Source organism: Macaca fascicularis, chromosome 9 (assembly GCF_037993035.2).
Source record: "Macaca fascicularis isolate 582-1 chromosome 9, T2T-MFA8v1.1".
NCBI classification, from domain to species: domain Eukaryota; kingdom Metazoa; phylum Chordata; class Mammalia; order Primates; family Cercopithecidae; genus Macaca; species Macaca fascicularis.
The window spans coordinates 87,751,560-88,265,788 of record NC_088383.1 but is presented as its reverse complement, the minus strand read 5'-3'; the positions used below and the strand labels follow the sequence as shown (position 1 = coordinate 88,265,788).

The 514,229-nt window shown below is 38.6% G+C and overlaps 1 protein-coding gene and 1 pseudogene across 6 annotated transcripts; one reads left to right on the top strand and one right to left on the bottom strand.

The window, feature by feature from the left end:
* The first annotated feature begins 116,660 nt into the window (after nt 1-116,660).
* Nucleotides 116,661-449,594, top strand: BICC1 (BicC family RNA binding protein 1). Of its 6 annotated transcripts, XM_005565809.5 has the most exons (22): nt 116,661-117,122; nt 240,027-240,073; nt 319,972-320,041; nt 402,787-402,866; nt 404,738-404,896; nt 406,515-406,568; nt 407,397-407,591; nt 407,817-408,068; nt 411,660-411,791; nt 414,477-414,663; nt 416,492-416,653; nt 417,150-417,346; nt 418,217-418,349; nt 418,931-419,087; nt 421,118-421,283; nt 424,588-424,627; nt 424,913-425,067; nt 431,708-431,864; nt 435,432-435,592; nt 438,546-438,645; nt 441,406-441,484; nt 446,944-449,594. In XM_005565809.5, the coding sequence occupies exons 1-21, from the start codon at nt 116,933-116,935 to the stop codon at nt 441,459-441,461; spliced, it is 2,850 nt and encodes a 949-aa protein (XP_005565866.1). In that variant the 5' UTR covers nt 116,661-116,932; the 3' UTR covers nt 441,462-441,484; nt 446,944-449,594. The 6 variants fall into 6 exon arrangements, with proteins under 6 accessions (XP_005565866.1, XP_005565865.1, XP_005565864.1 ...); XM_005565808.5 differs by lacking the exon at nt 441,406-441,484 and having other exon boundaries at nt 421,121-421,283; XM_005565807.5 differs by lacking the exon at nt 441,406-441,484.
* A 63,583-nt stretch (nt 449,595-513,177) lies between these two features.
* The window catches only part of LOC102137578 (calcium uptake protein 1, mitochondrial pseudogene), a 2,435-nt pseudogene continuing 1,383 nt past the window's right edge, over nt 513,178-514,229 (bottom strand).

Here is a 514,229-nt window from a genome sequence, read left to right as displayed (position 1 = left end):
GGTCATCACTAGATAAGCTAAACAAATTGTTGCTTCTTGGTGTTAGCAAGGAAAATAATCTAGTTTCAAATTACATTGCAGTATAATGAAAAAGATCCATATACTGTGGAATGATACTCTTTTAAAATTATTTATGGCTTAGTAAAAATGTACCTTTTCCAGTTAGCACATATCACAAAAATCTCACTGTAGTTGAAAGCGATCCTTCTTTAGCATTTGTTTATCCTTTTAGGAAAGTCAAGCAAAGGTTTTCACCGCCTGTTTGAGCAGAATAATTCTCATCAGTTCACAGGTGTAGGATAACTCAATTTACATGCACTTTATATGTTATGCAAAATATTTAGAAATTGTAGATTCTAGATCTCCAGAAAGACTTTTGAAGACTTTGATGTCACAAAAAGATGACTTGTTATATGCTGAGCTTGACATAGGTAGGAATGGAAGAGAAAATAGCTTATGAGGAAAGATGAGGCTTTAAATATATAAAGTTGGATATTTTAAAATAACTTTTCCCTGTGGGTGCTTCTCACTCTCGGTGCAGACAGGACAGTGTCAGCCATTGGTGAAATAGATAGGATAGGTTTGAGGCCAGAGCAGTCTGGGAGTAGGGGGAAAGAGAAGGAGGTGTGCTAGTGTCTATCACAGGCTTTCTCAATTTGGTTTTCAGGAGAAAATTCAGCCCTAAGTCCCTGTGTCATCTAGAATGGTACTAATTATGTACAGTCTTTAGGAGAATGGAGAAAATCGTAACTTAAATCATCGACTCAATTCCGTTCTCTTCAGATGAGCTCAGAGAGCACATAGGAGTGTTTGTAATGAGTAGAATGTAATGATTGAGATAGAGGAATGAGTTACATCTCAGGACAAATGCAGCATGAAAAACATCTTTGTAGTTACCCTGCAGGGAAATTTCCTCTGAGTTCTTTTAACATGAACTACCCGTATTATTTTATACTTAACATTCATATCATAACTTCCCAAATATATTGGGAAGTTCAGTGTTAAGTATGTTTCTCAAGTACTTACACAACTTAATGTAGGGGGGAAAGGTGTAAACAGTGAAAAAAGAGCAAAACTATTTTATAGTAATTTTATGGTAATACCAAATTGTATTTGGTTCTCTGTTTCTAAAATAATGTAATTTTAAATATTTTAAATAATAGGATAACCTGGTTTCCAAGCCTTTTTTTCCCCCCGACATCCAGAATACATACTGGATCCAAGCCTTTCTTAAACTTCAGTACATGTGGAAGACTGGCATGCCATATACCAAATACCATTCAGCTGTAACAGTATACACAGATTTTCTCTTATAAAGAATAAGAACATCATAACCAATGACCATTCATGTAAAGTCTTATTATTGTGTGTGTGTATGTGTTAGAGTCTCACTATGTTGCTCAGGCTGGAGGGCATGGTGTGATCTTGGCTCACTGCAGCCTTGACCTCTTGGGCTCAAGTGATCCTTCCAAGTAGTTGGGACTACAGTAGTTGCACACCACCATGCCTGGCTAATTTTTGTATTTTTTTGTCCAGATGAGATCTTGCTGTGTTGCCCAGGCTGGTCTCAAACTCCTGGCATCAAGCAATTCTCCTTCCTTGGCCTCCTAAAGTGCTGAGATTATAGGCGTGAGCCACCATGCTTGGTCATAAAGCCTTACTATATTTTTTGGAGACACAGTCTTGTTCTGTCCAAGCTGGAATGCAGTGACGTGATCATGGCTCACTGTAGCCTTGAACTCCCAGGCTCAAGGGATCTTCCCATCTCAGCCTCTTGAGTAGCTGGGATTATAGGTGCAAACCATCACAGCTTACTATTAGTTTTTAGACTTTTCTTAATTTGATCCAACAAAGTAGTTGCTGTAGGACCTGAGTGTTAGAAGGAAAGATGCTGAAGAAATGAAATCAAGCAGGGTGTATACTGTTGTGAATAGTCATACAGTAGTTTTTATACTTTTGTTCTTTGGAATACCAATATTAGGTTTTATGAAAGTAATTTGATGAGGGAAGAGAGGGTTGTGTATTTATTTTACTTTCTGATGTTTGTTTAAATAATACTGTGTACATATTCAGCTTGCTATAATTCTGTAATCATGCTATTGTATTTGGCTAACTCCTTTTTTGGAAATGTCTCTTTTTTTGGACAAGGCATATGTTAGTTTTTACTAATTGCTCTGAATGTGTATATTTAGATTTCTGAATTGAAAAAAAAAGTAGCATACAATAAGTAGATTTAAAGTAATTAGAACACTTTATTGATTTTTCTGATGTTTTCTGTACCTAAAATTTATCACCACCAGCTTGTGCTAAAACAGCAAGAAGTTTTTATATTGCGAGTGACAGTACCCATTATTTCTCTTAATTTTACTAACATTTACTATAAGAATATTCTCTCCCTCTTTTCTCCACTCACAGCCACTCTCCTTCCTCTTAATCACATCAAGCTATCACAGACAAATCTGAAAATGTTACAAGCACAGCCTATGTTGTATGTTTTGAAATTTTAAAACAGTAATGTTCTTTTTAAAATTGAACTTCTGCAAAGAATAAGAAAATGAATACATTTATTACTTTAAATTTGTAAAGCTTTCCAAAGTAAAACCATACAAAGCTAGTGTCAGTCTTTCTCATCATTCACAAACAAAGAACTTTTGTTAATTGATTAAGTCACTTATTATATTTGATATGAAATACATAAAACATACAACCATTCTCTAATACATTTCAGAATGTTTCACTGGTTAAGGAGCCAGTAAATAAAGTTGACTCTAAACAAGAATTTTAAATAAACTGAACATTTTTTAATCACTGAGCATCATTTATATATTGGTTTCTGATTTACATATGTGATATCAAAAGAAAATCTCTATTCTTTTTTGCTTGTATTAATTTAAAGTTTATCTTATTTCATTTCCCCTTTCCCACAAATCAGATATACAGTGGGGGAAAGGGGAAAGGACTACATGGTTTTGACACAGTGACCTTTTATTATATAGGTTACCAACTGCTAGCCTTCATATTTTTAGAAAGGGCTGATTTGATTAGACCCATCTATGAGGTTCTGTTTTTTCTTACTAGAAATTTCATGCATTAAATGTTGGGTAGGATTAAGTGATGAGACGACGGGTCCAAATTTATTAATCATTGAGAAGTGTTGAAGTATTACCAACCATCTTACTCATTTCTCTATTTCCTCCCCTCAGTCACCAGTCAGAACAGGTCATCAGTAGTTGTGTAACTAAGATGAAGAGGAACTTTGGTGTCAGTGGATACTTAGTGATGCCAGTAGTTTTTCCAAGCTTGAATTTATACTGTGACTATCAGGCAATATTTAGATGGGGGTAATGGAGAATTTTTAAAATAAAGGAATTTTCTCTTTATGTTGACATAAGTAACATCTGATGCTATAGAAGCTTAGTATCAAATATTAATTGGACTGAAATAGTTCAGAATATTTTCCCAAAATGATTCCTACCACTCAGTTTTTACTTTTGCAAAGCTTCTACTTACCATTTGTAGTAATCTGAATGACAATAAAGTGGTGAAAAAAAGATTTGAAAATAGTGAAACCGCCTTCTTCCAGACATCATTCAGGTGACTAAAATGCAAAACCAAGTACAGTAGACAAATAATAGCGACACTAGAAAACAAGAAATAACTACCGTCAATAGAGCAGCAGTTTCTAGGCATTTTTGGAAGACAGGAGGGACATAGGGATTGATAGGTGTTCGTTGGTGTCAGTGTGAGCAAACCACATAAGATGAGTGAAGCAGAAATGGAGAGGTCTCACTAATTCTGAGTAGTGAAGGCTAGTAACAAAGATTAACCCTAAGGTGAGTGGAGGTGGGTATGTGTGGTGGCTGCTTCCTGTACTCAGGAGGCTGAGATGGGAGGATCACTTGACCCAGGAGTTCAAGTCAAGCCTGGGCAACATGGCAGGACACTATCTTTAATTTAAAAAAAAAAAAAAAAAAAAAAAGCCCTTAAGGTGGTTGGAGAGAAATTACAGGATGCATGGGGCAGGAGAGGGGTATGTGTGAGTAGACATGAGGTTTCTTTTTCCCCGGTGAATATTTTACTCAAACTGAGTAAAGTAGAGTGATATGCTACTGCAGGATAGGTTTATTTTTCAAGCCAGGTGCTGTGATTCTCAACTATGGCTGAGTAGAATCAACCCTCAATGCATGCAGATACCTGGGCCAGAATCTGGAGGGTGGAACTGGCCATTTTAAAAAGTTCTTTAGGTTAAATAATATGGAGCTAGTGTTGGTGGGAGTGGTGCTATAACTTGGAGCTTCCTAACTTCCTAAGCTGGCAGTAGTGGCTGAAAATGAGTGAATCACGTATATGGCAATCTTACACTTGTTGTTGTATGTCTTTGTTATAGCCATTATAGTGGGTGTGAAGAATCTCTTGATTTTGATGTGTTTACATTCTGACTAATGATGTTGAGCATTTTTTTATGTGCTTCTTGGCCATTTGTATGTCTTTGGAAAAACATCTATTCCAGTTCTTTGCCCATTTTGAAATGGGTTATCTCATTTATTATAGAGTTTCAGGAGTTCTGTATATATAATAGACATAGGCCACTATAAAATAAATTAATTACAAATATTTTCTCCCATTCCAGGAGTAGTTTTTTCACTTTATTGGTGGTATCAGTTGCAGCACAACAATTTTAATTTTGATGGGGTCCAGTTTATTTATTTCATTTTGTTGCTTGTGCTTTTGGTGTCATATCCAAGAGACCATTGCAAAGTAGAAGATTATGAAGATTTACCCCCAAAATTTTCTTGTTTTATAGTTTCAGCTCTTACACGTAGGTCTATCCATTTTGAGTTAATTTTTGTATATGATGTCTAGCTTCATTCTTTCACCTGTGAATATCTGTTTTCCTAGCACTATTTGTTGAAAAGATTATTTTTTCTCTGTTGAATTGTCTTGACACCCTTGTGAAAAATCAATTGACCACAGATTTATGAGTTTATATCTGTAGTCTCAATTCTATTACATTGCTTTATATGTCATCTTTATGCCAGTACCACACTGTCTTGACTACTGTAATTTGTTCTAAGTTGTAAGATAGGAAATATGAGATCTCCAACTTTGATTTTTTGGAAGATTGTTCTAACTATTCTGGATCTCTTTCATATTCATATGAATTTTAGGATCAGCTTGTCAATTTCTGTAAAGAAACCAGCTGGGTTTTGATAGGGATATGTTGGATCTGTAGTTAAAATTGGTGCTTTTGTATATTAGCTTCCAGTATTCTGTGTCATCAATGCCATCTTCATATTAACTTGCATATGGCAGATTATAAATTTGTTCTCTGTATAATTTTGGAGCATGATTGTGGGCCAGCCTGCCAGTGAGAGTGGCTACTGTGCAGCTGATAGTCTTCTGTATTTGTGGAAAGGCAGGAGAAACAGCATGTTCAATTGCCTCATGTTGGGATGGAGAGAATTTGGTTGACTCAAGAGATATTTAAGAGATTGAATCTACAGGACTTGTTAATTGATGAAGAGTGAGAGAGAAGGTAGAGAAAGAAAAGATTATGCTTAAGTTTCTTTGGACAGCCAAGATGGGGAAAGTTGAAGAAGGAGCTGAATTCCTTCAACTTGATCATTTCTCTGCCTAGACCTATAGATTTCTGGTCTCTCTAGGTTATTGGATCCAGGGCTCCAGAGGCAGAACAAGGCCAGGATTTAGGATGCAGGCATGCATACAAAAATATGTTAAAGCTGGAAGGGTTGATAGAGTTACTACATTAGGCATAGCCAAGGCTTTATTTGTATGGAGACAAACATAAGAACTCTGAATGCATCCAAAGAAATCAGAGCTTGTATCTAAGGACATCAATGCTACTAGGGACAGAAAGGTGAGACATCAGTACTGTAAGTGACAACAGACAACTTGAGATGTCAGTGTAGGCAGAAATTAGGCTGGGGTCTCCAGAATCAGATGTTCAACTGACAGCAAGCGTGAAGGACGACTTTGTCAGGGCGAACTGGGATCAGTTTCCAGAACCAGGAGAGTTTCTAGAATAAAATAACATCATCTACCTGGAGTCTGAAGTTCATCCAAACTAGTGTTTCTCAAAGAAGTTTTAAGAATCATTTGTAAAACATGTAAAATGGAAATTCCTGTATCTCTCAGCAGGTCAATAAGAAGTTCAAGTGATCCTGCCACAAATGGAATATTGATCGTAATTTAAGAAACATTGATGAAACTATCAAAAAGACCAATTTCATGATGAATCAGCAAGCTACTAGGACGTATGTCCTCTGTTGACATCTAGGACAAATCTTAAAGTATAAATAGAGATTGGAGTTATCTACCAGGAGTGGAGCTGTTACCAGAAAGGGGATCTTGATCCAGACCCCGATAGAGGCTTGGATCTTGCACAGGAAAGAATTCAAGATGAGTTGCAAAGTGCAGTGAGAAGAGATAGTTTATTGAAAGCCACTCCATTCCAGAATAGGGCATCCTCAGAAAACAAGCCCAGGAATGCACCGTCTTTAAGTTTTTCTTATATAGGGGTTTTCTCTATGTAAAGACTAAGGTGTGCATACAGGTGGATAGCATGACAAAATTTAGTACTTTATTGATTTAAAGAAATCCATCCTCGGCCAGGTGCGGTGGCTCACGCCTGTAATCCCAGGGCTTTGGGAGGCCTAGATGGGCAGATCATTTGAAGCCAGGAGTTCAAGACCAGCCTGGCCAACATGGCGAAACCCCATCTCTACTACAAAACACAAAAATTAGCCAGGCATGGTGGCACACACCTGTAATTCCAGCTACTCAAGAGGTTGAGGCAGGAGGATCGTTTGAACCCGGGAGGCGGAGGTTGCAGTGAGCCAAGATGATGCCACTGCACTCCAGCTTGGGTGACAGAGCAAAACTCCATCTCAGATAGATAAATAAATAAATAAATAAATAAATAAATAAATAAATCTACGCTTGATATCTTAGTGTGTAAGTGCATCAAAGCATAGCTATAATTCTTGGAAGCATATATTGTTATGAGTATTGGGACATCTGGACTTTCTGCTGTAGGAGTTTGTTCTTACAGGTGTCTTTAAGCTGTTTTCTTAGCTGTGAACATCTTAGGACCATGGGTCATGACTGGGAAGTTTAAGATGGAGTTGATTTTAAAATGGTGTCACTCTGGCTCTTCTAGGCTTCTGCTTCCCTAATACAGTCACACTAGATAGATCTTTGGCCAGTCATGCCCCGTCATCCTCTAAATGAGGATTTCTTGACCTGGTTGGCGGGGAGGGAGGGCAGAGCAGTTTGCCTCAGAACATTTGGCATTATTCTGAGAAATACATGATTGTTATCACTGGGGAGGGTGCCACTGGCATCTAGTGGGTAGAGGACAAGGATGCTGCAGAGTCATCCCCATAGCAAAGAATTGTCCAGTCCCAAACATCAGTCTTGCTGCTGTTGAGAAAACCTGCTTTGTATCCTGAAGTGATATAGGATCTTGTGATAAAGAGAAGAGTAATTGCTTGCCACATTCAAGAGACAAGGCTAAGGTAGTTCTAACTCTTTTTTGGGGGGGTTTGCTACAATTAGCAATATCCACAGCACTACCAAAAGAAATACTAAACTTTTTGGAAAGAGAAGGATTAGGGAGAAGTGTGTGCAATGAGACAGGAAAGCCCCAGGAACTCCCCTGAAGTCTTTTCCATGAAGACTGATCCATGACCACAACTGTGTGCATGGTATTAGAAATCCCTGTGGAGAGTGACCAGTAAAGAGAGCTTGTGTTTGTGTAACAGTTTAGTTCAAAAAGCACTTGTATATTGCTTAGCTGCTTCTTTGCCTTGGGAAGTAACCAGGATTACTGGTTTCCTGTGGCTGTTGTAACAAATAACCAGAAATTTGGTGACTTCAAACCACATAAATTTATAATTCTGAAGGGCAGAAATAATCCTGGCTCATGCGTGTAATCCTAGCACTTTGGGGGGCTGAGGCAAGAGGATCACTTGAGCCAGGGGTTTGAGACCCACCTGGGCAACATAGTGAGACCTCATCTCTAGTAAAAAATTAGCTAGTCAAGGTGGTGGTGCACACCTGTATTCCTAGCTACTTGGGAGGCTGAGGTGGGAGGCTCGCTTGTGCCAGGGAGTTTGAGGCTGCAGTAAGCCGAGACTGCACCACTGCCCTCCAGCCTGGACAACAGAGCTAGACCTTGTCTTCAAAAAGTTAAAAACAGTAATTTTAAAAGGCTAGACATCAAAAATCAAGGTGTCAACAGAACCACAATCCTTGCAGAGGCTGTAGGAGAGAATCTGTTCTTCCAGTTTCGGGTGCTGTCAGTACTCTGACTTGTAGTGGCTGCAGCTCCCTCTGCTCCGTTTTCATATCTCCTCTATGTGTCCCCAAACTCCCTCTGCCTTTCTTTCCCAAGGAATACATGTGATTTCATTTAGGGTCCTCCCAGATAATCAGGAAAAACCCTTCATCTCAAGAAACCTAATCACATCTTTTGCCATACAATAATACTCATGGGCTGCAAGGATTAGGGTACAGGCATTTCCTTCTTGGGCCTACCATTCACCATACAAAACAACCATGACACCCATCTTATAGATTATTTACTAGGTCACATGGCTAATTAATTGCGGAATTTAGCATTGAGCTCAAATCCTGGTTTCATCTTTCATCACTATAGGGTGTATCATAACAAGAAACAAAGATGAGAAAAAAAAAACAGGTAAGGCACAAAAAGAGAATAGAGGAGAAATAGGGATGTGGAAAACAAAATTAAGTTGCAGACTTGAGATTTTGGACAGCAAGCAGAAAAACATATTGCTGTGAAAAAGGTCAACAGGTGAGCCCAGGGACAATTGCCAGTTAATTTTTCTTTGTCACCATACCTCCTAGTGGCTTAGTGCTCTAGGCCTGGAACTGTCTACAGTTGAAATAATTCCACTTACTTACAATAATTGCTACAGTGCCTTGCAAATATTGTTTCATTATTGGAAGGCACCATAGTTATTGGGCCCGCTCACCATTTTTTTTTAAGCTTAAGTTCTATAAGGCCTTGTTGATTTGGTATTTTTGTAAACCTTGCAAATAGTTAAACCTTGCCAGATGACTAACACTCCCAGGTAAATGGTAAACAATGTGGCTCTCATTTTTCCTACTCCTTGTCCGACATTGTCTTGTTGAGAGAGACCACTGTCTTTACGCCAGCTCCTCACAACCTTGCTGCACATTAGAGTTGCCTGGGGAGTTTGTTTATTTCTTAATTTATTTTGAGACAGACTCTTGCTCTGTTGCTCAGGCTGGAGCTCAGTGGCACAAAGAAGGCTGATTGAAGCCTCAACTTCCTCGGCTCAGGAGATCCTCCCACCTCAGCCTCCCATATAGTTGGGACCACAGGTGCATTCCATCACGCCTAGCTAATTTTTTAAATTTTTTGTAGAGATGGGGTCTTGCTATGTTGCCCAGGCTGGTCTCAAACTTCTGGGCTCAAGCAATCCTCCCATCTTGGCCTTCCAAAATGCTGGGATTACGGTCATGAACCACTGAGCCCGGCCTCACCAAAGGAACTTTGAAAAAACATAATATTCTTGCCCAGCTCAGACAATTAAAGAGCCAGAGAGTGGGGCCTGAGAAAAGGGGTCCTCAAATGTTTTTACTTGTATTGTTTTTATTTTCAAATTCATATTTTAAAATGGGCATATAAAATTTCGTGTTTAAAGAGATAAAGGATTAAAATTCTAACATATTGTAAATACTGACTTAAAAAGATAAAAGTCACCCCACTTTTGAAATGTGTATAATAGGTTCTAAATACCATAGTTAACACACTTCTTATCATTGGGATATTTCCCATCTTTCTATTCCACACTTTCCATAGAATTTTATCCTACTAATATATTTTCATGCTGAGATGTCTTTTATTTATTACCTTATCATATAACTCTTCTGGCACAAGAATACCTATATAAATTTGGATTTAACTTTTAAGATTTCCTGTGTCTCGTATGTTTATTGCGGCACTATTCACAATAGCAAGGACTTGGAATGAACCCAAATGCCCATCAGTGACAGACTGGATTAGGAAAATGTGGCACATATACACCATGGAATACTATGCAGCCATAAAAAAGGATGAGTTCGTGTCCTTTGTAGGGACATGGATGAAGCTGGAAACCATCATTCTTAGAAAACTATCGCAAGGACAGAAAACCAAACACCGCAAGTTCTCACTCATAGGTGGGAATTGAACAATGAAAACACTTGGACACAGGAAAGGGAACATCACACACCGGGGCCTGTCAAGGGGTGGGGGGAGTAGGGAAGGATAGTTTTAGGAGATATACCTAATGTAAATGACGAGTTAATGGGTGCAGCACACCAACATGACACATGTATACATATGTAACAAACCTGCACATTGTGTACATGTACCCTAGAACTTTAAGAATAAAAAATAAAAAAATAATAAAAAGATTTCCTGTGCCCTTAGACTCTAAGTATTTAACACTTCTGGATAGTGTGATCATTGTAATTGCTACTGAATGCACTTGATAAAAGCAACATTAACATATTATAATTTGGTGGGGGGGGCGTGGAAAAACCAAGTTTCTGCCTGTGAAAGAATAAACTAAATAAGATGTATTTATATGATGGAATGCTCAGCAAAAAAAAGTCAGGAACTACTTATATATACATTAGCATGAATAAATTTCAAAACTGTTGTGCTAAAAGAAGCCAGACATAAAAGAGTATATACTATAGGATTCCATTTATATTAAAATATTAGAAAATGCAAACCAATGATTAGTGGCCAAAAGCAGACTGGGACTGGTGTAGATGGAGTGACAGACTGCAAAGCCTTGTAAGGAAACTCTTAGGGATGATGAGGATGTTCTGTAACTTGAGTGTGGTGGTGAGTTCACAGTATAATCATTTATCAAAATTCATTGATTTGTACAGTTTGAATGAATATGGCCTATTGTACATAAATTACACTTAAAGTTATATGTTTTAGGTTTTTATAAATATTAAATAGAAAGTGAAATTGTATTGGAAATATGCAGAAGAATAAATCTCTACTCAAAGCAGTAGAAGTCTGTCACTCATTCCTGAACCAAGGCTATTATCGCAGCTAATAGATTGACTCCCTATCTTCGAGTCTGACCTTAGTTTCTAGTATTCTACCCCTAACTTCCTTCCTCACCTCAGCTATTTCTCACAGACACCAGATCATGTACCCACTTCTGAGCCTTTACTCTGGCTTTTCTCTCTTCCTGCAATTCTCTTTCCCCAGAGACCTGTAAGTGTCTCTCCCTTATTTTTAAGTCTTTTCTCAAATGTCATCTTTTCAAAGAGGACCACTCTAAACATCTTTTGATATGGCGACATGTATCTCCATGTCCACACTCCCATCTCTTTTGCCTGGCTCTTTATTCTGTAGACCTCAATACTTTTAAATACTATATAATTTGCTCATTATGTTTATTAGGTATTGCTATTAGGAATTGTATACTCCAGGAGGGCAGAAATCTTTGCTTTGTTCTCTGTCGTACTCCTGTACCTAAAATTCTGCCTGGCATATACTCAGCACTCAGTAAACATTGAATTTAAAAAATAAAGGAAAGTAGACTTAAAACTGAAGACTTTTCATGTTAGTGTATATGTGGATCAATAAGATGTCTTGTTATACATTTTCAGCCCTTCTAGGGACTCCTATGAGAGCTGTCTAAAACAAAAACAAAAAATCTTGACTTCAAAGAGGCTGAACCAGCAAGTTATAAACACTATAGGATTCCAGAGCACTCATAATTGTCTTTTGATGAACTAACTTCAGTGTTAACACAGAGCCTTGAATGTGAAGCAGGGTTTTGTAAGGCTGAGCACTTGTTCTTCCTTCCAATGAGAACACCATCCTCAGGAGGAGAAGTAAATTTGATGAAAATTAAATTTAGGATGATCGCACAGATGTGTTGAGTTGCCCAGCTGGAAATATAGTATCATTGCCTGGGGGAAGACACTTCTTACAGCTTCTAAATAGATGGTTCTTCAAATGAAGTGAAAGAGTAGACCGAATGTGAAGCAACATAGGAAACTGTAGCAGGGGGGTCAAGGGGTAGTCTGTTAACCTTCCTTTTGCCACAGGGCTTCTATCACATTTCACCTCCTTCCTTGGACAGTACGAGATCTTTATGCTTTCAGTCACATCACTGAAACCTAGCTTGTCAGTGCCCTTATCACTTCCAAATCAGAGGAATGTTCACCTTTGATACAAAAGTGTCATAGCTTAGGTAGATTTGTTGGGTTTGGATTTAGCACCCAAAATGGCAGTAGGAAGTCAAACTGGGTTAGAAGAAACTGGTCAGTTATGAGTTTATGGTCAGCATTCAAAGGGACTACTGAACTCTGAACTAGATCAAGTAGATAACAATTTCTAGATGGTCCAATCCAATGGCTCAATGAGGGATGAAGTAGAGGTGAAACGTGCAGGTTTCAGAGAGAATGCAAGCAACAGGCAATACTCAGAGACAAGTTGTAGCAACGGTAATGCCTCACTAAGCCAGGCAGTGACAAGGGTAGACAAACACCCAAGAGAGGGTTTCCAAGTTAAAGGCATGGCAAGATGTCAAGAAAGGGCCCCAGTCCCAGCAGGGCTGTCTGGACAATATGCAGTTGCTGGGACCAACATGGAGTGGTAAGATACATTGGATAAACTCTTCTGAGAGCCCTAAGAAAGCCATGGAGCATTTAGATTTTGAGATTTCTTACTCTTCAATTTAGGGGAGTATGGAGAGATTTCAATTCAAGATGAATTTCTATTGGGGTCAGAAGTCCAAGTCTGGAAAACAATATTGACAGTCAATGTGGCATAGTAATAGTAGCACCTGCCTTACAGTCAGTCCTGTTTTGAAGATCAGATTAGTTAATATTTATCAAGCATGTAGAACAATACTATACATAGAAAGCACTAAATAACAGGAAACCTGTGTCTTAGAACAAAATTTTGTGAAATTGCCATCCTAAATTCTTATTCATCTGGTATGTAACAAAGGTTACAGTGTACTTTCCTGAATAGAATACAAATCTAGGAAATTCAGTGAGTAATCAGAACTTTTTTTATTGTAAACAAAACTACAAATATTGGTAGATTTGAAAAGTATGACAGAACTGATGAAAAATGATAAATATCAACATAGAAAAAATTATAAATGTTGTATGTGTATTTGCATTTCTATTTTATCTGAATCTAAAAATAACAAAAATAACATCTAAAAATAAAAATAGTAGACTGAGTAAGGTAGGTCACACCTATAATCCCAGCACTTTGAGAGGCCGAGGCAGGAGGATTGCTTGAGGTCAGGAGTTCAAGACCAGCCTGGGAAATATAGTGAGACACAGGCTCTACAAGAAAATTAGGAAAAAAAATAGCCAGGTATGGCAGCACCTGCCTCTAGTCCCAGCTACTCAGGAGGGTAAAGTGGGAGAATCTCTTGAGCCCGGGAGGTTGAAGCTGCAATGAACTATGGTCACACCAATGCACTCCAACCTGGGTGACAGAGACCTAGTCACCTATTAATAAAAATAAATAATAATCATTTAAAAATAAAAAGTAAATAGAGAATATAGAAATGGCAAAAGACAACTATTACTGAACACGACTATATGAAAAAATAATTGACAAAACAATGAAGTTATAATACTCACACATTGTGCACATGTGCATTAACTATGGTGTATATAATACATAGAATTGTATGAAATTCTATGAATGATCATTGAAGGGTATAGCTATGTCAAGTTGCTCTCCGAGAAGAAAGGTGTCATTATTTAAGTAGAAGTAGGATAAAACACCCTTAAGGCATCAACTGGGCAACAAATTGTTTTGTGTTCATAAATTCATCTTTCTATCTGAATAAACCTGGGTGACCAGAAATTACCTCTGTTGTGGTTTTATTATAAGGATTAGAAAATGATATTGATATCCTCATGCTGAAAAGAACTAAAATATAAATATCTGCGGAAGGGACTCTTGCTTCCATAAGCAAATTTGCAGTAGCCACATTTCAGGGCCCTTCGAACTTGATGTTGAAGCCAAATCACCTAGCTGGATTTTCCTCTCACAGATCCGGGAGCAGACTCAGTGAGGAGGCTTTAGTTAACCTCAGGTGCTCGTTCTGTGGTCATTATAGCATAGTTTCTCAGAGATGGGATCTGCCGAATCAGAATCACCTGGTGTGCTCATTAAAAAGAAACACCAGTTCCAGAGCCCAACCCCAGACCTACTGAGTCACAATCTCTAAAGACAGATGTCTTAAATCTTCATTTTCAGCAACCAACCCAGATGATTCTCATGTTCACTAAAATTTAAAATCTACTACACTAGAGTACATATATATGCTTCTTCCTCAGCTAAGGCTGCCCAGTTCAGGTACAGCGTGGCATCCAATAGACTGAGACTGAAGGCATGAGAGGCTGATGGCAAGTTGGATTAAACTGCACACCTTTCATCCAGCAAATATTCTTTCTACGCCCTCTTCTTACATTATTAACCTCGAATGGTAATATAAAAACATATATTTTTTGTTTGTTTGTTTTGCTTTTTGGTGGGTGTTACTGTTGTTTTATATATCGGGACATAGGGAGCTTGTATTTTTTTTAAGACTGTGTTGTATTCCATTGTATGGCTATACCATGACTTTTTAAAACAGATTTCTAAACATTTGGTATTACAGAAAATGGTGCAACAAATAATCTTTTTTTAATTTCTTTTTAAAATTTTTAAATTTTTTATTTTTATTATACTTTAAGTTCTAGGATACATGTGCAGAACATGCAGGTTTTTTACATAGGTCTATATGTGACATGGTGGTTTGCTGCACCCATCAACCCGTCATCTAGGTTTTAAGTCCCGCAGGCATTAGGTACTTGCTCTCCCTTCCGTTCCCCCATCCCCCGACAGGCCCTGGTGTGTGATGTTCCCCTCCTTGTGCCTGTGTGTTCTCATTGTTCAACTCCCATTTATGAGTGAGAACATGCGGTGTTTGGTTTTCTGTTCCTGTGTTTACTGAGAATGATGGTTTCCAGCTTCATCCATGTCCCTGCAAAGGACATGAACTCATTCTTTTTTATGGCTGCACAGTATTCCATGGAGTATATGTGCCACATTTTCTTTATTCAGTCTATAATTGATGGGCATTTGGGTTGGTTCCAAGTCTTTGCTATTGTGAATAGTGCCACAATAAACATGCATCTGCATGTGTCTTTATAGTATAATGATTTGTAATCCTCTGGGTATATAACCAGTAATGAGATTGCGGCGTCAAATGGTATTTCTGGTTCTAAATCCTTGAGGAATTGCCACACTGTCTTCCACAATGGTTGAACTAATTTACACTCCCACCAACAGTGTAAAAGCATTCCTATTTCTCCACATCCTCTCCAGCACCTGTTGTTTCTTGACTTTTTAATGATCGCCATTCTAACTGGAATGAGAAGGTATCTCATTATGGTTTTGATTTGCATTTTTCTAATGACCAGTGATGATGAGCTTTTTTTCATTTGTCTGTTCATCACATAAATGTCTTGTTTTGAGAAGTGTGTGTTCATATGCTTCGCCCACTTTTTGATGGGGTTGTTTTTTTCTTGTAAACTTGTCTAAGTTCTTTGTAGATTCTGGATATTAGCCCTTTGTCAGATGGGTAGATTGTAAAAATTTTCTCCCATTCTGTAGATTGCCTGTTCACTCTGATGGTAGTTTCTTTTGCTGTGCAAAAGCTCTTTAGTTTAATTAGATCCCATTTGCCAATTTTGGCTTTTGTTGCCATTGCTTTTGGTGTTTTAGTCATGAAGTCCTTGCCCACGCCTATGTCCTGAATGGTATTGCCTAGGTTTTCTTCTAGGGCAAATAATCTTATACATGTCATTTTGCACCTGTATGAACACACCTGTAAGATAAATTTCTTAAAGTGGAATGCTAGATTAGAGGCATATGAATCTGCATTTTTTAATCCATTGTGCCACATTGCCCTCCACAATATGTGTATAGTACATAATTTTTAAATGACTACATATTATTCTATGGCAGTAATTGCTGTAATTTGTTTAGTTTATCTCTCATTTCTGAACACTGCAATCATTTCTCTAACCCACATTTATTTAGCTCTCAAAGCTATGCTCTTTTATTGTACAATGACTAAACTACTCAACATGAGAGATTTGGGAGGATCTTTGTAGTCAGCTTATTATTCTTTTCATTACCACAACAACAGCACTACAAATTCTTTTCTAAATGTTTCTCCATCTATGATCTCACTTTTGTGGCTAGACCTCACCTCTAGCCCCTGGGAATTTCTTCTGTGAACCCAGCAGGATGACATCCCTTAAGTCAAATTCCAAAGCCTTAAAGTAGCTCAGCAGATCAGGGCCCCCTAATGATTGATTACACACAGCTCTGACCCCACACTTAGCCCCAAGCTTGTTGTTTTCTGCAGCCTTTCATCCCTGCATTTTGAAGATGAGTCCATCTCTTCCCCAGTGGGAAAGCAAACAGTGGAGAGGGAGAGTGTGATGCACGTCCCCCAGGCCTTGCAGAGGGGAGCATGCTCTCATCTCTGCCTTGCCTTGTTTGCACATACCTTTCCCTAGTACTAGAAGATGGAAGAGAAAAGTGGGAATTGAAACAGCTCTGGCACCTGGAAACTGCAGGTTGATCTGTACAGGCACAATAAAGTAGTTTTTGCTGAGCATCTCCAGCTTTTATTTTAGTTACTACTCTAGCCTCAAACCTGAATGGTTTGATACTGTTTGCCAAAGAGTTTGCAAATATTTAGAGGTTCTCAGAGATGGTGGTTTTGGGGTGGAGACAATTCTCAGAAAAGAGTGCTGCAATTCCAGCCATGATGGCCTTTGCTCATTAACCTACTTGGCTTCTCTAGCATGAATCCCTTTAGAAATCAGAATGAGATTGAGGGGCTATCAGAAATTACTAGGCCCAGAGACCCATGAATATTTAAATCCTGCCAAAGAATAAATAGCAAAGGAAGGCATATACTGAAGGAAGGTTAGCAAAGGGAAACGAACTAACACAATATGTGCTTTTGACTTCCAATCCCAATAGAGACAACTCACATAAATTTGTCTGCAGTGAAACCTCTTCTAACCCACCTTCCTCCATCCAAAGATCCCAAGCCACAGTTCCAATTGGCCACAAAATGACCATGGGGGATAAAAGGGGAATAGAAAGATGTGACTGTGACTTAAACTTCTATGAACACAGACCCTGGACCTTACCACTTCAGCAGCTTGGAAGGAAGAGGAGAGAACCACACTCCTGTGGATGTCACATTGAGGGCAAGTCTGTTGCAAGCAGAGGGAAAGGTAAGCGCACTGAGGCAGGAGCATGCTTGGCATGTCCAAGGGTCATCTCCTGATTCTTGGCTTTTATTTACTGTTTAATCTGTAACTCTGACAAGTGGTCTGTATCTCAACTGACAGCTAGAGATGTGATATTTTTAAACATTGTGACTTTCATTCCTCGACTGTACTGGGCAATATTATATTCAGAAACAGAAACTTTGTTGACATAAACTTATTCCCTACTGGCACATAACATTCTGAAAATCAGTGATGTCACTCTTTTCCTAATCAACATTTATGATGGTGTTATGGTTGGGGGGGGACCTTGTAAAGATAGATTATAAAGAGAAGTGATATGAATAATACTGGCAATAAATTAAACACTTTTATTGGAAGACTTCACTTGGATTCATAGTTTGTACAAATGATTCATAATTTATCATGTGCTTTCTGATCATTCCATGAACCACGAGGAATGCTTAAAACTGCCCCCACTCTGATTGTGGAAGAAAAGATAAGCTATACCTAGAGGTCTAAGTTAATAGCACCTCAGTAAAACTTGATCTGTGTGTCAGTTCACCTAATCATTTGGAAGTAGTTTCAGTTTGGTGGATTTTTCCTGGTTTCCATGAGGTTCAGACATCTAGAGCTATTTATCCCAGGAAACTACAGCTAGATGCATTCTCTTATCAGGCTGTTTTCACATTTCTCAAAAGTAGTTCATTCCACAAACATCAGAGGGCAGCATTTGATAGGGATTCCAAAAGCACAGAAAACCTTGTTCGCATCAGACCTGCTTGCATGCTCCACTGGCTATGCTTTTCTCTCTCCTCTTTCCTGGTTACATTTCTGTTTTCAAGCCAGGAAATGCCTTCACCTGTGGCTTTCCAGAACCCACTGCCCCCTACTTCCTCCTGGGACATGGTGAGCTGGCTGAGGTACATGGTAGACTAGTGCTCAGCCTCCCTTCTCCCTAATTCTTGGATGCTTTCCTGTACTACACAGGCTGGAAAGCCAAAAATTCCACGTCCTGATTTTCTTATAGTTAAGGTCCCAGATGTGGGAGCCTCAGACCACGATGCAGATCTGACAAAATCTCAGCCAACCCAACAGGGAGCTCCAGAGCAAAGATTGCTTGTTAAAGAAACCCACAGAAATGACCAGGCCCTAGTGTCCTTACTGTGCTCAGTCACTGGCGGGGGGTTACCTTGGAAGAATGCAGATTCGGCTTGAAAGTGAAGGCAGACCATGAATTCATTAACAACTGACACTGCCAGCAAGTTCTTCCTTCAAGAGAGTTATGAGCAGTAAACCTCCATGGTTGCCACAATCCACCCTTGTGCTGTGTGGCTTCATGTCACCATATACATTTGCAGAGCAGCTTCTTTGGGGTCCCAGTGAGCCTCTCTTCCTAAGGGGAAACTGAGAAGAGGGAGCTTAGGGGCTCCAATTGGCATTCACTATCCCCACCTTCCCTACCCAATGTCCATTCTAAATTCCCTGCTTCCTCAGCTACCACCTCCATGGCTTACCTACTGAGTTGACTCTTACTCCCATTCCTGAGAGGTCTGAACCCCTGATAATCACACTTTTCTTAGATCAGGATGGCTGCACTTGTCCATTCACAGTCACATCTGGATAAGGGAGTAACAGGAAGTGCCCCCACAGATCACCTGAGTTCTGTACATATTCCTCTCATTGTATAAGAAAGAGGTGTCAGCCTCACCTTTTCCTGCTGGTCAGGGCCAATGACACCTTTCAGGACAATGACTCCTGTTCTTGCCTGCTTGTCCTGAATATAAAGAGCCAAAGTACCCAGAGGGCAGCCGAGGCTGGTAGTTTAATGGAAATCTTGCTGTGTTCCTTGGCAAGGGTGTGTCCCCTTTTGGAACCAGGACCTCTAATCCTGCAGAGCCCAGAGTTATAGAGACAAAAAGAAAAATCCCCTAGTGGGTCATTGCAAATTATGTTAAGTAGGGCCACTCCTGCTTCTATACCTTGGTTGCTACTGGAGACCCAGCACTATATGGAGGTGTCTGATTCAGTATGCGTACTTCATCCTATGGGATGCCTATGAGTTAGTGTTTCAGTTGTGCCTTTTGCAGAGTGTTGGCTGTGAGTTAGTGTTTCAGCTGCTCCTTTTCAGCACATCATTTCATTACTCTAATAGGCTGGCAGCTTCTGGATGGGGCACTATGTGATATGACCATCAGGTCTCCTGGTTATGGCTGTCACTCTCATACCTCCTTCTCTCCCATACCTTCATTGGGTTCTCTGATCAGATGCTGTATTGTCCAGGATTCTATGACTATGGGATCAGGCGTTCCACAGCCAGACCCTCCAAATCTCATCAAAATCCCATGCAGCTATCTTATCCTGTGATGCAGTAACAGAGAGACCCAGTTAATTAATTTTATTTATGTAGATCCTGTAAAAATACAACTGAAGAGTGCAATTGGTGCAAAGATAGAAACAAATCTACACATACTAGTCACCTAATTTACGACAAAAATGACACTGCTGTGCAGTGAGTGGTAATAGATGATCATGTTAATACATGGTGCTGGTTGGGTGGTGGTGCGGCCCACACCTGTAATTCCAGTATTGTTGGGGGTGAAGGTGGGAGTATCACTTGAGGCCAGGAGTTTCAGATCAGCCCAGGGAACAAAGTGAGACCCTATGTCTACCAAAAAATGTTTAAAAATTAGATGGACGCGGTGGCACACAACTGTAGTACCAGCTACTTGAGGCTGAAGTGAGCTATGATCATGCCATTGCACTCCAGCCTGGGAAACAGAGTGAAACCTTGTCCCTAAAAAATAAATGAATACATACATACATACATACATACATAAAAATAAATGATGCTGGGCTGGGAGCTGTGACTCACGCCTGTAATTCCAGCACTTTGGGAGGCCGAGGCAAGTGGATCACCTGAGGTCAGGAGTTCAAGACCAGCCTGACCAACATGGCGAAACCTCATCTCTACTGAAAATACAAAAATTAGCTGGGCGTGATGGCAGACACCTGTAATCCCAGATACTTGGGAGGCTGAGGCAGGAAAATTGCTTGAACCTGGCAGAGGTTGCAGTGAGCCAAGATCGCACCATTGCACTCCAGAGCCTGGGCAATAGAGTGAGACTCTATCTCAAAAAACAAACAAACAAACAACAACAACAACAACAAAAAAAAAACAAGATGCTGGTCAACTGGATATCCATATGGAAAAAATGTGTCTTGATCTTGAGCCTTCCTTACACTATACTAAAAAAACAAATCCAGCTGGATTGTTGATCTAAATGTGAATGGTAAGACAATAAAGCTTTAGGAGAAAACAGAAAATTTCTGATACCTTGGAGCAGGCAAAGATTTCTTAAAGAGACAACAAAGTACTTACCAAAAAGGAATATACTTATGGGTTGGAGTTTAATAAAATTGAGAACTTATGTTTATCAAACAAACAAACAAAACACATGGAATGTGAAAAGGCAAGCCAGGTCTAGGAGAAAATATTTGCAATGGCACCTGCTTAGCAAAGGACTCTTACCCATTTATGTAAAATTCTCTTATTTTCTTACAAAAAAAAGAGACAACCCAATAAAAAGAGCAATAGGCAAGACTTTAACAGGTGCTTTACCAAAGAGGATATCATTCATTTCATTCGTTTCTGTTTATTTTCTTTTTTTTTTTTTTTTTGAGACTGAGTCTCGCTGTGTCACCCAGGCTGGAGTGCAGTGGCACGATCTCGGCTCACTGCAAGCTCTGCCTCCCAGGTTCACACCATTCTCCTGCCTCAGCCTCCGAGTAGCTGGGACTACAGGTGCCCGCCACCATGCCCGGCTAGTTTTTTGTATTTTTAGTAGAGACGGGGTTTCACCATGTTAGCCAGGATGGTCTCGATCTCCTGACCTCGCGATCCACCCTCCTCGGCCTCCCAAAGTGCTGGGATTACAGGCTTGAGCCACCGCGCCCGGCCTATTTTCTTTCTTTTTCTTTTTATAATTTATTATTTTTTTAAATTATACTTTAAGTTCTAGGGTTCATGTGCACAACGTGCAGGTTTGTTACATATGTACACATGTGTCATGTTGGTGTGCTGCACCCGTTAATTCGTCATTTACATTAGGTATATCTCCTAATGCTATCTCTCCCCACTCCCTCCACCACACGACAGGCCCTGGTGTGTGATGTTCCCCACCCTGTGTCCAAGTGTTCTCATTGTTCAATTCCCATTTATGAGTCAGAACATGTGGTGTTTGGTTTTTTTGTCCTTGTGACAGTTTGCTCAGAATGATGATTTCTAGTTTCATCGATGTCCCTACAAAGGACATAAACCCACCTTTTTTTATGGCTGCATAGTATTCCATGGTGTATATGTGCCACATTTTCTTAATCCAGTCTGTCATTGATAGACATTTGGATTGGTTGCAAGTCCTTGCTATTGTGAATAGTGCTGCAGTAAACATAAGTGTGCATGTGTCTTTATAGCAGCATGATTTATAATCCTTTGGGTATATGCCCAGTAATGGGATGGCTGGGTCAAATGCTATTTCTAGTTCTAGATCCTTGAGGAATCATCACACTGTCTTCCACAATGGTTGAACTAGTTTACAGTCCCACCAACAGTGTAATAGTGTTCCTATTTCTCCACATCGTCTCCAGCACCTGTTTCCTGACCTTTTTAATGATCGCCATTCTAACTGGTGTGAGATGGTATCTCATTGTAGTTTTGTTTTGCATTTCTCTGATGGTCAGTGATGATGAGCATTTTTTTCATGTGTCTGTTGGCTGCATAAATGTCTTCTTTTGAGAAGTGTCTGTTCATATCCTTCACCCACTTTTTGATGGAGTTGTTTGATTTTTTTCTTGTAAATTTGCCTAAGTTCTTTGTAGATTCTGGATATAAGCCCTTTGTCAGATGGGTAGATGGTAAAAATTTTCTTCCATTCTGTAGGTTGCCTGTTCACTCTGATGGTAGTTTCTTTTGCTGTGCAGAAGCTCTTTAGTTTAATTAGATCCCATTTGTCAATTTTGGCTTTTGTTGCCATTGCTTTTGGTGTTTTAGCCATGAAGTCCTTGCCCATGCCTATGTCCTGAATGGTATTGTCTAGGTTTTCTTCTAGGGATTTTATGGTTTTAGGTCTAACATTTAAGTATTTAATCCATCTTAATTAATTTTTGTATAAGGTGTAAGGAAGGGATCCAGTTTCAGCTTTCTACATATGGCTAGCCAGTTTTCCAAGCACCATTCAATGAATAGGAAATCCTTTCCCCATTTCTTGTTTTTGTCAGGTTTGTCAAAGATAAGATGGTTGTAGATGTGTGGTATTATTTCTGAGGGCTCTGTTCTGTTTCATTGGTCTATATCTCTGTTTTGGTACCAGTACCATGGTGTTTTGGTTACGGTAGCCTTGTAGTATAGTTTGAAGTCAGGTAGCTTGATGCCTCCAGCATTGTTCTTTTGGCTTAGAATTGTCTTGGCAATGTGGGCTCTTTTTGGGTCCATATGAACTTTAGTTTTTTCCAATTCTGTGAAGAAAATCATTGGTAGCTTGATGGGGATGGCATTGAATCTATAAATTGGGCAGTATGGCCATTTTCATGATATCGATTCTTCCTATCCATGAGCATGGAATGTTCTTCCATTTGTTTGTGTCCTCTTTTATTTTGTTGAGCAGTGGTTTGTAGTTCTCCTTGAAGAGGTCTTTCGCATCCCTTGTAAGATGGATTCCTAGGTATTTTATTCTCTTTGAAGCAATCGTGAATGGGAGTTCACTCATGATTTGGCTCTCTGTTTGTCTGTTATTCGTGTATAGGAATGTTTGTGATTTTTGCACATTGATTTTGTATCCTGAGACTTTGCTGAAGTTGTTTATCAGCTTAAGGAGCTTTTGGGCTGAGATGATGGAGTTTTCTAGATATACAATCATGTCATCTACAAACAGGGACAGTTTGACTTCCTCTTTTCCTAATTGAATGCCCTTCATTTCTTTCTCCTGCCTGATTGCCTTGGCCAGAACTTCCAACACTATGTTGAATAGGAGTGGTGAGAGAGGGCATCCCTATCTTGTACCAGTTTTCAAAGGGAATGCTTCCATTGCCCATTCAGTATGATATCGGCTGTGGGTTTGTCATAAATAGCTCTTAACGATTTTGAGATATGTCCCATCAATACCTAGCTTATTGAGAGCTTTCAGCATGAAGAGCTGTTGAATTTTGTCGAAGGCCTTTTCTGCATCTATTGAGATAATCATGTGGTTTTTGTCTTTGGTTCTGTTTATATGATGGATTATGCTTATTGATTTGCGTATGTTGAACCATCCCAGGGATGAAGCCAACTTGATCATGGTGGATAAGCTTTTTGATGTGCTGCTGGATTTGGTTTCCCAGTATTTTACTGAGAATTTTTGCACTGATGTTCATCAGGGGTATTGTTCTAAAATTCTCTTTGTCTTGTTGTATCTCTGTCAGGCTTTGGTATCAGGATGATGTTGGCCTCATAAAATGAGTTAGGGAGGATTCCCTCTTTTTCTATTGATTGGAATAACTTCGGAAGGAATGGTACCAGTTCCTCTTTCTACCTCTGGTAGAATTTGGCTGTGAATACATCTGGTCCTGGATTTTTTTTGGTTGGTAGGCTATTAATTATTGCCTCAATTTCAGAGCCTGCTATTGGTCTATTCAGGGATTCAACTTCTTCCTGGCTTAGTCTTGGGAGGGTGTATGTGTCCTGGAATTTATCCATTTTTTCTAGATTTTGTAGTTTATTTGCGTAGAGTTGTTTATAGTATTCTCTGATAATAGTTTGTATTTCTGCGGGATTGGTGGTGATAATCCCCTTTATCATTTTTTATTGCACCTATTGGATTCTTCTTTCTTTTCTTCTTTATTAATCTTGCTAGTGGTCTATGAATTTTGTTGATATTTTCAAAAAACCAGCTCCTGGATTCATTGATTTTTTGAAGGGTTTTTTTGTGTCTCTATCTCATTCAGCTCTGCTCTGAACTTAGTTATTTCTTGCCTTCTGCTAGCTTTTGAATGTGTTTTCTTTTGCTTCTCTAGTTCTTTTAATTGTGATGTTAGGGTGTCAGTTTTAGATCTTTCCTGCTTTCTCTTGTGGGCATTTAGTGCTATAAATTTCGCTCTACACACTGCTTTAAACGTGTCCCAGAGATTCTGGTATGTTGTGTCTTTTTTCTCATTGGTTTCAAAGAACATCTTTATTTCTGTCTTCATTTCGTTATGTACCCAGTAGTCATTCAGGAGCAAGTTGTTCAGTTTCCATGTAGTTGAGCAGTTTTGAGTGAGTTTCTTAATCCTGAGTTCTAGTTTGATTGCACTGTGATCTGAGAGACAGTTTGTTATAATTTCTGTTCTTTTACATTTGCTGAGGAATGCTTTATTTCCAACTCTGTGGTCAATTTTGTAATAAGTGTGATGTGGTGCTGAGAAGAATGTATATTCTGTTGATTTGGGGTGGAGAGTTCTTTAGATGTCTATTAGCTGCACCAAGCTCTGCTTGGTGCAGAGCTGAGTTCAATTCCTGGATACCCTTGTTAACTTTCTGTCTCGTTGATCTGTCTAATGTTGACAGTAGGGTGTTAAAGTCTTCCATTATTGTGTGGGAGTCTAAGTCTCTTTGTAGGTCTCTAAGGACTTGCTTTATGAATCTGGGTGTTCCTGTATTGGGTGCATGTATATTTAGGATAGTTAGCTCTTCTTGTTGAATTGATCCCTTTACCATTATGTAATGGTCTTCTTTGTCTCTTTTGATCTTGTTGATTTAAAGTCTGTTTTATCAGAGACTAGGATTGCAACCCCTGCTTTTTTTTTTGTTTGTTTTCCCTTTGCTTGGTAGATCTTCCTCCATCCCTTTATTTTGAACCAATGTGTGTCTCTGCATGTGAGATGGTTCTCCTGAATACAGCAGACTGATGGGTCTTGACTCTTTATCCAGTTTGCCATTCTGTGGCTTTTAATCAGAGCATTTAGTCCATTTACATTTAAGGTTAATATTGTTATGTGTGTATTTGATCCTGTCATTATGATGTTAGCTGGTTATTTTGCTCGTTAGTTGATGCAGTTTCTTCCTAGCATTGATGGTCCTTACAATTTGGCATGTTTTTGCAGTGGCTGGTACTGTTTGTTCCTTTCCATGTTTATTGCTTCCTTCAGGAGCACTTGTAAGGCAGGCCTGGTGGTGACAAAATCTCTCAGCATTTGCTTGTCTGTAAAGGATTTTATTTCCCTTCACTTATGAAGCTTAGTTTGGGTGGATATGAAATTCTGGGTTGAAAATTCTTTTCTTTAAGAATGTTGAATATTGACCCCCACTCTCTTCTGGCTTGTAGAGTTTCTGCTGAGAGATCTGCTGTTAGTCTGATGGGCTTCCCCTTGTGGGTAACCCGACCTTTCTTTCTGGCTGCCCTTAACATTTTTTCCTTCATTTCAACATTGGTGAATCTGAAAATTATATGTCTTGGAGTTCCTCTTCTCAAGGAGTATCTTTGTGGTGTTCTCTGTATTTCCTGAATTTGAATGTTAACCTGCCTCGCTAAGTTGGGGAAGTTCTCCTGGATAATATCCTGCAGAGTGTTTTCCAACTTGGTTCCATTCTCTCCGTCACTTTCAGGTACACCAATCAGACATAGATTTGGTCTTTTCACACACTCCCATATTTCTTGGAGGCTTTGTTTGCTTCTTTTTACTCTTTTTTCTGTAAACTTCTCTTTTCGCTTCATTTCATTCATTTGATCTTCAATCACTGATACCGTTTCTTCCACTTGATCAAATTTGTTACTGAAGCTTGTGCATGCGTCACATAGTTCTCGTGCCATGGTTTTCAGCTCCATCAGGTCATTTAAGGACTTCTCTACACTGTTTATTCTAGTTAGCCATTCATCTAATCTTTTTCAAGATTTTTAGCTTCCTTGCAATGGGTTTGAATATGCTCCTTTAGCTCGGAGAAGTTTGATCGTCTGAAGCCTTCTCTCAGGTATTGTGGAGATTACGTTATATTAGTACACAGATATCTTCCTCATTCTTTCAAAAATCACTTTACATTCCATTGTGTGGTTGTATTGCAGTTTATTCACTAAGTCACCTATTGATGCATATTTGGACTGTTTCCAATATTTTGTGACTGTGAGTAAGGCCACAGTGAAAACCCTTGGATGCATGTTGTTTCATATTGGTGGAGATATATCTTCTAAATACTTTCTTAGTAGTGGAGTTCCTGGATTGAAAAGTAAATGCAATTGTTTAGATATTGCTAGGTTACTCTTCATAGGAACCAAGCACTATTTTGTACTCTCTCCAGTAGTGTACAAAAGTGCCTGTTTCTCCACAGCCCCACTAACAGAGTTTATTCTCAAACTTAGGTTTTTTTTAGTCTGATAGGTGAGAAATGGTAATTGCATTGTGATTTTATTTGCTTTTCTCTTGTCACAAGAAAGATTAACTATCTGTTCATATGTTTGAGGGTCATTTAATATCTTTTTCTATAAACAGCCTATTCTTGTATTTTGCCCATTTTTCTATTAGAGTTTAAAAAAAATTTTTTTTCCTCTCCTTTTAAGAACTCTTTATATTTTAGGGAGGTAAGCCCTCTATACTCTAAGTTGCTAGTATTTTTCTACTAATTAAGCATTTGTATTTTCACTTTACTTAGGAGATTTTTGTGATGCAAATGTATTTTTTTAAAAAAAATAACCTCTTTTGGGAGGCTGAGGTAGAAAAATCACTGGAGGCCAGGAGTTCACAACCAGCCTGGGCAACATTGTGAGGATTCGTTTTTACAAAAAAAAAAAAAAAAATAGTAATAGAGAAAAAAGAAAAGAAAGAAAGAGAGAGAGAGAGAGAAAGAAAGAAAGAAAGAAAGAAAGAAAGAAAGAAAGAAAGAAAGAAAGAAAGAAAGAAAGAAAGGAAGAAAGAAAGAAAGGAAGGAAGGAAGAAAGGTGGGAGGGAGGGAGGGAGGAAGGGAGGGAAGGAGGAAGGAAGGAAGGAAGGAAGGAAGGAAGGAAGGAAGGAAGGAAGGAAGGAAGGAAAAAATTAGCCAGGTGTGGTGGTATGCACCTGTAGTTCAAACTACTCAAGAGGCCAAGGTGGGAGAATTGCTTCATCCCAGGAGTCTGAGGCTGGAGTGAGTCATTATTGCACCACTGCAGTGTAGTCTGGGTGACAGAGAAAACCTCTGTCTCAAAAGAATTTTTAATGTAAAAAATTTCTCAAGTGTATTAGTCTGTTTTCACACTACTGATAAAGACATATCCAAGACTGGGACATAAAAGAGGTTTAATTGGACTTGCAGTTCCACATGACTGGGGAGGCCTCAGAATCATGACTGGAGGTGAAAGACACTTCTTACATGATGGTGGCAAGAGAAAATGAGGAAGAAGCAAAAGTGGAAACCCCTGATAAACCCATCAGACCTTGTGAGACTTATTCACTGTCATTAGAATAGCACTGGAAAGACTGGCTCCCATGATTCAATTACCTCCCCCTGGATCCCTACCACAACACGTGGGAATTCTGGGAGATAAAATTCAAGTTGATATTTGGGTGGGGAAACAGCCAAACCATATCATTCTGCCCCTGGCCCCTCCAAATATCATGTCCTCCCATTTCAAAACCAATCATGCCTTCCCAACAGTCCCCAAAGTCTTAATTCATTTCAGCATTAACCCAAAAGTTCACAGTCCAAAGTCTCACCTGAGACAAGGCAAATCACTTCTGCCTATCAGCCTGTAAAATCAAAAGCAAGCTAGTTGCTTCCTAGATATAATGGTGGTACAGGTATTGGGTAAGTACAGCCATTCCAAATGGGAGAAATTAGCCAAAACAAAGATGTTACAGGACCCAGGCAAGTCCAAAATCCAGCAGAGCAGTCAAATTTTAAAGCTCCAAAATGATTTCCTTTGTCTCCAGGTCTCACATACAGATCACACTGATGCAAGAGATGGGTTCCCATGGTCTTGGGCAGCTCCGCCCCTGTGGCCTTACAGAATACAGCATCCCTCCTGGCAGCTTTCCCGGACTGGTGTTGAGTGTCTGTGGCTTTTCCAGGTGCATGGTGCAAGACCATTCCGGGGTCTGGAGGACAGTGGCCCTCTTCTCACAGCTCCACTAGGCAGTGCCCCAGTAGGGACTCTGTGTGGGGGCTCTGACCCCACATTTCCCTTCCACACTGTCCTAGCAGAGGTTCTCCAGGAGGGCCCCACCTCTGCAGCAAACTTTTACCTGGGCGGGGCGTTTCCATAAATCTTCTGAAATCTAGGCGAAGGTTCCCAAACCTCAATTCTTGATTTCTGTGCACCCACAGGCTCAACACCATGTGGAAGCTGCCAAGACTTGGGGCTTCCACCCTCTGAAGCCACAGCCTGAGTTGTACATTGGCCCCTTTCAGCCATGGCTGCAGTGGCTGGGACACAGGGCACCAAGTTCCTAGGCTGCAAACAGCACGAGGACCCTGGACCCGGCCCACAAAACCACTTTTTCTTCCTGGGCCTCTGGGCCTGTGATGGGAGGAACTGCTGTGAAGCTCTCTGACACGGCCTGGAGACATTTTCCCTATGGTCTTGTAGATTAACATTGGGGTCCTTGCTACTTATGCAAATTTCTATAGCTGGCTTGAATTTCTCCCCAGAAAATGTGTTTTCCTTTTCTATTGCATAGTCAGGCTTCAAATTTTCTGAACTTTTATGCTGAATGCCTTTAACAGTACCCAAGTCACATCTTGAATTCTTTGCTGCTTAGAAATTTCTTCTGCCAGGTACACTAAATCATCTCTCTCAAGTTAAAAGTTCCACAAATCTCTTGGGGAGGGGCAAAATGCTGCCAGTGTCTTTGCTAATACATAACAAGAGTCACCTTTGCTCCAGTTCTCAGCAAGTTCCTCATGTCCCTCTGAGACCACCTCAGCCTTGACCTTATTGTTCATATCATTATCAGCATTTTGGTTAAAGCCATTCAACAAGTCTCTAGGGAGTTCCAAACTTTCCCACGTTTTCCTGTCTTCTTCTGAGCCCTCCAAACTATCCAACCTCTGCCTGTTATCCAGTTCCAAAGTTGCTTCCACATTTCGGGTACCTTTTCAGCAGTGCCCCACTCTACTGGTACCAATTTACTGTATCAATTTGTTCTCTCACTGCTGATAAAGACATTCCTGAGACTGGGACAAAAAGGATATTTAACTGAACTTATAGTTCCACATGACTGGGGAGGCCTCAGAATCATGACAGGAGACAAAAGGCACTTCTTACATGGCAGCGGCAAGAGAAAATGAAGAAGAAGCAAAAGTGGAAATCCCTGATAAACCCATCAGATCTCGTGAGACTTATTCACTATCATGATAATAGCATGGGGAAGACAGGCCTCCATGATTCAGTTACCTCCCCCTGGGTCCCTCCCACAACACGTGGGAATTCTGGGAGACACAATTCAAGTTGAGATTTTGGGTGGGAACACAGCCAAACCGTATCATCAAGTTTTTATTGTTTCCAGACTTTGAGTCATGAATTGAAAGGCCTTCCCTATTCCTGGGTTATAAAAGAATTTACCTGTATTTCCTTCTAGTACTTGTATGGTTTCTTTTTTTGGCATGTAGTTATATGAATTGGAGTTTATACTGATACACAGTATGAGGTATGGATCCAGTTTTATCTTGTCTTCAAATAGTTATCCATTTATCCCAACATCATGTATTAAAAAGTCAATTTTTCCCACCCTCACCTCACAAACTTAGTGATTTCAGAAGTCACCTGTAGTATGTATTAAATGTGTATATGTGTTTGAGCCTATTTAAATTTTTTTTCTTTGACATACTGATTTCATTTCATTTGAATATATATCCAGTAGTGGGATTGCTGGATCATATGACAGTTTTATTTTTAATTTTTTTAAAGACCCTCCACACTGTTTTCTATAATGGCTGTATTAATTTATATTCTCACCAACAATGTACAAGAGTTCCCTTTTCTCTACATTCTTGCTAGTACTTGTTATCTTTTGTCTTTTTGATAGCAGCTATTCTAACAGTTGCAAAGTGATAGCTCATTGTGGTTTAATTTGCATTTCCCTGACTAGTGATATTAATCATTTTTTCTTTTTCTTTTTTATTATTATTATAATTTAAGTTCTAGGGTACATGTGCATAACATGCAGGTTTGTTACATATGTATACAGTTGCCATGTTGATGTGCTGCACCTATTAACTCATCATTTACATTAGGTATGTCTCCTAATGCTATCCCTCCCCACTTCCCCCACCCCATAACAGGCTCCGGTGTGTGATGTTCCCTACCCTGTGTCCAAGTGTTCCTATTGTTCAATTCCCACCTATGAGTGAGAACATGTGGTGTTTGGTTTTTTTGTCCTTGTGATAGTTTGCTCAGAATGATGGTTTCCAGCTTCATCCATGTTCCTACAAAGGACATGAACTCACCCTTTTTCATGGCTGCATAGTATTCCATGGTATATATGTGCCACATTTTCTTAATCCAGTCTATCATTGATGGACATTTGGGTTGGTTCCAGGTCTTTGCTATTGTGAATAGTGCTGCAATAAACATATGCGTTCATGTGTCTTTATAGCAGCCGGATTTATAATCCTTTGGGTATATGCCCAGTAATGGGATGGCTGGGTCAAATGCTATTTCTAGTTCTAGATCCTTGAGGAATCACCACACTGTCTTCCACAATGGTTGAACTAGTTTACAGTCCCACTAATAGTGTAAAAGTGTTCCTATTTCTCCACATCCTCTCCAGCACCTGTTGTTTCCTGACTTTTTAATGATCGCCATTCTAACTGGTGTGAGATAGTATCTCAATGTGGTTTTGATTTGCATTTCTCTGATGGCCAGTGATGATGAGCATTTTTTCATGTGTCTGTTGGTTGCATAAATGTCTTCTTTTGAGAAGTGTCCGTTCATATCCTTTATCCACTTTTTGATGGGGTTGTTTGATTTTTTCTTGTAAATTTGTTTAAGTTCTTTGTAGATTCTGGATATAAGCCCTTTGTCAGATGGGTAGATGGTAAAAATTTTCTCCCATTCTGTAGATTGCCTGTTCACTCTGATGGTGGTTCTATTCTGTTCAGAAAATTCTGTTCTATTGGTCTGTCTGTCCAATCGTGAACTACTATTATGCTAATTTAATTATAGAAACTTTACAGTATGTTTTCATATCTGATATAGCTATGTGCCCCTCCCCACCACTGCTCTTGTCTTTCTTGTCTCTTGGCTGTTCTTGCCTGTCCTTTTACCTATGTGACTTTATTTTTTTAATTGTATAAATTTATGGAATATAAGTACAATTTTATTACATGCATAGTGGTGAAGTTACGGCTTTTAGGATATCCATCACCCAAATAATGTACTTTGTACCCATTAAGTGATTTCCAATTATCCATCCCCTTCCACCCCTTCACTCTTCTGAGTCTTCATTGTCTATCATTACCCTCTCTACTTACATATACACCTTTTCTGGCACTCATTTATAAGTGAGAACATGAAATATTTGTATTTCTGTGTCTGGCTTGTTTCATTTATGATAATGCCCTCCTGTTCCATCCAAGTTGCTGCAAAAGACATGATTTCATATTTTTATGGCTGAATAGTACTTCATTATGTATATATACCACATTTTCTTAATCCAGTCACCTGCTGATGGAAACTTAGGTTGCTTCCACATCTTTGCTATTGTGAATAGTTGATAAACATACATGTGCAAGTATCTTTTTGATATATTGATTTCTTTTTCTTTGGCCAGATACTCAGTGATGAGATTGCTGGATCAAATGGTAATTCTATTTTTAGTTCTTTGAGAAATCTCCCTACTGTTTTCTGTAGAGATTGTACTAATTTACCTTCCCCTCAACAGTGTATAAGCATTCCCTTTTTCTCCACACCCTCTCCCAGATCTTTTATCTTTTTAATAATAGCTTCTGATTGGGTTAAGATGATATCTCATTGTGGTTTTAATTTGCATTTCTCTGATGATTAGTGATGTCAATCATTTTTTTTCATATACCTGTTGGTCATTTGTATGTCTGCTTTTGAAAAAATGTCTATTTATGTCCTTTGCTCACTTTTTAATGACAGTATTTGTTTGTTTTTTCCTGTTGAGTTTTTTGAGTTCCTTGTATATTCTGGATATTAGTTGCCTGTAGGATAGTTTCCAAGTATTTCTCTCATTCTGCAGATTATTTGTTCACTCTGTTGATTATTTCTTTTGCTGTTCAGAAGTGTTTTCGTTTAGTTAAGTCCCATTTGCCTGTTTTTATTGCCTGTGCTTTTGAGGTCTTAGTCACAAATTCTTGCCTAGACCTATATCTAGAAGAATTTTCCCTAGGTTTTCTTCTAATATTTTTTATAGGTTTGGGTCTTATGTTTAAGTCTTTAATCTATCTTGAGTTGATTTTGTTATATCCATGTGACTTTAGAATAATCTTGTCTTCTTTATGAAAAATCTTGTTAGCATTTTTGTTGGAATCACAATAAATAAATAAATAGGTTAACTTTGGAAGAACTAACATCTTTATGATAATGGATTTCCTTATCCAAGAATATAGTGTGTGTCCCAATTATTCAAGCATAACTTTGTGTCTTTCTGAAATGTTTTGAATTTTTCCTCATATAGATTTTGTATGTTTCATGTTCAATTGTCTTCCTAGGTATTTTATGGTTTTTTGGTTGTTGGCTTTTTGTTTTGAAATAGGGTCTTGCTCAGTTGCCTAGGTTGGAGTGCAGTGGCATGAACATGGCTCACTGCAGCCTTGATCTCTTGGGCTCAAACAATCCTTCTGCCTCAGACTTCTGGGCAGCTGGGACTACAGGTATGTGCCACACTTGGCTAATTTTTTTTTCCCATAAAGATGGGGTTTTTCTCCGTTGAGCAGGCTGGTCTAGAACTCCTAGCCTTAAGTGACCCTTCTGCCTTGCTCTCCCAAAGTGCTGAGATTACAGGTGTGAGCTACTGCATCTGGCCTGTTGTTTTTTAAATGGGATCTTCTCTTTCATGATACATTCTAAGTGGTTTACATTTACATTTGTGGATAGGAAAGCTATTGATTATTTCATTCAATATTAAATTTACATTTTTTTATTTTACTGAATTCTTTTTTATTGGTTATGTATAATTTTTCATGAATGTATAGTATTGCATTATATAAAAATACTATAAGTTAATTAACCACACTCTTGATATTGAACATTTAGTTGTATGTGTGTGGGAGGTTGGTATGTTTTATATTTTTCCACTATTAATACAAAGGTGTTTACATTCTAGTAGCTAAATATTTTTTGTTTCTTTCATCATTTCCTTATAATAAGTTCCTGGAAGTGAATTTGCTGCTTCATTGGATGTCAAAACTGGAAAGCTTTAAGAAATATGTTTTGACAAATTGCCCTGGAGAGGGCTTGTACCCATTTATTCTCTAACAAGTTATGTCTGAGAAGGAACAGAGTTTAATTTTACTGGGCCAAGCAAAACATCAAGCTCATTAAAGGCCTAGGGCAATGACTTTCAAATTATTTAGCCACAGACTTTCTGTTTACAAGGAAGTTTGTGTATTATATTGAGTTATATGAAATTGACATTTTTGCAGGTAATATGGTTGAATATCAGCAGTTTCCTATGGTTCAACCTAACAGAAGCCTAACAGGTACAGAAAAAAAAAAAAAAGCACAGCTGTTCTGACTGATGATGGAGTAGGGGTATTCAGAAGACCTCAGAGAAGGGCGTAAGAGCAGCTCTCTAGGCACAAAGCCCTAGGTGGGAAGGCAGGTGTGGGATCTGGGAACCCTCAGGGCCTGAGTTAGGGTGAGTGTGTGAGCAAGGGTGGTGGACAGTGTGAGGGCCCTGACTGCCTGTTGGATAGGAGCTGGCAGAGAGGACAAGAACATCAACATCTGGCAAGGGAACAGGTGCTTTGGACATTTGCCTTTAACAGCAAGTCTGACTTTGCCCTTTGTGGGATTGCAATGTTTGAGAAGCAGTATCAAGTTCCTACAGTGTCTTTGTGATGTGTGGAAAGATGTGAGTTCAATCCCAGATCAAGTATTTATTAACAATGTGACTTAGGGCAAGTTTTTAAGCTTTTCTATGAGTTAGTGTTCTTTCCTGTAAACTGTGAATAAGAATTCCTGCCGTATCAGTTTGTTGTTAAAATACGATCCTATGGTTGGGTGTGGTGGCTCACGCCTGTAATCCCAGCACTTTGGGAGGCTGAGGCGGGGGGATCACAGGGTCAGGAGTCCATACCAGCCTGGCCAATATGGTGAAACGTCATCTCTACTAAAAATGCAAAAATTAGCCCGGTGTGGTGGTGGGCGCCTCTAATCCCAGCTACTTGGGAGGCTGAGGCAGGAGAATGTCTTGAACCTGGGAAGCTGAAGTTGCAGTGAGCCGAGATCATGCCACTGCACTCCAGCCTGGGCAACACAGTGAGACTCCATCTCAAAAAAACAAAAAAAATGATACTACAAGGTACCTTAGATACTTAATGTATTACATAGCACACAATAGATTCTCAAAAATGTTAGTTGTAATAATAATTTTATTAATCACATTCATTTCTTTTGTTCTCATCAAGGTTCAAAAAGACATCCAAATGTGTGTTAATTTACAGAGTTTATCTTAGGGATTCCACCTCCCTAACATGTCTGTGAACCAAGGAATACAATAGCAGTAATAATTCCTCTCATTTTATAGAAAAGAAACTAAAGCAGCTTATTATTTAGCTCCATGAGGACCATTAAGCACTGGGACTCATTTTTATTCTCAAAGACTTCCAGGTGAAAAAGACCTGGAAATCATCCGTTAGTTCAGGTTGAGTCGTATTTCTGATTCACATCTGCAACACTCTTGGTGAGACACAAGCAAGCCTAAAGATGGATAGCAAAATCCACAATACCCATGCTATCACGCCTCTTTCAAGGTCTCATGTAAATATTATTAATTTTTTTAACTTGTCCAAGTTCACAAAGCTAACTCTTTTTTAATGATATTTATTTTACTGCTGAACCCTGATGGGCCTCAGAATCCTTTTCAACAAACTCTGGAAGCAGCTAATACTAAACAATTTGATCTGTCACATTGAGTTGAAATCTATGTGCTGTTCTGCCCCAGCCTCTAGCTGAGAGCTAGCAAAAAGTTGGGAATGCATTTCTACTTGCAAGAGCTAGTTTCATCTCTGGAAAAACATGCCGTCTCATTTCACTTTTGAATTCCCCCAAAATATATGCATAAATGCTTAATAAAGATTTTTATAATGAATGAATGAATAAATAAATAAAAGAGTTACAGAAGTCTTTCATAATTTGCCTCAGATCTCCTGGAAAATGTGTTGGTTCATCAAACATTTATTGAGAACCTATTATGTTAAGTACTACTTATGTGAGGTGATCAGGAAAGTCTGCAATGATACGACTTTTTAAATTACGGTGAAATATACGTAACATAAAATTGACCAGTTTAACCATTTGAAAGGTACAGTTCAGTGGCATTAAGTTCAGTCTCACTGTTGTGCAACCATCATCCCCATCCATCTCCAGAACTTATTCATGGTCATAAACTGAAACTCTGAACTCATTAAACCAAAATCATCCACTATCCCATCCCCCCATCCCCTGGTAACCACTGTTCTACTTTCTGTCTCTATGAATTTGACTACTCTAAGAACCTCATCAGTGAAATCATTCAATATTTATCCTTTTGTTTCTGGCTTATTTTACTCAGGATAATGTCTTCAAAGTTCACCCATCTTGTAGCACATATGAGAAGATGACTTTTAAAAAAGTTTTTAATTAAAATTTAATGTAAAAAGTGAAAAGTGCATAACTTGTTCACAACCTGAACACATCAGGGTAAGTAGAGTAAGAAATGGAAGGTTACTAGAAGGGCAGAAGACTTCCCCATACTCCACTCCCAACACTCGAGAATAATCTCTATCCTGACTTCTGACAGCACAGATTAATTTTGCCTAGTTTTTAAACTTTATGTAAATTAAAGTATACAGTTTTTATCTTTTTCTATTTGCTTTCTTTTGCTCAATATAATGTTTGTGCTATTCATCCATATTGTTGTGTGTAGTTATATTTCTTTCATTCTCATTGCTATATAGTATTTTATCATGTGAATATACCACAATTTGTATATCATTATATTGTTAATGGAGACTCAGGTAGTTTCTGTTTTTTTTGTTAATATAAATAGTCTTGTATGGCTAGGCATAGTGGCTCACGCTTGTAATATCAGCACTTTGGGATAGGTGGGTGGTTCACTTGAGGCCAGGAGCTTGAGACCAGCCTGGGCAACATAGGGAGACCCTGTATCTACAAAAAATTAAAAAATTGCCCAGGTAGGCCAGGTACAGTGGCTCATGCCTGTAATCGCAGCACTTTGGGAGGCTGAGGTGGGCGGATCATGAGGTCAAGAGATCAAGACCATCCTGGCCAACATGGTGAAACCCTGTCTCTACTAAAAAGACAAAAATTAGCTGGGCATGGTGGTGGGCACCTGTAGTCCCAGCTACTCAGGAGGCTGAGGCAGGAGAATCTCTTGAACCCTGGAGGCGGAGGTTGCAGTGAGCCAAGATTGCCCCACTGCACTCCAGCCTGGCGACAAAGTGAGACTCCATCTCAAAAAAAAAAAAAAATTATCCAATTGTGGTGGTGCACAGCTATAGTCCTAACTACTTGGGAGACTGAAACAGGAGGATTGCTTGAGCCCAGGAGTTTGAGATTGCAGTAAGCTATGATTGTGCCACTGCACTCCAGCCTGGGCAACATAGCAAGACCCTGTCTCTATAAATAAATAAATAAATAAATAAATAAACAGTACTGCTATGAACATTCCTGTACATGACTTTTGGTGAACATATGAATGGATTTCTATCATATATATTATACATTACGTATATGCTACATGACTATATCATATAAATATATTGTATATATGCATATATATATATTCAGAATTAAAAACACTGGGTCACAGAGTATGCCTATATTAAGCTTTAGTAGCTTTTCAACATGGTTTACCTTTTAGGAAGGGTCATTTAAGCTGTGGCCTGAAAAACAAAATGGAATGGAAGTTGCATTGAGATTTCCACACTAACATCTCCCTATTGCTATGACGAAAATGTGACCTTTTATAGAGTGGTTAGAGTCAAATAGGAGAAGTCCCTTGCCTCTTTTTTGCTGTGGTCTCCCAGTACACTTTAGTGCGAGGAGCCTCTGTCATTTTGGTCAGACCCAGGGAGTCGAGAGATGATGACTGATGACTCAGCCTCCTCAGCTCGGCTTCCCAGAGCTCCACTCACCACATCAGTGAGCCTGGCACGCAGGGGGAGACATAAACACAACCATGGTGTTGATATCAATCCTAGCAGAGTTGTCACAAGCCAAGGCCTGGGAAGAGGAGGAAAGAATCAGGATAAAAACTTCAGGGGAAAAAAGACCAAGTGAGAGAGCTGAAAGTCATGACTAAAGAATTGTGTAAGTAACAGGGGCAAATGACAACAAAAGGCCTCTACTGCTAAAATAATCAGTGGTACCTGTTTCAGATCCCCAGGCATCTCTGTTTTTGGGAGGTCTTAGGACGCAGGGCTTTGCCAGTTGTGTGGCCTGGGATGACAGCCAACTGATGGAAGCTGGAATTCAGGACTTTCTTCTCAACAGAAGTTAAAGAAGGCAAAAAAATAAAATAAAATAAATAAATAAAAATAATAATAATAAAAAACCCAAACAAAAAATCTGGCCACAAGTAATATCTATCAGTGCTGTGTGGGTGTGAGAGCCTGCCCCTTTGTCTTAATAGAGAATATAAACATACCTGAGGAGGAGCCCCAAAGGCCTGGTAGGAATGGGTCATTTTGAGAAAAAGTTTCCAATGGGAAAGATAAAAATCTAGTTGTTTTGCCCTTCAATGTTTTAGAGTTTCCTCAGAGTATAGAGAACTCGTAGTGTGCTTCTCCTTAAGGTACTGCTCATAGAGTCCCGTCTTTTAAAGAAAAGGAACAGAGTGAAAAATGACTGATGCATCAAAGTGAGGTTTCCTTTTCCAAACATATGTCCATAAGTGACTGATCTGGGGGCCCTTCAGAATTGCATGCTGTGTCTTTAACCCATTTCCTGTTTAGAAAAAAAATGTGGCTCACTGCCAGCACAGTGTTCTTGGGGCAAATGGGAGGTGGCTTTAGGTAGCCAGACAGGTATGTAGCAAATTACCTTTCATAACCATGCCTCAGGCCAGAAGGGATTGGGTCTTATGCCAAAAATCTCTTTTGATTATCTTTGTTTAGTACGTACAAAAATTGAGACTTAAAAAGTATTTCAGGGCCATCATTTTAAATTTCAGTGAAATGTTCATGTTATTGATTAGAGCTGCATCTGTAAAAAGTATTGAAGATTGAAGTGTGTATCTATTCTGTAACAGTTGCATATGTGTGTATTCTAACAGAATTTCTTGTATGAAATAACTGCCTCTCATTTATTTGTTTCTCTTGAGTTCTCAAGGAAAATACAAGTTAAATTAGCTAAGACAATTCTGATTAGTTTGGTTCCACTTACCTGCAATATTGATTTCTCTCTATATATAGATAGAAGAAGTCAATTTAAACATGTTGACCCATGTGGTCCAGTTTATATGACATTCAAATAAACACAACTTTGAACACCAAGACTAATCGGAAAGTAATTCAAATATTAACAGGGACTCTTGAAGAATGTCCAAGGAATATCTAGCAGACATCCTAACAATTATTTCTGCATCTTTCTTTCTGTTGCCCACCACTCTGAAGTTTTTTTTCAAAGACTTGCTCAGCTCACAAAATCTTATTCTCATCCCTGCATTGCACTCAGGGTTCCGGTCTTTTTCCTCCCTGTCTCCCAACAAGCACAAAAATAAATAAATTTGTCTCTTTATAAGATTGAAAAAAAAAATCCCAGGCTGTATCTTATCTTCCAGTTCTCAGATCTTTCTATCCAATGGCCTGATTAGCTTCACAGAAGTACTGGAGACAAGCTCGCGGTCACAGAGAGGGAAGACTGTGAACCCTTATACATTCATGCTTATGGTCCCAGTTGCACAATAATTTTAAATACAATTCCTACAACAGGCTGTTTCCCAGTCACTAAATGACAAAACTTTCTTTGCAATAAGAGGCAAGGCCAACAGTGACCAAAATTCACATTTTTGAAGACTGGAGAAAGGGATGAGGGAAGAGTTGAAATGTGGTATAAAACGAGAAACATCTTTGAGCAGAGGCGGCATTCTGCCTTAGACCCACCTCTTCCCCTCCTCTCATGATATCACACATGCTGATGCTTTTCCCTAGAAGCCCTATTTCTTGAAATCTGCGATCATAACCCAACAAATCATTCCCTTGAAAGTTCGCTTACTTTTTGATGGTTATTTGATATGAAGAAGACATTGAAAAGAGAGCAGAACTTCAAAGTTGAATTTGGCCATTTCCATGCTAGTTCATATTGGTGCCTGAGAGTGTCCTCATTAGGATCTCATTTCTCCGTTAAAGTCAAACAGTATCTGATCTCTGCCCATCCAAGGGCTGGTATGGGCGTAACGCCAGCATTTAATGCTGGAACCTAAAGCTGGGACAGGTAAGGTGCTTCACCTGCAGCATCCAAAAATCAGAGCAGGCAGAGAGGAAGTCTAGGAGTATACAGAGTAAAAACATATAAATAATATGATTTGATAAGATACAAACACAATAAAAAGTTAGAAAAGAAAAATCCTAAATACACATTAAATGTATACATGCTGACGAGATTGACAGATAAGAGGGTTTTCATAGTGTGGTGGAACAAAAGAAGTATTTCCTTAGAGAATAGTATATTAAGAAAATGTCCAGGTCACCAGTATTTGTTCAGAAAGAGCTAGTTTGAAAGCCCCTGGTTATCTTAGGATTAAACTGCCTAGCCCTTAGGGAAGGAGACAAAGGCCTGTTCATTTATTCATTAACTCACAATATATTAAAATTGTACTTACTATATACCAAGCACAGTATTAGGCACTAGAAATAGGGTATGGAATATGACCAACATGTTGCTTATCCTCTGGGAGCTTACAGTATAACAGGGAAGACAGACTTTGGAAAGGTTATTACTTATTCAGACAATGAAAGTGTGCAAAGAGAGTGATGATGGAGAAGTGCATGGTGCTGTTGAAGGCATTATAGAAGAATATGACCAAAAAAGAGGACAGGGTCGCTTTCTTATCAGTGAACATCAGTTGAGCAATTCAGGTGCCACTGCTACCACCTCTGGGCATGGGCTTTCTCCCTTGCCTGGAGAGAATACATTAACATCAGATTAAGCAAAGAGCTCATAAAATGCATGATGGCACACTGACCAATCAAAACATACCAAGCATTCTTTTCCAGAGGATTGGGAAAGAGATTCAGTTTGAAATAATTATCTGGCAATAGGTTCAATGTGAAAAAAATAAACATTAAGCCATAATTATTTTTCAACAGAACTGGAGACTTATTCATCCTACTTTCTGAAATTGTATATCTATTTCATAGCACTGGAAGCTCAATACTATGTTTTATGTTCTGGAGGTAAAAACACGATGTCTGTTTTATTTCACAACATGAATTGAAAGCGTTTGTGGGACAGGATGTTGTTTTGGTTCAATAGGTTGTTCAAGGTTCCTTAGGAGTTTTATCCAGTAACTGCTTTCAGCTTTAAGAAATTAATGTTTCCATTTGGTTTTCAGATCCAAAGACTGTGTAAGCAGATTTTTCTGTTTTTGATGCCTCATCCAATTGCTAGTGTGGTTTAAGGTAATCAATCATATAACTGAGTTAAAGAACTCTGGCTAAGAGTTTTTACACAAATAAAACTTGCATAGGTTTGAGTGGGAATGGTACTTGTTCAAGGACTGCAGGAATAGGTTGTACTCAAACCTCAGAAATGTTCCAGATTTGCAGGTCATGCTCTGGTTGGGAAGGCCGTACCTTATGATTCAGGTAAGATACTGGCAGGGCTCATGCTAGAAAAATGAGAATACCTGATGGGAACAACAAAGTTACTGATTCTCTTGGCTGCCCAGCAAGTCTCTACCTGTCCCTCATGAATCTTTCTGCCAAATTCCAGAAGGAAAAACTGTCTTTCTCTGGGATTTCCAGGGAAGATGGAGGTTCCTTTCCAGCCTTCATTTCATCACAAATTTACTAGTCATATACTGTGGCAGTCATCTAACAGCACAAAGACTGTTTAATTTAAGATTTGAGATAATTTAAGATTATAATCCCAAAGAGCTCACTGTCTAATAAAGGAAAATTAGCATAAATAAAATACTTGCAATGTAGTAAAAGTACAATGCTGGGAACATTCAAGTTATATTTTCAACCAGGAGACAATGCAATTAGCAGTACCGGGATTTAAGAGAGAGAGAGAAGGGTGGCGGAGAATACTGCATAGAAGTAAACAACAAAGTGGGGAAGGGAAGGAAACCCTTCCCCAGGGTTTGTATTTAGGAATACAATGAAATTAGTCAAGGTGGTCACAGCCTATCTTCTTTCAGGACGCTTTTCCCCTTCATGGGTCTATCATGCCTATCTTCCAGTGGTCAATACTTTCCTGCTGCCCTCTAGAGGCCCAGAGTTCACCACTCTGGAGTCTATCTACCTTGGTCTGTCCTTACTCGGCCCAGTATTGTCACCTGCTCTGATCTTTCCCCCAAATTTTATGCTGACTCACTGTATTAGTTTCCTTTTGTTGCAGTAACAATTACCATAAATATAGGGCTTAAAACAGCACAATTTTATTATCTTATTGTTTTGAAGGTCAGAAGTCTGAAATTATATCACTGGGATAAAAACCACGGTGTCGACACAGCTGCATTCCTTTCTGGAAACTCAAGGGGAATCTGTTTTCTTATCTTTTCTAGCTCCTAGAGGCTGCCCACATTCTTTGGCTTGTGGCCCCCTCCCATCTTCAAAGCCAGTGATAACCACTCAAGTCCTTCTCACATTGTGTCCCCATAGCTTTGCTTCTGCCATCACATTTTACCCTGACTCTTACACTCCCACTTCCTCTTTCACCAAGCATCCTGCGATGACATTGGGCCCAGTTGGATAATCCTGGATATTCTCTCTCTTTTACAGTCAGCTCATTAATAACCTCAATTTCATCTGCAACCTTAATTCTCTCTTGCCATGTAATGTAATATAGTCACAGGTTCTGGGGATTTGAATGTGGTCATCTTTGGGGGTGATTGTTATTCTGTCTACTTCACCCACCTTCAATTCTACTATCAATCAAAATTTACTTTTATGTTCTTCAATGACTCCTCATTAGCTGAAAAGTGGACCTAATAATTTAACCCAAACAGAAGGTGTTAAAGGGAAATATGTAGGACTTGTCCCTACTTATTCTCCTGTCCCTGTTTACATATCATGAGTCAAGTGTGGTTCTCTTCTATCTGAATCCAAATGAGACTTCAGAATCCTTTTTCACATCCTGGCAACCACTTCCTTATGACCCTCTGTGATCTCTATATCTTGCCCACCCCACTCTCCTCCTTGAGCAACTACTGATCTTCTTTTTGTCTCTATAGATTAGTTTGGATTTCCCAGAGTTTTATGTTAGTAGAATCATATAGTGTGTACTCTCACCCAAACTTCTTTCGTTCAGTATAAGTAGTTTATGATTTGCCCATGTGTCATTCAATAGTTCATTCATTTTGGATCAGTATTGTGAATCAATATTCCATTGTATGGATATACCACAATTTGTTTATATAGTCACCTTTTGATGAACGTTGTTTTACATTTTGGCTATTAAATATAAAGCTGCTATTAAAATTCAGGTATAAGTCTTTGAAAGGACATAAATTTCCATTTCTCTTGAGTAAATACTTAGGAATTAAATAGCTGGATATATGATATGTTATATGTTTAACTTCTTAAGAAACTGTCAAAATATTTTCCAAAGTGGTTGTACCATTTTACATTCTCCCTACCAGTGAATACAAATTCCAGTTTTTCTACATCCTCACCAATACTTAGTAAGGTCAATCTTTTTAATTTTAACTATTCTGATAGGTATGTATACAGTGATACCTCACTGTGGTTTTAATATGCATTTCTCTAATGGTTAATGCTGTTGAGCTTTTCATGTGCCATTTGTATATCTTCTCAGGTGAAGTACCTGATTAAATCTTTTGCCTAATTTTTAATTGGAAAGTTTGTTCTCTTATTGTTGAGTTTTATATATTCTTTATATATTCCAGATACAAGTTTGTTATTAGATATAGGCTTTGCAAAGGTTTTCTCCTAGTCTGTGGCTTGCCTTTTAATTTTTGTTCTTTCATTTCATTTTCATTCTTTCATTTATAAAACAGTGTTATTCAAAGAGCAAAATGTTTTCATTTTGATGAAGTCCAATTTACCAGTTTGTTCTTTTGTGAATTGTCTTTTTGGTGTCATACCTAAGAAATCTTTGCCTTACCAAGGTCATCATAAGTATTTCATATCTTCATTAAACTTATAATGGTTAACACTTCTAAATTTCAGCTTCTGACACTTTGTTGCTAGTATATAGATGTCATGCTGTTAAATTCCTCTCCATCATGTCCAGAGGCACACAATGCCTGGCTATCCCACTCTTAGTGACGTTAAGATTAACCAGTGAGTTTAGATAGTGTCAACATGATCTATTCATTAAAAACTTTCTCCATCAACCTTTCACTTAATATTTTTGGACCACTCAAATTGCCTACATAAGTTATTTCATTAGAGGTTCCAAGCTGTTAAGTTTTTGATTCTGTTATTCTTCTTGCATTTACTAGCTGTGATTCATTTATGAAGAAATTTTCCTGGTCCCCTATTTTATTAGCCTGAAATGTAGCATGTGGAAAAAGAAGTATAAATACTTGATTCTCTTTTTTAATTTATTATTTTTATAATACATATTTAATGCTCTAGAAACTAATAAAATGCATCAATAATGTTTTATTTTTGGAATATCTTAATGAACACATGAATTTGTATTTAGTTGATGTATTTCAATTCATCGGAGCCATTATTTTTTGGATGCTTGAATTGTCCATCTTTGGCCAGTACGAGCCCTTTCTTATTGGTCTTTTTTCAGTATGACTCTAGTAGCCATTCATAACTTTCTTGCTTTCAGGAAAGACAATATGTCCCAGATTCATCCTGTACATTTCCTATTCTAGATGTGAAATGGCTATTTCTATAAGGTGCTCTGGCTCTCTTCCTGGAGAAATGGTATGAAGTGATCACAATCTAGATGCTAGAGACACTAACTACTCTTATACTGTGATTGTTTCTTTTAATGGGGTGTGTGTTCATAATCAGAACTTAGTTTTAATTCTGTCAAGTTTAATGATTTTTTATTAATGATTAATCCTGTTTTGTGTCTTGTTTAAGGATATTTCCTTACTTGGAAGTTACAAAAATGTTCTCCCATATGATGTTCTGAAAGGGTTGTATATTTTGCCTTTCCTATTTAAGGCTGTGAACTAACTGGAACTGATTTTGTTATATGGTTAGGGTTCCAGTGTCATTTTCCCCCAAAATAATGCTCAACTTTTCTATAATTATTTATTGAACGGTCCACCTATTTCTGACTTCTCTGCAGTACTATCCCTGTAATAAATCAAATATCTTTATGTGTGTAGGTTGGTTTCTGGAGTATACATATTTTATTCTATTGGTCTATTTGCCTATCCTTGTATGAGTACCTCATTCTTTTAAGTTCTATAGCCTTTAATAAGCCTTAGTATGCAGTAGAGTCAATCTTCCAATTATAATTGTGTCTTGGCTATGCTTGGCTCTTTGTATTTTTATATATGTTAGAATTGGATTGTCAATTTTCCTCCCCAAAATCCTAAGATTTTAAATAAATTACATTGACCCTAGATTAATTTGTGGGGAATTGCAATATTTATAATATTGAGTCTTCCAATCAATGTACAGTAAATCTCTATATTTGTTTAGGTCTCCTTTAATTTTCTTTGTTATAATTTTACAGTTTTTGCCATACAAATCTTATAAACCTTAAATTACAGTTAATTCTAGTTATGTAATATGTTTGATATTATAATAAATGGCATAATCTTTTCAATTTTATTTTCTAAATGTTGCTTATATATAGAAATAACAAATTAGAAATTGATTTTTTTATTTAGTAGCCTTCTAAACTGAATTATTTACTCAAATAATTCATCTCTGAATTATTTTGTATTTTTAATAAATGTAATCATATCACCTGCAAATAATGCTATTTATATTTTGCATTTGATTTTTATATAACTTTTTTTTACCTTTACTGTTTTGTCTAGAATCCCTAAGGCAATGTTGACTAAAATTGGGATAGTAATGCCTTTTTTTTGTTCCTTGTATCATAGAGAAAACTTTATGTCTCCCCATTAAGAACTGTTTGCTTGTGAAGTTTAAATTTTTATTTTTATTATTTTTTGGACTAAAAAAGATCCTCTCAATTCCTACTTTGCTAAGCTTTTCCTTTTTAATCACAAAAGAATTCAAATTTTATCTAATGGTTTTTTTTTTTTGCATCTATTGAATTTATTATATGATTTTTCTTTAACCTCTTAATATGGTAAATTACATTGATTAATTTTAAGTATTAAATCAACCTTGACTTGCTGGCATAAACCCTAATGATTAAATTAGATACCTGGCAGGGCATAGTGGCTCACGCCTCTAATTCCAGCACTTTGGGAGGCCGAGCCAGGTGGATCACTTGAGGTCAAGGGTTCAAGACCAGCTTGGACAATATGGTGAAACCATGTCTCTAATAAAACAAAAATTAGCCAGGTGTGGTAGTAGGTACCTGTAATCCCAGCTACTCAGGGAGGCTGAAGCAGGAGAATAGCTTGAACTATAAGGCAGAGGTTGTAGTGAGCCAAGATCATGCCATTGCACTCCAGCTTGGGTGACATAGTGAGACTGTCTCAAAAAAAAAAAAAAAATTACATTATCATTTTGCTATATTGGTTGATTCAGGTTGCCGCTTTAGTGGGATTTTAAGAGTGAGGGAAAGTAGGTTCATGTTTTCAATCTGCCATCTTTACTTCCAAGTTAGTACTAAATAATCTTTTTGCCAGCTGATTTACTATATTGGCACCTTTACTCCGTTCTAGTATTCCTTGCCACTCTTCTCTCGCCTAAATCCTGGTACTGCTAATTGCATTGTCTTCTGGTTAAAAATGTAACATGAATATTCCAAGCATTGTTCTTTTACTACATTGCAAGTATTTTATGTATGCTAATTTTCCTTTATTAGACAGTGAGCTCCTCGGGATTATAATCTTATGTCTTTGTGCTGTTAGATGCCTGTAACAGTACATGACCAGTAAATCTGTAATGAAAGGAAGGCTGGAAAGGAACCTCCGTTTTCCCAGGATATATATTAAAAATCCCTTATTGCAACATCACTATTTGGCAGCTGCTAAGAATGACAGCTGCCAAATGGTGTACAAGAATGTGTCGAAAGGCCCCATGGGGTGTGATAAATTACACTAGTATAAATCATTCTTTTTAAACTTTCAAAGCATTTTTATAATTATCCTCTTATTTGACCCTCACAACTGAGAAATTAGTAAATTAGTAGCTTTAGCCCTGATTTATACATAAGTAAACAAGGCCCAGAGAAACTAAATATTTACCTAAGACTGTACGCTAGTGTGGGGCCAAATTTGGTCTAGAATTCAGGTTTCCAGATGTTTAAACTCAGGATCTTTTTAATAGACCAGTGGTTCTCAAACTATGGATCTTAGGGGCTGCTATTGAACAGGGATAACAGGGATGGGAGACAAGATAGAGGGTGAATGATCAGGAATCTGGGCCCCTACTCATGTTACAGTTCTGTTTTTATCTCTTCTACATGTAAGTGTTCCATATAATTTATCACTGGGAAAATAGCTCTCTTGCTGATAACAACACACAGCCACTAGTCTTTAAGCACATACTTGCTTTCTGGCACCACGTGATGTTTCAGGCTTACTTTGTACATTCCGTGTCCTGGAATTGGTTTCAGCCATTTCTCCAAGGAGTTCTGGTTTCTTTTGGTGGAAATGAGATTTAGATCCAGTATCTGGGCTCTAGGTGGGCTCGCTGCCACTGGTGCCTCATTGCTTCTAGCTCTTTACAGGGGACAGTGCTAGGAAACTGCTTTTCTAAAATAAAAAATATTAAAAGAAAGAAAAACAAAAAGATAAAAGAAAAGCCTGAGTTACTAGTAATACTTGTAATTCAAATGTATTACCACGTGATTATTTCTTATCTTCTCCCATTCCATTTTTGTATCTCCTCCTTCCATGGTGAAAACCCTGCTTCTCAAACAACACCACAAATAATATTTGTTCTCTTCTATCCTGCAATGGACACAAAACAGTTTTTGAGCTACAACACCATACACCTGTTAAAAACAAAACTATTACATACAGTCAAATTTCTTTGCATTTCTTGTTATTCTTGTACTATATAATACTAAGGTTCTATAGTCAGAAAAGCCAAAAAGTCCATTTCATTTGATTTTCAAAAATATTTATAATTTTATATGCTTTATTGGTGAATGTATGTGTATATATGCATATATGTTTGTGTTTGTGTATGTGTGTGTGTATATATATATGCATGTGTGTGTATGTGTGTGTACTGAGAGAAGCCCTATTCCTGTTTCTTCAGTCTTGACTTTGATCTCAACTACTCTATATAATCATTTTAATCTGTTATTGGTTACCTTTTTTCACTTCTTTTTTGACAATAAATGTATTTACACTTTTATTTTTTCTATTATTAAAAAGATAGCATATTCTATGCACACTCTATTATATTTTGCTTTAACACTTGAAATGTATTTAAATTTATCAATTTACAATTTTATGTTTAGTATTCTCTTTTTTGTTTAAGAATTCTTTAATAGCTCAAAAGTCACAAAAATTTTCCATTGTATTATCCTCTAAAATTTGTAAAAGTTTTGTCTCTTACAGTCAGCTTTTAATCTCTCTAGAGTTGATTTTGTGTATGATATGAGGTGGGGGGACCCATATTCCATTTTCAAAATGGGTTTCCATTTATCTCATACACTTAGTCAAACAGTTTATTCTTTACCCACGATATTCAGTGTCAGTGCAGCTCTACATCAAATTTCCACACATTCATGGATCTGCTTCTGGTCTTTCTATTCTCTTTTATTTATTATTCTGTCTATTCCTGAGAAAATCTTCTGTCTAAAACTTACAGACATATTTTTATTTTGTTAATTTCCATTTTAGGTTTGGGGTACACGTGCAGGTTTGTTATATAGATAAATTGTGTGCCATGGAGGTTAGTACACAGACTATTTCATCACCCAAGTAATAAGCCTAGTACCTAATAGGTAGTTTTTGACCCTCCCCCTCCTCCCACCCTCCACCCTCCCATCGGCTCCAGTGTTTGTTGTTCCCTTGTGTCCATATGTATTTAATGTTTAGCTCCCACTTATGAGTGAGAACATGTGGTATTTGGTTTTCTGTTCCTGTGTTTGTTCACTTAGGATAATGGCCTCCAGCTCCATCTATTTTGCTGCAAAGGACACAATCTCATTATTTTTTATGGCTGTGTAGTATTCCACAGTATATATGTACCACATTTTCTTTATCCAGTCTATCATTGATGGGCATTTAGGTTGATTTCATGTCTTTGCTATTGTGTATAGTGCTGTCATAAACATACACATGCATATGTCTTTATGGTAGAATGATTTATATTCCTTGGGGTATATACCCAATAATAGGATTGCTGGGTGAAATGGTAATTCTGTTTTAACTTCTTTCAGAAATTGCCAAACTGCTTTCCACAATGGCTGAATTAATTTACATTCCCACCAGCAGTATATAAATTCTCTCCTTTCTCCACAACCTTGTCAGCTGTCAGCATCTGTTTTTTTTTTTTTTTTTTTTTTTTTTTTTGAGACGGAGTCTCGCTCTGCCGCCCAGGCTGGAGTGCAGTGACCGGATCTCAGCTCACTGCAAGCTCCGCCTCCCGGGTTCACGCCATTCTCCTGCCTCAGCCTCCTGAGTAGCTGGGACTACAGGCGCCCGCCACTGCGCCCGGCTAGTTTTTTGTATTTTTTAGTAGAGACGGGGTTTCACCGTGTTAGCCAGGATGGTCTCGATCTCCTGACCTCGTGATCCGCCCATCTCGGCCTCCCAAAGTGCTGGGATTACAGGCTTGAGCCACCGTGCCCGGCCATTTTTTTTTTTTTTTCTTTTTACTTTTTAGTAATAGCCATTCTGACTGGTGTGAGATGGTATTGCATTGTGGTTTGATTTGCATTTCTCTAACAATTAATGATGTTGATATGGTTTGGCTCTGTCCCTACCTAATCTCATCTTGAATTCCCAGGTGTTGTGGAAGGGACAGATGGGAGGTAATTGAATCACGGGGGCAAGTCTTTCCCTTGCTATTCTTGTGATAGCGAGTAAGTTTCATGAGATATGATGGTTTTATAAAGATGACTTTCTCTGCACAAGCTCTCTTCTCTTGTCTGATCCCATGTGAGAAGTACCTTTCACCTTCTGCCATGATTGTGAGGCCTCCCCAGCCATGTGGAACTATAAGTCCATTAAACCTCTTTTTTTTTTTTTTGCAAATTGCCCAGTCTCTGGTATGTCTTTATCAGCAGCCTGAAAATACTGCTGTTGAACATTTTTTCATACGCTTGTTGTCTGCATATATGTCTTCTTTTGAAAAATGTCAGGCATATTTTTTAGTTCTAGAGTTTTCATTTTAAACAACAGTAACTGTTTCTCTGCTGGAGGATTTTCTACTTTAAAAAGCAGAATTAAAATTCATTATGAACATATTTTCTTCTATGCTTCTGAGGATAGTTTTAATAAAATCCTTTCTGCTAATTCCAACATCTGGTCAGTTTCCACTGATTGATTTTCTCTGGAATATGCATCACATTATCCTATTTCTTCACATTATTCTAATTATTTATTCTATTTCTTTCTTTATAATTTTGGATTATCCTAGACATTCTAAATGATATTTTGGACTCTGAATTCTGCTATATTCTTCTGAACAGTGCTGAATTTGCTGACAATTAACTTTGCTGGATCTAACTTGTCAGTCTACCTTGAAGGTGAAATCTTGTTTAACTCCTTTATCCTTAGCAGGCTGTTTAGGGTCTGCACTACACATGCATAGCTTAGGGGTCAGCCAGAGATTTGGGCAGAGTTTATATGCAGAATTTGCGACTCTCCTTTCTGGTTATCTCCTTTTCTGGATTTCTTCCCTCACTTTTAGCTGTTGTGGTGGTTCCCAAACTCTGTTATTTGATATTTCAAGCCACTAAGATTATAGAATTCTATTTGAGTTTTAGCCAACCAATGCCTACCCTCAAACAAAGATTCATTAAACAATAGATAACTCACCCAGTTCCATTTCCTTCATCCAAATGTAGGCCCTCCACTCCAGTTTCTGCCTGCTTTTAGTTGCTTTCCAGTTGTTCCAGGGAATTGGTTTTTTAAATTTTGCCTAGAATTTTTGTGGTTATATGTGGAGAGTTAGTTTGATGGGAACTACTCAATCATTACTAGGCGCAAATAACCTGATTATTGTATTTATTTAGCTTCTGATCAGTCTTATATCTTGCATGACAAACCCCTTACCTTATTTTAATTCTTCAATGTCTTAGCTACTCTTGTGTAGAAGCTGACGTCTTATCCAGTATACTTTTCTACCTCTCAGGTCCTTCTAAATGGAAGGATCTGCAAATTAGCCATACAAAAGAGAGGATATGTGGAAGAGAGGAAAGGAAGCTAAACAGCTTCCTTTCTGTGCTGTCCATGCATCCCGACTGCCAGGGATCATGACAATTTGAGGTACCACCATAATATACATATCCATGTCTGGTGTGTTTGGGGAAGGCTGTGTAAACCAAGACTGAACATTTGAAGAAAAGAAGCTTGTGGTTGGGAGAAGCAACTGGGAAGTGTGAAAATGAAGACAGAAGTGAGTTAATAGGCTACTGCAAGAATCAGGTGAGATGAGAAGCTGAGCTAAAGCAACATTAATGAGAATGTAGAAAGGGACCAGATTGGAAAGAGAATTAAAAATCGATAAACCGGCCAGGTATGGGTGCCTCATGCCTATCATCCCAGCACTTTGGGAGGCCGAGGTGAGAAGATCAGTTGAGCCCAGGAGAGTTTGAGACCAGCCTGGGCAACATAATGAAACCCTATTTCTACAAAAATAAAAAAAATAGCTGGGTGTATTGCATGTGCCTGTAGTCCCAGCTACTTGGAAGGCCAAGGCAGGAGAATCACTTGAGCCCAGGAGGTCAAGTCTTCAGTGAGCTGTGACTGTGCCGCTGCACTTCAGTCAGGGTGACAGAGTGAGACCTTGTCACAAAAAACAACAAAATAAAAAAACAGGAAAAACTTGATAACTCCTGTGTACAGATTGAAAGAGATATTTATAAGAATAAGAAACATTTTCTCCCATCACTCAAATCACAGTAGGTGTCAACATCTTACTTTGCTGACACACGTAATAATATTATAGAAAGTCTAGAAAATAGAAAACAATTATCAAAAATTCCACTATCTTTATATAACTAAAAATGTTTTATTATCTTCCAGGCATTATTTAGAAACAAATGTATATGTTTTATAGCTACAACCACACACAAGTTTGAAGGTCTTTGATACATCATAATTTTGCATTATTTCTATCATCTCGCATGAATGAGCAATTTTCATCATGCTGATATCTGTAATTATGTCCTTTTAAATGTCTTCCATAGTATTCCATCATTTCATATACCCCAACCTTTTAAACTATTATTCAACTTGTTGGACATTTATATTATTCCAACTATAAATAATGTACCACAAACATGTTTATGTATATAGTCTTTCTCTTCTATGGGGGATATAGCTTTAGCTGTAAGATATCCATGGTAAAAAGTGGAAGCATTCAATATTGTTTTATGTATATTGATATTTAGTCACAAGAGTTCTGACATTGTAAAGTCCTAGAGTGATATGTGTGAGAATCTTCGAATTTCAGATCATTACTGAGAGAAAGGACTTTGCTTTGCAGCTCCAGGATCTAGCACCGTGGCTAGGCATATTAGACCAGTAATAGCTGTGTTTTGAATACGTAAATCAATGACTAAATGAATGATTAATTCACTTGTCTTGTGATGAGAGTTTCAACATTTTTCTTGCCATCTGGATGCAGTTTGATTTCAAGTGTCCCCTGTGATATTGGCAAGGTCTGGAGAGTCATTAAGACAAAGAGTTTACTCCTATGAGCTGGGTTCTACGGAAGTCTGGAATATTGCCCTGAGAACACAATCTGCAACAGTATCTGTCTGAGATTTTTGGTTTTGTTTCCTCCACCACTATAAACCCAAGCATTTCCCTGGGCTCCCTTCTGAAAAAGGGAAGGTGATATTTCCTGGCTGAAGGAGACTTACTCATTACGTTTTACGTCAGTGTAGCAGGCACGCTAAGCTTGGGTCAGAATGTTTGAATGTTTTGGCTCTGTTCTCTTGTGGACTTTAGAAAACAACTAAATTCATTCTTAACTTAAACTGGATCACTGTTTTTGTTTTGTGATGATTTTTCTTGTAAAGGAAGAAAAATAATTTTGGTTCAGATCAAATTGTAAAAAAAAGTTTAAGATTTAGCCGATCAGAATCAGGCTTTTGAGATGGAGATTTTATATCAATATCATTTGTCTTTTTACTAGCAGTAATAATTACTATTTGTAGCACTCTGTGCCAGTCCCTGTTCTAGTACATTTTTTTCCATTATTTCGCTTACTTTAGTCATTTCAGCAATCCTATGAAGTAGGTATTACTTTCATTTTGTAATTATCAGGAAAATGATGCTTACAGATCTTAAGTCACCTGCCCATAAGCACATATAAGTGGTAACAGTCAGAATTCAAAACTAGATCTGTCTGATATCAATGTCTATGCTCACATATCCATTTGATTTTTTAAATTAATTAATTAATTAATTTATCATTATTATTATTTTTTGAGACAGGTTCTGACTCTGTTGCCCAGGCTGGAACACATTGGCACAGTCTTGGCTCACTGAAGGCTCACAGCAACTTCCACCTCCCAGGTTCAAGCAATTCTCCCACCTCTGCCTTCCAAGTAGCTGGGATTACAGGTGCATGCCACCCACCACGGTAGGCTAATTTTTTTTTTTTTTTTTTGGTAGAGATGGGGTTTAACCGTGTTGGTCAGGCTGGTCTTGAACTCCTGACCTCAGGTGATCCGCCCACCTCAGCCTCGCAAGGTGTTGGGATTACAGGCACGAGCCACTCACACATCCATTTGAAAAGCACTTTCACATAAATTGCATTTTCTCATTCACAGTTGCAATATGGGGAAGAGGACTGTGCTTAGTCCTGCCTGGCATAGGTAAAGACAGAGATTTGCAGATTATGTGTTTTGCCATCCATGGTCACACTGGAGAGAGTTATCAGAGTCAGGGCATAAATGAAAACCTTCTGGTCTTCATCCCATACCCTTTCCACTCTTCTCACGGACTCCCTAGAGATTTTCTCTCTCAATCTCTCACTTTATGTTTGAGCAAACGGAAGCCCAGAATATTGCAATGATTCATGAAGGTCATACAGCTAGTTAGCAAACTGATGCTAGAACCTGGATTTTTTTGCCTCCCGAGCTAGTGTCTTTTCTATTATGTCTATGTAGCAAACAAAACCTGATTGTTAAGGAATGTTCAACGTGAGTTACAACCCACACCAGGAAAGACGTTAATATAGGCCATCCAGTACAGAGCCCTTCACTCATCATTTTCATTTTTAACAAATATCCTCCTTCATTTGAGATACCCAGTTGATCTGCTCATCATCAAGTATGCACTGAAATGATGAGTATGAATGTGTCCTGCACTGGGGACCTGCCCCAAATTGGTCCCCCATTGCTGGTATATGGAGAGTCTCAGGAATAGCAACTCTCCTTTCCTCAGTGTAGACCTTGAAACAGCCAAAGTAAATAGAATTTTCCGCCTCAACAGCTGTATTTATTTTGGGCTGTTTCTCCACCTACAACGCCCATTTGCTGTTCTCAGAGCTTCTGAACCTGTTTATTTTCAACCTCCCAGAGGCAGCCAGCTGTTGTATTCCCGTTTCATGGCAAAAAGAAGTCAACACGTTCTTCTGGAGGGAAGGAACCCATTTTAAGATCTTAAAGGATATCACCCAAAGGAGAGTTTACCAACTGTGGATATTTCCTGAGCAAGACACTATTCCTGCTCTCAAATATCTTATTCAAGTGGCTTAACAGATGTAACTGGAGACAGAGCTTAAGCACTGAAAATTACATAATAATGTAAAAGAGCTAGGGAGCAATATGAGCTCAAGGTTTAAGTGATGTCAAGTGAATGTGACTGAACAGAGCCTCCCCATCAGTAGGCTGGATTAAGCCTATAGGAATATTTTGTTTGGGATCCAAGTTTGTTTGTGTGTATGCTTGTTTTTCAGTGAGCCAATATTTAAAAATTGAGAGACTTTACCTAAACGTCTAGATTTATGGCTTCTTTAGAAATACCAGAAGATCTGTCAATACGTGTTTGTCCTTATTTGGGGCATCAGTGGGTTGGTGTGGTGGGTGTGTTAGATGAAACACACCCTTCTCAGTTTGCCATAAGTACTCCCTATTTTCTTCCCAGTGTTGAGGCCAACTCTTAGTTGCCTTGTACCTTCACAGTTGCAGTGCTGTTTTACTTATTCTCATTCACTTCAGTTTTGTGCTGGACCCCATGGGCATGTGAGTATTTCAACCCTTTTGGGGTCTCATTAGTGCCTTAAGGGCTGGTATGGATGTCACCCTTGTTGAATGCCCATTATAATATAATAAGCACTGTACTAGATATGCACCTCATTTACTACTCACAGAAAACCGTACCAGGCAGACATTATCATTCTCACTTTACAAATGGGAAAAATGAGACTCAGACAGGGTTTTTGATCAGCTAGAAGTCATCCAGTTCACGAATAGCTAGGATTCAAATGCTAGCTGCCTAATTTCCTCCTTCCTAGATACTGCCTCCCAGAGAACTAGGAAGTGACAAAGTTGAGTCTTGAACTCCAGCCTAGTGAACATTCTAAAAAGTCATACTCTATCACAGGCCCAAATTTTGCTGTGTCCTAAGAGATAGCTAGCAAATACCTCATGATGAATCAAGAGGACCTAGAAGAAAAGAACCACTTCTGCTGGGAAATGACTTAATGACCAATACTAACTTCTGAAAAGAGTACACTGTAATTGTCCTTAAATTGTACATTAGACAAACCTGTCACCAAGGAGTTTGCCTGGGCTTCTGGGATAGATTGAAAATTTTGGCCATAACAGGGTATTGAACTATTAGAAAATACCATTTGGGTATTTTGATGAGAAGAATAGAATCTATGAAGATGCTAAACAAAGACCATACATTCCATATGGTTTGGGCAGATAAAGAAGTAGTAAAACCTATATTCTAAATTCTAAGCAAACCATTCCTGGGCAGTGGCCACCGGAAGCTGGACCTCAGAGCCTGAAACCTGGATGTCAAAACCCATCACTTCGCATACAGCTCATTCTAGGTAGCGGAAATACAAAATATTTAAATGTCAGTTATTCTGTTTTATGTTTTTAAAAAGAGTTTTGGAAAGTTACACAGCTTGAATTTAAATCCAGGACTTCCATGATATGCTACCTTCCAGAAAACAGATGGTAGAGAAGGGAGGGAAAGGCATTCCAGGTAGGGGATGTCATGTTAGAAAACTTCAGATTCAGCTTGGGTAGAGAAGGGAACTAAATAGCAGAGATTACAGTCTCTAAAATTTCTATCACCATGGTACTTGATGACAGCAGCTACCTCTTTTATTACTTACCGTGTAACCTCAGATTGCAGAGAACTGACCATGCTAGCCCTCACTGAAATTCCCAAGGGACATGTCTCTAATGGCCACACTGCCCATTTTACTCTCCTTTCACCTAGCCATGGCCATTTACCCCACTTGCAAGGTCCACCCTACTCCAAGGTTTTGGATCCGTTCTTTTCCTGGTCAAGGTAAGTTGCAGGCTAATAGGTAAATCGCCTCCAGTTATAGGTTGAGTAATGTTTAACAGCAACAACAAAACCAAAAATAACAATTACTATAACAGTAAAAATGGTAGTTACTTTTCCTGAGCTGTGTCTATCCACTAAACACTTTGCTACTAAATAAAATAATTAATTAAATAATAAATAATTTATATGCTTTACTCCATATAATTATATCACTCTGTGAGTTATACATTATAGGGAGACAATTCTCTGTGGGTCTCTTGCATTTCTACACATCTTGTGAGTGAGGCATTCGCTCTTCTTTGTTGCAGACTTTTTAAGGATGTGTGTATAACAAACAGCTTTGGAAGACAGAGATAGTGTCTCCTGTCAGAGCAAAGAACAGGCATGTTTATTGACCACTATAGAAGATTCAGGTTTCCTAAACTCAGGGTTTCTCTTTTGCAATGCAACCCTCTGTGCGTCTCCCTGTGGAAACGGGGGCTTGGGACACTGGCACAAAAATGCTGATACTTCGGCTACAGTTGTTGCCATAAATCAATAAACTGACTTTTATCTCTGACCCTAGAGTCTTGTGTCTTCTACTAGCATTTGTGAAACTGTGGCAGTTTAACCTATTAACTGATAAGTAAGGTAGCATCTCAGATTCTATGTAGTCATTAGAAAGATTTTACTACTCTCATTTTGCAGAATAGAGAACAGTTTTAGGAAGTGTTTTCAGTTGCTAGTGTTTGTTACATCTCATCTTATAGCTCAGTCTTTAGCCTTGACATTTTGCCTGGTTATAAAGATTAAATTCCCACTTTGAAGCAGTTTCTGGCACCAAGTCCCAGTTTTATTCTCTGTCCTAGGCATAGTCATCTGTCCATCTAGCTCAATATTTATTAAGCACACAATATCCATCTTGTTCCCATCAGTTCTCCTAGGAAATGAAATCTTTGAATCCCAACTCCTAGAACTCATAGTATGATGGTGGAGAATAAGTAAAAATAATAGATGTAAAAACATCTAATACAAGTGATTCTCAAACTTTAGGTTGCATCTGAAATACTAGGATACTTGTTTTAAAACACAAAACTTCAGCCCGTATCCCTAAAAATTCTGAATTAGTAGGTCTGGGTTAGAACTAAAAATTGTTATTTAAAAAAAAGATTCCCAAGTGATTCTGGTGCATGAGGGTCATAGACTTCTTTGAGAAACGTTGATCTATGGGGGTAAAATGAAATTCCTTTACAAGGAACACAAGAATCCCCACTATCTAGTCCTAACTTATATCTTATGCTGCCATTCCTTGTTTTGTGCTTTACATTCTAACAACTCCTACCAGCGTTTTAACACTTTCTGCTTCCATTCTTTCATATTTTGACCATCTTTCTACTCTACATAAACTAACTAACCTCTACTCATCCTGTAGCTCAGGTTTCTCCTCCTCCATGAAGCCTTCCACCATCCCAAATAGGGGATATACAGTACTTCCTCTTCCCTCCTAAAGCCTTCTGTGCTTATCTCTATTATTTAGATCTACCTTTGATTAAAATTATCTTGATATATCCGTCTCTACTATAAGACTATAAACTCCTTTAAGGTAGGCCATGAGTCCACTTTATCCTTATATGGGAAGACCTTTGTGGGATACTACAGTGTCTAGTTTATAATAGGTGTTGAGTTTCAAAATCAGTTTTTGTTGAATTAACAAAAGAATGAATAAATGGCTGAATGAATAAAGCCATTTCTTTGCAAGTAGCTTTCAGTATAAAATCTTGTTATCATATACTATTGATTTTCTTAAAAACATTGACTTCTTCTGATATAGGAGCAGAAATATGAGAAAAACAGGAAAGAGTAGAAAGTCACATTTTAGCATCATAGGGAGATTAAATAATTTACCCTGGCCAACTCTTTTTACAGATAAGGAAACTGAGGTTTAGATAGGATGAATGACTTACCCAATGTCACACAGCTTGTTAGGGGCCAAATAAGACTGGGAGTTTTTTCTCTTAGTTCGCAGTCCCAAGCTCTTCAGGCTGACCATGGTCCTTCCCTTCCACTAAATTACGTACTTGCTCAAGCCCTACTGAAGTTTCTACCATCCTGGCTTTTACTGAGCTCATCTGATATTGATCATGTTGGTATTTCATATTATCTGAATAACTCATATACCATTTTTCCTTACATAAATTTGCCTTTGATATATACCCAGGATCAGGGTATTTTTAAAAAACCTTTTGCTGTATTTATCTTTACTGTTTAGATTTTTGTTTTCATATGCTGTAAATTAAATTTGCCTCCTCATCTTGACTGACTAATCTCTGATCAATAGTTTTTTCTAGAGAATGTCTCCTTCACTATTGTTTAAGGGAGGGAAATGTGATATACTAAATAATAAACTCTCCTAGTTTTCCCAGATTCATCCAAAGCACAATCATCTCCATCTGTGTTTCCTCTGTCACTTTTATAATCAGATGTGGAAAATATTTAACATCCCAGTGAGTCCTCCAGTTTAAATCAGTACACATGATAAATTGCATGGGGGTGTTTTATTTGCCTTGCAACAGAAACCTTTATCTTTGCCTGGCGGCCTGACTGTAGTTTAATAAAAGAAAGGCCCTTTGAATAGATCTTGTGCAATATGAGTTCTCATCCAGGTCTATGAATAATTCATCAGGCAAGAATCTTGTTTCTGTTTATGAAATAATATTCTAAAGACCATTAAGGCTAGACCTGTGCTGTAGTCAAAAGTCCTTCTTGAGTTCCAGCTAGTGATATGCAGAAAATTATTGTGCTACAACTCTTCAGACATATGGCTAAGTTCAAGGGAATTTGTTAACTTCTTGTGTTGCATCCAAAAGTTTCCAATTATCAACAAAAGATGGCATACCAACGCAATTACTCCTGATTTGTTCCAGTTAGCGATTCTAAGTAACCATAGTTGTGTGGGTGTATGTGGTCTGAAATAACAGGAATCAGTGAAAATTTCAAGTGTAAATACACCACGGAGACCACTTACGTATCACAACCAGACAAATGTATCCCACTGAGCTGAATGTGCTTTTGACAGGAAGCAGGGATTTTTGGGCCACCTCCCAAACCCTGATTCCCAGCCGTTGTAAACTATTTGAGATCCATTTTGTTTCCAGTTTTGCAACAGACTTCTCCAACAGCTTATTTGCTTCATGTGTCAACAAAGTTGAAAAACAGTGCCTCTTACATAAGTTAGTCAGAAATGTATAAAGCTATTGTTAATGACGTGGTTACCACCAAACTTGGAAAAACAAATTACAGGCTGTGCCAGAGAAGCAGGCTTATCTTGCTGAGCCTTAGTATGTCTCCTTGATTCCTAGATAACTCTTATACTCATTGGTTTGGGATCTTTTTAAAGGTTATTTTTAGAGTGATTCTGCTAGCCAAGGAATAGCAAAGTAAGAAAGGGAAAAGACTTGTATAGCTTCAGGAAAACATACACTGCCTGTTTTGGAGGAAAATCATCCCTGGGGATAAGGCCAAAGGGAGATCCCTGAAGGCAAATTCTTGACCATCCAGGTCCAGTGACCACACACACTATTGCCTTTATTTATCCAAATATCAGCAGAAGTTACCAAGCCTGTCTGGGCAAGTGGCAATAATTCAGTTTTGATCTTCTTTAAATGCAGCTCAGATCATGTCACTAAATCTTTACTGATTTTTATCATTCATAAAATCAAGTACAAACCCCACAGCCTGGCTCTCAATGCCCTCCAAAAAACAACAATTCTCTAATATTATCTTCCACTAATTTAATAAAACCTTATTGCCAGGTAGTCCCTGAAATAATCAGCCCATGTTGGTTAATTTTATGTGTCAACTTGGCTGGGCCATGCTGATGCATATTTTAATAATTTTGAAATATGTGTTCAACATTTTTCTGGATACTTTTTGTGACAGTACTTTTGAATGAGATTAACATTTAAATTTGTGGACTTTGAGTAAAGTAGACTGCTCACCACATAATGTGGCTGGGTCTCATCCAATCAGTTGAAGGCCTAAATAGGACAAAAAACTGACTTTCTTCTGGAGGGAAATTCTGCCAACAAATGGCCTTCAAACTTGAACTGCAACATCATCTCTTCCTGGGTCTCCAGCCCAATGGTCTTCCCTGCAGATTTTGGACTTGCTAGACTCCATAATCATGTGTGCCAATTCCTTAAAATAAATTTATTTCTATGTATATACATATCCTAATGGTTTTGTTTCTCTGGCTAAAACATAGCCCCAGGCTTTATGTTTTGTTGTGTTTGTTTATATGGTATTGCAAACACTATTGCTAGTAATACTGTTATTAGTATTTGTTGAATCTTACTGTGTGCCAGGCACCATGCATTGAATTTCCACACATTGTTTCATTTAATTCTCACAACAACCTATGTGGCAAGGACATAGAGTTATTAATCAATTGCTTAAGATCATAGTACTAGTAAGTGGCAGAGTAAGAGTTTTGATTTTATATGTTTCTGAGACAAAAGCCCTTATTATAATGAGTTTGAAACCCCACAAGAAATTATATCTTTGAGAAAGTTAATATTCTCTACCAGTTTTTAAAATGATAACTTAGCAACCTTTCTGATCCTCTTCCCACTACATAGTGAGCTTGTGGAGAATGGGAATCGTGTCTCTGTGTTTTTGTATCCCATGCAACACCACAGTATTGTGCATGGTAAGTTTTCTATTTGTTCTAGGAAATTCTGATTACCTAAATATTAGAAGGATTCTGAAAAGAAAAACAGATTCAACCAAAAAGAGGAGTTGGTAAGGTTGGTCTCTGGCATCCCAGCCTTCTCTCTCTGTGCTCCCTTTTTCCTCCCGAGAGAACTCCCATTCCCCAAGGCACTCATTGCTAGAACTCTTAAGAGGTAGAGAATGCAAGGGTTCAATGAGGGCCAAGCCATGATGTGCTGGAGCCAAATTGTACCAGCTCATGAGAGTCAATTACAAGCACTTTTTCTAAACTCTATATTCAGTGATGTAACATTGGAAGCTTGAAATTACCCATGTGTGAGTATTTACACCAAGGAAATAAGTAAACGCTACAAATCAGGGCTTCCCTCCCTCCCATCCAGAGAGCTGGTTTATCATTAAACTAGTACCTGCCCAAAGATGAGAGGGAACCGTGATTCCAAAGCCCTCCTTCCTTTTCCTTGCTCCCTTTGACCTTCTCAACTTCTGTATTCACAAAACTTTGTTAAGTGTCTTCTATAAGCAGTTACTCTGCCAGGTGATATGAAGAACACTATGGTTAATGCCATCTTGTTCTTAGGAACTGATTTGTCAGTGAGAAAATAACAGATACACAAATAACATCAATAATTACTGATCATCCCATTTGGTTTTTCCCTCTTATTTGTTTTGAAATTCAAAGTATGAATATTTACCTATATAAAAATGTGAAAATGTAAGTGCCATGAGGACAGGAACTTTGACTTTTTATTACCTTTGCTGAGTGCTAGGACAGTGTGAAGCACATGATGAGTGCTAAACAGTGAATGAATAAAATTATGCATTAAAAAATGAAAAGACTATATATAATAAAATGTTAGCAATGCTTATCTATGTAGGACTGATAGGATTATGGGTCACTTTTTAATTTAATTTAATTTAATTTAATTTTTTGAGATGGAGTCTCGCTCTGTCACCCAGGCTGGAGTGCAGCGGCACGATCTCGGCTCACTGCAAGCTCCGCCTCCTGGGTTCATGCCATTCTCCTGCCTCAGCCTCCCAAGTAGCTGGGACTACAGGCACCCGCCACCACACACGGCTAATTTTTTGTATTTTTTAGTAGAGACGAGGTTTCACTGTGTTAGCCAGGATGATCTCGATCTCCTGACCTTGTGATCCACCCACCTCAGCCTCTCAAAGTGCTGGGATTACAGGTGTGAGTCACCACGCCCAGCCTATGGGTCACTTTTCTTCCTTTCCTTTTTGGTGAGGGCTTATCTGTAGTTTTCACATTTTTAATCATGGGCATGTGTTAATATTATGTTGGAAGCTGAACAAAAAATAAAAAATAACTAGAATTACACAAAGTAACCAATATCAAGTTACCAGAAGCCTCACCAAAGCTAGTTGCTGGATAGTCGTATGGGAGTGTTTCTTGAAGGAAGTGAGGCTGGCGATATGTTTAAAATCCTCTTTGCTCAGAATCATTTTAAGCGACCCGTCATAGGAAAAGGACCAGGTAAAATAATTCACACTAAGAGATGACTGGCAGCTGATACTGTCATTTCTTTCAGGAAGCAGTCAGTTCACAAAAATCTAAACTAGTGAATTATGTGGTACAAATCTTCCATATCTTTACTAATTTTTCATATGCTTTGTTTATCAATTACTGAGAAAAGTACACTGAAATTTCCCATTGTTGTGGTGTATTAGTCTCTTCATGTAAAGTGCTTCATTTTATGTAATTTTTTCAGGTGTATTTTCAAGATCACTGATTTTCCCTTCAGCTGTGTCTAAACCAACATTTAAACCTTCCTTCGAGGTTCAAGTTTTAATAATTAAATTTTAGTTTTAGACACTTTATTTGTATTTTTTCCCTTTGTCTCATCAATGTTGATACTTCAACTATTTTTTATATTTTTTAAAACTTATTTTGTATGTGGTATCTCATCATTTCAGCATCTTTTGTCTCAGACTGATTTTGTAACTTGTGATGACCTGTTTTCTAGTGTGCTTAGTGACTTTTTTTGTTTTTTTTTTTTTGCTGCTTTGGCAGTACGAGTTCTAGCCCCAGAACTGTGTGAGTTGGAAATTATCAGGGTTTTTTTTCTCTTTTATTCTGTACCATGTACACCTAAGACTGAGATAGCCAAGTGTTTCCACCACCTACTTCTTCTTCTTCTTCTTTTTTAATTTGTAAAGTTTAAAAAAAATTTTGTGGGTATATAGCAGGTGTACATACCTATGGGGTATATGAAGTGTTTTGATACAGGCATACAATGTGAACTAAGCACATCATGAAGAATGGGGTATCCATCACCTGAAGCATTTATCCTTGGAGTTACAAACAATCCAATTCTACTCTTTTATTTTATTTTATTTTTTTTGAGATGGAGTTTCATTCTGTCACCCAGGCTAGAGTGCAATGGCATGATTTCAGTTCACTGCAACCTCTGCCTCCCGGGTTCAAGTGATTCCCCTGCCTCAGCCTCCTGAATAGCTGGGATTACAGGTGTGCACACCCTGCCCGGCTAATTTTTGTATTTTCAGTAGGGACAGGGTTTCACCACGTTGGTCAGGCTGGTCTCAAACTCCTGACCTTGTGATCTGTCCGCCTCAGCCTCCCAAAATGCTGGGATTACAGACGTGAGCCACCACGCCTGGACAATACTCTTTTATTTTAAAATGTATAATTAAGTTATTATTGACCATAGTCACCTTATTGTGCTATCAAATAATAGGTCTTTCTTTTTTTTTCTTTTCTTTTTTTTTTTTTTAAGGTGAAGTCTCACTCTGTCACCCAGGCTGGAGTGCAGTGGTGCGATCTTGGCTCACTGCAACTGCTGCTTTCCGGGTTCAAGCAATTCTCCTGCCTCAGCCTTCCGGATAGCTGGGACAACAGGTGCGCACCACCATGCCCAGCTAAATTTTTGTAGTTTTAGTAGAGACAGGGTTTCACCGTGTTAGCTAGGATGGTCTCGATTTCCTGACCTCGTGATCCACCCACATCAGCTTCCCAAAGTGCTGGTATTACAGGCGTAAGCCACCACGCCTGGCTAATAATAGGTCTTATTCATTGTTTCTATTTTTGGTACCCATTAACCATTCCTACCTCCCCCTACAACCCCAGGCTACCCTTCCCAGCCTCTGGTAACCATCTGTTTATTCTCTATGTCTGTGAGTTCAATTGATTTGATTTTAGAAATCAAATCAGTAAGTAAGTAAGTACGTGTGATATTTGTCTTTCTGTGCCTGGTTTATTTCACTTAACATAATGATGTCCAGTTCCAACTATGTTGTTGCAAATGACTGAGTCTCATTTAAATGAGTAAGAACATGTGATATTTGTCTTTCTGTGCTTGGTTTATTTCATTTAACATAATGATGTCCGGTTCCATCTATGTTGTTTTTAATGACTGAATCTCATTCTTCTTTATGGCTGAATAGTACTCCATTGTGTATATGTACCACATTTTCTGTATCCATTCATCTGCTGATGGGACTTAGGTTGCTTCCAAATCTTAACTATCGTAAACAGTGCTGCAACAAACAGGAATGCAGAGATCTCTTTGATACCCTGATTTCCTCTCTTTTGGGTATATACCCAGCAATGGGATTGCTGGATCATATGTAGCTCAATTTTTAGTTTTTTTGAGGAACCTCCAAACTATTCTCCATAGTGCTTGTATTAACTTACATTCCCACCAATGGTGTACAGGGTTTTTTCCCTTTTCTCCACATGGTCGCAAGTATTTGTTATTGCCTGTCTTTTGGATATAAGCTATTTTAACTAGGGTGAGATGATATCTCACTGTAGTAGTGGTAGTAGTTTTTTCAGCACCCACTTCTTTGTGGTTTATCTTTCCCCTACTTCATCTGTTGACCTAATTGTCTCTTGGAGCTCCTGAATTTATTCAGTGGTCTATGGATGAACCTTCCATAATGCACTGGTTTCAGGGTTTGTATTTTGTCACTTGAGCCTGGGCCATTAATCCCAAGCTGTCTGCTACTAGATACTTGTAGATGACCCATAATAAACAATGGCTTTTGGGTTGCTTTCTGCTTTGAATGTACTCTTTCTTGTTATTTCTTCTTTTTATCCCACTAGTATAGCCACACACTTAAAAATATTGATTTTATATTTTATAAAATTTATACTTTGTTATAATAGTTTTTGGGGAACAGGTGGTTTTTGGTTACATGGACGAGTTCTTTAGTGGTGATTTCTGAGATTTTGAAGCAGTGAACGTTCTACGTGATGGGTAGTTATTTATCCCTCACCCTCCTCTCACCCTTCTCCCTGTGTCCCCAAAATCCATTATATCATTCTTATGCCTTTGTGTCCTCATAGCTTAGCTCCCACTTTTAAGTGCGAACATACAATATTTGCTTTTCCATTCCTGAGTTACTTCACTTAGAATAATGGTCTCCAACTCCATTCAGATTGTTGTCAATGCCACTATTTCATTCCTTTTTATGGCTGAGTAGTAATCCACAGTATATACATACCACATTTTCTTTATCCACTTATTGATTGATGGGGATTTAGGCCACTTCTGTCTTTTTGCAACTGAATTGTGCTGCTATAAACATGTGTGGGCAAGTGTCTTTTTCATATAACGAGCTCTTTTTGTCTGGATGGATACTTAGCAGTGGGATTGCTAGATCTAATTGTAGTTCTACTTTTAGTTCTTTAAGGAATCTCCATACTGTTTCCCTAGGCATGGGGCTTCCTGAGAGACAGACTGCAGTGATTGTTACTGCTCTTTTGGGTCTAGCCATCCAGCAGGGCTCCCAGGCTCTGGGCTTGTGCTAGGGAATGTCTCTGGGCTGGTGCTAGGGAATGTCTGCAAAGAGTCCTGTGATGTGATCCATCTTCAGGTCTCCCAGCCATGGATACTAGCACCTGATCTGGTGGAGGTGGCAGGGGAGTGAAGGAGACTCTGTGAGGGTCCTTGATTGTAGATATGTTTAGTGCGCTGGCTTTCTCAAGTGCTGATTTTGCTAGCAGTAAAGTTGTCATGTGGACACCCTCAGGATCTCTAGTTAGCCGGGATGTTTCAGGCAGTTGTTTTAGCTGTAGTTTTCTCCTTCCTGGGAGCAAGGTTATTCTGTCATGAGTTGCTGTAATGGCCTGAGTTGGTTGGCCTTCAACCAGGAGGTGGTGCTTTCAAGAAAGCAACAGCTGTGGTTTTGAGTTTGCCCTAAATTGGCCAGGGGAAGTATTTTGGTTTCTCAAGCAATGAGTGGGACCATAAAGCTCCTAAGAGTTTATGTGTTTGCCTTCAGCTACCAGGCCAGGTAGAGAACTACCATTAAGGTGGGGGTAGGGTTAGGCGGGTCTGGGCATAGACTCTCCTTGGGTGGGGCTTGCCATGGCCACTGTGAGGGATTAGGGGATAGTTCTTTGGCCAATGGGAATATGTTCCAGAGGGCATTATGCCTGCCTCTGTTGTGTCATATAGTTTGCCACAGAAGTGGGGGATAGCTGGTAGTGAAAGGCCTCACCCAGCTCCCACGTAGTTAGTGAGGCCAGTCTTACTCCCACAGTGCCCTGCCAACAGCACTGCATTTAGATCCAGGCAGCCTGCATGTGGAACTCAGACCTTCCCCAGGCCATAGCTTCCCCACTAAGAAAGCAAGAATGGCTTTCAGGCCTTGCTCCTCCCTCTCTGCCCACAATGTCAGCAGCAGCTCCTGCACTCATATCTGCAGCAATTCCCATTTGCCCCCATCCTGAATTCTGCTCAAGAAAATTCATGCCCAGTCAAAATTATTACAAATTTCCATTGGAGGAGTCACCCTGCGACTCCTCCCTAGTTCTGCAGGCTGCCTTCCCAAGGGCCCCTGGGAGACATAGTCAGGGATGGCTTCTCTGTACTGGAACTGGAGACTGGGAGTGCCTACAAGGCTCTTCCCACTGCTGCTTCCACTCTTATATTTCACATGTGATGTGGTTTTGCTGTGTCCCCACCCAAATCTCATCTTGAATTATAGCTCCCATAGTTTCCATATGTTGTGGGAGGGACCCAGTGAGAGGTAATTGAAACATAATGGAAGGTCTTTCCTGTGCTGTTCTTGTGATAGTGAATAAGTCTCACGACACCTCCCAAGTTCTTCAGCTGATCTGTTTGGAAACCACACTTAATTAAAGTTAAAGGTCTTTATTTGTGGAGAAATCTCAGAGCTTTTAATATATTCAGTGTTCTTTGTGAGTCTTTAAGGAAACAGATGGAGTGTGTAGCTCATTCCAAACTCTCTTGATCACAGAACTCTCTTTCTGGAGGGCATTTCCAGTATCTGCTGTGCTATAGAACACACTTTGAGAAACGTCGCTCCAAAATAATGAAATTTATTCTTCTCCTTCTGTAAACTTAAGCATCAAAAATTTTGAGAACACCAGAGAAACATGAAAAAGTCTTTAAACTTTATAGGAATGACTTTAAAATAAAGAAAAACAAATGGAAGTACCCAGCTTGATCATTCTTCTAATCATGTAAATTTGTCTTCAAATGACTCTTCCAATAATCACTACCACCCTCAGATGACTTATGATTACCAAGGACATTCCAAAGACAGAGTCACAGTCTACAGGGAGTGAATTACTGAAGAGCAGTTCCCTAACCTCCTGATTTATGGGCAGCGTTGTTGGTACATGTGCAAGGGTTGGAAAGGCTTTGAAGAGGCAACTCTCACTGGGAGATATATATTCAGTGATGTTAAAATCCCAAGCAGTCTCACCAAAAGGAATACATAAAAATGCTAACAGTGACAATCATTAGGTGGTAAGATTGTGAATTATTGTTATTTTTTCTTTAAATTTATCCATATTTTTAAAATGTCAATGGAGATCGTGTATTATTTATGAAATAAGAACAATGTTTTTAAAAAGGAATCTTATAATCATTTAAAAGGGAAAATACATTTTAAAAAATAGAGGAATCTGAAGCTTGGAGGAAAATGAGTTTTCCAAAGTCACAGAGTCTGTCAGAGGTAAATTGGATTCTTGAACTCCCGACCGGGGCCCTTCTCAGAATACTCCACATTACTCCACAGTCACAGAGGAATAGCCACTGCCAGGGCTGTTCCTCCTCAGGAAGGGAGTTGTCAAAAGAGGAGAAACATGGATCTTCTGGGTGGGTGAGCCCTTTCCCTCTCGAACCATAGGAAGGCTATGCTGACACTTGCACAGATTCTTCTGCTTGTGGTACAGGGTTTGCTGCTATTTTTCTGGCTAGGAAATTGTCATGAAAAGAGGGAGAAGGTCTTCCCTTAGGAGTATGGGAGAATTAAGTTTCCCTCAAGATACCATCCAATAATAAATGGAGCATCGTGGCTGCTATTTTTTTCCCAGGCTGCTTATTGCTGTTGAGTTCCCGTCTGCTCCCACCGAAGACAAGGAGACGGAATGTCACAGGGGCTTGAGTATCCCTCTAGGGAAGAGTGGCTGGAACACCTAATGTGAAAGTTTGGGAATCTTTGACTGCTGAGGTTGAGAGATTGGGAGGTCTGTGGTGATTCTGGAACTAATTTTACAAAATAGACAATGAAGTAATTGATTGATTCACTGTTTTCCATTAAGATTGTGTTTTTGTGGTTTTTCTTGTGGAAATAAGAGCTCAGAGGGATGATGATATAACATTGGGGAAAGGATGTTGGAACCTCACCCACCTGTATTTGCCTTCCCGTGCAACTGTAGCAGTGGAAGTTAGAAAGTGGGGTATGAAAAACGACTAGGAGCAGAGATCCTCTCCCACAGAGGGGTAGAATTGGAAGACTCACTCAGAAAGCCTTGCGGCTATCCACCTCAGTTCTCATACAGGCAAACTAAATATTACAGATGGGAAAATGGTAAGTATTTAAATATTTATTGAGTATCTAGTATGTGCCAAACACTGTGTTAAGAATTGAAGGTACAAGAGAAAACAACATAGATGAACCTCTGCCTTCTGCAATGTAGAGGTCCTGAGAGGTGAAATGACAAAACAAACCCAGAACAAGAATCTAGATCTCTTAGATCTGAATTGGTGATCTTTCTTAAATTTTCCTTCTAGAATACTTTAAGCACCTAGGAGTTTCTATGTGACTTTGGGCAACTCACTAAACATTTGTAGGCTTCAGTTTTATGAACATAGAAAAAGAAATTCATACATTTACTCAGTCATTTATTTACTAAAAATTTACTGATAACCATCTGTATCCCAGGCATAAAGCTCACCAAACTCATAAAACAGGAGCTCTTTTGCTGAGAGTAAACTTCCATCTGTCAATAATTCTCTCCAAACAGTAACCAATAGGTAGCTGGAAATTCCAGAGTTAGCTATGGTTTATTTTTTGCCATTCAGAGTTGGCTTACTCCCTCAAGTGCCTTGAATCCCCGCTTGGATTCCTCCCTCCCTCCCTCCCTCCCTCCCTCCCTCCCTCTCTTCCTTCCTTCCTTCCTTCCTTCCTTCCTTCCTTCCTTCCTTCCTTCCTTCCTTCCTTCCTTCCTTCCTTCCATCCTTCCCTTTCTTTTCTCCCTCCTTCTTTCTTTCCTTCCTTCCTCCTTCCTTTCTTCTCACTGTCTTCTTTCTTTCTATCCACCCATCTTCTTTTCATTTGAAGTGTAAACCCTAACACTAGGGAATTTACTTACAAGAAAAGATTTAAGACATAAATCTGTACACTTGGGTTGATACGGTTAGTATACTATTGCTTTGTAGTTGCTCCACATTGAAACTTTTATTTATTATTTCTAAATGTGTACTTTTCCTAAGTCTCAAAATTTTATTTAACACAGAGAATATCAATACTGGATTACATTCACCACTATATCAGGAAAACATGTTACTGGCATTAATCCCAAAGGAGGCAAGGGTGAGAGGAAGAAAAAGGAAAAATGCAGAATGACATGACTGATTCTTGACATGTCCAGATAAAAAGAAGAAAAAAGTACTAGTCTTTATCAGAGCAAATAGTGTTATCTCCCAAAGTACACAAGAATTTCCAATGTTAACCAACCTGTACCCTTCAGAAGACATTTTCTCATAGCTGAAGAATCACATTCATGTTGGCAGTTGATTTATAAGGGCAGGAATGTGGTTTCTTGGACCATTGCCTTATTAGAATGGAGAAAGTGTAGAAATAAATGGTGCTCATCTGCTTGTTTTTTCAGTTCACTTGTATATAATTTTTAAATTTGTTTTTAATTTTAATTTTTTTTTAGTAGAGACGGAGTTTCACCATGTTAGTCAGGATGATCTCAATCTCTTGACGTTGTGATCCACCCGCCTCAGCCTCCCAAAATGCTGGTATTACAGGCGTGAGCCACCATGCCCGGCCCACTTGTATATAATTTTTTCCTATCAATTTTGAGAAGATTAGTGGCAGTAGTTTCTTGAAATTAGCAAAAGTTTATAGGCATACTGTGAAACACTGCATAGCAGTGCTTTCAACGTCCTGTTTCAACAAATGAACAAGGTGAATGAATGTGCATGTTCTTTTTGAAGGCCATTGTTGTCTCAGCTCAAAGACTGACCATCTCATTGATACAGCCCTCCTGTTAAGCTGGGAGCTCTCTGCCATAGACACTTTGCATCCATTCACTGCTAGTTTTATGTGTGTGTGTGTGTGTGTGTGCGCAAATACCGATGGTGAATCTATGGGCCGATTTATGAAAAGGGCAGGTCCAGGCTGGAGAACAAAGCTCACTTTTAGTATTGGCAGGATCTTGATTCTGCCATAACTTGGTTTTTCTCATGCTGGAAGTACTCCCTGGGAGACTAAATGTGTGTTGTTTCAGCTATTTTCCTATGGGTGGGGAAAAATGACAATTCTTTTAAATCCATTCTTCTCCAGAGCAAGAGGAGCACAACCAGGCTATAGGCTGAGAAGAAAACTATTCTCCAGAAAATTCTACTTGATACTTTATCTGTGTTTTTATTATTTATCTTATTGTCTGTATTTCCATTTACTCATGTATAAAACTGTACAATGGTATTTCATATACTCAGTTCTTTGCAGAGTGCCACAGATAAGTACTTAATATCTCTTAGCCACAAGTACTGTTATTCTACTACTACTAGGGCTACCACTGCTGCCAGGCTTCCTACAACTACTTCTCTGAGTCACTTCAGTATTGTATATGGACACTCAACAACTATAATAATGTTTTGAGCTCCACAAACTTACGATGTTTTAGAATTCTGAAACATCAAAATGTCCTCTGAAGGGTACAGGTTGGTTAATATTAGAAATTCTTATGTGCTTTGGGAGATAACACTATTTTCTGTTCCTTTACAAAACAGAAAACTCAACTCAAATTGGCTTAAAAAACAAAACAAGACAACTTAGAGTTTCACTGCTGGTAATATATGAGCTAAGATAACCTGAAATCTTACCAATATAAACAAATAGAAATGCTGGATCAGTTATTTCCAGAAGATTTTAAAGTATGAATTCAATTTATTTATGTTTTTTGTATTATTCTATTATTCAGATGATCTGTTTCATTATGGGGGAGTTTTGGCAGTTTTGGTTTTCAAGGCATTTGTCCATTTTTTCTTTCTAGGTTGTCAAATTTTCCTGTGTGGAGTTGCTCATGTAAGTTCTTTGTTCTTTTAATGTCTGCTGGGATCTAGGTGGTATTTTCTCTTTAATGACTAATATCAGTAGTGTATGTCTTATTTCTTTGTCAATTTTGATACAATTTTAATTTTATTAATTTTTAACAGAACTAGGTTTTGGTTGTATTGACATTCTCTTTTTCTGTTTTCAACTTTATTAATTTCTGCGTTATTAAGTTTTCCCTTCTGAATGCATTGGGTTAATTTTGCTCTTCTTTTTTGAGTTTCTCAAGGTCCTTCCTGTTAGCATTTGATGCTATAAATTCCCCTCTAAGCACTGCTTTGTCATCTGTTGAATTTTGATATGTTTTACTTTCATTTAGTTCAAAATATTTCCTAATTTCCCTTGCTTTAATGCATGGATTATTTAGAAGTGCGTTGTCAAGTATTTGAAATTTCCTGCTATCTTTCTATTATTGGTTTCTGGTTTAATTCTAGTATAGTCAGAGAATATACCTTGTATTATTTCAATTCTTTTAAATGTGTTAAACTTTGTTTTATAACTCAGGATACTGTCTATGTTGGTGAATGTTCCATGTGCACTTGAAAAAAATATATATTCTGCTATTGGTCCTGGAATGTTCTAAAAATTTCAGTTAGATCCAGTCAGTTGTTAGTGTTTTACAGATTATTAATATCCTTGCTGATTTTTTTATTAGTTCTATCAATTACTGAGAAAGGAGAGTTGAAGCCTTTACTTATAATGAGGGATTTGTCTGCTTCTACTTTTAGTTTCATGCAACTTGAAGTTCTATTGTAAGGAACAAACATATTTAGGACTTGTTGTATCTTCTTGGTGAAATGACCCTTTTTTCATTATGTAATGTCCCTCTTTATCCTTGGTAAACTATTTTGCTCTTTATTCTTCTTTCTCTGATATTAATACAACCACTCTAGCTTTCTTTTGATAAAGATTTACATAGACTATCTTTTCGTATCCTTTATTTTTAACCTACCTATATCATTATGCTTGAAGTAAGTTTCTTAGAGACAGCATATAGTTGGGTCATGTTTTTCAATCCACTCTGACAATATCCATCTTTTAGTTAGTGTTTCAATGCAGAATAATTTTGACATCTCCTCCAACCCGTAATTGTGACAACCAAAAATGTCTTCAGATATTGCCAAGTATATGTCCTTCTTTCCTTCCTTCTTCCCTCCCTTCCTCTTTCTTTCTCTTTCCCTTTCCCTTTCCCTTTTCCTTTCCTTTCCTTTCCTTTCCTTTCCTTTCCTTTCCTTTCCTTTCCTTTCCTTTCCTTTCCTTTCCTCTCCTCTCCTTTCCTCTCCTCTCCTCTCCTCTCCTCTCCTCTCCTCTCCTCTCCTTTCCTCTCCTCTCCTTTCCTCTCCTCTCCTCTCCTTTCTCTCTTTCATCAAATGCCTCTTTAGTGAAATTTATTTTGTCAAATGCCTCTTGAGTGAAGTTGCTCCAAGTTGAGAACCATTGCCCTAGAGATTTCAACATGCATCCTTAACTAGTTACAGTCTACCTTAACTAGTAATCTAATTCTACGTAAGAATGTAAGAATCTTAAAACTTGACTCCATTTGCCCCTTTCTCCTACATATTTTGCACTATGTTACATATTCTAGCTCCAAAAGATGCTATTGTTGTTGCTTTATTTGTTTATTTGAGTTTTGAGGCAGAGTCTTGCTGTGTTGCCCAGGCTGGAGTACAGTGGCTCAATCACAGCTCATTGCAGCCTTGACCTCCTGTGCTCAATCAATCCTCCCTCCTCAGCCTCTCAAGTAGCTGGGACTACAGGTACACTCCACCATGCCTGGCTAATTTTTTAGTATCTTTCATAGAAACAGGGATTCATCATGTTGCTTAGGCTGCAATCAAGCTCTGGGCTCAAATGAACCTCCCTTCTCAGTCTCCCAAAGTTCTGGGATTACTGTCCTGAGCCACTGTGCCTTGTTGCTTTAAATAGTTAGTATTCTTTTATATTTATTCATAGATTTATATTCTTTTCAGTGTTTTTCATTTCCTTCTAATTTTCTGTGTTTCTAGCTCAGAAAATTTCCCTTCTGCTGGTAGAACTCCCTTTAGTACTTACTTCAATGCTGTGCAGCTAGCAACAAATTCTATTTTAATTTGAATGAAATATTCTTTCTGGTGTATAATTCTAGGTTGAGAGGTCTTGTTTGCCTTTTTGTTTTTTCATTTTAAAAATATCATTACATTGTCTCCTGATTTCCACAGTGTGTCATTTTGGGTTCCATGAGAAGCAGACACCAAGATAGGATTAAAAATGTAAGAAATTTGTTCAGGGGAAATGCCTGTAAAGGATAAAAGAAGAAGGAGAGGAGTAGGCAGGGAGAACCTTCAGATACCAAGACAGGTCCAGCACCTGTGAAAGAAGGCAGGCGAGGAAGGATTAGGCCAGAAGAGCCTCAGACTATCGACCAGTCTGTTAAATTCATGGCCAGGTCAGTAGAGATCTCCTGAGCCAAATTGCCTATTAAAGAAATTCTGCATCTATCAATATAGCCTGATTTTCATACCTCCATTGAGCTAATTCATTGACTAGAAGTAGCCCAGGGGAAGTGTGATTTGATATGAAAGTTATAGTGTATCCAACAGTGCAGCAGCTGTCAATAAGATGAGCACCCCACAGCATGATCTCTTGAAGGGAGATCTGAGGGGTGCAATTCCGTGACTGCCTCATATAGTTTTAATTTTAATTTTTATTTCATTTTAAGTTAGCTGTCAGTCTTAATGTCATTCCCCTGAAGACATGGGCTTTTTTCCCCTCTGGTTGCTTTAGAACTTGTCATTCTTTTTCAACATATTCTACAATGTGTCCAGGTATGGTGGGTTTGTTGGTGTTACTGTTGGTGGTGTACTTATTCTGCTTAGGGACTCTTGAACCTCTGGAATTGGTGGGTTTATATCTTCCATTATTATTAGAAATTTCTCAGTTGTATGTTTTCAAATATTACTTCTGCTCCATTCTCTCTCCTTTCTCTCTTTTGAGACTCTATTACACTATATTAAACTGTTGGAGTATGTTCCACATTTGGACATACTCTTTCTTCTCTTTCTTTCTCTCTTTCTTTCTTTCTTTCTTTCTTTCTTTCTTTCTTTCTTTCTTTCTTTCTTTCTTTCTTTCTTTCTCTTTTGTTTGTTTTTCTCTGTGATCCAATTTGAGTAGTTTCTATTGATCTGTCTTTGAATTCACTAATCTTATCATCTATGTCCAGTTTGCTTTTAAGCCTACCTAATTAGTTCTTAAATCGAGACATTATACTTTTCAGTTCTAAAATATCCATTTAAAAATTTTGTAGAGTCCAATTATCTGTTAAAATATAATTTTCATTGTTTTTTAACATGCTTTTAAAAACTTCTTTAACATGCCATTGTTTATTTATGCTTTTCCTCATTATCTCAATTATCTGTGGGCTTGTATTTATTTTGTTTTTTGATTATTGCTACCTATCCTGATTGTTTTAATGTACAGTAAATTTTGATTGCATGCTGGGCATTGTGTATAAAATAACTGTAGACTTCTGATGATATCTTCCACCAGACAGGTATCCCTTTTTTTTTTTTTTTTTTTTTTGTTAGGACCAGGAGCTAATTACCTCAATTCAATGGGAGCTGAGTTGAAGTAGGGCTGCATGTACAATTTTAGCAAGATTCTGTCTACCCCTGGTTTATCCCTGCTCTTTAGATATAGTTTTTCCAAGCTTTTGATTGAGAGCATAGAGTGTCTACTTCTTCTCAGCTCTAAGAAAAATTTTTCATTTTTTAGTCTTTTTGAGACAGAGCCTTGCTCTGTTACCCAGGCTGGAGTACAGTGGTGAGACTTTGGTTCACTGTAAACTCCACCTCCCGAGTTCAAGCGATTCTCATCCCTCAGCCACCTGAGTGACTGGGATTACAGCTGGCTAATCTTTGTATTTTTAGTAGAGATGGGGTTTTGCCATGATTGTTCTTTAACTCCTGGGCTCTAGTGATACACCCACCTTGGCCTTCCCAAGTGCTGGGATTACAGGTGTGAGCCACTGTGCCCAGCCTCCTTCTGTACTTAGACATCACGTGGTCCTCTATAGCTCTTTTATAACTTTAACATGTTTCTTTCAATGTATTCATTTGTTACTAGTTGCTGCAGAAAGACCTTTGACCTGCTTTGACCTACTACATTCTACCTAGAAGCAGAAGTATATATAATCTGTTATTCTTACTAATAATTGGCAACAAATAGTCTTAAATATGCTTTATTTCATACAAATGTAAGTACAGCTGTAGAAGAAATTCCTAGATCAAAAAGTATATGCATTCATAATTTTGGTAGGTGTGATAGTTAATATCGAGGGTCAACTTGATTGGACTGAAGGATACAAAGTATTGATCCTGGGTGTGTCTGTGAGGGTGTTGCCAAAGGAGATTAATATTTGAGTCAGTGGGCTGGGAAAGGAAGACCCACCCTTAATCTGGTGGACACCATCTAATCAGCTGCCAGTGAATATGAAGTAGGAAGAAAAACATGAAGAGGCGAGACTGGCCTAGCCTCCCAGCTTACATCTTTCTCCTGTGATGGATGCTTCCTTCCCTGGAACACTGGACTCCAAGTTCTTTAGTTTGAGACTAGGACTGGCTCTCCTTGCTCTGTAAACTTGCCGACAGCCTATTGTGTGACCTTGTGATTGTGTAAGTCAGTACTTAATAAACTCCTCTCTCTCTCTCTCTCTCTCTCTCTGTATGTATATATATATATATATATATATATGCCTACCATTTGCTCTTATGTATATATTGTGGGACCTTGTGATTGTGTAAGTTAATACTTAATAAGCTCCTCTCTCTCTATATATAGATATACATATATCTATATATAGTATAAATAGATAGATAGATAGATAGATAGATAATGCCTACCATTTGCTCTTATATAGATATCCTATTAGTTCTGTCCCTCTAGAGAACCCTGACTAATACAGTAGGCATCACCAAAATTCTCTCCTTAGAGATTATAGCGTATGTTTCCACCAGGAATATATAAAAATGCCTATTTTAACAGCAGCTTTACAAATACTGTGTGTTAACTTTGAATGTTTATGACTTCAGGCGTAACATTATCAGAACTTTGCATTAAGAAGGTTAATGTAGTCATAACATGTTAGGTGGGTTAAAAAAGACGAAGGATGAAAGTCACTTACCTCATAGTTTCGTCTCTGATTCTAGTGACCTAAAAAGTGAAAGTCACTGTATTCGTGCTTGAAAACATTTCCTGAATTTTCTAATCAGGTCTCTTTTTAGCCAGAAAGTTGATGGCTCAAAGTTCTTCCACAGGTTCAGTACAGATGTTAGCAGATTTTAATGGCTGCAGTGTAGTACATCTGTTTGTCACACCAAGCTCAGCATCTGTGTCAGGAACAGCTAGTTTTGTGATTCAAGAATAGAAGAGACAGAGATGGCTGTGGTTTCCCCTTAGGGCTCTAGCAGAGGAGACACTTTGGGGACAGTAAAGAACATGAAATGATGTTTCTGTTAAGAAAAAATCTATTCCTGCCTCATTCTTGGTCAAAACAGCCGTAAGCCTGATAAAACAATATTGCATGCTAGTTTCAGGAATGTAACTCAGCCATTTCAGTGTTTCCTTTCTGGGTCCCTGTGGATTTCTAACCCTCACTTTAACAGTAAGGCTATATTATCCTCATTTTCTCCTGCCATCTCTCGGCTGTTTTTCTTTCTCCTGGGTTCAGTGAGTCATTTCCTCAAGTCCTCCCTGGTTTGGCTTCAAAAATTTAGGATAATCATCAAGAGCTGTCGTCTTCTCCCTTTCAGGCTTGAATTCCTCTTAGTGTTAAAGGCATTTCACTTCTCAGTATCTGAGGTGGGTGGGCTTGAGCTAAGATCCTTTCTTAAATCTTAGTGTGTGTGCTGGAGAAAGCCTAACAGACCACGAGAAAGAGGTAAAAAAATGAATGTTCCAAGGAAACTGGGAGGATACGGGGGAAGGTGCCGATTCATACTTCATTCAAGTTGCTGATAATGAATGCTTTACCAAAGTATTACACTACCAAGAGCTTCCTTTGTAATAACATGAAAAAGTCAATGATTTGTGATAAACTTCATGTAACTTTTTATTTTTTTTCCTTACTAGCTGCATTTTTTCAGCTGGTATAGTTGTTAAGCTATACTCCTGATGCCAGATGGATCAAGGGTCCAAATCCTGCCACTACCACCTTCTAGCTGTGTGACCACCCACTGGCAGTTATTTGACCTGCAGGTATTTTTGTCTCCTTATCTAACAATATGGCAAGCACAATAGCATCCTCCTCATAGGACTGGTAGAACAATTAAATGAGGAAAACCACATAGGAAGTGCTTAATAGATTGTAGTTATTACTATTATCATTCCTATGGGAATTTAAATTGATGTCTACCATTTGTTTTTATATTCTTCTGGGATATTCACGTGGTATTTAATAAACAACTAAATCTAGATCAGGTCTTGACAAACTACAAATCTGGCCCATGCCCTGTTTTTGTAAATAAAGTTTACACAGCCACACCCATTTGTCTATATATTATCTATGGCTGCTTTTGCTCTGCAATGTCAGAGTTGAGTAGTTGTAATAGACCATATGGCCCTGAAGGCCAAAAATATGGACTAGGTGGCTCTTTATAGAAAAGTTTGCCAACTCCTGGTTTAGAAAATCATATTTTTAAATTTTTCAATTAAATAAGTAGTCATGGACATACTGTAATTCTGAGCCTCAGTTTCTCTAACTGAAAAAGGCATATATTAGGCATATATTAGATGACTCCTAAATAGGATCCGTCTAGAATGATTCATCCATCATTTTTACTCATGGAGCCCAGGAATTTGCAATACATTTGGGCTTTCTGGTGGGTTCTTCCAAATGCTTTAATGAGAAAGAAAAAGCAGAAAGCAACCTTCAGTGATTCCGATGTCAAATATGGTAAATCATGAGAGGTGATTTATTCCACAGAGGGGGATGATAGTTTTGTGAAGCTTTAATGTTTTTCTCTGAAGCCAGGTTCAGGAGATCTTGGTCACTGGGCCACTTCCTGGCTGATTTAACAATATTTCTAATTCTTTGGGTTGCTTTTTTTTTTTTTTTTGTCTTAAAAAAAAAATCGTTCTCTTTGTCTCCCCACTACCTGCTCTTCATACCATTTCCTCTCCAGGTTGGCCCCTGCCTTCTTGCCTTCCTCCTGCCTCCTTCCTTTCTCCAGTGGTTTCTCAGCTCTCCGTCCTCCCCCCAGCCAAATGTGAAGGAGAAAGTCTGCCAAGTCTCCCAACCACTGTCAGCCTAGTTGACTGTAATGCTTCCAGCAGAACCTCCAGCTCAGGGCCCTCTGGCAGGGCCTGAACTCCAAGCAGCAGGAGGGACCAGCGAGTTATAAGAAAGGGAAATACCAACAGTAATCTGCATCCTTTGAAGTTTAGGGTTGGGAAGCAGAGAAGCTAAGAGATGTTTGACAATTTCCTGGGGGTACCTGGGAAAGAGCCTGAGACTGGGGGTCAGGATTGTCTTTTCCAGCTCTGCCCCAGATTAAGTGCAGAGTTTTTGGGCTAGTCATTTTTCATCCCTGAGCCTCAGTTTCTCTTTGTAAAATCAAGAAAATAATTTCTGTCCTGATTTTCCTGTAGGGCTTTTGTGATGATCATACATTTGTGATCATGTAAAGCTTTATTTTTTAAAATAAATATTTGATTTATATTTTTCCCATTTCAGAATTACCTTGTGCTTATGTGATACAGGAACTTTTGTCAGCAGCATCTACCATCCTTCACAACAGAACCCCAATTTCTTTTGGGGAGTTAACTTACCATACCACTGCCTGTATTTTACTGAGATGGAAAATCCAGCTGCCCGTGCCTCCTGTAGCCAAAGGTAGGCAGTCTCTTCAGCTCAACCCATGAAAGCTCACTGCTGAGATTTTGACTTTTGAGCATATGAAATTGGATGAGTGAAGAGGTTGGCATTCTTTTATCTTGGCAGGAATATCCCTACCAGACTGTTCCTGCTGCAAGGCTAGTCCTATCATTCCTGCTTTCCCGTCCCTGAAGCTGAATTGGTTTCTGCCTATTTCCAAGCCTAGTTCTCCAACTTTTGTGCAATGTTTTTAATCAATTCCCCTTTGTTTAAGTTGGCCAAATTTTTTAGTTGCTTGTAATCAAAAAACCCCAACGGACACACAAGCCTGATGTAGAGAACCATCTATGGAGCACTTATTTTGTGTGTGGAGAGGCAGATACTTTGCATACATTATTTAAATTAATCTTTACAAAAACCCTAAGAGGTGGCTATAATTACAAATGAGGAAACTGGGGCTCTATGAGGCTCAATAACTTTCCCACATTTGTATGAGGAGCAAATGATAGAATTGGGTGTTGGAACCAAGGTTTAAACCAAGATGTCTTTGATTCCAAACATTTTAATCTTTATGCCATGCTAAAATGATATAATAGTGGGCATTTTGTTTTGCAGCCTGTGTTTTGGGATTAGTAATTTATTATGAACATCCTCATGTCGATAATATTCTTGAACAACATGACATATAATGGTAGTCAATAGTTCATTGTTTGGATTCACTACCATTTACCTAACCAAATTCATATTGATAGGCGTTATGAAATGCACTGTAATGAATACCCTTGAACATTACATTTTGTACCTATCTCAAACTTTCTTCTGAAAATAAGTTATTGGAAGTGAAATTTCTAGGTTTAAAGCTCATGCATAATATTAAGGTTTTTAATGTAACTGACACATTGCTTGCCAGATAAATCTTATCAAATTTTGTTCCCATTAGTAGTGTGGATACCAATGTAAGCACTTTCTAAATGAAGAAAAGTGCTAAAAACCTATAAAGGGCTAATTAATTGAAGACATTCTTATTTATAGAAAAGGCAAAATGTCTTTCCAAATTACATCTATTATAATAAAATAATATATTTGGGCATAAAAAAGAATAAAATTGGCCAGGCATGGTGGCTCACACATGTAGTCACTGCAATTTGGGAAGCCAAGGCAAGAGGATCTTTGGAGGCCAGGAGTTCAAGACCAGCCTGAGCAACATAGCAAGATCCTATCTCTAAAAAAAAAAAAAAAAAATTAGGTAGTCACAATGGCATGCACCTGTGTTCCAGCAACTTGGGAAGCTGAGGTGGAGGACAGCTTGATCACAGGAGGTGGAAGTTAGTGAACCATGATTGCACCACTGCACTCTACCCTAGGCAACAGAACAAGACCTGTCTCAAAACAAAACAAAACAGAAAAACAAACAAACAAAGAAACAAAAAAGAAAATAAATCATGTAATTTGCAGCAACATGGATGGAACTGGAGGTCACTATGTTAAGTGAACTATGCCAGGCACAGAAAGACAAATATCACATGCTCTCCCTCATATATGCAAGCTAAAAAAGTTGATCTCATGGAGGTAGAGAGTATAATAAAATGATAGATATTAGAGGCTGAGAAAGGTGTGAGGGAGGAGGAGTGATGAATAGAGTTTGGTTAATGGTTACAAACATACAGTTAGATAGAAGGAGTGAGTTCTAATGTTCATTAGCAGAATGGGGTGACTATAGTTAACAACAATGTACTGTACATTTCAAAATAGCTAGAAGAGAGGAATTGAAATGTTCTGAACACATAGAAATGATAAATACTCAAAGTGATGGATACCCCAAATACCCTGATTTGATCATCACATATTCTATGCATGTAATAAAATATAACATGTATCCCATAAATAGATACAAATATTATGTTTCAATAAAAATATTCAAAGTTAAAATACAATTTGCAATAAGATTAGTATTCAAATTTTAGGTATTGGGTTCCTATACACTTCCTAAAGAAAGGGAATTACTTTGGGCTGGGCATGATGGCTCATGCCCGTAATCCCAGTACTTTGGGAGGCCAAAGCGGGCGGATCACCTGAGGTTGGGAGTTTGAGACCAGCCTGGCCAATATGACGGAAACCCCATTTCTACTAAAAATACAAAATTAGCCGGGCCTGGTGGTGCATGCCTGTAATTCCAGCTACTCAGGAGGCTGAGGCAGGAGAATCACTTGAACCTGGGATGCGGAGGTTGCGGTGAGCTGAGATCGCGCCATTGCACTCCAGCCTGGGCAACAAGAGCGAAACTCTGTCTTAAAAAAAAAAAAAAAAAGGAATTACTTTGATTTCAAGGGTTTTTTTAGCAGCCAAGTCAAAGAGGGAAGCAAGGGATGGTGGTGGTGGTGGTGGTGATGATGATGATGACGATGATGAAGATGATAATGATGATGATGGAGAGGAGACAGAGGGGGAAGATTAGGAGGAGAATCCCCCAGGGCATCTGTGGTGGTCATATTAGCCCCTTAGATTTACTATATTTTTAAGACTTTGTCTTGGCACTCCTGTAGGAGACAAAAGAAAGTGAAGTTTCTCCTCAGACTTTCAGTAGCCTTGTGGTAAGAAGGCAGCTGGGCCACCCAGACTTACATATTTGAGGCAATAAACAGTGATCAAAGCAGTATGATTTCAGGGGAACAAAACTCTTCCACTCCATATACCTCCCTCTTTATTTCTCCATAAATGCACATTGGTTTACTTTGTAAGAAGGCTACATTAAGATGCAGTTTGACATCTGAAAAAGTTATACACTAAGCTATTTCCCACCATAAAAAAATCTAACTGAAATTCGTTCATAAATTTTATTCCAATAATTTAACAAAACCTAAGAGGAGGAAATATAGGACTGGACTATTTTGAAAGGGAAAAGTGAACTAGAAAAGTCACAATGATTGTGAATGGGGTAAGTGATACTTCTAGGAAGTTTTGGAGACTTTTGAGCACCAAATGAGAGCTTGAGGCTTCGGATGGCCTGGAGTGAGCTTATAAAGAACTACTGAAAGTGGGATATGTAATAGCAATAAATGAAAATGAACTTTGCACTAAATGATAAGTACTAAAGGTATGTTATAACAAAGCCGATAATAGTGTTTAAAGAAGTGGGAGTTCCCCATCAATCAAACCCTCATGCGTGCACGCGCGCACACACACACACACACACACACACACACACACACACACTGTATTTCATTGATTCGAGGACTCATGTTTTGCAGTTTAACATCTCTGAAACTGGAATGCGTTTTATAATCAATGGTGCATAATGGTTAGTTGGCAGCATTTTTTTTCTTTACTAGTGATGCATAGAGAATGGTGTGTATTAAAATCTATGGTGTCTTCAATTTGAAGTGTGTATGAGAGAGAAGGGGGAAATGCTGTCTTGTCATAGGAAATGTCTGGAAGTAAATATTGATTACTTATACTATTTACCTTCACAGTTTCTATTGTCTTCTCATTTATTCTTTTTCTTAATTTGAAAAAGGACCTTAGAGATGACTGAACTCAAAGTCTTCATTCTACTAATGAGGAGATGGGCCTGAGGTGGTAGGTTACTGGTCCCCATCACAGGTGTTTGGGGTGCGGTGGGCCTGTGAGTATATTCAGAGCATAACTATATGTTCATTGTTTCCCAGAAATGATTTACAAATTACAGAGGGTTGGGAGCCCCAAGTGACAGGATCTGTTTGGAACTAGAAGGACCAAGAGTGATGAGGACAGAGTACTGCCCTTTGAAATGTGCTCCTTGATAACACCAACCCCAGAAAGGGAGGATGAGGGAACTGATCCTGGCCTGGAACAGCCAGTCAGTATTAGTGTGGTTTAGTTTTCCTGACTAGACTTCCTCCTTCCCTCCCCTTCCCTCCCCTTCCCTCCCCTCCCCTTCCCTTTCCTTCTCTTCCCTCCCCTCCCCTTCCCTTTTCTTCTCTTCCCTTCTCTCCCCTTCCTCACCTTCACTTCCCTTCCCTCCCTCACCTTCCTTTCCCTCCCTTCCCTCCCTCACCTTCCTTTCCCTCCCTTCCTTCCTCCCTTCCTCATCCCCTCCCTTCCCCCACCCCCTCCCTCCCTTCCCCTTGCCTTCCCTTACCTCTCCTCCCTCGCCTTCTCTCCCCTCTACTACTCTCTCCTCACCTTCTCTCCCCTCCACTCCCTTCCCCTTCCCTTCTTTCCTCTCCCTTCCCCTCCCTTCCCCTCCCTTCCCTTTTCCTCCCCTTCCCTCCCCTTCCCTTCCCTCACAGTCTCTCTCTTCCTCTCCCCTCTCCTTCCCTCCTCTGCCTTCCTCTTCTCTTTCCTTCCACAATTTCTTCCTTCCTTTCCTTCCTCCCTCCTTCTTTCCACCTTTCAACTTTAAATGTTTGTGAGGCATGATAAGAGAGTGAATTTAGTTATCCTGTTGAGTGAGGAGGGTGCCCTGGCCTTCCTGGCAACAAAAAAGACACCTGTTGCCCTCTGTTCTCCCCCTACACATATGGAAATGAGTCAGAGCTGCATTGTTATTTGCTACGGTTTGAACTCATCCTCCAAAGTTTATGTGTTGAAAACTTTTCTTTTTTTTTTTTGAGACAGAGTCTCGCTCTGTCACCCAGGCTGGAGTGCAGTGGCATGACTTCGGCTCACTGTAAGCTCCGCCTCCCGGGTTCATGCCATTCTCCTACCTTAGCCTCCCAGGTAGCTGGGACTACAGACACCCACCACAACGCCCAGCGAATTTTTTGTATTTTTAGTAGAGATGGGGTTTCACCATGTTAGCCAGGATGGTCTCGATCTCCTGACCTTGTGATCTGCCCGCCTCGGCCTCCCAAAGTGCAGGGATTACAGGCGTGAACCACCGTGCCCGACAGTCTCCAAGGCAACAGTTTTGGGAGGCAGGGCCTAATAAGAAGTGATTAAGACATAAGGGTTCTGCCTTCATGAATGGATTAATGTTGTTATCATTGGAGTAGGTTAGTTATTTGGAGGGTAGATGTGTTATAAAAGTGAATTCTGCCTTCTCTCACCCTCTTGCCTTCTGCCATGGGATAGTATAGCAAGAAGGCCCTCGTCAGATGCTGGCACATTGGTATTGGACTTCCCAGCCTCCAGAACTATGAGAAATACATTTCTTTTCTTCATAAATTACATAGTCTGTGGTATTCTGTTACAGCAGCACTAAACAGACTAAGACAGTATTTACGTGTAGAGTTGGGTTCGAGGGGGCCTGGATGAGGCAGGGTGGTTACACTTTTCCCTCCTGAAGGTCCAGAAATTGTCCTGCCTCATTTTTTTGCTCCCTTCTAACCTCCCTTCTCTACAGTTTTTTCTATTAAATGATAGCCTGATGATTGATCCTAGGGTCAAATTGGAATACAGCTGAAAATGTCTTTGCAATCTCTTCTCCAGTGACTCTCTTCTCTGAATGTTAGAGTGGCTATTTTAGCTGTGTGACCTTGGGAATCTCAAAATACAGTTTGCTCATCACACATAGGCACACTGAGAAGATTAAATGTGATAATTCATGCAAAGTATTTTCATTTCTTACTGTCAGGCAAATAACAGATATTAAAAATGTCAGTTATTTTTATTATTTTCTTGGAGTAGCACCTCTTCCCCTTTAGCAAGCATTGAATTCCAATTCTTTCACCCTGATAACAAAATTTATTCTTAGAAAGATTTTAATATTAGTTAATTACTGGTATTTATGTGAATTTATGTTAACTGATATTCTCTCAATATTGTTTGCATTCTTCCATTTATTTTTGCAGAGTGTAAAGCCACTTCTCATATTGAAGGAAGTTTAATGAAGTTATTTTGTTGGGCAAATTGGTGGGGGTTAGGAAGGAGGGTCTTTCTATCCACTTTCTTTCCTACTTCCATCTTTATTTAAGGTTAATCCTATTGGCTACATAGGCATTTTTCCAGGCTCTAAGTGCTACTCTTGTGATAATCCCAGTCTTGTACACACTGATTCTACCCCTTGTCTTTCCAAAGGCTACTCCCATTTAACTTCTCTGTTCCATTCTTGGTCTTTTTCTATTATCACCTTCTTCCTTTTCCTGGTGGTAACACCCTAGCCAAGCTGCCACTCAGCTATTTCCACAGCAGACAACTCTCTCACATGCCTCAAATCCTCTTCAGTTCTCCCTCCTTTCAACTCTGCGCATGAAAGTACACTCTTCCTTCTTCTTGTGAATTCAAAAATGACTTTCATCGTACAGGAGACTGTGGCAAGACAACAGTATCCAGGAGAAGGAAGCCATAGAGCATTTTGTATTTTTATTAAAGTTTTCATTCTGATTATAAAAGTAATACATACTATCTTAAAAAGTTTGAACAGTATAAAAATATACAAATGACAAAGAGAGTCTCATGTAATCTCACTTGCAAGAGGCAACCACTAATAACAGTTTGGTGCACACTGGCCCAAACTTTTATTTCCTAATGGTGTTAAATGTTGAGGTATATAATTAGGCATAATAGAGAAGAGTTGGTTTCCTGTAACTCTTAAAAGGTCTTTGAAAATACCCAGATCTGCTTCTAGGAATCAGCATAAAACTTCCAATAAAACCTGTTCTTCCTCAAGCCAAACATTCACAATACATAAAACGAGTTCTTATTCAATGCACTGTTTTGTTTAATAACTGCCATTTCTACAGTATTGTATCACACTATTTTCTTAATAAATAATGTGGGTTTTAGCTTCTTGATAAGTAAAGCAGGTATTTGTGGCCTAATCTTGAAATTCAACTACCATTAAAAACATTATTTCTGTAAGGAAATATATACTGACAAAGTTCAGCAACGGAACTTGGAAACAGCCAATACTTACTTTCAAGTGAATGCAGCTTTCATGCAGATTTAGAGCAGATTTCACTTTCTTAGGCAGTAAAGAAAACCTGGTTGAGGACCCAGCGCTACCTCAGTTGGTAAAACTTTCAGTAAATCATTGAAATTCATTTGGTTGCCTGGAGCTTCCTATGTATTATTATAGCAGATATCATCTCTATGTATGAACATTACATTGTAGCTAAAAATGAATACAAAAAAATAATGACTTGAGAATGGAAAATGGGTCTATTGTTTTTAAAAATCCAGTCAAGTTATTAAAACAAAAAGAATTGATTTTAGGGCTAAAACTGGCTGAAGGAAGCACATAAGTACAGCTGAGTTGAAAAGACAGTGACACTGAAAAGCTGGGACCTGAGACTGTTCTTTGAAAGAACCACAAGGCCTGCATCTGCATTCTCTGCATGTTGGCTATCCCTGGCCCCCATAACTTTGACTGACACATGATGATTTTGGCCAGGAGCTTGACAGTGATCCTGACTTTAATGTCTCTGATATTCAGCTTCCCCAGCAAATTGAGCCAGAATTTAAAATGCTTAGAATGAAAAAATCTGATTGGCCCAGATGGTGTCAAATATCTACTCGTTGTCCAATCAATTGTGATTAGGGATGCAGAAGAGACAGTAGGTGGGAGTAGATTCTCTCAGAGAAAGCAGTGACAGTAATGGGCCGGGCATGATGGCTCATGCCTGTAATCCCAGCACTCTGGGAGGCCAAGGCGGGCGGATCACAAGGTCAGGAGATCGAGACCATCCTGGCTAACACAGTGAAACCCCGTCTCTACTAAAAATATAAAAAATTAGCCGGGCGTGGTGGTGGACACCTGTGGTCCCAGCTACTCGGGAGACTGAGGCAGGAGAATGGTGCGAACCCAGGAGGCGGAGGTTGCAGTGAGCCGAGATGGCGCCACTATACTCCAGCCTGGGTGACAGAGCGAGACTCCGTCTCAAGAAAAAAAAAAAAAAAGTGGCGGTAATGACTGTGATATTTAATATTAATATAATTTGAGAGAAGAAAATGGGACTTCATATCTTCCAGTTCTAATCCTTCTTTGGAGGCCCTTATTTCAATTTCGTTCAATTCAACAAAACTCAAATCTCTTCAATTCTAAGACATACTTTTTCATAATTTAATGTGTCTGATATCCAGTTCTGCCTCATAATCAATGTGTTCATTTAATGATTTAATGTGGTAGTATTTCTTCTTCCCTCCTTCCCCCACAGCCAAAAACTATTATTAAACTGGTGAGGTTTTAAGACCGAGGAAATATGGTATGTATTATCAACAGGCATCGATTGCTTTCTATGGAGGATATAATTAAGGAGCCACTAGATATGGGGGTTGGTTGAAAGACAGGGAAATGTTCCAATATCTTTTTCCTACCACCCCTTAAATCGTGCACCAGAAGAAAAGGAAGCTACATTCTTCTTTGCTTTAAAGATGAAGTCCATTAAAGATTATAAGGTGGTCTCAGGATTTATAGCCCTGAGAAGCAAATATTTATTTTATAGAATAATAACTATCAGTGCTGACTGAGCAGGAAGTCAACACCAGATCATGTGTGGGCACAAAATGTAGCTTCATATGCAACCAAATTCCAGGCAATTGCCTCGTCTAATTCACTCAGAATTTTTAAAAAAGAATGCTTCCTTTGAAACTGAAGTTCTTTCTACTTGGTTTCAGCCCAAAGGTGAGCATTTTTTTTGAGAAGGTTAAATCTTTTCAGATGTTTTTGAGGTGCACAAAGAGGAAAAACTAAACCATTCTCTATTATGCATACTTCTAGCTTCACATTACCCATGTGGATTTGAGCTCTACTATTTTTATTCAATTTTGAGAGTCCAATGATCTGCTCAGAAAACTAGCTGATGGGAAAAAAATCATGTCAAATTAGTTCTGAAAATAGCTACTTTTATACTTGCTTAGAAGAGTAAACTTTTCAAACTATGTGAGAGGTACACATAAGATAAGGCCTATATATAGAAACTCATCAGTTGGAAAACTGGCAGATAGAGTCTGTTAAAGTTCCAGAGAAAACTTGAATCAAGTTTAAGGAAATAGTTAACCTTTAAAATATCAGTGGATTGGAAAAATAGAACATTTAAACTAATAATTGAGGCTGCATAATGTAGTGGTTGAGTTTTGACACTTACTAGTGTCAAGGACCAGTATGTCCTTGGTTATGTTGCTTCCCCTTTCTGTGTCTCAGATTTTATTTGTAAGGGGTCATGATAGAAGAACCTGCTTCCAAAGTCGGGTTGAGCATCAACTCAGGAATATAAATAAGACACTTAGAACCATGAATGGCACACTGTAAGCTATCAATGAATGTTTTCCATTAATTTACATTTAAACCACCTTTCAATAAAGACAAATGTTTAATTTAGAAATAAACATTGCCATTTTAATGATCACTCCATTTTTAAACACAATGGAATTGGTTTTCTTATTTTAGTGATTTCAAGTAATACATCAAGTCTTTCTTTGCAGCTAGTGCACATTCTCCCTGTCAAATTGGATAGACTGGACCATTTGGAAATGGGATGGTTTCTGAGTATGAGCTATTCAGTGTGCATAGTAAAAATTCCATGCTACTTGTTAGATCACACATTTGGAGATATTCTCCTGACAGTTGCAATGACTAAATAAAAGATGACTCATGTAGAAACAGCAGACTCTGTTGGCTCCGAGCAGCCCCAACTGGGCCCATCCATACCCCACCACCCCCACTGTTAGCCTTGCCTAAGAACCATAAAACATGGGTGTCCTTGCTACAAACAATTTTAAATAGCTTCATACATTTATTTTGTATGATTCTAATACATTCCGGGGTTTTCATTTTAAGACTGACTAGGCCATAGCTCCATGCTTATCATAAGTGATAATTTTGCAACGTGCCTTGAAACACGGTAAACATTCAATTTGTTCAATGTCTTAATAAAAATGAAGGGTAAATTTATCCTGTCAATGAATATTGATTTCCATATTATATGTGTTCCTAAAAATCGTACTGCAGACTAATTTTTCATAAATGAAATATGTATTATATTGGCTTTTCAGAGACTTACATTAGAATTTCTGATACTCTTTTACTTGTCTACAAACATTTAACACTTAAGGTTTAGGTGTTTCTTCCATCTTCCTATTTCGCCACCTGCCGGTACGTACTTCCACCTCCAAGTCTCTGTCAAGTACTTTATGATATGTAGACATCCCTTTTGAATTAGAATAATCACCCCTTACCCCCAATTTACCCTTTGCATTTTTTTAATTGAGAAAAACATTTTTTTGAGACAGGGTCTTACTGTGTCACGCAGGCTGGAGTGCAGTGGTGCCATCTTAGCTCACTGCAACCTTCACCTCCCAGGCTCAAGTGATCCTCCCACTTCAGTCTCCCATGAAGCTAGGACCACAGACGTGCACCACCACACCCAGATAATTTTTTATTTTTTTCATAGAGATGGAATTTCACCATGTTACCCAGGCTGGTCTTTATCTGCTTGCCTTGGCCTCCCAAAGTCCTGGAATTACAGGGGCCTCTTGCACATTTTAATTTCCATGTGACAGATTGTCTTTAAGTAGGAATGTACTTATAAATACATTTATTTCAATATCAAAATATAGATAGAAAAATAGAAAATAAATTTTAAAGATAGATAACATCCCAAATTTTATAACCCTAGACTTAGTGTTTTGCAACAGTATCAATTCTAAGAGAAAATTTTGGGTTAAATCTCTTAAACATAACAAGAAACCTTGTTATATTTATGACACAAAAACCAAGGTATCCATTTTCCCTTAGCACAAATAATGTGTTGGCTAGCTAGGAAGGGCTGTAATTATGTGGTATACAATAAAGGGTTCCATTGATGCCAAAAACAGAAAAATGAGTGAACCCGACCAGAAATCATGTATTGGGTAAACAGCTTCCCAGACAAATGAATTTAGCTGATTTTTAAAAAGCATTTTGTTTTAAAGTTTCAGTTTTATGATCTTTATGGATAGATCTGAACTCTATATACATATATTTTTAATTGAAGTACAAGATTCAATATTACATATTTAATTCTATAAAACAATGTAGTTGCATGCTTGGCAAAATAAATGGACATATTTTGGGATGCTACTTTCAGGACAAGCAACTTAAAGCTAACCTTCATGCTTTTTGTAAATAGGTGTTAGGGGCTGATTGGGTGACTTACCATGAATTATGTAATTGATATCTTTAGTTTTCTTTTTTTAACTTCTCAGGAAGGAGAAAAATGTAATTTTATTTGGTGGGAAGATGCATAATAATTACGATTTTTAAAAATGTCTGTCTGATCATTTGGAATTATATATATATGTGATGTGTGTGTGTGTGTTTAAAATTTTAAATTTAAGATAATTTACATTTTCTTAAAAGATAAAATAGAAAATACAGAGAAGCCAAATTTTTTTTAAATTTATAATCTAATCCACCCAGAGATAATCACTGTTAATTTTAATACATATACATCCAACCTCTTGCTTCCTCACATTTTTGCAATCAAGATTTTTAAAAACAGCATGTATTTATGACATAATAACATAAATATATTTCTGAAAGCTGCTTATCCAACCTACAGTATGTGGTATAGATATTTTCCCATATCACTTTATGGAAGCTTTGCCATTTCCTTTTATGGTAGGACCCAGTGAGTCACAGAAAATTGGCAGCTTTGGAGGCATCCAATTACTGTACTTCTGACGTATACATTAGAGTTGAGATGTTTTCAAAGCAGTTTTATGAGAAGTGGATATGGATAAATGGGAGCTGGAACAGTACATTGTGGAAGTCTCATAATGAATTATGCTTATAGACTAATGTATAAGAAGACATAATTTTGTCTTTCTAAAGACCCTTTGAGATGGGACTAAATTCTTGCTTTAGCTAGTGAGGATGTGTTTGGTTAAATATAAATGTGAATTTCCTGTAGATAGTATGTAGTTTGGGTCTTATTTTTTAAATTCAATCAGCCAGTCTACATCTCTTGATTGGAGATATAAATTCATTTACCTTTAAAGTAATTATGAATAGGGAAAGATTTACTATTACCATTTTGTTGTTTTCTGTTAGTCTTATAGTTCTTTTGTCAGTCTTTTCCCTTCTTTCTGTCTTTCTTTGTGTTTTCTAGATTGCTTCCTTTTGTGCAACTTCTGTAGGTATTTTTTGTATGTGGTTGTCTTGGAGTCTATATAAAGTATAGTCACAACAGTCTATGTTAAACTGATAACAAGCTAAATTCAATTATAAACAAAAAGTAACTTCTCTTCCCCCCCACACATTTTACAACATAACATTATTGTTGTTACAGGTCACATTTATTCATATTATGTAGCTTTTAATGCATTTTTATTGTCATTTTTAATACTTTTGTCTTTTAACTTTTATACTAAAATTGAAAGTGACTTACCTATCACCATTATAGTATTATAATATAGTATTCTGTATTTGTTTGTGTATTTATCTTTATCAATGAATTTCATATTTTCTTATGCTATTGTGTTGCTATTCAGCATTTTTTCATTTCAACTTGAAGAGCTTTTAGCATTTCTCATAAAGCAGCTCTAGTGGTAATTAACTCCCTCAGTTCTTGTTTGTCTGGGAAAGTCTTTATTTTTCCATCCTTTTTGAAGGTCCGTTTTGCCAAGCATAGCACTCTTGGCAGTTTTTTCTTTCATTATTTTGAATATTAATATCTCATTGCCTTCTGGCTGGCAAGTTCTGTGCTAAAAATCACTAATAATCTTATAGCCAATTCAATTTTCAGAAAGAAAAACAAAGCTGAACATGTTGCCCTTCCTGATTTCAAAGTACATTACAAAGCTACAGTAATGAAAACACTATGGTACTAGCATAAAGACAGACATCTAGACCAATGGAATGGAAGAGAGAGCCCAGAAATAAATCTATGCATATATGATTACCTAATCTTCAGTAAAGGTGCCAAGAATACATAATGGGGAAAAGATAGTTTATTCAATGTTGGGAAAACAGAATATCCACATGCAAAAGAAAAGAAGAAAATTATACTGTTATATCATATGCAAAAATAAATTTAAAATACCTAAAGACTTAAATATTAGACTTGAAGCTGTAAGATTCCTAGAACATGAGGAAAGCCTCATGGCATTGGTCTTGGCAATTATTTTTTGGATAGGACAAAATATCCAAAAGCACAGGACAGGCAACAAAAGCAAAAATAAATAATGGTATTACATCAAACTAAAATGCTTCTGCACAGTAAAGGGAACAAGAAATACAGTGAAAAGACAAACTATAGAATGGGAGAAAATATTTACACAACACATATCTGATAAGGGATTAATCTCAAAAAGTATAAGGAATTCCTATAAGTTAATAGCAAAAAAACCCTAATTACCCAATTAAAAAAAAAGACTAAGGACTTGAATAGACATTTCTCCAAAGAAGACATGCAAATAGCCAACAGTTATATGGAAAAATGCTCACTGTCACTAATCATCAGAGAAATTCAAATCAAAACGAGAATGAGATATCACTTTACACTAGTCAAGATGGCTATTACATATATACAAAAGACAACTAATGTTGGTGAGGATGTGGAGAAATTAAAACCCTTGTATGCTGTTTGTGGGTATGCAAATGGTACAGTTGCTATGGAGAAGAGTATGGAAATTCTTCACAAAATAAAAATGGAGCTAGCATATGATCCAGCAATCCCACTTCTGAATAGTCATCCAAAATAATTAAAATTGGGATCTTGAAGAGATATTAGCACTCCCATGTTCATTGCAGGACTATTTATAATAGATGTGGAAACAACCTAAACGTTCATTGTCAGATAAGCGTTTAAAGAAAATATGGTATATAGATGGAATAAAGCATGATTCAGACATAACAATGAAGGAAATTCTACAATATATGACTATGTGGATGAACCCGGGGGACATTAAGCTAAGTAAAACAAGTCACAGAAATATAATTACTGCATGTTTCTACTTATATGAAGTATATAAAATAGTCAAATTTGTAGAATCAGAGTGGAATGGTGGTTGCCAGGGGCTGGCAGGAGGGGGAAATGGGAAGTTACTAATCAATGGGCATCAGGTTTCAGTTAAGTCAAGATGAATAAGTTCTAGAGATCTGCTGTACAACTTTGTAACCATCAATGACAATACTGTATTGTCACCGGAAATTTCGTTAAGATGGTAGATCTCATGTTGTTACATGCACACTATATATATATATATATATATATATATATTTTTTTTTTTTAAGATAAAACCTCTTAGTTATCCCAGCTATAAATATGGTCCCTCTTTGCTAAAGCTGGACCAGCATTCTTCTATCCCTATGTATGATTTATACATTGACAAATCAAACAAGGCAGCAGGGTCAAGTTATGAAAACAAAAACCACACTAGTTATTTTTAACAGAAAGAATTTAATAAATGAAATTGATTAAGCAGTATGACAAAAAGGGAACATTATGGTAATACATACAGATACATTCAGGGAGCAACTATGCCTCCCATGGTTGGGGGAACAAAGGAAAGAGGTAGATTATTAAAACCTGCAAGCTTGGGGGAGCCCTGTGAAGCTGGGAATAAAATCTCCACAGTGGCACTGCTTCTGTCTTCAGCTGGTTCCTCTGAGGGCATGTGATGAGGCTGGTTCTGGCAGAGATGGAAGAAGTGGGAAACTGGAAGTAGACTTTGTCACTGGGTTGAAAGGACATTTCTGGGCATCAATGACAAGAACGGGAAGCACAAGGAAAGGAGTAAGTCCCTTCTTTATCATCTAATCTTCCGGTCTCTCTCTATTGAATCCATTTATAGAACCTAACAGAAGGTGCTCTCACAAAAGAGAAATGGCATTTGCAAAGCCCCAGTCCCAGGATCATAGAGTAGCATATAAAAGGGTGACTTGTAGCTGAGAGACAAGAGCTTTATCCAGCACCAGTCGGCTTGGATATAAACAGTTCCCATTTTGTACTCACAGGATGCTAAGAGAGACCTGGACATTTTTGTTTCTCTGATTATAAGTCATTAATTCAAAACCACAAGCAAAGAAGCCTATGAAAAGGACAAGTTGTCTAACTAAGTAAGCATAAGTTTATGATGTGCTGTGTAAATGGAACATCAAAACCTGGATGACAGCACATTTGTTTACAGCCTGGTTTTAAGCCCACTGTTGAGATCTGCTGCTTAAAATAAAAGATTCCTTTCCAAATGGTAATTGAATTATCTAGTGACCTATACTTAATAAGTAAATTCAGGTGATTTGTCATAGACTAACAGAAGTTATTTCCAAAATTATTTTAAAAATCTGTTTGAAAAATAACTTAAAATTGAAGGACTTCATATGTAAATCCAGTATTTCTAAAGCAATTGGGAAAAGGTCACATTATTTGGTCTAATAATTTGAACACTTACTCTAACTCTGTATTCCACCAAACATATTTAGAACCAGCAGTAAGATGATAGTAAATGGCTGCAAAATGTGAACAGGCATCATATAACAAGGCCTATTTCTCTTTTTCTGCTTCTGTTATTTGATTCCTTTCTTGAAGTGGCTCTCCTTTTAAAGATTGTCAAAATAATGATATTAAAACCCTGAAAAAAATATGGTTTTGAAAAAATAAGAGAAAAGAAAAAATAAGATAAAAATTCTATTGGTTACAGGCATACTTTGTTTTATTGTTCTTTATTTTTTGCACATCACAGATAACACATTTTTTAAAAAGTGAAGATTTGTGGCGGCACCATTTTTCCAATAGCATGTGCTCACTTCTTGTTTCTGTGTCACGTTTTGGGAAATCTCATAATATTTCATTATTATTACATCTGTTGTGATGATCTGTGATCAGTAATGTTTGATGTTACTATTGTGATTGTTTTGGAGCACCACAAACTGTAGCCATATAAGACAGGGAGCTTAATCAGTGAACGTTGTGTGTGTGTTTTCACTGCTCTGCTTACTGATTGTTCCTTTTCTCTCCCTCTCCTTGGGTATCCCTGTTCCTTGCGATACAACAATATTGAAATTAGGCTAATTAATTACCCCTCAATGGCCTCTAAATGTTCAAGTTGAAGGAAGAGTTGTATGTCTCTCACTTTAAATCAAAAGCCAGAAATAGCTAAACTTAGCTATTTCGTATCAAAAGCCAGGATAGACCTAAAGCGAGGCCTCCTGCACCAAACAGTTAGCCAAGTTGTTAACGCAAAGAAAAGTTCTTGAAGGAAATTAAAAGTGCTACTTTAGTGAAAGTACAAATGATAAGGAAGCAAGATAGCCTAATTGCTGGTAGGGAGAGAGTATCAGTGGTGTGGATATAAGATCACACCAGCCACAACATTCTTTTAAGCCAAAGCCTAATACAGAGTTAAGGCCCTAACTCTCTTCAAGTCTATGAAGGCTGTGAGAGGTGAGGAAGCTGCAGAAGAAAGTTTGAAGCTAGAAGAGGGTGGTTGATGAGGTTTAAGGAAAGAAGCTGTTTCTGTAACATAAAAATGAAAGGTGAAACAGCAAGTTCTGATGTAGAAGCTGCAGCCAGTGATCCAGAAGATCCATCTAAGATCCTTGGTGAATGTGACTATACTAAAGAGATTGTCAATGTAGATAAAACAGTCTTCTATTGGAAGAATATGCCATCTAGGACTTTCCTAGCTAGAGAAGAGAAATTGGTGCCTGGTTTGAAAGTTTCAAAGGATAGGCAGTCTCTCTTGTTAGAGGCTATTGCAGCTGATGACTTAAAGTTGAAGCCAATGCTCATTTACTAATCCCTGGGCCCTTAAGGATTGTGCAGAATCTACTCTGCCTGTGCTGTATCAATGGAACAATAAAGCCTGAATGACAGCACATCTCTCGCTAATATGGTTTACTGAATATTTTAAGTCCACTGTTGAGACCTAGCATTAGTCCCTTCTCACACTGATATAAAGAAATGCCTGAAACTGGGTAATTTATAAAGAAAGAGGTTTAATGGGTTCACAGTTCCACAGGCTGTATAGGAAACATGGCAGGGGAGGCCTCAGGAAACTTTTAATCCTGGTAGAAGGGGAAGCAGGCATGTCTTACGTGGCAGGAGCAGGAAGAAGAGAGAGAAGGGGGAGATGCTAAACACTTTTAAACAATCAGATCTCATGAGAACTCACTCCTATTACAAGGAGAGCAAGAGGGAAATCTGCCTCCATGATCCAATCACCTCCCACCAGGCCCTTCTTCTCGCACTGGGGATTACAATTTGACATGACATTAGGTAAGGACACAAATCCAGACCATATCAGACCTACTACTGAGAAAAAAAGATTCCTTTCAAAATATTATTGTACATTGAAGATGGCACATGGTCACTCAAGAGCACTGATGGAGATATACAAGGAGATTAATATTATTTTCACGACTGCAAACAACATTCATTCTGTAGTCCATGGATCAATGAGTAATTCTGACTTTCAAGATTTAACATTTAAGAAATATATTTTATAGGGCTATAGCTGCCATAGATTGTAATTCCTCTGATGGACCCGGGCAAAGTAAATTGAAAACCTTCTGGAAAGGAATCGCCATTCTAGATGCTATTAGGAATATTCGTGATTCGTGATAGAAGGTAAAAATATCAACACTAACAGGAGTTTGGAAGAAATTGATTCCAACCCCTATGGATGACTTTGAGAAGTTCAAGACTCTAGCAGAGGAAGTACCTGCAATATGGTGGAAACAGCAAGAGAACTAGAATTAGAAGTGGAGCCTGAAGGTGTGACTGAACTGCTGCAGTCTCAAGATGAAACTTGAACAAATGAGGAGATGCTTCTTATGGATGAGCAAATGAAATGATTTTATGAGATGAAATCTATTCCTGTTGAAAATTCTGTCAACATTGTTGAAATAACAACAAAAAATTAAGAATATTACATAAACTTACTTGATAAAGTAGCAGTAGGATTTGAGAAGACTGATTCCAATTTTTTTTAGCTTTTATCCTTTTTTTATTTCAGAATTTATTTTTATTTTTATTTATTTATTTATTATTATTATTATACTTTAAGTTCTGGGGTACATGTGCATAACATAAGTTCTATTGGTAAAATGCTATCAAACAATATCACATGCTACATAGAAATCTTTCCTGAAAGGAAGAGTCAGTTAATGCAGTAAACTTCATTGTTGTCTTATTTTCAGAAATTCCTACAGCCACCCCAACTTGTAGCAAACACTACACCCTGATCAGTCAGCAGCCATTAACACCGAGGTAAGACCTGCCACCTGCAAAGAGATTGCACTCACTAAAGGCTCAGATGATCATTAGCGTTTTTTGGCAATAAAGTATTTTTTTAACTAGGGTATGTAAATTTTACAAAACTGAATGCTACTTCACACTTAATATGCTACAGTATAGTGTAGACCCAACTTCTGTATGCACTGGGAAACCAAAAAATGTGTGTGACTCACTTTATTGTGATATTCGCTTTATTGAGGTGCTCTGGAACGAAACCCCCAATATCTCCAAGCTATCCCTATATTTTGTACTTGAGCAGAATTCTCAATTGTTTTTTATTTTCACTTTTTATTCAGTTAATGCAAGGAGAACATTAATTCATTCACTTTATTTAGTGCCTTCAGTGTGTCAACTTTGTTAAGTGCTGGGGATATAAAGATAAATGGGATAGACCTTGCTCTAAAGGGATGTGTGATCTAATAGATGAAGATGGGTATGTATGCAATACAGAGGGGCCATGATACAATGAAGTAGACATATCATTAATACATTAGGGAAGTGGTTGATTATGCCTCTGAGATAGGAATGGGTAGGAAAGTCTCCACTGAGGAAGTGCATCTTGTTGAGTCTTAAAAATGAGAAAATTTCTACCAAGTAGGGAGTATGCATACATAAATAGCCTCCACTGATGATTCTTCTTTCCACTACCTCTGATATGGTTTGGCTCTGTGTCGCCACCCAAATCTCACCTTGTAGCTCCCATAATTCCCATGTATTGTAGGAGGAACCTGGTGGGAGATGATTGAATTGTGAGGGTGAGTCTTTCCCATGCTGTTCTTGCGATGGTGAATGGGCCTCGCGAGATCCTATGGTTTTAAAAATGGGAGTTGCCCTGCACAAACTCTCTCTTTGCCTGATGCTGTCCACATAAGATGTGACCTGCTTCTCCTTGCCTTCCGCCATGATTGTGAGGCTCCCCAGTTATGTGCAACTGTAATGCCAATTAAACCTCTTTCTTTTGTGTGCAGTCTTGGGTGTGTCTTAATCAGCAGCATGAAAACAGACTAATATACCCTCCCTTTTTTTGAGGTTCAGATATTGTATGTGGAAATGTATAAATACTGCCTCCATTTAAGAGTAAGAACAAAACTACTGGATATCAAAGCCAAAAGAAAGAAGAAAACATTCAGAAATATGAAGATCTTTGCCAAGAAGAGCAAATTTTTATATTGTTGGTTTGGGCAATTTACTGTACTCAATTTCTTGGCATTGAAAAAAAAAAAAAACAGCCAAAGACAGGCTAAGCTTATGTCTGGCTTTGAGATTTTGTAATATACTATTTCCTTTTCAGTTTAGCCAATCACATGCTCCTGTTGCATGTTATTTTAGCCATTTTGCCTTTGGTCTTATAAAATGCAAATTATACTATGCAAAAGTAATTTTAATATAGGACTAAATCCAGATTCCATTTGTTTTCACCAAGCACCCACTGTAACCAGACAATATTGAACTGTGTGACTGTTGGTAGAATTTTAGCTAGGAATTAAAATGTGGCAGTAACTGAAAGATATTTAAAGAAGAAATTCAGTCACAAATATGTTGGCTTTGGGTAGTGTAGATTTTTGAACGATTTACTTGAGCATGGATTGAAGGATGGGTCTTGGAGTTTTCCTATTGATTTTCAAAAAGAAAATATCATCAAAGGATTTGATTTTCTTTTTTAATAAAAAAGAAGTATGTAATTTGATACCTTATTACTTTAATGAAAGACATATTATAGGTAGTAATTATATTCCATTACAACTTGAGCTCCAACTAGCAAGACCTGGATTTAGAGAAAGGGATTATATCTAGATGTTGAGATATGTCAGACTAAGAATTTAGAATAGTGATTTTTGAATGATGCTGGACCTTCTGGAAAACATGATAATATGTAGATTCTCAACAGTTTCTTTCCATCTCCCACCATGAGACTCAGATTCAACTGGTTTGAAAAGAGTCCTGTAAATTTGCTTTTAAAAAATTAAAATGATATTTAGTAGACAGGTTCTTGCTCTGTCGTCCAACCTGGAGTGCAGGGGCATGATCATAGTTAGCCTCAAACTCCTGGGCTCAAGCGATTTTGCTGCCTCTGCCTCCCAAGTAGCTGGGACTACGGGCATGCACCACCACACCTGGCTAATTTTTCAGTACAGACGAGGTCTTGCTATGTTGCCTAGGCTGTTGGTGATTTCCTGGGCTCAAACGATCCTCCTGCTTCAGCCTCCCAAAGTGTTAGGATTATAGGCATGAGCCACTACACTAAGCTGACTTCTGACCTTTAGTACTGCTAAAAAATAAATTTCTGTTGTTTGAAGTCACCAAATTTCTGGTTATTTGTTACAGCAGCCACAGGAAACTAATACTACCTGGTTACCTGCCAAGGCAAAGAAAAAGCTAAACAATGTACAAGCATTCTGTGAACTAAACTGTTACACAATATGACCTCTCTTTACTGGTCACTTTTCACAGGGATTTCTAATACCATGCACCCAGTTGTTGTCACGGATCAGTCTACATGGAAAAGACTTCAGGGGAGTTCCTGGAGCTTTCCTGTCTCATTGCACACCCTTTTCACTAATCCTTCTCTTTACAAAACATTTTCAATAGTGGTATGGATATTGCGAATTGTAGCAACTCCAGAGAAAATGAGTTAGAACTACCTTAGCCAGTCTCTTCAATCTGGCAAGCAATTACTCTTCCCTTTATTACAAGATCCTATGTTAGTTCAGGATATAGAGCGGGTACTCTCAGCAGCAGCAAGACTGACGTTTGGGACTGGACAAGTCTTTGCTATAGGGGTGACTCTGCACATTGTATGTGTAGCAGCATCCTTGTCCTCTACTCACTAGATGCCAGTAGTACCCTCCCCAGTCATGACAATCATATATTTATCAGAATAATGCCAATTTTTCTGAGAAGCAAACTTGTCTGCCTTTCCACCTTCTAACCAGTTCAGGAACTCCTGATTTAGAGGATGACAGGTTGTGACTGGCCAAAGATCTATCTCATGTGACTGTGTTAGGGAAGCAGGAGTCTAGGAGAGCCAGAGTGGCCATTTTAAAATCAACTCCATCTTAAAACTAGCAAGGCATATTCCTTCCTGGTCATGATCAATAGTCCTGACTAGGTCATGACTATGTTTACAGCTAAGGAGAGAGTTGAAAGACACCGACAAGGAAAAATTCCTACAACAGAAAGTCCAGATATCCCAACACCCATAATAATATACGTTTTCAAGATATAGTTATGCTTTGATGTACTTACACACTAAGATGTCAAGGATAGATTTCTTTAAATTGATAAAGTACTAAATTTTGTCATGCTATCTATCCATCCACCTGCAAGCACAGCTTAGTTTAGTCTTTACATAGACAAGACACCTATGTAAGAAAAACTTAAAGACAGTCCATTCCTCCTCTTGCTTTCTGAGGACACCCGACTCTGTAATTAAGTAGTTTTCAATAAATATCCTTTCTCACTGCACTTTGCCACTTGCCTTGAATTCTTTCCTGTGCAAGATTCAAGCCTCTCTTGGGGTCTGGATCAAGACTCCTCTTTCTAGTATCAGCTCTCCTCCTGGTATATAACCCCAATCTCCATTCGTTCATTAAGATTTGTCCTAGACGTCAACAGAGGACGTATTTCCTAGTAGCCTGCTGATTCATCATGAAATTGGTCTTTTTGATCGTTTCATCAGTGTTTCTTAAATTACGATCAATACTTCATTTGTGGCAGAATCACTTGAGCTTCTTGTTGACCTGCTGAAAGAGAGATCCAGGAACTTCCATTTTACATGTTTTGCAGATGATTCTTTTTTTTAACTTTCTTTGATAAACACTAGTTTTGATTAACTTCAGACGCCAGGTAGATGATGTTATTTATTCTACTCTCCTGGTTCCGGAAACTGATCCCAGTTCGCCCTGACAAAGTCCTCCTTCACACTTGTTGTCAGTTGAACATCTGATTCTGGAGACCCTAGCCTAACTTCTGCCCTCATTGACATCTCAGGTTGTCTATCCTCACTTATAGTACTGATGTTTCATCCTTCTCTCCCCAGTAGCATTGATGTCCTTGGATACAAGCTCTGATTTCTTTGGACGCATTCAGAGCTCTTATGTTTGTCTCTATGCAAACGAAGCCTTGGCTATTCCTAATGTAGTAACTCTATCAACTCTTCCAGCTTTAACATATTCTTGTGTACATGCCTGCATCCTAAATCCTGGCCTTGTCCTACCTCTTGAACCCTGGATACAATAGCCTTGAGGGACCAGAAATCTACAGGTATAGGCAGAGAAATGATCAACTTGAAGGAATTCAGCTCCTCCTTCAACATTCCCCATCTTGGCAGCTCAAAGAAATGTAAGCATACTCTTTTCTGTCTTTCTCTGCCTTATCTCTCACACTCCATCAATTATCAAGTCCTGTGGAGTCAACCTCTTTTTTTTTTTTTTTTTTTTTTTTTTGAGATGGGGTCTCGCTCTGTCACCCGGGCTGGAGTGCAGTGGCCGGATCTCAGCTCACTGCAAGCTCCGCCTCCCGGGTTGACGCCATTCTCCTGCCTCAGCCTCCCGAGTAGCTGGGACTACAGGCGCCCACCACCTTGCCTGGCTAGCTTTTTGTATTTTTTAGTAGAGACGGGGTTTCACCGTGTTAGCCAGGATGGTCTCAATCTCCTGACCTCGTGATCCGCCCGTCTCGGCCTCCCAAAGTGCTGGGATGACAGGCTTGAGCCACTGCGCCCGGCCCCCGAGTCAACCTCTTAAATATCTCTTGAATCAACCTAATTCTCTCCATCTCAACATGAGGAAATTGAATATGCTGTTTCTCCTGCCTTTCTACAAATATGAAATACTATTAGTTGCATAGTAGCCCCTCTCACTGGTAGGTTAGCCCACAAATTCTTCAACATTTTGTATAGAGCAAATTTATAATCTGCCATATGCAAGTTAATATGAAGATGCCATTGATGACAGAGAATACTAGAAGCTAATATACAAAAGCACCAACTTTAACTACAGATCCAACATAAATCCCCATCAAAACCCAGCTGGTTTCTTTACAGACATTGATAAGCTGATCCTAAAATTCATATGAAAATAAAAGAGATCCAGAATAGCCAAAACAACTTCAAAAAAAGTTGGAGATCTCATATTTCCAATTATAAAACTTACTATAAGTTACAGGAAACGACACAGTGTGATATTGGCATAAAGATGACATATAAATCAATGTAATGGAATTGAGACTTCAGACATAAACACATGTATCTGTGGTCAATTGATTTTTCACAAGAGTGTCAGGGTAATTCAATAAAGAATAATCTTTTCAACAAATGGTGCTAGGACAACAGATACCCATAAGTGAAAGAATGGTGCTGGACCCCTATCTCACACCATACACAAACATTAACTCAAAATGCATTACAGACATCCATCAAAGAGCTAAAACTATGAAGTACTTAGAAGAAAACACAGGAGGTAAATTTTCATAAACTTAGGTTTTGCAATGGGCTCAGATATGACACCAAAAGGACAAGCAACAAAATAAAACAGATAAACTGTATATCATCAAAATTAAAATTTTTTCTTTTCTTTTTTTTTTTTTTTTATGGAGACAGGGTCTCGCTCTGTCACCCAGGCTGGAGTGCTGTGGTGCCTTGGCTCACTGCAACCTCCACCTTCCAGGTTCAAGTGATTCTTGTGCCTCAGCCTCCTGAGTAGCTGGGGTTACAGGCATTCACCATTATGCCCAACTAATTTTTGTATTTTTAGTAGAAACAAGGTATTACCATCTTGGCCACGCTGGTCTGGAACTCCTGGCCTCAAAGGATCCTCCTGTCTCAGCCTCCCAAAGTGCTGTGATTACAGGCGTTAGCCACTGTGCCTGGCTCAAAATTAAATTTTTTTTTGCTGCAACTGATGCCATCAATACAGTGAAAAAACAACCCCCAGAATGGCAGAAATTATCTGCAATTCATTTATTTTATAATGGACTTATTTCTAGAATATATATAAGGAACCCCTGAAACTCTATAATAAAAAGATAACCCATATTCAAAATGGGCAAATAACTCAATTAGACATTTCTCCCAAGACATACAAATAGCCAATAAGCACACGAAAAAAATGCTGAACATCATTAGTCAGAATGAAAATACAAATCAATATCACAATGTGGTACTTCAAACCCACTAGGATGGCTACAACAAAAACACATACATAACAACTGTAAGATTGCTCTTCACATAATCCTTAATATCAGCCACTACTGCCACCTTAGGAAGCTCTGATTTATAGCACTACTCCCACCAACACTAGTTCCACATTACTTAACCTAGGAACTTTTTAAAAAGGCCAGTTTCACTCTCCAGATTCTGGCCCAGGCATCTGCATGTAGCGTTGATTCTATTTAGCCACAGTAGAGAATCACAGCACCTAGCTTGAAAAAACCTACTCTGCGGTAGCGTATCACTCTACTTTGTTTGGTTTAAGTAAAATATTCACTGGGAAGAAATAAGCAAACCCTATGTCCATCTGAACCTACCCCTCTCCTGCCCCATGCACTCCCCAATTTCTCTCCAACCACTTTAGGGACTTCTTTCTCTTTTTTAAGATGTGGCTTTGCTATGTCGCCCAGGCTTGACTCGAACTCCCGGGCTAACGTGATCCTCCCACCTCAGCCTCTTGAGTGGCTGGGACCACAGGCATGCACAACCATGCCTAGCTAATTAAAAAAAAATTGTTTGTAGAGATAGGGTCTCACTGTGTTGCCCAGGCTGGTCTCACTGTGTTCCTGGGCTCAAGTGATTCTCCCACCTCAGTCTCCCACCTCAGTCTCCCACCTCAGTCTCCCACAGTGCTGGGATTATAGTCATGAGCAACCTCGCCTGGCCAAATTTGTATTTTTAATGAGTGTTCCAATTGATTCTAATAGATTACACTTTGTGAAAGGGGCCTTAAAATTTTCCTTATTCTAAAATTTTTCATATCTGAAATTTCTTCATAATGCAGAATACAGAGCTATTGAAAGGCAAAAGGCTTGGAACAATTATAGACCTTCTTACCACTGATTTTTGCTAAAGAAGTGAGATTTTTCTAACTTAAGCATGAGACATGGTTATGGTTGGTATTATTAGTTATCTAGTTTCCTTTCTTTTTGCTCTCTTTTCCTTTCTCTTTCTGTTTAGATTTTTCTACCTCTCACATACTCCACTGATTTTCCTTTTTTTCTTAACTTGTACTGTATCTACAAGTATTACATACGATAATATCTATAACAATCATTAGTCTCAGTTCTACTGGTAATGTGTATTTAATATTCAGATCTTATATTGGATATCTACAAAATCATTTTGTATGCTGAGAACAAATAGCAGATTTTTAAGAAACTTCTTTAAATAAGGTTTATGGAAACATTATTTCCTAAGTATATTCATAACAGTTTATATGTATCCTGTTATACCAGGAGGACAGTTTGGCTGGATATAATATCCTTGGTCTGAGAGTTTTCCCATTTTCTTTCTTGTACATCTTAAGTTTTCTCCTCTCAAATAACTTAAATGTATTATTTCTGTGTCTTCTGGCTAAGTTTTGCTGCTGAAAAGCTAATGACAATCTTACTATTTTTCCTTATAAGTGACTTGGTCTTTTTGCCTGGTAGCCCAAATAATTCCTCTTTTTATTTAAAATACAGTACTTTTGACTGGGACATGTTTCAGGGTTGGCTATTCTGGGTTGATTTTCCTAGTATAATAGATTTGTGTCATCTTTTATTTCATTAAAGTTTTGTTCTTTTTTTTTGGGTGAGATAGGGTCTCACTCTGTCACTCAGGCTGGAGTGCAGTGGCATGATCATAGCTCACCGTAGTCTCAGCCTCCTGGGCTTAAGTGATCATCACACCTCAGCCTCCTGAATAGAAATTTTTCTTAAGTTACAGTTTTTAGTGTTTGCTGTGTCCCACTGCTTTGATTTTCTTTGTCAGGGACTACTATTATACAGAAGCACCCCCACTCCCATGTTCTACATCTATTTTCTCTCAAATCTCTTTTAAAAATCTTTAATTTCTTTTCAATTGAAACTATTTTTCTTCTTTCTGTCTTTTACTTCTCTTAAGACAGTATCCATTGTGTTTATTTGCTCTTTTGTTTCTTCCAATTTAGTGTTAATTTATTAATTTAAACTTGTTCAATTCTTTCTTGAGAAAGAATTCTTTATCCTTTCTTTCAAATCTTCATAGTTTCCACTCAGATCAGACTATTCAATCCTGACTTATTTATTCTTTTATAGCTTCTATCATTTAAAAAATGTCTTTTTATTTGTTTAGAAATTTAAGTAACAATTTTTATCTGTTTGGAGGGCATGCCTTTCTGTAATGTTTTTATTATCTCTAGGGATATCTCCTCCATTATTCAACTTCTTGTTCTCTTTTTTTCACAATTCAAACTCAATCCATTTCTGTTGCTCAGTTTTAAGTAAAAGTAGATTTATTTGCCAAAGAGATAAAACAAGATAGGCCTATGCTTCTAATATTTGCTTCTCTCCTTCTTCCACTTGTATCTTGGCCTTCTCCTACTTTTGCCCCTATTTCTTTATCCTATTTAATTTTATCCTATTGCCAGAATTTCTCCTCAGTAGAGATTTGACCCTGAAGAGAGCTTTGGCTTTTTAGTTTTGAGTGTTCACAGAGTCCAGATTGTTTCAGCACCAATAGTCAGAACTTACTGCCATCCATTGCACTTACCTACAAACTGGATCCTGCAGGACTCCCACCTATTTTCAGCCACTGTTGTCAGATTAGTTTTTTGTACTTTCCAGTGAGTATCTGATGGCATATTTGGGATTCTCTGGATGCTGTCACTACTAGCTTCTATTCCGGGATTTGTACAGATACCTAGTTGTCTAATTTTCTTATGTATATTGTCTATGTGTTTTTGGTTTTGCAATCTATTAGGTTGGTACAAAAGTAATTGCTGTTTTTGTCATTAAAAGTAAATGTCAAAAACTGCAATTATTTTTGCATCAACCTAATAATCATTCTTTATTTTTTTGAGAGAATGGGCTAGGATTCAGGGATTTTCATAAAATATACTGCCAAACTTACCGCCACCTTCCATTATTTTTCTTTTTAGGTATATGAATATGTCTTCTTTCCTCAAGCAGATTTCTTAATTTTTCTAGTTAAGCACAAAACAGTTATTAAAAATAATAACCATTATTGAGTGCTTGCTTCAGTAACCATTATTGAGTACTGAATGGATTAACTGTTTCATAAAATGTTCGTTAATCTTTACAAGAACTTCTGGATATAGCTATTTTATACCCATTTTAAAATAAAGTGAGGTTTAGAGAAGTAAAATAATTGGTTCCAGTTTGGAGTGAGCAGATTCTAAAATGGCACCAATAATTCTTGCCTCCTAGTATTTATGGCCTTGTGTAATCCCTTCCCCTCCAGTGTGGGCTGTACCCAGGTACTTACTTCTAATGAGTAGAATATGGAAAGTGTATGTTATGTCACTTCTGAGATTAGTTCACAAAAAGAATGCAGGTTGGGCACTCACTCTTGCTTTCTTACCAGCTCACTCTGATGGAAGCCAGCTGCTATGTTGTGTGTTGCTCTGTGGAGAGGCCCAGGTAGAAGAAATTGAAGGAGGCTTTCGACCAACAGTCAGCAAGGAACTGAGGCTTTCAGTCCAAGAGCCTATAAGGAACTGAATCCTACCAGCAACCAGGCAAGTGGTTTCAAAGTGGAGCCTCTGTCAGCTGAGGCTTTGAATAAGATCACAGCTCCATGTAACATCTTGATTGTAGTCTTGTGAGAGATCTTGAGCCAGTGGCACCCAGCTAAGCTGTACCTGTATTCCTGAGCAATAAAACCCCACAGATAATAAATGTTTGTCATTAACTGTGAAATCTTGCAGGTAATTTGTTCTGGAGAAAGACATAACAAATACACAGATCATATAAATAAAGTGGCTCAGTTGACCTGGAACTCGGGGATCTGATTCCAGGGTCTGTATTCTTTATCTCTGTGCAATGAAGACTTTGATTAGCCTGCACTTTTATAAGCTACTATTTCCACCACATTGAATTTGATAGTCTTTCAGTTCTTCTTTGATTCTATTTGTTCTTCTTTGAAAGAACCTTTTCTAACTAGAAACAAACTGTTGCTGAAATGAGGTATTATTTTCCACGTAGGCAATTTCTTTGAGTCATGGAAATTTAGGGTTAGAAGGAACTTAAAAATCCACATAGTCCAAATCAACCTGTTCCCAATTTTTACAGATGGAAACTCAGAACCAACAAAATTAAGAGCCTTGTCTAAAGTTATACAATTAGTGAAAGAATGAAGATGAAAATTCAGGTCTCCTAATGTCCAGTTTATAACCGATTGACAGCTCTACATGGCCTAGCTCACTACCACATTGTGGACCTGGAGTAGCTTCAATTTGATTCCCATTCATTTTAGCTGTACAAAAACACAGGAATCTTGAAGGGAACAGCTGACCAGGATATTTATTTCCTTTGCTCTGAGGCTCACCTCCCCTGAAAGAAGGGTCAACAGCCTGTGTCCAATTGAATGACTATTCATCTTCCAGTCCTTTAACCACAGCTCAGGATCCAACATGGCAATGAAGTTTCATATTGAGAGCCAACTCCAAATGATTTGTCTTGGCTGTTTGGACTGCTTATTGAGAAGCATTTCCTGAGCTAGAGTGGAAGAGAGCTGTGATCAGCTAGTAATGTCAGCCATAAGAGGAGGTTGGGGGTGTGGTGGATTGCATGCCATATATTTGCCCACTGGGATTTCTGTGGATTTTGGTCCGGGTCCTTCCTTTGATGACCCACTCTCTTCCTGCTATGACCCATTCTTCCCACACAAGTTGCCCAGGAAGGCTCACTCTCAAGGCTCCCTTGGCCCTAATTTCTAGAATCTTTTTCTCATTTGATGTGAGATTTAGCACACAAGTGGTATTGGTGGAATTTACCTTGTAACTGAGTGTGGTGTTAGAAACAGAGCCAGTTCTCAAATCCTTGAGGGTTGGATGCTTGTATGGCTTTGTAGTCTTTGTTTCTGGCTAGACCTAAAAATCACATTGCCAGCAGACTGTCAGTACATCCAAAAAAAAAAAATAATAAAATAAAATAAATAAATAAAAAATGAAGGAAGGTACAACTTTGCACATGCTTACTCTGTTGTCTTTTACAAAAACATTCCATCTTTCTCAGTCCCAGGGGGTCATGAGAATAAATTTACATGTGAGTGTTAGTCCAGAAGTAAAAGACAGGGTAAAATACTGATGCTGTAGATCAAAAGCACAATTAACATGTACTCTGAAATCTGGACAACTGAAGGAGCTGTGAGGGGGGTGCTTAAATATCTCCATGGGTGGTAATTTCAACATTGTAGTGTTGTTGTCTTTTTACCCCCTTTTTGGCAGAGTTCTATGTTAGGCAATGTTAGAATTCAAATAAGTGACCGGGAAGTGTTCATTTCCTTCTTTTATTCTTCTGCCTGCTTTTTAACTTTCTTCTTCCATATTGATCCATTTTATTCTCTCTTAGATGACCCAAATTTTCTTCTATTATTACTTTTCAGCATTGAAGTGCTGAAGACCTCAATGAAAATATTTTACTTTTCACAATATTTTGAATCAGAAGCTTATTTTATCGAAATAGTAAAAGAATTCAATAACCCCTCTGTTATCTAAATATTCTTGCCCTTGCCTTCTGGAAAACACAAAACCCCTCCTCTCTTAATGGGAAAGCAACACAAACCTGAGCATGACTTGATGCTTTGAGCTGTGTAATTTGAATATGAGGCATATATTCAAATTGAAATATATGAAACCTTTGAAACCCTGAAATTATGAGAAAGAGAAGATGAGCTAGTGAGAATCCCCTGTCCTTCTTCAACCAGAGCCACTGCTACTAGTTTTGTGTAAGGGCTGTCTGCATTAGAGTTAATTTGAAAGACAGTTTCTGTTTTTTAAATGTGAAAACTACCTGAATCCATGAGCCTTAGGTTCTTTCTACCTCTAACATTTTACACTACCTACATGTAATCAGATGGTTCCAGGTTTAAGAATGTTGTCTCTTTCAGATGTCTCTGTGGTTTGACTTAGAACCACACCATACTGCAGGTCTTCAGGCAAGTTATCCTCTCAAGGCTGGAGCTCTTTTCTTCTCTAAAATGGAGACAAGAGTTGTACCAACTTCAAAAGATTGTGGTGACAAGCAAATGAGACAACTCACAGTGTCCAGCAAATTATAAACGCTCAATAAGTGTTAGTCCTTATTATTAGTCTGAAGAAATGTTTGGATTACACATGGTAGGTTCACCTTCCTTTATTAATTTGACTTGTGCTTATTTCAAATAAGCCTTCTCCGAGAACAAACTCCAAAGTCATTAAAACAGAATATTTTATACTTCGCTTCCATTTTAACTTGATATTGCAGGGAAAATTTATTTATATGATTTTAGAGTATTCACTTAAGAGTAAAGTGATAGCCAAAACATACTGCATCATATCATGGCTATGTAGATTTCTGCCCAAAAACTTTCAGTTAAAAGTTAAAATGAGAAAAAATAAAGTTGAGATGAAATGAATTGTTTCCTTGGATGATACTGTGCTGAATATCAGCTTTTTCATAAATTTTAAGCTTATATTTGCAAGATTTTATTTTTTATTTAGGTCTTCAGGTCTCAGTTTCCTGATCTGTGTAAGTCAAGGAACTGGACCAATAACTGCAGATTCAACGTTGATGATTCAAAGTTTATTTCAAGTAATGTGGCACTCTAATCAATTTGTCTCATTTCTCTAGGCCTGTGTCCTCAGCTGCAAACTGAGGAGAAAATGTTCTTACGTATCAGCTGCTTTTAATTATAATATTGGAGTTTTAACTCTTCTTTTTCTGCTCTTCCTCAACTAAGTTAGCATATGGTTATCTAATCATCCCAATTATAACGTATCGCAAATTAATTTCTAATGTTTCCAGGTGCACAGTTAAAAGCTTGTCAACATATACTAGGCAACTGCTGGATGCTAGAGGCACAGAAAAGAAGAGCTATGCTTCCTGCCTTCAGGAACTTGGACATCAGACATAGAATGATGATGATGATAATGATGAGGATGATGATAATGACAGAGATAATAAATGTAAAGATAATTGCTTTAACAGAAATAAGTACAATATTCACTGGAGACAAAAGATCTAGACAACCTAAATCAGCCTGGTGGCTGGGTGTTTGAAGGCTAGGGGAACAAAATGAGAGAGAATATTACAAGCTGGAGGAATACTGTGTGCAAAGAGCTCAAGATGAAAAAGCAGGACTAGACCAGAAATTACAAATAGTTAGGAACTGTTGAAGAATGAAATGCAAAAAGAGGAGATAGGACAGACAAATAGGCCTGCTAAGACTTTTGTAGGTCATTTAATTGATTAATATCTGGACATATGTTGAGATTTTTCAAACATAATTGTAATGCTAAGGTTTTAAATTCAAATAGAAAAGCAGTTTTAATATAAGCTTCTGAAACTATTACAAAAATACGAAAGTTCAGGATCAATATTTTTATAGGTGGACTTAGAAGAAATGAATTCAGGAAAATGAAGAGTGCTTGGGAAAGAACAGCAAACCATCTTGCTTTGAAGTGTATCCTGAGGAGTTTTTCTGTCAGATGCCCACTGATTAAGGTTAGACATCTAAGGTAGATGTCAGATAACTAATCTTGTTTTGCTAAAAATCTCTTCTGGGTTTTCATATTTTATGAACTTGAAGATTTGCTGTGATCTTAGTTATTTAAATTTTCTCAGTGATTTTTTTGTTTGAGAGCCTTACTCCATTAAAGAAAATCTATACAATTGATTACTTGGCATCTGATCTGTTCCTAGACTTCGAATGGATTGAAAAGTATTATTTTCTTGAATGAAGTGGAAAGATAAAGACAAACATATATACATGCTCTACAAAAACAAAAAGATTGGTAAATGTTCTAATTCTGGTTTAATTTTTGTAGAAAGAGCACCTGACTCAGAAGTCATGAATTCAAGGTTCTGCTATTTAATGATTATTCATTAATGATAATGATATTTATCATTATCAATAATGGTGTAATAAGCATGTATTACTTCATTTGTGTTGCCAAAATTAAAGTTATACACCCATCAAATTGTTCTAGAAGACTTGTATAAAAGCCAGAAGTACTGTATGCCTTCCCCCCATTTTCCATTTCCTACAGCAATGACTTCCAAAACGTTTAGCTTGATATTACTTTTGCCTCTATGTCTCCAAATAATATGCTTACATTGCTTCCTCCTGATTTTTGAAACATTTTAGCTATTATCTATTCATGTTTCCTTAAAGCAGATGAGGTTCATTTTTTTTCACCACTTCCTCCCCTTACACAAAGCCTCCACTACACACAGGAACATTTCCCAATCCCTCAAATTCCTAATCTAGATATGTCATAATTTAGGTTAGATCAATATGCATGGTTTACATTACAACTAGACAAATGCTAGTTACAGCTCAGCCACGTTGCATACTCTGATTATTCTGAATTTTTCTGCATGTTTTGCTATATTTGGAGTTAATAATTGTCTTTTTTTTGGTACCACAGTTTTCTATGAACTGATCACTAATTTAACCACAAAGTCTTCATGAGCTGTCCCAATATCCTCTGACTATGTTCTTGCATTCTAAGAATTCCATTTAATCTAGAAGAAATCTCAACCCTGAGTTTTCAGACCTACTCCCATTTGAGATCTCTTTTCATTATCATCTTGAGGAACTCTTTTGCCTCTATCACGTGCTAGCTTGCTTGTTTTCTATATTCTACATTTTCTCTTTATCTTGATTTAATCTTGTTTTGGTGACAAGCATTCTTCAGTAGCTACCTCAGACAGGGCATAAATAAATAAAAAGTTTTTTGATTTTGTTTTTGAGAATGAATTTTAGCCTTATGTTTGGTTGATAGTTTTGCGGGGTATAAACTTCTACCATGGAAATTATTTTCCATTGGGCATTGCTGCATTGCCATTTGGCTCTTGATGCTGCATCCATTTGGCAGGAATCCTATGTTTTCTCTGTGCCTGCATTCAAGAAGCATTTGGAGATAGTCATACTATTGGAGAAAGTCATAGGACAAATTATAAATTTATGATTATCATTATAATTTTATAAAGTTATGATTACTAACATCAACTGACTTATCAGTGCCAACTCATCCTTTTACAGATGCAAAGGCTATATAAAAACTTCTCAACTACCAAAACCAAACCAATCTCTCTACTCTCTTCAAACCTATGACTGCTCCCTCTCCCTCCTACTCTTCATAGATAACCTTGACTTTAATTCTTTTGGGAAAATACAAGCCATCATATGGGAATTCCTTCCTGTTGTAAAAATGCAACCTACAAACTGACCTATATTTGTACCCATGTTGTTTACTTTCTGAATAGCTGTTTGTCCTCTTATTATCTCTTGTAATCTATTCTGTTCATGCTCCCAAAACCTGATAATAATAGTTCTTCTCCTTCTTGTCAAATACTCAATTTCTGCCACCTGAATCTTTTCCAGTCACTTTGAAACATGCTTAAAATTGGCAAACCATTAAATCAACCATCTAACCAACCAAACTACCAAACCACCAATGAGCAATAAACAGGCTCTCTTTACCCACTTTATCCTTCAGCTATTGCTCCTTCCTCCCTTTCTCAGCCAAACCTTTTCCAAAGAGTTATTGTTACTTCTCATTTCATTAGCTATACCCACTCCTCAACCTCTCCATTATGGCTTTCTTGCTAAGGCCCCAGCAACCTCATAAAAAATGTTGACTTCCCTTAGTATACAAAGATGATAACACTTTCCTTTTTGTAATAGTCTTTTTCCTGGGTTACACAGTTGTATTTGTTTCTTCATTCTTCTTTCACTGCTGCTTCTATATCCTTTCACATTACACTGTCCTCTACTTGACCACTGTCAGAACTTTAAAAAGTCACGTTCTTTGGTTCTCTTTTCTTCTAACTCTCTTCATTTTCCCTAGACAGTCTGACCCAGGTAGGTGGCTAGAATTATTACCTATAAACAAATAACACATTTTAATCTCTAGCCAAGATTCCTTTACTGAATTCCAGACCTATTCAACTGCTAACCACGACATCTCTTCTTGGAGGTCTCAACATCATTTCAAACTCAGAATGCCAAATTCAACTTCATGAGCTTTCCTCCATTGTGATTTTCTTTCAGTATTCCCTGTTTCAGTTAATGACACCTATCTCTCTCTTATTGTGTTAGCCAGAACCCTAGAGATATTCTCAGCATTTCTCTTCCCATCACACTATTTCTAATTCATCACCAATCTACTTGGTGATACTTACTGTTGAAATATTTCTCAAATCCTCTCATGTCTCTCATCTTCGCCAACTATGTAAGCTAGCAGCATTTATTATCTAAACTTCCTCTATAGTCTCTTAATTGGTCCAACTGCTTCTATCTATCCTTGTCCCTCAGTCTGTTCTCCACACTACAGCCATAGTCAACTTTTTAAAAATGCAAATCTAAGCACATCTTTCTTTACTTACAGCCTCTATATGATTTCCTTTTATTCTAAGGATAAAGACAAACACTCCTTAATTTGACCTATGCTGCTTACATATGCTCCCTCTTACTTATAGCTCCTGCCCCAGTGAGTCCTAATTCCTTGTTTCCTTGTACCAACTATGCTGGCCTTCTTTTAGTTCATCCAAAGGAGGAATGCATACTACCTCCTTCTGCTACAGGGTCTGTACTTGTGCTAATCTTGAGAGCCAATATGACTTATTGGCTAAGCATAAAGCACCTGAAGCCTAATTTTCAAGAGACTGCCTGGGTTCAAATTCTGATTCTTCAACTTAGTTGTACAACCTTGAGCAAGTCGTTTTACCTTTTGTGCCTCCATTTCCTCAACTCTAAAACGAGGATAATTGTAATATCTACCTTCAGGGATATTACTATGATCAGATGGTCATTTGCAGGGATGGCTCTTCCCTCCCTTGCCTAGTTAATTTCTCTTCCAATGTCTATTCTGAGCTAGAATCACTGTTTCCGAGAAGCCTTCTTCACTGACCTCTCTGAATCCAATTATTATAGGTTTTCTCATATATTGAGTCTCTTGTTTGTAATGCTTGCTGCAGGCATGATTTTATATTTGTGATTTTTTTTTTTTTTGGTCAATATTCCTTCTCATTAGAATTTCAGCTCCAGGAAGGAGTATAGGGATGTGTCTGTCTTTGCTCACTATTCCTTGGGCTTAACAGTGCCAAGCACATAGGAGGGTGCCAATAAATATTTGTTGATAGAAAAACACAGTAAACGTCCCTGATGGAAGACAGTGGGAATGCTCCTAGATAAACCCTTTTGGTGCTGAAACTAGTGCCTTGGATAGAAATTAACAGTAATTAACAAGTTTATAAAAGGAACACATGGTGGTGAATCAGAGCAGTTAAGTGTGCAGATGCTCTCAGTTCTTCAGGAGGTGACTCTGGGCAGGAGGGGTCTCTGCTCAAAAAGGTAAGACTTTGTATAAGACCCACAGACCTGGGTCCGATTCCTGACTGTATTATCTGCTGCCAGACCATCATAGTCAAGTTACTTTATTTCCCACGGTCTCAGTTTCCTCATCTGTACTCGTCACGGGGTCAATTCTTGTTAACTAGGCAGCTGAACCTGAAAGAATTTTGATTTACCTTCAACATATTCCATGATTATCCACAGGCCTGTGCCAGTGATACGGCTCTTCCTACATGTGAGCCAGGAAGCCTCCCTCTGTGGCGCAGCGACAAACTGCTATCCCCATCGTTCCTCTCCGCAAGTCTTTGTGCTTTGGGTCATAAAATAATAGGCTATGAATCTGTGTGAACTGGGAAAGCAGAGTTCCAAGGGCACACCCAGTACGAGCGAGTCTTCTCTTCCCCCGCGCTTCATATCCAAGCCTGACAGAGGCCGTGGGTGGGCTGGCTCTGGGCAGTGAGGCTCAGAGGTTACTGGCCGTCATCTGTCAGAGACTGACCTTGAAAACAGAGAAAAGCCCTCAGTCCCTGACAAGACAGCCCTGCCCACATGCCAGCTGGATCCAGCTCACCAACATCGCAATCTCCAAGCCCCTTTTCTCCTTAAAAAAAAAAAAAAAAAAAAGTCTGCTGAGTCCATTCCTTGAGAATCACAGAGAAAATAATTCCTTCCTCACTCCATCCAAGAAAAAAAAAATTCCTACTCTCAGAATAAAAAGAGTAAGCCTCTTGTCCACCTCTCGTGCAGCGGGCCACTTTGCTGGGAGGAGAGGAAGTGTCTGGGTTTGAACCCTTCCTGGAGGTATGAACTACATGCGAGCCACGTCCATGGCGATGCCTGTGAAAGACGAGCATGATTTCTTCTCCAAGCCTTCTTTTTCCTCTTCCTCACGTTCAAGCTTGTGGAACCAACTGGGGCTGTGAGTTTCAGGGGGTAGGGCATGTATGTAAACAGCGCAATTGTGTATGCACTTAGTGTGAGTTCAGGACTCGGCTGTGCTTGAACTTGGCGTGTCTGTGTCTGTGTGTTTGGAGGAGGATTATGAGAGTATGTAGGGGTAAGAGATTTGTATGTGTAAGTGCAGAAAAATAGTAGTGTGTGATGTGTGTGTGTAGACAGGAATTACGTGGACACTCCATGTGCATTCAGAAGTGTGTGTGTGTTTGAGGAGCTATGAAAGTGCATGTACGGAAAAGATTTATACGTAAAAGTGCAGAAAGTGGCAGTGTGTACGTGGTGTGTGTGTGCGCCCAAGTGTGTGAGCGCCAGAGGCCGCCCGCCCGCCGCGGCTCCCCGTGGGCTCGCCCGGCCAATGAGCGCGCGGCTGCAGGGGCGGCGGGCGGGGAGGGGGCGCCGGCCCTGCGGATGGAGGCGCGGGCAGCGCGGCGCGCTCATTCCGCGCGGGCGTTGCTGGCGGGGGGCGGCGCAGCCACTGGACCCGGACCGGGGCCGCGACCCGGGGCAGCGGGCGGCGTGGGCGGCGCCCGGGGCTGGGATGCGCCGGGGGCTCAGTGGCGGCGGCGGCGTCGGCGGTGGCGTCGGCGGTTGCAGGGGGACGAGCTAGCGCCGCGGCGCTGGGAGCCAGTTGAGCCCGGCCGGCGAGCGGAGGCGGCGGCGCAGGCAGAGCGGCTGCGGCAGCGGGAGCCCGAGCGCTGCGCGCCCACCATGGCCGCCCAGGGAGAGCCCGGCTACCTGGCGGCGCAGTCGGACCCCGGCTCCAACAGCGAGCGCAGCACTGACTCCCCAATGCCCGGCTCCGAGGACGACTTGGTCGCCGGGGCGACCCTGCACAGCCCGGAGTGGAGCGAGGAGCGCTTCCGCGTGGACAGGAAGAAACTTGAGGCCATGTTACAAGGTAGGCATCCCCGGTGTTCTCGGACTCCCCGACTGAGCCTCCAACTCCTTCTCCGACATCCCCACCGCGCGTCCCGGCGCCAGCTACTCCAGCCTACGGCCGGTTTAGCTCCAGGCCCGCTCCCCCGCGGAGCCGGAGGACACCCAGGGACTGGAGACTTCGCGGGACTCCCCACCCTTCCACGCCTCTCAGGTTTCCAGGCGCTGGGGGCCCTGTGCGAACTTGACCGGCTTCAGAAAAGCCGAAGGCCGAGTTTGTACTGGCGCGCCCAAGTTGCGTTCTGGACTTTGGAGATGCCAACTTTAGCCCGGATACCTGGGCTGTGCCATCCGGACCACTCAGGCCGCACTGAGTATGCGTGACCCTCCTCATGCCCTGGCAGCCTCGAGTTCTGTCTCTCGCCGTCTGTTTCACTCGCTCCCCTTGTCAGTATCCACTTCCTCCAGCTGAGGGGCCTTGTCTCACTATTGGGAAACACTCTGCAGATGTCAAGGCTTAAGACAGGAGCTCCCGCCCCCACCCCTGTGGTCAAGGAGGGCCAGGATGGGGGTGAGCAGCCAAAGCGAGGGGAGTGTGTGGAGGCAGTGCTCCTGTGTTTGAGGACAGTGTTCATCTCTTGACAGGCTTTTAAAACACATCTTGAGTTACATTCAGTCCATAAAAATCTTCCGATGCTATGGATGTCTGACTTTGTCTTTCACAACTTAGAATTATTTTTAACTCTTTAATTTCTTTGGGACTTTCCCAGACAGAAAATCTTCAACCATACTGGACCGAAAACAGATTCTGATTTATAATGCGAGTATTGGAGTGAACGTCAAAACGTCCAAGGTCATTTTGACCTTTCTTAAAACCGGTAATTACTAGCCTACCTGTAGCCACCGATGTGGCTCATTTCCCACATCCAAAGAGAGAAATGAGTTAGTTTGAATGACTGTTATTCTTAAAATACGTGTACAGTACCAGGCATTAGTCTCACTTGGGGCGCTGGTGAAGATGCATTCAGTAGCTAGTGTTCTTTTATCACGGGAGAGTTTGGAGCTTTTCAAACTTTCTTTGTGGCTTTATGCATAACTTACTTTGATTTTATCAGTCAGTGCATCGCAGTCTGGGAACGATTTAGCCCTCGGTGGAGATGCAGTGGCTTTTTAGAACAATTAAGCAGGTTATTTTAAGAGAGAACAACATGTTTTCCAAAACAATAACTTGGTGGAAACAAATAGCAAGAGTGTTTGGCAGGCGTTTTTTGGATGTGCTACAGGCTTTCCTCCCTTGTTGCTTATTTTTATTGATAAACATCCCTAATGTGTGTCATGTCTTTGTCTCTCCCCTTTCCTCTCTTTTTTTCTAAAATTATGTAACTTTTGAGGAGAGTTACTTCTGTGATAAACTCTTCAAGTAAGACCGTTATAAGATAGATTTGGAAATTAAAGCCCCAGTTGCATTTCAGTAACTCATTTTAGTTATTTTGTCTGTTCTGTGGTTCTATTTGTCTAGTTTCTTTATGATTATAAGACAAATATTAAATTTTTGTGAGGCGTATATTGTGAGATCGTTTGGAATGAACTGATAGTAGCATATACTCATCCTTTTATCAACCAGCTTTCAGTTTTCTACATGAGTTTGGAGTGATATGAAAGAATGATCTGTTTCACCTGCACACAAACAAGTAAGGACAGTGATGTTAGCTTCTGGGAAGTTCAAATGTATAACCTGAGCTTTATAAGTGGATTTCCTTTTTTGAATTAACTCATTTTCACTTTGAATAAAATGAAATTTTGATGAGACTTTTTGAAAATTTGAAGGCCCTTTTGTATTAACAGATGTGATATTACGACCTGAGATGGTTTGAAATTGCTTTGCAGTAATAAAGTTTCTTTTTCAGAAAGTCTTAACATCTCTTAAACAACCGACATACAGTCATGCATTGCTTAACCACTACGACTGGGATACGTTCTTAGAAATGTGTCCTTAGGCATTTTCATTGTGCAAACATCATGGAGTGTAGTTACACAAACCTAGATTGTGTAGCCTGCTACACCTACTACCTAGGCTGTATGGTATAGTCTCTTGCACCTAGGCTACAAATAATGTTACTAGGCTACAAGGCATGTTACTGTACCCAATACTGTAGACAGTTGTGGCACAATGGTATTTGTGTATCTAAATATATCTAAACATTGAAAAGGTAATGTGTTATGTTACTATGGCTATGACATCAGTAGGCGATAGGAATTTTTCAGCTTCATTATAATCTTATGGGACCATTGTAGTATATGTGATTTGTTGTTGACCAAAACGCAAGTGTGAGCACTGGGATCACTAATACCTGGGTTCAAAACCCTATAGGATCTTAGGAAAGTTGCTGGGCCTCTCTCTGCCTTCAGTTTGCCCATCCGTAGAATGGAGCTGATACTAGGGCGTTTTCTCTTAGGGTTTTGGGAGAATCGAAAGAGATGATGGCTAACAAAGCTAACATTTGCCCACAGTGTTTGGTCAATGATAAGAACTTAATAAATATCTGTTATTAATAATAGATATTGTATCATGGATTAAAAGGATTTCCAGTGCCTACCATAATGTATGAAATATAGTATATACTCAGTAAATAGTTGGGAAACAAAATAATTTTGCAATTTCATAATTGCAGAAGTAAGATAGAAACTAAAGAAGTAAGTCTGTCAAGTCAATAAGCATTCCAGTATTGTTAGATATTCTTGGGTGGAAAGCTTTTTATTTGAAAAGTGCCAAGTAAGTAAAGTCTATATTTGAGTTTCGAATTATTGTGAATTTGGTTGTGCTATTTTTGTATTTACAATTGACTTAAAATAGGTACAGTTTTCCAATTTAAATCAGGATAAATAAGATTATCTGCCTTTAAGTATTCAGAGTGCAATTTGGTGATTGTAATGCTTGGAATTTGTTTCCAGAGAGACTGTCCTGGGGGCAAGTTAATCTTTAATGAGTTGTATTTTTATTAGTAGAGAAATTCTTCTACGCAATGGACCAAAAATTCGGTGAGGTTAATATATGGGCAATAGGGTAGTAGTCAAATAAATGAAATACCATTCTTAGATGATCATTGAAACTTAAAAGAATTGTTACAGATAAAAACCACCAAGCCAACAATGTAGGGAAATATCACTGTTTTTTCTTGTTTTTTTACTGGTGGGTTGGGGTCTAATAACTGCTTCGACACAACCATGCAGAGTATCTGATGTTTTTGCTGTAAATGAAGATGATCAGTTTTATTAGTTTATAGTTTTATAAATGGAAATTTATTTTCAAGTTTAGGTTTTTGATGGGTGTTGTAAGCCTTGGAATGAATATCATAGACAGCATTTTTAATGATAAAGAAAATCCTTATATAATTTCTTTATTACTGATCTTCAAATGTAAATTTCATGCATCATATGAAATAATAGTATTGATTTATTTAAGTCAATTAAATTTTAGTTAAAGTTATGAGTTATGTATCATAGCTCACATTAACTCAAATGTGAATTATCAGGGAGGGAAGGGAGGAGAGTGTTATAGCAGGAAGTCTGGGAGAAAGTAGGAAATAATTGAGTCAAGAGAATCAGAGATACAGTCTTGTTGTTTGCCAGAGTACTGAGGCAATCACAGGGTTCCTATATTAATACTTTTCTTTTTAAAAGTATTTTTCCTTATAAAAACATATATGTGTACTACAAAATTAAAAATTCCCACATATAACACAGCACTTCAAAGTATTAAAAAAAACAAATTCCCACATAAAATTCAGAAGCACAGGCATTTTCAGAGTTTGGGAATCCCTTCTTTCAGTAGAGAAAGTAGTGAGTGTTAAAAAGTGGGACCTGTAGTGGGGAGGAATGGCCTGTTTTCATGAAAGCAGATTGACATCTGGTGGGGTTTTATAACTGCTGCCAAAGACTTTAAGAACCATGTTGCGTTTTTGCAATGATAGGCAGAACTGGAGTCATTTGCTACTGGTTGGTTGAGTAGCAGAGTTAGCCACTAAAACAGAGGTTGCTGTACATCACTGATTAACAGGAGGAGCAGCAACTATGTTATCTCTTTAATTCAGCAAACTTTAGTGGATTTTTAAAATGATTTGATGAACAGATAATAATTTAGATTTTTTTTCATGAGAGTGGGAAGAAATATGAAGCCAAAAATGTATGAAAATGGGGGAGTACTGAAAGTGAAGATATAGAGTAAAGCTTAAATAAACAGAGTTTTCTAGCTAGTGCTTGATCAAGGCTAATAAACAGCAAAAACAAATCAAATAAGTTTATGAGCTTAGAGATTAAGAGCACCAGGGCTCTGGGCCAAATCTAGATTTGAATCTTGATGCTACATTTTAATAGGGAGCTTGGGAGAATCTATCACTTGCGACTTCATTTCTCAAACGGGGCAGTTAATGGTAGTACTTACCTCCTGAGGTAGTTTTGACAATGAAGAGGAAAAAGGTGTCTGTAAGCCATCCCAGTGCTGGCAACATAGGAAATGCTGAATAAGCTAACAACAATATTCACTGTAAATCACAGTGTATAAAATGCATATTCTTATATTGATCATGAAAATCAAGTATATTGGAAACTTTAGTTTGGTCTTAAATTATCTTATGATTAATGAACAGGCACAGCTATCTAAATATTATTATTGGCCTTCCTGGCAGCTTGCCATGTGTCAAGTATACTTGTAAAGATGGGTGGGTAAACATTAAGTAAAGCTCCATTAGACATGAGTGTGGAATTCTAGATTTTGCTCAGGATGAGGGCTTTGCACCCTTTTTAGTTGTAAATTGTTCTTGCTTTGAGTGTTTTTCATTCTTTGGTCCTGAGCCATTCACTTCTAGTATGGTTTACTAAAGACTAGCAGCAAAATCAGTTAACCTCTCTTCTAGTTGTAAGTTGTTCTGAATTTGAGTCATTCATTGGTGTGTAGAAAGAAGCTTTTTCGAAGAAAATACTCTGCCTGGGTTAACATGTTTCATTTGCTCACCTGTAAAATGGGGATAATAATAGTCCCACTTTATGGGGATATCGCGAACACTGAATGTGAGAATGTATGTAAAATGCTTAGCTCAGTGCCAGGTTCATGGTGCTTAATAAACATCAGTTCAGATGCAGCAGTACTGTCTCACATGATGGATAAAGATTTCAAAACACGGCCGGGCGCCGTGGCTCAAGCCTGTAATCCTAGCACTTTGGGAGGCCGAGACGGGTGGATCACGAGGTCAGGAGATCGAGACCATCCTGGCTAACACGGTGAAACCCCGTCTCCACTAAAAAATACAAAAAACTAGCCGGGTGTGGTGGCGGGCGCCTGTAGTCCCAGCTACTCGGGAGGCTGAGGCGGGAGAATGGCGTGAACCTGGGAGGCGGAGCTTGCAGTGAGCTGAGATCCGGCCACGGCACTCCAGCCTGGGCGACAGAGCGAGACTCCGTCTCAAAAAAAAAAAAAAAAAAAAAAAAAAGATTTCAAAACACTAGAAAGCAAATGCTTGCCAAGTCTTCTTTTCTTTTTTCTTCTAATTGCATGTGAATCCTTTGCGTGTGTGTTGGGGGGGGGGGTGTGTTTGATGTGTTTTAGTGAAAGTCTTCCTCAAAAAATTAGAAAAGTTTGTTATGACAATTTACTTGAGCCAGAGAGCATAGTTGAAATTAAAATTGCTTTGTAGGTTAAGTGAAAAAACACATCAGAGGTTGTATATAGCTTGGCAGTAAAGAGCCCAGGAGCTGCTTTCAGACTAACTTGGATTGAGGAGGTCCTCACTTCGCTTCTTGTACAGTTCTGTGAGGATGCACTGAGAGGGGCGGTAAAACCTCATGCTCACGGGCATGAAGCAAGCACTCTCAGTCAATGTTATCTCTATGAAGACTTGGGGGGTTTTGGTGAAGTTGATCATTGATGAATACATAGCTAGAGAGGTTTGTTATACCAATGACTTTTACAGGCAAGAATGTATTTGGCTGCGACTAACACGAAACCTGACACAGAGTGGCTTAAACAAGCCAGGGGTTTGTCTTTCTCACCTAATGAGAAGTCTGGGGCTAAGCAGTCCAGGCTCCAAGAGCTGCTCAAGGACATCAGGAGCCCAGTGTCTTCCCTCTTCCCTGCCTCCACCATCTTCAGCCTGTGACTATTTGCCTTATTTTTGCACTGCGGCTGTGGCTGTGTCTTGAGGTGTGTCTGTGGTTTATGCAGGTAAAAGGCAGAAGAACAAAAATTATTTTCTCTTAGAGATTTTTCCTTTTTATGTGACAAGGAATTCTCTCTCCTGGAACTTCCATCTGTACTTCTTTGGCCACCTTTTGCTGCAAAAGACTCTGGGAATGTATCTTCTTTTTCCAGCCTCACTAGTGGAAGTAGGCAATGAAGAAGGGGATCAGAATGGATGCTGAATATTTTACCCCATATTTTCCTCACAGTGGGCAAAGTGAAGGAGCATTGGGACCCAAAATTGCAAATTGTGACTGACGCCAAAGCGTACCTGTATCAGACACTTCGGACTGTGCTGATAATCCGTAGGAACTTATATTGTTCAGTAACATATATCAGTAGAATTTCTTTCTTTCTTTTTTTAAATTATAGTTTTTTGTTTCATCAAGCAGCCCCCAAACCAGAATAGGTTCTGAGAGGCCCCCTAGAATTTATTTCTTGGCATAGTCCAGAAATAAACCTAAATACCAAAGAGGAAACCAACTTTGATCATCCACAGCTCTTCTCATCATGTTACTCCTTTTATGAACAGAACCTAGGGCCACTGAGTACTGGAACTATCTCTAAAAATTCTCCATTGTTTTCTCCATGTCAAATTTTTTTCCCATAGAAAATTACATGGTACAATAAAAATGCTCATTTCACTTTTTATTACCTTAAGATACCCTTTCTGTCCTCCCTCCTCCCACCTTCCACATATGTCAGATTTCTTTTAGAATTGACAGGTACGCTGTAGTTCATGCCTCACCCTTTTGGCTTTTCATAGATTGGTCACTTAGGTATAATCTGGCCAACAAAGCCAGAATTTGTTCAGAATCATTTTGGAGACAGTTTGATAGAATTATCATCCCATGTTTTGTCTTTTGAAATTGTCTGAAATGGTGAGCTAATAAAATAAACCAGTTGACTCATTCTTAGCTCATTTTAAGATACAGTTCTTACTTAAAAAAATACATAGGGTAATAGTGACCATATATATTCCTTTATATGAAATACTTAATAAATTACCAGAAATGAGGCCCAATTTTAATGCTAATTTATAGTGGTTTTGGTGTGTAGGGATGATCTTGGCAAGAAAATCTTGTTATGCTGCAAAAGCCACCAAATTCAATGTCTAATCCTTGTTGTACTACCATCTGGGGAAGTCTCCAAAGAGCACAAAACCATTAAAGAAACATTGTGGGTGCTATACATTTGTAAATCCTTTTCCTACCGGTCAGGCTACTAATAACTGTGGATGATGAAAGCATTTGTATTTGTAAGAAGTGTTAAGTCGTGTTGCCATTTATGATGCTGGCATATAAAAGGATAACACTTAACACTTTCTAGGTATCAGGTGGTTTCCCTGTTATAGTGAAAATGATAAACCACACATTAGTCTGTATATTGAGTTGATCTGGAGCTTAACTGTATCTTTTATATGGGAAGGTGATTAAACATAGGATGTGAAAATTAGCCATTGCTGTTTTTTCCCCCTTGATTTTAAAAGTAATTCAAACCTATATAGAATACTTGAAGGTATAAACATATGTAAAAAAGAAAAACCAAAAGTCATCTCTAACTCCAGAATCCAGCAATAACCACTGATGATATTTTAGGATTTTTTTTTCCTGGTCTTTTGAAAATATGCCTACACATAATTTATTTTTGCCATGCATATTGAGTTTGTACCATATGTCAGGTGCAGTGTTAAGCTTTGGAGATGCAGATGAAACCAAAAGAGTTACTGGCCCTACCCTTCTGTGACTAAAATTCTACACCAGGATCATACCTCCTATCTTTTTCATTTAGCATTGAATCATAAGTATTTTCTGTTTCATTAAGGGTTCGTGAAGAACATGGTTTCAAATGTCTATATAATTCTCTTGTTGTAGTATACTTTGTTTAAACACTACAACATTCTAGAATATTTTTAGGTGGCCAGACAGTGGAATGAGCCCAGTGTTTCTACTCAAGACTGCCCAGGATCCAGATCCTATCATTTATTAGCCGTGTGGCCTGGGACAAATTAATAACTCATTTAGCCCAGGCTTCTCATCTCTAAAATGGAGATAGAAAGTATCTATCTTCTAGGTTGTGAGGATTAGAAATACTGTATCCACAAGTGCCAGGTGCGGAGCAGGTACTCAAGATATGGCAGATGATAAATATTTAGCCCGCTGTCCCAACCACTTCTGCCTAAAAACCTTTTATACATTTTTGATTATTCTCATAGGAAAAACCTTATTAGTGAAATTTTGGGGAGCAAAGGACATGGAAATTTTAAGGTTCCTGATCAATTTTGCAAAATTATTTTCTGGGAAGTTTTGCAGGTTAGGCAGAAGAGACAACAAATCTGCAGGGTATCTGCTCCTTATACTTGCGGCTCCCACAGTCCATTATTAGAAAGCAGTTGAATTACCAACATAGAGTTAGATCTTTGTTTTGCCTTTTTCATTGAAAAATTTAAGTGAATTTTATCTTACCTGCTTAGCATGTCTGTGGATCAATATTTTTTAAAAGTTGTGGGCATGAAAATCCCCTGGGGAATTTTTTTTTTTTTCCCGTTTTTGAGGGGGTAGACTCTGGGCTTCCCTCTCAGATTCCAGCTTTGTAGGTTTGAAAGTGGTGTTGGCAGGATTGGCATTTTGAAAAGAATCCTGTGAGCCTAGTGGAGATGGTCCCAGGATCACACTTTGAGAAACATTGCAAGGTGGTTAGAGGATGGTGAAATCATTGAAGTTAAGAATCAGTTCTTTTCTTTTTTTGATTTCCTTTACGCTTGAAGCTAGTACTTTTTCCACATTATTAAATCATCTTGAAGAATTTTAGTCTGGGAAAGTAACTTATAACTGGCATGTCGTTTATAGTGGCTTGTTGTAAGGGACTTGGGGGAGGAGCATAAATCTGTATATTCTTGTAGAGGGCAATATTGTCATATTGCACAGTAGGCTCACAATGCATTGTTTTCCTGCAGACTCCCATTAAGTTAGGCATAATAGATACCTATGAAATATATTATGAAATAATTTAAAAACACACTTTTTATTGTAGAAATTTTAAAAGCAATATGAGGAAGTTTTTAAAAAGAAAAATAATCATCAGTACTATCTCACCATCCTAACAACCATTTTCATTTTTCTGCCTTGAATTAGAGTTTATGTAGTTGCTGATATAGTATTTACTGCTTTGTATTCAGCATTTTAATCTCTTAAATGTTTTCTGTATTTCTAAGCAGTTTTCAGAATTAAAATTCTGTGGTTGAATACATTTGGTTGAAAAAAATTTTTTATAGTTATGAACTACCTTATAATGAACGTAATTACATAGCTTTTTTTTTCTTTGTGACTGTATTCTGAGGAAGAAATTTGACGAATCTGAGTACTGAAGAATGATGGTAATTGCAAAAGCAGCAGCCAGTTTGTATTGATCTCTTACTTTGTGTGAGGCATTGTCCTTGGTGATTTATGCCTGTGTGGTCATCTCAGCCACAACTTATGAGATACAGATGCCCATTGGGATCTGTATTTTACAGGGGGAAAAAAAAGCTATAAACACTTTAAATTTGGAGCTCTGCTTTCCTCTTGGAATTCCAAGTAGATATAGTTTTCTTCTTAGGGTTGTTGTAAGGTCTATACTTTTGTATGTTGTGGAGATGTATCATAGCTGAGTTTAGGATGACAAACCACCCTCCACAATAGGTTACATTGCTTCTTTTTTTAAAATTATACTTCAAGTTCTAGGGTACATGTGCACAATGTGCAGGTTTGTTGTATATGTATATATGTGTCATGTTGGTGTGCTGCACCCATTAACTTGTCATTTGCATTAGGCATATCTCCTAATGTTATCCCTGCCCTCTCCCCCCACCCCACGACAGGCCCCAGTGTGTGATGTTCCCCACCCTGTGTCCAAGTGTTCTCATTGTTCAATTCCCACCTATGAGTAAGAACATGCAGTGTTTGGTTTTCTGTCCTTGCGATAGTTTGCTGAGAATTATGGTTTCCAGCTTCATCCGTGTCCTACAAAGGACATGAACTCATGCTTTTTTATGGCTGCATAGTATTCCATGGTGTATATGTGCCACATTTTCTTAATCCAGTCTGTCATTGATGGACATTTGGGTTGGTTCAAAGTCTTTGCTATTTTGAATAGTGCCGCAATAAACATATGTGTATATGGGTCTTTATAGCAGCATGATTTATAATCCTTTGGGTATATACCCGGAAATGGGATGGCTGGATCTAGATCCTTGAGGAATCGCCACACTGTCTTCCACAATGGTTGAACTAGTTTACAGTCCCAGCAACAGTGTAAAAGTCTTCCTATTTCTCCACATCCTCTCCAGCACCTGTTGTTTCCTGACTTTTTAATGATCGCCATTCTGACTGGTGTGAGATGGTATCTCATTGTGGTTTTGATTTGCATTTCTCTGATGGCCAGTGATGATGAGCATTTTTTCATGTGTCTGTTGACTGCATAAATGTCTTCTTTTGAGAAGTGTCTGTTCATATCCTTCGCCCCCTTTTTGATGGGGTTGTTTTTTTCTTGTAAATTTGTTTAAGTTCTTTGTAGATTCTGGAAATCAGGTCTTTGTCAGATGGGTACATTGTAAACATTTTCTCCCATTCTGTAGGTTGCCTGTTCACTCTGATGGTAGTTTCTTTTGCTGTGCAGAAGCTCTTTGATTAGATCCCATTTGTCAGTTTTGGCTTTTGTTGCCATTGTTTTTGGTGTTTCAGTCATGAAGTCCTTGCCCATGCCTATGGCCTGAATGGTATTGCCTAGGTTTTCTTCTAGGGTTTTTATGGTTTTAGGTCTAACATTTAAGTCTTTAATCCATCTTGAATTAATTTTTGTATAAGGTATGAGGAAGGGATCCAGTTTCAGCTTTCTCCATATGGCTAGCCAGTTTTCCTAGCACCATTTATTAAATAGGGAATCCTTTCCCCATTTTTTGTTTTTGTCAGGCTTGTCAAAGATCAGATGGTTGTAGATATAGACCAAGGGAACAGAACAGACCCCTCAGAAATGATGCCACACATCTACATTGCTTCTTGAGTGCCCTGATGAAATGCAGAGGATCTTGGTGTCAGGCTCAGGGCTGGGTTAGAATTCTCAGTGAGAATGCAGGTGTTCCAAAGCTCTGCCTTCTACTAACTTTGGTTATGTTTTCTCAGTTTCTCCCTTTACAAAACAGAATAATATGTCTCATGTAGGGTTATGATAACATTTGTAGGGCTGGCACACAATTGGTGCCCTGTAAATAGTTCGTATTTTTCAAATTCATATTCTGTTCCTCTGTGGAATCTGGCCCAGAGCTGTGAAAATATCTGGACTGTGTTTATAGAATAAATGACCCATGATGGATCTGGATTAAAAAGTTTGTTTCATTTTGGGCTAGCGGACCTGGCGTTGGCCTCCTGGAATGGAGCTTAAAGCAAAGTCACGTGCTCTGCCTTAGGAAATGCCTAACACTTCTGCCTTACCCAAGTAAGGCAGAGCAGTTCTCCATAAGCAAGATGATCTGTCTTCACCCTCAATCTAGGGAGTATGTAGAATGTTTTACTTCTAGTGATAGTGCATTAGTGTGGAGTTTTGAATGAGGATATGCAAAACTTAATTCAAGTGAGGTTAATGTTAATTATGTTTGTATCTAATTTGGATTAGTTTTATAAATTGAAATTTGTCAAGGTTAATATAATTTCAGTTTATTTCATTGCAGACATTGAACTATCTTGTTCTTAGAATAATACATCTCTAGATACTTGTTTAAATGTGATTTCAAAGCATCTCAGATAAGAGATAATCCATTCTCAAAAATAAGAATAGCCTTTTATGTTAGCTTGCTCACTGCACTAAGATTATCATTGAGTTATTTTGAGTTAGAGGGAAATAAACCACTTCTGTCCACAGAATGTTGATTAGAAGTCAGGTGCCCTGAGTTCATGACCCAGTCTTACCACCGACTTGGCCACCTTGGACAACCTCTCAGGGTTTTGGAGTAGATGCCCTTAGAATCTCTTTCAGTTCCAGTATTCCAGATCTTCTGCACAGTAAACAATACAAACCCAATGGTACTTTGAACGTGGTGTTAGAAGCTGAGTTAGTTCTCCATACATGAGTATCTTTGATAGGGATTCACCTTGATCTATACCACACCTGAGCATTCACAGCAAATGGGAAATGTGGTAGAAAGAGGATAGTTGAAGTGTGTCTTGGCTTTGGAGAGGCAAGTACTTGTCAGACAGCTAACCACACTCTGTTTTCTAACATCTTGGCAGTCAAATATGCAACACCCTGAATTCTGTGGGCTAGATCTTAGCTAATTTAAGGTTTTCTACAGTAATTGAGCAGAGATTACAGTGTAAATCATAGTTGAGACTTGTTGGTGTTAACATACTGTACTAGATAAACAACAGATTTTATGCTTCCTCAAGTAGGATCTTTTTGTCACATTTTCCTTTTCCTCTACTAATATGTCCAGTTATCAAGCTTCATGTGCCAGGATTGATATCTAGCATCTAAACCACTAGAGTTGCAGAGCAGGAAAATGTAATGTTGTGCATTAGGGTAAAATTTCAATAAAAAATAAAGACATCTGTATCTGTCTAGATTTCAAGTATTTTAACACTTGTTTTAATTGCTTGTTGATTATTGAGAACTAACACAGTATTTTTCTTATTCTGCACAGAAGACCACTAGATCTTGAATTATCTATGTTCTGAGTTGGTCCCTTTATCATATTATGAGTTTTTTTTTTTTTTTGTTAAAAGCATCACTTAAAGGCAATATTTTGATAAGATTTTATCTTTTTAATTATTTCATATAATGATTTAACTTCAAGCCAGAGAAATGTGTGTTTGGCTTGAATGTTGTAGGAGGAATCATGTAAAGAAGTGTTTATTTTAATGGGGGGGGGGGCTGGAATTTTTTTTTAAATTAAAACATTTTATATGGGAAAAGGAAACCTGAGATTATCATAGAGCTATAGAGTTTTTTTTTCAGGGATCTATAATTTACTAAAACATTGTTGGCACTTATTACCTACACAGAAAGATTATCTTCAAAATTTTTATTTACTATCAGTAAATGGATGTCTGAGATGCATTATCTAAGTAAAGCATATTTGACCAAGTCAAAAAACTGGGCTTTAGCAACAAAACATTATAAAAATGGATCTGAATTTTAAAAGTTTTGCATAAATGATTAGCTTTCAAGCTTGTGAAAGTTTTTTTTTTCCATTTTAAATCATTTGGGACTAGTGAGGCCATTTACGATGGGAAATTGTTGGATGTATTAGGCAAAAATCATGAGTGCATATTATGGGACTGCAGAATTAAATGAGGCCCTTTACCTTTAAAAGGAATATAATCCAGTGGAAGAGAGGAAACCTATCTGTGTTTATTAATAGAAAACAAAAGGAGATCACATAGAGTAAGGCCCTGATTAATGTACATCATAGCCTGGGTCACGTACCTCCGCCCCCCAAGACCAAGAAGTGAAATGAGGGTATTGAAGAATCAAATAGAAAAAGGCAAAGCCAATACAATGATGCACTATTTAGTTTGTTACTTCTGAGGATGACTACTACTTCTGGTGAGGCCCAGAAACTGTATCCCTAAATTGTCCACCTATGCGATTAAAAGGAGAGGCATTTGTCTGTCAGCTTCTGTTCCCTCCTTGAGGAGAGTCAAGGGTTGCCTTCTGGGGCCTGCCTTTCCTGCGATTCTGGGTTAATACACTTAAGACGTACACCCATAGGCATCCAACAAGCTCCTAGGGAAGGAGTAAAGAAGTATGTTTAGTGTAAGATTGAGATGAGACATTGTTACCCCAAATTGGGTTGATACCTATGCAGAACTGTTTACTGTAGCCTCGCTGGAATCAGAGATGAAGGTGAGATGGCATATAAGATTGTGTGTACAGTACTATGTCTTTATATACTTTAAATGCAAACAAAATTCAGAAAGGGAGAAGTGGAAATGGATGCTTAAGATATTTTATACCTTTGTTCTAAATCAAAGAAACTTCCTTACTGTAAATTCTTGGTGTAGAGAATGCTTTATGAGGTTACAAAAATAAGCCTGTCTGCAGTCAGCAAGATGGAGGAATAGGAAGCACCAGACTTCTACCTCTACAGAAACACTGACTTAACAATATATGGTCCGATAAGGCCTGTATGAGAAGGCCAGAAATCAGTTATAAAGTCACGGAACTCCAGTTTAAAACCAAGAACCACGGTTTTGAAACAGGTAAGAAAAACTGTTTCATTTCATTGGAGTCGGCCCCTTCCCCAAGCCACCACAGCTAATGATGAGGAAGAAAGGTCCAGTGACTGGTTTCTCCCTTGGGAGGAAAAGAGTAAAATGGAATTATGTCCAGCGTTCTGGCTTTTTGAGACTACTCAAGTGACTGGTTTCTGCCTTGCTTGACTTGGAGTACTGATGAGGAATAGACATACTTTGGATGCCTGGGGGCTGCTGAGAACAAGAGAGCTCAGCGGTTGGTGGCAGCACCAAAATACCCGTAGTACTGCAGACAGACACCAGAGGGTGCAAGAGACTATAGACTCCTAGAAAAGAAACCAGCAAACCTATTCTGGTTTTGAAATTACACACATAGGCTCAGAAAAAAATCATCTCTGTAAAAGGTTTGAGAGACCGCCATAATCTCTAGCTGACCTGATTGGTGAAGGTCTTTTTCCATCCAAAACCAGTCTGTAAAGACTGGAAGAGGTGACTGTTTATTCAAATACAAAAATTACAACAAAATATAAGGCACACAAAGAAACAGGGAAAATATGGCCCAATCAGACGAACAAAATAAGTCTCCATAAACTGACCCAAAAGAAATGGAGATCTATGAATTACCTGACAAATAGTTTAAAAGGAACATTTTAAATTAAGTTCAGTGGAGGAAAACATATACAATGAAACTGTGAATAAAATGAGAATCAATTAGGAGATAGAAACGGTAAAGATCCAAACAGGAATTCTAAATAACCAAACAGGAATTCTGAAGCTGAAGAATACAGTAACTGATTTGAAAAAAAAAGTTACTATAGGGGATCAATAGCAGACTTTATTAAGCAGGAGAAAGAATCAGCAAACTCAAAGACAGGTCATTCGAAATTATTGAGTCAGAGGAATAAAAAGGAAAAGGAAAAATGAAGAAAGCCTAAGGGACTTATGGGACACCATGAAGTGAACAGTAAATGCATTATAGGAATTTCAGAAGAGGAATATAGAGGAAATGAGGGACAGAATATTTTTCAAACTGCGATAGCCAAAACCTTCCAAATGTGAAAAAGGAAATAGATATCCAAATTTAAGAAGCTCAAAGGACTACAGTCATGATGAAACTAAAGAAATTCACACTAAGACACATTATAAGCAAACTTTCCAAAAACAAAAATCTTAAGGGCAGCAGGAGAAAGGCAATATGGTGTATACAGAGACTTTCCATAAGAATATCATAGATTTCTCAGTGGAAGCATCACAGGACAGAGTGGAATGAGATTATATGAGGGATCTTCAAAAAGTTCATGGACAGTATGTATTATGAAAAATCTATGCATGGATTTCAAACATTCTTTGGCACTAAAATAAACTTCTGCTAATTTGGATAAGACATCAGTTTGAAAAGAGTCCCCATCCAGAGCAACATGTATTCTGCTACCATTGAGGCAAGAACAAATATCAAATTTATGGTGAAGCATGGTGGAAGAATGGTGAAATTATTGATACTTTACAAAAAGTTTATGGGGATAGTATGCCTAAGACATCAGCTGCTTTCAACTCATTTTAAGAAGGGATGAGATGATTATGAAGATTGAGGCCCATGGCAGCAGATAATCCACATCAATTTATGAGGAAAAAATTCATCTTATTCATGCCTTAACTGAAGAAGAGTAACAATTAACAACAGAAGCAATAGCCAAATACTATATGCATCTCAGTTGGTTTAGCTTACACAAATCTGACTAAAAAAATCAAAGTTGAACAAACTTTCCACTCAATGGTTGTCAAAACTGTTATGCTTAGATTAGCTGCACATAAGAGCTTTCAGTGAAAAATTCAAACAATTGGCATCAAGATCTTGAAGCATTTCTTGAAACAATTGTAACAGCAGATAAAACATGGCTTTACCAGTGCAATCCTGAAGACAAAGCACAATCAAAGCAGTGGCTACCAAGAGGGGCACACGGTCAAGAGAAAAAGTCATGGCAACAGTTTTATGAGATATTCAAGGCATTTTGCTTGTTGACTTTCTGGAGGATCAAAAGAAAATAACATCTGCCTCTGTCTCAAAAAAATAAAAAAAAGAAAGAAAATAACGTCTACTTATTATGAGAGCATATTGAGAAACCCAAAGCTTTAGAAGAAAAGTGCCTGGGAAAGCTTCATCAGCGAGTTGTTCTCCATTGTGACAGTGCTTCTGCCATTCCTCTCATCAAACAGGGACAAATTGTAAATAATTTCCATGGGGAATCATTAGGCATCTACCTTACAATTGTGATTTATTCCTTTTGACTTCTTTTTGTCTCCTAATTTAAAAACATCTTTAAAGGGTATCCATTTTTCTTCACTTAATAATGTAAAAAAGACTGCATTGACGTGGCTAAGTTCCTAGGACCCCCAATTCTTTAGTGATGTACTAAACGGTTGATATAATCACTTACAAGAGTACTGGAACTTTTTGGGGCTTATGATGAGAAATAAAGTTCATATTTTTAATTTTTATCTTTTAATTCAGTTTTCCATGAAAGTTTTGACATCCCCCTCATCTATACAAAGTGCTGAAGAACAAAATAAAAAGTGACAACCAAGAATAGTATATATGGCAAGACTTTTAAAAGTGAAGAATAAATAAAGACCTTTCTGGATAAACAAAGGGTGAGGAATTAATTACCATTATGCCTGCCTTTTAAGAATTATTGAAGGGAGTTTTTCAGGTTGAAACAAAGGGATACTCGACAGTAACATGAAAGGATATGGAAATATAAACCTCTCTGGTGAAATACTCATGGAAGATGCAGCAGAAAAAATGAGAAAGAAAAACATGTCACTACAGAAGAACCAATGAAATAGAAAGGAAGGCAGCAAGAGATGTGAAGGTGGACAAAACCACTACTAGCCATACAGAACACAATTAAATGATAATAGTAAGTTCTTACCTATCAGTAATTACTTTAAATGTAAATTGATTAAATTCCCCAGTCTAAAGACATAGAGTGGCTGAATGGATTAAAAAAGAACAAGATCCAACTATATGCTGTCTACAAGACACTTTAGATATAAGGACATACACAGACTGAAAGTAAAAGGATGGAAAAAAGATATTCCATGCAAATGGTAACCCAAAGAGATCAGAGGTGTTCTTGTTTATATCAGACAAAAATAGACTTTATAGAAAATTGTCACTAGGTAAAGGAGGACATTAAGTCTCCCCTTACCCAAGATAGCAGATTGGAGGTATTGCCAGCATGCCTCTCCCACTCAGACAAAGTAGTGTGTAGAAATTAATGCTCTGAACTTTTATTTTTTCCAAGAAGCAACATAGGAACTTAACAGAAAAACAAAGGAAATACAGACTGTTTGAAAGAAACAGTGGGCAGCAGCCTATAACTGTGAACCAGACTGAAAATCCCCACAGGAAACACTGAACCTGCTCACACAGCAAGCGTATCACTACTACAACAAGCATCTGAGAAAAGCATCACGCAAAGATTTCTGTAACCAAGAAACTCATACAGAGTCTTCACCACTGAAAGCACCTGGAGCCAAAGCTGGGTGACGATAAATTATAAACATTAATGTCACACCCACAAGGGGAATAAAATAAATAAAAACCCCAGTTAAATGAAAAATAAATTCAAAAATAATGATAAGAAATAGACTACCCAAATTAGAAGGAACCAGAAAAATAATTCTGGCAATATGAAAAAACAGGGTTCTGTAACACCCCCCAAAAACCACACTAACTCTCTAGCAGTGGATTCAAACCAAGATTAATTCTTTGAAATGCCAGTTAAAAATTCAAAAGGTTGATTATTAATTTACTCAAGGAGATACAAGATAAAGGTAAAAACCAACACAAATTAAAAAAAATGAGGATATCAATGAAATTTTTTAAAAAGAGATAGATATTTTAAAAGAAAAGCAGTCAGAACTTCCAGAAATGAAAGACACACTTAGGGTACTACAAAATGCAGTGGAAAGTGTTAATAGTACACTAGATTAAGTAGAAGAAACATTTTCAGAGCTTGCAGACAAGGCTTTTGAATTAACCCAATCAGACAAAAATAAAGCAAAAAAAAGATTTAAAAGAAACAAAGTCTCCAACAAATATGGGATTATGCAAACCAGCCAAACAAAGAATTACAGGTTTTCCTGAGGGAGAGGAAAAAGCAAAAAGTTTGGAAAACCTATTTAAGGGAATAATTGAGGAAAACTTCCCTGGCCTTGCGAAAAATTTAGACGTGCAAGTAAAAGAAGCTCAAAGAAGTCCTGGGAGACTCATTACAAAAAGGATGTCACCAAAGAACATAGTCATCAGATTATCTAAAGTCAATGTGAAGGAAATAATTCTAAGAACAGCGAGACAAAGCGTCAGGTAACCTATTAAGGAAAACCTATCAGGCCAACAGCAGACTTCTCAGCAGAAACTTTACAAACCAGAAGAGATTGGGGTCATGATTTAGTCTCCTTAAACAGAGTAACTGTCAGTCAAGAATTTTGTATCCAGCAAAACTAAGTTTCATAAATGAAGGAGAAATAAAATCTTTCTCAGACAAGCAAATGCTGAGGGAATTTGTCAATACTAGACCAATGCTACAAGACATGCTAAAAGGAGTTCTAAATCTTGAAAGAAAAGATTGATACAAACCAGGATAGAAACTTTTGAAACATAAAATTCACAAGGCTTATAAAACCATAACACAATGAAGAAAAGAAAGTATCTCGGTAACAATCAACATTATGGCTGGAATAGTACCTCACATCTCAATACTAACATTGAATGGAGATGGTCTAAGTGCTCCATTTAAAGATACAGATTGGCAAAATGAATAAAATTGTCACAAACCAAATATCTGGTGTCTTCAGGAGACACACCTAACACATAAGGATTCTTATAGACTCAAGGGAAAGGGGTAGAAAAAGATATTTCATGCAAACGGAAACCAAAAGCAAGCAGGAGTAACTGTTCTTATATCAGATAAAACAGACATTAAAGCAACAATAGTAAAAAAAAAAAAAAAAAAAAAAAAAAAAAGGCAAGGTCATTATACAATGATAAAAGGATCCATTTGTGAAGAAGATAAAATAATTCTAAATATATATATGCACCTAACTCCAGAGCTCCCAGATTCATAAAGCAACTGCTACTAGACCTAAGAACGGAGATAGACAGAAACACAATAATAGTAGGGGGCTTTCACTCCACTGGCAGCACTAGACAGAGCATTGAGGCAGAAAGTCAACAAAGAAATACTGGACTCTAGAACAAACTGACCTAAGAGATATTTACAGAACATTCTACTCAAGAACTACCCAAGAACTGCAGAATATACATTCTTCTCATCAGCACATGGAACATTCTCCAAAGTAGATCATATGTAAGCCACAAAACAAGTCTCAACAAATTTTTTAAAAATTGAAATCACATCAACCATATTCTTAGACCACAGCAGAATAAAATCAGTTCCAAGAATAATCCTCAAAACTGTACAAATACATGGAAATTAATCTGTTCCTGAATTATTTTTGGGTTAACAATGAAATCAAGATGAAAATTGAAAATTTTCTGAAATGAATGATAACAATGACACAAGTTATCAGAACCTCTAGGATACAGCAAAAACAGTGCTAAGAGGTGTTTATAGCACTAAATACCTACATCAAAAAGTCTGAAAGGTTACAAATTGACAAGCTAATGTCGTGACTCAGGGAACTAGAAGAAGAACAAACCAAACCCAAAGCTAGCAGAAGAAAAATAACAAAGATCAGGGCAGAATGAAATGAAATTGAAAAGGCAATACAAAAATCCGTGAAACAAAAAGCTGGTTATTTGGAAAGATAAACAAAACTGATAGACCACTAGCTAGATTAACCAAGAAAAGAAGAGAAAAGATTCAAATAAGCTCAATTAGAAGTGAAAATGGAGACATTACAACTGACACCTCAGAAATATAAAAGACTATTTGAGATTCCTATGAGCACCTCTATGCAGACAAGCTAGAAAATCTAGTAGAAATGGATAAATTCCTGGAAACAGAAAACATCCTAGATTGAGTCAGGAAGAAATAGAAATCCTGAACAGACCAATAACAAGCAGTGAGATTGAATCAGGAAAAAAACAAACAACAAAAACAAAAACAAACAAAACAAAACACCTGCCAACAAAAAAAAACCCAGGGCCAGATAGATTCAAGCCAAATTCTACTAGACATTCAAAGAAGAACTGAAATCAATTCTACTGAACTATTCCACAAGATGGTGAAGGAGGGAGACCTCCCTACCTCATTCTACCCAGTCAGTATCATACTGATATCAAAGCCAAGAAAAAACCTAGCAAAAGAAGAAAACTACAGACCAATATTCCTGTTGAATATAGATGCAAAATTCCTCAACAAAATACTAGAAACAGAACAAAATAGAGCGCCAAAAAAAAAAAAAAAAAAATTCACCATGATGAAGTGGGTTTTATTCCCACTTTTCCTTTCTCAGTAGGTGCAGAAAAAGCATTTGATTCAATCTAGTATCCCTTTATGATAAAAATTCTCAACAAACTAGGTGTAGATGAAACATACCTCAAAATAATGAAAGCCATCTATGACAGATTCACAGCTAACATAGTATTGGAAGGGGAAAACTTGAAAGAATTCCCCCTAAGAATGGGAACAAGACAAGGATGCCCACTTTCACCACTTATATTCAATATAATACTGGAAGTCCTAGCCAGAGCAATCAGGCAAGAGAAATAAAGGGCATCCAAACTAGAAAAGAGGAAGTTAAACTTATCTCTATTTGCTGATGATGTGATCATATACCTAGAAAACTCTGACTCCTGCAAAGATTCCTAGATCTGATAAATGAATCCAGTAAAGTCTCAGTTTACAAAATTAATATACACAAATCAGTAGCAGTGCTATATGTACCAACAAGAACCAAGCTGAGTATCAAATTGAGAACTCAATTCCTTTTACAATAGTTACACAAAAATACCTAGAAATATACATAACCAAAGAAATGAGACATCTGTACAAGGAGAACTACAAAATACTGCTAAATAAATCATAGATGACACAAATGGAAATACACCCTATGCTCATGGATTGGAAGAATCAATATCGTGAAAATGACCATACTGCTCAAAGCAATCTACAGATTCAATGTAATTCCTATCAAAATACCAACATGGTTTTTTTCAGATAATTAGAAAAAACAATCATTCACATGGAACCAAAATAGAGCCCAAATAGCCAAAGCAATCGTAAGCAAAAAGAACAAATCTGAAGGCGACATCACATTACTTGACTTCAAAATATACTACAGGGCTATAGTTACCAAAACCGTATAGTACTGGTAAAAAAGTAGGTACAAAGACCATGGAACAAAATAGAGACCCAGAAATAAAGCCAAATACTTACAACCAGCTGATCTTTGGCAAAGCATGCAAAAACATAAACTGGGGAAAGGACATCCCATTAAATAAATGGTGATGGGAAAATTGAAGAGCCACATGTAGAAGAATGAAACTGGATTTCTATCTCTCACCATATAAAAAAATTAAGACAGATTAAAGACTTAAATCTAAGACCTGAAACCATGAAAATTCTAGAAGAAAACCTGGAAAAAACTTTTCTGGACATTGGCCTAAGCAAAGAATTTATGACTAAGGCATCAAAAGTAAATGCAGCAAAAGCAAAAATAAATAAATGGGACTTAATTAAAGCTTCTGCACAGAAAAAGAAATAATCATAAAATAGATAACTTATAGAATGGAAGAAAAAATTTGCAAATTTTGCATCTGACAACGTATGAGGAACTCAAATCACTAAGAAAAAACAAATAATGGTGTTAAAGAGTGGGCAAAGGACATGAATAGACATTTCTCAAAGGATGATATACAGATGGGCAACAAACATGCAAAAATGCTCAACATCACTAATCATCAGGGAAATGCAAGTTAAAACACAACAAGATACCACCGTACCCCAGCCAGAATGACCATTATTAAAAATTCAAAAAACAATAGATGTTGGCATGGATAGGGTGAAAAAGGAACACTTATGTACTGCTGGTTGGAATGTAAATTAGTATAACTTCTGTAGAATACAGTATGGATATTTGATACATGAATTCCACTACTGAGTATCCACCTAATGGAAAGGAAATCAATATATAAAAAAGACATGTATTTATCACAGCTACAGTTCAAAATTGTCATGATATAGAGTCAACCTAAATACCCATCAACCAAAGAGTAGATAAAATGTGGCATATACATAGTGTGGAATACTACTCAGCCATAAAAAAGGATGAAATAATGTCTTTTGCAGCAACTGGGATGGAACTGGGGGCTGCACTGGAGGCTATTATTCTAAGTGAAGTAATACTGAAATCAAAATCTAAATCCAGCATGTTCTCATTTACAGGTAGTTGCTAAGCTTATGGATATGCAGGGGCATACAGAGTGGTATAGTGTACTTTGAAGACTCAGAAGGAGGGCAAGCGGGAGAGAGGTGAGAGATGAAAAAGTACCTATTGGATATAGCACCCGGGTAGTGGGTGCACTAAAATTCTAGACTTCACCATGGTACAGTTCATCCATGTAACCAAAAAAATCACTCATACCCCTAAAGCTATTGAAATAAAAAAATTTTAAAGTACATTATGTAATGATAAAAGGGCCAATTCACCAGGAAGATATAACAATTATAAATATACATGTACCTTGCAGCGGAACACAAAAATGTATAAGGCAAACATGGACAAAATTGAAGGGAGAAATAGTAACATAATAATAGAATATTTCAGTGTCCCACTTTTAATAACCAGACAGAATATTAGTAGAGAAACAGAGCACTTGAATAATGCTATAGACCAATTGGACCTAACAGATACATGCAGATTACTGCACACCAAAACAGCAGAATAAACAGTCTTTTCAAGTGCACTAGGCGTATTGTCCACAAAACTAGTCTTAAGAGAAGATTGAAGTCATATCAAGTATCTTTTTGGACTATATTGTAATAAAACTAGAAATCAGTAGCACAAGAAAAACTAGAAAATTCACAAATATGTGGAAATTAAACAATACCCTCTTGAATAATCAGTAGATCAAAGATGAAATCACAAGGGAAATTAGAAAATATATTGAAAAATGAATATAAAAACACAACATAGCACAACACATAGGATGCAGCAAAAGCAGTAATAAGAGGGAAGTTTATAGCAGTAAACATCCATATTAAGAAAATCTCCAATCAACAACCTAACTTTATACTTAAAGGGACTAGAAAAGGAAGAACAAGCTAAACCCAAAGTTAGTAGAGGGAAGGGAGGAATAAAAATTAGAGCCCAAATAAATGAAATTGATAATAGAAAAACAATTAAAAAAAAAAAAGGCAATGAAACTAAGAGTTGGTTTCTTAATAAGATCAACAAAATCAACAGTTCTGTACTTAGGTAGACTAAGAAGAAAATAAGGACTCAAGTAGCAAAAATCAGAAATGAAAGAGGAAACATTACAACTGATGCCACAGAAATGTAAAGTATCATAATAGAGAACTATGAACAATTATACACCAACAAATTATATAATCTTGAAGAAATGCATACATTTCTAGAAACGTACAATCTATCAAGATCAGATTATGAAGAAATAAAATATCGGAGTGGACATATACTGGTAAGGAGATTGAATCAGCAATGAAAAGCCTCCTGACAAAGAAAAGCCCAGGACCAGATGGCTTCACTGGAGAATGCTTCTAAACTATTGAATAAGAATTAACACCAGTCCTTCTCAAACTCTTCCAGAAAACTGTAGAGGAGGAAACGCTTGCAAACTCATCCTATGAGGTCAACATTACTCTAATACCAAAACTAGGATATGCAAAAATTCTCAACAAAATTTTAGCACACTGAATTCAACACCACATTAAAAGAGTTGTGCATTATGACCAAGTGGAATTTATTCCTAAAATGCAAGTATCATCCAACATATAAAAATCAAGGTAATACTGATATGTTAGCAGAATGAAGGAAAAGTAACACATGATCGTCTCAATTGATGCAGAAAAAGCATTTGAGAAAGTCATACACCCATTCATGACAAAAACACTAACCAAAAAAGGAATAGAAGGAAATTACCTCTATGAAATAAAGGGCCGTATGTGAAAAGCCCACAACTGATGTCATACTCAGTGGTGAAAACTGAATTCTTTCCCTTTAAGATGATGCACTAGGGAAGGATTCCTCTTCTCACCACTTCAGTTCAACAACGTACTAAAAATTTTACCCGGAGCAAGCAGGCAAGAAAAATGAAAAGCATCCAAATAGGAAAGGAATAAATGTAACGATCTTTTCACAGGTGACATGATCTTGTACATAGAAAACCCTAATGGTTACACACACACACACACACACAAAACTGCTAGAACTAATAAACAAATTTAGCAAAGTTGCAGTACACAAAATCAGCACACAAAAGTCAGTTACATTTCTATACTCAACAGTGACCAATCTGAAAAAGCAATTGAAGAAACAATCACATTTACAGTAGCATCAAAAAGAATAAAATACTTAGGAATAAACTTTGCCAATGAGGTGAAACACTTCTACACTGAAAACTACATAACATTGCAGAAAAAATTGCAGAAAACACAACTAAATGGAAAGACCTTCTCTGTTCATAGTTTGGAATATTTAATATTTTGTTAAAGTATCTATTACCCAAAGCAATCTACAGATTCAGTATAAGCCCTATTGATATAGCAATGTTATTTTTTGCAGAAATAGAAAAAAAACCATTCTAAAATTCATATGGAATCTCTGAGGACCCAGAATAGCCAAAAAATCTTAAGAAAAACAAAGCTTGAAACCTCATATGTCCTGACTTAAAAACATATTACAAATCCATAGCAATCAAAATAGTATGGTAGTGGAATAAAGACAGACATATAAGCCCAGTGTGGTGGCTCACACCCGTAATCCCAGCACTTTGGAAGGCAGAGGTGGGCAGATCGCTTGAGATCAGGAGTTTGAGACCACCCTGGGCAACATGACAAAACCCTGTCTCTACAAAAAAATAGCAAAAGTTATCCAGGTGTGGTAACATGTGTCTGTGGTCCTAGCTAATCCTAATCTGGAGGCTAAGGTGGGAGAATTGCTTGAGTCCGGGAAGTTGAGGCAGCAGAGAGCTGTGATCACGCCAGTGCACTGCAGCCTAGGTGACAGAGCAAGACCTGTCTCAGAAAAAAAAAAAGCCAGACATACAGACTAGTGGAACAAAATAGAAAATTGAGAAGTAAATCCTCACCTATATAGTCAAATGATTTTTGACAAAGATGCCAAGGCTACTGGTTGGGAAAGGACAGTCTCTTCAACAAATGATGTTGGGAAAACTGGATATTGGCTATGCAGAAGAATGCAGTTAGACCTTTACTTTATACCAGATTAAAAGAAATTAACTCAAATGGATTAAGACCTAAATGTAATACCTGAAATTATTAAGCTCCTAGAAGAAAACAGGGGAAAAGCTTCATGACATTGGGTTTGGCAATGATTTTATGGGTTTAACACAAAAAGCACAGGCACCAGAAGCAAAAATAGACAAATAGGACATCAGACCTAAAAACTTTTGTGCAGCAAAGGAAAATCAACAGAGTGAAAAGATAGTCTACGTAATGGGGGAAAATAATTGCAAACCATATATCTGATAACGGGTACATATCCAAAATATGTAAAGAACCTCTGTAACTCAATAACAAACATCAAAATTTAAAAATGGGCAAAGGACTTGAGTATATATTTTTCCAAAGAAGATATACAATTAGCCAACAAACATGAAAAGATAAACATCGGCATGAAAAGATCAATATCAAGTAATTGTTAAGGAAATGTAACTCAGAACCACAAGAGGTATCACCTTGCACCTATTAGGATGACCATTATTTAAAAAACAAACTTTTTGCACTGTAACCCTTTTGCGCTGTTGCAACCCTTTTGCACTGTTGGTGGGAATGTAAAGTGATGCCACTAGGGAAAATGATATAGAGGCTCCTCAAAAAATTAAAACCAAAATTACCATATAATTCAGCAATCTCACTTCTGAGTATATATACAAAGGAATTGAAAACAGGATCCCATGGAGATATTTGCACACCCATTTGCATTGCAGCATTATTTCCAGTAGCTAAGAGGTGGAAACAACCTAAATGTTTATCAGCAGAGATAGGGATAAAGAAAATGTGATATATACATGCAATGGAATATTGCTCAGGATTAAAAAAAGAAGGAAATCCTGTCATATGCTACAACATAGATAAACCTGGAGATCATCATGCTAACTGAAATAAACCAGTCACAGACACATACCACATGATTCCACTTACATGAGGTATCTAAAATAGCCATACTCTTAGAAACAGAAAGTAGAATGGTAGTTACCAAGGGATAGGGATGAAGAAAGGGAGAGTTGTTCATTGGTTATAGAGTTTTGGTTTTGCCAGATAAGGGAGTCCTAGATTTCTTTTGTACAACAATGTGCATATAGTCAACACCATTGTACTATACACTTAAAAATGGTTAAAATAGTAAATTTTGTTACTCTTCCCATCCCCCTTTTTTAGACAGGGTCTCTCTCTTACCTAGGCTATAGTGCAGTGGTGTGATCATAGCTCACTGCAACCTCGAATTCCTGGGCTCAAGCAGTAGTCCTGCCTAAGCCTCCCAAATAGCTAGTACTATGGTTATGTGCCACTAGGCTCAGCTAATTTTTTTAGGTTTTGTAGAGACAGAGTCTCGCCATGTTGCCCAGGCTAGTGTTGAACTTCTGGCCTCAAGCGATCCTCCTGTCTTGGCCTCTCAAAGCACTGGGATTACAGGGTGTGAACCACTATGCCTGGGCTATGTTTTTTTTTTTTTTTTTTTTTAACCCATAATTAAAAAAAAAAAAAAAGAAACCTGTCTGCATTCTGATATTTTACGTGATAGGACAAATTTGCCTCAGGTGAACCTTTATAAACAGGCATGATCTTTTGAAAACTACTCGAACGTTTTAAAAGGAAGAGCAAGAGCAAAGACACTTGAAGAGTCATAACTGGTTATCTTTTGTTAACAGTTTAAAAAAGGTAGCTGTTTCTGTGTCTCATAGGGTGAATGCCTTCATCCATTGGAACCTGAACCACGAGTATTCCTTCTGAGACTTTCATCAAACTAAGTCTGCATGAAGGCAGAGTTCTGTGGTAACTGATTCTGTGGTAACTATGATGCTGGAACCTCATAACAGCATTTACATTTTGTGTTAAAATGCACCCAACAGGAAAAAGGATTCAGTTATTTTCAAGCTTACAAATCCCAAATGTGCTGAATAGACATTTCCTTTAAAAAATAAATATACAAAATGGATTTGTGTGACTTGAAGTTTAAAAGAAATGTTCTTGCATGCTATAGTTAAGAATTGTAACAACATCACATTCTCAAGTTTCCATATTTTTAAAGTAGACTGTCATAGTTTGGCTCAGCTACTAAATTAAATTATTGCTGGCTTGAACATTCCTGCTGGTTACACTATAATCTTTACCTCCCTTGGAAAATATGTCCTATTATGAGTGTTTATTTCAGACTACTTGGCTTGAAACACCTCTGTTTAGCAGTGAAGTATGGATAAATATGTGTGATCTGTGTTATGTATGTAGAAAGGAAAGAAACAGAAAAAAGTTTTGCATTGTGTGTTACAAATGCACACTAACAGGAATACACATACACATACCTATATGCAACTAGAACCATCTTTATCAATGATCAAGAGAATATAACTATACTGAATTAATAGACATACATACATACATACATATGTGTTTATCCATCAATATGTTATTATGGGTTGAATTGTGTCTCCCTTTCCCCCAACATCAGATGTTGACATTTTTACCCCTGGGAGATCAGAATGTGACCTCATTTGGAGATAGGGTTTTTGCAGAGGTAATCAAGTTAAAGCGAGATCATTAGGTTGGGTCCTAATCTAATATGACTGGTATTCTTATTAAAAAGGGAAACTTTGGATACAGAGATATGCATAGAGGAAAGACAACTGTCTACAAGCTAATGAGAGAGACACGAATCTGATCTTTCTCTCATACCCCCCAAAAGGAACCAACCCTGTCAACACCTTGCTTTTGTATTTACTGCTTCCAGAATTGTGAGACAATAAATTTCTATTGTTTAAGCCACCTAGTTGGTGGTACTTCATTACAGCAGCACTAGCAAACTAATACAAGGTATTTCTCTGTTATGCTAGAAATCAGGATATACTCATTTATATAGGATACATGATTAGTTTTTACGTGCTTTAACTTTTCATAGTATCTCCTAAGCACTCTTAAGAAACTAGTTTCCCTAAAAATAAAAAGAAAAAAAAAAAAAAGAAATTAGTTTCTCAGTTTTGCAAATTGAGAAATTAAGGTTGACCATGATCATGAAGCAGTTAGATTTGGAAAGTGGATCCTACTTTGCATAAATAATAATCAGACTTTTTCTTTTATTCAGGAGTCTGTGAGTTCGTGCAATTTGTATTGATAGTACCAGAGTTTACCAGAGGCTTAGTAGATTGGAAAGTCAGAATCAGAAACAAGCAAATCTACCCTTATCCAGCACCAGAATAAAAAGTTCTCAAAATTGCGCACGTGGGAATGAAAATTTCACCACATTAGAAACAGATGCCTTCAAATAACTGATTTTTCCATTGCCCCAACGTGTAAGTGCCCTTTTATTGTGCTCATTTTGTCATCAGTAGAAGGCACGCTTGAGTTCAGTACTTGGAAGAGTGGGAGGCTGCAGTATTCCTTGGGCCCTATCCCTCTACGTTTCATGGCATGCCAGGGATGTCTCTGTTTACTACCTCCAACCAGTGCAAGAACATACCTGAACAACCCAAACTCCTGACTGGGGCTAATTGGAGTTTGTGATAGAGAAGAACACTGTTTTACAATGTTGGATATTTTTGTTGCTGCTCTGGAGGTTGGGAGAGATTAATCTTTGTCTGGAGATAGGATTTAGCAGAATATATGTTTTTATATCTTGTTTTATCTTTTACGTCTCTATCCTATTCTTTCCTGAACCCGAATTTAGCAATGAATGCTATTTTGGCAGTTTTAGTGTGGCTGTTCATTATTACCTGGATAATTCAGAGTACTTCTAGGTCATGACATAAAAATCCTATTATTTGTATTAGCTTACAGATATTGTTGGTCTGTCTCCAATGTTACTGTTTTTCAAATTCCAGAAGTAACAGGATGGAAGGTTGCAGAGCTCTAAGTAATAAGTGAAGTGTCCTGGGATACTGAACATAGGGAGTGGTGGGGATTGAGGCAAACTAGACAGATAACTATTCCTGGTTTAAAGGTGCCGCCTCTGTTCCATTACATCTTGTTGTTGTCCTGTGAAAATGCAGGCCTGATGTGGCCAAATCTTCCTGTTTTTCAAACCAACAGGTAGAAATTTGAATTTTTACAAGCAGTCTCCCAATTTTTATTGTGACAAGTTCAGATTATGAAAAATCTTTATGGGCCCAATAAAATACCACCTGTTTTCAGCCTCTGGTGTAGAATATATGAAGCCAGCTTGTTCTTCCAGGTAACAGGTTGTGCTTACAGGTCACCTCTACTGAGGCATCGTTGGTGAAGTCCTGTAAGACTCAGCTCTGGGGCCCTCTGTACTGAATGGCTCTCATAGTTGCAGGAAAAACTCAGGGCCAAATGACATCCACAGCTGACCACAGTTTTACCTAATTAAGTAAAAAAAACCTTTTTTTTTTTTTTAAAAAAAGTAATTTACTTTGTTATCCTGTTACCAGTACTTTCAAATACTTAAGAAAAAAAATCAATATTAAAGTATCAGTTTCGCAATCCAGAGGTTACTTGTACTTTTTCAAAAAAATTTAAAAATTAGAAAAAAGATAACATACTGGCCTCTTGCCTTTTAAATATTTAAGGAATGAATCAGGCTTTCAGATGTGCTTAAATTGGTACCTAGAGACCTAATGGAGGTTTCTTATTTTCTTCACTGGTAAGAATTTGTCATTCCTTCCAGTAGATATTTTTAAGTAACCTTTTTATTTTAGAGCAGTTTTAGAGATAAAGTTATGAATATAGTATAGAGAGTTCCCCTATACCCCAACCCAGTTTCCCCTTATTATTAACATTTTATGTTAATTAGTGAGCCAGTAATGATGCATTGTTATGATCTAAAGTCCATACTTTATTCAGATTTCCTTAGTGTTTATCTGCTGTTCTTTTTCTATTCCAGGACTCTATCTAGAATATCACATTGCATTAGTTGTCATGTCTCCCTTGGCTTCTCTTGGCTGTGACAGTTTCTCAGACTTCTCTTGTTTTTGACAATTTTGACTGTTTTGAGGAGTGTTCCATAAAACATCCCTTAGTTGGGATCTGTCTGATGTTTTTTCTCATGATTATATATTTTTGTGGAGGGAGTCTAAAGAGGTAAAGTACCATTCTCCTCATATTAAGGGTGCACACTGTTGTGTCAGTATCATGTTTTACTGTTGATGTGAATCTTGATCACCTGGCTGAGGTGGTGTTCATCAGGTTTCTCCATTGTAATGGCACTGAAGGCACTGTGTGCAGCCCATGTGTGAGTAGGTGTCATGCTGTACCTCTGTGAGAGTAGAGTGTCTACATCAGCTATTCAGAATTCTTCTGCATGAGAGATTGGTCTCTTCTCTGTGTATGCATGCATGCATGCGTATATGTATGTCAGTATGGATGTTTATTTTATTCTTTGGATTATAATCTAATACTTATTTATTTCATTGCTCAGACTGTTCCAGCTTTGGCCATGGAAGCTCTTTCAGTTGGCTACTGTGTCCCTTTCATATACCCCCACTGTTGCATTGTTGTTGTTTTTGAGTACTTTCTTAATTTCTGGCACTACAAAATGCTCATGCACATTTTGTATATTCCCTGCTCCAGTCCTAGAATCCATGATTTTTCCAAGGAGCCCTGGTTGCTTTTATTGGAGGCTATTACTAGGAACCAAGATCTGCTATGCTCATTGCTACTGGGATGTGTTGCTTCTAGGCTCTTTCAGCGGACAGAGCAAGAAAATATGTCGTGTATAATAACCATGTGTGTTCACATAATTATAAATATTTGTATTTGTATCTATATTAAGCCAAATATGTATTCATGCTGATGACTCAGCTCTTAATCTGTTACCACATGGCTCTTTGGAGTTTTCTCTCATTGCTTCTCTGTAAACTCTCACTCTAACATGAGAGATCTGGCTCCCAAGAGCCATGATCCATTGGCGTTGTTCAACCCCAGTATACAGGATAATAGTGATTTTAGAAATAGGGAGGTTCTAAGATGGCTGAATAGGAACAGCCCCAGTCTATAGCTCCCAGTGTGAGCAACACAGAAGATGGGTGATTTCTGCATTTCCAACTGAGGTACAGGGTTCATCTCACTGGGGCTTGTCAGACAGTGGGTGCAGCCCACTAGAGCATGAGCCAAAGCAGGGCAGGGCATCACTTCACGTGGGAAGTGCAAGGGGTCGTGGAATTCCCTTTCCTAGCCAAGGGTCGCTGTGACAGACGGTACCTGGAAAATCAGGACACTCCCACTCTAATACTGCGCTTTTCCAATGGTCTTAGAAAATGGAACACCAGGAGGTTATATCCCACGCCTGGCTTGGAGGGGCCCATGCCTACAGAGCCTGGCTCACTGATAGTACAGCAGTCTGAGATCAAACTGCGAGGCGGCAGCAAGGCTGGGGGAGGGGCATCTGCCACTGCTGAGGCTTGAGTAGGTAAAACAAAGTGGCCAGGAAGCTCGAACTGGGTGGAGCCCACTGTAGCTCAAGGAGGCCTGCCTGCCTCTGTAGACTCCACCTCTGGGGGCAGGGAATATCTGAACAAAAGGCAGCAGAAACTTCTGCAGACTTAAACGTCCCTGTCTGACAGCTTTCAAGAGAGTAGTGGTTCTCCCAGCATAGAGTTTGAGATCTGAGAATGGACACACTGCCTCCTCAAGTGGGTCCTTGACCCCCGAGTACCTAACTGGGAGGCCCTTCCCAGTAGGGGCTGACTGACACCTCATATAGCCAGGTGCCCCTCTGAGACTAAGCTTCCAGAGGAAAGATCAGGAAGCAACATCTGCTGTTCTGCAATATTTGCTGTTCTGCAGCCTCTGCTGGTGGTACCCAGGCAAACAGGGTCTGGAGTGGACCTCCAGCAAACTCCAACAGGCCTGCAGCTGAGGGTCCTGACTGTTAGAAGGAAAACTAACAGAAAGGACATCCACATGAAAACCCCTTCTGTACGTCACCATCATCAAAGACCAAAGGTAGATAAAACCACAAAGATGGGGAGAAACCAGAGCAAAAAGCTGAAAATTCTAAAAATCAGAGCACCTCCTCTTCTTCAAAGGAATGCAGCTCCTCGCCAGCAACGGAACAAAGCTGGACGGAGAGTGACTTTGATGAGTTGAGAGAAGAAGGCTTCAGACGATTGGTAATAACAAGCTTTTCCGAGCTAAAAGAGGACATTGGAACACATCGCAGAGAAGCTAAAAACCTTGGAAAAAGATTAGACGAATGGCTAACTAGAATTAACAGTGTAGAGAAGACCTTAAATGACCTGATGGAGCTGAAAACCATGGCACGAGAACTATGTGACACATGCCCAAACTTCAGTAGCTGATTTGATCAACTGGGAAAAGGATATCAGTGATTGAAAATCAAATGAATGAAATGAAGCAAGAAGAGAAGTTTAGAGAAAAAAGAATAAGAAGTTGAGAGAAAAAAGAGTAAAAAGAAACAACACTGCCAAGAAATATGGGAGTATGTGAAAAGACCCAATCTATGTCTGATTGGTGTACCTGAAAGTAATGGGGAGAATGGAACCAAGTTGGAAAACACTCTGCAGGATATTATCCAGGAGAACTTCCCCAATCTAGCAAGACAGGCCAACATTCAAATTCAGGAAATACAGAGAATGCCACAAAGATGCTCTTCTCGAGGAGTAACTCCAAGACGCATAATTGTCAGATTCACCAAAGTTGAAATGAAGGAAAAAATATTAAGGGCAGCCAGAGAGAAAGATCGGGTTACTCACAAAGGGAATCTCATTAGACTAACAGTGGCTCTTTCAGCAGAAACTCTACAAGTCAGAAGAGAGTGGGGGCCAGTATTCAACATTCTTAAAGAAAAGAATTTTCAACCCAGGATTTTATATCCAGCCAAACTAAGCTTCATAAGTGAAGGAGAAATAAAATCCTTTACAGACAAACAAATGCTGAGAGATTTTGTCACCACCAGGCCTGCCTTACAAGAGATCCTGAAGGAAGCACTAAACATGGAAAGGAACAACCGGTACCAGCCACTGCAAAAACATGCCAAATTGTAGACCATTGATGCTAAGAAACTGCATCAACTAATGGGCAGAATAACCAGCTAACATAATGACAGGGTCAGGTTCACACATAAAAATATTAACCTTAAACGTAAATGGGCTAAATGCCCCAATTAAAAGACACAGAATAGTAAACTGGATAGTCAAGACTCATCAGTGTGCTGTATTCATGAGACCCGCCTCATGTTCAGAGACACACATAGGCTCAAAATAAAGGGATGGAGGAAGATCTACCAAGCAAATGGAAAACAAAAAAAAGCAGGGGTTGCAATCCTAGTCTCTGATAAAACAGACTTTAAACCAACAAGATCAAAAGAGACAAAGAAGGGCATTACGTAATGGTAAAGGGATCAATTCAACAAGAAGAGCTAACTATCCTAAATATATATGCACCCAATACAGGAGCACCCAGATTCATAAAGCAAGTCCTTAGAGACCTACAAAGAGACTTAGACTTCCACACAATAATAATGGGAGACTTTAACATCCCACTGTCAACATTAGACAGATCAACAAGACAGAAAGTTAACAAGGATATCCAGGAATTGAACTCAGCTCTGCATCAAGCGGACCTAATAGACATCTACAGAACTCTCCACCCCAAATCAACAGAATATAGATTGTTCTCAGCACCACATTGCACTTATTCCAAAATTGACCACATAATTGGAAGTAAAGCACTCCTCAGCAAATGTAAAAGAACAGAAATTATAACAAACTGTCTCTCAGACCACAGTGCAATCAAACTAGAACTCAGGATTAAGAAACTCAATCAAAACCTCTCAACTACATGGAAACTGAACATCCTGCTCCTGAATGACTACTGGGTTTGTAACGAAATGAAGGCAGAAATAAAGATGTTCTTTGAAACCAATGAGAACAAAGACACACATACCAGAATCTCTGGGACACATTTAAATCAGTGTGTAGGGGAAATTTATAGCCCTAAATGCCACAAGAGAAAGCAGGAAAAATCTAAAATTGACACCCTAACATCACAATTAAAAGAACTAGAGAAGCAAGAGCAAACACATTCAAAAGCTAGCAGAAGGCAAGAAATAACTAAGATCAGAGCAGAACTGAAGGAGATAGAAACACAAAAAGCCGTTCAAAAAATCAGTGAATCCAGGAGGTGTTTTCTTTGAAAAGATCAACAAAATTGATAGAGTTCTGGCAAGACTAATAAAGAAGAAAAGAGAGAAGAATCAAATAGATGCAAATAAAAATGATAAAGGGGATATCACCACCCATCCCACAGAAATACAAACTACCATCAGAGAATACTATAAATACCTCTATGCAAATAACCTAGAAAATCTAGAAGAAATGGATAAATTCTTGGACACATACACTCTCCCAAGACTAAACCAGGAAGAAGTTGAATCCCTGAGTAGACCAATAATAGGCTCTGAAATTGAGGCAATAATTAATAGCCTACCAACCAAAAAAAGTCCAGAACCAGATGGATTCACAGCCGAATTCTACCAGAGGTACGAGGAGGAGCTGGTACCATTCCTTCTGAAACTATTCCAATCAATAGAAAAAGAGGATATCCTCCCTAACTCATTTTATGAGGCCAGTATCATCGTGATACCAAAGGCTGGCAGAGACACAACAAAAAAAGAGAATTTTAGACCAATATTCCTGATGAACATCCATGCAAAAATCCTCAATAGAATATTGGCAAACCGAATCCAGCAGCACATCAAAAAGCTTATCCACAACAATCAAGTTGGCTTCATCCCTGGGATGCAAAGCTGGTTCAACATACACAAATTAATAAATGTAATCCAGCATATAAACAGAACCAAAGACAAAAACCACATGATTATTTCAATAGATGCAGAAAAGGCCTTCAACAAAATCCAACAGCCCTTCATGCTAAAAACTCTCAATAAACTTGGTATTGATGGGATGTATCTCAGAATAATAAGAGCTATTTATGAGAAACCCACAGCCAGTATCATACTGAATGGACAAAAAATGGAAGCATTCCCTTTGAAAACTGGCACAAGACAGGGATGTGCTCTCTCACCACTCTTATTCAACATAGTGTTGGAAGTTCTGGCCAGGGTAATCAGGCAGGAGAAAGAAACAAAGGGTATTCAATTAGGAAAAGAGGAAATCAGATTGTCCCTGTTTGCAGATGGTATGATTGTATATTAAAAAAAAACCCCATTGTGTCAGCCCAAAAGCTCCTTAATCTGATAAAGCAACTTCAGCAAAGTCTCAGGATACAAAATCAATGTGCAAAAATCAAAAGCATTCCTACACAACAATAACAGACAAACAGCCAAATCATGAGTGAACTCCCATTCATAATTGCTTCAAAGAGAATAAAATACCTTGAAATGCAACTTACAAGGGATGTGAAGGACCTCTTCAACAGAACTACAAACTACTGCTCAGTGAAATAAAAGAGGACATAAACAAATGGAAGAACATTCCATGCTCATGGATAGGAAGAATCACTATTGTGAAAACGGCCATACTGCCCAAGATAATTTATAGATTCAGTGCCATCCCCATCATGTTACCAACTTGACTTTCTTTACATAATTGGAAAAAACTATTTTAAAGTTCATATGGAGCCAAAAGAGAGCCTGCATTGCCAAGACAATCCTAAGCCAAAAGAACAAAGCTGGAGGCATCATGCTACCTGACTTCAAACTATACTACAAGGCTACAGTAACCAAAACAGCATGGTACTGGTTACAAAACAGAGACAGAGACCAATGGAACAGAACAGAGCCCTTAGAAATAATATCACACATCTACAACCATCTGATCTTTGACAAACCTGACAAAAACAGGAAGTGGGGAAAAGATTCCCTATTTAATAAATGGTGCTGGGAAAACTGGCTAGCCATATGGAGAAAGCTGAAACTGGATCCCTTCCTTACACCTTATACAAAAATTAATTCAAGATGGCTTAGGGACTTAAATGTTAGACCTAAAACCATAAAAACCCTAGAAGAAAACCTAGGCAATTCCATTCAGGCCATAGGCATGGGCAAAGACTTCATGACTAAAACAAAAGCCAAAATTGACGAATGGGATCTAATCAAAGAGCTTCTGCACAGCAAAAGAAACTACCATCAGAGTGAATAGGCAACCTACAGAATGGAAGAACATTTTTACAATCTACCCATTTGACAAAGGCCTGATTTCCAGAATCTACAAAGAACTTAAACGAATTTACAAGAAAAAACCCCATCAAAAAGGGGGCAAAGGATATGAACAGACACTTCTCAAAAGAAGACATTTATGCAGCTAACAGACCCATGAAAAAATGCTCATCATCACTGGCCATCAGAGAAATGCAAATCAAAACCACAATGAGATAACCATCTCACACTAGTTAGAATGGTGATCATTAAAAAGTCAGGAAACAACAGGTGCTGGAGAGGATGTGGAGAAATAGGAAGACTTTTACACTGTTGGTGGGACTGTAAACTAGTTCAACCATTGTGGAAGACACAGTGTGGTGATTCCTCAAGGATCTAGAACTAGAAATACCATTTAACCTAGCCATCCAATTACTGGGTTCATACCCAAAGGATTATGAATCATGCTGCTATAAAGATACATGCACACGTATGTTTATTGTGGCACTACTCAAAGTAGCAAAGACTTGGAACCAACCCATATGTCTATCAATGATAGACTGGATTAAGAAAATGTGGTACATATATACCATGGGATACTATGCAGCCATAAAAAAGGATGAGTTCATATCCTTTGTAGGACATGGATGAAGCTGGAAACCATCATTCTGAGCAAACTATCGCAAGGACAGAAAACCAAACACCACATGTTCTCACTCATAGGTGGGAACTGAACAATGAGAACACTTGGACACAGGGTGGGGACCATCACACACCAGGGCCTGTTGTGGGGTTGCGGTAGAGGGGAGGGATAGCATTAGGAGATATACCTAATGTATATGAAGAGTTAATGGGTAGAGTTCACCAACATGGCCCATGTATACATATGTAACAAATCTGCACGTTGTACACATGTACCCTAGAACTTATAGTATAATTAAAAAAAACGGAACAAAAATAGTAATTTTAGAATTCCTGACTGAATACCCTATGAGAAATAATTTCATCCACAGAGCTTATATGCAGTGCCTTTTGCCTTTAGTCTTACCTACTCCACTTATTTGTAAGGATACTCAGGTCAGCATCTTTCCGATTCCATCAGTGAGTGTATTTTATACTTTTGCTTGATTCTTTCACCACAGCCTGCATTCCATCTTGTATTCGCCAACCTCTGAAATGATTTTTTACAGTTTGTATATATTAAGGTTAGCTCTGTATTTTGAGTTTTGAAATTTACAATGCCATGTATCCCCCATTAGAATTTCAAACAGAATACTTTCATATCCTAAAAATCCAATGTGCTATATTTATTCAACCCTCACCCCTTCTCAAACCCCGGCAATGATTGACTTATTTACTGTTACTGTAGTTTTGCCTTTTTCAGAATGTCATACAAACATCATATGGTATATAGCCTTTTTCCTTGGCTCAACATCTATTTATATGTATGCATGTAAGAGTCATCTCTGTTGTCGTTTTTTGGGGGAGGGGACGGGACAGGGTCATGCTTTGTCACGTAGGCCCTTGTTTTTGTTTTAGTTTACTTTGGGGGGTGTGTGTGTGCGCGCGCGCACATGCGTGTGTCAGGGTCTGCCTCTGCCACCCAGGTTGGAGTACAGTGGTGCGATCATGCCTCACTGCAGCCTCAACTTCCTGGGCTCAGGTGATTTTCCCACTTCAGCCTTCTGAGTAGCTGGGACCACAGGCACGTGCTACCACACCTGGCCAACTTTTATATTTTTTGCGGAGACAGGGTTTTGCCATGTTACTCAGGCTGGTCTCAAACTCCTTGGCTCAAGCAGTCTGCCCATCTTGGCCTCCCAAAGTCCTGGGACCATAGGTGTGAGCCACTGACCTCAGGCAGTTTTTTTTTGATTTCTATGAATAGTATTCTATTATATGGATGACAACAATTCGTTTATACACTCACCTATTGAGATTGCATCCAGCTCTTGACTAGTATAAGAAAGACTTCTATAAACATTCTCATGCAGGTGTTTATGTTGACATAAAATTTCAAATGAATTGAGTAGATATTTAGGAGCACGATTGCTATATTACATCATAGAGACTGTGTTTAGCTTCTTAAGACACTGCCAAACTGTATTCCAGAGTTTGGAATGGTATACAGCTTCTGCATTCACTGCAACAATGAATTGAGAGTTCCTGTTTCTCTGCATCCTAGTCAACATTTGGTCTTGTCAGTTTTAAAAATTTTAGCCATTTTAATATATGTCTAGTAGTATGTCATTTTAATTTGTATTTCCTTAATGACATAATGATGTTGAGCATGTTTTCATATGCTTATTTGTCATCTATATATCTTCTTTGGTGAGGAGTCTGTTCAGATTTTTTTTTTTTTGCGCCCTTTTTTTTTTGTTGTTGAATTTTAAGAATTCTTTTTTTTTTTTTGAGATGGAGTCTCACTTTGTTGTCCAGGCTGGAGTGCAATGGCGTGATCTTGGCTCACTGCAACCTCTGCCTCCAGGGTTCAAGTGATTCTCCTGTCTCAGCCTCCTGAGTAGCTGGGATTACAGACGTGCATCACTGTACCCAGCTAATTTTTTTGTACTTTTAGTAGAGATGGATTTTTACCATGTTGGCCAGGCTGGTCTTGAACTCCTGACCCCATGTTATCGACCTGCCTCAGCCTCCCAACGTGCTGGGATTACACCGCGCCCAGCTCAGTTTTAAGAATTCTTTGTGGCTGGGCGCGGTGGCTCATGCCTGTAATCCCAGCACGTTGGGAGGTGAAGGCAGGTGGATCACGAGATTAGAAGTTCAAGACCAGCCTGGCCAAGATGGTGAAACCCCATCTCTACTAAAAATACAAATAATTAGCTGGGCGTGGTGGCACGCTCCTGTAATCCCAGCTGAGGCTAAGGCAGAGAATTGCTTAAACCTGGAGGGGTGGAGGTTGCAGTGAGCTGAGACGTGCCACTGCACTCCAGGCTGGGCAACAGAGCAAGACTCCGTCTCAAAAAAAAGAATTCTTTGTATATTTTATTTAGTTTCAACACAGGGTGTTGCTCTGTCACCTTGACTGGGGTGCAGTGGCATGATCATGGCTCAAAGCAGCCTCAAAATCCTGGGATCAAGTAATCCTTCACCTCAGCCTCCCGAGTAGCTGGGACTACAGGCAGTGCCACCATACCCTACTAATTTTTTATTTAAAACTTTTTTTGTAGAGGTGGGGTTTTGCTATGTTGACCAGGCTGGTCTCAAACTTCTGACCTCAAGCAGTCCTTCCACCTCAGTCTCCTAAAGTGCTAGGGCTACAGGCATGAGTCTTCATGCCCCGCTTTATATTTTGTATACAACTTCTTTATCAGTTGTGTTTTCTAAGTATTTTCTCCCAATCTTTGGTTTGTCTTTTCGTTCTCGTAATAGTGTCTTTCACAGAGTAGAGTTTTAAATTTTATTAAGTCTAATTTATCTATCTTCTTTCATAAATAATGTTTTTGGTGTTGTATCTAAAAACTCATCACTAAACCCAAGGTCGTGTAGATTTTCTCCTGTGTCTTCATCTAGAAATTTTATTGTTTTGCATTTTACACCTAGGTTTGTGATTCATTTTGCATTAATTGTTCGTAAAATACAAGGTCCAAGTCTAGGTTCATTTAATTTTCTTTTTGGTGTATGAATATCCAATTATTCTAGCATCATTTGTTGAAAAGACTATGCTTTTTTCATTGAATTGCCTTTGTGCTTTTTAATACATCAGCTGACTGCATTGTGTAGGTTGATTTCTGGGGTCTCTGCCCTGTTGCATTGACCAGTGCATCTATTCTTTTTGCCAATTCTACAGTTTGGATGGAGTTTGATTTTAATTGGTATTAATTTTTATTTGGGGTTTGAGAAAGAGGTCCTCATTCAATTTTATGACAGTGCTTGTGTATTTGAGTGTTTTTAAGATATTAGACATTTTATCTCTTTAATCTTGTCATCAGCTTTTAACATTCCACATCCTGTTTGTTTTAAAATAACATTGAGAATGCATGTCTCTGGTCTTTCTTCACATCTCAGTACTAGTAAATACAGTCTCTTTCTGACATATGATATACTTGTTTGCTTTTTATCTGTTCCCCAGATCCTTCACTATTTCATAAAAGTTCACAAAAACAGGGCTTTTAAAATTTGTTTTTCACTACTGTATCCCCTTCACCTAGGACATGCCTGGCATCTGGTAAGATCTCAATGAAGTAATGTAAACTAGATTAATGAAATATGAGGTCTCACATTTATAATATCTTTGAACAATGGGGTTTGTACAAAGGTGAATTTGCTAAATGGCTGAACTTTATACCTTTAAGCTGCAGAACGTTTATTATTTATTTTTAAATTGACTAATAAAATTTTATATATTTATGGTATATACAACATGATGTTTTGATATATGTAAATATTGTGGAATAGCTCAAGCGAGTTAATTAAGATATCCTTACCTCACATACTTAATTTTTGTGTGTGTGGTGAACACATTTAAAATCTACTTTCTTCTCAGCAGTTTTCAAGTGTACACTACATTGTTACTAACTGTAGTCACAATGTGTACTGGAGATCTCTTGAACTTACTTTTCTTGTCTGTGTGAAATTTTGTATCCTTTGACCAACATCTTCCTAATTCCACACCTCTCCTTCCCACCCAGCCCCTGGTAACCATCATTCTACTATTTGTTTCTATGAGTTTGACTTTTTTAGATTTTGCATGTAAGTGAGATCATGCATAATTTCTCTTTCTCTGACCTTAGGACTTTTATAATTGCACAAATCTGTAGTTGATATTTTTAAACCGTAATTACATTTTATTCTTATTTTATTTATTTATTTATTTTTTGAGATGGAGTCTTGCACTGTCACCCAGGCTGGAGTGCAGTGGCGCGATCTTGACTCACTGCAAGCTTCGCCTCCTGGGTTCAGGCCATTCTCCTGCCTTAGCCTCCCGAGTAGCTGGGACTACAGGTGCCCACCACCACACCTGGCTAGTTTTTTGTACTTTTAGAAGAGATGGGGTTTCACCGTGTTAGCCAGGATGGTTTTGACCTCCTGACCTCGTGATCTACCCGCCTTGGCCTCCCAAAGTGCTGGGATTACAGGTTATTCTTATTTCTTAAACACACTGTAGTGAACTTATTTGTTTGTGCTACCTCATATAGTATTTTGACCAGAAATAAGGAAATTGAGTGAAAATCCTGTTTCTGAAACTAGCCAAGTGATCTTAGAAAGTTACAATTTCTCACCACCAATCTAGTGTTCTAGGTCTCAGTTGAACACTAGATTGGTGGTGAGATCTCTTCAGATCTCAACAGTCTCTAAAATTCTGATGATATTGACCTCATTCCTCGTGATGTTTTTTAAACAGGGCTTTCCTCACAATGATATTAAAGTATGTAGAACATTCCATGTAGGAATGGGCTTTCAGATAGATATATCTTAGTTATTATTTTAAAGAAATTTTTATTCATCTGCCTTTGTTGCTAAGTGTTCCTGTGTCTGTTTTTTCTACAGAATTGTAGTTTTATTCTTTTGTCTTTCCCATTAAATTGACCCCCATAGGGCTTGTTCATCTCTATAATCTGTTAGTAGACTCTCTCAATAAATGTATGACAGACGTAGTGGTGGAGAGAAGACAGACCTCCCAGAGATGTCCGTATTCAAATCTCTGGAACTTCTGACTATGTTACCATGGCAAGGGGAATTAGGTTGCAGATGGCTTTAAGGTTACCAATCAGCTGACCTTAAACAGGATATCCTGGGTTATCCAGGTGGGCCTAATGCAATCACAATGGCAATAAGTGAAAGAGGGAGGCAAAGGAGTTAGAGTCAGAGGAATTCAGTGTGAAAACATTTTGATTGGAATTGTTGGGATTCAAGATGGAAGGAAGCTGCAAGGAATATCGGCAGCCTCTAGAAGCTCAGAAAGTCAAGGAGACAAATTATCCTCTAGAGTTCCAGTAGGATTGCGGTCCATCAACACCTGGATTTTAACCCAGTGAGATCCATTTTGGACTTCTGACCTCTAAAACTATAAGACAATAAATTTGTGCTGTTTTAAGCTGTTAAGTTTGTATTATTTTGTTATAGCAGCAATAGGAAAGGAATACAGACGTTTAGTGCAAGGAGCACCATGAAATGTTTATAAAATATATAAAGACAAATTTTTTTGGGGGGGCTAGACCCCCCTTCTTTTTTAGCTTTTTCTTTAATGAACATCAAGCAGATTTTAATGTTCATTTTGTGGGCTACCACTTCTTTGTCATTTTCAAGGGTAGCTTTTTGGAACTTTTGTCAATAGAGTACAAAAATTTTAAAAAGATCAGTCTACTGGGTCTGGATGGGAAAGAGTTCATGTGTAAAAGAGTTTTAACTTCTTGGTTACCTACAGTGTTTGAGGGGAATGGTGACTTATAGAACTAAAAACATTGAATAACTTATGTTTCAATTTATACTGTTTGGATCATGTAGAACAAGAATTTTATTTAATGTTTTTATTATGTTTATTTAAATATTAAAAATGAATTACATTTTCTCAAGGTTATTTAAAATGAACTGATGCTTTATTGGGTGATAGGTGGAAGGCAGGAATTGATTGAATTCATACCTGTTAATCCCATATTAAATTATTAAGGATTTAGGAAGATCTGTAGTAGTTGTACTAATTCTACAGTTAAGGAAAGCTGAGGGTCAGAGAAGACAACTTTAAGTGATGAGCTCAAATTAGCTTATCTGTTTTATTGTTGAACCGTGAGCAGAACTTAGTTTCTGAACTTTAAATCCGGTTTTCTTTTCCTGTCTGGTAAGACAAAAATGGGAGAATTTTGGAGATGTTTTTCATATTTTTGCTTGAACTACCTTTACTTTCAGTGCAAACTTCTGAAATTTGATGTAATGTACTTGTTTATTCCTTTTGTAACAACCTCATAGATGTCAGGTTTTTATTTTACGGCTGAAGAGAATGGAGGCTGTTGGACAATATTTTTCTTTTTCTTTTTTTTTTTTTTTTTAGGTGACTGACCCTAGGATGTAAGCAGCAATACTAAATGTTGCAACTTGTGGTCCTATATATTGTAACCTGTTGGAAGTAGGGTAATCGGTAGTACTGGTGGGAATCTTAAAAACATCAATATAAATAGGCAAAATTTCTTTTCGGAGTATCAAGATCAAAAAAGGGAAGATAAGGTCTAGGTAATGAGGTTCTCTATGTGAAGTTAGTTAATTTTCAATGAGTGGATCAGCGTTCTCATCTCTTCTCACAATAATGATTAGCAGTTCTTTGCAAAGGAAGTTTCAGTGAGTGCTTAAAAAATATGGGTCACTGAGGTCTCTCATGCGAAACTAAGTGTTGGCCTGGCATCTCTGGAACTCAAATGATGGCCAAGCAGGCTTGACTTCAGTGAAACAGGGTTTTAATGATTAAATGGAAATGGATGAAGTTGGTGAACAAATATAGTGACTTCAAAGCCTTTAACTTTGATTAGTGGAGAATCAAATGAAATATTTCACCACTCTGTTATCACTAAGAATCAGTTCTGTGCATGGTATTGGTTCTCTAAACATGATGTTATATACTAAGGACCTGAACTGTCATTCCCAGTTAGTGTTTGAATGGGAAGTAATGTTGAATTGTTTATTCTTAAAAAATGTTTTAAATTTCCTTAATTATGGTTATTTAGATAATCCATTAATTACAGAATGAGAAGCCTATTTGTAAGATTGTGGAATTTCTAGTTTTAGAGTGTTGGGGAATAGTTAATATTATGACAAATTATTAACTTAGGGTGATTGCACAAGTTACGCCTCTTAGGTTGTGTTTAAAATGCTAGTTTCTTACTGTTGAATGTGAAACCTTGAATATGTCTAATTTTTATTGGCATGGGTGTATGCATACACATAGAGAAAGGTAAATTCTATTCATTTGCAGCTTCTCAGATATTCTGAAATTGCATTACTAGCTCTAAAAGAAACATAATAGGTCAATTTGGTCTTGCATTGAATCATTTTATGTAAGGAAAAATGTATGTTAAAGGTTATTGAATTTCTTGATGGGCCATAAATCCCCTTAGCATCAAAGTTTGCAGCTTGGTTAGGAGTATGAAGGAGAAAAGAACCTTGACCAAGAAATGTTACTTAGAAAATATTTGTATGGAGTTAAATTACCATAATTTCAATTCCTCTAATGCCAGATTTTGCCCTTAAAAGTGAAAAGCAATTTGATAGAACAGTTGATGCAGGCAGGCAGAAACCTTGTTTTTTTTTTTTTTTTTTTTTTTTCAAATCACTCTTCAGATTGCTTATGAGTTTTTTTTTAACATCACTTACAATATTATAATTATGTAAATATTTGCTGTGGAATCAAGTAGTTTACTTGGAGTGGTTAAGAAGAAAACAACCTTAAATTACTAAATACGCAGTTCAAAAGATAATGTCCCAGGCATCAAAGTCAAAAAGAGTATCAGTTTTTTCCTTTTGTCTGTTTCTTCTCAGTCATATTGAGAGGTGACAATGTGCTAGCAGTCCTCACTCTCAGCACCTCCTGGGCCTCCGGCCTCGGCGTCCACTCTGGTGGCGCTTGAGGAGCCCTTCAGCCCACCATGGCACCGTGGGAACCCCTCCCTGGGCTGCCTGAGGCTGGAGCCTCCTTCCTCTGCTTGCGGGGAGGTGTGGAGGGAGAGGCGCGGGCGGGAACCGGGGCTGCGCTCGCGGGCTGGTGTGAGTTCTGGCGGGCGCGAGCTCGGCGGGGCCCCGCACACGGAGCAGCCGGCCCAGGGCAGTGAGGAACTTAGCACCCGGGCCAGCAGCTGCGGAAGTTGCACCAGTCCCCTAGCAGTGCCGGCCCGCCGCTGCAGCACTCAGATTCTCGCTGGGCCTTAGCTGCCTCCCGGGGGGGCAGGGCTCCGGACCTGCAGCCCGCCATGTCTGAGCTCCCACCCTGTGGTGGGCTACCGTGTGGCCTGAGCCTTTCTGACGGGCGCCGCCCTCTGCTCCATGGCGCCTGGTCCTATCGACAGCCCAAGGGCTGAGGATTGCAGGGGCCGCTCAAGACTGGCGGGCAGTTCTGCCTGCAGCCCCGGTGCAGGATCCACTGGGCTCCTGAACTGGATGGGGACTTGGAGAACTTTTATATCTAGCGGGAGGGTTGTATGTGCACCAGTCAGCACTCTGTGTCTAGCTCAGGGTTTGTGAATACACCAACTGGTACTCTGTATCTAGCTAACCTAGTGGAGACTTGGAGGACTAGCACTGTGTGACTCTGTCTAGCTCAAGGATTGTAAACACACCAATCAGCACTCTGTCAAAAACGGACCAATGAGCTCTGTGTAAAATGGACCAATCAGCAGGATGTGGGTGGGGTCAGATAAAGGAATAAAAGCAGGCTGCCCGAGGCAGCCGGCGGCAACCCGCCCGGGTCGCCTTCTACGCTGTGGAAGGTTTGTTCTTTCGCTCTTTGCAGTAAATCTTGCTGCTGCCCATTCTTTGGGTCCACGCTGCCTTTATGAGCTGTAACACTCACCGTGAAGGCCTGCAGCTTCACTCCTGACAGCGAGACAGTGAACCCACCGGAAGGAGGAGGCTCCAGACACATCTGAACGTCTGAACAAACTCTGGGCACACCTTCTTTAAGAACTGTAACAATCCCCGTGAGGGTCTGCGGCTTCATTCTTGAAGTCAGTGAGACCAAGAATCCACCAATTCCAGACACAATATGAGGCTTCCATTTAAAAAAATTTCTCATATGTTTTTCTTGCATTACTGTTTTTTGTTGTAGTATAACGTCTTTTTGAGTAGTTTCTTCATATGAGGTGTGTCGTTAGCAGAATAATGGCCCCTAAAAGATGTCTACATTCTCATTCCAGGAATTTGTGAATGTTACCTCGCATTGTAAAAGGGACTTTGCAGATGTGATTAAGGATCTTGAGATGCAGGATTATCCTTGATATTTAATTTTTCTGTCTGAAGGATTTCCTTTAACATTTCTTACCCTTTAACATTCTCATTTTGCCTTTATATTCGAAATATGTTTTCATTGAGTAAATAATTCTAGGTTAACAGTTTTTTTAAATTGCCTTTAAGATGTTCTACTCTCTTCTGGCTTGCATTGTTTCTGATGAGAACTTGGCCATAAACATTGTCTTTGTTGCCTTGTAAATAGTGTGTATTTTTTTTCTCTAGCTGTTTTAAAGATTGTTTTTAACATTGGTTTTAAGCAATTCAATGATATATGACAGTGTTCTGTTTTTCATGTGTTCAGTGGAGTTCATTGAGCTTCTTGGATTTATAGTTTTATTGTTTTCATTAGATTTGGAAAAATTTTAACCATTATTTATTCAAATATCCTTTCGGTTTGTCCTTCATTGGGAACTCTAATTACACATATATTTGACTGCTTGATGATGTCCCATAGCTTATTGATGTTCTATTCATTTTTTTCCAGTATTTTAAACATCACCATTTAACTTTAGATAATTTCTGTTGCTATGACTGTAAATCCACTGTTTTTTTCTCACATAGACTAATGTGCTATTGATACTTTCAATGCTTTTTTACACCGAAGATGTGGTTTTCATCTTTAGAAGTTTAGTTGGGATCTTTTGAATATTTTAACACTTTTCACGTTTTTCTCTAGCTTTTCAAATACATAATAACCTTTTTTTAATGTTCTTTTCTGTTAATTCTAACATGTGACAATTTGTTGGTTTCAGTTAATTGATTTTTCTTCTCATGGCCTGTATTTTCCTGTTTCTTTACATGTCTCGTAATTTTCGATTAGAGGCTAGACATTGTGATATTACGTTTTTGGTCCTGATATTTTTGTACTCTTGAGCTTGTTATGGGATACAGTTAAATCACTTGGAAAGGGTTTGACCCTTTTATGTCTGTCTTTTTGCTTTCTCAGGTAGGAACAGAGCAGCATTTAGTTCAGGGCTAATTTTACCTACTACTGAGGCAAAATCCTTATAAGTATTCTACCTGATATCCTGTTAATTATGAGCCTTTCTACTCTGACCATTGTAAACAGGAGGAGCTGTTCTAAAACTATGTGAGAGTTAGGATTATATCCTATAATCCTTTCATTTTGTTCTCTAGTTGTTTACTCATGTGCATGGGTTGATTAGTACTCAGCTGAACACTCAAGGAGTAAGCCTGAACATCTCCAGAGTTCTGTGTCCTTGCAGCTTTCACCTCTTTGCTATTCTGCCCTGCAAACTCTAGGCGTCTTTGTCTCTTTGGTTTCCAGGCCCAGTTCCTCTACTTAGAGAGACTACTAGGCTCCACCTTGCTTCATGCTCTTTGCATCACAATCTGGAAACTCTCCTGGCAATAAGCTGGCTCATAATTTTATTTGTTTCCTGCCAGGAATCAGCATGCTTTGTTGCTTGTTCAGTGGAAAGCTACTCTTAAATATGTTTTCCATTTTTGAGTTGTTTTCAAATGTGAGGGTAAATCAGGTCCCATTTTCTCTATCTTGGCTGGGAGAGTTTGTCTCTTGCCTATGAGATACTAATCTTACCTCTAAGCAACATTCTTAGTGTCTTAGTCCACAGGTACTGCTATAACAAAAATTCCCTAGACTGAGTGGGCAGTTCATAAACAACAGAAATTTATTTCTCACAGTTCTGGAGGCTGGGAAGTCCAAGATCAAGGTGCTAACAGTATAGATGTCTAGTGAGGACTGTTTCTCATAGATGATGCCTTCTAGCTGCATCCTCGCATGATGGAAAGGGCAAGGCATTTCTCTGGGTTCTCTTTTATAGGGTCACTGATCACACTTATGAGGGCTCTTTCCTTATACTTTTTTAATCACTTCCCAAAAATTCACCTAATACAATCACCTTGAGAGTATGTTTCAAAAATGAATTTTGAGGTGATACAAATATTCAAACCATAGCACTTAGGATTGCCTTTTGTGGTACTTGTTGCTGTTGCTAATTTCATGATGTGTTTTAATTAATAACCACCTTCCAAGACTTTTACTTTCATAATTGGGACCCAGAAAATAATGTGTTTATATATATTTAGGAGATTTATAATGACTTACCTGAAAGTCTTTAAAATATAGAAGAAATCTCAGTGTTCAGTCATAATGCTGAGAAATACTAAAATTAAAGTTGTAAAGGATTTACAGAACTGAAAAATGGTAGCATACTTATTCACTTTTTGCATGCTAAATTTATTTCTAGGCATTGATTTTTTTTGTTAGGTATTGTAAATGAGATTGCTTACTTGAATTGTTTTTCAGCTCTTTCATTATTGCTTTATAGAAATGCTACCAAATTTTATATTTTCATTTTGTGTCCTACAACTTTATTAAATTCTTTTATCAGTTTTAGGAGTTGGTGGAGACTTTAGGTTTTTCTATATATAAGATTATATTGTCTGCAAACAGGAACAGTTTAATTACCTTGTTTCCAATTTGGATGGTCTTTATTTCTTTCTGTTGCTTAATTGTTCTGGCTAAGCCTTCCAGTACTATGTTGAATGTGAGTGGCAAAAGTGGATATTCTTTTCTTGTTCTAATTCTTAGAGGAAAGGCTTTCACATTTCCCTTGGTCGGTATGACATTAGCTGTGGGTTTGTCATATATGGCCTTTATTGTGTTGAGGGACATTCCTTCTATGCCTAATTTGTTGAGAATTTTTATCATGAAGGGATGCCAAATTTTACCTAATGCTTTTCTGTGTTTATTAAAATAATCATTTAGGTTTTGTTCTTCATTTTGTGATGTATCATGTTTATTGATTTGCATGTATCCCTGGGATAAATCCCACCTGATAGTGTTGTATAATTTTTTGATGTGTTGTTGGATTTGGTTTGCTAGTGTTTTGTTGAGGATTTTTGCATCTGGGTTTATCAGGGGTTTTGACTTGTAGTATTCTTTCTTATTTTGCAGTGTCTTTGTCTGGCTTTGGTATTAGGGTAATGCTGGCCTCATAGAATGACTTAGGAAGAATACCCTCCTTCTCAATGTTTTGGAGTGATTTGAAAAGAATAAATGTGAGTTTTTTTTTATAGATTTGGTAGAATTTAGCAGGAAAGTCATCCATTCTTGAGCTTTTCTTTGTTAGGAGACTTTTTATTGTTGACTCAATCTCCTTACTCGTTATTGGTTTGTTTAAGTTTTCTATTTCTTCCTGGTTCAATCTTGGTAGGTTGTATGTGTCAAGGAATTTATTCATTTCCTCTAGGTTTTCTAGTTTGTTAACATATGGTTGTTAATAACAAGCTCTGATCTTTTGTATTTCTGTAGTATCAGTTGTAATGTCTTCCTCTTTTATTTCTGATTTTGTTTATTTGGGTATTCTCTCTTTCTCGTGGTTAATCTAGCTAGTGGCTTATTGATTCTGTTTATCTCTTCAAACAACCGTATTTTGATTTCATTGATCTTTTGTATTTTTTTGTCTCTATTTTTTTATTTATGCTGTGATCTTTAAATTTGTTTTTCTTTTGTTCTTTTTTTTTTTTTTTTGAAACGGAGTCTCACTCTGTTGTCCAGGCTGGAGTGCAGTGGTGCGATCTCCACTCACTGCAAGCTCTGCCTCCCAGGTTCACGACATTCTTCTGCCTCAGCCTCCTGTGTAGCTGGGACTACAGGCGCCCGCCACCGCGCCTAGCTAATTTTTTTGTATTTTTAGTAGAGACAGGGTTTCACTGTGTTAGCCAGGATGGTCTCGATCTTCTGACCTGGTGGTGATCTGCCCATCTTGGCCTCCCAAAGTGCTGGGATTATAGGCGTGAGCCACTGTACCCAGCCAGATTTGTTTTTCTTTTACTGACTTTGGTAGAAGGAAAGATTTGCTTTTGCTTTTTAAATTCCTTGAGGTTGTTCATTTCAAATCTTTCCACTGTTTTGATGTAGGTGTTTATTGCTGTAAACTGTTTTCTTAGTTCAGCTTTTGCTGTATCCCATAGGTTTTGATATGTTGTGTTTGTATTTTAGTTTAATAACTTTTTTGTTTCCTTCTTAATTTTTCTTCATCACCCTACTGGTGTTCAGGAACATATTTTCATTGCATTTATTTGTACAGTTTCCAAAGTTCTTATTTATTCCTAGCTTTATTCTATTGTGATATGATTTCAATTTTTAAAAATAGGTTGAGGCTTGTTTTGGGGTTTTTATCTGGTCTATCCTGGAGAATTCTCCATGTGCTGATAAGAATGCGTATACCATAGCTGTTGGATGAAATGTTCTGTAAATGTCTGTTAGGTCCATTTGGTCTGTGATGCAATTTGAGACTGATTTTTGTTGCTGTTGATTTTTCTATCTAGATGACTTGTTCAGTGTTGAGAGTGGAGTGTTGAAGTCCCCAACTATTATTGTATTGGGGCCTGTCTCTCCCTTTGAATCTAATAATATTTACATCTATTAATTCATGTTTATGTATATGGGTTTTCCAGTGCTGGGTGCATATATTTACAATAATTATATTTTCTGGCTGAAGTGATGTCTTTATCATTATATAATGATTTTCTTTTTCTGTTTTTACAGTGTTTGACTTAAAATTCATTTTATCTAATTATAGCTACTCCTATTTGGTTTTGGTTTCTCTTTGTATAGAATATCCTTGTTCATCCCTTCATGTTCAGTCTATGTGTTCTTTGTAGGTGAAATGAGTTTCTTATATGCATATAACTTGGTCTTGTTTCTTTTTTTTTTTTTTTTTTTAAAAACTGTATTCAGCCACACTGTATCTTTTATTGGAGAATTGAAACCAACCATATATATTCAGGATTATTATTGATAGGTGAGAGCTCACTCCTGTTATTTTGTTGTTTTCTAATTGTTTTGTGTATCATTTGTTCTTTTCCTCCTCTCTTATTGTTTGTCTTTGGTGGTTTTCTGTAGTGATAATGTTTAATTCCTTTTGCATCCTCATGTGTATCTGCTCTGTCAGTTAATTTTATACTTTCATAGGCTTTCATGATGTTAATTATTGTCCTTTTACTTCAAAATGTAAGACTCCCATAAGCCTTTCTTATAAGGTTGCTCTAGTGGTGATGGATTTTTTTTTTCTTTTTTAAGGGTTTTAAAACAAAATTATTATACTTTATGTTCTAGGGTACATGTACATAACGTGGGTTTGTTACATATGTATACACGTGCCATGTTGGTGTGCTGCACCCATTAACTCGTCATTTACATTAGGTATATCTCCTAATACTATCCCTTCACCCCACTGAACCCACAACAGACCCCAGTGTGTGATGTTTCCCTTCCTGTGTCCAAGTGTTCTCATTGTTCAATTCCCACCTATGAGTGAGAACATGCAGTGTTTGGTTTTCAGTTCTTGTGATAGTTTGCTGAGAATGATGGTTTCCAGTTGCATCCTGTCCCTACAGAGGACGTGAACTCATGCTTTTTTATGGCTGCGTAGTATTCCATGGTATATATGTGCCACATTTTCTTAATCCAGTCTATCATTGATGGACATTTGGGTTGGTTCCAAGTCTTTGCTATTGTGAACAGTGCCGCAATAAACATATGTGTACATGTGTTTTTATAGCAGCATGATTTATAATCCTTTGGGTATGTACCCAGTAATGGGATGGCTGGGTCAAATGGTATTTCTAGTTCTAGATCCTTGAGGAATTGCCACACTGTCTTCCACAATGGTTGAACTAGTTTACAGTCCCACCAACAGTGTAAAAGTGTTCCTATTTCTCCACATCCTCTCCAGCACCTGTTGTTTCCTGACTTTTTTTTTTTTATTATCCTTTAAATTCTAGGGTACATGTGCACAACGTGCAGGTTTGTTACATATGTATACGTGTGCCATGTTGGTGTGCTGCACCCATTAACTTGTCATTTACATTAGGTATATCTCCTAATGCTATCCCTCCCCACTCCCCCCTCCCCACAACAGGACCCGGTGTGTGATGTTCCCCTTCCTGTGTCCCAGTGATCTCATTGTTCACTTCCCACCTATGAGTGAGAACATGTGGTATTTGGTTTTCTGTTTTGGCGATAGTTTGTTCAGAATGATGGTTTCCAGCTGCATCCATGTCCCTACAAAGGACACGAACTCATCCTTTTTTATGGCTGCATATTATTCCATGGTGTATATGTGTGACATTTTCTTAATCCAGTCTGTCATGGATGGACATTTGGGTTGATTCCAAGTCTTTGCTATTGTGAATAGTGCTGCAATAAATGTACATGTGCATGTGTCTTTATAGCAGCATGACTTATAATCCTTTGGGTATATCCCCAGTAATGGGATGGCTGGGTCAAATGGTATTTCTAGTTCTAGATCCTTGAGGAATCGCCACACTGTTTTCCACAGTGGTTGAACTAGTTTACAGTCTCACCAACAGTGTAAAAGTCTTCCTAATTCTCCACATCCTATCCAGCACCTGTTGTTTCCTGATTTTTTAATGATTGCCATTCTAACTGGTATGAGATGGTATCTCATTGTGTTTTTGATTTGCATTTCTCTGATGGCAAGTGATGATGAGCATTTTTTCATGTGTCTGTTGCTGTATGAATGTCTTCTTTTGAGAAGTGTCTGTTCATATCCTTTGCCCACTTTTTGATGGGGTTATTTTTTTTTTGTAAATTTGATTGAGTTCTTTGTAGGTTCTGGATATTAGCCCTTTGTCAGATGAGTAGATTGCAAAAATTTTCTCCCATTCTGTAGATTGCCTGTTCACTCTGATAGTAGTTTCTTTTGCTGTGCAGAAGCTCTTTAGTTTAATGAGATCCCATTTGTCAATTTTGGCTTTCGTTGCCATTGGTTTTGGTGTTTTAGACATGAAGTCCTTGCCCATGCCTATGTCCTGAATGGTATTGCCTAGGTTTTCTTCTAGGGTTTTTATGGCTTTAGGTCTAACATTTAAGTCTCTAAGCCATCTTGAATTAATTTTTGTATAAGGTGTAAGGAAGGGATCCAGTTTCAGCTTTCTCCATATGGCTAGCCAGTTTTCCCAGCACCATTTATTAAATAGGGAATCCTTTCCCCATTTCTTGTTTTTGTCAGGTTTGTCAAAGATCAGATGGTTGTAGATGTTTGGTATTATTTCTGAGGGCTCTGTTCTGTTCCATTGGTCTATATCTCTGTTTTGGTACCAGTACCATGCTGTTCTCGTTACTGTGTCTTTGTAGTATAGTTCGAAGTCAGGTAGCATGATGCCTCCAGCTTTGTTCTTTTGGCTTAGGATTGTCTTGGTTATGCGGGCTCTTTTTTGGTTCCATATGAACTTTAAAATAGTTTTTTCCAATTCTGTGAAGAAAGTCATTGGTAGCTTAATGAGGATGGCATTGTATCTATAAATTACCTTGGGCAGTATGGCCATTTTCACTTTATTGATTCTTCCTATCCATGAGCATGGAATGTTCTTCCATTTGTTTGTGTCCTCTTTTATTTCACTGAGCAGTGGTTTGTAGTTCTCCTTGAAGAGGTCCTTTACGGATTCCTAGGTATTTTATTCTCTTTGAAGCAATTGTGAATGGGAGTTCACTCATGATTTGGTTCTCTGTTTGTCTGTTATTGGTGTGTAGGAATGCTTGTGATTTTTGCACATTGATTTTGTATTCTGAGACTTTGCTGAAGTTGCTTATCAGCTTCAGGGGATTTTGGGCTGACACAGTGGGGTTTTCTAAATATACAATCATGTCATCTGCAAACAGGGACAGTTTGACTTCCTCTTATCCTAATTGAATAATCTTTATTTCTCTCTCTTTTCTGATTGCCCTGGCCAGAACTTCCAACACTATGTTGAATAGGAGTGGTGAGAGAGGGCATCCCTGTCCTGTGCCAGTTTTCAAAGGAAATGCTTCCACTTTTTGTCCATTCAGTATGATATTGACTGTGGGTTTGTCATGAATAGCTCTTATTATTTTGAGATACGTTCCATCAATACCGAATTTATTGAGAGTTTTTAGCATGAAGGTCTGTTGAATTTTGTCAAAGGCGTTTTCTGCATATATTGAGATAATCCTGCGGTTTTTGTCTTTGGTTCTGTTTATATGATGGATTATGTTTATTAATTTGTGTATGTTGAACCAGCCTTGCATCCCAGGAATGAAGCCAACTTGATCGTGGTGAATAAACTTTGTGATGTGCTGCTGGATTCGGTTTGCCAGTATTTTATTCACGATTTTTGCATCGATATTCATCAGGGATATTGTTATAAAATTCTCTTTTTCTGTTGTGTCTCTGCCAGGCTTTGGTATCAGGATGATGTTGGCCTCATAAAATGAGTTAAGGAAGATTCCCTTTTTCTATTGATTGGTATAGTTTCAGAAGGAATGGTACCAGCTCCTCCGTGTACCACTCTGGCAGAATTTGGCTGTGAATCTGTCTGGTCCTGAACTTTTTTTGGTTGGTAGTCTATTAATTATTGCCTCAATTTCAGAACCTGTTACTGGTCTATTCAGGGATTCAACTTCTTCCTGGTTTAGTCTTGGAAGAGTGTATGTGTCCGGGAATTTATCGATTTCTTCTAGGTTTTCTAGTTTATTTTCATAGAGGTGTTTATAGTATTCTCTGATGGTAGTTTGTGTTTCTTTGGGGTCGGTGGTGATATTCCCTTTATCATTTTTTATTGTGTCTATTTGATTCTTCGGTCTTTCATCTTTATTAGTCTTACTAGAACTCTATCAGTTTTTTTGATATTTTCAAAAAACCAGCTCCTAGATTCATTGATTTTTTGAAGGTTTTTTTTGTGTTTCTATCTCCTTCAGTTCTGCTCTGATCTTAGTTATTTCTTGCCTTCTGCTAGCTTTTGAATGTGTTTGCTTTGCTTCTCTTTTAATTGTGATGTAAAGGTGTCAATTTTAGATCTTTCCTGCTTTCTCTTGTGGGCATTTAGTGCTAAAAATTTCCCTCTATACACTGCTTTATATGTGTCCCAGATATTCTAGTATGTTCTTTGTTGTCATTGGTTTCAAAGAACATCTTTATTTCTGCCTTCATTTCGTTACAAACCCAGTAATTCAGGAGCAGGATGTTCAGTTTCCATGTAGTTGAGAGGTTTTGATTGAGTTTCTTAATCCTGAGTTCTACTTTGATTGCACTGTGGTCTGAGAGGTGGTGATGGATTTCTTCAGTTTTCACTTGTCTAGAAAATACTTTATTTCTTCATTTCTAAAGAATAATTTTGCTGGGTACAATATTCTTTGCTGGCAATTTTCTTTCAGCATTTTGAATATATCATCCCATTTTCTTTTTGCTGGTGCGTTTCTGCTGATAAATTTGCTGTTAGTATGATTGGGAGTCCTTTTTATTTGCTTCATGCTTTTCTCTTACTGTTTTAAAAATTCTTTGTTTTTGACTTTTGACAGTTTGCAGTAATGTGTCTTGGAGAGAATTTTTTTCAATTAAATTTACTTAAGGATTTTTCAGCTATCATATCTTTTCCATGACTTGGGATGTTTTCAGCTGTTATTTCATTAAATATATTTTCAATGCCTTTTCCATCTCTTTGTTGAATTTCTATAATGCAAAAATATGTTCGCTTATTTGTGTTCCGTTGTCTTATTGGCTTTCTCCATTGGTTTTTTTTCTTCTTTCTTTTTATTTTGTTTGACTTGACTATTTCAAAAGACCCATGTTTATCTTCAGAAATTCATCCTAGAAAAATCAACCTCTTCTGCTTGATCTAGTCTATTGTTGAAGCTCTTAATTTTGTTTTCATTCATTGAATTCTTTAGCTCAATATTTCTGTTTTGTTCTTTTTTATATTTACTTCTGTTGAATTTCTCATTTAGATTATGAATTGTTTTTGTTTTCATTGAATTTTTGGTCTGTATTCTCTTGTATCTTGCTGAGTTTTCTTAGGATCATCATTTTGAATTCCTTTTCAGGCATTTTATTAATTTCCTTTTTTTGGTGTCAGTTACTGGAGAATAGTTCTCCTTTGTAGGTGTCACATTCCTTGCTTTTTCACTTGTGGTCTTACGTTGATACCTGTGCATATGGTGGAATGGTCACTGCTTCTGATTTTATGTAGCTTTTGTAAGGATAATTTGTGTGTGTGTGTGTGTGTGTGTGTGTGTGTGTCTATGTGTCCTGTAGCGCTGGTTTGGTAGGGTGTTTTCATTTTAGTTTTGGATTGGAACAATATTGTCTTCATGTGCTTTCTTTGGCTGTATTCAGTCTCAGCTGTGTCTGCAAGTGTCTCAGTGGCCTGGGCTGTGGATGTTTCTGTAGGCAATGGCACAGGTTTTTTGGTCTGGGGTCTCCCAGACAGGCTGACTCTCAGGTCCTTGGGAGCATGTATGGGCTCCTTTGGTTCTGAGAATAGTCTGCTCTCTGTGCTGGGCCACTGCTTCATGGATTTTACTTAAATTCAAGGTTGCTGTATGGACTTGCATGCCTGAGTCATTGCCGTACCACTGGGTTCAGGTGGCATCATTGTGCTGCAGCCTTCTCTGTAGGCATGGTGGGATAGTGAAGGGGCCACAGGGATATGGGAGTGCAGGGATATTAGCCCCCAGGGAAAGATGTACTCTGGTAGTAGCTCCTCTTTCAATATGGCCCAGTGCCACAGCAGCCTGGGTCCTGGGGGTTGGGGGGAAACCCAGCATGAGTTTTCTCTCTGGAGCAATGTACCCATGTTAGCTTTAGGCAGCGCTCTATGCCCTGACTGAAGTGTACTCTGTTTAGTCCTCCATGAGGACTGTGGGGCTTTGCTATAGCAAGGATTGCAGGTATCCATGGTGGCAATGGAGGCTACCTCTTACCTTTTCTCCACAATGGAGAGTTCCTCTTGGTTCAAGCCAATACTTGCTGGATGCTTTATTTCCTTCTCTGTGATGCTATCCTGAGTTTTTGTGTCCAGAGGCTTTTTGCCACATCCTTGCTAACTTCCAGTGTTCTCTCTTAGTCATTCTACTCAAAGTGCAGTTAGCTCTTTGTTGTTTTGGTTCTTTGTGGAAGAGGCTGGCACTGGGCACCTCCACTCAGCCACTGATGATGACATGTTCTCTGCTTTGGACTACATGAACTTTGAAAATCAGAGACAAAGGGGTGTTTTAAAGTTTTCCTTTCATGTCTCTTAGCAACAGCAAATTTCTTTGGATTGCAATTTTATAAGTGATAAAAATTTTTAGCAATATGATGAGGTGATTGAAATTTCTTGATAAAAGTTGCCAGTTTTTTTAATGTTTGCCATGAAAAGTAGATTGCATATTTGAGTACTCAAACACATATATTTAATTGCTAATAGTGTCCTATGTCACATTTTATTTTGTATGACTCTTTCTTTTGTTTTTTAAGTAGAAAAATAAAAGTCTTGTACTATTTTGTGATACATATGTGACCAAAGTTTAAGGAGAGTGAAAGATTGTAAAACACTGTATTTTAAGCTAATCTTAATTTAAAATATTTTTTGTTTTAACTTTATATTTTTGTTATAAATTTACATACAACATAGTAATTTTTAGTATTTTTTTGGTCAGTCTTCTTTTTTCCTTTTCTCTTTGTTGACTGTTTAAAAGATTAAATGGTTTTGAAGGAAAGTCACCCAATGCTTTGCTCTCATTTACTGTTTATTTTCCATGGCTATAAATCAAGTCCATAAATGAGAAAATGGTTTTGGCTTTCTCAGTGAGGCTTGAAGTGCTTGCTGATCATGGTGTCTGAACCAGTGGGGCTGTCCTTGGCTTTACAGGTGGCAGTCAGTTAATATTGATCATCTCAAATCATCAGCAGTGTATCTGGCATTTTACAGATGAAGAACCCATTTTATGGATGAAGAACCTAATATTCAGTGAGATCACTGTAAGCTGCTCCTTGTCACTCAGTGAGCAAGAGGTTGATTTTTTTGAACTTCATGACAACTATGACATTATGCTGTTTTCTACCTTTTCCCCTTGGACATGGGTAGAGACAACTATTATCTGTTCAGTTGCCCCTTTTTCATTGTTATGGAGGTCAGTGTATCCTCATCCAGAGGAATCACTGGCCTTTCAATTATAGTCCCAAACTAGTCTGTTGGGATGTCCCACTGCTTTATATAAAGAGGCTGTGAAACCCATTTGATATGAATTTGTTAGATATGGTTATAAATGATTCTGGCTACTTGAGAAAAATCTACAAAATGGGACACTTTTAGGAATAATCTTTTTTTTTTATTAATTTATTTTGGCAATAAGTTAAAAATATCAAATAATGTACTTTTAGCCATAGTTTTGTCCTTTTCATTTCATATAATATTGGTATTAAAGAGGAATGGGAAAGAAGGAATTACTCAAGAATATGACGTCCCTTCTTTTTAAATTATTTGATTTACATATTTACATTTTTTGCTTCAACTCACCTAGCCATCAGAAGTACTTTTATTGTAAGCCAAATCTTCCAACACTTTTCACACTCACGGATTCATCTGCTGGGTATCATGTGAATATTCTGACCGTTTATATCAGTGAAAAAATTTGTATGTTTGCAAATTGATACAGATGCATTTCATACTTAGAATTTTATTAGCTTTTATGCTTCATCTATGCTGTTTAAGCAGGTAGGCACATGTGAAAAACTGATATCAATTAGCCATTACATAATTATTTTGCATCTGTTACGTCCATGTGCCTAGGAACACAGTGTGAATAAGCCAGACCTAGACCCTCATCTCTATTTTTCTACTTGAAAGACAAAAGATTCCTTGCAGTCAAGGAATTGCAGGAGCTTTTGGAATGTTGAACAGATGCTGAGCAGAGCCTCTTTTCATCCTGTCCTCAGGGGAGCTGGTCAGTCAAATCTGCCAAAATTCTCTGCCTCTGTGTAGCCTATTCGTTGGGGGTTTAGGAAAGAGGGCAATAATCCTCAGAGAGAGAGCAGACCATCCCTCATCCTTCACAGCAGCTGGATACTACTGTTTCCCCTTGCCCCCCACCCCTATGTATGCCCTGGGCGGACAGTACTAAATATAATGGAAAGCCAAAATACTTAACTGGAAACCCTTTGTCATATTAAGTAGATCTCTTTGCTTCAGGCTGTAAAACTGATTAGTGTTCTCAAAGTCCCTGTAAAGACTTTTCTAGCTTCTTTGATTGATCTATGAAGGAAGGGGTAGAAGACTGGTTGCAGAATAAGGCTGGCCCAGTCCAGGGAAAATCTTTTTTGTTTTTTTGAAAGGTCAATATATTTTTAAAAAATCCTTTATTTCCATAGGTTTTTGGGGAACAGGTGGTGTTTGGTTACTTGAATAAGTTCTTTAGTGGTGATTTCTGAAATGTTGGTACACCCATCACCCAAGCAGTGTACACTGTACCCAATTTCTAGTATTTTATCCCTCAGCCCCATCCCACCTTTTCCCCTGAGTCCCCATAGTCCATTGTATCATTCTTATGGCTTTGCATCCTCATACGATGTTTGGTTTTCCATTCCTGAGTTACTTCATTTAGAATAATGATCTCCAATTTTATTCAGGTTGCTGCAAATGCCATTTTTTCATTCATTTTTATGGCTGAGTAGTATTCAAGTGTGTGTGTGTGTGTGTGTATACACATATATACACGTGTGTATACACATATATACATGTGTGTATACACATATACACGTGTGTATACATATGCGCATGTGTATACATATACGTGCATATGTATACATGTATATATATTCAATTTTATATATACACACACATACATGTACACCATGATTTCTTTATCCAATCATTGATCGATGGGCATTTAGGCTGGTTTCATATTTTTGCAATTGTGAATTGTGCTACTATAAACACGCATGTGCAAGTATCTTTTTTGTATAATGACTTCTTTTTCCTATGGGTACATACCCAATAGTAGGATTACTGGATCAAATGGTAGTTCTATTTTAGATCTTTAAGGAAACCACACTGTTTTCCATAGTGGTTGTGCTAGTTTACATTCCCATCAGCAGTGTAAAAGTGTTCTCTTTTCACCGTATCCCCATCATCATCTATTTTTTTTAAATTTTTTTGGCTGTGGCCATTTTTGCAGGATTAAGGTGTTATCACATCATGGTTTTGATTTGCATTTCCCTGATCATTAGCAATGTTGACCATTTTTTCATATGTTTGTACCCCTTATCTTCTGATGTGTTTGTGAGAAAGGCCCTTAGTTGGAAGTTGTGTGCATTCTTCTGTTATTCACAATTTCAGCAAGTTTGCTTACCTGGTGTTTAAGTCCACAGCTAACTACAAGTGGCATGATAGAGGCTTGGAGAAGGGATGTTTAGGCCACTTACTCTCTGACATTATCAGTATAGAGTGCAGTTGAAACCTGATGGGAGAATAATAAAAAGGTGTAAAAAACTGAAAACTGATTGTACTCTGGTGATAGGAGGTAGAGAGGCAGCAGCAGCTGTGCACATCTTTGGAGGCCTGCAGCATCATAATTCACGTGCATGGTGATGGGTTAGACCATGTCTCTTGTGCCTTAGGAAAGATGGGGAAAAAGTGTTTTAAAATGCTACAGAAAGCTTTCTATGCTTAATGGTTTACTTACATTTTGTTGTTGTTTTGCTTAAGGATATAAACTTTAGTTTTTTATGGTGGACTGTTCCCCAGACCTGAGGTTTTAGTGCACCTGTCATTAATCAGCCTTTCCCATAGGCTCTCAAAAATTATTTGGGCATTTTTTTCTCCCTTTTGGAAAGTTATGAAGAGAAAGAAAAGACAGTGATTTGTCATCTTTTAGGGGATATATATATGTGTTTCTATATATAATATATATTTCTATATATAATATATATACTTCTATATGTAATATATATACTTCTATATATTATATATACTTCTCTATATAAATATATATTTCTATATATAATATATATGTATATATCTTTTAGGGGATATATATATGTGTATAATATATGTAATTTCCAATCCCCCAATTGGCTTATTTGACTTTAATGTTTCAGCATACTTTTTTGAGCCTCTGCTGAATGTGTAATTGCATAGCCAACTAAGACCTTAGACAGCTACTGTCAGTTTAAAGTCAATACTTAAAATAGTTTAGATTACTTATAATACAGCATCTATAAAGTTCCTAGTATCTAGAGACCCCCGATCAATTGTGCTTGGAAGTGTGACTACTCAGGGAAGGCAGTGACATCATCTGATTCTAAAGTAAGTGTCTTAAGGGAGTTACTTACTTAGGGACCTGTAAGTGCAGAGGCTTCAATGTTGGCAAGGGCATGGTATATTTGGAGAAGACTGGGAGGTTTATGTGGTCAAAATGCTCAGGGGAGAATGGGGAGGGAATCAGAAAGAAAAAACAGTTAAAATCTTCTCTCCTGGAGTGATAATTATGCAGTCAGTGGCATTCTACTTCCAACAACTTTCTGGCCCTCTGAGTTTAGGTAGTTTCCCTTGATTTCCTCATCTGTACAGTCAAGGGTGCTAACAGTGTCAGTCTCTAGGAGAGCTTTTCTAAGGACTAGATGAGGAGATACAGAGGTCTTGAGCACACTGCTCGGAATTAAGCGCTCTCTACAGGTTATTCTCTCCTTTTTTTCGTTCTCCTCAGGACCCCTGGTGACATCCTTGTTATTTTCATCCTGACTGACAGATGCTGAGTAGAGCCCTGGGATTTGATACGAAGGGGCTGGCTTGGGAATGCTTTAAGTAAGCACCATTTGGTTTGCTCCTTCAGAGAGGAGTTCTCCTTGAGAGCACCACACTCTAAACCTGGGTCACATTTGTTCCAAGGCCTTCTAAAGCTAATTCTGTATTATGTAGCACTTATTTTAATGTTCCAGTGGGTTATCTCTTCACCTCAAAGATTAAACTGAGAACTCCTTCTGGCAAGAATGAAAGGAAAGGAAGAGGAGTTGTTGGCCAGCAAAAACAGAATAGAAGAGAAACTAGTGCCCAGAACGCCCACATCAGCACACCACATCCACTCCAAGGAGGCTTTTCAACCCCAAACATCCAGCCAGGGTTTTTAGGTAAGGATTGCTCTTTGTGTTCAGTGTTTGTCTTGGACATCTTCACATTTTTTCCTACTCCTGTGCTCCACTCCCTTCTCCCCTTTGCATTCCCTCAACTCAGTGGATTATTAGAAGAAAGAAGGCAAGAATCACATCTGAACACCTTTTGTAAGAACTACATGATATTACCAAGGCCTCTCTAAGGAAGGGGAATTTGGCCCCAAAGCCACTGGCCTCTTAGCTTGCCATGGAGTGGGTTTGTAAGCAGCTACTGCTCAGGCTTTCCCTACTTTACCTTTTGTGTTCCTAAGGAAAGGTTTTTGTAAAAAGACAAATCAAGACATTCCACTTCTTAGGGTTATCCCTAAGAATTCTCAACTTGGGCCCTTTTAATTTTTCACTTCTCTGAATAACAAAGGTAGGGAAGTGAACCTGGACAGGTTTGATAAAAGTACAGTAGAAATGCTGTTTGTGTATGTTTAAAAGTTACATTGAAAGGGAGAAAACAGCACTTCAAGTTAAGTAAGTTACATGTAGAATGCAGTTTTTACATCTAATAATATTCATTTGGAGATGGTATGACTCAATGTTCGTCTGCAGTTTCCTGGAAGTTCTTCAATCTCAAACCTCTTTAAATTATATAGTGTTGCGTTTTTCATCTTGTTGCAGTTCACCTCTTCACAAGGAGTATATGTACATGCCATAATACTTAAACATGCAATTAAAATGGAATGTCTTTTTAAAAAATTATACTTTAAGTTCTGGGATACATGTGCAGAATGTGCAGGTTTATTACTTAGGTATACACATGCCACGGTGGTTTGCTGCACCCATCAACCCATCATCTACATTAGGTATTTCTCCTAATGCTATCCCTCCCCTGGTCTTCCACCCACTGACAGGCCCCAGTGTGTGATGTTCCCCTCCCTGTGTCCATGTGTTCTTATTGTTCAACTCCCACTTACGAGTGAGAACATGCTGTGCTTGGTTTTCTGTTCCTGTGTTAGTTTGCTGAGAAAGATGGTTTCCAGCTTCATCCATGTCCCTGCAAAGGACATGAACTCGTCCTTTTTTGTGGCTGCATAGTATTCCATGGTGTATATGTGCCACATTTTCTTTATCCAGTCTATCATTGGTGGACATTTGGGTTGGTTCCAAGTCTTTACTATTGTGAATAGTGCTGCAGTAAACATATGTGTGCATGTGTCTTTATAGTAAAATGATTTATAATCCTTTGGATATATACCCGGTAATGGGATTGCTGGGTCAAATGGTATTTCTGGTTCTAGATCCTTGAGGAATGCCACACTGTCTTCCCCAATGGTTGAGCTAATTTAAACTCCCACCAACAGTGTAAAAATGTTTCTATTTCTCCACATCCTCTCCATCATCTGTTGTTTCCTGACTTCAGGAATGTTTTTGGGGAAAATATTTTTATGAGAGTATCCCTCAGATAAAACTTCTGGAATTATAAGTTAAGATGATTTTTAATCAACTGTAGTAAGCACTGTATAAGCAAACATGACTGCCTAGTGAGACAGCATGAAAGTCAATGTATTTATTGTTTCTGATGAAGAGCCTTCGTTGGAAAATTTATTTAAAAACAGTAGACGTAGTGTCCAGTTCTGATGTCAAGGTTAGAGAAATTATCTTTGGCTAAGGTTATCTCCTATTCTGCCCTGCAACATTGAAATGCATACTGTTATGTGATGCCAGCATGTGCTTTTCCTGGCTTGCTGCCCTCTTAGGTTTGGCCGTGGCAGATTGAAAGGTTCTCCAAGTTGGCCAACGCTCATGGTGAACTCTTTGAGCGTGATAGGCTGGAGGCGGTGGCAGGAGCAGCCAAGATGACTGGATTCTGGTGTTGAAAGAGGATGAAGTGAAACTATTCAGAACAGATGCAGAGTTTCTTACTTCAATTGATCCCATCTTTATAGGCTTCTTTTTAACTTTAGAACTGCTTCTTACTTTGGCTTTGTATGTTTATCTTTCCTTTAACTTTCTAGTCATAATATATTTGAGTCAGCAGAGCTTAGAATTTGTGCCTAATTTGCGCAAATACAGTTTGGAAACTTAAAGGTCAGGGAAGTTATGTGCAAATAGGAAATTTAACTTAAACCAGAACTGTGTGTTTCCGAGACCTGAACCCATATAACCTGGAATCACTAAGCCAACTGCTAATTTAGCATTGACCCAGCCTAAACAGAAACAAATGGGTAGCAAGTGTAGTTTTGGCTGAATGTTTTGAAATAATTTCTGTTTGGGGCTTGTAAAAATAAAATGCTGCTGATCTTGTTTTGCTCTTTTTGGGTAGAAATGTTTGCTTGATTCTGGTCATTTTTAGTATCCAGCAAAGGTATCCACTTCACCAGTTGCTCATTTCTTTACCGTTGCTGTGTATGCAGTGCATTCTAGACTTGGTTGCAACTCTAACTCAAACAATTTGATTTGAGAATCTGGCTTCCCAGTTTTCTTATTTTTGTTTTGTAGACTGCAAGATTTTAGAATGGCATGCTGACCAGTTCTGAATGGTATCCTAAGATTTCAGAAGCTTGAATAATTTTATCGGAAGAAAACTTTGGGCCTATCAAAATACCCAGCACATGGAAGATGCTTAGTTAAATACTTTTTTGTTGCAGTTAGATAATCTGATTTTATATTTTTATTTATTTGTTTTTATTTCCAACTTTTATTGTAAGTTCAGGGATACATGTGCAGGATGCACAGGCTTGTTACATGGGTAAACATGTGCCATGGTGGTTTGCTGCCCAGATTGTCCCATCAGCCAGGTATTAATCCCAGCGTCCACTAGTTATTCTTCCTGATTCTCTCCCTCCTCCCACCCCTGCCCTCCGACAGGCACCAATGTGTGATGTTCTGCCCATATGTCCATGTGTTCTCATCATTTAGCTCCCACTTATAAGTGAGAACATGTGAGTAGTTGGTTTTCTGTTCCTGCGTTAGTTTGCTAAGGATAATGGCCTCCAGTTCCACCCATGTTCTTGCAAAAGACATGATCTCATTCCTTTTTATGGCTGTATAGTAGTATTTCATCATGTATAAATGCCACCTTTTCTTTATTCAGTTTGTCATTGATGGGCATTTAGGTTGATTCCATGTCTTTGCTATTGTGAATAATGTCGCAATGAACACATGTGTGCCTGTGTTTTAATAACAGAATGATTTATATTCCTTTGGGTAAAAAGGAATGAGATTGCCGGGTCAAATGGTATTTCTGCCTCTAGGTCTTTGAGGAATCACCACATTGTCTTCAACAATGGTTGACCTAATTTGAACTACCACCAACAGTGTAAAAGTGTTCCTTTTTTTCCACAAACTCGCCAGCATCTGTTGCTTGTTGACTTTTTATTAATAGCTGTTCTGACTACTGTGAGATGATATCTTATCGTAGTTTTGATTTGCATTTCTCTAATGATCAGTGATGTTGAACTGTTTTTCATGTTTGTTGGCCACATGTATGTCTTAAGAAGTATCTGTTCATGTCCTTTGCCCACTTTTAAATGGGATTTTTTTTTTTTTGTCGTCAATTTGTCAAAGTTCCTTATAGATGCTGGATATTAGATCTTTGTCAGATGCATGAATTGCAGAAATTTTCTCCTGCTTTGTAGGTTGTATGTTTACTTGCTTGATAGTTTCTTTTGCTGTGCAGAAGCTCTTTAGTTTAATTAGATCCCATTTGTTAATTTTTGCTTTTGTTGTGACATGTCTTCATCATGAAATATTTGCCCCGCCTATATCCTGAATGGTATTGCCTTAATTAAAGACTTGTTTAGTGGAACTGATATGGACAAGCGGTACACTATTTTTACAGATGATCTTGTTGGCAGCCAGATTTAAGGATATTGCCTGGAGACTAAAAATACATTATTTCCATGGGGATTTCATTTTTAATCTAATGTGAAAATAGTGTTGATATGAGCAAACTTTATTCAGTGTAATTCCTCAAATAAAATATACATGAAATTGAAAAGCACAAAAGTCTTCAACGCTTATCTCTGTCTTCAATGTCTGTATCTGTGTCTACCTGTAGATATATAGCGCATACCTATATTTGAATATGTGAAGAACAATGCTAGAATGATAAAATAGCAACGGGGTTTATATTTGGGAGATGGGAAATGTGAGAAAACCAGATAGCCAGAGGAAAACAATACTACGCCTTTGATCCCTCAACATGGAGGTTGTAGAGAATGAAATGTGTTGAACATTTTCCATTGTCATTAGGTAGTCTTTGATAGCATGGTTTTCTGTTATTATGTGATATTCTATCATGTAGGTATTTGGTTTATTTTGGTTATCTTGGTGCTTAAGAAAGCCAAAGTAGATAATTCATATTTGACTTTGGATCCTGTGTTTTCTAAGTGTTTACCTCAAACAAAATGATGATACAACACCTTTATGTGGCCTGAATTTTGGAAGCTGCATATTCTTCCTGCTTGGCTCTCTCCCATTTTGCCTCTACTTTCTCTTCCCTCTCTGCTTTCTCCAGTTGTAAATAGGACTATCTTAGTGGTTATACACTGCCAACTTTTGTGGCATGGGGTTCAGTTTATAGCATGTGTAAGTGGTCGATGAATGTTTCCTCCTCTAAATACTTTTCTCACAAGAAGAGGTAGATTCTTAATTTCATCCAGTTTTCATCCAACATAAACTCCAATCTGGCCTTTGTCATTACTGAAGATATTGATTCTGCAAGGCAGAATTCCTGCAGCGTTTGAGCCCTTTCTAGGCAGTTCTTCGCGGTTAGATGACAGTGCTGGATAAGAAGGAATAGGTATTTCTGAGGCCTAGATGGTCTGAAAGAGGTTTTGCTAATGCTCCTAAACCGATTTGATGGATTATAATTCTTTTGTTTCTTTTGGGTAAGCATGAAGAGTGTAATAGATAGCAAAGTAAGGGCTGTAGGTTTATCTTCAAAGACTATATTAGGCGGTGTGTAATAACCACAGCAAATCTTGCAATGAATTCTGCCTCACATGCAGACTCTTATTAATGAGCAGCGCCCAGTTGTATGACTGTTCTGTAATCTCAGTGAGGTGCCTGCTGTCTGTCCTTAAGGTACTCTTAACAGATCTGTGCATGAGATGTTTATTTGAAGCAGAAAAGGAAGTTGTTCAAGCAGCATGATTGACTTCTGGTTATTCTTCAGCATCAAAGTCCTAAGCTTAGGATGAGGCACTGGACATTATTGGTTTGTAGACCCTGTTTAGTTAAAGGCAGCAGTACCCTATAGTATTTCTAACCACTCTACATCTGGCAAAATTCACATTTACCCATGAGAAATAATTTTTAACATCCATTTCACTAACTAACAAAGCCTCCGTTGTTTATGACAAATAAAATTTGGAGTTCACTGACTCTGGAGTGTGAGCCTCCCTGGGAAGGCTTTCACATACTCACGAAGCACCTCTGGGGCATGTTCTCAGCTGGAATAACCCACCACTCCTGGGAGGAGGGTCAGAACCATCCTACAGGTATTTGTTACGTGCACTGTGCTGAAGTGTTTTAAAGATAATCACAGACAGCATAACAAAAGGATGTTTTGTGATTCTTCCTCTGTGTGAGAATCAGATTGGGAGATGGATTTGGACACAAAAATGTTGAAATATAAGGAACATTTTTGTGGTTGATGGGAAAAATTGGAAACACATTTAATGTTAAGACTGTCCTGGAAAACCCAGGACACGTGGTTACCAGAGAACAGGCTCTTTCAGTTTACTTTTTTCTGGGAAGTGAGATAAAAATACTGAAGGCAGTGTGATAAACTTTTCCTTCCCATAAAATATACATTATTGATATGTTAAAGTACTATATGTTCACAAGTACAAACTTAATTTTATACATATGCATAAGTATTAAAGTGTATGCACCTCTTTCACCTTCAGGAACAGTTTTCAAGCATTTTGATTTCAAGTCCCTTTTACATTTTAAAAATTGTTGAGGATCCCAAAAGGGATTTCATATGTTTGGTTTATAGCTGTTGATGTTGACTGTATTTTCAGTTAAATTGAGACAATTTTAATAGATTTATTAATATTTTTTAAAATAACATAAAACTTACTGCATGTTAATAAAAAATTGTTCCACGAAAAATTTCCTATTTTATAGTTAAGACAAAAAATTCAGTGAGATGAATGACATTGTTTTGTGTTTCTGCAGACTTCTTGTGTGTCTGGTGTACAAGAAGACAGCTGTATTCTCATGTCTTCTGCATTCAGTCTGTCCCTCTCACTCTTCAGGTAGCCTCTGAAAAACTCCAGTGTACATTTGTGTGAAAACGAGTGAACAATGCAAAAAATGACTCCGTATAATTTTGAAACTTATTTTGACCTTGGAAACCTTTTTATTTTTTTAAATTTTGCTTTAAGTTCTGGGATACATGTGCAGAACATGCAGGTTTGTTATATAGGTATACATGTGTCATGGTGGTTTGCTGCACCTATCAACTCATAATCTAGGTTTTAAGCCCCACATGCATTAGGTGTTTGTCCCAATGCTCTCCCTTCCCTTGTCCCCCACTTGCCAACAGGCCCCGGTGTGTGATGTCCCCCTCCCTGTGTCCATGTGTTCTTATTGTTCCACTCCCACTTATGAGTGAGAACATGACCTTGCAAACCTTTTAAAGAGTATCAAAGATCCCCAGGGTCCCTGGATGACACTTTGTGGAACACTGCTCCATGGTTTTAGTGTTCTACCACCAATTGTGTTATTTGGTCCTAATTGCCGGCCCTGAGAAGTCATTACTATCTCCATTTTATAGTCGAGGCAAACTGGGATTCCAGAAGGCTTGCCCTTGAGTATTATGAAAGTTCCACAGCTACTGGTGCAGCCAGTTTTTATTTTTATTTATTTAGTGTTTAAAGGTTACAGTCTTATTGCCGTGGAGATTTGTGAAGTAGTTGATTTTTTTTGTTTTGTTTTGTTTTTAAGAAATAGAATCTCGCTATGTTGCTCAGACTGGCCTTGGACTCCTGGGCTTACGTGATTTTCCTGCTTCAGTCTCCTAGGCAGATGAGTCTATAAGCGTGTGCCACTGCTCCAGGCTGCAACCAGTTTTTAAATGAGAGTCTTCTGATGGCTTTGTTTCTGTGATTGTTCCTTTTCAATGTATTACCATAAATTATATTTACCTTCTACTTAGAATTCAGGGAGAGGGAAGCTTTTATCTTTTATTTATGCAAGTTCACAATAAGAGAAGTTTGCAGAGGGTTATGCTTTGGATTTTTCAAACATTTTCATATCAGGTTTTAATCTGCAATATTTTAATGTTTGGGGATTTATGGTAAGAATAAGTGATGATATTTTACAATTTGTTTGGTGTGTGCTTTAAATAGGTTGTTTGAGGACAGTTTTATTTTCTCACTTTATGTGGATTAAATGTCACATCTTTGAAGAGCCAAGTGGATTTGGCAGAGTGTCACCTAGCCCCTAATTAACTGTGTTTACACAGTCCACAAACTTGTGCCCTCCATGGAGGTCAAAGTAAATTTGCCTTCCAAACCTTTCAGGAACAAGTCTGTTGTATAGAATCTGAGTTTTAAAATTTCAGAATTCCAGCGGACTGATACTTTTTGTATGGTATACTGATCCTGTAATATTTAATACAAGTGAATAGTGAGAAAAATGATAATTACTAGAAAAGCAGCAGACAGACAAAATAAAAGCGTGGATTTTTATTTCCTTCCACATGCATACAACTACCCTTTCAAATTACTATAAGAATTTCTAAATACTCTTAATTTCTGTATCATTCTGTGTTATCTGCCTGCTCTCTGGGAACACACGGTTCATGTACAAGCAATGGATCACACTTTGAATAGCACTGTTGCCCATTATTGCCACTGTGCATTCTTGCATAATTCAAATCTGGAATTTTAGCTGTCTTCATGCCTCCCATTCTCAACTTCAGTTTAAACTAGATAATTATTTATTCTTCTCTGCTTCCCCTCCCAAAATACTTAAATGGTGTTATATATTGTTACAAAAGTGAGGGAGGTACGTATATGCAAAATATACTGTTTAAAAGGATCAGTACTGTTACAAAAAAACCCCACTCAAATGTAAGTTGAGATGACATTGTTCTGAGTCTTATTTTCCTCACTTAATAAGGTATCACTTCTGGCTCACTTGCTTGAGGGGGACAAAATAATGAGAAAGAAAGTTATCCCAGATGTCTTGAGTTAAGGGAAAGGATAAGTGATTGCTTATTGTTTTCTTTATGGGATTCTTACATAGTTGTTTTAACGAAGACTTGTGGATGAGGGGAGGAACAGAGCAATAACTGGTCAGAAGTGGGAGCAGCTGAGAAAATGAGGGAAAACAGAAACAAACTGTCGGGCCAGAGGCAGAGGGGGCTCTCAGAGATAGAGAAAGCAACTTTGATCAGATGAGGTTGGTTTCCGCAATGTCCAGCTATCTGCTGGACCTGTGATCCTCACAGTCAGTGCTGGGTTTCCCTGAGCACTTACCATTAAGTGGGTGCCTACCATGTGCTAGACAGGGGCAGTTCTTTTTCACACGCCTGCACTTGCCCTTCACAGCAGACCCAAGAAGCGGGATGAGAGAACAGTGAGGCTCACAGGGGAAAAGTATTTGTTTAAGGGCACCAACTAGTAAGTAGTGAGACTGGGATGGGAACCAACGTCATTCTGATGCCAAAGCCTCTTGCTTTTTCCAGATTTGCTACAAATTAAAAAGATGAGGAGTGGAGACTGAGGAGGGCCCATGAAGGAGCAGTAGTATGCCTGGTACACTAGTCCCTGTAGCTTCCTAGCAATTCCTACAGTACTTCTCCAGATAAAGCATATGGAAGACAGTGAAGTATCTGTTTCCAGAAACATTTTTGAGGAAGTCAGAGAGAGGCCAAAAGGGACTTAAGTTTCTTCAGAGAGGAAGTTGAGAAACTCAAGTGTAGCAAACCACTAATGCCAGATGTTATTTATCCAAAGGTTTTTGGCTATATTGCAATACTTTCTGGATCTCTGCTAGTTCTCTGCAATCTTTCTGAAACTGCTTTGAGTTTTTAAAATATACATACCTGAATTTGAAACCATGGTCATTTAATCTAAAATATGTCCTTAAAATCCTAAACTCTTTGTAATAACAATGGTGGAAGCACAAGAGGAATCATTCTCAATGATTATTTGAAATATTATTTTATTCTAAGTCAAAAAAGTATTTCTCAGCTGATAATGGTTTCAGCTAGAGCAAGCTGTGTTTTGCTTTAAAAAATTGCATTTAGCCCTTTCGATGTACAAATAGAGTATTTCTTACTTAAATTTTTAATTATTATTCCTTAATGGAAGGCTGAAAGATTTCATTATTTTATAGACCTTGTTGACTTATCTACCTAAATGATGATAAAAACTTTTAAATTTAGTTATAAGGCAAAAAATACTTATGAACCTGTAAAGCTTGAGAAGAGATTGGTTGGGGTAAAGACAATTAACATTTTCCCTTATGAAAAGGGCTGATTTGTGATATGAATTCTCTATCCTTCATTTCCTGTGTGTCATTTTCAGCAACATTTCAACTTTAATATCTTGATTTTTGATCATTTTTTCCTCTTCCCTTGAGAGTATTTCTGAGTTGTGATTTTTTGTTCCTGAGACTTTAGTCAAAGAATCTCTTCTACTTGTTCCTTTTTATTTTTCTACCAGTACATTGTGTGATCTCCCTTTGTCTTTTCCAATATAGTACCCACATTGTATTTCAATACATCACCCTAATTGATAGAAAACTTAGGGGGATGTATTGTTCTGGCTAATCTATTTTTCTTCTTAATAAAGAGTCATGAAGAAACTTTATTTTCTTTTTTGACTCTGACTGTTGAATATGTTCCTAAAACAATAACCCACATTCCTGCCTTAGTAAGCACAGTGGATATGATTGACTCCTGATGTCCGAAAACCTTGTAGTGTTTGGGAGCAGCTCCTGCAGATATCACTTCTTCCCAAATGTATGATAAATTGAAATTTGAAAGAGGTGGAGGTAAACAGCTTCTGACATAATTGCCAGAGAGGCATAGGATCTCGTTACCCTATCCCCTTGCCCCTCATCAGAGAGAAACACCATAACCCCTATGAGAGCCATGCCCCCTCTCCCACCTGTGTGTGCAGGAATTCAACCTCCCTTCACTTGCAAGTGTGCAGAATTCTCTTCCTTTGCTGCTTTTCCTTGAAAGCTAGCCCTCTGTGCCCTCTCCTCTTGTACACATAAAGGGGGAAGGCATACCTTGGCAGTGCCTTTTAAGATAGTGATTGGCCAGGAAGTGGCTATAATGAAACAAATCCCCATGATACTAGATTTCTTATAAGTTGATTTCTCATGAAAGTTCTGGCTCATAATGTTGCAGACTTGTGCCCTGTTGAACATTGATGAGGAATCTAAAGGTCTCCATTCATATAATAGCACTGGTGGTCAGCCCCACTGGAGCCCCACTGGGACCTAAGGCCAAGTCCCTGTTGACCTCACAGCTGCAGCCCTGCCACATTGGGTCAGTTGTGCCTCTGGCTTCCTTGCGACATTCCTCTGAACTGGCTTGAAAGTGAAGCTCGGTGGGTGTCCACAAGGGCAATAGTCCACTCCTTGCTGGAGAGAAGATATTTTAACTTTATTTTTGGGTTATGCTGCTTACATAAGTACAATTAAAAATAAGTAATTATTTTTTCCTGCTGGTGCTGACGTGTCACACCCACAGTAAAACTAGACTTGTCTTCACTAAAGGAGTGGCTTGTGTGCATGCAGGCATTATTCATGGTGAACGCCACAGCGTTAACAATCCACGTGTCCATGGTCAGATCCCAGAGCCACACCTACTGGGGCATTGGTTTTTCCTAGCCTCACTAGCTCTGATTTTACCATCCATCCCCAGGCAGAGAAATTCGGGGCTTTCCCTGGATGTCAGCAAATCACGGCTGGCTTATAACTACCAGGTGGGAAGTGTTCATCCCTAATTCTCCCTAATTTTTGAAGTAATGGGAGTTTTCTTTTTTCTCTCCTACTGCTGAGCCTGTGAAGTACTTCCCCTACTCAGTTGGCTGAGTTAATCTGTTCTCAGAGAAGATGCAGGCTAATTTAGCATAAAGGGAGTATGATTAGAAAGGTAAGTTTACATGGCGAAGAAAGCACTGGAAGTCTTCCAGAGTAGAAAAGAACAGCTTTTTTGGATTATTCATTTTTTCCATAATAGAATGTATATACTCTAACTCACTCTTAATCACTCCAGTTTAGTTTCATGGCTACATGAGGAATAACTATATTACATTTTGCCCTATTTTTTTTTTTATTGTGGTTAAGAACACTTAGCAAGAAAGCTGTCCTCTTAGCAATTTTTTTTTTTTTTCCCAGACAGAATCTTGCTCTGTCATCTAGGCTGGAATGCAGTGGTGTGATTGCAGCTCACTGCAACCTTCACCTCCTGGGTTCAAGTGATTCTCGTGTCTCAGCTTCCCGGTAGCTGGGATTACAGGCACCCACCATCATACCCGGCTAATTTTTGTATGTTTAGTAGAGATGTGATTTCACCTTGTTGGCTAGGTTGGTCTCGAACTCCTGTCCTCAAGTGATCTGCCTGCCTCTGCCTCCCAAATTGCTGGGATTACAGGTGTGAGTCACTGTGCGTGACCTCTCTTAGCAAATTTTAAGTACAGGTTGAGCATCCCAAATCCAAAAATCCCAAATTTGAAGTTCTCTAAAATTCAAAACTTTCTGATTGCTGACATATGATGCTCAAAGGAAACGTTCATTGGAGCATTTCAGATTTCAAATTTTTGGACTTGGGGTGCTTAACTGGTAAGTATATAATGCAGATATCCAAAAATCTGGAAAAATCCAAAATCTGAAACACTTCTGGTCTCAAGCATTTTAGATAAGGGATATTCAACCTATATATAATGTATTATTGTTGACTTGGCACAGTGTTGTACAGATCTCTAGAGCTTATTAGAAGCTCTTAACTGAAACTTCATGCTTGTTGATTAATAACTTCCATTTCCCTGGATATTATGCTATGGATTTTTTGGCTCTCCCTGCTACCAGCTTTCCCTTCCCATATCAAGCAGTATTTTTATTAAATTTGAAAACCTCAGTTACCAATGGACTGCAAACAAACTCAGTTGTATGAAGGAGCTAGTGGTTTTTAAAGTTCAAACCACATCAGAGGAATTTTATGTTTAGTAAATTTTAAAGTCTTCTTAGGATGTCTTAATGATGGGAGTAAGTAAGAACAGAAAAAATTATGTGACAACCTTTGTATTTTATTTAGAAAAGGTTTTAATCAGGGAAGAGAGGTTGGTGTTCAGGCTTTGAAGTTATTTGTGTGTGAAAAGTTGCTATATGTGTCTAAGAATTTTATTTTCCTTTTAAAAATTAAATGATAGCTTTATTTCTTGGTGTTTGTTTTCCATACTCATAAAGCAGAGGAAATAATAAGAATCTCTTTGTAGCCCTGCTTTTATAAGGATAACATAAAGTCTCAAATAATTGTGCCTACTGATCTTGAAGGTATTATATGTTGAGGCCTCTTTTTAAAAGTGTAAATAAACTGTTTTGAATAGTAGTGCTTTACTACATTTTAGTACTTAAAACAAAGTCACGAAAATTAAGTGGTGATAGTAACATTTATGTTTAAAATACATCAGTTTATTATATTAAGTTACTCAGTGGTCAGTTTATTCATCTATATACATGCTTAATATTATTTTTAAATATTACAGTGTTTTTGATCCATAGGATTTTGACTTTTCATGTGCCTTTGTTTTATGATCCTTAAAAAGAAAAGAAAAAATCAAGGCACAACAAACATGAAAAGCAGGGATTTTGTTCTATATTGGTGGAGAGGAGCAAATAGACTGATGTAAGATGTTAGAAATATTTAGGTGTTGACATCAATTGATAGGTGTTGGTTACTTATCGTACTGTAGTCTTAGTAACATTAACGATCCATGTGTCTGTGGTCAGATCCTGGAACCTCGCCTACTGGGGCATTGGTTTTTCCTAGCTGCAATCATACTGTATTATAAATAAGAGGGAGAAAAGTGCTGAGGGGACCCCCTCCCTCCAATTTGTGAAGATTGAGAAAAGCACATCTGTTTGTTTTCAATGGATAAAATATGCACATGGCAAGTTTCAGAAGATTAAAAAAAAGAAACTTAAAAGTATGTATTTTCTCCATTCCTTTAATCATCAAATTCCATTTCTCCTCCCCCAGGTTGAGATAAGGGATTTTTATCAGGTTATTTTGTCCTCTATCCCACCACCCCAAGGTTATCTGTGCATATACATGCATATGTGTGTATAACCTGTTTTTTTTTTTTAAAGCAAAATTGTAGCATTCTCTGCACTCTTTCCCTAGCTCCTTAGCTTTCAAGTTTTGAAGATTGCCCCTTCTTAGTACTCATTCTTTCTAATATCCAGCTGGATGTACTAATATTATTTAGCTAGTACTCTCTTAGTGGACATTTCTGTTGTTTTTAGTGGATATTAGGGTATATGTATGTTGAATTTCAAATGATATTACAAAATTGCTCTCTGTAAACTCTCCACTTTATATTTACAGCCATAATGAGTGATATTGCCTAGTTTTCTACATTCTTACTAGCGTGATATGGTCTTTTTGACCTTCGTTAATCTAGTAAATGAAAACTTATATTTTAATGTAGTTTAAGCATTTCCTTTGAGGGAGATTGAGCATAAATGAATACCTTTAAGTGTCAAAATATTAGACTTGATCTCCAACCTCTCAGGTCCTTTTCTTTCCAGTTTATAGTCTCTGTATCGATGGTGTTATAAATTCTTACTAGTTTCAGTTGCTTTCCACTTAGATGTCTCAAGGGCCACTTGTATTTCCTATTGATGCTGTAATAAATTACCACAACCTTAATGGCTTAAACCAATGCAGATTGATTATCTATGAGTTATAGAGGTCAAAAGTCCAAAATAGATCTCACTGGGCTAAAATTGGAGAGTTGGCAGAGCTGCGTTCCTTCTAGAAGCCCTAGGGGAGGTTCATTTCCTTGTCTTTCTCCAGCTTTTAGAGGCCGCCTGCATCCCTTGACTTGTGGCTCCTTCCTCCATTTTTAAAGCCAGAAGCAAAGCACCTGATTCTTCCACCTTCCTCTTCCATCTTTTTAAGAACTCTTGTGATTGCTTTGAGCCTACTCAGAGAACGTAGAATAATTTTATTTTTAGGCCAGCTGCTTAGCAGTCTTACTTCCATCTGCAACCTTTATTCTCCCTCAACATGTAACCTAACATATTCATAGGCTCCATGGATTATGATGGAGGGGCCGTTATTCTGCCTAGCACATGGCTCAAACTCCACATATCCAACACAGAATTCCATCACCCCACCCTAAACTTAGTCTTCCTCTAGTGTTGTGTGTCTTAAGAAAATGTGGCACATATACACCATGGAATACTATGCAGCCATAAAAAAGGATGAGTTTGTGTCCTTTGTAGGGACATGGATGCAGCTGGAAACCATCATTCTCAGCAAACTATTGCAAGAACAGAAAACCAAAAACTGCATGTTCTCACTCATAGGTGGGAACTGAACAATGAGATCACTTGGACTCAGGAAGGGGAACATCACACACTGGGGCCTATCACGGGGAGTGGGGAGGGATTGTATTGGGAGTTATACCTGATGTAAATGACGAGTTGATGGGTGCTGACGAGTTGATGGGTGCAGCATGCCAACATGGCACAGGTATACATATGTAACAACCCTGCACGTTATCCACATGTACCCTAGAATTTAAAGTGTAATAAAAAAAATAACTAAAATAAAACCCAGAGGAAAAAAAGATAAAAAAATAAATGGTTCCTCTATCAGTTGAAGAAATAGATGTCTCAGAGTTATTGTTGATTCTATTTTTGTCTTCCTCGTTTTTTAGATATAATCTATCATGAACTTTTATATCTATCATGAACTTTTATGGATTCTGCTGCCAAGATAGATGTCCTTTTTTTTTTTTTTTCCAGTAGGTTTTTGGGGAACAGGTGGTGTTTGGTTATATGGATAAATTCTTCAGTGGTGATTCCTGAGATCTTGGTGTACCCATCACCCGAGCAGCGTGCAGTTTTTTATGGCTTATTCCTCTCCCACGCTTCCCCTCGAGTCCCCAAAGTCCGTGCCTTTACATCCTCAGAGCTTAGCTCCCACTTGTAAGTGAGAACATACAATGTTTGTTTTTTTCCATTCCTGAGTTACTTTACTTAGAACTGTGGTCTCCAATTCCATCTATGTTGCTGCTAATGCCATTCTTTCTTACTTTTTTATGGCTGAGTAGTATTCTCTCTCTCTCTTTCTCTCTGTGTGTGTGTATGCATACACACACACACCACATTTTCTTAATCCACTCATCGATTGATGGGCATTTGAGCCAGTTCCATATTTTTGTAGTTGCAAATTGTGCTGTTATAAACATGTGTGCACACTGTCTTTTTCGTATAATTTAATGACTTCTTTTCCTCTGGGTAGATACCCAGTAGTGGGATTGGTGGATCAAATGGTAGATCTACTTTTAGATCTCAAGGAATCTCCACACTGTTTTCCACGGTGGTTGTACTAGTTTACATTTCCACCAACAGTGTAAAATTTTCCCCTTTTTACCACATCCACACCAAAATCTATTATTTTTTTATTTTTTATTTATGGCCATTCTTGCAGGAGTAAGATGGTATCACATTTTGGTCTTGATTTACGTTTTCCTAATCATTAGTGATGTTGAGCATTTTTCATATACGTTGGCCGTTTATATCTTCTTTTGAGAATTGTCTGTTCATGTACTTTGCCCACTTTTTGATGGGATTATTCGTTTTTTTCTTTTCTTTTCTTTTTTTGAGATGGAGTTTCCCTCTTGTTGCCCAGGCTGGAGTGCAATGGCATGATCTCGGCTCACCACAACCTCTGCCTTCTGGGTTCAAGCGATTCTCCTACCTCAGCCTCCCGAGTAGCTGGGATTATAGGTACACGCCACCACGCCCGGCTGATTTTGTCTTTTTAGTAGAGACGAGGTTTCTCCATGTTTCTCAGGCTGGCCTCGAACTCCTGACCTCAGGTGATCTGCTCACCTCAGCCTCACAAAGTGTTGGGGTTACAGGCGTGAGCCGCCACGCCCGGCCTTGTTTTTTTGTTGCTGATTTGAGTTCCTGGTAGATTCTGGATATTAGTCCTTTGTTGGATGCATAGTTTGCAAATATTTTCTCCCACTCTGTGGGGTGTCTGTTTACTCTGCTGATTATTTCTTTTGTGTGCCCGAGACAGATTTCAAATCAAAACATCTGTCTCTGCCACACTGATATTGTTTGGATCTGTGTCCCTGCCCAAATTTCATGTCGAATTGTAATCCCCAGTGTTACAGGGAGTTGATGGATCATGGGGGCAGAGTTCTCATAAATGCTTCAGAATCATCCCTTCAGTGCTGTTCTCGTGAGATATGGTTGTTTAAAAGTGTGTGGCACCTTGTTCCTCTCTCTCTTCCTCCTGCACTGGCCATGTAACATGCCTGTTTCTCCTTCACCTTCTGCTATAACTGTAAGTTTTCAGAGGCTTCCCCATTTGCTGAGTAAAAGCCATCATGCTTCCTGTACAGCCTGTGGAACCATGAGCCAGTTAAACCTCTTTTCTTTACCCAGTCTCAGGTATTTCTTTTTTTTTTTTTTTTTTTTTAACATTTTCTTATAATTTATTTTTCAATATCATTGTTCATTATACCTCTTTTCTTTAAACAATTACCCAGGAGGATAATAATCTATCTTTTAGGGTTTTGAAGGTCAGAGTTTTTTTTTTTTTTTTTTTTTTTTTTAATGTGTTGTACCTGCTTGATACTTTTCTTTTTTTTTTTTCTTTTTTTTTTTTAAATTTATTTATTATTATTATACTTTAAGTTGTAGGGTACATGTGCATAACGTGCAGGTTTGTTACATATGTATACTTGTGCCATGGTGGTGTGCTGCACCCATCAACTCGTCATTTACATCAGGTATAACTCCCAATGCAATCCCTCCCCCCTCCCCCCTCCCCATGATAGGCCCCTGTGTGTGATGTTTCCCTTCCTGGGTCCAAGTGATCTCATTGTTCAGTTCCCACCTATGAGTGAGAACATGCGGTGTTTGGTTTTCTGTTCTTGTGATAGTTTGCTAAGAATGATGGTTTCCAGCTGCATCCATGTCCCTACAAAGGACACAAACTCATCCTTTTTGATGGCTGCATAGTATTCCATGGTGTATATGTGCCACATTTTCTTAATCCAATCTGTCACTGATGGACATTTGGGTTGATTCCAAGTCTTTGCTATTGTGAATAGTGCTGCAATAAACATACGTGTGCATGTGTCTTTATAGCAGCATAATTTATAATCCTTTGGGTATATACCCAGTAATGGGATGGCTGGGTCATATGGTACATCTAGTTCTAGATCCTTGAGGAATCGCCATACTGTTTTCCATAATGGTTGAACTAGTTTACAATCCCACCAACAGTGTAAAAGTGTTCCTGTTTCTCCACATCCTCTCCAGCACCTGTTGTTTCCTGACTTTTTAATGATCGCCATTCTAACTGGTGTGAGATGGTATCTCATTGTGGTTTTGATTTGCATTTCTCTGATGGCCAGTGATGATGAGCATTTTTTCATGTGTCTGTTGGCTGTATGAATGTCTTCTTTTGAGAAATGTCTGTACATATCCTTTACCCACTTTTTGATGGGGTGGTTTGTTTTTTTCTTGTAAATTTGTTTGAGTTCTTTGTAGGTTCTGGATATTAGCCCTTTGTCAGATGAGCAGATTGCAAAAATTTTCTCCCATTCTGTAGGTTGCCTGTTCACTCTGATGGTAGTTTCTTTTGCTGTGCAGAAGCTCTTTAGTTTAATGAGATCCCATTTGTCAATTTTGGCTTTTGCTGCCGTTGCTTTTGGTGTTTTAGACATGAAGTCTTTGCCCATGCCTATGTCCTGAATGGTACTACCTAGGTTTTCCTCTAGGATTTTTATGGTATTAGGTCTAACGTTTAAGTCTCTAATCCATCTTGAATTAATTTTCGTATAAGGAGTAAGGAAAGGATCCAGTTTCAGCTTTCTACTTATGGCTAGCCAATTTTCCCAGCACCATTTATTAAATAGGGAATCCTTTCCCCATTTCTTGTTTCTCTCAGGTTTGTCAAAGATCAGATGGCTGTAGATGTGTGGTATTATTTCTGAGGACTCTGTTCTGTTCCATTGGTCTATATCTCTGTTTTGGTACCAGTACCATGCTGTTTTGGTTACTGTAGCTTTGTAGTATAGTTTGAAGTCAGGTAGCGTGATGCCTCCAGCTTTGTTCTTTTGACTTAGGATTGTCTTGGAGATGCGGGCTCTTTTTTGGTTCCATATGAACTTTAAAGCAGTTTTTTCCAATTCTGTGAAGAAACTCATTGGTAGCTTGATGGGGATGGCATTGAATCTATAAATTACCTTGGGCAGTATGGCCATTTTCACGATATTGATTCTTCCTATCCATGAGCATGGTATGTTCTTCCATTTGTTTGTGTCCTCTTTTATTTCACTGAGCAGTGGTTTGTAGTTCTCCTTGAAGAGGTCCTTTACATCCCTTGTAAGTTGGATTCCTAGGTATTTTATTCTCTTTGAAGCAATTGTGAATGGAAGTTCATTCCTGATTTGGCTCTCTGTTTGTCTGTTACTGGTGTATAAGAATGCTTGTGATTTTTGCACATTAATTTTGTATCCTGAGACTTTGCTGAAGTTGCTTATCAGCTTAAGGAGATTTTGGGCTGAGACAATGGGGTTTTCTAAATATACAATCATGTCATCTGCAAACAGGGACAGTTTGACTTCTTCTTTTCCTAACTGAATACCCTTGATTTCTTTCTCTTGCCTAATTGCCCTAGCCAGAACTTCCAACACTATGTTGAATAGGAGTGGTGAGAGAGGGCATCCTTGTCTTGTGCCAGTTTTCAAAGGGAATTTTTCCAGTTTTTGCCCATTCAGTATGATATTGGCTGTGGGTTTGTCATAAATAGCTCTTATTATTTTGAGGTACGTTCCATCAATACCGAATTTATTGAGCGTTTTTAGCATGAAGGGCTGTTGAATTTTGTCAAAAGCCTTTTCTGCATCTATTGAGATAATCATGTGGTTCTTGTCTTTGGTTCTGTTTATATGCTGGATTATGTTTATTGATTTGCGAATGTTGAACCAGCCTTGCATCCCAGGGATGAAGCCCACTTGATCATGGTGGATAAGCTTTCTGATGTGTTGCTGAATCCGGTTTGCCAGTATTTTATTGAGGATTTTTGCATCGATGTTCATCAGGGATATTGGTCTAAAATTCTCTTTTTTTGTTGTGTCTCTGCCAGGCTTTGGTATCAGGATGATGTTGGCCTCATAAAATGAGTTAGGGAGGATTCCCTCTTTTTCTATTGATTGGAATAGTTTCAGAAGGAATGGTACCAACTCCTCCTTGTATCTCTGGTAGAATTCAGCTGTGAATCCATCTGGTCCTGGACTTTTTTTGGTTGGTAGGCTATTAATTATTGCCTCAATTTCAGAGCCTGCTATTGGTCTATTCAGGGATTCAACTTCTTCTTGGTTTAGTCTTGGAAGAGTGTAAGTGTCCAGGAAATTATCCATTTCTTCTAGATTTTCCAGTTTATTTGCGTAGAGGTGTTTATAGTATTCTCTGATGGTAGTTTGTATTTCTGTGGGGTCGGTGGTGATATCCCCTTTATCATTTTTAATTGCGTCAATTTGATTCTTCTCTCTTTTCTTCTTTATTAGTCTTGCTAGTGGTCTGTCAATTTTGTTGATCTTTTCAAAAAACCAACTCCTGGATTCATTGATTTTTTGGAGAGTTTTTTGTGTCTCTATCTCCTTCAGTTCTGCTCTGATCTTAGTTATTTCTCGCCTTCTGCTAGCTTTCGAATGTGTTTGCTCTTGCTTCTCTAGTTCTTTTAATTGCGATGTTAGAGTGTCAATTTTAGATCTTTCCTGCTTTCTCTTGTGGGCATTTAGTGCTATAAATTTCCCTCTACACACTGCTTTAAATGTGTCCCAGAGATTCTGGTATGTTGTATCTTTGTTCTCATTGGTTTCAAAGAACATCTTTATTTCTGCCTTCATTTCGTTATGTACCCAGTAGTCATTCAGGAGCAGGTTGTTCAGTTTCCATGTAGTTGAGCGGTTTTGATTGAGTTTCTTAGTCCTGAGTTCTAGTTTGATTGCACTGTGGTCTGAGAGACAGTTTGTTATAATTTCTGTTCTTGTACATTTGCTGAGGAGTGCTTTACTTCCAATTACGTGGTCGATTTTGGAGTAAGTACGATGTGATGCTGAGAAGAATGTATATTCTGTTGATTTGGGGTGGAGAGTTCTATAGATGTCTATTAGGTCTGCTTGCTGCAGAGATGAGTTCAATTCCTGGATATCTTTGTTAACTTTCTGTCTCGTTGATCTGTCTAATGTTGACAGTGGAGTGTTGAAGTCTCCCATTATTATTGTATGGGAGTCTAAGTCTCTTTATAAGTCTCTAAGGACTTGCTTTATGAATCTGGGTGCTCCTGTATTGGGTGCATATATATTTAGGATAGTTAGCTCTTCTTGTTGAATTGATCCCTTTACCATTATGTAATGGCCTTCTTTGTCTCTTTTGATCTTTGATGGTTTAAAGTCTGTTTTATCAGAGACTAGTATTGCAACCCCCGCTTTTTTTTGTTCTCCATTTGCTTGGTAGATCTTCCTCCATCCCTTTATTTTGAGCCTATGTATGTCTCTGCGTGTGAGATGGGTCTCCTGAATACAGCAGACTGATGGGTCTTGACTCTTTATCCAGTTTGCCAGTCTGTGTCTTTTAATTGGAGCATTTAGTCCATTTACATTTAAGGTTAAGATTGTTATGTGTGAACTTGATCCTGCCATTATGATATTAACTGGTTATTTTGCTCGTTAGTTGATGCAGTTTCTTCCTAGCCTCGATGGTGTTTACATTTTGGCATGTTTTTGCAATGGCTGGTACCGGTTGTTCCTTTCCATGTTTAGTGCTTCCTTCAGGGTCTCTTGTAAGGCAGGCCTAGTGGTGACAAAATCTCTAAGCATTTGCTTATCTGTAAAGGATTTTATTTCTCCTTCACTTATGAAACTTAGTTTGGCTGGATATGAAATTCTGGGTTTAAAATTCTTTTCTTTAAGAATGTTGAATATTGGCCCCCACTCTCTTCTGGCTTGGAGAGTTTCTGCCGAGAGATCTGCTGTTAGTCTGATGGGCTTCCCTTTGTGGGTAACCCGACCTTTCTCTCTGGCTGCCCTTAAGATTTTTTCCTTCATTTCAACTTTGGTGAATCTGGCAATTATGTGTCTTGAAGTTGCTCTTCTCGAGGAGTATCTTTGTGGCGTTCTCTGTATTTCCTGGATTTGAATGTTGGCCTGCCCTACTAGGTTGGGGAAGTTCTCCTGGATGATATCCTGAAGAGTGTTTTCTAACTTGGTTCCATTTTCCCCCTCACTTTCAGGCACCCCAATCAGACGTAGATTTGGTCTTTTTACATAGTCCCATACTTCTTGCAGGCTTTGTTCATTTCTTTTCCTTCTTTTTTCTTTTGGTTTCTCTTCTCGCTTCATTTCATTCATTTGATCCTCAATCGCAGATACTCTTTCTTCCAGTTGATCGAGTCGGTTACTGAAGCTTGTGCATTTGTCACGTATTTCTCGTGTCATGGTTTTCATCTCTTCCATTTCGTTTAGGACCTTCTCTGCATTAATTACTCTAGCCATCAATTCTTCCACTTTTTTTTCAAGATTTTTAGTTTCTTTGTGCTGGGTACATAATTCCTCCTTTAACTCTGAGAAATTTGATGGACTGAAGCCTTCTTCTCTCATCTCGTCAAAGTCATTCTCCGTCCAGCTTTGATCCGTTGCTGGCGATGAGCTGCGCTCCTTTGCCGGGGGAGATGCGCTCTTATTTTTTGAATTTCCAGCTTTTCTGCCCTGCTTTTTCCCCATCTTTGTGGTTTTATCTGCCTCTGGTCTTTGATGATGGTGATGTACTGATGGGGTTTTGGTGTAGGTGTCCTTCCTGTTTGATAGTTTTCCTTCTAACAGTCAGGACCCTCAGCTGTAAGTCTGTTGGAGATTGCTTGAGGTCCACTCCAGATCCTGTTTGCCTGGGTATCAGCAGCAGAGGCTGCAGAAGATAGAATATTTCTGAACAGCGAGTGTACCTGTCTGATTCTTGCTTTGGAAGCTTCCTCTCAGGGGTGTACTCCACCCTGTGAGGTGTGGGGTGTCAGACTGCCCCTAGTGGGGGATGTCTCCCAGTTAGGCTACTCAGGGGTCAGGGACCCACTTGAGCAGGCAGTCTGTCCCTTCTCAGATCTCAACCTCCGTGTTGGGAGATCCACTGCTCTCTTCAAAGCTGTCAGACAGAGTCGTTTGCGTCTGCAGAGGTTTCGGCTGTGTTTGTTATTGCCCTGTCCCCAGAGGTGGAGTCTACAGAGACAGGCAGGTTTCCTTGAGCTGCTGTGAGCTCCACCCAGCTCCAGCTTCCCAGCAGCTTTGTTTACCTACTTAAGCCTCAGCAATGGCGGGCGCCCCTCCCCCAGCCTCACTGCTGCCGTGCCGGTAGATCACAGACTGCTGTGCTAGCAATGAGGGAGGCTCCGTGGGTGTGGGACCCTCCCGGCCAGGTGTGGGATATGATCTCCTGGTGTGCCTGTTTGCTTAAAGCACAGTATTGGGGTGGGAGTTACCCGATTTTCCAGGTGTTGTGTGTCTCAGTTCCCCTGGCTAGGAAAAGGGATTCCCTTCCCCCTTGCGCTTCCCAGGTGAGGCAATGCCTCGCCCTGCTTCAGCTCTCGTTGGTGGGGCTGCAGCAGCTGACCAGCACCGATCGTCCGGCACTCCCCAGTGAGATGAACCCAGTACCTCAGTTGAAAATGCAGAAATCACTGGTCTTCTGTGTCGCTCGCGCTGGGAGTTGGAGACTGGAGCTGTTCCTATTCGGCCATCTTGCTCCGCCCCCTTCAGGTATTTCTTTATAGCAATGCGAGAATGGACGAATATACACACCTACACCAAGATACCTGTGTCTCTTACTTGAACCCTTGTAGGAACTTCCTAATTGATCTCCCAGTATGTTCTTTTGACTTTTTCCAGATGTTCTCTATAATTTAGCCAGAGTGATCGTTTAAAGATGCAAATATATTAGTGTCACTTCTCTTCTTAAAAGCAGTAGGACAAAAAATTCCCTGATGTGGCCTCAAGATTCTACCCTCTTTTCTCATCTGATCATACTCTGCAGTCTTCCTTCCAGTTTCCACTGTGCCACTAGGACTCTACTGTCTGCCACTAAGTTCTCCTGTTTCACCAAACTCTTGCCATCTTTACTTGTTAACTCAGATTCATTCTTCATATTTTAATCAGTATACTTCTTCAGAGAAAACTTCTTTATATTCCTTGGTCTCTATCAAAAACCCCAGTTGAAGGCTTTTAGACTTCTTTGTACCTTTTTTTTTTTTTTTTTTTTTTGAGACAGATCTCGCCCTGTCACCCAGGCTGGAGTGCGGTGGTGTGATCGTAGCTCACTGTACCCTCGAACTCTTGGATTCAAGCGAGTCTCCCACCTCAGTCTCCCTGAGTAGCTGGGACTACAGGCATGTGCCACTGTATCCAGCTAATTTTGTTTTTCATTTTGGTTTTTATAGAGATGAGGGTCTCACTATGTTGCCTACGCTGTTCTCGAAGAGGGCCTTAAGCCATCCTCCTGCCTTGGCCTCCCAAAGCTCTGGAATTATAGGCATGAGCCACTGCACCTGGCCACTTTTTCTTCATAGCTATTGTTATAGTTTGTAATTGTAACTGTTTTGTTGAGTAGTTAAGTATTTCTACTCTGAATGTAAACGTGAAATACACACACACACGCACACACACACAGAGTTTTCCAGTGTTTTTTCTTACCTGTGCTATGTTGAAATTCCCATTTCTGTGAGAAATTCCCATTTCTGTGAGGTAGAATGTAGCATATTTCTTAATGATATCTCAACCGGATTTTATAGCTTTCCTTTTTCGTTTCAGCATTTAAGACTCAATCCTCTTCATTTTACACCTTCTGTCTTCAGATTGGGGAGGGGAAGAAATGGCCTCTACCACGAGTTCTGTTCTCCTCCAAAGGTAACCATACCCTGTGTTCTGAGCCCCCTTTTTGGACTGACTGAGGTGTGGGTGAAATGATGGTTGGTGGAATTAGGGCCAGTTCTGGTGCCTCCTACTAAACGCTGGGAGGAGTTGACTTTGGCAGTATCTGGTATGCTCCTCTGACTGCTCTGTGAGCATATATTGTGATGTGCTTAGCTCTGGGCCTTTGCCATAATTTTGGATATGAGGATCATGGCTGGGATGCTATTACATAATTTGTTTTTATGATTGTCAGACAATTTTCCTTTTCCTCATAAAACAGAAAGGTTCGTGAGTACAATAATGTATATCTATCTTTTCCCTTCATTTGTTTCTCAGTGGAGTGTAACTAGCTGTTCCAGTTTGTCCAAGACTGAAGGGGTTTCCAAAGACATGGGACTTTTAGTGCTGAAACTAGGAAACACCTGGGTAAATTGGGATGAGTTCATTAGTGTTTTGCAGTGCTCCCCTCCCTTTTTTTAGCACAATGACTGACAAAATGGTTATAAAGCATTTTTTGAATAAACGTGAGTGTGGAAGAGTTTTACAAAGACTACAAGCTCTACAAGTTTACAAAGTCAGGTTATAAATGATTATAACCAATATTAATGATTGAGTATTTTTGTTTTACTTCATTAATAAAAATTTAGAATAAATAAAATTAGTCATTGTGCAGCCTCAGCTGTTTAGTGATTAATTTCCTTCACTTTAGGTTTCTAATTTGCAATGATACCTGGCAAGTGGTAGGGAGTTGTACAGGTAGAGTATGAAAAGTAAAATTCAATTGACTTAATGCTTTGTGAACCAGATCAATAATTTATTTGTAGTGTTGAATAAGACTAATGTATTTAGGTAGCATTTCAGTATTGTTAATTTTTGACCTTTTATTTTGAAAAGTTTTTTACTTTGGCAAGCAAGGCTTCGGTAGTCTGTGTGGTCTGTTCCTGTCCAACTGTGACACAAATCTTTGGCCATTGTCAAGTCACTTTTAAAAATCAGGTATGATTCAGTTGGTTGGTGCTAGTCACTTTTGAATAGTTCTTAAGGACGGGTGCTATCATTAGAAAATCCAATGATGAACGGGCCTCAACTCACAATAAGTTTATACTTAAGGAAGTGATTTATACTGTTTTCTGAATATGGTAATACAAATTAGGGTAAAAAAGATCAATGCTCATATTTTGATAAATTGAGAACTCTTTTCTTTCTTGTTTCCCCTCCTATTTTTCTTTTTCTGTGATTCAGCCTTTGGCATGTGTGTGTCATACAGCTCACAGGGGACCAGTGAAGCTCATTGTGCATTCTCCCTCCTCCCCCAGCAAAACCTTATACTTCCCCCTTTCTTTAATAAGAAAGCCCTGCGGTGAAGTGTGCTTTATGTTTTTTAGTGGAGTAATCAGGAGAAAATGGATTATCTCAGATACGGACTCATGAATTTGGTATAATTTCTTAATAATTATTGAGTTCATTTAATTGTAACAACTCCATATATTGTAGTGTAGGTGTTATTCTCTCCATGTGTGACAGATGATGATGTACTTTCAGAGAGGTGGCTGAGATAAACTGTGGTTGTATGTTAGCAGAAGAGCACTTTTATTCTGAAAGGTAGGGGCTGGTATTCTACGCATATAAAATACGCAATATTTTAGTAGCCACATGAGTAGCTGATACTCATTTTAAGTGTTTTCTTCCAGTTAAACTTTATCATTTAAGAGACACTCTCATTTTATTATTTAAAATTTTCTACACTTGAAAATGATAGTTTGTACATACTAGTAGTAGAAAAAAATGTAAGCATTTGTAGTTTCCTTCATGAGTACTAAATCTATTCTAAGTAGAATCCTAAAAATGCAGCTTCCTTTGATTCTTTTGTTTCTTAACCCATTTATTCATCCATCCATCCATCCAGTATTATTGTATGTCTGCTACATTTCAGATATTGTCAAAGATTGGCGGATTGGTGGGTCAAAGAAATGAGGTGATTAAGACCCGATCCCTGTTTTATATGAAGTCAAGCTCTACAAGTTGCATATTCTTGGTAATCTCTTACTGACTAGCAATTAACTTTCTAAATATTTGCTGAGTACTTTCTTTGTGTCAGGCACTGCTGTCAATAGTGAAATACAAAGTGAATAAGATTCATGCAGAGTACTTCCTATAATACCAGCTACTCGGGTGGCTGAGACACGAGAATCACTTGAACTGGGGGTTGGGGGGGGTGCGGAAGTTCCAATGAGCAGAGATTGTGCCACTGCCCACTGCCCTCCAGCCTGGGCAACAGAGAGAGACTCACTCTCAAAAAAACCAAACCAAAACAAAAAAAAAGCAGAAAAAAACGAAACCCAACCTCATACTCATACAGAGTTCCTATGTTCACATATACAGATACTAGTATGTACATACCCATACACACTATATACACAGACATGCATGCTGCAGACTATATACATATACATGCAAATAAATACATGTATACATAGGCACAAAGTATGCAGTTACATACCCATAAACATATGGATATCATCTGGAAATATGTATGTTTATGTGTCTGCAAGTGCATGTAAATCAATGAGCTAATTGAACTGAGGGTGATTTCAGGAATCAGGCATCAACCAATATTATGAACTTGTACCCTGGTTCTTCTCTGGCCTCGTTTGCCCATTTGTTCTCTATGGGAGAGACACAGGGATTAGTTAGCCTGCTGACAGCTATGGGTTTTGTGTGTCCTGTGCTGAGGATAAGAATGGTCATTACCATGGGTGGCCTAATTAAAGCCTCATGAATATTGAGTGCCACATATGTCTCATGTATAATTTGTGCAGCATGAATATTTAGAGCCTCAGGTGCCTCATGCATATTTAGTGCCTCATGAATTTTAGAAGCTTCTTGGTCCTTCCATCTTTTTCTGTGTTCGTGCATAAGTGTTCTGCTTGCTTTATCTAACAGGTTTCATTACTTATCTATGCTTAACACATTTTATGAGCTTCATCTATCCCATGTATTTCCCTGTCTTATTGAGCATAGGTTCTTGTCCTATTAAGCAGAATTGAATTTTCTCCAGCACTATAGCAAATTTACATTACATCTGTCCATTAGGAAAGTCTACGGCCCAGATGCTTTAGGGAAAAGAAAGCTATTTTTAATATTCAGAATTTCGAGTCAGTACATACATTTATAGATATTTTCCAGTGTAGGACTTTTCATAAAATCTTTAGCATAATAAAGCTCAAAATTGATTTAACAATCTAGAAAAAGTGTTCTTGAGGAATTCATTCATGCTAGTTTATGGTTTTGCTTAAAGCTTGTGGATGGAGATGGTAAGGAAGGAGAAGGTAATATTCCTTACTGGCTTGGGGGTTTTGAACTTTAACTGGCCAGCTTTAGCCCTCTATGTTGTAAACATTTTTGATGTAGTTACAATTCAAAGTTATGGCATATGGAAATTTCCATTGTAGGATAAAGTGACAGAGTAATATAAATAGGGTTTGGCTGGCTAAAAAACTCCATTTTGACTCTGAGTCAGTTACCCATTAAGCTTATGGGTTTCGAGTAACCTGGGGGTATGTTTAAGGTTAGTAGTAATTGACAGGGTTGTTTGTATTTTCTGTGTATTGTGGGAAGAAGTTCATTCCATTTCATGATTAATGGTCAGGAAGTGACTTCTAGGATTTGGTGTTTCATCTTTCATCATTGAAGAGGATCTCATTTAGATTGTTGAAGAAGATATCTTTGAACAGACACATCAGCCATCCTGCATATACTTAGATAAGTGGTAAACAAAGTGGTTCATGTACAGAAATGCTTTTCCATTGTGATTGACACCAAAATAAACTTGCTTAAATGGAAGAATCATAAAAATATATGCTCTACATATCTTATTCCCTTCAAATATTAGTATGTATTTATTCATGACCCCTGCCCCTTTTAGTTACAGGGACAAGGCCTTTTCTGAATATGAGAGGCTGACTAGAAATATGTATTTTGTGATTATTTATTTGACAGACACATTTGGGGACAAACACAGTTGACCCTTGGTAAGCAGATGATACAGCTGGTGGTGGGAGCAGAGGTGCTGGGAGCAGAGGTGCTGGCGGGTGCATGGGTGTAGCTTGTTAACCCGAGTATTTGGGGTCCTCATCTGCATCAGTCACTTTGTTTTACAGGAAGGGAGAGTGGCAGTGAGGTGAAGGTTGAAATTGTGTTAGAGCTGCTTCTGCATTTCATACTTTCATTCTTTTGTGTCTATCTTGAATTCCAGCTTAGATCTCTACTGCATGCCAGTGATGGAGCGGGAAGAAAGGCATTTCTTGTGTCGGAGGCTCTTGTTTGTGGCATTCTGGAGCCATTTAAACAGGCAGGGGCTGGCAGCCTGAGGACTGTTCTCTGGTGGACCTAGCTCCAGAGGGCTCTGTGCACATGATGTCACAGGCACCATGTGACTTCAGGGTAGTAAAAACGCATCCCCATGTTGCTTTGAGTATACAAAAATAGTTAACATCCAATATTAAGTGCCAGGCCCCAGGCTAAGCACACTGTGTGAAGGAGCACATTTGATTTTCATGGCATTGGATGGCATAGCAGACTTGGCCAACCTTTTGCCACTCACCATCCTGTGTCAGGATGGCTACTGCAAACACCATTTAGAATGATCAGCTGTCTCCCTTTGCCCGGATCTCAGGATTCTCCAGCGAGTCTGAGCTTTCAGTGCTAAAATGAGGATGAGTTCGTCACCCTAGTCCCTGTGACTGCTGTCCAAGGACTCCGGCAGCCAAGGAAGCTGTCTCACAGTGGATGCTGCCCTCTACCAGTGACACCAGTGACAGTAATTGGTGGATGAATACCATCTCTGCAGTCTGTAAGAATTCCCCTGCAGAATTCATCCCGTGGCACGCAGAGAGGACCCACTCACATGCTCATTCATGTGGGATTCCCTCTTTGCTCTTTTGCATTTCACTTTCTCACCTCCCTACCAGCGCCTCCTGGGATCACCTTCTGCATAAATGACTTTCACTCAGATACTTGTCTGAGTGAAATCCTGTCTGGGGGAATCCAGTCTAAAACACATGGTTAGAACTGCTTTACCGCCATTCATATAAGAGGAAACTGAGTTGCGGGAGGTTAAATAATTTTGCTGAAAATTGTACAGCTGGCACACAGAGCTAATAATTCTTAGGTATTAAGTTATACAGGTTTAATTTTTTTTAGTTTTTAAGTTTTTGAGACAAGATCTCACTTTGTCACTCAAGTTGGAGTGTAGTGGTGCAGTCATGGCCCACTGCAACCTTAAATGCCTGGGGTCAAGCTATCCTGCCCCAGCCTCCCAAGTAGCAGGGACTAGAGGTACATGCCACCATGCCTGCTGATTTTGTTCTTTAATTTTGGTAGAGACAAGGTCTTGCTATGTTGTCCAGGCCAGTCTTGAACTCCTGGTCTCAAGTGATCTTAATGCCTCACCTCCCTCACTAGGATTACAGGCAGGAGCCACTGTGCCCAGCCATTACAATTTTTTAAAATTATTATTTGTTATAATTTTTTTTTTTTAGTGACAGGGTCTCATTATGTTGCCCAGGTTGGAGTGCAGTAGCTATTCATAGGCATGGTCATAGTGCACTGCAGCCTTGAACTCCTGGCCTCAAGCAGTCTTCCCGCCTCAACCTCCTGAGTAGTTAGGACTATAGATACACACCCTTGTGCCTGGCTTAAGTTATACGACGTTTGTTCCTATCCTTACCCATGTGTATTTATTTCCAGGAAATCTAAAATTTCGCTTATTCATATGGGATTAACAATAAGCTATCATCAGTCCAGTGGGGTTATGAATGGTATGTTATTATTCTATCTCTGCTAAATTTATTGAGCCTGGAGCAGAAGTCTTGATTTTAATGGACTTGGGGGAGTTTGATGGGGCTGTTTTTATGAAGGAGAAATTTGTCTTTTATACGTAGTTGCCAAAACCAGCGCTGTTGCTGACTAAGGACTAAGTGCCTATCCCTTGCCTAGCTATGCACAGTCTGACCTTGGCTGGAAGCAGGAATCGTGACATCTCTGACCAGGTTGGATGTAAACTGCCTGCTTGTGCTAAGGAGTTGTGTCTGCTAGTTCTTGGCTCCCATCCTAGAGTTCTCTATGAAATGACTCATTATAAGGAAGTCTATTAAAAACAAATCTCTCCCCATTTTAGAATATCTCTTAAAATTTCTTCTTAATAAGAGAATTTTGGTGCTTTCAGTTCCAGTTAGTGCCAAGAAATTTAAAGTGTGTATTGAAGAAGGCTATGATAGTTACAGTACTTGAATTTCTTGTAAAGATAGATGCTTTGGGAAGTGAGTGTATTTCCCTGTCATTTCAAAGACAGAAGCTTGGAAATTCTACCAGACTTAAAAAAAAAATTTTTCTTTCACTGCAAATCCACAGCCTAATAGAAAGTGCTCCAAGTTTCTCTAGTGAAAGTGGCTTCACTTACCTCAGCATTTAAGATCCTTTCCCACTGTTGTAGATTTATAGATATTTTAGATTATTTAAAAAGGCAACTACCTGTCAAGTTATCCACATAAATAAAATAAGATTGTACAGAAGTATAGAATATAACCACATGCCAATCCTTAGGAAATAGTGGGAAATGTTTTACTTTAAAAATGTAGGGTTTTGCTTTTACAGAACTGATCTTTGACCACAGGTTCTCTCAGGCTTTGCCTTTTGTAGTTCAATGATGTTTTCTACTAGTTCGCCCCTCCCTTCCCTCAAAGGCCTGAAGAGACACTTCCCAGTTTTGGGAAATAGACCTTCATTAGTTACACCTGGCTCAGCATTTTTTTTTTCTGCACATCTGCTTAGCATCATGTATTTGGAAGTGCCACATACACGTTTGCCAACGTTGCTTTAGATGCTGTTGAGTCATAAGAAGATAAGCAATGCTAGGAAGGATTCAGTCCAGCTTGGTGTTCTTCGACTTGGGTAGAGAATGGGGCACACTTTCTTTGGTTGACACAGAAAAACAGATTCATGTTACCTGTCATTTGCATAGTAAAAACTACAGGAAATGTCTTAGTCCATTCCAGCTGCTGTAACAGACTACCATCAACTGGGTGGTTTATAATGAACAGAAATTCCCACTTCTGGAGGCTGGGAAGTCAAAGATCAAGCGTCTGGTCTTCAAATGAGACAGAGAAGGCACATCTGTGAACCAGCAATCAAGATCAAGGGCTTGATTGCTGATTCATAGATGTGCCTTCTCTGTAGCCTCACATGATGGAAGGGGCAAAGGACCTCTCTAGGTTCTCTTTTATAAGGGCACTGATCCCACTCTTGAGAGCTTCCTCACATGACCTAACCACCTCCTGAAGGCCCCACCTATTAATAAGTATCATTACCTTGGGAGTTAGGTTTTCAACATATGAATTTTGGGAGATATAGGCATTTAGAACACAGTGGAAAATTAAGCTTAACTGATGGGGAGATTTAGGAGATTCTGTGAGGGAGCTTTTTTGTGCCGTGTGCTCTCAATATTATGATTTTAGGAAGGCCACTGTCTTCTCAAGGGTTTAGGTATGTGCTCTTTTACCCTGCAAGTGCTCAGTTTTTTATAATTTACATCCTGCCTCTACAGATGGTTGAATGAATGAATTGGTCTGAATTCTTTTTGTACCTATTTCTGTTTCTGGCCTGTGCAATCAAGTTTAATGTTTGCTAACCACGTATAAAGTTGTGCTTAGCAATGTTTCTCAAGTGGTGCTGTTTATTGTTTTTCTAGATTATATAGAATAATTGGAATATACTTTCCAGAATATGACACATCTTTGTATTCTCTCTATACCTTTTATAATTTTATAAATGTGACTTTATAATGTTTTCAAGTTATCCTTGATGCAATGAAAATTTCCACAACAAAGTTTATTAGAGGAAAAACATACATTTTACTTACTGTATTAATTACCCTTATTTGAAGACTGTTTTTTGTTATGTGTTGTGATGAGAAATAACAAGCAGTATTCCCTGTACAGCTGAGTATTACTTTTGGCTAAAATGAAGATAACGTTCTTTGCCCTATTTTGTCATTTCCCATTGTTTCTTCTTCTTAGGGAGGCAGAGGTGGTGGTGGAGACAACTGGGGACAGCTAGAACTGAGTTAATATCTTTAGAGAATAGTCTGCTACGACATTGTTTTTGTTTCCCTCTATAAACCCTTCAAATAATTTTTAAAAAATTCTTCTGGGCCGGGTGTGGTGGTGACTCAGGCCTATAATCCCAGCACTTTGGGAGGCCAAGGCAGGCGGGTCACAAGGTCAGGAGATTGAGACCATCCTGGCTAACACGGTGAAACCCCATTGCTACTGAAAATACAAAAAATTAGCTGGACATGGTGGCGGGCGCCTGTAGTCACAGCTACTTGGGAGGCTGAAGCAAAAGAATTGCTTGAACCCAGGAGGTGGAGGTTGCAGTGAGCTGAGATCACACCACTGCACTCCAGCCTGGCCACAGAGTAAGACTCCATCTCAAAAAAAAAAAAAAAAAAAAAAAAAAAAAAAAAAAAATCCTCTGAACTGGGAGCCAAGTGGTCAAACTTGGTGGGTCTCACCCCGACGGAGGCCGGCACACTAAGATCCACTGACTTGAAATTCTCGCTGCCAGCACAGCAGCAGTCTGAGATTGACCGGGACGCTTGAGCTTGGTGTGTGGAGGGGCGTCCACCATTGCTGAGGCTTGAGTAGGCTGTGTTACACTCACTGTGTAAACAAAGCCACTGGGAAGTTCGAACTGGGCGGAGCCACTGCAGCTCAGCAAGGCTGCTGTGGTCAGACTGCCAGATTTCCTTTCTCTGGGCACGGCATCTCTGAAAAAAAGGAAGCAGCCCAGGTCAGGGACTTATAGATAAAATCCCCATCTCCCTGGGATAGAGCACCTGGGGAAGGGGGTGGCTGTGGGCACAGCTTCAGCAGTCTTAAATGTCCCTGCCTGACCGCTCTGAAGAGAGCAGTGGACCTCCCAGGACAATGTTCAAGCCCTGCTAAGGGTCAGACTGCTTCCTCAAGTGGGTCCCTGACCCCCATGTATCCTGACTGGGAGATTCCTCCCAGTAGGGGCCGGCAGACACCTCATACAGGAGAGCTCTGGTTGGCATCTGGCAGGTGCCCCTCTGGGACGAAGCTTCCAGAGGAAAGAAGAAACAGCAATCTTTGCTGTTCTGCAGCCTCCCCTGGTGACACTCAGGCAAATAGGGTGAGGGTGGACCTCCAGAAAACTCCAGCAGACTGGCAACAGAGGGGCCTGACTGTCAGAAGGAAAACTAACAAACAGAAAGAAATAGCACCTCCACTCAAAGACCGCATCCGAAGGTCACCTACATCAAAGACCAGAGGTAGATAAATCCACAAAGATGGGGAGAAAACAGCGCAAAAAGGTTGAAAACTCCCAAAACCTGAACACCTCTTCTCCTCCAAAGGATCACAACTCCTCGCCAGCAAGGGAACAAAACTGGACGGAGAATAAGTTTGACAAATTGACAGACATAGGCTTCATAATAACAGACTGCTCCGAGCTAAAGGAACATATTCTAACCCAATGCAAGGAAGCTAAGAACCTTTAAAAAAGGTTAGACGAATTGCTAACTAGAATAACCAGGGTAGAGAAGAACGTAAATGACCTGCTAGAGCTGAAAAACACAGCACGAGAACTTCGTGAAGCATACACAAGTATCAGTAGCCGAATCGATGAAGCAGAAGAAAGGATATCAGTGATTGAAGATCAACTTAATGAAATAGAGAAGACAAGATTAGGGAAAAAAGGATTAAAAGGAACAAACAAAGCCTCCAGGAAATACAGGACTATGTGAAAAGACTAAATCTACATTTGACTGGTGTACCTGAAAGTGACGAGGAGAATGGAACCAAGTTGGAAAACACTCTTCAGGATATTATCCAGGAGAACTTCCCCAACCTAGTAAGATAGGCCAACATTCAAATTCAGGAAATATGGAGAACACCACAAAGATACTCCTCGAGAAGAGCAACCCGAGGACACATAATCGTGAAATTTTCCAAGTTGAAATGAAGGAAAAAATCTTAAGGGCAGCCAGAGAGAAAGGTCAGTTTATCCACAAAGGGAAGCCCATGAGACTAACAGCAGCTCTCTCTGCAGAAACCCTACAAGCCAGAAGAGGATAGGGGCCAATATTCAACATTCTTAAAGAAAAGAATTTTCAACCCCAAATTTCATATCCAGCCAAACTAAGTCTCATAAGCGAAGGAGAAATAAAATCCTTTATAGACAAGCAAATGCTGAGAGATTTTGTCGCCACCAGGCCTGCCTTACAAGAGCTCCTGAAGGAAGCACTAAAAATGGAAAGAACAACTGGTACAAGCTACTGCAAAACATACCAAACTGTAAAGAACATCAACACTATAAAGAAACTGCTTCAACTAATGGGCACAGTACCCAGCTAGCATCATAATGACAGGGTCAAATTCACACATAACAGTATTAACCTAAATGTAGGCTAAATGCCCCAGTAAGAGGACACAGACAGGCAAATTGGATAAAGAGTTAGACCCATCAGTGTGCTGTATTCAGGAGACCCACCTCAGGTGCAAAGACACACATAGGCTCAAAATAAAGAGATGCAGGAATATTTACCAAGCAAATGGAAACCAAAAAGAAAAAAAAAGCAGGAGTTGCATTCATAGTCTCTGATAAAATAGACTTTAAACCAACAAAGATCAAAACAGACAAAGAAGGCCATTACATAATAGTATAAGGATCAATGCAGTAAGAAGAGTTAACTCTCCTAAATATATATGCATCCAACACAGGAGCACCCAGATTCATAAAGCAAATCCTTAGCAATGTACAAAGAGACTTAGACTCCCACACAATAATAGTGGGAGACTTTAACACCCCACTGTCAATATTAAGACAGATCAATGAGACGGAAAATTAACAAGGATATTCAGGACTTGAACTCAGCTTTGGACCGAGTGGACCTAATAGACATCTACAGAACTTTCTACTGCAAATCAACGGAGTATACATTCTTCTCAGCACACTTATTCTAAAATTGACCACATAATTGGAAGTAAAACACTCCTCAGCAAATGTGAAAGAATGGAAATCATAACAGTCTCTCAGACCACAGTGCAATCAAATTAGAACTCAGGATTTAGAAACTCACTCAAAACCATACAACTACGTGGAAACTGAAGAATGTGCTCCTAAATGATTACTGGGTAAATAACGAAATTAGGCAGAAATAAAGATGTTCTTTGAAACCAATGAGAATGAAGAAACAATGTACCAGAATCTCTGGGATACATTTAAAGCAGTGTGTAGATGGAAATTTATAGCACTAAATGGCCACAAGAGAAAGGAGGAAAGAGCTAAAATTGACATCCTAACATCAAAATTAAAAGAACTAGAGAAGCAACAGCAAACAAATTCAAAACTTAGCAGAAGACAATAAATAACTAAGATCAGAGCAAAACTGAGGGAGATAGAGACATGAAAAACTCTTTAAAAAAATCCCTGAATTCAGGAGGTGGTTTGTTGAAAAGATCAACAAAATAGGTAGACTGCTAGCCAGACTAAAAAAGAAGAAAGGAGAGAAGACTCAATTAGACACAATAAAAGTGATATAGGGGATATCAACCCTGATCCCACAGAAATACAAACTACCATCAGAGAATACTATAATCACCTCTACGCAAAAAAATAGAAAATTTAGAAGAAATGGATAAATTCCTGGACACATACACCCTCCCAAGGCTAAACCAGGAAGGAGTTGAATCCCTGAATAAACCAATAAAAAGTTCTGCTCAGCTTGTTCGAGGGATCAAGCTGGCTTTATCCCTGGGATACAAGGTTGGTTCAACATATACAAATCAATAAATGCAATCCATCATATAAGCAGAACCAGTTACAAAAACCATGTGATTACCTCAATAGATACAGAAAAGGCCTTTGACAAAATTCAACACCCCTTCATGGTAAAACTCTGAATAAACTGGATATCCATGGATTGTATCTCAAAATAATAAGAGCTATTTATGACAAACCCACAGCCAATATCATACTGACCAGGCAAAACTGGAAGCATTCCCTTTGAAAACCGGCACGAGACAAGGATGCCCTCTGTCACCACTCTTATTCAACATATTGTTGGAAGTTCTGGTCAGGGCAATCAGGCAAGAGAAATAAATAAAGGGGTATTCAATTAGGAAGAGAGGAAGTCAAATTGTTTCTGTTTGCAGATGACATGATTGTGTATTTAGAAAACTCCATCATCTCAGCCCAAAATCTCCTTAAGCTGATAAGCAACTTCAGCAAAGTCTCAGGATACAAAATCAGTGCACAGAAATCATAAGTATTCCTATACATCAGTAACAGAGAGCAGTTCATGAGTGAACTCCTATTCCCAGTTGCTACTAAGAGAATAAAATACCTAGGAATACAACTTACAAGGGATGTGAAGGACCTCTTCAAGGAGAACTATAAACCACTGCTCAAGGAACTAGAAGAGGACACAAACAAATGGAAAAACATTCCATGTTCATGGATAGGAAGAATCAATGTTGTGAAAATGGCCGTACTGCCCAAAGTAATGTATGCATTCAGTGCTATTCGCATCAAGCTACCACTGACTTTCTGCACAAAATTGGAAGAAACTACTTAAAATTATGGGGAGAACCCGCCCCCAATATTTCACGTAGGTTCTTTCTATTTTCCATAAGTGTCAGCTGGCTGAGAAATAAAGAGCGACAGTACAGAGAGAGGAATTTTATGGCTGGGCCACCAGGGGTAACATCATATATCAGTAGGACCGTGATGCCCACCTGAGTCTCAGACCAGCAAGTTTTTATTAAGGGTTTCAAAAGGGGAGGGGGTGTAAGAACAGGGAGTAGGTACAAAGATCACATGCTCTAAAAGACAAAGAGCAGAACTACTAGTAAGGGTCTAACACAGATCACATGCTTCTGAGGAAACAGGACAAAGGGCAAAAGTAGAACTACTGATAAGGGTCCAACAAAGATCACAAGGCAAAGGGCAAAAGCAAAACCATAAGAGTCTATGTTCAGCAGTGCATGTATTGTCTTGATAAACATCTTAAACAACAGAAAACAGGGTTTGAGAGCAGAGAACCAGTCTGAACACAAATTTACCAGGGCGGAGTTTCCCAACCCTAGTAAGCCTGAGGGTACTGCAGGAGACCAGGGCGTATCTCAGTCCTTACCTCAACCACATAAGGCAGACATTCCCAGAGCAGCCATTTATAGACCTCCCCCAGGAATGCATTCCTTTCCCAGGGTATTAATATTAATATTCCTTGCTAGGAAAAGAATTTGGCAATATCTCTCATACTTGCACATCTGTTTATAGGCTCTCTGTAAGAAGAAAAATATGGCTCTTTTTGCCCGACCACGCAGGCAGTCAGACCTTATGGTTGTCTTCCTTTGTTCCCTGAAAATCGCTGTTATTCTGTTCTTTTTCAAGGTGCACTGATTTTGTATTGTTCAAACACACGTTTTACAATCAATTTGTACAGTTAACACAGTTATCACAGTGGTCCTGAGGTGACATACATCCTCAGAATATGAAGATAACAGGATTAAGAGATTAAAGACAGGCATAAGAAATTATAAAAGTATTATTTGGGAACTGATAAACGTCCATGAAATCTTCACAATTTATGTTCTCTGCTAGAGCTCCAGCCGGTACCTCCATTCAGGGTCCCTGACTTCCCGCAACATAAAACTTTATATGGAACCAAAAAAGATCCCATATAGCTAAGACAGTCGTGGGCAAGAAGAACAAATCTGGAAGCATCACGCTACCTGACTTCAAAGTATACCACAAGACTACAGTAACCAAAACAGTATGTTACTGGTACCAAGACAGAGATATGGACGAATGGAACAGAACAGAGGCCTCAGAAATAACACCACGCATCTACAGCCATCTGATCTTTGACAAACCTGACACAAGCAATGGGGAAAAGATTCCCTATTGAATAAATGTTGGGAAAACTGGCTAGCCATATGCAGAAAACTGAAACTGGACCCCTTCTTTACACCTATATAAAAAATCAACTCAAGATGGGTCAGGGACTTAACTGTAAGACCTAGGACCATAAAAATCCTAGAAGAAAATCAGGGCAATACTATTCATTCAGGATGTAGGCATGGGCAGAGACTTCATGACCAAAACACCAAAAGCAACGGCAACAAAAGCCAAAATTTACAAATGGGTTCTAGGTAAATTAAAGAGCTTCTGCACAGCAAAATAAACTATCATCAGAGTGAACAGGCAACCTACAGAATGGGAAAAAATTTTTGCAGTCTACTCATCTGACAAAGGGCTAATACTCAGAATCTACAAAGAACTTAAACAAATTTACAAGAAAAAAACCCCATATAAAAATGGGCAAAAGATATGAACAGACACTTCTCAAAAGAAGACGTTTATGCAGCCAACAGACATGAAAAAATGCTCATCATCACTGGTCATTAGAGAAATGCAAATCAAAACCACAACGAGATACCATCTCACACCAGTTAGAATGGCAGTCATTAGAAAGTCAGGAAACAACAGGTGCTGGAGAGGATGTGGAGAAATAGGAACACTTTTACACTGTTGGTGGGAGTGTAAATCAGTTTGACCATTGTGGAAGACAGTGTGGCAATTCCTCAAGGATATAGAACCAGAAATACCATCTAACCCAGCAATCCCATTACTGGGTATATACCCAAAGGATTATAAATCATTCTGCTATAAAGACACATGCAGACGTATGTTTATTGTGGCACTATTCACAATGACAAAGACTTGGAACCAACCCAAATGTCCTTCAATAATAGACTGGATAAAGAAAATGTGCATATACACCGTGGAATACTATGCAGCCACAAAGAAGGATGAGTTCATGTTCTCTGCAGGGACATAAAGCTGGAAACCATCATTCTCAACAAACTATCACAAGAATAGAAAACCAAACACAGCATGTTCTCACTCATAAGTGGGAGTTGGACAGTGAGAACACATGGACGTAGGGAGGGGAACATCACACACCGGGGCATGTCAGTGGGTGAAGGGCTGGGGGAGGGATAACATTAGGAGAAATACCTAATGTAGGTGACGGGTTGTTGGGTGCAGCAAACCACCATGGCATGTGTATACCTATGTAACAGAACTGCATGTTCTGCACATGTACCCCAGAACTTAGTTTATTAATAAAAAATTCCTCTGAATTTTCTTTTACTTACCTGCCCTGTTTCCCGCCCCTTAATCCTACCCAGAAAGGGGTTGGGGACAGCACCAGATTGGTGTGGGTTACCTGTTCAAGGAACATCTCTATTAAAAATTTCTGAGACCAGTTTTTGTCCTTTTCAAGAGTGGGAGGGTGATGTAAGAAAGAGACTTTTTTCTTATGGGATCTGATTGTCCCCAAAACAGCACTCCTGCTCTAACTAACATGATTTTGATTGTCTTTCACAAAATCTAACTAAAGAGGGTGCGTGTGTGTGTGTGTGTGTGTGTGTGTGTGTGTGTCAGTGGGAGTGTCTTGCGTTTTTCTGTGTTTTGTGATTCATTACTTTTTGAAGTTATTTGGAAAAAGGTTGTTAAGAATTGCTTGAAAATGCATCCCACTGACACATTCTTGTTTCCTCATTGCTGATGGGAAACCTTTTGCTCCTCCTGTTGTACTCATTGCTCCTGCTCATGTGTATCAGGGGGACTTCTCACGGTTCATACAGCAGCACTGTTTTGAGACGTCAGCTGCCAGCCCTTACTGTTACAACATGCATGTCACATAGCACCCCATTTTTCAAAATTATTTTTGTTGGCTTGTGATTATCCTCATAAAAGGTGCATAATTGGAAGCCTCACAGCTGTAGCTTTCTGTTTATAGCCACTGAGTAGGTACAGTTAAGCTGACTGCATTTTACATGTTGTGAGCCAGGGCCAGGGAATGGAGAGATTCAGGCTGTCTCTAAGACAGAGCTGCGGGGAGAAGTTGTACAGGACCTACTAGAAGGTAAGCATTCAGGCTTAGATAGACAGTTGAAGAATTTGTTCAAGATGTACTATTTTGTACATTCATTTTGACTTTGTTAAACTTAAAATATCCTTTGGAAATGAAACTTTACTAGATTTAGTTAGATATATGAGTGAATACAAATTCATACACAAATACAAATATGTGAGTGAATACAAATTCATATAATATAGTTGACTCTTGAACACTATGGGTTTGAACTGTATGGGTCCACTTCCATGTGGATTTTCTTCCGCCTCGGCCACCCCTGATACCTCAAGACCAACCCTCTTCTTCCTTCTCCTCCTCAGCCTGCTCAGTGTGCAGGCAATGAGGATGAAGAACTTTATGATGATCTACTTCCATTTAATGAATAGTGAATATGATTTCCTAATAATATTTTCTCTAGCTTACTGTATTGTAAGAATACAATATATAATACATGTAACATACAAAATATGTTTCAATCAGCTGTTTGTGCTTTCTGTAAGGCTTCCAGTCAATAGTAGGCTAGTAGTAGCTAAGTTTTAGGGAAGTGAAAAGTTGTACATGGATTTTCCATTTCCAGAGGTGGTTGCTGACCCAACCCCTGTGTTGTTTAAGGGCCAACTAAAACCCTTTTTTTCCTCACAAATGGGTAGTTTAAATTAGGATTAGACTTATAATAAAAACTCTTCACTAGTTTTTACTTGGGTATTTATGTGTATACATACTTTTTAGGCAGTCGTTTTAAAAATATAACCCAATACAATTTGGAAAATAAAGAAAATTTAATATAATCATGTTCTTCCCTGGCATACACATTTTGACCTTGTGATGAATGTTCATAGTTTTTGTGTGTTTGTTTAAAGAATAATAGTTACAATCATGTTTCACATGTAATTTTATAATCCACTTAAGAATCATGCCTTATTTTTTAATGCAGTTTATTATAATCATTTTTCCTTATTGCTTCAAAGACTTTTGCAAATCCAAATCATCTTTTCAAATGACCTTAAAATGTTTGAAAAAGTGCCTATATCTAAATTTTCTTAATTCCCATGTTGGTTTTTCCTTGTTTTTGCTTATTATATGTATTACTAAGATGACATCTTTGTGGCAATAGGTTTTCTTCTTTCTCTTCTTGCTTGGATTATATTTTTAAGACCTAGACTCCTAGAAATAGAATTACTGGGTCAAGTACATGGAAACTATAATTCTTTATATAAACCAAGTTATTCTTCAAAATGGGTGCGTGAATTTACACTCCTGCTGTTGTACAACCACTACATCATTACTGGTGCTTATGATATTACTGAATCTCAGTGTTATAATTATATAAATTATACAATCTTCAACTGAGGTAAAATCTTAAAAAAAAGTTACCTGGGAAAATACACCATTTAAAAAAGGATGGATTCAAGGGTTGTATCTTGAATCGAAGATCAATAACTTATTTTCAAATCTTTCTTGAATTAATCTAACCAGATTTAGCAAAATTAGAAAGATATTCTAGAGAATGTTTGCATTGTATATTTCAGGATAGGTGTCTCAGCCATGAAGATCCAGAACTTGATAAAGCATTGCCAACTGTTAGAATCAACTTTTATTACCTTTTTAGAAGGACTTGAATATTTTGAGACTGGTGAATAAACAAGGCCTGAAACGTTTAACTTTCTTGAATTTAAGAAGAAAAATGAGTTTAAGCTTTCCAAAGTAAACAGAGTAGGAAAAGCAGCTGAGAAGATAGAACTGTTCAAGATAATAAATACGTATAGGACCACTATGCAATTGTAGCAGATTCATTTTAATTGAGATAGAATTTGACTCCTTAACCAAAGTTACAATTCTGGGAATAAGAATAAAGCTATGGCTTAGAGTATGACCACCGTGTTTGCATCATAAATATGCACACATATTTTTTGAAAGGAAATCGAGGTAACATTATGTTATAACTTTTATCCTAGGCCAAAGACTATTACCTAAAAATTACTCTTCGAGCATTGTTTGAAATGAAAACCACATTTAAAGGTGGTTTGCTGCCTACTGATGAAAAACAAATTCATGTTCACAAACCAAGGACTTTAACGGAATAAATTATAATCAGATGTTAGATTTAGACCAGCTTTAACAAAAACAAATGATTCTTTTTAGAGATGAAAATTGATGGCTTAGCCCTCAAAACATCTATCTTTTTTCAAACTAAATGTCTTGAGAGAAGGGGATCTGCTTAATTTCATAAAGTAGGTGTGTGATTTATCAGCAGCAAATTGCTGAGTTTAAGAAACAAGAACTCCCCTGACTCCCCTAAATGTTTCCCTAGGCTTTCTAAATGAGAATGCTTTGATTTGTAGTAACTTGATTATGCAAAACTATATTTTACAGAAGGTTAAAACAGGACCCTTTGGGATCATAGACCAGATCCCTTCTGAATGATGACCATTGCTGCCTTTGTTTGCATGTCCACACTTACTCCATAAACCTCTAGATTATAGACTTGGTCTTCTTGAGTAAAGAAAATCCTCCAGTTCTGCTGGACACCTGCTGATTTACTTTAGCACTTCAGGCCTCTCTTAATGAGATGCAGTATGAGGCAGTCTTAGGGCTCAAAAGGCATTTAATAGATCAAGTTTAGGATATTTTAATGTTAAAATGTCTATCAGTGACTGCTTCTACCATCCTTCATTTCACTTTCAAAAACAGCTCTTTTAGGTTGTAATGAATTGTGCTAAACATTGAGAGCAAATTTGAACATCTTACCCACCTCAGAGTAATTAAAAGAGAGAATTGTTTCCTCACATTTCTCTGTAATCCTGGGGTTAAGGTAAATATGGGATAGATGGTAATGGGCACAACTAGTTAGGGTTTATAGGAGGCCAACTTGACTGAGAGTTTGGAAATAAAAAGCATTGATTTCACCATGTGATTCCAGTGGTGTCACAATGCTTGAGACTTACCTGTGTGTAAAATTTACCTGGGATGCTTGCAAAAATGCAGATTCCTGGGATCCCACAAAGATTAAAATTCAGTGAGATTTGTGGGTGGGGCACAAGAATTTGATTTTTCTCATGAGCACCCCTCTCCCTCTGTGTATCTTAAAGTAAGTTGGTATGCCATCAGTCTACTGTAGAGCATGATAGTTGATACACTTGAGTTAGTCAGTGTGTCCAATGAAAAAATATATGTTTTGTGGTATAGTTAAATGTATTAGCAAGTTAAAAGATGGAAGGATCATGCAGATTAATTATCCATTTGGTAGTTCACAGGTTAATTTTGTGGGAAGGGTGAAATTGTATAGAATGTACATTGACGGAGGTGGAATTTTACTTGTAGTGAAAATGCCAATGTTCCATAATAGTTATTATCAGGAGTGGGAGGCTAAAACATTCTGTTGGTACAATTTCTAAAATCATAAAGGAAGTCAATAGAAAAGTGGGCAACTAGTTACTCATTTGGTACTTAAGTAATTACTTAATGAGTAATTTAATACTTAATAGGTAATTAAGTATTTAATAAGTATTGCCAGTATTAGTTAGGCCTGTGGAGTTTTTCATAATGGTCTTCAAATAAGTTCAGATCTATATTTCTTTCATATGCAAGGGGGTCCCTCTTATTTTGAATGCTGTGGGGATCATCTACTCACTGCCTTTCCATCTGTTTGGCCTTTGGTTGCTTCTGCTTTCTGACTAATTCTGCACTGCCAAGAAGACTTCAAAGCAGTAGGGCCCTCCAGATTGTTGTCACGTGGATGGTTCACTTAATTATCGTCTGATATTCCTAGTATTGTGTGCCCAGTCCCACTGGGGAGAGGTGGGGCAGTAAAACTCCTGAGCCTTGCTACAACTGTCCTGAGGGCCACAGTGATAAACTAATGTTGTTGTTTTATAGTCTGTTTGATATTTAGACTACTCAAATTTAACAATAATCTTTAAAAATAAAATGTAAATATAAATACTATATTAGATCATGAACAAAAAAAATTAAGCGGTCAGGTGCGGTGACTCACACCTGTAATCCCAGCACTTTGGGAGGCCAAGGCGGACAGATCATGAGGTCAGGAGATCGAGACCATCCTGCCTAACATGGTGAAACCCCATCTCTACTAAAAATACAAAAAAATTAGCCAGGTGTGGTGACAGGCGCCTGTAGTCCCAGCTACTCGGGAGGCTGAGGCTGGAGAATGGCGTGAACCCAGGAGGCAGAGCTTTTGCAGTGAGCCGAGATCACGCCACTGCACTCCAGCCTGGGCGACAGAGCAAGACTCTGTCTCAAAAATAAATAAATAAGCAAAAGCATAATTTCCATCTTTACAAATCTTAAATGAATATTAGTTCATCCATGCTTTTATGTATTTAGAAAACATAGTTGGAATGGTGTCTTAGTCTGTTTGGGCTGCTATACAAGAATACCATATACTGGGTAGCTTATAAACAGAAATTTATTTCTCACAGTTCTGGAGACTGGGAAGTTCATGATCAAGGTGCTGGCTGATTTGGTGTCCTTTGAGGCCTGGCTTTCTGGTTCATAAATGGTCTTCTATTTGTGTTCTCATGTGGTGGAAGGCACGAGGGACCTGTTCTCTCTTATAAGGGTGCTAATTCCATTATGAGGGTACCACCCTCATGACCTAATGACTTCCCAAGGGCCCCACCTCCTAATAGCATCACCTTGGGAGTTAGCATTTCAACATACGACTTTGAAAGCAAAACATTTAGACCAGAGCAAATGGTCTAGGTGAGATTATCACAGTTGCCCTTTGTATTCTCTTTGCGGTGTGAGTGCTAAGCTAAAATAGCCTGGAATATTAAAACTTGTCATGTAATATATACGCATAGTTTAAAAATGAAATAGTTTAAAAAGGCTTATGATGAAAACACAGTACCCTTCCCCACAAAACATACTCTGTTCCCTAGATGTAGCTACGCTTTATTCCTTGAGCTGTTTCTTACTGCTTCTCTGTTTTCGAAATATATGTTTATTGCATTCTCCCAATTCATTACCTTTAGCCATTGTCTGTTGTATTCTTGTATGGTAGAAAGGATTTAGTTCTCTACTTTTTTCCTCCTCTGTTTTCCCAATAAAGTTTAATGACAAGTTTTAGTTTAATCAGTATTCAGTGCTTATGTTATATTTGTCCTTTGGTATCTATGGAGTATTTGTTCCAGGACCTCCTATGGATACCAAAACCTACTGATGCTCAAGGCCCTGATATAAAAATGGGATAATATTTGGATATAACCTATGCATATCGTATGTACACTTTAATCTCTAGATTACTTATAATACCTAATACAATATAAATGATATGCAAATAGTTCTTATACTATATTGTTTAGAGAATAATGACAAAAAAGGCTGTATTTGTTTAGTACAGACACAATTTTCATTTTCTTTTTTTTCTGTTGAATATTTTTGATCTACAATTGGTTGAATTCACAGACGTGGAACCCAGGGAATATGGAGAGCTGACTCTCTGTCATGTATGTTGTTGTTTCCTGACAAGCCAACGAATATACAAGTATTTCTTTTCCTTTTTTGTCAGAATTTTGTTTTTCCTGGAGTTGGTAATTGCCTTGTCCTTTTTTCCCCCCATTGGGTTTAATGTTTTTATGCCTATCAGAAATTCTTTCTACACTGTCTAATCCTCTCAGAACAATTTTCCACATGGTTAAGATTTCAGATAATCGGTTTTTTTTTTTTTTTCCCTGACAACTTTCCTCTTTGAAGTCTGTTGGCTTGCTTCATCCTTTACTGTTTGCCTTCTGGCCTGGCTTCACAGCTGTCATCATGGAATTTGCTCCCATCCTGGGAATTTCTCCTCACTCTTTTCTATATTTAAACCCCAGTTTCTTGTATAAGGGAAAGTTTCAGTTTCTTGGCTAACTTACTCAATTTGATACATACAATCCCTACTAATGTATGGAATCCAAGTAGTAGGGAGGTAATTTTTTCCCCTTGCAACTTAGTGTGCCTGAAAATTTCACCATATTCTTCTACTGAATTGTGGGTTTAGCCAGGTAAAGAATTTTGGGTTGAAAATAATTTTTCCCGGTAATTTAAAGGTTTACTCATTGTCATATAGTATCTCACGGCTTGAATGAGAATTCTGACACTATTCTAATTGCCGGTGACTTGTTTTTGTCTCTCTGGAAGGTTTTAAGATATTTTTATTTCAAATGTGAAACTTCAGAAGGATATGCTTTGTGTATATTTTCTTTTATTCAGCTACAAATTGAATTAACTCTACTAATATGGAACCTTATGTTTTTTGGTTCTGGAAATTTTCTGGTATATTTCTTTGATTAAAAAACACATTTTATAGTCTGTTCTCTTTTTCTGGAAATTTGGTTAGTTGGACTTGGATTTTTTAAAAAGCTATTTCCTCCTTTATTTTATGTATGTCTTGTTCTTTCTGGGAGAATTTTTAAAAATGTTCCAAATCTTGGATAGGATTGTGATATTTTTGTTCTCTAAATGTTTCTCTTTTAAAACTGTCATGCTTCTGTTTTTTCTTTTGGGATAGGTGCATTACTTTTTCTTATCTTTCCAATATCAATTATAAGTTAAAAAATTATCCCATCCTCTATTCTCTTTCCCCATTTCCCAGCCTGTTCTTCCTCATCTGCTCCTCCTCCTTTATCCTCCTTCTCCTCCCTTCTCTTTCCCTTGCTCTCTCTCTCCTGTCCTTCTCGTCCCCCTTCCCCTTCTCCTCCTCCCCATTCTCTTACCCACTCTGTCCTCTTCCCCATCAGCCTCTCTCACTTTCTTCTCTTTACCATTTCCTCATCTCCTTCTCAATCCATTCCTTCTGTTATTTTGTTTTGCTTTTGCTTATATTTTGGAGTGAGGCAGTAAAACTCTTTCTGCTTTGGTGTGATTTGTTGGCTGGTGGTCCTCACCAGCAAGGGAATGACCTCATATGCTGATACATTTCATAGCGAATAACTGCTACATGGCTGTCTTATGATAGTACAGTCCATAACAGGTAGAGCATTGCATCAGCTATGGACCTGAGTTGGAATATGATGCCCTAGAACTGGACATGTGGAGAACCCAGGAGCAATCTTGAACCCTGAGGAATTTCCTGGCTTTCATGGTAATGTATGGGACTTGAGTAAGTCTAAGTCACTGACACTGAAGCAGTGGCATAGATATGTACTATTTAGAAGATCATTTACTGAAGAAAGGACATTTCCTAAAAGAAACAATCTATGGGTATCGCTGGTATTATACTCCTAGTATTATACAACCCCTTTTTGGGTGTTCTGGGTCCTGGACACTAAATGTCTGTGTCACTCCCCCATTGTATAACAACCATAAAACTACTCCCCACCTCTCCCGTCTCCACTGCCTCAAAACCACCTATTTGGGAACACCTGTCTGAGGAGTGGGACTTCCCCTGGTGAAGAAAGTAGCTACTAGCTTGCGGGATTCCCTTTCCCTTTCACCATCACTGGAGAGCTCCCCTTCCTCCCCTGGCCTGTACCATCTGGCTCCTAGGCACAGGTGCTATTTCAAGTGCTCTGAGGCATTGAAAAAAGAAAACGAAGTTTTGGAATCAGACATTCATGAGTATTCACAGCATTCTCTCTGCCCAGAATTCCCTTTTACCATGTCCTCATGTCTAAATTCTACGTTAAATAATCAGTTCAAAAGTCTCTACAGTAGTTATTCTTTGAATTCCTGTACTTAATCATCTGTGACTCTTCTGTAATGTTTTAGCCTTGTCGTTTTTATTACACGACTGTAAGTCCTTAGAGGTCAAAGTGGAAGGCTTCCATATTAAATGCTTACAGGGTGCTGCTTTGCATGTTTCAGGGGTAAAACAGAACTTGAGGGAGACTGAAGAATTTGCCCAGAGTTATGCCACTAGTAAATGGCAAACCTAGATTTGAACCTAGACTTTTTTGACTCCGTGAGTTTTATCTCCTCTCTCTGTGCCCTGTTGCAAAATAAGTTTTGAATAAATAAAATAGTGAGTATTTTAGCATAAAGATGAATAAGCAGCCCTGATGAAAGCAGGCATGTCTTTTCTTTGCTCTCCGTCAGCCTCCAGTTTTGGTGGAGAAAATAGCAAAACAGACTGCCTTGTCATGGATTTCTGCATATAACCTGAACTTTAAACATGCCTGGAACACATTTGGTTCTGATTTAAAACAAGTTGGCTTGCCCCATTGCCATGTTATTACAAATACAAAAGAAATATAAACTTCATTCCATTAAATAACCATCCACATAAACTCTTAAATAGTTTCATGGCTTTGGGCTGGGCCAAAGCTGGATATTAAGGAAATGATTATTAATGTTACATATTTTATTCAAACTGGTCTAATTTTTTTAACCTTCCCACCATCCCTAAAAGTGCCAGTCAACCTTTTCCTTCCTTCTGCAAAATGTTCCCAGGAGGTTAAAACAGATAGAACTTTGATATCAAGCTGCTGACTCTTACTATTTGGAAATATTCTTTGTTTTCAGTTCCTCATAGCCTCTAGCTGTGTGCTCTACTTGAAACTTTTCAATCCCCCTTGGATAACAGCAAAGTTAGTTATCATTCCCTGTAGCGGTGCTGTACAATGGAAATATGTGAACCACAAATATAATTTTATGTTTTATTGCCACATTAAGAAGAGTGAAACAAAACAGGTAAGATTAGTCTTGTAATATTTCTTTGTCTAGCCCAATATATAGAAATAACATCATTTCAACATATAATCAAAACATTATTGAGAATTGTACATTCTTTTTTTACTACATTTTCGAAATCATGTTTGCATTTTATACCACAGCATATGTGAATTCAGACTAGCCACACTTTCAGTGTTCATGAGGCACACGTGGCCAGTGGCTGTCGCACTGGATGGCGTAGTTCTACAGGAAGATCAGCATAATCTCACGGTGGTGTATTAGGTATTCCTAATTCCATTAAACTGTGAACATTGTTTAGATTTTGGTAAAGAGTTAGGGTTGTTTTCCTAAAAGAAATTGAAATTATGTAAATACCTAAAGTCTTCAAATAGTGTGACCTCAGGCCAGACTAAACGATGCTTCAGGGATTGCTTATATAAGAAGAAATAGCGTCTGAAAGCGAGGCATTTGACATGACCAACATTTCTGTTAATCATTGGACTGAAATTCCATTGACATATGTTTGGGTCATCAGTCCACCAGGAAGTCTTCATTGTCAGGCCAATAAATTTGAAGTTTGAATAAACCCTTAGCAAAAGTTACCGAAAGAGTTCAAGTTAAAAGTTGCTTAAAGCAGTGAGTAGTGTAGTTGTTCTCAGATTTTTGGGAATATATGTTTCCCTACATTTGATAGCAACAGATGCTTTCTGAAACTAAAATCCCCTAGGTGAGAGAATGCTGGCCTTTGCTTGCTTTCTGTTGTGCCTTGAGTGTGGCAAGGCCAACACTGTCTTAGATTGTTCCCGGCATTGGAATATTGGCAGGAAAAAGATTTGACATATGAAAAAACTGCAATCCACATTTTGAGAAGTGTGTATAATCTGCAGAGTCTTATGGAGCAGTAGTGGTCCCCGCTGTTAGGTGGATTAGGAATCCTCCCCCTAACCTCCATCATAATCTAATTCTTATTCTGTTAAAATATGTTGTGGGAAATGAAATTTTAAAACACAGACTCAAAGGATGTCTTGGATAGTTCAATTATTGGACCATCCTCTTGTCCCAAATTGCCATGGATAATCTCTCTCTCTTTTTTGTTTTTATTCTGAGCCATAGAGCCCTTTTATAATGGGGTAAGTTTCTGTTTTATTTCATGTTTCATTTGATGTGACCTTTCAGCAAAAGTGGGGTTTGTTTTTAAACAGCCTAGGATTGGAAATGTATGTATGTACATTTTTCTTTTTGTGGTTCACACATTTTGAAGGGTGTCTATTTCTGTCTTCTTTGGCTAGCTATTGAGTTTGGCTATAACTCACAGAGGTTTTCCAAATATTAAATTTTTTACTGTTTTCAGCTGCGAAGATTCTACTATAGGCCTAAATGATTAAAACTTCTCCACTGAGAGCTGCACAAAATCAGTGTTTCATTATAGAAAGTACTAGGTTGGTTAAAGCCTAAGATCTATACCTGGTATGATGTTACTGATTGTCTGTTATCTATCTCTGATATTGCATTACTCATTGTGTCTCCTTAGGCAGCAGTTTGTATCTACATTTGATTTTCGTACTTTTGCCAATGATTGCCGTATACACTGTGGGCTGAAAATAATGCTGTGACAGACCAGTAATGGTGAAACTTTGGTTCATTCTCAAATAGGAAGGAAGACTTAAAAATAATTTTTACCTGAATTTTTTCTAATTATAAAGCAATTCAAGCCATTTAAAGGTATGTTGAAAAATACAAAGAAAAAATGATAAGCAGACCCAAGAATTCTACCACTCAAATAACAACTGTTATTAATATTTTGATATTTATCCTTCCAGTCTTTTTTCTGACATATTCACTACGTATCCATATATCTAAATACATGTTTGTTTATACTTGTGTCTGTATATGTACATGTACAGACTTTTATACAGAATTTAAGCCATTCTGTTTTTTTTGTTTTTGTGTGTTTTGTTTTTTTTTTTTTTTTTTTTTTTTTGAGACAGAATCTCACACTGTTGCCCAGGCTGGAGTACAGTGTCATGATTTTGGCTCACTGCAACCTCCATCTCCCAGGTTCAAGAGATTCTCCTGTCTCAGCCTCCCAAGTAGCTGGGATTACAGACATGCACCACCACTCCCAGATAATTTTTTTTTTTTTCTATTTTTAGTAGAGACGGGATTTCACCATATTGCCTAGGCTGGTCTCAAACTCCTGACCTCAGGTGATCCTCCCACCTCGGCCCCCAAAGTGCTGGGACTGCAGGTGTGAGCCACTGTGCCCAGCCTGTACGTTCTGTTTTATACTTTAAAAAACCAAGTTAAGGTTGCATTTTTGACCATGGGAATTTAACTGCAAAATAAAACAATATTTAAGAAAAAATACTAAAAATGAAGAAGAAAGGCATCCTTAATCCAGCCACTGTTAAGAGAAAAATTATATTTATTTTTGTCTATTCTTGATTTTTCTCAACAGGCCTATTTATTTAACTTTTTCACAGGCCGGTGAATTTGAATTGTTCACAGTGAAGCCTGGTAATTAGGTAGAGAGTTAGGGGAAAGATAAGGTCTGAAAATTCTCACACTTACGAGATACAGCATTCAGATGACACTTTTCACTGTTGAAATTTAAAGTTAGAAGTGTTCTTCAGTTGGTTAGAGTGTTTCAATGATGACTATGATTTTAATTTTAATGATGACTATGATTTTAATTCAGAAGTGGAAGAAACTTTAAGAATAAACTTAACGACTACTCTTTTCTCAGTTGGCTCTTAGAGCTTTGCATGCCAGTCCAAAGTGCAAGGTATAATTCATGAACATAAAAAATTTCTCTGGGAATATCTAGAAAATGCATCTTCTACATCTTTTGTGCTGATTCCTTTTTCAGTTGAATTTGCTGGGTTGTCAGGGAAACAGTTGACATACAGTTTTCTGGAAGCAGTTAATATACAGAATAAAGTATACGGCATAGCTCTTTTAGCATATGGATTAAATTGATACAATAAGGGAATGTTTTAAATTTTGAGTAGAATATTTGTGTACAAGAATCAGGCCACCTGATTTTTTTATCTTTCAAGTGACCTAAAGGCACAGCAGCTCTCTTAGTTGTAAATGTGTTGAGTTGTGTTAAAAAAAAAAGATGGAGAGGAATGCCCTGATTCTTAATGGATTTGAAGAATTATATCTCAATTATTTTTATAATTTGAACTTGTTTTTTTCTTGCCAAATTCCAAAGGGGAAGAAACCCCATTGTTTATCAAGGTAATGTTTAAAGATGTTTCATACTGTATTATAAATGTGAAGAACATAGTCTTTGTGTTTTTAGAGTTGGCTACACAAAGCATCAGATGTTATAAGAGAAAAGCATTTCAAAATGAAAAGGATATTTAAACAGAAGTTTCCATGTGCCCCAGGAAGAATTTAAAGTCAAACTCCCCCCTCCCATTTAATTCAGTCATTAACTGGACTTGCTGTGTAGTTTGGGGGGATTGTAATAGTTTACACCTGTTTCAACTTTTGCTGTTTTTATTGGCAGTGGCTTTTGCCATCCCGTATTTCTTGTGAAGCAAAAATATGAAATAAAATATGGCAAAGCATTGGAGAAATTATAATAAACATAAAAAATGGATTGTTCAGCTTAAAGTATGAAATGCTTTACCTGCACATTCAGCCAGCCACGTTTCAGTAGTATTGAAGTAATTTATTCCTGGAGTTCTATGTCATGAAAATAAAGACAATTGCTTTCATTGGCAGGAATAATCCAGGGTTTTTACATTCGAGTGAATAAACTTTGGAACATCAGGCAGAAGTTATATTGTAAAGACAGTTTAAGAAAAACCTGCTAAATCATTATATGTGTGCTCATGTTACTGTGGAATAAAAAAGATGAGGGAGTATCAGTGTCTAAGATTGCAAAGACTCAATAGAAGTATTTTAGCACAGAGTGTAATCAGACTTCAAAGGTCAAGCAATACCATGGCATAAAGTATGGTTTGGCTCATTTCACAGGCACCATTTTGCCCTCCAAATATAATGAAAAGGAAATGATTTGAGTCAAGATATATCTCATATATTTTTTTTTCTTCTAATCCAACTCTCTAATGGTCTCCCTATAAGTGCCCTTTGTTCTTCATGTCTAACAGTAGCTGTCCAGCTTCAGTGTTGGGTTAGGAGTGAAATGATTCACTTTTTAGTGCATTGTCTAGAATGAGAATAGCTAAATTAAATTGATAATAAGTTTAATTTAGGTAGAATTGTGACTGTGAAAAACCCTCTGGGAAAGTTGCTAGGAGAACTGAATTTTAACTTTGGCTTAATCTCACCAGTTAGGTTGCTTTGAATATTGTACAGGTCAGGGTTGTAATTTGAATGAGGGTATGGCCTTGCCTATTTTGATTCATTAGCATTGAACCTAAGTCGTAAGTATTTGCGGAATGAAAGTGTCAGCTTTTCTGGGTCTGTAAAATGAGCATTTTATTTTATTTATCTTATTTTTTTTTTAAATGAGCATTTTAAATGCCTAATTTTATATTGAGAAAAATGTTCTTCAGTGATACCCTTTTCCCCAATCTCTCACTTCTTGGAAAGACTTTATATTTTGATACTGATGAATGTAAACTAAGTGGGAGAATTAGACTCTCAAATTTGGGCTCAGAAGAATCCGTGTTTGGGGGAAGAGAAGACTTTTAGTGAATTGTCACTCTTTTAATAGGCTCTTGTGGCCTTTGATAGCTTTATCTGCTTGGGGTCAGTGAAAGTCCTTCAGGTGACCTGGCATCCTGGGAATGAAATGAGGATGCTTCTTCCTAGGAAGTGCTAATGATTGGGACTCAACACCATTTGCACCTGAGACCATGATCTAACCAACAGCTCATCAGGGTCTTTTACCAAGGTATTTATGGGCTTGGGAAATGGATACATCAGAATTGAGGTAAAATCAGGCTCAGATTTAGAATTTCTTGCACACAAACACTTGGAGTAAAAAAAGTCCAAAGATTTTTGGTGCCAGTGAATGTAATTTGCCATTTCTGGCTCCTTGCCTGCTGTTTTCCCTCAAATCATAAACTTGCTAAAGGTGCAGGTTTCTGGTTAAATTTTAGTGATTTTCCCCCCTGGAACAGAGTTAATAGTAGTTTAGGTCTAACTTAGGAAATTTTCCCCTTTTTATTCATCTGGAGGTTGAAGGGCCATTCTGTGAAGGCTGTTTAGTGTTTTGATGGACTTGGAATGAAGGGGCATGACAAAGTGTGATATAATGAGTTTGTCTTGAGCAAAATAAGTCTCCTCAACGAAGTTTCTGTAATAAATATAGTTGTATAATGAAATTTCAACAGATGACTTTTAAGTTGTGCAGGAATTTCGTGTAGTAAAAAGGGTGATTATCTACTTTGCTTGATAGACCTTTGAAAATATCTGATTCTAAAAATTTCTTTTCACAGAAGTTTCCTGAATGCCACTAGATATTTTTTTGACTCTCCATGTCCTTATCTGTTACTTTTATTGCCATGTGAAAGTGGGTATCATTGAAGGTGGCTCTTTTAAAACTATTTTTAGCCTTAGACAAAGACAGCCAAGAATTGGCTAAGTGCCCCCCAGGACACTTGTCATTAGGTTTGGGCACTGACCTTTTATCTTGCCTGGGTGTTCCCTTTAGCTAGGGCCACCCACAGTTGCCAGTTTGCTTAGAAGTTTGTTCAACTTTACTTTTTATATTTTTATTGAGCTTTAATATTGGTATATTTTCAAGTTAGAGAATGAAAATCATTGTTTGCAGAGCAGACTGTAGAGAATGTTTTTGTAGAAATGTGTGATTCGAATGGCCTATATCAGTGTGTAAGGAAAATGGATGTGCTGCGGTCAAGAATAAGCCAAGGCAGACATCCAGTTTAGCATGACTCAGCGAGTTTGGAGTGCAGGCGCACAACTCCACTCTTCATGTAACCACACCACATGAGGCACATTAGGTGGCCACCCACACGAGCTCGTGCTTTGCTCAGAGCCACTACTCTCCGTAAAAGGTATAATTACCCTGCTGACACTACGTGCAGCTTGTGCCCCAGTCAGCTTGTTCATGCCAAGAGAATAAAGCCGTGTTGAAATCCGCTACAATTCCTCGAGTGTTCTTTCAGCTGCCTGCCACTCATCCGTCCACTCCTCGGTCCTCACCTTGGGCTGGAACATAACACTTGGCGTGACACTTGGCATAGTCGACAGGATACTGAGGAGAGTGAGACTTTGGTCCCCACTGATTTCAGGTTGGGCATGTGACTGCAACATGGGCTGTGGTGCCCAGTGGCAGCTGTACTGTTTAATGGGCTCTGGTGGAAACCTAGGTGGCGGTAGATTGGCCCTCCACGAGCATGGAAAAGGTGCTGAAGCAGCTGGAAGTGCAGAGCACTGAGAAGGAGTGAGCTTTTGCCGGCAGAGTTGGTTAGGCATTTTTGAATGCACTATGAAAAGTACACCCTCAGTTCCTGAGGGATACAGCAGAGGTAAGGGCCCTCCAGGTACAGGCTGGGTGCCTGGAGGCCTGGTTACACAGCTCAGAAAAAGATTTAGAAGCTGCCATAAATGGGGACCTTCAGGCACAGGCGGCGTGCCTGGAGGCCCGGCTACAGAGCTCGGAAAGGAATTAGAGGCTGCTGTGAATGCAGGCCTGGGGCTGTCGTCTCAGCCAGAGATCCCCACTCTGATACTGAGGAAGCTGTTGGTGGGACCGAGGAGTCTGCACCATAAAGAAGAGGAAGATGCCCTGCCTGCAGGGGTCCCCCGACTGGAGAAAAGGGGGCCCCAACAAGTGACATGCTCACAGATGTGGATTGATTTGATTTTGGCCAGGATTGACTGAGAGAAAATCGATAAGCAGCCAAATAAAGTACTCTTAACTTTGTGCAATTCCAGAAAATGCCCAAGTGGGAGAAGGACATTGCTGTACAACCTGGTCCCACCTGGGCATTTCAGCTCAAAGGCTACATATGTGCTATAGCCAGCTGGGGGTGTAAAGCCTTTTCTCTATGATGAGGGAACTGACTGAGGTTTGAATTGGGGAAACACCAGATGACTGGAGGCCACATGTGGAGTTCACAGTGCACTGTTCCCCCACCAGCGTATAGCGAGTGCTGGTGCTGGTAGACACCAGCACAGATACATTTTGGGCATGGATATTTCACATGGCTTGGCAGCCATGCCGTCTATCAGTGGGCTTGACAAAACTGAGACAGTACCACTATGTGGTGGACTTGGCCGATGAGTTCTTTTCCAGAGAGCCAGGAACAGTTTGCCTTCATGGGAGGGCAACAGTGGGCTTTCTCAGTGTTGCTGCAGGGCTATATGCATAGCCCCACCATATGTCATGGTCTTGTTAATGATACTATGTTAACTTCTGATTCTCTTGCAGATTTAGAAGTGACAATGCTCCCCTTGCCTAGATTTAAGATAGTGCGGCTGAGACTACCTTCCTGGCAGCTGAGTGAGCTATTCAGCAGGCACAAGCCCTATGGGTAGTTGACTAGGGGCACGTGTTTGAGCTAGATGTGCGTGTGACCACAGATAGTTTTGCCTGGGGCCTATAGTAGTGCATGGAGCACTTGAGAATGCCAGTAGGCTTTTGGTCCCAACTATGGAAAGGAGCTGAGCTCCAGTATTCACTGATAAGAGAAGCAGTTAGTAACTGCATATGCTGCCCTTCAGGCTCATGAGAGCATGGCAGGGTGGGCTACAGTCGTCGTGCGGATGACTTAGCTGATAGTGGGATGGATGCCTTCATGGATAATGACTACCCAGAATGGGCTAGCACAGACATCCACTTTAGCAAAGTGTGGTGCCTACTTGGAGCAGTGGAGTACATGGAGTACAAATCCCTTAGCAGCAGAGTTGCAAGAGGTCTTGGGACTTATAGTCCTAATGCAAGATAAGGCCATGGGGCCTGAGGCACCCCTCCATTCCTGATAGAGCATGGTATATGAATGGGTCTAGCTTGGGTGCTGCTATTGCCTGGACTGCTGTCACAGTTCACCCTAGTACTGACGCCATATGATTTGATACGAGGTGTGGACAAAGTAGCCAATGGGCTGAAATCAGGGCAGTGTGAGTGGTGATCACCACGGTGGTGACACCAACGGTAATCTGCAGCAATAGCTTGGTAGTTTATTGAGGCTTAGCCTTGTGATTAACTACCTAAAAGTAACAGAAGTGGCCAGTTAGTTGGTCACCGGCCCATATAGGGCCAAGCCATGTGATAAAACCTATGGGAGGAAGGATGACTTCCTCCGACCGGGTATAGGGATTAATGGTAACCTATTATTGCCTGCCCCAGTGCTCCTAAAGGCAGGGAAATAAAAGCTTGACTAAATGTATAAAGCAACATTGGTGTAATGTCACCATGAGGTGGTTGCCCACCATAACCTGGAGTTGTTGTTCATGTATTACTGCTGTGGCCTCTGGGTCCAGGGTTCCACCCTGTGGGCATGTCTCCCCACTAGAAAAACTCTCTTTGCCTAGGGGGTGGAATGTAAGACCTATATGTTGGACCTGAGTGTCTGGGGCCTGTGTGCCTAGAGCCTATGTATAAGGCCTTGTGTCGGACCTGTGTGTCTGGGGCCTGGCTTGCATGCCCAGAGCCTATGTATGAGGCCTATGTGTTGGACCTGTGTGTCCAAGGCCTGTGTCTCCCTTGGCCTAGGGGGTGGAGTATAAGGAAAATGAATCTGCTGTGATCAAGTATAGGCCAAGGCAGACATCCGGTCTAGCGTGTGAGTCTGGAGTTTGGAGCGCACGTGCACAATTTCACTCATTACATAACCACAACACGTGGTGATCACCCATGTGAGCTCGTGCTTGGCTTACAGCCACTATTGTCTGTAAAAGGTATAATTACCCTGCTAACGCTGTACATATGACTTGCGCCTGGGTTGACTCGCGCCCAGGTTTGCACCCACGGTTCGTGCCCCGGCTGGCGCCCAGGCTAACTTGCACCGAGAGAGAATAAAGCCATGCCACAACTCCCTATGATTCCTCGAGTGTTCTTTCAGCTGCTCGCCACTCATCCACCCCCTCCCCTTGGTCCTCCACTTGGGCTGAAACCTGACACTTGGCATGACAGTGTCTGGGTGCAGTTCATGCTATTGATGATGTGGAATTTGTTCAAAAAGAAAAGTTAAAAAGACATTAGCATTATAGGTTAGTTTGCTTTTGCTGCTGTAACAAGTTGCCACAGTGTAGTAGCTTAAAACAACAGAAATCTTACTTTTTGGGTCTGAAATCCGAAGTGGTTTTCACTGGGCTGAAAGCAAGGTGTTAGCAGGACTGTACTCTCTACTGAGGCCATAGGGAAAGGTAATTTCTTTGACTTTTCCAGCTCTTAGAGGCCACCTACATTCCTTGGCTCATGGCTTGTTCCTCTGTCTTCAAATCTTGGTCATCTCTGATCTGTCCTTTGTTGTCATGTAACCATCTCTCCTTGAGCTTCCATTGTCACATCACTTTGTTCTCTGAGCCCCTTGCTTCTTTCATTAAGGACACGATTACATTGGGCCCATCTGGCTAATTCAGGATAATCTTCCTATCTTTTTACTTAATCACATCTACAAAATCTCTTTTGCCATGTAAGATTCTGGGGATTAGTACATGAACCTGTTTGCCGGGAGTCATTATTCAGCCCTACTACACGTTAGAAGGCAATTTTTAAATTCCTTTTCAGCCCTTGTTTTTATGTTTTTTCAGATTGTCCTTGGAATTTCCAGAAACATGTACTCTGCAATCTGTTGTTTGGATAAAAATGTGTTGGTAAAAAATACACATTTCTACAAAAATAGACAATGTGTCTTATATTTAACTGTAAAATTTAAGTTGGTGAAAAAAGAATTTAAATACTTGTTATTTCTTTGAGGGCAGAGAGAATTTCTGAAGTTTTGAATCTTTTTTTTTTTTTTTTTGAGACAGAGTCTTACTCTGTCGCCAGGCTGGAGTGCAGTGGTGCAATCTTGGCTCACTGCAACTTCCGCCTCCTGGGTTCTAGTGATTCTCCTGCCTCAGCCGCTCAAGTAGCTGGGACTACAGGCACACACCACCTCGCCCAGCTAATTTTTGTTTTAGTAGAGATGGGATTTCACTATGTTGGCCAGGATCGTCTTGATCTCTTGACCTCGTGATCCATCTGCCTCGGCCTCCCAAGTTTTGACTCTTTCACTTAACAGTGTCAAAGTTATGGTAGATGCTTGTCAAAACTTGCCAAGTGACAGATGGAATTCTTAAGTGATTGCTCTGCCCTATTTCTTGGGTCTTTAGTCATTTTAACAAGTGTTCTGGATACACACACACATGCACTTCTGCTCACAAACATGGCTGTGCTGAGGTATTGCCTAGCAGGTGTTTGGTTTACTGTGGTCTTCCAGACTTTAATTTCCAGTACTTTTTACTTCAGCATCTTTCTTTGTCCTGACCAGGCTTCTCTCATTAACCACTATTCCACCCTACACCCGAATCAGAGTCCTGTTTGGCCTTAGAAAGATGCAGTCTGAGTCTGTTGCAAGCAAGATGCTATTGACTCTTTTATCGCTTCTCTCCTTTTGTCAAATTCCCCACCCTGCAACACAAATGAATACAAAATGTTCATAGTCACAAGACTTACGAACACAGACTGAGAAATGGGTTTGTCCTGTATTCATGGGTTACCATTTATCTATAAAAATGGTATTCAAATACAGTGATATTTTAATTAATGTTACATGCAATTTTATTGTGGGCTGTGACTTTCACCATTACTGTTTAATTCTGTTTTTCTTTTTTTCTCTCTTTGTATATACAAATGAAGGAGTGAATTAAAAGTATATGATGCCAATTGAAATTCAAGTAGAATATATACTCATTGTAAAGCATAAAATGGAAACAGCTTAGAAGTAGGCCATATACATGAGCCACCTGCTGACAAGGCAGCCTCTTCTGCCTGGGATTGATCACAGATAGGAAGTGCTTGGAGTGTTACAGTTGATTACTTTGAGAGTTGCATTTATTCACATAGTTCTTTAACTATGAAAGGCCGAGATCACTTTCATCATCTAAGTGTGTAGGGGTTCGTGAGTCTTTCAGACAAAGCAAAAGAGTGTTAAATAACCTAGAGATGTGTAATTGATGGATTAGCGTGCTAGTCTTTACCAATTTTGCATCCCAGTGAGGCATATTAGCAGGCACTGAGCTGTGGGAGAGCGAGGCTGGCATCTTGTTTGCTTTTGCATCCTCATATCTGATGCTTGAAAGTTTTTTGAATACATACATTGAAAAAGTATTTTAAATGTGCACATTTTTATTTACAGCTGCTGCTGAAGGGAAAGGCAGAAGTGGGGAAGACTTTTTTCAAAAGGTAAGTTGCCTTTTACTCTTGTCATGGTGATAAGTAAGAGGAAATATACTTATCTCAGCAGCTACCCTAGAAGCCCCCGAACGCTCCTCTTCCTGTGGAGGAGAACAGGTTTCCATAGGGGAGCTGGAAACAGAGCTAGCCAGGAAAAGGGGGGATGCTGTATGAGACGTAACCATTCCAAGAAGGCTCCTTCCAGGGAAAATCTAATGAAATTTTTGCTTGAAGGCAAATAAACAAAATGTAAGAGGGCTCAGAGGTGGATCAATTCATGTGGCATTCATACGTCGTTTGGCTGGCATGTGACATAGGAGGGGTTTATTGTGCAAGGTGAGGTACACTATCCTATATGATGAATATGGTGGGGGATCTTTTCTAAAGATATTTAAAGTAAAACAAATTTTAAAATGTTCTACTGGCCAAATAGAATGTGCCAGACTACGAGTTTTCCACCTTACTTTATAGGCTCAGGCTGCTGCAGTTTTGGTACTATCCCCCCTGACTTGGTGTTATCTGACATTGGTTAATCTCCAACTTACACTCAATACCTAAGCATTTCAGAATGCCCTGGCCTTAGCTGGGGGCAGGGTTAGCAACCAGGATAAGACAAGGGAAGACAAATAGGCTGGGTGCAGTGGCTCATACCTGTAATCCCACCACTTTTTGAAGCCAAGGCTGTCGGATTACTTGAGTTCAGAAATTGAAGACCAGCCTGGGGCAGGGCATGGTGGGGTGCACCTATAATCCTAGCACTTTGGGAGGCCGAGGTGGGTGGATCACTTGAGGTCAGGAGTTTGAGACCAGCCTGGCCAAAAGCCTGTCTCTACTAAAAATACAAAAGTTAGCCAGGCGTGGTGGCAGATGCCTGTAATCCCAGTTACTTGGGAGGCTGAGGCACAAGAGTCACTTGAACCCAGGAGGCAGAGGTTGCAGTGAGCTGAGATCGTGCCACTGCACTCCAGCCTGGGCAACCGAGTGAGACTGTGTCATAAAACAGGGTAGAATAGAATAGAATAGAATTATCCAGCCTGGGCAACATGGAGAAATCCCTCCTCTACAAAAACAAACAAACAGAAAACTGAAATTAGCCAGGTGTGATGTTGTGCACCTGTACTTCCAGCTCCTCTGAAGGCTGAGGTGGGAGGATCACCTGAGCCCAGGAAGTTGAGACTGCAGTGAGCCATGATCGTACCACTGCACTCCAGCCTGGGTGACAGAGTAAGACCCTGTCTCAAAGAAAAAATAAGAAAAGAAAAATAAAATGAAAAAGAAACAAATAGCAGAAATTATAGATTTCCCTTGGGTTGACTCTGATGGTAAAAATAGATGCTCTCTGTGAAAGGATTCTTCTTCATTGTTCTTCTTTAACTCATAGATAGATGTAAAAAGCAGATGCTTCACCTTTGTGATTTCAGACATTTTAAAAGCTGAGTCAAAATATGGTGTATGTGATCACAAAGGACTTTCATTCTTAGATTTGCTAATATCTCTCACTGTTTGCAGAGACATATATACATTCCAGTAGTTTAAATGGAAACACGTTTGAATCCAGGAACATGTGTGTATCCCACAAACTATGAGTTAGAGTCATAGATTCTATTCTTGGTCACAGATTAATGAGGTCTCTGAATAGCTAGATGGGAGTACATTTTATCTTCTCATTTTTTTCTTTGGTTCAATAGGAAGTGTCTTTTCCATAGACAGGTGTCCATATAGGATTTGCATACTCATCCAGCAGAAAATCTCTAACTTAGAAACAGCCCAAATTCCAGAAGAGTCATTTTTCACAGTTTTGACTAGACAGAAGTAGACATTATGGTTCATCTACAGTAGAATGAAGTAATGGAGAAATACTGAATTGTCCTCCAGGAACTTGCATGCAGTCACACGTATTCTAGTTTTACATAATGACATTTGGGGAAACATTTAAGAAACAGGCTGCATTGCCATTCACTAGCGTCTTTGAAGAAATATTTTTCTCTCTCTAAAGTAATGCAAATATGAAGGATCTAGGCTTATGATTGTAATGTTTCTTAGTTTTTACTTTGAGGTGTACATGGCAAAAGTTAAAATCTCCTTTAGCTGAGTTTAAACTTCAACTACTCAACTTTTCTAAGCCTGGAAGGATATCTACCTAGTTTCATAGTGCCTCTCCCTACATGGAGATTTGAGAAGGAGTGTGAGACTTTCATATATAACTTTATGTTTTTTTGTACCGTAAAAATATATGTAAAATCATAATATGACTAAATTTTGCTCGATTTAATTAATTACTCTCAAAGTTTTTGAATTAGAAAATAATAAAATTAATTTTAAAAATCTTCCAAAATAAGAATTGGTATATTTCCTTTAAGAGCTTACATTTCAGTTTTACAGATAGTAAGATTGTCAAACATATTATCTCAAATTTGAAGCTATAATAGTAATTGTTAAGCTTATTATACACTTCTTCCATTGAGTCAACGTTACTGTTTTTTCCAGAGATCTACCCAGTTTTCTATACACTGTTTTACTGCATGGGTTTGAAATGATTTATTTCCCAAACACTTAATAAAGGATAAAAGGTAAAAGGCTAAGATGTTATAACAAAAAATCCCCAAAACTCCAACAATATAGTGTCTTAAAGAGCAGAGTCATTTGTTGTACTCTCACATAGCATTCTAAGGAGAGTCTTCCAGCTGGGTTGGTAGCTGTGTCCCATGCTATCATTCAGCGACCCAGGCTCCTTCTAAGACATATCTGGGTTGTCGCTAAGCATGGCCTTCATCTCTGTTGTTGAAGCTTGGTCACCACCATGTCCAGTTGTGTGCTGGTGAGGGAGACAGAGTATTGAAGAGAGGCGCACCATGGTTGTTAGGCCCAGGCCTGAATGTGGCATCTGTCACTTCCTTTCACACTCTATGGGAGAAAACTTAGTTATGTAGTCTTACCTAATAGCAACAATAGAGGGGAGGGGAGGGGCTGGGACATTTGGAGAAAAAAATTGATTTTGCAGGCACTATTCACCAAAAACGAGATTGTTATGGGAAAAAAATGCTGTAATCAAAATGTAATTTCTTCGTGTGGTGTACTTTGAAACTTTTTGTATTTGTTTGTTAGGGCTGACATACCACAAACTGGGTGGCTTAACTATGATAAATTATCACCTCACAGTTCTGGAGGCTAGAAACCCAAGATCAAGGTGTCAACAGGGTTGGTTCCTTCTGAGGGCTGGAAGGGAGAATCTGTTCCATGACTTTCTTTAGCTTCTCATGGTTTGCTGGTTATCTTTGGTGTTCCTTGGCTTGTGGAAGAATTACCTGGATCTCTGCCTTCATCTTCATATGGCATTTTCCCTGTGTGCTTGTCTCTATGTCCAAATAAAGACACCAATTATATTGGATTAGCAGCCCACCCTTCTCTTGTGTGAGTTCATCTTATTATTACACATCTGCAGTGACCCTATTTCCAAATGTCACATTCTGAGCTCCCAGGTATTAGTACTTCACCATATGACTTTTTGGAGGACAGTTCAAACTATAATACCTTTTAATGGAGAAGATGATTCTGTAGAAAAATTTAATTAGAAAAATTTACTAAGACCGTAGATGTTATTTGTCACATTTTGATACTCAGTCTGATCTATAGATTTTTAACTGCCTAGTCTTTTATACTAAATCAGAAGTCATTTCTAAATTGTCTACAATGAGTATATAATTGACATGCAAAAAGAGAAAAAAAAATCTGTAATCTTGCCTTTTTGCTTTTTGTGTTTTTTTGAGATGGAGTCTTGCTCTGTTGCCCAGGCTGGAGTGCAGTGGCATGATCTTGACTCACTGTAACCCCTGCCTCCCGGGTTCAAATGATTCTCCCACCTCAGCCTCCCTAGTAGCTGGGATTACAGGCATGCACCACCACACCCAGCTAATTTTTGTGTTTTTAGTAGAGATGAGCTTTCACCATGTTGACCAGGCTGGTCTTGAACTCCTGACCTCCAGTGATACACCCACCTCAGCCTCCCAAAGTGCTGGGATTACAGGCATGAGCCACGGTACCCAACCTGTAATCTTGCCTTTGAAAGAGAACTATTTGTACACCCTTAGTCTTTTTTCTGTGTGTATTAAAAATATATATTAAATGATTTTTAATATTCCCTGGTTGATGGGATTACAGATTAAACTATGTATTTGCATTGGATCCATTCCAGATGTTTTTCTGTGTTAAAACTTTGCAAAGTTATCTTGTAATTGTACTTTTTATTCTTTGGCTCTAACTACACTTACAAAAGGCGGGAATGGATATAACTTTATCAGTATTCTCTGTCCACTCCTAATGGCAACTCTATCTAATGGAAACACATGGAAACAATCTTCCAGGTTTTTTACAGTTCTTTGGGCAGTTGTTCATGGCTTACTCACTGTCTGTCCTATTTCCTTTTAATCAGTTCTTTTTTTTTTTCTCTCTTGTGAAATGACTACGGTCAGATCTTGGAGGGGAAAATGGGTTACAGTATTTTAGGTGGGGATAGGGTCAGTGATTGTATTACACATGTGACTCATCAAAGCAAACTGCGTTAGGAATCTGTAATCCCAATGGTTGAAGAAGACAAAATCCAGTCATCATTGTAATTGATGAAAGCCAGGTTTTTTTGTTGCATTGGGTTATGTACAGTATTTTTCCTCAAAGTATACATCATATATTTTAATGTAGGGCTATTTTATACTCTTTGAGTATATTGGATATTTATTTGGAAAACTGACCTATAAACCATGGCTTGTCACAAAGGCTAACAGTAAGACTGAAAAAATGAGATATTGATGGCTTATGTGGTATATTTTTAAAACTTTCAAACTCGTTGTTTTTAGACAAACATTACTTTAGGTGTTTTCAGACTGGAAAATAGCAAGTGTTGTCTTCTGGGGAAAATTCCTGGGATAAATATTTGGTTCCCTTTGTACCTAAAAATGGGTGCATTAGACGGTCTTAGATGGGGACTACTTGAGTCCTTTTATTGAGGGACAGCAGAGATGATAAAGTCACTTCGGCTTTCTCCACTAGCCATTATTTTTATATTTCGAGTAGGTTATTTCCTCTAGTAATGGATATATGTTTTGGTTTAATTATTTAAAAGTGAATTCAGTTAACTCCGGCCCACGAATGTGTTTTTTCTAATACTGAGTCTTTATGCTTAAACACAAATCAAATTTGATTTAAATAAGATCCGGATATTTTAAAGCTTTAATTTTAGTATTTATTTCAATAGGTAATACATGTATATGGCTCACAATTCAGATTTATAAAAGGGTATGCAGTGAAGAGTATTTGATGTCTTGATGGTTTCTGAAGGTTCACTGAGAAAGCTGTGCAGCATTACATTGTCGGTCCCAATCTTGAGTAAAGATGACCACCACCAATGTGTGTCATTACTAGTGAAAACTTATTCACTGAGTTCTTATTACTGATCACAATACTATTGCCCTGAGAATGTTCCAGTGACAGAATCCATGATCGTGTTTTCTTTATACTACTGTCTAGATAGGGATAACTGGCTGCTTGTAAGACTTAGAAAAGAAGAGTAACTTTCCACCCTGTAAAGGCTGTTTAGTCATCATCTAGAAAGTTACTAAAGATTAGAATAGATCTTATTTTTATACCTTATGATTCGCTCCTCATCTTCTATCAAGAATCTAGTAAATCAGGGTTAGTGAGAAGAAATTAAGAAAAAGATCAAATAATTTGCTCATCATTCATTCTTCTCATCTTTCAGTTTTGTTCTTGTGTTCAGTTGAACACAGGAAGACTGGGTTTTGAGTCTATATTGTCTTAGCATGTTGTAGAGTCACCTGCTTCAAGTTGCATTGTAATGGCATATTCTTTTCTTTTATTTCATCAGTCATTTCACACACCTCTTTATGAAAACCACATATCCTGTATTATTCCTCTTTTTAAAGCCATGGAAGCAAGGAATGTCATTCAGATTGTTTAAAAATGTATGTTTAATGATAGTGGACGTAACTTAATTACTACTGCCGTTTGTTTAATTGAATAATCTTTAATCAACATCTGATGAAAGTTTAGTCATTATTGATTAAAATGATTTCTTGAAACCAAACTCAATGCGTTGGATCATGTAGAAAATGAAATTGAATTCATGAGAATAGGTCTTTTAAGAAGGGTCACAAGACAGGACTCTGGATTACAGACTTGTAGTACAAGTAACCATGGAAAGGTCTAGTTAAGATATTTATTGGCATTAGTTTTAAAAGGTTTGGCATTAGTTTAAAAATGTTTGTATATTATTTTGTAAAGTGTTCTCCCTTTATTAGTTAAATCCTTACATTAATTCCTGTACTTGTCAGCATTTCCCTTAATTGAAAGATCTTGAGATACAAACTTCCTTATTTATGGTTGATACTAAGATTTTGGAACTATTTTGACATTATGCAGATAAAAATTACCCTAACTGATAATACACAAACATAAACATTTTTGTGTGGGTCAGAAGCAACTGTTGAAGAGGGTGGCATTAGCTGTTTGTGAGGAAGGAGTAAATTTGATTAGTTCCAATTTTAGGAGCCTTGCCTTTGCATCATGTGTCTTTTAATTGTCTTTTCAATGTCATGTGATTCAAATTGTCTTTGTGTCTTAGCAGGGGCGTAGGACAAACTTAGTCTTAATATATTACATAGAACATTATCAGAGACGTGTATGAAAATCCATATATAAAGATATTGTCACAGTATTGTAATAATTAAAATAAAATTAAAAATAACCTAAGTACTCAGCCATGTAATATTTGAAAAGTGGTATATCCGACATTGGATTACTATGTAGGCGTTAAAAATCATACTTTTTTATAAATATTTAATGACGTGTGAAATTGGTTACTAGAGAAGTACAAAAATTAGGACAAAAGGCATATAAATAGCTTGACTCACATTTTGTTATATATGTTTATGTCTGAAAAATGACTGGGCAAGAATTATGCCAAAATGTTAACCATGACTCTCAGTGGTGAGATTATGATAGGTTTTTATTTTCTTTGTGTACTTTCCTATTATGGACACCCATTACTTTTATAATTAGGACTAAAAACAACTACCGTCTTACGAAGAAAAACAGGTAACAATAACTAACATAGGTTGAAGTCGTTAATGGATTAATAAATTATTGCAATTTAAGAGCATGCAGTTTTTTTTTGATGAAAAACATTTAAGAAGTCAGACTTCTCATCATACTGAGGTTACTTCTGTGTCTTTAATATAACAGTGATAAAGACAGAACAAGTCTCAGATCATCAAGGTGGATCATTTCTAGGTAGTGTTAATTTTTAGAAAAATGTTCCCCCTTTCTTTCATCCATTTGCCCTTGTTTTGACATTCAGAGGTTTAAAATTTTTTAAAGATGTTTTTTACATCTCTGTGTTTTCTTTTCTTCACACCAAAGATACTTAGTTCCTTTTTTATCATATGACTTAGTTTTCAGACCCCTTACCATTCTGTTCACTTGCAGTAGCAAGATTAGTGTCCTATTTTAAATGTGGCAACAATATCTGGGTATAGTGTTTTTGATAGAGCCTGGCCAGTGCAATTGTAGTGAGGCCATAATATTCATAAGATTAAGGTGATCCAGAAGTACCTAAAGATTATGTAACCTTTAGGCACTGTTACATTGGTCACAGACATGAAGAATTGATATTACTTGTCATTCTTCACCCAACGGAAGAGAAAAGATTGGCTCCAGTGTCACTGCTAGGTATATAACATGAAATGAGGATACTTCTAGACTGTTGACTGACTGGTAAAGGCCTCCATAGATGTAACTCGTATGCTGTGCCTATCACTCCAAGCTCTTGACCTGACATGTAGCTTGGAGACCATGTGCCAGATGTGGTAGCTGGACTGTGAAAGTGTGGAAAGCCTCACTCTGGGAGATTTCACCTGGTTCGGATATTGAATTGATAGTGAGAACTCCTGTATGCTTTTTTCTTCTCTCTGGACTCCTTGAATTACCTGGGGGAAAGGACTCAGCCACAGGGTGACAGTCTTTAAGATGATGGGCTGGGTGTAGTGCCTTTTTGTCTGGCAAAAGTAATGTTTAGTAAAGAACTTTAAGCTTTACTGATTTAAAATGACTTCACAGAAGAATCAATGCAGTTTAAAGCTGGATGTGGTATTGTCTTTTTCTTCTAGTTGAGGATATTGTGGTCTAAATAGTCTTAGATTGATTTTTTCTCAAGTTTATACAGGTTGTTGGTGGCAGCCAGAACTTAGCGATATTCTGACTTTATGCTTGACTACTGTTAATACAAGATAAATGTTGCTATTTAAATCAGCAATTATCATGCCCACATTAATGGGATATGTTTCTATAGTGAGAGAAGTTTTGCCTGAAACTGCAAGTTTTATTAAGTAGGGCTCTGAATTAGGGTCATTGTGGCATATTAGAGGGACAACCAAAAGGCTGGAGGCAAATTAATACACTAAATAAATGTATGGATTTTATAGTACTTTGTATTTTGTTTAAATAGATTCAGAATCACACTAAGGTTTGTCACTCCGGTACTTTACTTTCTAAATTTCATCTAGGAGATTTACAGTAATGATTTGTTGTCATCTCATGAATCAATTCTTTATTTGAGTTTGGGACTCTTTCTGGTTTCTTAATAATGATCTTTGGCTTGATGTATTTGGTGTTTTTGATTTTATCTGGATAAAGTATGTTGCTTTAAAATTTGTTTTTTGGCCAATTCAATTATTTCAACTTGCTTTTGTTCCTAAATAGTACTTTTTAATTTCTCGGCTTTGTAGTTTATGTGGTTATAGCTCCTACCTTCCTGCATGAAAAAGGAGAGGAGAAGGCCTTATTTTGCACCACTTGACTCAGCTTCTCTGCTTTTCCAGCCACAGCTGCTTGGGCCAGGATGTGGGTGCCACATGCAGCAACAAACCTTCTCTATACAGTTTACATGACCTGTGTGGCATGCTCTGTTAACTCAGCTGAGCCAGACTCATCTCTATTGAGTTAGGAAGCTAAGATCAGGAGTGGGAATGAGAACAGAATGGGGAGGGTCATGAGATAGCATGGAGTGAAGGAGAGGCCAGGAGTGGTGCTGTTCATTATGGGAAAGCTAGGGTTAGGAGAGGGAGAAGCTGTGAGTAAGTGGTGAAGACTCATCCGCGGAGGGAAGCATGAAGCAGAAAACAGAGGGGGAAACAGATGTTCCAGAGTGAGTGATGCTCCTACTTGGAGTTGGCACAGTTTGGGATGCATCTCAGGGTCTTTTTCTGTTTTTGTTTTGTTTTGTTTAAAGAGATGGGGTTTTGCTCTGTTGCCCAGGCTGAAGTGCAGTGGTGTGATCATAGCTTATTGCAACCTAGAACTCCTGGGCTCCAGCCATCCTCCCACCTTAGCCTCCTGAGTAGCTGGGACTATAAGCATGCACCACCATGTCTAGCTTTCAGGTTCTGATCTATAGTTGTCCCTAGAGTCTTCTCCCCTTCTCCTGATGTAGTTGGGAAACTCTACAAGGCCTAAATCATGAAATCAACTGTGATTCATAAAAGGCATTCAGTTAACTGGGATAATTGCATAATCCTCCTTTCTTCAAAGGGTTTATGCACTCACATGTTAACAAAATTTGGTGTGTGTAGAGTAGTTTAGCTCCTCAATGAGTGCCCCACATTAATTTTTATCTTTAAAGGAGCAGTGCTCTTTGTATAAAAGATATTTCTGTCAAGTCTGTCATTTAAAATATATATACTGCAACAATACTACAGTAAAACATTAGACCATACTATACCAGTGTATGGTGAACTCTCTCCATATATTACATATATACTATAAAAGAATAATATTCAACATATGTTTCTTTTCACTAGTCAGTTGCCAGCATTACTCAAGAAATAATGGGATCGTTGATGTTAATATGTTAGGTGAAAAAAGTGAGTGCTATCCTTTTATGTTGCTGAACTTTTATCCTGCATATCAGAATTTCCTCCTTCTCTTTGTCATTGGCATTAATATTGTTTTCATCACTCTTACACTTTTGTGGGAAGTTTGTAGGCATCCAACATGCAGAAAGGTTAGCATAGCATATAAATATTTTCTATTTTTCTTATTGGTAGTTATGGAGAATGCTTTGTTACTCTATGCCTCTCTAAGTAACATGATCCTTGAATAAATGTTTTAAATATCCTAATGTTACTCTCTCATTTTGTATGTTTAACAGTTGTGGCTTGTCCCAAACTAGCTCTTTGGCAGAATTTTGTTGTTTTTGTTGTTGTTGTTGGATGTAAATTTCTTCTTAAAAGGAGTTATCTCTTGGCATTTTAAGTGGCGGAAAAAAAATTTCATTATCTTCATTTTTCTGTGTGTGAAATCAAAATCATCAAGAAAGGTGTACATATGGCTTTTCTTCTTAGCATTTGCTACTTTTGTTACACTGGATTATCCAGTTATTCGAATTTTTTGCTTCTCAGTGGGCGAAGTACTGATAAGTGGGGAAGGAGGGAATTTATTTTTTTTACTTTTAAATTTTTTTTTTTTTGCAGTTGCAAGATTTAGTAGAGTGAAATAGAGTGAAAACAGAGCTCCCGTACAAAGAGAGGGGACCCAAAGAGGGTAGCTGTTGCCAGCTCTAATGCGTGGGTTTATATCCCAATCATTGTCCCTCCCACTGTGCTCTCAGGCAATAGATGATTGGCTATTTCTTTACCTCTTATTTTTGCTTAATTAGCATTTTAGTGAGCTGTCTTTTATCTGATTGTCAGGTGTGAGCTAAGTTGCAAGCCCCATGTTTAAAGGTGGAAGCGGTCACCTTCCCAGCTAGGCTTAGGGATTGATTCTTAGTTGGCCTAGGAAATCCAGCTAGTCCTGTCTCTCAGTCCCACCTCTCAAGATGAAAACCCAAGTGCTGTGGGGGAGATTGGTCGATGACCACTCTAACTGCTTCCTGCTGAATTGGGGCATAGTAGGGGTTGTGCAGTTGAGATTTCCTTGGGAGGGGTGCCTTTGATGTCATTAACATTGGAGCATGGGCTAGCAGGCCAGTCCAGGGGTTCGCAGTAGATCTTAGTCATAGGTTACATCTGGGGCTCCATTTGAATAACCATTTGTAGTTTTACAGCTTTGATTCTGGAAGAGACAAACTTAACAAGGAGGTTAAAGATATAGGGATTGAAATGTATGGTCTGCAGTGCAGGGGATTATTTCTTTGGCACACTTCACAGGCCCTATCTGCTTGATAGTTTTGAGAAGGCCTGATCCAGTAAATAATAATTTGGCCGTCTGATGGGTGCTATCAATGCCTAAGTGAAAGGTTTGGTGAAGGTTTTAAGTAATGTCCATTGGTTAGCTGCAGGCAAAAGTATTTTTCCTTTTTCAGTGGCTAGCCATCCTGAGGGGAGGAAACTGTGTCCTCGTGAGGTTCCCAATTCTATTTCTTCTTCTGAGTAATGGTGCTTGGTTTCCCAGAGGGGATTACCCCATACTAGGGGTCCTGCAATAAGCATTTCTCATGGAGGGTCCCGCCTTGTGGCTCTTTTGGCTTCAATATCCGCTTGGCAGTTCCCTTCTATTTCCCTTTCCTTTCCTTTCCTTTCTGATGACCCTGGTATTGTAAGACTGCCACCTATTTAGGTTTCTGTACAGCCAATAATAATCTCCTAATGGCTTCCTGATGTTTGATAGGTATTCCCTTGGAAGTTAGGAATTCCCTTTCTCTCCATATTGCTGCATGGGCATGGAGGAATGGGTAAGCATACTTAGAGTCTGTATATGTATTTGCCCTTTTTTCTTCTCCTAATTTTAGTGCCCGAGTGAGGGCTATTAGTTCTGCCAGCTGAGCGCTAGTTCCTAGAGTGAGGGGATTACTTTCAAATATCCATTATCATTGACCACTGCATACCCTGCTTTTTGAAGTCCTTTTTCTACAAAGGAACTTCCATCAGTATACAAGTTGAGGTCGGGATCAGTCAAGGCAACCTCTAGAAGGTCCCCTCGAGCGGTGCAGGTTTGAGCAATTACTTGTTGACAGTTATGTTCTATTTTTTTCTTCATTGTCTGGAAGATATGTGACTGGATTAAGAGTTGCACAGGTGTGCAGTCGCAGCCCTGGTCCTTCAAGTAATAGAGCCTGATATTTAAGCAAACGGCTGTGTGACAGCCACAAGTCTCCTTTAGTAGTGAGTATGCCATTCAGATCATGAGATGTCCACACAGTAAGATCTCTTCCCTGTATCATTTTAACTGCTTCAGATACTAAGACTGCTACTGCTGCCACTACCAGTAAACAATGAGGCCAACCCTTTGCCACTGCGTCAATTTCCTTACTCAGGTATGCCACAGGTTACAAGCTGGTCCCTTGGACCTGTGTAAGGACTGGAGGGAGGAAATTTAGCCAAAGTTGTAACTGACAATAAGCAAGATATAGAGGCCTCTGTATTTCCTGCTTGGTTCTCTTTCTTGAGTTCATCACTAATTTTATGAAAGAAAAAAACAAAACAGAAAAATAACTAGCTTCAATTTCTATGTGCCTGTTTATTCTGGAGTTACCAGGAAACCTTAATCTCCAGTGAATAAGAACACTTTAAACCCAATTAGTTTGGAGTTGTTTTCTTAAATAGAACTTCTTCCTGTTATGTTTTCCTATTGGCATTTGTAAAACAATGATTCATGTGTAAATCAGTAGGAGGTGCTGTTTGAGAAGCTTCCTGACATATTCCTAGGTTGGTAGGTTTGAGAGCCTAAGATTTTCTTGGCTTCAGTCAGTATGTTGAGAGGGGAAGATATTAACAAGATTAAGGAAGTGATAGTTTTCAGTATGTAGTTGGAATGTGGGTATGTGTGCCTTCTTATTTGAGTATTACTTTGTTGTCCTTGTCATATGTTAATATGATGGGCTACCTCATAATCTGTGGTTCCAAAAATTATCATGCCTTCTTCTAAATTCCATGAGAATATTAAAGAAGAAGTAATTTTAACTTTCAAAGAGCTTTTGTTCTGAAGGGAAAAGATGCTTGTAAGATGATGTTAGCATACATGTGTGCAGGCTTCACGGAGCTGCTAAGGACGCCATTCATGAGACATTATTGCCTGCCCTCTGAGCCAAGCACTGTACCATATACAGTACTACAGAGGGGGAAGGGAGACCCTATGGCTCCTGTCCTCAAGAGGGACATACTCCAGAGGAGAAGTGGCGCAGAAGTGCCACCCAGTGTGGCAAGAGCTTTACAATGGAGGAAATGGAGGGAGTGACTTTTTTTTTTTTTTTTTTTTCCTATTCTGAGGACTCAGGGAAGATGGATTTCCTGAGAGAAAGGGTTTGAGGTGAGTTTTGAGGACTGGGTAAAAGGAATATAACTAGTACGTTGGATGAAGAGAGGAAAGGCTCTGTGGCACAGTTTCTGAGCAGAGGGCGGAGTTTACATTAAGATACCTTCCAGACCTGCGACTCCATGACCTGGATGCCCTAATGGAGACAAAATGGAAAGCCATTTCCAGCAGAAAGAACCAACTCATTGCCTCTGCAAAAGCAGAATAAGGAAGAGAGGAGACTGTTTTTTTCTCATATAGCCCAGAAAACAGATTAAAGGTTTTACATATATACATATGTGTGTGTGTGTGTGTGTGTGTGTGTGTGTATATGTATATTGATATCACTTCATCTGAGCTAGTTATTTACAAATTCTTTAAGTGAAAGTTTTAGAGGCTATGTAGAAGGATTTGAAATCTAAAAGTTAGGAGATCATATTGTTTCTATTCATTGTTGATATGGTTTGGCTGTATTCCCACCCAAATCTCACCTTGGATTGTAATAATCCAAGTGTCAAGGGTGGCCCCGTGTCAAGGGTGGGGCCAGGGGGAGATAATTGAATCATGGGGGACATTTCCCCCATACTGTTCTTGTGATAGTGAGTAAGTCCAGGAGATCTGGTGGTTTTTTAAATGGGAGTTCCTCTGCACAAGCTCTCTTGCCTACTGCCATGTAAGACATGACTTTGCTCCTCATTTGCCTTCTTACCATGATTGTGAGGCCTCCCCAGTCATGTGGAACTGTGAGCCAATTAAACCTCTTTCCTTGATAAATTACTCAGTCTCGGGTATGTCTTTATTAGCAGCATGAGAACAAACTAATACAATTGTCTACTCAAAGAAGATGAGAATTGAAAATGATAGCCAGGGTGACCAAACATTTTGCAGTATAGTTGCTTTGCAGCATCTGACTTCATTAGTGCCAGGTTTAGGGACAAATTATTACTTTTTTCTACTACCTTCCTAAATGATAAATGCATTCCCAGAGAGATTAACTTTTAACTATGCCTTGAAACATGAGTTTTCAGCTATTGTGATGCCTTCATTACATTCTGAATGATAAAATTGCCAAGTTCAGAATGACAGCTGTAAAATAAATGGCATCATTTTAATTAAGTTCTGAACCTTTGATGATATGCAGTTTTAAAAAAATGTATTTTCCAGGAAAACAGTTGGAAGTTTCGACTTTGTGGTTTACTTTTGGCTGTGTTTTATGGAAATCAAATGAAAACTTCTGAGAAAAAGAGACGAATGATTCAAATTTGGCAAGTAATAGAAAATTGGGTTCCATTTGTATCAAAGATTCCCTGAAATCATTCACTATCAGTTTAGCACACTCTGGTATTAGCATTTAACCACCAGTATACTGATGAACAAGTACAGAGGAAAAAGCCAAGGATATTTGAGATCCAGTATCATATGCAGAATAAATGTAATAACTTGTAGGGGTGGATTTTCTTTTCTTTTTCTTTTTTTTTTTTTGAGACGGAGTTTTGCTCTTGTTACCCAAGCTGGAGTGCAATGGCGCAGTCTCAGTTCGTTGCAACCTCCACCTCCCAGGTTCAAGCAATTCTTCTGCCTCAGCCTCCTGAGTAGCTGGGATTATAGGTGCATGCCACCACGACTGGCTAATTATTTGTATTTTTAGTAGAAATGGGGTTTTACTATGTTAGCCAGACTGGTCTCTCCAACTTCTGACCTCAGGTGATCTGCTGCCTCAGTCTCCCAAAGTACTGGAATTATAAGCGTGAGCCACCACACCTGGCCTAGGGGCAGGTTTCCAGTTGAATTATTAACTGGAATTCATGTTCTTGTTCCCGTTTCTCCAGTTCTACCATCGACCATTTTAGTGATAGTAAACTCTTAACCTAGAGCACCATTCTTAACCCTGGGTGCAAGTTTGTCTGAGGAACTTTTAAAAACTATTGATGCTTTAACTAGAGATTCTGATTTAATTGTTCTGAAAGTAAGGCCTGAGCATTAGTGTTTTTCGGAAAAGCTCCTCAGGTGACATTACTCTGTAGCCAAGGTTGGGAACTACTGATGTGGAGTACAAGTAAGTACAAAAAGAAGTTGTAAATTTTTGTTTATCTGTGCTGCTAATAAAAGGAAAGGACTTACATTTTACTCTTGAACAACACAGTGGCGAGGGTTGCCAACACCCACCCCACTGTGCAGTCAAAAATTTGTATATAATTTTTGACTCCCCAAAAGCTGAACTACGGATAGCCTAGTGTTGACCAGAAACCTTACTGATAACGTAGTCAATTAAGATGCATTTTGAATGTTATATATATTATATAATATATTCTTACAATAATCTAGAGAAAAGAAAACGTTTTTAAGAAAATCATAAGGAAGAGAAAATGTATTTGTTATTCATTAAGTGGAAGTGGATCATCATAAAAGTCTTTATCCTATCATCTTCATGTTGAGTAGGCTGAGAAGGTGCAAAAAGAGGAGGGATTGGTCTTGTCTTAGGGGTGGCAGAGGCAGAATAAAATCTGTGGCGGACCTGTCACAGTTTAAACCCCTGTTGTTCAATAGTCAACTGCATATGTATTTTGTGTATGCGTGTCAATTACTGATGAATTTAACTTTCTGTTCAGTTTCATTCTCTTAGAGGGTATACTGTGAGATACTAGTTCTGCACTATCTTAATAAATATCAAATGAAAAAAGTTCCATGGTAAGATAAGTTTGAGAAATACAGCCATTTACAGTTAAAAAATAGTTCTTTCCTATAAAACTGGTTGCAAACTGAAATGTGCTGGTTATTTGCATTTTACGCATTTGTTACAGAAATACGTAATTTGTGGCACTTCCCAATATTGTTTGATGAAATGATTTCTTTTTCTTGCTAGAAACTCCATTCTACAAAATTAAACAATCAGTGAATCATTTGGAAATCCATTTTTTTTTCACTTACTGAGATCTGTGTTAGGAATAGATTTGACCTAGCTATATAACAGAGGCTCTCTTGAAAAGTTCCTCAGCGAGCCTTATGAGAAGGGTGAGAGTGTAAATTATTTCAAGGTACACAATTCTTTCCTAAAAGATAACTGTTACCTTTTTATATCCATGCTCAGAATTTCCCTGAAAACTCACCATTGCCTTCCAGGTAAAATTAAATAAATATCCACCTTTGACATAAAATGTTTATTGTAGTCTGGTCCCTTCCTACTGATATAACTTTGTTTCCTATTGCCCCTCAACTCAAGCCCTTCTCTTGTCAACTGGTGGTATCCCCAAGCCCTGATCATTCTTGACTCTAACAGCTATAGATAAAAATACATCCCCAACTAGAAAGTCTTTTTCTCCTCTTTGTCTCTGGCCCTCTCCAGTAGTTGTATAGTTTAAAGTCCATCATTTGTCATTTTCTGGACTAGCCCAGCCTGTGATGACAGTTCTCACTTCTTTATATGTTAAACTTACATATCTGTGGTCACTTTGTTTAGATTTTCTTAAAAAGTTAATTTTCTTGCTTTGTTCTCTTGTTATGAGTTGATACACTAATACTCCAACTAGTTTCTGAATCTTGAATTGAGAGACTCAAGTGTTTTGGGACCTAACACATTGTTCTGTGTATATGGTGGGGTGAAATAACTCTGTAGAATTGTGATGTTGTGGTAGTGTATGGGACCTTAAAGATTTCTTAGTTTAGCAGTCGTACAAATGAGAAGAAGACCTCATTTTTAAGTGATTTATCTGAGTCACATGGCTAGCCATTTGTTGAATCTGGGGAGAAAACCCAATTCAACACTGTCTATTATGCTGACAATTCATAACTTTAAAAAAATCTGTGCTCTTTCAAGAGAAATTAAATTTCATATTTGTCTTTCTTAATGGGAAAACACAGTAAATTAAATATTATTAAAGCAATAAGAGGTAGTGCTGTCTTGTCCCATCCTCCTGCCTCCTCACCTCCCACCTCCTCCCCAACACACAAAAAGATCCTATGGATGTTCTTAAGGAGCTGTTTTCTGAGATGGGGCCTAGGAAGTAGGTTTTTAAAATTTGGGTGATCCAGAGTCGATGATGATGTGCGTTCTTCCATATACATTATTGTCTCCTCCTGCTTCTCCCCGCTTTTTTCCCTCCTCCAATTCATGCCAGGCTGTCATTTGGAATCAATAAGTGAATGTAACAAATAAGAGATGTTAATACTATAAAGAATACTGAACTAGGAGCCATGAGTTCTGGCTTTGAATCCCAATACAGTCACCAGCTATGAAATCTTGGGCAAGTCATTTCACAGCTGAGCTTCAGTTCTCCTGCTTAGAAAATGGGGATAATTCCTCATAGAATTGATGTTAAAATTGGTTGAAATATGCGCTCAAAAGTGTTTTATAAAGCATTGAGCAAATGTGAGAGATTATTTGATTCTTTAGAGAAGACCCTTTCATTCTAGTGTTTGCATCCTCTGGCTGGGGGAAAGGCTGTGTGGCTGATGGAGGGTGAGGCACCTTCCATGTCTTTAGTTGCTTGGAAAAAAAAAAACCACACACAGTTCTATAATATTTTTGGCAGTTTGTCTCAGTTTAAAGCTGCGATCGTAACTTTTATTTGGGGATACTACTTTCTTGATTCTTATATGAGGAAAAATTCCATTTGTTGGTTTCTTTTTATTTAAATATGTTTATGTATTTTGTATTTTAGAATAAAAACATTTCCTTCTCAAGTGAAGATTTTTTTTTTCTTTTCTTTTGAGGTGTTGGTTAAGTTCTCATGTAATAGGATAGTTGGTTGCTATTAGAAATATGTTTTTTCCTTTGTTATGAAATAGAAAATTGTCAGAAACTGATAGGCTATGGTTGGATGAGGTTTGCTACCAATAAAGAATTATCAGGGCAAACTGAACTTTTGTTTAGGATGCAAAAATATTTGTTTTGCTTGGCAGAATGGGATAAAAAGAAAATCCAAGAAACTTCTTGTTTCAGGAGCTGCCAGTTCTCTCTGTGGCTCAAAGAACGTTTCGTGTCTCAGCCACAAGAATTTGCCGCTGGTTCTGATGTTCGTTGTCTTCCCTCCTCACGCACGCTTTGCTTTCAGCTTTACAACCCTTCGCTATGAGGTGATGAAAGTTCTTCCAGGGCTACTCATTAACTTTCTCTTCTACATCTTAGTGGTATGAATAGTGGGAGCCTTTCATCTTTATTGTTATCAAAGCTTTTATTGAATATCGAATGCAGGGCACTGTGTTAGAGCTCTGTAAGAACATGGTAACAGAGTAGATTCTGTCAGTTATTGGTTGTGAGTAGAGGTAGTTTGTTGGGGATCAGTATAGGTACCAATGGAATAACTTATAAATTGGTACAGGCATGGTGGACCAGAGGGGATCTAGTAACTATGCACTGTGGTAGCCAGGGGAATCACTTAAACAGGACCAGTAAGGTACAGAAGGCCTGGGAATTTGGGGGAGGTATGCGAACAGGAGGATAAAGGGACTGGTATCAGGAAATTAGAGGGAGGAATCTTGGATGTAGGATGTAGTGGAATGAAGTGGATTTTAAGGTTTCTAATACTGAATGACAGACATAGTAACACATCTAGCAGGAGGGCCATTTTGGAGAAAAAAAAAAGAATGTAATTTTAACTAATACATTGACTTTGAAGTCTAGGTGGTAAAGTTTAGAGTAACAGAGCAGGGCTGGAAATAGTGACTTATTAAGAATTAACTTGCATTCCAGAAATTGGGAGTTCATGTAGAATTGCCTGTAAGCCAGGAGTTTTCTTATTCATCTCTTTAATGTTATAGAAAATAACATCTGTACTTTATGGTAAGTAATTATGGAGTTAAAAAAAAGCCATTTGAAAAAAACAGCTTAAAAATGTCAAATAGGAAATGTGGGGATAAGTGTATTCTTTTCAAAATGTGGTTCTGAATTGGAATAACTCAAGCTGCAGTTAAAGGAAAAAAACCTCATTTATTTGACTCTTGCCTTCTTTGCTTTCTTCCTGTCTCAGGCTCCTTCCCCCAATGCCTCTCCCCTTTTTGGTCTCAGTGCTTCTGAAATGTAGACACTGGTCTACACATGGGTCACCCAGAGTTCACAGACTTGAAAGTCCTCTTATTCCCAAGAGCTGCATGTGCCTCATCAGCTTTCTCTGGGTTTTGTGGCAGGGGGTAATGAGAAAGGATGCCCGGAGGCTACTTGTACCAATAAGAGTCACTACTTGTTGTGAAAAGAGCACCAATGAGGAGAAAGCAGGCAGAGATAGTCCCAGTGCTGGGTATCTCTTCAAGGCCTCTGGTTCCGTTATTCGTCAAAGGAGGGGTAGAACTAAATATATGGTCTCTAAAGCTTTGAAATTCTTTTCCTTTGCTTTCCCTTTCCTTTTCCCTCCCTTCCTTGCTTTCTTGTTTGCTTGTGTCTTTTTCTTTCTTGCAGTTGACAAATAAAAATTGTGTCTATTTATGGTGTACAACATGTTACGTTGTATATATGTACATTGTGGAATAGCTAAATCAAGCTAATTAACGTATGCATTACTTCATATACTATCTTTTTTGTGGTAAGAACACTTAAAATCTACTCAGCAATTTTCGAGTATAAAATACATTGTTATTAACTAGTCACCATGTTGTATAAGAGATCTCTGAATTATTCCTCCTAACTGAAATAAAATTTTTTTAGTGTGCAGAAGATCCATATCTATACTCTAAGTGTTCCCAGTAAATCAAAATAGTGTCCAAGAAGCAGCTCATAGAGCATATTTGTTTTCAATGTGAGATTTATGTAGCACTTTTATATTTGCCAAAGCTTTTTTTTCCCTAAACTCCGCAGTGCAGTAGGGCAACAGGAAGATCATCAGTGGCGAGCCTGCCATTTAAATTTTTTTTTTTTTTGCTTTTTTTTGAGACAGAGTCTCACTCACTCTGTCGCCCAGGTTGGAGTGTATTGATGCAATCTGGGCTCACTGAAACCTCTGCCTCCTGGGTTCAAGCAATTCTCCTGCCTCAGCCTCCCAAGTAGTAGCTGAGATTACAGGTGCCCGCCACCACACCCAGCTAATTTATTTATGATTATGATTATTATTATTATTATTGTATTTTTAGTAGCAATGGGGTTTCACCATGTTGGCCAGCCTGGTCTCGAACTCCTGACTTCAGGTGGTCCACCCACCTTGATCTCCCAACGTGCTGTAATTACAGGCATGAGCCACTGTGGCCGGCCAAATTTTTTTTTTTTTTTTTGACACAGTGTCCTTCGTCTTCCAGGCTGGGGTATATCTTGGCTCAGTGAAGCCTCAATGTCCCAGGCTCAAGTAATCCGCCTACCTCAGCCTCCCGAGTAGCTGGGACTACAGGCATATGCCACCATGCCGGGCTAATTTTTGTATTTTTTGTAGAGACAGGGTTTTGCCATGTTGCCCAGACTGGCTGCCATTGAAATTAATCCAGAGTAACCTTCTCAAATGCAGTGTGGTAATGAGAAACAGGGTCTAGTGCAACAAGGAGTTTGTGATTTTCCCTGAGCCTCATGACTAAGATCTTCTTAACCAAATTTTGGACAGAAATGGTAATTTTTCAGTAAGCATAAGATAACATTACTTTTTATTCTTTTTTTCTGGTGGGAGTACTGATCAGTAAGTTAAGCAATGTAAGCGTCTTAGGAAAGATTGGGTTGGAAAAGGAATTGAATCCACACTGTAGTTTTGTCCTGGATTTACATTATATGCCCTGCCTGTGTTTAATGACAACATTCCTTGAGCATTTTATTTGCTATTTGGATATGAAAAGGTGTTGGTTGCATAGGAAGAAACCAAAGTTATGGTAGAGTGTTTGTACCAAAATGTTTACCTATAAACACGTTGGGCTGTCATGAAATGCAGTAACTAATCTTTATCTATACTGAAGAAAGCTGCATTGTGGCTTTTTTACATGCAAAATCTTAAGGTGTTATAACTCAAGTTAGATTTTAAATAAATTATGGACTGCCCTTCTTCCCTTTGTTTGTGACCTCTTAAATCTCTGAGACCAAAAATGTTTACATATGCAGCTTATAGACATTTGTTAAACCCTAAGATGGTTATTGCAACCATGGGATACTCAATTAACTATGCATTTACTCATCAAAAAAATTTTTTTGAGCCCACTAGCGTGTGACAGGTACTGAGTTGGGTCTTTGGAATACAGTGGTGAGCAGTTATGATGTGGATTCTGTCATTATGGAGCAAACGTAAATTTCACTGAAGAATGCAGGCAAAGTATAGAGAAATGAGTAGATAGAAAATTACTGATTATAATATAGCTATGAAAGAAACAACTTGGAAGGGACCTATTACATGGTGAACACATCAAGTAAAAAGCTCTTCCATTTTTAAACAAAATAATTTTGAGGGACAGCTAAATTTTAATCACTTGCTTTGGATAGATAAAAAACTTTCTTAAGTATCTATTTCAACTTTCAAAAGCAGTTCTTTGCTTTTCCACTTAGAAAAACACATTTAAAAATTCTTGCCCATTAAGGATATAATTGTATTTTCTTTCAATTGTCTTTATTGGAATTCTTTTACAATTCTTCCAAAACAATAATACATTCCTTAGAGCTGAGCCTCAGCAGGAAAAATGAAGCATCTCATTTGATGTATTATTCCATTACCTATGATGTCAAGGCAGTTGGTAAATAATTTCTTTTTATAGAGCAACCACAGGGGGTTGCTAACAGTGTGATCCCCAGGAAATGATTTTGGGAAGCTCTGTCATGTGATGGCTGCTATTCATTATCTACTCTGTGTTGGACAGGCTTGGGGTTTTGTTTGCCTTTTAAATCAGGGCAACACTTGCATTGTGGTTTTGCTGTCGTGCCCTTTCTTCATGTCGGAATTTTTCTAGGACTTGTTGCAGATTCAGAGGCAGATGTTTGTCTTCCTGAGGTTAGGAGATGATTTGGCGCCATCTAGGTTGAGTTTTTTTCTTTCCTTTTTTTTTTTTTTTTTTTTTTTTTTTTTTTTTTTGCTTTCCTGGAACAAACACTGTTACTGAATGTTTCAAGCAATGAAAATAGCTCAGAAGAAATGGTATGGTGGTGCCTTCATACCCTTAGCTATTCGAGTATTGACTAGTCTTAGATTAATCATTTGTAATATTAAGTTCTAATAATACAGTGAAGGTTATCATTTGTATTTTAGGAAACTTAATAGCCTCTATACTTTGTAATGGAGAATGAGTTGGCTGTGGGGTTAACAATGTGGTTATATAGAGAAAACCTCTTTTGAGGGGTTCTTTTTTCAAGAAATTGTGGTAAAACACACATAAAATTTACCATTTTTAACCATGTGGTCTAGTGGTGTTAGCATTGTTGGGATTCACATTGTGTTACGAATTCACATTGTGATTCATATTGTGTTGGAATGTGAATCACAACAGTGTGAATGTACCTAATGTTACTATTTTGACGACTAAATGGCCACATGTTTTCAGAGAAAATAATTTAACATTGGAACATAGTTACAAAATATTTTGCAGGGAAGACACAATTTGAAGTTGTAAAGCAGTGCCACAAGCTTACAGTAAAACTGAAATAGCCAGGGCTCTTCAAGGCCAGCTTTGCACATTTAAGTGAATAGTAAGTAGTCATTCTAAAGCTGGCATTTAGAATTATTAATTAATTAGTAGGTGCTGAATACCTGGAAAGTAGCCCAGGGAAGTATCTGCATTTTGTGAGGGGTGAGTTAGGTTCTACACTTTCGGGATGAGTGGAAATGAACAGCAGCTACTCATGGTGGCTTCTTATTCCTGAGTTCTGAAAGAGACTGGGGGTATTTTCATGTACTGAGTACTGTCATATGTAGATCTTAGCTTGTCTTCCCTGAAATGTTTATTAAATCTGTGTGTGTTGTGTTCTGGGATGTGGAAGAGTGACTTGGTTGGTTGGAGGAAGAGGTCAGAGTGATAAGTTGTAGGTTGGCATTATTCCTGGAATGTCATGGAACTTTTCCTGTAATGAGTTCCTGGTGACTTGAGAACATTTGCAAAACCATGCCCTCACGTCCAGCTGTGCAGTCATCCTTTCTGTTCCACACAGCCAGTGGTCTCCCAGGAAAGTGTGGTTGACTGTACAACCCATCATTCTATTGTACCAATCACCGAAAACGCATATGTTCAACAATATGAACCATTTGTTGTTGTTGTTGTTATTATTATTATTATTACTGAGGCAGGATCTTGCTCTGCCACCCAGGTTGGAGTGCAATGATGCCATCACTGCTTACTTCAGTCTTGACCTCCTGGGCTTAGGCAGTCCTCCCCACTCAGCCTCCTGAGTAGCTGGGACTACATGTGTGTGCAACCATGCTTGGCTAATTTTTTACTATTTTTGTAGAGATGAGGATCTTACTTTGTTGCCCAGGCCAGTCTCAAACTCCTTGGCTCAAGCAATCCTCCTGCCTCGGCCTCCCAAAGTGCTAGTATTGCAGGCATGAGCCACTGCGTCCAGCTCTGTCTTTATTATTCTTGTAAACTTAATGTCTGCAAGGTGTTATTTACCAAAGGGGTTTGTAAACCAGATGTCTCTTCTCTTGAACACTGATGAATAAAATCTTGTATTTTCTGTCTTTCTCAGCTAATCATTACTTAAACCTTCAGCTTAAAAACTGGGGAATTGAAATCCCTGTGGCTGGCTAGTCCTCTGAAGGCTTTGTGATGATGTCACTCTCAGATTGGGACAGAAGCATTTGAGAGAGGGATAATACTCTTGCTTATGTGACAGCTGTGTGTGTCCAAGAGCATTTGGCTACATTCAGTGATTTGAAGGCCTTGTTCTGATTACAGAGCTCTTTGCTATCTTCTTCCTTTGCATCGAATTTTGTCAAATTTCCCAGGTATTCCCTGAAGAAAGTTCCTCTCTAGTTGTCAATCACCACCTGTCCATCAGAGAAATCTTTTAGTTACCTCTAAACGTGAGCTTGGCTGGGCTAGGTTGAATGATAGAATTCTTATATTTTTACAGTGAGTTCTGAATAGCAGAGTGGTCAAGACTTACAGTACATTATTTTATCCTTTGTTCCAAAAAGGGGTTTGAAGTGGCTTAACAATTTACATTTAGTAATACAGATTGAAAAATAAATATAAGAGGAAATTGTTGTGAAGGGAAAATAAGTGTTGGAAAATAATTTGAGCAATGAATAATAAGGTTTGTACACAACACACACCATCAGGATCTGAGCTTCCTCCATGGCCACAGCAGAAAAGGAAACCTGACCAGTTAGGAGAACCACAAGGTCCATGAGATTAAAAATACATTAGTGACTCTGGAAGATCACAGGCTTTATTGCTACAGGAACCTTGGAGGAGCCTCTGTTAATTACCTAATGAAACACTGCAGTTTTGTGTCTGGTAGAATATGTCCTTAACAGCACCTACTCTGCTGAAATATGGTTGTTTCCTGTTACGTGTCAATATAGGAAATAATATAGTTGCTTTCTATTGTGTGCTAATATGACTTAAATCAGTTCTAAAAAAATTAGAAATAGTTTTGGAATATCTACGATGAGATATATACCTGTCAGTCCTCCATGAATATTATTTCTCCCAGCTGAGTTAGGTAAGGTGGTTATCTGGCCTTTAGTGTATTATTTTTACTAATAATTATTACAGTAGCACCAGTTACAACACATAGCTACTCTTTCCCAAGTACCTGTAATGTTTTAAGCATCGTACTAGGGCCCTTGCTACAGAAGAGATCTCTTAATTCTCAAGGAAACCCTGTGGCTTTATTCTCATTTTAGAGAAAGAAAATTGGCTCAAAGACTTTGACTGACTTGGCCAGGTTTGCATGGCTACCACTCCCTGTGTGTCTGGCCGTGATTCTTCTACCTGATACCCAGAAGTTGTATAAGGAAGACAGTTTAGCTCTTCTGAGTCAATTCCCTAAAACAATCAATCCTCTTCTCCTATTAGTCTGTGCAGCACAGAAACAGAACCCCACCTGCCCCTGTGCCTGGGAAGTCTCCGATTTTTTAGGACATGTGTATCCCATACGTGCCTTGTGGCAGTTCCACAGCTGGCTTGCTTTAGGCTCCATGGAATTGTACATCTGGGACCACGTTAGAGTGATTGAAAAATCTAGATAAGGATAAGTATTTTCTTGCTTTAACTTTTTAAATGTTCTTAAGCTTCAAAAATAGAATTGAATTTAGTTTGGCCAACATTGTCAGGAAGGGCAAGCTTATAAAAAGAAAAAAATAACCTTTCATGTAAAGTTATTTAAAATCTGATAATATTTCTACTGTGCCTTTTTGATTGAAAATTTAAGTTAAAAGCAATGTATAGATTTTGCCCATCATTTTGATTTTTTAAGTGTTTATGTCCAAAAGTATGCCTATATATATTTTAAGTCGGAGGCCAGGTTACTTTTAAATACCGGTTCTTAATAACAATAAAAGATCATCAAGTAGTGTTATGCTCACATTCTAAAAGGTTTAGTCTGTGTCTAAACAAACAAAAAAAATTTTCTTTATATGGACAGATAGAACCCCCACCCCACTAATACGCACTCTCTTTCTTACACTTTGTTGTACCCTAAGTCAAAGTACGGAAGCTCATGATGTGTTTTAAAGAGGAAAAAGGTATGCAATTAGAACCAGATTGACATTTTGGCAGGTACTTATTTTTCCAGGATGAACGTGCTTTCAAAAATTGCCAGTGGTTGCCAGGCAGACTTCAACAAACACAAAGGACATTTCCCAAGCATCTAACCTGGCTGGTTTCTCCATTTAAATTTTGTGATCCTGGCTCGCAGTGTAGTAAACCCTATTACTATTTGAACTCGAAATACAGAATACTTTTGCCAGCAGTCCCATTGGCATTCTGTGGCAGTCGTGAAGTTAAATTTTCTTCCCCAGGAGGCCAGTTGACTAGCTTTAAACGAAGGCACATTGTCGAAGATTGTGGGCAGATCATTTGAACTGCCTTGAAGTTGAATAGAAACTATATAAAGAAAACAACTCCATTTTGCCAGAAGCAGTTGCCTTTTTATTTGGTGTTCTCCTTTCTGATCACTGAATTTTCCTGCTGAGTTTATGCTTATTGTATCTTTCTCTTTCCTCTGACAAATGAACAGAACCCTCACATACGCAGTTATGGTCAGTCTTTTACTTAAATAACTTTGCTGGATGAATTTGGAACAATGCCAGAGAAACTGAAGAAACACTTATTTTTCTGGAATAGCAATTAGATTTGCAAAGCTTTTTTTTTTTTTTTGTCTGAAGAACTGTTTAACCGTAGGTCTGTCCATTTCCTTATTTTTTGTTTGTTCATTCATTTTTGTTTTCCACTGCTTGTCCAGGCCAATTTTTCTTAAGAATAGTATTATGCCATTTACTAATAGATGGGAAATGCAGACTAATTTTGAAGGATAGAAGCTTAAAAGAGCATCTTTTAAATGCATTGATCATATTGGGGCAAAGTGCTAATAAATAGCATGCACAGCTGGGATAAGATTGTAAAATATTTATCCTGACTTGTAATAGTAGTAAATGACCTATTTGTTTGGGCTAAAAGTCTCAATAATATAGTAACAGTTTTACCATGTTTTCTAGTAAGTTATGACTATCATATATTCTTTTAAAAAGGTTTTAGGGTCTTGCAGGCTGTCTGCATTGTATTTGGATATTCATTACCTAAAAATGAGGCTATAGATTTCCTTCTGCGTGTATATCCTCTTATTACCATTGGAGACGAGCATGATATCTCCATGCCTCCTGTATAGAACTTCTTAGGAAACTCATAGCCGAAACGACGGGAGAAACAATTTTATTTTAGGCCGTGGAGATTCTTGTGAAAAATGTTAACAAGTAGGTAGTGCTGTAATTGGGAGATATATGTTCTTTCTTTCTTGCCTGTTCCGGATTTTTTTAAAAAATTAAATACTACAGTCAATTTTAGGGAGTTGACATGCTAGTTTTAAATACAACAGAAGATATTTCTTTTCATAGGTTGATATTCTATTTGGAAACATAGCCTTTTTCCTTCCTTCTCTCTTTCTTTCCTTTCTTTTTTTCTTTCTTAAGTAAAAAATATACTTATAGAGAGAAAAAAATTACAGAAAAATCCACAGCAGGAAGTAAAGAACAGCCAAATTCTCTCCCAAAGATACTGTTATACATTTTTGAAGCATCTTTCTAATCATCTTCCTATGATAGATATACCTGCATATACCACTTTAATTTGTCATTTACTCTGTAAACTAGTCTGTATTCTGTTTTTTTCTAACCATCAACTTTTCTTACAAAATCCTTTTTAGGTACAGTCTCACATCAAAAAATATGATCATGTTTTATTTAGTAAGAAAAGTAGCATTAAACAAATTCACTATTTGCCTATAATAACTATTGAAAAGAGAATATTCCAAATTTCTATTGTAAGAAATTTAGTTCGTAAAACATTGAAAGTGTATTATTTTAGGAAAGAGCATGAATATCAAAATAACTTTGCTGCATTGGAGAACCAAAAATCTTTGGCCTTTAGCTTATTTCAGAAATTTGGAAGAACTTAAAGATAATTCATGAGTTTAGGAAGCATTTTAATACCATAAAATGCTACTTATCTGGAATCCAGAGAAATGAATCATAGTGGTTACAGTATTAAAGACTGAGTGATTTTTTTCCCCAAGGTGATTTTTCCACAGTCCTAAAAACCATCATCTTCACGATAACCTGTGTCTTTCTACTTGTCAGCACATTGAAACATAAGACTTTTCCAAGTCCCAGAACCCTCTTTGGCTGCTCATAGCTACTTTTCAATCCTTTTGACGGGGTTTAAAGAGCTACCCTGCACCAATGCAAGAATGTGTGCTTAAGGGATTTGAAGATGGCTTTCTCAGAAAAAAAAAAAAAAAAAGTGTGTATAATCATGTGAAGGAAGCGTGGCTCTGCAAACATGAAACTAGCTGAAGTTTTCTCCAACTTCCTTCACTGTTTAGCTTTGACCAGAATTACAGAGAAAGTTGATAAGCAAGGTCCACGATCTACTGATTTTGTAAGTGTTGTAAACTGTTGGAGAATACCGTGCGTTAGTAATGCATTTTCCAGAAACCACGTATTTTTTTCTACCTTTATGACATGCAAAGTTATTATCATAACTTGATCTGGTGGTTTCTTGCCTTATTTTAATTAGAAAAGATTTTCAGAAACACACATGACACAATCAACTGCATTTTTAAAAAAAAAAAAAACTGCTTTGCTTTTCTAGCAGGCCATTAGGCATAAGTAAGGGCAGTGTCTGCTCTTTTGACCAAGACCCTCTCCTCCAGTAGAGCATGGCTGAAGTCATCTGCTTTAGGAGGGTGTAGTGTTTTGCAGCTGTAGATGCTGTTATATGTAAAAATATTTTAACAACTGCCATCTTTGAACTGTGTTCTCGTATGTAACACATTGTATACAACTCAGTGCTTCAGCCTTGTACTGATCCTTCAGTGTTTTTTTGTGTTCCCCTATGTTAAATGTCATTTCTCTCTGTCCTTTGCCATAGAGGCTTTTGAATCCAAGCCAAAAAGGGCATTTATTATACACTGAGTTATATTCTCTGGCATGTAGAATACTCTTGTATGCTGGCCACTCCACTTTGACTTAGTGTATTCCTATAAATATGTCTATTGCGTTTAAAGACTATGATATGGAGGGAACAATGGTATGTTTAGTGTCTCTCTCTCTCTCACACGCATACACACACACACAGAGACACACACAGAGGATCTCTTATCTTTAGGCATCAGAACACTAAGGTACACAATGCCTCTACATTGTTTGAAATCCTCTCCATTGTTTGACCATAATGCTACTTGCTACTCCTGTATCTTATCTTAATCATGATGACTCCTGATGATTCTGCTTTTCTCTTTCCTTTCTGCTTTACATTTTCTCTTGATAGTTGCAATATACATGTTAGTATCACATGATTTGAGTAGGACCTTACTTGTTACCCCATAATTGGTGACTAAGACTCAGAATGGAGAGCCACGTGGCCCTGGAATTCTGAAGAGTGCTTTGAAAGATCTGCCAACACTTGAAGGCATACACTTCTCCTTCACACTTATTGAGAGGTGACAGAAACTTCTTTAATAACAACAGCCACTATTACAAACCACCCTACTACCCTGAACACCTTCTCCCCAATAAGATTAAAGAGAGAAGAAAGAAGTGGAAAGTCATTGGTGATATAAGGTGGTGGGAAATGGGGTAGGCCCCATAAAGGCGAGTAGATGATCTCCTGGGAGAAAGAACTTTCCAAGGAAATCTGTTTTAAACACTGGGCATTTTACAAGAGGAGGAGGCCAGTGTTTCTTTCCCTGGTTGCACAACTGCTTAAGGGACAGACTTGTTGATGTGCCCCAATGCCTATGAAAAGAAACTTGAAAAGAGAATTGGGGAGAAACTCCCACAGTGTAGCACGAGTCAAGTAGGTATCACTGAACGAAGCTCAGCTTGTGCTATCTCTGTAGTAACCCACCCATGAAGCCTGCCTGCTAGGTTAGTAGAGCCCAGCAACTAGAGACCGTCAGATATTCTGCTGGTATCAGAGGGTAAGGAGACATGGGAGATACCGATTTTCTCATGTAAGCGAAGTATGCAATGGGAACCCTCATGGATGTCTTTTAAAAAAACTCCTCGACTCCCACGAGAGAGCTGCACCTGCAGAGGCAGTCAGCAGCCAGTTAATATTAGAGAAGCACTGAGAAGCAGTGGAAAGAGAATTGCGGCTGCTTCCAGGTAAGTGAGGAGACATTTGCTCCTCTCAATAGTACAATCTCTATTGGTACTATTCTGTGTGGACTTTCCAGATATTGGCTCATCTAATCCTCCTAGCAACATGGGATTACATAGGTTCTACTGTTGTTGTTCTTTTGCATATATAGGAACCAAGGCACAGAAAGGTTTATTACCTAGGATTTGGATCCAGGGGGTCTGGCTTCCAAGACCATGCTATCACTACCATATTGTACTTGTACTACCCTACCACCCAATATTGAGATAAATCACTTCCAAATATTTTTTTGAATATAACTGTAAGAAATACATTGACCCACCACTTGACCCAGTACATAGCTGCATAAAAATAATGAAAAAACATTTCATGAAACATTACTTACGTGTAATACAACCTTACCATTTTCTCTTCTTTTCTGTTACATTAACAGTGCTACTCACTACCTACTGAAGAGATGATCTGCAGTCCCGAAGAAGTTTGAAAGGAGAAAAGAATAGTGCCATTCCCAATGTACATTTCCTCTCTCTCTCTGTCTCTTTCTCCCTGTCTTCCTTTTTTACTCCACTGCCTCCCGTGCAACCCTAAGTTTCCTGAGCTGTTAACTCTAGCTGGTCATGTGGAGCAGGTTAAGTTTGAATGAACTGGTTATGAAAGTGGACTGTTAGATTTCACTGGACTGAGTTTCTGATACTACAAGTGACCAGAACTTTATGGAATCTTACCTTAATGTTAATACATTAGAAAGAGGGATTCCAGAGAACACAGTTAAAAACAGTGATGGTGAAGTTTCTGTTCCTATCCCCACCAAATGATGATTCTTTCAGTGAGCTGGTTATATCAGCCTTCAACTGTTTGGACTATGTGAGGGGCTTGCAGTCCAGTCAGGATGACCTTGTCTTCCAGGGGTTGGGCCTGTCATCCATGGAACATTGGTTACACTCTTCTTATTCATGGCTCGAATGGGGCTGTCAGGGTTCTAATTCCAGACCTGAAGCTATTTTGTATTATTAGCCTAGGATAGGCTTTACTGAAATAGCTTATTTTGCTAAGTCAGACTTGTTTATTACTGCATTTATTACATGCAGCACACTCATATTCATTCATTCCTCCTTGGCTTATAATTTCTTTTCAATAAAACTCAGGCTCCTCATATCCTTTTTATAAGCTTTTCAAGTTAACCTGGAACTCCCCTTGTTAAAAATAAATAAATAAGTCAAAATGAAAAGATGTCTCGGAGGGAGAAGATGAAACCAACTGCAGTCAGTCTTTGAAAATTTACAAGACATACAAATGTTAATGGTAACACTTCTGTTAGAGTTTGTTGAATCGTGCTTTTTAAAGACCAAAAAATTACTGGGCTCCCTCCTCACCCCACTCCCAGCTTACAAATTACTTTTGTAGACGATGAGGAATGCCTGCCCTGAGCACTTTCCAGGCTAAAATGATTGCTACCACGCTTTAAGCTTTGTGACCTTAATTGCCCATTTGTCTGGAAGTTGGAGTAAAGCCAGACTCTTCTCTGAGGGAGATTTTGGCCTTGTTCACAAATACTTCCTCTGCACAGTGAGATGGGTTGTCTGTCTTGGCTTTATTTGGCATGAGGCCATCCGCCTGTGTTGAGAGACAGTGAGCAGAAAAGACCCAGCACACGCCAGTATTGTGGAGGACATCACCCACCACATTCACAGACTGGACTCTATAAAAAACCGCCAGGGAAGCTGCCTGCACATCTTCATACCAGCAGCATCTGTGCTTCCATCCTGAAAAAGTGGTTTGCTTTTTAGCTATGGACAATATGAATCGTGTTCAGATGTTGTTTCTCTCTTTGCTTAAGGGACATGGGTGTAAAATTTGCAGCCCAAAATAGTGGCCATTCAAGCCCTGTGTAATGAAATTCAGTGTTCCAGTCCTAACCTTTCTTTTATTATTTCCCTATCCTGATTTTTCTTATGAGATTCTCTCGGTTCTTTATTTTATGCTTTTGTTTCTTTTGTGCTTTTTTAGACACCTCCAGTCCTCTTAGTGAACTACATACCTCCAGAGTGCCGTTGCCAAGTAAATACTGCGTGTCTTTAAAGCTTTAATCTCTTTTAATCTGCTACATAAAATAGTGGTTCTGTATGAAAATAAGTTATTTCCCCAAATTTATAGTGAATGACTGAGAACAGCTTTTCTAGAAATTTTGAGATCTTGTTGTAGGCTTGGCAAAGGTAGACATGACTAAGTAAAAGTGCGTCCTTTTCTTGAGATAATAGGATTAAGATGGTTGAAAGGTCCTGTTAATTGCTCAATAGACCTTGTTGGTATTAAAATTTATGGAACCACCCAGAGGGCCATTCCAAATTCAGTAATGAACTGAGATAGAAAGCATATTTAAAGTTGATATTTAATAGTTCAGAAGACAAAAATGGAGTTGGAGGCATTGATACTGAGAAGCAAGAGATCTATTAGCTACGTTACTTGGAGAGGCCATTTTACCTTTTTTTAAATTGGTCATCTCATCTGTAACATGAAGAAACTAGACGAACATAATCATTCTATCATCTCTAGAGTTTTGTGATTTTTTTTTTTTCAAATGCAACTGAAATAGAACCTCAAAAAGAGAATTTACTGTTATTGCTTGGGTAAGTAAAAATTTGGGAATCCTGAGTTTTGGGGTCCTTAGCAGTAGCCAAATTAATGTGTTAGTTCACAGACCCTCATTGCTGTCTCTTGGTGCAGTGTCTGGGGCTGTAGACACAGTCTTTTGCTCATAAATCTGAATATATAATAGTAATTTATAATAAAGCAAATTGAAGTTGTGTGTGCATACGCTGGCATACATGTGTGATTACAGTAGTTACCAGAAAGATTACCTGCTCATAGTTATCTTCTTGATAAGTTTTAAAATACCCATCATTAGCATTCAATAAATGTTTATTGTTTTGATTTGAAATTTTACATCATTATCCACATAACGTTGTCAATTATATAATGTCTTATTGCCTTACCTTGGAATTAATTTTCTTTTAATTTTTTAGAGATGATAAAATTTTAATGTTGTAAGTACTACCTTGTTAAACATTTTTCTTTCATGATTTTGGGGGAGGAGATAGTTTAATATTATTACTGGTTAGTGGATTGTGGCTTGTTTTTACTTATTTTAGAACTCTTAAACCTATCTTACATGTTTAATAGAGGAAGGTAAGCACTGCACCTAGCACATAATTGGAGTTCTGTAAATGTTCTTTTCCTCCTTTCTTCGAATCAGTGTTTGCTATTAGTAGAAGGCTTCACAACTAGAAATTTATACACATGGAGGCTGAGCAGAGGTTTCCTTGATACCATGTTATATACACTGGAATATTTTGGCCATGCAGATGAGGGGTTGAATCACCAATGTAAGAGACACACAGAAAACAAATTAGTACATAGGTATTACCTTAGGGCTAATCATTGATTTTTTTTTTAATAAAGTAAATAAGAGTGTAGTATTTAAAAGTTAAGTTACTCTAAAATGTGAAGTATATTTAGCCAGGTTGAATCGATTTTGATGGTTTATGCTGCTGATGGTAGCTGCCATATTTCACAAAAGAGAATGCTTTTTCACTGAGATGGGCAGAAGTAAACACTGCCCTGATTTTGGCCAAGTAGTCAGAAATAGTTTTGGGATTCATGGAGCTGTCTCCAAAATTCCAGAGATATTGCATCATCTTGGTGGGTCTGGTTTGTTTTCAGTTCTTTTTGAAACTGAGCCCTGCTGATGGGACAAATGCTTGATAAATCACATTCACACCAAGACTGTGGACACCAAAGGCAGTCACAGAAATTTAACGCCCATTTCATAAGCATCAAACTGTGCACCCCACTTCTGAAGAGTGGCTTTATTTTGATGAAAATGTGGTTCAGCATTTCTTCAAAATATGTGAAGTTTGAACTCAAAATAGTTCAACATGGAAAACCTCTGAAGTCTCGTCTTCATTTGCCATCTGTTCAATCCACGTGTCTTGTTTGAACCAGGGCAGTGCGCGTCCTTTGACAAGTATCATTGCTCTTTCTTTGTCCCAGCTTGACCTCATGAAGAAATATTGTCCTTTAATCATAGCAGCTGTAATAAGTTCAGTTCTAAAATTTTATTCACTGAGTTCCTTGATCTGAGAATACAACTCAATTACTTCATGTTTTTACAGCCAGCTGAAAGAATTTAAATGACACCTCCATACTCTTACCAGCACAATTCCAACCTTCAGTAAATCACAGATGGTTAATTTTATCTGGGCATAACGATTTATAATCTTGACAATGTCTCCATGACTTAGAAGGTCACACACTGGTTGAACATCTGTTAGGAGACTGACAGTGACCCAGTCTGGGATTTGCTTGATTATTGAAGCACTTCTACTTTCTGCACTAGCCTCGCTCCATCCCCATCTGTCTCCATTCCTCTATCTTAACTAGATGCTGTTGCCAAAAATGAGCTACTAGCTTCTTCTCACGTGTGCCATTCCATCTATCTGAATGCTCTCCTTCTATCTGTACTCTTGCCTGGGTGAGCTGCATTATTCTTGAAAGGCCAACTCAAATGCCATTTTTTTTCCATGAAGACTTTCTTCATCACAGGGAGCTGGAATTGATCACTGTCTTTTGAAATGTTCTGTGTTGTAGTGTACCATTGGAGTTTTTGTCTGCATGCATCACTGCACTGCATTATAATAGATGTGCTATAGTCAGATAATGGTAGGGATTGATGTTTTTGCTTTTTTGTATGTTCCTGAGTTACATGCACTAGTAGTTTTTGTGTATCTCAGTAGGAGCTCAGTATCATTGAGTGAATGAACATTCCCTTGATTGAATTGGCACCACCTGCAGGTACACTGTGATTGAGAGTAGTAGGAGTGGTGTGGAGCCACTCAAGTTACCTCAGGGTAGGAAGATTTTCTGAAAGTGAAATTGTTTTGTTTACATGATAATTTAAATTCTTGCTTAGTTAATGTATTTTCAAGATTCAGGATTCAAGATATACAAAGGGGTGTATATAATGCTAAAAGAGCTTCAGTCTCCTTTCTTTGCCTGGCATGTACTTAACATTTCCACTTTCAAATTTGCTTTATTTTTGTTAACTTTAACTGTGAATCTAGAAACTTATTCCAGTTGAGTATATAAAGATCACTCATATTTTTTTCTTCTTGTTGCATATTACATATTATTACAATGTGTGGATATAGCATCAAGAATTCAACCAGTCCCTGTTGGTGTGTCTTCAGTTGTACAACTATTTATTGTTACAGGAGTGAATTTTCAACCACTTGCAAAACTAGAGGAGGATTCTGTACTCTTCTCAGTGTGTCATCTTAAGAAAAATTGTGTCAATCTGTCCTTACACTAGTGATGTTAACTGTGATTACCTGGCCAAGTTGGTGAATGATGAGTTTTTCCACTATGACACCACCATTATCCCCTTTGTAATTAATTAGCACCTCGTGCAGAGGTGTTCTCATGTTATGCCAATTTCTGTTCATCAAGTCTTCACCTACAAGTTGGAGCTTTCATTAACAGCTCTCTGCCTTTTTTTTTTTTTTTTTTTGAGATGGAGTCTCACTCTGTCACCCAGGCTGGAGTGCATTGGTGCGATTTCTGTTCACTGCAACCTCTGCCATCTGAATTTAAGTGATTCTCCTGCCTTAGCCTCCTGAGTAGATGGGATTTTAGGTGCACGCCACTACGTCCAGCTAATTTTTGTATTTTTAGTAGAGACAGGTTTCACAGTGTTGGCCAGGCTGGTCTCAAACTCCTGATCCCAGTGATCCACCTGCCTCAGCTTCCCAAAGTGCTGGGATTACAGGTGTGAGCCACTGCACCTGGCCTCTCTACTTTTCAAATGTAGACTACCACTATGATAGTTGCTAAACGGTGATTAATTTTATTATGCCATCTGTGTTTGTTACTCAGCATTGTTTAAGAGCGCTCTTTCATTCCCTGTTTACCAAATTGCTTGTTCATTTAATGGGTTTACGGACTTCCATTGTATTCAATGGATAAATACTAGATAATGGATAAATAATATCAGTACTTGATGCCCAAATTGTTCCAAATTTGGCCAGTAGGAGCCCTTTCAAGTTGGCTTCTGTGTGCTTTTGACATGCTTCCATCATTCCTGGAGCATTTTCCTGCTTTCTGGCACAAGCAGGTGTTCCAGGTTTTTTCTTGTATTTTCTGTGCCCCAGCCCTGATCCTTTTTGTGAAGTGTAGGATGGCAACAAGAAATCAATATCTGGGCCTCAGTAGGTTCATTGGCACTAGAGTGTAATTGGTCCTGAACCCTCCCAGCAGATAGAACTAGAACATGTATCTGCATGTGTATGAATGTGTGTATCTGTGACTAATTCTGTATATCTGTGTATATACATATGTATATCTGTGACTAATTCTGTATCTGTGTCTATATAACTTTTTTTAAAAAGGAGTTCATTCTGGGCTATTAAAAAGTCAAAAAATAACAAGTGCTGGTGAGGTTATTGAGAAAAGGGAATGCTTATACACTGCTGGTGGGAATGTAAATTAGTTTAGCCATTATGGAAAGCAGTTCATGATTTCTCAAAGAACTCAATACCATTCGACCCAGCAGTCCCATTATTGGGTATGTACCCAATGGAATAGAAATCTTTCTACCATAAAGATGTGTATGTATGTTCATTGTAGCACTATTCGCAATAACAAAGACGTGGAATCAACCTAAATGTCCATCAGTGGTAGATTGGATAAAGAAAATGTGGTACATATACACCATGGAATACTACACACCCATAAAAAAGAACAAGATTATATTCTTTACAGCAGCATGGATGGAGCTGGAGGTCATTATCCTAAGCAAACTAACACAGGAGCAGAAAACCAAACACCATGTATTCTCACTTATAAGTGGGAGCTAAACTTTGAGTACACATGGATGCAAAGAAGGAAAGACACTGCAGCCTAATTGAGGGTGGAGAGAGGGAGGAGGGTGAGGATCTAAAAACTACCTTATTGGGTTCTGTGCTTATTACCTGGATGGTTAACTTATCGGTACATGGAACACCCATGACACACAGTTTACCTGTATAACAAACCTGCACATGTACCCCTGAAACTAAAAGTTTAAAAAAAAAAAAAAGACTGTCTTTCAGAATTTCTGGGAAAATTTCATGTCAAGTGACTGATAAAAGTAGAAGCCCAGAAAATAGTAGTTATTGCTAAAAATTTCAGAGAGTAAAAGAAAAATCTAAGAAATAGAAGCACTTGAGAAGAAGGTAAAAATATATTATTATAGCAACAAAGTAACAGTACTAATGTTACTGTTATTATACTGTGCTGACATGTAGTATTATGCTGTGCTGGCATGTAGGTAGTTCTGTGTGGTTCTTATAAGGAGGATTGTCTTAAAAGGACTCTGAGTTCTCTCTGAATTTCCTAAACAATGAGCTAGTTGGCACTGGGGCTTACCCCTTCTCTTAGCAAGAAGAGCTCCCCATCAGCTGCCTGTGGGTCTAGGGGCCCTTTGCTCCAGCAGAAGGTGCTGCAGTGAGCCACAGGACTCCAAATCACCAGGTGCTGAGCAGCTAACTTCCCCAGACAGCCCTGATAAACAGCAGCACCCAAACCTGGAGTACTTGGTGCTCAGGTAGTATATTTGTCTTCTGCCCCAGCACCACAGGCAATTAACAAGGCCACTTTCCCGTGTTTGTCAAATAAGGAGAGTACAGTAATAGGGGACACATTTCCTCTCCTAAAATCGTTTCTCCAGCAGCATACCCTGGCCCCAGATCACCTCTCCTCAGGAATAGTGAGAGAGATCAGGACTGTGTATCTTTTCTTGCTGACCCTTGTTTTGTAAATTTTCTGAAAAAAGTTTGTTCCTTAACCCATTAAAAAAAAGAGTTCATTCTGATTGTTCAAATTCTAACCAAATGCTTTAGTGTACTTTTAGCCCATCTCTTCTCAGAAGGTGAGAAAGCTGGTTTCCAGTATCCTCAGTGTATTAATTTTATGCCTAATTAGTTAATTGTGCTCAACATAACCAATATTCCAACTACTCAGGACTCCTTCTGACACCTTTGTGCTTTCCCATTACCTCCCTTCCTTGGCTTCCAGTCTCATTGGACTGATGCCTCTGCTTGGCAACTCCACCCCATCCCATTATACCTCCTCAGGAGGAGAGGGGAGAGAAGGGAAAGAGAAAGTCACCCCAGGCGACTTCATGTACTGCCAACGTTGAAAGCCACTGTATTTAATATTTACACACATTATGTCTCTTTAAATATTTCAAAGCCTAGATGCTTTCCACACAGAGTAGTTGAGATTTAAGAAAAGTATATTTTCATCAGCTTCTGTTTTTATAATTTGTCCATTTCTCTCACAAGTGGAATAGAGGTAAGTTCTCATTAATTGTGAGGCTGTAGTGGGGTGTTGATGGCTGGATTTCATTTGAATGTTTTCATTTCCTCTGGTTTTAGGGCAGTGGTTTCCCAAATGGTCTGATCTGGCACATTGGTAGCAACCTGGTGCCGTCAGGTTTTTTAAGGGGGAGATCCTTATTTTCAAATTTGTAATTTTTTAAAGGGCTCGCATATCGAGCTTGAATTTTTTTTTTTTTTTTTTTGTCGCTGAAGTTCTCTCATGCCAATCCTTGTTTCTGCTTCTTCGCTCAATTCAGAACACTGGTATTCAGTTAGTCACATGTCATTACACTCTGGAGTTTAGAAATGGCATTTTAAAGATGTCAGGCATCTCTTAGCCTAATCCCACCTCCTGTAGGAAAACTGGAAGGAGAAAAGGTAGAGGGTCACTGGCCTAGATTATAAAAATCAAAGTACCAAACCTGATCATAGTCAAAAGAATCCTAGGAGTGATCCGAAGCTAAATTCCATGGCTGTGTGATTCATGATGATCTAAGACCTTTCGTCTGTTTCTCATTTTCCAAAGATTGTTAAATTGGTTGCTATTATCGACAATGTTTAGGTTTAAACAATTAGAATTAAGGTATAGAGTTACCTACGTATGCTGTGTTCAGGTTGTGATCATTTGTTGGCACAAGTTCATTCTGCAAAGGTTATGTGGCAAAAGTTTAATTTAGGTCGTCTCTTGCATAGTGGAAAATAGCTGAAGTCATTGGAGGATAACAGTGCTTTAAGTAAATTTTTACTTAAAAATTGGATCAAGTATTATTGAATTTATACTTCAAATCTGATATAATTTGGCTTTTAACAGTTGAGGCATTGAAATTTGATATAGTTTTAAAAGATGAAATCAAGAAAGTAAATCAGAAAAAATCGATTGTAGGTTGAGAGAAAATTGGAAAAATATAGAAAACTATACTTTTTAACCTTGAGAACTGTCACATTTTGGAATTTAAAAATTGTTACGAAGAATAAAATGTTCCATCTCTTATGTTCTAAATTGCCATGCATCGTGTTTTCTCTGCAGTGAGATCCTTTGAGAGGCACATATGGGTGTGCAGTTCCATTCTCTTAGTTTGTGCCTGTGTATTGAGTAGCACCTGCCTCTAGTGTACTTGAAGAAAACTTAACTGGCTATAGAATTAGTAGTCCGTCTAGGCCAAAATACAAATGACACATATCTTGGACATCTTCTACTAGAAAAATATAAAAATCCCAGTGGCCTTTAAAAAATTAGAATAATGTTAAAACACACAATTTATAATTTCTTTTCTAAAATTATCTGCAGGGATTGAAAGGATATTCCATTTTTAAATACCTGATTGAAATAATCCTTTTAAACAAGGGTTTTGCACCCGTGATAAAGAAGAAGGTTAAATTAAAAACTTATCTAAATTGAGAACAATTGTGGTGTTCTTTAGTTCTTGCATTAGGAATGTGAAACCAGAAGTGACCTAAGTCTACATAGCAAGCATCTGTATTTACAAGATGAATAACACAAGTCTGAATGTTGTGAAAGCTCTTGAAAGGTGAAAAAAGTTCAGAATATCAGACGTTTTGACTAGAAGCTCTGTCACTGATTATCTCCTATTACAATGAGAAGGGCATGACGTGAACCCTGATTACTTTTACACCTTTCTTGCTTCTGAGTCCTTGTTTTTTAAACATAGGAAAGAACCATTTGTTGACATTGCAGTTTCTTATAGTTCATCCTAATAAATGTTTAACAAACTATCATGAGAAAATATAGGATATTTTATAACAATGTGGCAAGAAAGGAAAAGTTTTGAGAGTTCTGAACATTCAGTTACATGTGGAAAACTTGTAGTGAATTTATTGCATTTGTTTTCATCACTTTTCTGAAAAAGAGAACTAAAATAAAATTCTTTTTTATCCAGTGTCTAGAATAGTACCTGCCACATTGGAGGCACTCAATAATGTTCTGTTGAATAAATAAATGAAAGATGTCATTTTTTTTTGAGGGGTGACGGAGTCTTACTCTGTCGCCCAGGCTGGAGTGCAGTGGCACTATCTTGGCTCACTGCAACCTTCGCTTCCCGGGTTGAAGCAGTTCTCCCGCCTCAGCCTCCTGTGTAGCTGGGACCACATGTGCATGCCACCATACCTGGCTAATTTTTTTTTGTTTTTAGTAGAGACAGGGTTTTACCATGTTGGCAAGACTGGTCTCGAACTCCTATCCTCAGGTGATCCGCCCGCCTTGGCCTCCCAAAGTGCTGGGGTTACAGGTGTGAATCACCACATCCAGCCCAATTTTTAAGTTTTGTTTAACAGACATTTTCTTCCTCCCAACTTCTAGCACTGGACAACCTCTGATATGTTTTCTCTTTCTTTTCTAGAATGTCATTTAAATCAGGGGTCCCCAACCCTCAGGCGGCACACTGGTATTGTTCTGTGGCCTGTTAGGAATTGGGTCACACAGCAGGAGGTGAGTGGTGGCCAAGTGAGCATTACCACCTGAGCTCCCTTTCCTGTCAGATCAGCTGTGGCATTAGATTCTCACAGGAGCATGAACCCTATTGTGAACTGTGCATACGAGGGATCTAGGTTATGCGCTCCTTATGAGAATCTAATGCCTGATCATCTGAGGTGGGACAGTTTCATCCTGAAACCATCTCCCCACCCCCACATTTCATGAAAAAATTGTCTTCCATGAAACCGGTCCCTGATGCCAAAAAGGTTGGAGATCGTTGGTTTAAATAGAATCATATGCTATTTAGTCTCTTGTCTTCTTTTATTTATAATCTTTTGAGATTCATCTAGGTTGTTGGGTGTATCAGTAGTGCATTGTTTTGGTTCTGAGTAGCAGTCTATTGTATGGCTATATCACATTAAAAACATTCACTAATTGATGGAATTTGAGTCATTTTAAATTTAAGGCTTTTATGAATGAAGGTGCTGTAAAATGCACATGCAGGTCTTTGTGTAAACATATATTTTCATTTCTTTTGGATGAGTGCCTTGGAGTGGAATTGTTGGCTCATGTAAGTGTGTGTTTCACTTTCTAAGAAAGTGCCAAATTTATTTTCTAAAGTAGCCATGCCATTTCAAATTCCCACCAGCAATATATGAGAGTTTTAGTTGTTTCACATCCTTGTCAGCACCTGTTATTATCTATCTTTTGAATGTTAGTCATTCTGGTGGATACTTGGTAGTTTCTGATTGTGGATTTATTTGCAGTTCTCTGAGAACCAATATCAAGCATTTTTTAGTGTGCTTAATCATTGTTTCCTTTGGTGAAGTGTATGTTTGAGATTTTTCTAATTTTTTATTGGGTTAAAAAGCATTAAGAGTTCTGGATAAAAAGCATTAAGAGTTCTGAGTTTTCCCTCAGTCTGTGGTTTTGTTCTGCATTTCAGACATTTTTCATTGGCTTCTTTTATAGTTTTTATGTCTCTGGTAAAACTTCCCTTTCTATACACACACACTGATTATATATTTTATTAGATCCTTATATTAATTATAGTTATTTTAAAAGTTCTATCTGATATTTACAAGTCTAGGCCATCTTGAGGTCTATTTCATTTGACTATGCTATCTGTTGATGATAGGCTTATGGGTTTTTTTTCCCCTCCACTTTTGTGTCTTGTAATTTTTTATTGAATATTGGTATTGTGTGTTAAAGACTAATAGTCTGTGGAAAATAAAATTAATACCCACAATGGCTACTCTTTTTGTTTCTTCAGTTCATTAATATAGGGGAGTGTGTCAGTAGTCAATATTGTCAGCTGTTGAGCTGGGTTTGAATTTTTCTGTTGCTGTAGTTAACTTGAGTGTAAATAGACTTCAGATTTCTCCAGTGGTGGGTGGATTGCTGCTGCTACGTTGAGCTTAATATGAGGCCCAGAGTGTGGTACAGTTTCCTGTGTTCCTGATCTACCTTTGGCTTTCTGCCAGCTCTGTACAGCTGTGCCACAGGGGTCTGTGTATTGCCACTTCCCCAGTAGTAGACTACTGCTTCTTATTACTTGGTAAAAGGTTCATGGAACGGTAAGAGGGTGGGTTGGTATTCTGTCACTCCCCAGCCTTAGTTTTAGTCAGGTCTTGTGTGCTGAAGCCTCAGGAAAGGGGCATTCTCAGTGTTCCCACCTCTCTCAAAAACAACCATTTTTGAAATCTGCAAGATCAATTTTAACAGCATCTTGTTCCCTTAACATACTTTTGATAACTTCTCTTATGTCTTTAAGCATAAATATTCTATATCATGTTATTATAGTGCCTGCATTATTTTAGTGGTCTTTTTCTGTTGACTGTCACTAATTATGGCTTTCCCTGTCATATCTTTGGTGGTTTGTTTGATTGTACTTGTTGAAGCCCATATTTAAATTCTTTGGCCTCAGAGAGTATTTTTGTCTTTATCTGTCTGGGAGTACAGCCATAACTAAATGAATCTGTTTTGCTTTGTTCATGAATTCTATCACCAATAGTGCATAAACACAATCTTGTGTTTAGGAATTCTTAGGAGAGAGTTTTTTTGTTTCCCTTGCTTCACTAAGGCAAAACCAGGCACTCATCTACACTGTCAATCACTAAGGGAAAGTTTTATTTTATTTCTTCTTCTGAGACTTTATGTGTTTTGGTCTGAAATTTATTTTCTCTTCTTTAAACATTTTTTAAAACCGAGGCTATAGACCACCAAGTATTAGTGGACATTTTGCGGGCAAATGCCGGCTGTAGCCCTAATTTACCCCTTTATTTCTTTGTTATCATTTCTGATCTCTAATGAATTTTATAACCTTGCAAAAGTATGGTTTTATATTTTACTCAGCATTTTGAGATATTTTCTGTTTCAACAGGTATAGTCGGTTTCATCTGAACCTCCAGTTTACTCTCTTGCTAGAAATACAATTTCCTTATGTTCTCATACTTCTGGCCAAGCAGTTGATCACATTAAATTGGCAAAATAACTTCAGCCAAATTAAATTTAAAGGAGCTTAATTGAGCAATGAATGATTTGCGAATTGGACAGCCCCCAGAATCACAGCAGATTCACAGAGACTCCAGGGGTGCCTCGTGGTCAGAAGAAATTTATAGACAAAAAACGTAACGTGACCTACTTTCACTTTCAGAAGTGAGGTGCAGAAAAAGTGAGATTGGTTACAGTTCAGCATTTGTCTTGTTTGAACACAGGTTGAACATTCAGGAGTCTATGAGTGGTTGAAGTAGGCCACTGAGAGTGGCCAACACTCAGCTATTGTTACAGGTGCATATTACTAAGTTAGGTTTTCAGTTTTGTCTCACTATTAAGCTAGCTTGTAGTTCATCTATAAAGACTCAAATATAGAAGTACTGAGTCCTTCTCAGGCCACATTTAATTGGCTTTAACAATATCATAATTATGTTCTTTTCCTTTAGCTAGCATTTTAATTCTAATAGGTTGCTGAATGTGACTTTTAATTTTTGAATCCTTATCCAAGCACACAGAAGGTGGGAAGAGGTGTGATGTAGTATAAAAGTGCTTGGGTTTTTCATTCAAGTGTATATATGCTGGAAATACAAAATCAGCATTTATTGGCTGTGTGCTCTTGGGCAAGTTACTTAGTGTTTGAATCTCTTTCTTCACCTGTTAAATGGAATAGCGAGGCCTGCCTTTTATGGGACTAAAGACAGAAAACCAATCTACCTAAAACCTCCTACCTTGCAAGACCCCTCCCACCATGCCAGTCAGTTGCTAATATTGCACTCTTTTACTCTTTCTTACTTGAATTATTTAGTATTTACTTGTTTTTTCCTTGAGTTCCTCCCTGGAAAGAACTTTAAGTAAGATAGTAAAAAATTTCAGCTATTTGCTCCTATTTAACTTGTTTACTTAATATTTAAACTCCTTTGTCAAATATATTACACATGATGGGTTATTCTCACTTTTCAGTAATGATCTAGATAAAAGAGGCCCACAATTTGGTCAACTAGATGGAAAAAATTTCAATTTAGTGGCACTGACAGTTTTAAGGAAGGCAAATTACTTATCAAATTAGGATTTTATTTTATTTTCAAACTAATTGCTGTGTTTGTACCTCTGTAGATTATATAAGTAGGATACAGAAGAAAACTGCTTGCTTATTCTTCTTGGCCTTTTCATCCTTTTAAAAGCTAATTTGTAAAGAATAACATGTAAGTTTAGTCTAGATATACAATTTTTGTAGCTATTAATGATATTTCTTTACCAAACTCTATGAGAACACAGTGATGATTTTTTAAAGTGAAGGTATGAGGTATTTGAGGGAATTTTATGAATTCAGGTCCCATTTGTTCACTGGAATCATGAAAAAAATATAGCAAAAGTAGAAGTCTCTAGATACTCTTATAATCTAATTTTAGGAAGTAGTTTTAACTTTTCCTCAGTTCAAGATTTTATTTTCCTTTCGAAGTCTGATGTGTTACCAATACCAAAACACACTTTTAAGTACTCTTTTTTTTTTTTGTCAGCTCCTTTTTTCTTAAACCATTCTGTGGAATTAGTAAAGAACAGTGAAATTGGATAAAGGCAAGAACAATAGGGTAGAGGGGAGGAAGTAAGCCTGAACATCTATTACCAGACTCTGAAAGATCAAATTTACCTTTTAAAGTAATTACAGTGTTCACTTGAGCCTATTTATTTTGTCTATGAGGAAATAGAGTGTCAGTGAGATGACATATCAATATGAACTAATAGCTACTCCTTGGAGAAGCCAGGACTGGAGGATGCTCCTGACTCATAGCTAGGTGATCTTAAATCTCTCTAAACTTCCTTTTCAAATGTTAAATGGGGAGGATGCCTGCTTAATAAGGTTAAGTAGATGAAGCAGAGGTAAAGCACATATTTATGAAGTGTTCATGGATACCAGATGTTCAATAAAAGTTTTTTTCCTTTGTCTCGTCTTGGCTTACTGTAAATTTTTTAAAAAATATAATAAATTAAAAATTGGTAGTAAACAGTTTACACAGAATCCAATATTTCACGGTCATCTGGTTTTTAAGAAAATGCATAGCATGCAAACTGCAAGCAAAAGTTCTTTGGGAAGAGTCCCTGAGTCGTTTGAATTTGGAAAGGAAGTTTTATGTCATCTTTAGATGCTCTGATTTCAGTTGGTGCATTATTGCCTTGGACCAGGTGCACCAATTTATATGAAAAGTAGTTTAAAAAACTTTTCCTCTCCATTTCTTTTATGAATTCATCTTGTGTGAGTTTTTGATCCTCACTGAATGACCTTATAAAATAAAGGGAAAAATCAATAAAGCTTAAAACTTATACTTTGCACTCATTTTTTTTTTTTTTTTTTTTTTTTGCCAGATGAATTCACAGTGCTCTGAATGTCACCTTTAGGTTTGACCCTGACTGAAAAACATCTCAAAATTTTACTTTTGCACAACAACCTGTATCCCAGCAATCATATTTGAGCTGCATTTTACTTCATTTGCCCTTTTAAAAAACATGCATTCCAAGGATTGCATCAATTTAAATGGACATAGCATGTAACTAGAAATTATCTTATTTGGGAAAAGTGTTTTATTGATAACAGAGAGTGCTGGTGTTGGTTTCCTCATTTGTTGATGATTGTTACTTCATTTTAGGCCAGTTATAGTAAACCAGAACCTAGGAACTTGTAAAACAAGATTATTTTTCCTTCTCTTCTACTAATGGTGCATCTAGTTCAGTATTTTTCCTGATCAGATTAAAGAAAAACTAGAAACTAAGGAGTTGGGACCAGCCTTGAGCACACTTAGCTTTTTCTCCCTGCTATGCAGCCCCACTCTGTCTCTAGCAGTGGGTCTCTAACAAGAGTTAGATATTCATATGGGCAATATGAATATCAACAAGAGTTTGTGTCCTTTGTAGGGACATGGATGCAGCTGGAAACCATCATTCTCAGCAAAGTATAGCAAGAACAGAAAACCAAACACTGCATGTTCTCACTCATAGGTGGCAATTGAACAATGAGATCACTTGGACACAGGGTGGGGAACATCACACACTGGGGCCTGTTGTGAGGTGGGGGGAGTGGGGAGGGATAGCATTAGGAGACATATCTAATTTAAATGAGGAGTTAATGGGTGCAGCACACCAACATGGCACATGTATACATATGTAACAAACCTGCATGTTGTGCACATGTACCCTAGGACTTAAAGTATAATAATAATAAAAAAATTAAAAAAAAAAGAAACGGTGACTATTTGAGGGATGTTTATTTGAAGGATTAATAGACATTTATTTTGAAATCTAAAAGGATTGTAAAAAGTGTTTGAGCACTTAAAGCCCATGTTTTTCCTGTAGTTTGTATAGTAAGAGAAACTAATTATCTAAGAATATTTCCCAGATTATTTGTTAAGAATAAAACCTTATCTACTGAAAATGAGCAATAAAATATAGTTTCTTAGGTAGTGCATATGAATAGGCAATTAAAATACTTGTGCTACTAAATGACAATTCTTTTTTTTAAATACACCCAGTTGAGCATCTCAAACCTCAATCCAAAATGCTCCAATGAGCATTTCCTTTGAGCCTCATGTCAGCACTCAAAAAGTTTTGGATTTTGAAGGATTTTGGATTTTGGATGCTTAACCTGATATATATACAAGAATGCTTGCCATTTAATAAACTCTACGTATTGGTTGAGTAAATGATGAGAGTCTCTTTGGAGCATTTTAATTTGTAGTTGGTTTTGAAAATTCAAATTATGAGTTTTAATTAAAAGGACAATTTGACCTTGTATTTTGAAGATGAATTTTTAGTAAAATTTAACTAAGCTTGTAATAAATCGTAGTTGCTAATTTTTGCAAAAACAGACCTGGGGTGTTTTTATGTACAAACTATTGTGTTTGATAGTGGAAATTAAGGCTAGAAACAATATTCCTAGGGAAACATTCAAAAATACATCAAGTAACATAATGTGACATTTGAGATGCCAGTGATAGTTATATACTATAAAATAGGTCCCACATAGCTGCCAGAGTATAACAAAAACAAAACAGAATCCCTTAAAATGTTAAATAATTCAGAATAACTATTATTTTCCCTATTTGAGCTAGAACTTTACCCATATATATATATATATATATATATATATTTTTTTTTTTTTTTTTTTTCTGAATTAACATGATGTTAAAATATTTCTATTTAACTTTTTTGCTGAAAAGTAAGTGTTTTGGGCTTTTGATAATGATCTCAAACGGCATTAAAATTCTTTGTCATTGCATTGCTCACAAATCCATTAGTAGTAAACATTTATGGATTCTTAAGGAAAGGAAGAAGAATGTGCTCTGTTTATGTTTTTTTTTTTTTTTTTTTTTTTTTTTTTTTTTGAGACAGAGTCTCGCTTAGTCGCCCAGGCTGGAGTGCAATGGCGCGATCTCGGCTCACTGCAAGCTCCGCCTCCCGGGTTCACGCCATTCTCCTGCCTCAGCCTCCCGAGTAGCTGGGACTACAGGCGCCCGCCGCCTCGCCCGGCTAATTTTTTGCATTTTTAGTAGAGACGGGGTTTCACCGTGTTAGCCAGGATGGTCTCGATTTCCTGACCTCGTGATCCGCCCGCCTCGGCCTCCCAAAGTGCTGGGATTACAGGCGTGAGCCACCGCGCCCGGCTCTGTTTATGTTATTGTAAAGTTTTAGATTATGCTTTTAAAGAAATGCAGCTTGGTTAAATTTTTTTTTAACATTCTAACAGGGAAGTACACAAAAGTTGAGATCATTTTGCATGGAATACCAGATATCTGCTACCTAAATTCTAAAATTATTTTTAAAAATATTTGCTGTATCACATATCCAATCTTCTCTCTGTTCATCAATCCATCTTATTTTTTGATGCATTTCAAACTAATGTGCAGAAATATCCCTACACTTCACCCCATCAGTGGGCATACCAATTACTAGTGTCAATATTTGTTTCATAGCTTTTTGGGGGGTTGCTGTTGTTAAACTTTCATAAAGTAAATGTAGCATTCAATGTGTTTCTACAAATGTGTGCATCTATTTCACCCAAACTCCTATGACACTGTAGACCATTATTATCACATTATCATCGTACCCCTTCCAAAAAACTCCACTGAATATCCGGTCCCCATCTGCCATGGCAACAAAAATACCCCTATGGCACTAGGGCAAAGTGAGTAAATGTGAAGAAGAGAATACTGGCAGGACTTTGGGTCTGATCACATGAGAGGAGTCAGGGACAGGCTGTGGTCAAGGATAACACTGACTTAAACTGTGAGTTGAACAGTAGAGGGAATGGCAGTGCCATTTACTGAAATAAAGACTTGTGGAAAAGATAGACATTTAGATGAGCTCAATTTTGAACATTCTGATTTCTAAGTTCTTATGAGATCATGAAATGGAAATACCCAGCAAGTAAAAGACTTGTTTTCGGCAGCTTTATTCATAAAAGCGAAAAACGGAAAGCATCCAGGTATCCATAGAGTGGATAAACAAACTATGGTGGGTTTCGTACAATGTAACCATACTCATTAATAAAAAGGAAGGAACTACTGACACATGCAACAATATGGATGAAACCTGAGAAAGCGTTATGCTGGGTGAAAGAAGCCTCACCCCACAGAGCAGGCACTGCCTGTTTCCATTTATATGATATTCTAGAACAAGCAAAACATGGCTCTGCATGGTTTGCCTTCTCTCTTGCCTTCCCTTTTTCTTGTCTTTTTAACCACATGGTTTTGCATGTCCCTGGTGCTTCCCACGTAAGGCGTTGTTTCCCTCTGCCTTATCTCTTTAATTAGATCATTCCCATTTCTACACAGTCATGTTCTAGTGTCTCCAAGAAAACCTTCTTATATTAGTTGGGATCAGAATTGTCTGCAGAAACAGAAAACCAAAGCCAAACAAAATAACCATTGTTTAAATAAGTTGGAAGGGTATTTGTCATGAAAAAACTCTGTAGCAAGGTAGTCCAGGTCTGGTGTGGTGGCTGTGCTTTCCAGAGACCTCAGTAACCCAAGATTCTTCCACCTTTACAGTTGCCATCTGGAGGATATCTTCATAATCCAGGTTGGAACTGTGAATATCACAGTCCAGGCAGCGGGATGGAGGAAGACACAAAAGATATTGACAAGCTGAATGATGAGATTTCTTAGAATCTGCTAAAATTTCTCTGGACAGAACTTAGTTATGTGCCTTGGGTGTTACCTGTCTTCAAGGAAGGCAGGGTACTTTTCTAAGTGTCCATGCGTCCAGCTAAAAATGGGGTTCCAATTGGGACAAATTGGAAATTAAGGTGGGCTGCTTAACTACTTCCATGCTGCCCTTGATTTCACCTTCTCCTCCAGCCTTTGTTCTGTTTCTCTGCTGCTTGTTAGAATCGATACTTCTTGAAAGAGTTATCTACTCATAATATTCTGTTATACTTCCCAAATTGCCTTGTTTTTTCAGCTCACTCCAACTTCTGCACTCACTTTTCCACGTAAATGGCTATCAAGGGTACCCATGATCTCAGTGTTTCAAACTGTAAGAGATACTTTAAAGTTCTCATCTTACTTGGTTTCTCAACAGCATTAAATTCTTTTCCTTTTCTTGAGATTCCCTGTAAAAGGAACAGCCTTGAGTTTTTCATGTCTTCTATGACTTTGTTATTGTCTACCACCATTCTGGAAGCTCGTTCCCTGTCATTTTTCTAATGTCTCCTGTTCTGTGCAGTGTCTAAATGTTGGAATTTTTTAAGGTTTAATTTTTATTGTGGTCGCATATATATAACATGAAATTTACCATTTTAACCATTTTAAAGTGTACATTTCAGTGGCATTGAGTATATTCACATTGTTGTGCAACCATCATCACCATCCATCTCCAGAACTTTTTCATTATCCAAAACTGAAATTACATACCCATTTAACAATAATCACTCATTTCCCCCTCTTCCAAGTCTCTAGCAACCACCATTCTACTTTCTTCTCTCTCATTCAGACTTACTGGAGTAAGTCTCCCAGTAGATTGACTTTTTAAATTCTATTCGCTATTATAAACCTAATGCTTAATGTAAGGACGGGCACGTATTTAGTACGCAGTAGATGTTTGTGAATTGAGTGAATGCTAATCTCCCCGGCATGTTTTGTATTACCCCATTTGATGGAACCACGCTTCATATTGCAGCTTAGAAAAGGTAGCCTTTGCTGATTATTAGACTAGTTGGGGTCTGTATGTCAGATGATATCATTGCACCTTGTAAATTTTTCATGACACTTAACTTTGTAATTATATATTGGCAAGTGCTGTTTGGCAGTTTCTTTCCCTGTCCGTAAGCCTCACAAGAGGAGGGACCAAGGCCGTCTTGGCCACCATCCTTTCCCCTCGTGGGAAATATAGTCTCACACTCACCTTGTTTTATAAATGAATGCACAGTGATAAAAATAAACCTCTTTAACTGGTTACATTTCCTAATACCTGAAAACTGTATGCCATTTTATTCTTCATGACTGGGTGTTGGAAATTGAGGTTATATTGAGGGAATTTGAATTTCTTGAAACCAGAGTTTGGAAAGTTCAGTGGTTTTTAATTGGATTCTCTTTAAATGTTGAGAAGCTAAAGATTCACCAGGGAGAAGCCATTTTGAAACTTTTACTATAAGCATCACATGAAGAGGTCTGGAATATTGCCAGCTCTAATTCTGCACTGTTGCAGATGAATGCAATCTTAGGACATCTGTGTGTTTGTCTTTCCAGCTCTCCCTTGTGACATCATTAGTGCACTTAAGCCTCCAGAGTAGCTTCTTTGGAAATTTTCATTACCAATTAAATTCATTTTTGAAATGTATAAATTCTTTGAATATTACTAATAACTTTTTATAGGCTCCACAATTTTTTCCTATATCAGGAAGATTGAAAATTACTTTTGCAGAAACATACATGTAGAGTACAGTAGGTATTTTTTATCATGCCGTACCACATTGAATAGGGTAACAATTTTTTTGGCATCTGCCGGGAAGGAATCAGTTCCAGTATTTATTCAGGAAGTATTATTGAATTCCTACCATGTGCAGGGAGATTTACATATAACCCTTGCCTTAGGCTTAACTGGGCTCAGTTTTCTAGCAGCCTTTAGCCCTGTGCCTCCCTACCAAATGCCTTAGCCTGTAAGTCAGGTGCTGGACTATAAAGCTGTCTGTTCATTCTTCCTAAGATCAAAATCCAGCTAGTTATAAAATGCCATGGAGCACAAGCTTTAATGATTCTTGTAGTAGCACCATCTACTCACTTGGAGTATTACCACAGTCTTGTTATTTTTATTTTTATTTTCTGTGATTGAGTCTCCTTGTGTCACACAGGTTGTCATGCAGTGTCACGATCTTAAATCACTGCAACCTCTGCCTCCTGAGTTCAAGTGATTCTCCTGCCTCAGCCTCCCCAAGTAGCTGGGACTAGATATGTGTGACCACGCTGAACTATTTTTTTTTTTTTTTTTTTTTGTATTTTTAGTAGAGACAAGGTTTCACCATGTTGGCTAGGTTGGTCTCGAACTGTTGACCTCAGGTGAACTGGCCTCCCAAAGTGCTGGAATTACAGGTGTGAGCCACCACGCCTAGCCTATTTTTCTTTTAATTTATCTCAGGTAAACACTCAAGCTAAATAGCTTGGTGATTGTATTTGGCATACAAGTTATGTTCACTGGAGGCCATATTGTGTTTGTCTGAATAATGATTTTGAAATAAGTCATTTAGCTACCAACATTTTAGAATTAGGGAGATTTACATACCAATCTGGTTTTGTACCTTCTCTTGGAAAATCTGGACGTCTGGCTACTCTGTGCCAGCATTTGCATGTGATAGCTGGAGCTGGTGTTTGCAACCTTAGGCAGGACAGTCCCTCTCCTATTTGCTGCACCCCTGACCACTCTCTATTATTTCCCTGAAACTCAGATCAAGTGTCAGTTACCATTTATCCTTGTCATTGTACTATTGGTTTTTTTTTTTTTTTTCCCGTGATAGAGTGAAATAATTTTTGTACTATGTCTGCAGGTCAAGGGGAAATATTAGTGAAGGGGTGTTAGTGAATGCCAAGAAATTGAGACAATATATTTCTTTGGGCAAATCAGTAATTTTCCTATGTCTGTTTTTCTCTTTTGTGGAATATATATTTACGTTAAAACCACTCACTTCTGCTCATTCATTCCTCACTGTTCTTTCCCTGGCTTTTCTAGACATCTGAGTCAGGCACTCTTGATTAGATGCATGATTGTACAAAAGGAAAGTGATTCTACCTGAGGGTCCCTTGAAGGACCAGTTCAAATAGAGTAGTAATGTATCATAACGATCATAAAAGGTGATACAGCAGCTCAGAGGAAGGAGAGATTATGGGAATCTTGATGTTGCTTTTATAGTTGCTGTTGAACAACATGTAGAAATTCAGCAGCAGGAGACAATGGGACAAAAGTACAGTTTGAATAAAGCAAAAAAAGAAAAAAGGAGGATTGGGTGAGGACAGGACAGTGGCTAGTTACAAGTAGGGGGTCCTGAGAGAAGTAAAACTTAAGAGGCTGATCGTGGTCTGGTTATGGATAGTCTTAACTGTTAGGCCGAGAGATAGGTAACAGTTAACCTCTGGGTAATGTTGTAATTAGGGGAGGGAAATATCAAAGTAGAGACGTGTATGAGAAAAGGCTGGATGTGCCACCACCAAGCATGAAATCCTCTGTGTGAGTGCTCATGAGTGGTAATTATCTGGATAGAAGATTGTCTTGGATTATGGACATGGTTTTGGAGAGGGAATTGCTAGGTCTGTGCAACTTATTAGATATGGTTGTGGTGGGGGGTGAGGACGGTTGGAAGAGAAGCTGGGAGAGAGGAGAGAACAAGGATTTGAACACAGATGTCTGAGAAGAGCATGGAAATCAAAAGGAAGACCTGATTTGGAAGGAGTCTCCAATAGGATGCATTTAGCCTCAAATAACAGGCTGCATCAACAATATGTATGTGTATTGGCTCATATTACTGAAAAGTACAGAAGTACAGTGGGTTTTGGAATAGTTGATCAAGAAGCTCTGGAAAATGAATGGATAAAGAAATAGTGGTATGTGTATACAATAAAATAATATTTAGCCATAAAAGAGAAGGAAATCCTGCAGTTTGCAACAACAGGGGATGCACCTCTAGGACATTATGCTAAGTGAAATAAACCAGACATAGAAAGGCAGATACCATCTGTTATGAATTATATGTGGAAAATAAAAAAGTCAAACTTACAGAAGAGGGTAGAACCACGGCTGCCAGTGGGGTGGAGGAAATGGTGAGATCTGGGTCAAAGGGTACAAACTTTGAATTATAAGAGGAACCCAGTTCTGGTGTACAGCATGAGTGGTGATGGATGTGTTAATTAATTAGATTGTGGTAATCATTACAGAATGTAAACATATACCAAATCATTATTTTCTACACCTTGAACATATCCCATCTTTACTTGATAATTAAACATTTTAAAATTTAAAAAGACATGAGGGATTCTTGGGCAAGATGGCTGAATTAGGAAAAGCTCTGATCTGCAGCTCCCAGAGAGACTAATGCAGAAGGCGAGTGATTTCTACATTTCCAACTGAGGTACCCAGTTCATCTCATTGGGACTGGTTAGACAGTGGGAGCTGCCCACGGAGGGTGAGCAGAAGCAGGATGTAGCATCACTTCACCTGGGAAGTTCAAGGGGTTGGGAAACTCCCTCCCCTAGCCAAGGGAAGCTGTGAGTGAGGGATGGTGCTATCTGGCCCAGATACTACATTTTTCCCACTGTCTTTGCAACCCGCAGACCAGGAGATTCCCTCGGGTGCCTATACCACCAGGGCCCTGGGTTTCAAGCACAAAACTGGGTGGCCATTTGGGCAGACACCAAGCCAGTTGCAGGAGTGTTTTTTCATACCCCAATGGCGCCTGGAACTCCAGCAAGACAGAACCAATCACTACCCAGGAAAGGAGGCTGAAGCCAGCATGCCAAGTGATCTTGCTCAGCAGATCCCACCCCTACAGAGCCCAACAAGCTAAGATCTACTGGCTTGAAATTCTTGCTGGCAGCACAGCATTCTGAAGTCTATCTGGGATGCTTGAGCTTGGTGCAGGGAAGGGCGTCTGCCATTACTGAGGCTTACGTATAGCTTCTGTAGCCAGATTCCTCTCTAGATTCCTCCTCTCTGGGCAGGCAATCTCTGAAAGGCAGCAGCCCCAGTCAGGGGCTTATAGCTACAACTCTCATCTCCCTGGGACAGAGCACTTGGAGAAAGGGGCAGCTGTGGGCGCAGCATCAGCAGGCTTGAATGTTCCTGCCTGCTGGCTCTGAAGAGAGCAGTGGATCTCCCAGCACAGCACTCAAGCTCTACTAAGGGGCAGACTGCCTCCTCAAGTGGGTCTCTGACCTCGCACGCCTCCTAACTGGGAGATACCTCCCTGCAGGTGTCGACAGAAAACTCATATAGGAGAGCTCCGGCTGGCATCTGGTGAGTGTCGCTCTGAGACAAAGCTTCCAGAGGAAGGAGCAGGCAGCAGTTTTTGCTGTTCTGCAGCGTCCGCTGGTGATATCGAGGTAAACAGGGTCTGCAGTGGACCTCCAGCAAACACCAGCAGGCCTGCAGAAGAGGGGCCTGACTGTTAGAAGGAAAACTAACAAAGAGAAAGCAGTAGCCTCAACATCAACACAAAGGACAACCACATAAAAACCCCATCTGAAGGTCACCAACATCAAAGACCAAAGGTAGATAAATCCCTGAAGATGAGGAAAAACCATCGCAAAAAGGCAGAAAATTCAAAAAACCAGAATGCCTCTTCTCCTCCAAAGGAGCACAGTTCTTCACCAGCAAGGGAACAAAACTGAACAGAGAATGAGTTTGATGAATTGACAGAAGTAGGCTTCAGAAAGTGGGTAATAACAGACTCTTCCAAGCTAACGGAGCATGTTCTAACCCAATGCAAAGGAAGCTAAGAACCTTGATAAAAGGTTACGGGAACTGCTAACTAAAATAACGAATTTAGAGAAGAATATAAATGACCTGATGCAGCTGAAAAACACAGCACAAGAACTTTGTGAAGCATATACAAGTATCAAGAACTGAATCAATCAATTGGAAGAAAGGGTATCGGAGATGGAAGATCAGCTTAGTAAAGTGTGAAGATAACATTAGAGAAAAAAGAATAAAAAGGAATGAAGAAAGCCTCCAAGATATATGGGACTATATGAAAAGACCAAACCTACATTTGATTGGTGTACCTGAAATTGATGGGGAGAATGGAACGAAGTTGGAAAACATACTTCAGGATGTTATCCAGGAGAACTTCCCCAACCTAGCAAGATAGGCCAACATTCAAATTCAGGAAATATGAGACCACCACAAAGATACTCCTAGAGAAGAGCAACACCAAGACACATAATTGTCATATTCACCAAGGTTGAAATGAAGGAAAAAAATCTTAAGAGCAGCCAGAGAAAGGTCGGATTACCCACATAAGGGAAGCCCATCAGACTAACAGCAGATCTCCCTGCTGAAATCCTACAAGCTAGAAGAGAGTGGAGGCCAATATTCATTCTTAAAGAAAAGAATTTTCAACCCAGAATTTCATATTCAGCCAAACTAAGCTTCATAAGTGAAGGAGAAATAAAATCCTTTACAGACAAGCCACTACTGATGGATATTGTCACCACCAGACCTCTCTTACAAGAGCTCCTGAAGGAAGCACTAAATATGGAAAGGAAAAAACGGCACCAACCATTGCAAAAACATACCAAATTATAAACACCATCGATGCTAGGAAGAAACTGCATCAACTAACGGGCAAAATAACCAGCTAGCGTCATAATGACAGGATCAAATTCACACATAACAATATTAACCTTCAATGTAAATGGGTTCAGTGCCCCAATTAAAAGGCACAGACTGGCAAATTGGATAAAGACTTAAGACCCATCAGTGTGCTGTTCAGACCCATCTCACGTGCAAAGACACACATAGGCTCAAAATAAAGGGACGGAGGAAGTTTTATCAAGCAAATGGAAAGCAAAAAAAAGCAGGGGTTGCAATACTAGTCTCTGATAAAACAGACTTTAAACCAACAAAGATCAAAAAAGACAAGGACATTACAAAATAGTAAAGGGTGCAAAAAGAAGAGCTAACTATCCTAAATATTTATGCACCCAATACAGGAGCACCCAGATTCATAAAGCAAGTTCTTCGAGACCTACATAGAACTTAGACTGCCACACAATAATAGTGGGGACTTTAACACCCCACTGTCGATATTAGATCCACAAGATAGAAATTGTAGCAAGGATATTCAGGACTTGAACTCAGCTCTGGACCAAGAAGACCTAGTAGACATCTACAGAACTCTCCACTGCAAATCAACAAAATATGCAATCTCTTAGCACCACATCACACTTATTCTAAGATGGACCACATAATTGGAAGTAAAACACTCCTCAGCAAATGTAAAAGAATGGAAATCATAACAATCAGTCTCTCAAATCACAGTGCAGTCAAACTATAACTCAAGATTAAGAAACTCACTAAAACCTGTACAAATACGTGGAAACTGAACAACCTGTTCCTGAATGACTGTTGGGTAAATAACAAAATTAGGCAGAAATAAATAAGTTATTTGAAACCAATGAGAACAAAGACACAACATACCAGAATATCTGGGATACATTTAAAGCAGTGTGTAGAGGGAAATTCATAGCACTAAATGCCCACAAGAGAAAGCAGGAAAGATCTAAAATCGACACCCTAACATCACAATTAAAAGAACTAGAGAAGCAAGAATAAACACATTTAAAATCTAGCAGAATACAGGAAATAGCTAAGATCAGAGCAGAAGTAAAGGAGATAGAGACGCTAAAAACCCTTCAAAAAAAAACCAGTGAATCCAGGAGCCAGTTTTTTGAAAAGAACAAAATAGGCTGCTAGCCAGACTAATAAATAAGAAAAGAGAGAAGAATCAAATGGACACAGTAAAAATGATAAAGGGGGATATCACTACTGATTGCACAGAAATACCAACTACCATCAGAGAATACTATAAACACCCCTACGCAAATAAACTAGGACATCTAGAAGAAATGGATAAATTCCTGGACACATACACCCTCCAAAGACTAAACTAGGAAAAAGTTGAATCCGTGAACAGACCAATAACAACAAGTTCTGAAATTGAGGCAGTAATTTATAGCTTACCAACCAAAAAAAAAGGCCAGGACCAGACAGATTCACAGCCGAATTGTACCAGAGGTACAAAGAAGAGCTGGTACCATTCCTTCTGAAACTATTCCAAACAATAGAAAAAGAGGGACTCCTCTCTAACTCCTTTTATGAGGTCAGCATCATCCTGATACCAAAATCTGGCAGAGACACAACAAATAAAGAAAATTTCAGGCCAGTACCCCTGATGAACATCAGTGTGAAAATCCTCGATAAAATACTGGCAAACCGAATCCAGCAGCACATTAAAAAGCTTATCCACCATGATCAAGTTGACTTTATTCCTGGGATGCAAGGCTGGTTCAACATATGCAAATCAATAAATATAATCCATCATATAAACGGAACCAATGATAAAAACCACATGATTACCTCCATAGATGTAGAAAAGGCCTTCAATAAAATTCACCCCTTCATGCTAAAAACACTCAATAAGCTAGGTATAGATGGGACGTATCTAAAAATAATGAACTATGTATGACAAACCCACAACCAATAACATACTGAATGGACATTTCAAAGCATTCTGTTTGAAAACCGGCACAAGACAAGGATGCCCTCCTTCACCCCTCCTGTATATTGGAAGTTCTGGCCAGGGCAATCAGGCAAGATAAAGAAATAATGGGTATTCAAGTAGGAAGAGAGGAAGTCAAATTATTTCTATTTGCAGATGACATGGCTGTATATGTTTGCATATTTAGAAAACACTGTCATCTCAGCCCCAAAACTCCTTAAGCTGATAAGCAACTTCAGCAAAGTCTCAGGATACAAAATGTGCAAAAATGGCAAGCATTCCTATATACTGATAGCAGACAAATAGAGAGCCGAATCATGAGTGAACTCCCATTCACAATTGCTTCAAAGAGAATAAAATACCTAGGAATCCAACTTACAAGGATATGAAGGACCTCTTCAAGGAGAACTACAAACCACTACTCAAGGAAATAAGAGAGGACACAAACAAATGTAAAAACATTCCATGCTCATAGAATGGAAGAATCAGTATCATGAAAATGGCCATACTGTCCAAAGTAATTTATAGATTCAATGATATTCCCACCAAACTACCACTGACTTTCTTCACAGAATTAGAAAAATCTACTTTAAATTTCATATGGAACCAAAAAAGAGCCTGATAACCAAAACAACTCTAAGCAAAAAGAACAAAGCTGGAGCATCATGCTACATGATTTCAAAGTATACTACAAGGCTACAGTAACCAAAGCAGCATGGTTCTCATACCAAAACAGATACGTAGACCAATGGAACAGAACAGAGCCCTCAGAAATAATACCACACATCTACAACCATCTGGTCTTTGACAAACCTGACAAAAACAAGCAATGGTGAAAGGATTCCCTATTTAATAAATGGTGTTGGGAAAACTGGCTAGCCATATGCAGAAAATTAAAATTGGACCCCTTCCTTACACCTTATGCAAAGATTAACTTAAGATGGATTAAAGATTTAAGACCTAAAGCCGTAGAAACCCTAGAAGAAAACCTAGGCAATGCCATTCAGGACAGAAGTATGGGCAAATACTTCACGACTGAAACACCAAAAGCAATGGCAACAAAAGCCAAAATTGGCAAATGAGATCTAATTAAAGAGCCTTTACATAGCAAAAGCAACTGTCATCAGGGTGACCAGGCGACCTACAGAATGGGAGAAAATATTTGCAATGTATCCATCTGACAAAGGCCTAATATACAGAATCTACAAGGAACTTAAACAGATTTACAAGAAAATAATTCCATCAAAAAGTGGGCAAAGGATATGAACAGACACTTTTTTTCCACTTATTTATTTATTTTTATTATACTTTAAGTTCTATGGTACATGTGCACAACATGCAGGTTTGTTACATGTGTATACATGTGCCATGTTGGTGTGCTGCACCCATTAACTCCTCATTTAAATTAGATATATCTCCTAATGCTATCCCTCCCCACTCCCCCCACCTCACGACAGGCCCTGGTGTGTGATGTTCCCCACCCTGTGTCCAAGTGTTCTCATTGTTCAATTCCCAACTATGAGTGAAAACATGTGGTGTTTGGTTTTCTGTCCTTGTGACAGTTTGCTGAGAATGATGGTTTCCAGCTTCATCCGTGTCCCTACAAAGGACATGAACTCATCCTTTTTTATGGCTGCATAGTATTCCATGGTGTCTATGTGCCACATTTTCTTAATCAAGTCTGTCATTGATGGACATTTGGGTTGGTTCCAAGTCTTTGTTATAGTGAATGGGGCCGCAATAAACATACATGTATATGTGTCTTTATATCAGCATGATTTATACTCCTTTGGGAATATCCCCAGTAATGGAATGGCTGGGTCAAATGGTATTTCGAGTTCTAGATTCTTGAGGAATCGCCACACTGTCTTCCACAGTGGTTGAACTAGTTTACAGACCTGGCAACAGTGTAAAACTGTTCCTATTTCTCCACATCCTCTCCAGCACCTGTTGTTTCCTGACTTTTTAATGATTGCCATTCTAACTGGTGTGAGATGGTATCTCGTTGTGGTTTTGATTCGCATTTCTCTGATGGCGAGTGATGAGCATTTTTTCATGTGTCTGAACAGACACTTTCAAAAGAAGACATTTATGTGGCCAACAAACATATGAAAAAAGCTCATCATCACTGATCATTCAAGAAATGCAAATCAAAGCCACTATGAGATACCATCTCCAGTTAGAATGGCGATCATTAAAAAGGCAGGAAACAGCAGATGCTGGAGAGGATGTGGAGAAATAGGAACGGTTCTATAATGTTGGTGGGAGTGTAAATTAGTTCAACCATTGTGGAAGACACTGTGGGGATTCCTTAGGGATCCGGAACTAGAAATAACATTTGACCCAGTGTGTCCGGAATTGGTTCCTTCTGGTGGGTTCTTGGTCTCTCTGACTTCAAGAATGAAGCCGTGGACCCCCGTGGTGTTATAGTTCTTAAAGATGGTGTATCCAGAGTTTGTTCCTTCAGATTTTCAGATGTGTCCGGAGTTTCTTCCTTCAGGTGGGTTCATGGTCTTGCTAACGTCAGGAGTGAAGCCGCAGACCTTCGCAGTGAGTGTTACAGCTCTTTTTTTTTTTTTTTTTTTTTTTTTTAATTTAAGTTCTGTGGTACATGTGCACAATGATGTGCAGGTTTGTTACATATGTATACATTTACCATGTTGGTGTGCTGTACCCATTAGCTTGTCATTTACATTAGGTATATCTCCTAATGCTATCCCTCCCCACTCCCTCCACCCCATGACAGGCCCCAGTGTGTGATGTTCCTCACTCAGTGTCCAAGTGTTCTCATTGTTCACTTCCCACCTATGAGTGAGAACATGCGATGATAGGTTTTCTGTCGTTGCAGTAGTTTGCTGAGAATGATGGTTTCCAGCTTCATCCATGTCCCTACAAAGGACAGGAGCTCATTCTTTTTTATTGCTGCATAGTCTTCCATGGTGTATATGTGCCACATTTTCTTAATCCAGTCTATCATTGATGGACGTTTGGGTTGGTTCCAAGTTTTTGCTATTGTGAATAGTGCTGCAATAAACATACATGTGCATGTGTCTTTATAGCAGCATGATTTACAGTCATTTGGGTATATGCCCAGTAATGGGATGGCCGGGTCAAATGGTATTTCTAGTTCTGGATCCTTGAGGAATCACCACACTGTCTTCCACAATGGTTGAACTAGTTTACAGTCCCAGCAACAGTGTAAAAGTCTTCCTATTTCTCCACATCCTCTCCAGCACCTGTTGTTTCCTGACTTTTTAATGATCGCCATTCTAACTGGTGTGAGATGGTATCTCATTATGGTTTTGATTTGCATTTCTCTGATGGTCAGTGATGATGAGCATTTTTTCATGTGTCTGTTGGCTGCATAAATGTCTTCTTTTGAAAAGCATATGTTCATGTCCTTCGCCCACTTTTTGATGGGGTTGTTTGATTTTTTCTTGTAAATTTGTTTGAGTTCTTTGTAGATTCTCGATAGTAGGCCTTTGTCACATGAGTAGACTGTAAAAATTTTCTCCTATTCTGTAGATTGCCTGTTCACTCTGATGGTAGTTTCGTGTTTGCTGTGCAGAAGCTCTTTAGTTTAGTTAGATCCCATTTGTCAATTTTGGCTTTTGTTGCCATTGCTTTTGGTGTTTTAGTCATGAAGTCCTTGCCTGTGCGTGTGTCCTGAATGGTAACGCCTAGCTTTTCTTCTAGGGTTTTTATGATTTTAGGTCTAACGTTTAAGTATTTAATCCATCTTGAATTAATTTTTGTATAAGGTGTAAGGAAGGGATCCAGTTTCAGCTTTCTACATGTGGCTAGTCAGTTTTCCCAGCACCATTTATTAAATAGGGAATACTTTCCCCATTTCTTCTTCTTGTCGGTTTGTCAAAGATCAGATGGTTGTAGATGTGTGGTATTATTTCTGAGGGCTCTGTTCTGTTCCATTGGTCTATATCTGTGTTTTGGTACCAGTACCATGGTGTTTTGGTTACGGTAGCCTTGTAGTATAGTTTGAAGTCAGGTAGCTTGATGCCTCCAGGATTGTTCTTTTGGCTTAGGATTGTCTTGGCAATGTGGGCTCTTTTTGGTTCCGTATGAACTTTAGTTTTTTCCAATTCTGTGAAGAAAATCATTGGTAGCTGGATGGGGATGGCATTGAATCTATAAATTGGGCAGTATGGCCATTTTCACTTTATTGATACTTCCTGTCCATGAGCATGGAATGGTCATCCATTTGTTTGTGTCCTCTTTTATTTCGTTGAGCACTGGTTTGTAGTTCTCCTCGAAGAGGTCCTTCACATCCTTGTAAGTTGGGATTCCTAGGTATTTTATTCTCTTTGAAGCAATTATGAATGGGAGTTCACTCATGATTTGGCTCTCTGTTTGTCTGTTATTGGCATATAGGAATGCTTGTGATTTTTGCACATTGATTTTGTGTCCTGAGACTTTGCTGAAGTTGCTTATCAGCTTAAGGAACTTTTGGGCTGAGACGATGGTGTTTTCTAAATATAAAATATATATGCCCTGAGAGAGGGCATCCCTGTCTTGTGGCAGTTTTCAAGGGGAATGCTTTCAGTTTTTGCCCATTCAGTGTGATATTGGCTGTGGGTTTGTCATAAATAGCTCTTATTACATCCCATCAATACCTAGTTGATTGAGAGTTTTTCGCATGAAGGGCTGTTGAATTTTGTTGAAAGCCTTTTCTGCATCTACTGAGAAAATCATGTGGTTTTTGTCTTTGGTTCTGTTTATATGATGGATTATGTTTATTGATTTGCGTATGTTGAACCAGCCTTGCATCTCAGGGATGAAGCCAACTTGATCGTGATGAATAAGCTTTTTGATGTGCTCCTGGATTCGGTTTGCCAGTATTTTATTGAGGATTTTTGCATCGATGTTCACCACGGATATTGGTCTAAAATTCTCTCTTTTTTGTTATGTCTCTGCCAGGCTTTGGTGTCAGGATGATTCTGGCCTCATAAAATGAGTTAGGGAGGATTCCCTCTTTTTCTATTCATTGAAATAGTTTCAGAAGGAATGGTACCAGCTCCTCTTTGTACCTCTGGTAGAAGTCGGTTGTGAATCCGTCTGGTCTGGGACTTTTTTTGGTTGATAGGCTATTAATTATTGCCTCAATTTCAGAGCCTGTTATTGGTCTATTCAGAGATTCAACTTCTTCCTGGTTTAGGCTTGGGAGGGTGTATTGGTCCAGGAATTTATGTATTTCTTCTGTATTTTCTAGCTCATTTGTATAGAGGTGTTTATAGTATTCTCTGATGGTAGTTTGTATTTCTGTGGGATTGGTGGTGATATCCCCTTTATCATTTTTTATTGCACCTAGTTGATTCTTCTCTCTTTTCTTCTTAGTCTTGATAGCGGTCCGTCAGTTTTGTTGATCTTTTCAAAAACTGGCTCCTGGATTCATTGATTTTTTGAAGGGTTTTTTTGTGTTCTACCTCCTTCAGTTCTGCTCTGATCTTAGTTATTTCCTGCCTTCCGCTAGCTTTTGAATGTGTTTGCTCTTGCTTCTCTAGTTCCTTTAGTTGTGATGTTAGGGTGTCAATTTTAGATCTTTCCTGCTTTCTCTTGTGGGCCTTTAGTGCTATGAATTTCCCTCTACACACTACTTTAAATGTGTCTCAAAGATTCTGGTATGTTGTGTCTTTGTTCTCATTGGTTTCAGGGAACATCTTTATTTCTGCCTTCATTTCTTTTTGTACCCAGTAGTCATTTAGGAACAGATTTTTCAGTTTCCATGTAGTTGAGCGGTTTTGAGTGAGTTTCTTAATCCTGAGCTCTAGTTTGATTGCACTGTAGTCTGAGAGACAGTTTGTTATAGTTTCTGTTCTTTTACATTTGCTGAGGCGTTCTTTACTTCCAACTATATGGTCAGTTTTGGAATATGTATGATGAGGTGCTGAGAAGAATGTATACTGTTGATTTGGGGTGGAGAGTTCTGTAGATGTCTATTAGGTCCACTTGGTGCAGAGTTGAGTTCAGTTCCTGGATATCCTTGTTAATTTTCTGTCTCGTTGATCTGTCTAATGTTGGCAGTGGGTGTTAAAGTCTCCCATTATTATTGTGTGGGAGTCTAAGTCTCTTTGTAAGTTTCTAAGGGCTTGCTTTATAAAGAATCTGGGTGCTTCTGTATTGGGTGCATATATATTTAGGATAGTTAAGTCTTCTTGTTTAATTGATCTGTTTACCATTATGTAATGGTCTTCTTTGTCTCTTGATCTTTGTTGGGTTGAAGTCTTTTTTATCAGAGACTAAGATTGCAATCCCAGCTTTGTTTTCCATTTGTTTTGTAGATCTTCCTCCATCCCTTTATTTTGAACCTATGTGTGTCTCTACATGTGAGATGGGTCTCCTGAATACAGCACACAGATGGCTCTTGACTCTTGATCCAATTTGCCAGTCTGTGTCTTTTAATGGGAGCATTTAGCCCATTTACATTTAAGGTTAATATTATTATGTGTGAATTTGATCCTGTCCTTATGATGTTAGCTGGTTACTTTGCTCATTAGTTGATTCAGTTTCTTCCTAGCATTGATGGTCTTTACAATTTGGTATGTTTTTGCAGTGACTGGTACTGGTTGTTCCTTTCCGTGTTTAGTGCTTCCTTCAGGATCTCTTGTAAGGCAGGCCTGGTGGTGACAAAATCTCTCAGCATTTGTTTGTCTGTAAAGGATTTTATTTCTCCTTCTCTTATGAAGCTTAGTTTGACTGGATAGAAAATTCTGGGATGAAAATTCTTTTCTTTAAGAATGTTGAATACTGGCCTCCACTCTCTTCTGGCTTGTAGAATTTCTGCTAAGAGATCTGCTGTTAGTCTGATTGGCCTCCCTTTGTGGGTAACCTGACCTTTCTCTCTGGCTGCCCTTAACATTTTTTCCTTCATTTCAACTTCAGTGAATCTGACAATTATGTGTCTTGGAGTTGCTCTTCTCAAGGAGTATCTTTGTGGTGTTCTATGTATTTCCTGAATTTTAATGTTGGCCTGTCTTGCTAGGTTGGGGAAGTTCTCCTTGATATTATCCAATCAAATGTAGGTACACCAGTCAGATGTAGATTTCGTCTTTTCCCATAGTCCCATATTTCTTGGAGGCCTTTTTAGTCCTTTTTTCTCTAAACTTCTCTTCTCACTTCATTTCATTCATTGGATCTTTAATCACTGATACCCTTTCTTCCACATGATCAAATCGGCTGCTAAAGCTTGTGCATGTGTCACATAGTTCTCGTGCCATGGTTTTCAGCTCCATCACATTATTTAAGATCTTCTCTACGCTGTTTATTTTAGTCATTTGTCTAATCTTTTTTCAAGGTTTTCAGCTTCTTTGCGATGGGTTTGAACATCCTCCTTTAGCTCGGAAAAGTTTGTTATTACCGATTGTCTGAAGCCTTCTTCTCTCAGCTCATCAAAGTCATTCTCTGTCTAGCTTTGTTCTGTTGCTGTCGAGGAGCTCTGTTCCTTTGGACAGGAGTCACTCTAATTTTTAAAATTTTTAGCTTTTCTGCTCTGGTTTCTCCCCATCTTTGTGGTTTTATCTACCTCTGGTCTTTGATGATGGCGATATACAGATGGGGTTTTGGTATGGATGTCCTTTCTGTTTGTTAGTTTTCCTTCTAACAGTCAGGACCCTCATCTGCAGGTCGGTTGGAGTTTGTTGGAGGTGCACTCCAGACCCTGTTTGCCTGGGTATCACCAGCAGAGGCTGCAGAACAGCAATATTGCAGAATGGCAAATATTGTTGCCTGATCTTTCCTATGGAAGCTCCGTCTCAGAGAGGCACCTGGCCATATGAGGTGTCATTTGGCCCCTGCTTGGAGATGTCTCCCATTTAGGCTACTTGGGGGTCAGGGACCCACTTGAGGAGGCAGTCTTTCCGTTCTCAGATCTCATACTCAGTGCTGTGAGGACCACTACTCTCTTGAAAGCTGACATACAGGGATGTTTAAGTCTGCAGAATTTTCTGCTGCCTTTTGTTCAGCTATGCCCTGCCCCCAGAGGTGGAGTCTACAGAGGCAGGCAGGCCTCCTTGAGCTGCGGTGGGCTCCACCCAGTTCGATCTTCCTGGCCACTTTGTTACGCAAGCCTCAGCGATGGCAGATGCCCCTCCCCCAGCTTCTCTGCTGCCTTGCAGTTTGATCTCAGACTGCTGTTCTAGCAGTGAGTGAGGCTCCGTGGGCATGGGACCCTCCAAGCCAGACGCAGGATATAATCTCCTGGTGTGCCATTTGCTAAGACTGTTGGAAAAGCACAGTATTAGGTTGGGAGTGTCCCAATTTTCCAGGTACCGTCTGTCACGGCTTCCCTTGACTAGGAAAGGGAATTCCCCAACCCCTTGCACTTCCTAGGTGAGGCAATGCCCCGCCCTGTTCTGTGGGCTGCACCTACTGTCCAACAAGCCCCAGTGAGATGAATCCGCTACCTCAGTTGGAAATTAAGAAATCACCCATCTTCTGCATTGCTCATGCTGGGAGTTGTAGACTGGAGCTCTTCCTATTTCGCTGTCTTGGAATTTCCCCCAAGTGTTAACAGCTCTTAAAGGTGGCGCCTACGGAGTTGTTTGTTCCTCCCAGTGTGTTCGCAATTTTGCTGACTTCAGGAGTGAAGCTGCAGACCTTCGCAATGAGTATTATAGCTCTTAAAGGTGGCACAGACCCAAAGAGTGAGCAGTAGCAAGATTTATTGTGAAGAGTGAAAGAACAAAGCTTCCACAGCGGGTAAGGGGACCCGAGCCTCTGCTGGCTTGGGTGGCCAGCTTTTATGCCCTTATTTGGCCCCAACCATGTCCTGCTGATTGGTCCATTTTACAGAGTGTTGATTAGTCCATTTTACAGAGTGCTGATTGGTCCTTTCTACAGAGTGCTGAGTGGTGCATTTACAAACCTTTAGTTAGACACAGAGCGCTGATTGGTGCATTTTTACAGCATGCTGATTGGTGTGTTTACAAACCTCTAGCTAGACACAGAGCACTGATTGGTATGTTTATAATCCTTTAGCTAGACAGAAAAGTTGTCCAAGTCCCCACCTGACCCAGAAGCCCAGCCGGCTTCTCCTCTCACCAGCAATCCCATTACTGAGTATATACCCAAAGGATTATAAATCATTCTGCTATAAAGACACATGCACACATATGTTTGTTGCAGCACTATTTTCAGTAGCAAAGACTTGTAACCAACTCAAATGCCCATCAATGATGGACTGGATACAGGAAATGTGGCATATATACACCATGGAGTACTATGCAGCCATAAAAAAGAATGAGTTCATGTCCTTTGCAGGGACATGGATGAAGCTGGAAACCATCATTCCCAGGGAAATACAGAGAAACATAAAACCAACCACCACACTTTCTCACTCATAAGTGAGAGCTGAATAATGAGAACATAATGGGCACAGGGAGGAGAACATCACACACTGGGGCCTGTCGGGAGATGGGGTGCCAGGGGTGGGATAGCATTGGGAGAAATACCTAATGTAGATGACGGGTCGGTGGGTGCAGCAAACCACCATGGCACGTGTATACTTATGAAACAAATCTGCACGTTCTGCACATGTATCTCAGAACTTAAAGTATAATAACAACAACAACAAAACTAAGAAAACATGTATTAAGAAAGAAAGCAAGCTTCTTGATGTTAATGATCAAGAACCTTTCTGCGATGTCATCTAAGATCTAGGATCCAGGATCCAGGTGTTTTCTGGCTCTGTCTGTCTTTCACACTGATGGTTGGTACTCCTTATGGCTCATGGGTGGAGCCTGCAGCATCAGGGCTACCTGTGCCATTGTTCACAGGTAGTAAGAGAAAGAGAGAACTTACTCAGTAATTCTCTTACAAAGTCAGAAAGCTTCATTCTCAAAAGCTTCCATGAGACCTCTTCTCCCTTGTCTGTGGCTCAGATTGGATCACATGCCTATTCTTAAACCAACCTGTGGAAATGGGAGTGGCATCACTTTTAGATAATCGGGTTGATCCTGGACAGTTTAAATGTCCACTTGTACACAGAAGATTGAGTGCAGTTTAAACATGTCAAGGAGCCAGTGGCATAGCAAGTTTGTGACTTGGTTCAGAGGTTACATTTATGAGTCTGGGTTCTGAAAGGAGTGATATGTGTTTTAAAGGAAAAAAGCAAGAGACAGTGTTCTTGAATTCTTCAGTATTTTCAGACTCTTTTTGTGAATTTGTTAGTCTGAAAGGTTATAGTAATGCAGACCTGGCCAGTTTTGTACAACCAAAGCAGAGCAAACATTCAGTCCACTGATTCACAAGGTGTTGAGGACAAAAGTTAGCGGAACAATCCGTGGTGATGTAAGCTGAGTACTGACACTTTATTCATTTACCAGCTAATTCTCCCTTTTACCATGTGATCTGACTTTGTCAAAATTGGTCAGTTGGATAAGGTTTGGGTGGCTGAAGCATATGACACTTTTCAATTTTAGAGCTCATTAGGTGTTTTTTTTTTTTTTTTACCACTATTTCAACTTGATGCATTACAAATTTGATATAATTCAGGGAAAGGACCTGTATGGGATAATAAGTAATCAACATTATTCTGACCTTTTTATGTAGAGTGTATGTTTCACCATAAACATATTGTTTACTTTTGTCTCTTATTTAAGGAATATGAGACAGCATTAAAAGATGAGAGTTAAGTAAACTCTGGGCTACTATACAGTGGAATATTAATAAAACACATAAATACACACACTCCCTTCCTTAATCCCTCCCCATACCCCTACACCTTTCTGACAGAGGCAGTCATGCCCACCAAATATTCTAATTGCTTTCTGCATTTCCCAGCCACCTTTCAGTTGCATGGAGATGTGTCTTGTGATGGACAATGGGCTGTGAAAGAGAGATATTTTTGTTATAGGCCATGGCAGTAAAAGATCCATGCAGAATTCTTCCTGTTTTCCTCCCATGGGGATACTGAAGGGACCATGGATTGCAGATGGGCAGCTATAAAATGGAAGGATCTCCATTAGCTTGAGTCCCTGAGTGACTGTGTGGAGCTGAGCCTCTTGTTGACCTTTGTAGGCTATTTAACATGGGGGAGAAACAAACTTTTGTTGTGTTCATCCACTGACATTTGGAATTGTTAGAGCAGCACAATGAATACATACCTCCTTTCAATATTTACTCTTTGTCTGGAAGCATGTTTTTCAAACCTAATCCTTACCTCCTTGCCTGCTCACCCAGTAGATCCTACATAAAAGTTTATCTCTTTTTGATGACTCAGTGTTGCCATTATAGATCTCAGTTATTGTGCTGATCTCTTATTACTCATCAGCATAGATGCCATCAGGGCCTACTAAGCTAAGTAGGGTCGTTTGCTTTAAGAAGATGAACTGAGTTGAGTAGTAAAATGTATTCCCTAAAAAAGCATGTATGAATGTATAGTAACTGGAGTAACTAGTCTTATGAAAAATTGGAGACTAGAAAATTGCATTCAAGGTTTGGTAGCTTGATTTTGTTAAATAAGTACTATTTCAGTTTCTCCCCCAAGTTTGTTTAGTCTCATTTTTTAAAAAAGACTTTATTGAGGATAATAGTCATAAGAAGGTGTACATATTTAATGTACACAACTTGATGAGTTTGGAAATAAGTATATATCCATGAGACCATCACCACAAGCTATCCAGCCTCTCCAAAAGTTTCCTTCTGTCCTCTTTATTACTGTTTTTTTCCTAATAAAAACACTTGATATAGTATCTACCCCCTTAGCAAATTAAGTATACAGTACAGTGTTGTTATCTCCAGGCACTGTGCTGTACAGTAGATCTCTAGGAATTATTTATGTTGTACAAATTACACACTGTCGTATTCAAGTTATATACAAGTTGTACTTTGATAGTTCAAGTTTAATAAATCTCTTTGTAGTTACCCATGAGATCTGATAGAAGATCTGGTTAATATTTCTGAAGGAATTATTCCTTGGAGAATGAAGTAGCCTTTAGAATCACATATCTTTATGTCCCAGAGGAACCCGAAGACCTGTTCTTCGCTAACATTATAGGCCGTCATAAATAACCCACCCACATGCCATGAAAAAATTGTCTTTGGTTTGGAGCAGAGGTCAAAAAGTGGGACCCATGCTTGCTTTGGCCCACAAAGTGGTTTTTGCATAAGGAAAATAGGTGCCAACATTTAGAAATCAGGAAATGTAACACAAAACTCTAGATTTCTGGCTGCTCTTTTAAAATGGGTGGATGTGGTCACTCTGAGCCTGTATTAGCAGAAGGTTGGAATGGAAACAACTGAACTGAGGCATCCCATTTTCCACAGCTCACGCTTGGCCCAGCTTGCCACTCACTCACTGCACTTACCCCGCCACTGCAGGCGTTTTGCTTAGAGGGTTCCTTTCTCCATTATCATGCACGTATTTCCTGGGAGAATTAGTCCTGCCAGTGATTTAGGACTTACTTTCATCTAATAAATATTCACTTAGTATTCGCTTAGTTTCACTTACTCTGGTAAGCAGACGCCTCAGAAATACCATTTGTTGAATAAGTTAAAAGAGACTTGGGAGATGGAGCTTCCACTTCACGTTGTCTGTACTGTATGATAGACCATGTGCCATATAATTGGAAAGCCTTACATAATTGTTGCCTCTTCTGTTCTCTTCATGTTATCTCCTTTATCACTGTAGCATTAAATTTACTCTAATGATACTTACTGAGATCCTATGTGCTAGATTCTAAGGGTTTTAAAAATGAAAGAGATACAGTTGTTGGCCACCAGGAGCCCAGCTTGTTGGCGATATTGTTAAAGAAATAAGCACTATAATGTTGCCACAATAAATTGAGGATAAGAGAGAGAGAGAAAGAGAGGCAGGTGACCTCTGATTGGGAGAGTTTTGGAGGAATTTTCTTAGTGGAAGGCACATTTGAACTAGGTTTTCATTGATAAGTAGGAGTTCTCAAAACTTCTGAGATAAATTAGCTAAGCCTGCCTATAGGGTGGACCAGTTTGAAACTTTTACTAATTCTTAGTGAAGCATGAAAGGTAGTCTTCACTTTACATGACCTATGGGGACATCAAAATGACTATGCAAATTGAAACTGTGCAAAACACTCTCATCAATCAATGGGAAAATTTAGTGATTACAACCTTTAAATTTTTTTGTCAAAATATTTAGTCTCTTTTATTGTCAGTCATAAATATATAGGAAAATGAAAAATAAAACTAATATTTATTCAGTACACTCTATTGAAATGTTGGAAACACTGAGAATTAACACTTATTATTTCTTTGTAAAAACTTATTAAGAATAATTTGAATAGTGCTAACTTTCTTTTTGTTGTATAATTTACCATAAGGTGAGAGCATCCTTTGTAAGCCTTAAGGAATTGTCATACTCAGGAGTCTGGATCAGCTTCCAGTGTTTCATCCTGTGTGCTTTCAAAGTTGTGAAATATCTTCTAGAATTTCTTTAATGTGAAGTTTTTCGCCAGCATCACTTCCTCAGGGATATCTCCATCTTTTTTGTCACAGCCCTTCCTTGCTCGTATCAGTAAATGTGTCGTCACTAAGTTGCTCTGGCTAAGCATCCGGAGTCACTCAAGTAATCAGCAATGTCAGCATTCCCACAATCAGCTCCTTCTCCTGTTCTCATTGACTTCTGATTCAGATTTCATTTCTGGCATTGTCATTGTTTCCTTGCTGCACTTTCACCTTTGTTGGTCAGTTTCCCCTTTTGATTTACCCATTTTTGTAAAATGCCGTGTGGTTTTATGACTAGGAGACAAGGAGTCATCATGACTACTTGCTTTGCCATCTGTGCAGAACTGATAACAGACGTGTCGTGAACAGTCGCCAACAAACTTCGAAAGAGAAATGTGATTGGTCACTGATCCAGATGAGACCTGTTATTTATGGACTGAAGAGCTGGCAGTGAAATTTGTATTTGATGCAACAACTCAGAGTTTGTGTATCATGGTAATGGAAATGTAAACTTGTGTTGTTGAGGGATTGGTGGGTTTTCAACCAAGCTATAGTAACTGAAATTCATGCATATCGGAACTTCGTAAAGCATGGACTATCTGTATTGACATTTTGAGTGGATTTGTCCTGTCCTCTGATCAGAGAGTTTAGCAAGTATAGCCCTGGCCACTTGATGGCATTCCATTAAAACCTCCTAATCACTGTAACAACCAAAATACTTCCCATATTTCCCATATGTGTTTGGGGTTGGGGGTGGGGACACTAACTTAGTTTGGGAACCATTTGGGGGCTATATCTGGGTCATTTCATCATTAAGAAGGCAAGGAATGTTTGGAAATAGCCACTCTGTTGCTGCTCAGTTACCTTAGCATTCATAGCTGAGTTCTGAGAGGTGGAGCTTTCAGAGTGACCTCCCCTAAAGATTGTGGTGCCTTCTACTTCCTTCATAAGCCAAGGGAGGCAGAAAGAGCCTCCTTGACAAGTAGTCACATGACCTAGATTCTAGCTGGACCTTGCCACATATCTGGCTGCCATGTAACCTTTTTGAATCCTAATTTTCACAGCTATACAGTAAGTTTCTCTGTCTGATTTACAAATTATTTTGAGGAATAAATGGAAAATGTATGTAAATACTGGGTGCACGTGAGGAATTGTTCTGATGATGATGAATAACTGAATCGTTGGGAGTCCTTTCTTGGACTACAATGAAATATACCAGAACCCTTTAATGTCTCAGCAAAATAAACATCCTCAGCTTTTAGACACCCCCTCGAGTGAGAAGTTCGCAACTTTCCCATCTCCGCTTAGTTGGCTCTTTTCTCACTTAGCTCCCTTCATGGCGAAATGCAGCAAATAGACTACCAGTCCATTATTAGTCCATGAAATAACTTTTAACAGCTTCCTCCGTGAGGGACAGACCTTATTTCTCTATTAATATAAGGAAAATAGAGCACAAATTAGTTGGTCTTTTAGAGAAACAGGCTGCAGATGGCTTCCAGCTGGTAGCCATTTTGAATGATGAATTTTGAATAGAGTATAAATGTCGAGTTAGAGAGTTCAGTGTTCTTTTCCTGGTCCAAGAATAAATATTTTTAGTAAAGTTAGTATAAATAGACCTGTCTTGGGGTGATCTGAGATGCTGATTACTTACCTGTGGATTTTTAACTTTACGTCTGGAGTGAAGAATTTGATGAAATAAGCATGTTAGTAGAATATTGCTGGCTTGGCAAAGGTTTCCTTCATCTGTAAGATATTATCCTGTAATTGCTGCAAACCTGCAAAATATATGGTTTAGTGAACATTGGTAGATATATTCTCTTTCCACATGGTATACTAATCTGGAATTTGTTGCAGATGAGATAAATCTATTACGACTTGAGCATTGAAGAATATGAATGGAAATTATTTTTATCATGGATGAAACTACTTGTAGAATTTGATTAGATTTTACTTGTTTATTTTATTCTAACTTTAGCAGTTTATTTCAAGAAAGTGAAATTACTTAAATGATTTGGTGTAAATCTCTGAAAGTTTTTCAATAGCTTACCGACTTTCTTCTAATTACAAAAAAATTTGTAATTCTAGCTTTTGTAAACAGTACCTTCTCTTCCTACTTGTACCCCCCAAAGCCCCACAGAAACTGAAAAGAAAACAGGAACATACAATTTTATATTTATTTGGCACCTTTTTAATGTGGAAAAGAAGTACTTAAGTCTTGGATCAGGGAGCATTACTTCCTATTTGTAAAATATAAAGTGGAAAGTTAAGGTAACTATTTACCTTCCAAAGCTGTTACATATCTATAGCATGCTATCTTCATCAGATTTTTATGATAAAAAAAAACTTTTGCAGATGAAATATAAAAAATATATATATTTTCTTACATCAACAGTCCTAATTTTTCGTATATTTTAAAATTGATATTCTTTGGGCAAGCCGTTTTGTTACTATGGATATTTGCTATTCATCAAATCTGATACTACCATAAGAATGAAGTTACACTTCAATTATTAGTTCCCTATGAGAAATGAGCACAGTAAATCTAACAACAGAAATTTAAAACAATTATATATTCAAATAGTTACATTTTTAGATGGACTCCTCCAAAATCTCTTTTCTTATGACATATAGGATTGCCATTCTAAGAGAGCAGCTAAAGAACCCTAGCCGAGATTGGTAAAATTGAGAAGAGATTTTTTTTTTGTCAATGAGGATGTCCAGAAGTTGAAACTCACTTACCTGAAATAGCAAAATCATACAGCATCCAGAATTATGAGTTAGAACAAGTGTTTTAAAATACTTAATGTGTATTTTAATGTTCATGGAAAATGATTCAACATCAGATGTTTGTTCTTTGAACTTACTTTTGATTTTGTGGTGGTGGAAATAGGGACAATAGTAAGATTTTAAGAAACTAGCTGGAATTCACTCTAGGGCTTCCCCCCACTGCCCCCATCCCCCACCCCCATCCCCACCCCCGGCCCCGAGACAACATAATTTTCTTCGCAGAGATTTCGTGGCTTTGCATAACTTGGTATTCCCTAATTTAACTGATACCATGATATTGATAGTTTTGTTTCCATAAGGAAGTACTAATTATTTTAAACATGTTTCCCAACTTTCAGGTAACATTTCACACAACTGGGAGGCATCCGCATCATATTTTGGGTGGGGGATGACCAGAATGATCTGCTTAACTGTATTATTCCTTTTTTTTTTTTTTTTTTTTTTTTTTTGAGACGGAGTCTCGCTCTGTCGCCCAGGCTGGAGTGCAGTGGCACGATCTCGGCTCACTGCAAGCTCCGCCTTCTGGGTTTACGCCATTCTCCTGCCTCAGCCTCCTGAGTAGCTGGGACTACAGGCGCCCGCCACCGCGCCCGGCTAATTTTTTGTATTTTTAGTAGAGACGGGGTTTCACCGTGTTAGCCAGGATGGTCTCGATCTCCTGACCTCGTGATCCGCCCGCCTCGGCCTCCCAAAGTGCTGGGATTACAGGCGTGAGCCACCGCGCCCGGCCTTAACTGTATTATTCCTTATTGAATTATTCCTTGAAAGCAAACTAAACATTTTGGACAACATGTTGACTTACTTAAGCATATCACATGTTTCTTGGAAGTGATTTTCTTATCAGATTTTTCAGGAATTGAATTGTGAGAAATGGACAATATCCTCTTGAAAAAGTGTCCCGTGTCTCTGTCCATTGTAGCATCCATAAAGTTATCTCTTTATTTAAATGATGTTTTTGAAAATGTTACTTTAATGTTTATAGAAAATAATTCAAAATCAGTAGTTTGTTCTTTGAGTTTTGGTTTTGTGAAGGTGCAAATAGGGACAATAATGAGATTTTTTTAAAGACCAAAAACCAACTAGCTGAAACTCACTCTGGAATTTTTTATTTCCCCTGAAAAAGAAATAGTCATTTTCTTCTCAGCAGTTTTGTGGCTTCTTTGATTTCAACCACATCTTCCTAGCTTTACCTTTTCCAGTTCCCTGATTTACCTGCCTTGACGAACATTTAGTACCTATTTTTGCATAACTTGTGGATACTTACTGCCTTACTTCCTGCCTTGGCACCCCTTCTTCCATCCCATGCCACCTGCAGGGGATGTGCTTGTCAGCCCTCAGATCCAGTAACCTAGCTCCAGTACTGGGGTTCCTGGAACCAACCTCTACCCACACCCCCTGTAGAGAGACCTGTGCTTCCTCCCCCACCCCCCACCTCCATGACAGATGCTTCACACTCCACTACTTCCATCACTGGCTGAGGCTATCACAAATTAATAGTGTGCCATATCAAAGCTGTAAGAATAGACCTGGAGTCATTGTAGATGATGGTTTTAAAAGCGTCATTGATAACATCCTAAGGAAAAATTTGACTTCCCGAAAGTGAGTAAGTGTGGCCCCTTCCTATGTGTAATCACTGCACTGGCCAGAATTTATTTGTAGGGAGTGTCAGCCAAGCACAGGTACTTGTTGGCTTCTCTTTGTGTCACGAATTCAAGTCAGTTTGAAGGGCATTAGTGTGCACAGCCGTAGGACAGTGGGGATGACAGGAGACACATTACGCATCCTGGATGTGTGGGGTGAGCCTCGAAGCCCTTCGGCTGCACTGAATCACCCTCAGGGCCTTGCAGGTACCAGCCGTCTCTTCTTTTTCCAGACCTTTCCACATGCCCTTCTCCTCTGCCTGGGACACTTTCTTCACCTTTTCTCCAGTGAGCCAACTTTTTCTTCTCCTTTAGGTCACAGCATTAGTAAGCATTTTCTTGAGGTAGCTTTCCTTGACTACCCACGACCGGGTTAGGATCCCCTCTGTACATGCTCATATTGTGCTGCCCCATTCTGAAACATGGCACATAGTACCATGACGGCAATTAGCTTGTCTTCTCCCTTGTTAGATTCTGAGCTCCTGCAAGGTAGGAATCATCTCGCTTGCTGTTGTATCCCTAGCATCTAGGACTGTGCCTGTCTGACCAAAACTTATCAATATCATCATAAATGCAAGGGCTGATATTATCAAGCACTCACTATGTGCTATGCTATGTGCTTTGGGTTTTCTCATTAAGTTCTCACAACAACTTTAGAAATAGATATGATAATGAATTTTACAGAGGAGGAAATTGAGACTGATAGAAGTTAAGTAATTCCCTCAACACAGCACCCCTAGGAAGCAGCAGAACTGGTATTTGTCTCTGGAGTCCCTGCTCATAATGGCTAGATTACACACAGTGATGAACAAATAAAGGATGTCTGCAAAGGCATCCGGCCAGAGCTCTGTGTGGGGCCAGCAGCTTCATGAATGATCCAAGGAGTTGGCATTAGCTGGCCAGAAATGGTGTTCCAGAGAGTCACTTTTTTTCTAGTCGTATAGGAGAGGTCAGCTCCAGATGCCAAGTTCTAATTACTGGCAGTTTGTTTTCTCTAAGAGGTTTGGCATTTACTCTGGCTCTTAGAACTTTAGAGGTCATGTGGTATAGTATACAGAACTCTGGTGTTAGAATTAGGGATTCGAGGCTTGGGATTACCCCACTTTCCCTTAAACACAGTGTTGATGTGAGTAGGTTGAGAGTGGTCTTTGTGAGACCACTTCTCTGCATGGTATAGACAGGGAGTTGTAGTGGTAGTTAGAGGGAGTGTGTATAAAGCTGTCTTCCCAACTTGATGGCAGTGACTTACTGCTCTCAGGATGTTTTCTCTGGCATATTATTTCCTGTCATGGGGCACCTATTGGTGCTTAATAAAATAAGTGTACATGCAGGGTGATTCCTGGGCAGTTCTACTAACGATTTAAGATTTCAGAAAGTTACGCCTTCTACCCATACGTTAAAAGGGAAACATCTATTACAGTATCATAATATGGCCCTTGACATCATTTACTGGATTAAGCAACTGCATTATTTAATTCAGAAAAGGAAAAGCATGTAGGTTGTTTTCTTACTGCCTCCCCACCAACAGCAACATTATAGTAAGATCTTATTTTTCTTTCTTTCTGTTTGTTGTTATTGTTGTTTTAGAAACAATGTCTCAGTCTGTGGCCCAGGCTGGAATGTGGTAGCATGATCATAGCCCACTGCACCCTTGAACTCCTGGGCTCAAGTGATCCTCCTGCTTCAGCCTCCTGAGTAACTGGGACTACAGGTGTATGCTACCACGCCCAGCTAATTTTTGTATTTTTTTTGTAGAGATAGAGTCTCACTATATTGTCCAGGCTGGTCTCAAACTCCTGGCCTCAAGCAGTCCTCCTGCCTCAGTGCTGGGATTATAGGCATGAGCCACTGCATGCAGCCTTATTTTTCTACCTTACCTCTTTGAGTGTCTAAAGTAACTTAGAGGAAAATTCTGAAACTAGTTAAATCCAGGGCCTGCTGTGTACAGGGCAGAGAATTTAGTTTTTGTTTTGCAAAGACAGGCTGTAAATAAGTAAGTACAGAAAATAAGAGGATTTCCACTTGCAATAAGGGTTAGGAGGGAAATAAACACAGTGAGGTGGGAAGAATAATTGTGTTTGGGTTGGTGTGAGAGTAGAAAAGGATGAGGAGTTGGACAAGATGGCAGCTGAAGTCTGAGCATGAGAAGGGGCGGGGATGGGAAATTGTGGAGAAGAGGTAACAGTGAATGCAGGAGCTCAGAAGGGGAGCCTGCTGGACGTGTTGTTGGGGTGGCATCATGGCTGATACTGAGGGAGTTGAGAAATAACATTTTATTTTTTATTTTTTACTACTGGTTTAGACTTAACTAACCAAGTTAATGGCGCAAACAACTAAACACATTAGTAGAGACAGGCATGAATGAGAGAAGCAGTAGCTGGGGCCAGGTGCTGTATGGTTAAGGTAACGAGCTCACCTGCCTTCAGGGCCAGACCAGTACCTTGACTTAGTGAAGACAGTGTGGCCTTACTTTTGTTCAATTTTTAATAGAGCCATAGGTGTAGAGAAATATTGCTCTGAGAAAAACAGCAAACACCATGATAAAATGGCAAGTGAGCAGTACAATGCCATGATGATGATGGCGAGTGGCCTTTGACCTCAGAGAGACACAGTAGGGACTGGGAGCAGCTCAGAGCCTGCTGACCCTGACTGAAGGGGACAGCTGTTCCTCAGTGCCAGCCAAACATTGCCATGTGGTATTGTGAGCTGTCTGGGCTAAATTTGCCAAGTTTTCCAGAAAACCAGAAATCTGAATTTTTCTATGAAAATTCCCAGATTTAAAAATGTTGGCTCAAACTTTAAAAAACCCTACAATGAATAGATAAAATGCATATGTGGACTTACAGTCTGAAACATCTGCTGGAAGCCCTTTTATATTATGATAAAGGGGGTTCAATGAAGTATGATACATGTGAACCATTTCCTTGTGCCTGGTACATAGCCAGTACTGAGGAGAAAAAGGTACTTATTATTCATTGCACTCTTGATGTGTTTAAGTTGTTTTCACCGTTAATTTATTTAATGAACTCTCAATCCGTATTAAAGATAAGTATTATCCTAGTTTAATTCAAGTGATTAAAGTAATGAATGATTTTTTTTTTTTTCTGTTTGCATATTGGTTAGTAGTTTGCCCTATTAGTTTGGTTAATTCTATGTTTGTGTTACATGAGCAAACATTAATTTTGTGTAATTCATGCAAAATTAGTGAGGAACAAAGGATGCACGTTTTAAATCCTGTTCTTCTCTTGTTTACTGTCCATTTCCATTGCTGGGCAGTCGTTGCTTCCCTCACTTGTCCTGGTGCTTCCACTCATTTAGGTCTTGAGACCTCCTAGCCAGTGTTAGCTGCATGTGCAAGTGGGAAGGACCTTTGGCAAAAATGCCATTCTGAACCAGGAAAAGGATGATGGGGAATGCAGTCTTACGACGTGATGTCGCATTTAGGTTTTCATCAGTTTTAATGAAATACAAATGTGCCCAAAGTAAGTTATTTTTTCCCCCAGGGAAAAAAAATCTTCATTTAGTATGGTCTAACTCATGCAGTTTTGTATTACAGGAATCATGTTTGGTGTGTTGCAATCCCTTGGCAGTTGTCTTGGGGAATTTTATTCAGCACAAGCATCTCTGACGGTTCTGGCATCAAGTTGGGTTAATTACTTGTTCATGTACTTTTTGGTCTTTGTGTTAAAATTCTGAAGCATCGTGGAGAGGAACACTGGGAGTAACAAAATATATTTGAATATTTCTAATAGATTAAAGGCTTATAAAAAAATCTTTTTCCCCCCAAGGGTTTTTTTTTTTTAATTTGCATTGTTTTCAAATGAGATCATTTTATATCAACATGAAGCTAGGAACTTGAAAATAAACTTTTTTGTGTGTGAAAAATCTTATCTGTAAATACAAGTTTTTAATTAAGTCAATATTTCTCTCAATTTTGGTTACAGATCATGGAGGAAACAAATACGCAGATTGCTTGGCCGTCAAAACTGAAGATTGGAGCCAAATCCAAGAAAGGTAAATTGTGAGAGAGCGAGAAATAGGTGGTTTTGATAACTGAGATTATGGAATCACTGCAGGTTTGCTGGGGAGAAAACTAACCTTTATTCTTAACACTTTTGTCCCAAAATATTTGTTAAGTAGAAGTCTTTCAGGAGGATATTCGTGATTAAAAATAATATATAGTTTTTATCCAACAACAGAAAAATATTAGCTATTAATATTATGATAGAAATGTAAAAAGATGCAGCAACCTGTGATTTCAAGGGTGCTCATTCGATTGATATCATGAGTCATGGTAACTCTTCACATGTTTTTAACACATAAATTTCTATTGTTTATATTTCAGAGTTCTTTTTTGTGTACTACACAGGTTTAATAGCTGCTTTTTTTTTTTCCTTCCAGTATGATATGAACCTTAGATTTCAGGTCTCCAGTGCTGCTTGTGTTCATCTGTCAGACAGCAAAGAACCCATTAGATTTCCCTTTTAGGCTGAGTGTTTCCCTTGCCTGGTTTTACCCTATGGGACACTACTCAATGTATAGATGTTCGGAAATGAAAATAAAGGCCTCCTTAGTTTTCTCCCTGGATTACATAGTATTTTCAAATGTGACCTGCTAGTATGTATTTTTATGGATAGTTTTTAAAATATGACCTTAGTCTCAACAAACTTTGTTGAGTATATTTCATTAGAAGAATACAGATGCATGTAGTTGTCAGGATATAATGACAAATACCATCAAACAATTAAAAAATAATTGCAGTCTGAACATTATCCATCATGGTCTGGCTTTCTTATTGTTGCTGTTTAGTTTCGTATTTGCTGCCCCTTCTCCCCATGATTTACTGCTAAATGATAACATTGCAAGATTTCTCAGTTTCCTTTCTTACTTCAGTCCAGTTTGCCTTCTTTTAATTGCATTTCGTTAGAGTTAACTCATCACATGGAATAAAAATTATTTTAGTTATTTAGTGAGTGTTGTTAGCTGGACTTGAATTGACAGGAATTCCTATAGAAAATCCTATCTTGTTACTTTTTGTTGTTGTTGTTTTGAGACAGGGTCTCACTCTGTCACCCAGGCTGGAGTGCAGTGGCATGATCATGGCTGACTGCAGCCTTACCCTCCCAGGCTCAAGCCATCCTCCCACCACAGACTCAAGTAGCTGGGACTATAGGCACGCACCACCATGCTTGGCGAATGTTTGCATTTTTTGTAGAGACGGAGTTTCACTATGTGTTGCTCAGGCTGGTTTTGAACTCCTGAGTTCAAGCAACTCTGCTGCCTTGATCTTCCAAAGTGTTGGGATTACAGGTGTGAGCCACCGCACCCAGCCTTGTTACCTTTTTAATTGTTATCATGGGCGGTAAGGAATTGGGAACTTATATGCTAAACAATCATAAGAAGACATGGTGAATTTGCAAGTGCAATTCTGTATCTTTGTATAAACCTGTATTTCTCAAGTGCTGTAGAATATATTCTTAATTAATCTTCAATAATTTTTGTGGTATGTTGGAATGTTTTGTACTCATTATGCAGAAGAAGAAACTGCCGTTCATGGATTATCTAGCTATTTGCAGCATTTAAAAATTTCTGTCCTACTACTTGAGTAAATTGGAACTTGAATGTAGACTAAATATTCTTTCCCTATTTTCAGGCATTTTTACTTAAAGAATAAAATTAGCTTTATTACTAGCCTAATAAAAATGCAACTTAATCAGTCTCCGAAGAAAATCCCCAAGGAAACGTGAACATTAAAACAATTCCAGATAACTTTTTATGTCTTCTTCTCTTGCAGTATCCATGCTGTTGTTTTCCTCTGCCCTATGCCATTATCCTGAGAAACTGAGAACTGATTAGTTTTTGTTCAAAATGTGGTGACAACATTAGACATTTCAGAAAATACGGAGATGAATAGATTTTATTCATTAGTTTCTTGTCATTGGCACTTAACCCATTCAGAATGGCCAACTATATTGCACATTTTGATTATATATTTTGCTTTGGAATTAAGAATATTTCAGCAGTACATTCTACGGCATTTGACATAATTTCCACATGGTTAAAATTAACCTTTGGAATTGTGCCTAAGAATTGATCCCTTCAGGCCTGGATCTACAGGCATCGTTTTATTTTGTATTATTTATGAAGTGTTATGGATGTATATACTACTATATGATGCACAGAATGCACTTAAAGAGAACATGGAAGAGAGAGAATCAGAAGTTTGCCTCAGAGGAATTTACTGTTCAGAATTTACTTGAGTTGTTCTTATCATTTAAGCACACAGCTGCTGAATCAGTTCTTGGCTAATATCCCTGGTATGTGTATACCTATATTATTTTTTAAATGATGCACTTCAGAGATGCAATTTTTGGACCAAAATTTGTATTTAATACATGTGAATTGAAAATGGCAGGAGGTATGTTAGAAGGTAATTATTTGCTCTTTCATCTGATGTGGCCGTTCCTTCTCACCCCTGAGTGTTGTAGAGGAAGGAATTGTTGGTATTTAATGCTTTTTCATTCCAGACTATTATTATTCAGGAGACCCAAGAATATAAATGTATTTAGGGACCCATGCCATGTTTTGGGTGATAATTACATTCAAAATCCTATGGTGATGTGAAACTTTGGAATACACACATAATCCCCAGGCTGTGCTAGCGAGACAGTACAGCCATAGGTTTGTGTTGCATGTCACTTTTGAGTTTCTAAAATGTGTGTTGGCTAAATATTTGAGCCTAGGCAAACATTTTTCATAGCCACTGTTACCAGTTTGCCCCCTTCTTTACCTTACTGGAATTTAGTCCTGTGTTTCCTAAATTAGCTTCCATAGCTCTGTCTAAACTTTATTTTTTGAGCCATTAATCCTATATCCAGAGCTGCTGTTTGAGTGGCCGTACGGCTCACTTGCTTGAAGAGCTGGTAGGAAGCTGCCTGGCAAGAAAAGCAGCCAACAGCCTGAATTTGCCATCAGTTAGTGAGTTCAGATTCTTCTCCTTTAAAGATGCTGGCTCAGTAGTTCTGAGGCTGGTACTGGGAGCTGCTATATTTAACAAGTTTCACTGCTTGTTCTTATGGTCAGGCTGACATTTGTGAGGAAACAAATCTCACTATCTGACATGGAAATATCATGATTTAGTCACTAAGAAGACCACGTGTTCTGAAGGCAGTGGGTAACCACTACTGAGAAACAGGCAGAGTCCTTCTACAGTCACTTCTGGATAATGCCCATCTTGGCATCTATAGAACTACATTTTTATGGATGCATTAATTTCATTGTTCTATCATCTTTGTAGTCAGTTAACGTGGATTCGTTTAGAGTGATGACAACCTCATTGTTCTGTGCCTGTGCTAAATGTTGGATAAAAGACCATCTAGTTTTTGTCCATTCCCTTCCCTCCTTTCTTATCTCACTTTTCTTACCTTTCACTCCCCCTTCATTCTTCTGTGACTGTATTCTAGATGGAATGTAGTGGGGGAAAGAGTAATAGAAATATTTTCATGTGCACAGGGCATTTTAGGTAAGTGCATGTTTTGTGATATAAACTAAGGAACTATAGAATTATTTATTTAAACTTTTTTAAATTTTAGATTCAGGGGTACATGTGCATGTGTTTTTACATGGGTTTATTGCATACTGGTGGAGATTGGGCTTTTAGTGTTATTGTTACACAGATAGTGAACATTGTACCCAATTGGTAATTTTTCAAGGCCTTGCCCTAGAATTTTTTAAAACATCTCTAGAGTATTGGAAATTATTGGAAGGTTGAATCTGCATTAGAGCTGGAGAGAACTGAGCATTTAAGGTTCAGTATAATGGACATTTAAATCAGTGAATGTAGAATTGTCTTAAAGAAGGTCACAATTAAGAAAAACAAAGCATTATTTGGTATTTCTCCTGTATAACGTAAATTTATTTTAAGTGGATAAAAAATCTAACTGATTCCAACTCTTAGAGTGAGAATACTAGAGCAGTCTCCTTTACATTGAAAAATTTGAGGTTTGTGCCTGTGAAATCAGTATTTAAGGATTAAGGTGTTTAATACCATACACCCTTACCAACAGAATAACTTCAAGCACTCATTAAAATTTTTAACATGCTATTCTGAATCATAGCCTTAGTATTTTAAAATAAATGCAGCTTCATTAAAGTACAAATTGCATTCTTAACAAATTTGATTGTTTTGCCAAATAAAAGTCCTACCAGATCTGCTTTAAGAAATAGATCAAAATGATTTGTAATGAGAATTTATCACACTGGTATATTGTGTTGTGAGCTTCATGATGCTAGATAAGTTTGTTTTCTTAAACAGGTAAACATTTTTCTCACAGTCTTCTTTTGCTCTTAGTCTGCTTATCAGTCTCTTCTTAGAGTGGCGAAGGTAAACGGTAAATGATATGGTTTGGCTCTGGGTCCCCACCCAGATCTCATCTCGAATTGTAATCCTCTTTATCCCCATGTGTCAAGGGAGCGATCTGGTGGGAGGTGATTGGATCATGGGGGTGGTTTAATTCCACACTGTTCTCATGATAGTGAATGAGTTCTCACAAGATCTGATGAGTTTAAAACTGTTGACATTTCTTCCTTCCCACGCTCTCTGTCCCCTGCTGCCATGTAAGATGTGCCTGCTTTCCCTTCACCATGATTGTAAGTTTCCTGAGGCCTCCCCAGGCATGCAGAACTGTGGGTCAATTAAAGCTCTTTCCTTTATAAATTACCCAATCTCAGCTGTTTCTTTATTGCACTATGAAAACAGACTAAAACAGTGAGTAAAAAATTGTTTAAGTTTTTAAGCCAAATTTCAAATAACTGAGGTCAGCATGAATGAAGGTTTATTGCCGAGTTCAACCAAGTGATAGGAACTAATCCCTGCAAGTTGCATGATGACTTATAAAACCCCAGGACTAGCAGGAATGAGAGGCATTGACTGGGTTGTTTGATGTTTCCTGGTTTGGAGGCAATTTGGCACCATATTTAACCATTCTCTTCCTCCCAGAATCAACAAAAGAATCTGTAGAATTCCGTGAGTTTTTATTGTTTTTGGTTACATTTTATCAGAACAAGTAGATATCTAATAGAAAATGTTAGCATGAGAAAAATAGTAGACAGTTCATTTTGTTTTCTCCAAAAGAAAATGTTTTGTTGAGTATGCTTACACTTTTTTTGGGTGTTCATAGTGAACTAGTTAGTTGAGGGCTTTAACATAGTTGCACTTAAAGGGCTGAGGGCAGGGAAAATGCATGACAGGGCATGGCATGCTGGACCAAAGTGTTTCCAATAGTGGGTTGCAGCCTATTCGTGTGTCAGGTGTTAGGTTAGTGGGTCGCAGCCAGTAGTAAAATAACCCAACTAGGTTAAAAAAAATAGAGTGTAAGGGCATTGTTTGTTATTAAATTACTTTTATTTTGTATTTTTTGAGACAGAATCTCACTCTGTCACCCAGGCTGGAGCGAAGTAGTACAATTTCACCTCACTGCAACCTCTGCCTCCCGGGTTCAAGCAGTTCTCCTGCCTCAGCCTCCTCAGTAGCTGGGACTACAGGCACACACTACCACGCCCAGCTAATTATTATTATTATTATTTTTTGAGATGGAGTTTTGCTCTTGTTGCCCAGGCTGGAGTGCAATGGCGCAATCTCGGCTCACTGCAACCTCCACCTCCCGGGTTCAAGCGATTGTCCTGGCTCAGCCTCCCGAGTAGCTGGGATTACAAGGCACCCACCACCACGCCCGGCTAATTTTGTATTTTTAGTAGAGACAGGGTTTCTCCATGTTGATCAGACTAGTCTCAAACTCCCGACCTCAGGTATTCCACCTGCTTCAGCCTCCCAAACTGCTGGGATTACAGGCATGAACCACCACACCTAGCCAGCTAATTATTTTTTTTGTATTTTTAGTAGAGACAGGGTTTCACCATGTTGGCCAGGCTGGTCTTGAAATCCTGACCTCAAGTGATCTGCCCGCTGTGGCCTCCCAAAGTGCTGGGATTACAGGTGTGAGCCACCATGCCTGGCCAATATTTAATTGATTTACATATTTATAGAGTACAGTATGATATTTCAAAACATGTATACCAGATGTAATGCTCCAAGTGAAGCAGCGTGATTGTCTGGGGTAAGTTCCTGAGGTTCGTTGCCTCATGCCAAGGAAATCAAGGACACGGACACACATAGAGTGAGGTTAACAGTGGAGTTTTAATAGGCAAAAGAAAGAGAAAGGAGAATAGCTCCCTCTCCTGCGAGAGAGAAGGGTGCCCAAGTGGAACTTCCAGCCTGCAGTAGAGTGCACAGGATTTTATAGACAGGCTTGAAGAGATGGTGTCTGATTTACATAGGGCCCAAAGATTGGTTGGACCAGGTGTGACATAGCATGTGAAGAAGCTGGCCACCTGACCCTAATCTTTTATTATGCAAATGGGGTCTCTGCTTGGCCTGTGCCATGTTGCTTGCTCCTTACTGTGCACGTGGTTGACAAGGAAAGGGGAAGATGGAGCTGCCATGTTGGACCTACCTAGCCCCCAGGTGGTCTTTTCCTGGTGGCACAGCTGCCGGCGTTCACCTATGCAAGCTTCCAGCTTGCTTGTCTATGTTTGCAGCTTGATTTTACTGGCTGCTCTTTGTTAGACAAGAAAATGATTTGGGGGCTGCTTTCATGAAAAGGAAAATCTTACTGAGGACTTCCTTACCCTCACTATCTGCCTAAGTAGTTTTCTCTTAACTCCTATATCACAAGCAGGGTCATTAACATATCCATCACCTCCAACATTTATTATTATTTGTGTTGGGAACATTAAAATCCTCTTCTAGCTATTTGAAAATATATAATAAATTATATTTAACTGTAGTAACCCTACAGTGCTATAGAACACTAGGACTTATTATTCCAATCTAGATCTTTCCTTTGTATCAGTTAACCAACCTTTCCCTATACCACCCTCCCACACCACAGCTTTCCCAGCCTCTAGTAATCATTGTTCTGTTCTCTACTTCTGTGAGATCAACTTTTTTCTCTTTCACATATGAGTGAGAACATGCAGTATTTGTCTTTCTGTACCTGGCTTATTTCAGTAGGGTATTTTTGTTTTTGTTTTTGTTTTTGTTTTGTTTTCTTTTTTTTTGAGGTGGAGTCTCACTCTGTCACCAGGCTGGAATGCAGTGGTGCGATCTCGGGTCACTGCAAGCTCCACCTCCCGGGTTCACGCCATTCTCCTGGCTCAGCCTCCTGAGTAGCTGGGACTACAGGCACCCACTACCGTGCCTGGCTAGTTTTCTTGTATTTTTTAGTAGAGATGGGGTTTCACTGTGTTAGCCAGGATGGTCTCGATCTCCTGACCTCATGATCTGCCCGTCTCGGCCTCCCAAAGTGCTGGGATTACAGGCGTGAGCCATCGCGCCTGGCCAGTAAGGGTATTGTTTAGTAAAACTTTTATATGCATCTCTGTTTATGTGCAAACATACACCTGTGCACAAATACGTTAGTAGGTCTTGATATAAAATGGATGATAATGAAAGGTTGTAGAACACGGTGCTAGGTGGTCAGCTCTCCAAAGGGTAAGGAGCCTGTGGATTTTGTGAATCACTGCATCCCTAACACTGTAACCAGTTGATAGTTGGCACTCAGTGTTTGTAGATTGAGCCCTCAACTCAATCGTGGAAACAGTGGAACCACTAATACGGATGGGAATGTATATCCCTAAGGTGTGTCATGTAGGAACAAGATTTAGAATTATTGCCTTCCCATGTGAGTGATAATCACTGTTATGAAAATTATCCACACTGATATCTTCCCTATAGACCCCTTAAGTAAAAAAATGTGGGACATGATTGTGACTAAACCTTCTTTAGTGGTTCTGAATAGTCCTAATGATGACTGCCTCCACTAATGAGAGAAGTGGAAGGAAACTTAGGGACAACGACCTGACCATTGTCATTCACAGGACACCTGAATGAATGAAACTCTGGTGCCATTCTCAGTAGGCTTTTAAATGAGACTTAACAAGACACAGCCTTCTGGTAGACCTCCAGACTATAGTTGTTTTGTTTGTGGTTATTTTAATTAGTATTTATTTACATAATTAGCAATTATGTAAGTGGATCCTACCATTTGTTGAAACCCATTGAGGTCAGGCACTCTGTTAAATATTTTACGTAGATATTCTTTTCAAATTTTCGGAGCAACTCTATGAGTGAGGTGGTAGTATTTTCATTTTTCAGATGAAGAAACTAAAGCTGGTAAAGATAGATTAACTTGCCCATGGTTTTCCAGTTGGTAAGTAGCAGACCTCAAACCCAAATTCAGGTCTGTTTGTTTCCAGAACTCCAAATCACTGTACTCAAATGCCCTTTCATACCCATACATGGGTGAGAAAATTCCTTTCATGGTGCTTTTCCCTATTCTAGGAAGTTTCATAATGTATAATAATATCTCTTCAGCAACCATTGCCAAGATTAGCTGATGATACTCAGTCCAGTTTCATAATGTCTCAGTCCTTGGAGATTACAGAGATTTGAAGGTAGGCTGAGGTTAGCATGTCTTATAGACAATACCTCTTTTTTCAGGGGAAATTGGATTTTACAGTTTAAAAAGACAAAACCACTCAAAGGTGTGTACATTTTTGAAAAGTGCTTGCCTCTGAATTTTACCTTGATATTTCATGCCATGTGTTATTTCCTTAGCCAGAGACTTTTTGATATGTCATTAAGTTAATAACTTTGAAAAAATGAGTTTGGAAGGAAAATAAGCCCAGAATATGTTATAAATTGCTTGTTGTGTTGGTTTTCTTTTATGTGTATATGTGTGTGTGTGGTTTTTTCTGTATGTGTGGTTTAAATATTTGAAAATACGTTTGTAACATACCTGAGGACCTTTGTATTTCTTCTGGGTAGAAAAATGTGTGGTTTTGTTGTTGTTGTTGTTCTTGTTTTTGAGACAGGGACTTGCTCCTTTGCCCAGGCTGGAGTGCAGTGGCGTGATCATAGCTCAGTGCAGCCTTGGCCTCCATGGCTCAAGTGATCCTCTTGCCTCAGCCTCCCAAGTAGCTGGTACTACAGGTGCAAGCCACCACACCTGGCTAATGTTTAAATTTTTATGGAGATGGGGTCTCGCTGCATTACCCAGGCTGGTCTCAAACTCCTGGGCTCAAGCTGTCCTCCCTCCTCAGCCTCCCAAAGTATTGGGATTACAGGCATGAACCTCTGTGCCTAACCAGAATATTTTGTACTTAAAACTTTGGTATATATTATTAAGATCATCACTTGGTGAATGCTAATTGAGGGCCCAAAGTAGAAATTCACCCCAAGAGTTGAGTAAGTTGTATGCAATGTACTAATAATCACTGGCTAGAGAGAGCATGGTCTAAATAGGACCTCTCAGAGGAGAACAGAGACCTGGGCCATTCCAGTTCTTGAAGATTCCAGTATACTTAAACAATAAAAAGTTTATAAAAAGACTGTATTTTTAAATATTCAATTTTTCAGTGCATATCTTTCTACATGAATAACTGTATTTGTAGATACTGCCAAATATGCACATTTGAGATCCTTTTTGAATACATATTTTCTCACACTCACACACAGTGCACACATCATTTTACAGGTGAGACAGCTCATGTTCGGTGACCTATTAGCAAGACTGAGGACCTGAGCTTGGGTTCATTTCTTGATCTCCAGCTAGTTCTGCCTTCTCTTCTGAAGGCCCCAGGTATTGGCTTGTTTTCTTACCTTATAACTGCTGCAAACTAGCCGTTCTTTCCAATCTTTTTTCTCTCTCTCTTGTACCAGGGTCAGAGAGGAAAATGGTCTCAGCTTTTCAGTTATCTTCTCAAGCCTAAATAAGCAAATATATCTGGTAGTTTTCTTTCTTTTCTTTTTTTTTTTTGAAAAGATATTTTCCCGTAACTTAGAAAGGAAACAAATTTTCAGTGGAATAGAGAGGTGAGAAAGTAAGTAAAAAAGTGAAAACATCAACAGAAAGACAAGCCAGAGATGGAGAGAAAATATTTGCAAAAGACACATCTGATGGAGAACTTTTACTCAAAAATATACAAAGAACTTTTAAAACCTAACAATAAGAAAACAACCTGTTTTTTAAAAGTGGATCAAAGATCTTAACAGACACCTCACCAGAGAAGATATACAGATGGCAAATAAGCATGTGAAAAGAGCCTCAACATCATGTATCATTAGAGTTGCAAATTAGAACAGTGAGATATCCCTACTTACCTGTTAGAATGGTTGAAATCCCAAACACTGACAACACCAAATGCTGGTGAGGATGTGGAGCCGTAGGAACTCTCATTCATTCTTGGTGAGAATGCAAACTGGTACAGCTACTTTGGAAGATGGTTTTGCAGTTTCTTGTAGAATTAAACATGCTGTTACCGTATGATGCAGCTGTCTCACTCATTAGCATTTACCCAGGGGAGTTGAAAACTTACATCTGCACAAAAATCTGCACATGGAACAGATGGTTATAGCAGCTTTATTCGTAATTATCAAAACTCGGAAACAACCAAGATGTCCTTCAGTAGGTGAATGAATAAATGTGGTACATTGACACAATGAAATATTATTCAGTGCTAAAAAGATATGAGCTATCAAACTGTGAAAGGGCATGGAGGATTCTGTTTTCAATCTAAGTGAAAAAAGCCAGTCTGGAAAGGCTGCATACTTTATGATTTCAACTCTATGTCATTGTAGAAAAAGCAAAACTTTGGTGACAGTAAAAAGATCAGTGATTATCAGGGACTTAGTGGGAGGGAAAACAGAGCACAGAACATTCGTAGGGCAGTGAAATTATTCTGTATGATTTACAGTGGTGAATATACGTCATTATACATTTGTCAAGCCCATAGAACAGGTTTTGAAGTTGATGTGATGTTGACAGTACCCGGGGAGGCAGTGCCCATGTATAGAAAGCGGCATATGGGAATTCTCTGTACTTTCCACTTGATTTTGCTGTGAGCCAGAAACTGCCCTGAAAAATAAAGTCTATATTTAAAAAAATAGTCATAGATACTGGACACAGCATTTGTATCAGCATTTTAAAATATACTGTATGCAAAGATAATGTTGTATGATCAAGAATAACTCCTTAATGTATACATTTAAAAGCACCACAAAATCTCTTAAGAAACAATCAAAAATTTTATAAAATTTTAAAAACGGAAAGTGAGGAAAATGTCTGAATTAAACAATAAAACACACCCAGTTATTCAACACCAGGTGACGACTGGACCGCGTCTGGATTTTTCTTAGCTTGCGTGACTCTGTGACTACTACTCTCTGCTTTCTTGGGCTCTTTCTCCCTCAATCTTCCTGTTTCCAGAACAGATGTTTTATGTCCTGTTTTATGTCCTCCTGCCTATAGTGATGTCCTAGGATCCCTTCTATCTGCAGCTCTTTTCTTACCTGTTAAACTGTATGAGGAGGAAAGGAGAAAATATTGATTATTTATCTGTTTTGTAATAGACTTTATAATAGTTGCCTGTTGTAATCTCTTTTAGTCCTTACAATAACCCACATGGGGTGTTATTGTCCCCATTATATATATTAATAACTAATGTGAAAGATGATATAATTTGTTGAAGGCCACTAAATTGTAAGTGATGTAGTTTGGATATAAACCTTGGTTTCAAAATTCGAGACACGGTAATCTTGTCCGTTCTGTAAGAAGCAAGCACATAAGTGCTAATGATGAGTGGTCACACACAAAAATAAAGATTTACTAACACATTTATTTAAGAAAACTCAGACTTAAACTACATTTGGTTCTTAAGTATCTTCTTCAAAAAGAAAGGCATTCTTGGGTAATTCCTTTCCTGACTTTTAGAAGTGTGCTGGATGTCATCTTTTAAAAATGTTCAGCTTACATTTATTTTTATTATTGTTGTTCTTCATGGTACCTTTCTTTCCTTTACTCCTTTTTTGAGACCCATTAAGGATTTTACTGGGATTTATAAACTTTCTTCTGGAATGGTGGTTCTCCACCTGAGGTGATTTTATTCCACATGGATCATGTGGCAATATCTGGAGACATTTTTCGTTGTTACAGCTGGGAGAGGGTGCTACTGGCATCTAGAGGGTAGAGCCGAGGGATGCTGCTAAACATCCTACCCTGCAGAAGACAGCCCCCTCAACACAAAATCATCTAGCACAAAATGCCAGTAGCTCAAGGTTGAGAAATGCTGAACTAGAGGAGTGGGCTTATTATCAGGATAGCATAGCACTGGATTCCCATTAGAATCCATAGTGTCTTCATAACACTGGATTCCCATTAGAACAGTTCATGCAGCCTGGTGCCTCAATTACCTGGCTTCCTTTTTTGTAGCATTCGCATTAGAATATAGTTTAATGTGACTACAGAAGGAAGAAAATACGTATGTAACAAAATAGGTGAACTAACAGAATTTTGGTAAAAGAGATAAAACACAGTAGGGTGATAGGTCTAAACATTTTAAAAGCCAGTTTGCAATCAGTGTTGAATTGTATAGTTGAATTGTGCAACTTCAACTGTTTTTTTATTCTCCATGAATGATTCACGTTATGCCTTTGTGCCTGCTTCAGTGCTGGCAGACAGACCTTCTACCCTCCCGGTTCATGTTGCCTCTGTCTTCCATTCCTCTTTGCTGGAATGTGTAGTTGTGATAACTGTGACAATTCCTAAGGTTTCTGACAGTTTTTGAACACCACAATGGTGCCGTAAATTCCTGTCTCGGCCAGGAGATGGACACCACATTTTGGTGGTTTCTCAAACCATGTGTGACCTTTTCCTGGTTTTCCTCTGTTCTGTCAGTCATGGCATGGCTGGACAGAATTCAGGGACAACTATCAGGCCTGTCAGGGGCAATTAAATTATTTTCATGAAGGCATTTTACAGTTGTAAACAATATTGAAGCCACCGTGTTGCATTTCTCATTAGCTAAAAAAAAAAAAAAAAAAAGATAGTGGCATCTTCATTTTTTCCAAAGTCATTTTTATGCCATTAAAGTATGGCTTGTGGTTTATTATTACATTTTTATGCAACCTTGGCACTGACATTTTTATCAAAAGATATTGGAGAGATTTCAGGAATGAGGAGTTACATTCCCTTTATATCTTGTTGCCAGAAATTACTCCTAAAGCAAAATAAATTCTGCCTGAAATAAAAATAAAATGAGAACACAGCATATGCGTGTTTTTGGCTCTGTGATCTATGCAAATAGTTATGTATTAACTCACTTATTAAAAAGGGCTTATTCTACACACACATTTCTACCATTGGATTTTTCTTCTTAAAAAATAACCAGAGGCCGGGCGCGGTGGCTCAAGCCTGTAATCCCAGCACTTTGGGAGGCCGAGACGGGCGGATCACGAGGTCAGGAGATCGAGACCATCCTGGCTAACACGGTGAAACCCCGTCTCTACTAAAAAATACAAAAAACTAGCCGGGCGAGGTGGCGGGCGCCTGTAGTCCCAGCTACTCGGGAGGCTGAGGCAGGAGAATGGCGTAAACCCGGGAGGCGGAGCTTGCAGTGAGCTGAGATCGCGCCACTGCACTCCAGCCTGGGTGACAGAGCCAGACTCCGTCTCAAAAAAAAAAAAAAAAAAAAAAAAAAAAAAAATAACCAGAGAACTTCTATATAAGCACGTAAACAGTAATACCATTATTTTTGTAGCTGCATGAAATACCATTGCATGTGTATGTGAGATATGGCTGTAATATACATTTCAACAGATATGATGACATTGGGTTGTTTTCTCTTTTGTCTACAATGAATTTCAAATTTATTTGCCTACTGTTACACATTTTTTATGTTGCATAAATTCTTTCAAGTAGAATTTTTAGGCCACAGAATATGAGTAACTTTAATATTTTTTAGGACTGTCACCTTGTCCTTTCAAATGACTGTTGAACTCCTACTAGGCAGGGGCTGGATTCTGGAAAGAGAAACAATTGTTCTCGCTCCTCTTTGCCAATACTGTGCTTTCCTGTCCTAGGTCAGTCTAAATAGTGAAAAAAAAAAAAAAAAAAAAAACCCTCATGTTGTCATATGCACTTTCTTAATAGAAAAGTTGAGCATCTTTTAATCTGTTTGTGGAACACTTATTTATATCACTCTGTGAATTGTTTGCCCTTCCCTTTTGTTGGTTTATTCATTTTCTTTCCCTATTTTAGTGAGTTGCTGTCTTAGTTCATTTTGGCTACTATACCAGAATACCTTAGCCTGAGTAATTTGTAAACAATAGAAATTTATTGCTTCCAGTTCTGGAGACTGGGAAGTCCAAGATCAAGGTGCTGGCCGATTTGGTGTCAGAGAGGGCCTGTTCCTCATAGGTGGCACCTTCTATGTCTTCACATGGTAAAAGGGGCAAAAAACCTCCCTCACATCACTTTTATAAGGGCTCTGATGCTATTTAGGAGGATGGAGCCCTTATGACTTAATCACCTTCCAAAGTCCCCACATCTTAATACTGTTAGCATTAGAGGTAGGTTTCAACATAGGAATTTTGTGGGGATGTAAACATTCAGACTATAGTACTTTTTCATTTTTATTTCCTAGTAAAATTAGACTTTCACATTGTTTTTTTCTACTGTTTAATTGTCTTGCCCAAACTGTTCCTTCCTTGTCACCAATGCTTATTTACAAGTAATTGATGGATAATTTCTATTTCAAATTAGAATGAAATGAATTGACCTTAAATCCTAATAATGTGTTAATTTTTGAAGGACTATAGACAAACATGTATTAACATTAAGGCCATTGGATTTCCAAAATAAATTATCTAAAGACTAGGTCCTCAATAGCATGGAAATGTGTGTGTGTGTGTGTGTGTGTGCGCGCACATGCACACGCATATGGTGCGTGTGTACGTGCATGTTTGCCCTGATACGAAAATTACTTATTCTATTATACAATAGTCATTGAATTTCTGAATTTTCTTGGTATAACAGAAAGATGATACAATACGTTGTTTGGTTTTGTTTCCATGTGTTGGGATTTGAATTCCAATTTTAGGGTAAAGTTTCTGAATTTTTTTTTAACCCATTATATTCAAGGGAAGGACATATCAACTTCGGTATGTTATTTTGAATTGGCTCATATTCCATTTCTACTTTGTCACCATTTCTAGAATGGGATCCATATGTAAAAGTGTTTAGCTTTTGGTATGATTTACTTTCTCTTTAACACTCAGTTTAATTAACTGAGAACAAAATTCACCTTCTGTGTTGTGCAATTTAAGAGGTGCCAAAATAGCACCTTACATTAAAAAATATCCTGGAAATATTTTTGAGTGCTTTGAATAAAGTTTCTCCAGCAACATTGATTTATATTTTGTTCCTCAACTCATTATGCTACTTACACCTTTACCTGGGTTGTGTCTGCTGTGGAAGGGCATCCTCCACCCTCCCTTTTCCAGCTGGCCAACTCCCACTCATCCTCACACATCCATCCCAGGTGGCATGTCTTCCTGGAAAGCTTCACACACGCCTCCAGATGGAGCCTAACACTCTGTTTCTTGCACCAGCTCAGCACCTTATTCATACTTACATTTGGGTACTTTTCATGCTTGTATTGCATCAGCCTAGACATTTGTCTTTTCTTTGGACTTTGAGCTCATGGACCTATGTCAAAGACCAATATGTCTTATTCCCTTCCATGTGCACAGTGCCTGCCAGAAAGTTAGAGTGATAAATTATGAATTAAAGTTTACATTATCATTAGATTTAGGATAAATTCGAAATTAATTCAGCAGTTATTTAAGTTATTCTGGTATCTTTTGAATAACTTTTGAGAAATTGAAAAATGGCCCTGGCAGCTGACAGGCCACAATGTTCCCAACTGAACATAAATACCTCTTGCAGAATATAAATAATCAGACAAGCCTACTTCTTGAGTATGTCTGAAACAAGACTGAGACAAGGACCCTCTCCAACCACAAACGTAATTAAACATCCCTCTCTTATGACTGACATGAATGATTGCTTCTTCTTTACCGATGATGACTCCAACTCAGCTTTAATCCTCTTTTTTCTAGATTAAATTTGCCAAGATAATCAATGAATTGTCCCTACCTCTTGACAGCTCCCAATCCAAACCTGGCCTCTAGTTTCTTAAGCCTTTCTTGGAATCACCCAAAACAAACTGAAATTGTGTCCTAAGTATCCACCAGTTTCTTAAAATTCTCCAATTACTTTGGTATACTCTTTCTTGCTGTAGTAAGTGAATGAAAGCTCAATGTTTTTACTAACAAGAGTGTTCCTGATGGTCTTTGATTAGTGGGCACTAGAGTGAGTGTTGGAGGAATTTAAGAAAGAAACATTTATCTCAGTCTCTGCCCTTTGGATACTTAGAGTTTGCCTGGGGATTCTGGCCCTACTTGCTTTAAATAAACCTTTAAAATGGCATTGTTTGCCATCAAGACTAGAGTAGAGGAGGAGAAGACTGCAAGTCACAGCTAAGGAAACTATTCCTTAAGTATTGATAATTTCTAGTGTGGATCTCAAAAGGCTGGGGCATTCTGTATGGGAAAGGCTGAGAGCTGGGGAGAATCATTATGTGTTACAGGAAGAGAGGAGGCTATTTCTTGAAAGGGAAAGTATTCGAAGTGTTGGTGGCCAATAAGGTTGGACAGGTAGAGGAGATCAGTGACAGCCAGTGACCTTGTGAGAACTCATCTACAGACAGCGAAAATCCTGGGGTTCGGAGTGGACACAGGAGATAATGAGTAGGAAGGGGTTAAAATACTGAAAGATGAGTATAGTAGATTGTATTTGATGACAGGAGGATCAGACTCATTTTTTTTGAAAGATGAGTCAGCAGGACATGGTAACTTGATAAGAGCAAGGAATTGGGTGGTGGGCTGCTGTAGCAGATACTTTTGATATGGTCTTGGCCCACCTGTGAGTTCACCCACAGTGGACATCTCCCATGCATGCCAACAGCTTTCCATCTCAAGGGCCTGGTCTGTGCTTCTCTGCCGGAGCACTATGTCAGCCCTGTGGAAACTTACCTTGCTGCAGAGCTGCCTCGAAGTACAGCCTTTACCCAGTGAAGGGCTGGAGTCAGAAAACAAATCCCTATTTTCCCCTTCTCTTTGTGGGACAATTCTGAAGCACATTATTTATGTTTTTTCAGAACATCCTGGGGATGTTGACCCCCAGCAGGAATGCTCCATACCACCCCCTCCCATGGTTTTTCTCTCTACTCAGTCAGGCTTTCCTCACTTCCTAACTTATGCTCCATGGGATCACCTCCCCAATCCACTGTGCCACACTAACCCAAATTCTTATCTCAAGGTGACTTTTGGGGGAACCCAAACTAAGATGGGTATGTTGGATAATTGGGGTAATTATTATGCCATGGAAAAATGGAATTGGGATTCTTTCCCAGGTTAATTAATGACTGCTGTCTAGTGAAAAAATGACTACAGTCATCTCAAGTGTATTCTATATATCAGTGCAGGAATATGGCAAAATGCTTTAGAGTTCGTGGCTTGTTTTGAGAAAAAAAAATGCTCCAAACCATCTGCAAAAGTATTACAGTGATCCCAAGTGGAACATCGGCACTCGAAGCAGTTTCCAGGCACATTAGATTGTTGTCAACAAAAAGAAAAATATACGCCATGGGGAGGAGCAAGAAGAAAGAGAGGGTCTAGAGATCCATGATTTTAGCAAGTCAGGAAAAATAATTTTCAGCATGTGAGCAGGCCAGGAGCCCTGAGCTCCTTCACCTGGATGTCATCCAGGTGGCTTAAGATTCTCAGGCTATCGGCAACTATGATGTGGCTCTTGTCAGGTTAAGGAGCATTGATGATTGATCACAAGGGAAAGGACCCAGCCATATGATTGTTTCTGTCAGATTGTACTCTCCTGAAAGTCATGGTTAATGACTTGAGCCAAGTTAGGAAAACTATTTCCGTTACTAACAATATAGTTGTTAAGTATGCTCCATGGGGATTCTGAAATATTTACTTGACGGTAATAAGCTTTAGAATTTCATTCTTTTTGTGTGATTCTTCATGATCACATTTGCATCCAGATCTTTGAACACTCGGCACTTGATGGAGTTTAATAGAATAATGGCAAGAAAATTGCTCATAAGTAAAGGAAGCAGTGAATCCATCCGGTTTCCATGAGCAGTCATACCTGAATTCTTCAGCAATTGGAACAGATGCGTCACTGAAAAGATGCCTGCACTGGGGTGGTCCTGTCTATTACATTCTCTTAGGAAATGAAGTCCTGGCTTTCCTTAGCCCTGTGATCTATTTTGAACGTTATTCTAGAGGAGAATGAATAGTGTTTATTGATTTTTTTTCCCCTATCGTCTATTGTTTAGAGATTCTTAATTCTACTAAAATAAGTTGGGAGAATACATATTGTTTGTTTACTATTTAATGAAGTTTGGAGAATGCGTATAATCATTTTACAGTATTTTCATCAGTCACATGAATTAAGTAATAATAAAACATTTGAATTCTTAGGAACATGTATTTTTTAATCAGAAAATAGTCACCTCTGTGGTTAGAAAACCTCATATACAGGGAAATAAAATTAGGTCCTGATCACATTAGCAATCTCTGAGAGAGCAGTTTTAGAAATAATAATGTAGACGACAGTGAGCAGAAAAGGAAGAAGCAGCCACTAATACTTAAGGGTACCTACCTGTGAAAGAAGATGGTAATAGATAGGGTGGTTTCTTGGTGCATCAGTGGGTTGAGGTGAAATAAGTTTATTTTATAGTTTTGTTTTTGTTTCCTTTAAGAATAAAGGGAGCTTATTTGAGTGAGCTTCTAGACTGAGGAAGTGTAGATTGACAGTAGAGGAAATTAAAAAGTGGTGTTTAACCAGGAGCAACCCCTTGCAGGGGTTGATTTAAGGTAACAGGTATTAAGGCTGTGGTTAACTAGTTTTGGACTTGTTCACCTCACTTTGTGAGTTCTTCCACTGACACTTTGCTCATTTTATTGAAATAACTGATATCAATTTCTGGTTTCTAGTCCTCTTTAGGTTCTGCTAGTTATGGTCACAGACTTAATGATGAAGGCTGTTGATTCTGCCAGACACATGTCCAGTAAAATGCTTAGCTTGTAGCAGGTCCTCAATAAATATTTGTTAAAACTAATTTGAACATATTTTCCTGAGTTTGGGAAGAAGGGGGTGAGACAGATAAAAATGATCATATATTTGATGTAAACTGGAGAAAATTCAGTGTAAATTCCCTCTATTTTCCTCAGTCTATTTGGAGATAAAGTCATCTCCTGGGAGAATAAGGGGATGGATTGGAGACTCAAAGAAACTAGGGAGTGTTCAGAACAGCTGCTTATGGAAAATGCATAGAAAAAAATTAAAAACTTGCCAAGATGAACTGAATATCCAGCTGAGGCTGCATGGTATGAACTTGTCGTTGAGTTTCTTAGGATAGTTCTATGCCTTTTGCTAGTTCTTTGGTCACTCAAAAGTGGAGAAAATGGAGAGGGGTTATCTTTGGTGAGACAAGTATGGCAGAAAGCCTGAGGACTGGAAATTTGAGAGTGTTTGCTAAAAAGATGAAATGATCAGCTGAAGGCTGTGATGGCACAGGGAGAATTCAAGCCAGCAGGGAAGCTAGAGAGGGCAGGAGCTGGAGTCATAATAAACTAGAGAACTTATTAGGTGTTCTCTAGCTTGTTGCGTGTGGAGTTGAGGGCATTCAAGATTGTGTTGGTAGGAGGTTGTAGCCACAGAAGGAATGACAGCTTAAAAAAAGAGGTTGAGTGGTCTGGCTTGTGACAAAGTACAGTTTACAGCTGGGTTTATGGGTCGCTTATGTATAATTACTCTCACAATTTGGCATTTCTCAGCATCTTTAGGAGTGTCTAACAAAATTAAATTAGATTCTTTAAACAAGCAAAAAGAAACTTGTTAATGAGTTACAACCAAGTAAGATGGAAACAGTGTCAACGTGACTAGTTTGTGAGATTCGATGTGACTTTAAGACTTTGAGCAGCCAAGCTAATGTTCAATTCAAAGTAATTGAATTTCATGTATGGAAGAATGCCTTATGTAACAGCCGATTAGTGCTTTTGCTAGCCAGTTTTGAAATGTTACATGTCCAAACACCTCATAACTTATGCATGTTCTCCAGTGAGAATTACATCATAGGTCGAAAGAAAATAAATGCATCCATGATTCTTAGATGTTACATAATCTAAGAACTTCATAACTTCCTAGTTACATAATCTGTAGTTATTATATAATCTCATGGCTCTTTACAAAGGGGGAAATCAAGCTCTTCTCAGAGAAATTCAGTTGGATGATTGGATGAAAGAACTGTGTGTGTGTGTGTGTGTGTGTGTGTGTGTGTGTAATTTTGCACATATACAAATACTTAAGTTAGAATTGATCTGACCTTTTCCCTGGCTGCTTTCCCCAGCCCACTCCAATGAACAACTAGGTCATCTTACAGTTCCAGAACGTTAAAAGTTGTGACCTGTGCCATCCCAGGACTATGCACAGGATTCCTTGGAGTCATAAGGAATGTTCTTCATTCTTCCAGCCATTTCACTCTATTCCTGGCTTTTAGCTCTGCCCCAGTGGTTATTTATGCTCAGCCCTACTTGCCCTGTCAATAGCCCCTGAACCAGTTGCACATTCAGTTGGTGACTTCAAGATGTGGACACTTTGGCTTACAGACTGGCAGTCACCAGAACACATCTGCCCAGAGCCCTGGTTGCCCCGGTCCTGGTGAAGCAGGTACTGCACCTTCAGGTCTCTATTTTCCTTGCACTTCTGGTTACTTATCTTGGTGGAGTCTGGGTGAGAAGAAAGTTCAAGAGATGAAAGCAGATAGAGTTCCTGAGGATCTCACTGCCTGTCCTGGCTGTCTGTTCCCTCCCTTGGCAGCCCAGTGTCTCATTTGAGGTTAGACACCTGTCTGATGCAGGTGTAAACTGATACACCTACCTCCCCATTTGCAGCGGGAATCTGGAGTCTCCTATGGCAATTTTGTAGGGGTGGATTTTGGGAGACTTTTACTAGGCATTTCTGCCTTGTATAAAGTGTGGCTTACTTTCCTGTTCTGTGCATGTTACTATGCATTACTGTGCATAATTAAAGTATGTGCTTCTTTCAAGTATGGATCATCTAGTTTCCATCCTTGTTTGCGAAGTTATCCTCTCCTTCACCTATCAGTCTTTTAAGAGGGGAGAGGAACAATGCGGAACTGTATTTCACTACTAGAGTGAACGTATCATTGTGCATTACTGGCATAATAACATGCCCAAAATACATGTTATTTCCTTTTGGAGCACCATCTTGAAAATATGGACCACACAAGACATGTACATTTGTGGCAGACTCTTAAATGTGTAAGGATGCAGTGAGGTTTTGCTTAGCCTGATCCTTCCATCTGTGACTTCCACTTCCTTGCCACCCCTGCCCTACTACAATCCCCAACTACAGACTCTGTCCAGATGTAATTCAGCAAGCATTTTAAAATATCAAATTATCTCTCTACCTCTGTCTTGACTGTGGTCCTCGTTGTGCTTTTTTCAAGTATGCATCATCTAGTCTCCATCCTTGTTTGTGAAGTTACCCTCTCTTTCACCTATCAGTCTTTTAAGAGGGGAGAGGAGCAATGCGGAACTGTATTTCACCACTAGCATGAACATACCATATCAGAAGGCAGAAATATGTATTTTTGTAATTACATGGCGTGTGTTTTTGTCTGTGGGTTTGCTTATTTTACAAACAAATCCACATGGTTTACTTCCTGGTCTTCTTGAATTTTTCAGATGGTGAGCCTGTGGATCCTCATCTCATCCAAGATGACTTCCTGGCCACCTCAGGCCATGTTAAACAACCTGGAATGCTAGTATTACTACCAGCAGTGTCTGAGGGAGACATCCCATAGGCTGTTGGTTTTCCAGAATCATGTTTTCAGGGAAAAGGCAATAATTTTTTTATGATGAAGTAAGTTCTTAAAAAATTGCCTTATTCTTTTGATTAATGTTTCTGAAGAGCTTTGTGGGGAATGGTTGCACACTTTATAATGTTTCCTTTACAATTGGGGAACTTGGAGACCAACTTTAATGTTGATTGTTAAGGCCATTTCACTTAAAAAATTTAGCTATTAAAAAATTATCTGCTGTCTTTCTTATATCCACAAGGGATTAGAATCTATTTCTTTTGCCATGTAATTTTAATTATATTCAAATATACTGAAAATTCAATCATCTAACTCTTCCCTTGTCATTTAAAATTGTTTGCAACCTTGAATGGGAAAAGTTAAAATGTTAAAAATGAGACCAGATAAGCATGTGCATTTTCATTCAGATAAGACTACCCACAATGGATTTAATCATTTAACCAGTTTTAATAATAATAATAATAGTGAAAACTACTATAATTTATTGAACACCCAGCTAGTCAGCTGTTGGATTTTACATGTCTTATAATTTGTCTCATTCTTCTGAATAGCAGTTCAATCAGATGAGCATCCCATCTCAAAGTCAAGAACAGGCTTAGAGAAGTTAAAGAAATTTCATATGTTTCCATTAACTTGTAGGTTCTTTGGCTGGGATCTGCACCTACAGTTCATCCGTCTGGGCAGCCCATCATCTTCATAGTGCTTAGAGCTTCCAGACTAGGACCCTGGCACTGCCGTTGTATACTGCAGTATCACATGTATATTTTTGAGCACTTTAATTGTTAAGTCTTTCTGATTTCAACAACTAATGTTGCTATTATATGTCATGCACAAATGGGAGACAGCTGTTCAGCCCCCATCCATCCTGTCTATTACTTACATACTGAAAGGAAATCAGCTGGTTGTGTTTTATTTGGGAGTGACTGGAATTGGTCTCCGCCCATTTTTGTGTGTGATCATCTTAAAAATGTATCTATTACTATGGAATGTTCTGCAGTCGCTTCCTAAGGTTGAATACACAGTTGATGGGAAACATCTTTTAATCTACATACAAAGGAAGAAGTTTACCCCAGTGAAATTCAGATGTATAGGCTGTTGTTATGCAAAATGAAACTTTTTCCTCCTAGAATTTGGCAGACTTTTGAGTCCAGGAGGAGGAGGGGTATGTATGTGGATGGAAGATTGAGGAAACATGAAGTTGCTTTAGAAATGTAGGGAGTTGATTAAAAAGTAAGCATAGATGCTTATTTTACAGAACTTTGTAACTTGTCTCACTAATGTTAACGTTAGACATTAAAAAATGATAGAATTTAGTGTTGCTCTTTTCTTTACAAAGAAAACTATACCATAGAAAATGGAATTTTCTAGGGGACAGTAAGAGAATAATATATATATGATTGAAATTCTCAGTTTTTGGTCATATTTTATTCATTTAATTCTCTTTGAGAAAGCTTAGTTCATAAGTATCCAAAGTCTCCAACCAGATTGTTAAGTTAAAAAATGGTTTTCAGGCTGAGTGCAACGACTCACGCCTATAATCCCAGCACTTTGGGAGGCTGAGGTGGGTAGATCACTTGAGCCCAGGAGTTCGAGACCAGCCTGTGTACCATAGTGCAACCCCATTTCTACTAAAAATATAGAAATTAGCGAAGTGTGGTGGTGTGTGCCTGTAGTCCCAGCTACTTGGGAGGCTGAGGCAGAGGGATCACTTAAACCTGGGAAGCTGAGGCTACAGTAAGCCAAGATCATGCCACTGTTCTCCAGCCTGGGTGACAGAGCAAGATCTTGTTTAAAAAAAAAAAAAGTAGGATGGAGGGAGGCAGCAGTTCATACTTAAGAATTACAAAAGGATTCTTGGCAAAGTTGTCCAAAAAAGTAGATTTCTTTTTATATTGAAAATATAATCTTTAGAAACTGGATTTATATTCCTTTAGCAGCAAACCTGATTAATGTCAGTTAACAGCTTCTTCTTAATCAAGTACAGACATACCTTAGAGACATTGTAGGTTTGGTTCTAGACCACTGCAATAAAGCAAATATCACAATAAAGTGAGTCACACACATTTTTAGTTTACCAATGCATATAAAAGTTGTGTTTACATTACATGGTAGTTGATAAAGTGTGCAAAAGCATTATGTCTTTAAAAAATGTACGTACTTTAAAAATCTTTTTTGCTAAAAACTGCTAGTGATCATCTGAGCTTTCAGAGAGTCATAATCTTTTTGCTGGTGGAGGGTCTTACTGACTGATCAGAATGATGGTTGCTGAAGGTTAGGATGGCTGTGGCAATTTCTTATAAAAGTCAACAATGAAGTTTGCCCCATCAGTGGACTCTTCCTCCCATGAAAAATTTCTCTGTAGCATGTGATGCTATCGCATTTTATCCAGAGTAGAACTTGGATAAAATTCTAGTTCTAGCAGAGTAGAACAGAGCATGTGATGTCACAATTGACATCAGTCCTCTGAAACTCTGCCACTGCTTTATCAACTAAGTTTATATAATATTGTGCATTTTTGGTTTTCATTTCAACAATCTTCATAGCATCTTTATCATAAGACGAAGAATGCATGTTCTTTGCTTATCCATTAGAAGCAATGTCTCATCCACGCAAGTTTTATCCTGAGATTATAGAAATTCATTTATATCTTTAGGATCTACTTTTAATTACAGTTCTCTTGCTGTTTTTACCACAACTGCAGTTACTCTCTTTATTGAAATCTTGAACTCCCTCAAAGTCATCCATGAGAGTTGAAATCAACTTCTTCCAAACTCCCGTTATAATTGCTATTTTGACCTCCTCCTATGAGTCATGAATTTCCTTAATGATATCTAGAATAATACATCCTTTCCAGAGATTTTCAGTTTACTTTGCTGAGATCCATCAGAGGAATAACCGTGTCAGCTATAGCCTTACAAAATGTATTTCTTTCTTTTTTATTTTTTTTGAGACAGAGTCTCGCTCTGTTGCCCAGACTGGAGTGCAGTGGCCCGATCTTGGCTCACTGCAAGCTCCACCTCCCGGGTTCACGCCATTCTCCTGCCTCAGCCTCCCGAGTAGCTGGGACTACCAGTGCCTGCCACCACGCCCGGCTAATTTTTTGTATTTTTAGTAGAGACGGGGTTTCACCGTGTTAGCCAGGATGGTCTCGATCTCCTGACCTCGTGATCTGCCCACCTCGGCCTCCCAAAGTGCTGGGATTACAGGCATGAGCCTATAAAATATGTTTCTTAAATAATAATAATACTTGAAAGTCTTAATTACTCCTATATCCACGGGGTACAGAATGAATATTGTTCATTGCAGGCATGAAAGCAATCTTTTGTACATCTTCATCAGACCTCTTTGGTGACTATGTTCATTGTCAATGAGCACTAATACTTTGTTTGTTATTTTAATATTTAAAGAAGGAATCTTTTTTTTTCTGAGCAGTAAGTCTCAGCAGTGGGCTTAAAATATTCAGCAAATCATACTGCAGACACATGTGCTGTTATCTAGACTTCGTTACGTTTATAGAGAACAGACAGAGTAGATTTAGCATAATTCTTGAAGATCCTGGGATTTTGGGGATGGTAAATGAGCATTGGCTTCGACTTACAGTCACCAGCTGTTTAACCCCTGTCAAGAGCATCAGTCTGTCTTTGAAAGCTTTGAAGCCAGACATTGACTTCTCCTTTCTAGCTAGGAAAGTTCTAGATGACACCTTTTTTTCCCCCAAACAGAAGGCTGTTTTGTCTGCATTGAAAATCCGTTGTTCAGTGTAGTCACCTTCATCAATTTTCTTAGCTAGATCTTCTGGATAACTTGCTACAGCTTCTACATCAGCACTTGCTGCTTCACTTTGCATTTTAAAGTTATGGAGATGGCATCTTTTCTTAAACTTTATGAACCTGTCTGTCTTAGCCTCCAACTTTTCTTCTTTAGCTTCCTTACCTCTCTCGGCCTTCAGAAAATTGAAGAGATTTAGGGCTTTGCTCTGGATTAGGCTTTGTTGTGGTTTCTTTCATTTTCTATCCAGATCACTAAAATTTTCTTCATATTAGCAATAAGGCTTGTGTTTGTTCTCACACTGCTTTAAAGAAATACCTGAGACTGGGTAATTTATAAAGAAAAGAGGTTTAATTGGCTCAGGATTCCACAGGTTTTACAGAAAGTATAGTGGCATCTCCTTCTAGGGAGGCCTCAGGGAGCTTTTACTCATGGTGAAGGCCAAGTGGTAGCAGGCATCTTACATGACAGGAGCAGGATGAAGAGAGTGAAAGAGGCAGAGGTACAACACACTTTTAAACAACCACATCTTGCAATAACTCACTCACTATTGTGATGACAGTACCAAGGGGGATGCTGTTAAACCATTCATGAAGGATCCATCCATTGGTCCAGTTGCCTCCCACCAGGCCCCACCTCCAACATTGGAGATTACTATTCAACATGAGGTTTTGTGAGGACACAGATTTAAGCCGTATCTTTCTGCCCCTGACCCCCTAGATCTCATATCCTTCTCACATTGCAAAATACAATCATACCTTCCCAACAGTCCCCCAAGTCTTACCTCATTCCAGTATTAATTCAGATATCCAAAGTTATAGGTCTCATTTGAGATGAGGCAAGTCCCTTCTGCCCATGAGCCTGTAAAATAAAAAACAAGTTAGTTACTTCCGAGATACAATGAAGGTATAGGCATTAGGTAAAATACTCCAGTTCCAAAAGGTAGAAAACAGCAAAAAAGGGGGCTACAGGCCCTGTGCAATTCAGAAACCCAGCAGGACAGTCATTGAATCTTAAAACTCCAACCAAAATAATGTCCTTTGATTTCATGTCCCACATCCAGGGCACACTGGCATGAGAGGTGGGCTCCCAAGGTCTTAGGCAGCTCTACTCCTGTGGCCTTGCAGGGTTTCACCCCTGTGGCTGCTGTAATGGGATAGCATTGAGTGCCTATGGCTTTTCCAGTGCGGGGTGCAAGTTGCCAGTGGTTTACCATTCCAGGGTTTGGAGGATGGTATCCTTCTATTCACAGCTCCACTAGGCAATGCCCCAGTGGGGACTCTGTGTGGACGCCCCAACCCCGCATTTCTCTTCCATACTCCCCTATTAGAGGTTCTCAGTGAGGTCTCTTCACCTGTAGCAGGCTTCTGCTTGGACATCCAAGCTTTTTCGTATATCCTCTAAAATCTAGGCAGAGGCTCCCAGGCCTCAGTCTTTCATTCTGTGTACCTGCGATCTTAACACAATGTGGAAACCACCGATGCTTCCAGCCTGCACCTTCTGAAGCAGAGTCCTGAGTGGTACCTGTGCTCCTTTGAGTCAGGGCTGCAGCTGGAGCAGCAGGGATACCAGGAGCAGTGTCTTAAGGCTGTGCAGGGTTGCAGGGCCCTTGGCCTGGCCCAAGAAACCAGTCAGTCCTCCTAGGCCTCCCTGCCTATGATGGGGGATTATGCAAATTCCTGCAGCTTGCTTGAATTCCTCCTTTGAAAATGGGTTGTTCTTTTCTAACACATAACTAGGCTGCAAATTTTCCTAAACTTATATGTTGTGCTTCTCTTTTAAATAAGAGTACCATTTCAGATAACCTCTTTGCTCATGCATATGAGCATATGTTATTAGAAGCAGTTAGGCTATTTACTTGAATGTTTTGCTGCTTAGAAATTTTTTTTACCAGATACTCTAAATCATCTCTCTCAAGTTCGAAGTTCACAGATCCCTACTGGAGAACAATCCAGGCAAGTTCTTTGCTAAAGCATAACAAAAGTGACTACTGGAGTTCCCACTAAGTTTCTTCTCTCCATCTGAGATCTCCTCAGCCTGGAACTTCACTGTCCATATCACTCTGAGCATTTTAGTTACAACCATTCAGTAAGTCTCTAGGAAGTTCCAAACTTCCCTTCATCTTCTCCCTCATCTTCCTGTCTTCTTCTGAGCCCCCCATACTCTTTGAACCTGTTCCTATTACCCAGTTCCAACATTGCTTCCACATTTTCAGGTACCACTCCTGGTAGCAGTTTTCTGTATTAGTCTGTTCTCGCACTGTTATAATAATAATAATAATAAAAAAACAACAACATGAAACTGCGTAATTGTTAAAGAAAAGAGGCTTAATTGTCTCGTGGTCGACAGGCTGTATAGGAAGCTTGGCAGCATCTGCCTCTGGAGAAGCCTCAGGAAGCTTGTACTCATGGCAGAACGCAAAGTGGGAGCAGGTGTCTTACATGGGAGGAGCAGGACAAGGGGGGAGAGAGAGAGAGAGAGAGAGAGTGAGAGAGAGGAGGTGCTACACACTTTTAAACAACCAGATCTCTCAAAAATTCACTTACTGTTGTCATGACAGTACCAAGAGGGATGGTGTTAAACCATTCATGAAGGATCCACCCCGATGATCCAATCACCTCCCACCAGGCCTAACCTCCCACTTTGGAGACTACAATTCAAAATGAGATTTTGCGGGGACACAGATCCAAACTATATCAAGGCTATTTCTCTTTCTTATCATTTGTGTGTTCACTGGAGTGGCACTTTTCATTTCCTTCAAGAACTTTTCATTTGCCTTCACAGCTTGGCCACCTGTTTGGTTTAAGTGGCTTAGCTTTTGGCCTGTTTTGGCTTTCAACATGCCTTGCTTACTAAGCTTAATCATTTCTAGCTTTTCATTTAATGTGAGAGGTGTGTGAATCTTCCTTCTGCTTGAACATTTAGAAGCCATTGTAGGGTTATTAATTGTCCTAGTTTCAGTATTATTCTTTCTCAGGGAATAGGGAGACCCAAGGCAGCAGGTGGGGGTTGGGGGAGAGAGAGAGACAGAGAGAGAGAGAGAGAAAGAAAGGAAGAAAGAAGAAGAGGAGAGGAGAGAGAGAGAAAGAAAGAAAGAGGAGGAGGAGGAATACATATATATATGCGGGTCAGTGGAACAGTCACAACACACAGATCATTTGTCAGTTAAGTTTGCCTTCTCAGCCAGGCACATTGGCTCACACCTATAATCCCAGAAATCTGGGAGGCTGAGGCAGGAGGATTCTTTGAGCCCAGGAGTTTGAGACCAGCCTGGGCAATATAGTGACATCCTGTCTCTACAAAAATTAGCCAGGTGTGGTGATGCACATCTGTAGTCCCAACTACTTGGGAGCCTGAGATGGCAGGATTGCTTGAGCCCAGGAGGTCGAGGCTGCAGTGAGCTATATTTTGCACCACTGCATTCCAGCCTGTGCAACAGAGTGAGACCTTGCGTCACACACAAGAAAAGTTGCTGTCTTACGTGGTTTGGTTTGTGATGCCCCAAAATAATTTACAATAGTAACATCCCCTGATCACAGATCACCATAACAAATACAATAACAATGGAAAAGTTTGAAATATTGCAGGATTTACCAAAACATGACACAGAAACAAAAAGTGAGAACATTGCTGTTGGAAAAATGGCACTGAGAGACTTGCTTGATGCATAGTTTCCACAAACCTTAAATTTGATTTAAGAAAAAGCCCCCAAACAAAAAATACAGTATCTGTAAAGCATAATAAAGCAAAGTACAAGAAAATGAGGTATGCTTGTAATATTTAACACTGTTACTGTGTGGGGAGATTTAGCATGATTGTAGCTAATAAAACATGATTTTGTAAACACCTGTAATTCTAATTTCCATAAATCTCTAAAACTAGAACTTTGTGAGACAATCACTAGCTCTTGAGGAATACCTAGTCCATAGTAGGTGTTCAGAACTTTTTGTGAGTGGAGTGAATGAATGGAAGTGTTTGTGCTTATGTGAGCTTTAACACCTCCTTTCACTGCTAGTGGAATTTCTTGTGATTCTAATCTGTGAAAAAAAGTATTCCTCTCTTACTATTCCCTGTTGCCTTACTTGGGTATACTTAGCTTTATGCTCAGAGAACACATTTGTTTACAACTAGAGGAAAAATCACAGGTACAATGTCCACAATACATTTCCGTGGAAATTTTTGTAATCTGGGTTGCATTGGTAGTAACCAAGTCTCATCTAGGATAGCTACAGCACCTCAGATACTCTCCTTCTCCAGCGCCATCTGCTCAATCCTGTGTCTGTGGTTTGCTCTTGATGAAGCTATTGGAGCTACTCTCTTGGTCACTTGCTTACCGAACTTCTGAGATTCCTCTAAAAATCAATCACATGACTGATTGGCTACCACTGTTGATCAGGGCCAGTTGGCCTAGCATCATAAATGCATTGCTAGCTGGCATTGATAATCTTGGAAGTGGTTTTCTTTCTGATAAGAGCCTCTTTCACTCTAGTATAGGATAGTGGTTAGGAGCATGGTGTCTTGATCCACAACTATGTATGTTGTCCTTCTGGGTCAGCCAGTTACTAGTTGTGCTTTGAAATTATGGACAAGTTACTGTACCTCACTAGAAACATCTCAGATTTCTAATCCGTTAAATGGAAAGACAAGTAGTAGCCACCTCTTAAGGGGTTTGTATTGATCTCTGCCTTAGGTAGTGGAATGTACACTTCCATCTGTGGAAAAGTGTGTGACTGTTGTCACTAACCCGCACAGGGATTTGGGCAAAAATGAGGAAGACTTTAACACAAAGCTGGGACTGTGTTTAAGTATTCGTCTGCCACCCTGCCTCTGATTATCTGCACCTAGTGGAGGGGGAGCATCCCCTCTCTGTGACTTGCTGGCTTGGCAAGGATTTTAGGTCACTGTTTCTACCCAGATGCTAGTATCCAATTAAACTATTGAGAGTCTGTGATCATTATGATAAAAATGTTCATTCTGGAAAAGTTTGAAAATGCTTTCTGGTTAGAATGAGATTTTTGGCATGTTTTAACTGTGGTCTTTGGCTATAAATTCCTGAAATGCTGACATAGTTGAATTTATTTTTGCTTTAAACAAAATTGTTAACATTTCCAAGTGTCCATATGGGCTCGATAAATACTTTGCCTCTGCTTACTGCGTATGTGAACTGGGTGAAGAGGAACCATCAGGATGTGGGGAATCTTGAACATTTTTCTTAATTTAGCTTGACGGGGAAGTGAATTGGAAATACTTCTTTGTCAACATAATTTTGGGGTTTTGAAATTGTGTTTGGGTTTTCAGGAAATTGGTGGTAACCTTATATTAGCTGAAAAAAGTGAATTTTACAATTCTCAGTGAAGAGGCAAATGATTTATTTTTCATAGGAGAAACTGTTTTTTTTCAAGGGAATTTGCTGCCAAACTGTCTGCAGTGGCTTCGGGCATTACTTGACCTTTTGGCATATCAAGAAATTGTGTTTTTTTGGTCTAAATATTAAATACATATTTTAGGAAGGCTGGGTACTCTATGGTATATAGCGCAAGAGCAGCAGAAAGAGTCAACCTTGTGCATTTCCACGTCTGCAAGCCGATTTGGTTTCTGTAATTGTCCATCAAGCAGATCTTACAGAATGAATTTTCATCCCCCCACTAGTTGCCATGCAAATTCTATTAATAGTTCTCTAAGAAATAAGTCACAGTGGCCCTTCTGACAAAGGTAGACAGTGAAAAATAGTACAAGGATATAGTACATCCACCCTTAACCAGAAGCAAATTGTGTTTTCCCTTTTTATACTATAAAAAAAATGTACAGAAACAGTTTCTTCCACACATGCATTATCTATGATGTTCTTTTCATAGCCATTTTCTGTTTTGGTGACTGCAACAGGGTATTATTTGGAACATGTAGTCTTCTGTTTGGATACCATACTCGGGCTGTTTTTCTTCTTGCAGGCTGTGCTGCTAGAAATATTCCCCCTCTCTCATAACCATCATAAGTAAAGGACACTTTCCACTGCCACATACTGCATGCTGTTAAAGCCCTTCGATGCCAGCCAGATGTTACACCACGCCTTCCAGGATATCTTTAATTAAACCCTTATATATACATTTATAACCATCTGATGAGATTAATAGTACTTGTGCTTAACAAATGTGTTAACTGAGATAGGAAAAAGAATACAAAATAAACATTTTAAAGTGCCTTCCCTATCGTACTCACTGGGCTAAGTCACAGCCACCTTGCCAGGTAGAAGTTACCATCCCCATTTATGATTGGGAACTGAAACTTGAGGCACTTTTGGAAAACTCTTCAACTGATTATTCCATCTGGTGAAACGGAAGCCCGTGTGCACCATCAGCTGCCTCTCTGAGTTTCACAGTGAATTGTGAAATATTTAAGATCCTCAGTGAATATTGTTGAATGTGAAAGAAATTTACTAAATTGTAATCAGTTTCCCAAACTGTGTTCTTCATACCACAAGGTAGCTGGATTAAAATGGACTTTCCATAGGTACCTCATTCTTAGCCTGACCCCAGAATAACTTGGGATCTCCTCCTAAATTTGTCCCCGCTTCCGTGTTCCCATCTCAGATGCTCCAACCAGAATCCCAGGAGTTTCCCTTGAGCCCCATTTCCCTTTCTCTTTCCACATTTTATCAGGCACAAAAGTATCACTGATTACCTACGAAGCATCACTGCCAGTTGCAGGAGTGCCTGAGAGAGCAGCAGGGCAGAGCCCAGTGCAGCCCCACAATTCAGACCTGACACCTGTGGAAGGAGATGTGTGTGTTGGGGCAGGGGATGGAATGGAGCAAGATGGGTTCAGGAGAGCTTCAGACTGTGATGCAGATCAGTTCTATGTGGTCAATAAATAAATCTACATATTACCATTATATTACAATACACTAGCCACTGAGGATGCGGTGGGATACACCATCTTACGTAATGATAATAAGGGGCACCCAACAAATAGCTGTTGACTCACTAAAATGAACAGTAAAATTTTTATTATTTTGTTTATCAAATGTTTCTTCTCTCATAAAAAACAACATAATATGTAGAATTTTGTGATTACATTTGATGCTTGTTTTAATTACTACCGTATTTAATATAGTGTGCTGTTTTTTCTTGCACTTTATTCTTGTGAAAAATCAAGTACCAAATATCTAAGGTGAGTCATCAGAGGTGAAAAGGTTGGTCCTTCTGGAGTACTTATGACAGACTCATTTCCATGAGAATTAAGAAACACTGTAATGCCATCTTTCCGTTGGATATCTCTGTGATTTATTGATACATTTTTAGAAAATGTAAATAAGTAAACAAATTTTAAAATTATCCCCATTCTAATTGAAGAAAGTCTGTGTATAAAAATACATATGTATTTACAAAGTAAAGTCATTGTATGTTATCAAATTCTTGTATTACTGGAAGACTTATTAAAGAACAGTACTCTTTGTGGTTACCTAATACTGGACAGAGAGGTGAACTGAGTAGTGCTAGGGGAATCTAAATCTAAATTACTTGTCATGTTCAGCCAGGATGAGAAACGTTGATTTGAATTGAACAAATAAAGAAAATAGAACTGATTTTATAAAACTTTGGTTTCATTTTTTTTTTTTTTTTTTTTTTTTACTTTCCTTCCAGATCTAATTTCTCTCCAACAATTCTTACATGGAAGTGTAAGATTTTTCTCCTCATTTGTTCTTGAGCTATTACAGATAAATTTTAACTGAACACTTTTGTTGTTAGAACCGATCTATCTTGGGTTTACTGTTTTGTCAAATTAAAAATCAAAATCTGTATATAGATATATGTACACATATCTCTTCCTCAGGAAAATTTGTAGTTTTTCCCTTTGTTAGGAAATAAAAATTATTTTAATAATATTACTTATCACTTTGGGAAATGAGTATATAAATCTTAGGTGAATAGCTCATATCCCCACTGGTCAAAGAAGGTTGCCCCTTTGAATTTGACAGTTGGAACAAGTCTTTATTTATTCTATAGAGAAGTCATCTAATCTGTTTAGCTTTTTGGTAATAGACTTTAGGTTATAGAATATATACATGACCTTGTGAGTCAGATTGTCTGTATTTGAGTCCTTGCTTGATGATGTCTAGCTGGGTTTACTTAATCTTTTTGATCAGTTTCCTTATATGTAAAACAAGAATAATGATTCCTACTTCATAGGATGACTGTGGGATTTGAATGCAGGAACCTGCAGGAAGTGCCTGGAGTAGTCCTGGCACTAGGCTCCCAGGAATGGCAGCTATTACTATTACCAATGCCTGGAAATAACATGTGTTTTTATTCCCCAAATTCAAAGTTAATTTTTGAAATGAAGGTTTATTTCCCTGTTGAATTCTAAAAGGTTTGCACATGTATAAAGAAAAGACAATTATAATTTAGAAATTATATTTTGGAAACTTGTGAGATTCTTAAGGTTTTGGGCTATTCCCTGAAACTCCTTTGACATTTAAAAGTTGTCAAGACACCATCAGGTATTTCAAAATGAGATCAGCTCTGATTCATTTGGATAAATCAAACGATTTATAAAGTTTATTTGGTTGTGTTGGTGCTTTTATTTCCATATTTCCGTGGATCGTATTTGATGTGTGTATATATATGTGTGTGTTTAGTCAAGAGTCATTATGGAGTGGCTTGGATTTGGGTGAAAAGAAAAAAAAACCTGTTAGGAAATTAATAATTTGTGCATCACTGTTTAAATCTTTTAACTCTTATTCCCAAGTCAGCTCCTTAGGACAGAGTTTAAAACAAAGTGCCATGGGAGTCCACATGAGGAGTGACTAACTCATTCTGGAAGACCTCCTAGAAGAAGTGACATTTGAGTTGGCTTTGAAGGATGAATTGTTCGCCAGATGGAGAAAGGGATGGGTGTGGGGTGGCTCTGGCAAACCAAAGGGGTGACACGTGAAAAGGCAGAACTCTGACAGCCCACATATTTCATTAACCATGGAAAATTAGGTGCTGGGGCCGTGAGAGATTACAATGTGAACGCTGTCCCTGGAACCGTGCAAGAGTGGTTTCAAATGGTGAGAAGCATGGTCAAGAGACTGGAAATGGATTTGGGACCAAATTGAGATGGGCCTGTATCCTAAGGAATTTGTCCTTTACATGGAAGGCAGTGCTCACATTTGTATTTTACATTTCTGGGTGGAGAATCACCTGCAGAGGACAGATGAGTTGTTGGAAGGTGTTGACCATGATGCAGATGGGAGATGAGCTGTTGTAACGGAAATGACAACCCAAGGAGGTTAGGAGCAAGATATTTAGGCAATAGAATTGATTTGCAGAAGGAGAAGGGATTTGAATTAATTTTTATGGGATTATATATGATTAATGTGAGCTTTAACCTTGTAACAGCCCCATGAAATAAGTTAGTATTTTGTGACTGATTTTTTTCGGGGGAAGAAATATTAACACATTTCTCAAATAGGGATACTGTAGTCAAAGAAGTTTGGGGAACAGTAGATTAAACAGAGTGAGATCATTTTTGCTCTATTTATATTATTTCTCATAACCTTTAATTTGGCAATATGGCAAATTCCCAAGAGAGCAATATAGAACAACAGAAATATATCTCAAAAACTGTTAGTTGAAGCTTACTTTTTGATTTTAAAACGTTTCTTATAAGACTCATGTTGAGAGAGGTCTTATATCTTTGCATTACAAACTGGGAAACTGAGAATAAGAATGAATATCTTGTCCAAGGATTGTGTACCTAGTAAGAATCCCTTTATATTTAAACCCATGCCTTTTATTTTTCATGATTTTGTAGTTCTGTTGAAATTGTTGGATTTAGAATTTGAGCCTAGGAGATGAGATGAGTCAAGACTGACTTAGAGGCTTTAGTTTGAGTGACCATGGTTGCTGGCACTTTGAACCAGCAATAGGAAACCTGAATGCCAAAGCAGTTTGGTTTGGTTTTGTACACGTAGGAATGGAATGGATAATCATTTAAGCCTTGGACTTGTTGCATTTAAGGTACTTGGTGGAGATGCCTTGTAGGCAGTTGGAGTATCAAAAACTGAAAGGTATACTTTTGGACTTTACACAACTATAACTTTTTCTGTTATAAAATTGGCCATTAAAGTTCAGATGTTCAGTTTTATTATGACTTCGTTTCTAAGTTGATGTCTAAAGCTGCCAAAGTGAAAATTTTTGGTTTTTTTCTAAGTGCAATTATTGCTTCACACCCAAGTGTCATGTTTCATTTTACTTGTGTATGTTTTGTCAGAACACTGTCTGAAGAAGCCTTTAAAGGGAAAATATTTCTACTCATTTTATTTTCAGAGAATTATACTCTCTAGCTCTTATGGCATATTTTAAGGATATCTTGACATTAACAGTTGTCCGTGTGAATGAATTATTATATCTCAGTGTTATTCTCAAGTTAGTCACTTCTACCATGAGGTTGTGTGTATGCTTTTTTAAATTTTGTTTTTATTTATATATTTATATGTTTTTTGAGATGGAGTCTCACTCTGTGGCCCAGGCTGGAGTGCAGAAACAGAATCTCAGCTCACTGCAACCTCTGCCTCTCCGGTTCAAGCAATTCTCCTGCCTCACCCTCCCAAGTAGCTGGGATTACAGGTGCCCATCACCACACCTGGGTAATTTTTGTATTTTTAGTAGAGATAGCGTTTCACCATGTTCGCCAGTCTGGTCTCGAACTCCTGACCTCAAGTGATCTGCCCACCTCAGCCTCCCAAAGTGCTGGGATTACAGGAGTGAGCCAGTGTTCCTGGGCACTGTTTTAACAGTATGTCAACAGCTTTGGCTTGATCTGCTTAAAGGTTTCTACTTTAATCTTAAATATTGATTGACTGAAGCTGATATTCCTTAATTTTCTACCATTCCATTATCATCATTGTCATTCAAGTTACTAGAGAACTATTAGATTAAGAGCCATTGCCCACACCTTAAATGATCAATAGTTTCCTGGAGAGGTGATGCAGACACCTGAATACTTTGGTAGGCATAAAATAAATGTCAAGCAATGTGAATTAAACAGTTAATGTAAATTCATAAGTCATTTTTGTCAGGTGGCAATTGAATCTGGTTTTATAGATGATTTACTCCTTGTAAGATGATGGCTCAAAAGGCATTCGGGTGGTGGTTGTTGTTCAGGAAAGTCAAATATTTAGCTTATTTACAGAATGACAAGCAGACATATTTGGCTGGAACGCAGAATTCACGGAATTGTATAGTTGGACGTTGGCTTAAAATTAAGTGACTTGGGGCCAAATTGTGGAGGACTTTGTGATGTCTGATTTCTTAAGAAAATACTATTTGTAAGTGTCTCATCAATGCCAGTCTGGCTGTCACTTTTCTGTGGACTAATTTATCTTGTAGGCCAATGAAACTTGAGCTATAGAATGGCACACACATGTGTCCAACAAAATGGGACCAGGGCCTCTTCCCCTCTCTCTAAATTTGTATTTCTCTACCACCCTTTGCTGGGATTTTTTTTGGATATTTTGATAGTGAGCTTTAGGTAAGTTTAAAGGAAAAGATGAAGTTAGCTGAATTTCCCTTAAAATACCAGCAGAAATAAAGCAAGGAGACAGCAGCTGTGAAAACATAACGCCAAACGTCTCAGTTATGGTCTTATCATGCTAGCTTCAGTGCAGGCTCACAGTGTGTGCTTCTGTTTCCATGGTTACCTGCTAGGCAGCAGAATCCCCTAGGTTGGTATGCCATAGAGTCAGGATTTTTCATGGAAAGGAAATTCAAGTGTTTTCAAAGAGGGAAGTTAATAGTTTTTTTTTTTTTTTTTTTTTTTTAAGCAGATGGGTTATACATTTTTTAAAAATAAAAATGGTTACTACAGGTTTGATTTCCAAACTGTAAGTGAAGCCAGACTTTAAGGCAGTGTCTTAATGGTTTGGAAATTCTAGTTTTCAAATGGTTTCTCCTGGATGGTCCCCATGACAACAAAACTTAAGCAGGTATCAAGTATCATCTTTGCTGTGAAATATTCATGCCACAAAAATTCCTTTCATTTTTAATTCTACCCTAATAAACTAAGGCAGAAGAATTTAACTTATTCAAGGGCAAATGGACAAATATTTCAAAATCATTGTTGAGCTTAATAAAATTGCAATTCTAAGTGAGCTTTTAAAAAATTGAATGATGATATCAAACTATATTATATTCTTAAATTGATGTTTTGTTCTCTTTTATTTCAATTGCTAATTGGAAAAAATAGTATTGTTTTATGATAGAAAAATTTGAATTTCTTAATCGTAGCAGAAGATTGCTGTTTTAATAATGCCTATTTTGTAGTGTAGTTAAAAACTCTCTCAATGTTTTGGCATATACCTTTCCCCACTCAATTTTTCTGCCAAAGAAAAATTTTATTTTTAAACTAACACTTGATAAAGCCATTCGTTAAAAGATATGATTTTTTAAAAAAATAGCTTTTGTGCATGCATTTTAAAACTTTGTTAAAAAATTAGACTGCTACCCAGAAATAGTGAAATGAGGTACCGTTTAAAGAATAAGCTTCTAATTCATTAATATGAATTCATTAATATTTTTTAATTTTAAAAAGGTGACAATTATTCTTTATTTGTCGTTTAATATTTTATTAGCCATTGAATAGGAAGCATAAAATCTTACATCCATGATGAAACTTACGATTTGCATCTTTGTCCTTATCTTGAGAAATAAATTATTTGCTGATGAGACCTCCTTTATCAAATTCAGACGTCTCTCTCTGATATTCAGTACAATATCTGCCTCTGGACCGGGGTTCAAGGAAAAGGATGGATGTAGGAGGTCATTGTGAAGATACTGGGTAATAGAGAACATCTGCAGGTGATCAGAGATAGTCTTATAGGAACTGAACCATAGAAAGGAAGTTCATTACAGCAAATGGATGAAATTGATGGTCCAGAAGAAATGAGAAAGATTGACCCATGTTGAGAGTTCTTATAAGAGTGTGTTTATTTGGGTTACTTCTGCAGATTCAGTCTGGCCTTAAATTAGATTTTCTATCTCTTGTTATGACCCTATTCTGCTCATTCATATTCTTGATTAAATGTTATAGTAAATAACTTTATTTCCTTTAACCACATGATGACTCTAATCTTCTAAAGACTCTCCATCACAAAACTTCAACTTTTAACCACAGGTTATGGCTATCCATAACGTATTTTTCTGTAATTTTCAGTCTTTCATATCATAAAGTCCTTGCTTAGGGCCTTGGGCTCTGGAACCTGACTAACTAGGTTGAATGCTGGTTCTGCCACTTATTGGCTGTGTGACATTGAGCAAGTTATTAACTTGTCACAGTATCTTCACCTGTGAAATGGGAATGATAATAATAATCCCTCACAGGATTATGCAGGAATTAATATATTAGAAATATCTAGCGTTAGTTTTCTATTGCTCTAACAACTGACCACAAACTTAGCTGGCTTAATACAGCACTAATTTATTATCTTATATTTTTGTAGGTCAGAATTCCAACAGTCATATCACTGGGCTAAAGTCAAGGTGAAAGCAGAACAACGTTCCCTTCTGGAGACTGAGAAAGAATTTGTTTCCTTGCCTTTCCAGCTCTAAGAGGCCCCCTACATTTTTGGCTGATGACTCCATTCCTCTGTCTTCAAAGCCTTTTCTTCTGTAGTCACATCTCCCTCTGCTTCTTCTGCCTCCCTCTTCCACCTTTAAGGAGCCTTGTGATTACATTAGGTCCACAGATAACAATTAGATAACTTTTTATTTTGAGATCAGCTAATTAGCAACCTTAATTACCTTTTGCCATGTAACCTAACATATTCATGGGATTTAAGGGTTAGAATGTGGAAATCTTTGGCGGATCATTGTTCTGTCTGATTTGTGTTTGTACATCATGCTATCCTAATGTTACAGGGTAGATGTTTGTATATTTCTGCAATTCTGATACATAATTCTATCTATTTTGGAGCAGATATATTACCACAGGCAGATGAGAGAGGTTGAAGAAAGGGAGAAGTAGGAAGAATTTTGTCCTGATGCTATTTTTTGCAGCCACAAAGAAATAATTTCTTTGTCATATTTTTGTAGCAATCCAAATTGACCTTCCCATTTGGTTAGTGCCTCTGAAGTTTGCTAAAAGCAGTTATAACGACGTGGACAGTATTTAATCTACTTAGCTTTGAGATGTCTTTTTCCTACTGAAACTTTATTTTGCTTACATATATAAAGTGTGGCCTAACTACATCAAATATTATAGTTTAGGGTGGATAAAGACTTAAAACAATGTATTAATATTTGCGAAGTGCCTCAGCATTTACAAATGTTTTCATAAAAATTTTATGTAGCCTGTCAGCATTTGGAGAACTAAAGCAGCTCAGCTCTTTCAGAAAACAAGGTGTCTCTGAATATTTGCTCCCTAATTGCTTCTGCCAAAGAGGACAGGGGTAAGGAAAACACCTACCTTCTTCCTTAATTAAAATTTGGCAGTGATATGTTTGGTAAGAAGGGGGAAAATGAATGAGGAGGTGAGTTCTCAGTTTCATAGCTGAGCAAACTAAGGTGAGAAACACTAAGGCTGCCCGTTGTTGTGGCTGAGTTTCTATCCCAGCCTGGTTACCTTTGTCCTTAGTGTGAATCAGTTTGCAGGAGTGGGCTAGGAGGGACATTCTTTCCTTTTCCTAAAGCAGGGCATGAATACAGGTATACATTAAGCCATTGTTTCCTAGCTGGGTATACATCTACTGTCACTCTCAATGATTACATATAACAAAAAGGGAATGGAGAGAAAAATCTGTTCTGAGTTCATAAAACTCACTGAAGAAAAAATGTAAAGTCAGCTGATATGTCAACAGCAGGGAAATAATTCATTGTCTCTTAGAAAAGCGAATGCCAATAACAATAGCCTTGATTCTGGCAACAGAGTAGTACTTCAGAGGGTCACTTTCAGCTCTTGGCTTTCTCCTTTCCCTCCATTTCCAAAGGACATTCTCCCCAGCAACAGAAACCAAGTGATTTATCATGGCTCATGTCAGCTGCTGAGGTTCACGGGACCACACAGAGTGGCTGGTCAGCCAGGTCTGTCTTTCCATGGCTGTTATTACAAAGGAAGTATTCTTTTATAAAAAGAGAAATATAAAGTGATATATTTGTTTGTTATTAAAGCCTTTTTGGATGCCTTAGAGAAGATAAGCTTCAGCTCCAAAGTGCCAGAGTAAACTTGCATTTGATAAAGCCATGGTCATTTCTACTGCTGTCTTCATTGCACCCAAATCTTAAAGGTAAAAGATGTGAAGAAGACAGCCTTTCTTTAATTGTCCATTTCGATTATATCTCTGTATTTAAAAAAACACAGAAATGAACTTTAAGGCCAACTTAAATAAATGAGCAAATAAATACTTGATGTAAGAGATAAGTAGGCAGAAATTGTTATTCATTTCTTAGGGGTTTATACATTTTGTTTATACCTATTATTTTTGATTGAAAACTTATGTGCATTTATGGGGTACAATGTCATGATGTTTTGATTTATATATATGATGTGGAATGATTAAATCAAACCAACAGATCTATCACTTCATTTACCTATCATTTTTTTATGGTGAGACATTTGAAATTTACTCATTTAGTTATTTTAAAATATACATTATGGGGTATAAACCTTAGATAACATAAACATCTAAAAACAGCTGTTTGAAACCCTGTGTATAGCCTTTTGTCTGTATCTGTCAACTTAGTTTTTAAATTTAAAACCAGTAATAGTTGTTAGCTCTCTTGCTTTGATCAGGGATTGGCAAACCATATTTCACACATCAAATCTGGCCCGCTGCCTATCTTTGTAAATAAAAAGTTTTATTGAAATATAGCCTCATCCATCGTTTACATTTGGTCTTTGTGTGCTTTTGTGTTGTGGAGGCAGAGTTGACTAGTTGAAGCCGAGTCCAAGTGGCCTGCAAAGCCTAAAATATTTATCTGGCCCTTGCAGAAAAAAAACTTTGAAAGCTGCTAGATAGGTAAGTTACATTATATCATGCTAGGTGATGTGGGTTCAAAAATTATTTAGGACTAAGTCTTTAATAGTGTATAATGTAGTTGGATAAAAGACATACCAAAGTTTAAGTGATAATACAAGTCAGTTTTAAATTTATGTTTTCGTTGACTCAAATTGAGTGACTTTTGAGAGTGTCCTATGTGCCAGGAAATGTTCTGGGGACTGGAATATAGATGTAAAGAACACAGAATTTTTGCCTTCATGGGGCTTATAACCTAGTGGATCGGGCAGATAATAAAGAAATAAATAATATATAGTATAATGCTATACTATACACTCTTGATACATTGAGATTTAGCCCAGGTCACATTAATGGTATTGTCTGCCTTTAGCAATAAATTGGTTACTTTTCCTAAATATCTTTTTCTCCAATAAAATTCATATGAAAAAGTGGAGGTAGGGGTAGGGAGAATGAAAATACTTCAAACTAGTCATTGTTTCTCTAAGTTTGTACACGTGGTTCAGAATTCGATTTTTATCTTGATGTAGGGTAGCAAATATTATAAACCTGTTCTGGTATAGTAGAGGAATCTTTGGGAAACAGGAAACCTGTATCTTAGCCCTAGTTTAGTCTCTTTGGGCTGAGTGGGCTTGTAAAGGTTCTTAACTTCTCTGGAGCATGTCGGGTGTTGTACTCTGTCAGTATTTCTCAAACTTGAATGTGCATCAGAATCACTTGCAGAGTTTGTTAAAACACATTTTTGAGCCCTACCCCCTGAGAATCTAATTAAGTGGAGCCTGGGAAATTTCATTTCCAGTGAGTTCCCAGGTGAGGCGGCTGCTGCTGCTGTTTTGGGAACCTGCTTAGAGAATGATTGCACTCCATCATTGTGGAAGTCCTTCCAGTTTCTCCATTATTTTTAAACTCCCTGGAGAAGCTTTACAGCTCTTCGAGCTTGCGTAGGAAGATCCCACTAAATAATGATTTGGTTAAGTTGGCTACTTAGGACTCAGGGCTATTTGCTGAGGAAGAGATTTCAAAGAAGTAAGAATTTTTAAACACTTGCCTGTGGTCACATGGATTGATATTCATTTAATTGATATTATGTGGTTTATTTGGGAAAATTAATGTGTGCTAATTGTAAGGGCAGAGACTCTTCTTGTTCATGATTTCCTCTTTGTATCCTGAGTCCACGGTATGCATTAGATGCTCAATACTGATCTGTTTAATTGATCTAAACTTAGAGAAGCACAGAATACTTCTGAAGGTCATCTTCCTGAGTTCCTGTTGGGTTTCTGTTATGCTCTATTTAGAATTAAGAATCATGAACTCTACTGGCTGTCAAAACTATATGCATTATTGTATTTTTGCAATGTGTATTGGTATTATTTCTATAGAAATTCCAGTAAGAACTTCATATTGATATTCAGTCTGTCTCCTCCTCTGAGTCTGAATATACAGCAAAATAAACAAGCAGAAACAAGACAAAGAGTATAATAAATAAAAATTATCCACATTTTCTGTTACATATAACGTATCCACTCAATTCAGTGTAATTCAGATGTTTTTGTTCAAATGTGACTTTTACAGAGCATCCCTTAAAACTCTAATATTATTAAAATAGGTTTAAAAAGTAGATACTCATTTCAACCTGTTTCCAAAATGCCTACTATGGATCTACAAAGATGTATAATATAAAATTTCTGCCATTAAGTGCCGTCTAGACCCTTAGTTGAATAAATCAAAGATTGAAAACTCAAATGTCCAAGGAGCCAGGCACCCAGTGCTTGAAAGTTGGGATTTTTATGAGTTTTTAAAATGTTGGCTCAAGTTAAAAATAATCAAAAATGAAAACAGTGTGGATCAACGAAACCTAATTACCAGCTGAATTCTAACATCAAACCTTTCGTTTGTAAGTTTTGAAACATGGATGCACAGACATAATATTTGGGGATGTTTTGTACAATGTGGAGTGAGAACAAATCTAGGTGCAGAGATCAGAAAAGGTTGCTTAGAGAGCCTGGTGTTTGACATGGACTTCGAAGGATCAATAAAGACTCAAAATCTAGAGCAATGTGAGGATAATGAGTCCTAGCAGAAACAGACCATGAGAAACTCCCAAGGCAAGTAGATAGAGTCAGTGTTCAGGGCATTGTGAATGGTTTATTGCTAACAGCAGGAGTGCAAAAATGATAGTGAGTGAGAGAGAAGACTGGTAAGTGTAGTTGGGATTCTACTGTGTGGGGCTGTGATGGCCAGTTGGAAGTTTTATACTCAGTTTTTTAGGCAACTTGAATCACCAGCCGTAGACAAGCACTATTAATCTGGATTATATGTATGCCCTATTTCATCAAATCTAAAATGCCATTGATTGTTGGAAACATAACCACTAAGGAAGAAAAAAAATGCTACTGTTAAACTATGACACAGTGCTCTGTTGTCATTTGGAATTATTTTAAGTTCATAAGAACTCTAAGATTTGTTTTGACACAAGAAATATGAACCTTTGTGTCCAAGTTTGTGCCTGCATATAGATCTATATTATGACTGCTACCAGGCCATGGGCTACTGCAGCTATCAGTTTGAAGATACATCACTACTTCATAGAAGTTGAAAGGTACATCTTACAGTCAATAAAATAGGTGAAAAAGTCTACATGTTGGATATTATACATAATGGATTGAGTGGAAGATTTTTGAAACAAAATGCCTCCCATCTAGATCATAATTACCATTATTATCCAACTATTACCGTTTTCAAGTGAAAAGCTTTGTTAATTAAGACTTATGTTCCAGAAATCGGAAACGCCTGCTTTTTAATTGGAATCAGTCTTTACTCTTTTGAAGCCACGAATATTTTCTTACATGAAGCGTTCTCATTGAACACAGCTGATTCCTATTTCGTGTTTGTGTTCTTCCTTGGGAAAGTCTTTTGCATCCGAAGTTTTGTTTTTCTTTTTCTGTTTCTCTGTTAAAAAATGTTAAGATTTTATGAAATGGAAGAACCGTCCTAGGGAATAAACTGTTAATCACAGAACTGATTGAATGGGTTTGAAATAGAAGATGCACACACCCAAATCAATAGCCATAGAAGGATAGCAGTTCTGCAAGTTTCCAGGAATTATTCTTAATTCAGAAAAGCCAGGAAGGGTCACAGGCTCCAAATAATTAAGGTTGTTTTTCTTGCTCCTTTAATGTTTTGTTTTTAAATCACCCATGCCTGTAACTTAACTGAAATGTTCCTTTTTATTTCTGTACTACTAAAGTGATTCTAATATAAATGGTACAGTTGTTGAAACACTGATCACTGCCATTTTTTAAGGTTTTGATGTGGTGATGCTGACTGGTGTCAGCCTACTGTGCTATCCTTTTTGGGATGTTACTAGTAAATATTTGTAATGAAACATAAATATTAAAAACTATCAGCTGTTAATTTCCTTGAAATCTAATCAAGTCCTTTATTATTAATACCTGGGATATGTTTTGTATTTAGGAAGTAACGTGCCCAGTGGGAATTGTTTAATCTATTTCTCTCTGTGTGTTAGGAATGTCTAATTTTATCCGTTGAGATGCAAAATATTTCACTGTTAAAGCAAGCAGATAATATTACTGGAGAAAAATAATTTAACATCCAGGAAATATTATAGCTCAAAGTATAACTGCTTCTTACTGCTAGTCAAAATACGTATTCTACTTTTATATTTTAATTTTTTCTTTATTGAACCGTTAAAAACTTCAAATTTTGTTTAGGAGAGACAAACTTTAATTTAACTCCTTTGTTTTATTTTTAAAGTGCCTGAAGCATATATCCATTCACATGTAGGTTTGCAACCAAAAACCACAGGCTCAATATTTTTAGGGAATCTAATGCATTTGGAGATTGAGACTGTACATATAACGTGCCTATAGGGTGCATTTATATTTTTCCAGAAAACCAAGTTGAAAAATGTGTTAAGATGAAAACAAGCCTCCCTTTCTGTTATAACCTTCTCTACGCTATACCTCACCGTGATGTAACATGAGCTATTGAACTTCTACAGTTTGTCTTATTTTTAGACATAGAATTGGATGTTGTATGCATTTTAAAAATATCTCTTCAGCTAAGGAGAGAGTGTGGAAAAAACAAAGAGCAAACCTACTTTAATTATATTGCTGAATCTAAAGGATTTTTCAATGGCACAGCAAAGGGTAAAAGAGCCTCACAGTATGACATTTGTGCTATGGTGGAGTTGACTTAAGTATATAAATCTAGGTTTTTGTCATCAGCGCATATTGATGGCATTTTAAATATATTGGCATGCAGTTTTCTGATGTTAGACATGCCCAGGGATAGAGTTTGAGTAACTGCTTGCAAAACTTCTCAGTAGAAGGTTCTAATTCTCTGGCACAATTGCAAGATTTGGGCCTTCCTGAACAATCCTACAGTCTGTGTGGGGCTGATTCTTCTGAATGCCATCAGAACCTGGGTTAGCAGCAGTTAAACCAGGGCTCAATAATGGGTGAAGAGAGAAAGAACAATTTTCTTTTAGCATCATTATCCTACTTGGCTGCTAGGCTGCTGGCTTTCTTCTCATGTCTCTTCTTCCTGAATCTTCCTCTGATCCCATCTCCTCAGCTGAATATCTTAGAGGCACCATTGATTCTAGAAATAGTTTTGATTATTTTCAAGAACACATCTGCTCTGAATACTAAAGGACATTTCAAAACCATAGTGGTGGGCGATATTTTGTTACTTTGGGTATACAACATTGACTTTACCATGCACTTTCATGTGTGGCTGCAAAGAACAGAAAACCTAACCAGTAGTAGCTTCCAAAAGCAAAGGTGAATTTGTCCACTTATCACAAAAGGTCTGGAGGTCAGCAGTGCAGGTGGTTCCATTGAGTAATGATGCAGGTGACCAGGTACCCAGGTGGCTGCTCTCTAGAGAACTGTGCTGGCTTTCTTTATGCTTCCCATAAAGAAAATGTGGTCACAGGTTTATAGCTGCATCTGAGTAATCAGGAAAAAGTGGGGCGAATGAAGGGCTGCAGGGTGTTCCACTCTTCCTTCCTATGCAAATGGATATTTACACTGCCTCTGCTGGGCTAGTGTCTCAAAGTCATCTTAATTTTTTTCTATTTGATTTACTTTGTTGTTGTTGTTGTTGTTGAGATAGGGCCTCCCTCCGTCACCCAGGCTGGAGTGCAGTGGCATGATCATGATCATAGCTTTCTGCAGACCCAATCTACTGGGCTTAAGTGGTTCCCCCACCTCAGCCTCCTGAGTAGTCGGGACCACAGGCACATACCATCAAGCCTGGCTAATTTTTAATTTTTGTTAGAGACAGAGTCTCGCTATGTTGTCCAGGCTTGTCTCAAACCTCCAGGGCTCAAGTGATCCTCCTGCCTTGGCCTCCTAAAGTGCTGGGATTACAGGTGTAAGCCACCACGCCTGGTCAGTTTACCTTTCTCATATAGATCTTTGATCCATCTGGAATATATTTTTGTATATGATGAGAGGGATCCAATTTTTTTCCACAACATGAGTCAGTTTTCCCAGCATTAGTTTCTAGACAATCTCTCCTTTCTCACAGGCCTCTGATGCCACTTGTTAGCTAAGTTGGAAAACACACATAGTCTCTCTCTTTTCTCTCTCTCTCTTTCTCTCTTTTTCTTCATCCCTCTTTTGTATTTTTCTGGAATTTCTATTATTTTCCATTTTTTTCTTAGACTTTGCAATATGCCTTGATATATGCTAAACAAAGGCCCCTTTTGCCTTGCCTTGCCATGTTTCCCTATTCCATACTATATCATTTGTCCTATTTGATTTTTTTTCCTTCCTTTACTTTTCTTCTCTTTTTCTTCTTAAAATTGACGGTGTAATAGTAGATGATATATCTGCATACTCACCATGTGATAGGACTTAATTTTTGTGTTTCTCTTTCATCGACCACCAACTTTAAAACAAATTTTGAGGTATTAGGTGTATAAAAAGGCTACATTCAGCAATAACAGCCTAAAAACAGCACACTGTGTTTCTAAAAACTGTATGTTTCTGACCACTACAGAAATTTTGGGTTTGTTTTGCTTTGATTTTTACTGCCAGACGGAGCAAAGTGTTCATGTATAGCTCAAACGTAGCTCTGTGTAATGTTGCCTTTTTTTTACTCTTGTCTCCTTACACTCATTATCTGACTAAAAGTAATTAGTGTGTTGGAAATTTAGAGTGAATAACTTTGAGAGGAAGCACTTATTTTCTTTTATTGCAAGTAAAATGTGTTTTTTGATTCAGTTGAATAGTACTTGAAAGACTGAACGAATGTAGCAAATTCTGTCAGCAAACTGAATAATCCTAAAGTTGAAAATGTGGGGGTCTGCAAAAATCAGTCACAGAGGATTAAAGTACCTTTGGTAGCACATTGTTAAGAAAATCCACAGCTGTTTTAAAGTGGGTGTTTCCTCATGGAAAAAAGTCTAAAGTCTCTTGCAGTTACATTCTGATTTATTCGTAGCTTGCCAAAGCTTGGCAACCTCTGCTCAGTACATGCCTCACACGGCAGGGAGCAGGAGTGTCTCATCATTTCTAGGGTGGGTGGTCTCCCTGGGGGAGCCCAGGGATGCCTTATGCATGGCTGAGAAATTTTCTTTCTCTGGCCCTCTATACCGTATGGGCTTTTGGGACAAACTTGTGAGGGGGTGTGTGTGTGTGTCTTGAGCTCTAACTGCAAGATGAAATGGTTTGAGAAGACAGAGGAAGGCTGAGAAAGGACTTTGAATGTGAAAATGCTATTCTTGTAGCATCCGTAATGCCATTGGTCCTTAGCTTTATAGCTCAAGATTCAAGCAAGTCCCCTATAGGTCTGAGGTTTATTGTTGCTAATACCAGATGAGTTACAGTATGTATTGCAGTCACTGTATTTTAAGTTACATCTGGTTTCTCTTAAAGTTCCTTAGTAAACCAAAACTGTTGGTGAGTGGAAGCCTGATGCTGAAAATTATGAAAAGCAACTGTGTCAGATCACAGGATTTTTCTTTGTTTTTGTTTTCATGGAGTTGTTTTGGGCTTGGTGACTGTTTCATTTAAATCAAGTATAAATGCAAGGAGGTAAACAGACACTCCTATTTAGTCTTATGAACTGATTTGATTTGGATTTTTAACTGCCAGGGCCCACTGTTTAGTGTTGATACTGCTTTCTATCTCCTGTGCTATTGTTTTGCTTTTGGTCACCTTGGGGGAAAGGCTACAGCTTTCATGGTCCCAAAGTCAGTGGCGCTGTCAGATTATAAACTGAAAAGAGCTGGTTCCTTGGTGGACAACCAGAGTTCTTCATGTGATTTTGGTTTACATTTAGTTGGATTTCACATTACAGTACATTTGGTGAATTACTTCCTGAATGAGACTGAGAATTTACTGGGCTCTGGCAACTCTGTACTGCTCTGCATTAGGGATTTTCTGTCTGAGGTGTTCAGGAAAAATTGCAGTAGAGTTCATGAAAACCCTCAATTCAAAATGGACATGTGAAGAAACACCTTAGGTTTGAAGGGGTGTTTTAAAACTACATTCCTGTCTTTTTTACATATATATATATATTTTTTTTTTTTTTTTTTTTTTTTCTCCTTTTAATTTTTTTTTTCTTTTTGGCCTAAGTTTAAATGACATTCTGGAAGGTGAATTTCAGTTGGGGTTTGGGAAACTATTTCCAGCAGCGGTTGAGTCTGGATTCGATTCCACAGAGTTGCAGTCGAGGCTTCTCTGCATCTGCCACACCTGCTTTCTTGAGCAACCTGAGAGACACCGCCTGTGGACATTTTCCACTACTTAGTGATTAGTCACCTCACAGTGCTGCTGTTTTTGCCATGAGATAATTTCACTTTCTCCTTCTTCTCCTGTGTCTTCTGTGTCTGTTTTCACCCATCTTTGCTTCTCCCATTTTCCTCTGGATTTATTTATTCTTTCCCTTACATTTATTTATACATTTGCCTCTTCTTACTCTTGGTACCTCACACCCTGTTCCATTTTCACTTGTGTCTGAATGTGTTTTTTTTTTTCTTTGAAAAATGTTGCTCTTTTGTAACATGACCTGCCCCAGCATCATCAAGATAGAGACTTTAAAAAAATACTCCTTTTCATATGTTAGAGGAGTAGCTCTTCTTTTCCAGCCAACCAGCTGGAAAGGCTTCTTTTTGCTTTTCCGTTTTTTGCATTTCCACGTAGACAGCGTTGCTGCTTACTAGAGAAACCAGAAGCATTCCTGTGTGAAATGAAACTTGCTGTTTTGTGATTTTGTGTGTGGGGGTGGACGGGGGGCATGGTAATATTTAGAGTCCCTGGCCTTTGCCTCCCAAAGGTTTGTCATTAACATTGTGTTGATTTTAAGCTTGTTGCTATATTTAGGACCGGTTTACTGAGTTTACCTCCCATTCCCTTTCTAGCAGGACACCCGAGAGTCCTGTTTGCTTATTTCCTCTTGCCCCAGTCCCACCCTAAAGGTTTTCCATTGGCTCACACTTCTCAAGGAGTTCTCGGGCTCCAGGACCCTTTAGCACCTACTGGTTTTTTGTTTGTTTGTTTGTTTGCCAGAATCTTCTCCTTAGCAACTGTAATGGCGTTTTAAGTTACCAGTTAATTCCTTTGTGAGGAAGAACAGCAGTTTAATGTCGAACAAAGGCATATTTGAGCAAATATTGATGATTGAAAACTTTAGCAACATTAAGATGCCTTTTATAATGGATCCATCTTACAAAGAAAAGCGATAACTTTCTAGTCTCTTATGCTATCCAAAACTCAGGGACTTCATAGATAATGTGATATCCTTGGAAGTTGGATTTCAGCAATATCATAGACTTTGATAGTGAAGCATGCTTGTATGCTATTTTGAAATAATATTCTTTGATGCTAACATTTTTAAAAATTCAATTATTGTCTCTGCTTTAATTTCTTAATTACTCTAATAAGAAAGCCCTTTTATTGTGCAGAGAAATAACCTTATGTAATTTATAATACGGGATGCTGAACATGACTTATTTGTATAACCAGCTATAAGACTTTAGAATATACAAGGACTGTATATAAAATAATGAGATCAAGTCTGTGGCTCAGGTGTGAAATCAGCCACCTTGTTGAATGTTAAACTACTTTTATATAATGTTCTGTTTAAACCCACATCTGTGGGTTTGTGTGTTCATGAATATGTGAACATTTCTCCTCTATGAAATAAAGCTATCAATGAGTTCTTTGAAATCATAACACATTTTCTATAGGACGAGTATTTGACATTATGGTTAAGTATAGTACCAATTTATCTACCCAACTATTATCATGTTTCTATGTTTCTACTGGAAAATGCACTCCTCAGAGTTGAGAAGTACAGTCCCTGTGAGACTAGCACTTAAGAATGCAAAAGTAAGTATCAGTGACTCCATGCCAGAGTGGAGCTTATCAGTAAGTGATGTTATAGAGAATATATATTCAGAGCCTCTGACTAAGGTTTCAGTTCCTTTAAGAGATTGAGTCCATAAAAAGGGACAGGAAGCGCACAGGTCTTTTAATGCTGTACACCTATGTAATTTCACAAGAGCCAGAACCCGCCCCCCCCCGCCCCCCCATCCAGGTTAGCCACTCTCAAGATATTCAAGACATAACTTCATTCAATGATTATTTGTATGTTTAGATTGTTCTTGGGTAAACTGTGTTAGAACCACAGATGCCATAAATATCAATGCAGTCTGTCCTTAAGCCTGTGACCGCCAACTCAGATCAGCTGTATACAGCTGACCTTTACATCAAAGGCTTCTCTTTTTGCTGTCACAGCAGAAGGTTTGAAGTTCTTGGCAGTCAGCAACACCGAAGGAGAAGATGCATTCCCTATCTCAGAAACAACCCGTAGGAAGCAACCTTAGCAGTGGTGCTTGGTTTCCTAAGCCATCCTGTATAAGACATAACATACTGACACTTAACACATTTGCAGTATTTTTCCTTCTACTAGCTTAGTAATGTATGTATTTAGTTTTAAAGTCACCCTATGAATGATTAGGCTTCTGTGAGCCAAAGCTAGGTCAGTAGTCATCATTAAAAATTATTTTTTGGTTGGAAAAATATGTTGCATATTTCACATAACCAATTCATACAAACACAGAATATAATCCATTTATAAGTTTGCAGTTCCCAAGTGTGTGTTTAGCATGTGCCATATATACTTATAGATTTGACTATGTAGGAGCCCCCACTATAGGTGCCTAAAGGTTGCTAGATGGTTACTCATATATTCTTCCCCTACCAAATTGACAATTCTCTGCTACTGAATAAAAAATGGAACTTGTGGTGTATCCTAGAACAGGCTATTAAATCACTACCATGAGTATGACATTCACTAAGAAAACAATTCCTGGCACTTAGTTCATCTAGTTTTTCTCCTCTTCCCTGTAAGGTATGTGACAAAAAGGCAGTTCACTGTTCCTTCTTGTCCCTGCCTGGTTACAAGGTTAGTTCTAATAACCAAATTATGGGTCTAGATAGTAATTCTATTTCAGCTCTATAAATCATTACCCAAAGCTGCCAAGCTTAAGAAATGTTTTGTCAGCCATTTTTTTTTTCTCCTCATCTGTAAGTCTAAGATAATGAAACAAATGGTACTAATTTCGTTTTTTTACTTGTAAAACATTTCTGTTTTGAGGAATAAAAGAGCAAGAGATTTTTAAAGCTCTATTAAAGTCTGATCAGAAAATGGAATTAAAATTAATAAAAACTGAGCTTTTGTTCTAATGAGATTTTTTTTTAAGCTGACCACTTGCTTCAAGTCCAAGGACAGTATCTTTAACCTTAAAATATTTATTTACTTATTTATTTATTTATTTATTTATTTATTTATTTTGAGGTGGAGTCTCTCTCTGTCACCCAGGCTGGAGTACAGTGGCACAATCTCGGCTCACTGTAACGTCCGTCTCCTGGGTTCAAGTGATTCTCCTTCCTCAGCCTCCTGAGTAGCTGGTATTACAGGCGTGTGCCGCCACACCCAGCTAATTTTTGTATTTTTAGTAGGGATGGGGTTTTGCCATTTTGGCCAGGCTGGTCTCGAACTCCTGACCTCAGATGATCTGCCCACCTCGGCCTCCCAAAGTGCTGCGATTACAGGAGTGAGCCACCACGCCTAGCCTGATCATTAAAATATTTAGGAGAGCAGTAATATAAGCAAAAACAATTCAATATAAACAAATACAAATGTCAATATAAACAAAATGATTTATAAAACCTAAAATATTTTAAACTTTTCTAGGACGAGAACACCAATCTAAATATCTAGGAAGTAGGCATTTAAGTCCTTGTGCTGGCATATGAAATGGGTTAAATCCTTGATACAAACAGCTTTGGGTATTTATTGTATATATTTGTATAGTGGCATAAAACATTCTTTGCTAAGTTACAAGTCAAAACAGCAAAGAAATGAAAATGACTAAATTGTTCATTTGTTAAGACAATATTTCCTGTTTACTCTTTTTCTATGGTATAAAAGAAACTCAGTGTTGAATTTCTGTTTTGTAAAACCTAAAAACAGAATTAAGAAGAAGAGAGCAAAGAAGTGAGAAAGGAGTTTTGGAAGGAGTTGTGATCATTTGAAACGTGACATGATGTTAGCCGCTTTTCATAAGCACGTTTTAAGCAAATGTGTTCTTAGCTCTGTTTTTGGTTTTAATAGTAATTCCACTGTGGATTTGTATGTTGTGGAATGAGAGAATAGTGTTAAAAGGTGCCTGGTTGTTGCCAGATCTAAGAATGGGAATGATTTTCTCAGGCAACTCTTATTCCATCAAGAGTGTTCAATTACTATAAATTACAATCATGTAGGAGATTGGTGGTCCCCAAATGACATTTTTCACTATTTCCAGCTCCTTAGTGTATCTATACCTAACGGCGTTGCATCTTGTTAAACCGCAGCACTCATATATTATGCCTCTTCCACAGAGAAGCTCACATGTACATTCCAGGTGGAATCCCACCACAGTACATACATCACCACCAAACACCATAGAATAGGTTTTCTAAATCATTTATTTAATTGACATTTAATATAGAGAAATTTCTGTTTGCCAGAAAAATTTTTTTTTTGTAATCTACTGTAATCAGACTTAAATTGTCTTTGTTAATGGCTTTGGGAATTATTATTATGTTTTTACCATTAAAGAATAATTTTCTGGAAAAATAAAAAATGATGACTCTCATACAGACATAAATTGAACACGTGTTAAAGATTTTATGAATCTTATTAATGGAGAATGAGAAAGATGTCATAACCATTCAAAGGAGAATCATAGATTTATATGGAATAAAGAAATGTGAAATAAATTTACAAATGGATCCGAAGCTGGCTTTTTCTAATGGGAGGAGGAAGGTAAATTGAACCTCCAAGGGACAGAATTTATTTGTATTGTCTATAGAGAAGACTTACTTCGCTTTGCTCTCACTTATCTAAAACTTAGAGCTATGAAATATTTCAGAGGCAGTAAAATGCCAGAATCAGAGAACCCCAAAGGGTATTGTCTAGACAATGCATTGTTTTCCATTGGAAACACCTAGTAATACTTTGTTTATCACCATGCCTGGAAAAATTTTTGTATTTTTTTTTTTTTAATAGAGATGGAGTTTCACCATGTTGGCCAGGCTGGTCTTGAACTCCTGGACTCAAGTGATGTGCCCACCTCAAGTGATTTGCCCAGTCAAAGTGCTGGGATTACAGGCGTGAGCCACTGCACCCAGCCTAAGAGACCAAGAATTTATGAACAGAACGACGAGTTTGTGTGAAAGTACACGATGCTAAGATACAGATAGAGGCTACCCCACCTCTGTGCTAGCTGTCAACAAAAGGAGCTGAGTGGGGCTGGAAAGAAAGTTACTTCCTTTCCAGTTCAAAGAGGAGGTATACAAATCCTAGAGCAGGGGGCAGTGACAAGGTTTAAAATCAATGTGAGAGAAACACTAAGAAATGAGTCAGTGAAAGATTTTAAACTCTATCACACTCAACTCAGTTTCTCTTTAAAGGAAGTGGCAGAGATGCCCATCAATGTAGATTTTTAGAGATGGTTTATTGTGATTTCCCATTTATGTTAATTAGCTTTATCTGTCTCCCTTTATTTCTTTTGATAAAATCACTTAGAAAAATGTAGAAGTAGTTATGTGTGTTAAATAATAGAATTCAACGTGACAAGGAGTTGCATCCCTGAAGATGTGTTGTTGAGAATGGATGACAAACAAGCAGTTCAGGCCAACCTTGAGTCTGTGTGAGGAAAAAATAAAAATACATAAATGAAGGATGTGAATGGGCTCCTGTCCTGGAGACTGCAAAGTAAGCACTGGCATTGAAATCTTTGAATTTTGGCAGTATATCATTATCTTTAGAGATCTAAAGAAAGTGCCTACGTCATCCTTTCTCTGAACACATTTCAGGAGCTGAGAAGTTTCTATCCATCATGAATAAAAGCAACCACTTGCATATGGCTTTTCTAGAAAAAAAATCTTATAAAACATTTTCGTCAGGAAAGAAATGGGAGTCTAAAGTCAGATGAAAGACATGTCAAACTGTAGAAATCAGCTTTGTAGGTATGAGTCCAGGATCAGTTTGAAGTCAAACCCCTTTTCACATGTTTGCTTTTAACTTTGCACCGCCCTCGCTCTCAGTGCTGGCTCCTCCACTCATCTTTGTTGCTAATTCATGTTTGAGAGAGTCTGCACAAACTCCCCACCCAGTCCCCTGGCCAGTTTCTTTTTACCTTAATGCAAATTTGCATGTCCAGGAGACTCACAAATCTGATCAATTTCAAGGCCAAGTAAGTGAAAGCTGGAGAATGTACAAACAGAAAATCACAAACCGTGGAAACTTGAAGAGACAAAACAGGAATGAAGGAAATGCCACTAAAATGAGGAAATATGGTCAAACATTGATAACTGATTTGCAGATAAGCTTGATGGAAATGTCTGTGAAATATTGGAGAATGTAGGTGTGAGATGTGTGGAGTACAGCAACAAAAAATATCTAAAGCATGTAGTGGTAGTACCAAAATCAAGATTCTTAAGGTTTTACATGCTATATGGCAGTGTCTGGCCTGAAGTGTGGTCAGCTTTGGTTTTTGTTTGTTTGTTTGTGTGTTTGTTTCCACACTATGTGGTAAAAGGAAGAAGAACAGGTTATCAAGTGGCCAGCATTCATCTTTATAATCTCTGGTGTCTGTGGTCAGTCCTGTTGCAGGGAATATCCAGCCTGTATGCTTACACATGTGGACTGGTTTTTGTGATGGACCATTTCAATGCCAGATGTTGTACATGACATTAAGCTTCTGTACACACTCTTTTCAAAATTTTCTTTACATGAAAATTAACATCAGTTTTTATTATGAGATGGAAGTTAATAGGCATTGACTAAACTTGAAAATGTACTTTAGAAACTTTAAAAAACAAAGAGTTCTGTCTCTCCAGATCAACCTTACAAATATATCACAGGATTTAAGCAATTTTATCTTAACACGAAGGAGGCCCGGTACATTCTTCAGTGCCTGAGCCAATCCACATGTATTGGTTAGACTCAATGAAATAGAAAGTTTATAGGTTCTACATGTAAAATGGAGCCAGCTCTATTATGTTTGTTGTGTTAAGGCCCTGAGATCGTTTGTTTTTGTGAATGGGGGAAATATAGGAAAAAAAACCACTGAGTTTTGAATTATTATCTTTATTATTAACATATTATGATTTGCCTCCTAATTCTCAGATGTAGTTCTGTCAGATCCTCAAAATGTGCACAAGATTGACCATCTCTTCCAAGAAGAAAAATAATACGCTTCCAAAAATGAATACACTCTAAACAGATATGGTAGTTACTTTTAAAATATTGGAGACATTGGAAACAATTATTACTTAATATATATTTTTTTGTTTTAAATGCTGTTAAGACACTAGTCCCTGTAGCTGATAGCATGGGTTAGTCAACTTTCACAAGTGATTTTAAAACTGTGAGAGTATAGCTATAGCCCTGAGCTTTTCCCAAGACAGCATCCCAAATAAGAAGTTAAATGGGATTTAAATGGAAGAAGAAAATATTTTGAGATAAAAGTGGGCTCATTAAATTTAGGAATTATTATATTTGAAGAAAAAGCATAGTAATTCCTACTAGTGTATTGTGTCACTCTGACCATTAGAATTACATACACAGGAGAGATCCTGAAGGAGTTAAGTTCTGAGTACAGACTAGTGTTTATATTAAAGGACAAGATCACATGCTGGTGATCTGTTAACCTTTGGATTGGTTTTTCTACAGTGTTCTTTCTTAAACTGTGGAGATCCCCATTGCTCCACCCCAAAAAAGAGAGAACAGTAATGAATTTTGGATCTGGCATGTTGAAATTAAAGAGCATGAAGAAAGTGAAAAGTTGTTTACTAGGTGTTTGAGACTAGCTGGGAGGCTCAGAAGAGAGGCCTAAGCTAGGAAACTAGAATTGGAAAGAATCACAGTACTAAGTAGTAAAGTTACATGAGTAGACGCCCTAGGCAAAAGGCCTGGAAGAGAATAATGCCAAAGGGGTCACTTCTAAGAGCAGAGGCGGAGAAGACAGGAAACTGAGAAGGAATATCAAATGAAGACTCAGTCATGGAATTGCCATATATTTAGTGGTGTTTAGGGGCCCTCAGAAGAAGGCACAGGTACAGTAACACATACTGATGTTTACTTACAGTTACAATGAAATAGGCACTATTATCAAAACCATTTAATGAGTGAGGAAACCGAGTTCACTTCAGTAGACCCAGGACTCATACCTGTATTACTCTGAGAATAGCCAGTTGCCTACATTAGGCTTTTGAAAGCTTAATTAGACAACTGATGAAATGGAGAACTAGACATGACAGTGAATTGCCAGAAACACTGTTTCTTCAGAGACCCGTAATAATTCTTCTTACATACCTAGAGACCCTAGACTGAGCCATAGAAGTGGAAAAAAATCTGGTTTATATGACTGTGGAGAAAATCCTATACTTGGAATGCTGTACCCTGTTCTCGACACATTATTGGCAGAAAGATACATATCAAGGAAAGGACCTGAAATTCACTTGTGGATGAAAAAGCAAAAGAAATAAAGGCAGTAAGGCAGTAAAAGTGTATAGAAAGTGAAGGTGATACACAGGTGTATGCTGACATAGCAGAAGGAAAATGACCTGAGTAAGCATAAAACCCATGCCAGAGTCAGGAAGAGAAACACAGAGCCTGGAAATTGATCACTAATTTCCTCCTTTTTTTTTTTTTTTTTTTTTTTTTTCCAGGCTTGACATTTTCCACTTTCTCTCTCCTAAAACAAGAAAGGAGGCAGGTTTTAGATTTTATATCTTTAATTTTCTTTAATTCTTGCCTAACAGTGATAAAAACATAAAACCAGTGGGCTGAAATTCAGGGACACTGAGGGAATGAAAATAGAAAACTAAACCTGGACAAGTTATCAGCCTGTCTGGGAATAATCAACAGGTTATATGAGAAACAAAGGTTTTAGTAAGTTACTAATCTGGAATAATCAAGGTGATATCTGTGTAAATTAGGAGAAAGTTTGAATCTAAGAGCTTGTATTAATAAAAGAAAGTTTTCTTTTCTTCTTTTGGGTTACATAACCAAATTATGGTCTAATACTCCTAGGGAAACCAGTTTAATAATTAGTTGCTGCAGTTTTGTAGGTAATATTTTTGTTTGTTTGTTTTGTTTTGTTTTTGAGACAGTCTTTCTCTGTTGCCTAGGCTGGAGTGCAGTGGTGTGATCTCTGCTCACTGTAACCTCCGCCTCCTCCATTCAAGCAATTCTTGTGCCTCAGCCTCCTGAGTAGCTGAGATTACAGACGCGCGCCACCATGTCCGGATAATTTTTTTTTGTGTTTTTAGTAGAGACGGTTTCGCCATGTTGACCAGTCTGGTCTCGAACTCCTGACCTCAGGCAATCCACCCGTCTCAGCCTCCCAAAGTGCTGGGATTACAGGCGTGAGCCACCATGCCCGGCCTGGTAGTATGTATTTTTAAATGTGTGCAAAGTGGGCTTCCACAGGACCTATGTTGTTTGAATAGGACCTCTCTTGCCTAAACATTTTTATTTACATTCATTCATCTATCAAACATGTTCTTTAAAGTAAAGGTAAATTATTTATTCAGCCTCACACAAAATTTTCATATTGTTATAAATTAGTGAAGTTCACATTAATGAGGTTGTACATGGTAAACTCCACTGTGAATCCTGAAACGAACTCTGTCAAGATGGGAGAATCCCATTAATATCTAAGATTTCAAAACTTAGCAACAATTTTGGACAGGCCAAATCATAAATGAAGTAGTCTTAACATTTTACCAACTAAAATTTTGTATTGTAAGGTGAGGACTTACAGGGCCAAAAGGCCTTTTCTCTTGTTCTGAACAGATACCTCTATTGCTCTGCACTTAATAATCATGTCAAAAAAGCTGATGTCAATTTCATTTTTCCTCTTAAACTCACCCTATTAAAGGAAAAAAGTTTCTGTTAAAATTTAATCAACAAAAGCAGGTGTTACAGGGAGGGGTAGATTCGTTTAAAGCTGCCAGTGAATCCAAATACTCTTTATTTTCCAGGCACACAATAAAGTTAGTCCACAAGGGCACATGAAATCTTTCCAGCCCACAATCACATTAGAATATGCATTGTGTTACTGGAAGCAGCACAGAAATATTCCGTTTTGGCTCACTTCAGTTCTTCGTCACCCCCTGAACTGCCTCCTGCTGATTTGAAGGTCTTGATAGTTTCTGGCAGGACAGTGGTATGACTCTCCAATTATATTGCTGCTTAGCATCTGGTAGTTGCAGAGGAGGTTTATACTGTATTACGTTCCAAGAAAACCCAATCTGTGAACCAGATTAAGGCCAAATCTAGTCTTGGATATAATGCCATGGGGTGGGGATTAAAAGGGAATGGCAGGGATACGGACTGGCAAAAAAGCTGGAACTGATGGAATAATATATTAGAAGAATGACCCCCAGGTGTGTATTTTTATTTTGTATATTTATTTTTTATTTAGAAGTATGTGGGAAGGGAGAGTAATTAGGGGATGGGCACAAGAATATGTTTTACTTCCTTAGCATACACTTTTCTATTTAGTGATATATAAATAGTAGTAAAATTTGGATAATCTCCTGAACTGAAGGATCTAGTTGTCTTCAACAATAAATGCTTATCAGGAATGATTTCAGCAGGATAGCAGAGTAGAAGTTTTCTATCATTGTCTCCCTGTAGGAGCACCAATTTTGACAGTCGCTCATGGACAAGAGTACCTTTATGGGAGTCTGAGAGGCCAGCAGAGAAGTTCCAGCTCACTGCTGGAGCAAAATATTTAAGAAGAGATTCATTGAAGAGGTTAAGAAGAATAGTTTCATTTTACACACATCACCTCTCCTGTAAAGCAGCACAGGTCAGTGCCAGGAGAGACCCCCTTTGCCCATGATTCTTCTCACAGGGGGAAAGTTAGTGTTGTGAATACCCAGCTTTACCAGCTGTGTAGAATGCTGTCCAAGAAACTCACCTCTTTTTTGACCCACCCAGAACACTGGAGGAGATTAGCATGTCTGAGTGGCTGAAAGTAAGGAAAGGTGGGGTTGGCGTGGGGGGGGGCGGCAGAAATCACAGCAACTAGGTCTTAGAATTCAACAACTGTTTGTATCCGATTGATTGCATCTCAGACTCCATTAGGAGGCCTGCCCATGAGCTAATTGGGATGCCTCACCTATAGACCCAACCAATTCCATGGGTGCCCCTATGCTCCACATATTTCCTCCCCCACCCCTCCTGTGGCCAGTCTGATGCACATTCCTTGAGTCATGACTACAAGCCTTTAAAGGTGGTTTATAGTCACATGTAGTCAGTTGCCTTGACTCTGGAGGATTGGAAGAAGGTACATAAACTGAGCATTTCAGGGCACTGCCCTAGGGAAAGCAGATGAAAGACTCTCAGCACAATGCCTGGCTTTGTGAGATTGAGAGAAGGTACACAATTTTAAGAGTTACCTCCCAAAAGAAAGCAAAAAGAGGGGGTACATTCATAGAAAGTATCTGAGAGAGCCTCAGAATTCTAGCCAGGCTGACTGGTGAAGGAGTTCCTCTCCCAAAGCTAGTCAGTAAAGACTAGAGGAGATGACTGCTACTTCAGATGTGAAAACAGCAACACAGGACTTCACAGAACACACACACACACACACACACACACACACACACACACACACACACACACACACACACAGAGAAATGTGACACCAGCAAAAGAACACAATAATTTCTCAGTAACCAACCCCAAAGAAGTAGAGGTCTACAAATTGCCCGACAAGGAATTTAAAAATAATTGCTTTAAGGACATTTAGCAGGCTACAATAAAATTTAGTATAAATCTAAATAAAATAAAATCAGTGTAAATCTAAATAAAACTCGATGTAATCAGGAAAACAATATATGACCAAAACTAAAAGCTCAACAAATAGATATACATCTTAGAACCAAACAACTACTGAAGCCAAAGACTGCAATGAATGAAATGAAAAATGCATCAGAGAGAGAATCAACAGCAGATTCAGTCAAGCAGAAGAAAGGATCTGTGAACTCAAATACAAAGCATTTGAAATGATCTAGTCAGAGAAGAAAAAAGAAAGCTTATGGGATATGGGATACCATGAGGAGAAATAATATATGCAATATGAGAGTCTTCAAAGGAGAAAGGAAAGAAAAGGGCAGAAATCTTACTTAAATAAATAATGACTGAAAACTTCCCATATCGTGGGAAAGATACGGCTATCCAGGTTATGAGATTCAAAGGTCCTCAAACAGGTCCAAACAAAATAAAACTTCACCAAGACACATAATCTTTTCTTTTTTTTCCTATACTTTTTGTTCTAGGGTACATGTGCACAATGTGCAGTTTTGTTACATATGTATACATGTGACATGTTGGTGTGCAGCAGCCATTAACTCGTCATTTACATTAGGTATATCTCCTAATGCTATCCCTCCCCCAACCCACCCCACAACAGGCCCCGGTGTGTGATGTTACCCTTCCTGTGTCCAAGTGTTCTCATTGTTCAATTCCCACCTATGAGTGAGAAGATGCAGTGTTTGGTTTTCTGTTCTTGCAATAGTTTGCTGAGAATGATGGTTTCCAGCTTCATCCATGTCCCTGCAAAGGACGTGAACTGATCCTTTTTTATGGCTGCATAGTATTCCATGGTGTATATATGCCACATTTTCTTAATCCAGTCTGTCATTGATGGACATTTGGGTTGGTTCCAAGTCTTTGCTATTGTGAATAGTGCCGCAGTAAACATACACGTGCATCTGTCTATACCAGCATGGTTTATAATCCTTTGGGTATATACCTAGTAATGGGACTGCTGGGTCAAATGGTATTTCTAGTTCTAGATCCTTGAGGAATTGCCACACTGTCTTCCACAATGGTTGAACTAGTTTACAGTCCCACCAACAGTGTAAAAGTGTTCCTGTTTCTCCACAACCTCTCCAGCACCTGTTGTTTCCTGACTTTTTAATGATCGCCATTCTAACTGGTGTGAGATGGTATCTCATTGCGGTTTTGATTTGCATTTCTCTTATGGCTAGTGATGATGAGCATTTTTTCATGTGTCTGTTGGCTGCATAAATGTCTTCTTTTGAGAAGTGTCTGCTCATACCCTTTGCCCACTTTTTGATGGGGTTGTTTGTTTTTTTCTTGTAAATTTGTTTGAGTTCTTTGTAGATTCTGGATATTAGCCCTCTGTCAGATGAGTAGATTGCAAAAATTTTCTCCCATTCTGTAGGTTGCCTGTTCACTCTGATGGTAGTTTCTTTGGCTGTGCAGAAGCTCTTTAGTTTAGTTAGATCCCATTTGTCAATTTTGGCTTTTGTTGCCGTTGCTTTTGGTGTTTTAGACATGAAGTCCTTGCCCATGCCTATGTCCTGAATGGTATTGCCTAGGTTTTCTTCCAGGGTTTTTATGGTTTTTGGTCTAACATTTAAGTCTCTAATCCATCTTGAATTAATTTTTGTATAAGGTGTAAGGAAGGGATCCAGTTTCAGCTTTCTACTTATGTAGCCAGTTTTCCCAGCACCATTTATTAAATAGGGAATCCTTTCCCCATTTCTTGTTTTTGTCAAGTTTGTCAAAGATCAGATGGTTGTAGATGTGTGGTATTATTTCTGAGGTCTCTGTTCTGTTCCATTGGTCTATATCTCTGTTTTGGTACCAGTACCATGCTGTTTTGGTTACTGTAGCTTTGTAGTATAGTTTGAAGTCAGGTAGTGTGATGCCTCCAGCTTTGTTCTTTTGGCTTAGGACTATCTTGGCAATGTGGGCTCTTTTTTGGTTCCATGTGAACTTTAAAGTAATTTTTTCCAATTCTGTGAAGAAAGTCATTGGTAGCTTAATGGAGATGCCATTGAATCTATAAATTACCTTGGGCAGTATGGCCATTTTCACAGTGTTGATTCTTCTTATCCGTGAGCATGGAATGTTCTTCTATTTGTTTGTGACCTCTTTTATTTCACTGAGCAGTGGATTGTAGTTCTGTTGAAGAGGTCCTTCACATCCCTTGTAAGTTGCATTTCTAGGTATTTTATTCGCTTTGAAGCAATTGTGAATGGGAATTCACTCATGATTTGGCTGTTTGTCTGTTACTGTTGTGTAGGAATGCTTGTGATTTTTGCACATTGATTTTGTATCCTGAGACTTTGCTGAAGTAGCTTTATCAGCTTAAGGAGATTTTTGGCTGAGACGATGGGGTTTTCTAAATATACAATCAAGTCATCTGCAAACAGGGACAATCTGACTTCCTCCTTTCCTAATTGAATACCCTGTATTTCTTTCTCTTGCCCGATTGCCCTGGCCAGAACTTCCAACACTATGTTGTATAGGAGTGGTAAGAGAGGGAATCCCTGTGTTGTGCCAGTTTTCAAGGGGGAATGCTTCCAGTTTTTGCCCATTCAGTATGATATTGGCTGTGGGTTTGTCATAAATAGGTCTTACTATTTTGAGATATGTTCCATTAATACTGAATTTATTGAGAGTTTTTATCATGAAGGGCTGTTGAATTTTGTCAGAGGCCTTTTCTGCATCTATTGAGGTAATCATGTAGTTTTTGTCTTTGGTTCTGTTTATATGCTGGATTATGTTTATTGATTGGATATGTTGAACCAGGCTTGCATCCCAGGGATGCAGCCCACTTGATCGTGGTGAATAAGCTTTTTGATGTGCTGCTGGATTCAGTTTGCCAGTATTTTATTGAGGATTTTTGAATCGATGTTCATCAGGGATATTGGTCTAAAATTCTCTTTTTCTTGTTGTATCACTGCCAGGCTTTGGTATCAGGATGATGTTGGCCTCATAAAATGAATTAGGGAGGATTTCCTCTTTTTCTATTGATTGGAATAGTTTCAGAAGGAATGTACCAGCTCCTCCTTGTACCTCTGGTAGAATTCGGCTGTGAATCCGTCTGGTCCTGGACTTTTTTTGGTTGGTAGGCTATTAATTATTGCCTCAATTTCAGAGCCTGCTATTGGTCTATTCAGGGATTCAACTTCTTCCTGGTTTAGTCTTGGGAGAATGTATGTGTCCAGAAAATTATCCATTTCTTCTAGTTTTTCTTGTTTATTTGTGTAGAGGTGTTTATATTATTCTCTGATGGTAGTTTGTATTTCTGTGGGGTCGGTGGTGATATCCCCTTTATCATTTTTTATTGCATCTATTTGATTCTTCTCTCTTTTCTTCTTTATTAGTCTTGCTAGTGGTCTATCAATTTTGTAGATCTTTAAAAAAAAAACCAGCTCCTGGATTCATTGAGTTTTTGGAGGGTTTTTTTGTGTCTCTATCTCCTTCAGTTCTGCTCTGATCTTAGTTATTTCTTGCCTTCTGCTAGCTTTTGAATGTGTTTGCTCTTGCTTCTCTAGTTCTTTTAATTGTGATGCTAGGGTGTCAATTTTAGATCTTTCCTGCTTTCTCTTGTGGACATTTAGTGCTGTAAATTTCCCTCTACACACTGCTTTAAATGTGTCCCAGAGATTCTGATATGTTATATCTTTGTTCTCATTGGTTTCAAAGAACATCTTTATTTCTGCCTTCATTTCGTTATGTACCCAGTAGTCATTCAGGAGCAGGTTGTTCAGTTTCCATGTAATTGAGCAATTTTGATTGAGTTTCTTATTTCTGAGTTCTAGTTTGATTGCACTGTGGTCTGAGAGACAGTTTGTTATAATTTCTGTTCTTTGACATTTGCTGAGGAGTGCTTTACTTCCAACTGTGTGGTCAATTTTGGAATAAGTGTGATGTGGTGCTGAGAATAATGTATATTCTGTTGATTTGGGGTGGAGAGTTCTTAGATGTCTATTAGTTCCGCTTGGTGCAGAGTTCAATTCCTGGATATCCTTGTTAAATTTCTGTCTCGTTGATCTGTCTAATGTTGACAGTGGGGTGTTAAAGTCTCCCATTATTATTGTATGGGAGTCTTAGTCTCTTCGTAAGTCTCTAAGGACTTGCTTTATGAATCTAGGTGCTCCTGTATTGGGTGCATATATATTTAGGATAGTTAGCTCTTCTTGTTGGATTGATCCCTTTACCATTATGTAATGGCCTTCTTTGTCTCCTTTATCTTTGTTGGTTTAAAGTCTGTACTAGTATTGCAACCCCTGCCTTTTTTGTTTTCCATTTGCTGGGTAGATCTTCCTCCATCCCTTTATTTTGAGCCTATGTATGTCTCTGCATGTGAGATGGGTCTCCTGAATACAGCAAACCAATGGGTCTTGACTCTTTATCCAATTTGCCAGTCTGTGTCTTTTAATCGGAGCATCTAGCCCATTTACATTTAAGTTTAATATTGTTATGTGTGAAATTGATCCTGTCATTATGATGTTAGCTGGTTATTTTGCTCATTAGTTGATGCAGTTTCTTCCTAGCATCGATGGTCTTTACATTTTGGCATGTTTTTGCAATGGCTAGTACCTGCTGTTCCTTTCTATGTTTGGTGCTTCCTTCAGGAGCTCTTGTAGGGCAGGCCTGGTGGTGACAAAATCTCTCAGCATTTGCTTAAGACACTTAATATTATTGTTAATAATCAATGACAGAGAATTTTGAAAATGCAAGAGAAAAGAATCTCATCACACGTAAAAGAACTTCCATAAGACTGTCAGTTGACTTCTCAGCAGAAATCCCATGGGTCACGAAGGATTGGGATGTTATACTCAAAGTGATGAAAGGAAAAAACTGTCTTTCAATGGTACTTTACTCAGCAAAGCTGTCCTTTGTAAAGGAAGGAGAGATGAAGATTATTCCAGACAGACAAAAGCTAAGAGAGTTCATCACCACTAGGACTGCCTTGCAAGAAATGCCAAACGAAATTGTTCAAGCTGAAATGAAAAGACACAAATGAGTAGCATGAATGTATAGTATTTTTACTCTCTGTTAAAAATAAATGTGCACTAAAATTCAGAATACTCTAATATTGTAATGATGGTGTTTAAATTCATTTTAACTCTAGTATAAATGTTAAAAGACAAAAATATTAAAAATAACTATAGCTACACCATTGTTAATGGATACACAATATAAAAAAACTAAATCATAACATCAAAAACATAAAATGGGGAGTAAAAGTGTAGAGTTACCAGTTTCAAATAGACTCATAAGATGTTTTGTGTAACCCCATTGTAACATCAAAACAGAAATCCATAGTAGATACAGAAAAGATAAAGAATCAAACCATACCACTATTGAAAATCATGAAATTACAAAGGAAGATACCAAGAGAGGTATAAAGGAACAAAAGAACTACAAAACAATCAGAAAACAACAAAATGGCAATAGTAAGTCCACAATGGAATGTTATTCAGCCTTAAAAAAAGGGGCATACTGCCATTTGTGACAACATGGATGAACCTGGAGGACATTATGCTAAGTGAAATGAACCAGACACAAACAGACAAATACTGCATAATATAACTTATATGTCAAACCTAAAAAGTTGAACTCATAGAAACAGAGAATAGAGTTGTAGTAACAGGGATTGAGTGTGAGGACAATGGGGAGATGTTGGTCAAAGAAAGGTTGACCTTTCATTTGTAAGATGAATAAATTTTGGAGATATAATGTACAGTGTGGTGACTACAGTTCATAATATACCCCTGAAATTTGCTAACAGGGTAGATTTTAAATGCTCTCAACACACACACACACACACACACACACACACACACACACACACACACAGAGAGGTCAGTATGTGAAGTGATAGATATGTTAACTTGATTGTGGTAATGGTGTTATAATGTGTGTGTGTATGTATGTGTGTGTATATATATACACACACACACACATATATATCAAATCACAGTAATAGATATACTTTTTGTCAATCACTCCTAAGCTTAAAAACTCACCATCTTTAAAGCAATCACTCCTTTCACGCCCACATTTCATCAGGGAATGATTTTGTCCCATTATGCGTATAAGTACCATTTCCCATATATTGTTTGATTTAAAGATTTCTGTTTCCTCCATCTTTTCATTGTGCACTCTGAACTACTATTGGCCCAACTATATTTACATAAACAGTTCTAAACTTAAGGATCAATTATTGTTATTTTTGTTTAGAAAATGTTTTTATGAATATTGATGGCTTTTTCTTTTGAGATTGCACTGTATTCATATAGTGTACTTTACTAACTGTACCTTATTTGTATTTTACCAGCTAGGGAGCTGAGAGGAACTCAAAATATCCAAGACTTTGGGCCTAAATTTCTAAAAATGGTCATTAAAATAGGAAGTATTAAAGGAGTATGGGTTGTGGACTTTTGTACTGATTAGCATGAACATTTGAAAAGCATAAAAGTAGTGCTACAAAATTTTTCAGGTTTACGTATCTTTATTATATGTTCAGTCAAAGCTATCAAAATCACTTCTTACAGTTTTAATTATAATTGCAAAATAAACATTTTATAAAACTTTCTGAGTAATCTTTTATAATCTTTAGCAGATATAAGTTCATTTAATTTATTTAGAAGTGTTGCATAAAACTCCTTTCCTATATTTTCTAATATGTAAGTATCATTGAGAGGCTCTGTTGTGAAAAAATACATATTGTAGAAATGTTAGGAATTTGTGGTAAATTAGTCTTCATTGATTTTTCAGGTTTTAGAATTTCTATTGCAGTCATAATATTCTAGTCTGACATTTTTTCTTTTTCTTTTTCTTTTTGAGAGAAACAGTGATATGATGGCAAAGTGTATATGTCCCATTTTTATTGCTTTTAATCAAATGTTACTTTCTCATAAACTGCAGAGGGAACCTTTCTCCACCAAGTAATTATGCTGATATGTTGTACAATCTTAATACTCCTTAAAAGTGAGGGAAAATAAACATATCAAATGTCAAATAGCATATAAAGATTTCTCTACTAATCTAAGAATAAGAGTTAATAAGAGTTATATGTTTGGATTCCCTTGATCATATCTTTCTTTATGAGGATGGTACCAACAACCCAATAGGAATTTACCATAAAAAAAACACACAAACACTGATATAATACAACTAATATAAGACATTTTCTTGTAACTTATACTAAAACCATAATAAAAATGGTGTTTATACTTAATGGGACAATCCAGGGAGGGAAGGAATACAGGGCTGAACACCAGTTCATATGAGAATGTTCTGAGGTTTTGCTTGTTAAAAGTCACTCTGCACCATCACGTGATGTGTCTGCAGTGCTGTTATAAATGCCATTTTAGGCAGATTTGACAGAGGGATTGGGAAGTTACGTAGACCTGTTGGGCTCTGCTAATCATCTTTTACCTCTAAAAAGATGTAAGAAGAAATAAGAGCTGAAATGGTAACTATTGTCGTAATCCTTCGTTTAGTTACTAATAACTAACATTTATGGAGTATTTACTATGTCGAAGACACTGCTAAGCCCATTATGTTATCTTATTTAATCCTTACAACAATCTATTTTTATGGATACCTACTGTATTCTATAGCCCATGGTAGAGATTAAGGATTCAAAAAATCAAAGTTGCCTGACTTAGAGTCAGTTCGCAGAAGGACCCACCGAGAGAAGTAGGGTGAGTGCCCAAAGAAAAAGTGATTGAGAATATAACAGTTGGTAAAGCTGTGACAGAGTCTGAAGGGCTGTCATGGATATGCTAAGGGGATGACATTTTTAATGTAGAGGAAGGGGGAATAAAGGCACAAAAATTATGAGGAAACAGATATCAGTCACTCTAGTGAAATCCGGGTAATTATCTAATGCTTGTGTTCTAAAACTTGGTACATAGTCTGTTTTGTGAGGGGTATAGAAACTGCACACAGTGTCTTCCATCAGATCACAGGGCCTACAGACTGATGACGGCAGGTATATGGATAATGGGGTAGCATGTAATAGGCCTGTTAAAGGACCAAGCAGTGTCACGGGAAACCAGCAGAGGTAGAGATTTACTTTGCACTGGAGGGATCTGAGAAAACATGACATTTGTGTTAACCTTAATGTGCTGAGGATTGGACAGATGGAGCCAAAATAACAGTGCTGTATCCAGTGGTTTCAGGAACAGAAGCATGAAGATGGGAAATTATAGGACATTTTGGTGCAATGGTGAGTATTTTGGTTTGGTTGTAGTGTGAATTTTATGAAGGAAATAATGGAAGAGAAAGCTAAACAGCTGGGCACAGTCCTGATCATGAGGTCTTTGAAAACCACAGCAGACAGTTTGCCATCTTAATACTGTGTAATTGGGAAATCATTGAAGGCTTTTGGAGAGAAAGATGGTTTTAAGGAAATGATTTTTTAACAGGTCACCTTTGCTTTTTGATAAAATAGTTTTCTTACTGTCACTAAAAATGTGTCAGTTTAGATGATAGTTTAGGAGGAATGTTACATAGAAGGAAGCATGCCAGGAGTGGGAAGTTTTTAAATCTGTGCTCATTTACTGGCTTGGATCATGGTGTCATCTTTTTTTTTTTTTTTTTTTTTTTTTTTTGAGACGGAGTCTCGCTCTGTCGCCCAGGCTGGAGTGCAGTGGCGCCATCTCGGCTCACTGCAAGCTCCGCCTCCCGGGTTCACGCCATTCTCCTGCCTCAGCCTCCCGAGTAGCTGGGACTACAGGCGCCCACAACCGCGCCCGGCTAATTTTTTGTATTTTTAGTAGAGACGGGGTTTCACCGTGGTCTCGATCTCCTGACCTTGTGATCCGCCCGCCTCGGCCTCCCAAAGTGCTGGGATTACAGGCGTGAGCCACTGCGCCCGGCCCATGGTGTCATCTTGACTGTGACTCCAGTTTCTAGGAGTGTCCGGCCCACGGTAGGCATTCGGTGAGCCTTGGGGAAGGGTGTAAAGGACAGATAGAACTTCAAGTTCCATTCCAGGTCCGAAGTTCTTTGATATAATTCCAGAAGTTAACATAGCTTCTGAAACAAGATTTCATAAAAAGATCTAATTCTGTGGCCAAAGCATAAAAGTTGTTGGATTTTAACTCCAATAAAATATACAAGATTTTTTTTTTTTTGAAGCAAGAGTTAAACAACAATTAGATTCAGTTGTGGCTTCTGTCACATGCCTCTATTCTTACTGTTTTCCCCCGTGTCTGTCATAATAACTGAAAGGAGGTAATGATTAACTCAAATTTGGTGTTGTCCTATTGATTAGCTTTCACATTTTAAATATAATTGCTGACATTATATTAAAAAATATAATTGTTGAAAATTTCTGAACCAAAGATAAATACCAGCTTGTAGTATGCCAAACCAAAACTGAACACCTGAAGGTTTCAAGATCTGTTCCCTGAATGTCTGCAAAATTCCACACTACTTACAGCAGGACTTAGCTTTCTTAGCCTTTCTGAGAATCTGTAGATGCACTCAGAAAAGTTTACCAACACACATGTACATAGCCTTGGGATGCAGTTATAGGCTGGCTTGTTTACAGCCCTCATGAAGATAATCAATAGACATCCCCACACCTCAGTAGGAAGCAAATTCAGTGGTTACAGAAATCTCACTTCAATGTATTTGAGGTTGTCACAAAAAAGATGTGTACCGCGTATCTCTTTAAAACAATGCTTTTTGAGATGGAACATACAACTAAATGCCTTTAGAGGTAAAAGTTGTATGGGAGCCAAGAAAATATGAAAGAAATTCAAAAATGCTGCTGATCCACACATATTTCTTAAAGATCCTATAAATATTACAACACATTTATCAAGGAACATTTGAAGGTGCCAAGATACTTCCAGTAATAAGTGTGATTATATGATTAAAATGCGTTTGCATAGCCTTTCAGGAAGTGGAGGAGGGATACAAGGAGAGAAAATAAGGAGGAAACTGCATTAGGGATTCTCTACTGTAGTTTTGAAGTTGACTTGTATTGAACAATAAGTTAGAAAAACACCAATTTTTCTAAAAAAGTGTATGCTAAGACCTAAGGAATATTATTTTTAACCTATCAAAATTATGGAATTGACCCGTTAAAAGTTAGTGCTTCTGTGGCGAAAGGAGACCAACACAAATCTTCACCACCCCAACCCCAACCCCAACCCCGGCCCACACACTTTCTCATTAAAAGAAGAAAGGAATTGGTGGAATGAGTGTGGTATCAGGCTCACTCTGCCAGAAAACAGTTAACTCCAAATGGTTTAAGAAATTCTAACAACGGGGCTGTTTACAGTAGACGGGGTTAAGTGAGCAGGCAGTGGCTATAAATAGATGATGAGGCACAAAAACTGGCAACAGCTGGAAGCCATTATCATCACTGAAGGGGCAAGGGGAGGACAAGGTATTGTGGGAGCCCAGTGAAAAAGGAAACTGCCAAGAGACTACTCAGTGGAATTGTAGTCATGGAGCCATGCAGCCACTGCCAGTGGTGCTGGTCCAGCTTGCTGGGCACGAAGCAGGGTAGAGCCAAAGACAGAATAGCCCCAGGGCAGCAGCAAATGGCGCATAACCAGGTACCGTTCTCAACTCTTGGACTTCTCTGCCGAGAAGACAAAATATCTTTTAAGTTGCCATCCTGGCAAAACTATTTGTTACGAGGGTACTGTTCTGTGAGGTTTATGTTGCTTACGTTAATAGGCGGCTTAATCATACCCTGAGAATGATACCCAAATATTGCTTTTCTAAATGTCCTTCTTTGAGAGACATTGGAAAATTCTTTAAAGAAAGAGCAGTATACCCCCATTACCAGGATTGTCCTTTTCTTCCATTTATTCCAGAAACCATTACTGCAGGAAAAGAGAGATGTTGCCATAAATGTTTGAAAGAATTCCTTGTGTAGTTAGTGGTGGCCATAAACATATGGCCTTCACTAACTGTTTGTCCTCTGTCCCAACCTTGTCTTTCCATGACAGTTAACCCCATCATTACAGTTTCACTGGGGAATTCTGTATTCAGAGCCAAAGTATGTCGGTAAAATATTAAAAGTAACAGCACAAGAAATAAAAAGAGATAAAGTTGAGAAATTGCATGGCAAAAAGCCTGTCACGGAATTGTAGAGAAGAAAGAGGGAACTTTTTTAAAAAAAAAATCTTAATTGAGAAAGCATTGTTGTCATTATTGCTAATATTTAAAGGTCTTAATTTTTAAGGGAATTCTTGAGACATTGTACTTGGGAAACAGGAAGTTCTGACTTGAATACATTTTGTTTTAAAGTACAAGGATGTAATTTGAGTGAATTGATCTCAGATTTTACAGATGATCTTTTCAGGTATGAGTATTTTTCTGCATTATAAAAGTATAGTTGTTCATAATGGAAAATACAGAAGAGCTTAGAGCATAAAATAAAATAGAAATTACCTGTGACTCTGTTGCTTAGAAGTAATCACTATTAATTTGGCTTTCTTCTCTTCTTCTTAATATATCTGTATTCTTAAAATTATGATATTGTGATCCTTCGTTGATATTTCCAAATTACTTTCCAGATTTTCTCCACTGGTTTTTATTTCCACCAAAAGTATGGGAAGTTAACTGTATCCTTGTTGGGCTTGTAATTTTAAAGACCTTTGCCGATTTTGTTTTTAAAAGTGATTTAGGAAGGTTGAACTTTATTCATAGTTACATATTTACTTACCATTTTGTATTGAATTATTTATCCATGTCTTTTGCCCATTTCCCTAAGAGACAATTAGTATTTTTTAAAAATTATTTTTAGGAGCTCTTTGTATGGAAAGAAATTTCAGAAGATCATCTTTCTTGTTAGAAAAGATAGGACTAATTGGTAACCCTTATCAGGTGATTATTTGTTGTAATTTTTGATGCCTTCTTGCTTTTAGAAAAACCAGTTTTAAAGGACTAAGCTCAAAACTTTTGTTATTTAAGATATTTAAGGGCTGGGTGCCATGGCTCATGCCTGTAATGGCAACACTTTGGGAGGCCAAGGTGGGAGAATCACTTAAGGCCAGGAGTTCGAGACCAGCCTGACCAACATGGAGAAACCCCGTCTCTACTAAAAAATACAAAAATTAGCCTGGCATGATGGCGTGCAACTGTAGACCCAGCTACATGGGAGGCTGAGGCAGGAGATTCACTTGAATCTGGGAGGCGGAAGTTGCAGTGAGCTGAGATTGTGCCACTGCTCTCCACCCTGGGTGACAGAGTGAGACTCTGTCTCGGGGAAAGAAAAAAAAAAAAAAGATATTTAAACAGGAACATTGCCTTTGGATAAGTACTTGATGAATTCTGACTTAGAAAGAACAATTTCTAAGATACTATTCTTAAGAAAAATAAAGGATTGTTTTGAAGTTATTTGACAATTAAAACTTTATTCCCATCTCCTCACCAAAGATACAAATCTCTTAGGACTGAGAAATTAGGATCCTTCATTCCTACTTTATGAGAAAAACAAATAATACACAGTTGGGGTGAGGAATAATGCACAGTTGGGGAGAGGAATAGGCATATTGTGCCACTATATGTGGCATCATGAAAAAACTATTAACAGCTGTTGTTAAGCTAGTCTGTAGAAAGTGGGAGTGAGAAGGTGGCAGATAGGCATTTTCCAAGTGATAATTTTCTTTAGGGACAACTTACCTAATATTAGGCCCTTTGAATTTTTGTGAAGATTACCAACTTTGAGATCACGAACAAGCTTGAAACAGTCTTTAACACACAGAGTCAATTGAACCCATAATTAGCTGCTCTTTAGTGTAACATATAAAACTTATATGTAACAAGTGTAACATATAAAACAAAGATGAGAAAGGTAAAGAATTTTAATGTCAGTCTCAAGTTGGTAAGTTATTTTTAGAATTGAATTCCTAAAGGTTTTGTTGTTTCCTGCATGTACCTGTAATTGTTCCTTCAATCTCTTCAAGAGACGGAATTTCCGGTTTCTAAATTCTTATCTGAGTAGGTCAGACATAAAGAGATTGTGTATATGGTATGATGTGGTCACCTTTTTATTTATGGGACTTTCTTAGTCTAATGTGTGTGAACTCTTAAATGCATAGTGTCTTACTCTGTAACAGCAACCAGCAGTTGTGTGTTAAGATTTTTCACGAAGAGTCCCAGCTGTTGTAAAAAGGAACAATCTGCCCTCGCCACAGATTACAGTGCTTTGGGTCTAGACTGCAGGCAATACTTCTGGGACCTGTCCTGCACACTGTGAACATCAGTATTCCTGGGAGAGAGAAGGGAGATTAGTCACTTCTGGCTCTTAGAAGTTCTTGCATAACTTGCTGTTATCTCAGTACAATTTCCTGGGGATGCTTTATCCTGGCATGTGCCTCTACCCCTACTTCAGTGCCCCCTCCTTTATCAAAAGGACCATTGAGTATTGGGCTGGGATGCCATTGCCATTGCAGAGGGCTGGTATGGTTTCCTCCTCTTCATCCTGGATCCTCGCATTATTGTTTTTGCCATGTAGGGTGTCTTGGCTTTGTTTCCACCATCGCAAGCGTTGCCCATGTCCAACTCATACTTATGTCAGCGACCTCCCTTGCAATAACCTAGCACTACCCATGCTTTCTGTAGAATTGTTATATACAAACCATTCTGATGATTCCAGATTTCCTCCTGGCACTTCATTTTCTTTCCTCCCCTTCCCAGAATCCTCTTCCTTATCTCTGGAATATAGAGCTCAGATGCCAAGAGGCTGCGGGAAGCTAATTGAGTTAGGCTTTGTGTTTCTTTCTTTTTCCACCCTCCGTGTTCCAAAGCTGATTTCTCTTGTGCTTTGGATTTTTCCCTGCCCTCCTTCTATCTGAACAGCAACTTTGAGATTATGTTTGGGGTTTAGTTTACACTGTATAAGACAAAGTGGTTTATAAGATAAGGTAGTTTATCCTTTTCGAATTCTCACACTCCTTAAATACATCTGTTGTTGATTATTTCATCTGGTATGCCTTGATTTTTGCTTTCTACTTTGTTTGCATTTCATTGTTCTTCTCTGAGATTATTTCTAGGCTTTTTTGCTGAGCCGCCATAACTCTGTTTCTGATTAAGTAAATAGCTTTGATAAGTCACAGTGGAATCTTAACACAAACTGGCATATGCACAATTTACCTTTTCTCTCCATTAAGCTGCATTTCCTCCTGAAGTTGAAAAGTCAGTGGAGAATAGTTCTAATAGCACAGCATCCTTGTATTTTAAACTCTTCCATTGCTGATGATATTGGAAATACTGGTATTCCATCACCAGAAGCTCTCATTTATCTTCCAGCTAGTTTTGAATTTTCTCAAGTTGATAGCTCTTTTCTATCCAATTGGTGAACCGTTCACAGGCTTCACCTTGGTGTGTGAATGGACCTCCCACCCTTTCCTTGCATTCAGCAAGAACCTGCCTGAAGTATTCATTACTGTAGTGATGAGGGCACCTGCTCCCCAATCATTGCCAAAAAGAGAGCTGAAAATGCCTTTGGAATTAGCCATACTTGCTTTCTTAAAATTTGCTCACATCACTCCTGCCACTACCATGTCAAAAATACTCTTTCTCTGTTAAGTATTAAGTTTCATTCAGAAAAAAATAGAATCTTGATAGGAAGTTGCCATGGGACCTCATTGTGTATAGGTTGATATGGATACTAATGGGAACATTTATCTCACGAAAATTAGGTTTTTGAATTTAAAATACATTTGTTTTTGCACTGCTTGCTGTCTGTTCATCTTCTTTTTTAGTTGACTAGTAAGGAGATTTTTTTTTGGTTTTAAAATAAGATGCTGGCTAGGTATGGTAGCTCAAGCCTGTAATCTTAGCACTTTGGGAGGCCGAGTCGGCGTATGGTTTGAGTCCAGGAGTTCGAGATCAGCCTGGGCAATGTGGTGAGGCACCCCCCATCTCTACAAAAAGTTAGCCAGGCATGGTGGCTCATGCCTGTAGTCTCAGCTACTCAGGAGGCTGAGGTGGGAGGATCGTTTGAGCCTGGGAGGCGGCGGTTGCAGTGAGCTGAGTTCACACCACTGCACACCAGCCTGGGTGACAGAAGAAGACCCTGTCTCAAAAAGTTAATTAATTTAATAAGATACATAAGGATGATTATGCTTTATCCTAAAGCAATATACAGGTAACCCTTGAACAAGTGGGGCTCAGGGATGTTGTCCTGCCACACAAAAAAAAACACATAATTTTTGACTCCCCAAAAACTTTACTAATAGCCTGCTGTTGACCGGATGCCTACCAGTAACATAAAAGGTTGATTAGCATAATTTTGTGTGTTATATTTATTAGATACAGTAATCTTAACAATAAATGAAGCTAGAGAAAAATTTTATTAAGAAAATTCTAAGGGGGAGAAAATAGATTTAGTATTAAGTGGAAGTGGATCATCATAAAAGTCTTCATCCACATCGTCTTCACATTGAGTAGCCTGAGGAAGAGGAATGGTGTGGGGAGTTGATCTTGCTGCCTTAGGGGCAGCAGATAAATTCCGGCTATAGTTGGACCCACATGGTTCAAATCCATGTTTTTCAACGGTCAACTGTATTTGGTGTAGGGAATGCCTAGAGCAGGTGGATTCGTTCTTTATCCCGGTTGTATTACCTGACATGTTATGGCTGCTCACCAACATTTTGCTTTAACTATGTGTGGCTTGAGCTCTTTTACTCCCCTCTTGAAATATACTTTGCTTTTTTATTAGAATTCTTACTGTCAAAGAACATTCCTTGAAATAATCTGGAATCCATCTCACTGGCCACAAAATAAATGTGAAGTGCATAGGCTTCTAGTCATCCTGTTTGCTCTTTTAAAATCATTTCCAGTCAGGCTTCATCAGTCAGCTCAGGTGTTCTCCATCTCTTGATAAGTATGTATTTTCACTGTAAAAAATGTGATATCGGTATGTTATTTGGCCCGCATACAGTTTTTGTTTAAAAAACAAAGTCAATTTCTTAAGAAACCAGGGCAAAACATGTTTCACTGTAAAATATGGGCAGTGGTCAGCTGACTATGAGTAGAATTCACTTTTGCTGATCACCAAAGTGACTTGCCGACGTAATAGTCATCAAAATAGAAGCCATATTAGATGGCTCAGATAGGGTTTGAAATAGAATCTCGTCTTTGTAATGGGTTGTCAATGAATTTGTTTTGTGCCTAAAAGCACATTATTCAGGAAATGCCAGTGGGGTGAACACTGCCTTTCATCCACTTTGATACAAAAATCACACATTCTTAAAATGTGCAAAATAAAGAGGAAAGCCAGTTGTAGATGTGTCACCAAGATTTAGGCTAGTTTAAGGTTCTTGGAAACATTTTAGATTTTAAGTGAGCTACCCACCATAAGTGATCAAAAATTATAAAATAAAGTTGCTTATTAGTTTAAGAACCTTATAGTACTATTTTATACCAAAGAAATTTACATTTATATGGAAATATAGCAGTGATCTGACTGAATTTCCTCATTTATTTTTTGAGGAAACTATACTCAAGTGATTCAGTGACTTTTCCAAGGTGACAGAGCTTGTTTATGGCTAAATTGCGATTAACTGTAGACACCACATATTTTCACCACATCATAAAGGAAATCTGCAGTCAATTGCAACGTCAAAGGCATTAAAAGTTAATACATTCTGTGTGATACATTCTGGCTTTTCCTAGCTTTTCCCTATATGATTCCAAGTGAACCAACGCCCTTGAGAAGCCTGGGGCTTTTTCTGACGCCTTTTTTTTTTTTCACCCTGAGATTTTTTTCACAAAATTGTAAGCCTAGGGCTACATTCTTTCTTACATAAAAATTTTGGCCATTATTACTTTGGAACTACTTGCCAACTGTTGACATATTCCCAGTAGTTGCAAAGAATCTCAGAGGAAGTTGGAGCTGTGCCTCAGTGTTTGTCAACACTGGCTACTCTTGACAGATCCAGGCCCCAGGTAATGCCCGTCTTGATTATATTGTTTCAGAGGTAAAGCACTTTTGGAAGAAATCAAACTTGAAACAAATGTGAAAGAGCTCCATGCCAGGGGAAGGTAAATTCTGTCCACTCGTCTGTTTGACAGTTTTGTTTATGTACATAATATGTACCACAGCCATCCAGATTTGAAGCCATTTATAATATACGGAACTTTTCCCTGTAAACAAAAGTGCAACTCTGATAGGATAACTTTTGTTTTGTTTTTGTTGTGGGTGGGAAGGTGGTCAAGGGATTTTCTGTTGTTTTCTGTCTCTAAATGTACATGCCGAGGGTGGAAGAAATACTGTGAATTTAGGGGGTTGAATCTTTTTCTCAGCAGCACTTAATCATGGAGACAGGAAAGTGGCTACAGATTGTTGATGAAAGATTGACTTAAATTCATCATGTGTCAATAGCACAGTACTCTCTGTAGCATAATAAATGCAAATGGCTGACATGAGTGTTTTCTGTAGATTTTGCTGTGGAATAGGAATGAAGTGGGAAGGAGGTTTAGGGGCCTGAAGAAAGAAGGAAGAGGCAATAAAATATTCACTAATGTTTCCAGGGGTGGGAATGTTTCCAAGAATGGAAAACCACAGAGTAGAAACCAGAGTACCAAGAGATAATCTTTTAAAAGCATAACTAAACTTCACATAAAGTCATAAAAACATTCAGTATTCTTACAATAGAGTAAGGTAGAGAAAATAAAATTTTAATTTTAAATATTGAAATACTTTATTTTTATTGAAAATATGGTTTTTAGCAGGGATCCTTATGACAATTGTTGCTTTGTTAAGTCCTTACAAATATCCATATGAAAGTCACAAGAACCTTTGTGTTCAAAGGTTTAACATTTTTAAAAAGGGGCATGTTTTTTCTGTTTGGCATTGTTCACATATAAGATACCCATTTCATATGCATGTCCATTACAGCTTCCTACTACTTAGTGAACATTGGATTACCATCTGGTCACTTTCTCTTCCTTAGGATGATACCAGAGAGATGTAAGCAGACGGGTAGGACAGGAATCTAAAAACCAAAAATTGAGATGAATATCTAACAGTTTTTTGTATTTTTAAAGAGGTGCTAAGATCAGAATATTTGCGCTCAGAACTTTTTTGGAAAGTACAGGACACACAGTCACCTTGGATATGAGCTTTAGACTCTTTCTATAGACTTCCATCTCCTCTCTCTGTATTTAGCTATTTCCTAAATTATAGGTGCCACCTGTCCATTCTACAACAACTTATTGAGTATCTACCACTTGTTTGGCACTGTGGTAGTTACAAAACCAAGTTAAACATGACCCCTGTGTTGAGGGAACTTGAGGGCTGGTTTTAAAGTAATAATATATATATTTTTAAGAGTAAATGTCTCAAAACCTTCATGCCTAAATTGGAGTTCTTCAAAGCAATTCATTTTGGGAGGGAGAAGCTCTACACTTATTTCCTATTTTTCTATTATACCATCCTCTAACCCTCTTTACAGCTGACTTTTTCCTCAATTTTATGTTTATTAATGTGGTTAATACTTTGACTTTTCTCTGTCAAGTATTTACAGAATGGATCTAAAGGAAATCTTAATCCCTTGTGGTATTACACAGACATGTTCGAATTGTAAACTGTTAACAGTCATTGAAAAACAGAGACCTGTATTTCAGGAGTTGAAATCAATAAATTAAGATCAACCTGGAAAAAAGGACACATCTTGTATGCATCTTTTAAGCAAGAGCCAAAAAGGAAATGAAAAACACAATGCTGCTAGCCACTATCGCAAACTAAACTGGAATTTTATCATGTTTGTTTTTCTCTGTCCTTATTAAGCTTGACTATTTGAAGAACCACTTTCCAAAAAAGCACTAATTCAGACCCTGGAGGTAGATGTGTTACATTTTCGTGACTGACTGTGCATGCATGCTCATGTACCTTTGTGCCCACCGATGATTTATATATTTGGCCACTAGATGGTGCCCTTTCACTTTGAATGAAAGTGTATTTTCTGTTGAGGCGTTTGCTTTTTATTTTGCTTGTTCTGTTGATGCAAAGATGGTGGAAAACCATCTTCTTTCTTGATTTAAGAAAATCATATTCTCTCTTAAATCGGATATGAGGCTCCCCGTCCCTTTCTGTATACATAGGAATTTTAATGTGATCAACCTGTAAAGTAATACATTTGTAGATTATCATAGCACTCAAAACTTACAGTTAATTTATTCTGTGGGAAAAATACAAATTCATCCTAAAGAAGCATTTTGTATAGTATGTGTAAGACCAATACATAAATGACTACAATTGAAATATCTATGTGGTTTAATCTGCTATTCAAGTTAACAATCACCTGAAAAGCCAATAAAATGCCAATTACTGAGTTCTCAAGGCCCAGAAACCTGTATTTTAACAGCCATGTTCTGAGAAACATTGGGCTCTAATCACCCACAGTAGTAGCGAACATTTTCAGTAGAGGTTGACTTCATTGTCAGCCAACAGTAACTAAACCAAAGTTAAGGATAGCTGAGAGTGAAATTTTGAAGGTAGACAGCTCTTTAAAACCTGATTGAAAGTAGACAGCAACTTGAAAACCTGACTGAAGAGGGAATCAAAGAGGCTGGTCCCCACCCTGAGGCTTTGACTGTGATATCTCCTTCTACCTGGAAGGTTCCAGCTCAGCCAAGTGTCTTACCTCCTTTAAGCCTATTGCCTAGCCGAGTTATTATGGACGAAATAAGAATTATTGAATAAAATGATCTGTCTGTTTACTTAAGTGTGATAAAAGTTGGCTAGAGTGTAATAGAGAAAGGGCAGTCCTGGTTCTTGTTAGGATGCATTAGAGAGCAAGCAATGCGAATGAGATGCTGTTGGGCTCTCTCTCCTAACTTATGTCGGTCAGACACCCCTTGTGCCTTGCTGTTAGGCCCCTCATTTCATAATCACTGATGCTTAACATTTTGGAAAGTTTTAACCACTCTTAAGACCTTTGACCTTCACAGTGTCCCTGTGACAGGTTAAGTGTCAGGGGAGGGATTACAAAATAGGGTAAGGAAGGGTGCTTGAGACCACGAGCAGCCACCAGGAAAGGGTGGGGACCGGAGGTGGTGACAGAGACTCAAATTAAGCACAGCTGCTGAACATCTCCCCGGGAGGCCAGAGGCATTCCTGAACTCTGAAGATTGGTGCACTGTTACTAACTGTGATTTTACCATCCTGGTCCTAACAGTGGGTAGCTTTAAGAAAAATGGTTTCCTCCCTTCTTTTTTGGTGAGGGGGGTGGCAATTGCCCACTTGCAACATAAGAATATATGCTCTCTGTGGCATTTTCACCTGGGCTGTGGGATGGGGGTGGGAGATCACAGTGTCAGGGGAGTATGTGTGGTTTAGAAAAAATCCCCAGCCAGTGATTCTCATTCCTTATCCTAGAGAATAGATGCTTTAGGAGTTAAAGGATTCAGGCAGAACTGGTGGTAAATTGTGAAAGGTGCTCAGTAAACATTTACTGACTCTTTGCTGACTTGATGCATAGTACAGGACATAAAAGACTTAGCCAAGAAGTCAGTACATTGTAGGCACTCAGGTTGAGACATGATCAGTGGTTATGGTAATCATAATGAATTATCTCTATATTAATTCAGTTTTATCATAAAGCTAATGGGTATAGAACTTTTGACTTATCCTAGAATGATATTGGTCTGTGTCAGACTGACCTGTAAAATAAGGGAATACCTGGATTGCTGGGCAACTTGAAAACCTGATTGAAGAGGGAATTAAGAAGGCTGGTCCCCACCCTGAGGCTTTGGCTCTGATATCTCCCTCTACCTGGAAGGTTCCAGCTCAGCCAAGTGTCTTACCTCCTTTAAGCCTTTACTCAGATCTCCTTTTCTCTATGAAGTCTGATACTCCTCAAGACTCTCTCATAGCTGGTACTTGCTCATCTTTTTGTCTTGCTCTCCTTTTTCTTTTTTCATAACATGTATGTTCTGATTATCTAATTATTAATTAGTTAATGTGGACTAATTCTTTGCAGACAGGGATCTTTCTTCTTTACTTATCTATTCTCTCGTCCCTGGAACAGTGCCTGGCACATAGTAGAAGTACAGAAAAGTTTGGTGAATGAATGAATGCTTTTCTATAGAAAGTTTAGTGGCAGTAGTAAACAATATTAGTCACTCAATACTAATTTTGGATAAATATTGAATTAAATATTCCTGAATGAAAGTTAAGATTTTTTTTTTCTATTAGCTTTCACTGTAGTGATGTCTTTTAAATTAAGTTATTGCATATAGAATGGATTCAGAGTTCGAAGACATGGGATTATAATGTCTAAACTCCTGAGTGGTTTTCCGGGACAAGTTACTAAACCCCTCTGTGCTTTAGTTTCCTCTGTAAACAACCTCATGAATCTGTGCTGTGGATTAAGTGAATTGATGCACTTCAACCCTTAGAACAGGGCGGAGATTTGTAGCAGGAGCTCAATTAATAAATCCAGTTTATTAAAAAATTATGATATTTTTATTTTGCAATTATATGATATACTGATTTTGAAAAAAGAAATGTAAATTTAAATGGTTTAGCTAATTTTAAGGAAGAAAGTCAGATAAATGAAAACTTGGGCATTTTCCATATTCCTGTTGTTACTACAATAACACACCTAGAATTTTATAATAATGGTAAACTCCAAATATTGAGTTTATTATGGAACCTCTTATGTTCTAAAGTCAATTTTAAAACAGAGTTTTTAAAACAATTTTAAAGAGTTTGGGAGTTTCGCACAAGCCTTTTATTTCTTATTTCTTATAGATCCCCATATTAAGGTTTCTGGAAAGAAAGAAGATGTTAAAGAAGCCAAGGAAATGATCATGTCTGTCTTAGACACAAAAGTAAGTGAATGTTAAGGACACTCAGATGTCAGAACCTTGTCTCTGCAAGGGCTACTTCATGCCGTTATGAAAGAACCATTTGGAGAAGAAAAACCAGGAGAAAGTAATGGTGGGTTTTAAGATAAGCACATGTGATTCTACAGTGGATGTAAAGTTCTGTTTAATATTTGAATAGGTTCTCTCATGCTGGGTAATTGAACTATACATACACACACACACAACTACATATACCTATATCTACATACATATGTATGTATTGTGTATGTATGTGTATATATGTACACATGTACATCTTCAGAAATAGAAATTGGCCCTGATTAATATGGAGTAAGTAATAAGGATTGTAGGAATTAGATTATTTGCTTTTATGATGTCAGTAGAATACCAACATGATCTTCTATATAGCTCTGTGTTGGATGTGTGTAATGGCATGAAATTTGATGCTTTCTTTTTTGTGATCACGTGCTGTCTCTTTCTCTCTCTCTCTCTCTGTCTCTAATTATATGTATAGAGAGATAACAGGGAAATTTAAATATGTAAAAATTTATACTCATTTGTGAGAATTTATTTTCTTTAACAAACACATCTAAATCACTTATTGTATACCAGGTACTTATTGTATACCAGGCACTTTGCTAAGTACTTTACATTTTGCACATATTAATTTGTTTGATCCTCGTAACTGACTCAGCATAAAGGTATTAAGTAATTTGTTCAGGACCCTAGAGCCAGTTAAGTGGAGAGGTGGGATTCAAATCCAGGCTGTCTCATTCTTAACCACTTTGTCTTGCCACCTGGCATTTCATTAGAATCATCTCTGATCGCTTTTGTTTTCATTCTTTCTTTCTGTTCTTTGTTGGTTTTCTTCAAAATGGTTTTTAAAAAATTACTCCCCTGATAATTATTGAATAGTTTAGAATTTTCTTCAGGAAAAGGGGATTTTTGTGTGTGTGTTTTAAAGTTTAAACTGAAAGAACTAAACTTAAAAATCGAAATATATTTAATGGGTGTAAATTTAAAATTTAAGAATTCACAAGGTTAAAATTATTTTTAACATTTTGATATTTTGATTTTACTTCTTAAAGACTGAGTAATTTCAGTAGCAGTCTTCTAAATGAGAAAGGATTTTATGTCAGTCTTTATGATTTTACAGCACTAAATTCCCCAAATTAAATATAGTCCAATATGACCACAGCATTTTTATTTATTATGTCTTAGAAGTTTCCATTTTGCTTTAATGTAACTAATGTACTTTGAATTTCTTTATTTAAGCCATTTTGTGGCCAGTTATCTGCACTTTGTGTTCTCTTTCTCCCTTCTTTCTACCAGTAAGAGTAATAGATCTACTTTGTAAAGTTCAATATATAGTAATATAGGAGTTGTGAAAGGAGTGATTGTAAAAACTTCCTTATTCACAGTTTTGAGGTTTATTATTTCTAGTTTTGTATCATCTTAGTTATACAGTCCCACCAGCATGCATATCTTCAATCTTGTAATTGTGTTTTCATCTGCTTTTAGTTATTTGGATTAAATGTTTCATGAGTAATGTCTTTAAAGACAGACTGAGTAATTCATCTGTTAACTGTAGCTGACTTTATTTAAAGACTTCTTTCCCAAAAAATTATCTTGGTAAAAAATAAATTTTTCTATTTCTTCTGACAAATCTGTCTTAAAATGAGAATTTCTTTTTTTTTTTTATAATCAGAGAATAGCAAGAGAACATTTATAGATTAAGATGATCTTATTAAGAAATTTATAAAATTTCCCACTGACTCACTTTTTGCTAATACTATTCCCTTGAGGGAAAGGCATTTAGGATGTCATTCTTTCCTTTTTCATACATCAAGTAATAATACATTATTTTCACATAGAGCAATCGAGTCACTTTGAAGATGGATGTTTCACACACAGAACATTCACATGTAATCGGCAAAGGTGGCAACAATATTAAAAAAGTGATGGAAGAAACTGGATGCCATATCCACTTTCCAGATTCCAACAGGAATAACCAAGCAGAAAAAAGCAACCAGGTGGTTTGTCTTTTCACGTGAACTTTTATGGGATAAATTACAGCCTTAATTTTCAGTTTGCCTATCTTTTTTTGTGAGAGGTGAGACAAAAAAAAAAAAAATCACATAGATGACATATAGTGTAGATTGTACAACTTGCTGCAAGGGATTGAAGGTGCTTTGCTTTTTTGAGGAGATGAGTTGTAGATGGGCCCTAAACTCTTGATCTTGAAATCATTGATAAAAAATAGGGGAAAATGTAATGGCCACAAAACAGAACCTTAAAGAAAGGCTGAGAGAGCATATCGTTTAGGACCTGGAAGCTTGCCTAGTCCAGAAACCTATCCATTGCCTGGTTCTGTCTACAGAGACCTAGAAGTAGGTACCTCCATGGCACACCAGATCACCTTCTGAGGAGCAGTGCATTCATTAGTGCCTGACTTCTTACATTGCCTTAATTATGTCTCTCTAGTTTATACACATTTGTGCTAGTTCTTCTGTTTGGCAGCCAGTGGAACTCACCTGTCCTCATGCAAGCAGTTTCAGTACTCGAAGAACAGATAGTATTATTTGTGACATTTGGAAGTATTCTGTCTTATAAACTAGTCACAATACTAGAAACTGTCACCCACAAAGATGAATAAGTAGTCTTTTCTCTACAGGGACTAATGGTGACAGTGGGATGTGTGCGTAAGGGACTAGACAGAAAGCTATAGTAAAAAGCAAAGACAATATTCAGAATATTTAAAAACTGGTATGGCATGACCATTGGCCCTAAGAGCGGTGTCCTGGAGCCCCTGTACCCCCCACTGCAATGCCAAGACTGACAACTTGAGTCAGTGGGTCATGGGAAAGCCCAGGAGATTTCAGAAGAAATCTCCAGGTAGATGTTGGAGCAAAGATTATGTACCATCTGGTTTGGAAGAAGTTCACTATTTTCAGAACCTAGTATAGCTCTGTCATTGAATATTGATATGTATCTGGTATACAAAGAGCTTAAACACAAGGGAGAAAATGCAGTGAACAAGAGTAATTATAAAGAGGGCAGGATGATCTCCTGGGGGTGTGGGGCTTTCAGTAAGTCCAGTGGGTGAAATAGATCAGTTGACACAGATTACCTGAGGATCTCGTTAAAATGCAAATTCTGATTAAGCAGGTCTGGATGGGGGCCTGAGATCCTTTATTTATTATTTATTTATTTATTTTTTTGGAGACAGAGTCTCGCTCTGTCGCCCAGGCTGGAGTGCAGTGGCCAGATCTCAACTCACTGCAAGCTCTGCCTCCCGGGTTCCTGCCATTCTCCTGCCTCAGCCCCCGAGTAGCTGGGACCACAGGCGCCGCCACCTCGCCCGGCTAATTTTTTGTGTTTTTAGTAGAGACGGGGTTTCGCCGTGTTAGCCAGGATGGTCTCGATCTCCTGACCTTGTGATCTGCCCGTCTCGGCCTCCCAAAGTGCTGGGATTACAGGCTTGAGCCACCGCGCCCGGCCTGAGATCCTTTATTTTTAACAAGTTTCTGGATAATACCTCTGTATTTGTCCCTGGATGACACTTTTAGTAGCAAGCATATCGATTATCTGGAAAAGCAGATGTGAGTTTGATTAAAACACATCTAACTCTGTATTTTCCTCCTTTTATAGGTATCTATAGCGGGACAACCAGCAGGAGTAGAATCTGCCCGAGTGAGAATTCGGGTAACTATTTATTACTTTAACATTGTAAATTGATGTCAGCAACATTTGCATTATAAGGCATTAAAAATATAATAATTGATCATTTTATAACCAAATCATGTTCAATCAGTAGGAAATAGTGGCAAAAGTTATTTTAATATCTATCTTAGCATTCATTATTTAAATGTTTGTTGTATATGTTCAAAAAGTGAGTTTCTATGTTATTTATAAACTTTTTTCATTGAAAATGTTTCTCAGAGATGTTCTGGATTTTATCTGACTCAGTTTTTCTAGCTTTTATTCAATGACCATAAAGAGGCCTAAGGAAAAAATGTCACAGGCAATGTGAGTTACAAACTCTCAGGTTTCACCAAAGGCTCCTATCATTTAAAAACACTTGTAGGTCAGTTGTGGTGGCTCACACCTGTAATCACAGCACTTTGGGAGGCCAAGGCAGGAGGATCACTTGAGGCCAGGAGTTCGTGACCAGCCTGGACAATATAGCAAGACCCCGTCTGTCTCTACAAAACATTTTTAAAAATTAGCCAGATACAGTGGCACATGCCTGTAGTCCCACTATTCAGGAAGCCAAGGTGAGAGGATCACTTGAGCCTAGGAGGTTGAGGCAGTAGTAAGCTGGGATGACACCACTGCACTCCAGCCTGGGTGACAGAACAAGACTCTGACTCAAAAAAAAGGAAAAAAAAAAACTTTATATAATGTAGCTAAACTTATAAGGGCAGTTTATGTTTTAAAATCCATCTTCAGAAAAGAATCAATGAATGATACACATGTCTGAATGTCTAATGCTTTAACTCTCTGCTTTGGATTCTCATCATTTCATTTTAGGAGCTGCTTCCTTTGGTGCTGATGTTTGAGCTACCAATTGCTGGAATTCTTCAACCAGTTCCTGATCCTAATTCCCCCTCTATTCAGCATATATCACAAACGTACAATATTTCAGTATCATTTAAACAGCGTTCCCGAATGTATGGTGCTACTGTCATAGTACGAGGGTCTCAGAATAACACTAGTGCTGTGAAGGTAAATTATTCAGATAATTCTGCACATCCTGTCTGTACAAATTATATGGGTTTTATTTTTAAAGAATATTAGACTAATTTGATTTCTAGAATTTTCCTTCATTCTACATTTTGGTTTGCAGAATATGCTGTATTTTTCCATAGCTGTTAGAAATGCAATAGAATCTTTGCCTCTATATGGGTAGTTAATGTATAGGATGATTTCCTTCCCACCCTTTTCTCTTAGGAAGGAACTGCCATGCTTTTAGAACATCTTGCTGGGAGCTTAGCATCAGCTATTCCTGTGAGCACACAACTAGATATTGCAGCTCAACATCATCTCTTTATGATGGGTCGAAATGGGAGCAACATCAAACATATCATGCAGAGAACAGGTGCTCAGATCCACTTTCCTGATCCCAGTAATCCACAAAAGAAATCCACCGTCTACCTCCAGGGCACTATTGAGTCTGTCTGTCTTGCAAGGCAATATCTCATGGTAAGGTTACTGAAATAAGTGTTACAATGTTTTTAAACCTCTTTGGATACAGTGCATGTTTTTGCACCCACTGTACTAATGTGATATTTAGGAAAGCACTTTGGAAGCCTCCTCAAATAAGGAAGTTTCTTGCTAAAAGGAAATAAACTAGAAGAGTAAGGTTCATAGTGCTTCAACAGGTTCAATTTCATTGCATATGTAATTTTATTTCAGTGTTTTCTTTTTAACTTAGACTAAACACGGAAGACATTATAGTGAGATAATTGACTGCATTTTGTGGCAAAGATGGAAGGTGACTGTTTTCATCTGACCTGTAATATTAGTGTGCAGTTTGTATTTGGAGAAAAAAAAAAAAAAAAGGTCCTCTGTTTAAACAGAAAAGTAAAAATACGATTTAAATTTCACCATCAAAGACAAATTTTTTCAGCCCAAAACATTTACATATTTCATAAATCTTTGATACAATTAAAAAATACTATTTAAGCCACAAATTGGAGTGTCACTTATTGAAGGAAGAAAAGCCAAGTTATATGTTATAATTCAATACTACTTTACTACTTCTAATTTATAATTGCAATATTTCTATCCTTCCCATATTTGTTTAAAACCCCTTGACTGGGCGTGGCGCCTCATGCCTGTAATCCCAGCACTTTGGGAGGCCAAGGTGAGCAGATCACTTGAGGTCAAAATCGAGACCAGCCTGGCCAACATAGTACCCTGTTTCTATTAAAAATATAAAAATTAGCTGATATAGTGATGGACGCCTGTAATCCCGGTTACTCAGGAGGCTGAGGCAGGAGAATCGCCTGAACCCAGAAAGCAGAGGTTGCAGTAGGCCCGGATGGCACCACTGCACTCCAGCCTAGGCAACAGAGGGAGACTCCATTTCAAAAACGAAATAAATGAAAAATGAAATGAGATGAAATGAAATATCCCAGTGTATGGATTGATCATATAGTAACAAAATGGATGGACGTGATGCTGGGCTCACAAATATTTGTATTAAAAACACCATTGTATTCTCTCATTCCGTGCTTGACCTTTAGTGGCATTTGAATCAGTAAGCTTCAGGTGTGACATTTAGTATTATTAACTTGCAGAGTTTATTTTTGAGAAACTTTCAGAAAATCTAAGTTTTTATTGTTGAGTCCATTCCTCTGACAGATGAGAACTTGTTGGAATCATTAATAAGATTGTAATCCATGATTTTAAGAAATTTGTTGTGAATGATTTTTTTTAGCCAACCTTATTTTCTCAGGTTATTTTTAATGTACTGTACTACAAGTCAGATTTATATTTATATCCCAGAATTGTTGTAATTAATCATTTTTTTTCTGCTTTACAAGTTCTTTTGATGTTATTTTTTTAGTTTAGTGAAATTTTTCAAATATTCTCTACGGTTATTAATCCACATTTACACTTTGACCATACCTGCCAAAAATAATGACACATATTATGGCACAACATTGAAATAACTGAGGGAGAAATTAAAAGGCTTTAACCCATACTTTAAATACCATCACCATGTTGTATAGCACTATTCTTATAAAAATCACTTTCTGGCCGGGCACGGTGGTTTACACCTGTAATCCCAACCCTTTGGGAGGCTGAGGCAGGCGGATCACAATGTCAGGGGTTCGAGGCCACCCTGGCCGATATGGTGAAACCACGTCTCTACTAAAAATACACACACAAATTAGCTGGGCCTGGTAGTGAAGGCCTGTAATCCCAGCTACTCGAGAGGCTGAGATAGGAGAATTGCTTGAACCCCGGAGGCTGAGGTTGCAGTGAGCCGAGATCGCGCCATTGCACTCCAATCTGGGCGACAGAGCAAGACTCCATTAAAAAAAAAAAAAAAAAAATCACTTTCTTCCACAGGAGAAATGGAGCATAGTATTTTATTTCTTTTTCTTTTTTTATTTTAGGCAGGGTCTCACTCGGTTGCTCAGGCTGGAGTGTAGTAGTGTGTTCTCAGCTCACTGCAATCTCTGCCTCCTGGGTTGAAGTGATTCTCATGCCTCAGCCTCCGGAGTAGCTGAGATTACAGTCGTGTGCTACCATGCCCAGCTAATTTTTGTAATATTAGTAGAGGTGAGGTTTCACTCTGTTGGCCAGCCTGATCTCGAACTCTTGGCCTCAAGTGATCCACCCACCTAAGCCTCCCAAAGTGCTGAGATTATAGGCATGAGCCACGGTTCCCAGCTTAGTAATTCGTTTTAATCCTAGTATGCTTAATGGTAACCTCTCCTGATACACATTTACAAATTCCAGTACCCAGTGGGCTAACACTGGAAATTCTGTGCATCAGAGAAAGTATATTACATTGTTCCTGGACTCAGTAGATCAGAGGCTGTATAAAGAGCATTAGAGAAAAGAAAAATCTAAAAAATGAGATAGTTAAAAGAAGGGACAATAGTAACAATTTACTCCAGGAAGGAGTGAAGGTTTAAGCTGCATTAGGTTAAGTAGGATTTATATTGGTGAAGATGCCTTTGATGAGTTAAGACGGGTCCTCAATCCCTGGGACACGGACCGGACCAATGCTGGTCAGTGGTCTGTTAGGAACTAGACCACACAGCAGGAGGTGAGCAAGGGAAGCTTCATGTGTGTTAACAGGGGCTTCCCATCGCTCACATGACCGCCTGAGCTCCACCTCCTGTGAGATTAGCAGTGGCATGAGATTCTCATGAGGCATGAACTCTATCGTGAACCATGCATGCAAGAGATTTAGGTTGCATGCCCCTTAGGAGAATCTAATGCCTGATGATCTGTCACTGTCTCCCATCACCTCCAGATGGGACCATCTAGTTGCAGGAAAACAAGCTCAGGGCCCCCCACTGATTTTACGTTATGGTGAGTTGTATAATTATTTAATTATATGTTACAATGTAATAATAATAGAAATAAAGTGCCAAATAAATGTAATGTGCTTGAATCATCTGAAACCATCCCCCCTTCCCTCCCCCTCCCCTGGTCCATGAAAAAATTGTCTTCCATGAAACCGGTCTGCGGTACCAAAAAGGTTGGGGACCCCTGAGTTAAGATACCAAAGTACAAGATCCTCTTAAAGGATTTTTGAGAGGCTGGCCTAACCTGGAGGAAGGGGAAGACATACAGACAAAGACCTGTGGTTGGACAAGCAAGTCTGGGCTAAAATGCGGAACTCTTTAAATGCTTGATCATGTTTAGTTTTCATTCAATATACAATCAAAAGCTACCACTGGAAGTCATTGAGCAAAGCAAAGATTAGTACCCTTGATATAGTTGAGAATCTAGTTTCTAGTGTAACTAACAAAACTGAAGTTAGAGAAGAAAGGAATTTTCCAAGGTGCACAGTGGATAAAAATAATTTGGGGCCAAAAACAGAAACTTAAGACATATAATTTTGTCATCCAAAAATGATTTTCTCCCCCTCAACGTTAATGCCACACCTGTCCTCCAAGCTATGTGAACTTACATAATTTAACTTTAATACTTCAGTTTAGTCTTTAAACCTGTAAAATATTGCATTATTTGCAGGCATATTAAATTATCAGGTGTTTTAGTGATTAAATTTTTACCTCCTAAACATTCTATTGTGACATTTTCTAGGGTTGTCTTCCTCTTGTGTTGATGTTTGATATGAAGGAAGAAATTGAAGTAGATCCACAGCTCATTGCGCAGTTGATGGAACAGCTTGATGTCTTCATCAGTATTAAACCAAAGCCCAAACAGCCAAGCAAGGTTGGTTCAGAGTCTAGACCCAGAGAATTATGTATCATATCATATGCTGTAAAGTTTTATTTTGCATACAAATGTGTATTTGCATATACTTGAAACTATTACTCTATACAGGTTGAATATCCCCAATCCAGAATGCTCCAGAAGCTGAATCTTTTTGAGCGCTGACATGACAGTCAAAGGAAATGCTCATTGGAGCATTTAAGATTTTGGACCTTAATATTAGGGATGCCCAACCAGTGCAGATATTCCTAAATCCCCCAAAACCCCAAATCTAAAACACTTCTGGTCCCAAGCATTTCAGATAAGGGATACTCAACTTATATATGTCATTATATATTTAGTTATCTAATATAAATTTGTGACAGTATTCATTATAGATCATCATTTTCTTTATATACATGTTGGTTTTTGGAGTCCATTTAGAGTAACCATTATTTTTCCATATTTAAATGAGAAGGAAAGAACATTTGTTCTTAATTTGGAATCTGGTAACTTGAGGCTTTACTAAGTTACCCGAGAGTTGATAAGGCTACTTACATGTTGTGTGTGTATGTGTGTGTGTGTGTTTGTGTACATACCCAGTGTAATTCAGAAATTGTTTAGACTACTTACTATATGCCGTCTCCTGCTCAACCTGGAGAGTTAAAGAAGAGGTGCCTGTGCTTTTTTGTAAATACTTTAAGGACTGAACTGTCTCAAGTTCAGCATTCTTGGAACCTCTCCTCAGAGTGTTGTAAAATTTCAGTAACTACATGTAGAGTAAAAATTTAATGGAATAATCTTTTTTTTTTTTTTTCGAGACAGGGTCTCACTTCTTTGCCCAGGCTAGAGTACAGTGGTACAATCATGGCTTACTGCAGCCTCGACTTCCTGGGCTCAGGTGGTTCTCCCACCTCAGCCTTCCAAGTAGCTGGGACTACAGACATGTGCCACCACACCCGGCTAGTTTTGTATTTTTTGTAGAAATGGGGTTTGGCCATGTTTCCCAGGCTGGTCTTGAACTCTTGAGCTCAAGCAATCCAGCCACCATGGCCTCCCAAAGTGCTGGGATTACAGGTGTGAGTCACTGTGCCCAGCCCAGAATAAATCTTTTATTAAGTGCTAGTAAAAATGAGGAAGGATGAATATTTCTACATTAGAATTGTTGTTTAAACTAGCACAGCCACTTTGAAGAGCAATTTCTGATCATCTCATTATTCTAAAATATTGATTCCCCTACCTGCAGCAGTTCTACTTCTGATTATACTCTCTGAAAACAGGAGTCAACACGAGAATGGTGTTGAGTAAAAAAAGTATGTTGTATGTTGTATCATAGTATGTACTCAATGGCAGCATTTTTGTGTATGTGTATGTCTATACAGTTTTAAGTACAAAGCATTGTCTAGAAGGATGCACACAAAAATCATGATGAGTTGCCTTTGGGGCAGTAGAAAGGAAAATGGAATAAAGTAAACAAGGGAAATGTTCTCTTTATTTAACAAAAATCAGAAACAAGAAAATAACACTAAAATTCTGAAACTATAAATCTTATATGTATAGAATGGTGTATATATAATGAGTACTTTATATAATTTGGCATGTGTAAATAATGTGGTAATCGCTGTCCAACTGAAGAAAAATGATCTTGCCTTCTCCAAAAGAAAACTTTAAAGGAAAAGATAGCGTTGATTCTAAGTGAACTTGAGATAGTGAGTTTAAAGTTAGGGAACAGGACGTTAATTTTATGTATCGTGAAGCTGCGTGTGTGACTAATTTGAGTTGACCAGAGTCACTGTAGATCCCAGGACTAAAAGATAAAGATAGGAGAGACATTACAGAGCTTGTGCATGTTAAGATGGACAGGCAGAAGAATTCCAGGAGTTCAGTAAGAAATTAGCAGAAGTCAGAGAAAAATAGATTGTAAATGAGAACTCCAAAGCCTTGCAGCATCCCAGGGCCTTTTAATTATGCCCAAATGGCCCCCATTCTAACTCTGCTTTAACTACTTTCTCAGCCACGATTTTTGTTTTGTTTTTTGGTCCATTGAGGGCTTTCCCCTTTGAGTTCACATTTCAGATTTTCTAGATGAGTCCATTGAGGAAGAAAAATGATTTATTATTTAGAAATTTTACCATAAGCTTTGCCATAGATATGTCACCAATGAGGAATAGTCATACTTCAAGGTCTATTAGCTAACTAGTAAACCGTAAATGTCAAACATAAGTGATGATGATTATGCAGTTTATATGTGGTCACAAGTTTGATTTGGTATGTAACGACAAGATGCAAGGGGAAAGCCTTAGTGTAAAGATGAGAGGCTATAAAAAGCCACCAAGTTCCCATCCTCTTGCTGCCCCTTCACAGCGATGCCATGACCTTGGCTAAGTCCCTTAACTTCACTGAATATGAATAATGATTCCCATTCTATGAGGTTTTGCTGAGAATGGGAACATATATGCAGCTACTGTCAGCTCCTGGAACCCAGAACATGCCCAATAAATGGTAACTAATAATTTAGGGTTTTAACAGAAGGATTAAACTTAAGCACTAAGTGGTTAGGATTTGCAGATGATTTAAAAGCAGCATTGATATGTCCCCTGAGTGGAATTCTTATTAGCGTATTCATTTTCCACCTCCCTCCCCTCCCCCATTCATTGTAGACTACTTGCATGTCACTTTTTTTCCCCCCATTATGTGTTTCCATAGTCTGTGATTGTGAAAAGTGTTGAGCGAAATGCCTTAAATATGTATGAAGCAAGGAAATGTCTCCTCGGACTTGAAAGCAGTGGGGTTACCATAGCAACCAGTCCATCCCCAGCATCCTGCCCTGCCGGCCTGGCATGTCCCAGCCTGGATATCTTAGCTTCAGCAGGCCTTGGACTCACTGGACTAGGTATACAATTTATTATTACAGCACGTCTCAGTCACTGGGGAAATGCTTATCTGGTTCCCTTTCTTTCTACCATTTGGGTCTACATTTAAAGGCTATTTTTTTTTTTCCTTCGGACTCAAAGATCAGGTGAAAAGCCATACAGCCTGAATCAATCTATTTTGGGGTTTCTTAGTCTCTGTGGATTTATTACCCAGATTCTTCCCATGTTTGCATAAATAATCAAGGTCTGACTATTTTATTTTCAGTGGCTGTGATGGTTCTAAATTAAGAATGCCATTGAGATTGAAGTAAGCATGCTGACTGTAATTTATGTTTGTTCTCTCTTGCATTTGCAATATTGCCGTCAGTCCCTAGAGATAAAGATTATCCAGTTTGCTTTTTAAAAAGTAATTGCAAATCTGTATGAGGGGTGGGGAGGGGGGTGAAAATAAGCAGAACCTGTATCTCCAGTGGTTAGACCTGCCTTACCCAGACACAAAGGAAATCTAGTCTGAGGTCAGACCTGTATTTCTGTCTAACGTGAGGAATAGAAAATAGAAGAATGAACAAACATCATCATCTCAGAGCTTTAGTTAAGAAAGCAGAATGAGCTGCTTAATAGTCATGGTGATATTTACGTCCTCATCTATGGACTGCTATTTTATAGGCTGAAGTTAGTTGCTGTATTACAGTTTTGCTAGATTCCCTTCTTTCTTGCACATTTCTCAGTTGCATTTGTTTTCCTTAATCAGTACTCCTAGCAAATCACCCTGGGGCATTCAGTGTTGATTTGAGACAAAAAAGAATACTCTCAGCTGTCTTTAACATTTTTTTTTTTCTAATAGCTATTCTTGCTTTTAACTTTTAAGAAATTTAATACTCTTATATGATTGATTTTCCAAGTAGCCCTGCCTAGACATCATTAAAGAAAGTTTTGTTTTTTTTTTTATCTTGGCCCCTAATCTACCAAAGTTGTTCCTTCCACTGGGACCTGAACAGACATAATAACATAGCAATGACTGTGAGTCAGGAAATGCCAATTAGGTAACTTAGCAGGAACCGAGTTCATCTTGCACTAGAGAGAAAACAAGTGAGCAAAGATTCAGTAACAGAGTTTTTAAAATGTTTTCATTATTATACCTATCCTGTTATACTTTATGCTTTATATGTATTCCTGGAAACTTGTATACAAATCCACATTTCATTCCAGAACATATTTTAAATGCCTAAAGGAAAATTTCATTATTTAAATCAAGCATTGACTCCTTACAACAACAAAAAAACCAGCATTTTTTTCTGAGAAAATTTTCATCATTGAGATGGGGCCCAGAGAATTCATGTATATGTTTTGAGATACATTTAGGAACTGTTCTGATAGCCTACCCTATCTGTAACGGGGACAAATAGGAAATCTATCCTACCACAGGAAAGCATTCCCTAGTTGCTGCTACATGTGAGTAGTTTGAAAAGGGTTTGTAAGCGGATGACAAATGAGTTATGCAGAAGAATGAAAATGAGCCTCCACTTGAGCAGAATTTTGTTCATCCTGGGTAGCTGACATGAATGCAAAGCACCTGGTAATGTTCAGTGACCCTAACTGCCATCCTGGTCTGGGCACATCTATCTTCCATTTTCTGATAGCAACTGTTTGTGGATAAGCTGCTTCCTCTCTTGGAGCTCTATGATGCAAAATTCATGTGAATATTTGAAAGAAAATCTGTCATCCATATTTTGTATTTAGAAAATATCAGATTATATCATTGTGCATTACTAATGGCAATATTCATGCCATGTCTATTTTAAAATCTTAAATTTATGTGAATTGACTTTATATATTCATTTATTACAGGTCTTTTGGGACCCACCACCTTATCTCTGAACACTTCAACAACCCCAAACTCACTCTTGAATGCTCTTAATAGCTCAGTCAGTCCTTTGCAAAGTCCAAGTTCTGGTACACCTAGCCCCACATTATGGGCCCCCCCACTTGCTAATACTTCAAGTGCCACAGGTCAGTATCATTTAAGTATATTCCAAGGTGTGTATTCTTAGGTGTTACCAGTCTTTTAAATAAAATTTACTAATGACTCAGTTTTCTTAGGGCAAAATTAGAGTTCAAAGCACACTCCATTGAAACAGAAATTCCCTGATACGTCAATTAGTTAAAATGAAGCGCAGCAAAGCAGTTTGAGTTTTTCATACAAGTGAAATACCATCTTCAGATGTGATAAGCAGACCTGGTAGTTAGGTTCTAGTTGGAGTAACTTGCTGGTAGTCATGTACATCTGTACAATGAGAGGGTTGGATAAGACATTCTCTATGGTGTTGTCCCATTTTAACACTCTTTTGTGTTTTTACAGTAAATAGTACCTCTGTTTACGGAGGTGTCAAAATTGAATTCTTTCCTGAACTTGCAGCAACAAAAAATGATGTTTTTATTGTTAATAAAAATAATAGTTGAATCTGCGTTTCTTCCTAATATCTGTCATCATAAAATGTTGTTGTAGGTTTTTCTGCTATACCACACCTTATGATTCCATCTACTGCCCAAGCCACATTAACTAATATTTTGTTGTCTGGAGTGCCCACCTATGGGCACACGGCTCCATCTCCCCCTCCTGGCTTGACTCCTGTTGATGTCCACATCAACAGTATGCAGACCGAAGGCAAAAAAATCTCTGCTGCTTTAAATGGACATGCACAGGTAATGGCTTTCTGCTAGAATGTGTGTGTGATCTCTGCTGTTTGTAAGAGATAAACCCCTGGTAAAGTTAAAACATGTTTAAACTTTCGCCTAAAATGAGTTTTATTTATTGTTTGCAACTTTTATTTTAGGTTTAGGGGACACATATGCAGGTTTGTTACATGGAGAAATTGCATATTTAACCCACCTTGAGTTAGTTTTTATATATGGTGAAAGGGAGGGGTCTGGTTTCATTCTTCTGTATATGGCTAGCCAGTTTTCCCAGCGCCAGTTATTGAACATGGATTCCTTTCCCTATTGCTTGTTATTGCCAACTTTATTGAAGATCAGATGGTTGTAGGTGTGCAACTTTATTTCTGGATTCTCCATTCTGTTCCCTTGGTCTATATGTCAATTTTTTTATGCCAGTACTATGCTGTTTGGTTTCTGTAGCCTCATAGTATAGTTTGAAGTTGGGTAGTTTGATGCCTCTAGCTTTATTCTTTTTGCTTAAGATTGCTTTGGCTATTTGGGCTCTTCTTTGGTTCCATATGAGTTTTAGAATAGTTTCTCTATTTCTGGGAAAAATGATGTTTGTAGTATGATAGGAATAGCATTGAATCTGTATATTACTTTGGGCAATATGGCCAGTTTAATGATATTGAGTCTCCTGATCCCTGAGAATGGGATGTTCTCCATTTGTTTTTATCACCTATGATTTCTTTCAGCAGTGTTTTGTAGTTCTCCTTGTAGATAGCTTTCATCTCCTTGGTTAGAAGTATTCCAGAGTGGTTTTCTTTTTTGTGGCTGTTATAAATGGGATTGTGTTCTTGATTAGACTCTCTGTAAAATTGTGACCATATTTATATGTTATTTTCTATTATTATTTAGTCTCCAAATATAAAATATGGTGCAATATCCACTTCATCACTTGGAGAAAAAGTGCTGAGTGCAAATCACAGTGATCCATCCATCCAGACAAGTGGGTCTGAGCAGACATCTCCCAAATCAAGCCCCACTGAAGGTCGGGAACTGTATCCTTCTGAAATTCATTTTGGTTTGTTATTTGGAAAAAGGAGGTTGTAGAGAGTCTATGCAGTGATTTTGAGTTGGTTTTGCTAAACAGCTATGATTCATCCTACCTCAATTATGTGGAAAGACAACATCCTGAATAAAATTTCAAAGAGAATGGTGAAAGATTAACTGAAAAGCACTTTCCACAGAAAGAATCATTTCCCCATTACATTGTAAGTTCCTGAATTAAAGTGAAGGTAATTGTGTAGCAGAAAAGCATCAACTTACTAAATGTGAGATATATATCTATATATAGAGAGAGATATTTCCCCCAAGTAGAGTAGCTTTTTATAACCTTTTTTACCCTTTCCCCCAAATCTTTAAAATATATAAATATATGCGGGTCTTCTCTTCAAATTGAGTTTTGTGACACCCTGAACTTGTTAAGGTGTTCTCTTTGCAGATGAAAGAGGTCTCTGTCAGGTTAATCATGTCTCCAGAGTAGGGTTCTGATTTGTTTCCATTGCAGGTAATTGTCAGTTGGAAGGTGATGTTGTTTAGGTATTTCACTTTTTTTCTTCTCCTCCTCAGGTTGTAATGATGCTTTTGTTGAAGTAGGCATGCCTCGAAGTCCTTCCCATTCTGGGAATGCTGGTGACTTGAAACAGATGATGTGTTCCTCCAAGGTTTCCTGTGCCAAAAGGCAGACAGTAGAACTATTGCAAGGCACGAAAAACTCACACTTACAGTATGTATTTTAATCTTAAAAGAGTCCTTGATTTTTTGAAATGACGTATATTTGTTCTCAACTCTATAGTTAGTACTCTTGGATTCAAGTCATGTTTGATCTCATCCATGGGTGTTTTCATTTTATCTTTTTAAAAAATATTAAGGAATAATATCTGATAATTTTCACCCTTCTCTTTCTTCTCTGTAGTCCCTTCCCCATTTAATGAATTGATTTATATCTGTGTCCTCTAAACCATCTGTATTACTCTGAAACTGTAGCATTCTCTCTGCTCTTCAGTAATCAGCAGAGCCATTTTTATTCTCTGATTTTTGCTGTTAGAAATTTTCCCACTGTGAATCCTCCCTCATTTGGCTTTGAATTTCTTCCTTACATGGCTCTTTTTTCCCAAGGTAGTTAATTGCAAATTTTTAAATAAATGCTTGACATTATCATGACTTTGTTTATTCCAAATCACTTTGGTCATAAATACATAAGTTGTATTAAATATTAAATATAATTCTTCCTTACCATAGCACAGTTAAAGTGTGTCATCCTTACTCTTTCTTTTTTTTTTCTCCATGTATTTTGGGCAGTTTCTACAGTGTAAGGTTTTGTTCCCACCTATTCCGTCCACCTGATTTCCTCTGCTGTCTTATTAGTTCCTGGTATACCGTTCTAGAGTGTCTCTATGCAAAGATTAGCATACATAGTTTTATTTCTTCCCATTCTTACTAAAATCCATTTTCCTTTATAAACTCTTTGGTCAATCATTATTACCCACTGTTGTCCAGTTCTCCTTTATCTGTGTTTTTCTTTACATGGTGCTGATACCCCAAATTAATGTTGTTATAGACTAGAGAAACAGTTTTACTTCCTTGAAACTATTGAAGTGTTTAAAATAGATACCCATTCTTGTCATCACTGAGTGTGTTCTGAACCTTCTCATCATCCTCTTCTGGGTTAAACTGAAGCCTCCAGAAAGATCTCCCTGCCTCCAGTCTTTTATTAGCTTGATCTATCCTTTATTTTGCTCCAGCCATTTATTTTCAAAAACAGATCTAATCTTGTCACACTCTGGCTTCAAATCCACCAGTGGTCTGTGTTGCATGCTTCCTTTCTTTTACTTATGCCCTTCCCTCTGATTTGCTGTTCTCTTGGCCTTTGGCACCAGATAACTTGCAGATGCTCTTAAGTTCCCAGTTCAAATGTCCTTTGTGTAGCCTCTGTCAACTTTTGTCAAGCAAAGTTCACCGTCCCTCTTTTTGTATTCCAAAAGTACTTTTCTAAATTCCTCTAAATTCCCTTGGCACAGCAGCTGAATAGTTGAACAAATAAAATCATGAATGAATAAACAAACCAGTTCTTGATTGATATTGCATTCCCTGTTTTATTTGAGCTTAAGGTGCAGTTAGATTTGAACCTGAGATGTATGCATTCTGTACATATCATGTGTTGTTATTCACGTATTTGCTGCTCATTGTAAGAAGCACTTTTATGTTCTGCCTGTCCCCCTCAACAGACTTTGAAGAATATTTATTTATCTGCTACATTTATTTGTTACCAATATCATATACATATTTCATACACATGAACTGGATCATCTGCATGCCTTCAAATTGACTGGATCTCTGTTTAGACTTTGCATGCATGAATCATTGATATCTCCTTGATGTATAAAAATTAGAAATCTCGTCTGTACATCTATTCCCTCTATGTCATATGCAGTATACCACATATACTGTATATATTGTGTTTGAATGTGCATCATGAAATAGTTTCAAGCTTTACCCCTACAGTCAAAGTGCCCGATTTCAAATTCCATCTCTACCGGTCACATTAGAGGTATGATCTTGGACAATGTACTTCCCTCATCCGCTAGTGGGGATAACAATAATACCTGTGTCATAGCATTGTTGTGAGGATTAAATGAGAGAATACATGTTAATAGCTGATGGTGATAAACATGCATAGTAAATGTGGCACATAGGAAACATTCAGTACATTTGTATATATAGTGAAGTGTTAAATTCTACACTCTTATTTCACAGCAGCACTGACAGGTTGCTCTCAGACCCTGAACTGAGTGCTACTGAAAGCCCTTTGGCTGACAAGAAAGCTCCAGGGAGTGAGCGCGCTGCAGAGAGGGCAGCAGCTGCCCAGCAAAACTCCGAAAGGGCCCACCTTGCCCCACGGTCATCATACGTCAACATGCAGGTAATGGTAATACAATAGGAAAGCATTTCAAATGTCATATGTTTGGGTTCTGGTGTGAAGAATTCAGTGAGTGTTCAGCAGTAGTGCAGAAATTAGGTTTTCCCTCTGTGCTACATTCAAAATGAAATTTAAATATATAGGTAGCAGTTAGTTTGCTATAAACATTAAAAATGAAAAGCAGTATTTAGCTTAAGTGAGAATTCTTTAAAATATATTTAAAATGGTGCAGAATGGTCTGTGTCACTATCTTATGCAAATAACATTATTCATGTGTTACTTAAAAAAATTTTAAATGGGTTTGCAGGACTGCATTTCTAAGTATTATTGCTTCATGACATAGTCTTGGATAAATAGATATACTATTTTCTATGTAATGAAGATGATAAATGTGTTTGGTGCCATTTAAAGATAGTTATGAGAATAACTAATGTGGAGTGTTCTTTGAAAGTAGATGATGAATATTATTGATGATTGTGTTGGTTCACAGATGTTTTATGATTAAAAGACAACTTCCTTTAAATAATTTTTGTGATTAAACAACTTCCTCAATAGGAACTTTCCATGTATCCATTTTCAAACTATTAGGCTAATTACTCAGAATACGCTGTTGACCATGAAAATGCAGAAATTTGATTTCCGTATAGATGACAATATGAAAAATAAGGATTTTTTGCTTTGTGCTTTTAGAGGTGTCTGTAAACATTTGATGTCGGACCAGAATTGCTGAGTAGACTTACCTATTTTATCTTTCACCACCAAAAAAGAGGAAGAACGTTCCACAAAATCCTAGGAACAGAAAAGCTGTCATAGATGTGTCAAAGAAATTAATTCATGGAGCTAAACTATATTACTTTAATTCCAGTGCAATCTGCAGTTTAGTCCTCCTTGTCTGTTTTTTAATGCTTTGCATTGGAACATTTTCCTAAGTTTTTCTATGATTTTTTAAAAAATAAAAGCCATGGCCTTTATAATGTGTCAGTGTTTAAAAAAGACATTTAAGGCTGGGCACGGTGGCTCACGCCTATAATCTCAGCACTTTTGGAGGCCAAGGCAGGTGGATTGCTTGAGTCCTGGAGTTTGAGACCAGCCTGGACAACATGGCGAAACCCTATCACTACAAAATAATTCTAAAAAATGAGCCGGGCATGGTAGCATGCACCTGTAGACCCAGCTACTTGGAGGCTGAGGTGGGAGGATCACTTGAGCCTGGGAGGCAGTTTGCTGTGAGCCAAGATTACACCTCTGCACTCTAGCCTGGGAGACAAGAGCAAGACCCTGTCTCAAAAATTAAAAATAAATAAAAAAGACATTTACTACATTTTCTCTGGTGGATGTATTTTCAGTTAATATGAATTACAATTTATTTAAGAAATATCAAATCCCCTTTATAATCTTTTAATGGTTTTTGTCTTATGGTTCTTGTCACCTTTTCCATCAAATTTATACCTGCAGTGAACCAGTTTCTTGTTTCTTTCTTTTAGGATGGATGAGCATGTTCTTAATGTTTGAGTTTTAGCCTAATTAGATGTATTTATGTCGTTAGTGAACAGTTAACTCTTAAAATCACTAAGAAATCAATGACAATATTCACTGAACATTGAGAGAGAGAAAGATTAAAAATTTCCCTGATTTCCTTGGCTGAAAATGATCTCTATCTCCTGATTGCTCTTGGAGTGCTATATCCCCAGCTCTCTTTTTATACTTATCTCAGTTTCTAATTTATTTTATAGTTATTTTTCTTTCCCAACCCTCCTAAGACTCTAATCAGCCAGGCACGGTGGCTCACACCTGTAATACCAGAATTTTGGGAAGCCAAAGTGGGCAGATACCTGAGTTTGGAAGTTCGAGACCATCAACCATCCTGGCCAACATGGCAAAACCCTGTCACTACTAAAAATACAAAAATTAGCCAGGCATGGTGGTGGGTGCCTGTAGTCCTAGCTACTTGGGAGGCCAAGATAGAAAAATAGCTTGAACCCGAGAGGTGGAAGTTGCAGTGACCTGAGATTGCACCACTGCACACCAGCCTGGGCAACAGAGCAAGACTCTATCTGAAAAAAAAAAAAAAAAAAACAAAACTGCAAGTCCTCGAAGCTGTTTTGATTCGTTGTTGTATTCTTCCACAAAACTGAGCATAGTCTCGTTAACCAGTAGGCCCTCAATGAATATTTGTTGGACGAGTAAATTTAGATTCTCTGTATACCTTGCCTTTAGGCATTAATAATTAAAACTTGATTTTAACTCCCAATACCATTTTAGTCTTAGGATGTAAAAACTTCATCAAAAATATTATCTAAAAATCTGGCTTTCCTGATACATGGCTATGTTTTTAGTTATCACATGTCCTTGTTTGTCTGGGACAGCCCCTGTTTACTTTTATTATCCTGGCCTAATTGTTATTCACGGCACATTTCACCTTCAGAAATGTCCTGTTTCAGACATAGATTATATAGGTACCTTATATATGATGATATGGTCTTTCTGGTTAAAGAGCTCTTGCCAGTTGGTCCTTGGTCCTTCTGTTAGGCCTTTGAGACATGCTTACATCAAGTCTTAGCTAGTTCCTAAATTGGAGAGTTGATAACTCTCAGAAAAGATTTGAAATGTAGCTGTATCTGCACTACTTTCTTCAAAATGATCTATCTTGGTCCTCACATAGACTTGACTACATCATAGTTATTCATTCAGTTTTAATGGAATGAATCAATGGTGCTATCCTAGCCCTGTGCAATAAATGGTAACTAGGTTTAATTTTATGGCATTGCTTAATGTCATTATAAATTAAAGTTAGACATCTGCCATTTATCTCACTTCAAAAGCAAAGACTATGCCAGTTAGGTTAAATAATTTCTTAAGGTATCCTGACATCATACCATTTCAGGCCATGCTTACCTAAATGAAGAGGGGATTTGTGAGACCCTAAGGGGGCCAATAGATACAGAACAGCATTTTGGAAATGTATTCTTTCAAAACTTGCATTATTATTATTAGTAGTAGTAGTATACTCTAGCAGACATTGGCTCTGGACTGCTAGGTATTTATGGTAAATTCGATTTTTTTTTCTTTTTTTAAGGAAAAATTCTAACTCTTAAAGTCAGAAGTGGTAATTTATTATTACTCGTTAATTAGTGTTGGAAGCATGTTTAAACTTACAGACTTACCTTGGATTTCTGTGACATTATTGTGCAAAGCTTGGTGTATGCCTCAGGCAGATTCTTGGAACATAGTCAAAACCTTTGTTCTCTAACCATGGCATGACATTTGGAGAGACTGTCAATAAAGGCATTTTCTGTTTCATTTTCAGGCATTTGACTATGAACAGAAGAAGCTATTAGCCACCAAAGGTATATGATGCACTAATAACACTTGACTGTTTTTTAGTACACTCATAAATGTTTTTTGAGTACTCATGGTGAATTGAGAACTTGAAAACTCATAAAAAGAAACCTAGAATATTTGGGTTCAAGTTGCATAAATTCTGCTGAATACATTTTGTTGAATGGTGTGTTGAGAAATAACATTCAGTGATAATTTCTTCACAAATATCAAAGAAATGACACTTATCATCAGTATTTTATTTAAGAAATGCACTAAACATACCAAGCATTGGTTTTATTTTGTTTCCAAAGCTATGTTAAAGAAACCAGTGGTGACGGAGGTCAGAACGCCCACAAATACCTGGAGTGGTCTGGGTTTTTCTAAATCCATGCCAGCTGAAACTATCAAGGAGTTGAGAAGGGCCAATCATGTGTCCTATAAGCCCACAATGACAACCACTTATGAGGTTTGTAGAGTCATGTCCTACTCAATCTTCCTGTCTGTTCTCTCATCAAAACAGGACAGTCCTTCCCCACACTCATTCTTTATGTACCTAAAGGAAAATGATTAGTGGTGACTTGTTTTTATTTCTATTCCTGTAAAGATACTGTTACAAAACTGATACACTCTTGTGTATTATGATCTTTTATCTGTATTTTCTCAAAATTGTTGATCAGCTCTTAAAGAGATGTAAATTTAGATGTGTGTTTTTGTTGAGGGTGGGATGTGTCATAAATGATAAGCATAGGGCTGAGATTAAGCAAAAGGCAGATGTAACATTCCATAAAAATGTATAAAGAGTCCTTTTATCCAAGGGTTTCACTAGCAAGGTCACCATAGGGGGAAAAGGCAAATATTCAACAAAAATAGGTTTTCAGATATGAGTTAAAAATTCAGTGTGCTCAGATGTGCCAAGAACACAGCAAGAAGTATCTCAAACAAGTGCTCCAGAATTTTTATGTTTCCCAGATGTTGGCTGCCCTGCTCGGGGTGAGACTGGGAAGCTGGCATTCCTACCATATGGAAGGGATGGAGAGTTCCATACTCCACAGCCAGGCTACACGTGATTCACCAAGCAGGCCTTTTCCATTTCAAAGTATCAGATTTTGGCTCTAAGTCTTTGGGAGTAGGGGTGGGGCTCAAGAGAGTGTGCACATGTGCACGATGCTGGGAGACTGTACAAACCCAAACATGGATGAAAATGATTAATCCAAGAGTCACAGTGTTCAACCAGAGAGAGCACTGTAGGCCAAAAAAACAAATATTGGTTAAGGGTTTCATAATTGTTAGTCTAATAACTAGAGTTTGTAGACTGACCTTTTCTCCACCCATTTTCTTTGTAATAAATTAGGCTCTTGATGAAACACAAAAGCAAACATGCTGCTTTTTTTTCTTTGTCTCTTTTGAGTAAGTCAAAAAGAAAATACTATTGAAATACTAAAAGAAAGAGTCTCCTGTGAATGTCATTGTCAGAGTTATAGTAGTAGCCTGGCAGCCTGTATTTTAAAGATTGAAGTTACCTTCAGCAGCAGAATGTAGGAACCATTATGAAAAATGTTGAGGCTCTAGGAGGTACACTCTTCTTTCTTCCATTATAACACAGAGAGAAAATAAACATCTCCTTTTGTTAGCAGGGACCATAAAACTGCTGTGCTCATTCTTAGAGTTTCACCTGATGCACGGTATGGCTGTTCCTTTCAGCCCGTCCTTGCTTTTGACAAGAGTAAAGTGTGCTAGGTTGACTGTGTTCTGATAGTTTCATAGATGAAGTATTTACCTTAGAAATGCTCATTCAGTTCTGGTTTCTAAGACCAACAGTAGGACAAGTTGAAAATGATGTTCGTTTCAGTAATGGAGTGGTCAAGTGCAGGGTTCTGATAACCACCACTCACCAGATGTATGGCTTTGGCGAGTGACTTCACTCATCTGAATCGTGTCTCGTTCAGGTTCTGCTGAGAAGGGCATTGGACAAGACATCCAGTGCTTAGCATGGTGTGTTGTCAGTTCTTAGTGATATTATTATTATTATTATTATTATTATTATTATTGACATGGAGTCTCGCTCAGCCACCCTAAGCTGGAGTGCAGTGGCACGATCTCAGCTTACAGCAATCACCATCTCCCAGGTTCAGGCAATTCTCCCATCTCAGCTTCCCGAGTAGCTGGGATTACAGGCACCCACCATCATGCCTGGCTAATTTTTGTATTTGAGTAGAGATAGAGTTTCACCATGTTGGCCAGGCTGATCTTGAACTCCTGACCTTAGGTGATCCGCCCACCTCAACCTCCCAAAGTGCTAGGATTACAGGCGTGAGCCACTGCGCACGGCCTAGTGATATTTTAAAAATTTTACTTTATTATTATTATTATGAGTCTCACTCTGTCACACAGGCTGGAGTGCAGTGGCGCGTTCTCGCCTCACTGCAACCTGTGCCTCCTGGGTTCAAGTAGATGGGATTACAGGCACGCACCACAACGCCCAGCTAAGTTTTGTATTTTTTTTTTCTTTTTTAGTATACACAGGGTTTCATCATGTTGGCCAGGCTAGTCTCAAACTCCTGACCTCAAGTGATCTGCCCATCTCGGCCTTCCATAGTGCTAGGATTACATGTATGAGGTTCTTTTAAATTTTTAAAAATTTTTTCATTTTTAAATTTTAATCTATTTACTTATTCATTTTAAGACCAGGTTATGAGACTGGCTAATCTTTGTATTTTTGGTGGAGTCTAGGTTTCACCATGTTGCCAAGGCTGGTCTCAAACTCCTGGGCTCAAGCAGTCCACCTGCCTCGGCCTCCCAAAGTGCTGGCATTACAGGAGTGAGCTACCACGCCTGGCCAGGTCTTACTGATACTGAGTGGCTATTACTATTTCCAGTGGAGGACTTACTTTATCCTGAAGAAAACCAAGGGCTTGCTGAAAGATGAAATTATGTTTATGAATGCTCATTGGTGGAAGTATTTCTGCACACTCAACTTAGTTATGTTTTTTTATATTCAAAGGAATATCTTAGGGTATTATATGAACACATAAGAATTTAAGATAATAGTAGTAATTATCTTAAATCACATTCATTTAGTTCATCTACAATTTTATTCAATCCCCACAAACTCCTAGTAAGGAAAGGGGCCCAGAATGGCTAAGTGTCTTACTTAAGGTTACTTATACTCCTCTTCCTAATGATTTAACCCAAGAGAGTCCATAGCAAAGGGTGGTGATCTAGAGCCATGTTGCCGTAGTTTTATGAACATAAGAATCACTCAGAGAGCATAATAATCCAGACTCTTCTGCTAGGATCTCACTCAAAAGGTAGGGAGTGAGAAGCAGGTATCTATTTGCGTTTTCAGCAAGAATCTAGTATAATTGTGATGCGCGTGTCCCACAGGAAACACTGCTGTAAAGGGATGTAACCCTATAGGGATAAGGGCAGCAATAGGCAGAGGAGCCCAAAAAGCTCTTCTGCTCCAGCACTTGCCCAAGGACAGGTAGATCACAGATCACTTTCTCTGGGCAGAAATGTGCAGGGCCTCTGACACTATGGTTGAACTTCTTCCTATGGCTTTTCTTGCTTTGGCTATCTTGGGCTAGCCTGCCCCATCATCCTGGCTGGTGTTCACATTGAAATTTGGGAGGGAGAGTGGGTGAGACCTGCTGGATTCCAGCATGGACATTGACCATGTAATATGCTTTTCTTCACTGCCTCTTTAAGTGCTACTAATGGAAATATATGATCAGGTTTTTTTTTTCTTTTTTCTGAATGGTGTTCTAGATTCTCCCTGGTATATAAGTTAGACTTGAGCTTTTCCTCATGTATCCCAAATTCTTTGAAATGTAAGAAAGGGCCCCTCACATAGCATGGTCTGATTTTCTGCAGCAGTGGCTGTGTGTGTCTTTTCCTTTATTCTTCCATGGCTCAGAAGGATCAGAAATAGAGCATCCAGCGAGTATTGCCTCTATAGATAAGGAAGAGGGGAAGGGCCTGGGGAAAAGTAGAGAGGGAGATTTTTATTAAAATAGAGACCACATCTATGCTTATGGCACTAATATTTTTAAGTTGGAGAGTAGCTAAAAACACCTTCCTTTTTCTTACTTTTTCCTTTTTTGAAAGAAAAATAAAGCCAAATGAACAAGGAGAATGCCAATCTATAAAAAGAGCAAGCATGTTTGACCAATAGGTCCTGATGGGTGAGGGCTGCTCACTCGGTGTGCCACGGACCAAATGTTTCCTGCTGTAGCAACTTCGCTTGAGGCAAGAATCTGATACTTCAAACTCTGTATTCAATATTATTGAGAAGCTCAGCTTGAACATTTTTTTTTTCAGTTTTAGGGCAGCTTTGAGAAATTAATCTATTTCAAAGAGATCCCTTAGATGAGAAGCAGGCACTTTCAAGCTTTGTTTGTTTTCTCCAAGATTCTAAAATATGACCCTGTCCCCTTATATTATATTGGGATACCAAAAGTCAAACAAAAGGCTGCTTTGACCTGCAGTAACTGTGTCACATCAATACAGCTACAAAGAGGTTTGGGATTTTCTTTACCTTTTTGCCACCCTTCTCTTAAAAGCATGAGTAATGGTCACATATTCTTGGAGCAAATAAAAACCTGCATTGAGAATCAAAGATGGTTTTCAACTTCTTTAGCACTGATAGTAACGAGGTTGTCCGATTATTTTAAATCTTACAAATCTAGGAGTAGAAATATTAAAGATATTTTATCAAAGATGTACAAATAATAAAGCTACTTTCATTGGAAATGCCAGTTTTGGGTCTCAGAAAGCTTCATTTCCCTATACCCATTCCCAGAAGTTAGCAAAGGTATCCCATAGTTGTAGGAAAAGGAGTCTTTGAGATTAATTCAATAATTCCACAAATACTAAGCACCTAATGTGTTACAGACACAATTTTATACACTAGTAATACTGTGCTTGAATACAAGGTTCTTTCTTTCGCAGATGGAGCTTTCTTGTGGGTAGAAGGAAACACAAACTAGAAGGCAGTAGGTTACAAGAGTCTCTGTTACGTACGAAACAGAACCGCTTAGGATTGGGTAATCATAAAGCAGACCTTATGAGCAAATGGCATTCAAGCTAAAACCTAGATGCCAAGAAAAGGCCATGAAGATCTGGGGAAAGAGTAGTAGGCCAAGAGAACAGCTGGCACGATCTCCCAGAGTTGGAACCAGCCAGTGAGTTGCTGAAGCTGAGGTGGGTAGGGTGGGGGAACATCAGCATCAGAGAAGAGATTGGAGAGAGGCAGAGGCTGGATCATGGAGCCTGTCAGTTTATGGTAAGGCGCGGTAGAAATACGTCACGGCACTTTACACACAGGCATATTTGTTTTCATTTGCATTTTAAGAAATCAGTCTTGTTGCTTTATGGAAAATGGATTATAGGGGGATAAGCAGCAAGAGTAGAATTAAAATGGCCCTTAAGGGGGCAGTTGGGACATTGTGGAGGTGTATAGAAGTGGGCAGACTTGGGCTATGTTTAGAGATGACACTGATAAACTTGCTGAGGGATTGACTGTGTTGAGGAAAGGAGGAACCAAGGATGACTTTTGGCTGGAGCAGCTGGGTAAGTAGTAGAGTCACTAGTTGGGATATAGGAATTCTGAAAGAATAAGTTTGAGGGTAGCTGATGGGGATGGGTAACAACAACTTGGTTTCGAGCACACTGAATTTAAGATGCCTGTCAGGCAGGAAAGTGGCAGTGTCAGACTGGCACCTCTATGATTCTAAATTTCTTTCTTTTTTCTTTTTTCTTTTTTTGAGACAGAGTCTTACTCTGTTGCCCAGGCTGAAGTGCAGTAGCATGATCTCGGCTCTTGCAACCTCCGCTTCCTGGGTTCAAGCAATTCTCCTGCCTCAGCCTCCTGAGTAGCTGGGATTACAGGCATGCACCACCACACCTAGCTAATTTTTGTATTTTTAGTAGAGATGGGGTTTCACCATGTTGGCCAGGCTGGTCTTGAACTCCTGACCTCAGGTGATTCACCCACCTTGGCCTCCCACAGTGCGGGATTACAGGTGTGTGAGCCACCGCACCTGGCCTATGATTCTAAATTTCAACAGAGAAGTCAAATCTGGAGTTAGAAATTTAGGAGTCACTATTGTCATTACTTTTTGAAAAGACTTAAGATTACTTAACAAGAAAGTAGACAGAGGGAAGGGAAGAGATCCTAGGACCAGGTACAGGGTAATCTGACATTTTAGAATGTGAAATAGGAAGATCCTCCAAAGGACACACAGGGAGGTAGGTGGAAAACCTGGGGCCTGGGGTGTCAGGATGCCCTAAAGAAAGAAATTTTTAAAGGAGGGCATAGTGAGCTGTCTTTTTGCCATTGCAAGATTGAATTAAGTAAGTTTATTGAGTGAACAGTAAAGGATTCTCTTGGAATTACCTAATGAACATAATACTTTGAAAATCAGAGAATCTTGACTTTAATACTCTAGGTAATACCAAGTAGGGTGTCTATAATATAGTGATAAAATAAATAAAAGGATGAATAAATGCAAGTTCAGTGCAAATTTTAAATTATTTTTGTTTTTATTGTGGAGAATTTAAAAAGATAAATTATTCCAGGTATCTAATTTGTTAGAGAGATTGTATCCTTGTTTGTTTAGGGGAGGGTAACGCAGGGGAAAGGACAGGTCCCCTTCCAACCTCGGGCTCTATTAGCATTTTGAGAAGCCAGCTTTGCCACATCACCATTTCTCTTACTTGTGTGATACAAGGCAGAGAACCTTTGCTCTACCAGGTGGAAGATTTGCTTTGTGGTCTCCAAAATTGGAAGGAGTCTCAGCATCCACTCTTCCAAATTTTATAGAAGGGATCATTTATACTGGGGTCTCTCAGGACTCTCCCTCAGAATCTACTCCCCATAATGGAGGAAAAAGACTTCACTGTGTAAATTACCAAGTGTCCTCGGTGCTGCAGGGCAAAGGCTGTAGGCAGGTTTCACAGCCTTCGTTCCTGAGAGTCAACACTCACGAGTGCAGTGGTTGGCAAGAGAAGTAAACGGCAGTGGTGTCATGTGGATTCTTTCCTCCTCCCACCCTGAGAAACCCACCTGATTAAACATTTCCTTATCTGGCTTTGTCTGTTTACAGGGCTCATCGATGTCCCTTTCACGGTCCAACAGTCGCGAGCACTTGGGAAGTGGAAGTGAATCTGATAACTGGAGAGACCGAAATGGAATCGGACCTGGAAGTCATAGTGAATTTGCAGCTTCTATTGGCAGCCCTAAGCGTAAACAAAACAAATCAAGTGAGCTTTGTGTTTTATGTACACTTTTAGGTATCCCCAGATTAGAATGTGTTTATTTGGGTCGGAGTATCACTGTGGCCTCTCTGACTTCAAGTGCTTGGTGTAATTCACATGGCATCTCCTCTGTGAAGCCATCCTCGTTTCTCCCAGTGAAGCAGGAGAGGTTCTCTCCCCTCACTCCATTTTGTGCATGCTTTCACTCTAGCACTTGCTGTACCTAAGGGTAATTACTTATCTACCTATGTGTATCTCCCTGTGAAATTTGTGCTCCACAAACCAGAGACTGTATTTGTTCATTTTATAAACATTTATGAAGTGTCCACATGTCAGGTATTCTGTTATGCTCTGCCTTGTTGAATATTTCTTCCCAAATGCCTAGTGGACTGACACCTAGTAGGTAGGTGCTCAGTAAAAGTTTATGAAATGAATGCATCAATGGGTAATGTACACACATGCATCCAGGTGGTGACAGAAAGACAAGGACATAAGAAAGTGGTTGAGGCCAGGCATGGCAGCTCTTGCCTGTAATCCCAGCACTTTGGGAGGCGAAGGTGAGATGATAGCTTGAGCCCAGGGGTTTGAGAACAGTCTGGGCAACACAGTGAGATTTCATCTCTATTGAAAAAAAAAAAAAAGCTGGGTGCGGTGGTATGCATACACCTGTAGTCTTAGCTATGTGGGAGACTGAGGTGGAAGGATCACTTGAGCCCAGGAGTTTGAGGCTGCAGTGAGCTGTAATTGAGCCACTGCACTACAGCCTGGGTGACAGAGCAAGACCCTGTCTCAAAAAAAAAAAATGGTTGAGAAAAATGTGATTGAATTAGCATCTTAGACCACTGAAGAAAGACTGTCCAGCAGGTGGCTACTAAAGATGAACAGCAAGGTTTGATTTTGTAAATAGACAAGATGTTGCTGAATTAGCATAAACAGGAAAAAAATTAACTTACAGCATGGGGGTTCTGACTTTTAGCAAATCTGGCTGAGACTCAGCATGAGCCCGTTGTTTTATCTACAACAGCACCATAATTCTGGGCTATATAAACAGATGAAAGCTGATATTGTCATCACAAGATATGCCCCAGTGCCTTTTTTCAGGGTTTTTCACACATTTGGAATCCTGAAACATGCAGAATATTTGAAGACACTTTGAAGCAAGGCAATCTAGATGAGCATGGTAGACACTCAGTAACAGTCAGTTGTTAACGTTACTATCAGTCATGTCAACTGTGTTGTCAGGAGTCTCAGATTTGAAAGGAGTAATCAGGTTGTTGGCCTAGTCTAAGTAAGAAAGCACGGTCAACTATTTCATTCCTAAATGCACTGTCAATAGTAGCCTGGAGACTCCCCATTAGTTACTGGCTGGATACCCCACCACTGACAGTATGATCGAGCTGAGAGTCAGGCTGGTGCCAGGCACAGATGGAGGGGTGTAAATGATGTCCAGTCTCTAGCCCAAGATATGTTCATTTGGTGCTTCTCTTTTTCTATCTTTATCTCCTTTCCCTTCATTTAACATTGGATAATTAAATTGACTGTACTACTCAGTTGAATTGAAGTTCAGGATTAAGATGGAGGATACATTAATAAAAAGGAAAGATTAATGAAGCACAGTTACTTGGGTTTTGTCACCTTTTTTAGGGTATAGGGAGTTTAGGAGAGACTCTAGAAACTACAAGTTGTTAAGACCAAAAAAAAAAAAAAAAATTAAGTAAAAGTAAGTTATAGGCTATTTTGAACATTTATCACTATGAACATTTTATTTTCAAACATTTGTTTTTAAACATTTTAATTATATATTTTATTTAACCCAACATATGTAAGATTCCTTTTAAATATGTAATCAATATAAAAATTATTTGAAATAGCTTATATTCTTCCTTAGGTTGTAGAAAATCTTTAAAATCTGCAGTGTATTGTGTACTGACAGAGCATTTTCATTCCCACTACCTATTGCAGGTGCTCAGTAGCCATGTGTGGCCAATGGCTACTGTATTGAACAGCACAGTTTTAGATAATTTCTCTTAACACCCTTGTCAAGATCACCAATGCTTCTGTTTTCCCTGGGCGTCCCTATTTATACCATTTGCTGCAGCATAATTCTCAGTAACTCTTTTACTCTCAAAAAAAAAAAAAAAAAAAGTAAATGTATCATTTGGACCATAAATTATATGGGCAGCCTTTTAGCCACTTTCATGTTGTCACGTCCCACATCCTGTGGTCACTTACCCCAATTTCCTTATCGCAGTCCACTTTGTGGCTTTTTGTCACCTTTGACCCAGTACCTCTATAGTCACTCCTCCTCAAACTGTTTTTATGACTTTGGGGCCTCTGCTTCACCTTTAAATGGTGGAGTGTCCCAGGACTCAGTATCTTGAGGTTTGGTTTTGGGTCCTTTCTCTACACATTCACTCCAAGAGATAAACAGCTATCTTTAAGAGAAAAAGAAACCTTATCAGGAAATGCCTTCCACTTGAGAATCATGAAGGACATCTCAACTGGGAGATGAAAACAACTGGAGAAAGTGATCAATGACACCCAAAGCCATGCAGAACAAGATTCCTAGACTTGGCAGATGCATGGATCCCCAGAGTAGACTAGACAGATCTGATTGGCTTTGGTCAGTGTCGTCCTCCCTCACCTCTTTGGGGTCCTCTCCTGAAGCCACATCCTTGGTGTAAGAAGACAGATTTCCCACACAGGCAAGAGCTCATTATTGGTCTGTGAGGTAGAATGCCTGTACTCTGCTAAAATTTCCAAGGCTCTGTGTGTGTGTGTGTGTGTGTGTGTGTGTGCGCGCGTGACTTACTTGGCTTGGTTCAGTAGTCCATCACCGGCACTTGCTTGTCACTGGGTCTGAGAGGCACAGACAGTTTGTTGAAACCTTTGCCGACCAAGTCAGTTGCAGAACCAAGGCAAAGTTCAGCATTGCTGTCTTAAAAGTTTTGCCCAGAGACAGATTTATTTTTGTCCTAAATTAAATCCAGGAACCCCAGCATCATTCCTATCACTTCATACATTACTCTTAATTTTGGAAGTATGCTGTTTTGTGACCTTGCTACCCAATTATATTTTTCTAGGGAGCAGCATTTATGTGTTGCAATATCATACAATTCCTTTGACCAAAGGAAAGCACAGGTGTAGATACAGAGAGCCACCCTGCCATCCAACAGAACCTGGACTTGCAATAACTTTCTGTACCTTTATTTTGTCCCAGGGATCTTTTTTCCAGCTCCTCATTTAATTCACATCAAATCAATTATAAACAACAAATGCTTCTGACTACTCAGGGAGAATATGATGAATGATTATTAACTACAGAGGCACTGTTGCTGAATTTCTGCCTCCCAAGTGTAACCTTTTAAATGGCGAGAGCCTCCCTGAAAGCAATAACCAGCACTTCCTTAATGAAAAGCCAATATTTCAGTAAAGGATTGCTGTATTTCTACAGCTACTGCTCTATTCAGCTGAACAATGAAAGTTGAAATATTGAGGTGATTAAAACCTTTAATTAAACCATGTTCTCTCTGGGCATTTACACTTCAAGCCTGTCTCTCCTTTGCCTTTCAGCGGAACACTATCTCAGCAGTAGCAATTACATGGACTGCATTTCCTCGCTGACAGGAAGCAATGGCTGTAACCTAAATAGCTCTTTCAAAGGCTCTGACCTCCCTGAGCTCTTCAGCAAACTGGGCCTGGGCAAATACACAGATGTCTTCCAGCAACAAGAGGTCAGTCATTATTTATTTTCCCAAGTATCTTTGTTTTGATTGTGTGTATGATGACTTCTGGAATGAAATCACTTATTGACCTATGAGTATGCTTTCACTGAGCATTTATTCAAGTCTCATAGCTTGTTCTTGTTACTAAGAAAAATGTCATCTCATTTCTTATTTAGTGCACCTAGTAAACACAGGATAGCAGAAATAGAGAAAATCATACTTGCAGAAAAATGTACAATAGCTGTCTAACAGTTTTAGCAATAAAACCCAATTGATGTATAGATTCATAGGAATTTTTGTAGTCACAGCTCCCTTAAGGTCAGCAACAAGTCTGTATTTAACATGATTTCATTTTGAATCTGTTGTTATCTTTATTTGTGGCACTTACAAGTAAATAACAGCATCTGAAATATCCCTGGCTGTTTTTGACTCATCCTGGTCATACTGAGGTCTGTTCTCACAGAATATATGTTTTTTTCAACATGTTCATTTATTCATTAACTTACTGTTTGGGTTTTACCTGAACTGAGACAGAACTGAGATGTCTACTGAACAATCACGACCATGGATTTTGATCAAACTGATTAGCCATATCCTATTATGTTCTGGCATAAAGAAAAGAGGCCCCAGGCATGATTCTTCCTAACAGTGCTCTCATACTACTGGGGCACAGCTAACTCAAAGTGTCAGAAAATTAAAATGGTTCTATACATTTGTGTCTTTTTCAAATCAAGACATGGTCCATGTGTGATGCTAGTTGGCTTAATTTTATGTTAGAGAACATCTGATTTAGTAATTTCTAGGCATGTGTCAGTTAATAAAGAATCTATGGTTTTTACTAGGCACTTTGTATCATAAATTCAATGTGCTTGCCATGGTCCAATAAATTATTAAGTTTAAATGCTGAACATTTTTGTTTTTTACACTGAAAGAGCAATTGTCGTGTGTATTAAATTTTAGGGTATTGTTTTTTTTTTTCTGTTTCTCCTACATCTGAGTTAGCGTTCATTTAACCAAGAATTTTCTAAGCTGAATAAGCCTTTCATAATCAATGCATTAAATAATATATCTATTTTGTCTTGCTGGCTAGATGAGGGTAGCTGGAAGCAGAAGTATTTTAATGTGTCCGGGCACAGAAGGTCAAAAAGCAAGAGACTGAATGTTAATTCAGTGATTTTCTGGGTTGGTTTTCATCTGTGTTTCCTATTTGAATAAGCATAGAAATTGTAGGCATTTCTTATTCCAATTACTCCAAGCAGGAAAAAAACATGAAAGTATAAAGGCAAAGGAACTTAATTTAATATTTTATTAACTACAGCAGGGATCAGCAAACCGTGGTCTGCAGGCCCACTGCCTGATTTTGTAAATAAAGTTTTATTGAAACACAACCACATTCATTTGTTTACATATTGTCCATGGCTTCCTTCCAGCTGTAACAGCAAAATAAGTAACTGTAACAGTACATTATGGCCCACAAAGCCTAAAATATTTACAGTCTGGTCCTTTAAGAGAAAGTTGGGGAACACTTGAGCTGAAAAATCTCTATTATGGAATTTCTGAAAACATCTTTAGAACTGTGATAAATGATGGCCTAAGGTGTTTTAAGATCTGGATTTATCTTCCAAATCAAAACAGGACAATATAAATTATCCTCAATATCATTTAATGAAAAGTTTTACCTGTTTATGGCATGTTGAAATTTGGTAATCTGCTTCTTTTCAATGTAGGATATTTTCTAATACTCAGATGTGACTTAACAAGAATCCCCCATAAGTAACTTCAAGAGATTTAATTTATTTTAAGCATGTTGAAGATTCATTTAGCAACTTTCACAGATGATATATCAACATGCATTGTTACTAACCATAACTGCCAGTTATGTTCTTTGGTAAGCCCAGTGTTTTATATCTATAGTTATAGTGAATGCTTACAACAGTTCTGCAGGATACAGTATTGTCAGCCCTCTGTGCCCACGGCTAGTAATGGCAGAGTCAGGATCTGGACCCAAGTCTCTTTGGCCCCAGAATCCATTGTCTTTCTCTTCTTCCACACTACCACACTATCTCTTTTTTTTTTTTTTTTTTTTTGAGATGGAGTCTCGCTCTGTCGCCCAGGCTGGAGTACAGTGGTGCGATCTCCACTCACTGCAAGCTCCACCTCCCGGGTTCACGCCATTCTTCTGCCTCAGCCTCCCTAGAAGCTGGGACTACAGGCACCCACCACCACGCCTGGCTAATTTTTTTGTATTTTTAGTAGAGACAGGGTTTCATCATGTTCACCAGGATGGTCTCCCTCTCCTGACCTTGTGATCCGCCTGCCTCGGCCTCCCAAAGTGTTGGGATTACAGGCTTAAGCCACCGCGCCTGGCCCTTCCACACTATCTTTAAAGGAAGGATGGTGAATCCTTGGGCAGTTTCCCTTCATAGTTTGTTCCTGATGCCAGAGAGTACAGGTTTATAGTTCCTTCAAATACTTCTTTTGTGTCTGTTTCAGTGATAGTTTGCTGGGTTGAGCCAAATGAACTATAGATCTGATTGTGTCTGGGAATTCTTTGAATCCTGTGTAGAACACAAAGGAAGATGCCATCTGTTTTATTATTTAGTTTCTTCTTTAAATGGTAAAGATACACTAAACCAATTCAAAATCCCAACCTAAGAAATATTTTTCTTTCCTGAACGGATAATGCTCTTCCTTTTATCAGTTCACAAAAATGGTATAATCTTTGTGTTTCCTTTTTTGCTGTAGTTGCCAGGATGCTCAGAGCTAAGTCTTCTGCTAGAATCATCACTTCCATTTCACCACCTTTCTAAATTCTTGTTTCTTAGGTTTGTGCTACCACCTTTCTTTTCTGGAAGTAGGCAGAGCATAATTAATAAATAAGTGTGATAACAAGTTGATCCTACAGTGGGAAAGAAAATAAGTAATTAATATATTGGTTATAGATTGACCTTTCTACCCACAGATCGATCTTCAGACATTCCTCACTCTCACAGATCAGGATCTGAAGGAGCTGGGAATAACTACTTTTGGTGCCAGGAGGAAAATGCTGCTTGCAATTTCAGGTGAATATAAATATTCAACTTATATGTTAAAATCTGAATAACATCTGCCAGTGGTCTCAGCCGTTGGGTTGTTTCTACCCATTAACTGCTGGCTTACTAAACTAACACCTTGGTTGTGGTTTCAGAGGGTTTTTCTGTCAACAGTGTGGCAAATCCTGAGACTGTCTTACTTTTTCATCAAGGCATTGCCTGAAAACCTACCTTAACAGGGGTCATATCTGAACATAGATCTCTTCAGAAATATCTAACCAAAATCACCCTATGCAGATCATGAGAAGTCGGGGGGGGGGGAGTTTAATTCTCCTCTTTGCAGTTGTGTTAAACAGTAATCATTACATTAGTGAATAATTATTCTTGATTGGCAGTTATGTTTCAAATGTGTGTGTCCTTGCACACCGACTGAGATCATTGCACTGAGAAGAGAAGAATGCTGATTGCAATAGCGTGGAATCTGGCAGTGTTACTTGTCTTAATTCTTCTTAGTTTTCCCACTGTTTTAATAGAATTTATGAGTCAGAGGACATAGTATCCTGAAGATAGTCACAGAATGAAGGAAAATAATGTCTGTCTCCCTAGGCCACTTTCTTTGTACATCTATTGCATATACAATTAAAAAATGCTCTATACATATTTATTGGGTGCCACTCATTTGAAAGGAATGCAGCCAGATGATGAGTCAGGAGTTGGCAAATACATAGTAATGAACCTCAAAAAAGTGTTCAGAGAAATATGCAGATATTCGAAGGAGGGAATGGGATTAGTTTTTGAAGACTTGCCAATAAAGTTCTTGAATGTCAAATTTTTATGTATCCCAGTCTCAGACAGACAGACACACCAGGGGCAGAAGCCAAGTGTCATGTGCTGTGGAAAAATGAATGCTTTTTCACAACACTGAATTTGCAGGCTATGCCTCAGTGAAGCCAGCAGTTGCATCCAACTGATGAAAGTCCATTCCAGACAGCATTCACTAATCAGATCAGCAGATAAAATTTAAAACCTCAGTGGTTTTCCATTTTATTTTAGCAGCATTTTGAATGCCCCACCCATCTTCCCATAGGAAATCTTTATCTGAAGCAGATATAGGCAAAGCAGCCTTGAAATAGGAGTGGATCCAGCCATTGAGCTTCCTGGTGGCAGCGTATTAGGTTCTTCTGTGGATAGGGTTCTACACTCATCAGTTTTACCAGAACTTCTAAACTTTCTTCTCGGATATACTGTATGTATCCAAGAGGCTCTATTAACGGAACTCAACAGGGAAGACAATAATTCCTGCTCATAAGATCATCTTGGTATAGTGGAAAGAACACTGGATTCAAATAGGAGATCTGGGCTTTACCTATGCTAAGTCATGAGTCTTTGAGTGAGTTTCCAAACCTTTGGTTTTGGTTTATTAACCATGAAGGTAGATTGGAATTTGTGATTGTACAAAGGTCACCTTACATTTCTGAGATCTATCCTTTCATGTGATATCATCAGGCTTAGTGAAAATGGACAAAACGGTAGTTTTATTACTTGTTCTTTTTACCATCTATGATAATAGAGTAACCTTTTAAATTTGTTTTCTGTAAAGCTCAGCCTCAGGGAGCTATCCCTAGACTCAAGCTAACTTTAACAGTTTTCATATTCTTTCATTAATTTGCAAATGAAATTTATATTTGAAATGTGATTAGCTTGTGCATTCACCATACCTATACTGTTGAAATATGCCTGCAGGTCAGCAATTTTATATCAGTGAAGGGCATAGCCCAGAGCTCCATAGTCTTGCACTAGAGGTTCATGGAATGGCAGTGAGGATATAGTGAAAACTAAGTTCATTTTTTGGTGTCCCAACCAAATTCCGAATTCTGTAATGCTTTTAGCAACAAGCAGATAGCTGTAAATACATTCACGGGTTGTAGATAGATCATCAATATCTTTACTCTGGAATATATCAGTATCTTTTGGGGGAGGTAAGATGGGAATCAGAAAGGTTTCAAGTTCTCTATTTTAAAAAAAATAATATTTTTTCTAATCATTATCTTCTTTGTCATTCTATTGAGGTTATATAGTACTTTTGCAGACTTCCTCTCTCAGTGGGGTTCACCAGGTCCTCTTGCTTTTAAAGGGAGTTTGAGACCGACTAAAATGCTTTATGGCTGCTCTGCACAGCATAAAAGACTTGATTACTTTAAGAATAATTTTGTCTTACTTTGTTCAGTGCATTTGTTTGAACCTGGTAAATTATTTTCTCTGAAAGCAATACATTTTTATTGAGAAAATTCTTCATCAAAAAGCAAAGCTTCTTTCTCCAATTCAGCTTATCTGATAACAAAGACATCCATTTATAGTCCCAGAACGTTCTGTCTCCCTGTAGATGCAGTATAGCTGGGCAGTCTGGACTCACATTTGTCTTATGGTTCCAGATTGGTTAGATCCAGAGTTTGCTTAAAATTCCTTTTTAATTTTGTAGATTTTAAACTTATAATCTGAGTGATTCTTTCAGTATAAGGTTTTGTTTTCTTTTTAATCTCAGGCCAAAATACATTTAATGTTATAGCAGTAGATGAAATTTATCTCTAATGGAGATGGATCAAAGTATAAATTTGATCTCTTTTTCCCCAAATCCACTTTTTTTTTTGGAAAATTGACAGATTTCTCTCAGAATATGGTCATGATTGGTTAAATGTACAGGGACTCAGTGAAAGGACGCTTAGCATCCTGTCGACAGGCTTCCCACTACGGCCTCAGGTAGATCTAACATTTCCCGACCTATTCTTTTAGTTTGTGACTCTGTTCAGATCCGCAACAAGATCCTGAGAGCTGCCAGGATTGTGTGAACCTTGGAATTTCAAAGAAAAAGGTTGGTATTTTCCCAAACCATCCCTTAGGCTTACTGAAAAGTATTAGAGGAGTTTGCCTTATCATTTAAAAAACAACAGCAACAACAATTCTAAAGTCTCTTCAGTAGGACTTGACCTTGATAACCTCTCTGGAAGATTTATCTCTGTGCATCACATTTAAAAACATAAATATGAGACCAGCCTGGCTGACACAGTGAAACCCTGTCTCTACTAAAAATACACACACAAAAAAAGAAAAGCCGGGCGTGGTGGCAGGTGCATGTGGTCCCAGCTGCTTGGGAGGCTGAGGCAGGAGAGTGGCATGAACCTGGGAGGTGCAGCTTGCAGTGAGACGAGATCGCGCCACTGCACTCCAGCCTGGACGACTGAGCGAGACTCCGTCTCCCAAAAACAAACAAACAAACAAAAAAATATATATATATTTACACACATACTGTCTTAGAAACTGTATCAGTTAGGATTGGATTCCCTTGTGATCATTTTACCGTTTCAAAGATCTAGCTGATGTGTCTTTTCAGAATAAAGTTTTTAATATTTATTTTGAAAAACTTTGTCTTCATGGCCCGGTTGTTGTCATGTGCTCAGTTATATGTGTTGTATGTGCTAAAGGAGAATGTTGTTTGGCCTCATTCCTTCTTTTTTCTTTGCCGTAAAATGGGAATATCCTCCCGTACTGTACATTATTCCCCCGTGAAAACATGGAGGCCGAAGATAGTCCCTAGCTTGAAGATGATAAAACTTTTCCAGGCTGTGTACTTAAGGGGATTCATTTACTCTTAACGCTTCTATTAAGTTTGCCTTTAAATATATTCAATTCTGTCTTGATTTCTGAATTTTGAAGTACTGTGTCTGTGTGTGTGTGTGTGTGTGTGTGTGTCTGTGTGTGTGTGTGTTTTAACAAGATACATGTATTCAGCTTTTAATAGGAATGTCATTGCCACTGTATTTCTGGAGGAACTTGAAACAACAGCCATCTGTATGCATGCCAGCATGTGTCTTTTGCTTGTAAAGTTACCTTCCTTGCTTCTTCAGAGTGAAGCTGGGTTTTTCTTTTAAAAATTAAATTTGGTACGTTAAAATAGCAAATAAAGCTCTGTTATTTGGTATAGTTGGAAATACCAATTTCTCAGATTTGTATTCCTGATGCCTTGGTTGGTCTTCTCTGTCCGGTGGGTCACTGACGGCCAGTGCTCAGGGCATTGACCTTTCCATCAGGCATGCGAGGTTTCACCTCTGTCACTTAGTACCTGTGTGGGCAAGTGACTTAGTCTATTTTTTAAATCAGTTTTCTCACCTATAAAATGGAGAATGGTAATCTTATCTATCCCTTAAAGAAGACTTGAACAGGGCAAAATAAATGTAAAGTGCTTGTCATACAATCAGCCTAATGAATCATTGTTATTTTCCTTCTGTCCTAAGACCTATATATGAAGAAAAGAGAGATGTCTCCACTGTTGTTTTGACCATATAGGGCATGCGTTTACATTTTGGAAGGCAGTGGGGTAAAATGTTAAGGGTGTTGGTCATCTTCCAGAACTTGGCCACAGGAGCATGTCTGGTCATATGGTCATCCTTAACGCCATGCAGTCTGTTACAACCTGAGTCTGTGTCTTCAGCATTACTGTAGATGGCCATATCTTACATTGTAACTTCAGAATTCAAAAGGGGATTGTGTGTGTGTGGCTTGAAAAGTACTGAGTACCTTGCAAATACAAGGTGAACCACCTGCACTAGCCCCTCAAAGAGACAGCTTGAAGTAAGTCAATTACATAATCCCTCTAATGTATTTTAAACTGAATAAATTTGAGGGTATTTGCATTTGTTGGTATCAAAACCCTAATTTGCATAGTCTGATGATTCTGTGTACTTGCATGAGTTTGTCAGAACGAGTTACATCAGTGATTTTGAGGTGGGGGTGGAAGTTGATGCATACTCATAAAACAAGGTAGTCTGTTTCAATTAACAGTTTACCTTTCCAGTTAATAACTTTTAGTTAGCAAAAGACAAACTAAACAGTGTTTTCAGAATACTCTGATTTCTTTACAATTCTAATAGGGCAACTCAGGTTTGCCCTGAAATTTTAGATTCAAGTATTTGTTGTTTGTGAGCATTAATTTTCTAAGCTGATACGATTGTTTTACTAGATTTAATTTTTTATTCCAAGAAACCTACTCATATGCCTCTTTCTAAAACTATTTCTGACTCAAGAAGTGTAGGCTTCATGAGTTGGCAGAGCCATGGGAGCTGTGGCTTAATACAGTTGACTCTTGAACAACATGGATTTGAACTGCACAGGTTCACTTATACACAGGGTTTTTTCAATAGATGTATTGGAAATATTTTTGGAGATTTGTGACAACTTGAAAAAACTTCCAAACTGCATAGCCTGGAAATATTGAAAAACATTAAGAAAAAGTTAGATATGTCAAGAATGCATATGTGTGAAATATATACAGATACTAGTCTATTTTCTCATTTACTACCATACAATATACACATCTATTCTAACATGTTAAAATTGATCAAAACCTCACAGACCATATGTGGCACCATTGGCAGCAGAGAGAAATGTAAACAAACATAAAGACATTTTAAATCATAACTGCATAAAATTAACTGTGTTATATACAGTACTACTGTAATAATTTCACAGCCACCTTCTGTTGCTACTGCGGTGAGCTCAATTGTTACAAGTGTCTATTTAAAGCACTGTACAGCACTAGTCTCCACATGAGCAGTTAATCTCTCCAGTAAGTTGTATATCACAGTTACAAGTGATCTCTCACAGTTCTTGGGTATTTTTCATTGTGTTTAGTACAGTACCATAGACCATGAATAACACCATAGAACCCACATAAAGTGCCACTAGTGCTCTCAAAAGCAAAGAAGAGTCGTGACATCATGAGAAAAAGTTGAATTGCTTGATATGTACCACAGATTGAGGTGTGTAGCTGCATTTACCCACCATGTCAAGATAAGTGAATCCAGCATAACGACTATTGTTGTAAAAAAAAAAAAAAAAAGGAAAACAAAAGGAAATCTGAGAAGACGTTGCTGCAGCTACACCAGCAGATGCAAAAGCCTTACACTTTTTGCAAAATACCTTTTTAATCCTGCATTGAAAATGCAGCTTTTAGAGTGGGTGCATGATTGTTATAAAAAAGCATACTTATTGACTCCAGGATTCAAGAAAAAGCAAAGTCTATATGACAACTTAAAGCAAAAGGAAGGTGAAGCATCTAAAGCTAGAGAAATTAATGACAGCAAAAGATGGTATGTTAATTGTAGAAAGAGGTTTGGCTTAACAAATGTGAAGATAACAGAAGAAGGAGCTTTTGTCAACCACGAGATAGCAGATGAGTTCCCAGACACGGTTAAGAAAATAATTGAGGAGAAAGATTGTACACCTGAACAGGTTTTTAATGCAGATGAAAGTGTCCTATTCTGGAAAAAATAAAAATGCCACAAAGGACTTTTATTAGTAAGAAAGAGAAATGAACACCCAAATTTCAGACAGGAAGGGATAGGCTGACTGCTGTTTTGTGCGAATGCAGTCACGTTTATGATCAGGACTGCCCTTATCTATAAAGCTGCCCACCCTTGAGCCTTGGAGGGAAAAGATAAACACCAGCCACCAGTCTTTTGGTTGTAGCACAAGAAGGCATGGATAACAAGAATGCTTTTTCTAGACTGGTTCCATTGATACTTTTTCCCTGAAGTCAGGAAGTAACTTGCCAGTAAAGGACTGACTTTTAAAGTTCTTTTAATGTTGGATAATGGCCCTGGCCACTGGAAACCCCCTGCGTTTAACATCAGAGTCATCAAACTAGTTAACTTGTCTCCAAACACAAAGTCTCTAATTCATTTTCTAGATCAGGTGGTTATAAGGACCTTTAAGGATTGTTACACATGGTACTTTATGGAAAGGATTGTCAAGGTTATAGAAGAGAACCCGGATAGAGAAAACATTATGAAAAGCCGGAAGGATTACACCATTGGAGATGTCATTGTTGTTACAGAAAAAGCTATGAAGCCATCAGGTCTGAAACAATCCCTGCTGGAAAAAAACTGTGTCCAGATGTTATGCATGACTTCACAGGATTTACCATAGAGCCAGTCAAGAAAATCATGAAAGAAATTGTGGATATGGCAAAAAATAATAATAAAATAAAGGTAAAGGATGAGTGAGGAATTTCAAGATCAGATCTTGGAGAAATTCAAGAGCTAATAGATACCACACCAGAGGAATTAACAGAGATGACTTGATGGCGATGAGTGTTTCTGAACCAGTGCCAGACGATGAGGAAGACAGAGCAAGCAGTGCCAGAAAGCAACGGACGTTAGACAGTCTGGCAGAAGAGTTCCGATTATTCAAGACTGCTTCTGATTTTTTTAAATGACATGGATTCTTCTATGATAAAACAGTGGAAGAACGACTAGTACCATATAGAAACATTTTTAAAGAAATGAAAAAAGCAAAAATGGCAGACAGAAATTATGATGTATTTTTGTAAAGTTACAGCAAATATGCCTGCCTCTCCTTCCACCACCCCTACCTCTTGAACCTCTACTGCGCCTGAAACAGCACGAGCAACCCCTTCTCCTCCTCCTCCTCAACCTACTCACCGTGAAGGCAACAGGGATGAAGACTTTGTGATCGTTCACTTGCACTTAATGAATACGTAAATATATTTTCTCTTCCTAATGAATCTCTTAGTGTTTTCTCTGGCTTAGTTTATTGTAAACATGCAATATAAAATACATATACAGAACATGTGTTCATCAACTTATTGGTAAGGCTGCTGGTCAACAGTAGGCTATTAGTAAAGTTTTCAGGGAGTCAAAAGTTATACAGGGATTTTTGACTACATGGGAGCAGGAGGGTTTGCACCTCAACCTCTGCATTATTCAAGGGTCAGCTGTACTTCAGGGTGCTCCTCCAGTATCCCTGTGCTTAGGTGTGGGGTCTTCTTTTCATATCTGACTTTAATAACTAAATGATTGCTGTGTTTGACATGAATGAGTTCAGTAGCTGTAATAATTTTCTGTGCCATCGGTCGTACGTCCTTTCACGAGCTTTGATTGTTCTCCTTGCCTCTGAAATGACCTGTGGAGTAGGTCAAACTGCTTAATTTGGTTAGAGAGTTCTGAGAATGGTACATCCTCCAATATAGTTTACAGACTATAATAGAAACTTTGCTGGCAGGAGTTTACGAATTGCAACAAAAACTATTTGCTCTCCTTTGTTCTCTAGACTATCGATATGCTATCTTTTATACCATACTTTCTAGTATTTCAGAAATGCCTTGATCATCAACTAAAGTTTTCCTTTTGCTGCCAGACTTGACTTTCCTCAAAAAACCTACCAAGTCACCATTTTCTGAGCTCTAGTGCTATGTCCTGTAGTATACATAGAACTTCTCTTGAGCTCCTAACAATTCTCTCTTTCTCTCTCTAGAACTAAATAAAAACCGAAGAAAGCTTTTTGAATCGCCAAATGCACGCACCTCTTTCCTGGAAGGTGGAGCGAGTGGAAGGCTACCCCGTCAGTATCACTCAGACATTGCTAGTGTCAGTGGCCGCTGGTAGCAGCGCCCTCTCGGCACATGCCCGCTGACTAACTGTAAAGTGGACACAGGAGATGTGTGAACAGCCTTCACAGCACACCGTCCTCAGCACTCTGGGTGTCTGGTATCAGGACCAAAGCATCTTATTCGCACCTGTACTTTATGGCAAAAAGGAACAAAAGAGAGATGTTCTTGTATGTCATACAGAACACCAAATGTGGATTACTTTTTAAAAATGGCAGTTGGACAGAATTTGCAATATGAGGATAGGGCTTTATTTCCTGTTTTTATTTACCTATATAACATATGCACTGATTTTTTTTTTTTTTTTTTTTTTTTTTTTTACTTAAAATGAAGGATGAATTGACATCTGGGATGCCAGAAAACTTAGGAGTTATTTTGTTTGCTTGTTTTGTTTTGGTATTTGGGGATTTTTAGAAAATAATCAAAGTGGAATTTTCTGGTACTGCTTTAAAATAATTATTGCGGTCTTTCAGCACTTTACACGTTCTAATTTCTTGTCCTGTGGAAATTCTTCCTGTCTCCATCTCTCTCATTTTTCATGTCACCTACATGTTGGTACAGATCAGAGTTAGTTACATTTTTCTGACTGCATCAAACTTATTTGAAATGGTACTGGATCTTAGTTTCTGTGCAGAATATTCTGTGACTTTGGGAAACTTAAGTGACTCTGCTTGCTTCTGGACCAATTCTGTTTCATGTATGTTAGCATCCTAGAAACACCTAGCAATGGACCTAGTTCACAGTAATAGGTGCAAAGAAAGACCAAATGGACTTTGCAGTATTAACCCTTTGCAGTCGTCATACTTAGCTGCTGCCTGTAATGCTAAAATGATTTTAATGGTTGTCTGGAAGCAAAGGGCTGTTTTTTAGTATATTGCCACTAAAGGACATTTATTTATATCAAACTTTTATTTTTAGATATTATAAGCAATACAGTACATAATTGATGAAATTGATATTTACTAGAGATTTATGGTAGAGAATGGACAACATTCAATAACTGGAGCCCTAGATTGTCACTTTATTTAAAAAGACAAATAATCATCTGACAAGACAGCACTGTTGCCATTATGGGGAGAAATAGATTACAATCCTTATCATGTACACATTAGCTATGTTCCGTGTGGCCACAGGACTTTCCTAAAACCCTATCTGTCTGCTTGAAGTAGACTTATGTTTGTTGAGAATGAACAGGCTTACTTGAAGCCTCCAGGGTGACAGTTCATAAAGACAGCTAAGTTCTGAAGGAAAAACAAAAGATATTTTTTAAGTGGCTAGATTCATTATTACAATCTTATACTGTGAAAGTCCAAGAAATCAGACAACATTGTTTCCTGGGTCTTTTCAGAGATCTTATAGATTTATGAAGTGTTTTTAATCCATGAAGAAAATCACTAAAGTGCCTTTGTTTCTTCAAAGCAATATTATTTCCAAGTATATTAATTTGTTAGAAAACTTTCCCATAGGAAATGTTGTCAGTTACCTGTACTGTAAAGAGTTATTTATGTCCAGTAGTCAAGATTTTCTACATGGACATAAGCCACTCTCACATGCTCTCAGCAGAAGGCATTAGATAAGCATATACAAGAGTTGGGTACTTTTATATAAATATGGGATGAGAAATACTTGCCTGACACTTTTCCATGGCTGAGTCTGACCATTACAGTAAGAACAAGAATTGAAGAGGCATTTTGCACACAGAAAATTTTTCACTTTAAAATATGGTATTTGTTACCTTGAAGGCATAGATAATAGGCCTGTCATAAAATTATCAATTATAACTGGCATTGAGGGACTGCCCTTTTTAAATTAAACTAAGCCTTATCTGCTTAAGGATGTTGAACTGAATCACTCCCTTTACTCATCCTGTGCATATGTGTACAAACGGTCTTGTGGATCATGTGATCATCCATCTTATTTGATTGTATTAATGCATCATGCTAAACATTTAACACAGGTTAACAATACCAGATTTGTGTCCTGTTCAACAACTCAGTACTCTAAATGTTGTTTTTAATAAGACCTTCCCAGATAATAATCATTTGGAGCTCTTTTCCCAGCTCTCTACCATGCATTTGCAACAGGAGGAAGACGGAATGAATACGCAGTATTAAGTTGATTTATGAACAGTGCTTTGATATGCCAAAGGGGAAACTGTCCCACTTAAATTAGATTAAGTAGGGTGGCTAAAAATAAATAAATAACACTGGAAATTATTTCTCTCACTTTCTCTTGATGCAATGAAGGGAATATGACACTACAGTATACAGAGTTGTTATATGATGCACAAAATATTTTGATGATTTGAATAAATGTTAACTTTTAATCTGCGCCTTAATAATGACTGGTTATCTGTAAATATAGAACAGATACAGATTGTATTTTTCTGTGGGTTTTTGTCCTTTTAGTGATTTTTTTCCAAAAATGAGAGATGGAATTAACATTGAAAATGGGAATTTTTTCTAACTGAATCAATTGTTACATGAAAAATAAATTTATATAACCCCTTTGTATTGCTCTTGCTAGCTGAAGTGTGTCTTTTTTTAAAAGCAAATCTGTACGCATAAACTCTATGCCTATCTTTGTTTTCTAAGAAATAATTCTTTTTTTGGCCATTTTCGGCAAAGTTGAAAGATGTTTCTGCAGTAGAATTGCATATGGATTCTGTATTCTCTTATTTTGCATTGACATTCCTCATTTTCAACCAGCAACCAAAGCACTTTATTTTAGTCAGTGAATCCAGGACCAGTCATCAATCATTGTTTCTTAGGCCACCCATAGGTGCATACAAAAGAGTAACATTCTAGAACAGGTTTTATTCTTGTTATTTCTTTTCTTTTATAAAGACTCAAGTGTATGACCGCTTTGACAACCTCATTTATCAGCAAAGGCTGACGTGATGCTGGGCTTTTTGATCCAGGTTCCCCTTTCAGAGACTGCCATTGTGTTATCTATCACACTGTGTGTTTACCATGCCATGCACTGAGATGCTCCCTGGACTCATGCTAAACGGAATTGACACTCTCTTACTTATTCTGAGATTTTGCTAAATCTTAAAGAAAACCTAGCCCTCCACACATTATGCCCCCAGGAATATTTCCCCTGAATTAGCCATGCCAGTGGTTCTTAAACATTGTTTCTAAAACAAAAATTCTTTTGATAATTGGAATCTTACCTGTGACTCAATATTAAATTATTCATGTATTACTTATTTGGTTCATTATATACATACTAATGACACAGAAATATTTAGTAAGTGTCAGGCTCTGGTCTAGGAACAGTCATGAATAAAACAAAATCCCTTGCCCTCCTTGAAATTGAATTCTAAACGGAGAAAGGTGGTGCTAAAGAGGGAGAGGTTGGAGGATGGACTATCCCTACCCTTCATATGGGTCTCCATGTGTTTACCACACTCCAGGGGGACTCGAGAGAGCTCTCTAGAAACCCGTTTTTAACAAAATTGTTAAAAGTGGCTGAGCACAGTGGCTCATACCTGTAATCCAGCACTCTGGGAGGCTAAGGCCGGCGGATCACATGAGGTCAGGGATTCAAGACCAGCCTGGCCAACATGGTGAAATCCCGTCTCCACTAAAAATATAAAAATTAGCCGGGCATGGTGGTGCACGCCTGTAGTCCCAGCTCCTCGGGAGGCTGAGGCAGGAGAATTGCTTGAACCCAGGAGGCAGAGATTGCAGTGAGCCGAGATCACAATAATTGCACTCTAGCCTGGGCAAAGAGTAAGATTCCATCTAAAAAAAATCCTGTTAAAAGTACCCACGGTGTTGAAACAAGCCTTGCAAATGCAAAATATTCCTTCCTCTCATTCCCCCTCCCTCCCTATCTCTAGGTTCCAGAGGTTTAATCACCTTCTGAAAAGGAGAGTGTGGCCCAAAGTGCTATGTTCCACTGCTTTATAGCTATACCCTATGATGATGATAGCTGAGGACTCATGACTTCTTAGACTTGACTCCAGGTTACTTTGGAGTTTTTAGAAATCAAGTTTGCCTGAACGTGATTTTTGTTACCAAGAATACTCCAAAGAATGCATTAATACTTGGAAGTTAATTCCAAATATAGACCTCCCACAAGACAATAGTGCAATAAATAGAGTCTCCTTAGATGACTGTTTCCAAGGGAACTTCACTCCCTTGGCTATATAAATCCTGGTATATACTGTTAAATTAGCTCAGAATTTATCCTGGCTTACATACTTAGTAATTTTGTGAATTCAAATGTATTGAAGTGCATTTAACCTAATTTTGATAATCTGATGTTTAGTCAATGTATTAAATATTCCAGTCATCACCAGAGGCCATGATTCTCTTACAGTCCCACTCCAGGTAAGTCAGCTTCCTTTCTTCTCCTCAAACAGCCTTTTGGATAACTTACAGGTCATCTGGCTGAGAAGTAAAGACGTTGGACTTTGTTGTTTTACAAACATGCATTTAGATCTTGTCCATAGACCTCGGGTAAATTTCTCTGTGTCTAGGAGTCCTCATCTGTGAAATACAGGATTTTCCTTTCACTGCAAGGGCGTATCTTTGCCCATCAGGGATCCTCATTGTGTTCATAATTCTGTATCAGAAGGAGAAAGCCCATTTCCTGTGCCCAAATGTCAGAACTGTAAACTCCAGTCTCAGGGACCCACCTCCTGGTTAATAAAGTTGAACTCAGAACACTGTCCTGAAGGTCGGGGTCAGATTTCTGTACCTTATTTGGTTGCTTTTTATTTTATTCTTTTAAGTCTCTGATTCACCAGAGTATTGAAAACTGGGCTCTCCATATGGGTGGAGAAGGTTAGTAGCCAATTCTGATAGTCATATATTTTGTGCCTAATGGCCCTATTCCCCGAGAGTTCTCATTACCCTAAATGGTATTGACTCCCTGTCACCCAGAAGGTCACCTCCATCCTAGCCCTGGTTGCTGAATTTCTCCCACTTTTATTTCTCTCTGCCGACCACTACCACAGGATCTCATACAAACTCCCTTTGTGTGCGTATAATGAGCTTGGCTTTTCTTTTGAAAGGAGCCATCTGCCTGTATTTGTGCTGTTTAGTTGTTTTTCACTTTAAAAAGTGAACAGAGTTAGATAATATTTGACCATTCCTAGAGACATGGCCAGGACACTTCAAAAACACTTCATCAAGGGATTTCACATTTTTGTTGCTTTTTAAAATACTTTGACTCACTCTGAAAGGAGGCAAGTGGAGCTTGAAGTTCCCTTTCTCAAGGGTTAGGCCATGAATGTGTTTGGAACAGATTTTGGGAACTGGAGTCTGAATCTGATTTAGGAGGCAGAATTTCAGTGTGGGAACCAGAATCTTTAGGAAAAAATTACAGTAACCGAAATGTTTCAACTTCATAATAGGATGTTTGGATGAGTTACAGGAGAGAAAAAAGAGTAGCTCAATAATTGGGTGTGTGTGGCCCTTTTTTTCCAGGCCAGAGAAAACAAATGACTCTGAACTCACTGTCTTCACCGCTGCTTAATTCCTCAGAGAGAGGCTGTGGGAATTAGACATTAAAAGACCTTAGCAAAACATCTAGAAAACAATTTATGTTCAAACAAAATTTTCACCCAGGCACAATTGACTTTTTGTCCAAACTGCTGATACAATTTGATTCAAAGTCGCTATGGATAAAATTTTCCAGTTTTATAAGTTTGGGGACGTAGGTGGGTGACATTTCCTTATTTTTTCCCCTCTTTAACAGAATCATAGACTGATATTAATAACAGCCAGGCTTGGAGTGGTGGCTCGTGCTCGTAATCTTGGCACTTTGGGAGGCTAAGGCAGGAGGATTGCTTTAGCCCAGGAGTTCAAGACCAGCCTGGGCAATATAGGGAGACCTCATCTCTATTAAAAAAAAAAAAAATAGCCACGTGTGTGGTACATGCCAATAGGCCCAGCTACTGTGGAGGCTGAGGTGGGAGGATCACTTGTGCCCAGAAGGCCAAGGCTGCAGTGAGCTATGTTTATGCCGCTGCACTCCTGCTTGCATGACAGAGCAAGACCCTATCTCAGAAAACAGCCAAATGAAGTTGCTGTAGGTAAATTCTTCCTATGGATTGAAAAATGTCCACAAAGAAAAATTATGCTACCTTCTGCTTCATGAATCTGAGTTAAATTCTTAAAAGAGAAGGGGAAATTCCATCTTGTTCCTTTCTTTATACATTTAAAAGCTTTTTAAAAACACATAAAACGACCTTAAATATTTTCATGGTAAAAATGTGAAGATGGGGAGGCTTTAAGGAAAGTTACAGCTTTGCCTGTCATATAATAAATTTTATACCAGGCACTCCTAGTATAATGAGGGTGTCTTTAAAGAACTGACTTGCATAAAAAATATCAAAGAACATAGAATCGAGTTAGAAAAGAGTATCATGGGAATGATGATGATATTTGCCTCCCATGTGTCATCATAAGCGTAGTATAAATGCAAACTTTTTGGAATATCCATGTAATGGGAAATGTAAATATGAAAAGTGGATTCATTACTTTCTAGTCACAATATTTTTCAGCCAATTAAGAAGGCGAAGCCAGTTAAAGAAATAATACAAAATGAAAACGTTTTGATTTTGAGCCTTTTAATTTTTTCAATTATAATTAAAACTTTCATATCTTTAATTGCCTAATTTTATGTCCTCTCCATACAGTATTTCTGTATGAAGGATTCTATATTTCTGCCAGTTTGTTAACAACAATTAAATTTAGTTGGTGCAAATACAGGTGTTCATTATATGAGCATTTCTCAAACCATATGTGCTGAAAAGCCAGTTTTTTGATTTTCAATTTATTTCAGACTAATATATTTGTAAAATATAGTAAAAATGTTGTGATCATAGAAAATTGCTATGAAGTTTTTAAATGCTTACTCTGACTTTCTGTACTTACCATGAACCAGGAATAAATACTTCTTGGAGATATATATATACATATCTGTCCACAGACCACTCCTAGAGCAGTACTGAATTATAAGTTTTTCATAAAAGAAACTTTAAGAATGTATTCAACAATATATGGAATTATCAAGTGCCATTGCGTGCTTTATCAGCTGTGCCAGCGTGGAGAGAACTTAGACGTGCTTTCAAGTATCTTTAAGACACAGTGACTTGTATAAACCTCTTAGAGACAAATCAAAATGTGCCTCCCATGTGTGCTCAATGTAAATGTGCTTTTGTTTTGATTTCTGCTTTTTGGCCAGCCCTGTGGCTGCTACTGCAGCTCCCCGTGTGTTTAATGTATCAAATTCCCCCTGTGCCGGTCCCATTTATTTATGCTTTCCCACAATTGAGGGAAAACAGCATTTTCAGTCACTTGGAAGAGGATTTATTTTGTGTGGCAGGACCTCTAGATTCTGGCATGCTTTGGAAGTGGAAAAAATTTTCTTTGATATCCTCAAGATGGTAGTTTGCTGGGTTCCAAGGAGAGACCAGCAGAGCACAGTACAGCATTTTGGAGGCAGGCCCGTTGCCATTTTCACCCTTGGAAGGCTAATACAGTCCACTTTGTTTGAAGCCACTCTTTATTAACAGATGTTAAAACGTTATCTCCTTAAGATGCTCTTAGAAATTGATTTTAGGCCGGGCGCGGTGGCTCACGTCTGTAATCCCAGCACTTTGGGAGGCCGAGGCGGGCGGATCACGAGGTCAGGAGATCGAGACCATCCTGGCTAACACGGTGAAACCCCGTCTCTACTAAAAATACAAAAAACTAGCCGGGCGAGGTGGCGGGCGCCTGTAGTCCCAGCTACTCGGGAGGCTGAGGCAGGAGAATGATGTGAACCCGGGAGGCGGAGCTTGCAGTGAGCTGAGATCGCGCCAACGCACTCCAGCCTGGGTGACAGAATGAGACTCCATCTCAGAAAGAAAAACAAAAAGAAATTGATTTTAGCATTCTGCTAAAGTAGAGGAATCCTCTTACCACCCACACCCACCCACTATATATATATATATATATATATATATATTATATATATATATAAAAATATATAAAGATATATTTTTAATAGCAAAAAGGAAAACCAACTCCCAAACAACAGTCCCTCCAGCCCACAGCCTAGAAAAATGAGTTGACAGCTCTGTAAAGAGGATGTCCAAACCAGTGTGCCTGCTAGAATTGAATGAAGCACCCACGTGGAATGACAGTAACAGACCAACTACCCGCTGGTTGAGGATTATGAAGACCAACCATCCACACATAGGGATGGAAACCAAGTAAAACAGTAGGAAGGGAAAGGAAGAGGTTGGTGGAACACACTGCAGCAAGGCCTGCAGGCCCCGGCACAGAGGACTGACATCCTTGGATTCCTGTCTGCGGAACTCGAACGTGTTCTGGATTCAGTCCCTCCAGCCATGTAGTGGGAACTGCTTCAGCCAAAAAGGATCTCCTGAAATCACAAGGCTCCATAAAGTGGCTTCCTTTCCAAAACCTGCTCAGGCTTTCTAGGATTTCTCCTAGTTAATTGGGAGGTGCGGGGCAGGGGGAAGGGCAGACAGCAGGACCACTCTCTCCACGATGGAAGGAATGGAGGGGACTCCACAGCAGGTGCGAATGTGAGCCGTGACCAGAGCTGAACACAGAATCTTGCTTTATAAATGAATATGCAGCCCACAGCTGTATGCCTGCAGCCCTGCCTGAGTGCCTGGGCCACTTTGCATAAGAAGACTGTGCCAGCTTGGAGGGACTTGAGCAACAACATTTTAACTCCCTGCTATTAGCCCAGGGCCATATAGGAGTTACAAAGATTAATTACTGTTTTCTGCTTGGTCTTTTGTGATGCTTTAGTTCACACTATTCTTAATGCTTTTTAAATTACAACCAATAAATTTCATAGAAAGAGACTCCCCATCTCCACTCTAAATGAAAACAAGTTTCTGGGGAAAGTTTCAGAGAATCTTTCTTTTTCTAAAAGCTTTCCAGATGGTTCTGCCACACCACAGCTGGAACCCCTGAGCAGGACCATTGTTCAATGTCCATTTCCAATTTAATATTTTTCCATGATTCTAAGTTTGAGTCTAACCCCATCTTTTAGATACTAAAGACTTAGGCAGGGGATGAGTTGTAATTTGCTTTTGTTTGGCAAATCCATTCTTCAAAGTATAGGTTTAAAAGGACATAAAGAGCTCTTAATAAGGCAATCCTGAGTAAAACACACTTCAACCTCTGCCAGCCTTTAAGAATATCTGCTACCCGTAGATCGGTTGCATGCTAATTCAAAATTAGTCACAAATTTCCTAAAGATTTGTATAATGCGATGGTTTAAAGAATAGGTTAGTATGTTGGACCTTGTACTTAGAAGGAATAAAATTACATTGCTAGAATTCTGCCTTTCAGAGATGGAAATCCATACTACTCTGCCTCCTTTATGCTTCCTACTTTACTGAATGTCTTGCTTTGGGGCAGGGCTGGCTTCGTGGGCATGTGAGCAATGCAGTTGTCCAGGGCCCCGTTCTTAGACGGGCCTCATACTTGGTTTTAATGTTCTGGCTTTGTTTGTTTGTTTGTTTGTTTGTTTGTTTGTTTTCATCTTGAAACTCTTGATCTTTTAAAAAGAGAGCTTACATTTTCATTTTGCACTAGGGCCCACAAATTCTGTAGCTTGTCCAGCCTGGAAGGTGATTCCAGCTCCCTACTAATAATCAGAAACCCTCAGCCAATCCAACTTCCTTTCCATTTTTGTGGCTGTCATATTAAACTGTGCATCAAGAGGAATGGAGAGAAGTGGCTTATTTTGGGAGACTGGACATAGATCTTCTCCCTGGAACAGTGATGGGAAAAATACTGCCTGTGTTTTGGCCCATTGCCCCTTCCTAGCCAGACAGACTGGGCTTCATTCAATGAACAGCAAATTCAGCATATTACTATCACTGTTACTTTTGTGGAGCATCATAGGGAAGCCAGACTCGAAAGAATCTTTTCTCCCTTGCTTTCTGCTAGGACTGGGCCTTATATATGTGTGTGAAGTAAATGGCTGACTTAACGGATGTATGTTCTGGCCAATAGTTGCCATTCAACTTCCCTCTCTGTCAGCGCAGTGCTCTTTGCCAAGGAACCTGGAGGTCCACTCTTCTTCCTCCTTGGATCCTCTGCCTCATTTGTGGTATTTAATTTATTACTTAGGGTTTTTTCTTTAATCAAATGAGACCTCATCAATAAAATTAGAGGTGGGTAGACAAGGGGAAAAGCCCTGTTGGACTAGGACAGAGCAGGTAGGGAGAAGGCAAGTTGTTTCTCCAGGGCATTGGAGAGGAAGAAGTTAGTGTTTTGCTAATCAAGATGAAGATTAAAACCTTCAACACTGCCGGGTGGTAGTGGCTCACACCTATAATCTCAACACTTTGGGAGGCTGAGGTGGGAGGATCACTTGAGCCCAGGAGTTTGGACCAGCCCAAGCAAAATAGCAAGATTCTGTCTCTACAGCATTTTTCTTTTCTTTTCTTTTCTTTTTTATTTTAAGTAGCCAGGTGTAGTGGCATGTGCCTGTAGTCTCAGCTACTCAGGAAGCTGAGATGGGAGGATCACTTGAGCCCAGGAGGTTGAGGCTGCAGTGAGCACTGTTTGTGCCACTGCACTCTAGCCTGGGCAACAGAGTGAGACCCTGTCTCAAAACAAACAAACAAACAAACAAATCCTCAATGCTTCCTGAACCCTGTAACTAGATAACTGGCCGACAGTTTATGTTCCAAGATATCCTGGATTTGGCATGACTTGTGACAGGGAGGAAAGAGGTCAGATGAAATCATCAACATGACATGTAGGCAGGGCACCTGGAGAAATAATACCCAGCTAAATTCTGAAAGTTGCAAAGATTCAAAGGAGAAAAGGATGGCATAGGTGTTTTGGTACTTACCAAGGGCAGAGGGTTTTATGGCACAAATGGCCTGCAGATGGGAGCCAGTCTCTTCCAGAGGGCTCTGCACTCGCTAGGATGTGGAAATGGACTGGCTGGCTTTCAAATATGTATTGAGCCTTTGCCTTATACCATGCTCTGTACTTAGAGCTTCACATAGATTTTCTCATTTACTTCTCACAATAACTTTAAGAGATAATGCATTAGTCAGCACACCTTAGGATGCAGGCAACAGAAACTCACTTCAAATGTATTTAAACAAAATGGGGAATGCATCGGCTCATGTACGTGAAAAAAAACAGGGGACGCTTCAGGCATGATTAGATCCTTGTATTCAGTATTCTTAGGAATCTGTTTTTTTCCAACCCTGTTTTGCTTTCTCTCTGTTGCCTATATTCACTGTTTGGCTTTCCCTAAGATGGCTACTAATAGCTCCAAGCTTACAACTGATGGAAAGAGTGTGTCTTTTGCAATATTCTAACAAAAATCCTGTAGAAGACTCTCACTGGCTTAAACTGAATCATGTGCTCATAGCTGACTCAGTCTTTGATTAACCAGGCTTGGATTATATGCCCACCCCTGAAACCTGGGTGAGTGCAGCTGAAAGAGCCACATAGACTGAATGGAGGAGGAGTACCTTCCCAAAGGAAAAAGAGGGGTCGTTAGTGGAAGAAGCTAGAATAGATACCAGCAGGAAAAAAAAAAAATTCATTACAGGGAGGCACTATTGTCATCCCCTTATAGATGATAAAACTGATACAAACACATGATATCTAATTTGCTAAAACTCATATAGCCCGTAGGAGGTCAGCTGAGGTTTAGACATAAGCTTTTTGACTTTAAAAAGATAACTTTCTTCACCACTATGCTGTGCTGCAAAGGATCTGGGGCAACATGGGCAGACTTGCTGGTCATACATTGCCTATTTGTGTTTTGAGAGGGACCGTGATCAGAAATGGGAAATTGACTTGAAAAGAGAGTACCTTTCTGCATATGCTAGCAAGCAGGAGGGTGGAATTCCTTGCAGGCTGCCCACCTCAAGCAATGCAGAGACTGGTTGAGAGCATCTCAGGCAGGCAAGGTTCAGAGCTGAGAGTACACAGTTTGTAAGTGGCAGCACCTCCTCTGGGCTGTGTGTAGGAAACACTTGACCTGGAAGAGTCACATACTCTACTGGCATTTCATCTCTCTTGGGGGACTCACATGCTCTGATTTTTCCAATTTCCATGGAACTTAAACCTAGTTGTGAAAAACAATGTAAGGGCTGTGACTCCTATGTGAACTCTTTTCAACCTGTCATGAAAATATTGTCTCATTATCACAGGAAGGGAGACAATGGCAGGTAATGAGCCAGGTCTTCCCTGTTTCACTTCGACTCCCACCCAACATTCCCACCCCCTTTCTAGGGTAAAGAACATGCTTGATTAATGTTTGAATTTCTCCAGTGACATTACTATAAAACTGTTTGATTGCAAATATTCTGCTGTCCTTCTCCTGGTGATCTAATGATATTTGCTGCTTACTAAATATTGACTATTGGATTTAGCCCACTTACCAGTTCTTCATTACTTTGGGCAAGTTATTTGGCTTCTCTGGCATTCTGCCTTCTCATTTGTAAAATGCAGTTAACAAATTTCTACCTCCCAGGGTTATCCTGATGATTAAGTAAAATAATTTGGATTAAGAATCTCACCCAGTGTCTTTCAATTAGGACATGCGCAATAAATGCTCATTTCTTCTTCTCTCATGTCTCAGATCAGTGCTGTCTCTAGGACAACACTTCAAAAACTGTTGAGAAAAACAATTACTAAAGTTATTTGCATAGGATTGTTATATTTCATAATCTTATATACAGAGTTCCTTGCCTCTTCTGAAATGAATTTTCCACATAAGGTGGTTGGTGATGCCCTCCAGTCAGAGTTCACCAAGAACACACCTGGAGTGGATGCCTTGGGGATACCCATTGTAGGTAGAACACCCACTATGGGGGACAGTGGAATGTCTCAGTAAGTGGGTGTCAGAAATGACCTGTAGGATTCAGGCTGGTGTTTTGGGGGAAGGATTAAGCAGAGAGGTTTTACAGTGGATTGGATGCCTGCATTGCCAAGACTGGAACAAATGGGATGAGGTGTTCACATCTCAGAGAGCTCTGTTCCAACTCCAGAGGTTGCTCAATCAGAGCAATAAAGTGGAAGATGGACTGATCAAATTGGGCATGACTGATGAACTCTCCCTACTGTCTTGATGTTGGCATCCAAGATAGTGGAAACAGCCAGAAAAGGCTTCCTACATGGCTAGTTCATGAAAGCAGTGGCATTTGTTTGAGATTTCTCTTGGCAGTGCATCCTCCAAAGGAGTTATAATTGAGACTCTTCCTGAAGCTATGGTCTAAGACCATCAACAATCTCTGTTGTTTCTAGCATTTCTCTAAAACAAAAATACAGGCAAGAACCCAAAAGGAAATGAGAAATGCATGTGAAAATGGAGAAGATAAGCTCAAGGCTGGTAGACACTTGTGATGACTGTTTCCAGGGGTCAAATATCAGTGAACAGAATGCTTATTCTCCCTCCAGAAGCCCATCTATTAGCAACTACTAGCAGAGAATACTTTTACCCTTAAGTCTCTCATGTTACAGCTAATCAACCTTCTCTATGAATGCTTACTTATTGGAGAGGAGCGAGGTTATCTGTAGGAAAAGCTGTGGAATAAATACCAAATCCCTGACAGGCTCTTCACCTGGATCTCCTCGGCCTTCTAGGAGCCTCAAGTTTTCCCTCCTAGATCTACTTCCATAGGCTCCCCAGCCTATGTCCTCTTTCTCAACAAATTAGTTTTTCTTTCAAGTCAAATAAGGTTACTTGGGGAAAAAAAAATCCTGCTTAGGTTTGAACAGCAAGAAATGCTTTTAATTCTCAAAGTGGCTATTGGTGTCTTACCCAGAAATAATGACTGAATCCAAAGGAATGAAGAATAAATGGTGGAATATCAGGCATCAACTGTTCTCCTTTCTAGAAAAGTTTTTAAGTCTGATTTTTAAAATCCTTTGCATGATACCAGGTAATCAGGTGCCTGTTCTGTCCCCTTAAGGGAGATTCTCTGTAGAGGATTGATGGTCCTCCTTAAGTTAAATAATGAAATGTACAGGACTTTTCAGTTTGTCACATCATTAATGCTTACTGATAGGTAGTTGTAATTATTATAATCTACTGAATTGCTTTTTACATACTTTGGCTATTAGTAATGTGGGTAGGGTGATCTCAGCCAGTTGAATACACAACTTGAGATCATGATTTTGCATAGGAAGAGATTCAGGCTGGGTTTAGTACCCAGAAGTGCCACTTGTCTCTCCCCCATTTTGGAGTATTCAGTCCTCACAGGACAATGGGGTTTATGTTTGGGTTTTGCTATGCCTTCTGTAACCAACCATGGAAATCCAATTTGCTTTTTATTAATATGTTACCCTGGCAACTACCACTTTGACAATCTGTGCTAAAATGTTTTGTGAACTCCATCTAGGACAGAAGTTGAGCAGAGCCTCAGGGAACTCACATTGGACACATACCAAAGATGTCCAGAACCAGACATTTTATACAGAGCTCTGTGGATGTGGGTCAAGTCGTGACCCAATTCTGGACACAGTTATCACAGATGTGAGGTTGTCAGTAGATGGCTTTGGGGGAAGTGAAGCCCCACTTATAGCTCTCCTGGGTGTGTAGCAGTGACCCTGAGCAAGGCTCTCAGGTCCCTCTAGAAGGACAAGATGGATTTAACTGCAGATTGCAACATGGGAGCCCCTGAGTTAAACATGCAATGTATGGAACAGGCTCCTTTGGGGGTGATTATGCTCCTTACATACGTTCCCATTTGAGGGCAAATTTGAGTGGTCCTAGAGAAAAGATGTTTAGGAATATGGCAATAAAGCATTTACGCAATATATTGGTGACCACAGTAAGAGCGCTATAACATTACAAGCAGCAGAGGGGCTAAATCCCCACTGTTTAACCCGGTTGTTGTGGCTCCTTTCTTAGCTTGGGTTCCCTGGAAACCAATTAGATAGAAATCTTTCTATTGGGAACAAGACCCCCAAAATCTGGCCATAAATTGGCCCCAAAACTGGCCATAAAAAAATCTCTGCAGCACTATAACATGTTCATGATGGCCATAATGTCCATGCTGGAAGGTTGTGGGTTTACGGGAATGAGGGCAAGGAACACCTGGCCCACCCAGGGTGGAAAACTGCTTAAAGGCATTCTTAAGCCACAAACAATAGCATGAGCAATCTGTGTGTTAAGGCCATGCTCCTGCTGCAGTTAACTAGCACAACCTATTCCTTTAATTCGGCCCATCCTTTCATATCCCATAAGCGACACTTTTAGTTAATTGAATATCTATAGAAACAATGCAGGGGGGCAGAGCAAGATGGCCAAATAGGAACAGCTCCAGCCTCCAACTCCCAGCGCGAGCAACAGAGAAGACAGGTGATTTCTGCATTTTCAACTGAGGTACTGGGTTCATCTCACTAGGGAGTGCGGGACAATCGGTGCTGGTCAGCTGCTGCAGCCCGTCCATCCAGAGCTGAAACAGGGTGAGGCATGGCCTCACCTGGGAAGCGCAAGGGGGAAGGGAATCCCTTTTCCTAGCCAGGGGAACTGAGACACACAACACCTGGAAAATCGGGTTACTCCCACCCCAATACTGTGCTTTACTAAGGATCTTAGCAAACGGGCACACCAGCAGATTATATCCCACACCTGGCCGGGAGGGTCCCACGCCCACGGAGCCTCCCTCATTGCTAGCACAGCAGTCTGCGATCTACCGGCAAGGCAGCAGCCAGGTTGGGGGAGGGGCGCCCACCATTGCTGAGGCTTAAGTAGGTAAACAAAGCCGCTGGGAAGCTCAAACTGGGTGGAGCTCACAGCAGCTCAAGGAGTCCTGCTTGTTTCTGTAGACTCCACCTCTGGGAACAGGGCACAACTAAACAACAGCAACAACAACAACAACAAAAACAGCTGAAACCTCTGCAGATGCAAATGACTCTGTCTGACAGCTTTGAAGAGAGCAGTGGATCTCCCAACATGGAGGTTGAGATCTGAGAACGGACAGACTGCCTGCTCAAGTGGGTCCCTGACCCCTGAGTAGCCTAACTGGGAGACATCCCCCACAAGGGGCAGACCTACACCCCGCACCTCACATGGTGGAGTACAGCCCTGAGAGGAAGCTTCCAAAGCAAGAATCAGACAGGTACACTCGCTGTTCAGAAATATTCTATCTTCTGCAGCCTCTGCTGCTAATACTCAGGCAAACAGGGTCTGGAGTGGACCTCAAGCAATCTCCAACAGACCTACAGCTGAGGGTCCTAACTGTTAGAAGGAAAACTAACAAACAGGAAGGACACCCACACCAAAACCCCATCAGTACGTCACCATCATCAAAGACCAGAGGCAGATAAAACCACAAAGATGGGGAAAAAGCAGGGCAGAAAAGCTGGACATTCAAAAAATAAGAGCGCATCTCCCCCTGCAAAGGAACGCAGCTCATCGCCAGCAATGGATCAAAGCTGGATGGAGAATGACTTTGACGAGATGAGAGAAGAAGCCTCCAGTCCTTCAAACTTCTCAGAGCTAAAGGAGGAATTACGTACCCAGCACAAAGAAACTAAAAATCTTGAAAAAAGAGTGGAAGAATTGATAACTAGAATAATTAATGCAGAGAAGGCCATAAATGAACTGACAGAGATGAAAACCATGACATGAGAAATACATGACAAATGCACAAGCTTCAGTAACCGACTCGATCAACTGGAAGAAAGAGTATCAGCAATTGAGGATCAAATGAATGAAATGAAGTGAGAAGAGAAATCTAAAGAAAAAAGAAAAAAAAGAAATGAACAAAGCCTGCAAGAAGTATGGGATTATGTAAAAAGAACAAATCTACGTCTGATTGGGGTGTCTGAAAGTAAGGGGGAAAATGGAACCACGTTGGAAAACACTCTTCAGGATATCATCCAGGAGAACTTCCCCAACCTAGTAGGGCAGGCCAACATTCAAATTCAGGAAATACAGAGAACGCCACAAAGATGCTCCTCAAGAAGAGCAACTCCAAAACACATGATTGCCAGATTCACCAAAGTTGAAATGAAGGAAAAAATCTTGAGGGCAGCCAGAGAGAAAGGTCGGGTTACCCACAAAGGGAAGTCCATCAGACTAACAGCAGATCTCTCGGCAGAAACTCTACAAGCCAGAAGAGAGTGGGGGCCAATATTCAACATTCTTAAAGAAAAGAATTTTAAACCCAGAATTTCATATCCAGCCAAACTAAGTTTCATAAGTGAAGGAGAAATAAAATCCTTTACAGATAAGCAAATGCTTAGAGATTTTGTCACCACCAGGCCTGCCTTACAAGAGACCCTGAAGGAAGCACTAAACATGGAAAGGAACAACTGGTACCAGCCATTGCAAAAACATGCCAAAATGTAAAGACCGTCGAGGCTAGGAAGAAATTGCATCAACTAACAAGCAAAATAACCAGTTAATATCATAATGGCAGGATCAAGTTCACACATAACAATATTAACCTTAAATGTAAATGGACTAAATGCTCCAATTAAAAGACACAGACTGGCAAACTGGATAAAGAGTCAAGACCCATCAGGGTGCTGTATTCAGGAGACCCATCTCACCTGCAGAGACATACATAGGCTCAAAATAAAGGGATGGAGGATGATCTACCAAGCAAATGGAGAACAAAAAAAAGCAGGGGTTGCAATACTAGTCTCTGATAAAACAGACTTTAAACCATCAAAGATCAAAAGAGATAAAGAAGGCCATTACATAATGGTAAAGGGATCAATTCAACAGGAAGAGCTAACTATCCTAAATATATATGCACCCAATATAGAAGCACCCAGATTCATAAAGCAAGTCCTTAGAGACTTACAAAGAGACTTAGACTCCCATACAATAAAAATGGGAGACTTTAACACCCCACTGTCAACATTAGACAGATCAACGAGACAGAAAGTTAACAAGGATATCCAGGAATTGAACTCATCTCTGCAGCAAGCAGACCTAATAGACATCTACAGAACAGTCCACCCCAAATCAACAGAATATACATTCTACTCAGCACCACATCACACTTATTCCAAAATTGACCACATAATTGGAAGTAAAGCACTCCTCAGCAAATGTACAAGAACAGAAATTATAACAAACTGTCTCTCAGACCACAGTGCAATCAAACTAGAACTCAGGACTAAGAAACTCAATCAAAACTGCTCAACTACATGGAAACTGAATAACCTGCTCCTGAATGACTACTGGGTACATAACGAAATGAAGGCAGAAATAAAGATGTTCTTTGAAACCAATGAGAACAAAGATACAACATACCAGAATCTCTGGGACACATTTAAAGCAGTGTGTAGAGGGAAATTTATAGCACTAAATGCCCACAAGAGAAAGCTGGAAAGATCTAAAATTGACACCCTAACATCACAATTAAAAGAACTAGAGAAACAAGAGCAAACACATTCAAAAGCTAGCAGAAGGCAAGAAATAACTAAGATCAGAGCAGAACTGAAGGAGATAGAGACACAAAAAACCCTCCAAAAAATCAATGAATCCAGGAGTTGGTTTTTTAAAAAGATCAACAAAATTGATAGACTGCTAGCAAGACTAATAAAGAAGAAAAGAGAGAAGAATCAAATAGATGCAATAAAAAATGATAAAGGGGATATCACCACCGACCCCACAGAAATACAAACTACCATCAGAGAATACTATAAACACCTCTATGCAAATAAACTAGAAAATCTAGAAGAAATGGATAATTTCCTGGACACTTACACTCTCCCAAGACTAAACCAGGAAGAAGCTGAATTCCTGAATAGACCAATAGCAGGCTCTGAATTTCAGGCAATAATTAATAGCCTACCAACCAAAAAAAGTCCAGGACCAGATGGATTCACAGCTGAATTCTACCAGAGGTACAAGGAGGAGCTGGTACCATTCCTTCTGAAACTATTCCAATCAATAGAAAAAGAGGGAATCCTCCCTAACTCATTTTATGAGGCCAACATCATCCTGATACCAAAGCCTGGCAGAGACACAACAAAAAAAGAGAATTTTAGACCAATATCCCTGATGAACATCGATGCAAAAATCCTCAATAAAATACTGGCAAACCAGATTCAGCAGCACATCAAAAAGCTTATCCACCATGATCAAGTGGCCTTCATCCCTGGGATGCAAGGCTGGTTCAACATACACAAATCAATAAACGTAATGCAGCATATAAACAGAACCAAAGACAAAAACCACATGATTATCTCAATAGATGCAGAAAAGGCCTTTGACAAAATTCAACAGCCCTTCATGCCAAAAACTCTCAATAAATTTGGTATTGGTGGAACTTATCTCAAAATAATAAGAGCTATTTATTACAAACCCACAGTCAATATCATACTGAATGGGCAAAAACTGGAAAAATTCCCTTTGAAAACTGGCACAAGACAGGGATGCCCTCTCTCACCACTCTTATTCAACATAGTGTTGGAATTTCTGGCTAGGGCAATCAGGCAAGAGAAAGAAATCAAGGGTATTCAGTTAGGAAAAGAAGAAGTCAAATTGTCCCTGTTTGCAGATGACATGATTGTATATTTAGAAAACCCCATTGTCTCAGCCCAAATTCCCCTTAAGCTGATAAGAAACTTCAGCAAAGTCTCAGCATACAAAATAAATGTGCAAAAATCACAAGCATTCTTATACACCAATAACAGACAAACAGAGAGCCAAATCATGAATGAACTTCCATTCACAATTGCTTCAAAGAGAATAAAATACCTAGGAATCCAACTTACAAGGGATGTAAAGGACCTCTTCAAGGAGAACTACAAACCACTGCTCAGTGAAATAAAAGAGGACACAAACAAATGGAAGAACATACCATGCTCATGGATAGGAAGAATCAATATCGTGAAAATGGCCATACGGCCCAAAGTAATTTATAGATTCAATGGCATCCCCATCAAGCTATCAATGAGTTTCTTCACAGAATTGGAAAAAAACTGCTGTAAAGTTCATATGGAACCAAAAAGGAGCCCACATTGCCAAGGCAATCCTAAGTCAAAAGAACAAAGCTGGAGGCATCACTATACTACAAGGTTACAGTAACCAAAACAGCATGGTAATGGTACCAAAACAGAGATATAGACCAATGGAACAGAACAGAGTCCTCAGAAGTAATAACACACATCTACAGCCATCTGATCTTTGACAAACCTGACAAAAATAGGAAATGGGGAACGGATTCCCTATTTAATAAATGGTGCTGGGAAAATTGGCTAGCCATAAGTAGAAAGCTGAAACTGGATCCTTTCCTTACTCCTTATACAAAAATTAATTCAAGATGCATTAGAGACTTAAATGTTAGACCTAATGCCATAAAAACTCTAGAAGAAAACCTAGGTAATACCATTCAGGACATAGGCATGGGCAAGGACTTCATGTCTAAAACACCAAAACCAATGGCAATAAAAGCCAAAATTGACAAATGGGATGTAATTAAACTAAAGAGCTTCTGCACAGCAAAAGAAACTACCATCAGAGTGAACAGGCAACCTACAGAATGGGAGAAAATTTTTGCAATCTACTCATCTGACAAAGGGCTAATATCCAGAACCTACAAAGAACTCAAACAAATTTACAAGAAAAAAACAAACAACCCCATCCAAAAGTGGGCAAAGGATATGAACAGACATTTCTCAAAAGAAGACATTCCTACAGCCAACAGACACATGAAAAAATGCTCATCATCACTGGTCATCAGAGAAATGCAAATCAAAACCACAATGAGATACCATCTCACACCAGTTAGAATAGCAATGATTAAAAAGTCAGGAAACAACAGGTGCTGGAGAGGATATGGAGAAATAGGAACACTTTTACACTGTTGGTGGGATTGTACACTAGTTCAACCATTATGGAAAACAATAGGGCGATTCCTCAAGGATCTAGAACTAGAAGTACCATATGACCCAGGCATCCCATTACTGGGTATATACCCAAAGGATTATAAATCATGCTGCTCTAAAGACACTTGCACACATATGTTTATTGCAGCACTATTCACAATAGCAAAGACTTGGAATCAACCCAGATGTCCATCAGTGACAGACTTGATTAAGAAAATGTGGCACATATACACCATGGAATACTATGCAGCCATCAAAAAGGATGAGTTTGTGTCCTTTGTAGGGACATGGATGAAGCTGGAAACCATCATTCTCAGCAAACTACTGCAAGAACAGAAAACCAAACACCGCATGTTCTCACTCATAGGTGGGAACTGAACGATGAGATCACTTGGACTCGGGAAGGGGAACATCACACGCCGGGGCCTATCATGGGGAGGGGGGAGGGGGGAGGGATTGCACTGGGAGTTATACCTGATGTAAATGACGAGTTGATGGGTGCTGATGAGTTGATGGGTGCAGCACAGCAACATGGCACAAGTGTACATATGTAACAAACCTGCACGTTATGCACATGTACCCTAGAACTTAAAATATAATAATAATAAAAAGAAACAATGCTAATGACTGGCTTGCTGTTAATAAATATGTGGGTAAATCTCTGTTCAGGGCTCTCAACTCTGATGGCTGTGAGACCCCTGATTTCCCATTTCACCCCTCTATATTTCTCTGTGTGTGTTTTTAATTCCTCTAGCGCCACTGGGTTAGGGTCTCCCCAACTGAGCTGGTCTTGGCAAGTGGCATCCATCGTGGGGGCTCGAATCCAGGTCGAAGGGTCGCCGGAGCAATGGTTGAAGAGCGTGGAACTAGCTGGAGGACACCTGAGCACTCTTAAAGCAATCCCCATGGTAAGTAAGAAGGGGAGCTTGGAAGCAGCAGGGTGACAATGGGACAAGTGTGGGCTGTGGTTCATTCCACCTTGGAACTTCTTCCACACTGATGATGAGGAGGAAGTAACAGAAGAGTTTACAGAGCATGTTTATTTGCCACCTAAAGCTAAAGCAGCAAAGGAGGGAGAATTTCATCCCTACCCTGCTGCACCCCCCCCATTATTATTTTGAAGAAAAAGACCCTCCAGATCTTTCTTTTCTGGAGGACAACTACTTTTCACCCAGAAAAGTAGTTGCCCCAGTGACTGAGCAGCGCCTCAAGTGACCACTCTTAATTCTATTCAGGCAGGAATTCAGCAAGCTAGACGAGAGGGTGATTTAGAGGTTTGACAGTTCCCTGTTAGAATACACCCCCCAGATCAACAGGGAAATATTTAGCTATATTTGAAACTTTTCCTTTTAAATTACTCAAAGAATTTAAACAAGTTATAAATCAGTATGGACCAGGTTCTCCTTTTGTAATGGGACTGTTAAAGAATGTTGCTGTTTCCAGTCTGATAATTCCTACTGACTGGGATGCTCTTACTCGAGCTTGTCTAACTCTGCTCAGTTCTTACAATTCAAACTTGGTGGGCAGATGAATCTTCCATTCAGGCTGCTTGCAATGCCCAGGCCCAACCTCAAATTAATATAACTGCAGATCAGCTTTTGGGGGTTGGCGGCTGGGCTGGTTTATATGCACAACTGGTCATGTAGGATGATGCCACAGAACAGCTTAGAGGAGTGTGCATTAGAGCTTGGGAAGAAATCACTTCAGGTGGAGAAAAATATCCTTCCTTTAGTGCTATAAAACAGGGACCCAAATAACCATACGTTGATTTTATAGCTCAGTTACAGGAGTCTCTTAAAAAGATGATTGCAGATTCGGCTGCTCAGGATATAGTGTTGCAGTTATTAGCTTTTGACAATGCTAATCCCGATTGCCAGGCTGTTCCGTGACCTATCAGAGGGAAAGCACATTTAGTTGATTATACCAAGGCCTGTGATGGTATGGGAGGTAATCTGCATAAAGCTACTTTGTTGGCACAGGCAATGGCAGGACTGAGAGTGGATAAAGGAAATACTCCATTTCCTGGAGCTTGTTTTAACTGTGGGAAGCATGGTCATAGTAAAAAAGAGCGTAGAAAAAATCAGCAAGTCAGGCCACCAGATAGGGGAAAAAAGAAAACTGCTGAGCCTGAAATATGTCCAAAATGTAAAAAAGGAAAACATTGGGCTAATCAGTGTCCCTCTAAGTTTGATAAAGAAGGGAACCCAATTTCGGGAAATGCCATGAGAGGCCTGTCCCAGGCCCCATTCTAAACTGGGGCATTTCCAGCTTAGGCCATTCCTTCGGCCCTGTACAATGCCTGTCCCCTGCCACAGCTGATAGTGCTGCAGTAGATTTATGCTGCAAAAAGGCTGTGAGCCTTCTGCCTGGGGAACTCCTGCAAAAGGTCCCAACAGGAGTCTGTGGACACTTGCCAGCAGGGACAATGGGATTACTTTTAGGAAGGTCTAGTTTAAAAGGGGTACAAATACATACAGGAGTCATTGATTCAGATTACAATGGGGAAATTCAAATTGTTTTATCTACTTCTATTCCCTGGAAAGCAGAACCAGGAGAGCGCATAGCACAGCTCCTGATTTTGCCGTATGTGGGAATGCGAAAAAGTGAAATTAAATGAACAGGAGGATTTGGAAGCACAAATAAACAAGGCAAAGCAGCTTATTGGGTAAATCAAATTACTGATAAATGTCCTACCTGTGAAATAACTATTCAGAAATAACTATAATTTAAAGTTTGGTAGATACAGGAGCAGACATTTCAATAATTACTCTACAGCACTGGCCATCCACGTGGCCAATTCAACCCACTCAATTTAACATAGTTGGAGTTGGTAAAGCCCCTGAAGTATATCAAAGTAGCTATATTTTCCACTGTGAGGGGCCTGATGGACAACCTGGGACTATTCAACTAATTATAACTTCCATACCTATAAATTTGTGGGGAAGAGATTTATTACAACAATGAAGAACACAAGTTCTAATTCCAGAACAATTATATAGCCCTCAAACATACAATGCATGAAATGGGGTATGTCCCTGGTATGGGACTAGAAAAAAATTTGCAAGGTTTGAAAAAACTGCTTCAAGCAGAAAAACAAAGTTCCCACCAAAGATTAGGAAATAATTTTTGATGGCAGCCATTGCTAAGCCTCTAGAACCTATACCTTTAAAATGTTTAACAAATAAGCCAAATTGTGTAGGACAATGACTGCTAAGTAAAGAGAAACTGGAGGCTTTAGAGAAATTAGTTACTGAACAATTAGAAAGTGGGCATATAGCTCCAACATTTTCCCCTTGGAATTCTCCAGTTTTCATAATTAAGAAAAAATCAGGTAAATGGAGAATGTTAACTGACTTAAGAACCATCAATTCAGTTATACAGCCTCTGGGAGCATTACAGCCAGGATTGCCTTCTCCTGCTATAATTCTAAAAAAATTGGCCTTTAATAGTCATAGATTTAAGAGACTGTTTCTTTACTATCCCTTTAGCTGAGCAAGACTATGAAAGGTTTGTATTTACAATTCCTGCAGTAAACAATGTGCAGCCTGCTAAGCGTTTCCATTGTTTCACAGATGGGTCTAGTAATGGTAAAGCTTCTTATTCCGGATCGAAAAGTAGTTTTCCAGATACTCTATACTTCAGCTCAAAAAGTGGAACTTGTAGCTGTAATTGAGATATTGACTGCTTTTGATATGCCTATTAGTGTGATTTCTGATTCTTCATGCGTGGTTCATTCCACACAGTTAATTGAAAATGCTCAGTTACGATTTTGTACAGATGAACAACTGATGACTTTATTTACCCAATTGCAAACAGCAGTTAGGAGTAGAATGCACCCTTTTTACATTACTCACATTAGGGCTCATACACCTCTTCCAGGACCTTTGACTGAAGGGAATCAAACGCTGATTGCCTAATTGCTAATGCAATAGCTAATGCTAGACACTTTCACAATTTAACCCATGTTAATGCCTCTGGTCTCAAATGCAGATACAGCATTACCTGGAAAGAAGCTAAAGCTATTATCCAGCAATGCCCAACTTGCCGAGTGGTATATTCCTCATCTTTTACAGGAGGCGTCAATCCTCGAGGATTGGAACCTAACTCTCTTTGGCAAATGGATGTCACACATGTTCCCTCGTTTGGGAGACTAGCTTATGTACATGTATGTGTGGACACCTTTTCTCACTTTGTCTGGGCTACATGCCAAACAGGAGAGTCTTCTGCCTGTGTTAAACGTCATCTTTTGCAGTGTTTTGCGGTGATGGGCATTCCAGCCTCTATTAAAACAGATAATGCTCCAGGCTATACTAGCCAAGCTCTAGCTACATTTTTCTCTATGTGGAATATTAAACACATTACTGGCATCCCATACAATTCTCAAGGACAAGCCATAGTGGAAAGAATGAATCTCTTCCTAAAACAGCAGTTGCAAAAGCAGAAAGTGGGAGACAGAGAATATGGAACACCACAGATACAACTGAATCTAGCATTATTAACTTTAAATTTTTTGAGCCTGCCCAAAAGCCAGATGTTATCAGCAGCTGAACAGCATCTACAGAAACCAACTGCAAAGACAGAAGCAGAACAACGGATTTGATGGAGAGATCCAATAACAAAAAGTTGAGAAATAGGTAAAACAATAACCTGGGGTAGAGGTTATGCTTGTGTTTCTCCAGGCCAAAATCAACAGCCGATTTGGATACCATCAAGACACCTAAAACCTTATCATGAGCCAGATGCTGAGGAAGAGATTCCAGAAGGATCCTGAGGACCCCCCGGTTGCAGCCATGTCAAGACTGACACTGAGTAGGATCCCAAGTATCATCAGCAACACCTGTCAAACACACCCATCCACCTGGGGACAGATCAAGAAGCTGTCACAGATGGCAGAAGAAAACCTGAGGAAAGCGGGACAACCAGTCACAACGAGTAATTTAATGGTAGCTATGATACTCACTGCCATGAGTATTCCTTCAACAAGTGCTGACACAGAGAACAATTATACTTATTGGGCATATTTATCAATCCTGGCTGGTAATAATGCCTGGATATAATCACTCTATGACCCAGTTACACATGCTTTTTGATCTCAGTATTTACCATAATAAATCTGTTCCTATAATTGAGGCATACTGCCTTCAAAAACCTATTTGTAAACAAAATAGAACCTGGCCAGAAAAAATGAACATACTTGTTTAAGACGATGGCATTGCAGAACAGGTGGAGGTGCTGCACAACAATTCCTATAGAATCATTATTAATTGGTCCCCTAAGGGGATGTTTAGCTTAAATTGCACCTCTCAGTCTGTGTGCCATAGCCACACTATGTTCAGCTGGTCTGAACAAAATGGTCAGATGGTAGAAATGATAAGAAGTATGGCAAAAGTTCCTACTATCTGAAACCATAGCAATATAGTGGCACCTCAACTTCAAATGATATGGCTCGTTGTAGGAGTTAAACACAAGGATTTGTGGAAACTATTAATAGTTCTTAATAAGATCAAAATTTGGGAAATAATAAAAAAGCATCTAAAAGGACACTCTACAAACTTGTTTTGGGATATTGCAAAATTAAAAGAACAAATATTTAAAGCATCCCAGGCACACCTGACCTTAATGCCAGGAACTGGAGTGCTTGAAGGAGTTGCAGACAAATTAGGAGCTAGTACCCCATTAAAATGGATAAAAACACTTGGAAGCTCTGTGATTTCAATGATGATTGTGCTTTTAATTTGTGTTGTTTGTCTCTGTATAGCCTGCAGATGTGGATCCTGACTCCCGTGAGAAGTAACTCACCATGACAAAGCTGTCTTTGCTTTTGTCGATTTGCAAATCAAAGAAGGGGGACATGTTGGGAACAAGTCCCCCAAAATATGGCCATAAATTGGCCCCAAAACTGGCCATAAACAAAATCTCTGCAGCACCGTGACATGTTCATGATGGCCATAATGCCCATGCTGGAAGGTTGTGGGTTTACGGGAATGAGGGTAAGGAACTCCTGAACCACCCAAGGTGAAAAACTGCTTAAAGGCATTCTTAAGCCACGAACAATACCATGAGCGATCTGTGCCATAAGGCCATGCTCCTACTGCAGTTAACTAGTCCAACCTATTCCTTTAATTTGACCCATCCCTTCGTTTCCCATAAGGGATACCTTTAGTTAACTGAATATCTACAGAAACAATTGTAATGATTGGTTAATTGCTGTTGATAAATACATGGTAAATCTCTATTTGGGGCTCTCAGCTCTGAAGGCTGTGAGACCCCTGATTTCCCACTTCACACCTCTATATTTCTGTGTGTATGTCTTTAATTGCTCTAGTGCCACTGGGTTAGGGTCTCCCTAACTGAGCTGGTCTCAGCATCTTTTGAATTAACATTTTATCGGGAGTGCATTCACAGACAAAGAGGAGTGAAGATAAAGGAGAAGTAAGACTGGTCACAGTGACTCATGCCTGTATTCCCAGTACTTTGGGAGGCTGAGGTGTGAGGCTCACTTGAGCCTAAGAGTTTGAAGTCGGCTTGTGCAATATATTAAGACCTTGTCTCTACCAAAAATGAAAAAATAAATTAGCTAGGCATAGTGGTGCACACCTGTATTCCCAGCTACTTGGGAGGTTGAGGTGAGAGAACTGGTTGAGAGGTTGGTTGAGCCCATGAATTCAAGGTTGTTGTGAGCTATAATGGCACCACTGCATTCTAGCTTGGAGCAAGATCCTGTTTCAAAAAAAAAAAAAAAAAAAAAAAAAAAGGTGGGGTAGGGGAAGGTAAGTCAGAGAAGGCATAACAGCAAAAAACAAGTGGTGAATTCTCAAGCTGACCACTGCTTTGTTGGCAAGATGACCATAGGGTCTTGCAGGAAGTCTTCTGAGAGGCCATATAAATCTCTTGCCCGAGGTATCCTTTGAAGATAACAGGCTTAGAAACAGAAGAATGCATCCTCATCCTGTGTCCAGCTGGCCAAATTTATACCCTCCTGTACATCAACATCCACATATTTCTGGGTAGCACACATGTGGGTGCTACGTGGGTCCTTGGTGTCTCACTCCTCAGGAGCAATAACCAGCCCCCAGGCAGATGGTGTACAGCATGGACATGAGGCAAGACACTGTCATGACATACTCAAGAGAGACTGAAGAACCAGCTGGCCCTGCAAGATGAGCAGTTTGTAGCAGAAGAGGTGGTAGCAGCAGACGCCTGGCTGCTTGACAATGGGACAACGCAGGCTACTGTAAGAGCTGCTCAAGTCAGAGAGCAAGGAAAGGGCATGGATTTAGGGTGGCACATTTCCTGTTATTTCTTGATACTCAGAAGGGCAATGAAATGAAAGGAAAACAAGAAAGTTTGCTTTCAGCACCTAGGGAAGTCAAGGGTCAAGACAGCTTCAGTTCAGAAGAAATGACCCAACAACTAAAAATACTCTGGGTGGTGGCAGTATTTTCATTGTTTAGAACAACAGAATTAAGAAATAGAATAACACTGTGGAAGCCAAAAGACATCACTTTCAATGCAGCAAAAGGGTCCATAAAAGATGTCACCATTTGAAAGAAGGGATTGGGAAAGTTAACATTGTAAATCACTTAGAGGGTGGAATTATAACAGGATCTTTATAATTCTCCTATTAGTATTATATTCTTTTTACAACGTAATTAGTATATTCTTTTTACAGTGTAATTTTACAATATAATATCAGACAAGAAAGACAAGAAGAATTGATAGGAAAGATTATCATAGGCACCTTTTTAGAAGCCAAGATGTTTGGGAAGACAGGTGGGGACAATTAAGATAGCAGTATTAGCTAGACAGGTTACTCTCTGACTTGGAAGGGGAAATGTGTCAGGGTTAGTAAGAAGAAATGCGATAGGTAAAGTTAGTGGATTCAGAGTACTATATATGGATTACAAAAGACCTTGTGGAGAAACAAAATAAGGAGAGGGATCTGCAAATGTTCAAATCACAAATTAAGGTAAACCAAGAACACCTCGTACACATCTGACAGCAGGACTCCTCTGCACAGTGTGGACATTCTCATGAGAAAAACACCCACATCCAAATGAGTAAGAATAAGTAATCATTAGATGTGTCACCACAGATGGGGATATCTAGTGACAGACTTGAGAACTGTTTATGCCCTAGATATGGAGAATGAGGTTAAAGGGAGGAACGTGAGTTCTGCATGGTGAGAGAATGTCTTCAGCCTAGGAATTCGAGCCCAGGAATTGGAGCCTGTGCAATCAATAGGATTCCTTGGTACATCTCATAGCCTGGTTTTTTGCCACTTTCACAGAAATCAGAGTAGGTATTAAAAATATGCAGTTGTATCTTATTCCCTTCTTCTTAGCACTGGATGGCTGAGATGATGAAGCAAAGTCTGATTTCATTCCTAGAGCCCAGACCCTGGATACTGATCACATGGAAACAGGAAGCAGAAAGAGGGCCCACTGGGCAGGGACCAGAAATGACAGAGAACAGGCTGAGGCCTGGATTCTGTCTGTGAAGCTCAGCACCTGCCCACTAGGAAAAAAAAAAAAAAAAAACAAAAAAAAACAAAACAGACCTAGTGAATGTTTTGGGCTCTGCCAATTAGATTCGCAACTTTTCTTTTCATCAGGAGAAGGTTTAGGGAAGGATGGACATACTGGAAGGAGCATTAATAACACTTCTCCCCTAGATATGAACCTGCCTAGAAATATGTGCTAAGGAAAGTTGTCCCCACCTCAACACTCCTGCCCCTCTCAGATCAAGGTCCAAGTCCCTTACTACAGCTTTCAAGACCCTCCACACTCCATTTCTAGCCTCACCTTGCAAGATTCATGACACACACACCCCGTCCAGCCTAATCAAACTGTGGGGCCTTCCTTGAGCATGTTCTGTGTGTCCCTGTCTCCATGCATTTGCTTGTGCTGCTCCCTCAGCCTGGAATGCTCTCCCTGACACTTACTGGTTGCAGAAATCCTTCCCATCTTTCCCGGCCCAATTCAAGTAGCAGCTCCACCATGCACTTTTCTTGATTACCTGGGTGGAAGCATCTTATTCCTCCTCTGAACTCCTGTATCCCTGTGTAGCTCTCCCACGTGATTGATCAAATGCTACCTTGTAATAGAGATAGCGAGATATCAAGGACAGAAACTAGCTTTCATCCATCCTTCTTTCTATTGCCTCATTGGTGCCTCGGATGGTGTCTAAGGTAATGACTAGGAAACAGTAAGAGTTCAGAAAATATTTGCCAACCTGAATTGAGTTTAAGGGTTCTTGATGGAAAAGAAAGAGACAGCTCCAGAAGTAGAAGTGACCAGTATTTCTTTCTCCTCTGCTTGCAGCTTAATAACTGTCATTTCATACCCAGTCATGGTGGATATCCTGGAAGTGACTGAACTGAGAGTCAGGAAGTAGAAGGATGGGAGACATGAATCCAATTATTTTTTTTTCCAAATGCAAAATATGTCATTCTTGAAATGGGCAAAAAGCATGCTATACTGCAGCACAGTGTCATTTCACAGCATGACCCATCTGCTATAATTGCTCTGTGCACATTTGTTCTGATATCTGGTCTGATTTGTGTGTCAAAGACCGAATGATGAAGCCAATGAGAATTAGTGAGAATAGCCTCAAACTGAAAGTGGAAAATGGCACTGAGAACAAAAATGAAATGTAAGTGTGAGCAACTGAGAGACTAGCTAGCAGTTAAAGATCATTCTAGATTATGTTGGAAGTCAGATTGCTAAATAACACACTTAACAATGTTCACTGTTCATTCTCATTGGCCTGAGGAGATTGGGACTGGAAAACAGGAAGCCTAAGTTGTTTTCACAGTTCTCATCTCTTCTAACGATTAGCTCCAATTGGCCACAAATTTTGCATGTATGAAATGGTTCTGAGATACCTCACCAGCCATCTCCTAGAAAGTATGGAGCGAAAGAAAGAAAGAAAGAAAGAAAGAAAGAAAGAAAGAAAGAAAGAAAGAAAGAAAGAAAGAAAGAAAGAAAGAAAGAAAGAAAGAAGGAAAGAAAGAAAGAAAGGAAGGAAGGAAGGAAGGAAGGAAGGAAGGAAGGAAGGAAGGAAGGAAGGAAGGAAGGAAGGAAGAAAGGAAGAAAGGAAGGAAGGAAGGAAGGAAGGAAGGAAGGAAGGAAGGAAGGAAGGAAGGAAGGAAGGAAGGGAGGGAAGGAAGGCAGGCACTTCTCTTCCAATTAATGTCCTTATAACTCCTGGCCTTTAATTCTATAAGAGGATTAGCTCATCCTGGATGACACAATTTGTGTTCATCCATCCCCAGATCATTTCATAGGCATCTCCTGTGTGACAGGCTCCACAATATGTTCTGGGAATGGGAAAATGAACATTAAAGATAACTTATAATATAGTTTAGATATTTGTCCCCTTCAAATGTCATGTTGAAATGTGATCCCCATTGTTGGAGATGGGGTTTGATAGGAAGTGTTTGCTTCATGGGGCAGATCCTTCATGAATGGCTTGGTGCTCTGGCTGCATTAATGAGTCCACATAAGATCTGATTTTTGCAAAAGTCTGGGACCTTCTCTCCTCCTTGTTCCCTTTCTAACTTATGTGACATGCCTGCTCTTCCTACACCCCTCTCTATGAATAAAAGCTTCCTGAGGCCTCACCAGAAGCTAAGCAGATGCTGCTACCATGCTCTGTAGCCTGCAGAACGATGAGGCAAATAAACCTCATTTCTTTATAAATTACCCAGTCTCGGGTATTTTGTACAGCAATGCAAAATGGACTAATACACCTTCTGCGGCTAAATAGCATTCAGCATGGTTCGAGCCAAGTCCACTTTAGGTGTGTGACCTTGTGCAGCTGTCTTTCCATCTCTAAGCCTGTTTCCTCATCTGTAAAAATGAGATGACATTAGAATCCACTCAAAGGATTGTCGTGAAGATCATATAAGGTAAAAATGTGCAAAGCTCTTAGCAGAATGTCTGGCTAATGGGAGACTTTTAACAAATGTGAGCAGTGATGACAGTAATAATGATAATGATTTGACTGCCTCAGAGTAGTAGACTAGTTGGGACTGGGAGCCAATCACATGACAGCCAATACAATTAAAAATACTCAGTGTCTTGAGTAGAATCGTTTTCTTGGGTTTGGTAGCTTAGAAGTTCCAAACATTTCTGTTCTGTCCCTTGCAGATTCTCTGTTCAGTATTCCTGAGTTCCAGGTCTCAGTGCTTTAGTGTTGAGCCTCCAGCTTCTGCTGTTGGGACTCAGGAGTTCTGAGTAGATGTGGCTATGGCTCATGGCACCTTCCCATATCATGGGAAGGGTGAAGAGGAGGCCTATGCCCGTGCAAGAGAAATACATTTGTTTTTGGTTTCCGGCTTCCCCAAAGTGCCATTTTCTGTATTTGAGAGTAGTAGATTCCCAGGAGTGACAAAAACTGAGGTTCTGAGAGAGTGAGTGGCTTGGTTAAGGCCCTTCCTTGGTGTTAGGATTGGAACTCCAGCCCCAGCTTGCCAGCTCTCACTACAATGCTCTCTCCATTGCGTCATTTTTCACTGAGCTTTGCATAGTGAATGATGGGAAAATAGCAAGGAGAGTTTGGTGGCCTTGAGTCTATATCCTTCTTGATATGTTCTTGTCATCAACAAGTTTAAACAACTTCTGAGGTGAACTTTGCATAGCATCCAAGATTATATTTTTTCTGCTCTGTAGGCTAGAGGATCAGGCCCAGCCTCCTCCTCTGTACTCCCAAAGCACCTGTGCTTTTCTTTTTATGGGGCAGCAATGTGCTAAGATAAGGTGGGATCCTCCTCCAGGCACAAGGAATGACCCATGTTACATCTAAAGCCAATCCTAATAATCCCGAAGATTGGCCAATTCTGACCAATAATGCATAAAGATACATCTATTATGGCTAGGTGCAGTGGCTCACACCTGTAATCCCAGCACGTTGGGAGACTGAGGCGGGTGGATCACTTGAGGTCAGGAGTTCAAGACCAACCTGGCCAGCATGGTGAAACCCCATCTCTACTAAAAATACAAAAATTAGCTGGGTGTGGTGGTGCACACTTGTAATCCCAGCTACTTGGGAGGCTGAGGCAGGAAAATTGCTTGAAGCCAGGAGGCAGAGGTTGCAGTGAGCCAGCCACTGCACTCCATCCAGCCTGGGTGACAGAGTGAGAATCTGTTTCAAAAATAAATAAATAAATAAAGATACATCTATTAGAGAAGGATGTATGCTCCCTGTGAAGGAATTTCCTCTCTGACAAGAAGGAGAGGGTCTTTACAATACTATAAAGCTACAGTAATCAAGACAGTGTAATAGTGCCAAAAGAATACACAAATAAATAATGAAACTGAATACAGTGCCAGATTTGGACCCACATAAATATAGCCAACTGATCTTTGACAAAGGAACAAAGTCGATACAATGGAGCAAAGATCGTCTTTTCAATAAATGGTGCTGGAGCAACTGGATATCCACATGCAAAAAAACAAAAACAAAAACAAAACAAAACAAAAGATCTAGACATAGACCTTACCATACATTTTTCATAAAATTAATTCAAAATGGATTATAGACCTAAATGTAAAATGAAAACTATAAAGGTCCTAGAAGATGACATAAGAAGAAAACCTGGAAGACATTGTGTATGGTGATAACTTTTCAATGCTTATTTTTTATTTTTTTAATCAACTTTTATTTTAAGTTCCAGGATACATGTGTGGGATGTGCAGGTTTGTTACATAGGTAAACATGTGCCATGGTGGTTTGCTGCTCAGATCAATCTATCACCCAGGTATTAAGCCCAACTAATAAACTTTAAGGTACAATACTAAAGGCATGATCCATGAAAGTAAAAATCGGATCAAGTGGATTTCATTAAAATTTAAAATTTCTGCTCTGCGTAAGACAATGCCAAAAGTATGAGAAGATAAGCCATAGATTGGGGTAAAAGGTTTGAAAAAACACATCTGGTAAAGCGGGGGTCTCCAACTCTCAGTACCTATCCATGGCCTGTTAGGAACTGGGCCATACAGCTGGAGGTGAGCTGCGGGCAAGGCAGCAAAGCTGAGCTCTGCCTCCTGCCAGCTCTGCCTCCTGCCAGCTCTGCAGCGGCATTAGATTCTCATAGGAGTGCAAACCCTATTGTGAACTGTGCATGTGAGAGGTCTAGGTTCCATGCTCCTTATGAGAATCTAGTAAATGTAATGCGCTGGAATCATCTCCAGAACATCCCCCCACTCTCCTCAGGTCCATGGAAAAATTGTCTTCCACAAAACAGGTCCCTGGTACCAAAAAGGTTGGAGACGGCTATGATAAAGGACTGTTATCCAAAATATACAAAGAACTCTTAAAACTCAATAATAAGAAAAACAATCTGATTTTAAAATGGGCAAAGACCTTGATAGATACCTTACCAAAGTGTTGCTAAGTTATCTATTAAGGACTTTGCCCATTTTATACAGGCAGCAAATAAGTATATGAAAAATGTTCCATGTGATATATCATCAGGGAAATGCAGATTAAAACAACAATGAGATACCACTACCCGCTTATTAGAACGGCCAAAATCTGGAACATTGATATTATGGTTTAAATACGTCTTGTCCAAAATTCAGGTGTTGAAACTTAATGGCCAGTGTGATGGTATGAAGAGGTGGTGCCTAAGAGGTAATTATGCCATGAAGGAGGGCTCCTCTTTCATGAATGGGATTAAGATGTTTATAAAAGAAGCTTCATACAGCATTCAGCTTGCTTGCCCTTCTGCCTTCCACCATGTGAGGATGCAGCGTTCCTCCCTTCCAGAGGATGCAGCAACGAGGCACTCTCTTGCAAGCAGAGAGAAACCCCCATCAGACAGCTGAACCATCTGGTGCCTTGATCTTGGACTTCAGCACCCAAAACCGCAAGAAAATGAATTTCTGTTCTTTATAAAATACCGCAACTATTCAATCTGTGGTATTCTGTGACAGCAGTACAAACAGAGTAAGATAATTGACAATACCAAATGCAGGTAAGGCTGTGGAGTAATAGGAAGTCTGTTCATTCCTCGGGGAGTGCAAAATGGTACAGCGACTCTGGAAGACAGTTTAGTGGCTTTGTAAAAACTAAACATTATCTTACCATACAATCCAGCAATCATGCTCCTTGGTGTTTACCCAAAATACTTAAAAACTTATGTCCACATGAAAACCTGCACAAGGATGCTTACAGCAGCTGTATAATAATTGCCAAAACTTGGAAGCAACTAAGATGTCCTTCAGTGAATGGACAAACTGTGGTATATCCAGATGATGGAATATTATTCAGAACTAAAAATAAATGAGCTGTCAAGCCATGACAAGAAATAAAGAAAACTTAAATGCATATTATGAAATGAAAGAAGCCAATCTGAAAAGGCTGGATATTGTATGAATCCAACTCTATAACATTCTGGAAAAGGCAAAACTATGAAGACACTATAAAAATCAGTGGTTGCCAGGGATTAGAGGGGGTGAGGGGAAGGACGAATAGGCAGAGCACAGTGGGTCACCTGAGGTCAGGCATTCAAGACTAGCCTGTCCAACATGGTGAAATCCCCTATCTATGAAAAATACAAAAATTAGCCAGGTTGGTGGCATGTGCTTGCAATCCCAGCTACTCAGGAGGGTGAGGCAGGAGAATCACTTGAACCCACAAGGCGGAGATTGCAGTGAACTGAGATCACGCCACTGCACTCCAGCTGGGGCAACAGAGTGCGACTCTGTCTCAAAACAAACAAACAAAAAATAGGCAGGGCACAGAAGATTTTTAGGGCAGTGAAACTATTGTGTATGATACTATAATGATGAACACATTTTATTATGCATTTGTCTAAACCAACAGAATTTATAAAACAAAGAGTTAATGCTAATGTGAACTATGAACTTTGGGTGATAATGAAGTGTCAATGTAGACTCGTCAGTTGTAAGCAGTGTACCACTCTGGTGAGGGATATTGATAATGGGGGAGGCTATGCATGTGTCGGGTCAGGGAGTATACTGGAAATCTCTGTACCTTTCTCTTAATTTTGTTGTCAACCTAAAACTGCCTGATATAAATAATGTATTTAACAAAGAAAAATATAGAAGCTTCTAATCAAATTTCTTCTTATGCCTCCAGCAAGAGAGAGGCAGAACATCTCTTCCTTACTTCCTGGGCCTTTGGGTGTTTTCACAATGATGAGGTGCTATGGCAACCATCTTGTGACTCTGAGACAAAAATCAAGAGAATTAAGGAAAAGCCCCTGAGCTATTGAATTGCTTAATTTTGGAACTCTCTACCTGCAGACTTTTTTTTTTTTACATTAAATAATAAAACTAAATTTAAGAAAATTCCCTCACTAATAGCTAAAAGCATTCTACCTGATGTCAAAACCTTCCTGGAGGAGATGAGAACTAGGTATCAAAAGATAATAGGATTTGGATAGGCAGAAAGGAGACAAGTAGACCTTTTATTGGAGAATAAGTGAAGGCAAAGGAATGGGAATGAGCCTGGCTAATGTGGCTGCTGGTGAGGGGCCTCCAGCCTCCTGCGGAGAATGTCAACTGGAATAATTGGGCCTTTCTCTGAACTTACAGTACTTAGTCTACCTGTATTTGTGTACACCTTTTAAAATATTTATTTGCATGCAGATTATTTTCTGTAGGAGGAGAAAAGTGGTTGGCTCAGGTGCTTTAGATACAAAAGGACAGAACAGTCTTTTCCTAGCTCTTTGGTCACCTGGCTGGGCCACCCATGCTTGTATTGGAGTGTTACAGATAGCAGCTATAGGCAGAAGCTGGAATAACTGTTCTTACAGGGTACTCCATGAGACTGACCAATAGTACGTCTTTGGTTTCCAGGTAACTAAATGAGACACAGGTGGGCAGGGGATTCTCTCTAAGCCTGCAGAGCCATGGTGGTGTTGATGCCCTGAGAACTGTGTTAGCTAGCTCTGGGCATACCAGGGACAGCACATTTGGCCCAATCAGTGTTCCCCTGGAGGGTGCAGGCATCTATGCAGGGTGAGTTGCTGCTCCCAAGGGACTTCTCTTGCACGTGGCACCACAAAGGCAGGAGTGGAGAGAGAAGGACTACATGAACTGCATGAATTCACTTGAAACAGCTCCAGGACACAGAAATAACAGCATAAGACCTTAAAATACATTATGAATACATAATGTACATACTGATGGGGTACAGGTGATATTTTGAAACAAGCACACAATGTGCAATGATTGAATCTGGGTAACTGGGATATTCATCACCTCTAGCATTTATCATTCTTTAGTGTTAGGAACATTCCAAGTCTACTCTTCTAATTATTTTGAAATACACAATAAATTATTGTTAACTGTAGTCACCCTCTTGTGCTATCAAGTATTATATCTTATTCCTTCTAACTGTGTGTGTGTGTGTGTGTGTGTGTGTGTGTATTTAACCCATTAACTAATTCCTCTTTATATCTTTCCACCACAATACCCTTCCCAACCTCTGGTAACCACCATTCTATTCCCTACCTCAACAGTATGAAGCTTTGAGGGGAACAAATTCTTTCATTATTCAGGTGGCAGCCTGATTCTAGGAAATGGCAGCTATTATAGTGAGTGTGACTCTGCTGGAATCCCGTGGCACATATGTCTAGGTCAAGGTTTCTCAATCTTGGCACTCTTGAGTGACACTCTGGGCCAGATGACTCTTTGTTGTGAGGACTGTCCTGTGCATGATAGGAAGTTTATTTAGCAGCATCCCTGGCTTCTACACACTAGATGCTAGGAGCAAACTACTCTCGTGCTGTCGCAATCAAAACTGTCTGGAGACATTTGAGAACCACTGATCTGGAGAGTCGGGGGAGGTGTGTGTGTGTATAAGGATATATCTGCCAACCATTTAGATTTCTACCTTTTCACTTTTAAAAAGCTTCATTGAACTTTTTCTAGCTTAATTTTGTCACATCTTGATTTTTTTGGTTTAGGATTCCTAGACACGGAGTTGCTTGGTGAAAGAGTGGCACACTTCAAGGTTTTTTATATATATTGACCAGTGGCCTCCAAAAAAAGTATTCTAATTCTGATTCCTACCAAATTTGACACTCCCTTTTCACCTTTACAGAGTTCAAGCTGTGGTTTTGCATATGGTAGGTGCTCAATAAATATTGCTATTTAGGTGATTGAATGTTAGCTGTGAGTATCCCTCCCCCTTTTTTTTTCTACTAAATATGTGGGTATGTTGGTATATGGCACTTCACAATAATTTTTATAAGGGCTGAGTCTGGAGAAGATATTTGTGATATGGTATTATTTCCTGTAAATAAGTGCTTCTCAAGCATGATCCTGGAACTAGTAGCATCTGCATCACTTGGAAACGTGCTAGAAATGCAAATTCTCAGGCCCCACAAGGACGTACCCTGTGTTTTAAAAGTCCTCCAGGTGATCTTCTAAAAGCTAAAGTTTAAGAATCACTGCAATAGATAATACAGTGAATCAACACATGCTGCTTCTATCAGCAGGAAAATAGCTGTTCCCTAAACACTTTGTAATGTCATTTCCCTGGTGGGAGCTGGCCAGTCTAACCTTGGTTCATAAGAGGTTATGAGACTTAATCTAAATGCAAGTAATGCTTTCTAACTCCATCTGGTGCCCTGGTTGTTTTGAGAGGCCCATCTCATGCCCATACTTTATACTCAGGCCCAACTCAGCCTGCTCCATGGCCCACAGCCTGGGAGCCAACAGCTGGGACGTTTAAATGTGGAATGATACTTTCATGTTCAACCTCATTTGCTAGATTGCTCATTAGATAGATAATGCTGTTATCTTGGCCAGATAGGAGGTCCAATGTGAGCAAGGTGGCCATCTGTTCAGGGCTGGATCCTTTTGGTATAATCAGAGACTATGTGGCTCCGGTAGGCACTTCTGCCAGGGACAGCAGCACAGTCTCTGGGGCTGAACCACAGGGTTGGTCATGTGCTGGATAGAGGAGAAGGTGGGAGGGCACACAACTTACAAGAGCCTTTCTTCTAGATGTGACAATCTCAGGGCACTCATTAGCCTTCCCAAAGGTGAAGAGACACAAAGTCAGAGGATTACTTTGGAAGAGTGCCACTGCAGTCAGCAGGGACTTTTGTGCTTGAACACACACCTGGTTCCTCCCATCCCCCGTGGGTCAGAAATGAATCCATAATAACAGCTCCTGACATCTGTAATCCCTGGGGCTTACAGGATACTGTGTTTGCAGTTCCCTAATTAGACTGAGACCTTTGTGTTTTTTTTGTTGTTGAGACAGAGTGGTCTCACTCTGTCACCAGGCTGGAGTGCTGTGGTGCAATCATGGCTCACTGCAACCTCAGCCTCCGTGGGCTCAAGCCATCCTCCCATCTCCACCTCCTAAGTAGCTGGGACTACAGGTGCACATCACCACACCCGGCTAATTTTTGTATTTTCTGTAGAGACAGGATTTCGCCATGTTGCCCAGGGTGTTCTTGAACTAATGAGTTCAAGCAATCTTCTCACCAGCCTCAGTCTCCCAAAGTGCTGGTAAGACGGGCAGGAGCCACCACACCTGACCCTCGACTGAGGCTTCTCTTAAAGGCAGGGGCTCAGCTTAGCTTATAATGGTCATTTTTAAATGGGGCTGACTGCACTTTAAATGCTCATAGGCGAAGTTGCCTAATCTTCAGGATTCCTGAGGAACACCAGGTGGCCCTGCCCACAGACAGATACATACTCCCAAGAAGCTAATTATATACAGGGGTTGAAAAACTGAACGTGAAACAATTAGTCAAAACTTTTTTTTGGAACCAGTTCCAGGTACTACTTTGTAACTGAGAATTTAAAAAATGGTGAAATGTGGCCAGGTGCAGTGTCTCATGCCTGTAATCCCAGAGCTTTGGGAAGCCGAGGTGGGCGGATCACGAGGTCAGGAGTTCGAGACCAGACTGGCCAACATGGTTAAACCCCGTCTCTACTAAAAATACAAAAAATTAGCCAGGCTTGGTGGCAGGCGCCTGTAATCCCAGCTACTCGGGAGGCTGAGGCAGGAGAATGGTGTGAACCTGGGAGGCAGAGGTTGCAGTGAGCCAAGATAGTGCCATTGCACGCCAGCCTGGGTGACAGAGCAAGACTCCATCTCGAAATAAAAATAAAAATGAAAATGATGAAATGCATCATCATTCATAACCCAGATTGATAGTAATTTATTCTGTGACCAATTCAAAGGTTCAGCAACTCAAGGTGATAGAGTTAAATTCTAAACAAGCCATCAAACTCTGCCTCTTCTCTGGCTATGAGACAGTAACTTGTGAAAATAATTTCATCTGACTTAAGCAGACCAGGGCTGCAAATAAAACAACTGTTCTAAGGAAGTGGGTGCTGCGGTTATAGCAGTAAGCGCTGAAGTGCGTGTCCAAATGCTCACAGTCGGAACACGTGTGCATGACTGGGCAGCTCTGTAGCTGTGAATGGTATAGCATGGCATGAATGGAATGGGCTGGAATGCAGAGGAATCCCTGGGGTTCTTGTTGACCATTACATGGGTGGAGGGTGACCAACTGGTTTTTAGCATTGAAAGTTCTCTGTCCTGGGAAGCCCCCTCAGTCCTTGGCGAGCCAAGATGGTTGATCACTCACTCTGCGTGGCTTCCAGATGTTTCAGCTCACTTTGTTCCCACGGCAGCCCGTCTTTCAGAGGTGACTGAGTTCTTCATGAGACACATTGCAAGCAGTCCTGGAAAATAAGGGTGCCCTATCAACCTTTCAGACCTGAACTTTTTTCTGCCTATCAAGTGCATGCTCGGTTTTTATAGATTTTATATGTTTTCCCATCTTTCAAATCTAGATCTGGCAAGCAGAAGGTATGGGAGTCCTAAAGTGGGGCAGCTGCTGATGTTGGAGGTAGATCCTGCCTCAGCACCGAGGCAGGGCTTCTGCAGAATCCTTTGAGGCTTCTGTCCTGAACTTCCAAAGTTCCAGCAGGAGGTGTCGGGCTAAGGTCAGGGGTCAGAGTGGGAGTCCGTTGCAGAACCATAATATTGACAGAAGTTTCAGGGGCTTTCCCATTCAGTTACTTGGGTTGTCACATCCCTCATCCCTAAGACTCTGGCCAGGCACATTTCCCTTTAGATGCTTATTGATGCCATTTTGGATTTTGTGACATTCCCTAGAATGTCTAGAATGTTCACAGTTATGAAAAGCACTTAGTTCTCAAATATTTGAAAACAGAGACAATAGAATGTGCTGAGAGTGTGATTTCTGGAATCAGACTTCCTTTATTTAATCCCAGCTCTTCCCTTTAATATCTACGACCCTGGGCATGTTACTTCAACTCTCTAACCTCAGTTTCCTTACGTGTGTGTGTGTATATATATATATACATACATACAAACACACACTTTGAAGAATGGGGTATCCATCCCCTCAAGTGCTTATCCCAAGTTGCAAACAATCCAATTACACTCTCAGTTTTTAAAAGAGGTACTGTTATTATTGACTATAGTCACCCTGTTGTGCTATCAAATAGTAGGTCTTATTCATTCTTTCTACTTTTTTTGTTTCCGTTAACTATCCTCACCTCCCTCAACCCCCTACTACCCTTCTCAGCCTCTGGCAACCATCCTTCTACTCTCTATGTCCATGAGTTCAATTGTTTTGATTTTTAGATCCCACAAATAAGTGAGAACATGTGATGTTTGTCTTTCTTTTCCTGGTTTATTTCACCTAACATAATGATCTCCAGTTCCATCCATGTTGTAGCAAATGACTGGATATCCTTCTTTTTACTGGCAGAACAGTACTCCATTGTGTATATGTGCCACAATTTTTTTTATCCACCCACCTGCTGATGGACACTTATGTTGCTTCCAAATGTTAGCTATTATAAACAGTGCTGCAACAAACATGAGAGTGCAGATATCCTGTCGATATACTGATTGCTTTTCTTTTGGGTATATACCCAGCAGTGGGATTGCTAGATCATATGGTAGCTCAATTTTTAGTGTTTTGAGGAACCTCCAAACAATTCTCTGTAGTGGTGGTACTAATTTACATTCCCACTGACAGTGTACAAGTGTTCCCTTTTCTCCACATCTTTGCCAGAATTTTTTATTGCCTGTCTTTTGGATACAAGCCATTTTAACTGGAGTGAGATGATGTCTCATTGTGGTTTTGATTTGCATTTCTCTGATGATCAGTGCTGTTTAGCACCTTTTCATATACCTGCTTGCCATTTCTATGTCTTCTTTTGAGAAATGTCTATTCAAATCTTTTGGCCATCCTTTGACTGGCTTATTAGATATTTTTCTATAGGGTTGTGTGAGTTATTTATGTATTCTGGTTATTAATCCCTTGTCAGATGGGTAGTTTGCAAATATTTTTTCCCATTCTGTGAGTTGTGTCTTCACTTTGTTAATTGTATCCTTTGTTGTGCTGAAGCTTTTTAACTTGATGTGATCTCATTTGTCTGCTTTTGCTTTGGCTGCCTGTGCTTGTGGAGTATTGCTTAATAAATTTTTCCCCAGATCAATGTCCTAGACATTTTCCCCAATGTTTTCTTGGAGTAGTTTCATGGTTTGAGGTCTCAGATTTAAGTTAACATATATTAAGTGTTTTGAGGACAGAATACTATATAAATATTTGCCACAACTATTTTTGCTATTATTGTTGCAAATGGAAAGAGTTTAATAGACACAGCTACAAAATATACCTCTATTACCTCCTAGCTGTGCAGTCATGGGCAATTTAATTCACCTCTTGGAGCCTCAATTTCCTCATCTGTAAAGTCTCATCTCATAGATTACTTATGAGAATTAAATGAGATGACTAGGTAAAATTTCCAGCGTAATGCCTGGCACCCTGCTTGCTCAATAGATATTTATACTTTCCCATACATGATAAGTTGACATAGATTTGGTGCCAAAACTATTTAGTCATGTTCACCAAGTAATTATATCTGAGGCATTACTGGTGATTATTGAACTTGGTCCTTGGACTGTCATTGTTCTTGGTTAAGGTGCAGCGGATGTTAACTTTAAAATAGACATTTGGGTCCTTTGGTATTTCAATGGCAAGGGATGCTGTAGCAAATTTCTATGAACCCTGTAGCTGAGAAGATACAGTCTCACTTTGTAACAAAGCATATTTTCATGAGAATCATGGAAATGGTTTACCAACTCCCAGAGGATTTGGTTACAACCACAATATTGCTTACCAGCTGTAAATGAAGGCTTTTGCCTGTCTGGAGCCAGCTCAACACCAGGAAGTATCTGGAGAAGAGCCAACAGGTCGTGGAATTCTTTCTCCAGATGCTGCTCATCCCTGTTTGCCTGGTCCCAAAAGACTTGTCCTGTGTCTTTTGTCCCTTCTATCCCCTGCTTGGATAGCATGCACTACCCTTCTTTTTTCATCTGATACCTTCTCTGGCTTGCAAAGGCCTTTCTACAGTCTTCCCTCCCTCTTTCCCACACAAGGCATGCTTCCAGATAGCACGACATTGTCTATTTGCTCCTGTTGCCAGAATCTTTGGAAGCACCTAGCCTTTGGGCTAGATATCTCACTCCCTGAGTGGCCAAACAATGAGATTCTTCCTGACTCACAAGCAAAGTTCATGACTCCAAGGAAAAGCCAATATTATCTATGGGCAACCGTGAAAGATGAGTGAGCCCCATGCCAGCCACTGCATGGGAAAGGCCAACAGCAAAATATCTTTACCTGACAAACACACTCACATTCTTTTCACTACCTTCCATTTTTATCAGAATCCAGGCAGACTGATAATACATTCTAGACAATTGTTCTAAGACACATTCTTGAATATTTAATAGAGTAGATAATGTATAGGTGGTACCATCTGCATCTTTTTGTTACCTTTAACTGTTCATACTTCTGGTTATCCGATATTTGGTATGAACATAAAGCTGAATGAACAATGTGGTTGCTTTGTGAATATGAGGTTATGCATTCCTAACCTCACTGTTTGAACACCTATGATATGCCACGCCTATGCCAAGCCCCATGATAACAGGTCAGATAAGACAGAGCGTATTTGCATGATGCTTATATTATGATGAGCGACAGAGAAATACATGAGTGGTGACAGGACTGCATAGTATTACGTTGGTGCAAAAGTAAATGTGGTTTTTACCATTACTTTCAATGACAAAAACCACGATTACTTTTGCACCAACCTAATAAAACTATGACACAGCCATGGCTAAGGAAAGCATAAAATCCTACTGGGATGGTGGGGTAGGGATAGAACACAGAGGAGCGTTTGGAAGACAATCTCACTAAGCTCACTGCTGGAACAATGGGTAGAAACCAGATAAATGAAGACAGATCGGAGGGAGACCTGTGTCTCCTTCAGCCCTCAGTGTCTGCTGATTTTGTCACTGTAGACAGTACTTTACCCCTGCTCTCTCTCTCTGCATTAGGGACTCTGGAACTTTCATATAAGGAACAGATATCCCTCAGTTTTTTATAATGCAATTAAAAATATAAAATCTCCCTGTTTAGAAAGTAGTGACTTGCTGTTTGGGGTAATTTTCTCTACCCTACATTCAGGCATGACCTATAATTTTAGTTTGTGGTTTGTTCCCCACTAGCCCCTCATAATACTAGCTTGCAGCCTGAGTAGGTTACCCTGGATCTCTGAGTTAGAAGACATACAATTTTTACACTGCCCTCATCTTTGGTCCTTCTCAGGGAGTCTGTAATCATGGGAACAGGGCAAATGAATTCTATGAGGGATGAGTTTTCTGCTTAGAGAACTCAGGCCTCTGTAAGTGCCCAGGGAAATGGTTGGGCAGTCAGGGAATGGTATCAAAGGTTCTGCATGCCAGGAGAATAAAGAGGAAAAGAAGGGGAGATTATAAGGCAAATAAGACAGCCACAAACATAAACTTGGCCTTCCTCAGTGTATTTTTGTGGAGTTCTGATTATGTTGCCATCTAAGTTGTTCTGGCCAATAAAGAATGAGGGTATAGTGTCTTCTGAGAGACAAGAAGGCATTAGCAAAACATCTGGATTTGCAGATGGACACCATCTCAATCACAACCTCTTTCCTTGGGAAGCACCTTATTTTCAGGAAATATCTTCTAGGCCTGGTCCTGATTGGGCCTGCAGTTTCAGTGCTGCAGGTCACGATGCTATGGGATGTGCCTAGAACCTGAGGTGTGGAACACCCCTATCCCGTGGGATTTAATTTTGCTCAAAGCCCTTTAACACCAGTTTCTGGCCAAGGCTTTACTGGCTGTTTGTGATTATAACCAACTATTTTCTGGCTTTGAGAACCTCACATAACCTCACTAGTAATTCATAACCGGGGTAGAATTTTGAGTCTAGCATTAGAATTTCATACAAGGGCCAATTAGAAAAAATGTTGCATTGCCCCTCACAGTTCATGCTTCAATAAAGTCCAAAAGGAAAACCACAGACTGTGATTATTTAATATTGTTCTGGTACATGGTCTACTCCAAGGCAAAACAAAATTCAATTTATTCCATACACTGAGAAATAAGCTAAAGAATGTTGTAATTTTATCAGAATTTTGTAGGGGGAGACGATAATTTAAAGAAAATGTTTTCTTCTGGTCAAAGTTGCCCTTTTTTTTTTTCTATATGTACTTTGAACTATGCAACTGATAGCATTCTCATTCTTTTAAGCAATATAGGGAAGAAATAGTGGATTGTAAAATTTCCCTTTTGAAGAACAATCCAGTCAAAAGAATGTTGCATTGATAACACTGAAATCACTTGGAATAATAAATGCAAAATGCTGTAAATGTAATGTGGTATGATTATGCAAGAAAAAAACAAATAAGACAGTTAAAGAAGTTGCATCTTTCTATACAAAATTTTCAAAGGATGTTTCAAAAGCAGAATTATAATCTTCAATGTAAGGGAGTAGTGATAACTGACATTTCCTGCCTCCAGAACCTATTCCGCTTTGTTTTTGCTTCTGTCAAAACAGAGTCTGTCATTGAGATTGAATTAAGATTTCATCCCCTCCTCTAATTATTCATTTATTTAAAGAGGAGTCAGGAAGCTAGCCGAACATTAAAAGCTGAGTGTGACCTCCTAAAGAAGATGAGTCAGGAAATAAAATGGGGAGCACCATGAATCATGGCAGAAATATGTTAACAGGGGAAATTTAAGCTGTTCATGCTCAGACATTGAAAACACCAAGCCCTTATCTTTTATGGTTGGTGCCACAGTTTCTCAAGTACAGTCTGATGGATCCTGAGAGCAGAACCCTTAGTGGACGTTATTTCTTTCCTTGTTATGGATCCAGAACTCTCTTGGGCATAAACTATTTTCCTTCTTGGCTGGTGACCTCAGGCAATTACAAGGACTTGAGGATGATAGAGCTGGGGTATCTCTCAACCCACCGATTGCCAGAGTCCATGTGACTAATATGGCTGGTTTGATGTCCTCTTCCTCACTCATCACATAGTGCGGAATTCTCCTAAAATTCTGTGCCTGGTCAGAGAGAATGATGTTCCCTAGTAGAGAAGAACTGTTCTTCAATCAAAAGTAAGCTGTCACAGTACTCCCCTGCAAGAAACTTTGTACCAGTTAAACTATTACTGGTGAATTTAAGCAGAAAGTGGGGATTATTTTAAAGGTAGTGGGCATATTTTTAGAAGAAAATGTAAAAAAAAATTATGACCTTGGTAATGGTGAGGACACATTTCTTACACAAGATGAAAAGCACAAACTATGCAAGAAGATTGATAAATATGACTATATTAAAATATAATTAAAATCTGTGCATCAAAAGACACTGGAGACAAAGTGAAAGCAACCATAAACCTAGGGAAAATATTTGCAAAACAAGTACATTTTTCATCTCATGCATTATAATTTTCACCTCTAGAATTTCAATGAGGATATTTTTATATCTTCCATATTTATAATGTTCCATCTTTCCTCTAGCTTTTTGAACATATGGAATATAGTTATAATAATTTTTAAGTGCTTGTCTGATAATTGAAACATTTATATGTCTGAGTCAGTTTCAATTGTTAATTTTTATTCTTGTTGAGGGCTACTATATTTTCCTAATAAGCTTTGATAGGGATGGCAGACATTGCAAATTTTACCTTGTTAGGCATTGAATACTTTTGTATTCTTGTTAGAAATAGTTTGATTGCTTGGGGCAATACTTTTAATATTTTTAGGTTGGCCATAAATACATTTATTCTAGGTATAATTAAATTCATTGCCAAGGTACGTGCCTTCTGACTACCAAATTTCTTCTGAATTATAATGTTTTACAGTTTGGCTGGTGGAAACAAAAGTCAAGAAACAAATGCTACATGATCAGGGCTTTCTGAGCAAAACTTGCTGACACCTGGATTAAAGGATTTTTGAATGGCAAATGACTTGGGAGTTGTAGATTAAGACCTCTGGAGAAGTTTAGAAGTAACTCCCCTGGGTGGAGGTTGAAGTGAGCCGAAATCGTGCCACTGCACTCCAGCCTGGGCGACAGAGTGAGACTCTGTCCCGGAAAAAAAAAAAAAAAGAAAAGAAATAAAGAAAAAGAAACAACTCCTCTGGAGCTATTTACTTATATTCCAAAGGGTCATTGGCTTAGGAATCTTTACCTCTTTTCCCCCAAAGTGCTTTTGTTTATATTAAAAGCCACCTCTTTCCCTTTCTCTGGAAAGAAAAGGGGCAGATGTATCAGCTGCCCTATAAAAGCTGTGAGAGTCATAATTTCAGGATTGCTCTCCTGTTGTAAACAATAAAAAACAAAACAAAACAAAACCCAGGTACACACAAGTGATTTTTGTCCTCAGTGCATTGCCCTTTGGGGGACTGGAGCTTGAAGGTCTGACACAAGTTGTCCTCTGAGTAATTAAAAGTTTGTCTCTGACCCAGAAACCTCATGTTTCATTCAGGACAAAAATTAACAAATACAGATATAAAAAACTTACAGACACTAAGTTTTCCAGCCCTGTGTGAATTTTGAGTGTGTTCCTTCTAATTTTTTTGCATGACCCTTTCCCTAGCCTTGGGTCATTTTGTCATGAGCATGTGCTGGGTGGTACTCTGCTACATCCCTTTGCAAATCTTGAGTTTGCTCTTTGTTCTATTTCTCCCCCTCTGGTATTCTGTCCTGTGAATTCTGGCTGCTTAACTGTGTTTCCTCAACTTAGGGAGCACACCAGGCTTTGTCTGTATTTCCCTTTTCTGTGCTGCAACCTGAGGATTCTTGGAGAAGGCAGTAAACTACGGCTTCATAAGACTTATCTCATTTTTTTCCCTGTTGCTCTGGGATCATTGTTTTTGGATGGTTGATGGCCAAGGTCTTGAAAACTGTGGTTTCATATATTTGGCCAAGTGTTTTAGTTATTATAGAGGGAGAGTAAACTCAGCACTCTATCTTAGATGAAAGTAGAAGTCATATTGGAGCATTTTTAACAGAGAAAACTGTAAAAACACCCACTGTCCATATCAAGAGAAGAAATGAGTTTTTGATAAGCATACAGTGAGTGATACAAAATACAGCAGTGAACGTTACTGAAAAATCTCACACACAAAATATTGAGCTCCTGAGACGTGTACAACTGTCTCCACTTAGTAAAAGTAAAAAAGCTTGGCACTTACTTCATTTATACACACACACACACACATATAATAAATGTATAGATTATGAGCTTGTTCAAAACAAATGGTCACATTTAACAGTATAATTATTGGTGCAACAATGAGAAAAGCTGCTGAAACTCTGACTTCTGTGAGTAAATCTGGTGGAAATGATAATATTTAAATGAGTGAAGGCAATTAAGAAGCATACACACATGCACCTTTAACAAAAACATCCTGAGGATGGATGTAATTTAGAGAAATTGTAATAAACTAGAAATGGTGTAGAAAAATATGAGAAGTTAGGTAATGAATAGGTAATTTTGGGGTTACTTCTGAAATATGGAAGTGTAACACTTTTTCCCTGTGTTGAATGGACAAATAGGGATCTTTGTTTAATCTGGTCAGTAGAGAATTAACATATGGCCTATACAGAGATTACATATGTACACATTTTCTCATAGAGACGGGGGAAATGTCTATCTCAGGCTGGAGTGCAGTGGAGTGATCATAGCTCACTGTAGCTTTGAACTCCTAGGCTCAAGCAATCTTCCCACCTCAGCTTCCAAAGTAACTGGAACTACTGCCCCACACCACCACACCTGGATAAAAATTAAAATATTTTTATTTTTTGTTTTTGTAGAGATGAGAATCTCACCATTTTGCTCAGGTTTATCTTGAACTCCTAGGCTCAAGCAATCCTCTTGCTTTGGCCTCCCAAATTGCTAGGATTATAGTGTGAGCCACTGTGCCCAGCCTAGATATCTTTTTTTTTTTTTTTTTTTTTTTAAAGATTAAAGGGATCGATCTGCACCAAGATGGCCGAATAGGAACAGCTCCAGCCTCCAGCTCCCAGCGTGAGTGACACAGAAGACAGGTGATTTCTGCATTTCCAACTGAGGTGAGGTACCAGATTCATCTCACTGGGGCATGTCGGACAGAGGGTGCAGGACATTGGGTGCAGCCCAACGAGCGAGAGCCAAAGCAGGGTGAGGCATCACCTCACCCAGGAAGCACAATGGGGAAGGGAATTCCCTTTCCTAGCCAAGGGAAATCATGACACACAACACCTGGAAAATCAGGTCACTCCCACCCTAATACTGTGCTTTACCAAGGGTCTTAGCAAACGGCACACCAGGAGATTATATCCCATGCCTGACTCGGAGGGTCCCATGCCCATGGAGCCTCCCTCATTGCTAGCACAGCAGTCTGGGATCTAACTTCAAGGTGGCAGCCAGGCTGGGGGAGGGGTACCCACCATTGCTGAGGCTTAAGTAGGTAAACAAAGCGGCCAGGAAGCTCGAACTGGGTGGAGCCCACCACAGCTCAAGGAGGCCTGCCTGCCTCTGTAGACTCCACTTCTGGGGACAGGGTATAGCCAAACAAAAGGCAGCAGAAATCTCTGCAGATGTAAATGTCCCTGTCTGACAGCTTGGAAGAGTAGTGGTTTTCCCAGCACGGAGTTTGAGATCTGAGAACGGACAGACTGCCTGCTCAAGTGGGTCCCTGACCCCCGAGTAGCCTAACTGGGAGACATCCCCCACTAGGTGCAGACTGACACCTCACACCTCACACAGTCCGGTACACCTCTGAGACAAAGCTTCCAGAGGAACAATCAGATAGCAACATTTGCTGTTCAGCAATATTCACTCCTCTGCAGCCTCCACTGCTGATACCCAGGCAAACAGTGTCTGGAGTAGACCTTGAGCAAAACTCCAACAGACCTGCAGCTGAGGGTCCTGACTGTTAAAATGAAAAATAATGAACAGAAAGCACATCCACACCAAAACCCCATCTGTACGTCACCATGATCAAAGACCAAAGGTAGATAAAACCACAAAGATGGGGAAAAAGCAGTACAGAAAACCTGGAAATTCTAAAAATCAGAGCACCTCTCCCCATCCAAAGGAACACAGCTGCTTGCCAGCAACGGAACAAAGCTGGATGGAGAATGACTTTGATGAGTTGACAGAAGAAGACTTCAGACAATCAAACTTCTCTGATCTAAAGGAGGAATTATGAATCCAGTGCAAAGAAACTAAAAGCCTTGAAAAAAGATTTGATGAATGGCTAACTAGAATAACCAATGCAGAGAAGTCCTTAAATGACCTGATAGAGATGAAAACCATAACACGAGAACTACGTGACAAATGCACAAGCTTCAGTAACTGACTCGATCAACTGGAAGAAAGGGAATCAGTGATTGAAGATCAAATGAATGAAATGAAGTGAGAAGAGAAGTTTAGAGAAAAAAGAGTAAAAAGAAATGAACAAAGCCTCCAAGAAATATGAGACTATGTGAAAAGATCAAATCTACGTCTGATTGGTGTATCTGAAAGTGACGGGGAGAATGGAACCAAGTTGGAAAACACTCTGCAGGATATTATCCAGGAGAATTTCCCCAACCTAGCAAGGCAGGCCAACATTCAAATTCAGGAAATACAGAGAACACCACAAAGATGCTCCTCAAGAAGAGCAACTCCAAGACACATAATTGTCAAATTCACCAAAGTTGAAATGACGGAAAAAATGTTAAGGGCAGCCAGAGAGAAAGATCAGGTTACCCACAAAGGGAAGCCCATCAGACTAACAGCGGATCTCTCGGCAGAAAGGCTACAAGCCAGAAGAGCATAGGGGCCAACATTCAACATTCTTAAAGAAAAGAATTGTAAACCCAGAATTTCATATCCAGCCAAATTAAGCTTCATAAGTGAAGGAGAAATAAAATCCTTTACAGACAAGCAAATGCTGAGAGATTTTGTCACCACCAGGCCTGCCCTACAAGAGCTCCTGAAGGAAGCACTAAACATGGAAAGGAACAACCGGTACCAGTCACTGCAAAAACATGCCAAAATGTAAAGACCATCGATGCTAGGAAGAAACTGCATCAACTAACGAGCAAAATAACCAGCTAACATCATAATGACAGGATCAAATTCACACATAACAATATTAACCTTAAATGTAAATGGGCTAAATGCTTCCATTAAAAGACACAGACTGGCAAATTGGATAAAGAGTCAAGACCCATCAATTTGCTGTATCCAGGAGACCCATCTCACATGCAGAGACACACGTAGGTTCAAAATAAAGGGATGGAGAAAGATCTACCAAGCAAATGGAAAACAAAAAAAGGCAGGGGTTGCAATCCTAGTCTCTGATAAAACAAACTTTAAACCAATAAAGATCAAAAGAGACAAAGAAGGCCATTACATAATGGTAAAGGGATCAATCCAACAAGAAGAGCTAACTATCCTAAATATATATGCACCCAATACAGGAGCACCTAGATTCATAAAGCAAGTCCTTAGAGACTTACAAAGAGACTTAGACTCCCACACAATAATAATGGGAGACTTTAACACCCCACTGACAACATTAGACAGATCAACGAGACAGAAAGTTAACAAGGATATCCAGGAATTGAACTCAACTCTGCAGCAAGCAGACCTAATAGACATCTACAGAACTCTCCACCCCAAATCAACAGAATATACATTCTTCTCAGCACCACATCACACTTATTCCAAAATTGACCACATAGTTGGAAGTAAAGCACTCCTCAGCAAATGTAAAAGAACAGAAATTATAGCAAATTGTCACTCAGACCACAGTGCAATCAAACTAGAACTCAGGACTAAGAAACTCAATCAAAACCGCTCAACTACATGGAAACTGAACAACCTACTCCTGAATGACTACTGCATACATAACGAAATGAAGGCAGAAATAAAGATGTTCTTTGAAACCAAAGAGAACAAAGATACAACATACCAAAACCTCTGGGACACATTTAAAGCAGTGTGTAGAGCAAAATTTCTAGCACTAAATGCCCACAAGAGAAAGCAGAAAAGATCTAAAATTGACACTCTAACATCACAATTAAAAGAACTAGAGAAGCAAGAGCAAACACATTCAAAAGCTAGCAGAAGGCAAGAAATAACAAAGATCAGAGCAGAACCAAAGGAGATAGAGACACAAAAAAACCCTCCAAAAAATCAATGAATCCAGGAGCTGGTTTTTTGAAAAGATCAACAAAATTGATAGACCACTAGCAAGACTAATAAAGAAGAAAAAAGAGAAGACTCAAATAGACGCGATAACAAATGATAAAGGGGATACCACCACTGACCCCACAGAAATACAAACTACCATCAGAGAATACTATAAACACCTCTACGCAAATAAACTAGAAAATCTAGAAGAAATGGATAAATTTCTGGACACATACACCCTCCCAAGACTAATCCAGGAAGAAGTTGAATCCCTGAATACACCAATAACAGACTCTGAAATTGAGGCAATAATTAATAGCCTACCAACCAAAAAAAGTCTAGGACCAGACGGATTCACAGCCGAATTCTACCAGAGGTACAAGGAAGAGCTGGTACCATTCCTTCTGAAACTATTCCAATCAATAGAAAAAGAGGGAATCTTCCCTAACTCATTTTATGAGACCAACATCATCCTGATACCAAAGCCTGGCAGAGACACAACAAAAAAAGAGGATTTTAGACCAAAATCCCTGATGAACATCGATACAAAAATCCTCAATAAAATACTGGCAAACTGAATCCAGCAGCACATCAAAAAGCTTATCCACCATGATCAAGTGGGCTTCATCCTTGGGATGCAAGGTTGGTTCAACATACACAAATCAATAAATGTAATCCAGCATATAAACAGAACCAAAGACAAAAACCACGTGATTATCTCAACAGATGCAGAAAAGGCCTTTGACAAAATTCAGCAGCCTTTTGTGATAAAACTCTCAATAAATTTGGTATTGATGGAACATATCTCTAAATAATAAGAGCTACTTATGACAAACCCACAGCCAGTATCATACTGAATGGGCAAAAACTGCAAGCATTCCCCTTGAAAACTGGCACAAGACAGGGATGCCCTCTCTCACCACTCCTATTCAACATAGTGTTGGAAGTTCTGGCCAGGGCAATCAGGCAAGAGAAAGAAATAAAGGGGTATTCAATTAGGAAAAGAAGAAGTCAAATTGTCCCTGTTTGCAGATGACATGATTGTATATTTAGAAAACACCATTGTCTCAGCCCAAAAGCTCCTTAAGCTGATAAGCAACTTCAGCAAAGTCTCAGGATACAAAATCAATGTGCAAAAGTCACTAGCATTCTTATACACCAATAACAGACAAACAGAGAGCCAAATCATGAATGAACTTCCATTCACAATTGCTTCAAAGAGAATCAAATACCTAGGAATCCAACTTACAAGGGATGTGAAGGACCTCTTCAAGGAGAACTACTAACCACTGCTCAATGAAATAAAAGAGGACACAAACAAATGGAAGAACATTCCATGCTCATGGATAGGAACAATCAATATCGTGAAAATGGCCATACTGCCCAAGGTAATTTATAGATTCAATGCCATCCCCATGAGGCTACCAATGAGTTTCTTCACAGAATTGGAAAAAAACTACTTTAAAGTTCATATGGAATGAAAAAAGAGCCCGCATTGCCAAGACAGTCCTAAGCCAAAAGAACAAAGCTGGAGACATGACACTACCTGACTTCAAACTATACCACAAAGCTACAGTAACCAAAACAGCATGGTACTGGTACCAAAACAGAGCTATAGGCCAATGGAACAGAACAGAGCCCTCAGAAATAATACCACACATCTACAACCATCTGATCTTTGACAACTTGACAAAAACAAGAAATGGGGAAAGGATTCCCTATTTAATAAATGGTGCCGGGAAAACGGGCTACCCATAAGTAGAAAGCTGAAACTGGATCCCTTCCTTACACCTTATACAAAAATTAATTCAAGATGGATTAGAGACTTAAATGTTAGACCTAAAACCATAAAAACTCTGGAAGAAAATCTAGGCAATACCATTCAGGACATAGGCATGGGCAAGGACTTCATGTCTAAAACAGCAAAAACTATGGCAACAAAAGCCAAAATTGACAAATGGGATCGAATTAAACTAAAGAGCTTCTGCACAGCCAAAGAAACTACCATCAGAGTGAACAGGCAACCTATAGAATGGGAGAAAATTTTTGCAATCTATTCCTCTGGCAAAGGGCTAATATCCAGAACCTACAAAGACGTCAAACAAATTTACAAGAAAAAAACAAACAACCCCATCAAAAAGTGGGCAAAGGATATGAACAGACACTTCTCAAAGAGAGACATTTATGCAACCAACAGACACATGAAAAAATGCTCATCATCACTAGTCATAAGAGAAATGCAAATCAAAACCACAATGAGATATCATCTCACACCAGTTAGCATGATGATCATTAAAAAGTCAGGAAACAACAGGTGCTGGAGAGGATGTGGAGAAATAGGAACACTTTTACACTGTTGGTGGGACTGTACACTAGTTCAACCATTGTGGAAGACAGTGTGGCAATTCCCCAAGGATCTAGAACTAGAAATACCATTTGACCCACCCATCCCATTACTGGGTATATACTCAAAGGATTATAACTCATGCTGCTGTAAAGACACATGCACAGGTATGTTTATTGTGGCACTACTCACAATAGCAAAGACTTGGAACCAACCCAAATGTCCATCAATGACAGACTGGATTAAGAAAATGTGGCACATATATACCATGAAATACTATGCAGCCATAAAAAAGGATGAGTTCATGTCCTTTGTAGGGACATGGATGCAGCTGGAAACCATCCTTCTCAGCAAACTATTGCAAGAACAGAAAACCAAACACCGCATATTCTCACTCATATGTGGGAATTGAACAATGAGAACACTTGGACACAGGAAGGGTAACATCACACACCAGGGCCCGTTGTGGGGTGGGGGGAAGAGGGAGGCGGTAGGGATAGTATTAGGAGATATACCTAATGTAAATGACAAGTTAATGGGTGCAGCACCACAACATGGCACATGTATACATATGTAACAAACCTGCACATTTTGCACATGTACATTAGAACTTAATGTATAATAAAAAAGAAAAAAATGATTAAAGGAAATTTTAAAATTATAACAAAAAGTAAAACTATGTTTTTATCCCACATAATTAATATTTTATTATATGTACTTTTTATTGTTTTTAAAGTAATTAAACAATATGGATAAAACAAAAATTTCCATATATATCCCTGTTCTTAATTGCAGACCACAAAATCAACTCTGAGTTTCAGCAGAAAGGAATTTTTCGAAGGGTAATAGAGCAGCACATAGAATCTCAGGGAGGGCAGAGAACCAGACTTGCTTGCACATAGCCAGGACCAGTAGAGATAGACGGCATTACCAACCTCACCATGGAGCTCTTGTAACAGAAGCACCATCACTGTTGCCACACATTACCCAGGATCTATAATGGAAGTTAAAACTCTGCCACAATGTCTCAGAAGAATCAGATGCTTTCACCATCAAGCTTATCAGGAGTTTCCACAGGCAGACCACCATCTTAACGATGCTTACCTTCTACTGCAGTTGTATACAAGACTCTCTGCTTGGCAGAACCTTAGCCATAGGAGGAATCCTAGCTGCAAGAAATGTGGTTCTTCCCATTTCATTCCTTGACAAGCTAAAAAGGGATGATATGAGCATGGAGCAATCAACAGTGTCTTCTCCAGACCCTTTGACCACCAATCCCAGTCCCTTTCTTCTGTAACCCTTTGCCTATCCACCTCCAGAAGTAACCAATGCACACATTTAACTATAAAAAATATACATTATAAATTTATATACATTATGTTTTCCTTACATGGTTCTACAAATTTATTTTTCTTTTTCATGTATTTGAGATCTGTTCACTCTCACATATTGTTAATTGGTACCCTCCATCGGGATATAGGCCATTTTACTTTTAAAATTTATTTTTATTTGGTTTTATTTTATTTTTATTCACTTTTGATGGACATTCAGTTTGTCCTTTTTTTTTTTAGTATTATAAAGACTAATAAAATTAATATCACTACATTTATTTCCTTGGGAATATTTATACAAATTATTCTAGGCCAGAGTCCCAAATTCCCTGAAGGTAAGAATCACCTGGAGGCTCTTATAATACAGATACAGTTTCCTAGGCTTCCCTATATCAGTCAAGGGCCAAACAGAAAACTTGGAACACTCAAAAAAATTGAAGCAGGTTTAATTACAAAAGGACTATTTATAAAAAACATGAGTATAGATCATGGGATGAGAAAACTTTGGCTGTAAAGGACCAGATCATAAATATTTCAGGCTTTGTAGGCCACATACAGCTTCTGTTGCATATTCTTCATCACCTTTTTCACAGCTCTTTAAAAAAGTAAGAGCTACTCTGAGCTAAACAACTACAAAAACAGGTTGGCAGTTTGCTGACCCCTGGCTTTGATGAAACGAGGAATAGTACAGTCATCTGGAGCTAGTAGCAACTAAGGTTTTACTACCCAGACCTGAAAGGAAGAGACAGGTTACTGTAACCTGAAAGAAAAAAGGACGTCCTGTAGAGTTACACGCCTTGAGGGAACCATGAGAGAGCCAGTCTGTGGAGAGCTTCCAAGAAGGAGTTAAACTCCACTGTCTGCCTTCCTACCAGGGCTCCCCATTGGCTAAACCAACTCTGAAGCTAGAAGAAATGGAGCCCTGCTGTTGTAATGTAGACCAGCCTTCTGTGACACAGAGTAGGTTGGAAAGGTGGAGAGTAGGTGTGGAAGAATGAACAGAAGGTATCTAAGAGGCATCCATTGGTGATTCTGAGAGAGGAATGGCTGGGATGGAACCTAGGAGTTTGTGCTTTTAACAGTAAACCAAATGATGTTTACCAAGCTTGAGAAATACTGTTCAAGGATAAATAGCTAGAAGTGAAATTGCTTGATCATAGTGTATGTGAGTTCTTGATTTGAAAGCTAAATTATTTTGCATTGTGACCATATCAGTTTAATCTACAACCTGCCATACAGAAAAACAACTAATGTCCTCCTCAATCTTCACCAAATACTTGATATTGTTAAACTTTTCAAAATTTGCTAACTTAATTAGTAAAACATGAAATATTTTTAGTTGCATTATTAGTGGTATTTATCTGATTTCCAAGAAGATGAATGTATTTTCATATATTTGTCATTTCAATATCCCTTTTAAAATTTTTAGTGATCTTTACCCATTTTCTACTGTATTGTTTTTCTTTTTCTTATTAATTGGCCAGAATTCTTTATATATTCTGGATACAATCTTATGTCTAATATATGCTGTAAGTACCTTTTCCTAGTCTGTGGCTTATTTTTTTTCATCCTGTATATGTTATTTTTATTTTTTTGCCATATGCGATTTGAAAATTTTTATGTAGTAAAAATTTTAATCTTTTTTATTTTAATTTGTGTTTTGTATTATTTCTGACTTTTCTATCAAAAGTTCATTAATGTATGTTCTTTCTTCTAGCAATTTTGTAGTTTTATTTTTTTTACTTAATATATTTGAAATTTGAATTTTTTCCTTCAAACATAACAATATACCAAAATGTCTATAAAATTATACTGTGTATAAGTTAGTATATCTTGGATTTAGAATTCATTTAAATAAATTACATTTTTCTTAGGGCCAACGTGAATGAATTGTTAGACAGCAGATATTTGAAAGTGCCAATACAGAGAATTTTGAAAGAAAGGAGATTTCAGCTTTGGCAATCTTTGATTAAAATAAAGAGTATTGCATAAAGGGCAAAGAAAGTAAAAACACTAGTCCAATTAGTATTAAACATGAAAAAATATTTCTCAATATAACATTATTACCATGTATTCTTGTTAGAACACTCTAATTTAAAACATGTTCAAGTTTAGCCATTTGGTTAATAACTAACCTGTTATTTCTGTTAGAAGTAATGGCAAGAGGGATTTTAACAGATGGAAAATAATATTAAGATAATATTTTTGAAAGCTTGTTCAAAAGGTGGCCTGAGTACATACATCTACCTCAAATATCCCCACATTCCTTCTGAAACAAGAGAAATTCATTAATTGGAAATATAGGTTGAGTGTGGTGGCTTGTGCCTCTAAGCCCAGCACTTTGGGAGGCCAAGGCAGGAGGATTGCTTGAGCTCATCAGTACAAGACCAGCCTGGGCAACGTGGCGAAACCCTGTTTCTACAAAAAATTACAAAAATTAGCTGGGCATGGTGGTGCACACCTGTGCTGCCAGGTACATGGGAGGCTGAGGTGGGAGGATTGCTTGAGCCCAGGAGGTGGAGGCTGCAGTGAGCCATGATTGTGCCACTGTACTTCAACCTGGCAGGTGACAGAGTAAGACCTTGTCTCAAAAAAAAAAAAAAGAAAAAAGAAAAAGGAAGAAGAATTGACTATGTGATAATAAGAGTCTAGAATACAAAAGGACAACTTGCATCCAGAAAATTTTGAGGAAATCATGGAAATATATGAAATAGATATAATCAGATTAATGGGATTAAAAAACAAAATAAAAAAGATCAGACGATGCTTACTTTCCCTTAAACAGAGGCTTAGACACTCCTTCCCTGAGGAGCACCCATAAATAAAGCTCCAAACTTGAAGTCAGAAAGGTGCTGGTAATTATTTAGAGACCCACAGTGTGAAGGGCCAGACCAGTAAGGCCTTTCACCTACCCTCTACCTCCTACCTCCTAGCAGAGGCCTCTAGGACAAGGCCTTATTATTAACTTAACTAAGCAAATAGTTAAAGCTCCAGGCTTATTCTCTGAAAAATTGGTTAGTCAGCCTGAGGAGTATTTCTAGAGTAGATATTATGGCCTGAGAGAAAAACAAACAAACAAACAAATTTGAGGAAATTCAAGACCTACATATCAGAAATTAATTTTTTTAAAGCCAATTTTTTTTTTCAAAAGTGAAATACTTAAAATTTTTCTACTACAGAGTAAAATGCTCCTTGCATTGGCAGTTTTGGGATCCACAGTCTGTCTGTTTTCTCCCTGACTGTTGATATGCCCTGTCACTTACAGCTCACAATAAGCCAATCATTCATTCAACAAACATGACTTGGGTGATTGTCAGGCATAGAGCAGGAAATGAGATGAACATGTCCCTGCCCTCATTGTGCTTATACTTTAGAGGTGAAAGACACACAATAATCAACCAAGCCACTATATAAGATAGAAATTCAAATTCTGAGAACTGCTAAGATGAAAATAATCAGGAAAATGTGTGAGGCAGTAGGGGGCTACTTCAAACTGCACATCAGAACAGGCCTTTTTGAACTAAGATCTGCAGAAGGAAAAGAAATCACTTATGAGAAAAGCAGGGTGACAGAGCATCCTGGACAGTGGGAGAGAACAGAGCTAACCAACACTCCTGTTTTTAGGGTTGCTGATAATTGATTGCAGAACTTTGCACTGATGTGTAAGTAGGCATTTGTGTAGTTTTGTGTATGTGCACGTTTTTGCCACAAAATTACAAAAACGAAAAGAAAAAGGAACAGACCTAGATGAGTGGAAGGGAAAAGGTTTCTAGTGGACTTCTGTTTGTTTGCCAGCTTTTCTTTCTGCCCCCTTTTGCTTTTCCCTTTGTGGAACTCTCATTCTCCCACTCATTGGTTCATGGTAGAATTGTTGACCACAATGTCTTCTACCCCTGTGAAGAGGTGAATATAAGGCCCAAATGAAAGCTTTCTCTAGGTGTTTGAATCTTAAGTGGAGTGACTTAATGAGAAAAGTGTTTGGAGTTGTGTCATTTTGAAAGCAGCTCCCTAAATAGACTGCACATTGCTTTCTGTTCTCTGTCTTCTCCACTCACCTGTCCCCAGCTGCCTGGTACTTTTCTTTCAGAGGCAATTCTCTGTTTTCAATTCTGTATGTCACTCAAAATCATTCCAGTGAATTCCTTCTCCTTATCAGTTCAGGTTGTACAGAGTTGATTTCTGTTCTTCACAACCAAATTATGCTAACTTAGAAAACCATTGCAGGCACCCACAGTAATCAACCTAGATCTTCAATTATAAAGGAACTGACAACCAAAAATCACACAATATTTGGAGAAAACAGCAGAAAAGACAATAACCAAGATGAACAAATAGAAAAACTGACCTCTGAGTTAACAGAAGCACAAAGGACAAAGTTATGATTATGAAACCTAAATAAAGATTGTAAACCTTGACCAAGAAAAAATATATCTAATTTATAAAAATGAGGCTAGAGACATGAAAACAGTTGAATGAATGTGTTCAATTTCTTATCTTTCACAGTGAGAAGTCAACAAACTCCTTAATAATTCAAGCCAGAGTGGTGTAAATATATTATTCAAACTTGTAACAGTCAACACCAAAAAAAAAGAAGAAAGAAAGAGAAAGAAAGAAAAAGAAAGAAAGAAAGAAAGAAAGAAAGAAAGAAAAGAAAGAAAGAAAAAAGAAAGAAAGAAAAGAAAGAAAGAAAGAAAAGAAAGAAAGAAAGGAAGAAAGAAAGAGAAAGAAAGAAAAGAAAGAAAAAATAGGATGCACTTAAAGCAACTACTTCAGGATTTGGACATTAAAAAAGAGATTTTGAATTTTAGATTCTTCTTCATGGTTTGAGGTTTTTAAACTTCATCTGGGTATTACTTTAATTAAAATTAATCTTTAAATAAAAAATAATTTGTATTATACAAATGGTGCATATTATTAGTTAACACTTGCTTATGTTTAATTTTTAAATAAGAAACTATATCTATTTAGGCTGGGGTATTTAGGACCTTCCAAATCTCATTCTTGACCAATGACTCTCCCAAGGGTCTACAACATGAAGTGCATACACAGGAGGCAAAGCAAGATAAACAGAAGGTAAAGGAACACTTTAGTCCTAGCTGTGTCTTATTTGACAATCCAGTGCTCAACACTGTGAACTAGTTATCTGGGCTGTGACACGCCTGGCAGGGACTTTATTCCTTAACCTGGAAGCCAGTTAAGCAGGCTGTGAAGCAGGCTCGGTCTATTTTCCCCATTTATGCCAGAATCAGATCATGCACCCTCATGGAAAAGAAGTCCAATCAGAGAATTTGAAGCCTCAGAGACAGAGCCCAAGAGAGATTTTTCTCTCTTGCCAAACTGATGCAGAGAAGGGAATATAATCCGGGGACACTGAACACTGTACCTTCCACGTTGAAGCAGCCCTGAGCTCTCCCCGTTTTAGTCACATGGAAGTAAACAGGGAGAGATGGGAAAGAAAAGTTCTATCCACATGTGCTGACCTTTTGACCCAAAGGTTCTCAGCCTGGTTATACATTGAAATCACCTGGGAAACTTGAAGACTTCTAAGACCTGGGCTGCATCCCCAGAAATTGATTTAATTGCTCTCAGGTACATCTTGTACAGTGAGCACTTTAAAATTTCCCCAGGTGGGGTATGGACTAACAATTCTGAAATGGCTTTTTCTGTATACTGGAGTAAAAAGATCAGTAAATGGGCAATGCATGGTGTGAGTCAGGTTTCTCATTGTCTGGGGCAGGGAAGTTACAGATCAGCAAGAAGGGAAGGCTAGAACGAACTTTGTAAGCTGGATTAGAGTTCAAGACATCAGTATGAACTTATGTTTAACTATACACACACAAACCCAAATAGATACAGAAACAATTACAGATATGTGTGTGTATACAGACTAATATACAAATATATATTACCTAGCTCTGTACTAACAGCAATGACACTTCAACAGCAATTAGCATTCCCACTTTCCAGATCTTGGTGACTACTTATCATTTTCCAATCAAAAGAACCAGGTTTCTTGGGAGAAATGACTGATTTTAGTGCCAGGGCATGAAAAATTCAAGATGAACCGGAAGCATCTTGTGCTATGAGAAACTAAGGCAGTGTTCAAAAAAAAAAGGATGGCATTATGTCAAAGGGACACAGGAACCAACCTGAAAGAACTCCTAATGGCCAAAACTGAAAAGATTTGAGCAATAAAATTTAAAAATGTGGTACTGTATTACAACTCAAAGTACAACATGAATACACATGAGTCCATACTATTATAAATAACTGAATTAATAGGGATAACGAGACAAACATTTCTTACAGAATAATCCCAAATAATTTGTGTACATATTTCCCTTCCCAGGAGATGGAGCTTAATTCTTCCCTCATCTTCCTTAGGGTGGGCTAGACTTTGTAACTTCTTTCCAAAGAATAAAGTAGGAAAAGGGAAAAAATGTAATAGTAACTTATGGTGGAGAAATCTGCAAAACATGACTTTAACAAAGTGATGAAGATTGAAGGTTAACATCACCTGCGATGCCATGTGGTCATCATGGATCCCTTGGTGTTATGTGATGAGAAAGGCACTTCGCCTTTGTGGTACTATTCCCATAAACCCACAATCCCAGTCTAATTATGAGAAAAACAGACAAATCCAAGTTGAAGAACATTCTGTAAAATACTTACTAGTACTCCTTAAAGCTGTTAAGGAAAGCAAGGAAACACTGGTAACATGTTACAGACAAGCGGAGACTGAGAGACATAAAGTCTAAATGCAGTGTGGTACTCCGGACTGCATCCTTGAATGGAAAAAGAGTGTAATAGAAAAACTGGGGAAATCAGGATAAAGTCTGGATTATAGTTAATTGTAATGCACCATTGCTGGTTTCTTAGTTCTGGCAAATACACCATAATAAAATAAAATAATAACATAAGGGAAAACTGGGTGAGGGATATATGGGAAATCTGCATTATTTCTGCTGCAACCTTTCTATATATCTAAAATTACTCCAAAATAAAAGTTTATTTAAACAAAAACAACAAATCAAGCAGATCAAGTATGGGGCAAGAATTCCCAGGAATGAAGTAGAGAGGTTCAGAATGATCTAAATAAAATAAAGTTCTCATAATATGTGAAGAAACTTCCCAGGTGATTCTAATTATAACCAAATTTGAGAATCACTTTTTAAATCCTTTGAAATCTTTGTTTCTAGAACATGTGACCAAGCAGCAGTCTTTGATTTTGACCAGAGGTCTCCTCTCCTATTGAGGTAGAGAGAAGAGGAAATTTGAAAGCAAAGTTTTTAAACTACTCACCACAGAGGCCAGGGATCTATATCAGGGTTGTGGGGAAACATAGAGGATTGTGGATATTTAATTGTTCTTAATTTTCACTAAACAGGGTTTTCAGGCATATTTAGGAAAACACAGGAGAACTCAGAATTAAATCAGCACTGTCTTGTAGTGGGAAACAGTGTTAATAGTTAGGAGATGTTCATTTCAGCAATTTAAGTAGATTCTAGATAACCAGAATTCAGGGACATCCTAGGCATATACACTTGGTCAGTGTTTTCTTGTCTTGGCACATGTAGGCATTCGATTCTTTTTTTTTTTTTTTTTTTGGCCTCATTTTATTTTATTTTACCTATTTATTTACTTTTTTTGTACTAATCTTTTTTCCTTTTATTTCTAGTTGCCACATAATAATTGTACATATTTATGGGATACAGAGTGATATCTTGATATGAGACTCCAATATGTAATGATCAAATCAGGGTAATTAGCATACCCAGGACCTCAAACATTTATTATTTATTTGCATTGGGAACATTCCAAATTCTCTTTTCTAGCTTTTTGCAAATATGCAATAAGTTATTAATAATGATATTCACCTGCCAGTTCTATAGAACACTAGAACTTATTCCTCCTCTTAGCTGTAACTTTGTATTTATTAATCAATCTCTCCCTATGCTTCCCCCTCCTCTTCCCAGACTCTGATAGTCTCTACTCCTATGAGCTTAACTTTATTTTACCTCCGACATATGAATGAGAACATGTAGTATTCATCTTTCTCTGCCTGAATTATTTTACTTAACATAAGGTTCTCCAGGATCATCCATGTTGTCACGAATGACAGGATTTTATTATTTTTTGTGTCTGAATAGTATTTCAACCACATTTTTTTATTGTTCCATTTGTTGATGGACATTTAAGTTGATTCCATATCTTGGCTATTAGGAATAGTGCTGTGATAAACATGGGTGTGCAGATATCTCTTCAATATACTGATTCCCTTTCCTTTGGATAAATATCCAGTAGTGGGATTGACAGATCTTAGGTACTTCTATTTTTAGTCTTTTGAGAAGCCTCCATACTGTTTTCCATGTGGCTGTACATATTTACATTTCTACCACAGTGTATGAATTCCCTTTTCTCCACATCCTTGCCAGCATTTGTTATTTTTGTCTTTCTAGTAATAGTCATTCTAACTGGGGTGAGATAATATCTCATTGCAGTTTTTATTTGTATTTCCCTGATTATTAGTGATATAATAATATCATTAGCGTAGGGTGCCTAGGTCATTTTTTCATACACTTGTTGGTCATTTGTATTTCTTCTTTTGTGAAATGTCTATTCAGAGCTTTTGCTGATTTTTAAAATCAGATTGTTAGGTTTTTGCTGTTAAATTGTTTGAGTTTCTTGTTTATGCTTTCTATTAGTCTTTTGTTGGGCATATAGTTTGCACATATTTTTACCCATTCTACATGTTATTTCTTCACTCTGATGATTATTTTCTTTGCTGTGCAGACTTTTTAGTTTCATGTGGTCCCATTTGTCTATTTTTGTTTTGGTTCCTTGTGCTTTTATAGTCTTACCCATAAAATATTTGCTTAGACCAATGTTCTGAAGCATTTCCCCTATGTTTTCTTTTAGTAGCTTTGTAGTTTTTGAGTCTTACATTTTAAGATCCATTTTGAGTTGATTTTTGCATATGATCAGAGATAGGGGTCTAGTTAGTTTCATTCTTCTGTGTATTGATATCTATTTCACTGGGTACCATTAATTGAAGAGGGTGGCCCTTCCCCAAAGTTCTTGGTTCCTTTATCAAAAATCAGTTAGCTGTAAATACATGAGTTTATTTCTAGGCTCTGTATTCTGTTTCATTGGTCTATGTATTTGTTTTTATATCAATAACATGCTGTTTTGTTTACTATAGCTTTGTAGCATATTTCAAAGTCAGGTAGTGTGATGCCTCCAGCTTTGTTTTTATGCTCCAATCGCATTGGCTATTCAGGGCATTTTGTGGTTCCATATACAATTTAGAATTATTTTTTTTATTTATGTGAAGAAAACCATTGGTATTTTGATAGAAATCCTTATCAATTCCTAGCAAATCTGTAAACTACTCTGGGCAGTATTGACATTTCAACAATATTCACTCTTCTAATCCATGAGCATGAGTTGACTTTCCATTTTTGTGTCCCTTTCCATTCCTTTAATCAGTGTTTTATATTTCTCATTATAGAGATCTTTCACCTCCTTGGTTATATTTATTTCTTAATATTTTATTTTTTATAGCTATTATGAATGAGATTGCATTCTTGACTTCTTTTTTAGCTAGCTTGTGATTGGCATGCAGAAATTCTACTAATTTTTGTATATTGATTTTGTATCCTGCAACTTTACTAAATTTGTTTATCAGTTCTAGGAGATGTTGGGCAAGTCTTGATTTTTTTCTGCATATAAGATCATGTCATCTGCCAAGAGGAACAATTTGACTTTCTTTTTTTCCAATCTGATTGCTCTTTGTTTCTTTCTCTTGCCTAATTCCTCTGGCTAGGACTTTTAGTACCATGCTGAATAGGAGTGGTAAAAGTAGATATTGTTGTCTTGTTCTAGTTCTGGTTCAGTATGATGGTAGCTGTGGGTTTGTCATATATAGCTTTTGTGTTGGGATTTGTTTCTTCTATACATAATATGTTGAGAGTTTTTATCATAAAGGGATGTTAAATTTCATTAAATGCTTTTTCTGCATCAATTGAGATAACTATAGGGTTTTTTTTTTGGGGGGGGAGATGCTTATTGCAAACGGTTATAATTAAAGGGGTATTTTACAAGTGTTTGTTTAAGACAGAGGGCAAACAGCCTGCCAGCCAGGCCTCAACTTTAGAGGCCCATCCTGGAGGGGAAGCGGCTTTTGCAGGGAACATGAGCTCAATCACTATTGCTCACTGAGCACAGAGTCACACTGGAGTCATCTTAGGGAGGCTGCGAGGAAGAAAAGAGAGTGCAGAGAGCCATGAAGCAACTACTTTAAATTCTGAATCTTGCTGTGTTCCCACTGAGCATGCTGCCTTCCTAGAGCAGACCTCGGAGCCATCCCAGGGACTAACACAGATCCTTCCTGGGGCGCAGGCTTCTCACGCTAGCGTAGGGTGCCTAGGTCATCCTCATCCTCATTTATCATCACAGACTTCTTTCTGCCTACCAGATATCTTCCCTACTTGTGGCTTTAAAATACCAGCAGGAGGGAAAACAAGGAATGTTCTTGTTAATATAAATCCATAGCAAAAACGATTTGAGAACTGGATGCTTCCCAGGGTTGGCAGGTGTGTGGATGGTTCCCCGCATTCTTTATCCACCAGGTGCTTGAATGGGTAGTGCTGTTTAGGCTGCCAAATGTCTGAGCTTTTCAGACTTGTTCATGTTTTTGAGAACCTATGGGGATAATCATCGGGCAGAATCAGAGCCCAGCAGAACACGGGGACGGGGAAGGGTGAAGAGGGGAAACCGACAGAGTCCTGAGGTCATCCCCGGAAGGAAGGGACACTACTTCCAGAAGTAGCAGAACAAAGGGCTCTGCCGAGACTCTGCGGAGGGGATCCGGGGTACTGGGGGTGGAGAGGTCCCCTCTTGCAGTGTGGGGTTACTGTTTGGGTAAAGCGAAGTCCCAAGCAGTTTCCTGTGCACATTTCCACATGGCCTGCATGAGGCGAGTGAAACCCATGTCTTTAGGCTTTTCCAGGCCTCTCATCAGCCGTTGCTTCATGATGGAAACAAATTCTTTATTGCTCAGCTCGCCATTGCCATCACAAAGAGTGCAAACGCCACATCACACACGTGGTC

Excerpts from the sequence above, each read along its gene's own strand:
- BICC1 (XM_005565807.5), top strand. The coding sequence starts at position 116,933 with ATGGCCGCCCAGGGAGAGCCCGGCTACCTGGCGGCGCAGTCGGACCCC. Across the intron at positions 414,664-416,491 it reads CCTTGGACTCACTGGACTAG|GTCTTTTGGGACCCACCACC; the intron begins GTATACAATTTA and ends CATTTATTACAG. Across the intron at positions 431,865-435,431 it reads GCGTAAACAAAACAAATCAA|CGGAACACTATCTCAGCAGT; the intron begins GTGAGCTTTGTG and ends TTTGCCTTTCAG.